Raw genomic sequence first — 440030 nt, 5'->3', positions numbered from 1 at the left:
CCCAGTTTATCCACTCTAACCATAAGAACAGCATTATGTAATTAACAAGACAAATCTTTGAACCAGTATTACAAGCATGTCCCAATAATTTTTCCCCTATTAAAATATTTTTAAAAATGAAAATCAACCTATCTTGGCCAGTTAAAGACTGCCAACCCTTGCAATTATACGCAAGGAAGGCAAGAAGAATCTTAAGTGTCACATGCCAAGAACGTATTTTCAGATAATGAAGACAGGCAAGGCCCAAGTGTACGCGAGGCACACAGTAAAAAGGTATTTCTCCACCCGTGATCTTGAAATTACAAATGGAGAATGAGAAAGAATGAGTTTATATAAGCATATGTTTCTCTATATTTTTATAAATATTTATATAATTTACCATGAAGACATGCAAGTAGTGTTATAGCAACTATTATACAATATAATACAGAAAGATGGGTCTTCCAATGTTACAGTTGCTTTAGGTAAACAGCAAATATGTCTTATCTATTGCATTCCCCTATAGTGCTTGAAACCAGAGAGAAATTAAGTTTCCACACTATGCTACAATTCTTATGGGAGACAAAATATGCCTCAATAGTGTTTTGAGGTTTGTTTTTTTTGTGTATGTTTTTTTTTGTTTGTGTTTTTTTTTTTAGAAAGCTCAACACAGATAAAGAGAACAAGGTAAGTTCAGTGCAGCTTCAGGGCAACTTTGATGCAGCATTAGAATATGTTCACTCGGTGAGAAAATATATTTCTTTCCCCCCCCCAAATTCAACCACATTAGGTTTGGCAGCAAACACAAGGTCAAAAAGAAAGCACAGATTTTGCTAGAAGGCAAATTTCAACAGCAAGCAGAACAATTTACCTGACCTTAATAAGGTCTTTACAACACAAAAAACACCAGAGTATAAAAAAACCCATTTTCAGAGTCTACTATGATTTAATTTTGCCTGATTCCTGTTAGCAGAAGAGTGCGATTAGAACAAATATGACCCTCTTTATAGCTCTGTAAATTGAGATTACATAGAAATCAGGTCAAGAAACCCAAATGTTCAAACTAAAGCACAGGAGAAGGTGGTAAAAAAACTTTAAAAGATAAATATTGAACCTAAATTTATTTCCCCAGATACTCATTCCTAACTGGCTCCATGTATAAAATACAAAGTTTAAGGATGATAAGTCTCAACAACATACCTAATTTCTTTCTACTTTTCTTTTTAAATCTCTAAAAGCGTAAAGTTACATTTCACAGCACTGTACTTCCTTGGTATCATCTTGGAGGCTGGCATTAGGAATAGTTGGAACCTAGAAGAATTAAGGAATCAAGGTCTACTCTGGTCAGTTTTCCTTCCACAAGGAAGAAACTAACAGGGAAGGAGAGTTCATCTACCTTAAAGGGCATTAACCCCCACTCTGCCCCTCTCCCTAAAGCACTAAAGCCTGCAAACTAGTTCCATTTAGACTTTCCCTTCAATTACCTAAGTGTCATCAGTTATTTCTCACAATAAAAATATACTGAGACCATAGTGCTACAAAGAAAAATATTAGCATATGCTGCTAAAAGCATATTAAAATGTACTGGTAAAATGAGAGAGATTGGATCAGGTGAGAAATGCTAACTTTAAAAAAATATGAAATCCAAGGAGGGTACTAGGAATGAGGCAAAGTAAAGGTGTGAACTCTCCATATAGATAGATACACGGCTAAAATATGTGTATCAGCATCGGCTTCCCACCAACAGACTTCTTACATGCTTTAATATTGGAGCAATTCTGAACTCCAAAGTTGAGAAGTTTTGAATGAAAATATTAAAACAGGAGGTTTCAATTTTGCTATATAATGTTTGAGGATAGCTGTGAAGAATAAGAAGGCCAAACCCTTTAAAATTTCATTCCATCTCCTACTTTGACTCTTGTTTTAGAAGCAGCTAAAAAAAAAAAAAAAAAAAAGGAAGTTCATTTAATCAGTTTCTCCCTCTTGGATTTGCTAGACTGCCGTTCCTATGCAAAGGCTTTAATTCCTGATCTGCTTGCTGCCTGCCTTAGGTAATTCCTTATCATATATTTATGTCTCCTTATAAATAATTTATCATGTTACTTTCTTTTGCAAGAGAAAATCAACACAGACTTTTAAAATAGACAGTACAGGGATACACATGCATCAGGTTTGGGGGAAGATCTCACACCTTTCACGGAGATGCGGCCTGGCTCCTATCTGCTGAGTTTACTGGCTGACTTACTCTTCCCTGGGGGGGCTTTAGTGCTGGCCGAGTGGTGGTGGAGGCTGCCAGATCCTTTCAGGCCATTCTTGCTGGGTTTGCAATGCTCCTGTTGGCAGGACCTCCTGGAGGAGGAAGATCCTGAGTGGCTGGGAGGTGACTTGCTTCTCCCCAGATGCGGGGAAGAACTCCTCTGGTCATGGTGGGGCCGTCCAGCCCTAGATGGTGAGGAACTAGATGTGCGAGGCAAAGAAGAACTTCGAGGAGAGGAACTGGGACTCCTGCGAGGGACAACTGGACTCTTGGGTGGTGTTTTTGGGTTGTGAGGGGATCCTGGACTCTTGCACTGAGTAGTGCTCCGGGGTTTCTGAGATCCATTTTGAAGAATTTGGGCCAGGCGGGAGAAAAGGTCTGAGTCAGAATTGCTACTCCCTAGGACTTTGTATCTGCGGAGCCTTAAAAGAACAGAGAAAAATTATTTTCATTTTAATTCATTTCAAGTGTGCCTATAAAGTCCCAATCATAATTTGTATGATGTGAGTAAAATTTAGGAAACACAGGATACAGCTACTCTTTTACATACTAGTTCTATGACCCTGGACAAATTATTTCATCTCTCCTAGCTTTTAATGGGAATATTATCAATCTCACCACGTTACTGAGCAGCCAAGGGCAATAACCCAAGTGAAGTACTTAGTTCGAGGTCTGCCATTCAGAAGCACTTGGATGTTGTTAGTCCCCTTCCTCCTACGGCATGTTTGCTCTTCTGACTTTAGGATTAAATGAAGCATCTCTAGCATAAAATGCCTTAACATTTTGTTTAAGGCTTCTAGGACAGGAATTCTGCATACATACACAGGCAGTCCTCGGGTTACGTCGGACTCGTTGAATGTCGTTTCGTGGTTACATCGCCATCTCCCATTTATTTATTAAAAAAAAAAAGTTCCATCATTTTGATGTATGTACATATGTGCTTTATGTTTTTTATCATTTATTTACCACAAGTAAAGGTCAGGAATTATCTTTCTTTTAAATTTTTTTTTACTGTTTCACTTCATTACTGCTGTGCATGTGCTCCATGTGAGTGACGTAGGTGCTTATGTAGGTGGGTTCTGGCTTACGGCGAAAATCGCGTTACGTTGCGCCGTAGGAATGAATCTCCGACGTAACCCGAGGACCTACTGTATGCAAATATTAACCCCACAATGTAAGTTTTCAACATGAACTGTGCTCACCAATAGCAGGAACTATAGAAAAAGGTTATTTCAGCTTCATTTAATAGTTTTCAAAATAAAAGAGTCCTCACTGATTCCTCTGGGTCTCAGTCTCTGCCCTGATAGAAGCCTGAGATTCAGGAGAGCTGAATTTGGGAACTGACCGCCCCTCTTTAACTGACAAGTCAGAACTCCAAATCTAGAAAGTATTCATATGAATAGCAATGTCTTCTTTGCCCTAAATGTTTTTTTCTGTTTTAGCTTAAAATCCACTCAGTTTAAGAATTTAAACCTCAAATTGCTGACATGCCACTCCTTACAGAAGGAAGTGGGAGAAGAACTTCAAGGTTGTATTAGTACGTACAGAATGCAGGTACATAAATAGCCATCATCATCATCATCATCATCATCATCATCATCATCATCGGTCAGCAACAAATTACTGATTTTTTTTTCTATGAATTTTCTTTCCTTCTCTTTCCCCACCATCTACTTATTCTGAAAAATGACATGAAACTCATTCGGGTTAAGTCTATTCTCAAGGATCTTAGAGTAAAAATTCCGAAATGGAATAAAATAATTCCTCTGTGCCAGGACCTACGTGGGAAAGTTGAGTTCCCTCTGAGTATCCAGATGAGTCAACTCTAATATCTGGCACAATGCCATAGGCTTGACTTAGTTACTAAGTACTACTTTTAGGGGACACCGTAAAATGCTAAATAACGAATGATAATTAAGATTTGTTTGTTGCAGTCCAAAGAAGCTCAAGCCACAGATATGCCATCTCTATGAAGCATAGATGCCAAGCAGAAGAAAAAGGGGATACGTAAATATTGTTCATAGAATCACCTTTTTAAAATCTCATAAAATGACTGCTGTTTACTCATCACCATTCTTCCTATGGAAGTCTTGTCCCATTGGCACTTTAAATCTAATGTTTAGTTACCCTGAACCTGAAACCTTAGGGCAAGTCAAAACTAAACTTTCTGTAGGTAAGGGTAACAAGTTCTGCTGTGTAATGATACAAATAGAATCTTACTTTAATATGCTTCAGATATCCTTATAACAGGAAGAGGCCTATTATTATATTATCTCGGACAGGCTAGTTTTCATGTAAATGTACTAGGTGTATCGGTTAATAATGCGGATTTTTTCAATAAATGGAGTTGCACATATGTTGATATATATGCGATTTGATATGTATGATATTTTGTTGTATTGACAACAAACTTCAAAACTTCATATGTCAAATTTTCTGAAGGTGTTAACATCATAGATATTTTTACCCTTAAAAATGTTGAATTTCATGCCAAAAATAGAGCATTTGCGGGAAGTTTTAGTCCATTACTTTATTTTGAAGAAAAGTGCTGCTGAATACTTTGGGAAGCTTATGGTGAATATGCTCCATCCATTTCAAGATACTCGTGAACGCTGGTTTAAACCTGTGAATGCTTTAAAAGTGATGATTTCGATGTGAAAGACAAAGAACGTCCAGGCCAACCGAAAAAGTTTGAAGACCAACAATCAACAATTACAAGCATTATTGGATGAAGATGCGTGTCAAATTCAGAAACAACTTGCAGAAAGATTAAATGTTGCTCAGCAAACAATTTCTGATCATTTACAAGCAATGGGAAAGATTTTAAAGGAAGAAAAATGGGTGCCACATCAACTGAACGAAACACAAATGGAAAACCAAAAAGTCACCAGTAAAATGTTGCTTCAACGGCATGAAAGAAAGTCTTTTTTGCATTGAATTGTGACTGGCACTGAAAAGTGGATTTATTTTGAGAATCCCAAATGCACAAAATCATGAGTTGACCCCAGTCAACCATCAACATCGACTGCAAGGCCAATTGCTTTGGAAAGAAGACAATGCTCTGTGTTTGGTGGGATCAGGAAGGTGTGGTGTATTATGAGCTTCTAAAACCAGGTGAAACCGTTAATACTGATCGCTACTGACAACAAATAATCAATTTGAACCACGCTTTGATCGTAAAACGACCAGAATGGGCCAGAAGACACGGCAAAGTAATTTTGCTTCATGATGACGCACCATCACCACTTCAAAACCAGTTAAAGACACGTTAAAAGATCTTGCCTGGGAAGTATTAACCCACCTGCCGTATTCACCAGACCTTGCTCCTTCAGATTACCACTTGTTCCGATCGATGGCACACGCACTTTCTGAGCAGCACTTCAATACATACAAAGAAGTGGAAAATTGGGTCTCTGAATGGTTTGCCTCAAAACAAGAAAAGTTTTATTGGGACGGTATCCACAAATTACCTGAAAGATGGGGAAAATGTGTAGCTAGCGATGGACATTACTTTAAGTAAAGCACTTTTGATGTTTCTCATGAAATTATCGTGTTTTCTTTGATTACAAAATTCGCATTTTTAACCAGTTAAAAATGCAAATTAATTGTTAACTGGTTAATAATATGGATTAACTATTAACCGATTAAAAATTGGATCAATTGTTAACCAGTTAATAATACAAATTAATTATTAACTGGTTAAAAATGTGGATTAACTGTTAACCGGTTAATAATACGGATTAACTATTAACCAGTTAAAAATGCAGATTTTGTAATAAAAGAAAACACGATAATTTCACGAGAAACATCAAAAGTGCTTTCTTCAAAGTAATGTCCATCGCTAGCTACACATTTCCCCCATCTTTCAGGTAATTTGTGGATACGTCCCAATAGAACTTTTCTTGTTTTGAGGCAGACCATTCAGAGATCCAATTTTCCACTTCTTCGTACGTTTTGAAGTGCTGCTCAAAAAGTGCGTGTGCCATCGATAGGAACAAGTGGTAATCTGAAGGAGCAAGGTCTGGTGAATACAGCAGGTGGGTTAAAACTTCCCAGGCAAGATCTTTTAACGTGTCTTTAACTGGTTTTGAAGTGGTGATGGTGCGTCATCATGAAGCAAAATTACTTTGCCGTGTCTTCTGGCCCATTCTGGTCGTTTTACGATCAAAGCGTGGTTCAAATTGATTATTTGTTGTCAGTAGCGATCAGTATTAACGGTTTCACCTGGTTTTAGAAGCTCATAATACACCACACCTTCCTGATCCCACCAAACACAGAGCATTGTCTTCTTTCCAAAGCAATTGGCCTTGCAGTCGATGTTGATGGTTGACTGGGGTCAACTCATGATTTTGTGCATTTAGGATTCTCAAAATAAATCCACTTTTCAGTGCCAGTCACAATTCGATGCAAAAAAACTTTCTTTCATGCCGTTGAAGCAACATTTTACTGGTGACTTTTTGGTTTTCCATTTGTGTTTCGTTCAGTTGATGTGGCACCCATTTTCCTTCCTTTAAAATCTTTCCCAGCCCTAGCTGGTTTGGCTCAGTGGATAGAGCATCGGTCTGCGGACTGAGGGGTCTGGGGTTCGATTACGGCCAAGGGCACATGCTGGAGTTGCGGGCAGTCAATGATTTTCTCTCATCATTGATGTTTCTCTCTCTATCTATCCCTCTCACTTCCTCTCTGAAATCAATAAAAAAATATATATATATTTTAAAAATTTCCCATTGCTTGTAAACGATCGGAAATTGTTTGCTGAGCAATGTTTAATCTTTCTGCAAGTTGTTTTTGAGTTTGTTTTCCGTTGGCCTGGACGTTCTTTGTCTTTCACATCGAAATCATCACTTTTAAAGCGTTTAAACCAGCGTTCACAGGTATCTTGAGATAGAGCATGTTCACCATAAGCTTCCCGAAGTATACAATAACTTTCAGCAGCAGTTTTCTCAAAATAAAGTAATGGATTAAAACTTCCCGCAAATGCTCCTTTTTTGGCATGAAATTTGACATTTTTAAGCGTAAAAATATCTATGATGTTATCACCTTCAGAAAATTTGACATAAGTTTTGAAGCTTGTTGTCAATACAACAAAATAGCATACATATCAAATCGCATATATATCAACATATGTGTAACTCCATCTATTGAAAAAAAAAAATACTGCCGAAACCGGTTTGGCTCAGTGGATACAGCGTCAGCCTGCGAACTCAAGGGTCCCAGGTTCGATTCCGGTCAAGGGCATGTGCCTTGGTTGCGGGCACATCCCCAGTAGGGGGTGTGCAAGAGGCAGCTGATCGATGTTTCTCTTTCATCGATGTTTCTAACTCTCTATCCCTCTCTCTTCCTCTCTGTAAAAAATCAATAAAATATATTTTAAAAAAATCCACATTATTAACAGGTATACCTAGTATTTTGATTTTCACTTTATTTTTGTTAAAAGACTATCCTTTTCTTCTTTCTTCTCCAAGAGTTTAGACCATTATTCTACTCTGTGAAAGTGAGTAATGGCTCCAAGGAAAGCACTCTTAACTGGTTTATTACCTCCCAATATTTCCTTCTCTTCTTCAAAATATAATCTATTGACTCTATGGTCAACTATACATGAGAAATTCAATAAACAAGTATACCATGCAGTAAATATTAAAGCAACAACTTTATTATGTACTAGAGGCCTAGTGCACGAAATTCGTGCACGGAGGGGGGTTGTCCCTCAGCCCAGCCTGTACCCTCTCCAATATGGGACCCCTTGAGGGATGTCCGACTGCCCATTTAGGCCCGATCCCGGTGGGCAGTTGGATCCCTAAACGGGCAGTCGGACATCCCTCTCACAATCCAGGACTGCTGGCTCCCAACTACTTGCCTGCCTGCCTTCCTGATTACCCCTAACAGCTTCTGCCTGCCAGCCTGATCACCCCCTAACCACTTCGCTGCCAGCCTGTTTGCCCCCACCTTCCTCTGCCGGCCTGGTCACCCCTAACTGCCCTCTCCTGCAGGGTTGATCACCTCCAACTGCCCTCCCTTGCAGGCTTGGTCCCTCTCAACTGCCCTCCCTTGCAGGCCGGGTGCCTCCCAACTGCCCTCTCCTGCTGGCCATCTTGTGGTGGCCAACTTGTGTCCACATGGGGGCAGGATCTTTGACCACATGGGGGCAGCTATATTGTGTGTTGGAGTGATGATCAATCTGCATATTACTCTTTTATTAGATAGGATAGAGGCCCAGTACAGGGGTGGGGGCCAGCTGGTTTGCCCTGAAGGGCGTCCCGGATCAGGTGGGGGTTCCCTTGGGGTGTGGGGCGGCCTGAGCGAGGGGCCTGTGGTGGTTTGCAGGCCGGTCACGCCTGCTGGCAACCCAAGCAGAGGCCCTGGTATCTGGAATTTATTTTCCTTCTACAATTGAAACTTTGTAGCCTGGAGCGGAGCCAAGCCTGGGGCTCCCTCTGAGGCCGGCAGCCATTTGTGTTGGGGTTATAATTGAAACTTTGTTGCCTTAAGCGGGTGGGCCTGGCCAGGGTGTGTGGAAAGCTTTGCTTCCCCTGTTGCCGGCGGCAACCCTGGCCTGCTCTCTCAAGCTCCATTCTGCCGCCATTTGTTTGAATTTGTTTATCTTCTATAATTGAAACTTTGTAGCTTGAGTGGAGGCTTAGGCCTGGCAAGGGCAGGCGGAAAGCTTGGCTTCCTCTGTTACCTAGGAAACCTTGCTCTCTGTGGCTGTAGCCATCTTGGTTTGGCTTAATTTGCATACTTGCTCTGATTGGATGGTGGGTCTGGCTTGTGGGTGTGTCGGAGTTATTGTCAATTTGCATATTTGTCTATTATTAGATAGGATAGCTGTATCTAGCATCAGACCTAGGGAAACCACCAATAGGATTTTTGTTTGTTTAATTCATTATAATCAGATAAACAGTAGTGCTACCAGGAGCTAGTCATGAAATGATGAACACACTATTCTTCACTAGAATTTGACATTATAATGACATCTGTTATAACAGGATTCTGACTAACCAAAGCTACAAAAATACTGAGTATCTAGTTAAAACAGACTGGAAGAGAAGTAACCTTTGTTGCATGCTAATCAGCACTGCAAGAAGCTTTAGACATATACTCCCTTATTTCATCCTCCCCAAACCATGAGGCAAATGTTCAACTCATTTTATAGATAGGGAAATTGAGGTTCACACAGCAAGAAAGTGGGAGAGCCAAAAATGAACCTGGATCAATCTGACCCCTTCTACTACACTGTGCTATAAGGCTTGGGAAAGGCAAGGAAGAAAGTAGACAATCAGAAGCAGGCAACAAAGAAATGAAACCTCTGACATATTATATATTAGAGTCAAGCAGACACAGAAACAGTGCTATACACTTAACATAGGGAGAGCATACAGCATTACCTGGCTTCTACTCCGGGCCTCGTGGGTGGCTTTCCTGGTGGTGGCCGAGGCAAGAACTGTGAAGTGGAGCTATTGACTTGATCTGTGTTGACCCATGACACTGGCCTTGGAATTTTGCTCTTTCTGGACTGGGAGATGATAGGTGACAAAAAGCTATCTTCAGCTGACCTGCTCAGGGGGGCGTCTATCGCCAGTCTTGAAAAGGGAGTAAAGACTTCCTCCTCAGAAAAGGGAGCAGGAACAGTAGCTAGTCTCTCCTCCAGCAATTTATCAGAGGCACTTGAGAGGTCCCCAAGAAAAGACTTGAGTTGCCTTTTTTCCACCAGAAGTTTGAGTAGGTCTGGCTGATAAGCTTTCTTTTGGAGGAGCTTTTCTTTTGCAGAGAGTGGAGAGGATGATTCGAAAGCTGAGTCTATCTCTTGTGCTAAAACAGGGATTCGGCTGTGTCTAGTTACGAAGGATGACCTAACCACATCCTTCCGGGATGAGGGACAATGTTCACTCTCTGAAACACTATTAGATAGCTCTCTATTTCTAGGGTCAATTTTCTCTTTCTTACCCTCTTGGTGCAAAAAAGTAGAGAGGTCTCCTTGAAGACCGGGCAAGTCTTCACTCTTGATGTCATCATCCTTAGATATCTTACTTTTTTGCATTGTTGCCACCTGGCCTATCTGTCCTTCAGCATGTGGGTCAATGCCTCCAGGAGAAATTTCTGAAGTTCCAACTGCCAGAAGCTTCATTATCTCATGATTTTTGTCTTGATTTGGCATCACACTAAAAGTCTGTGTCTTTGTCATATCAAGTGGCTCAGTAGTCGCTGAGTGATCCCTTTCTAAGTCTCCTGGGAGAGAGGAGATCTCAATATAATGCTGCCCTTTACTTAACTTTTCATCTTCATTATCTGACCCCAGCAGGCTTTTCTCTTCAGTTTCCCTAGGGAGACTCTCAAATTCTCTCACAGCCAGTCTGTTATGGTCAGGAAGGTCTTCTGGTCCCAGGTCTTGAGATTTTTCACACTCTCTAGTATTGAGTAACATGTCAGGACCAATATGCTCTATCTGCAGCCCCAAGTCTGTTCTGCTTCCTCCACTAGGAGGTTCTCCCTCTGTCACAACTAAACCAGAGAAGTTCTCCCTTGGAGAATAAAGTTCCACAGTGGGCTCCATAGGCTGAAGGTCCTTCTTCTCTGGCAGCTGACCACAGTGAAAGCTTCCTGAAGTCGACTGTGTAGATGCCACAGAAGGTCGAGGAATTGTAATCTGGAGAGAGAGAAGAAAAAAAAGTTAAAATGCAATAATGTAGAATATAAGTGAAGATGCAGGATTTGAGATTTAACACCTCAAATTCTAATTTATAAGAGGAACATGTATGTTGGCCAGGTCTGCCTAATTCATACTTAAAATGAACAATTCTGAATAAAAATGCTTGACACCCAAGCTCAGGAACTATACAGCACAGTCTTCTTCGAGGTTCTTTAGCCTGCTTTGTGTTCTGGAAGACTGACTTCTGCAGACTGTGCTATCCCAGGCTCCCTTGCCTTCTGATTTCTGGGTTTGCCCAATGGCCAGCACCAACATAGAATCTGAATTTGTGGAGATAAGGGGCTGGGTATTATTTCTCTCTGCCCCCTCCCCAAGGGACTGCAAGTGGACATTCTACCACTCTTGGCCATAGCTCCTGTCACATGGCCCCACTCCCATAGATAGGACTCTTACCAGGTTCTATTAACAGCCTTTCTTTCTCCTCTTTCAGAACTCAAGACAGGAATGACTCTCTCTATTTAATGTGCCTATGGTCAGTTAAGGAAGTGATAGCACCAACTTTGCAAGAGTAAACTCTGAATTTAAGCCTCAAGGAGATAATCAAGATAAATATATTATCCCAAACCCCCCCAAATGAAGGAAATGGTAAGTTTAATACCTTAGACATACAAGTAAGTAAAAAAGTGATGCAGCTGACAGAGACTTTCAGTAAAGAAAACTCTAAAAAAAATTGTTTTAATCATATTTTTATTGATTTCAGAGAGAAAGGGAGAGGGAGAGAGAAAGAAACATCAATGATGAGAGAGAATCATTGATTGGCTGCCTCCTGCATGCCCCACATTGGGGATTGAGCCAATAACCCAGGCATGTGCCCTGATTGGGATTGAAACGTGACCTCCTGGTTCATAGGTCGACGTTCAACCACTGACCCATGCCAATCGGGCAAAAAAAAATATTTTTATTTAAAAATATTTGAAAAAAGAAACCAAGATGGCGGCATAGGTTAAACACCTAACCTGCAGCCGGGCACAACAATTTCAAAAATACAACTAGAGGTCAGAACGGACATCGTCCAGAACCACAGGAGAGCTGGCGGACTGAAATACCCACAGCTGGGGGGAAGGAGAAGGCCACGGGGACAGTCGGGGAAGCCGTAAAAACCTGAGGTATGGAGAAACGGGCGGAGACACGAGCACACGCGCCTGCGGGGAGGATGGAACCGGAGAGGAGGGGGCGGCTGATGACCTGGCCGGAGTTCACTGGCAGGAAGGAGATAAAGGCTCCGGAGTGCACTGAGCACCGGCTCCAATTGCACTGAACCCCATTCCGGGCGAAACCCTGGGAAACTCACGCACTTTCGCAACTCTGCCGCCCCCGCAGGCCACCTGGCCCGGGACGCTGGGGACGCCGCCGCAGCGGCGGCGCCCGGAGCTCGGCGGCCTCCCAGCACCCGTCCCCGCCGCGCAGCCCCCGCGCACCGGACGGAGGCCCGGGCGCCCTCTCCGTGCACCTCCCGGCGGCGCTAGACTTCAGTAGAGTTGACTGAATTCAAGGGATTAAGAAGTATAAATTGGGGGGACGCCGCGGCGGCGACGTCCGGAACGCGGCGATGGCGGTGCCTGGAGCTCGGCGGCCGCCCAGCGCCCGTCCCAGCCGCGCGACCCTCGCGCGCCTGGTTCCGCGGGACGCGCGCACCGCGCACCGGACGGAAGCCCGGGCGCCCTCCCCGTGCACCTCCCTGCGGCGCTAGACTTCAGTAGAGTTGACTGATTTCAAGGGATTAAGAAGTATAAATTGGGGGGACGCCGCGGCGGCGACGTCCGGAACGCGGCGATGGCGGTGCCTGGAGCTCGGCGGCCGCCCAGCGCCCGTCCCAGCCGCGTGACCCTCGCGCGCCTGGTTCCGCGGGACGCGTGCACCGCACACTGGATGGAGGCCCGGGCGCCCTTTCCGTGCACCTCCCAGCGGCGCTAGACTTCAGTAGAGTTGACTGAAATGAAGGGATTAAGAGGTACAGATTGGGAAGTATGAAAAAGATGGCGGCGGAGGTTAGGGGCTGTTCTGTTGCCTCGCACCCAGCGAAATCGGAGGGGATGAGGTGTGGAGGTGCGTGGGTCAGGCTGGTGGCGGGGGAGAGGGGCTTTTGTTCCAAACCTAGGGGAGATTGGCTCTCCATCACCCTGAAACCCATCTTCTGGCGAACCCCGGGAGACCCAGATGCCTGCGGGGAGAGGCGGGACTCTTGCGGAGGTGCGCCCAGCAATCAGTGTTTGCTGCGCTGGAGTGCGGAACGAGGGGACTTAGATACGTGGAAGGCAGAAGGACCAGACTCACAGCCATCTTGGCTCGCCGCACCATGGCCTGTGGGCGCCCTGAGACCCCGCCCCGCCCTGGGACCCGCCCCGCACGTTTTGAAGACCTGCCCCGCAAATCTTGCAGGCACACCTGCGCCCCAAGCAACGGCTTATGCATGTGGGTGGCCTACCCTCTGGCAGCGGACCAGATGATCTGCTGTTCTAGTCGGACTGCTCCAGGGCCACTCAGACAGGAGGAAGAAACTACAGTTTTTGCTGTAACCCTTGCTGAGTGCCTAAGGCAGTAGCTGATCTACACCCCATTGGAGACCCAGAAACGAGGGCATCTGGTGGTCTGTGGGAGATGACACCAGATTTCAACCACGTGCATAAGGGACACATTCAACGGGAATATTCAGTGAGCGCCAAAGCTTTGCTGCACCAAGACCCGGCCCATAAACGTGTCTCCTACACAGCAACTCTTCCTTTATAGACAAAGAGAGCCCCCCCAGTGACACCAACAACAATCAAGACTTAACTATACAAAGGAGGACCAAGATGGAGGCATAGGGCGGAAGCCTGATTGTTGCCTACCACAACAACTTTGAGACTACGACAAGAGAGCAGAGCAGACACCATCCAAGACCACCATAGGGCTGGCTGAGTAGATGCTCTACAACTAGAATAAAAGAGGGGTATGTGGGATGATGCTGATGCTGGTGACCCAAAGACCACACTTTAAGAACTACGGCTCAGGCGACACAAAAGAACTAAGGCTCAGGCGATACAACAGCGGCCTGGAACGTGCTCGGCGCAGATCCCCCGGCGGTCTCCGGCTGAGGGGACGGCTCCAGTGGCAGCCAAGCACGGACAGACGAACCCCTATGAGACATGGGGTGGGCGACTCCGCGCTTGCTGACCTCTGAGTCCGTCAAGAATCTCAACGCCCCGGAAGCGGCCAGGTGCGCATGCTCGGCGACCAGCCACCGATGCAGACCCAAGGGCCGACGCAGCGACGCCAGACTGGCCCACCGCCATGCACCGGGTGCACCGGAGCTTCGCCGAGCCGCCGCCCGACGAGTTCTGAAGCAGCCATACTGGAGCTCTGGAAGGATGGCCAGGGGAATTGCTGAGGGGGGATTGACCAGCAGGAATTGGGCTCGGGAAGACGGGGCCCCGCTGAGACCCGGGTGCGGGCGGGGTTGCGCGCCTCTGGGCTCGGGTGTGGTCACACGCCTCTGGGTATAAGTGAGGCCTCACGTCCCTGGGTCTAGGTGAGGCCACATGCCCCTGGGTCCAGGTGAGGCCGGACTCCGGGTCCGGGTGAGGCCAAGTGCCCCTGGATCCGGATGACGCTGGATCCCGTGCCCGGGCGAGGCCAAGCGCCCCTGGGTCTGGGAGAGCCCACACACCCCTGGGTCCAGGCGAGACCATGTGTCCCTGGATCCGGGTGAGGCCGCGTGCACCTAGGCCCGGGTGAGCCCAAGTGGCCCTGGGTCTGGGAGTGGCCAAACGTTCCTGGGTCTGGGTGAGACCGTGTGTCCCTGGATCCGGGTGAGGCCTCGTGCACCTAGGCCCGGGTGAGCCCAAGTGGCCCTGGGTCGGGGAGAGGCCAAGCATCCCTGGGTCCGGGTGAGACCATGCGTCCCTGGATCCGGGTGAGGCCTCGTGCACCTAGGCCCGGGTGAGCCCAAGTGGCCCTGGGTCTGGGAGAGGCCAAGCATCCCTGGGTCCGGGTGAGACCATGTGTCCCAGGATCCGGGTGAGGCCTCGTGCTCCTAGGCCCGGGTGAACCCAAGTGGCCCTGGGTCTGGGAGAGGCCAAGCGTCCCTGGGTCCGGGTGAGACCATGTGTCCCTGGATCCGGATGAGGCCTCGTGCACCTAGGCCCGGGTGAGGCCACGTGCCCCTGGGTCTGGGAGAGGCTAAGCGTCCCTGGGTCCGGGTGAGACCATGTGTCCCTGGATCTGGGTGAGGCCTCGTGCACCTAGGCCCGGGTGAGCCCAAGTGGCCCTGGGTCGGGGAGAGGCCAAGCATCCCTGGGTCCGGGTGAGACCATGCGTCCCTGGATCCGGGTGAGGCCTCGTGCACCTAGGCCCGGGTGAGCCCAAGTGGCCCTGGGTCTGGGAGAGGCCAAGCATCCCTGGGTCCGGGTGAGACCATGTGTCCCAGGATCCGGGTGAGGCCTCGTGCTCCTAGGCCCGGGTGAACCCAAGTGGCCCTGGGTCTGGGAGAGGCCAAGCGTCCCTGGGTCCGGGTGAGACCATGTGTCCCTGGATCCGGATGAGGCCTCGTGCACCTAGGCCCGGGTGAGCCCAAGTGGCCCTGGGTCTGGGAGAGGCCAAGCGTCCCTGGGTCCGGGTGAGACCATGTGTCCCTGGATCCGGATGAGGCCTCGTGCACCTAGGCCCGGGTGAGGCCACGTGCCCCTGGGTCTGGGAGAGGCTAAGCGTCCCTGGGTCCGGGTGAGACCATGTGTCCCTGGATCTGGGTGAGGCCTCGTGCACCTAGGCCCGGGTGAGCCCAAGTGGCCCTGGGTCTGGGAGAGGCCAAGCGTCCCTGGGTACGGGTGAAGCCAGATCCTGGGTCCGGGTGAGGCCGTGCGCCCCTGGATCCATCCGGGTGAGGCTGGGTCCCAGGCCCGGGTGAGAACACGCGCCCCTTGGGTATGGGTGAGGCCACGTGCCCCTTAGTCCGGGTGACGCCGTGCCCCTGGGTTCGGCCGAGACCAAACCAGAGGGAGTCGGACCTCCGTTACCACCATTTGTCCACCATCCAGAGCTGAGGGGTCAGTGCTGACATGTACACATAAGGAACTACTGGACATCGAAATTGGGTCTCAAAAGAACTGTTGGTCCAGGGGGAAGCTCACTACAGATTGATTCATTTGCCTGTCAGCATAAATATTATTGCTCGTCTCACATTCAGTTCTTATTAGTATATATCTAGTGACATATGATCTCGTTCATCTAGAGGAAATGATGAACAACATAGACTGAGGAACAAGAACAGAACCAGAAGCAAGGAGGCATCGATCGGACTATCGGGCCTCAGAGGGAGGATAGAAGAGGGTAGGGGGAGGGAGGGGGAGGGGGAGAGTTCAACCAAAGGACCTGTATGCATGCATATAAGCCTATCCAACGGTTAAGTTCAACAGGGGATTGGGGCATGCGTGGGGAGAGGGGTGGGATGGGAATGGGGGGATGAGGACAAATATGTGACACCTTAATCAATAAAGAAATTTAAAAAAAAAATATTTGAAAAAGGTAAAACATATTAAATATATAAATACAAGTCTTTCAACAACTTGATAGAGAAAATGTTGCATATAGTGTAAGAGCTATAAGAATAATCTTTGTGGATAGGACAATATTGATGGGAATGGGCAAAAAATACTAGGAGAAATTAAGCCAAGGCTTTAGAAAGCCTTTTGAAGGGAAGCACACCAGAATGCTATTGGAAAAATACTTGAACAACAGTGAGAACATAGCATCTAGTCAAAGAAAAGAAGAAACTGAATCTGGGAAGGTGGAAAGAGGGAATGAATAGAAAGAGAAAAGGTGAGGTGAAAAAGGGATATAGGGAAGGGATGTAAGTGGTAGGACCTGACTCTTGCCCATAGGGTACCTTTGTACAATTTGGAAAAGGATGGTCTTCAAAGAGGAAACAAAGATGCACAGTTTGGCTAGCAAAGTTTGAGCTAGATTTCAGACTCAACTGTTCCCTTGGCTAGGCATGCAGTAAACAACCTACATAACTTTACAAAGCAGTCTTGGGGAAGAAGGAAAGACCAAATAATTGATTAAAAAAAAGGAGGTAGCCCGGCAAAGTAGCTCAGTTAATTGTCATCCTGTGCACCAAAGGGTTGCTGGTTAGAGTCCAGTCAGGGCACGTACCTGGGTAGCGGGTTCGGTCCCAGTCAGGGTGCATTCTGAGGACAACCAATCGAGGTCTCGGTCTCTCGGTCTCTGTCTCTGTCTCTCTCTCTCCCCCCCCCCCCCCCCAGGTGAAGATTATAAGATAAACAAATAAACAAATAAACAAATAAGAAGTAGGCATTTATTTTCCCATTTTGTAGTGCAGGTAAATTCCTACAGAGCTATTCACAAAATCAAATTCTATTATCTTTTCTCATTGCTTTACACTTGCATGAGGAATTGTGTTCTAATAAAAAACATTTCAGTCTGGGGAACAATGCTATTTCTGGTGAGTTGGAGGAGAGGGCCACTAGATGATGATGGAATTTAAGAAAACCTGGTATTCCCACCCATGTAAGGACTGATGTACCTGCCTCTGTCTAAGGTTTGTGTACACAGTTTCTTACTGCCTCCATCTCTGGCTTTTCTGGAACTCCTGCCACTCACACAGCTGTGGGGGCAGCACTACTTACTGAAAACTGCAGTGTGACAGGAGTCTCCATATGAATGCCCAAAATGAGAGTAAACAGTAGTTTCCTCAAAACATTCCTTTGCAGAGGACTTATCACAATTACCTTTAGCTGCTTGTTAAAATGCAGATTCCACTCTATCCCAGACCTACTGAAGCAGAAGTTCTGAAAATGAGCTTGGGATTCTGCATTTTAAACAATGGACATCAAAGCTATAAAACTACTGCTTAAGAGGAATATAAAATATGAGAAATGTCTAGGTGGAGGTTACAAAAGAGAGAGGAAAAAAAAATTGGATTTAGCAACAGTATAAAGTACAAACCATGGGCTGGCGCCATTTTGGGGCTCAGCCCATCTGGGTTTCCAGATGACCTAATAAATTTATAATTCTTTAACAAAAATAAATAAATAAATAAAAATAAAGTGCTGGTACACTTGGCAAAGTTGTCTGACCAATCTGCTTCACTATTCTCCAAACTGTACCATACAATTTCAGCCCTGATCTTCAACCATGTCTACCCTGTCTCTACAATGAATTAACTTTTTTTTCATTTAAAGGTTTCATGAAGTTCTCTGTTTTCCTACCTATATCCTAAGCTACTAATTTAAATAAATAAAAATAAAGTGCTGGTACAAACCATGAATGGTTCCTCACCATATTTTTCTTTTCTTTTATATTTTTATTGATTTCAGAGAGGAAGTGAGAGGGGGAGAGAGGTAGAAAAATCCATGATGAGAAAAAATCATTGATCGGTTGCCTCCTGCACTCCCCCTACCTGGGCATGTGCCCTGACTAGGAATCGAACAGTGACCTCCTGGTTCATAGGTTGATGCTCAACCACTGAGTCACACCAGCCAGGTGCTTCCTCACACCAGCCAGGTGCTTCCTCACCATGTTTCTAATGTAGATATTAAAAACTAGAGGCCCAGTGCATGATTGAATCATGCACGTGTAGGGTCCCCTACACGCTTTCGCTTTTCGCGGTGGAGCTAGGTGCCTGTCCGCTGGTGCCAGAGCAGACAGGCACCCAGCTCCCCCACTTTTGATGGTCCACGGCCGCTGAGGGGGGCTACCTTGCTGTTGAGAGGCGCTGCTGAGGGGGGCTGCCGCGGACACCTGGCTACCCTGCCGTTGAGAGGCGCAGCTGGGTGTCCGCTGCAGGCCTCCTCAGCGGCCGCGGATCTGGCCGTTGAGAGGCGCAGGGGGCGGCCTCAACAGCAGGGTAGCCCCCCTCAGTGGCAGCGGATCCGTGCCTCTCAATGGCCGGATAGGCCACCCCGAGTCCCGCCCCCCAGCCTCCCGCCGCCCAATCATGGGCGTAGCGGAGTGATGATAATTTACATGTTACTCTATTATTAGATAGGATATCTAGAATTACAATTTTTAAAAAATCATTATGTATACACACATAGATAGTTCTTATAGTCTAAGTATAAATGTTATTCTGAAGTTAGGGTATAATGACATATTGTGTATTGAGTTGGTATCTTGACAGGAAACCTCACTTTTTAAGAAATTTCATACTGGAAGACTAACTAGTCCAAGCATCATTCCTTATACACATTTGCATACTTAGGCATCTGGTGAAGAACCTGAGTTGATCAACTGTTAGTCCTTTCATATATATACACTGATTTTTATTTTTATTTTTTTATTGATTTTTTACAGAGAGGAAGGGAGAGGGACAGAGAGCCAGAAACATCGATGAGAGAGAAACATCGACCAGCTGTCTCCTGCACACCCCCCACCAGGGATGTGCCCACAACCAACGTACATGCCCCTGACCAGAATCGAACCCGGGACCCTTGAGTCCGCAGACAGACGCTCTATCCACTGAGCCAAACCGGTTTCGGCTCTTTACTGATTTTTAGAGATAGAGGAAGGGAAAGGAAGAAAAAGACAGAGAAATCGACGTGAGAGAGAAAAATCAACCAGCTGCACCTTGACAGGGGATCAATCCCGCAACGCAGTCATGTGCTCTGACCATGAATTGAACCAGTGACCTTGCAGTGCACAGGATGATGCTCAATCAACTGAACTACATTGGCCAGGACAGTCCTCTCTTAATAACACCTTGAATGGATAACAGATAAATGACAGGAACAAATCTCTTACCGCTGTAAGGGGTCCTTCCGCTTGTGCCTCCATTGGACTTGTGGGTGTTGCTGCAATAAACTGACCACCAGCTCCAGCCTGGAGTTCTAGCCTATCTGTATATTGCTCTGAAGCAGCAGTGGCACGGCATTCCCCAGAAAGTGCTAAGATCACACCTGAGGTTTCCTTCTTTAAATGAATATTTTCTTCCCAAGGACCCAGTCGGAGGTGTCCATCTTGAGGTGATTCTTCTAGAACTTGAAGTACTTCAGGCTCCTCGTCAGAAGGGCTTCCTGTTGTTTTATGGCCTAAAGCCTCATTTGTCCTAAAATCCCGAAGGTCTTGCTCCTTGTCCACAATCACCCATTCTTTGGAATCAACCTCCTGCTTGCAAGAGCTCAAGTTAACAGCTATAAATCCATTGCTGCCACCACCATCCGCCTGCTCAGGGGTATGGACAGAGGCAGGCTTAGAAGCATCTGGAAGATACTCTTCATCATAGTTCCAGATGTGGTCAGTACGGGCCCCAGCAGGAACATAAGGCTTATGAGGCAGGGCAGGAAGAACAGGTTCCTTTCCTGTACTGGAATCTTTCTGCATTTTCTCCAGGCTTAAGAAAACAGAGAGAAGTTAATTGTCCAAGGGTAATACTTATTGCATAACCTATAAGCTCTATACAGAACTAATATTCACACAGAGATTAAAAAAATATGGATAAAGCATAAGGAAAGTTTCACAGATTGATCATGCTCTTCTCCACTTTTCATAATCTTGTTTGGGAAGATGGAGCCACGGGAGATGTCTCTCCTGCTGCAGAGAAGCCTAACTGGTTGACTTGTATGATCCACTTCATCTTTGCCTGGCCAATTCAATCACACTGCCCTCTGCTCTCTCCTCTCTCCTCTATCTGAGCGACTGAGAACAATTTACCCAAGGGGCTTTTGCCTCACCAGAAGCCCTGCAAAAAGAAATAAAGAGGCCTAGCAGGTGTGGCTCAGTTGGTTGGGCATCATCCCATGTACCAGGAGGTTGCCTGTTCCACTCCTGGTCAGGGCACATGCCCAGGTTGAGGGCTCCATCCCTGATAGGGGGCATGCAGGAGGCAGCTGATTGATGCTGCACTGTCACATGGATGTTTCTTTCTCTCCCTTTCCCTTCCCCCCTCTCTCTAAAAACAAACAAACTGATAAACTATTTTATTATTATTTTTTTAATCTTTAAGTTGAAAGTATTACATATGTCAATAAACTATTTTTAGAAAAAGGAAGAAGCTAGTATACATAAGGAAAATACTTTCTGCATTTGTTTGTCTCTAGCAATGTATGCAAATATATACTCATTCAATTATATCCTCCAAAGGCAAGGCTTTGAAGAAGAGCAGGTATTGTACCTGCTCACCCACACCTAGCCCACTACGCACACAGAACTCCAATAATGATGGTGGGATGGGGGAAGCTTCAGGGTATATTTTCAGTTTTGTTGGATTAAGAGGCAGATGACATTGTACATACAAATCTCTCTGAGGGGCAGGTAACACAGTGTGACTGGTGGTGTTTGGCTGCACTGCCTTCTGAGAACTGATCTCATCTGTAGGGAAGTAGTTTAAGCAATACATTTTTTCATTAAGTTTATAATTAGGTGCTTCAATTCCTTATTCATTCTAGGTTCTGGCTTGAGTTCATTTTATTTTTTTAATGTATTTTTATTCATTTTACAAAGAGGGAGTGGGAGAGAGATAGAAACATCAATAAGAGAGAAACATCGATTAGCTGCCTCCAGCACACCCCCTACTGGGGATGGAGCCTGCAGCTGGGGCTTGTGCCCTGACCAGGAATAGAAGTGTGACCTCCTGGTTCATGGGCCCAATATGCAACCACTGAGCCACACCAGCTGGGCTTGAGTTCATTTTCTTGGATTACTTCTATTCTCAACTCTGTTTTCCCTCAGCATGGACTCTTTTTAAAAAGTTCTATTCTGCCTAGCCAGTTTGGCTCTACTGGATAGAGTGCCAGCCCGCGGACTGAAGGGGCTGGTCAAGGGCACATGCCTGGGTTGTGGAATTAATCCCCAATAGGGGGCATGCAAAAGGCAGCCGATCAATGATTCTTTCTCATCCTTGATGTTTCTATCTCTCTCTTCCTCTTCCTTCCTCTCTGAAATCAATAAAAATATTAAGGAGAACCAAGATGGCAGCATAGGTAAACACCTGTACTCACTGCCTCCCACAACATCAAAATTACAACTAAAATACAGAACAACTCTCATCCAGAACTGCCGGAAAGCTGGCTGAATGGAAGTACTACAATTAGAGAAGTAAAGAAGAAAGCACACTGAGAATGGTAGGAGGTGGGGAGGCCTGGAATGGGCTGGTCCGGACCCAGGTGTGCTGCTTTTTTAATCAGGAGGGAGATCACCTCTGAGAGGCTGCCCGGAGGAGCGAGTGGTCCCAGAGCTAGGGAAAGAAGTCCCTACGGGCAGTAAGAACTACGGGCTGTAAAAACCAGTTCGGATTGGAGCTGAGTGACAAATAGGCTTCTGGAGACCCAGCTGCTCCTCTTAAAAGGCCGGCACTGCGAACTGAATTTACAAGCTCTCACTTCCTCTGAGCTCCAGTGCCCAGCAAGGCTCTGGGGTCCAAACACATATGGGGAGAAACTGGACTGTCTGGCATTGGGGCAGGAACTCGGGGGCAGCTTTCTTACAGACGGAGGTCATTGTCCCCATGCTGGGACCTCCCCAGTGCAGGGCTGACTGGAAGCCAATCTGTTTGCTCTGCCCTGGTGATTCCCTGAGACCCTGCCCCACCCAAGCTGTGCCCAGTGGCTTTTGCATTATGAATGGTCTGTCCTTTCTCAGGCTAAAAACCTGTCAAACAAGCTGCAGCTGGGTCAGGGAGCCCCAAACCTATCAATAAAAGGCCTAAGACCCGGCACGAGGTCAAGCCTGCCTTACTTCACAGCTGGGCCTCATCTGGGCACTTCCAAACCCCATACAAAGAGGAGGAATCTGCAGATCTCTCTGTACCTCCTGCTGGATGGCCCCAGGCAGTGGCTGACTTTGCACCTCCCTGGAGACCCAAGAGCTAGTGTACCCAGTGGTCAGTGTGAGACCATACTAGATTACAACTCTTCACATCCATAAGAGACACACTCAAGGGGCAGACCCAGTGAGCACCAAAGCCCCACTGAAGCAAGTCCTGCTCCATGAGGTTGTCTCCTGGACAGCAGCTCTCCCACTGTAATCGTAGCTGGTCCCCACAGCCAATTGGCCTGGAGGTCAATTCTTCCCAGTGACACCAACAGCAATCAAGGCTCAACTACAACAAAACTGTGCACACAGCCAACTAAGGGGTGCACTAAGAGTGTCCACCTCAGGTAACTGGGGAGGCTGAGCCACTGGGTCCTATAAGATACCTACTACCAGTACACAAGGTCACTCTATCAACTCAAGGAGACTTAGAAGCTACCCAATACATAGAAACGAACACAGGGAAGCAGCCAAAATGCAGAGACAAAGAAACATGTCACAATGAAAGAAATGGAAGAAAGCAAACTACTGGGTATAGAGTTCAAAACCACAGTTATAAGGTTACTCAAGAATCTTCTAGAAACCTCCGAGGAACTTAGTGAGACTATTAAGGATCTTAGTGAGAATGCCAAAAAAATGGAAGAGGACCAGTCAGAAATTAAGCATACACTGACTAAAATAAAGAATAATATACAGGGGTTCAACAGTAGACTAGAGGATCCTGAGAATCAAATCACTGATTTGAAATACAAGAAAGCAAAAAATACCCAAGCAGAAGGGCAAAAATAAAAAAGAATCCAAAAATATGAAGATGGTGTAAGGAGCCTCTGGGACAACTTCAAGTTTACCAATGCCCAAATTATGGGGGTGCCAGAAGAAGAGAGAGAGCAAGATATTGAAAACTTATTTGAAGAAATAATGACTGAAAACTTCCCCAACTTGGTGAAAGAAATAGACTTACAAGTCCAGGAAGCGCACAGAACCCCAAACAAGAGGAATCCAAAGAGGACCACACCAGACACATCATAATTAAAATGCCAAGAGCAAAAGACAAAGAGAGAATCTTAAAAGTAGCAAGAGAAAAAACAGTTAGTTACCTACAAGGGAGTGCCCATATGAATGTCAGCTGATTTCTCAACAGAAAACTATGCAGGCCAGAAGGGAGTGGCAAGAAATATTCAAAGTGATGAATAGCAAGAACCTACAACCAAGATTACTCTACCCAGCAAAGCTATCATTTAGAATTGAAGGTCAAATAAACAGCTTCATAGATAAGAAAAAGCTAAAGGAGTTCATCACAGCCAAACCAGTATTATATGAAATGCTGAAAGGTATTCTTTAAGAAGAGGAAGAAGAAGAAAAAAAGTAAATATAAAAAATAAGAACAACAAAGTGACAACAAATATCTAGCAACAATTAAATCTAAAAATCAAATGAATAAAAAATCTGATGAACAGAATAAACTGGTGAATGGAATAGAATCAGGGGGATGAAAATGGAACAGACTGACGATTCTCAGAGGGAAAGGAATGTGGGGGGTATGGGAAGAGATTAGACAAAGCTCTTACATGCATGTATGCAGTACCTATGGACACAGACAATAGGGTTGGGTGGGAACCGGGTGGAGGGGAAGACAGACATATGTAATAATCTCAACAATAAAGATGAATTAAAAAGTAAATAAAATTAAAATATTTTTATAAGTTCTATTCTTTTGTTAGACTGATTCTTTATCAAACTAAGCTTTTATCCACCTTTATATTTATCCCCAATCTTAGCCACAACTCAAAATGTTTAAATACTGCCCCAATCCTAGTCCATCCTTCTGATCATATCAACATGTAGACACAAGCTTACATCACGTAGCTGTGAGTTGATTGATTACAGGAAGAATATACATCCATGAAGGACTCTTTAAAATGGAAGCCAGACTGGACTAGGCCAGAGTGGCTGAATTGTCTCTGGACAATTACTACCATGTCAAATACACGGTCCTTCTAACTATACTCCACTGCCAATAATAGCCGCCAGGGATGTACCGTGAAGAGTGTCACTATTATTGAAGTCACTTGAGTCTTAATATTATTGAAGCCTTCTTAATTCATAAATATATTCCAAATTCTTTTACAAGTTTCATTCTGTCTTTTATTATCAAAACTTGAGGACAATGGGCCTCATAACTGCAGTCATTATCAATGTATAGCTCTCTAAGTTTCACCTGTCCTCCTCTCAAAGTTGATTGTGAGCTCTCTGAAGTCCTGTCTTTCCTTCTTTCTAGGTAGAATGATAAACTTATTCATGTCTATTTTCCCTACAGCACTACTCATAGGCCTTCATTAAAATGAACTGACTTGCCTGTCCCTCGTGTATAAATGACTTTTTCCCCTCCTTCCTGCTTAATGCCCTCTCCAATGCTACACTGCATCTTCTCCATTCCAATAAGAGATCACCTTCCAAACAAAGTTACTTCAAAATGTTCATTTATTGACAAATTATTAACTAATATCTAGTATTATGAAGTTACCAGCTCCCACTGTCCAGCTCCCAAAGCCAAAGGCTATGTTATAGGAGTTGTAACAACATTAGGAGGCAATTCACAACAACAATCAGGATAATTAAAAACATAGATGAGAGCTTAATCAAATCAGTGCTACACAAATGCAATAATTTATTTGAAAGACTTTACATAATAAAAATAAATAAATAAAAAATTAAGATTATAATATCTTAGTAGTTTTAAAAAAAGAGGAAAAACTATTTTATACCAGGTCTCAAGAAACTTGTCAGTATCCGGCTTTGGCTCTAGTGTCAGACGTTTTTCCAGCTCAAAGCTGTGGATAGAACGTAACTTTCGCACCAACGGAACATCTCTGTCTGGCTGGGTAATCTCTGAGCGGACACGAATCGGTGAACCAAGGCTTGGAGCATTCAGAATACCATTTGCTTGACCATGGCTATTCTCCTCTTCAGTAGCAGCCTAGACAAAATATAAAAGAAAATGATGAAAAACATTCCAGTTACTATACATGATAGTCATTGTTGAAGTCTTTCAACATAATATAACCAAATGCTTGGGATGTGTTCTCACAAGATTAAGATATTTTGCCTAATTTAGGTCATGACATACTTTTCTCTTAACCCTTTTATTAAGTGAGCTTTCTTAATTTATTCTCAGTTTCAGTATTATTTTAGTTTTTATACTTTCGGTACAAAGATAAACAATCTAAAAATGTTTAATAGCCTTAACTTTTTGTATTACATCTAACTAGAAACTTCCAGGACCCCATCCACTAAACTAAAACTTAGGACATTCTCTTTGAGTCAGGTGGTTTCACAAGCAGTAAGAGAGGTTGCCAAGCCTCAGTACTTCCTGCTGTGTTCCCTCTCTAAAAAACAAACAAGAATAAGGAAACTTGGTGTTTGAACAATAAGGAGCTGGGTGGAGCAGGAGGCTGCTGAGCATTGGGCAGCACAGAAGCGTGGGGCTACTAGGGACAGATGCCTACAGCAGTGCAATTATGAGGGAAATTAAGATTTATACTAGTGGTGGGAGGAAAGAGGGAAATCTGGGACGTCTTTCTGATTAAAGACCCTCAAGAAGATGTGCAAATGGTTTCCAACAAGAGGCTCACTTTGGCTACCAGCAGAAGCAGACGATAATCTTCTCTGAAGGAAGGTTTCTCCACTTCCCAATTTAGGTCTACAGAACTCCCACCAATTATTAATTAAAGAGTAAAACATTAAAGATAGTCAAACAAGCCCTGGCTATGTGGCTTAGTTGGTTGGAGTGTCACCCCATACACCAAAAGGTTGTGTGTTCCATCCGCAGTCTGGGCGCGTATGGGAGGCAACCAATAGGTGTTTCTTTCTCACACCCATGTTTCTTTCTTTATCTCTTTCAAATCAATAAAAAACAAATATATATCACTGGGTGAAGATTAAAAAAAAAAAAAGATAGTCACACACATGAGAAGGCAATGCCACCATGATTGAGTCAGCAGAATTTTTTTAAGTATAAGCTTCCCAAAAACATCAGCTATCAAACTTGTTCAGATGAAGAATAGAGAATAGCTATGCATAAAATGTTTAAATAAATGAAGGTCATTATCACAAAGATCAACAAAGGATTCTTTGGAATTAATGGATAAATTTAATGTTAAATATTCTATTAACAAGTTAAATATATTAGCCATAAAAGGCCAAAGTTATTAATTAGTGAATTAGAAGACATAGAAAAAGAAATTACCTGGTATGAAGCACAGCAAGGTGTGAAAAATATGAAAAATATATTAAGAGATATGACAGAATAAAAAGGCATAATATATGTTTAATTGGAATCCCAGAAAGAGAACAGAAAGAATGAAGATGTGGCAATATTTCGGTAGAGAATGGCTGTATATCTTCCAGAACTGACAAAAAAAAATATGAGTCAAAGATTCAGAAAACATAAAACATCCTAAGCAGGATAAACAAAAAGAAATATATGTGTAGATACATTGTAGTTAAAACGCAGAACACCTAAGACAAGAAGTAAAGCTAAAAAGTAGCTGGAATGGGAGGCCAGGTGGAATGATCATACACTCACACAAACACACACAAACAAAATCAGAGTGACAGCAGACTTTATACCAATAGATGAAGCAAGAGGAAAAATAATTGTTGATCAAGAACTTTAAACCCACTGCGCCAAATCAGCTAAAAAACATATATGCATGTGTATGTGTTGTATATGTGTGTATCAGCAAAAATAACAGCATAGAAGGATGTACCCAGGCTATTAACACAGGTTACCTGGTTTAGGAGATGTTGGATATTTTTAAAAATACATCTAATAACATTTTACTAGCTCAGTTAGCTTTTGTCACTCCAGTAATTTTTGAAGATGAATTTTATAAAAAGACTGTTCAATCAAAAAAAGAAAAAAAGAAAGAACTTTAAATCCAATAAGAAAGAAAAACCCCCACTTTGAATCCAGCATAATTATCGTTAAAGAATTAGGCTGGTTTTGCTCAATGGTTAGAACAGTGGCCCTCAGACCGAAGGGTCAAGGGTTTGATTCCCAGTCAAGAGCAGGTTCGATCCCCGGCCCTAGTCGGGACACGCATGTGCAGAAGGCAACCAGTCTATATCTCTCTCTCTCACATTGATGTCTCTCTCTCTCTCTCTCTCACCCCTCTTTCCTCCTTTTTACTTTCTAAAAATCAATGAAAAAAATATCCTCGGGTGAGGATTAAAAAAAGAAAAAAGAATAAGGCTGAAATAAATACATATACTGCTAAGTGAAAATTGAGAGTCTCTACCAAAAGATCTCAACTAAAGGAACTTCCAAAGGAAATATTTCAGGAAGAAAGATGAATCCAGATTTAGAAAAGAAAAGAAAAGAAGAAAGATGAGTCCAGGACTTCCAAAAATGTAAGAAAATGATAAACATCTTTTAAAAATTAATATAAACATTCCTTGTATGAAAGTTCAACACCATTAATATCTTATTTTTTTAAAGGATGGAATTAAAAATAGAACTAATAGAGATTAGTGATAATTGGTGAAAGAAAACTAAAGACTTATGCCAAGTACCATTTCACTCTCTCATAAACACAGACACCCATATGGGCTGGCAACTAGATGTGGGTTTTTTTTTGGTGTGTTTTATTGTTGTTTTTACCATGAGAACAGTTTGCTCCTGGTGCCATAAAGACAGCCACAGCTGACATTGCAAAAATCTGACAGTGATCTCCTGACAATTTTTTCACTACTTATTCCTGATTACTATTATTCCAAATAATGCATATTTAATAGCCAGACCACAGTGCACCATATCACACCTACACAGAAAGTTTTTGCAAATGACTCCCATGACTGAAAGTATATACTATTTTAAATTATATAGTTAATTCCTCAGAAGTGATTATAGAAGATTCTTTTCAAGGTATATTCCTTGTTCATAAAGCATGACTAGCCAACTTTCTATCAGTCATGTTAACAGGTATGAGCCCTAAGTCTTATTTTACACACTTATGAACTTAACCTTTTTTGCAACTAACTCTTAAAACATAGGAAGCACCAAAAACTAACTGATTTCTAATTCCTTGCCCCTACATACCACTTATCTTCATATAATCTTCTATGAAAATGGAAATGATGAGGAATAGTAAGATCAGAGAAAAATTGGGGAAGATTACTAAAAATTAATCATTCAATTTAGAAATCTGTATCTTTCCCCATACTTACAGGTGGACCTACTTGCAATTCTAATGAAGAAAAAAATCATGTCATTTGTTCAACATCCACGTTGTCAACTCATAAACAGTTGTGTGGTGCTTCCCACTTCCAACTCTCCCTTCCCCACCTCCATCTGAGACACAGTTTCAGAATGGGTACTCATAGCTCTATCAGTCCATACCAAAGGAGTCCAGGGTCTTGTCACATTATTTAGAAAGACTATTAACTTCTGTTCTATAGATGTCTCTTCTTTTTTCTGAGGGTCTAGTTAGTTTTTTTAAAATACTTTTATCTTTTTCACAAAATATAAGATGAAGATTAATATTTGGTGTCCATACTTCAATATTTTGGGCAAAATTAGCCAAAATACTGCAATTACAAATATAGAAATAACTAGCAATACTGTCTACTTATCATTCAAAATTGAGAATTCATTATACTTTGCTACAACAATAGGAGAAAGTAAGTATACAGAATGATATTACTTCCTATGCAAGAAATACACACCTTACAAATTCCAAACTTTATCTTGTTCCTGTTGGCATCCATCTCTTCCCAGACATCCTTCTCCTGGGGATGAGTGTGTCCCAGAGATCCAGGCAATTTATCTGGTGACATACCAACAGGGATGCCATTCTCCCCATCACTAAGCTGTTCATCTGGAAACACCTCATCTGTATTTTCTCGAAGCAAGTCCCCTGGGATGGGAGTGGCATTAGCAATTCTAAAAATGAGGGGTGAAGAAAAGGTAGAACTTAAAAACACCAGAATCAAAAATTACAATGAGACTATTTTTCATTTTGTTTCTGGAGTTAAATGATGAAGTCTATATATCATTAAAAGAGTAAAACAAAACAAAACTCAAAACCTTGGAAACAGGCTGTGACAATTCTACAAAATAAAACTTGTACATTTTGATCAACAGAATTTTCAACCTGATTTAAAAATAAAAATTCCAATATAATAACTCACTAATTTAATAATTACTTTAAAAGTTAGAAGCATTTGGTCTATTTTCCAAGAAGTCTTTTACAATTTTTTTAATTTTTTGTTTTTTTACCCATTTTTCTCAGAGAACAACAAAAACTATAAACAGGAAAATGTTAATAATAATAATAATAATATAAGCAGGTATCAAATCTTTGAATAGTGTAAAATGTGCATTTGTTTTTTCATTTACAGACTTTTTACTAAATACCTATTCCATGCAAGGCCTTAGGAGACATAGAGAAAGGAAATTCTTGCCCTCTAGGGGGAACTAGAAAATTTGCAATTACACAGTTTTATACATCTGCATGAACTGACCAGGAATGATACAGAAAATATAAATTGGCACTTTGTTTATATATTGCTTTCAAAGTAACTTCATGTCTGTTTACATGGTTGGTCATCTCTCTCTTAGACTTCTGGCCCATGAAAGGCTTTTCTAGTTCTGTTATCACTAGTGATTAGGCCCCTGCCAGCTCTAACATTCCATAACTCTACACTATACTCAATTTTTAAAAGAACTGCTGACTGAACACAATATTTAGTACACAATGAAACCTTTTCCTAGAGGTGATCTGGAAAGTTTAACAGTAGAAAACCAGCCTTCAGTAGATTATACTGACATAATTATTATGAGTGATAAAATAGGCATCTTAGTGCACCCCTCTAAGGATAATGTTACACGCTGGCTCAGATGTCATAAATGCCATGCTGTGAGAACAAAGATCAGTCATTTTCAGGGACTTGTCAATAGGTTAGAGGTAAGTAATATAGAAAAGCACTGGCATGGCTCTCAGGAAAGAAACTTATAGCCTTGTAAAGTAGTACCTGTAGTTCTGACACTAAGAACATCTTGAAAAGGTAAGTTTGGCCTAAAGTAGTTCAAATGAACAGATTTATTATAAAAGTAAAGTTCAGGAGGGGGATGGGTAGAGGTAGAACAGGGCATAGAGGGAATAAATGGTGATGGGGAAAAATTTAATTTAAAAAAGTAAACTTAAGAAATAAATTGCCTATTAAAGGATTTTTCAAGTGTAAGTTCAATATAATTTATTGATACAAGGACTTACAGTAGACACTAACATATGTGTTACATGGCATGCCAAATATTTATTGAAAGAATTTCCTCTATCCTGAGGAAAGGGACTGGCAAAAGGAAAAATATTTGAGTTCAGGAAGTTCAATCTACTAGCCCCACATTTCTCCCCGCTCCCATTTTAATCACTGAGTGTTCTTCCAAAGCCTTTTTTCCACATGCCTACTACTCTGCCTCTTTCCAACTACCAATTCCTTGGCATTTTCTTCTTCTACTCCTCCACCTATAACCTGCTGCTATTTTTACTCTATCTTAATTTCCCTCGTATCTCTTAGACTTCAATATAATACCACACACTTCCAGGAGCTCTTCCACCCTCTCCACACAACTCTGGTTCCTCTCTGTACTTATTCTCCCACTTTTACTCCTTACATTATTTTCTTCTCCTAAAATTCTGATCAAAACCTGGATTTTGAGATACAAAGGAAAGAATTCCTTTCCAAAGAAATTACGTTAAGGAATAAGAATGAGAAAGTATATATGAGAGTATTATGTTAAAGAATAAGAATGTGTGAGAAAATATGTGTGAGAGTATCATGTTAAGGAATAAGAATGAGTAAGAAAGTATGTGTGAAAATATTTTTAGCACATGGTCTGTGTTTGCAGGCTAGATATAAATTATAGAAGCAGATTAGGGGAAAAAGTGAGGTGTGTGGGAGAACTGGAAGAGTAGTAAGAATGGACATCCTTTTCGTATTCCCTTCCCCATAATCTAAGTCAGGGGCTGGCAAACTAGGGCTTCTGAGCCAAATCTGGCCTCCTCACCTATTTTTTTTGTTAATGCAGTATTTTGGCACACAGTCACACTCATTCGTTTCCATGTTGTCTATGGCTGCTTTAGCACTACAACAGCAGTGATAATGGAGACAGAGACAGCAGAGTCCACAAATTTTTATCTGGCCCTTTACAGATAAGATTGCTGACTTCTGATCTAAAACATCCTCCTACCTTTCCCGGAACTTACTTTCTTCTTCTAGTAAGAAATTCAGAGTTGGAGAAACCAAGATGGCGACATAGGTAAACACATAAACTGCTGCCTCGCACAACAATTTCAAAACTACAACTAAAAGACAAAACGTCTATCACCCAGAACCACAGAAAAGCTGGCTGAGTGGAAGTTCTACAACTAGAAGGAAAGAGAAAAGAGCATTGAGATGTGCACAAGCACTGAAAAGCTGAGGTACGGAGGCGTGCGAATCAGGTTGGCGGCGGGCTTCTGGGTGCGCTGCTTTTTTCAACCCAAAGGGAGACAAGCTCCCGATTACTCTGAACTCCAGTTTCTGGGGAGACGCTGGGGACCCAAACTCCTACGGGGAGAACCTGGACTGACTGCCATCGGGTCGGAAAGTGAGGGTGACTTACTTGCATAGGTGCGCCCAGCAATCATTGTTTACTGCGCTGGGGCGCGGGACGCGGGGACTTGGAAACGCAGACACGCAGAGACGCAGAGACAGCTGACTGGCAGCCATCGCTGTTTGTCATGCCCTAGCCTAGTGACTCCCTGAGACCCCACCCAGCACAATCTACAAACCCATCCAAGCTCCACGCAGCGGCTTTTGCATATAAATGGCCTGCCCTATCGCAGCTTAACCTAACAAACTGCAGCTCTGGTCAGACAACTCCAAAACCTCCAAACTCCAAGCAAAGAGGAGAAAACTGTAGTTCTCGCTGTAGCTCCTGCTGGGTGGCATCAGACAGTAGCTGACCTGCACCTCATTGGAGATCTAGAAACTAGGGTATCTAGTGGTCAGTGTGAGACGACACCAGATTTCAACTACTCACATCCATAAGTGACACATTCAAGAGGCAGACGCAGTGAGCACCAAAGCCCCACTGAAACGAGTCCTGACCCATAAGCGTGTCTCCAGCACAGCAGTTCTTCCATTATAGACACACCGGGTCCTCACAGCCAATTGGCCTGGAGGTCAATTCCTCCCATTGACACCAACAACAATCAAGACTTAACTACAACAAGGCTGTACACACAGTCCACAAAGAGGTGCACCAAGAGTGTCTACCTCAGGTAACTGGGAGGCCGACCCACTGGGCCATATAGGACACCTAGCACACAAAGCCACCCTACCAACTCAGGGAAGCAGTGAAAATGCGGAGACAAAGAAACAGATCACAAACGAAAGAAATGGAGGAAAACAAATGACTGGATATAGAGTTCAAAAACATGGTTATGAGGTTTTTCAAGAATTTCTTAGAAAAGGCCGATAAATTTAACGAGACTCTCGAGGATATGAAAAAGGACCAACTAGAAATTAAACATACACTGACTGAAATAAAAAATATTATACAGAGACCCAACAGCAGACTAGAGGAACGCAAGAATCAAGTCAAAGATTTGAAATACAAAGAAGCAAAAAACACTCAACCGGGAAAGCAAAAAGAAAAAAGAATCCAAAAATTTGAAGATAGTGTAAGAAGCCTCTGGGACAACTTCAAGCAAACCAACATATGAATTATGGGGGTGCCAGAAGAAAAGAGAGAGCAAGATACTGAAAACCTATTTGAAGAAATAATGACTGAAAACTTCCCCCACCTGGTGAAAGAAATAGACTTACAAGTCCAGGAAGCGCACAGAACCCCAAACAAAAGGAATCCAAAGACGACCACACCAAGACTCATCATAATTAAAATGCCAAGGGCAAAAGAGAGAATATTAAAAGCAGCAAGAGAAAAACAGTTAATTACCTACAAAGGAGCACCCATTTGATTGTCAGCTAATTTCTCAACAGAAACTATGCAGGCCAGAAGGGAGTGTCAAGAAATATTCAAAGTGATGAATAGCAAGAACCTACAACCAAGATTACTCTACCCAGCAAAGTTATCATTCAGAATTGAAGGTCAGATAAAGAGCTTCACAGATAAGAAAAAGCTATAGTAGTTCATCACCACCAAACCAGTATTATATGAAATGCTGAAAGGTATTCTTTAAGAAGAGGAAGAAGAAGAAAAAAGTAAAGATAAAAATTATGAACAACAAATACATATCTATCAACAAGTGAATCTAAAAATCAAGTGAATAAAAAATCTGAGGAACAGAATAAACTGGTGAATATAATAGAATCAGGGGTTTAGAATGGGAGTGGATTGATAATTCTCAGGGGGGAAGGGCTGAGGGGGGAACAGGAAGAGACTGGACAAAAATCGTACACCTATGGATGAGGACAGTGGGGGGGAGGAGTAAGGGCAGAGGGTGGGGTGGGAACCGGGTGGAGGGGTGCTAAGGGGGGAAAAGGAGAAACAATTGTAATAATCTGAACAATGAAGATTTGTTAGATTAAAAAAATAAATAAGTAAAATAAAATAAAATTGAAAAAAAAATTCAGAGTTGTGGGACATACATAATCATTTTTTTCTCTTTAACAATGATTCTCTAGGGCTTTCTAATTATGCCTCCATAACAATTGCAGAGAATTCAGCAAACTTTTTTTTTTTTTTTTTAGAGTGGAAGGGAGGGAGTGGGGGGAGAGAAACATCGATGTGAGAGAGACATATTAATAACCTTTTGCACTCGGATGTCGAGTGTGACTCGACACGGTTAGCATCGGTAGCAGCTCTTTTTATACTCTTTGAATGTATCAATAATTTGAAATATAAAAAAATCCAAATAAATAAGTTTGTATGAAAAGAAACTCCAGTTTTTTATTCTACTGCCGTGCTTTGTAAAATCTGGAGTTTTAAAAAATTAAATCCCGAGTAGAATAAAGGAATCGAGAAAAAAGCAAGCGAGTGCAAAGGGTTAATTGGCTGCCTCCCACACATGCCCTGGGATCGAACCTGCATCCCAGGTAGGTACATGCCCTTGACTGGGTATCGAACCCAAGGCCCTTCAGTGTGCAGGCTGATGCTCTAACCACTGAGAACACCAGCCAGGGCAGCGAACTTTTTCGTAAAGGGCCAGATAGTAAATGGTAAGCTTGTAGGTCTAATACTTATTTTTTTCCATTCAGCTAGTTTAAATTCTGTGCAGTCTTTAAGCTGTGGGCCAATATGTATTATACAAGTATCAGTCTGCCTTTTTTAAAAAATATATATTTTATTGATTTTTTACAGAAAGGAAGGGAGAGGGATAGAGAGTTAGAAACATCGATGAGAGAGAAACATTGATCAGCTGCCTCCTGCACACTCTCTACTGGGGATGTGCCCGCAACCAAGGTACATGGCCTTGACCGGAATCGAACCTGGGATCTTTCAGTCCACAGGCTGACGCTCTATCCACTGAGCCAAACCAGTTAGGGCATCAGTCTGCCTTTTGAAAGGCACTTCAACTTATAAACACCATGCTAGGTATTTATAGCATTCTTCACCAGTAAAACGAGACCAAGGTAACTACCCAGTCAACTAACAAAAGGAAAGCTAGTCCTTCGCTGTCTGTCTCCCACGTGCACTACCTTTTCCCTAGCCCTTTTAAATGATTTTTTAAAATTTCCCCCAATTTTACTCAATGTCCTTTATCAAATATTCATTTGAGTCTATTCTCCATTGTACATTTTATAATTTACTAAATTTTGAGATATCTTTTTTCTTCCTTTTCTTTCAAGTCTCATTTCTTTTTCTCTTGTTTTCCTTTTCCTTTTTCTCTCCCTGACCCCACCCCTTTTGGGGTCTATTTCTTTTATTAAATAATTTTAAAAAATTAATTTTTCCATTACAGTTGACATAAACATTTTTATTAGTTTCAAGTATACAACACAGTGATTAGATATTTATATTCCTTACAAAGTGATCCCCCCAATAATTCTAGTATCCATCTGACACCATGTGTTATGACAATAGTATAGACTTACTAGAGGCCTGGCCTACAGGGATTGAGCTGAAACCGGCTCTCTGACATCCCCTGAGGGGTCCTGGATTGCAAGAGGGTGCAGGCCAGCCTGAGGGACCCCAATGGCGCACGATCGGGGCCGGGGAGTGACCACGGAGGGCTCCAGGGTGTGTCCGGCCCGTCTAGCCCAGTCCTGATGGGCCAGACCCCAGCAGCAAGATAACCTACCGGTCGGAACATCTGCCCTCTGGTGGTCAGTGCGTGTCATAGCAACTGGTTGAACAGTCGAATGGTTGGACTCTTAGCATATTAGGCTTTTATTATATTGGATTCCCTATGCTTTGCTTTATATCCCTGTGACTATTTTTTATAACTGGCAATTTATACTCCTAATCCCTTTCACCTTTTCTACCTATCCCTGGGTAGAGGTGGGGGTATCTATTCCTATTCTTAGTTTGAGGTGGTTATCCATATCTTCAAATGAATGAGCATGTTGAATTCTATTTTGGCTTTTGTCTTAGTTTTCTTTCTTTCTTTCTTTTAATAACTTTCTTTATGGTTGTTTACCTCCCCCCCCCCCCAATAATTACTTTTTAAAAATATTTTTATTGATTTCAGAGAGGAAGGGAGAGATAGAAGCATCAATGAGAAAGAATCATTGATCAGCTGCCTCCTGCACACCTCCTACTGGGGATCGAGCCTGCAACCCAGGCATGTGCCCTTGACTGGAATCGAACTTGGGACTCTTCAGTCTGCAGGCTGATGCTCTATCCACTGAGCCAAACCAGCCAGGGTACTTTTTTCTTTTTTCCATCACCACATGGTTGTTTTTCAGAGCGGAAATGTCCTTAGTATGTATTAAATTTTCTGATTTTTTTACTATAATACTTTATGGAACTTTAAAATCTTTTTATTATTGTTCATTTTTGTGTTATTGGAGTATTTTACAAGATTCATAGTTTAATTAGTGCCATCTTCTGTCAGTATAGCAAAGTCCAAACATTTGAGTGGATTTATGTTTTTTGTGGTCAGGGGAGATACGTGTGTCATCTGATTTCATAGTTCTCCATTGTTGTATATAATTAAATTTTTTTCTCCTTTTGTTCCTCTGCAGTTATTGATTTATTGCCTTTCAGCTCCATATCCATCCTTTTTTTCTGTTTTATGAAAGTGGATCTGAGCCCTTTAGATATTTTCCTTCCCCAGCGGGCACTGGAAGGAAATTGCAGGAGGAGATTGCTCTGCTTCGGGTTCCAGTGTACAGCTCGGCAAGCTTCTCCTGCACATATGGCTCTCCCCAGTGCGGGGATCCTGCAGCATCGGGGCCTCTTCAGGGCCTGTCTCACACAGACATCAGCAAACAACAGCTTTCCTGAGCAATCCCCACTACCCATAGGTTTTGTAGCAGAGTGTGTCTGGTAAGACACCCCCAGTAAATAGCTTTCTTTGGTACCCCAGAGGGCAGATTTTCAGCAAATTTTACCAGTGTGGCATCAGAGTGACTTCTCTCCCATCCAACGAGGGATGGGCATACCTTCTTCAACAAGCTCAGTATGTACCTCAGCCTGAGATCTGGACTGGGGGAGCTTTGTTTGGATGCTTAACCCTTTGCACTCGCTTGCTTTTTTCTCGATTCCTTTATTTTACTCGGGATTTAATTTTTTAAAACCCCAGATTTTACAAAGCACGGCAGTAGAATAAAAAACTGGAGTTTCTTTTCATACAATCTTATTTATTTGGATTTTTTTATATTTCAAATTATTGATACATTCAAAGAGTATAAAAAGAGCTGCTACCGATGCTAACCGTGTCGAGTCACACTCGACATCCGAGTGCAAAAGGTTAATCTGGGCCCTAGGAGTAGGAGCTGCACTTTATATTTGCTATTCCTGTATTCTTTACAGTTCTCTCTACTTCTTACTAGTTAATCCCATGTTACTCTAATTCTGTGTTACACGTAATGATTCTTTCCTTGTTCAAATTACTACATAGTTTCTCTCTCCTAATTGAACCCAAATGAATACATGTTTTGTCCTTCAAAAATCAACTGATAAAGGGCACCTCTCCCTTCTTTGATGTTGTTTTTTTCTTCCCCAGAAGCTATGGTTTTGAATCATACATATTTGTACCTCCCTGTAGTTCATAATCTGATCTATTTGGACATTTTTTAGTATTTTTGTTCTTGGGATAGTGTAGTCTTTCTGGTGTTGGTTTTAGATCAACCTTAACTCCCATTGCTAATTCTCCTCTTCCTCACAGTTTTTACTGATCTGCCTTTATAAAACCTTGTGGCAGGGTTGGGTAAGGCAGGCCCAGAAGAGATAACCACACAAGGCCTTGGTGTTTTGTTTTTCCTCTTTTTCTCAGTTATTTTGAAGTTTGGGCATCCTTGGTCTTCAAATTATGCTAGGACACAGTTTTGGTGTAGCTTTATTTTTTTCTTTCGTGTTATTCTCTTATTTTAGGAGGAAACATTGACAGATGGGAACTTACACTGTCTTCATTAACTTTAGTTATCTTGAAGTCCTATCATCTGGTTTTTGCAAGTTGGAGGCTTATCTACTTACTAGTGGCCCGGTGCATGAAATTCGTGTACGGAGTGGGGGGTGTCCCTCAGCCCGGCCTGCACCCTCTCCAATCTGGGACCCCTCGGGGGATGTCCAACTGCCGGTTTAGGCCCAATCCCTGTGTGATTGGGCCTAAACCGGCAGTTGGACATCCCTCTTGCAATCCGGGACCTCTGGCTCCTAACCACTCACCTGCCTGCCTGCCTGATTGCTCCTAACCACTCTGCCTCCGGCCTGCTCACCCCCAACTGCCCTCCCACCGACCTTCTCACCCCCAACTGCACCCCCTTGCTGCCTGGTCACCCCCAACTGCCCCCCTCGCTGGCCTGCTCGCCCCTAACTGCCCGCCTCCCGCCAGCCTGATCACCCCCAACTGCCCCCCCCTCCTGACTTGATCGCCCCCAACTGCCCCCCCCCCGTCAGCCTGCTCACCCGCCAACTGCCCCCCCGCCGGCCTGCTTGCCCCCAACTGCCCCCCCTGCTGACCTGCTTGCCCCCAACTGACCCCCCCCCCCCACCTCCTGGCCTGATCGCCCCTAACAGCCTCTGCCTCGGCCCCGCCACCATGGCTTTGTCCGGAAGGATGTCCAGAAGGTCTCCCAGTCTAATTAGCATATTACCCTTTTATTAGTATAGATAACAACAATTAAAGGCAAAGGAAAACAAAGGCCCTAAAACAAAAGCCAGAATTTCTATACAGCTCAAGCTCTGTGATTAATACTTACCTAAAGTTGGATGATTCACTCATTTATAAAATGGGGTGGCTGGCTGGGGGTTCCAAACTCAGATAAGCATGATAAACATCTGATAAATATGATTAAGTGGTTCTTGGCTAAGTCCTTCAAATAGATATCTTAAGCAAATGTGTGGTGATTCTGATGTAGCTAGTCAGAGTCTCACATTTAAGAATTCTTAGGCTAGCTAATTAAGGATAACATGTTCAGTTATATGAGTCCATGTAAGCTTTTCTGATAAATAAGCTCTAGGGATCCAATCTTTCAGTATAAAATCAGAGCGATAGATTAGTGATAAAATGTCCCAATTAACTCACATTGTATGGAGATTTTTTACAATTTACTTTTTTACTTAAAAGCAAACAGTTTAAAGCAACCAGAGCAGGTAAAAAATGGGTCAGAAAAAGAAGACAACCTGCCTCCCCAAAAGCAACTGTTTATGCACAAAACAACACAAAAGACCAAGAAGATAGAAATACCATCACCTGTTGCTAATACACTTTGAAAATTAATCACTCTCGTAAGAGGAACAAGCTACATATTTTGTTCCCACTAAACCTAAGCACAGTATAATTAGATATACTTTGGCTCATTCTGTCCAGGGTCCCATGTATTCTTTAGAAGTAAATGTAACAAATGCTCCTCATTTTGAAAATGAGAAAACCCACTGTAAACCTGACATCAACTCACACAAGCTCTAAGCTCCATTTCACACAAGCTCTAAGCTCACACAAGCTCTAAGCTCCATTTCACACAAGCTCTAAGCTCACACAAGCTCTAAGCTCACACAAGCTCTAAGCTCCATTTCACACAAGCTCTAAGCTCACACAAGCTCTAAGCTCCATTTCACAGTATGATCCATAAACACTTTCTATGAACAGTACACCTGAACAAAGGCATATACAGAGCAATGTTAATTCAAGAAAATCCATAGGCTTTCACCTATGTCTTAGCATTTGGTCATCTGTAGGAGTCTGGGTGAAAACATTTCTGCCAGTATAATGCATCCAGGAAACACTGCTAAATAGGCAGCTGAGGACATACCCGATTGCCGCAGGGGTCAAGCGGGTGTGCAGCTGAGGGGTGGTAGAAGTAGTGGTGGTTGTTAGGGAGCCATCAGTTCCAGTCTTCTCCCAGTCAAAAGGGTCACTCTCAAATACTCCAAAGGTTTTGATGCTGTTGTCAAACACCGATGTAAGAAGCTAAACCACAAAGAAGAAAAAAACTAGAGTAAGCCAATAGTAAACAACGTCATTTTATTCTTTAAGAGAAAGCACCCAAACTCATGAGTTAATTTTGTAGATTTTTTTAAAAAAACCTGATGGCCTGGCCAGTGTGGCTCAATGGTTGAGGGTCAGCCCATGAACCAGGAAGTCACAGTTCAATTCCCAGTCAGAGCACAGGCCCGGATTGAATAACAGCTCGGTCCCCAGTTGGGGGGCATGCAGGAGGCAGCCAATCAATGTTTCTCTCATCTATGTTTCTATCTCTCTATCCCTCTCGCTTCCTCTCTCTAAAAATCAATTAAGAAAAAACACACACACACACACAAAAATAAAAAACCATGACGATACAAAGAGGGGAATTTGAATAAGGACTGTATGTGGATGATAATACTGAATCAATATTGAATTTTCTCAGTTGAGGCACTAGTTTGTAGTGAGTAGAATGTCTTTGTCCTTGGAAGATGCATACCTACTTTCGGGTGGTTTAGCAACAAGAAATATGTGTTGTATGTATATGTGTGTATTGGGTTTCAACAATCTACATGATCTATTTTGTGTGTGTGTGTTTTTTTGTCAAAAAGGGCATTTCTATATGGTTCAAATTAAATAAGTGGCCGGTGTTAATAGCTGGTATGTAAAGGTTAAGGGGCATACAGAAATTCATTATGCTTTTTACGTTTCTTTTTTGTGGGTTTGAAAAATTCTTAAACTGTGTGTGTGTATACACAACTATCAAAAAAAATCTGCCGCCCTAGCCAGCGTGGCTCAGTGGATACAGCGTCAGCTCTCTGAAGGGTCCTGGGTTTGATTCTTGATCTAGGGCACATGCCTCGGTTACAGGCTTGATCCCTGGTCAGGGCACATGCAGGAGGCAACCAATTGATGTGTCTCTCTCACAATGATGTCTCTCTCTCTCTCTGTCTCTCCCCTCTCTCCCTCTTTCACCCCATCTCTAAAAAATCAATGGAAAGAATAACCTCAGGTGAGGATTAAAAAAAAACACCAGAAATGTGCCTTATTATTTGATTTATTGTATATATAATTTCAGTTATTTTTGCCATTAAATTCCAAAAGCTTAATGTAATCTTGAGAACCATCTCTCAGAGACATTTCCTTACTGCATCTGACAGTCCATACCATTTTCAATTTTATAATTAGGGCCTCATTTTCTCCTCACCATTTCTCTTATTCTGTACCTGTTAGTATCCCATACCTAGAGATTCATCTTGTACATTTCCTACCCCAGACCTGGAATCAGCACTTCCTCATTGAAGGATTTTGTGATGGTCTGTTAATGCTTTAAAAAGATTATTCTGCCTATTAAGTGGAGAATAGATGCCATAAGGGGGTGGGGATGAGGGTGCTAGGAATAGACGTCAGTTAGGAGGCTACTGAAGGTGAACCAGCAGTAACAGTGGAGGTGGTAAAAAGTGGTAGGATCTGGAGGTAATTTGTACAGCTAACAGAACTTGCTGATGGATTAGATGAAAGCTAGGAAAGTAAAGCATAAGGAATAATTTACATTTCTATCCTGAGCCACTGAGTAAATGATGGCACCATTTACTAAGATGAAAGGCAGTTAATCTGAGGATTGGGATTTTGAAAATTTTACAGAGTTTAAGTAGGAATAAGGAACACAGATACAACATTGATAGTCATCAGCATATAGATATTAATAGGTAGTATTTAAAGCCATAAGTACTGAATGATGTAATCTAAGAAAAGCAGGTAGCAAAGAGGCCCAAGGGCACTCCAACATTTAGATGGAAAGAAGAAAAGGACTCAGCAATGGAAACCAAGAAGTGAAGAGGTAGGAAAACCAAGTGTATGGTGTTCTAGATGCCAAATGAACAGTTTCAACAAGAAAAGGGTCAAATGCTATCAATCGTAAGTTTGTTATTATTTCTGATTATTTAATTAATTTGTCTCTCTCTTTCACCCAGAGAGTAAGCTCCAACAGGCTGGAACATGTCTGATCCTGTTCATCACTATCTAATGCAATGCCTTATATGTGACTTCAGTATTGTGATCTATAAAAATATATATTTGGTCGTTCAGATAACCAAATTATATTTCTCATATATATTTGGCCTTTGTCCACAGTTCCTGGCTTTTAGCGCCCAAAAACTCTGGGAATTTTCTGAGCAATAAGAGCAATGGGGGAATCTTTTGTTCTAATATTTGGTCTGGTCCTCTATTCCTGAAATCACTTCAAAGCTATAAAATTAAAATTAGTGTCTTGTTATTCATAACAAGCCCCTTTCCACCACAACTGGGTTTATGTGGCTTTTGGAAAGCATCTAAGAACAAGAGCTGGTCACCAGAAGAACCCACCCTGTTATTAGAGGGTTGGAACCTTCAGTCTCACCTCTCTGGCCTCTGGAGGAGGGAAGAGAGGGCTAGAAATTGAATCAATTGCCAATGGCCAATGATTTAATCACTCTATCTAATGAAGCTTCCACAAAAACTCAAAATGACAGGGTTCTGAGAGTTTCTGGATTGGTGAACACATGGTGGTTATCTCAGAGAGGGCCTGGATGCTCTGCACCCTTTCCTCATACCTTGCCCTGTGCACCTCTTCCATCTGCTGTTCCTGAGTCATATCCTTTGAAATAAACCAGTAATCTAGTGATAAAATTGGTTTCTTGAGTCCTAGAACTGTTCTAGCAAATTAACTGAACCCAAGGAGGGAGCTGTAGGAACATCTGATTTATAGCCAGTCAATCAGAAGGACATGTGACAACCAGGGCTTGTGATTGGCATCTGAAGTGGAGGGCAGTCTTGTGGGGCTGAATCCTTAACTTGTGCAATCTGATGCTATCTATCTTGGTAGGTAGTGTCAGAATTTATTTCAATTGTTGGACACCCAGCTGATATCAGAGAATTGCTTGGTGGTGTGGGGAAAACAACAACAAAACCACCCATGTTGGAATTGTGACGACAGACCCTTAAGTAGTTACTCTAAAAACATTTTATGAATAAATGTCTATTTGTAATAAGCCGCAAAGAAAAAAATAATAAAATTTAAAAGGAAACTAAAAAGATAAAAGAAACTGGAAAAGGTAGTTATAAAACCTGAGAGAGAATCATTGATCGGCTACCTCCTGCATGCCCCACACTGGGGATCAAGCCCACAACTCAGGCCTGTGCTCTGACTAGAATTGAACCATGACCTCCTGGTTCATAGGTTGACGTTCAACCACTGAGCCACGCTGGGCGGACAAAAGCTGATAATTTTTATTTTGGTCATATTTTTGTTGTTAACTATGTTATAGCTTAGACTTCCCCAAATAATCAGAGGTAGAGGGCTGTAGAAAACACAAAGGAGAAGGAAGACAGGTTGAGAATCAGCATATAGGAATTGAAGTGGCAGACCTTTGACCTCTCTCCTGACTCTGGAGATCGAGGCTCTCATAGGTTCTCACAGAGTAAGATGTATGCTTCCTGAAAGGTGGAGTTCCTACCATGAGGCAACAATGGCTTTGCTGTGTGAGTACTTATGAACTGGGCTGCAATAGGAATAATCTTAAACAGCTTTTATGTAAGATGTCCTTTTATCATGGAATTATTTTCTTATACTTATCATAGTATCATATGTCTTAGAAAATATAGCACATGCCATTGGGCCTCAAATAAGAATGTAGCACATGCTATTAAGCCCCAGTTTGTCACTATGATGGTGATTCTAGAGAACAACAACAGAAGGTAGAAGGATGGAAGGCACAGAATGAAGGAAAGCTAAAAGCACTGAGGCACTAAATGGTCTGACTAGATACAACTCTGAAGATACTTTGGAGTGGGAACTGAATTCACTAAAATAAATAATAAAACAAAAATCCCTCCAATTCAGTTACCCATTCAAATAGATTTGAGAACAATATACATTAGTCACTTTATAAATCACATATATCTGTATATATAAAAGGCTAAGTGACTGGCCGACCAGCCAGTAGCTATGATGTGCACTGACCACCAAGGGGCAGACGCTCAACGCAGAAGCTGCCAAGTGACAGCAACTTTGCAGAGTGCCCTCTCACACTCCGGGACCCCTCAGGGGATGTCGGACTGCCAGTTTCAGCCTGATCCCTGCAGGCCAGGCTGAGGGACCCCACCTGCTGGAGGGACCCCACTCACTCTGCAGACACTCTTCAAGCCCCGGTGCTAACCCAGGTGTGGCTGGGCAGGGAGGGACCGTGGGAGGTTGGCTCCAGGGCATGACCGCCTCTCTCACCCAGTCCCACCCTGCCAGCCACCTTCTAATTAATTTCCTTTCAATGTGCACGAATCTGTGCACCAAGCCTCTAGTATAGGTATAATATATATATATATATCTACACACACACACACACACACACACACACACACACACACGAAACTTGCAGTCCTCATCTTTTTTTAACCCCAATATAACTGAGGAACAAAGCACTTTCCAAACAGGAGCTCACTGTGGCAGTAATTTTCAAACTGAAAAGGGGGCAGAACAAAATCTGAAAAAACTTTACAGCTGATTCTGACATTTCCCCTATAAGAAGGCATGTCCCATGTCCCTCTCCACTAAGAATCACTGAAAATTTGCCTGGCTGGTGTGACTCAGGGGTTCACAGTTCCATTCCCAGTTAGGCACGTGCCTGGGTTGCAGGCTCAGTCCCCAGTGGGGGGGGCGTGCAGGAGGCAGCTGATCAATGGTTCTCTCTCACCATTTATGTTTCTATCTCCCTCCCTCTCCTTTCCTCTCTGAAATCAATAAAAGAATCACTAAAAATCTAGTATACATCTGACTCCTTTACTTCTTTTATTTGATAATATAGTTTTAGAAATACAAACTCATCTAAAGAATCCAGGTACTACCAGGGGATGCCACCACATGCCAGAAAGGGTTTAAAGTCACCTGATGAATGTTGCACAGCTTCCTGAAGAATTTTCCCCAGAGTTAAGACATTTAATATATTTTATAATACAATAAAAACAAAGTTAGAGACTGGAGGACAAAATGGCAGCGGAATAGACAGATGTGTCCCGAGCCTTGTCCCGGAGCAGATAGAATGAGCAGCTGAAAGGAATAACATCCACCCCGTATTGGCGAAGGAGACCCAGCTGGTGAGACAATTTGCAGCCAGGAAGAGCAGAGGACCCTTGGAGGAAGCCCAGGGCACTGCGACCACACAAGCAGCAGACATGTGAGCAGCCCGCTCCTGTCCAAGGAACAGCAGCCCTACAAGCAGCCCGCCCCAGGCCGAAGAGCAGCAGCCTCACGGGGCTGGCCCCTGTCCAAGGAGCAGCAGCTGTGTGAGTGGCCTGCTCCCCCGTCCGAGGAGCAGCAACCACGCGAGCAGCCCGCTCCCGTCCGAGGAGCAGCAGTCTGCCCACAACGGAGGAGCGGCAGCTCCATGCAGCCCGCCCCCGTCTGAGGAGCAGCAGCTGCATGCAGACTGCACCCTGCACTCATCCGAGAAGCAGCAGCTGCGCGAGCAACCTGCCCCCATCCGAGGAGCAGCAGCCACATGAGCAGCCTGCCCCCATCCAAGGAGCAGCAGCTGTGTGAGCAGCTTGCCCCCATCTGAGGAGCAGTAGCTCCATAAGCAGACTAACCCGGTCTGAGGAGCAGCAACCACATGAGCAGACCACCCACGTCCAAGGAGTGGCAGCCCTGCACAGCCCACACCGGTACGAGGAGCAGCAGCCACATGCAGCCTGCACCCGTCAGACGAGCATCAGCCAGGTGAGTGGCCTGCCCCCGTCCAAGGAGCAGCAGCTGCACATGCAGCTCATGCCCATTTGAGGAGTAGCAGCCGCGCGAGCAGCCCGCCCCCATCCAAGAAGCAGCAGCTGCACGAGCAGCCCACACCTGTATGAAGAGCAGCAGCCCTGCGAGCAACCTGCTCCTGTCCAAGGAACAGTAGCCTCATGAGCAGCCTGCCCCGTCCGAGGAGCAGCAGCCATGCACAGCCAGCCCCCATCCAAGGAGCAGCAGCCATGTGAGCAGTCTGCCCCGATTGGAGAAGTAGCAGCCACGCAAGCAGCCTGCCCCCATCTGAGGAGCATCAGCCTTGTGATTAGCCCACCCCCATCTGAGGACCTGCAGCTGTGCGAGCAGCCTCCTCCCACCAGCCAGAGGAGCCACCATTGCTGTGAATAGCATCCACCAGAGGAGCCGCTGCCAACTGAGGAGCAACCACTGCCACGACTGCCTGAGGAGCAACCGCAGCCCAAGGAGCCACTGCCACCCAAGGAGCAGGTCCTGCACAACTCGACATGTAAACCCATCGGTGAGATAAAAAATGGGTAGACAAAGAAACCCCCAAAGGAAAGAAAAGGAGGAATCACCAGACAGGCAACTAAGTGAAACAGAGGAATGCAATACATCAGAAAAGAATTCAGAATAAGGGTCATACAGTTCATAAACCAGATGGATGAAAAAATCAACTTATGTAAGAATCAAGAAGAAATGAAGAGTTATATAGCTGCAATAAAAAACACCATGGAGCCTAACCGGTTTGGCTCAGTGGATAGAGCGTGGGCCTGTGGACTGAAAGGTTCCAGTTCGATTCCGGTCAAGGGCATGTACCCTGGTTGTGGGCACATCCCTGGTAGGAGGTGTGCAGGAGGCAGCTGATCGATGTTTCTCTCTCATTGATGTTTCTAGCTCTCTCTCCCCCTCTCCCCTCCTCTCTGTAAAAAATCAATAAAATATATTTTAAAAAAAACACCATGGAAAGTTTCAACAGTAGACTAAGAGACGTGGAGGACTGAATTAGCGAATTAGAAGACAGGGAAGCAAAACACACCCAAACTGAACTGCAATTGGAGAAAAAAATTAAAAGACACGAGGAGAGCCTAAGGGAACTATGGGACAACATGAAACGAAGTAACATATGGATAATAGGGGTGCCAGAATGACAGGAAGAGGAACAAGGGTTAGAAAAGCTATTTGAAGAAATAAATCAGAAAACTTCCCTGATGTGGGGGAAAAAGAAAGTCACACAAGCACAGAGAGAATCCAAAACAAGATAAACCCAAAAAGACCCACACAAAGACACATCATAATTATGATGGAAAATGTTCAAGACAAAGAGAGAATCTTAAAGGCTGCAAGAGAGAGACAGAAAGTTACGTACAAGGGATTTCACATTAGAATATCAAATGATTTCTCATCAGGCCAGGAAAAAAATGGAAGGAAATTTACAAAGTGATGCAAAGCAAGGGACTGAATCCAAGAATACTCTAACCAGCAAGGCTATCATTGAAAATTGAAGGGAAAATATGGAGCTTCACAGACAAAAAAAAGGCTAAGGGAGTTTATCACTACCAAGCCAGCAATGCAAGAAATGCTAAAAGGACTGGTGTAAAAAGAAGAAATAAAAAGGTAAGAAGGAACACAGGCACAAAAAATTAAAATGGCTTCAAACAAGTACCTTTTAATAATAACTTTAAATGTAAACGGACTAAATGCTCTAATCAAAAGACATCAAGTGGCTGAACGGATAAAAAAAAAACACGACCCATATATATGCTATCTACAAGAGACCCACCTCAGAACAAGGGACTCACATGGACTGAAAGTGAAGGAATGGAAAAATATCTTTCAGGCAAATGGAAAGGAAAAAAAAGCTGGGGTAGCAATACTTATATCTGACAAAATAGACCTCAAAGTGAAGGCTATAACAAGAGATAAGGAAGGCCACTTCAAAATACTAAAGGGATCAATACAACAAGAGGATATAACCCTGATAAACATACATGCACCTAATGTAGGAGCACCCAAATACATAAAAAAAATAAAAATAAATATAAAAACTCCTGGAAGATATCAAGGGAGAGATCGACAACAATACAATCATAGTAGGGGACTTTAATACACCACTGACATCACTGGATAAATCCTCTAGACAAAAAAATCAACAAAGAAACAGCAATCAGCCCTGGCCAGTTTGGCTCAGTGGATAGAGCGCTGGCCTGCGGACTGAAAGGTCCCGGGTTCGATTTCAGCCAAGGGCACGTGCCTGGATTGTGGGCTCAATCCCCAGTAGGGGGCATGCAGGAGGCAGCTAGTCAATGATTCTCTCCCATCATTGATGTTTCTATCTCTCTCTCCCTCTCCCTTCCTCTCTGAAATCAATAAAGAAATAAAAAAAGAAAAAAAGAAACAGCAATCCTAAATGACTCACTAGATCAGATGGATTTAATTGACATCTTCAGAACATTTCACCCCAAAGTCATGGAATATACGTTCTTCTCAAGTGAACATGGGACATTTTCAAATATAGACCACATATTGGGTCACAAGCAAAGTCTCCCAAAGTTCAAGAAGATTGAAATCATACCAAGCATCTTCTCAGACTACAATGGCATAATATTAGAAATAAACTACAATAAAAACAATCCAAAAACTCAAACATTTGGAAGCTGAATAGCATGCTATTAAACAATGACTGGGTTACCAAAGAGATCAAAGAAGAAATTAAAAACATCCTGGAAACTAATGACAATAAAAACACAACAATCCAAAATCTATGCGACACAATGAAAGCAGTCCTGAGAGGGAAGTTTATAGCTCTACAGGCCTACCTCAAAAAAACAAGAAAAAATGGTAGTAAATTATCTAACTCTACAACTCAAAGAATTAGAAGGAGAACAACAAGAAAAGCCCAGAGTGAGCAGAAGGAAGGAGATAATAAAGATCAGAGCAGAAATAAATGACAGAGACCAAAAAAACAATACAAAAGATCAATGAAACCAAAAGCTGGTTCTTTGAAAGGATAAACAAGATTGATGAACCTCTAGCCAGGCTCACCAAGAAGCAAAGAGAGAGGACCCAAATAAACAAAATCAGAAATGGAAGAGGCAAAATAACAGACCCCACAGAAATACAAAGGATTGTTAAAAAATACTATGAACAACTCTATTCCAACAAACTAGAAAACATGGAGGAAATGGACATATTCCTGGAAAAATACAACCTTCCAAAACTCAATCAAGAAAAATCTAAAAATGTCAATAGGCCAATAACTATGGAAGAAATTGAAGCAGTCATCAAAAAGCTTCCAGCAAACAAAAGCCTGGGGCCAGATGGCTTCACAGGGGAGATTTACCAAACATTCAAGGAAGAACTAAAACCTACCCTCCTCAGAATATTGCAAAAAATTCAATAGGAACGAACACTTCCAAGCTCATTCTATGAAGCCAGCATTACCCTAATACCAAAACCAGATAAAGACAACACAATGAAAGAAAAGTACAGGCCAATATCCCTCATGAACATAGATGCCAAAATCCTCAACAAAATTCTAGCAAATTGGATCCAGCAGTACATCAGAAAGATCATACACCATGACCAAGTAGGATTTATCCCGGGGATGCAAGGATGGTACAATATCCACAAATCAATAAATGTGATACATCACATAAACAAAATGAGAGATAAAAATCACATAGTAATATGAATTGATGCAGAAAAAGCATTTGACAAAATCCAACACACTTTCTTGATAAAAACTCTCAGCAAGGTGGGAATAGAAGATCATACCTCAACATAATAAAAGCCATATATGACAAACCCACAGCCAACATCATACTCAATAGACAAAAACTAAAACCATTTCCCCTAAGAACAGGAACAAGACAGGGATGCCCACTCTCACCACTCCTGTTTGACATATTACTGGAAGTACTAGCCATTGCAATCAGACAAGAAGAAGAAATAAAAGGCATCCAAATTGGAAAAGAAGTAAAGCTGTACTTATTCGCAGATGACATGATACTATACATAGAAAACCCTAAAGACTCCATTAAAAAATTATTAGACTTAATAAATGAATTTGGCAATGTAGCAGGATACAAAATTAATGCCTAGAAATCTATGGCATTTCTTTTTAAAAAAATAAATCTTTATTGCTCAGATTATTACAATTGTTCCTCTTTTTTCCCCCCCATAGCTCCCCTCCACCCGGTATCCACCCCTCCCTCTGCCCTTAACCGCCCCCCCGCACTGTCCTCATCCATAGGTGTGCGATTTTTGTCCAGTCTCTTCCCGCACCCCCCACAACCCTTTCCCCCCGAGGATTGTCAGTCCACTGCCTTTCTATGCCCCTGATTCTATTATATTCACCAGTTTATTCTTTTCATCAGATTTTTAATTCACTTGATTTTTAGATTCACTTGTTGATAGATATGAATTTGTTGTTCATAATTTTTATCTTTACCTTTTTCTTTTTCTTCCTCTTCTTAAAGAATACCCTTCAGCATTTCATATAATACTGGTTTGGTGGTGATGAACTCCTTTAGCTTTTTCTTATCTGTGAAGCTCTTTATCTAACCTTCAATTCTGAATGATAGCTTTGCTGGGAGAGTAATCTTGGTTGTAGGTTCTTGCTATAGAATAAGGTTGTAGGTTCTTGCTATAGAATAAGCCCTATAGGCCCTATAAGCCCTATAAATATTCATCACTTTGAATATTTCTTGCCACTCCCGTCTGGCCTGCATAGTTTTTCTCTTGCTGCTTTTAATATTCTCTCTTTTTCTTTTGCTCTTGGCATTTTAATTATGATGTGTCTTGGTGTGGTCCTCTTTGGATTCCTTTTGTTTGGGGTTCTCTGCGCTTCCTGGACTTGTAAGTCTATTTCTTTCACCAGGTGGGGAAGTTTTCTGTCATTATTTCTTTAAATAGGTTTTCAGTATCTTGCTCTCTCTCTTCTTCTGGCACCCCCATAATTCAAATGTTGGTACACTTGAAGTTGTCCCAGAGGTTCCTTACACTATCTTCAAATTTTTGAATTCTTTTTTCTTTTTGCTTTTCCGGTTGGGTGTTTTTTTGCTTCTTTGTATTTCAAATCTTTGACTTGATTCTTGGGATCCTCTAGTCTGCTGTTGGATCTCTGTATATTATTTTTTATTTCAGTCAGTGTATGCTTAATTTCTAATTGGTTCTTTTTCATATCCTCAAGGGTCTCGCTAAATTTATCGGCCTTTTCTAGAAAATTCTTGAAAAACTTTATAACCGTGGTTTTGAACTCTATATCCAGTCGTTTGCTTTCCTCCATTTGTGACCTATTTCTTTGTCTCCGCATTTTGGCTGCTTCCCTGAGTTGATAGAGTGGCTTTGTGTGCTAGGTGTCTTGTAGGGCCCAGTGGCTCAGCCTCCCCAGTTACCTGAGGTGGACACTCTTGGTGCACCCCTTTGTGGGCTGTGTGCACAGTCTTGTTGTAGTTAAGCCTTGATTGTTGTTGGTATTACTGGGGGGAATTGACCTCTAGGCCAATTGGTTGTGAGGATCAGCTGTGCCTACGTTGGGAGAACTTCTGTGCTGGAGACACCCTTATGAGACAAGACTTGCTTCAGTGGGTCTTTGGTGCTCAATGAGTCTGCCCCCTGAGTGTGTCCCTTATGGATCTGAGGAGTTGTAATCTGGATGGTCCCACTCTGACCCCTGGGTACACTGGCTCTTGGATCTACAAGGAGGTGTTAATTTAGCCTCTGCCTGAGGTCACCCAGCAGGAGCTATGGAGATATCTGCAGATTCCTCTTCTTTGTTTGACTTTCGGAGGTGCCCAGATGAGGCCCAGTTGTGAAGCAATCCTAGCTGCTGCGGAGCCTTGGGTCTTCCTTTGGATGTTCTGGGTCTCACTGACTCAGCTGCAGTTTGTTAGGTAAGTTTAAAATTCAAAGGACCAGGCCATTCATACGCAAAAGCCTCTGCGCTCAGCTTGGATGGTGCTGAGTCTCAGGGTGGAGCAATCAGCAATGGCTTCGTGGGGCGGGATCTCAGGGTGGAGCAAACAGCGATGGCTTCCCATCAGCCCTGCCCTAAGAGGCCTCTGGTTTTGTGTCCTGCGGTAATGTTGCAAACACCTCTGAGAGAAAGCCGCCCTCAAGTTTCACCCGCTGCCTGACAGTTCAGTTTCTCCCCGTATGAGTCTGGGTCTCCAGAGTCTCACCCGGAACTGGAGTTCAGAGCAGTCGGGAGCTTTTGTCTCCTTCCTGATTGAGAAAGCCAGCCGTGTACTCAGTTGCCAGCCCTCTCCGCGTGCGCGCGCCTCCGTACTGCTGCCTTCTGCAGCTCCTGTAAGTCTCAGTGTGCTTTTCTCTTTTCTTTTAGTTGTAGAATTTCCACTCAGCCAGCTTTCCTGTGGTTCTGGATGATGTCTGTTTTGTCTTTTAGTTATAGTTTTTAAAATTGTTTTGCGAGGCAGAAGTTTAGGTGTTTACCTATGCCTCCATCTTGGTTTCTGTCATGGCATTTCTTTATACCAATAGTGAACTTACAGAAAGAGAGACTAAAAAAGCAATCCCATTTACCATCGCACCAAAAATATTAAGATACCTAGGAATAAATTTAACTAAGGAGGTAAAAGACCTATATGTGAAAAACTACAGGACACTGAAAAAAGAGATAGAGGAAGACATAAACAGATGGAAGAACATACCATGTTCATGGATTGGTAGAATCAACATCATCAAAATGTCCATACTACCCAAAGTAATCTATAGATTCAATGCAATCCCCATTAAAATACCAACGGCATATTTCACAGACCTAGAACAAACTTTCCAAAAATTCATCTGGAATAAAGAAAAGACCCCAAATAGTTGCAGGAATCCTGAGAAACAAAGTAGGTGGGATCTCAATACCAGATTTCAAGCTGTATTACAAAGCCACTGTTCTTAAAACATCCTGGTAATGGCAGAAGAACAGACATATAGATCAATGGAATAGAAGAGAGAACCCAGAAATCGACCCAAACCATTATACCCAATTAATATTTGACAAAGGAGCCATGAACATACAATGGAGTAAAGACAGTCTCTTCAATAATTGGTATTGGGAAAATTGGACAGATACATGCAAAAAAATGAAACTAGACCACGAACTTACACCATACACAAAAATAAACTCAAAATGGATAAAGGACTTAAACATAAGAGAGGAAACCATAAAAATACTAGAGGAATCCACAGGCAGCGAAGTCTCAGACATATGCCGAAGCAATTTCTTCACTGATACTGCTCCTAGGGCAATGGAAACTAAAGAGAAAATAAACAAATGGGACTACATCAAAATAAAAAGCTTTTTCACAGCAAAGGAAACCATCAACAAAACAACAAGAAAGCCCACTGCATGGGAGAACATATTTGCCAATGTTATCTCTGATAAGGGTTTAATCTCCAACATTTACAGGGAACTCATACAACTTAACAAAAGGAAGATAAACAACCCAATCAAAAAATGGGCAATGGACCTAAATAGGTACTTTTTGAAAGAAGACAGAAGGAAGGCCAAGAGACATATGGAAACATGCTCAAAGTCGCTGATTATCCGAGAGATGCAAATCAAAACAACAATGCGGTATCATCTCACACTTGTCAGAATGGCTATTATCAACAAATCAACCAACGACAAGTGTTGGCGAGGATCAGGAGAAAAAGGAACCCTCGTGCACTGCTGGTGGGAATGCAGACTGGTGCAGCCACTGTGGAGAACAGTATGGAGTTACCTCAAAAAACTAAAAATGGAACTCCCATTTGACCCAGTGATCCCACTTCTAGGAATATATCCCAAGAAGCTAGTAACACCAATCAGAAAGGATATATGCACCCCTATGTTTATAGCAGCACAATTCACCATAGTTAAGATTTGGAAACAGCCTAAGTGCCCATCAGCAGATGAGTGGATTCAAAACCTGTGGTACATCTACACAATGGAATACTATGCTGCGGTAAAAAAGAAGGAATTCTTATCATTTGCAACAGCATGGATGGAACTGGAGAGCATTATGCTAAGTGAAATAAGCCAGTCAGAGAAAGATAAATATCACATGATTTCACTCATGTATGTAATATAATGATCAACATAAACTGATGAACAAAAACAGATCCAGAGACAGAGAATCATCAATCAGACCGTCAAACCTCAGAGGGAAGGTAGGGGAGGGTCGGGTAAGGGGGAGAGATCAATCAAAGGACTTGTATACATGCATATAAGCCTAACCAATGGACACAGACAACAGGGGCATGAGGGCATGAGTGGGGTGGTGGTTTGGGGGGTAATGGGGGATGAGGACACATATGTTATACCGTAATCAATAAAGAAATTAAATAAAACAACAGATGAACAAAACAGATCCAGAGACAGAGAATTATGTAATCCTATTAACAACAATAATTTCAGATAATTCTTCATATAATTTTTGTGTTCTTTCACTGAATTTTTCTTAACCAGTCATGTTGGTATTTACTTTATAGTGCCTATTGTATTTGTGGCTGCCTCTCCAAGGAAGGCAGTTGGCAAATTGGAAAGAGCTTGGGCCTTTTTGAATGCGTCAGAAATGGGTTCAGATAACCAATTCTAGCACCACTAGTTTTCCCAGGCTACTAAGTCTCCATAAGACGGGGATACTACTACTGCCTAGATCAGTGATGGGCAACCTTTTGAGCTTGGTGTGTCAAAATTTGCCAAAAAACTGAGCATAACTCGGGTAGTGTGTCACTTTGAGGAAAAAAACATTATTTCGCAAATGTTTCATCCTCAGGAGCAGCAAATGTTTCATCCTCGGCATGCGGCCGCCTCAGCGGCCGCGTGTCATCAGAAATGGCTACGCGTGTCAGTGCTGACACGCGTGTCATAGGTTTGCCATCACTGGCCTAGATATAACTGTGACACTGCTGTGCATGTGACAATAATGTGTAAAGGCACCACGGGCTCTCCTTTGTCCAGTCTGATGCTGCTGTATTAGTTTTCCATTAACAGTGACACCTACCAGTGGAGTCCTGTGGTGGAAGTCAAGGTTGATAAAGATTTTCCTAGGTACCACTCAGATGTTTTCCTTTCTTAAAACAGCTTAAAATGATTAAATTATAAGGTAGCCATACTTTTTAAAACACATTTATGAAAACGTTGGCCAAGCACTTTTTTTAAAACTTTTAATTTGAAAGACAGTTGACCCTTCAACATCTCAGGGGTTAGAGGTACTGACCACTCACAGTCGAAAATCCAGTTATAACTTAAGTCAGCCCTCCATGTATGTAATTTCTTAACCACTGGACCCTCACAATTCAAACCCATGTTGTTCAAGATCAAATGTAATTAAAGATTTATAGTGCAGCCCTAATTGGTTTGGCTCAGTGGATAGAGGGTCGGCCTGTGGACTCAAGGGTCCCAGGTTTGATTCTGGTCAAGGGCATGTACCTTGGTTGCGGGCACATCCCCAGTAGGGGGTGTGCTGGAGGCAGCTGATTGATGTTTCTCTCTCATCGATGTTTCTAACTCTCTCTCCCTCTCCCTTCCTCTCTGTAAAAAAATCAATAAAATATATATTAAAGAAAAGATTTAGCCAAAACCGGTTTGGCTCAGTGGATAGAGCGTCGGCCTGCGTACTCAAGGGTCCCAGGTTCGATTCCGGTCAAGGGCATGTACCTTGGTTGCGGGCACATCCCCAGTAGGGGGTGTGCAAGAGGCAGCTGATCGATGTTTCTCTCTCATCGATGTTTCTAACTCTCTATCCCTCACTCTTCCTCTCTGTAAAAAATCAATAAAATATATTAAAAGAAAAGATTTATGGTGCAAAATTACTATACAGAGAAGTACCCTTCACTCAGTTTTCCACAGTATCATCTTAAATAACTAAAGTACAATATCAAAACCAGGAAAACGACACTGGTACAATTCACAGAGCTTATCAAATTTTACCAGTTTTACATGCACTCCTCTGTGTGTGCGCATAAATCTATGCAATTCTGCCATCAAAGGAGATTCATGGCCCAGCACTGTTTAGTTTCTTATGGTTGCCATGCTTTTTTCAAAATCGAGTAATAAAAACAATATTTATAAGATATCTGCTTTAATCTTGGCTATAATTCTGATATCTTCACCTCCAGTTTAACAGACCAGAAAATAGTATTTACATAGCATATAATCGTACAGGGTGGGGAAAATGTAAGTTTACAGTTGTATGTGAAACAGTTTTTTTCTTGTATTATTATCTATTAGTTATTGTTCCTAATACAGGCACAACTATAAACCTACTTTTGCCAAACCCTGTATTTTGACTGATAAACTTGGATGTAATATCCCAAAACACCATAACATTTTCCAAAACCTGTGTTGGCCTTTTTTCTGATTGAGACATGCATAAAAGATTCTTGGTAGAAGAGAGCAAAACAGCTCTTCTTTCTAGGCCTGCACCTGCTGTCAGAGTGAGCAGCAGCAGGCTACTGGATGAGGTATTGGTCATGTACAATTTCTTAAGATCATTTTCTCGAGGAAGAAACTCTGATTTTTAAAATGTATAAAACATACACATTCAAAGTGTAAGAGGCTTTATTAAACAGCATCATTTAACACTCTGATATATAAAATATATTCATTTTGGTCTTGGCTCAGAACATAGAAAGTTGGAGAAATACTATTTGCCCTTTGATGTAGCCAGGGCAGCAGTCATGCTAAATACTGGTAGGTATTTTGCTTGTTGCTGGAGGATGTTTATTGTTGTTTTTAACTATAGTGGTTGTCCAATGAGAAATTTAAAATTCTGAACAGTAATTAAAATTCAAGAATGAATTCAGTTCACAAGAATAATCAGATACAAAGTAGGGTAATTTTCCTCAAAATGAAGATTGCAGTAGGCCTCTGCGAGGAAAGCAAGAGGCAAAAACCTACAAAGCTCAGCTCTTTTTGGAACCTGACGCCACACTGATACCAGGCATCAGAACACAGTCACACCAATATCTTTTTTCCAATTATCCTTTTCCTGTCCACTGGCCCCCTGCTCCCACTTGCTGCTTATGAAAGATTGGAGAACAAGAAAGAACCAGATTATTTATGGAATCTGTGAAACAAAGAAAATATTATGCCTGCTCTTTCTCTTCCAAATACAGGAAAATCACTATGCTCTGTTTTGTAACAGAAACAGAGAAGCCTCCGAGAGAATATACAAATGAAAAACTCAAGAACAATAATGTGCTAATTTAAACTAAATTAATTATAGGTTGAAGTTTCAAATCCAGCTGGTGAATACAAAAGTTTTCTTAAAATTGTAGATATAACTAAGTGGAGAAAGTAATCTAAAAGTTTTTGCTATGCTAAACTTTTACATTCCTAGACAAATGTCAATAAAAAAATTTGAGCACCCAAGAAGGGAAAGTTAGAAAATATTCCAGCTCTTCCTGAATCTAGTCTTACAAGTATAATTTCATTATTTTATTGCAAGTAATGTGAACTCTCTGCATTTCAGAAAATACATATGAAATACTATATAATAAAACCCTAATATGCAAATCGACTGAACAGCAGAACGACCAGTCGCTATGATGCGCACTGACCACCAGGGGGCAGGCGCTCAATGGAGGAACTGCCCCCTGGTGGTTCCTCCATTGAAGAACCGGGCTCACAGCTGGCAAGTGCAGCGGTGATTGCGGGAGCCTCTCCTGCCTCCTCAGCAGTGCTAAGGAGCAGCGAGCAGGTAGTCGGTAAGGAGTGAAGGGTCCCAGACTGCGAGAGGGATTCCTGGACTGTGAGAGGGATGTCTGCTAAGGGGTCCCAGACTGCAAGAGGGAGCAGGCCAGGCTGAGGGACCTCCCCGCCCCCCCACCAGTGCACGAATTTTGTGCACTGGGCCTCTAGAACATACTCCAAATCGACTGGTAGACAATGTATTTCCTCCATTTGTTAGACAGTAAATAGTTTATAACACAAACAGTCATATAGAAAAGAAGACAAGCTCACCCCCTTAAGTCTCTAAGGACCCATTTTTGTATGTTGCCTCTCTGTTTTATATCTTATTTATATTTTATACAAAAGCTGCAATTTCACACAGAAATAGTTATTATATGCAAATAAGTTCACTGTGCTGTGGGTAATCTTAGTCTTTTGACTAGGCAACACTTATGACACTTTAGAATATAAAACTTCCATTAACAGGCAGTAAAGTCTATGTGTTGTCCTTTGTAGATAAAAATGATACACTAATATATTATTAATCTATGTGTGGCTTCATTTATGTTTTCAGTAGTAGTGATTATTCTGCATTAAGCTCTGACCAAGTTTTCCCTGAAACTAATAGAATCTTCTGAAATATAGCTGGTTGGGTTAGGGATGCAATTTGTGACAAACCAAGACAACCCTTAGGCCTCATTAACGGATGCTCTAAGAAAATGATTAATGGAGCACAGACAAAATGGAGCCAATAATCTTCACTGTTGCCCCAAAGCATATTAATTTATAATATGCAGCCCTCAAGCCCTCGACAGATACATTACCTAGTTGAACATTTCCTTCTGGTCAACATTAGCTATAGGATTTATATAATTTGAACTATCAGCACTTCTACATCAGATGAATCACAGCAGGAACAGTAAAATCTGTTTCATGATGAACAAACCTAAAACTCTAATGAAGTATGTTCATCAAGAAGGAAGGAAACACACATACAGAGACACTGTCATCATCAGTTAATTTCATCACATTCCTTAGAATGTATTAAAATAGTATTATTCTAGGGACCTCCCAGAGTCATTTATAACTACAATAAATGATGACAGAATAATTAGCCCACAGAACTCACAAGAGGATTGATTACCTGATAGTCTGGTTTTGTAAAATAATCCAAAGAGGAGATGTGGTCCAGAAAGATGGTGAATTCTGGAGGGAGATGTTTCAACATAAGCTTGTGGTCATACCTCTCCTTAATAGAGCCTACTTGCTCCTGGGAAGAAAAGACAAATGGAACCAAAGTCAATTTCTCTTGGTAGCTACACATTAAAAGCCTCTCAGGAACAGTCTCAAGAGTATGTGCTGGGGATAATTAAGTATAAAGCACGAACTGAGCTCATACTAATAGCTTAATGCATACTGCTTTAAAGGGTGGGGAGGGGAACTGTAATGCAGAACCAAAGGATAACACTGAGTTCTGCATCAATGAATCGTTAGCTCTCCCCCAAAACAGTTGATCTTAAATCTGGTTATCAACACAGGTGTTTACAGTTTTCAAATCAAACAATATAATGTGACGATTAAAATAAGAGTTTCATTGATTTATAAAAAAGGAAAAGAGAACAAGTAAAAATAAAAACTAAGAGGGAAGACTAGAAATCAAATCAGAAATAATAATTGTACTTAAATTAGTATCTATTCCTGTGTACATAGAAAAAGTCATAAAATTAACTAGATCTCTAATATCAGGTCATAGAGACAAAAATATACGTATTTGGTATTATATAGTGAAAGTGCTTGTAATTTTAATTCTTATACCTAAATATATTCTCAATCAAGATGCCTACAAAGGAGGAAGTTTTATTATTTTCCCTACCCAAAATCGACATTTCCATTTTCAAAATTACCTTGTCTTTTATTTTTCTCCATGGCAGCTGCCCAACCACAAACTCCACCAACATGTAGAATAAGGACCAAAGGTCATCATGTCTTCCCATTTCCTTCATAAGCAAAACAAAATTCAGTCACATTATATTAATATACTCCCTGTGAGTATATTACATTGTCTAAGACCTAACTATCGTGTTTCATCCTATAACAAGGCCTAAACATTTAAATACAGTTCCCACAAATGAGAGAGAGAGAGAGAGAGACAGAGAGAGAGAGAGAGAGAGAGAGAGAGAGAGAGAGAGCACGCACTATATAGCAATGTACATGGCAGAAGGAATATACTGAAGAACTTGATATAAAGAATACCCCAAACCCAGAATGCTGGCAACAATATAATTAACAGCCCATTAATTAATAAATGAATTCATTAAGAGGAGAATGTAGTTGCTAAGGAAAGGGGGAAGGGAAATTAGTGTTTAGTGGGTACAGAGTTTCAGTGTTGCAAAATGAAAAAGTTCTGGAAATCTGTTGCACAATAATGTGAATATACTTAACACTAACGTATTGCACACTTAAAAATGGTTATTATAGTAATTTAATGTTATGTGTTTTTTAGCGCAATAAAAAAAAGAAATAAAGGAAATACTAGGAGCCAAAATTAAAGGAAAGCTGGAAATAAGATAAGCCAACTGCTGCTGAAGCTTCTACTTTGGCTGTTTTGGAGATACTGTCAGTTTTTATCAACCACACTTTTATCAATCAGGAAAAGAGACAGGTGTAAAAGCACTGAGCCTACGTAAGACAGGAGTTGCAACTGAGCAACTCCCCCCACCATCACCTTATAGCTAGGACTCTCAGAGGGTGATCTTTAGTGCAACATTAGGTATGTACATTATAATATACTAGAGGCCCAGTGCACAAATTCATGCACCAGTGGAGTCCCTTGGCCTGGCCTGACGGATCGGGCTGAAACCAGCTCTCTGACATCCCCCGAGGGGTCCCGGATTGTAAGAGGGTGCAGGCTAGGCCGAGGGACCCCACTAGTGCATGATTGGGGCCGGGGAGAGACGCAGGGGGTTGGCCAGCTGGGGAGGACCGTGGAGGGCTCTAGGGCGTGTCCAGCCCGTCTCACTCAGTCCCAATCGGCCAGACCCCAGCAGCAAGCTAACCTACTGGTTGGAGCATCTGCCCCTGGTGGTCAGTGCACGTCATAGCAAACAGTTGAACTGCCTTAGCATATCATTAGCATATTATGCTTTGATTGGTTGAATGGCTGACCTGATGACAAGACACTTAGCATATTAGGCTTTTATTATATAGGATTTTTTTTCTGTAGAATTTAACCACTCTCAAGGGATAAAGTGAGTAGTTAAAAAGAATTTTCCCTGAGAGTTTGTTACTGCAGGCCTGCCCCTCTTTCAAGATTTGGGAATTAAATTTATACCACTTTTATGGTCTGGGAAACCAAGCCCAGGAATGAAGTATTTTCTGGGTGATTCTGTCCACCAGTGATGACAAATGAAAATCCTTTCAAGATAAAAACACCATTAAATTCAGGACTTCTATGAGGCCCACCAAATAGAAGCTCATTATGTGAAATTATAAAATATATTATAAAGCAGGCTCCCATATCTTGACAAGAGAAACTGTAAATAATAGAATTAGATATTAAAAATTTTCAGAAATGGAATTATAGGATACAGAATATAAAATAAGAAAGCTTAAACAAAAAAATAAGATTAAAGTCATGAGAAAGGAACCATATATTATCCAAAAAATAAAGATAAAAATACCAATTAGAGTTGAATAAGGACCAAAAGAAATCTAGAAATAAAAAGTATAATTATAGAAATTAAAAACTAAATTGACAGGTTAAAAATCTGATCAAACAGCAGAAAAAAAGAATTAATGTACTGGAAGAGAGATCTAAAAAAATTATCTAGAATGGAACACAGAGACACAAAGAGTTAGAAAATCTGAGAGTGAACTTAAGAGGCATAAAGGACAGAACAAGAAGGTCTAACATACACTGATTTGGAGATATCGAAAAAAGGCATAGAGAGAAATGGAAAGGCAGTATTTAAAAAAGTAATGTCTGAGAATCTTTCAGAATCAATGAAAGACAGGAATGTTCACATCTAGGAAGCATAACTCTCAAACAGAATAAATATAAACAAATCCACACCTAGGCATGTTTGAATATATCTACAGGACACCAAAGACAAAAAGTAAATATCAAAAGTAGGCAAAGAAAACTAAAAATTAAATACAAGGTATCAACGATTAAATGAACAATGATCTTCTCAATAGCAACCATAGAACCAGAAAAAAGTAATTTCTTCAAAGTACTGAGATAAAATAAGTATTAACAAAGGATTAAAATGTAGGACAACAATAAGATGAAATAAACAGTCCTCATTTTGTTTGGAAATTATTCATGTTAAAAGTTTAAGGAGAAAGAAAGAAAGAAAGAAAGAAAGAAAGAAAGAAAGAAAGAAAGAAAGAAAGAAAGAAAGAAAGGAGGGAGGGAGGGAGGGAGGGAGGGAAGGAAGGAAGGAAGGAAGGAAGGAAGGAAGGAAGGAAGGAAGAAAGAAAGGTAGAAAAGGAGTGTATTATATTTAGCAATTACCAAATCAGAATAGCAGAGTATGGAAGAAAGAAGTTATCAGAACTATCTGGGAAATCTTTTTAAGTTAGACAAGCACCTGTTAAGGTTTCATTACTTGTACTCCTGTGTCACCACATAAACTGGCAATCGCTCTGAAGCAGTGTTACCGTGTAAAGCATTCTACTCCTCAGGTGTGTTAGGAGCCGAAGAGAAAGGTACAAACCACTATTATGTGCTATGAAATTCCTCTACCAAGGGCAGATGAATAACAAGTTGGCAGGTTAACAGAGTAACTTTCAGATCATTCTGTGCTGGAGAGGCTTTTAGAAGATCTCTACTCTTCAAATTAAATCTCTAATAGCAATTTGGGAAATGCTTATAGAGCTCCTATGATTTCTGAAAATGTTTATGCTTAGCTAAAAAAGAATGTCCTATTTCAAAGATCCAAAGTTGGCATAATACTTTAATAGAATCTATATATATCTATAAGGCTAAGCGACCAGTTAGCCAACTGGCCAGTAGTAAAGATGTGCACTGACCACCAGGGGGCAGAAGCTCAACGCAGGAGCTGCCAAGCGACAGCAACTTTGCAGAGTGCCCTCTCGCACTCTGGGACCCCTCAGGGGATGTTGGATTGCCGGTTTCGGCCCAATCCCCACAGGCCAGGCCGAGGGACCTCACCTGCCGGAGGGACCCCTGCTCCATAGACGCCCTTCGAGCCCTGGTGCCGCCCCAGGTGTGGCCGGCCGAGGAGAGACCATGGGAGGTTGGCTCCAAGGTGTGTCAGGCCCGTCCTACCCTGCTGGCCACCTTCTAATTAATTTCCTTTCAATGTGCATGAATCCGTGCACCAGGCCTCTAGTTAACTATAAAGCTTAATATTTATTTTGTAAGAATCTATCTGGAAAATAAGAGTACCTTCTTTTCAAGGCAGAATAACTGACTAAATGCCATAAAATAAAACAACACTGAATCAAAATGAATGAGTTAAAATGCTTGGCAGAGTGCTACCCACTGATAAAAATACTTTTCCTATTTTTAATTTATAATCACATCATAAGAAACCAAATTAATTGGGACATAGCATACACAACCTCAGCATACTCTTCCTTTATATTTAGCATTGGTCAAATTTTCATTAAAGCAATTTTGGCTTCCCAGAACAAAAAATAAGGTAACAAAAGATCAAGAAAAGATTTATCTTTATTTTATCAAGCAATTACTTGTTAAATTTCTCAATTCCATCTAAACAAGTTCAAGGATTGAGAATCCTTAAAATACCCACCTTTTCTACTCATAATTAAGGCTCAGGTTAAGGAAAAAAATCAGAGCAAAACAAAAGGACCAAAGTAAAAAAAAAAGGTGGGGGGGGGGGAGTATTAAAAATTTAACCCAAGAGGAAAGGTATATTTACTAAGATAAAAATTTTAAAGTCTGCATTTGAGATCTTCATGAAAACAAAATATAACAGGAGAAGGGCTGCCATAGATGAGATGCATATTATAGATAAAACTAGAGGCCCGGTGCATGAATTTGTGCACCAGTGGGGTCCCTCGGCCTGGCCTGCAGGATTGGGCCGAAACCGGCTCTCCAATACTCCCCGAGGGGTCCTGGATTGCGAGAGGGTGGCAGGACAGGCCAAGGGACCCCACCAGTGCACAATTGGGGCCAGGGAGGGACATGGGAGGTTGGCCAGTCGGGGAGGGGCCACAGGAGGGCTCCAGGGCGTGTCCGGCCCATCTTGCTCAGTCCCGATAGGCCGGACCCCAGCAGCAAGCTAACCTACTGGTCAGAGCCTCTACCTCCTGTTGGTCAGTGCATGTCATAGCAACTGATTGACCGACTGACTGTCTGATCCCTAGTAGTCAGTGCATGTCAAAGCGAGCGGTTGAGTAGCCTTAGCATATCATTAGCATATTACTCTTTGATTGGTTGAATGGATGACTGGACACTTAGCATATTAGGCTTTTGTTATATAGGATGATGACCCCTACATTTCACTAGGTATTGTAACAGTATGGTATTCCCAAATAATTTCTAGAAATAGAACACAAATGTTTTATTTCTTCAAAATTTTATATTAAATTCATTAATACTTATTTACTTATACCTATTAAGAACACAAGATTCCCCATACATATATATACTTCACTATTATCTTTCCTGGCAAATCTAATTTTATTTTCTATGCAGATGCACACATCTGTTATCCACTATACACCTTACCATGCATCAGTATTACTAATGCTTTTCCCTCTTTTCCAAAGCAATTTCCACACCTTTGTACTCTTAAAAAAGAAACCAATCTAACTCAAGCCATTACCATGCTTATACAGACATGACTCTAGTTCAGATACCTACTCTGTTCCGATGAGCATTGATTGATGCATAACGAACTGTCCCTCGAAAGCCTGCCACAGCTCGAGGCTACAACAAAACCAAAAAAGAATAATAAATAAGCTTCAAATAACAAAAGATTCAGTCCACTTAAGCCATAAAGTGGATGTAAGAAACATGTGCATTACTGACAACAAAACACTACTTAAATTTCTAACTTTTGCCTGGCTGGTGTGCTCAGTGGTTAAGTGTCAATCTATGAATCAAGAGGTCACAGTTTGATTTAGGTCAGGGCACATGCCTGGGTTGCTAGGCTCAATCCCCAGTAGGGGGTATGTAGGAGGCAGCCAATCAATGATGCTCTCTCATCATTGATGTTCTCTTTCTCTCTCCCTTCCTCTATGAAATCAATAAACATGTATTTTTTTTAAATAAAATAAAGTGGCATTTATAACAAGTAAACTATGTATATTAGAAAACATTAAATGCTTTCATATGCTCAGAATCCTGCCCACTATCATAGTACACGAACTAATATTCAGGCTCTGGTAAAAAAGTATAGTAAGACCATGAGGAATCGCTGAGGAATCTAAGATGCCAATCTCTTTGTGTCTTGGTTATTTCATTTAAATTCCATTCAAACATTGTGGCAATTTGTATCCCTACCTATATATGCAATTCAAATATTCATAAATTTAAGTTAATGAGTACTTACTATGTGCCAGGTACTGGGAATAAATCCAAACATGAATAATACATGATCCCAGTTCTCAGAGAGCTCAACTTAGGATAAAGTTCAACCTTTTCTTATTTGGCCTACAAAACATTCTATGACTTGGCACTGGCCTCATTCCAAAATGGATTTATTTGTGGTTTCTTCTACCGAAGAGACTGCATCCAACTGAAGAGACCAGCAAGTGCAATTGCATTTGGTAGTTGCACTTGCTGGTCTCTTCAGTTGGGAATGCTCTCTGAATGCCTACAATGGCTAGCTCTTCTACTCCATATTAGGCCCTCTACTCTAATGCCAGTTCCTCAGAGAAACATTCCTTAAGTATCCTAATAAAAAATACTACCCACCCCTGAAATGCTACTTTATTCTTTAAAAAAAATAGTTTATTGATTTTTAGATAAGGGAAGGGGAGCAAAAGAGAGAAAAAAACAAAACAAAACATCTATGTGAGAGCTTAACACTGATTGGCTGCCTCCTGCAAACCCCCTACCAGGGAATGAGCTCTCAACACAAGCATGTGCCCTTAAGAATTAGTTGGTGATAAAACCAGGCATAAGGTCTTTTGACTTGAAATCATAAATTATTCAATTCTGTGGCTTCACAAGGATGGAGTCAATAACCCTAAAGATTTATGGAATGCACCATAGCTCAATATGAAAACTGACAAACTTGAAAATAATCATAGCCAATAATTTTCATTAGAATTTTTATTTGCTATCAGTAATTTTATTTTATTTTATTTTTATTTTTTTTCACAATCAAGTTTTCTTTTTAATATATTTTTTATTGATTTCAGAGAGGAAGGGAGAGGGAGAGAGAGATAGAAACATCAATGATGAGAGAGAATCATTGATTGGCTGCCTCCTGCACGGCCCCTACTGGGGACTGAGCCCGCAACCTGGGCATGTGCCCTTGGCTGGAATCGAACCCGAGACCCTTCAGTCCCCAGGCCGACGCTCTATCCACTGAGCCAAACCAGCTAGGGCTGCTATCAGTAATTTTAAATTACCCTCAATTAATATGCATTACTTTTTAAAAAATAATGTTTTTATTGATTTTAGAGAGAGGAAGGGAGAGAGAGAGAAATAGAAACATCAATGATGAGAGAGAATCATTGATCGGTTGCCCTCTGCACACTCCCTACTGGGGAGTGTGCCCTGACTGGGAATTGAACTATGATCTCTGGGTTCATGGGTCGATGCTCAACCACTGAGCCACACTGGCTGAGCAACATGCATTACTTCTGTAGTCAGAAAAAGTGTATAGTAAATAATATTTTAAAAATCTTTATTGCCAGAATCTTTTGGTCATATGCTATAAGATAAATATCCTATGTATTCTTCCTCTGTTTTTTTTTTTTTTGCTCATTTTTATAATCTATGTTCAATCTATTCAAATTAGCACTCTATTTCTTCTTTCATGAACTTCTCTTCCCCTTTAATTACTCCTTTCTGTTTTTGTTGTTGTAATTGTTAATGCTCAACCGACAATATTTTTTCCATTGATTTTTAGAGAGAGTGGGAGGGAGGGGTAGAGACAGAGAGAAACATTACTATGAGAGAGACACATCGATTGGCTGCCTCCCACAAGCTCCCGGGGATCCAGGGCCCGGGATCGAGCCTACAACCAAGGTACCTGCCCTTGACTTGAATCGAACCCAAGACTCCTTCAGTCCTCAGGCCGATGCTGCAAACTGGCTAGGGCACTTCTTTTTGTTTTAAGATCTAACTATATTAGAAACATTTTTTATTTAATGGCAAGTCTCGGTAATCAAAAAGTTTCTGCAATCTATTTAAATTTCGTTTATTTTCTTAGATGCCATTCATTGAAAATCATAGTCAAATCTCAATATTTCCCTAAGACATCATGACTAACAGGAATATCCAATATTCTCACTTTGATTGATGGAATTCTGAGGTTGGAGATTTCTTTCTAGAAGAAAAATGTGTAAGGGCATATATATGAAAGCTCTTTTCACTAACTAACATTTCAGAGATTGTACTTTTATTCATTACTTGCTAAGAGACAGAAAGAAACAAAGAGAGACACATCAATTGGCTGCCTCCCGCAAGCTCCTGGGGATTTTCACTCACACACAAAGGTTTTTGTAGCATGTAATTTTGCCTAGTTATTTTCATTCCGATAACTGTTAGGATGAAAATACCCAGACCTATTATCGCCTCTGCAGCCCAAGTCTATTGGGCACCCAGACTCTTCTCCCACCACCCCACCTCCCCACCCCGACCCCATGGATTCTAGCCAACATAATCCCAGGAAACAGACTTTCCAGTTAAAAGTAGCCCTGGCCTTTGCCGAGGCCAGTTTGGCTCAGTGGATAGAGCGTTGGCCTGCGGACTCAAGGGTCCCGGGTTCGATTCTGGTCGGGGGCATGTGCCTTGGTTGCGGGCACATCCCCAGTGGGGGGTGTGCAGGAGGCGGCTGGTCGATGTTTCTCTCTCATCGATGTTTCTAGCTCTCTATCCCTCTCTCTTCCTCTCTGTAAAAAATCAATAAAATATATTTAAAAAAAAAAAAAAAAAGTAGCCCTGGCCTGGCTCTGACCTTACTTCTGTCATTGCCATTGAAAGGTTGAAATATAGGTAATGAGAGAGATCAGGTGTTTTAGAGAGATCTTGATATGACTGACTCATTAAAGAAATAATACTAGGCCAACAAAATTTAGCCACCTTATACAATGCAGAAGAAACAATACACCCAATTGGGGAAAACAGCTATATATATAAAGAATTCTAATTCAAAGCAGATTATAATGGACATCATTAACAAAGTACAATGAGCTACAAAAGCCTAGGAGTGGTAAGGATTAGTTCTATTTGGTGGAAAGGAAGAAGGAAAAGCCCCATGGAAGAAGGAAAAGTTTTAAGAATAAGGCAACTTTTAACTGGAACTAGACATAAGTTAGCTCTTGAAATTTCCCTAATTGATGGCATTTTGACTGATAGCTTTCAAAATTACAAATGCATACATTCTTTCTGACCTGGCAATTTCATTTCTAGAAATTTATCTCACACATATACTTTGCATATATGCAAAAATAGTGAATGTACAAATTTATCCACTACTTTAGTGTTTGTGATAGCAAAAGAACAGAAGTAACCCAAATGTTCATCAATAGGGGACTGATTAAATAAATTACAGTACACCCACATAATGGAATATACTCTGTAGCTGCAAAAAAAAAAAAAAAAAAAAGGAAGAAGCTCCATATCCTATATGGAAAGATCTAGATACACTGATAGGTGGGGGAAAAGTGCAGAATGTACATCATGCTACCTTTTGAATCGAAAAGGGAAAAAATAAGAATACGCATTCATATTTACTGTATACGCATAAAGAAATTCTGGAAAAATACATTAAGGAACTAATAACAATACAGTTACCTAAAGATGGAGGGAGGGACAAGGGCAGACAGGAAATGAGTGGCAGAGGGGTGAAATGGAGATTTGTTTCACTTCTTACCTTTTACATTTTTTTGAAGTCAGGCTTACTGAAGCATAATTTACATATAGTAAAATTCATACTTTAGATATACACAGTTCTGTGAGTTTTGACAAAGATATATAGTCATATAGCTACCACTGCAATCAAGATATAGAATATTTCTATCACCCCAAGTGCCCCTTAACAACCTTTGTAGCCAATCCCTTCCCTCCACTCCCAGTCTCTGGCAACCTGTGATTTCTGTCCTTCACTGCCCTGGGCATTCTAATTACTGTGTAATAGTATCTCACTGTGTTTTTATTTTGCATCTCCCTGATAACTAAAGATAATCAGCATTTGCTAATATACTTATTTACCATCTGTAGTATCTCTTCTTTGATCAAATATCTATTCAAAACTTTGCTCATTTTCTTTTTTTTTTAAATTATTGAGTTGTGAGAATTGTTTATAGATTCTGGATATAAGTCGTCAGATGTGTGTTTGCAAATATTTCCCCCTTCTGTGACTTGATTTTTCATTTGCTTAACAGTGTCCTTCAAAGAGCACAGTGTTAAATTTTTATTTAATTTACTGATTTCACAGAGAGAGAGGAAGGGGGAAAGCAAGTAAGAAAAAAAAACCTATTTTTTTTTGTCCTACTCATTTATGCATTCATTGATTGATTCTTGTACATACCCTGAGTGGGGATCGAAACTCCAACCTTGGTATATCGGACAACACTCTAACCAACTGAGCTACCCAGTCAGAACAAGTGTAAATTTTGATGAATTGTTAAGACTTTTATTTTTGCAACACATGAATATAGTATTATCTTCTCAAAAATTATATTTAAAAACATCTTTAGAGAAAAAAGTGAAAAGTTAAAGTGATTAAAAACCTAAGAGTGTGCTTTATTAAAACAAATACCTAGATATTTGAGTGAAAATTAAAAAAAGAAAAGAAAAAGTATATTGTGCTTAGAAGAACTGGCAGAAGAATTACAACAGGAAGAAGAAAATAAAAAGAATACAACAATGCCAAAAGGGAGGAAAGTACTATAAGTGTTAGGGAAAAGAGTTTGGTATGGCTGAAGCAAACGGTAAGAGGAAATAATGGAAACATAGCTTGGAATCAGATTAAGGGTGGCCTTCAATGTCATAGTAAATTGTTTAATTTATAATGTGTAGTCAAATGGAATTCATCAAAAATTTTAAGTAGTGAAGTGATATGATTTGAGAAAGTGCTTGGCATGTTTACTGTGCTGGAAGTATAAAGGATAGATTGGAAGGAGAGGGCAGGGTGGTCAGTGAAGAAACTATTTTAATAATCCAAACAAGAAACCAGAAGACCTGTACAAGGACAGAAGTAGTATGAATGTGAAGGGAATGAATGTTAGAGATAGAATGAGCTCCTAGAAGAATAAATCTAGGAGAAAGGAAGGACTCTAGGCATGAGCCCACATTTACTGCTAATCAAAGGGAGGAGATTTGGGAAGGGGGGAGAGAAATGGCATGGAGAACTTTGTAATAAAATCCCCAGTGGAAATAAGAAAATATAGGGTGTCCCAAAAAATGTATATGCACTTTAACAACTGATAGTTCATTTTTGAAAATAAACTGTATGTTAATAAACACTGACTTTATAATCATTCACAGTGTGCATACATTTTTTTGGGGACACCCCATAGTTGAAATTCTGGAAAGGTAACAGAGAAAAAGACTTTAAAAACTGTTCTTAATTAGGTCATTACAGCCCAAGGCACTGGAAGTTTTAGCTGAATGGTTAGGAAGGAGAAAACATGGCATTCTAAGAGCTTAGATACAAAGGGCCAATGTGAGATGCCAGCTGCAGGGCTAAGGAAACTGGGGCATGCTTTAAACCAGGAGGGAAAAAAAAATGAGCATGCAAACTGAAATAATTAAGCAAACAGGAATTCAAAACAGAAACTGTATGGATCAAAGCATCTTTGTACCTCACATACCTATTTAATAATGTAACTAATATATCTTAAAGATGATAAAAAAAAAATAGAGGATCTCAAAACCAACCACATAAACAACTCACAGTATCACAGATACTACCCATCATTCTGTTTGTAATGCAAGCTGACTGATGATCCTGTGCCATAACTTCGGTAGATAAACACACATTACGTTTTGAAGGAGTTTTGAATCCTGATTGTGGTGTTGACTATAATGAATCTATACATGTGATAAAATTTCATATACAATTCCCCCACTCCTAAGAAAAAAAGTGTGTAAAAAAAATAGTGAAATCTGACTCAGGCTGTACTCGAGTTAATAATAGTATACCCATATCAAATTTCCTAGTTTTGACAATGTACTGCTATAGCTATCTAAGATATCATTGGGGGAAGCTAGGTGAAGGGCATATGGTAATTATAGTATTTTACAAAGCTCCTTGAATCTGTTCCATATTCCAAATAACTACCCTTGGGTCTACAGAAGAGAGAAGAAAGCAAGGCAAGGGACTGGTTAATGCAAAATTAAGAATGGAATTTGTCTAGGGCTACGATATAATAGCAACTTCAAATTAAATTATTTTTGAAATTGAGTTCCTTGTTTTCTCTGGTCAAAATTCAAGTGCTCAATAGGCACATGTGGCTAGGGCTACCATATCGGACAGTGCAGATACAGAACATTTCCAACTTCACAGTAAGTTCTATTGGACATGCTGCTTGAGGGAGGAAAAGAGATGCCATCAGGAAAGGACCACAACATGCTTCTAAGGTGGGAATGAGCTATTTCTTAACCTAGATGGAGGCCATGAATGTCTTAATATTTTTACTTAAAATTTATATATGTGTTTTTTACACTCTTTTGGAACATATATGGAAAGACAAAAAAATCAAAATATTAGTTACCTAAATCTGTGCCCACTTATTCTGCCTTTTCCCAGTTACATGGAAAAGTGTTCTTGCTCTTACATAATAGGCTAACCTCACCATTTGTGCCAGGATTTCTTCCCCTGCCAGCTATGCAAGAACTTGGCTTTTATAATTGTTCCTGCTCTGTCCTACATCAGTTTTTATTTTTTTATTTTTTTAATATATTTTATTGATTTTTTACAGAGAGGAAGAGAGAGGGATAGAGAGCCAGAAACATCGATGAGAGAGAAACATCGATCAGCTGCCTCTTGCACACCCCCTACTGGGGATGTGCCTGCAACCAAGGTACATGCCTTGACCGGAATCGAACCCGGGACCCTTGAGTCCGCAGGCCGACGCTCTATCCACTGAGCCAAACCGGTTTCGGCAGTTTTTATTTTTTCACATGTCCTGGAGTATTACCATCAGTACACACATATGCTACAATAACTACCATTTTTAAAATTAGGGAAGGAAGGAAGGACGGCTTTCACTGCCCTTTCAACTACTTCTTTGTTTTACTAGTCCTCTTTAGAACAAAGAAACTCTGGCACTGGCCTGTGTGGCTCAGTTAGTTAGAGCAGTGATCGGCAAACCGCGGCTCGCGAGCCACATATGGCTCTTTGGCCCCTTGAGTGTTCTAACGCCACTTCTTCAAAATAGACTCGCCCAGGCTGAAAACCAACTTCTGCGCATGGGCCACAAAGTTTCAATCGCATTGTACGTGTGTGCCCGCACGTGGTATTTTGTGGAAGAGCCACACTCAAGGGGCCAAAGAGCCGCATGTGACTCGCAAGCCGCAGTTTGCCGACCACTGAGTTGGAGCACTGTCCTGTACACCAAAAGGTGGCAGGTTCGATTCCTGGTCAGGGCACATACCCAGGTTGTGGGGTGCATATGGGAGACAACCCATCAATGTTTCTCTCTCTTCTCTCTCTTCCTCCTACCATCCCTCCCTTCCTCAAATCAATAAAATAAAATAAAAACATATCCTCTGATAAAGATTAGAGCACAGAAACTCCACCAGAAAGTTGCCTACACTCCCTTTCTTCACTTTGTCTCTCCAACTCTCTCTTTAACCTATTCCAATTGAGTAATCCAGATGGTCAGTTCTCATTTCCCACCTTACTTGACCTATCAGCAGCACCTGGTGCAGGTGATAACCACCCCTACATACTTGAAGCACTTTCTTCACTCAGCTCCCAAGATATCACACTCTCCTGATTTTTCTCCTACCTCACTGGCTGATCCTCCCTCTCACTCTTCTTGGCTGGCTCACAGTTCTTTTTCCATCATCAAGTTGCTAAGTGCCCCAAAGGCTCAAACTCAGAACCTCTTTTCTTACCTAGCAATATCCTCTCCTTAGCTGATCTAATCTAGTTTCATTTTTTAAAATTACCATTTAGTTTTAAACATTGGGAGCAAATGATTCTTAAATTTAAATTATCCCAGCCCTGATTTCCCTTTTGAACTACAAATTAATATATTGTATCAGTTTTTTGTTATTTCCATCTCGAATCTAAGAGGCATCTCAAACTTAACTTCTAGAAAATAGAACTTGTGTTTTTATTCCTTTATCGAATCTGTTCTTCATCCTTCCCCATCATGGTTAATAGCATGACCATTCATTCAGGACAAAAATCTAGTCATCATTCTTGACTCTTCTTTTTCCTTCACATCCCAATATCAAATCCAGAAGGAAGTCTTATTAAATCTTTCTTTAAAATACATGCAAAATACAATAATTTCTCATGACCTTAATGTCCTAGGTCCCAGCCACCATCATTGATCACTGGACCTTCGTGTTAGTCTTCTAACTTGTCTTTCTGATTCTACTCTTGCTCTCAATAGTTTCTTCTTTACAGCCAGAGTGCCTTTTTAAAAAAACATGTTCTAAAAATTGAAAAACTGTTATTTAGAATTCCAGAAATATATTTCAATCCAATAAACTACATAAAACCTAAGTTCTTTACCTGCCTAGCTACCAATTAACACAAGAACATTGATAAAACCAAAGATAGTCTTTCTACAATTTCTAGGTACTTAAAATCTCACGTGATTATGTTTTAAATATTACCTGCTTCTTTATATAACTCTACTATATAGGGCGGAGCAAATTGGGCTTAAATTATGAGTATGCAAAAGTTTATTCTTGTATTATCATTTATTAATTATTGTGTTATTTTCCATATGAACAACTGTAAACCTACTTTTGCCCCACCCTGTATAATTTATTGACAGATCATGTTATAGGTTATACAACAATCCTGCTAAAAAACTTCCAAAGGCTTCCAATCACACTGAGAATAAAATTGATCTCTTTGCAAAATCATACACAGTCTGGGGAGCCTTCCAACTTCTTAAACCTCGTCTTTCTCCACTTATCCCTTATGATGCTATGCTATAGCCACAGTGGCTCCCCTACATTTTCTTGAATACACCAAAATGACTCTGCCTCAGAACCTTTACCCTCACTCACTGTTCCCTTTGCCTGAACACTTTCTTAACAGATATTCACATGGCTTGCTCTTACTTCAAACTCTCAACTCAATACCTCCTCATAAGAGGCTTTTCTAACTAACACCTCTAAATAGTCTTTTGTCCTCACTGCCCATCACTCCCTCTATGTCAGTACCATGCTTTGTGCTTCTTCTTTGCATTTGTCACTATCTAAAATTATGTATTTATTTGTGTATTATTTGTCTTCACTAAAATATAAATCCATAAGAGCCTTATTTTGGTCTGCTTATTCATGGCTGTAGTCCCAGCACCTACATCCATGCCTCACACATAATATGTGCTCATTAAATATGTTAATGAGAGAATAAAATAACCTGATAATATTCTAAAAATTAAAATAGATACTTGAAATAAAAAGAAGATTCCAGAATAACATTCAGATCTAGTAAGTTAAATAGATACTAAATTCATCACTTACTGTAATAATGAAATGCTCAGTCTCTCTGACTCCATGTTTTTCAAACCTGCTTTGTTCCCATGGCCTTCGGGATAATAGCTTCTGCTTAGTCTAGCATATAGACATGCTAATCATTAGAGGAATTCTGCTTGTGGCTTGAGGAGATAGGGAAGTATGTATTGTTTACCAAAGATTTTCAGGAACCTTGTGACCAGACTCACATCAAGTAGCACTGATCTTCCTCAGACCACTGCTGGCACTCATATGGCTGCAGTGGTCAATCACTTCAAATGCCCCTCTCATATCTCCTTCCCTTGACATAAAAGAAGCTTGAACTCTGTACTTTCTTAAGATGAATCTGAGAAACCACTAGGTCTCCCATCTTCTCAGTAGGAACCTTCTTGATCAATAAACCTTTCCTTACTCTAAACTAAGATGTTTTGAGCCGTGGCCTTTCGAAGCATAGTGCACACGGACTTTGGAACAGTAACTACCTTGCTACCTACTGAAAGGAATTCTAGGGACAAAACAGGCAGGTTTGCGTAGTTTTAGGAATAAAGAGGGTCCATGGGGGAGGAAGGCATAGGTGAGGGCTTGGAGCCACCAGAAGGCATACATTCATAAAGAATAGAAAAGTGTCACAGGATAAGGGGAGAGGAAGGCAGATGTTCACAGAGGATAAAGAAAAGTCACCAAGTATGGGAAAAAAGGATACATACTTTCACAGAGGATAGAAAAATGTCCACAGATGCTGAAAAGAGGGAAATATGTTCACAGGAGATAGAGGAATGTTGCAAGATAAGGGGGAGAGAAAAAGGGGAGGCACCATGTGGGTTTTAAACTTTGAAGCTGATATTCTGCAAAGGAAACCAATTAGAAAAGCACAGGGTCATAAAATGGGGAAGGGGTCCAATTAGAAGGGAGCATGAAGAGACAAAGAACCACAGCATTTAAAAAAAACGTAGAAAAAAGGAGCTGAGTGAGTTACCCCCTTGGGAGCCCCTCCCTATGTTGGAGTCTGTATTTGCTTCCAATAAATTTCCACCCTTTTACAAACAAGTCCTTTTAGCCCGTGAATTTTATCCTTCAAACATCCTAAGGCAAGAACCTGCAAGGGGGAGATGTGCTCCCCACACCCCATGTTTCACTATTAATATGCAAGACCTTCACCAGAATAAAAAAGATTCTCTTGTAATTTCTAGGCACTTAAGTTCTCATGTGCCCTTATTTTAAATATAATTTACATTTCTGTATACAACTATTATTATATAATTAATTCATTCAAAACCAGTGTTTCAATTTCTGTGCAACCAATTTTCTAGGAATAGAGTCACAATCAGTAGCAAGTTAAAACAAAACTAAAGGTAAAAGGAAGACACAAGTATAAGAACGACAATGGGAGAACAAACGCCAGTGTGACAACAAGAGGAGCTCCATTGCCCAGTAAAACTGGTGAAAATTATTTTAAAAAACAACTAAAGCCCTGGTCAGTTTGGCTCAGTGGATAGAGCGTTGGCCTTTGGACTGAAGGGTCCCAGGTTCGATTCTGGTCCAAGGCACATGTCAGGGTTGTGGGCTCGATCCCCAGGAGGGGGCGTGCAGGAGGCAGCTGATCAATGATTCTCTCTCCTCACTGATGTTTTTCTCTTTCTCTCTCTCTGTCTTTCTCTTCCTCTCTAAAATCAATAAAAATGTTTAAAAAACAAACAACAACTAAAGCCTCTGGAAGTGGTCCTTAGGACAAATAACAAATGAAGAAACATCTGTCTAGGAAAACCTATGAAATTCTTCAATAAGGAAGGCGAGAAGTCCATGGTAGCTGAACCAAAACTGATCCCTCCCTTTTCTCTTCGAGATCAGTGAGGGTGGCTCTACTCCAGACTGCTGCACACAAGAACACAGGGCTCCCTCCTTCCCCACTTCCCATACAGAAGCAGGACTTCAGTATTTCTCATATTCTCCCAGCTGTCTGTTGCTGAGCAGGCTAAGTCCTGGGCAACTGTGGTAGCCTTCCCTTACGGAATAGAGGCTCTACCTTGAACATGGTGTGCAGAGAATATTGGGACCCCAACTGCCATTCTCTTGGCTCATGAGGCAGTGATTCCTTGCTGAGGGACTTCAGACTGCTACCCCCAACTGAACCAAAGGACTCAGCTCCTAAAGTGAATAAGTCACTTAGAGAACAACTAGCCACAGTCCTTGCAGAAGGCAAAAAGAGATAACTCTTCTTTATTGTATTTTGTTTTTCCCAACACCATTTATGCCCTCTTCCACCTCTACCCACCCCTCCCCACCACAATCACTACATTGTTGTCTATGTCCATGAAAAAGAGGTAACTCTTAAACTCTTCCTAAAGGAAATTGTTTCATATGCAACAGTTACGTTTAAACCCAAGACACCTTTCAAAAATAGTGGAGGTTGTAGCAAAGGAAACTGGGAGGAGATTGGTGGATCTAATGAAGATACAGCCTAGACTATAGGCTTTCCAAGGGAGAACAAGGAGAATCAGACAGATGACAGGAGTCCACCTGAGGTCAGAACAAATATCAAACTCTGACCTCAAATTAAAACCACATGAGATACCACTTTACACTGGTCAGACTGGCTATCATCAATAAATCAACAATCAACAACTATTGGCAAGGACATGGAGAAAATGGAACCCTCGTGCACTGCTGGTGGGAATGCAGACTGGTGCAGACACTGTGGAAAACAGTATGGAGTTTCCTCAAAAAATTAAAAATGGAACTGCCTCATGACCCAGTAATTCCACTTCTGGGAATATATCCAAAGAAACACAAAACACTAATTCAAAAGAATATATGCACCCTTATGTTCACTGCAGTGTTATTTACAATAGCCAAGATATGGAAGCAGCCCAAGTGGCATGGTTCAGTGATTGAGCGTCAACCTATGAACCAGGAGGTCACTGTTCGATTCCTGGTCAGGGCACATGCCCAGGTTTCGGGCTCAATCCTCAGTGGGGGGCATGCAGAAGGCAGCCAATCAATGATTCTCTCTCATCATTTCTTAAAATTAAATCTTTATTGTTGAAAATATTACATATGTCCCCTTTTCCCCACCATTGACCGCTTCTAGACTGCCCTCCCCACCTGACCCCAGCCTTCACCACCCTATTGTCTGTGTCCATGGGTTATGCATATATATATGCATACAAGTTCTTTGATCTCTTCCCTCCCACCCTCCCCCACCTTCCCTCTGAAGTTCCAAAGTCTGGAATACTACTTGGCCTTAAAATAGAAGAAAATCTTACCTTTTGTGACAGCATGGATGGACCTGGAGAGTATTATGCTAAGTGAAATAAGCCAGTCAAAGACAAGTACCATATGATTTCACTTACACATGGAATCTAATGAACAAAATCCACTAATAAAATAGGAACAGAGGCATGGATACATAGAACAGACTGACAGCTGTCAGAGGGGAATGGGCTGGGGGGGCTGGATGAAAGTAGGTGAAGGAATTAGTCAAAGAACATATATGCATAACCCACAGCCACAGACAACAGTGTGGTGATGGCCAGAGGGAAAGTGGGCTGGGGAGAGGAAGAAGAGAGTAAAGGGGAAATAAATGTGGTGGAAGGAGACTGGATTTGGGGTGGTGACCACACAATACAATATACAGATGATGTATTATAGAATTGTACATCTGAAACCTGTATAATTTTATTAATCAATGTCACTTCAATAAATTCCTTTAAAAAAAGGGGGGGGGAACTATTCCATTTTAGGAGGCACACTTTTATTACTTTGTCAAGGAATTTGTGCCATACAGCACTGTTGTAAACAATAGAGCAATCAATTAGTGGAAATTAACACTGTGTTTTGGGGGTGGGAAGTGGAAAAAACAGACTTCACTAAAGTAATACATTTACTAGACAAATAAACAAGCACATAATAACAAGCCCTGGAAGGGGGGACCAGTACCCAGAATTGTTACAACATATGATCTAAAATGTCCAGTTTCTAATAAAAATAAATTATAAGGTATGCATAGAAACAACAGAATTATCTCCCATACATTAAAACAAAAAAGCAGGCAACAGAAATTGTCTGTGAGAGTGATTAAATGTGTTGGATTTAACAATAAAAGATTTCAAACTAGCCGAAACCGGTTTGGCTCAGTGGATAGAGCGTCGGTCTGGGGACTGGGGGGTCCCAGGCTCGATTCCGGTCAAGGGCAAGTGCCTTGGTTGCGGGCACATCCCCAGTGGGGGGTGTGCAGAAGGCAGCTGATCGATGTTTCTCTCTCATCGATGTTTCTGAGTCTCTGTCCCTCTCCCTTCCTCTCTGTAAAAAGTCAATAAAATATATTAAAAAAAAAAAAAGATTTCAAACTAGCCATTATAAATATCTTCACAGAACTAAAGGAATGCTTGATAACAGAAGTAAGGAAAGTATGACAACATCGTATCAAATAGAGAATATCAATAAAGAGACATTTTTAAAAGAACCAAATGGATATGAAAAGTACAATAACTGAAAGAGAAGAACCGTAGTATGTAGAAAGAGCTTTGGACTGCAAAAAAAGACCACTGATCCTAAAGGGCTAATTTGTGTTCTTAGTACAAGACAACTCTAAATCTGTGTCTAATTTATTTTTTTAAAATCTACAACTTTTAATAGTGGAATAATTAACTCATTTCTATGATTTAATCATAAATATGTATGCTACTTCTTGAATCACATCCATTCTGATACATAATTAGCATTTCTTTAAATAGAGTGATATAATAAGTAATAAGTTAAGTCTCAAATATTTAATAACATGAAAAATCTTACTGGTCTGACGTCACCACAGGAATTAGTAAACTGTCGAGCCAAGCCAAAATCGAGCATGTAACACTTCCTACATGTACTAGGAAAGCGACCCATGGCGAAGTTCGACTAGAAAAATAAAGAAGGAAAATATACATATTCTTATAATTAGTCCTTATATATTATCCTTTCTATATTTTAATTTTTCTACTTAAATTCTATACAGCATACATGTCTCAAATACACTATTCTAGTCAATTATGTTTACTGTAAATTTCATTGTGGGTTCTATTAATGCCTATGATCAAGTGAACTTTGAGCAACAAAGATTTAAGCAACTGTAAAAAATTGTATACAACACAACACTGACTTAACTGAAATCAGAACTCTAACTTCCTCTAAGCCACTGCCTAAATGAAAACCCAATCCTTAATTTTTTAAAATGGAAAGAACTAGGAGTGGGTAAAATCAAACACATAGCTCAGAAATGTAAATGAATATCCTAAAGCTGAATTTCGCTAAGTGTAAAAATTAAGATGCAGTTTAAGGAAACATTTTAAAACAGACTTAAGGAAAATATACTTTGTATTTTTCCCTGCGTAAAAATAAATGTAACGTTAAATGACCACAAACTTGCAAAGATGGGTATGTAAACAAGAGAATTTATAAAAGCAAAAGTCAAATTGTCACAGAATTCTTAGCTTTTATTTTAAAACATTGTTCTATTTAGGGAACTTTCTGATAAAAATGGAAGCTCTTCATCACCAGTTCTCAAATAATGACATTTAGTTTGGCATAGAAATAAGAGCCAAAGAAATCTACGTTTCATTAAGTCTGATTCAATCATGTTACTTTTAGTTGCCATTTTCATGTAAACTAATTTTAGAAATCAAGTAGCAAAAGATGGTGTAATTTTCAACTGCACCAAAAATGAAAAATTTCTAGTAAACACAGTATTTCCACAATGGGTCATTCCCCTTGTGAGCAATAAAAAAAAAATTTTTTTTTGAATGAGAAGGCCCTAGCTGGTTTGGCTCAGTGAGAGTATTGGCCTTGTGAACTCTATTGATTTCAGAGAGTTTCTTTTTAAATAAACTCTCTGAAATCAATAAAAATATATCTTAAAAAGTAAAAATAAATAAATAAATTAGAAGGAAAAATAAAAAAGTATATTTCAGTTATGGAAATGATAGTATCTAAGAAAAACAATAGGAAAAAAGTACTATATATTGCCACTGTAATACTCAGAAGAAAAAAGTAATATTTCAAAATTGATGGTTTCTTTTTTATATATATATATTTTTATTGATCAGTGAGAAAGGGAGAGGGAGAGAGAGATAGAAACATCAATGATGAGAGATTATCATTGATCGGCTGCCTCCTGCATGACCCCTACTGGAGATCAAGCCCGCAACCTGGGCATGTGCCCTCAACTGAAATCAAACCCAGGACCTTCCAGTCTGGCAGGCCAACGGTCTAGCCACCGAGTCAAACTGGCTAGGGCTAAATAGTTTCTTATAAGTATAATTTATTACTTAAAAGTAGTTCAGGTGTTCTCCCCCTCGGGAGCATGCCTGTGCCTTCCCCCTCCCCATCTTCTTCCCCCAGGCATGTTACCTTCACCTCCGCTCTCCTAAACTCCAAGGACCCTTCTTTTGCCTCTGTAACTTGGTTCCTGAGCCCATTTCTTCTACCACTCACTTATTTTACCTCTGTATCTTTTTAAATAAACTCTCTTATAGTTTAATTCTTTGCCCTGAATTCTTTCCTAGCCTTAACGCAAATAAAAAAATAAAAAATAGTTCAAAAGAACATCATGACAATATCTAAAAACAACTTTTGTAAATATTTGTAACCAATACTAGGAAAAAGAAATCCAAAGAATAACTATCAATTTAGGTATAAAGCTAAGTAATATGGCAATGTTAACATACATAATAATAATAGCCAAGCATTAGTTATTTTTAATTTGGCTGTTGAACAACATTTTCATTGTAGGAGAAAAGCTCTTGAATATAAGTTGTAGTGTGTAATTATCTTTTTTTTTTTTAAATGAAAAGGCAAGTTATATTTTGCTTCCAGTTACATTTCTGCTACAGAAATTAAAATATTATCTTGCATTTAATATAGAAAGCTACACTTGTAAGTTATTGTGTCCCATTTTACGATTAAGAGTACTGAGCAAACTCATTCTGTGCTCTGGCTGGAAACAGCCCCCTACCGGTTTGATGTCTCGGTGCAAGAATCCCACAGAATGGATGCTCTCAATAGACTCCAGAATCTGTCTACCCAGCCGAAGAGTAGTGCTAATAGTGAATGTGCCCCGGGACTGGCTACGGCGTAAATCTGCCAGATTCCGACCCTATGGAAACCAAATAAACACTTTCAAACATGGTACTAAAATTATGTTATAAGAAAAGATGGGGAATTATCCATTTATCATTAAAAATGTTTTGACTGAAATAGCAAGGATTTTACCCAAATCATGATTCTTTCACTCAAGAGAAAAGATTCTGTTAGGGTAATACATTAACATTTCAGACAAATTTAAGAATAACCAGTTTTTTAACATAGTATGTTTCCAACTCACAATTCCCTTTGTTTCTGATGTCATAACAAAATATAGTCTTGATTACTTTAAAAGATTATATATATGTAAACATATATGTGTGTGTGTGTGTGTGTGTGTGTGTGTGTGTGTATAAAAATTAAGTGGCTTGTATTCCATACAAGCCACTTAATTTTTCTGTCACAGTTTCCATATAAAAATGGGGCCAGTGTTTTGTGAGGATTAAAAAAGTGTTTAAAATACTGTCTGGCAAACAGTAGGTACTGAATATATGCTAATTATTGTTATTGTGAACAAAAATGCTATGAAACACTCAATTACTTCTAGCAGTATATAAAAGCAATGAATGTACATTAATGATTGCATTTAATTCTCACAGCACCCTGAATCGAAGTTGTCATTTCTGTTTCACAGATGAGGAAACTGAGGCTCAGAGAATTTAAATAATGTTAAACTGTTAAGGTAAAGTTGTCTTTCAAATCTAAGTCTGCCAGATTCCAAAGTGTTCTTTTTCCACTTCACAGTACTATTTCACCAGAAGGTTCCTTATAGCCTAAGTAACAACCAAATCTGATGAGATGAATGGGTTACAATGCTGCAGTTCTACCTCCCAAAGAATGGAAACTGGCCCCTATATCTCAAGGAAATTTAAATATGCCAATCTCCCTATTCCCAAAATTTTGTAGTATATGTTTAGGATTAATACCACTAATACCATCACCTCAACTAAAGACAGTTGGTTCACTTTTGAAAAAGTAATAAAATCTTGCTATTTAAGTACCTATTTGAAATAAAGTATTAAATAGTACTCAAGTAAACTAAGAATTGAAAATTTACCAGAATGTCAGGAACCTTTCATACTACATATCTTCTTAAAAAATGCAGTTTTCCCACAGCACGAATTGGTAGTTATCTTTTTTTTTTTTTTTTAATGTTAGGAGAATTTGTTGTTCTCTATATCCTCAGCAAATGTAAAATAAGTGATAATGCAGAACAACTTTTATAATCCCATGAGAGTATCTAATAACCTTTATTAGCATTCCAATAAATTTTTCTTCAAAAATCAGTATTTTCATTGCCAAAAATATACCTAATACTAAACTTTATTTAAAAACAATTTCCACCACCATAAAAGCTTTTGAAAGGAAATCAATTAGCCCGGCGGGCACGGCTCAGTGGTTGAGCGTCAACCTATGAACCAGGAGGTCATGGTTCGATTCCCATCTCTCTATCCCTCTCCTTTCCTCTCTCTCTAATAAAAAATCAATAAAAACATGTCTTTTAAAAAAGGAAATCAATTAAATTAAACTTATGATATAAGTAATGATTTTAAATCCTTTTATTTTTAAATTTTTTTTAAAGATACTTTCTTTTTTAAGATGTTTTTATTGATTTCAGAGAGGAAGGGAGAGGGAGAGAGTGACAGAAACATCAATGCTGACAATCATTGATCAGCTGCCTCCTGCATGTCCCCTACTGGGAATTGAGCCCACAGCCAGGGCATGTGCTCTGACAGGAATCAAACTGTGACCTCAAGACATTCAGCCACTGAGCCACATAGGTTGGGTTTAAATCCTTTTAAATGTACACCTAAGGCATCAAATAACAGAATCTAAAAATATAAGTACAAGTGTGGCATATGAGGAAAGAGTTATTAACATGGTAAATACATGCAGGTTTGAGCCAGTAAATTATGAAGGGTGGGGAAAAAGAAGGTTTACAGTTATGAGTATGTGAAAGTTTTTCTTATATTATTATTTATTAATTATTGTATCATTTTCCATATGAACAAATGTAAACCTATTTTTGCCTCACTCTGTACTTCAGAATATATACTACAAGTGGTTATTATTTGTTATGAAGACAAATTAAAAACAACCTATATATCCATCAATAAATGAAAGGTTAAATAAATCATGGTACAGTCATCTCACTGACTAATATGCAGCCATATAAAAACCTTTAAACACAGTAATATGGAGTAAATATTATTATTATTACTTTTTTATGTTTCTCTCTCTCCCCGTGGAATAAATATTATTGAATAAAAAAGTAAATTCATTTATTCCTAACTAATTCTATAAATTTAACATGGTCCTAATAAAAATGCAAATATAATTAATTATTAAGAATTTGAAACATACTTAAAGGGAGAGAAAATAATATAATTAATCCTCATCTGTTATCTACTACTCCCCAGCAACACATACCCTCCTCTCCCTTCCCCACACACATACAATGCATTATTTTCATGTAAATCCCAATCATATAATTTCATTTACATATTTTAAAAAGTTGCATAACCTCACAATATAAAATCAAAGAGGGCAGTAGCAATTCTATTACCAAAAACTTGAATTGGAAATATGAACATAAACCATGATATATTTTCTCTTAAAAAGAAATATATATATGTATCCTGAATCCATCCACTTAAAACATAAATTATACAGAAAGAGCCAGGTACACAATTTTATACCAGAAAGTAAGGATGCTATCAAAGAATGTTGCAGTCTAGTACTGTCAAAATGAATCAGGATACAACTTGAAGGAAGTTCTGTTAGCCAAAGATGGGCCAATTTGAACATTGAAAAGAAAAACAATGATTGAAAGACACAGATCATGTTAAATCTATGAATTCATAATTATATATATTTTAAGAATTTTAAAAAATATACTTTTATTCATTTTGAGGAAAGAGGAAGTGAGAGGGATAGAGAGATAGAAACATTGGTGAGAAATATTATCGATCAGCTGCCTCCTACATGCCCCCTTCTGGGGATTGAGCCTACAACCCGGGCATGTGTCCCGACTGGGAATCGAACCCTGACCTCTTGGTTCCTGAGCCACACTGGCTGGGCAATAATTATATTTTTTAAAAAGAGAGGGCTAGTTAGTCCCCTTTGGAAAATATTAGGGAACCAACCAACTATTCCGAATACTGGTAAATAAAAGAATCAAGTATTAGTCCTGTCCTTCCTATAGGAAATGTTGTCCTTCCTCAAGATAACTTAATAGCTGATGGAGTGCTCTTTAAAGAATTTTTGACCCAGTGACCCCCCTTCTAGGAATATATCCCAAGATATATTCCAAGAATTTTTGACCCAGTGACTCCCCTTCTATTAATATATCCCAAGAAACCCGAAACACCAATCAGAAAGAATGTATGCACATCTATGTTCATAGCAGTGTTATTACAATATCTAAGATCTGGAAACAGCCCAAGTGCCCATCAGTAAATGAGTGGATAAATAAGCTGTGGTACATTTACACTATGCAATACTATGCAGCAGTAACAAAGAAGGAGCTCTTACCCTGTGCAACAGCATAGAGGGACATGGAGAGTATGATATTAAGTGAAATAAGCCAATAAGAGAAAGACAAGTATCACACGATCTCACTCATATGTGGAATCTAATGAACAAAATAAATTGATGAACAAAATAGATCCAGAGACATAGAAGCAAGGAAGAGACTGTTGAATCTGAGAGGGAAGGTGGGGTTGGCGAGTGGGTGGGAAGAGATTAACCAAAGAATTTATAAACCTGTGCTGGCTCAAGAGATAGTGAAACATATGACTTAAAAACTTTAAGTCTACAGAGAGATTAATATCTTTACATCTAACTCAAATGCTGAAGGGCAGCTGATGGAAACAAGAAAAGCCTTTTGAGCAGAAGAGGAAAGAAACACTTAAGGCCAGGACCATGTCTCTGAAATCACTGCTATGTAGTTATTAAGTTGAAAGAAAACAACCAAATGCCCAAAACAGATTTTGCCACAGATGAAAGAAAACCTTGCGATCTCTAACTTAGGCAGCAAGGTGAACCAAGCTTTTACCCTTTGAGGGTGACTACAGTTCAGAGGTGTGTGTGTTTTCGGGACAGAGGTAGTGTCAGAGAGAAGGGGGTGGGTCCCTCTTCTCCCTGCTGCAGTCATTACTCCAATATTCCCCTTCTGAATTTCTCTCTGCTGCCCCAATCCAACTCCACTTCTCATTTGAAGGATAGGGAACAGAGAGAGCAATGTTAAAAGATGAAAAGAGAAAAAGGACTAGCATTTCTCTTCTATCTCAACTAGTGCTTAAATTTTTAAGCAGGTCAGGTTGGTACTTGAGCACATAAATGGAAAACTAGATCCTTAAGGCAACAGAGGGTAGAAAGGGAGGGGATAGGGACTGGGCAAGACTCACATTACATCCAGCAATCCATGTAAGGATTGAAAACTGCAATGATAACAATCAGTGAAGATATGAATCAACTAAAATAACTGAGACAACCCTTCCATCTTTGGAAATATCTGTATCAAGTGTGTTTAAACAAATTTTCATCTGAATAATATAAAATATTCTGATATGATACCAAGAATGTTGTTATTATTATTATTTTCCACTATAATTAGGTACTTTGATCAGAACTGAAAGATTTTAAGATATATTTTCAAGGCAACCTACCTGCAACTGCATGACCACATAATTGAAGCGATCGTTCCTCCCACAGCCAATAAATTTACAAACATGGTCTTTCCCTGGAGGGGGAAAAAAAAGGAAAAAAAAAAACAGTGGAAAAGGTTATATTATAGTTTATCTTCTAAAAATTAATCATTTGTTTTTTTGTAAAGAATTTTATGATTGAATATAAAGGACCTATGTTAGAACCTTAAAGGATAGAGAATTTATATTGTTCAAATTTTCTACACACCTCCCCCCAAATCCTACAGTGGTCTTTATGTATTCAAATAAATGTTTATTGAACAAATAAATAAATAATGAATGAGGGAACAAATGGATGATAATTTATTTAAGAAGGAAAGAATTAAGAGGTCATTTCAGATCAAACAGACCAGACATTATATATATGAAAGTACAGAAGAGAAATAAATAATAACTTTATTAGGAATATAAATTCTGAATTTTAGATATGGTATGCCATTCACCATTATAAGTTGTCAGTGAGTCCCTTTTCTGACCTCACTGATTTTAATTAGCTCAGTGGTTTTCAACCTGAATTCCACACGTAAAATCCAAGGAAGTGCTGCCTAGGGTACAGAGGGAAGCAGAGGTGGAACAGGTAGAAATCTAGGGGTCCTGGCTCTGATTCAACAAAAGCAAACAAAGGTTTTAAAAGAGGATCAAGACTGGTAGGTTCCAGAGCCAGAAGAGAGCATCTGGCTGGAGCACAGTGAAAACAGGAGGAAAAACAAAAAGAGATGGCACCAAAGAAGCAGGCAGGTGTCAGACCCTGAGCAGTCTTGGACTCCAGGATAAGGAATCTGAACCACATGAATAGGACAATATTTTCCAACCCTGCCTGCTTATTAAAATAATTTGGGAAATGTTTTAAAGATTCCTGAACTCTGTACTGACTCAGAATCTGTAGGGGAAGATATAGGATATGAGTTTTTCAAAAGTTTTCTAAATGATTCAAAAGCAGATGGACCATGGATGAATATTTGAAAACTACTGCTGGGGAAGCAGCTAAAAGATTTTAAGGAAAAACACACTTCAAATATTGCATTTTAGAACATTGCTATGATGGCAATAAGAAGGATAGACTATAGAGAAAGTCTACTTCAGGAGGCAGAAAGGTCACTCTGGGGATAGTTACAATTTCCCAAGAGAGAGAATAAGGGTTTCAATCTTAAGTATTAGAGTAGAGAGAAAAAAATAAGAGAAATCCGAGAGATATTAAAGATGTAGATTTTTTACTAGAAATTGGTACAACTAAATAAAATGTTGTAACTGTTGGTCTAGAAAGAAACTCACTACAGACTGATTCATTTGCCTGTCAGCATAACTATTATTGCTTGTCTCACATTCAGTTCTTATAAGTATATCTCTAGGGACACATGATCTCGCTCATCTAGGGGAAATGATGAACAACATAGACTGATGAACAAGAACAGAACCAGAAACAAGGAGGCATTGATCGGACTATCGGGCCTCAGAGGGAGGATAGGGGAGGTTGCGGGGAGGGGGGAGAGATCAACCAAAGGACTTGTGTGCATGCATATGAGCCTATCCAACAGATAAGTTCAACAGGGGGTTGGGGCATCCGTGGGGAGGAGTGTGGGATGGGAATGGGGGGATGAGGACAAATATGTGACACCTTAATCAATAAAGAAATTAAAAAAAATAAAATAAAATAAAAGTTGTAAAGAAGCTAAGCTGAAACTTCATCAACTCCATACCCAAGGTATAACCCCGCCCTATCTAATACCCCCCAGCTTTTGCTTAAAGAACTAGTAACAAAACATCTTTCTTCATTCCAATTTTAGTCAGTCTTAATTATAACAAAGATTTTCATTTCTTACATAATTGTTGCACATATAATTTTGAAAATTATAGTGTAAAATATACTATATAATAAAAGCCTAATGTGCAAAAAAAAAAAAAAAAATAAAATAAAATGTTGTATCAAAATAAGAGGATATAAAAAGTAGGTTGTATAGAAGAGATGTTAGAATGTGGAGTTTGAAGGTAACCAATTGAATTCAGTAGGCACTGTAATTTCAAGCCTGGTACTGAGAACAAAAACTGGGCCCCAGAAATACATTGGGGAACCATCAGCTAATGGAAGGTACTTGGAACTACAAACACAGACAGAAGATTGCCTAGTTGAAAGGAAAAAGAATGAGAAGAAAAGAAACTTAAGAGCAGAATCCTATATAATAAAAGGCTAATATGCAAATTTTCCCCTTAAGAGTTCGGCCGCTAGCTATGACATGTGCTGACCACTGGGGGTGGCACGGAACAAAGGAAGGCTCCAGCCGGCAGCTGGTAGCTAGGGAAGGAAAGCCCCAGCTGGCAGCTGGCAGCTGGCAGCTGGGGGAAGGAAGGCCCTGATCGGCCCTGATCACTGGCCAGGCCTAGGGACCCTACCCATGCACAAATTTTATGCACCAGGCCTCTAGTTATAGAATATGCAACTTTAAAGTACAGTAGGTCCTCGGGTTATGTCGGAGATCCGATCCCACGGCGCGATGTAACTACATAAGCACCTACGTCACTCACATGGAGCACATACACAGCAGTAATGAAGTGAAACAGTAAAAATCATTTAAAAGAAAGATAACAATTCCTGGACTTTACTTGTGGTAAATAAATAATAAAAAACATAACGCACATGTGTACATATGTCAAAATGATGGAACTTTTTTTTTATAAATAAATGGGAGATGGCGACATAACCATGAAACAATGTATGTTGAGTTTGACGTAACCCGAGGACTGCCTGTATAATAAAAAAATAAAATTGTCCATGAAAGAAACAGAGTAATAGCCTGAAAGGTAGAGGAAATGATGAGAAAGGGTTATCACAGAAACCAAAAGAGAAGAGCATTTTAAGGTGGAAGTGGCTGATGACAAGAGCTATAGAAGGGCTCAGAAGTGCTAATTAACATAAAAAATTAGGCGGTCACTAATGAGTAGAAGGGGCAGGAGCCAGTCTGCAATGGGTTCAAGAGTAAATGGAATGTGAGACAATCTTTGAAGAAGCTTGAGGAAGTCATAGACCAAGAGCTAGAAGGACAAGATTTGGTAGACTAATGAGAACTATATATTAACAATCAAAAAAGTTTGTCCACTGACTGACTTAAAATATAAATACAATCCAGACATTTTTAGTTAATAATTCCACACTTCTCTTTGGCATCTGGGTTATCACATTGTTCTCTCGTTCTTTGTGCTTTGTTGAAAAGAAAGAATAGGTGCAATGGGAAAAATAATTCACAATGGGTACAATATATGTTCAACACTTTACATGTATTTTACATGCTTGTAAAATTATAAATTGTAGAAGAATGAAAGGATAAAATGATGGTCAATTAGCAACTTACTCTTTTCTTCAGCTTCATAAAAACAATTTAAAAAATAATTTAAAGAGTATTTTCCTCTTATTTTCAACTAGAGGCCCAGTGCACGAAATTCATGCACGGGAGAGGGGGAGGTCCTCAGCCCGGCCTGCACCCTCTCATAATCCGGGACCCCTCGGGGGATGTCCGACTGCCATTGGACATCCCTCTCGCAATCCAGAACCGCTGGCTCCTAACCGCTCACCTGCCTGCCTGCCTGATTGCCGCTAACTGCTCGCCTGCCTGTCTGATCGCCCCAACTGCCTCTCTGCCTCAGCCCCTGCCGCCGCGGCTTCGTCCGGAAAGATGTCTGGAAGGTCACTGGGCTGTGTGGTCTAATGAGCATATTACACTTTTATTATTATGGATTCTGCAAGATTCTAACTTCCTATCATGTAACATTTAAATGCAATTTCTATAGCCTGGCCAGTGTGGCTCAGTGGCTGAGCATCAACCTATAAACCAAAAGGTCACAGTCAATGGAGGTTTCAGACTTGATCCCTAACAGGGGGCGTCCAGGGGGCAGTCAATCAATGATTCTCTCTCATCATTGATGTTTCTCTCTCCCTCTCCCTTCCTTTCTGAAATCAATAAAGATATATAAAAATAAAATAAATGCAATGTTTCTGTTACAAAAACATGTCGACCACCTAAAAACAAAAGGCTATACCAGATTTAACGCCTCTTGGAATGCTCTTTTTAAAATATCTTTATAATAAAGTTATACCAAAATACTATTTATCTCTTGATACTAAAACCACACTACTTTAAAAAAGAAAAAAACACAACATATAAACTGTATACCCTTATTGAGCAACCAAAACACAAAGTCAGTAGCAAATTTTCTAGGATTCACTGATGCATCTTTATTGCTTTAGGTAAGAGTTTGATAAGTTCTTATCTCATACTTTATGGCATAATGTACTACTATTCTATTTCCTATATGTGCAATTAATAAAACTACTCAATAGTTAGTTCAATAAATATGTACAAATTTTTGGTAGCATGAAGAAACAACAATTTATGTTAATCCTTACCCAAGGATATTTTTTCCATTGATTTTTAGAGAGAGTGGAAGGGAGGGAGGGAGACAGAGAGAGAGAGAAACACTTTGGTTGCCTCCTGCTCGGGAATTGAGCCTGCAACCAAGGTATGAGCTTTTTTTAAAAAAATATATATTTTTATTGATTTCAGATAGGGAGAGAGAGGGATAGAAACATCAATGATGAGAGAGAATCATTGATTGGCTGCCTCCTGTATGCCCCCTACTAGGGGTCAAGCCTGCAATCTGGACATGTGCACTTGACCAGAATCGAACTTGGGACCCTTCAGTCCACAGGCCGATGCTCTATTCACTGAGCCAAACCGACTAGGGCCGAGGTATGTGCTCTTGACTGGAATTGAACCCGAGACCCTTCAGTTCACTGGCTGATGTTCTATCCACTGAGCCAAATCAGCCAGGGCAAAACTACAATTTAATTGGAATAGCAACTTTACCACCACTTAGAGCAATTGTATTTTTTTTTTTAATTGATCTGCAAGAGAGACATCGATTTGTTGTGCCTGCCAATTATTTATGCATTCATTGGTTTATTTTTATATATGCCTTGACCGGGAATTGAACCCACAACCTTGGCATATCAGGATGACACTCTAACCAACTGAGCAACCCAGCCATGGAGCCATTGTTAAAATAACTTTTGTAATAATTAGTACAAACTAAGGTATCACTCCACGAGTACAGGGACCATAGCTATTTGTTCTGGTACCTACCACCATATCTGGCAAATAGTGAAATGCTCAATCTATATTTGTGAATGAAAAAAATTAATAGAAATAATAATTGCTAAGAAAACTAGCATAGTAGGCAAGCATACTGTGCCAGGCATTATATTAAGTGCTTTACATGTATTTGATCCTCACAACTTAATAATGTATTCTTATTATCCTTATTTTTCAGATGTAAAAATAGAAGCTTAGTGAAGTTAAGTACTTTGTCTAAGACCCCACAGCTGGAAAATGATGGAGCAGTTTGATTCTAGAGCCTCTCTTCTGAATCATTATGACATAATCAATTGAAGTGAGTTCTGAAGTAACACCCTGTCAATAAATATTAAAACTAAAAGGGAAATAAAGACTGTGACAAAATATAGACAAGAAGACCTACTGTGTGCCAGGTACTAAAGTAGGCAAAAGAAATACAAGATAAATTAAGATCAATGTCCTCAAGGAGTTCACGGCCCAGATATGTAAACAAAATATTGTAATATAGTATGATGAGCAAATTATTATGGATACATAGATTTGAACATTTTATTAATGAAATTTTCATGAGTTAAATCACTAGATTTTAGATGTATAAGAAGAGCATTTAAGAGGATACCCACAAAATCTGAAGGATTCAAATATATATGAAAGATGACTAGAGGGCTGGATAAGGGTTAAAAGGTGGGATGGAGTGGGGGCATGCTGAGACACGAAAAGTAACTAAAGTCTTGTATGCCACATAAAAGAACTCAGATTTGACTCATTATTAGATAATGGGTGGGGGAGATGGTTAGTTCAAAGGTTTTCAAGCATGAGAGTACATGATTTGGCCTGTGTTTTAGAAAGGTAATACTATTCACCATTTGATGCTCATCTATGTAGGAGATGAAAAGCAGGGAGATCAATTAGGAGGTTAATACAATAATCCAAGTAAAATATGAAGAAGGTTCAAATACTGAAAGTGAAAATTTAAGGAAGAGGAAAGATTTCAAATTAAGCTTTAACACTATCAGACTGCAAAGTACTGAAAATTAGGTACAGCAGTATAGCAGCAGATTTGGAAATTACCGAAAAATCGGTACAGCGGTCTGGTAGGGTTAAAAGGCAGAATAGGAGAAACCAAGATGGCAGCATAGGTAAACACCTGAACTTGCTGCCTTGCACAACCACTTTAAAACTACAACTAAAAGACAAAACGGACATTATTCAGAACCACAGGAAGGCTGGCTAAGTGGAAATTCTACAACTAGAAGGGAAGAGAAAAGCACACTGAGACTCAGAGGAGCTGCGGAAGTAAAGTGCAGAGGTATGGAGGCGCGCGCGCAGAAAGGGCTGGCAACTGAGTACACGCCTGTCTAAAGTGGGAGGGAGACAAAAGCCCCCGACTGCTCTGAACTCCAGTTCCGGGCGAGACTCTGGGGACTCAGACTCATACAGGGAGAAACTGGACTGTCTGGCAGCGGGTGAAACTCGAGGGCGGCTTGCAGCGATTACTGCAGGACACTGAGACCCAGGGGCCTCTTAGGGCAGGGCTGACGGGAAGCCATTGCTGTTTGCGCTGCCCTGAGACACCACCCCATCCAAGCTGAGCGCAGAGTCTTTTGCATATGAATGCCCTGGTCCTTTGAATTCTAAACTTACCTAACAAACTGCAGCTGAGTCAGAGAGCCCCAGAACTCCCAAAAGAAGGCCCAAGGCCCCACAGCAGCTTGAGCTGCTTCACAGTTGGGCCTCATCTGGACACGTCCAAAACCCAGACAAAGAAGAGGAATCTGCAGATCTCTCTGTAGCTCCTGCTGGGTGGCCTCAGGCAGAGGCTAAATTAGCACCTCCTTGGAGATCCAAGAGCCAGTGTACCCAGGGGTCAGAGTAGGACCATCCAGATTACAACTCCTCAGATCCATTAGGGACACACTCAGGGGGCAGACTCATTGAGCACCAAAGCCCAACTGAAGCAAGATTTGCCCCATAAGGGTGTCTACAGCACAGAAGTCCTTCCATAGTAGACACAGCTGATCCTCACAGCCAATTGGCCTGGAGGTCAATTCCCCCCAGTGATACCAACAACAATCAAGGCTTAACTACAACAAGACTGTGCACACAGCCCACAAAGGGGTGCACCAAGAGTGTCCACCTCAGGTAACTGGGGAGGCTGGGCCACTGGGCCCTATAAGACACCTAGCACACAAAGCCACTCTATCAACTCAGGGAAGCAGCCAAAATGTGGAGACAAAGAAACCGGTCACAAATGAAAGAAATGGAGGAAAGCAAACGACTGGATATAGAGTTCAAAACCACGGTTATAAGGTTTTTCAAGTGTTTTCCAGAAAAGGCCAATAAATTTAGTGAGACCCTCGAGGATATGAAAAAGGACCAACTAGAAATTAAGCATACACTGACTGAAATAAAAAATAATATACAGAGATCCAACAGCAGACTAGAGGATCCCAAGAATCAAGTCAAAGATTTGAAACTACAAAGAAGCAAAAAACACCTAACCGGAAAAACAAAAAGAAAAAAGAATCCAAAAATATTAAGATAGTGTAAGGAGCCCCTGGGACAACTTCAAGTGTACCAACATCCGAATTATGGGGGTGCCAGAAGAAGAGAGAGAGCAAGATACTGAAAACCTAGTTGAAGAAATAATGGCAGAAAACTTCCCCCACCTGGTGAAAGAAATAGACTTACAAGTCCAGGAAGCACAGAGAACCCCAAACAAAAGGAATTCAAAGAGGACCGCACCAAGACACATCATAATTAAAATGCCAAGAGCAAAAGACAGAGAGAATATTAAAAGCAGCAAGAGAAAAACAGTTAGTTACCTAGAAGAGAGCACCCATACTATTGTCAGGTGATTTCTCAACAGAAACTATGCAGGCAAGAAATATTCAAAGTGATGAACAGCAAGAACCTACAACCGAGATTACTCTACCCAGCAAAGCTATCATTCAGAATTGAAAGGCAGATAAAGAGCTTCACAGATAAGAAAAGGCTAAAGGAGTTCATCACCGCCAAACCAGTATTATATGAAATGCTGAAGGGTATTCATTCTTTAGGAAGAGGAAGAAGAAGAAAAAGGTAAAGATAAAAACTATGAACAACAAATACACATCTATCAACAAGTGAATCTAAAAATCAAGTGAATAAAAAATCTGATGAACAGAATAAACTGGTGAATATAATAGAATCAGGGGCACAGAAAGGGAGTGGACTGACAATCCTCAGGGAGAAAGGGGTATGGGGGGTGCAGGAAGAGACTGGACAAAAATTATACACCTATGGATCAGGACAGTGGTGGCGGGGGGTAAGGGCATGGGGTGGGATGGGAACCGGGTGGAGGGGAGCTATGGGGAGGAAAAAAAGGAACAACTGTAATAATCTGAACAATAAAGATTTAAAAAAAATAAAATAAAATAAAAGGCAGAATAGATTATGGAGAAGAGAGAGGAAAGTGAAGAAAAACTTCTATTTGAAGCCAACCTGACAAGGTAAACTGCATGTATATACATACACCAAGACAAAAGCTGTAGTGTGTGAGAGAGGATAATGATTTCTACTTTGGGGATTTTGCACTGGTTTATCTACAGGACATGAAAGTTGTGTTAGAAATGTGTGTAAAGTTTAACAAAGAGGTCAATTATAGAAGGTAACAGATCTGTGTATTTGTCAATGGAGGTAAGAGTTGATTGCCCACAGAAGAACGGTAGAATACTGGATCAATAACAGAACAAGGGGAAAAAGGAACCCATGAATGAGACTGAGAAGAAAATGTGGAGTCCAAGGAGTTTTACACCTCACAACTTCCATATTTCCTGTGAAGAATTAAGCAAAATGATCTCTAAAAATGAGGGGAATAGGGTAGATTATGCTTGAAGAGAATGTTAACAATTCAAAACAACTGCTGTGGAGAAAAGGAAAGACAGAGAACCATTCATATAAGATTCCTGAGTAGAACTCAGATACCAGAACTATAACAAGCCTTATGGTAGGTAAATTAGGCAGTCTATTGAGTCATAGCAGGTTGGTTAGCAAACAACAAGAGCAAACAGTCCTATACTATGCACTACTAGGTCTGATCATGACTCCATACACAAAAAGTTATTCAACTTCATGCACAATGAGATTAGAGGAAAGGTTCAAAAATATTACAAAAACTATTGAAAGTCTCTAGGTAAAACATTTTATAAACTTTTAGTAACTCCCAGTATAAACATCTGTGTTGCTTTTAGTTTTGGTGTCTATGGTCACAAGGACACCTATGAATTCTTCTAAGAGTTAGAGTTTTATACAATTTGATCCATTTTATACAAATACACTAAATAAAGTATAGAAGACACCTAAATAATCTAAATGACACTCTACAGGAGGCCTATCTTGTGTATAAGTGATGTCAATCCCAAGCCAGTCCTCATTTTATTCCTACCTGATTAACTTTCACAGGTTTTTATACTTGTACATAAAGCCACCAGAATATAGTAGATAAATAAACTTAATTTCAGCATCTTAAAACACTGTCTGTGGTTGCTTGTTTAACCCTTAGACTGTAAGTACTTCAAGGGCAGGGACTCTAATACTCAGCTCTGCACAGGGGACATACTAAGTGAACAGATGAATGAATAAGTTCTTAACAGCTTTACTGAAACATTAACATACCAAAATTTCACCCATTTAAAGTGAAAAATTCACCTTAGTGGGTTTGACTCCGTGGATAGAGTGTCGGATTGCAGACCAAAGGGTCCCGGGTTCGATTCTGGTCAAAGTCACTTACCTTAGTTGCAGGCTCCTCTCCATCCTGGGCCCTGATCAGGGCTGTGCAGGAGGCAACCAATCGATGTGTTTCTCTCACATCGATGTTTCTCTCTGTCTTTCCCTCTCTCTTCTACTTTCCCTAAAAATCAATGGAAAAATATCCTGGGGTGAGGATTAACAAACAAAAAATAAATAAATAAAGTGAAAAATTCTACAGATGATGTATTACAGAATTATACACCTGAAACTTATATAATTTTATTAATCAGTCGCTCCAACGTATTCATAACAAGGAAAAAAAAAAAGTGTAAAATTCAATGATTTGTTAGTATACTAGAGGCCCGTTGCATGAATAGATTCATGCAATAGGCCTTCCTTCCCTTGGCTTCCAGCACCGGTTTTCCTCCAGCACCCGGGACCTAGCCTTCGCTCTGGCCAGAGACTGCCTTCTTCGTATTTGCTGCAGACTCTGGCCGGAGTCTGCCATCTTCGTTGCAGACTTCTGTCTTCGTCTTTGCTGCAGACTCCAGCTGGAGTCTGCTATCTTTGTCTTCACTGCAGACTCTGCTCCTAAAAATCCCTTCGTGCGCCCTCCCCCCCTCCCTCTCATAGCAGGCATCCTGCCCCGCCTGGCCACTCAGCGCCTGGAGCAGCTGGGAGGCTGCCATCTTTGGCCTTCTAATTTGCATACTCACTCTGATTGGCTGTGGACGTGGTATGGTCAATTTATATGTTTGTCTATTACTAGGTAAAATTCAGAAACTTGTGCAACCACAACCACAATCCAGTATTAGAACATTTTCATCAGCTTTACCTCACTCAACCAAAAAAATGCAGATCGTTTAGTAGGCTTTTCCTGTCCCCCACCCTCACACTCCTAGCTAGCCCTACGAGATCATTAATCTACTTTCTATCTCTATAGATTTACCTATTCTGAAAATTTCATATAAATGAACTCATACAAGTGGTCTTTCTTTCAGTTAGTACCGTGGTTAGCAAACTGCGGCTTGCGAGCCACATGCGGCTCTATGGCCCCTTTAGTGTGGCTCTTCCACAAAATACCACGGCCTGGGCGAGTCTATTTTGAAGAAGTGGCGTTAGAAGAAGTTTAAGTTTAAAAAATTTGGCTCTCAAAAGAAATTTCAATCGTTGTACTGTTGATATTTGGCTCTGTTGACTAATGAGTTTGCCGACCACTGAGTTAGCACAATGTATTCAAAGCTCAACCATGTTGTAGCATGTTGTGCTTCATCTCTTTTCATTGTTGATAATATTCCATTGTACAGATATACTACATTTTGCTTAGCTATTCAAGAGGTGACTGTCCATTTGCATTGCTTAAACTTTTTATTATTATGAAAAATTCTACTAAGAGTATTTATACACAAATTTTTGTGTGGATACTAGTATATGTTTTCATTTCTCAGCTATGAAAATGGGAGTAGAATGGCTGGGTCATAGGATAACTCCATGTTTAATCTTTTAAGCGACCACAGGAACTGCTGGAGTGTTTTCCAAAGGAGCTGAACAACTTTCTATTCCTACCAGCAACATATGAGGGTTCTAATTTCTCCCCATCTGCAGCTACTTTGTTGTTATCTATATCTTTTTTTTTATTGTAGCCACCTAAAGGGAGTGAATGTATCTCATTACAGTTTTGATTTATAGTTCTGTAATGATTAATGATGTTGAGCATCTTTTCATGTATTTATTGACCATTTGTATATCTTCTTTGGAGAAAAGTCTATTCAAATCCTTTGCTGATTTTTCATCTGGGGTATTTGTCTATTTATTAATGAGTTATAGAGTTCTTTATATATTCTAGATAAAGTCCCATATCAGATGTATAATTTGTAAGTATTTTCTCCTTTTCCATGGGTTGTCTATTCATTAGTTTTTTTTTAGAGAATTTTTATAAGAGTTTATTTGAGCCAATCTGATGACATATGCTGGGGAACAAATTTCAAATGCTCCAGAGAATAGCAGTTTTGCAGCTTATTATTTACTTTCTTGATGGTGGTCTTTGAAGCACAAAAGTTTTAAAATCTGATGAAATCCAATTTATCTATTTATCTTGTTGCTTTTAGTTTTGGTGTCTAAGGTCACAAGGACACCTATGAATTCTTCTAAGAGTTAGAGTTTTATACAATTAAGGCTTTGATCCATTTTATACAAATACACTATACGGTATAAGGTAAGGGTCTAACTTCATTCTTTTGCATGTGCATATCTGTGTTGGAAAGACACTCCTCTGTGTTTCTCCTTTACTCTCACACTACTACCATTCTCAAAACACTTCTGACACCAGATGTGTGGGCTTTTCACACATTAAGCTGTTTTCTTATACACCAGCTGGGTGTCCTATGATTCAATTCAATTCTGACACTCTGCTTGGAGTGATCATCAGATATCCACAAGTTAAGGGCTCAGTTCCACAAGACTACCCCTACTTCAGATGCCAATCACAAGTCTTCAGCTGTAACCCATAGCTGAAGTAAACGACGAACCAGCTGTAAATTGGGTTTCCCATTACCCCCTCCTTGGGTTCCAAAATTTGCTAGAATGGCTCACAGAATTCAGGGAGACACTTATGATTACCAGTTTATTACAAAGAATATAATAAAGGCTATGCAAGAACAGCCAAATTTAGAGATAACATAGAGTAAGGTATTTGGGAAGGGGCACGCAAAGCTTCCATGCTCTCCAAGTGCACTACTCTCCCAGCTCCTCCACGTGTTCACCAACTGAGAAGCACTTCAATCCCAGTACGTCTGAAATTTTAATGGAGGCTTCATCAATAGGCATGATGGATCATTAACTTAACCTCCAGCCAATTCAGCTGTCCTAGCACCACTTCACTCCCCATTTAATTGTCTTGGCTCCCTTGTCAAAAATCAATTGACCATATGTAACAGGTAATTTCTGGATTTTCAATTCTATTCCATTGATCTATAATTCTATCCTTATGCCAGTACTACCATGTCTTGATTACTGTCACTTTATAAATTTTGAAATCAGGAAGTCTTAAGACTCCAACTTGGTTGTTCTTTTGAACAACTTTTGATTATTTGAGGTCCTTTGCAATTCCATATTGATTTTATAATTAGCTTATCCATTAGAAACCAGCTGGGATTTTGGTAGAATTGTGTTCAATTTGTAGATCAATTCAGGAGTCTTAAAATCTCAACAATATTATCTGCCAATCTACAAACATATCTTTTCATGTATTTAGCTCTTCTTTATTTTTTCAACTATGTTTTATAATTTTTAGAAAATAAGTTTTGCATTTCTTTTGTTAAATTTATTCCTACATATTTTATTATTTTTGATGTTATTATAAATGGAATTGTTCTGTTCATTACATTTTTGGATTCCTCATTACCATGTCTAAGTAATATAAATGATTTTTGTATATTTATCTTATACCCTGCAATCTTGCTGAACTTGTTTATAAGTTCTAATAATTTTTTAGTGGATTCCCTAGGAAGATTCTATATGGAAGATCATGTCATCTGCAACTAGAGATAGTTTTACTTCTTTCCAATCTGGGTGCATTTTATTTCATTTTCTTGACTTGAATAGAAGGGATAAGAGCAGAAATCCTTGTTATGTTCCTTGTCTTTGGTGGAAAGACCCAGTCTTTTACCATATTAGTTGTGGGTCTTTTTTTAAATAGATGCCTAATTTCAGGGTGTGGAAGTTCCTTGCTATTCCTAGTTTAGTATATTAATCATGAAGGGGTACTGGATTTTGTAAAATAGGTCGTGTGTGTGTTGTTTTTTTTTAGTCTAAAACTTTAATGCTATCAATGTACTGACTTTTGGTACATGTGCAATAAAAGATGCTATATATTCCAGTTATATCCTAAAGATGCCAAAGTCTGTCTTCTGGATTGGTGCATTGAGGGCTGCACTGATACCCAGGACCAGTCTGGTGTCCGCTGGATCAATAATCCCATCACCCCACAGCCTTGCACTGGAATAGTAAGGGTTTCCTTCCTCTTCAAATCTCTTAATGATGGGCTCTTTTAAAGCAGCTTCCTCAGCGCTGGAGAACTTTTTCTTCTCCTCTTCTTAAAGAATACCTTTCAGCATTTCACATAATACTGGTTTGGCGGTGATGAACTCCTTTAGCTTTTTCTTATCTGTGAAGCTCTTTATCTGACCTCCAAGCCTGAATGATAGCTTTGCTGGGTAGAGTAATCTTGGTTGTAGGTTCTTGCTATTCATCACTTTGAATATTTCTTGCCACTCCCTTCTGGCCTACATAGTTTCTGTTGAGAAATCAGCTGACAATCGTATGGGTGCTCCCTTGTAGGAAACTGTTTTTCTCTTGCTGTGTTTAATATTCTCTCTTTGTCTTTTGCTCTTGGCATTTTAATTATGATGTGTCTTGGTGTGGTCCTCTTTGGATTCCTTTTGTTTGGGGTTCTCTGTGCTTCCTGGACTTGTAAGTCTATTTCTTTCATCAGGTGGGGGAAGTTTTCTGCCATTATTTCTTCAACTAGGTTTTCAGTATCTTGCTCTCTCTCTTCTTCTGGCACCCCCATAATTCTGATGTTGGTACGCTTGAAGTTGTCCCAGAGGCTCCTTACACTATCTTCATATTTTTGGATTCTTTTTTCTTTTTGCTTTTCCGATTGAGTGTTTTTGCTTCTTTGTATTTCAAATCTTTGACTTGATTCTTGGGATCCTCTAGTCTGCTGTTGGATCTCTGTATATTATTTTTTATTTCAGTCAGTGTATGCTTAATTTCTAGTTGGTCCTTTTTCATATCCTCGAGGGTCTCACTAAATTTATCGGCCTTTTCTAGAAAATTCTTGAAAAACCTTGTAACCATGGTTTTGAACTATATATCCAGTCATTTGCTTTCCTCCATTTCTTTCATTTGTGACCGGTTTCTTTGTCTCCACATTTTGGCTGCTTCCCTGAGTTGATAGAGTGGCTTTGTGTGCTAGGTGTCCTATAGGGCCCAGTGGCTCAGCCTCCCCAGTTACCTGAGGCGGACACTCTTGGTGCACCCTTTTGTGGGCTGTGTGCATAGTCTTGTTGTAGTTAAGCCTTGATTGTTGTTGGTATCACTGGGAGGAATTGACCTCCAGGCCATTTGGCTGTGAGGATCAGCTATGTCTACGCTGGGAGAACTTCTGTGCTGGAGACACCCTTGCAAAAGCCTCTGTGCTCAGCTTGGATGGAGTGGAGTCTCAGGGTGGAGCATACAGCAATGGCTTCCCGTCTGCCCTGCCCTAAGAGGCCCCTGGGTCTCAGTGTCCCACAGTAATCGCTGCAAGCACCTCTGAGAGAAAGCCGCCCTCAAGTTTCGCCCGCTGCCAGACAGTCCAGTTTCTCCCCGAATGAGTCTGGGTCCCCAGAGTCTCGCCTGGAACTGGAGTTCAGAGCCGTCGGGAGCTTCTGTCTGCCTCCCAATTGAGAAAGCCAGCCGTGTACTCAGTTGCCGGCCCTCTCCACGAGCGCGCCTCAGTACCTCTGCCTTCCGCAGTTCCTCTGAGTCTCAGTGTGCTTTCCTCTTTCCTTCTAGTTGTAGAATTTGCACTCAGCCAGCCTTCCTGTGGTTCTGGATGATGTCCGTTTTGTCTTTTAGTTGTAGTTTTGAAATTGTTGTGCGAAGCAGCAGTTTAGGTGTTTACCTATGCCGCCATCTTTGTTTCTCCTCCGTGTGTTTCTATTGACATAATCATGAGGTTTTTAAAGTCATTTGTTCTATTGATATAGTGCATTATATTGATTTTCATATTTTGAGCCAAGTTGGATTCCAGACGTAAATCCCACTTAGTCATGGTGAATAAACCTTTACATATGTTGCTGAATTCTGTTTGCTAGTGTTTTGCTGAGGATTTTTGCATCTATACTCCTAAGAGACATTGTATATTTCCTTTCTTCTAAAATCTTTGCCTGGTTTTGGTATCAGAGTAACATTGGCCTCATATAATGGACTGGAAAATCTTCCCTCCTTTCCTTTTCTTCCTTCCTTTCTTTTTTTTTTTTTAAGACTTTGTTTTTAAAAATTGGTTTTAATTTTCCTTTAAATGTTAGAATTCATCAGTGAAACCATCCAGGCCTGGGCTTTCCACAGTAGGTAGGCGCTTTTCACTATTATTATTTTAAATTTGATCTCTTTACCTGTTATGTTTATTCAGATTTTCTATTTCTTCATAAGCCAGTTCCCATAGCTTATGTCTTTCTAGGAATTTGTCCATGTCATCTAAATTATTTAATTTGTTGCCATGTAGTCCATATTTCCTTATTATAATATATTTTATTTCTATAAGATCAGTAGAAATATCTCCTTTAATTTCTTTAGTTCTAGACTTTCTATTTGGTTCTTTTTTCTAATTTCAATCTTTTTGGTAAAGTACTCCTTTTATTCATTGATTTTATTCCTGGGCTCATTGAACTGCCTTTCTGAGTTTTCTTGTATCTTGTTGAGTTTCTTCATGAATAAAATCTTGAGTTCTTTTGCCCTAGCTCGTTTGGCTCAGTGGATAGAGCATTGGCCTGCGGGCTGAAAGGTCCTGGGTTTGATTCTGGTCAAGGGCACATGCCCAGGTTGTGGGCTCAATCCCCAGTAGGGGGTGTGCAGGATGCAGCCAACCAATGATTCTCTCATCATTGATGTTTCTCTCTCTCTCCCTCTCCCTTTCTCTCTGAAATAAAATATATATATATTTTTTAAATCTTGAATTCTCTTGTTATTTAAATCACAGTCTTACATGACTTTGGTTTCTTGAGACTGTCATTTTCTTTCTGTTACCATGTTACCTTGATTGTTTCATGGTATTTGATGGATTGTTCCCTTGCCTGTGCATTTGAAGTAATGAACTCTTTTCTTATTTAGATACCATTTTGATTTTAACAATTCAGCAAGTTGAGAGAGGTCTTTCTTTTGTTTTCCAGTAGACGGTGCTATAGCACAAGTTTCTGCACTACTTGTGTCTCTGCAGTTTGTGTGTGGGAGGAGGGTGTTTCTCTGCAGTGGTGGATTGGTGCCTGGGTGACCAGAGTGGTGGGTGTCCCCACTTTTCCAGGTCCTCTTAGTCTCTGGATAGCACCACCCTATTGGGAATGTGGGGAAGCTGGGATTGTGCGTCCTCAGCACTGCTACCTTGTTCCTTAAGGTTGCTGGCATCGCTGTGCTGTAGCTACTACCGGTGTCTGACTCAATATTGGGGAGTAAAGAGCAAGATTCTTGGGCACAGATTCTCCTTCTGTCCCTCTTACCTTTCACTCCTCTATACGTTCAAATAAAACCACGTTCAGATGTACCGATCCATGGATCTCTCGGGCATGTTTGTGAGTTAAGCAGAGGAACAACTTCGATTATAGATCTCTGACTTGTAAATCTGAGAGATACAAAGGGGTCTTCTTAGTCTGAGAGGATGCTGACTTCCTCATTCCTAATTTTAGTAATTTGAGTCTTGTTTTTTATTGGTCTGTCTAGCTAAAGCTTTGTCAATTTTGTTCATTTTTTTTAAAGAACTAATTTTTGGTTTTGTTTTCCCCCATTGTTTTTCTATTCTCAACTTCATTAATTTTCTGTAATCTTTGTTATTTCCTTCCTCTGATTGCTTTATGTTTAATTTGCTCTTCTCTTTCTAGTGTCGTAAGGTAAAAGGATAGATTATTTATTGGTGATCTTCTGGCTTCTTAATATAGACATTTACAGGTATAAATACCATCTAACCACTTCTTAAGCTACACCTTGTAACTTTTGAATCTACAGAAAATCACTTAGGAATCTTGGAAGGAAGGGTGATTAATGCCATACACCACACAGGATAATCTATTATTTTTCTTTAAAGGAGACACCAGACAGATGCAAAAGAAAAACAAAACTGACAAAATTAAATCTCAACTCTGCCACTTAATTATGGGACCTTGAGAAAGTTTCAGTTTTGTCAGAAGAGCCATTGAGAATCCTATCTAATAAAAGAGTAATATGCAGATTGACCAGCACTCCAACACATAATATGGATGCCCCCATGTGGTCAAAGATCCTGCCCTCATGTGGACACAAGATGGCCACCACAAGATGGCCAGCAGGGGAGGGCAGTTGGGAGGCACCAGGCCTGCAAGGGAGGGCAGTTGGAGGCGATCAAGCCTGCAGGGGAGGGCAGTTAGGGGTGACCAGGCCAGCAAAGGAGGGAAGTTTGGGGCAAACAGGCTGGCAGGGTAGCAGTTAGACATCAATCAGGCTGGCATTGGAGTGGTTAGGGGGTGATCAGGCTGGCAGGCAGAAGCGGTTAGGGGAAATCAGGAAGGCAGGCAGGCGAGCAGTTGGGAGCCAGCAGTCCTGGATTGTGAGAGGGATGTCCAACTGCCCATTTAGGCCCGATCCTAAACACCGCCCCCCCCCCCCGCCCCCATGCACGAATTTCGGACATCCCTCGAGGGGTTCCAAGTTGGAGAGGGTACAGGCTGGGCTGAGGGACACCCCCCCGCCCCCATGCACGAATTTCATGCACCGGGCCTCTAGTATTGAATAAGGTGATATACTTACAAAGCATGTACTTAATCAACTATTCAGTATTCATTCTCCCTTACTAACAGCACCCAAATCTCTCTTAAGGAATTATCTCCCACATTTGTGTATTTACTGCCTGAATGGACTTGACCTCCTCCCAAGCCCAAGGTTGGGCATTAATTGCTCTAAATCAGAGTAATTTAGAAAATTATCTTTTGCCATGAATATCAGTTGATAATGAGATGAAAACTAGATATTCAAGACCTAAGACAATCAATGTATGACATTACTCTGACAAAACTCAAGACTTTCATCTAATAATCATGAGCTGTCTTTTAAAAAAGAAAGAATGTAGGTCCCTTCTAGTTGCTACCAGCAATCATCTCTCAACCATGAAGAAAATCAGTAAGAGGATGAAGTCCACAAGAAAAAAAGAAAGTCACATGGACTCAACATGAAAAGGAATGAAAGACAAGAATGAAAAGATAGACCCTATTTTGTACCATACACCAAAATCAACTCAAGTGGATTAAAGACTTGAACATTAAAAAAAAAAAAGACTTGAACATAACACCTGAAACACAGAAGAAAACATAGAGGGTAAGCTCATTAACATAGGTCTTGGCAATGACATTTTGCATTTGACACCAAAAAAAAAAAAAAAAAAAATAGCCCAGTCGGAGTTGCTCAGTGGTTAAACATCGACCTATAAACCAGGAGGTCGTGGTTTGATTCCTGGTCAGGACACATGCCTTGGTTTCGGGCGCAGGCCCCATTGGGGGGGCGAGCAGGAGGCAGCTGGTCAATGATTCTCTCTCATCATTGATATTTCTATCTCTCACTTCTCCCTCTCCTTTCCTCTCTGAAATAAAAATTAAAAATATATACATATATACATATACTGGTGGCCCAGTGAATGAAATTTGTGCATGGGGGGAGGGTATCCCTCAGCCTGGCCTGCACCCTCTCCAATCTGCGGTTAAACAGGCAGTCGGACATCCCTCTCACAATCCGGGACCACTGGCTCCTAACCGCTCACCTTCCTGCCTGCCTGATCACCCCTAATGACTCTGCCTGCCCACCTGCTCACCCCCAACTGCCCCCCCTGCTGGCCCACTTGCCCCCAACTGCCCGCCCCTGCCGGCCTGCTTGCCTCCAACTGCCCCCTCCGCCAGCTTGATCACCCCCAACTGCGCCCCCTACCAGCCTGCTCGCCCCCAATTTCCCCCCACGCCAGCCTTATCACCCCCAACTGACCCCCCTGCCGGCCCACTCGCCCCCAACTGCCCCCCCTGCTGGCCTGCTCTCCCCAACTGCCCCCCCTGCTGGCCAGCTCACCCCCAACTGACCCCCACCGGTCTGCTCACCCCCAACTGGCCCCCTTGCCGGCCTGCTCACCCCCAACTGACCCCCACCGGTCTGCTCACCCCCAACTGGCCCCCTTGCCGGCCTTCTCACTCCCAACTGCCCCCCCTTGCCAGCCTTATCACGCCCAACTACCCCCCCCTGCCGGCATGCTCGCCCCCAACTTCCAACTGCCCTCCCCTTCTGGCCTGATCGCCCCAACCGCCTCTGCCTTGGCCCCGTCACTATAACTTTGTCCAGAAGGACGTCCAGAAGGTCTCCTGGTCTAATTAGCATATTACCCTTTTATTAGTATACTAGAGGCCCGGTGCACGAAATTCGTGCATGGAGGGGTGGGGTGACCCTCAGCCCAGCCTGCACCCTCTCAAATCTGGGATCCCTCTCACAATCCAGGACTGCTGGCTCCCAACTGCTCACCTGCCTGCCTTCCTGATTGCCCCTAAATCGCTTCTGCCTGCCAACCTGATCACCCCCTAACCACTCCCATGCCAGCCTGATGGATGTCTAACTGCTCCCCGGCCAGCCTATTTGCCCCAACTTCCCTCCTCTGCCAGCCTGGTCACCCCTAACTGCCCTCCCCTGCATGGTTGATCACCTCCAACTGCCCTCCCTTGCAGGCCTGGTTCCTCTCAACTGCCCTCCCTTGTAGGCCTGGTGCCTCCCAACTGTCCTCCCCTGCTGGCCATCTTGTGGTGGGCATCTTGTGTCCACATGGGGGAAGGGTTTTGGACCACATGAGGGCAGCTATATTGTGTGTTGGAGTGATGGTCAATTGGCATATTACTCTTTTATTAGATAGGATAAAGGTCTGGTGCATGGGTGGGGGCCAGCTGGTTTGCCCTGAAGGGTATCCCGGATCAGGGTGGGGGTTCCCTTAGGGTGTGGGGTGGCCTGGGTAAAGGGCCTGTGGTGGTTTGCAGGCCAGCTACGCCCCCTGGTAACCCAAGCGGAGGCCTTGGTATCTGGAATTTATTTACCTTCTACAATTGAAACTTTGTATCCTGGAGCGGAGCCAAGCCTCCTGCTCGCTCCGTGGCCAGCAGCCATTTCTGTTTGGATTTGTTTACCTTCTATAATTGAAACTTTGTAGCCTTGAGTGGAGGCTTAGGCCGGCCAAGGCAGGGGAAAGCTTGGCTTCTTCTATCGCCTTGGGACCCAAGCCTCCCTCCTACTTTCTCCTTGGCTGTAGCCATCTTGGTTGGATTAATTTGCATACTCGCTCTGATTGGCTGGTGGGCGTGGCTTGTGGGTGTAGGGGAGTTAGGGTCAATTTGCATATTACTCTTTTATTAGGTAGGATGTTTTTAAGGCAAAGACAACAAAAGCAAAAATAAACAGGTGGGACTACACCAAATTAAAAGGCTTTTTCACACCTGCCCAGAGGTGCTGCCAGCCAAGCAGCCACACAACTAGGCCAGATGGACTGCTCTCAAGAGCCTGTGTTGGATGGTAAATATATATTGTTCATTTTTCTAAATGGCTTGGTGTAGGCACTTTGTAAATGTTTCTTGAATGAATGAGCTTCTAATAAAACAAAGCACACCTACAAATAAAATAAAAGTAAATGGCTTCTGTATATCAAAGGAAACCATCAAGAAAATGAAAGGCAACCTACTGAATGGCAGAAAATATCTGCCAATCATGTACCTGATAAGGCATTAATATCATACAACTCAATAAAAAAAAAAAATCCCCCAAAATGGACACAGGACTCGAATAGGTATTTTTCCAAAGAAGATAGCAAATGGCTAACAGGTACATGAAAAGGTGCTCAACATCACTAATCATCAGACAAATGTAAATCAAAACCACAATGAGATATCACCTCACTCTTGTAAGAACAGCTATTATAAAAAAGACAAGAAATAACAAGTATTAGGAGGGTATAGAGAAAAGAGATCCCTTGTGCACTATTGGTGGGAATCTAAATTGGTGCAACCACTATGGAAAACAATATGGAAGTTCCTTAAAAAAATTAAAAATAGAATTAGCATATGATCCAGCAATTACCCTTCTGGGTATATATGTCCCCCAAAAAATGTATACACACTTTAACAGCTGATAGCTCAATTTTGAAAACGAAATTTATTTTAGTAAACACTGCCTTTATAATTATTCAAAGTGTGCATATACATTTTTTGGGACACCCTATATATTACCTGAAGGAAAAGAAATTATTACTTTCAGAGATAGCTGCACTTCACATTCAATGCAACATTATATACAATAGCCAAGACATGGAAACAACCTAAGTGTCCATTGACAGGTGAAAGGATAAAAAAAACATAATATGCAAGCACAAACACGCACAATATTATGCAGCCATAAAAAATAAAGACAGCCTTCCATTTGCGACAACATGAATGGATCTTGAAAGTATTATGCTAAATGAAATAAGACAGAAAAAGACAAATATTATATAATCTCACTTATATGTGGAATCTAAAAAAAAACCACATGAATTCCCCAAAACAGAGAATATGATTATTGGTAGTTGCCAGAAGTGGGGGGTGAGGAAAGGGTGGAAGAAATGGGTGAAGGTGGTCAAAGTACCATCACCCATTTCCAGTTGTAAGATAAATAAGTCCTGGGGATATAATGTAAAGCATGGTGACCATCTATTATATAAAAGCCTGTGGTCGTCACACCATCACACCATAATGACCAATCAGCAGGAGGCTGCGTGCACGCAGGCATGCACGGGTGGGCAGGGACTTGACTCTGGAGGACTTGACTGGAGGCACGGGTGGGTTTCTGGGTCCCACTGGCACAGCGGGTGGGTTTCTGGGTGGCCGTGGCAGCCGCGTAACTCTGGGTCCTGGGTCTCGCGTGATTTCGTAGTTAATAATATTGAATTGTATATTTGAAAGTTGCTAAGAGAGTAGATCTTAAAAGTTCTCATCATAAGAAAAAAATTGTAACTAAGGGAGGTGACAGATGTTAACAAACTTATGGTAGTAATTTGGTAGTATATACATATATCAAATCATTCTGTTGTACACCTTTAATAATTATTAAGTTGATGTCAATTCTATCTCAATAAAACTGGAAGGGAGGAAAAAAAGAGTCAGAACCCAGATCAAAATATACCAGTACCTAAAGAAGTGATGGGCAACCTTTTGAGCTTGGTGTGTCAAACTTTGCCAAAAAAACTGAGCATAACTCGGGTAGTGTGTCACTTTGAGGAAAAAACTAACTCCAAGACTCTAGTCGCAAATGTTTCATCCTCGGCATGCGGCCGCGTGTTATCAGAAATGGCTACTCGAGTCAGTGCTGACACGCGTGTCATAGGTTCGCCATCACTGACCTAAAGCCTATCCTACCTGTGGATCTTTTAGTTTGATGTGGATGAAACTGCATGTGCTCAAGCCTGCTTGAGTTAAATACCAGCTTTTTCATATGTTAGCTTGTTACTTAATCTCTACAAGTCACACAGGAGTAACAATAGCACTTACCCTCAAAGGTGAAATCAGCCAAAGTGTATCTAATACATAACATACTGTGTGGTTTTACAAGAAGTACTCAATATATGCTACCTATTATTATCATTAAAGATTAGTGACAATGGGCCCTATTTTGGAATGAGACAACTAAACTAAAAATTCTATTTACTATGCTTTTGTAGCTTTGGACAGATTAACCTCTTTTAGGCTTATTTCCTCAACTATAATATGAGGTAAAAGTTATGGTAAGAACATAATTAAATATTTTTTAAAAACAATGCCTGGCACAGCCCTGGCCAGGTGGCTCAGTTGATTGGAACATCGTCCTATACATCAAATGGTCAAGGGTTTGATTAACAGTCAGGGCACATACCCAGGTTTTGGGTTCAATCCCCAGTCAGGGTGCTTACCTGAGCAACCGATTGACGTTTCTCTCTCACATTGATGCCTCTCTCTCCCTTTCCTTTCCCCTTTCCCTAAAATTAATTAAAAAAAACACACACATATCGCCCTAACCAGTTTGCCTCAGTGGATAGAGCGTCGGCCGGTGGACTGAAAGGTCCCAGGTTCAATTCCGGTCAAGGGTATGTATCTTGGTTGTGGGCACAGCCCCAGTAGGGGGTGTGCAGGAGGCCGCTGATCAATATTTCTCTCTATCCCTCTCCCTTCCTCTCTGTAAAAAATCAATAAAATATATATTTTTTAAAACAAAAAAACAAACACATATCGACCTTAGCCAGTTTGGCTCAGTTGTTAAGAGTGTCAGCCTGCGGACTGAAGGGTCTCGGGTGTGATTCCTCCCATCGAGGGTACATACCTTGGTTGTAGGCTCAGTCCCCCATCCAAGTCTGGGCTGGTGCAGGAGGCAAGCAATCAATGTGTCTCTCTCACATCGATGTATCTCTCTCTCTGTCTTTCCCCCTTCCTTCCATGCTCTCTAAAAAAAAAAAATCAATGGGAAAAATATCCTCCAGTGAGGATTAAACAACACACATAAAACAAACAAGCAAGCAAACAAACAAAAAACTATCCTCAGGTGAGGATAAAAACAACAAAACTATGCCTGGCACAGAAAGTATGATAAATGGTTGCTAGCATCATCATTATATGATAGTTATAAATTCCTTCCCAAAGTGGTTGCACCAATTTATACTTCTACTATTGGGACACAAGGAAGTTCTCATTTCTCTATGCTCACCAACACTTAATATTGTCAGACTATATTTTTCCAGTCTGATGGGTATAAATTGGTGTCATGCTATAATTTGCATTTCTTTCATTACTAGTGACATCGAGCATGTTTTTAAAAAAATATATTTTTTCATTGATTTCAGAGAGGAAGGGAGAGGGAGAGATAGAAACACAATGATGAGAAAGAATCATTGATTGGCTGCCTCCTGCAGGTCCTCACTGGGGATCGAGCCTGAAACATAGGCATAAGCCCTGAATGGCAATCGTACTGTGACCTCCTGAGCAACATAAGCTGGGCGACATTGAGCATCTTTTTATCAGTTGATTGATGGTTTAGGTTTCCTTTTTTTGTAAATTACCAGTTCTTATCCTTTATGTATCTTTTCTCTTTTCATTCCTGTGACTGACTATCTTGGCCTAGGACAGTGGTCGGCAAACTCATTAGTCAACAGAGCCAAATATCAACAGTACAACGATTGAAATTTCTTTTGAGAGCCAAATTTTTTAAACTTAAACTTCTTTTAACGCCACTTCTTCAAAACAGACTTGCCCAGGCTGTGGTATTTTGTGGAAGAGCCACACTCAAGGGGCCAAAGAGCCGCATGTGGCTCTCGAGCCGCAGTTTGCCGACCACGGGCCTAGGACATCACTCTCTCTTTATTCTCCCTCTTAAATGTTCTACTTTGATTTTTTTGCTCATATTATTCTAGAGTGTTTCCCTAGAATCTTTTGCCTCTATGCTCTCCAAATATTTGAAGGCCCTCTAGTTCCCTACCACTACATTCCTCTCCATAATACTGCTGCCACTTAACTCTCACCTACAGACTCAAGCCCACCTCACTCTCACCCTTAGGTTCAGCAGGAAACATTTATCGAACTTTATCCAGCATAGTACTCTGGATGTCATCATGCATTCACCCTTGCTGCTAGTCTGTCCTGATCTCATTCCTTGCTTCTGACAACTGAGCTTCTGCCTAGCTGTTCTTTTGTTCCCTTCACAATGCTTTATGGGTCTTTGTAAACATTTCTCTTTTTTATACATTTTAAATATTTTTCTTATCACTTATCTGAAATTTCATTATTCATTCTCTGTGTCAGTCTGGCTTGATTGTGAGGCCCTAAGGACAAAAACCATGCCTTTTTTATATCCCTAGCACCTAGTACAATGGTTCAAATTTTCCAGTGCCTAAAAAGAAGGAAGGAAAAGAGAATGAAAATGATTAATAAACTATCAGGTACCCTGGACTTTCTAGGACTAAGGCCATTTGCCCTTTCTTCTCCATTCTATTGCCCTTCTTCCACTCCCATGGGGAGGAAGGCCCCAGCCGGTGGCTGGCAGCAGGGAAGGAAGGGCCAAATGTCAACCTCAGAATGACAAACACAAGCTTGCCTTGCGTGCTTCACCTATTTCTTATAAACAATGTACTGGATTCCCCTGATGTTCCCTGCTCCAATGGACTACCACCGATGGTCTACAGACACAGCTCACATAGCATGTGCATATCCCTGACCCCATCCATTCTGCCAAATCTGACTGTACTTCACTGAACCAGGTGGCCTGTGAAGTACATGACCCACACATGACACAGGTCAACATAATGTCATCACCCATACACTATTCATAAGATAATCTCCCTAAAGCACTATTTTTTTAAAAACATATGGAACGCTTCACGAATTTGCGTGTCATCCTTGCGCAGGGGCCATGCTAATCTTCTCTGTATTGTTCCAATTTTAGTAAATGTGCTGCCGAAGCAAGCACTAAAGTACTATTTTTATCATGTCATTTGCCTACTCAAGAAAATATAAACAAGAAGGCCTGGAGAAATAAGATTAAAACGGTGAACCTAGAATTCAAGATTCATTCTTACATTATCAAACCTCATTTCCTTCAGCTTTTCAGCATAAATTATACACTCTGATGAGGAGTGGCTGATTTTTTTATTTTCCCTCTTAAATGTTCTACTTTGGTTTTTTTGCTCATATTATTTCCCTCAACCTCATCTCCTCAAATCAAATACAATTCTTAAAATCCAAATATCCCTGTAGGAGGTCATATCAACCCATTAATAGTCAGGATTAGATTTTCAAATATTAAGATGGGCACCTAGCAAGGCCCTGAAGGGGAAAAAATAAACAAGATAATTAACGTAAGAGTTCTCTGGAGACAAATAAGAGTAATCGAGTTTGGTAACACAGAGAGAACTAGAGAAAGAAGAGAAGTCAGCAAGGTAGCTCTGATCACTGGGAGTCATAGGTTGTTGACCATAAGAAAATATAGGATGGCCCTGGCTGGTTGCTTAGTGGTTAGAGCATCAGCCCATAGACCTAAGGGTCTTGGGTTTGATTCCTGGTCAAGGGCATGTACCTCAGTTGCAGGGATGGATATACACTGAGTGGCCAGATTATTATGATCTCTGAACACATAATAATCTGGCCACTCAGCGTATATCCTATATAATAAAAGGCTAATATGCAAATTGTCCCCTCAACCAGGAGTTCGACCAGCAGGCAGGCTGGCCAACCGCCCATGTCCCCTCCCCCTGGCCAGGCTGGCCGGACCCCACATGCACAAATTCATGTACCGGGCCCTTCTCCCCGCCCCCTCTCTATACATACATACACACACACACACACACACACACACACACACACACACACACACTCTGAATGGCCAGATTATTATGCGTTCAGAGATCATAATAATCTGGCCACTCAGTGTATATATCAACAAGCCAATTCTAATTTTCTGTTTCTGTCTCTCTTACATTTAAGATATCCTCTAAAAGATAAAAGAAATCCTGAATGTACAAACCAGATCTTTACCAACCACTCAAAATACCACCATGAGGGCTTTTTGTTAATCTTTTAGGTCTTTTTTTAAAATTTAAAAGGCAAGCTAATTTATTTGGTGTCATTTAGACATACATACATACATACAGATTGTGTGCAAATCACATCAACACAGACTATATAAGCACATTTTTAGAGGAAAATTACTACTTTAAAAATGTCATTTTATTTAAAGATTTTACCTAACATTAAAAGAAGAGTTGGGCTAGTGGCCAACTTTTTGAACACTGGCTCTCCCATTATTATTCTTTTTTTGCTTTGTAATAATATATTGCATCTCATAGCCAGTTAGTATTACATATTACATATGCACCCTTTTCCCCCAATCATCCTCTCCCTGCCTGTCCTGTCCCCACCCCAGACTAGCCCCCCACTCATTGTCTGTGTCTATTGGTTATGCTTATCTATATATATAAAAGGCTTATATGCAAAGTGTCCCCTTGGGAGTTCAACCAGGAGACCGGAAGTTTGATTGCTCTCTATGACGTGCGCTGACCACCAGGAGGCGGCACGGAACGAAGGAAGGCCCCATCCGGCAGCCAGAAGCCAGGGAAGAAAGGGCCCCGATTGCCCCTGATCACCGGCCAGGCCTAGGGACCCTACCCGTGTACGCACCGGGCCTCTAGAATGCATAAAAGTTCTTTGGTTGATCTCTTCCCCCAAGTCCCCTCCCACCCGCCCACTCTCCCCTGCCTTCCCTCTGAGGTTTGGCAGTCTATTTTTTTTTTTTAATACAAGGAATTAAACAAAATTGACACCATACAAAATAACTTTATAAAATATCATTCACATATTTTATCAGATTTACAGCATTCTGTGCATGTTAAGGGTTATGTAAGGAGGTGAAAAAACACTATGCCAAATTTTTAGTATTAGTTTATACACACACAGTTAAGAAACAAAAAAATAACTGTTAGGGTTTCTATGAATTTATTGCAAAAATAGTGCAAACTACTTAACCTAGGAAGCTGTAAAACAAACTCGAAAGGACCCAGCTAAGTTTAGACACGACCGAGGTGCTCAGTGTCTCAGCCTGGAGCTTTCTCCATAGGTTTAGCTTTTGTCCATCACGACCACGCCCCACCTGTTTGGTTTAGGGTGAGAGCAGCGGGCGGAGATGCAGAGCCTGGCTCTCCGGAGAGGCCGCTGCCCCGCTGCCCGGGGCCAGCAGCTCCTCTAGGATCATGCTACTTACTCAGTGGCGACCGTGTGGGGTCTGTGTTGAAAACGTGTGAGATGCCACGATGGTTAAGTCTGACCTTAGCAACGAGTTACCCAACCTCTTCATGGCACGGAGACCGAATCCAGGACTCAGGGTGCACGGGAAGGACCAGAAGGACCACGCCGCTGCCCACCGACACCCTCTCTCAGGTGTGTCGGGTAGAGTATGATTCTTCTTGTGGGCAACCTTTGAACCCGATGGTGAAGTTAAAAAAGAAACAAAAAGCCATGGTATCCCCACAAGGGTCATTCTCAGGCTTCTCTCAACAGACTCTCGGGGTCCAAAAAGCATAAATCTAAACAAAACAGTCAGAGCAAAACAAAAGGCTACACATAAAAGCTAAAGAAACAAATGCAGCACATTCAGGCTCTTTTTCTTGAGGTACCTATATAAATCCAACCACCTGCCCCAGGTACTCCTGTTAGTACAACAACGCTTCCTGGCCAGCCAATCGCAGGGCAGCTATTATTATTGAGAAAGAGCAACAGGGCCCATCCTTACATGCAGCATAAAGGGTGACTCACTCAACTAAACAGCCCAAGGAGCGGCCGGACAGGAGTTTCACACGAAAGACATTGACCCAGCATTGCCCCGTTTTTGAGATCCTGCAGCAGAAAGCCGTCCAAGTCAATCAACTTTCAGAGTTTTGCCACTAAGGAATGTTGGCTCTCTTGTCAAATTCAGAGATCTCTTTAAAATAGTAAAACTATGCACTACAGGAGAGATTCCCTTGAATTTTTATTTCTTATTGGTATAAAATCAAATTCTTAAGACTCCAAAATATTGCGTTACCTCCAAAGGATTAAGTTAAAAAAGATCGCCATAGTAGGAAAAGTCTAGAATTGAAAACTGCCAATACAAAAGTGTGGAAAGTGGTCCGTCCCCTCTGACTCCTCACCTGCCAGGAAGCGCTCCTCCCTGGGACCCCTGGGCTGCTGGCTGCTGCTGAAGGCCTCCCCTCCCCCACAGCCTCGCGGCGCCGCCCCTGCCTGCGGTCAGCAACACCTCTGCCTGCCGGTTGGGAGAGTCCATTGCTGCTCAGGAAATCAACTTACACACCAGAGGGAGAAGGGCCAGACGGCGAAAAAGCAACGACAAGAGGACGCGGGCTGGTTTTGGCCGCCCCTTCGTTGGCACAGAAATGAAGTGACAGCTATACATATGAGCATAGAAGAGTTTGGAATTTGTTTGTAAAATGTGAAATTTTCTCTTGGACATAATTTTTTTCTTTTTTCACAAGAAGGCAGTTGGGATTCCCATGTATGTGAGTGGTTGGCTGGGTGTCTCCAAGGCCAAGGCCAGCCGGCTTCTCTCCCACCTGGAGGACAGGTGGGAGTCTATTCAATGCTTCTATGTCTCTGGATCTATTTTTGTTCATCAGCTTAAATCTTTTAGGTCTTAATCCAGTGATGGGCAACCTTTTGAGCTTGGTGTGTCAAACTTCGCCAAAAAACTGAGCATAACTCGGGTAGTGTGTCACTTGGAGGAAAAAACATTATTTCGCAAATGTTTCATCCTCAGGAGCAGCAAATGTTTCATCCTCGGCATGTGGCCACCTCAGCGGCCGCGTGTCATCAGAAATGGCTATTCGTGTCAGTGCTGACACACGTGTCATAGGTTCGCCATCACTGTCTTAATCACTCTAACTCAACAGGGAATGCCTATGGTCTGTTATCAAGCTCTGTGCAAAAGAGAAATAATCATGGTATCTTCACCAAGGAAGACAATAAAAAATAGACTTAATTTAGATAGATAATATCTATGGGTGTATCAAGGTAGCACCTTGCTAGTTAAACAGACATTTTAACTGTGATATAAGAAGGGATTTCTATTCATCCAAGACAATTAGTGATCAATCCTTTTCTAATTGCCAGTCTTTTTTTTTTTTAAGAAATAGCTGCTGTATTCTCAACTAAATGCATAGAATGAATTTTTTTGTTCTTACAATTTCAGATGAACTTCTACTACTTTTGCTTTCAAATCATGAGCTTAAAACTATGGCAGGTGGGGGGTATGGTGCTCTACATCCCAGCATTAAATAATGAGTAACAATGTCATGCACAAGGCAAGTAACTTTACATGCCTTGTTGCTAGAGGAAAGAAAACCAACCATAAAGGGGCATCAATCATTTCTCATTTTAAATTAAAAAGCTATTTAGCAATAAAGTGAAAAGCTGAGCTGAAACAATCCCAAATCCACTAACGGCAATGCTCTAGAATTCAAAGAACAAATTCCAGGTCATTTACAAATTAGCAAACACTGAGATTCTAAAAAGATGGACTACCATCCTGATAAGGACACCACAAAACCAATGTTAGCTTCCTTACCCGTCTGTCATTTACTCCGGGTATTTACCTACTCCCCACCAAAAACAAACAAAGAAGCCACACCCACCCAAATAATAACAACTCATGAAATATCTACACCATGGCAGACAGAAAAATATAAAGCTAGGCTCTGTTATAAGACTAATATAGACAATAAGATCAAATTATAGCTTATAAGAACAAATAAGCATTACAGAGAAATCAATACATTAGTTGGATTAAAATACATCAGATCCAGAGACATAGAAGCATGGAACAGACTGACGAATTTCAGAGGGAAGCCTCGGGTGAGGGATTTGGTGCGGGGGAGAGAGAGGGGTGTGATTAATGGGGAACTTATATGCATATATGCAAAGCCCATGGACACAGACAATAGTGTGGTGAAGGCCTGGGAGGGGAGGGTGCAGGGTGGAGGGAAAATCAATGGGAAAAAACAACAATAAAGGAGATATCTGTAATACTTTCAACAATAGATAAAATAGACCTAGCCAGTTTGCCTCAGTGGATAGAGCATTGGCCTATGGACCGAAAGGTCCCCAGTTTGAATCTGGTCAAGGGCACTTACTTGATAGTAGGCTCCTCCATGGCCCGGGCCCTGGTTGGCAAGTGCAGGGGGCAACCAATCAATGTGTTTCTCTCACATCGATATTTCTGTCTTTCCCTCTCTCTCTTCCACTCTGTAAAAAGCAATGGAAAAATATCCTCAGGTGAGGATTAAAAAAGAAAAGATAAAATAAAATGCATCATAGAGCTTGGAGCTTCACTGAGTTAACTTGACAGTGATACAAAAAGAAGGGCCCGGTGTGGCTCAGTGGTTGAAAAAGTCCACCCATGAACCAAGAGGCCACCAGATTTTTTCCCAGTCAAGGTACTTGCCCGGTTTGCAGGCTTGATCCCCAGTAGGTCTTTCTTTTCTTTTTTCTTTTCTCTTCTCTTCTTTTCCTTCTTCTCTTCCCTTACTTTCCTTTCCTTCCTTCCTTCTTTCCTTCCTTCCTTCCTTTCTTCCTTCCTTTCTTTCTTTTTCTTTTCTTTTCTTTTTCTTTTCTTTCTTTTCTTTTCTTTTCTTTTCTTTTCTTTTCTTTTCTTTTCTTTTCTTTTCTTTCTTTCTTTTCTTCTTCCTTCCTTTCTTCTTCTTCCTTCCTTCCTTCCTTCCTTCCTTTCCTTCCTTCCTTCCTTCCTTTCTTCCTTCCTTCCTTCCTTTCCTTTCCTTTCTCTCTCTCTCTCCCTCTCCCTTCTCTCTCTCTCTCTCTCTCTCTCTCTCTCTCCCCACCCCTCTCTTCTGCTCCTTCCTCCCTCTTCCAGCTCTCAGAGAAAGCCCATCTAACAATCCCTTCGTTTCTAAGTAACTCACTATGAGCTGAAGGAAGATAGCAGAAGGAAGTTTCCAAACTTATCTTTCTAGATAACCATCAAAGGAAATTCCATCATTTAAATGTTTTTCTTCTAAAAGCTGAATAGCTTTATATTTCACATGTAGATGTATAGTACATTTTAAGTTCATTTTTGTATAACTTATGTGGTTAAGGTCAAGGTGCATTATTATTATTTTTAAAATATATTTTTATTGATTTCAGAGAAGAAGGGAGAGAGAGAAACATCAATGACGAGAGAGAGTCATTGATTGGCTCCTCCTGCATGACCCACACTGGGGGTCAAGCCCAAAACCCTGGCATGTGCCCTGAACAGGAATCAAAATGACATCCTGGTTCACAGGGCAACGCTCAACCACTGAGCCATGTCAGCCAGGTAAAGTGCATTACTTTTATATGTGATGTCCAATGTTCCAACACCTCTTATTGAAAAGAATATTATTTTTTCACTTAGAAACTTGGTAAAAAATTATTGGCCTTATTGGTGTGGTTCTATTTCTGGAATCTCTATTCTAATTTCAGTGATCTATATGTCTATCTCTTTGCTAATACAGCTTTGTACTGATTTTTAATTCATGTAGTTTGATTTTTCTAACATATTTTTTTCAAAACTGTTCTGGCTATTCCAGGTCCTTGGCCTTTCTATAGAAATTTTAGAATCAGTTTCTCTAGAACTACAAACAGTGCTGTTGGGATATTTATTGATGATGTGTTAAATCTATAGATCAGTTTGGGGAGAATGAATTGCTTTATGAATCTTCCAATTCATGAATATGACATGTCTCTCCATTTAAATGTTCTCTGATTATTTTTAATCATGGTATATAGTTTTCAGCATAGAGATACATATTTTAAGTATTTTATTTTTAGGAGCTACTGTAAATTTTTTAAAATACAAATTTCAATTGTTTACCATTAACATATAGAAGTATGATTACTTTTTGTGGATGACCTTGAATCACCTGCTAAACTCATTTATTCTAGAAAATTCTGTGTGGATTCCTTGGGATTGTCTACGTAGATAATCATGATATTTGCAAATAGGGACAGTCTTATTTCTTCCTTTCCAATCTATATGCCACTATTTCTTTGAATAGTTTTGCCGCACCACACTCATTCTCTTCTAATTCAGGATTTCTGATGACATAAATGTTAGACCTTAGGATAGTGTCATAGGTCCCCAAGACTATTTATTTATTTTTAATCTTCTTTTTTGTTGTTGTTGTTCCAACTGGATTTCTCTTTTTTTCTTTTCTTTTTTCAATCAGGTGTACAAAGTATTTTTGGCTTAAGTGCGGCATATGGCCTATGGGTGTTTTGTTTTGTTTTTAAATTTCCGAATGGATCATTTATATTGATCTATTTTCAGGTTCACTGATTCTTTCATCTGTCACGTCCACTATTGAGCCCATCCAGCAATTTTTAAATTTCCATTATTGTATTTCTCAGTTCTAAATTTTCATTTAGTTCTTGTTTATCTTCTATTTCTTTGCTGAGTTTTTTTTTTCTTTTAATCTTTCCACTCATTCCTGGAACATTTAGTTCTATTTTCTATTTCTTTGCTAAAACTTATCTTCCTGCCCATACCTGGAACATGGTCATTATAGCTGATTTAAAAGTCTTTGAGGAAACCTGGCTGGTGTGACTCAGTGAACTCAGATTTTTCTGATTTTTAAGCTGAGCAATTCTAGATTGTATTCTGGACATTTTTAATATTATGTTGAAACTCAGGTTCTTATTTAAATCCCAGTGAGAATGTTTGTTGAGTTTTGGGTTTTTTTTAAAGCCAGTAATTGACCCAGTTGGGTTCATACTTCAAGTTCTGACATGTCTTCTGTGGGTTATGTTTCCAATTTCAATTCAGTTAAGTGTTTCATAACTGTCCCACATAGTGTCCAGATTGGGGGTTGGGGGGTGGTCTATCCCATAATTCCGTCCTCAATATTTTCTTATGCTGTTTAGAATCAGGCTCAGGTATGCAAAACTTGGAAGTCAACTCAGCAGTCCATAAGCAGCTTTAAGTGGTTTCTCTGCAATCTTCTGGTTCCCTAGGACTCCCCTTTTTTGGCCTTTCAATAGAAAGCTGGGCTTCATTAACCACACTCTGCTGTGTGCTTCCCATGACTGTGTCAGAAGTCAGGGCCCAGGGTGAGCAACAGAAGAGCTAAGAGAGAAGAAAAGCAATGGAATTTGCTCCACTCTCTTAAGAGCATAGTTCCTTCAATTTGAGAGGAAGGTTCCCCTCCCTCTGAGATTTAGGCTTCTGCCTGACTCCGTTGAGACCACTGTAGTCACTGCCAAGGATTGTTTGAGGCCTAGGGTGCAAGAGAATGAAGAAAAGGAAAAAAAGAAAAAGATGTGGGATTGCCACATTTTCTCTGAGCATTAGGAAACCCCTTTCCAGCTCCTTGAGTCAGAACTGGAGGACTTCTCCTGGTGCTTTTTCTGTCCGAGTTAATAATGCTCACTTCCAAGTTTCAGGATATGTTAAGTTCAGGCGTGGGCATACTGGAAGAAAAAAATGGTAAACTCACCGCCAGTTCACTGGTACTTTGAATTCTGGTCTTCTTCCCCAATCTGCCTCCTACTATTTATTTTTTGAGTCCTCAAATAGCCACTCCAAGCATTCTGTCCAGGTTTTATAGCTGCATTCAGTGGGAGAGACAGGGTGAAGTATGCTTACTCCATCTTATCTGGAACCAAAACCTGGACTACTGTTTTTCAAAACAGGCTTTGTAGAACTGATTGATTAAACTATTTGTATAACTTTGATTATAAATTAAAATTTTTAAATAACTCCTGTAATAGTATTACCTAGGAAAAAGGAACAGGCAATCTAGTAGAATCACATTTTTTTAAGCATAGGTATTTTTGGATATTACATGCTTAGGAAAAAAAAGTGAAGCTCTTAATTGTACTTTGCTTTATTTCTTTAAATCATAGATTACCTGTGGATTTTTATAAATACTAGGCCTATTATAAATTTATTTTAAAGGAATAAAGAAAGTAGGAATTATCCAAAGCATAAAAGAGAGGAAGCAGATTTGCATATCAGAGGCCATAAACTGTTTAGGAACTGAAAAAAACATGCTATGTTAAGGTGGGTAGACTTTACCTGAGAAAAGGAAAGCCCTGAAATATTTTAGCAAAGGTGGGGGAGTGACATGATCCAATCGATATATTTGAAGGATCACTCCTGCTGCAGAACATAAAGGTGCACAGAAAATGAATCTTACTGTCTGAATCTAAGGAGTCACATAAAGTTGCAGAACAGTAACATATGATTCCACATGCTATTGGGGGATATGGGAAAGGGAGGAAGATTTTTTTTTTTATTTTAATTTTAGAGAGAGAGCAAAAAAGAGAGGGAGAGAGAAACGTCGATGTGAGAGATACATGGATTGGTTGCCTCCCCTAGGTCCCCCATCCAGGGTTCTAACCCACAACTTAAATATGTGCCCTGACCGGGAATCAAACCCATGAGCTTTTAGTGCATGGGACGATGCTCCAACCTACTTGAGCCACACCAGCCAGGGCAATGGAGGAAGATTTTATAGATACACACAATCACATCATCATATATTTCATGCATGACATATATATGACATATATAATGATATGGTTATATATGAATGCATACAATCATGTGATTATATAAATGTGTGAATAGGTATATTTATAATATGTATTGCATGTTTCTGGAAAAACCACAAGAAACCAGTAACAATGCTTAACTTTGGAAGAGAAAGAGGGGCTAAGAAAAAAGAAACTTACTTTTTACTTTATTCTTCTATTTGAATTTAAACTTTTTTTACTGTGAACATTTATAGACTAAAAAGGTTATAAACAAAATGGAGGAAGGTCTTATACATGCATAGATAAAAGATACATTAAGATATTATAATAAGACAAGTATGAATGAACCTAATATTTAGTAGCACTGTTCCTAGCACATAGTAAGCACTCACACTGCTATAGATCTCCCCACAAATAAGATATTATAAAGTAAGTTCACAACCCAAAACAGCTTTTTAATTAAATTACATTACATTAATTTACCATGTATTTTTAAGCATTCAGAAATTTAAAAAGAAAATAAAGGGTAAGAATGGATTTTGAAATATTTATAATTTTTATATTACATTTTTACTATAAAAAAGTTGACATTATTCTTTTCCATTTTTTAAGCACCAAAGAGAGTTTATAAAGGAAAAAAGTAAAAGATCCTCTCCTTACAGATACCTCTAATTCCAATACTTAAACATAACCATTCGCAATGGCTTCTTGAGTTCTATATGATTCCAGACTTTCTTTATATAAAAAAACATATAAATATATGTGTATGTACATATAAAGACACACATATATACATTACATTCTATTTTAAGGAAATGAATTTCTGCTCCTTAAAATAATCTAGACCTATTCTTATTCCTATGTGCTATTTTTCTAGGCTCAAATGGAGTAGTGAATAGACAAATCCCCGAGCTAGCAGATATGTTAAATCTCCCAACTAGGTAAGTGTTAAAGTGAACATACTGAACAAATAAAGTTCTCAGAGATCTAACACTCTTTTTTAAAAAAATATATTTTTTATTGATTTTAGAGAGGAAGGGAAAGGGATAGAAAGATCGAAACATCAATGATGAAAGAGAATCACTGGTCAGCTGCCTCCTGCACGCCCCCTACTGGGGATCAAGCCCACAACCCAGGCATGTGCCCTTGGCCAGGATCGAACCTGGGACCCTTCAGTTCGCAGGCCGACACTCTATCCACTGAGCCAAACCGGCTAGGGCTCTCCTAACACTCTTTAATGAAACCTTATCTAGGGCAAGCAAATTACTTTAAGGGGGAAAATGCACAGGATGAAACAAACAAAAGGGCAGATGATAGATTAAAGGATAAAATGAAGAGTTCATTCCTAACCTTTTAGGACCTGTAGTTTGACTACTATGCTCTGCCACAAAAGGAGTTATCAGAGATCTTATAACACTTTCTGATGGAACAGATGAACCTTCACGAGGGCAAGCAACTTTGGAATAACTTTCATAGGCAGTCTTTTATACTGGAAAGAAATTACACATTTCTTACATTCTTATGACTAGGGAAAGGGAGTAGTCGTACTTCACAGCAGTAGCTGGAGACTTCAAGCAGGGAAGGCAGAAGAGGTACAGTTGCTCTTCTGTAATAGAACCCCTTCTTCCCAACTCTCAGAGCTGTGTGCAGTCTCCAAGGCAAAAGTAAAACCCAGAACCAATATCTCAGGGTAAAAAGAAGTCACTGATGGTCCAAATAAAATCACTTCTTTATGGGTCATGTTGTTTTTCTCTGCACTGATATGGGGCAAAACAAATTAATTCCCAACTACTTCTACTGAGAATAATAAAACTATTTGATTATCAAACAATGGCATTTACTTTATTATTTCTTGATATTAATAGGATCCTCCCTTGCTTTTAGAGGATCTATAGGATAATTTTTTAAAAATAATTAAATAAACCTTTAATTAATTACCTTCTGATCCAAAGTAATATTCAAGTTGGTGTTTGAAAGAACACAAGAGATAAGATATGCTGATCATTCAGAACATGACATAGAGGGCTAAAATAGCACAGAAAGGCAGGACAACTTTCTAGTCATTCAATGACTTAAGTAGTGATTTTTAAATACTTTTTAAAAAATTCTCACTCGAGGATATGTTTATTGATTTTAGAAAGAGAAGAATGGGGAGAGAGAAAGAGAAACATGGATGTGAGAGAGAAACATCGATTGGCTGCCTCCCTTACACGCCCCAACTGGGGATGGAACCCACAACCTAGGTATGTGCCCTGATTGGGAATCAAACCCGTGACCTTCAGTCTGAGGGCTGACGCTCTATCCACTGAGCCAAACCAGGCAGGGTAAAATAATTTTGTTAGGTGTTTAAGACTATTATGTTTATGTTATTAAAAAAGGAATCCCTTCATGTAAATTATGGACTTAGTTAATGACAATATATCAATATTGGTTCACCAATTGTAACATGTACCACACTTATGCAAGATTTTATAATAGGGGAACTGGGGATGGGAGGGAATATGGGAAGCTGTACTTTCTGCTCAATTTTTCTGTAAACCTAAAATGGTTCTAAAAAGTAAAATTAAAGAAAAACTAGAACATAGGCTTCCTCTCCAATGAGATCCTCTAATCCATTCTTAAAACTGGTCACTTAAAGCATTTCCACAGCCTTATTACTTCACTTTTCCAATAATACAGATCCCCCAAATTTTTCTAAAGTTCAACATAAACTACCTTTAATATGTTCTCATATCATTTTTTTATGTGTGTGAGGGTAAGTGGCTAAGACGTTTTATGTTCCAACAGATACACTTTAATGGATTCACAAAATCAACAAAGCTCTCATAGGCAAAGTAGTGTCTGTCAAATATTGATGTATCTCTAAACACCCCCCCTAAAACCCACAAATTCCCTAATTGATACTTCATGACTCTATAAAATAAAGAATATTTCCTTCTTCTTCTTCTTCTCCTCCTTTATCTTTAAAGGAGCCCTGATCTATTAGAGAGACATACTGAAGAATTTATAGATGATATATGTCTAGGATTTTTTAAATACTCCAGCATGGTAGGGGAACATGTTAAAGAAGTAAGATTTAGAAGCAACAAGACTGAGCAAATACTAATACTTATTGAAACTGAGTACCATGTGAATGTTCATTATATGATTCTCTATTTTTTATATATTTGAATTTTTTCATGATAAAAAGTTAGGGAAAAATCAAATTTAAGATTTATCTATCTCACCTGCAAGATTCTAGACATGTATCAAATTTTGTTAAGATTATAATGGAGCCGAAACCGGTTTGGCTCAGTGGATAGAGCGTCGGCCTGCGGACTCAAGTGTCCCGGGTTCGATTCCGGTCAGGGGCATGTACCTTGGTTGCGGGCACGTCCCGAGTAGGAGGTGTGCAGGAGGCAGCTGATCTATGTTTCTCTCCCATCGATGTTTCTAACTCTCTATCCCTCTCCCTTCCTATCTGTAAAAAATCAATAAAATAAAAAATAAAATAAAAAGATTATAATGGAAATCTAACTTTTTTAAAAGTACCTTCTGACGGTAGGTGCATGAGGTACTGCAGAATTACTAGTGATCAGAGTTAAACACATAGAACAGAATATTTTTTCCTCTTACACCAGAGAATATTTTTTCCTCTTAATAAGTTTTATGGTTCTATTTACCAGGGATACTTTAGATAATAATGAGTGTAGAAGTACTATCAAATAGGCCTACAGACAGGTGGTTTAGTTTTAGAAGTGACTAAAATATTCAAATACATCTGTAAAAACCAAGTACAACTTAGAAGTGTAGCTTGAACATTAACTTACCAGACACTGAATAAGTGCACAAATTAATAAGCGTAATGCAAATAAACCTATTTTTCTTGCTCTCCGAAAGTGAAATATTTCCTGTTGCACACACCAAACAAGTCAGTCCAATACTAGTGACGTGGCCATCGGCTGCTAAAATATTCACTGCCAGTATTAGTGAAGAGAAATGGTGCGCCTGCACGTAAGGCACGTAAGGGAAATGAATGCAACACGATTATGTAATCAGTCATTAGCGAACGTTGTAGTTCGTTATTAATAATCTTACCTAATAATACACAAACATGTATATTGACCGTACCTCTGCTATGCCCACAGCCAATCAGGAGTATGCAAATTAACCCAACAAAGATGGCGGGTTAATTTGCATATGCAGGCATGGAGCCACAAGCCAGGGCAGGACACCTGCTATGAGAGGGATGGAGGGGGGTAGAGGGAGCTACAGGAGCAGTGCTCTGGCCGGGAGCGAGGACTTGGCGGCTCCCGGGCAGCCAGGGAGCGGGGACTTGGCAGCTCCCAGGCGGCTGGGAGCAAAGCCAGGGGAAGGAAGGCCTATTCTTGCACAAATATCGTGCAATGGGCCTGTAGTTATGTATAACAGGATATTGTAAAAATTAAGTTACGAAATTTTTATTAAAACGTTTCTTACATATCGTTATATTGGCCGGCATGTGGAAGGCCCCAATCAGCCCTGATCACCGGCCAGGCCTAGGGACCCTACCCATTTACCGGGCCTCTAGTTTTACAATAACATTTATGAAAATGCTTTCTAACACAAAATGTTTCAGGTAATTCACTCTCTCTCATCCCTACTCACCATGAAAACAAATTGCCAAAGTCCAATTACTCTAAGCAATCAATCTTTCTAATATTACTAGCTAGTGATAAAATTTCCAAGAGAAATATGCTCAGCATGTTTATAATATGACACTAGAATATTTCATTAATAGCTAGAGAATGTAATTGAGGTTCAGAAAGAAAGTAATAAATTATAAATTGTTTGATATATTATATAAAACAACTTACCTTGTAGTTTTTTCAATACAGCAACCTCCATTTTCAGAACTTGTTTTGGTTGTTGGGCTGATTCTACCTTCAGTGCAACGTTTTCCCTGGTAAGCATGTCCAAGGCATCGTAAATTTCTCCAAAGCCCCCACCCCCAATCTTCCTCAACTGCATAAGAAATAAGAACACACACAAAATTACTAGAAGATTCTAACTGGAAACCAACTAGTCTCTAATATTAAATATATATATATAATTTTGCTACTGCTATTTTATTACAAATAGATCTTAGTATTATTAAATTAACCATATGCCAAGAAGAAAACAAATGCCTACAAATAACATCAGAACGTTTTCCACAAATTTATCCACAAAAAGTTAAAAAATTATTTCTGCCACAAACAATTTTAAAATTTGGTCTACAGTTAGCATTAGAACTGTCACAAAAACACATTATCTGAAAGCTTCATTTCCCACAAATGCCTCTCAACAACCAGATTTGTTGTTTTAATTCTAAGGTAATCATTTGAAGACTTTTTAAACCATGAAATATTTTTGCCAGTTGCAATCTTATCTGGAACCTAACTGAGATGTGTATGTGGGGAGTTTGGGGTAGAAATAGGGCAGGGAGGGAGACACAAGCTCCCGACTGCTCTGAACTCCAATTCCGGGTGAGACTCTGGGGACACAGACTCATATGTGGAGAAACTGGACTGACTGGCATTGGGCCAGAACACAAGGGTGGCTTTCTCTCAGAGGTACTTGAAGTGATTACCGCGGGACACTGAAACCTGGGGGCCTCTTAGGGCAGGGCTGACGGTCAGCCATTGCTGTTTGCTCCGCCCTGTTGATTCCCTGAGACCCCACCCCCACCCAATTTACAACCCCACCCAAGCTGTGTGCAGAGGCTTTTGCATATGAATGGCCTGGCCTTTTGCAATCTAAAATTACCTAACAAACTGCAGCTGGGTCAGAGAGCCCCAGAACTCCCAAAAGAAGACCCAAAGCTCCACAGCAGCTTGCATTGCTTCACAGTTGGGCCTCATCTGGGCACCTCCAAACCCCAAACAAAGGAGAGAAATCTGCAGATATCTCCGTAGCTCCTGCTGGGTGACCTCAGGCAGAGGCTAAATTTGCACCACCTTGGAGATCCAAGAGCCAGTGTACCCAGGGGTCAGAGTGGGACCATCCAGATTACAACTCTTCAGATCCATAAGGGACACACTCAGGGGGCAGACTCAGTGAGCACCGAAGCCCAACTGAAGCAAGTCTTGCCCCATAAGGGTGTCTACAGCACAGAAGTCCTTCCATAGTAGACACAGCTGATCCTCACAGCCAATTGGCCTGGAGGTCAATTCCTCCCAGTGATACCAACAACAATCAAGGCTTAACTACAACAAGACTGCACACAGCCCACAAAGGGATGCACCAATAGTGTCCACCTCAGGTAACTGGGGAGGCTGAGCCACTGGGCCCTACAAGACACCTAGCACACAAAGCCACTCTATCAACTCAGGGAAGCAGCCAAAATGTGGAGACAAAGAAACAGGTCACAAATGAAAGAAATGGAGGAAAGCACACGACTGGATATAGAGTTCAAAACCACGGTTATAAGGTTACTCAAGAATCTTCTAAAAACCTCTGAGAAATTTAGTGAGATCCTCAAGGATATGTAAAAGGACCAACTAGAAATTAAGCTGACTGAAATAAAGTATAATATACAGAGATCCAACAGCAGACTACAGGATGCCAAGAATCAAGTCAAAGATTTGAAATACAAAGAAGCAAAAAACACCCAATCGGAAAAGCAAAAAGAAAAAAGAATCCAAAAATATGAAGCTAGTGTAAGGAGCCTCTGGAACAACTTCAAGCGTACCAACATTCGAATTATGGGGGTGCCAGAAGAAGAGAGAGAGCAAGATATTGAAAACCTATTTGAAGAAATAATAACAGAAAACTTCCCCCACTTGGTGAAAGAAATAGACTTACAAATCCAGGAAGCACAGAGAACCCCAAACAAAAGAAATCCAAAGAGGACCACACCAAGACACATCATAATTAAAATGCCAAGAGCAAAAGACAGAGAATATTAAAAGCTGCAAGAGAAAAACAGTTAGTTACCTACAAGGGAGTACCCATACGATTATCAGGTGATTTCTCAACAGAAACTATTCAGGCCAGATAGGAGTGGCAAGAAATATTCAAAGTGATGAATAGCAAGAACCTACAACCAAGATTACTCTACCCAGCAAAGCTATCATTCAGAATTGAAGGTCAGATAAAGAGCTTCACAGATAAGAAAAAGCTAAAGGAGTTCATCACCACCAAACCAGTATTATATGAAATGCTGAAGGGTATTCTTTAAGAAGAGTTAGAAGAAAAAGGTAAAGATAAAAATTATAAACAACAAATACATATCTATCAACAAGTGAATCTAAAAATCAAGTGAATAAAAAATCTGATGAACAGAATAAACTGGTGAATATAACAGAATCAGGGGCATAGAAAGGGAGTGGACTGACAATTCTCAGGGGGGAAGGGGTGTGGGGGATGCGGGAAGAGACTGGACAAAAATCATACACCTATAGATGAGGACAGTGGGGGTGGTTAGGGTAGAGGGTTGGGTGGGAACAGGGTGGAGGGGAGCTATGGGGGGAAAAAGAGGAACAACTGTAATAATCTGAACAATAAAGATTTATTTTAAAAAACTTCTTAGTTGAAATTTTTAAAATTCTCTTCAGACTATGGTCACTTTCAAACTATGTTAGGGAGCCAATTCATTATTTTGAAAATTGATAAATTAAGAAAAAGAATCAAGCATTTATCCTGTTTTCCTAATAAAATTATATCTCAGATAAACAGATGATGATGAGAAATTTCACTTTATTATGTACTTTAAATAATAAGTGAAAGAATGCTAGAATATCACCAATTTGCAATCCGTAATGAATTAACAGACCTAGACAATGATGAACGATAGTACTAAGACCATAAAAATGATGGGCAATAAGATATTATGCTCCTCCTATTGAAAGTTCACAATACCTTTTATGAGAAAAATGCCCCCATCTCAGAGTACATTTGAACTCAGATTTAATCAAACCTCTATGCATAATTAATAATTTACATAAAATACATGACAGAGAAACATGTTAACACCACATGGAAGCAATTGGAAAAATACAAACCATGGAAAATTGTACGGGCAAATGGCCTAGTTTCTCCAACAAATAAATGGTAAGTAAAAAGAGATAAAAAGAACCTAAAAATTAAAAACTTAAATGATATCACCAACAGCAATATCCAGAGTTTATTTGGATTTGATTCAAACCGTTAAAATTTTTTTCTGATATATTGCCTTGGGCAAGGGAAACAAAAGAAAAAATAAATAAATGGGACTACGTCAAACCAAAAAATTTTGCACAGCAAAGAAAATCTTCAACAAAATGAAAAGAACCCATTGAATGGTAGAACATATTCGGCAATGATACATCTGATAAGGGGTCAATATCCAAAATACCCAAGAAACTCATACAACTTAACACAAAAAAACCAAACAATACAATTAATAAATGAGCAAAGGACCTGAATAGACACTTCTCCAAAGAGGACATACAGATGGCCAATAGACAAATGAAAACATGCTCAATGTCACTAATCATCAGAGAAATGCAAATAAAATCCACAATGAGATATCCCCATCACACCCGTCAGAATGGCTATCACCAATAAATCAACAAACAAGTGTTGGCAAGGATGTGGAGAAAGGGGAACCTCGTGTACTGTTGGTGGGAATGCAGATTGGTGTAGTCGCTAAGGAAAGCAGTATGGAGTTACCTCAAAATTTAAAAATGGAACTGCCTTATGACCCAGCAATTCCAGTTCTGGGAATATATCTGAAAAAACCCAGCACACCAAGTTAAAAGAATATATGCACCCCTATGTTCACTGCAGCATTATTTACAACAGCCAAGTTTTGGAAGCAGCCCAAGTATCCATCAGCAGATGAGTGAATAAAACAGCTGTAGAACATTTACACAATGGAATACTATTTGGCCATAAAAAAGGAAGGAAATCTTACCCTTTGTGATAGCATGGATGAACCTGGAGAGCATTATGCTAAGTGAAATAAGGCAGCCAGAGAAAGACAAATACCATACGATTTCACTCATATGTGGAATCTAATGAACAAAATCAACTAACAAAACAGAAACAGAGGCATGGATACATGAAACAGACTGACAGCTGTCAGAGGGGAGGAGAGTTTGGGGCCGAGTGAAAAAGGTGAAGGGATCAAGCAAAAACAAAACAAAACAAAACAAACACACACCTGAAAATAACTGGTTTAGCAAGCAATATATGTATTATTCTATAATAAAAATGCTATTTTTTATCAAGATACCCAAAATTGCCCCCAAGACAATCAATCTACCTCTCCCTCTCCCGCCCCCGTCAGATGAATACTCACCACTTTCCATCTTTCTTTGACCAGGATTCCAACACTGAGGATATCTGGCTGCTCTCCTCCTCCACTCATTGCAATTCAATGATATGATAGAAAGGCTACACAGGCATCCAGCTCCCAAGGGTGGTTTCCATTTAACCTAAAACAAAAGAAATAGCATACTAAGGCTAATTAATTAACACAAACATTTCAGCACCAAGTAGCACTACTAAATGCTATACATTAATTCTGTTGTTTGTTGGAAAGGGGGAGAACCCACAAACTCAGTTCCAAAATCTGTTCAGTGCATATTTTTAAAAACTGCTTATCTTTCCATTACAGATACCAGTGAAATAGCTAGACATTACAAAAACATTACACTACAACACAGAGATGTAACTTGCAAATAGCTGAGATTCCAAGACTATAGAGAAAGCATAGTGTCAATAGCAGTTGACCCAGACAGACCACTATCCTAAGGACAACATAATGCTAAAGAAAAAGATAAAGTAACTACTTTACAACAGCTTATAATTAAACTAGAGGCCCGGTGCACGAATTCATGCATATTGAAAGGAAATTAATTAGAAGAAATATTTTAATATTGCTATTCGCCCTTTCTCTATAACAGAAGTGTCAAACCAATTCACGATCGACAATGACAGATGGAAACACACGTGTGCAATTGGCGCCAGCAAGAGCTTTATATATATAGATAAACTTGCTTAATTAGACCTGCTTTCTGATGTAGCTAAACTTTTTCCAGCCCAGTGAAGCACCCCAACTTCTCTTTCAGGTAATTGTCAGCAACACAGCAGTAAATATCAACATGAAGAAGATTGTTATTGTAGATCACGCAGGGAGAACAAAGGATGAAATATTTAACTGCAGGCGTGTTTAACTATATTCTGTGCAGTGAGAAAACCTGAAATCATTTTCAAGGTCCACCATTTCTTACTTCTTTTCAGTCGGGTCAAGTTTCGAAACTTTCTAAATCTCCATTTTCTGGCTAATGAAAATAGGATTCTACCGAGTCTCCTATCTACCTACTCCAGGACTTCTGTGAGGATCAAATGAGATGAGGCACAGGAAAATGCTTCACAGATATTTGGTTAAAGTGTAAAATGTTTGCACCTGGCTATAAAGCAAGTCGTGTTCTTGGGCTGAAGAAACTCCAAGGAGACTAGTCACTAGGGAGAGGAAGCTGGGCGTTGCTACGTGACATCATTACCCATTGCCCACAGCGACTGTTTCTGGACTGGGCTGTGGGCCACATTTTGCACCATGGGGTGTCAGTAGCGTTGGCTGTGATTTGATGGGCTGTCGCTCTGGGGTGGTGGCAGGGCCTGTGTCCCACTTGGGGGAAGCCGAGTGTTGCTTTGTCGGTGCCAGGTTCACAGTGCCATTTCTTTGTAAGTGGCCAGTGCGCGTCACAGCAGCTCATGCATTGAGCGTCTGTCCCCTGGTGGTCAGTGCGCCTCATAGTGACCAGTTGGATGGTCAGAGAGACACTAGCATATTAGCCTGTTATATAGATAGATAGATAGATAGATAGATAGATAGATAGATAGGTTGTAAGTCAGAGCTTATCATCATCAGAGCTAATAAAATTTTAATGTTACATAATGCACTTAAAATGCATAGGAAATAAATATGAGCCACAGAAAAAGGCCGTTTATCAAACCCAATATAATGATATTGTAAGGAAAAGAGACTAACAAAATGAACAGCCCACCAATAGAAAATGAAGAAACAGCAGAAAAACATGGCCTAAAGTAGATGAGAACTGTGACCTAAGATTACAGAACAAATTAAATATAAAAAAGAAGCTTTAAGACAACATAAATCATAATTAGAAAATTAAATAAGAGTGCTAGGCAACAGGAAGACATAAAAGGAAACCTGAGTGAACACAGAAAAGGATAAAAAATGAAAGAAAAAGAAATGACAACTCAGCTAGAAAAGACATGAGAGAAGATACCATACAATAAGGGAGAAAAAGGAGAAAAATGAAAAACACACACACACATTTTTTAAACAATTAAAAGTGATAAATAAAAGGCAAAGTAAATATAAAATACATATTATAGACTGCCCCCCCCAAATCAAAGCTATAAATTAAAACAAATACTAGCCACTATAATTCAAGAAAATTTTCTAGAAATAAAAAAGCCTACATCTGCATGTTGAAATGGTATACCATATACCTTAGAAAACAACTCAGAAGCTCAACACCAAGACACAGCTTAATAAATCTACTGAATTTTAAAGGGGGGTAGGGGGGATTCATCAGGCATCGTGCAAAAAGTACAAATTACTTATAATGGAAAGAAAATTAAGACTGATGACAGACAGTGGCGCACATAGCTTATCTTAGTAGACAATCCTACCTAATAACAGACAAATATGCAAATTTACCATACCTCCAACACACCCACAAGCCACGCCCACCATCCAATCAGAGCAAGCATGCAAATTAACCCAAACCAAGATGGCTACAGCCACAGAGAGCAAGGTTTCCTAGGTAACAGAGGAAGCCAAGCTTTCTGCCTGCCCTTGCCAGGCCTAAGCCTCCACTCAAGCTACAAAGTTTCAATTATAGAAGGTAAACAAATTCAAACAAATGGCGGCAGAATGGAGCTTGAGAGAGCAGGCCAGGGTTGCTGCTGGCAACAGGGGAAGCAAAGCTTTCCGCACACCCTGGTGGGGCCCACCTGCTTAAGGCAACAAAGTTTCAATTATATCCCCAACAGAAATGGCTGCCGGCCTTGGAGGGAGCCCCAGGCTTGGCTTGGCTCCAGGCTACAAAGTTTCAATTGTAGAAGGAAAATAAATTCCAGATACCAGGGCCTCCATTTGGGTTACCAGGGGGCATGGCCAGCCTGCAAACCACCACAGGCCCCTCGCTCAGGCCGTCCCACGCCCCAAGGGGACCCCCACCTGATCCAGGACACCCTTCAGGGCAAACCAGCTGGCCCCCACCCCTGTACCAGGCCTCTATCCTATCTAATAAAAGAGTAATATGCAGATTGATCATCACTGCAACACACAATATAGCTGCCCCCATGTGGTCAAAGATCCTGCCCCCATATGGACACAAGATGGCCACCACAGATGGCCAGCAGGAGAGGGCAGTTGGGAGGCACCCGGCCTGCAAGGGAGGGCAGTTGAGAAGGACCAGGCCTGCAAGGGAGGGCAGTTGGAGGTGATCAACCCTGCAGGAGAGGGCAGTTAGGGGTGACCAGGCCGGCAGAGGAGGGAAGTTGGGGGCAAACAGGCTGGCAGCAGAGTGGTTAGGGGGTGATCAGGCTGGCAGGCAGAAGCGGTTAGGGGCAATCAGGAAGGCAGGCAGGCAAGCAGTTTGGAGCCAGCAGTCCTGGATTGTGAGAGGGCAGTCAGACATCCCTTGAGGGGTCCCATATTGGAGAGGGTACAGGCTGGGCTGAGGGACAACCCCCTTCCGTGCACGAATTTCGTGCACCGGGCCTCTAGTAGAATTATATATTTAAATACCCAAGGAAATAAAATGGGAGCTAAGGATGTTCTATCTTGCCAAACTAACCTTCAAGGCTAAAAAAAATAAACAATTATGAACACACAGAACTAAAAAATTATTGTTCCAGGAAATGCCCCTAGGAATAAACTACATAACAAGTATCAGACAAGAAATTATGGTAAAAGATTTGGCATGAGGATTGGCCTGAAAAGGCCTAAAAGCAATGATAACCCAGTAGCAATGAGCACCTCTGCCTCTAAATTGTAAACTCTAAGTGTCCTTTCCCACTAAAATAAAATCAATGGAAACACACGTGTGCAATTTCTCCTTGGAGAAATGGCTTATTCCAGGTTTGGCACAGAAAACTGTACACAAACTAAATATAAGACATCTTGTCAAATGAGAAAGCAAAAATGTTAATGATACTACTGCAAGCAAATTAAAAGGCAATCGGAGACAACTGAAAGGATTCTCATTTGCCAAGGATGAAACAATCAGAACATATACAAGAATGCAATGACAGGAAAACATAAAAAATATAAATATCCATAAGTTCACAGTCATACTCAAAAAAGAAAAAAGAAGAAAAATTCCTCTTTGGTCAACTTTAGAGGCCGCTAGAATATAACTATTCTGAAAATTGGAAAATAAGTAGAAAGAATCAAGCATTTATCCTGCCTTTCTGATATGAACAGTATTTCTGGAAAACCAAAGAGATGATGAGGGCAGCTTATTCCCTAGAGAATAATCATGGCTAATAAAGGGAGAAGAAATGATTGAATTAGAAAATCACTTAGAATTAAGAAATTCAGCCCTGGTCAGGGCACATACAGGAGGCAACCAATCGATGTTTCCCCTTCCTCTCCCTTCCTCTCTCTAAATGTCAATTTAAAAACAAAAAGAAAATCAAGTGTCTTCCCATACATCAAAAGGTTACTAGTTCAATTCCGAGTCAGGGCAAATAGGTATACCTTGTGGGTTCGATCCCCAGTTGGAGCATGTACAGGAGGCAACCAATTGATGTTCTTGCACACTGATGTTTCTCTCTCCCTTCTTCTCTTTCTCAAATCAATAAAAACATACTCAGTGAGGATTTTTTTAAAATTGTTTTAAAGAATTCCAATCCCTGGTTAAATAATGAATCTAGGCAATGACCATCAATGACTGCTAAAATCATAAGGTAAAAAAGGTGGATGGGGAACTTGAATAGAGAAGGATCAAGTTGAACCCATCAATTAATCTTAACTTCACTAAAAAGCAGGAAATGGATACGATGCAACAAAATTTTCCTGATATGAGGCAACAAACTTTTCTTAGTACCACTCTTTTGTTGTTGTTAATCCTCACCCAACGATATTTTTTCCACTGATTTTCAGAGACAGAAAGAGAGAAACATGGATGTGAGAGAGACACATTGATTGGCTGCCTCCACACTCAGGATTGAGCCTACAACGGAAGTATGTGCCCTTGACCAGAATCGAACGTGGGATCCTTCAGTCCTGGGCTGAAGCTCTCACCACTGAGCCAAACTGACTAGGCTCAGTACCACTCTTAAGGTCCCCACCAACAGAAAACAAAAAAACAACAACATAAATCTAATCAAACATCTAGATTTACTTATGTTACAAAATAAGAGGACCAGGAGCACATGTTAAATTCAACATGAGGATACAATGAGCTAAATGCATAATGTTGGCTATCCTAAAGGACAGTAAGACCATTTTTCCAACAAATAAATGGCATAGAAAATAAAATAGTTTATACTACACATCACAAGAAACAAGATATATATAAACTTAAGGCAACAACTAGAAAGAAATAGAAAACTATTTTTAAAGTATTAAAACGAAAAAGCACTTTCAACCCAGAATTCCTTATCCAGGGAAAATCCCCTAAGTACATTCTCAGATAAAGAAAAATTAAGATTATGTGTTGTCAGCAGAGCTTCTGGGAAAGAATTATCAAAGAAATTTCTCTGAAAAAGGGAACAAAGGGAAACTTAGAAAAACAGGTATGAAGGAAGAACAACAGAAACCTAGGCAAATATAACAGACTAATCTCTAATATTCTTTAAAATATGCTTGACAGTTAAGAACAAAAGCTATAACACTGTCTGAAAGGATTTTCAATGTACACAGATATAATTCATAAGACTACAACAACAAAAAGGTGAAATGTTAGAAAGACCTATATGATGGTGATTGCATTCCCCTTGGAGAGGTAATATAATAATTCTAGTAGACTTTGAAAAATTAGATAGGTATATTGTAAACCCTAGAGCAACCACTTAAAAAGAAACTATACAGTAAGACATAGTGAAAAGCAAAAACAAATGAAATAAAGTAGAACATGTTAAGATAGCCATGGCCCAGTGGCTCAGTTGGTTGGAACATTGTTCTGTGCACCAAAAGGTTGTAGGTTCAATTCCCAGTCAGGACACATACCTAGGGGCATGTACAGGAGGCAACTGGTAGATGTTTCTTTCTCATATTAAGGTTTCGGTTTCTCTCTCTCTCTCTCTCTCTCTCTCTCTCTCTCTCTCTCCCTCCCCATCCTCTCTCTCTAAAATCAATAATAATAGCCCCACTGGCGTGGCTCATTGGTTGAGTGTCAATCTATGAACCAGGAGATCATGGTTCTATTCCCAGTCAGGGCACATGCCCAGGTTATGGGCTCAATCTCCAGTGTGGGGCATGCAGAAGGCAGCTGATCAGTGATTCTCTCTCATCATTGATGTTTCTATCTTTCTCCCTCTCCCTTCCTCTCTGAAAAATCAATAAAAATAAATAAATAAAAAATAACATCATAGCACCAATAAAAACCTGAAAGTTTTCCTCCTAAGATCAGGAACAAGACAAGGAGGCCCACTCTCACCACTTTTATTTAACACTAGAGGCCCGGTGCACGAAATTCGTGCACGGAGGGGGGTTGTCCCTCAGCCCAGCCTGTACCCTCTCCAATCTCGGACCCCTCAAAGGATGTCCGACTGCCCGTTTAGGCCCGATCCCTGGGATCGGGCCTAAACGGGCAGTCAGACATCCCTCTCATAATCCAGGACTGCTGGCTCCCAACTGCTTGCCTGCCTGCCTTCCTGATTGCCCCTAACTGCTTCTGCCTGCCAGCCTGATCACCCCCTAATCACTCCCATGCCAGCCTGTTTGCCCCCAACTTCCCTCCTCTGCTGGCCTGGTCACCCCTAACTGCCCTCTCCTGCAGGGTTGATCACCTCCAACTGCCCTTCCTTGCAGGCCTGATCCCTCTCAACTGCCCTCCCTTGCAAGCCTGGTCCCTCTCAACTGCCCTCCCTTGCAGGCTGGGTGCCTCCCAACTGCCCTCTCCTGCTGGCCATCTTGTGGTGGCCATCTTGTGTCCACATGGGGGCAGGATCTTTGACCACATGGGGGCAGCTATATTGTGTGTTGCAGTGATGATCAATCTGCATATTACTTTTTTATTAGATAGGATAGAGGCCTGGTACAGGGGTGGGGGCCAGCTGGTTTGCCCTGAAGGGTGTCCCTGATCAAGGTGGGGTTCCCTTGGGGCATGGGGCGGCCTGAGCAAGGGGCCTGTGGTGGTTTGCAGGTGGGCCACACCCCCTGGGATGCAAGCGGAGACCCTGGTATCTGGAATTTATTTTCCTTCTACAACTGAAACTTTGTAGCCTGGAGCAGAGCCAAGCCTGGGGCTCCCTCCGAGGCCCGAATCCATTTGTGTTGGGGTTATAATTGAAACGTTGTTGCCTTAAGCGGGTGGGCCTGGCCAGGGTGTGCAGAAAGCTTTGCTTCCCCTGTTGCCGGCGGCAACCCTGGCCTGCTCTCTCAAGCTCGATTCTCCTGCCATTTGTTTGAATTTGTTTACCTTCTATAATTGAAACTTTGTAGCTTGAGTGGAGGCTTAGGCCTGCAACGGCTGGCAGAAAGCTTGGCTTCCTCTGTTACCTAGGGAACCTTGCTCTCTGTGGCTGTAGCCATCTTGGTTTGGGTTAATTTGCATACTCACTCTGATTGGCTGGTGGGCGTGGCTGGTGGGCGTGGCTGTGTGTCGGAGGTGTGGTCAATTTGCATATTTGTCTATTATTGTCTATAGGATAGTATTGAAAGTCCTGCCCATAGCAATCAGACAAGAAAAAGAAAAAACATCCAAATTAGACAGAAAGAAATAAAACTATCACTATTTACTTCTATATAGAGCAGTGGTTCTCAACCTTTCTAATGCCGCAACCATTTAATACAGTTCCTCATGTTGTGGTGACCCCCAACCATAAAATTATTTTTGTCGCTACTTCATAACTGTAATTTTGCTACTGTTATGAATCGTAATGTAAATATTTGTGTTTCCTGATGGTCTTAGGTGACCCTGCTAGCAGTTCTCAACCTGTGGGTCGCGAGAACCCTGCTGTAGAGCCTAAGACCATCGGAAAACACAGATATTTACATTATGATTCATTAACAGTAGCAAAATTAGTTATGAAGTAGCAACAGAAATAATTTTATGGTTGGGGGTCACCACAACATGAGGAACTGTATTAAAGGGTCACGGCATTAGAAAGGTTGAGAACCACTGATATAGAGTATCATGATAACATGATACTCTATATAGAAAGCTAAAGACCACCGAAAAAACTAATAAATTCAGTAAAGCTGTAAAATACAAAAGTAAAATCTATGGTGTTTCTGTATACTAACAACGAATTATTGGAAAGAGAAATTAAGAAAATCCCATTTTCAAAGTGCATCAAAAAAAATACCTATGATTACATTTAACCAAGGAGGAGAAAGACCTGTACTCTGAACACTATAAGACACTGATGAAATAAAATTGAAGACACAAATAAATAGAAGGATAGTGTGCTCATGGATTGGAATAACTAACATTGTTAAAATATCCATTCTACATAAAGCAATTTATAGAGCCAATGCAATCCCTATCAAAATACCAACAGTATTTTTCTCAGTACTAGAACAGATAATCCTAAAATATACATGAAAACACAAAACACCCTATATAATCAAAGCAATCTTGAGAAAGAACAACAAAGTTGGAGGTATCATGCTTCCTGATTTCAAACTATATTACAAAGCTATAGTAATCAAAACAGTATAGTACTGGCACAAAAACAGACACATAGGTCAATAGAACTAAACAGAAATCCCAAAAATTAACCCATAATTATATGGCCAATTATTCTATGATAAAGGAAGCAGGACTAGACAATGGGGAAAAGATAGTCTCTTCAATAAATGGTGTTGGGGAAAGTGGACATATACATGTAAAAAAAAATAATAAAGCTGGACACCTTCTTACAACATATACAAAAATAAACTCAAAATGGATTAAAGACTTAAATATAAAACCTGAAACCATAAAACTCCTAAAAGCAAACATAGGCAGTAAACTCTCTGACATCAGTCATAGCAATATTTTTTGGGATATGCCTCCTCAGCAAGAACTACAAAAGCAAAAATAAACCAATGGGACTACATCAAACTATAAAGCTTTTGCACAATGAATGAAACCATCAACAAAAAGAAATAGCAACCTACTGTATGGAAGAAGATATTTGCAAGTGATATATCCCACAAGGGATTAATATCCAAAATATATAAAGAGCTCATACAACTCAACACTTAAAAAAAACAACTGAATAGACGTTTCTCCAAAGACATGTAAATGGCCAACAGACACATGAAAGGATGCCTAATATAACTAATCTCAGGGAAATGCAAATCAAACCAGAAAGAGATAATATCTCACACCTGCCAAATGGCTATTATCAGAAAAACAAGACATATAAGTGTTGTCGAGAAAAGGGAACGGTGGGTCACCATGGAAAACAGTATGGAGGTTCCCCAAAAAATTAAAAATAGACCTGCCATACAAACCAGCAATTCCACCTTTGGACATTTATCCAAAGAAAACAAAAATACTGATTCAAAAAGATATATGCATTCTTATGTTCAATATAGCATTATCTACAATAGCCAAGATATGAAAGCTATAGATAGATAAATAGATAAAGAAGATCTGGGGTATGTGTGTACGTATTCACTTCATGGCTGAGTAATATTCCATTGTAAATATACACTGAGTGGCCAGATTATTATGATCTCTGAATGCATAATAATCTGGCCACTCAGTGTATTTGTATCTCAAATGGGTACCAAAAATATTCTAGACTTTTGCTGGAGATCAACCACCTATTTGCCCTGAGCTTTCTATCAGCCAGTGCAAAGGGGAAAACTGATCAGGTGCACGATTTATAGTATCTTTGATATTAAATAAATGAGGTGCTCAAGAGAAGTACACTGAGTGGCCAGATTATTATGCGTTCAGAGATCATAATAATCTGGCCACTAAGTGTATAAAACTAGAGGCCCAGAGCACGAATTCGTACATGGGTGGGGTCCGGCGGGCCAGGCCAGCCAGGGGGAGGGGACACGGGAGGTTGGCTGGCCAGCCCCGCCCCCTGGTCAAAGTCCCTGTCGAACTCCAGGTCGAACTCCTGGTCGAGGGTACAATTTGCATATTAGCCTTTTATTATATAGGATAATATTCCATTATTATAGAAATAAAATATTACTCAAATGTATATAATGGAATATTACTCAAATAAGATATATAGCAGAATATTACTGAACCATAAAAAATGAAATCTTGCCATTTGAGACAACATGAATGAACCTAAAGAGTATTATACTAAGTGAAATAAATCTGACCAAGAAAGACAAATGACATATGATTTTATTTATATGGGGAATCTTAAAAACAAAACAAACAGAACAAAATAAAAATGAATTAATGGATACAGAGAACAAACTGATGGTTGCCAGAGAGAAGGCAGGAGGAAGGGTGAAAAAAGAAAAAAAATATTTGGAGGTACAAAGTTCCAGTTATAAAATAAATAAATCACTGAAATGTAATGTACAGCAAAGGGAATATAATCAATAACACTATAATAACTATACAGTGACAAATGGTTACTAGACTTATAGTGATCACTGTGTAAGGTATATAGATGTTGAGTCACTATGTTATACATCGGAAACAAATCTGATGTTGTATGTCAACTTTAATAAAAAATGAATAAATATATAAATGATCTAAATGCACTCCTGAAATGCCAGAGATTTTCAAGATAAATACGATTTCTACAATAAACTCACTTCAAAATTAATGATGTATGTAGGGTAAAAGTAAAGAGATTCCCACTTCAGCTCTTTACTCTCTTAATTAGGGTCCCTTGGCATGGCCTGCGAGGATCAGGCCAAAACCGGCAGTCCAATACCGCCTGCTGCCCCTGGTCATCCCAGCCCCGCTGCACTGGCCGCAGGCTCATGCCCAGTCTGTCCCAATTGGGAGAGGCTCGTGCTGCAGCAACAACACTCACCAGCTGTCAGACCTGCCTCTGGTGCCTGATGCAGCTGAGCGGAGCTCCTGCTGTGACAGCGCACTGACCACCAGGGGGTAGCTCCTGCATTGAGCGTCTGCCCCCTGGTGGTCAGTGCGCATCATAGCTACCGGCTGGTCATCCGGTGGTCACAATCACTTAGGCTTTTATATATATAGGTAAGATAGTAATTTAATCATGACACATCCACATGCATCAGCAAAATGTTGGTGACATTTTTGTAGCCTGCAGAACAGATTAATTTACAGTTGATTTTGCTTTGAAGCAGACAAAATGTAAATTCATATTAAGTACTGTATAGAAATACATCATTCACTTTAAACTCATCCAAATATAATTTACCAGTTTTCAGAATTTCCAGCACAGAACTTCCTAAAAAGAGAGCCATTGTTCAATTATAGATCAGTGTGGGTAACAAAGTGAAATTCAGAAGAAGTAAAGTTATTTATTTGACATTTAAATCTTTACATTTTTGCCTCAGTATATACTGCCTTTTTATTATACAAAGTGTCCATCCCAAATTTCAGGTGAATGTATAAACAAAATGTAGTACATACAATTCAGTATTTCAAAAAGGAAATTCTTACATATGTTACAACATGAATGAACTTTGAAGACATTAGGCTCAGTGAAATAAGCCAATCACAAAAGGTAAAACATATGATTCCATTTATTATAGGTACATAGATTAGTTAAATTCTTATGGATAGAAAGAAGTTTCTGTCTGGTGGTTACCAGGGACTGAGAGGAGGAGGAAATAGTATTTAATAGGCAATTAGGGTATGGAGTTTCATTTTGGGAATATTAAAACATTCTGGAGATGGATGGTAGTGATGGTTGCACAATGATGTGAATGTACTTAATACCACTAAAATGTACACTTAAAATAGTAAACCTTATGCATATTTTTAACAAAGTAAAAAAAATTTAAATTTTAAATAGGACTACTAGGTACCCCTTGAGATATATATACACACACACACACACACACTAGAGACCCGGTGCACAAAATTTGTGCACGGAGGGGGGTTGTCCCTCAGCCCAGCCTGTACCCTCTCCAATCTGGGACCCAGTGGGATTGGGCCTAAACGGGCAGTCGGACATCCCTCTCACAATCCAGGACTGCTGGCTCCCAACTACTTGCCTGCTTGCCTTCCTGATTGCCCCTAAATCGCTTCTGCCTGCCAGCCTGATCACCCCCTAACCACTCCGCTGCCAGCCTGTTTGCCCCCAACTTCCCTCCTCTGCCGGCCTGGTCACTCCTAACTGTCCTCTCCTGCAGGGTTGATCACCTCCAACTGCCCTCCCTTGCAGGCCTGGTCCCTCTCAACTGCCCTCCCTTGCAGGCCTGGTCCTTCTCAACTGCCCTCCCTTGCAGGCCGGGTGCCTCCCAACTGCCCTCTCCTGCTGGCCATCTGTGGTGGCCATCTTGTGTCCACATGGGGGCAGGATCTTTGACCACATGGGGGCAGCTATATTGTGTGTTGCAGTGATGATCAATCTGCATATTACTCTTTTACTAGAGGCCCGGTGCACGAAATTCGTGCACGGAGGGGGGTTGTCCCTCAGCCCAGCCTATATCCTCTCCAATCTGGGACCCCTCAAAGGATGTCCGACTGCCCGTTTAGGCCCGATCCCTGGGATTGGGCCTAAACGGGCAGTCGGACATTCCTCTCACAATCCAGGACTGCTGGCTCCCAACTGCTTGCCTGCCTGCCTTCCTGATTGCCCCTAACCACGTCTGCCTGCCAGCCTGATCACCCCCTAACCACTCTGCTGCCAGCCTGTTTGCCCCCAACTTCCCTCCTCTGCCGGCCTGGTTACCCCTAACTGCCCTCTCCTGCAGGGTTGATCACCTCCAACTGCCCTCCCTTGCAGGCCGGGTGCCTCCCAACTGCCCTCTCCTGCTGGCCATCTTGTGGTGGCCATCTTGTGTCCCATGGGGGCAGGATCTTTGACCATATGGGGGCAGCTATATTGTGTGTTGCAGTGATGATCAATCTGCATAGTACTCTTTTATTAGGTAGGATAGAGGCCTGGTACAGGGGTGGGGGCCAGCTGGTTTGCCCTGAAGGGCGTCCCTGATCAGGGTGGGGTTCCCTTGGGGCATGGGGCGGCCTGAGCGAGGGGCCTGTGGTGGTTTGCAGGCGGGCCATGCCCCCTGGCAATGCAAGCAGAGGCTTTGGTATCTGGAATTTATTTTCCTTCTACAATTGAAACTTTGTAGCCTGGAGCAGAGCCAAGCCTGGGGCTCCCTCCGAGGCCCGAAGCCATTTGTATTGGGGTTATAATTGAAACTTTGTTGCCTTAAGCAGGTGGGCCTGGCCAGGGTGTGCAGAAAGCTTTGCTTCCCCTGTTGCCGGCGGCAACCCTGGCCTGCTCTCTCAAGCTCCATTCTGCCGCCATTTGTTTGAATTTGTTTGCCTTCTATAATTGAAACTTTGTAGCTTGAGTGGAGGCTTAGGCCTGCAACGGCTGGCAGAAAGCTTGGCTTCCTCTGTTACCTAGGAAACCTTGCTCTCTGTGGCTGTAGCCATCTTGGCTTGGGTTAATTTGCATACTCGCTCTGATTGGGTGGTGGGCGTGGCTTGTGGGTGTGTCGGAGGTGTGGTCAATTTGCATATTTGTCTATTATTAGATTAGATTAGATAGGATAGAGGCCTGGTACAGGGGTGGGGGCCAGCTGGTTTGCCCTGAAGGGTGTCCTGGATCAGGTGGGGTTTCCCTTGGGGTGTGGGGCGACCTGAGCGAGGGTCCTGTGGTGGTTTGCAGGCCAGCCACGCCCCCTGGCAACGCAAGCGGAGGCCCTGGTATCTGGAATTTATTTTCCTTCTACAATTGAAACTTTGTATGTAGCCTGGAGCGAAGCCAAGCCAAGCCTGGGGCTCCCTCCAAGGCCGGCAGCCATTTCTGTTGGGGTTATAATTGAAACTTTGTAGCGTAAGCGGGTGAGCCCGGCCAGGGTGTGCGGAAAGCTTTGCTTCCCCTGTTGCCAGCAGCAACCCGGGCCTGCTCTCTCAAGCTCCATTCTCCTGCCATTTGTTTGAATTTGTTTACCTTCTATAATTGAAACTTTGTAGCTTGAGTGGAGGCTTAAGCCTGGAAAGGGCAGGCGGAAAGCTTGGCTTCCTCTGTTACCTAGGAAACCTTGCTCTCTGTGGCTGTAGCCATCTTGGTTTGGGTTAATTTGCATACTCGCTCTGATTGGATGGTGGGTGTGGTTTGTGGGTGTGTCGGAGGTATGGTCAATTTGCATATTTGTCTATTATTAGATAGGATACTGTATATTTTAAGAGGACAAACCCATTTTGTTTTTTTACTTTTCAATAAGCTTAAATCCTTGAGGGATACAGCATTACATGGATTCTGTGTCCAATAGCCTTAGCAGGAAGGTTGCTTTGGAATTTAGCATGAACCGTGCCACTGTTTCCATGAGCACGAGTTTCCACAGATTACTCTGGTTTTGTGTCACCAGGAGTCACTGTGTTGTTCTTTGTTTTGTACACATAAGCACATCTCTTGCCTAGATAGAATTCTGTTTCATCTCGAGCTTAGACATCTTCTATTTTAAGAAAAGCTGTGTGCTCCCTCTGGTTCCGGAGATCCCACTCATAGCCAGCAAAAATGGCCTTGGACATATGTATTTGTCATTATAGAAGTCCTGTTCCCAGCAGGCCTCCACAGGCTCCAAGATCTACCTCACTTTAAATTACCAGCGGGAAGATCATGGAACAAAGTGGTATCTGGATAAAATCCTTCAGAACACTTAAGTAAATAAAAAAAAAATACAGCCGTTCCAATTAGGAAATAAACCCTAGTGAAAAAAGCCCAGAATCCTTTAAGCTACCAAGGTGTACTAGACTTCCTTTTTTAAAAATATATTTTTATTGATTGAAGAGGGAAAGAGAGATAGAAACATCAATGATGAGAGAGAATCATTGATTGGCTGCCTCCTGCATGCCCCCTACTGGTGATCGAGCCCACAACCTAGGCATGTGCCCTTGACCAGAACTGAACTTGGGACCCTTCAGTCCACAGGCCAACGCTCTATCCACTGAGCCAAACTGGCTCGAGCTGTACTAGACTTCTAAAATGGCTCCCCATGAACCCCATCTTGTGCTGCTGATCCTCTCCCCTTGAATGTGGGTGGATCTAATGACTTGCTTCTAATGATAGAATACGGCAAGTGACAGGATGTCACTTCCCAGATGTACTATAGAAGACTGTGACATCTACCTTGCTCACATTCTCTTTTTTTGACTCTTCCTAGTTGCTTGATCTTCTGATGAAGCGAGCTGCCAAGGAAAGGCCACAAGGCAAAGAACTAAGGGCAGCCTCTGCCAGCAGTATTGATTCCACTTTTAATAGGTACCAACATCTAGCAGGGAACCGAGGCCCTCCGTCCAACCACCCACAAGGAATTGAATCAATCTAACAATCATCAGTTAGCTTAAAAATGGGTCTTTCCCCAGTTGAGCCTTGTGATGACTACAGCCTACCTTTATTGCAGCCTGTGACTGCCCTGAAACAGACTATCTAGATAAGTCAAATCTTGCCCCACAGACACTGTGAAATTAAGAAATGTTGTTTTAAAACACAAGTTTTTGGTAATTTGTCCTGCAGTTATGCAGCAATAGATAACTAATACACTACCAGTCTTCATTGGTATGGGGCAACAGTATCTCAAACTTGTACCTGAAGCACAGATTCTTTTTGATTCCACATCACAAATTATATCTGAAAAATTAATGTAATTTGGCTATATGCTGTCAAATAATTATTTAGGACTCATTTTTTTTAGTAATGCTAATAACTTAAAAATAATCTATTTTGGTGTAAAAATCGAGATACTAAAAGAGAGGAATTAAATAAATTCCTTGGAAATATCATCAATGACCTAAAATAAGGAGTAAAGAGCATGCTAATGAATTCAGACAATGATGCTAAATCTGGAGGTGTTGACAAAACAGAACCAAAGAAGATCAAAATATGGACAGAACATACTAAATGGATATTCAACTTGTAAAATAACATGTGGTGAAAATCATTTAAAGCATTTGGTAAGTAGAAAAACATTGAGAAGGAAGTAGCTGGCAAATTAATAAGTAAACAATGACAATCCATGAAGATGAAGACCGTATCATAATCATTATAATCTTTACCAAGATAAAAATTTATGAACTTTGCATTTTATCAAATAGATATCTGAAGTTAATCAGCTGAAAATGAGACATCAAACTGGACATAATTTAAAAGTCACATAGATGCACATATACAAATGTAACAAAAAGATGAGAGAAAAATGAGAAATAAGCAGAGAATGAAACTAAGAATAAGAAGCGTAAAAGGCAAATGGATTAAAAAAATCGTGTAAGAATTCCAAAAACATAAACCAAAGTAAAACCCACTTAATGAAGAGAACTCCCTACAAGAGTATTATTTGAGAAAATAATGTAACACTGCATTATTACATTATTAATAATGTAATAATGCAGTGTTACATTATTAATAATGTAACACTGCAGTGTGCTCACTGTCTCTAACTCCAAAATACATATTAACACCTGACTACCTTAGCCAGTGATGGCGAACCTATGACACGCGTGTCAGCACTGACACGTGTAGCCATTTCTGATGACACGCGGCCACTGAGGCGGCCGCATGCCGAGGATGAAACATTTGCTGCTCCTGAGGATGAAACATTTGCGAAATAATGTTTTTTTCCTCAAAGTGACACACTACCCGAGTTATGCTCAGTTTTTTGGCGAAGTTTGACACACCAAGTTCAAAAGGTTGCCCATCACTGACCTAGACTCAAATCCTGGCTGTGTAACCTAGAGCCCATTACTTAATGTTTCCCTGCCTAGAATTCCTCATCTATTAAAAAAAAAGGGGGGATAAGAACAGTGGCTATCTAAGGATTGAAAGTGATAATGTAGGACAGCGGTCGCCAACCTTTCAGAATGTACTTTGGAAAATAGTTCTGTATTATAAAGTAGAGCTGAACATATGCTCACCCTGTGACCTAGTAACTCTTTTCCTAGGTATATATCCTACAAACACTCTTCTCTCATGTGTACCAGAAAACATGTTCAAGAATGTTCACAGCCACACTATCCATAAATGCCAAAAACTTGAAACAACCCAAATGTCCACTAAGAGAAGAAAGGATAAATTGTAGTATATTCATACAGTAAAAAAACAGTTTCCTACTGCTGACATACAAATTGCCATAAGTTTAGTGGCAAAGCAACACACTTTTATAATCTTACAGTTCTGGATATCAGAAGTCCAGGCAGGTTTCCATGGGGCTAAAATCAAGGTGTCAGCAAAGCTATTCACCTTCTAGATCAGTGGTTCTCAACCTTTCTAATGTCGCGACCCTTTAATACAGTTCCTCATGTTGTGGTGACCCCCAACCATAAAATTATTTTCGTTGCTACTTCATAACTGTAATTTTGCTACTGTTAATGAATCGTAATGTAAATATCTGTGTTTTCCGATGGTCTTAGGCTCTACAGCATCGGTTCTCAACCTGTGGGTCCGCTAGCAGGGTCGCCTAAGACCATCAGAAAACACAGATATTTACATTACGATTCCTAACAGTAGCAAAATTACAGTTATGAAGTAGCAACGAAAATAATTTTATGGTTGGGGGTCACCACAACATGAGGAACTGTATTAAAGGGTCACGGCATTAGAAAGGTTGAGAACCACTGTTCTAGAGGCTCTAGAGGAGAAACTATTTCCTTGCCTTTTCTAGCTTCTAGAAGCTGCCTGCCATTCTTTGGCTCATGGCCCTATCCTGCATCTTCAAAGCCAGTTGAGCAGCATCTTCAAATCTCTCTCTGGCTTCTGCTTCCTTCCATCATCACATCTTATTTCTCTCTGACAAAATATATATGCCTTCCTCTTATATGTGGTTATATTGAACCCACCTTAATAATCAAAGATTATCTTTCTATCCCAAGAACCTTAACTTAATCATACCTGCAAAGTCCCTTCTGTCATAATAGTGTGATATATTCACCCGTTTTAGGGAGTACGACATCAATATCTTTGGGGGATCATTACTCTACCTACCACAAAAACTATACTAAAATGAAAATGAAGCAACTACTGCTATACTGAACTATATGAATGAATCTCACAAAAGACAAAATCAAGTAAAACGAAAGTATACATACAATATAAGTCCTTCTATATAAAGTTCAAAAATAAGCAAAACTAAACTATGTTAAATAGGGATGCAAACATAGGTAGGAAGTCTGTTTTAAAAAAGTAAAGACATATAGTCGCGCAATCGGTTAGCGCGAGGTACTTATAAAAAAAGACATGATTTTTCACAAAAATCACAAGAATGGATTCTTTTGGGATAAACAAGGGAGCTTCTGAGATGCTGGAAATGTTTCTTTTTTTTTCCAATATGGTTTTATTGATTTTTATTTTTTTTTTTAGAAAGAGAAGGGAGAGAGATAGAGAGATAGAAACGTAGATGAGACAGGAACATCATCGATCAGCTGCCTCCTGCATACCCCCCTACTGGGGATCAAGCCCACAACCCGGGCATGTGCCCTGACTAGGATTGAATCGGCAACCTCTTAGTTTCTGGGTCGATGCTCAACCACTGAGCAACAACAGCTGAGTGGCAATGTTCTATTTCTTGACCACTTGGCTTTATAATTATTCTTTAAAAGATATGTCTCATGTACTCTAGTATTCTTTAAAAAAATATGTTTTATGTACTCTATTATTCTTTAAAAGATATGTTTTATGTACTCTATGATTAATATATCACCTACTGCTTATATCTTAAGAACAGTAACAGGTAGTATAATCATATAAACCAGAAGGAGGGAAAGCCAGACACAAGCCAGACACAAAAACAACCCCCTAGCAGTGTGATAGACAGCAGGAGACTGTCCAATCTATACAAGGTGAAAAACCAGTTAACCTGTGAGTTGAGCATGAAACAGAAATCTAGGTTCAGAGTAAAGAAATAGACTTAGCCCAGCTGTTTTGTTTCAGTGGTTGAGCGTCAACCAATGAACCAGGAGGTTGCTGGTTCGGTTCCCAGTCAGGGCATAAGCTCGGGTTGTGGACTCCATTGCTGATGCGGGGAGGCGGGGGGGGGGGGGGGGGGGGGGGGGGGTGCATGCAGGAGGCAGGAGGCAGCAGATCAATGATATTTCTTTCTCATTGATGTTTCTATCTCTCTATCCCTCTCCCTTCCTCTTTCTCTAAAAATCAATAAAGAAAAAAATTAAATAAAAAAGGCTTAGAATCACATACACAATTTACAATGTCTTCTTATTAAGCTATGAATATTTTTAGTTTAAGAGCAGAAATCTACTCATCTTTGTACTTTTAGTACTAGCATAATACTTTTTACAGAACAACTTTTCAATGGATTTTTTTGAAATATTTTTTAAAATATGTTTTTATTGATTTTTTAGAGAGAAAGAGGAAGGGAGAGGGATACAGAGATTAAAAAATTGATGAGAAATATCAATCGGCTGCCTCCTGCATGCCCCCAGTGGGCATGCAACCCAGGCATGTGCCCTGACTGGGAATCAAACCTGTGACCTCTTGGTTCATGAGTCAATGCTCAACCACTGAGCCACACCAGCCAGACTGAAATAATTTTTTAATATATTTTCATTGATTTCAGAGAGGAAGGGAAGAGGAGAGGGAGAGACAGCAACATCAATGATGAGACAGAATCATTGATCAGTTGCCTCCTGCATGCCCCTATGGGGATGGAGCCCGCAACCTGGGCACATGCCCTGACCAGGAATCAAAACTGTGATCTCCTGTTTCCTAAGTGGATGCTCAACTACTGAGCAACACCTGCTGGGCTCAACAGATTTTTAATGATTGCAATGTCTTTCACCTCCTATATACATTTTGCTTGATTTTGTAGTCCTCAAGCAAATAATTGAGAGTCAATTTAAAAATTCAACATATAATCACTCAATAAATTATTATGAATACATTAAAGAGTAGAAAGAAGTATAATGCATGGGACAGTGTGATCATATAGTTTCTCAGAGGAGGTAGAGAGGATTTATAGTGGTTTGGTAGATTGCAAAATAGCCACAAATTCCTTCCATTCCTCAATATCCTTCCCTTTACAATTGCCCTGGCTGCAACTTTCATCAAGAGACAGAGTTTCTTTCTCCATCCTGGAAATCAGGTTTGGCTCTGTGACTTGTTTTGACCAATAAGACATCAGCAAACATGACCCCGATGCTTGAAAAGCATTTATGCATTGGAAATTTGCCCTGTTTTGCTGGTTTGGAACCCAGATTGTGAAGAAACCCAAGCTACCTCACAAAGTGAGCCCAGACAAGTTCAAAAAAACCATTCAGCCAAGCCCAGTCAAACTGCCAACCCATGGAATAGTTAACTAATAGATTATTATTTTAGCCTCTAAACTTTGGAATGGTTTGTTTCAAGGCAGAATCTAACCAACTGAGGAGGTAAGCAAAGGAAATGAGCACAACATACAAGTGCATGGGTAACTGAATGCAGGAGATTAATCTAAAAGGAAAAGAGTTCTGATTGTGGATAAAGAATACATAGACCTGAAAGGTAAACTGAGTTAAAGACTAAAAATCAGGCTAGATACAGGATAGGTTTTATTCTATTTCAGCAGACAAGGGAGAGCCACTGAAGGACTTCAGAGCAAGGAAGGATATAGTATAAGAGGAAAGGAAGTCTAGTGAGGACTACTATAATCTAGATAGGCTGAAGTAATAAAATTATCCTACATTTGGAGGGAAGCTAGATAATTCACTAAACAGATAACAGTGTGGTTTTATAAATGCCATATATAGTTTATGTAAGATTCTGCTCTTAAATAGAAAAATAGGAAATTTATTTTTACCTACAATTTTAATCTCAATGGGAAGTGCTAGAATAAATCACCAAAAGAGCTTAAGATGTGTCTACAGGGTAAGAAAATATTTTTACTCTCTTTTTGAGCATAAAGATAAAATATAGATTTCTAGTGATACCATAACTGTAAACTATGACTTCTCTTTGAGATTTAAATATACCCACCAGACCATTTCAGCTCTGGCCTCCACAATATATAAGGGACCAGATTTACCCTCCTACCTACAAACTAGAAAAACAGACAAAAATATATAAATGAAACAATGGATTTTAGACACAAGACAACAGGCAGTACAACACAGGGGTCCATAATTGAATGGAAACAAGTGAAGTAAGCCTTACAACTGCCCCCACCTCACAGCCTAGGGAGTTTCCAGGCCACAGCACAGTAACAGGGAACCCAAAGAGAGGCCAGAAATCTCTTGTGAGTTGAGGAAAAAGAACTGAAAGTTTTGGGGAGGCCAAGGCAGGGCAGAACACTGGAGAGAGCTGCATAAAGAATAAGCTCTGGCCGAAACCGGTTTGGCTCAATGAATAGAGCATCGGCCTGCGGACTGAAAGGTCCCAGGTTCGATTCCGGTCAAGGGTATGTACCTTGGTTGCGGGCACATCCCCAGTAGGGGGTGTGCAAGAGGCAGCTGGTCGATGTTTCTCTCTCATCGATGTTTCTAACTCTCTATCCCTCTCTCTTCCTCACTGTAATAAATCAATAAAAAATATATTTAAAAAAAAAAAAAAAAGAATGAGCTCTGGATATCTAGAGAGGGTTCCTCTTAAGGCTTTGGCTGAGTACTTATCAGTGCATGTGTGTGAGAAAACAATCAAGGCCAGGGAAGGACCACTGAAAAGGGGCAGGTGGAAAAATCTGTGATGCTCACAAAGGGCCATAAATAGTTTGTATACTCACCAGAGTGACAAAGACCAAAAACAATGAGGGCCTTGAATGAATCAAACTATCTTCAAATAACTGTACCCCAGAACAAACCCCAAAATATTTAAAGGAAAACAAACAAATATATCCAACACATAACAATATAAAATCACAATGTCTGGAATTCAAACAGAATCACCAGGGCTGCAAGCAAAGAGAAATACCACTCCAGAAAAACAGACCCAGAAATAGTATAGGTGATAGAATAGGCAGACAAGGACTTTAAACAGCTATTATAAATATATTCAATATAGTAAATAAAACACAGAAAAGTATAAGCATGAAAGAAATGGAAGGTATCTGAAAATTAACTTCTAGACATGAAAAGTATATAGCTGAGATAAAAAGTACATTGGATGGGCCTGGCCAGGGTTGCTCAGTGATTGAGTGTCATCAACCTATGAACCAGGAGGTCATGGTTCAGGGCACATGCCTGAGTTGCGGGTTCAATCCCCAGTGTGGGGCTTACAGGAGGCAGTGTATCAATTATTCTCTCCCATCATTGATGTTTCTATCTCTCTCTCCCTCTCCTTTCCTCTCTGAAATAAATAAAAATATATTTTTAAAAAATACATTGGGTGGGATTAACACCAGATTAACCATGGAGGGGGAGGGGTGGATGGGGAAGGGGAATTAGTGAACTTTAAGATACAGAAAAAGACTATCCAAAATGAAAGAGAGAGAAAAAGACAAAAACCAAACAGAGCATCAGTGAACTACAGGAGAACATCAAAAAGCCTAATATATATTATACACAAATATAACTGGAGTTCCAGAAGGAGACAACAAAGAGGTTATTTACTCTTTTATTTTGTTGTCAGTTACTGTAACCATACTGTCTTATATAAAGTTTCTCTCCACTTTAAGCAGATACACATTTTAATTTCTGGAAATGTTTACTGAGCCGAGAAACACTGCATCCTGGGGAAAAGTAAAGCAAACAAAAAAGTCTTAAATTTTCCAAATTTGATGAAAACTATAAATATGCCAAACAACTCCCTATTATTAAAGTAAAAAATCATATGCTTTCTAAAGTTATCATGATCTATTATGTAAGTAAATAATATTTAGAATGCCTGATCTACATTCTAAAAATAGATTAAAATATAGTTAGATATAATGGCTATATCATATATCTCAAAAGTCAAAATAATACATTTTTCACAGTATTAAAATATTATCTAAATTATGCTTTAAAATAAACAAGCTGAGGCATAGACACAAGTTTATAAAAACTACATACCATCTAAGTTTTCAAGATATCTAATAATACTAACGTAAACAACAGAAATAAGGGTCAGAATAGGATAAACCCTGTGGAATTTTGTTTTTGTTTGAACCCATAGGTTTTAGCAAGAGCCTCTCTAAAAAGTTAGTAAAAAGACATGAAGATTTGTGAATAAAACTCTAAACTGCTGATAGCAAAAGAGAAACAAGATTTAGTGACCAATCACACTATAACTGTTCCTTCTAAACTTTCACAGGAGGTAAATTATACTTCCACAGCAGCATGGAATATCTCTGGGCTAAATAAATATATTCAAGAAAGTAAAAGTTTCAAGAGAAACTTTACAAGTCAGCATGGTTACAATTACAACAGAAAAAAAGTTCTGCTTTGCCTGGCTACCATACTAACAACACATAAACAAATTCTTCCTTTATAGAAAGTACAATGTAAGTTACATGGCGAGATTGTAAGGAAAACACTAAATAAATAAGACCCTTCCTTCAGTAAAATGTACTGTAGCCAGATCAACCAAACAAAGCACATGTCTACGATCTCGCACTAACACAATCTCGCACTAACAAAAAAATCAATACCGAACCTTCTCTGTACTGATAGTCATTCTACCTAGATTTAAAGTATATTAATTTTCTCTTTTTAAATAGAGCAAAACTGAGGCAAAGAGAGATTAAGCAATCTAAGGTCATATGATATATTATAGTAGAGATGAGAATAGATTCAAATCTCATTTGGTGCACAATGAACAGTTCATATTCATTTGTTTAATAAACATTTATTAATGTTAAGAGGTTAGTGGCTAGACTAACCCCATTTTCTAAACCAAAAAGTAGATGCCAGCATATAAGGGATATATTTTTACCTGATTTACAAATGGATTTATATATTTTTAAAATTATAAAGATATTCAAATTAGATCCTAATTACTTCTAGATTGTATAACTCACCTATACACGGCTGGACTCTAGCTAGAGAGATTCTAACTTCATTCCTGGAAGACCTCTTTCTTGTAACCTCACATACCCTCCTACTGGTAATGCCTCATCCTACTAGTAACTCCTGAAGTTCAATCAGAGAAGTGAAACATCATAGGAATTCTGCCAGTACTCCAGCAATTGAGGCCTGGGAGAACCCCAAATAGAAACCCATATTGGAGGGAGGCCTTCCTTGCTCTGAAGTCCTTCAGTGGCTCTCCCTTCTCTGCTGAAATAGAATAAAATCTATCCTGTATCTAGCCTGATTTTTAGTCTTAACTCAGTTTACCTTTCAGGTCTATGTATTCTTGATCCACAATCAGAACTCTTTTCCTTTCTAAAATGGTTCTAAAATGATATAATGAGGTTCAGAGACAAAAGTTTTCTAAGTGTTCTGACATTCTAAAAGGACCTAAAGCTGTATAAGGAGTTGTGTGAACATTTACTAATTTTATTAAATGTTTTAAATTTAAAAACATTTGCCCTAACCAGTTTGGTTCAGTGGATAGAGCGTCGAACAAGGGTCCCAGGTTCAGTTCTGGTCAAGGGCATGTACCTTGGTTGCAGGCACATATCCAGTAGAGCGTGTGCAGGAGGCAGCTGGTCAATGTTTCTCTCTCATCCATGTTTCTAACTCTATATTCCTCTCCCTTCCTCTCTGGAAAAAAAAAAAAATCAATAAAATATATTTTTTAAAAAATAAATTTAAAAACATTTATTTTTTAACTACTTAGAGCTATCATATAGCCACTAACTTCTGAATCTGATAGAATATGTAGAATAAACTTTAAAAAATACTATTTTTATGGTTGGTAAAACAGAAAACTACTTCCCTGAACCTACTTCCCAGGTGTTAGGTCTATCTATTAACATGCTCGTGTGGTAGTCTGCATTTTGTTTTCATGATACTTGGAACACTTCTAATTTCATGTTCTACAACTGTCTGCTCCTATTGTCTTATAAGCTCTAAAACTGAGATCATTTCTGTCTTTCTCACTGCTGAATCTCTAACCCCTAGCACAGTAACATGGTAGATACTTAACAAATATCCTGTATAATAAAAGCCTAATATGCTAAGTGTCAGGTCGACTGGTCGGCCGGTCAACCGGTCAGCCTTTCAACCAATCAAAGTGTAATATGCTAATGATATGCTAAGGCCACTCAACCGCTTGCTATGACAAGCACTGACCACCAGGGGGCAGACGCTCCAACCGGTAGGTTAGCTTGCTGCTGGGGTCCGGCTGATCGGGATGGAGCAAGATGGGCCGGACATGCCCTGGAGCCCTCCCGCAACCCCTTCCCAGCTGGCCAACCTCCTGTGCCCCTCCCTGGCCCGGATCGTGTACTGGTGGGGTCCCTCGGCCTGGCCTGCGCCCTCTCGCAATCTGGGACTCCTAAGGAGATGTCAGAGAGCCGGTTTCAGCCCCATCCCGCAGGCCAGGCCAAGGGACCCCACTGGTGCACGAATCTGTGCACTGAGCCTCTAGTTTAATAAATAAATGGATGAGTCTATTGCAATGGTTCTAAAATGATATAATGAGGTTCAGAGAGGCTAACTTAAGGCGGCAGCAGTAGAAATGAAAAGGAGAGGTTTTGTGTTAGTTAGAATCAAGAAAGAGGAAACCAAAAAAGAAAGAAATGAAATTTTTGAGCTTAGATGACTAATTAAACAGTCTATGTATGTATATATATATATTTTTAAATATGTTTTATTGATTTTTTAAAAATATATTTTATTGATTTTTTTACAGAGAGGAAGGGAGGGGAATAGAGAGTCAGAAACATTGATGAGAGAGAAACATCGATCAGCTGCCTCCTGCACACCTCCCTACTGGGGATGTGCCCGCAACAAGGTACATGTCCTTGACCGGAATCGAACCTGGGACCCTTCAGTCCACAGGCCGACGCTCTATCCACTGAGCCAAACCAGTCAGGGCTACAGTTATATTTTTATTTATAGAATTAAAGAAGGTAAAAGACAGCTGACTTTGTCTTGGACATGTTAAATTTTTCAAGTATTAGACAAGTAGCAGAAATGAAGTCCTAATTGACTTATTATCTACCATGTGATTTAGCTTCCAGATAATTTTTTTCAAATCAAATTCCTGGGAGGTATGGCTCATATTTTTCTCTTTAGGTACTCATTTCTTTCCTACGTTACTCTCTTCATCTCCTCCTTATTTGCCATTGAAAAATGTTGATAGCCCTGGCCAGCATGGCTCAGTTGGTTGGATTGTCATCCCATAAACCGTCCCATACACCAAAAAATGGCGGGTTTGATCCCTGGTCTGGGCATATACAGGATGCAGCTGATAGATGCTTCTTTCTCATTCTCCTTCTCTCTCCCCACCCCCTTCATCCCTCTCTAAAACACAAACACACACACACACACACACACACACACACACACACGTTTGCTTAAAAATAACCTGTTTAAGAGATTAAATTTTCTAGCAAAATTGACATTCACATTATGTAAACATACAATTTCAATCTGCATTTTAAACCTACAATCAAGGATCAGAAGATATTAATGTCAGAAACTTTCAAGTGGTAATATGTGGTGTACTTAGACTCAAAATGTAGCTCTAAAAACTCAACTTTTCATATAAGACTTAAAGGCTCTTTTATCAAATATGGAAGTATGATACTTAACCTGAAAGCACTGGGTATTTAAAGTACAAAAACTATAAAAAGTATTTACAACACAAGGATTCTATCCAAGGAAACCTGGGAAGAGGTGGGGGGAAGGGGATCTACCACTGTCATCACTATTGTTTACAATATAATGGATAATGACAGAAGATGACAAGGAAGTAAAACAGTATAAATATGTTTAATTAAAAAACTTAAAAACTGAAGATGTCCTACAATATTACTAACCAAATAAACTGACATAGCTCCATCTATATTTTGAGTCAAAATAGAGCTCAAAAACAGCAAAAAAAAGAATAGAATGGAGTAACTTTGAGTAACATACACTCAAGTTGTAAAGATTGTTTGCCATAGCCCATCCCCACACTGTGGGGCTCAGTGGTGCATCAACCCACCAACCAGGAGGTCACAGTTAGATTCCCAGTCAGGACACATGCCCAGGTTGCAGTCTCCATCCCCAATAGGGGCCTGCAGAAGACAGGCAATTGATGATTCTCATCATTGATGTTTCTATCTCTCTCTCCCTCTCCCTTCCTCTCTCTACAATCAATAAAAACATTAAAAACAAACAAAAAGATTGTTTGCTACATATCTATAAAACAATTTTTCTTATCGAAGTTTTTTTAAATGGGGAAGGAAGTAAACTATATTTAATGTTCCCATTAATTCTCAAAGGCTGTTTTATTTTGCTAATCAATTCAACTCCCACTAATTTAATAATGGTCATTAAACATTTTCCCTTGTTATATGTTGCTTTTTTCTTTAAGCAACAAACATTTATCATCTCACCTCAAAGTATCTTAGTTGGGTGATTCCAGCTCAAAGTCTCCCAAGAATTGTAATCAAGTTGTCATGTCTATATATTACTTTTTAACGTTATAAAACTTATAAAGAATTGCCTGCTCCCTCCCCCTCCAGAGTTAAATTTAAATTCCATGATGGAGGGTGGGAGTGGGGAGGAACTTGGTTCTATAATATTCGTCTACATTGAAAAGTCAACAATCTATCACTAATTGTCACATTTTAGGCATTTTTATGTAAAAGTTGTCTAAATCATACAAACTCCATTTCTAACACTACATTTAAAGATATTTGAAGCCCTATATAATTGAGTTCAATTTGCTAATGCAACTTAGCCTTAATCTCGTGAAGACTTCTTGAGGCATTATAATAATCAGTATTTAAAAGAAAGTGAAAAGACGACATAAAAATCTTAAGTCACATAATACAATAGGAAATTCACTAAGTTATGTATTATCCATAGTACAAGATAATGATCAAGATATGTTATTTTTAGCCCCCTACTAAAGATCAAATTTGTTTCAATTCGATATTATAAATTAATATAGCCAGGGAATTCAATTTCTCCTTTCCTGAAAGAGGAAAAGGAATATCCTAACATTCTATAATAAAATTTTTAAAAATGTTAAACTTTCGTCATATTAAGTAATATTTGTCATCATTACTGCTTCTCTATTTAAAAAAAAAAAAAAAAAGCATAGCCCAGCAGGGGTTGCTCAGTGGTTGAGCGTGGACCTATGAACCAGGAGGTCACGGTTAGATTCCTAGGCAGGGCATATGTCCAGGTTGAGGGCTTGATCCCCAGTGTGGGGCATGCAGGAGGCAGATGATCAATGATTCTCTTTCACCACTGATGTTTCTATCCCTCTCTCCCTCTCCCTTCCTCTCTCTGAAATCAATAAAAACAAATTTAAAAACCACACACACACATAGCATTCAATCCCCTCAATTCTTTAAAAATCAATCTCCCATCTCCCCTCCCCTCCAAATAAACGTTACTATCTATTCTATTTAGCCAAAAGAAAACAGCAAACACATCTTTGTGGTCTGTCCTTGGCAAATCAGTGTTTTAGAAACCAATGCAACTGTTATTAATGACTCAGAACCAAAACACTGTAACAAAACACAGAGTGGAATCCTCCGCCCGCGTGTGTCTACATGTGCCCATTCATAATAATGTGATCCTCGCACATGTACAAAAACGCAATTTCTATCGGATATCAAAACATCTTTACATAATACACAGGTTACAATAAAACTGCCCTCTTTTGATGTTCAAAGAAAGAACAATTTCTAAAGCTAGCGACGAGAGGAGTTAATACCGGGAACGGCTGCCACCTATCAACTTTAATTCAAAGCAAAGTACAACTCAATGTCATTTTTACCTCTAACGCCGCCACGACTGAAACAAAATTAACTCCGCTTGTAGGATAAAGTATGACGGCACCCTAATGCGTTATTGACTTCTCTGACCTGTGTGGAGTACCTATGCATGGAGTCTTTTGTCCCTCCCACAGCAACCCAGGGTGTCTACATCATCTTAGTCAAAGCAAATGACGAGCAAATCCCGCAGCTCCTTACTTCGCACCGCAAGTAACAGAAAGTGACGGCCTCCGTGGTCGTGGCTGCACAGCAGGCAGATGCTGTGGCCCGAGGGCCCGCTGTTACGCTCGGGGACGTGGAGTAGGAGAGAAGCGCTCAGAATAGCCCGAGAACCCCGTGTTCGGTCCCGATACCAGAAGCAGCATGGACACCAGGGATATGTGGGTCACACACGGAGAGAGGAAGAAAGCGAAGCTTCGCGACCCTCGGAGTTCAATGAAGACACCAAAAGCCTCCGGGGCGACGGGGCACACGCCTTCGGGGAAACTGGGCAGCGGCAGCCGGTCTCCGATGTGGAGTGACTGGCACTGGCACAAGCCCAGGGCGTGGGCAGCGACCGAGGAGTCTCCGTACCCTTTCCCTCCGCGCCAGGGTCGGTCAGTGCGCGAGGAGGGTGGCCAGAGCAGGGGGCCAGGCTGGAGGAGGGCGAGGGCCGGGGATCCCCCCCCCCTCCACCACCACCACCCGCCTGGCCGCGCCCTGGGGGTTCTGGGGGTGTGTCCTACCTGGGCCGTGGCGGGCGCAGGGATTTCGGGCAGAGGGCTCAGGGCCGGGACCCGCAGGGGTCAACCTTCAGCAGGCGGGAACGCCGCCGCCTACCCATCCCCCGCCGCCGACTGCGGCGGGACGGAGCGCGGCTTCGAGGGTCGGCCGTCCGGGTAGTCCCCTCTGGTACGGTCCGCGTTCACTGGCGGCGGCGGCTGCTGCTGCTGTTACTGCTGCTGCCGGCCACCCCCCGCCGCAGCTCCTGTGCCAGCCTCCGCTCCTCCTCCTGCCGCCGCCGCCGCCGCCTCGCCCCCACCGCTCCCATCGCCGCTGCGGCGACTACTGCAGCGCCCGCTGACCCGACCCGACGTTATTCTCCCCCCTTCGCAACCCGGCACAGCCTAGCCCACCTGCCCTGCCAGCGCGCACGCCCACCTCTCCGCCACAGGTGCTGATTGGAGAGCGCGTCACCAGCCCGCCACGTCGGTTGGCTGGTCCCATTGCCTGTCAGGAAGGGGGCGGGGAGTCGGGCCGAGAGCGTCTCCGCCCCCCACCGGAGAATTGCCGCTATCTTCAGGTTTGCCTGAGAGGGCGAGTTGCCGGGAAAGGAGCATCACAATAGCAGCGCGCCTGCGCAGGGATTCTGGGGCGCGTAGTTCCAGCCTCAACCGCAGCTCGGCGCCGGCCGGAGCCGGGAAGGAGGGCTTCCGAGACTGGTGATTGGAGCGCAGTGGCGTCCTGTAACTTGCGTGGTGGTTCTATGAATGCGTGGTTGTGAGCCTAGGGCTGGGCTTCTCGGGAGAAGATCGCAAGTGTTTTGTCACGTTACGAGTTTGCATGCTCCAAGGAAGGAGGGCCCCAAACCGGAGGCCCTGCCGTGCCACTGGCTCAGAACCAGAGCTGCCAGGGTCTGGCGAATGGACGCTGTCCCCCAGACTCGCCTAAACGAATCACGCGAAACTCATCGCCGGTGGGTACCGGGGGGAAGCCTAAGGGAGAGAAGGAGGGGAGGAGGCCGAGAACCGGGCAAGGAATGCCAGCCCGGAGCCCGGAGTACCTCACGGTTTGCACAACCCACGGGGAACGAGATCTCATTCCCTTTTTGAGACACCACCAGCCCAAGGTTCAGAGAGCAGCCCCCTGGGGACCAGTTAGAGGATTCTAGGGAGTCCCTCCAAGACTTTCAGAGAAGAGTGAAGAGGGCCAAGCAATGAAGCTGGGTGGGATACATTTGTATTTGGCGTCGTGTCAAGCTCTTTGAAGAGGAAACCCTAAGATGACACCCCACCAAGTTACCCAAAGAAGTTAAACAGCTTTCCCAAAACTGGAAAAGTAATTCGTGGCAGAACCAAAACTCAGGTCTCTGAAACCTCCCGTGCCCAATGATTTTTGGTTGATGGTTTTGTTTTGTTTTTTTAATAATTACAATGATTCCCAGGAGTTTACCATGGACTGAAACGATGCAATGAATTTTGAGCTGCATTTTACTTTAAATCTCTTTCTTCAATCAAGTGACATTATGATTAAAGCCAATTAGGAATATAAAAGGGTTTGAGCATGTAGACAAAATTTAACACTGAAGAAAAACAAAAGAAAAAATGTAAAAAGGGTTAAATATGAATCCTATATTCAATCTCACAATGGTTTACAGAATCTGTTTCTCCTTATTCAGGAAATGCCACAGTCTCTTAGCAGTCTTTAAAAACAGCAGGCACCTCTACTGTCTGACATGTCTAGATCCTTGGATAAAAAGCAGGACAAAATGTACATTAAAAGCTATTGATGCCCAGCGAGCGTGGCTCAGCGGTTAAGCGTCGGCCCAGGAGCCAAGAGGTCACCCCTTTCCATTCCCAGTCCTGGCTCGATCCCCAATAAGGGGGCGTGCAGGAGGCGGCCGATTGGTGATTCTCTCTCATCATTTATGTTTCTATCTCCTTCCCTCCCCCTTCCTCTCTGAAATTAATGAAAATATTTTTTTAAAAAAAAGCTATTGTTGATGCAGCTCCTCTTGTTCTATTCAAACTTAAAGAAGTTGCCAAATTGTTGTGTTTTTCCCCCCACTGATTGAAACCACAAGTTGCTTTTCCATTCCTTTGTCTAACAGAATATAATTCACTTCTGAGTATTGGCTGGGCAAATAATTTGAATTGGAAAGGATTCGAGTTTCTATAAATACTTTTCCTTAAAGAAGTTTGGAAGGAAGGGAGGAGTCCAGATTCAGTGACATTATGCTTAGCAATATTTCAAATAGCTATTCTCTATTTGAAGAGAATATTTTTCACTCACTTAGCAAATAGTGTACTTTGTGTCCTCTTCAAGCTACCCAGATATATCACTGCTATCATGGGTCAGGGTTTTAATGAATTCATTCACAGGACTATTATTGCTTCTTTTAAATGAGTCAGCAGGTACAGCTAGATTCTCCAAATGATGGAAAGATGATTATTCTGATTGTTGTTTTATGGCCAACTCCCATATGCAAATCCATGAAGGATAAGAGTATGTGAGAGAGCAGTCCAGTAGCTATATATCAAGAGAGAGTCTTTAAAAGTGCAGTGCAGAGGGGAGTGTTCTGTGATTAGTATCTTGAGAATAGGGCAACAGTGTATCCCAGGATAGAGCGTGTAAGGATGAACATTCAGTGAAAGTTAATGCCACTAAAGTAGGAATCCTGGGATATTGGACTGGCCAAGGAGAAAAGCTTCCCAGGCCTCCCTTTTTCTCTGGTGCTTTACTTTTAAAAATTATTGGTCTGCTCCAAGATACATTCTTTTAGTTAGGCTAAATGGAAAGGTACTATTTATTCAAGAGCTGGTACTGGAATTCAGGAATCCTCTTTGAAATTGACATATAGATAGATAGATAGATAGAGATAGAGATAGAGATATAGTAATCAGCCTCTAAGAAGGCCCACAATGATCCCTGCCTCCTGGTACACAATAGTCCCTCCCATAATGAATTGGGCTGACCCATGTAACCAGTATGTTTTTTCACAAATTATGATGTGTAAATTCCAAGGCTAGGTCATAAAAGACTTTGCAGCTTCCACTTTATGCTCTCCTGGATCACTTACTTAGAGAGAAGCCAGTTGCCATAACATGAGGATACTCAAGCAGCCCCTTGCAGTGGGCACCTGGCAAGGAACTCAGGCATTAAACCAATTAATCAGCATATCTTGCCAGCCATGTTAGTAAGCCATTCTTGGAAGTAGACCCTCCAACCCTGGCCATGTGAAAGAAACCCTGAGCCAGAATCACCCACCTAAGCTACTCCCAAAATCCAGACCTACAGAAACTATGTGATAATATAAATAAATGTTTACTGTTGCTTTAAGCATTAAGTTTTGGGGGCAATTTGTCATGCAGCATTGATAATAAAGTAAGATTTGCACACCGACAAGGGGATGATTCAAACTAGGGATGTGTGCCCTAGATAATTGAGTCTGAAAGAATGATACTCTGATCCTGGACTCAGTCTTAGAGCATATTCAGATTTATACTGAATGAGTAAAGTTCAGATTTACACTGAGTTTGTACACAGCACACAAAGCCCCTTTCAACACAGCTTTTCTCCTAGCACAGAATAAAGAACACACTGGAGAATTCCTTTCTCCTTTCCCTTTTCCTCCATTTGTGGCCTCTTCCACCCATTTTTAGATCTTTCCATCTCTCTCTTTGAAAGCAAATCTCATGTGGTACATCTGAAACTAGTATGTTGCATGTCAATTATAGCTTAATTTTTAAAATCTCAGAATTGAACATTTTATTTTTATTATTTAAATATATATATTTTTTATTGATTCCAGAGAGAGGAAGGGAGAGGGAGAGAGAGAGACAGAAACATTAATGATGAGAGAGAATTATGGATCGGCTGCCTCCTGCATGCCCCCTACTGGGAATCAAGCCTGTAACCCCGGCATATGCCCTTGACCTGAATCCAACCCGAGACCCTTCAGTCCACAGGCCGACAGTCTATCCACTGAGCCAAAGTGGCTACGGCAAGAATTGTACATTTTAAATGGGTGGATTGTATGGTATGTAACTTATATCTCAATAAAGTTGTTTAAAAAAATTGCATAGTCCTTTGAAACATGAAACTCAATAGAGGACTGGTTTTCCAGTGCTTTCACAAACCAACAAACAGTTTAAATTTTTCATCAATTTAACTAGTTTCTATGTGAATATTACTTAATCTACTAAACAAACTTTCTATGCCAACTACTCTGCTGGACACTGGGAAAACAAATATGAATAAAGTCAGTCCCTCTCCTTAAGGGTTTCACAATGGATTAGCAAACATGCAAATCCTATTACAATACACAGCAATAACTGCTATAATAGAGGCATATTATATAACATATATGGATGCTCTAGAACGGCTCAGTAAACTATAGCCCACAGGCCAAATCCTTGGGGTCCTCTGAGAACTTGACCTCTTTTGACAGAAAAGCATTCACACCAAATATACCAACTATCTCAAGTGTTTGTGTTTTTAAAAACTTCACTTCATCCTTTATTTCTAATTAAAGACATTTCAGAGAAACGGGGTGGGGGCAGTAATCTCAATTTGGGGTATATGAGTCTTTTGTCTTTTAACCTATTGAATATCAATTTGTGTTTGGTTATTATTAAAATGCAACATAAATCAGTGAAGATGAACACTGATTAGAACTTAAGTTAGAAACTAAAAGTTTGCATTGACAAAAGTATTTCTAATTATAGTTATTTCTTGATCTACTTCCTACTTATGCCCCTTTTGTGAAATACAGAACAAATTATACTCTTAAACATTAACTTTTTGCAAATTTTAGTCTATTAGAAAATGAATTCTATACATATGTGCTCTTTTAAGTTTCATCTTTGTTACAAAGTCATCTGTTAACATAGCATGCTGATATACTCACAATTCTCAAATGGCAACTAGTGAGGTGACATTCTGATGTGTGCCTGCCACAGTCTGGCAAAAGTTCAGTAACTTTCTGGTTCAGGGATTACCTACTCCAAACTGGACATCTTTGTGATTTTCAGGCTTTACTGCCAGGAAGACTAATTTGATGGCAAAGCTTATAGCGCACCCTGGTGATCATAATATTCCACTGCCGGCTGTATTGAAATAAAACAGAAGTTCTCTTCTATTTTGTCTTACTAATCAAAGCAAACTATCCAGTGACTAATTTTTAAATATTTTTTAGAGACCTGATGATGAATATGACAAAACAATATTTAAATATTTTTCTGGTGGTATTTTGGCATTGTATTCTCTACAAAATAAAATATACACTGAGTGGCCAGATTATTATGATCTCTGAACACATAATAATCTGACCACTCAGTGTATATCCTATATAATAAAAGGCTAATATGCAAATTGTCCCCTAGACCAGGAGTTAGACCAGCAGGCAGGCCGGCCAACCGCCCATGTCCCCTCTCCCTGGCCAGGCTGGCCAGACCCCACCCATGCACGAATTCATGCACCGGAACTCTAATACACACACACACACACACACACACACACACACACACACACACACAGAGTGGCCAGATTATTATGCATTCAGAGATCATAATAATCTGGCCACTCAGTGTATTTGCAGATGGCAACTACAATTTCCAGAAATAATGTATTAGGTATCACATCAAGGTACTATACAACATCCTATGGGGGATTAAAGAAATCTAAGATGTGGTTCTGAGATAGGCCATTTTGAATTATAGTTTTTGTGTGCATATGTCATTTCTATAAGCTACAGAGGGATCATTTTTATACTGTATATTTTCTATACTTTCTTCACTCTGTAAATATTTATTAAATACACTCTGTATTTTAAAATAACATGATGCAAAAGTACTAACAAATACAAAAATACAAGTGCCCTCATACTTTGTATTAACTTCCAAACAAGTGCTATTAAGACTTCTGGGGTTTGTCTTTTTCTGCATATTACGGTGATTATATATTGCTCTCTAATTTCCTTTCATTCTTACCCAGAAACATAACAAAGAGAGATTGTCCAAAAAAACAAACAACAAAGAAAGAAATCCCCCAGTGTGGAGGACTCAGAAGACAGAGAAGAGAGAAAAAGTCTAATAAATATACCTTAGAAGTGCCAACAATAGTATAGAACTAGACACTGGACTTTTTAGTTTCCCAGGCCAGTCTGTCTTTTATGCAGCACTCAGAGTCCCTGCCTATTCTTAGTGCTGCATCCCGTTGTGTGTCGCACGTTAAGCTTGCTCTGGTTAACTCAAGGGTGCAAGTACATATTAGATGTCTAAATCCAGTTGAAAATGAGATCTAGCCTGTCTGCTTACAGAAGGATACTATCGATCCTTATTCCTCTTTCCTAGTCAATTGAAACTTCGTTGTTCAGGCTCACACAGATTTCCAAAAAATAAATTGCTAGAAAAATACAAATCTTAAAGCTTTAATTTTCATGGACTGAAATAGGAAGTTTGGAAATAGACTCAAATACATTTGATATGTTATAAAAGTGGCTTCTCAAATAGGACCAAGATGGATCATTATAGAAATTGTGTTCAGATAACCAAACAGCCATTTGGAAAATATCATAAAATTGGACCACAGGCAAATAAACTCCAAATGGATCAGAGATCTAAGTGGAAAATATGAAACATTACAAGAAGAAAACATGGATTAATTCCTTTAAACCTGGGTGTAAGAAGGAGATTTATAACTCTGACCCCAGATCCAGACATAATGAAAAAAAAAAAAAAGATAAAAAATTTCAACTACAGCCCTAGCCAGTTTGGCTCAGTGGATAGCGTGTTGGCCTGCAGACCAAGGTTCCCAGGTTCGATTCGGTCAAGGGCATGTACCTTAGTTGCAGGCTCCTCCCTGCCTGGGCCCTAGTGGGGGCTCGTGCAGAAGGCAATCAATCGATGTGTTTCTCTCACATCGATGTTTCTCTCTGTCTTTCCCTTTCTCTTCCACTCTCTCTAAAAATCAATGAAAAAATATCCTTGGATGAGGATTTAAAAAAAATTTTTTTTTCAACTACAAAAACTTTGAAGATAAATAAAGTCAAAGTTACTAACAAAAAATTCAGGATGTATATCACACATAAAAAGGTAATATCTTGAATACATTAAAAACTCTTTAAAAATCAAGGGGAATAAAAACCAATAGGAAAAATGGGCAAAAAACAACACACCCAAAATATGGCTAAAATTAAAAAGACTGACAGCATCAAATGTTTATGAAGATGTGGAGTAAGCAGAATGGTGCATTCGCATTAGGAAATAAGATCTGAAAATATATGTACCCTATTATCCAGTGATTTGACTTCTAGATATTTACCCAAGAGAAATAAAATTCTGTGTTCAGATCCCTTGCTCTTTTTAGTTTCTAGCAGTTGCTCGTATCCCTTGGCTCTTGGTTCCCTTTCTCCATGGTCAAAGTCAAGAAACAGCTGTAAATTCCTATGGTGTGTGGCATTGTTGCCGGGAAACCCCCGGGTGGGCTCCGGCTGCCTGTCTCAATGTCCAATCACGAAGGCAGGCTTGAATCCTATAAGGCATTAATTGAGAAGGCCAGCCAACCAAGAAGACAGGGAGCTTACAAGCACCCATAACCTGTCTTGACTGTAAGGTGCAGAGGACAAGGTTATAAGGAAAAACGGGCTGGGGTGAGGTTGGGAACAGAATGCCATTGCATGCAGTCCTGGATGTCAGCAGACGCCAACCATTGTTCTTGGTTGTCAGGCAATGAGATGACTTGGCTTCTGGTGGGGTCAGCCTGGTCATGCTCAACAGTCCTGCTTGCGTGTTGGGTACAGTATATATTGTCCGCAGTTGAATCACCTCCTCCATCACGTTGTTCAGGATCAAAGGGAGTATGCAGGTGCACTGGCCCGAGAAATGAAACTTAGAAAAGAAAAAAAAAAAACATAACCCTCTATTCCCACACTTATATGTATTTCAGAATTTCAAGCTAATATGTTTATCTTTCAGATTAACTCAGGTGCTCTATCTATTAGATTATATATGCTGCATGACAAAATCATTATCTTTGCTAAGAATTATAACCAAAATTTAAAAAAATTTAAATCAGGCTTATTTTGATGCTCTTTCAATTGTTGCTTTGACTTCATGCCATTTTATACATTGGACAGTAATTGTGTTGGCCTTTTTCAAATTATAAAGCCCCACTCTGCAGGAGTCAACTTATTAACCTTTTCACAGTGCCTCGTCTAGAGTCATGCACACACAATAAAGAGAAAACCGCAAGAACCCAGAAGTAAACAAATGCAGTATAGTGATGCCCCCTACCTTTACACTATTCCAATTCACCCAGGTGTTAAGCCCTCATAGTCCATAAAACTGAGCTCTAGTATCTCTCTTTTGTCATTTGATCCTGGCCCTAAATAGAATCAATGACTTTCATGGACGAAATCCACAAGGAAGAGCATACAGAGCAAGAAGGCAATAGGGCAAGCTTGGAGCCTGGAGGAAAGTAAACATTCCAAAGGCAGATAGTAGGACAGGATTCAGAAGAGACCACCGGATAGGGCCACTTGACCTGCATGAAAGCATTCCTGGTCGAGCTCAAGACTCACTGCTCCACGTCCCTCACAGCACTGGTTACTTCTGCCCTGATGCTCCTCTGGGAAGGATCTTAGAACTGTTTGGTTTGTCCTTAGCTGCCTCTCGCCTGTTCTTTCCTGACAGGAAAAACCCTAGTCCCCTCTTACTAAAAATGTCAGGAGAATCTGGCAGACCATCTTCTTTATTTCTGATTTTATAGGTTTGTGTGTATGCTTGTTTGTTTGTTTGTTTAATAGGAAATGTATTCACATGGTTCCATATTCAAAAAGTACCAAAAAATGGGCCCTGGCCAGGTAGCTCTGTTGGCTACAGTGTTGTGTGGATATACTAAGGTTGTGAGTTCGATCCCTGGTGAGGGAACATACAAGAATCAACCAATGAGTGCATAAGTAAGTGGAGCAACAAATCGATATCTCTGTCTCTCTCTCTCCCTCCCCCCTCTAAAAATCAATAAAGAAAAAATAAAAATAAAGCTACCAAAATCATCCACACCAGTATGAAAGCTGGATAGTGAATAAGGCTGATAGAAAAAAAAAAGTGATTCCTTTAAAATATGGTATTGGAGGAGAACACTACAGATTCCATCAGAAAGACAAATAGGTCCTCTTGCAAATAAAGCCAGAAATATCACTAGAGGCAAAAACAATAAAACTAAAACTGCCCTACTTTGGGCACATCATGAGAAGGCAAGGTTCCTTAGAAGAGACAATAACGCTGGGCGGGGGGGAAAGGCAGGAGGAAAAAGGAAGACCAAATATAAGAGGGACTGATCCCTTAAAAGAAGCCTTTTGCATGAGTCTACTCATAGGAGCTGTTGAGGACAGGACATTGTGGACATCACTCATTCACAGAGTCTCCAGGAGTTGGAACTAACTCAATGGCACATCACACACACACACACACACACACACACACACACACACACACACACACACACGATATATTGTAAAGAGTAAGTCTCTTTCACGTGCATGTCTTCTAGTCGCTCAATTCCCCTACTCCTGTGACTGGTGTATTGGGTACTTGCTTATGCATGTGCAAACAAATACTGCTACACATCCTTTTTCTTTACATAAAAAGCAAGCAGCAATGTTCTGCAGCTTTCTTTTTTCATTAATAATATATTTTTAGAGTTTATTATTAAAGATCTGCCTCATTATTTTTTAATGATTGTATAATATTCATTTGGAAATAAGACTTTTAAAATAAGCTATTTTTTTGGCCTGGCTGGCATGGCTCAGTGGTTGAGCATCGACCTATGAACCAGGAGGTCATGGTTTGATTCCAGTGTGGAACATGCAGGAGGCAGCTAATCAATGATTCTCTATCATCATTGATGCTTCTACCTCTCCCTTCCTCTATGGAATCAATAAAAAATATTTTTAAAAAACAAAACATTAGTATATATCTAGTGACATTTGATCTCGTTCATCTAGAGGAAATGATGAACAACATAGACTGAGGAACAAGAACAGAACCAGAAGCAAGGAGGCATCGATCGGAATATCGGGCCTTAGAGGGAGGATACGGGAGGGTAGGGGGAGGGTGGGGGGAGGGGGAGAGTTCAACCAAAGGACCTGTATGCATGCATATAAGCCTATCCAACGGTTAAGTTCAACAGGGGATCGGGGCATGCGTGGGGAGAGGGGTGGGATGGGAATGGGGGGATGAGGACAAATATGTGACACCTTAATCAATAAAGAAATTAAAAAAAAAAAAAGAAAAAAAAAAAAAAAAAAAAACAAAACAAAAACAAAAAAGACTATTTTTTGGAATAGTTTTAGATTTACAGAAAAATTGAGAACGTAGTGCAAAGAGTTCCCATATCATCTTATCCAGCTTCTCCTATTACTAACAGCGTACATTTGTATGTTCCATTTGTTATAATTAAGAAAATAATATCGATACACTGGCATTAATTAAGTCCATCGTTTATTCAGATTTCCTTAGTTTTTGCCTAATATCTTTTTCTGTTCTAGAATCCCATCCAAAATACTGCATTACATTTAGATGTCATGTTTTCTTAAGGTTCCTATGACTATGGCAACCTTGTTTTTGATGACTTCGACAGTTTTGAGGAGTATTGGTCAAGTATTTTGTAGGATGCTCCTCTACTGGAATTTGTTTTTTTTTGTTTTTTATTAGATTTGGGTTAAGGCTTAAATGGCAAAAAGTGCCATTTTCATTACATCATAGCAAGGATACATACCACCAACATGATTTACCACTATTGATATTGACTTTGATCACCTGGCTGAAATAGGGTTTGTCAGTCTCCTCCACTGCAAAGTTACACCCCCAGCTCCCCACTTTCCTACTATATTCTTTGGAAGGAAGTCAATATCTGCAGCCTATATTTGAGTGGAGAGAAAATTTTAAGGATTTTTAAAAAATTATTTTTACAAATTGGCTACAAGTCAGAGTATCACTGGTTGCAAAGGAAGAGAAGAAAACTTCAGAAAAATTACTTGGAGCCATGTTTTAGAGGCTCCTCCATTTCGTGAGCCACTGAAAGTTTTTGACCATGCATTGCTACTGAGGAGCCACTGTATCAATTGGAGATATTATCAGATCTGTGCTTTAGGAAGATTAAATGTATGACAACATGCAGAATTCAAGAAAGTAAGAAACTAAAGGCAAGAATACCAACAAAGAGGCTATTGCAACTGTTCTGGTGAAGGTGTGAGAAGAGCCTGAAGTCAGGTGATGATAGTAAGGTGCAGGGTATAATTTGAAGGAACAATTAATGAGATTTGGCACATTTGGCAACTGAGTTACTGTGGAAGGAAGAGTAAAAAATAATTTAGATGTCTAAACTGCATGACTTGGACAATGGTGGTAACTTTAACAGAAAGAGAAGAGAGGAACAACTGGTTTGGATCAGAGGATGAGTTTGATTTTAGAGTCTATGAGCTTGAAGATCCAGGAACACTACCAGGTAAAAAGTTGGAAATGTAAGTCTGAGGCCAAGGCTGGACAGTTGATTTGAAAATTTTTCACCTAGAGATGGAATCAAAGTTGTGGGAAATGCTACGAAGTGTGGCATTTACTAGTACTAAGGATGAAGGGAGGACTCAGGTCAAAAAAGAAGAAAGACCAAGAGTAAAGGAGGCAGTTATAGAGCTATTGAGGCTTTGGGTGGATGTCACAGCCAAGTGAGTTACATTCTCCAAGTCACCTGCTTTTGTCTTTTTGTATAACTCAATTCAAATTTTCTGCTTTTGTCACCTTCTTTTCTGCTTAGAATGTCATTTTATTCTAAATTGAAATGACCTTATTATTTTATTACTAGAGGCCCAGTGCACGAATTCGTGCACCAGTGGGGTCCCTCAGCCTGGCCTATGGGATCAGGCCGAAACTGGCTCTCTGACATCCCCTGAGGGGTCCTGGATTGTGAGAGGGTGCAGGCCAGGCCAAGGGACCCCACTGGTGCATGATCGGGGCCAGGGAGGGACACGGGAGGTTAGCCAGCTGGGGAGGGACCACGGGAGGGCTCCAGGGCATGTCTGGCCCATCTCACTCAGTCCTGATTGGCTGGACCCCAGCAACAAGCTAACTTACCAGTCGAAGTGTCTGCCCCCTGGTGGTCAGTGCATGTCATAGCGAGCAGTTGAGTGGCCTTAGCATATCATTAGCATATTACACTTTGATTGGTTGAATGGCCAACTGGATGACCGGACACTTAGCATATTAGGCTTTTATTATATAGGATCAGCCAGGTGTAATGTACTTTTTTTAGTTCATCTATATTCCTGATCAAGGACCACATCAACTGTTATACAATTTAGCTAGCCAGCTCTGGAAGCTGGCTTAAGGAACTTGTTACCTGCCCTGACTGGAGCATGTTTATAAGAAAACTAGAGACCCAATGCACTAAGTTCGTGCAGGAGTAGGCCCTTGCAGCCCCGGCTTCGTCCAGAAGGTTGTCCGGACGTTCATTTGCTGTTCAGCCATCCAGTCATTTTGCATATTATGCTTTTATTATTATAGATTATTATAGATAAGTTCTAGTAACTGATTTTGCATTCATTGAGTTGCATTATTTTCATTTTACATTGAATCCAATAGCTTCATTTATTTCAAGTTCTTTTTAATAGTTTGATAGCATTTATTAAAATGTTCTTTTTAGTGGCTTCTGGTTTCCCTAAAGAAAATGTCTATCCTAAAATTGGCTTGATATATGTGCATATCTTTATTGATTGGTTTACTAAAATTAACCTTGATGCTGACTAAGTGGAGACAGACATATTTTATCTTTCAAAAATCAATTTTATTCTTCATTCCAATTGCTATTTTCCTAGCTTAGGTTACCACTTCCTATCTCCGTTCCGGAGAGGCTGGTGTAGCCAGCGTGTCTCCTTGAGCCCCACTTCAGGAGCCTTCTAACTGGTCTTCCTTCTAGTCTTCCATGGTGACTTTTTCCCCCTCCCCGCCCCGTACTGTAGCCAGAGAGCTCTTTTAAAATGCAAACTGGACCACATTATCCATCTATGAAAAGTTCCTCATTTCCTTTATAGCAGCATTTACAAAGCTCTTTATGATCATTAACCACTCTTGCCATTAAGTTGCCACACACTATACTCCAGCCCATGCAGTAAGAGGAGAAAAAAAGGTGTAAATACTGAAAGGGAAGAGGAAAAAAGGATATTATCTATCTACACAGTATATCCTAAAAACATCTAAAAAAAAAGTATTAAATTTAATGAGACAGCCTTGGCCGTTTTGCTCAGTGGATAGAGCGTCAGCCTGTGGACTGAAGGGTCCTGGGTTCAATTCCAATTAAAGGCACATGCCAGGGTTGCGGGTTTGATCCCAGTGTGGGGTGTACAGGAGGCAGCCGATCAATGATTCTCTCTCATCATTGATGTTCCTCCCCACCCCCCTTCTCCCTTCCTCTCTGAGATCAATAGATCTTTCTTTAAGAAAGAAAGAAAAAAAAATTCACTGGTTCTACACTGAAATGTTAAAAGGAAACATTTATAAAAAAAATTTAATGAGACAATGAGCTATATACCTACCAAAATGGCTACAATTAAAAAGATAATTCCAAGTGTTGACAACAATATGGAGCAAGTTGAAATTTGGGAAAATATTTGACAATTTCTTAAAAAGTTAAATAGCCCTTCATACATATGTATAATGTATATATGTCACAATATAAATACATATACACACACATATATATATACAGTATGTGGCAAAAGTAGGCTTACAGTTGTGAGTATGCAAAATAGTTTATTCTTGTATTATTATTTACTAATTCCTGTATTATTTTCCATATGAACAACTGTAAATCTCCTTTTGCCCCATCCTATATATACACACACAGTCTCCAAAAGTAACAAATGCATATGTCTACAATAAAACACTTGTATAAAAATGTTCTTTATTGATAAATAGCCAAAAATTAGAAAAAAATTCAGATGTCTATCAATAAGAGATAAGCCTTTGTGTATTTATATAGTTGAATACTATTTAGCAATATAAGGAAATAGCTTCTGGTTCATATAACAACACAGATGAATCTCACAGGCAAAAGAATCTGAAAATAAAGAGTACACATTGTATGTTACTATGTATGGATATACTGGTGTGTGCACAAAGTGTGAAAACCTTTGCATTAGATGTTCATGCTCACCAGAAAGCATCCATTATAGAAGAGGTACTAAACAATCAAGTAGTCAAAATAACTCAGATATTAGCATCCTTTGGCAGCTGACACAATAGACACATGAATGGATGGAGGTTAATCATAAGCCCCAAAACATGGACTTGCACTTACCAAGACTCTTAGTTCTACTGCCACCTTTTTTTAAAAAAAATTTATTGATTATGGTATCACATAATTGTCCTCATTCCCTCATTCCCATCCCAAACCCCTCCCCACGTATACCCCCTCCCCCCTGTTGTCCGTGACCACTGGTTAGGCTTATATGCATGCATACAAGTCCTTTGGTTGATCTCTTCCCCTTTCCCCCACCCTCCCCTACCTTCCCTCTGAGGTTTGACAGTCTGATCGATGCTTCCCTGTCTCCGGGTCTGTTTTTGTTCATCAGTTTATGTTGTTCATTATTTCCCCTAGATGCGTGAGTTCATGTGATACAAGAAATACACTTATAAGAACCGAAAATGAGACAAGCCATAATGGTTATGCAAATGAATCAGTCTATAGTGAGTTTCTTTCTGGGCAAACAGTTCTTTTGAGTACCAATTTCAATGTCAAACAGTTCCTTATGTGTACATGTCAGCAATGATATTTCAGTTCTGGATGGTGGACAAATGGTGATGATGCAGGTCCAACCGTCTCTGGTTTGGTCCTGGGCAATCTTCAGTGATGCACAGCTGCTGTCTGCTAGTATGGCAAGGCGTCATCAGCATCTTCCATCTCTGGACTGTTTCTCTTCTGTCTTCATGGCTGGAGCAGTCCTGTCAATTCCTCTCTGTTGCAGGAATCCACATGGTCTTGGAGTTGTTTTCTGAAAATATACAAACATATTCTCGACCAAAAGTTAATAAAGGAATATTTTCTATAAATTTGACTTGGGATCCTTTGTTATTTTATGCCCAAATGATTTACTCTGGACAAGCCAGAGGAAAATCTACTGCCACCTTTGAATGTCCATCCTGCCAGCAATAGAGTCCACTGCTCTAGCAGTATTTCATAGAGCATTGTTCTTTAAGGAGATCAACCAGCTGCTTGGTAGCAAGTTGACTACACTAGGATGCTCTTATCCTAAGAGTCAGTGCTTTATTTTCATAAGATTAGATACCTATTCATGGTAGGAGTTTGCCCACAGAGCTTCAGGTAGTATTGCTGCCTGGGGGCTTACAGGGTACCTATTCTGCTAATGTGGAATTCCACGCAAGATAGCATACAATCAGGGTATGGAGGTGCAGGAGTGGCTGAGCTGACAGAATGTTGGAATGGCCTGTGGCAGGTGCGTTTGAAGTGTCAGCTTAGAGGCAATGCTCTGTGAGGGTGGGGTGCCATCCTCCAGGATGCAGTATATGCACTGAATCAGAAAACTTTATGTGGTGCTATGTTTCCAATCGAAGAATATCTGGGGTGGAACCAAGGAGTAGCTCCAGTCAACATAATTCCCAATGACTCCCTGGAGGACTCTGCTTCCTGTTCCTGCGACTCTGGTTTTCAGGGTTAGAAGTCATGGTTCCTAAGGGGCTCACTCTTGCCAGGGGACACAGCAAGAATCCTACTGACTAGAAACTATGGCTGCAGCCTGGGTCTTTTGGACTTCATGTACGCAGTGACTAGAAAGCAAGAGGAGTCACTATTTTGGCAGAGGTAATTGACACAGATCAACAGAGGAGGTTAGAGCTACGGTTAGATAAAGACAGGGAGGAACATGTGTGAAATTTATATGATCCACTTCATTACCCGTGCCCAGTTGTGACTGAATGGATTAGTGCAGCAACTTAAACCTTTTGTACTCACAAAACTGTCTCAGTATCAGCTTAGTATAGGAGCCAACTAACACAATGATTATGTTGTTTGGGTCGACTATATCCTTATTAATTTTTTGTTCACTTTATCTAGGTTTGGTAGATGTTTGCTAGAGTCTCCTTTATTAATGTGTCTACTTATCCTGTGGTTTTGCTTGATGAAAGTCCTCAGTTTGCACGGTTCCTATAATGCAAGATTTTTAATTTGTATGTTTTATTAAATTAACATTAGTTCTTCAACAGCACAGTTCATATTTCACTTACAGTGGTATATTAACTATAATTGCATAAAGTGAGACCTTTACTGTTAGTTCTTTAGTCTACAAATCACTAAATAACAGATGCGTGTCATGATCAGTGACCAATTATGCCACTTCTTCCAAAGTCCATTGGTGATGGGACATTGCACATGTTATTCAGCTTAGGGACAGAAGTATCATCGTATTGTCTCCTTGTCTCCCAGTGATAAACCCATGTGACATTTTACAAGAATGGGTCATTAATAGAGGAAATTAGCCAACAAAGATAAAAGTGCAGCAAATAAACTAAACTAATAATGCTGGAAGTGAAGCTTGGGTCAAATATAAATGGTATAGATGTTATAGAAGAAACAGTTAACTGTGGAACTGTCAACACCACTGCTATTTGAGAGACTCTAGGTATGCAGAGAAACTTAGTGAAGACAAAATAAATAATTGGTTACGATGAATGGCCCAGAAGAAATGACACTGGCAAAACAAACCCTTCACATTAAAGCAACTCTTGGAAGCATTTCACAACATCGAGCACAGAGGATAAAATGTTGAAAGCCGATTCAAACTTAGAAGTATGACGATTTGCCAAAGCATAGACAGATGCCCACACTGTATCATAAGTTATACAAAGAGAAGCAGGCAAGCACTCTCATTTTTCTTGCTAATTAAAAACAGAGAAATAAAATACTTTAATTTTCAATGTTTCTGTTATAAATTACATTGTGCTAAATAAACATTATTTACTGTTTTCATTTCCCTATTTATTTATAACTGACAGTAAATTTTCAACCAAAAATATTTTAAAGCAGGCTTTATTTTTTTTTAAATATTTTTTTATTGATTACAGAGAGAAAGGGAGAGGGGGAGAGAGATAGAAACATCAATGATGAGAGAAAATCATTGATTGGCTGCCTCCTGCACGCCACACACTGGGGATCAAGCCTGCAACCTGGGTATGTGCCCAGACCAGGAATTGAACCGTGACCCCCTGGTTCAGAGGTCCACGCTCAACCACTACGCCACACTGGCCAGGCTTAACCAAAATTTTTGAAGGCTATGGAACAATAGTAATCTTTTCCATTGGTTATTAAAATTGCTTGCCACATTTGCAGTAATTCTCTCCTGTACAAAGTGAAGGACTGCATCTATTTGGTTTCAGTTTACCACATCTTCACCAACATGTTATTGTTTGTCTTTTCAATAATAGCCATCCTAGTAGGTAGGTATGAAATGGTATTCCATTGTGGTTTTGATTTGCATTTTTCTAATGATTAATAATGTTGAACATCCTCTTATGTAGTTATTACCAATTTGTGTATCTTTTCTGGAGAAAAATTATGCAAATCTTTTGCCCATTTAAAAATTGGGTTTAATGTCTTTATTTTCCACCTGACTCTATTTGTTGCTCACCTGATATTTTCCTAAATAAGTGAGTTAACCCATTTAAATTGATAAATTGGTCTAGATTTATATTGTTTTACTATGTAGTCTATCTTCTTGGCTTTTCCTTCACTTTTGGTATTGTATTGTAGTTCTAGTTGAAACTTTACACTAATATCTTTATGTAATGCTGTTAATATTGTCTTTAAAAACTGTCTGTTGCTTTCCTAATATATGATTGGGAATAGAACCGGTGTCCACTGGTTCATGGATTGACGCTCAACCATTGAGCCACACTGCTGGGCTGTATAGTGCTGCTTTAGATAGTTGTCTCCCCACAGGGTGTGCTACCAAAGGGATGTATAGATTTACTTATCAGATATTTAAATAGAAATATTCTATTCTTCAACTGACTTTTTAAAATCTCCATTTTAGGACAATGTACTTAAGGTATTAGTGCAGTATTACATGAATATAGAAATACATAATGAATGTTTAAGACTTATTTACTGATGGAATGTATGGTTAAAGTTTGGAGACCATTACACTAAAAACCTATGTCTTTTAAAAAAATATATTTATTGATTTCAGAGAGGAAGAGAGAGGGAGAGATAGAAACATCAATGATGAGAATCATTGATTGGCTGCCCCCTGCATGCTCCCTACTGGGTATCAAGCCTGCAACCTGGCATGAGTCCTTGATTGGAATCGAACCTGGGACCCTTCAGTCTGCAGGTCAACACTCTTATCCACTGAGCCAAACAGGCTAGGGCCATACCTATGTCTTTTAAAGAGTTTGTTTGGGCTCTGGCTGGGTGGCTCAGTTGGTTGTAGCATCGTCCTGTTCACCAAAAGGTTGCAGGTTCAATTCTCAGTCAGGGCACATATCTAGGTTGATAGATGTTTCTCTCTCACACTGGTGTTTCTTTCTCTCCCTTCCTCTCTAAAATCAATAAAAAACATATCCTCGGGTGAGGATTAAAAATAAATTTTGTCTGGGCTGACAAGGATAACTTTTAACTAGAGCTCATTTCTAGGTATAGATTTTTATACTTCAAACCCTATCCCCAAATATAAGAAGTCCCTTTTTTTCCTTTTAAATATACACATATAAGATATTTTATTTCAAAAAGCACAAGAACATTATACAAGTTTTAAATTTACATTTTGCAATAAAAGATATCAATATAAGCATTATTTGTATAACTTCATCATGGATGGAATCTGAAACAGTGGTATAAACATGTTGCAGTCACTAAATATAGATCATCATCACAGTGAACCAAATGCATAGTTGTTATGAAATGACAAATGACCACTAAAGGATGAACTCACAGCCCATACACCAACATAATAAATTAATTATACAGATATATGTTTTCCTTTACCGCATCATAAAAACTCCTCCTGACCCCTCACACCAAGCATTAGAAAAACACAGTTTTGGAGTTACCTTGTTGAACTAGTTCCTCCACATTCTACACAAATAAAAATAAAGTGATCTTTTGTTAATTTTTAAAGTAAATTTCATAAGCATGATTAAATTGTTTGCAATGATGAAGGCAAACCCCTAAGGTATTTGAATATAATTAGAAATCCCTTGGGCTGGGGGCAGCACTGAGACATATGTTCATCTATAGTGCAGAGATCTGAATCTAACTCAATAAGTGGAACTCAATATGAAATAGGTTCTTTGGCAATAAAGGTCTGACTGGCTAATGTGGGATAGTCCTGGCAGCTTGAGAGCTTAACCCCAGAATTTGCGAAGTGAATATAAAAAGACTAGAAATTTAAAGTCAGTTTATCTTTGCTAAACTGGGGCCGGTCAATTAGGGCAGAAGTCGGCATCTGTTGACTATCCTGGCTCAGACTTCCCAGTTAGCCAATCCATTCAACTAAGTCACATAAGAAATAAAGGGAAATGTTCTAATCACTTAATCATACTGGCAAATTTGACAAACTGAATACTGAATTTTCTGATCCTCTCCTATCAATATTACAAATTGTTCAGTGAAGTTTATCAATTTTCTGATACCTTCTCAATAATTACTCAAGTAGATTGTGATTCTGATGCCTGTTCATGCCAATTACTTAATGCAAAATCCACCTTTATTTTACATAGAAATACCAAAAAAAATCTGCCCCCAAATGTGCATCATCAATCACTTCACATATTTTTATTTGCTTGCCTTTGCTGAGCACTAAGAAAGTAGGAAAACATTTACACACATATATGACACTAGTCACTAAAGGCAAAATATGATTTTTGAATGCATCTTTCAAACTCCTAACATTACTCCACATACAACAGAAGCTAAAATGGAAGATTTCAATTTATCTTCTGTCTGCTGTTTTACATCACAAGTTCTTGATAAAAGTTAAAGTTTGCACAGATTTTGGAGAGCTTGATTATTTATAAACAAGATGGCTCAACCACAGCATGTTATAACAGGACACAGACTATTGATCACATGGCTTTTTTGGTTGTTTGTACTAGTCATAAAAATCAGTTTATGAAAAGGTTACACACAGATAACAAATGATTAGTCTTTTATAAAGACATAGGAAGTTGCAGAATCGGCTTCAATTTGATTGTCCTAATTTACAGCTGTCATGCTCTGTTCACTGAGGGAATTTTTCTTTCTTCATTCTATAGATAGTTTACATCAGAACTGCATCAGATTTCTAAGAGTCAAATAGGATGGTACCACCTCACGAGATGAGTGAACTCATTTTAGAAACTTGCTTTTGGAAAATGGAAAGTAAAATTTCAAAACTCAACAAAGATATTTGTGGTCAGAGGTGAGGATTATAGATAGACTCTGTCCCATCAGGGATGAATAATGAATGCACTATCCTAATACTGGCAGAAATTTGCCTTAGAAGTGGCAACTCAGTCCATATAGAGATTTCATTTAATTTCTAACTGAAACAGTAAGTAGCACATTAGGGTATTTCCTTAAAAGAGAAATGACTAAAATTTTACTTTTTTGGAAAACTTTCTCAATTACAGAATTTTCCAACTGACGCATACTGAATGGTTTCTGCAATTCCTCTTTAGCTGCAAGAAGAAAATCACAGATTATTAGAATCTTGTCAGTGATTCAATGCTAGCTAAATTAAGTCGGGGGTGGGGACCACCAATAACAAAACTGCATATTTAACTATCATATAATAATGTCCACAGTTGCTTGATGTGACTTCATTGATCAGGGAGATGAGATGAAATGGGACAGATTAGAAAGGGAAATAAGTTTTCTGGATATATTAGCAGAATCAGACACTTGGGGTGAAGAAGCATTTCTTCAGTGTTCTAAAACAGAACAGATTAGCCTATGCTCTTCTTTTCCTTCAAGCATATGTTCACTAATTGAAAGCAATACTCCAATAAGGAATATTTTATTGATTTATATGAATCTGGACACAACTGGACAAGGAGCAAAAGACCCTCCAACCCTTCTCCAGCCCTCCGAAAAGTCTCCATAATTTTGAATCAGTCTTCATTATAGTCTTCATTCGTGATTGTTCCGAGGCAGAGTTGGAGCTCATAATGACTGCCAGTTGAATCCAAATAACATCTGATTAGTTTCTTGGCTCCTAGCAATCTCTTCTATTATGCAGTGTTGTTGCCACACCAAATGGAGCTTCCGATACCTCTCATGACACAAATGAAGGGGGTTGCCTCGCCTTCAGGGAAAAAAACAAAAACCAACATGTAAGTTTGATCAAATAACTGCCACACTTTGTTGCCTAAATTAGCCAGAACTCTTGAGTTGTTTTTTGAGCTGGGAGGAATCACCAGGACAGGGTTTTAAAAGGGATATTTTCTCTTCACCTTTGATCACTAAGAACTTGATAGGTCATTTAGCTATTGAAGCAGAAATTTACTCGTTGATTATTCAGAAAATAGGTATACCATGAGCATTATGGGACCTCATTTAAATGGCCAACAAGGTTTATAATTTGAAGCAGCTTTTTTTTAGGTGGTTAGTCTGAGTGGAGCTCTAATTGGCTTTTTGGATTCATCAGCTTTGATTTCTGATCTTTGCATAGTAAAGGTTAGATTTGAGATGTAACACTAAGCCCTCAAATTATATTCTGCTCTTCAGAAATATTTGGTTATAGCTGTCCTTATGACACAACAAATTTGCTGGTGATTAGCACACATTTAAATCAAATTACTCCACAACAATTCTAAGGCTGCACCGTTTGTAACACTATATAACAACTAATCCAAAATGACTTAAGTTTGGCTGTTGCCAATAATGGATAACTGTGAGATTCTCATTCCTGAAGCACTCCAGTATCTCAGCTAGCTGGGTATGTCTCAACTGCCTAATTAATTTTAAAATTCTGCTTCTTTGCACCTTTTTGGAACAAATCAGATGTCTTATCCTCAGTTATTAACAACTTTCACAACTCAGATTTTTTTTTTTAATCTTCACTCGAGGGTATTTTTCCATTGATTTTTAGGGAGAGTGAAAGAGAGAGGGAAAGATCAATGTGAGAGAAACACATTGATTGGTTGCCTCCTGCACAATCCCCAACAAGGCCAGGCTGGGGAGAAGCCTGCAACCCAGTACGTGCCCTTGACCGGAATCGAACCTGGGACCCTTCGGTGGGCAGGCCGATGCTCTATCTACTGAGCCAAACTGGCTAGGGCTTTCTCAGATTTTTAAAATCCAAAGAATATCTCTACAGGTCAAATGCTGTCACAATAAAAACAAATCTCTGTATGATAAAAGAAGTTCCAAATCCCATCTAGTAAGCCTGTTCATTCCAAGTAATATTAAAAAAAAAAAACACCCCACAACTTCAATTAAACAAAGAGACAATTTATTGTATGGAGATCTAATCTTTAGCTGTACTTTTGTAACCATGTGTACTTTTGTAACCATTGTGCCTTATTTCCTCTTTCTCATACATCATGAACAGTCCTCCAGTATCTAATACCAGGAATGATATAGAAAAATTCAGATTCTAAGTATTTTGCTTTGCTAAAGCAAAGATGGCTGATATAGCTGACTAATAAAAAGTTTCAAGTATTGCAATGGAAACAATGAATATCCATTTTAGTCTGAAGCCCCTCACTGGACATTCCAGATTTCTTTCTTTTATATATTAGTGTCAATTAAATCTAATTAATGATGAAGAATGGTTGATTAAAATGAACAGAGCATGCAAACATTAGGACAGTTGGTATCTTAAAAACTTTGGGGAAGTATTACCTTTAATGTGACTAAATTTAAATAAAAAAAACTCTTACTTCAGGCCAGGATCTGTTTCACCATATTCATCCAAGTAAGGAGCTGGATAGGCACAGCCTCTGGCTTTACCTTCAACTAAGACCACTCTGCATTCTCTGATTCTGAAGGACAAAACAACCAACAGGAAATATTAAGTGCATGTGTGCAAATGATAGGTACAGCCATTATCTGTTAGGAATTCAGTATAAAGATAATTATACATAAACAGATAAACTGTGTTTTGTCTAAATAAAGAGAACAAACATTACAATATTTGTTAAAACTATGAGAAAGGATCACTGGATTTAGAGACATGGGATCAGTAATACTGACTGTATATACTGAAGAGAGGAAAGAGACTATCCTACTCGAGTTACAGGTACCCTAGGAAATGGTGATTGGAATAGTTTCTGTTATGTTTCCTGACCTATGAACTGGAGGGGGGAGAACGCTAAACAGAAGAACAGCACCACATCTCCCAGTCTGATAACCTCAGGCCGGGAAGGTCGTCTAGGTAAGTGTCAAGCCTTTCCTGGTCTGAACCAACCTCCAACAGTGCCACTTTGAAGGTACTTGGGACTGTTGCAGCAGAGAAATGGAGATGCATAAGGTGATAAGTACTATAGAGAGAAATTATAAAATAAACTAGGTAGTGGGTTTACTCGCCGTAGGTTCCCTAGAAGAAGAAAATAGGTGTTGGGGTTTGGCTTCCATACTGTCAATCCCCTCATCTACCTGATGCCTACAGTGATTACATATGCCACAGGTAGTGAGATATTAGTGCTTATATAAACAAAAACTATATTACATGGGGAAAATGGAAAGAAAAAGGACAAGCATCCTTCTGAATTTTATCTCACAAGAGCAACTTGTACTCTCCTTTCATAAATGAGTGACTATTGTTCTACTCTGTTTTTTGCCGAGAGAACCAGGGAAAACACGGTTGGTTGATAGAGGAAATGAAGAAAATGAAAATATTCAAAGGACAACCTAAAGTAACAATTTACATATACTCTAAAAATATAAGTTTTAGGATTCTAAATTCTTTCACTATATCTGAGTATTACACAATTCCAGAGTAATCAATACAAAGTCTGTTATATTTTATTTTTTATTTTATTATTATTATTATTTTTTTTACAGAGAGGAAGGGAGAGGAAGAGTCAGAAACATCAATGAGAAAGAAACATCAATCAGCTGTCTCCTGCACACCCCCTATTGGGGATGTGCCTGCAACCAAGGTACATGCTCTTGACCGGAATTGGACCTGGGACCCTTGAATCCGCAGGCCCATGCTCTATCCACTGAGCCAAACTGGTCAGGGCCAAAGTCTGTTATATTTAAGATTTTCCATAAATAATCAAAATCTGAACAGCATCCTACTTAAAAATTTTTTTATCTTTATTGTTTGAAGAATTACAGATGTCCCCCCATTTTTCCCCACTGACCACCCCCCCACTCTAAACACCCCCATAGGACAGAATCCTACTTTTAAATTTTTTATTTTTTACTACTTATTTTGTAACTAGAGGCCTGGTGTACGACATTTGTGTACTGGGGGGTTGGGGGTAGAGAGGGTCCTGTCACCGCCGCTGCGCTTGCCAGCAGTGAGCCTGGCTTCTGGCTGAGCAGCACTCCCGCTGTGGGAGCACACTGATCACCAGGGAGCAGCTCCTGTGTTGAACGTCTGCCCCCTGGTAGTCAGTGTGCATCATAGCAACCGGTTGTTCTGCCATTCTGTCAATTTGCATATTAGGGTTTTATTGTATAGGATATCTTCTCGAATGCAATCTCATGTGTATAACTGGTCTCTAACTTCTGATATAATTTCCTATCAACAAACTGTTGCCATAATGGCCTCCAGATTGAATCCAAATTCCCTAAATTCATTATGAAGCTTTCAGATCACACACTACTCACTTCAGGAAAATGCAGACTCCAGCTCCACAGTGAAGTGCATGAAAAATGCAAGCTCCAACCTCTTCCCCATTCACTGTTTCTTGGCAGCAAATGTTCTGAGAACACAGTATAGTCCCACAGAAAAGACAAAGGACAGGGTTCTTTCGCTCATCATCTGCAGACCGTGGGCACCTCAAAAGGGAAGAAAACATTCAATATGGTGGAGAAACAAAAAAAGCATGATATATCTAGTTAGCATGAAACATGTTCCCATCACTGACTGCTTTGCAGCAAAGAAAGATCTTAAAAGACAAGGGAACATTTAATTGTATGATTCCTCTTTAATACTTTCCCCTAAGAAGACTTAACAAAAACAACATCTTCTGATTAATCCATAGTAAGAAAATTTATTATTAAATATAGTATCCTGATAATTCTTATAAAGTTTGACAATTAAATATGCCTTGAGATTGAGATTTATTATAGAATCCAGTCTTCATCTGACATGACCAATTTATAGTCAACGGCCTCCTCTTGATTCATATTTAGTCAAGCTTGTGTCCTGTGTTGGAGGAATATGACAATATTTTTAAATCATAACTTGTAGTAAGGGTTCAAACACATTTTCCCCCCATTTCTTTGAGGTATTGAGATCTTTAGGATTGAAATGAGAGACTGCAGTCTTTGAGTTGATGGCCCCTTCCATCTGGAAACACAGAAAGTCTTAGGAAGAAAAAATGATAGAGTTGACTTACTTGAACCAAATAGTACTTTGAGATCCAATCATTTTATATAGTGGCATGGTACAGCCTTGCTATAATGCCCCCAAAGGGAGCATCACTTTTTAAATTAAAGTGATAATGGTTTTCTTTTAAAAAGGAGCTTCACATGTTCCTATCTCTGCTGTATACTGAACATAATGGAAACATCAAGAATTCCTTAATTTGGGCAGTAAAAAGTAAATGAAACCACAGGAGAGATCCAGCAAGGCTCTATTGCCTAATAGGAGCAAAGGGACTCTGCGCATAGGTCTTCCATTCCTGTCTCCTGTAGATGACAGAGCTGTTTCCACTTCCAGGAGGTTGCTCCAGAACGTAATCATAGCTCTTTTTTGATAAAGCCAACATCTTCTTTCACCTTTAGCACAGGATGGCTGAATCTGAGTCACTAGCTATTTTATAGAAAAAACAGCTAAAATATAATAACTGAGTGACCACATTACACTTAAGATTGCTCAGTCTTAATATAAACTAGTGGTGACAATAAAACTGGAAGAAATCGTAAGACTTATTTTCATCTTTACTTGAAACCAGTAAGTAGGAATATCATCCAGGAGGATCTTCATTGTGATTAATGACTAACACTCTTTTCAGATCCTCCTAAGAGCCAACAGCATGATAGATACCTTTTAGTGCCTGGGAGATAATACCTATTCACTGGGCTTTAGGATAGCAATCCAGCCCTAAGATTAGGGAAGTCATTGAACTTAAACTGGATATAATTTTTGAAATCATCTAGCTAATTTTTTGAGGGCTGAGAGATAAAATGAATCAACCACTTCTTTAGTTGGCTAAACTTAATCTTCATGAAACAAGCAACACGGAGCTAACACCAAGAGCAATTCTATCTGGGAGCAGAGCCTGGACTATAAACTGCCTGAGCCCTGGCTGGGCCTTTTAAACCTCCTGGCTTCATGGCTCAAAGCATTCCTTAGTCATTTTTGTAGGGCAGTAATTTACAAATTGGGCCAAAGAAAGGCTCCTTAAGCTCTCAAAATGTTCCTAAACAGCAATCCCTTACTTTGTTCCTTCAAATGATAGCAAGTTACCCTACCTAATAAAATGGTAACATGCAAATTACCATCACTCCGCTATGCCCACGATTGGGCCGTTGGGAGGCTGGGGGCGGGACTCGGGGTGGCTGATTGGGCTGGCAGGGTGTGAGTCCCCGCTCCCCGTTCCTCCCGCTGGCCCCAACGGCCTGCGCTGCGGGAGGACCCATGGGGCCGGTGGCAGTGGCGGAACTCGGGGTGGCTGATTGCGTGGCTGCGGCACCAGTTTTCTGCCAGCACCAGTTTTCCTCTGGCCACCCGCCGATCGGAGTGCCTCCCACCAGCGCGATCGGCCACCCTGAGTTCCTCCACCGGCGGCTTCCTCCGGCCCCATGGGTCCTCCCCCGCAGCGCTGGAGGAACTCAGGGTGGCCGATCGCGCTGGCGGGAGGTGCTCCGATCGGGGGTGGCCAGAGGAAAACTGGTGCCAGCAGCCAGGTGAAGGAAGGTCTTTTGCACGAAACTTCGTGCAACGGGCTTCTAGTTTAACACATGATTAAGGACTACTAATCATCATCTTATACAGTAACTGGTATCCTTAAAACAAAATTAAAGAGTTAGTTGTGTTTAGTGGGAGTTCTAATTAATTTAAGTTTACTAAAAAGTTTGGCTGCAGGACAATGCTTAGTAACATTACAAAACTCCTAAAGAGATTTGGAATTCTGCAATTTGGGAAAAAGATGCTTTATTACCAGTATATCATCCACGAAGTGTTGAATGGGCTTTGACTTTCAGACTATTGAGATTCTTGCCTTGTAATTACAAATCACTGCTAGTTTCATGTCATCATTACCAATCTGGTTTGCTATGGGTGGTAGTGTGATGCCAATTGAATGCCAAGGATACATAATTGCATCAATAGGAATTTTGGCTTATTATTTTCAAGACATGATGTGCTGTGATTAAAATATGAAATATTCACATACCAATGGCTAAAGCAGATATGAATATAATTTCTCCACTCAGTGAGTGGTGTTCTACTTATGAATTTATGCTACTCAAGTAATTTACATCATATTATAGCAAGGTAAGAGTAAAACAAAAATTATTAACTTTAGAGGATATTATTTTATCATAGAGAATCATGTGTTTAAGCTCACATTGTTCTCTTGCAAAAGTAACTAATAGGTAATTCACCCATGGTATTAGTAATGAGTAGAATATAATCTGTTTATTTTGCTTCTTACCAGTCCCAATCATCCAGTGCTTTTTAAAATTTTATTTGAAAGCGATTAAGTGAAAAGAAAGAGGAAGATAAAGGAAAGTTTGAGAAACACTGCTCTAGAGTAGTGTTTAATCTGACTGAGATAGAGGGGCATGGTACCAAAAAAGGCTAAGGGGATATACTCCCTCTTTCCCTTATCCAGGCTTGAACTTGAGTTACAATGCTATTATCTGTTTTACTGTTATAATGGGACTCTATAAAGATTTTGTTTTGGGGGAAAAAAGGGTTCTTCAGTATTTTTTCAATGAATCAATGTGGTCACCACACTGTAATGCATGTAAAACTGTTTAAAGATAGATGAATAAACAATGATTCTTACAATGGGGGAGGGGAGGAGGGCAGGAGAGAGGTAAAGAGAGAGAGCGAGAGCACTCTTGCAGCTTTAAAAAAAATTGAGGAGGGATGTCATAGAAGATGGGGGAGTAGGGCACTCTAGGAATCAGTTCTTCTACTGAAACAACTATTGATCTGGCAAGAACTGACTGAAGCAACTATTCTGGAACTCTGGAGTGTAGATGAATACTCGCAGTGTCCAGGGGAGTACTTGACAAAGAAAGAGACTGGCAACTTTCAGCAAATTGTAGCATTTTGTGTAGTGACCTGCATCCCCTACCTTCCAGACCTATAGCAGGTAGCTATGGGGGTGGCTGCCCGCAATCCTGGTGGGGCTACTGGATGGGCAATAGGAAACTCATCCTCAAAAATCAGGGTTGTATATTCTGCATGACAATTCATTGCGGGGTTGGACACAGAAACTGGTCATTGTTTCAACCACCATGGGATGAAGTAACTTCTTTGGCAATGATGGTGAAGGTATTTAAAGAGACAGGATATTCTTTTTTTCTTCTTCTCTTTTCTGTTCTTATTGGATACAGAAATTTAAGGAAATCTTTGTCAATTCACTGGCTTACCACAGAAATAATGATACAAAGCCTTCAGTAAACACACAACAAGGGATAAAGTCTTTGCAAATAGTGTAGAAAAGTCACCACTAGTAAACAGACAATGGCAACCTTTATCAAGTGACAATGGCAATTACTGGGGCAGTGGGGTGGGGGAGAGAATCTGATTTCCAGAGTTACTAAATCATAATATTCAAAATGTTCACTTTTCAACAAAACTTAGGAAGAAACAAAAGCCGATGGCCCATTCACAGAAAAAAAAAAAAAAAACTGATAAAAATCATTCCTGAGGAAGCCCAGACATGAGACTTAATAAACAAAGACTTTAAATTAGCTCCCTTAAATGTGTTAAAAGAGCTGAAGGAAACCAATGACAAAGAACTAAAAGAAATTAGGAAAATATATGAAAAAGTAGAAAATATCAGTAAAAAGAAATTATAAAAAGAAAACAAATAGCCGAAATTGGTTTGGCTCAGTGGATAGAGCGTCAGCCTGCGGACTGAAAGGTCCCAGGTTCGATTCCGGTCAAGGGCATGTACCTTGGTTGCGGGCACCTCCCCAGTGGGGGGTGTGCAGGAGGCAGCTGATCTATGTTTCTCTCTCATCGATGTTTCTAACTCTCTATCTCTCTCCCTTCTTCTCTGTAAAATATCAATAAAACATATTTAAAAAAAGAAAAGAAAACAAATAGAAAAGTACAACAGCTGAACCCTGGCCGGGTAGGTCAGGTGGTTACGGCGTCATTTGATACACAAAGGTTGTGGGTTCTATCGCGATCAGGGCACGTACAAGAAGCAACCAACAAATGCATAAGTAAGTGGAACAACAAATCAATGTTTCTCTCTCTCTCAAATAAAAAAAGAAGTACAACAGCTGAAAGAAAGTATTTACTAGAGGGGTTTAACAGCATAGTTGAGCAGGCTGAAGAATCAGTACATTTTTCTTTTTTTTTAAATCCTCACATGAGGATATTTTTCCATTGATTTTTAGAGAAAGGGAAAGACAGAGAAATATTGATTGGTTGCCTCCTGCACAAGTCCCAACCAGGGCCCTGTCGGGGAGAAACTTGCAACCAAGATATGTGCCCTTGTCCGGAATCGAACCCAGGACTCTTCAGTCCGCAGGCTGACGCTCTATCCACTGAGCAAAACTGGCTAGGGCAGAATCAGTAAATTTTAAGGCAGGACAATTAAAATTACTCAGTCAGAGGAGCAGAAAGAAATAAAAATTAAATAAAGAGAGAGAAAAAAAAAAAAAAGGAACAGAGCCCTAAGGAATTTATGAGACACCATCAAGCATACCTACATACATATACATTATGGGAGTCCTAGAGAGACAAAAGAAAAATATATTAAAACTAAGCTGGTATCAATTCAAACTAAATTTAGGACATTAATTGTAATCCCTATGAATACCCAGCAAAGTTGCAGGGTGTAAGATCAAGACATAAAAATTAGTTGTGTTTCAATACACCAGCAATGAATAATACAAACAGGAAATTAAAAAAATAATTTCATTTATAATAGCATCCAAAAGAATAAAATACCTAGAAATAAATTTAACCAAAAAGGGAAAGACTTGCACAGTGAAAACTACAAATGTGGCAAAAAGAAATTAATGGAGACCTAAATACAGGAAGGCATCCATGTGCAGGATATGGAAGTCTACAGAAATGGAAAAGCCAATCTTCAAGTTCATATGTTAGTGCAAGGGATCCCAAATAATTAAAAGGAAAAGGAAAAAGCTGGAAGGCTCAAATATTGTAATTTCAAAACTTACTACAAAGCTACAGCAATTAAAATGTGTGGTACTAGCATATGAATAAGACATATAGACCACTGGAACAGAACTGCGAGTCCAGAAATAAACCCAAACATTTATGATTAATTGGTTTTCAATGTGGCTGCCAAAACTATTCAATGGTGGAAAATAGCATTTTGAAAAACAGTGGTGGCACCAACTGGACCCAGTTGAAAAGAAGAATGAAGCCCTAACCAATTTGGCTCAGTGGATAGAGCATCGGCCTGTAGACTGAAGGGTCCCAGGTTCAATTCCGGTCAAGGGCACATGCCCAGGTTGTGGAATCAATCCCCAGTGGGGGACATGCAGGAGGCAGCCAATCAATGATTCTCTTACCACTGATGTTTCTATCTTTCTCTCCCTCTCCCTTTCCCTCTGAAATCAATAAAAATATATTAAAAAAAAAAAAAGAAGAATGAAGTTGGACCTCCTCCCTTATTTCAAAAATTAACTCAAAATGGATCCACATCCTGCCCTAGCTGGGTTGCTCAGAGGTTAGAACACCAGCCTGCAGCCCAAGAATCTCGGGTTTGATTCACAGTCAAGGGTACAGTACCTTGGTTGTAGGTTCCCCAGCCCTGGTGGGGGATGCAAGCAGGAGGCAACCAATCGATGCATCTCTCTCATGTTGATGTTTCTCTCTCTCTCTCTCCCTTCCACTCTCTTTAGAAATCAATGGAAAAATACCCTTGGATGAGGATTAAATAAAAAAACAAACAAACAAAAAAACACAACCCTAAATCTACCAGCTAAAACAATAAACCTATTAGAAAAAAACATAGGAATAAATCTTTAGGACCTCCGATTTGGTAATATATTCTTTAGCACTGATGCAAAAAAGCCCAAGCAAAAAAGGGAAAAATAAATAGAGAAAATGGACTTTTATGAATCAAAGGACATTTTGAAAACACAAGAATGGGATAAGTTATTTGCAAATTAAAAATATGATTAGGGTTTTTTTTTTAATATATTTTATTGATTTTTTACAGAGAGGAAGAGAGAGGGATAGAGAGTTAGAAACATCGATGAGAGAGAAACATCGATCAGCTGCCTCTTGCACACCCCCTACTGGGGATGTGCCCGCAACCAAGGTACATGCCCTTGACCGGAATCGAACCTGGGACCCTTCAGTCCACAGGCCGACGCTCTATCCACTGAGCCAAACCGGTTTCGGCATGATTAGGGTTTAATGTCCAGAATATATAAAGAACTGTTAACAACTCAACAACAAAACAGTCCAATTATAAAATTGGCAAAGGACTTAAACATATACAAATGTCCAAAAAGCGCATGAAAAGATGTCTGACCTCACTGTCATTAAGGAAATGTATATCAAACCACAATGAGCTACTATTTTACACCCACTAGAATGGCTTTAATTTAACAAAAAAGAAAATAGTGTTGGCGAGGATATGGAGAAACAGGAGCTATCGTACATTGCTAGTGGGAATGTAAAATGGTATAGTTGTGGAAAACAGTTTAGTGGTTCCTCAAAAAGTTAAACATAGGATTGCCATAACAACTCAGCAATTCCACACTTAAAAAAAATTACTGGAAAAAAATGAAAATACATGACCACACAGAAACTTGTAAACGAATGTTTATAGTAGCATAATTCATAGTAATCAAAAGGGGGACACAATTTTAAATTCCCATTAGTGGATTAATGGATAAAACAATCTGATATATACAATGAAATATTATTTCTCTAAGAAACAAAAAAGTACTGATACATGCTACAACTTGGATGGAATGTGAATACACTATGCTAAGTGAAAGAGGTTAAGACACAAAAGGTCATATAGAGTATGATTCCTTTTATAAAATACTAGAGGCCCAGTGCACGAAATTTGTGCACAGGTAGTGGCTGCTGGTTGCCGGCTGCTAGCCGAGGCCTGCCTTCATTCCGTGCTGCCCTCTGGTGGTCAGCGCATGTCATAGCGAGCGATCGAACTCCTGAGGGGACACTTTGCATATTAGGCTTTTACATATAGTGACTAGAGACCCAGTGCATAAAATTCATGCACTGGTAGGGTCCCTAGCAGCTGCCTGCCAGGACCTCCCTCCCTTCCCCCAGCTGGCCTCACCCGGTCAAACTCCCAGAAGAACTCTGGTCGAGGGGACAATTTGCATACTATGCTTTTATTATATAGGATATCCAGAATAGGCAAATCCACAGAGATAGAAAGCAGATTATTGATTACCAGAGGATTAAAAAAGAGGGGAATGGGGAGTAATTATTTAGTGGATACAAGGTGTTTCTCTGGGGTGATGTAAAAGCTTTGAAACTAGAGAGAGGTGGTGGTTACACAAATATTGTAAATATAGTAAATGCCACGGAATTATACACTTTATCATGGTTAATTGCATGTTATGTGGTTTTCACTTAGAGGAACCAGTTAGTGACCCTGAAATGGCAGGAAACAAGAGTATCCCCCCAAAAAAGAGAAAATTTTCTTCAAAGGAGGAACCATTCAGTAGTGGACCTGAAGAAGTACCTGGTAACAAGAGTAGCAACTCTAAGAAAAAGAAAAAGCACCAATAGCTATGCCAGGAAAATTAGAATAGATAGTACCCTGGACACAATGCCCCATCCCAATATCCAATAAAAACAAATTCATAAGAGTTGAAAACAAAAGTTTGCTAGTGGTAGTGTATATGTCAACTGCAAGCTCAAACAAATTTTAAATATATATTTCTCTCTTTCTTTTTTTATTGATTTCAGATGGGAAGGTAAAGGGAGAGAGAGATAGAAACATCAATGATGAGAGAGAATCACTGATTGGCTGCTTCCTGCATGCCCCCCAATGGAGACCGAGCCTGCAACCTGGGCATGTACCCTTGACCGGAATTGAACCTGGGACCCTTTAGTCCGCAGGCCAACACTCTATTCCAAAACGGCTAGGGAAAAACATATATTTCTTCTTACCTGAAATGAGAAGCTTGATTTAGAAGGCAGCTATAATCATCAGGAAGCTCTATCAAATTATTTCTTTTTCTGGGGTACCTAAAAATACAATTTAAAAGGCAATTTTATTAGGAAATAAGCCCAGATCAAAAATTGACCAATAAGAAAGTCTTAAAAATAACAAAAGAACCCATACTTGCAATCCGTAGTAATTCCCACTGCTACTAGATTAAAGCCAAATTTCTCAGCCTAGAATTCCAAATCCTTCGTCAGCTAGCTTCCTTTCCAAACTCAACTTCCTAAGACTAAATTGTTTCAGCTAGATTTCTATACTATCTAGGAAGGAAACATAAAATAGTGGTTAAGAATACAACTTTTGAAATCAGACAAACCTGGTTACAAATCCTAAATTCTCTGACACCTGATAAGTCACCGAACCTAAGCCTATATTTCCTGATCTGAAACTGAGGATGAATATATTATATTTTCTTAATCTTAAGACATACCATCGATTTAATAACACTTTTTTTTTGGGGGGGGGGACATAAAAGACTCATGTTGATTTAAGAAAATGTTATACGGATATCAAGGAATCTCATTGAGCTGTTGAGGACTCAATAAGACACTGAAATGAAATATAATATACTTAGTACTTGAAGCATGTTTGCAAGTTATTATACATTATCACCATACTAGATACAACAAAAGCCTTGCTTGCATGCCTTGGGGAAGGTCATCTAAATAACATGGAATTCTCTTTTCAAACCTCAAGCAATTTAAATTCTCTTAATTCCTACTATGTTCAGCTAAAAATTATTTTCTCTAAGACTAACCTTGTGTCATTAAGAATCTTTTACTCTTTAAATTTCTATAGCATTAACAGTATATTCCATATACAAGGGTGGGCAAAAGTAGGTTAAATTAACAGCCATCATTACATAAAAAATAAATCATAAGTAAGGATACAATATAATAAGACAAATAATATAAATAATAATACAATAATCTATAATAACAAAAGCATAATATGCTAATTAGACCTGACATCCTTCCAGACAAAGCTGGAGCTGCGAGGGCCAAGGTGGCCACCGTGGCAGGTGGGGGCCGAGCCCCTTGCATGAATTTCATGCATTGGGCCTCTAGTCTATAATAATAAAAGTGTAATATGCTAATTAGACCGGATGACCTTCCGGATGAAGCAGGGGCTGCAAGGGAAGCCTAGGTCCCAGGTGCCAGAGGGAAGCAGGTGCCGGCAGCCAGGGGAAGGAAGGCCTACTATTGCACGAATTTCATGCATCAGGCCTCTAGTTAACAAACAAACAATAATACAAGAATAAACTGTTTTACATACTCACAACTATAAACATACTTTTGCCCACCCCTGTATTATACTTTATCTTATTTATATCTTGAATTTATGTATATAATTCGATTATAAACTACACATTACAAAGCTGTATGTGTTATGTCTTTTAACTCTCCTGGAGTATTTAGTACCATGCTGGGGAAATAGCAGATATCTAAAAGGTACACAATGAATTAGAACAAAGGAAAAATGGTATGAGATTAACTAGTCCTAAAATATGTATGTACTCATCTTCTAAACTTTTCTCTACTTTAAGGTCATTCTTTTCTTGGTAATGTGAATACTACTGCATCTGAGCACAGGAGCTGGATATGTAATCTCTAAATCACTAAAGCTGGGTTAAAGTAGGTTAAATTACCAGCCATCATTACATAAAAAATAAATGGATAGCATGTGCACATTTACAAGGAAGGTGAAAGAGTTCAAAGGGTGAGAAAAGATGAAAAAAGAAGGTGGCAAATGTACATTGTTTCAGAGTGTTTGCTTTAGTCATAGAAAAATGGTACTGGTGTTAGTACTTAAGGCTGGGGGGCGAGGGGTTCAACTCCTCTGCTTGCTTATTGATGCAATTCAATTTAAATAAACATTAGACAATTACATAATACACAGAAGATAAGCATGCAGTTCTGGCCCTTGTTGAGTTTACTGCTAGTGATGTAGTGTACTGGCAGGTACACATGCACACACACGTCCACACACATGAGACGATATATTAGGATGGGCTTTTTGGAAGAGGGTATATTTGAATTAGTCCTTGAGGAAGATGTGAATTTTGATTGAGCCATAACTTGAGGGAGATAGGAGAGCTAAAGAAGTTTTGTTGGGCCCTGGCCGGTTTGGCTCAGTGGATAGAGTGTCGGCCTTCGGACTGAAGGGTCCCAGGTTCGATTCCGGTCAAGGGCATGTACCTTGGTTGCGGGCACATCCCCAGTGGGGGTGTGCAGGAGGCAGCTGATCGATGTTTCTAACTCTCTATCCCTCTCCCTTCCTCTCTGTAAAAAAATCAATAAAATACATATATATAAAAAAAAAAAGAAGTTTTGTTGGGCTGAAGCATTGTCCAGTTCTCCATCAGGAAGGACACTGGTGTTGAGGAGAATATAACTCCACATCTTCCAGTGCTTTGACAAAACCTCAGATGCATGGCCAGAAGGACCCATACTTGCAATCCATAACAGAAGGCCACACATCTGAGATTTCATATTGTTGGAATCAGCTTTCTATAAGTTTGGTGTGGCTAAACCAAGAAAGAAGGCATATGCAGATTTCTACAGAAATTATGATTCCATAATTTCCATAGAAATTATGATCCCTGTAGGAGATGAGGAAGGCTGGTATCTTTCAGAATACAAAGTGATCTTGGAATGTAAAAAATTTCTCCCAAGTTTGTCACTAATCTGCGTTCCTGAACTAAGAAACATGAATATCTGAGCTAAGGAATAATTTCTCTTGATAACTAAACAATTAAGAACTACTAAAAAAAAAAGTTTTGTTGGGTAATCTAAAACCATATCGGTAAGAAGGGAAAGGAAACAGTTCTATTTATATCTTTATATACTACTGTATTCTCAAAGGAAAAAAAGTAGTTTATAGGAATACTGTCACTACCATCTGATGGCTCCAAGATGCCATCCCTTCCTTTCTCTTTTTTTGTTGTTAATCCTCACTCAGGATATTTTTCCCATTGATTTTTTGAGAGTGAAAGGGAAGGGGGGTTGGGGGGGGTTCAGGCAGACATTCACACAAATGAAAGAGACACATTGATTGGTTGCCTCCCAAGTGCGCCAGACCTGGGAGTAATCGAACCTGCAATCCAGGTGTGTGCCCTTGACTGGGAATCAAACACAAGACCCTTTGATGTGCGGGCCGATGTGATAATCTATTGACTGAGCAACACCAGCCAGGGCACCTCTACCTTTTAATGGACTTGCACTAGCTTAAGAAGAGGAGCTGGTGGGCATCAAACTATTTGGGAAAAGGCCAGTCAGTCCAAGAAAAAACAAATGTAGGAAGAATTTGATTTCTGGTAAAGACCTACAGAACTGTAGGAAACAAGGTAATAAGTGAGAATGAAGACAGACTAGAAAGCTCAACAAATCAACTAGTTTTGGAAACATAACTTGTAGATGGGGAGAAAAGGACTAAAAAACAAAACCAACCTGACTATGGTGCTTTTTTGCTTCAAGCAGTCCAGTAAGGCAGGATCTGCACACCATCTATATGAGGAGCACAAAGGTCATCACAACTTCAGTACAATAGTCACCATTGAGCCATTCTCTCTAAATCTTTCTGTTCCTTCTTTCCAAATTCCTTCTTCTAGACTTCTTTTATTTTATATCTTGTCCCCTTCCTCCCCTACTTTTTTTTTTTATATCTCCCTATTTATTTTTCCCATCTTTTGATTAACTTCTTTTTTAAAGGGTTTATCAATCCAAGTCCTACTAAGAAAACAAAAACCATTCTGAGTACTTCAATAAGAGGCACTTTAATCCCAGGAATTGGTAATAAAGATAATAGAAGGGCCAACCAGGAGACAAAAAAAAAAAAAAAAAAAAGCAAGGCAACCCAAAGATTAGCCAATAACAGGAAGCTTCCACCCCTCCTAGGCTGGAAGAAGAAAAGGAAATAATGGTATTACTGAAGCAGCGGTGCCAGGATCATCAGTGGATAATGGAACCACAGCAGCCTTGTCTGGTGGGAACTGGAGCAAGAGAAGAGCTACAGCCACTGCCAGAGATGCCCCATGAGGCAGAGAGAGGCAGTCTAAGTACTTAGGCTTTTCTCCTACTCCTGGCTTCCAATATCCTGTCAGCGTCTCCCACTGGCTAAACATAGGCAGAAGCCAACTGACAAGGAAGGGAGACTGGAAAAACCTGCAGGGGTCAGTCTCCTGCAGTACAGAGCACAGGATGAGAAAGGGCTTTGAGGCAAGCAGGCCAGGAATGGTACGAAGGGCAGGACTTTCGGTTTCAGAGTTTAAGTTTTTATCATTTGACTATCCTAGAATTAGCAAATGCAAAATGCATCAATTCCAAGAATATAAAAGTAAAATTAGTATAACCTACTTGTGATTATTATACTCAACACAAAGCATGATATTGATTTTTTTTTTACCCATTTTGATTCATTTTTAACACACTGAATACCTCGTGAAAAATGAGGAAACACAAAAAAGAACCTAACAAGAGATGAAAGCACATAAAAAGACAGGCAGACATTCACACAAATGCTGACAGGGGCATGGAAGGGTAAAAAACATTGGTTAAAGAAAAAGGCAGACAATTAAAGGTAATAAAGGAAGTCATGGAGGTAAGAGTAACACAGTGAAAAATGACTGAATATGGTGGCAGCAAAGATAAAAGTAGGAGATTGAAGGTTAGAAGGGTAAAGAGTGATCAGGAAGACCAATAATTAATGAGGTAGAAAAAAGCTTTTCTGAAAGCAAGACACACTTCTCCCAGGGAAATGTAACTGATACATTTTTTTATCTACCAAACGACTTTCTTTCCCCCTACTAGTAAGTCACCCTCCTCAGTTGTGTGCTACCATGTGAGATGTGCTACTGTTTTGGATATAGCCCCCAAATGGGGTTCTTTTGATACTTAATTATGACTTTATGCCTGCTGGCAACATGGCTTTTACTAACACTACCCCCCCCCCCCCCCCACCCGCCGCCCCAGTTTAAAAATGGGATGATGAGACAGTAGCTCTGGGGAAAATAAGTACAATGAATGGTAATCTGGTAATCATGGTGGAACAAGTAGAAATTCCAGCTGCCTATGGCTCTTAGTCTTATCCCCAATTCCTTTAGTGGGTGAATTAGGAATCACCTATATTTTTGCCATCTTCAATCAATGCTAATCAATTTAAAAGCTAGCAAGTAATTTTAACTTTCCTAAACTGTATAATAACTCAACAATGATATTTTGTCCCCATAGTACCTCTGGAGGAAGGGTTTTACAGTATGCCAATATTCCTGGAAAAGTAGGAACAAATTTGTGGGTAAAGACAGATAGCTACAGAGTGCACTGTACTCTCCTTCTGTAGAATCTGCAAGAGAATAAAAATACATTTAATAAGCACATTATTCTTTCCTGGTCAACCTGTTAATAGAGGTTTTTCATTGTTTATGTTCATTTCTATACTCTCTCTATAGAGTGTATTTTGTATTTTATAAAACTCTATAAAAGTGATCCTTTTAAAACACAAATCTCATGAAGTCATTCTCCTGACCAGATGTCTCTCATGTTAAACCACTATATGATATGAAATACAAAGTCCTTATTGTGGCATAAAGACCCTACATGACCTCCCCTGGATGCCTCTTAGACCTCATGTCTATCACCCTCCCCTTGCTCATTATGCTTCAGCCACACTCTTCTTTTTATTATTCTTTCACTGCCAAGAAAAGCATTTGCATTTATTGCTCCTTCTGCTTAGGAAAACTCTTTCTTCAACTCTCTGCCAGCTCAACCCAATTCTATTTTTTTAAATAAATCTTTATTATTCAGATTATTACAATTGTTCCTCTTCCCCCCCCCCCCCATTGCTCCCCTCCACCCAGTTCCCACCCCACCCTCTGCCCTTACCTCCCCACCACTGTCCTCATCCATAGGTGTACAATTTTTGTCCAGTCTCTTCCCACACCCCCCACACCCCTTCCCCCCCGAGAACTGTCAGTCCACTCCCTTTCTATGCCCCTGATTCTATTATATTCACCAGTTTATTCTGTTCATCAGATTTTTTATTCACTTGATTTTTAGATTTACTTGTTGATAGATATGTATTTGTTGTTTATAATTTTTATCCTTACCTTTTTCTTCTTCTTCCTCTTCTTAAAGAATGAATACCTTTCAGCATTTCATATAATACTGGTTTGGTGGTGATGAACTCCTTTAGCTTTTTCTTATCTGTGAAGCTCTTTATCTGACCTTCAATTCTGAATGATAGCTTTGCTGGATAGAGTAATCTTGGTTGTAGGTTCTTGCTATTCATCACTTTGAATATTTATTGCCACTCCCTTCTGGCCTGCATAGTTTCTGTTGAGAAATCACCTGACAATAGTATGGGTGCTCCCTTGTAGGTAATTAACTGTTTTTCTCTTGCTGCTTTTAAGATTCTCTCTTTGTCTTTTGCTCTTGGCATTTTAATTATGATGTGTCTTGGTGTGGTCCTCTTTGGATTCCTTTTGTTTGGGGTTCTGTGCGCTTCCTGGACTTGTAAGTCTATTTCTTTCACTAGGTGGGGGAAGTTTTCAGTCATTATTTCTTCAAATAGGTTTTCAGTATCTTGCTCTCTCTCTTTTCTTCTGGCACCACCATAATTTGGATGTTGGTATGCTTGAAGTTGTCCCAGAGGCTCCTTACACTATCTTCATATTTTTGGAATATTTTTTCTTTTTGCTTTTCCATTGGGTGTTTTTTGCTTCTTTGTATTTCAAATCTTTGACTTGATTCTTACAATCCTCTAGTCTGCTGTTGGATCTCTGGATATTATTTTTTATTTCAGTCAGTGTATGCTTCATTTCTAGTTGGTCCTTTTTCATATCCTCAAGGGTCTCGCTAAATTTATTGGCCTTTTCTGGAAAACACTTGAAAAACCTTATAACCGTGGTTTTGAACTCTATATCCAGTTGTTTGCTTTCCTCCATTTCTTTCATTTGTGACCTATTTCTTTGTCTCTGCATTTTGGCTGCTTCCCTGAGTTGATAGAGTGGCTTTGTGTGGTAGGTATCCTATAGGGCCCAGTGGCTTAGCCTCCCCAGTTACCTGAGGCGGACATTCTTGGTGCACCCCTTTGTGGGCTGTGTGCACAGTCTTGTTGTAGTTAAGCCTTGATTGTTGTTGGTATCACTGGGAGGAATTGACCTCCAGGCCAATTGGCTGTGAGGATCAGCTGTGTCTACGCTGGGAGAAGTTCTGTGCTGGAGACACCCTTATGAGGCAAGACTTGCTTCAGTGGGGCTTTGGTGCTCACTGAGTCTGCCCCCTGAGTGTGTCCCTTATGGATCTGAGGAGTTGTAATCTGGATGGTCCCACTCTGACCCCTGGGTACACTGGCTCTTGGATCTCCAAGGAGGTGCAAATTTAGCCTCTGCCTGAGGCCACCCAGCAGGAGCTACAGAGAGATCTGCAGATTCCTCTTCTTTGTTTGGGGTTTTTAGGTGCCCAGATGAGGCCCAACTGTGAAGCAATGTAAGCTGCTGTGGGGCCTTGGGCCTTCTTTTGGATGTTCTGGGTCTCACTGACTCAGCTGCAGTTTGTTAGGTAAGTTTAGAATTCAAAAGACCAGGCCATTCATATGCAAAAGCCTCTGCACTCAGCTTGGATGGGGTGGAATCTCAGGGCAGAGCAAACAGCAATGGCTTCCAGTCAGCCCTGCCCTAAGAGGCCCCTGGGTCTCAGTGTCCCGCGGTAATCGCTGCAAGCACCTCGAAGAGAAAGCCCTCGAGTTTCACCCTCTGTCAGACATCCAGTTTCTCCACGTATGAGTCTGGGTCCCCAGAGTCTTGCCCGGAACTGGAGTTCAGAGCAGTCGGGAGCTTTTGTCTCCCTCCCGATTGAGAAAGTCAGCTGCATACTCAGTTGCCAGCCCTCTCCGTGCGTGCGCCTCCATACCTCTGCCTTCCGCAGCTCCGAGTCTCAGTGTGCTTTTCTCTTTCCTTCTAGTTGTAGAATTTCCACTCAGCCAGCCTTCCTGTGGTTCTAGATGATGTCCGTTTTGTCTTTTAGTTGTAGTTTTGAAATTGTTGTGTGAGGCAGCAGTTGAGGTGTTTACTTATGCCTTCATCTTGGTTTCTCCCCAGTTCTATTTTTTCAATGTCTCTTTGCTCAATGTCTCCTCACAGAAAACCCTTCCATTATTATTTTTCTTTGCAGTACTTATCACCATTTGACAAGTTTGTCTGTCTATTTATATTTAGTCTCCTCCCGATAAAAGAAAGAACTTTAACTACAATATTACAACACTGACTAGATAAATTAATACATGATTTTTTAAAACTGCCAACAACAGATCTGTAATGGTAACTACTTGAAAAGTAGCATCCTATTTTACATAGAATCAGGACAAACCTAGACTCAATAAACCCTACTAAACTGAGTTCAAAACAAAGAAACTGATAGCCAGAAAAGCGGACCTGGTCAGTTTAATCTCAAAGGATAAAAAGAAGAATCTACAAGAAATTTTGGTGACTCTTCCAAAACCATACAAGTGCTCTGATTTTTACCTATACAAAGCCACAAGGAAGCCTTCTTGACTTTGATCTAGATTTAAGGCAAGTAAAGGAGAAAATGCCTTTGTTAAATATACATGTCCTTGGTTTAATACTGGAGACCTTTCCCAGGAGCATTTTAATTCTTTTATAAAATAGACTTATGTTCAAAATTTAAACAACTGAGTGTACAATAAAGTTTTTCTCCTACTGAACCAAACAGTTCTCTTCCCTAAGAGCAACCAATTTTCCAATTTCTTGTATATCCCATCCTATCAGTTATATTCTGCATGCAGGCATTTTATAAACTCAAGCACATTAACTATACATAGAAAGGACTCATGAGTAGATTTTGTAGATTATAAAGCTAGTCTGGTTTTTGGTCTGACCTTTAACCTAACACCAGGGGAGGGATACTGATGAATGAGGTGGGGAATACTAGAATCAACAAGATTTTTGTATGCTCTCCCCTTGTATCCTTGAGGCTAAAGGTAAGATAAAATAGCCTCTCATTTACTACTATGATTTCATTTTTCTACTTACTGGTAAACAGGTCTTCAGGTGGAGTTACTCCAAGTAAATAGTGGAAGAACAATGCAGCACAACGAAGGTAAGGGGTGATGCCATTCTTCAGTGAGACCCACAAATACCAGCCAGGAATATCACAGCCAACGTAGCTAAGAGGCAATAATTTCAGAACAGCACAGAATACTAATGAGCCTAAAACCTTAGATTTTAAACAGACCCCCTTTCAAAAACATAGCTAAACATTTAAATAATTTTTATCCATTTAATTTTTAAACATTTAAAACAAAGTATTTAACTAGCTATAGTTCTATATTCAGAGTATAAATCTAATAATTTCCTAAAGAAAACCACAGGTGACGTCAGAGCAATGGTAGCGTAAGAGATTCCCTTTGGTCTCTCCCCCTGAAATTTCAACAATTTGAACAGCTATCTCAACAAATGATTCCATGCTCAATGCACACATACATCTGAGAGATCCACACCCTGAAACACCTAAAGATGGGCAAGTAGAGCAAAAGGGGAAGGCAAAAGGGAGAGGGGCTGATACGAGCCAGACATGCTCACAGTGGGGCTCTGTTGAAGAGAGGAGGAAAACAGTGGTGGCTGACATTCCTTTCAGCCAGGAGGAGACTCAGTAGGCAGGAGTGAGCAATACAAGCTGCGGCTGAGCTGAGAGCCCTAAGCAAAGACACATCCAGTACATGGTAGTATGGCCATGATTGTCAAGTGGCTGGCATTTCAGATGGAGAAACAAAGCCATGGAGTTTGGCCACCTTCCCTTAGTCTCCCCTTAGCCTCCAGAGCAGCGGTCACCAGTGGTTTGTAGACCACCGATTGGCGACCGCTGCTCCGAAGGTTTCCTTAAACCAGCAGTCGCCAACCTTTTGGACCTCACAGACCACCAGTGGTCCACGGACCACCAGTTGAGGACTGCTGTCCCAGAGCATGCCTCCCTTTGCCCTTGGTATTGGGTTGCATAGCACATTATCTGCGAGCCTAAGAACTAGAACTACCCATTTCTCTCTGAGTGAAGGGTGAACTCTGTGACCGGTCCCAGGGAGGGGGAGAAGGGGGAACCCTGTGGAGGCCCAATGCATTGCAGCTACAGGGCAGCCAGAGACAGTGGTGGTGGGTTGACACTGGTTTCACAGAGCTAACAAAAAAACTTGTGATTCAGTGCCACCAACTGGAAAAGAATAGAAAGACCTCTTCATATTAACCTTGAAGTGCCACTCATACATTGATGTCTAGATAGGAAGTAATCCATCAAATACCATGAATAACCAAGGTAGTAAGGCAGATAGAAAATGAAAAATCTCCAGAAAACACACTTAAAGACATGGAAATCTGTGACATAAATAACAGAAAATTCAAGATTGCAGTTCTGAAAATACTCAGTGAGATGTGAGAAAATACAGACAGACAATTTAGAAAACAACTTAATGAACAAAACCAGTACTTCATCAAAGAGATAGAAACTTAGTGTTGGCCCATGGACTGAAAGGTCCCAGGTTTGATTCCAGTCAAGGGCACATGCCCAGATTGTGGGCTCAATCCCCATTAGGGAGTGTGCTAGAGGCAGTCAATCAGTGATTCTCTCTCATCATTGATGTTTCTATCTCTCTTTCTCTCCCTCTCCCTTCCTCTCTGAAATCAATAAAATATATATTAAAAAAAAAACACACAAAACTAGTGAGCACAGAAAATAGAGCAAACCAAATGGAGGAAAGGATCTGTAATGTAGAAATCTAGAAATGACGCAAAGGAAGAGAGAGAGACATGAGCACTAAAAGAAAGAAAGAAAGAAAAGAAAGAAAGAAAGAAAGAAAGAAAGAAAGAAAGAGCTCTACAAGAACTATCTGACTATATATTTCAAAGCTTAAGCAACCGTTATGACCAAACGATAGGTAGACAGGTCGCTATGACATGCACTGACCACTGGGGGACAGACGCTCAACACAGAAGCTGCCCCTGGTGGTCAGTGCACTCCCACAGCCAATCTTTTGTGGCCCCTAACCCCCGGTGGCCGACCAACCTCCCACGGTCCCTCCCCTGGCCGGTCCCCTGATAGGCCTTGATCACTGGCCTGGCCAAGGGACCCCACCCATGCACAAATTCGTGCACCAGGCCTCTAGTATAAGAATAATAGGCATACCAGAAAGAGAAGAAGAAAGGAAAGAGAGCCTATTCAAACAAATAGTTGATGAGAATTTATTAAACCTATGGAAATAACTAGATCCTCAATTCCAAGCAGTAAACCGAGTACCTAGTTACCTCAATTCAAAGAGGCCTTCTCCAAGTCACATTGTATTAAAACTTAAAAATTAATGACAAAGAATTCTCAAGGCAGCCAGGGAAAAGAAAGTAACCTATAAAGAAAAGCCTATTGGGATCAGGCCTAAATGGGCAGTCGGATATCCCTTGAGGGGTCCCAGATTGGAGAGGGTGCAGGCTGGGCTGAGGGACCCACATCCCTGTGCACAAATTTCGTGCACCAGACCTCTAGTAATAATATATCCAGAAAAGTTATCCTTTAAATATGAAGGAAAAATAAAGACTTTTCCAGACATACAGAAGCTGAGGGAATTCATTGCCAGAAGACCTGTATTGCAAGAAATACTCAAGGAGGTTTTTCTATCTGAAACAAAAAACAAAAGGTCACATGCCGGCTGGTGTGGCTCAGTAGTTGAGCAATGACCTATGAACCAGGAGGTCAAGGTTCAATTCCTGGTCTGGGCACATGTCCGAGTTGCAGGCTTAATCCCTAGAGGGGGGCATGCAGGAGGCAGCTGATAAATGATTCTCTCTCATCAATGTTGTTTCTATCTCTCTCTCCCTCTTCCTTCCTCTTAGAAATCAATAAAAAAAGAAGTATGTCTTCTTGATATAGTGTCCCCATTATCATTATAAAATGTTCATCTTTGTCTCTTGTTACCTTATATTATCTTGAAATCTATTTCATCAGATATATAAGTATGGCTACACCTGCTTTTCTGTATATGTTATTTGCTTGAAGAATCATTTTCCACCTTTTCACTTTGAATCTAGATGTGTCTTTGCAGCTTAGATGTGTCTCTGAAGGCAGCATATGGTGGGTTTTGTTTTTTGATCCAATTTGCTACTCTGTGCCTGTTTTTTGGTAAATTCAGTCCATTTAAATTTAGGGTAATTATTGATGTGTTCCTGGTCCCCCAAGGGGACTGGGAATTGAAGCCATGACCTGGTTCACAGGTCAACACTCAATCACTGAGCCACTGTGGCTGGGCAACAGTTCTTAATATACATGTACCCAATCAGGGAGCACCAAAATATATAAAGCAACTACTCACAGAACTAAAGGGAGAGACAGACCAAAACACAATCAAAGTTGGGGATCTTAATACTCCAGTGGCAGCTCTAGATAGATCATCCAAACAAAAAATCAACAAAGAAAATGGTCCTTAAATTAGACCAAATGGACATAATTGACAATTACATAGTCCTTCATCCAAGGACATCAGATAATACATTCTTCTCCAGTGCACATGGAACATTCTCAAGGATAGACCATATGTTGGGCCACAAAACTAGTCTCAGCAAATTCAAGATGACTGAAATTATACCAAGCATATTCTCTGACCACAATACTTAAAAATTAGAAATCAACTGCAAAAAGGAAGTAAAGAAGCCTACAAATTTGTGGAGATTAAATAACATATTATTAAAAAATTGAGAGCCCAGCTCTGGCCGGTTTGGCTCAGTGGATAGAGCGTTGGCTTGTGGACTGAAGGGTCCCAGGTTCGATTCCAGTCAAGGGCATGTACCTTGGTTGCGGGCACATCCCCAGTGGGGAGTGTGCAAGAGTCAGCTGATCGATGTTTCTCTCTCATTGATGTTTCTCACTCTCTATCCCTCTCCCTTCCTCTGTAAAAAAATCAATAAAATATATTTAAAAAAATAAAAAAAATTGAGAGCCCAGAAATAAAACCACAGGTATATGGGCAAATACTTTTTGGATATTTTTCCATTGATTTTTAGAGAGAGTGGAAGGGAGAGGGAGAGAAAGAAACACTGATGTCAGAGACACATCAATTGGTTGCCTCTGGTATGCCCCGAACCAGGGCCAGGAGCCTGCAATCGAGTAAATGCCCTTGACCAGAATTGAACCTGGGACCCTTTGGTCTGCAGGCCGACGCTCTATCCACTGAGCCAAACCAGCTAACGCATAAGCAAATACTTTTTAACAAAGGAGCCAAAAACACACAATGGAGAAAAAAAGCCTCTTCAATAAATGGTGCTGGGAGAATTGTAAAGCCACACGCAAAAGAATGAAGCTAGATAACAATTTGTCCCCTTGTACAAAAATTAATTCAAAATTAATTAATTAATTATAAAGACGTAAATATAAGATCTGAAATATAAAGTACATAGAAGAAAACATAGGTACATACTAAACTTATTGACCTGGGTCACAGAGAACATTTTATGAATATGACCCCAAAGGCAAGGGAAGTAAAGGTAAAAATAAATGAATGGGACTATATCAAACTAAAACGCTTCTGCACGGCAAAAAACCCACCAACAAAACAAAAAGGCAACCAACTGAATGGGAGAGGATATTTGCAAACAGCAGTTCTGACAAGAGGTTAATATCCAAATATATAAAAAAACTCATACAACTCAACACCAAACAAAAAATTCAATTAAAAAATGAGCAGAGAACCTGAACTGATACCTCTCCCAAGAAGACATATAAATGGCCATCAGATATATGAAAAGATGTTCAACTTCACTAGCTATTAGGAAAATGCAAATCAAAACACAGTGAGATACTACTTCACACCTGTTAGAATGGCTATTATCGCCAAGACATGTAATAGCAAGTGTTGGAGAGGTTGTGGAGAAAAAGGAACCCTCATTCACTGCTGGTAGGAATGTAAACTAGTACAGCCACTATGGAAATCAGTATGGCAATTCCTTAAAAAACTAAAAATAGAGTTACCATATGACACAGCAATCCCTCTTCTGGGTATCTATCTAAAAAAACTCGAAATAATTTATTTGCAAAGATTTATGCACCCCTATGTTCATTGCAGCATTATTCATGGTGGCAAAGAAATGGGGACAACCAATGCATCCTTTTTTAGAGGATGGATAAAAAATATATGGTACATATATACTATGAAATGTTACTTAGCCATAGGAAAAGATGAAATACTGCCATTTGTGACAACAGGCATGGACCTTGAGAATACTATGCTAAGCGAAATAAGTCAGTAGAAAAGACTAAGAACCATAAGAGTTCACTCATATCCTATCTAATAAAATAGTAATATGCAAACTGACCATCACTCTAACACACAAGATGGCTGCCCCCATGTGGTCAAAGATGGCTGCTCCCATGTGGACACAAGATGGCCACCACAAGATGGCCAGCAGGGGAGGGCATTTGTGGGTGATCAGGCCAGCAGGGGAGGGTAGTTGGGAGGGACCAGGCCTGCAAGGGAAGGCAGTTGGGGGTGACCAGGCCGGCAGAGGAGGGAAGTTGGGGGCGATCGGGCCTGCAAGGAAGAGCAGTTGTGGGGGACCAGTCCTGTAGGGGAGGGCAGTTAGGGGTGACCAGGCCTGTAGGGGAGGGCAGTTAGGGGTGACCAGGCCTGTAGGGGATGGCAGTTAGGGGTGACCAGGCATGCAGGGGAGGGCAGTTAGGAGTGACCAGGCTGGCAGGGGAGCAGTTAGACATCAATCAGGCTGGTCGGGGAGTGGTTAGGGATGATCAGGCTGGAAGGCAGAAGCGGTTAGGGGCAATCAGGAAGACAGGCAGGCAAGCAGCTGGGAGCCAGCAGTCCTGGATTGTGAGAGGCATGTCCAACTATTGGGCCTAAATGGGCAGTCGGACATCCCTCGAAGGGTCCCAGATTGGAGAGGATGCAAGCTGGGCTGAGGGATACCGCCCCCCACCCCCGTGCACGAATTTCGTGCACTGGGCCTCTAGTATGGGATATAAAACTGAAACTCATAGACACAGACAGATAATGGTATGGTGGTTACCAGAGGGAAGGAGGTGGGAGGACAGTAAAGGATAAAGGGTGCCAAATATATGGTGAAGGAATATGACTGGACTTTGGAAGAAGGGTACACAATGCAATATACAGATCATATATCATAGAAATGTACACTTGAAACCTATATGACCCTATTAACCAATGTTACCCCAATAAATTTAATAAATTAAAATTTAAAAAAGGAAATTACAAATCCTGCACCTTTTACCATTTATAGTTTTAAGACAAAGAACTACTTTCTTCTTTTTCCTAATCCTTATAATGAAACATAGAACAGATACATTTATCACTAACCAAAGTAGCTAAGTGAGCTAAAACAAAATTAATAATTTCCTGATTTCTGTATTAAAATTAACTGGTGATTTGAAGAACAGTAAACTATTCTATACGATACTGTAATGATACGACACAAAGAGTGAATACAATGTAAACTATGGACTTTAGTTAATAACAATGTATTAATATTGGTTTATCAAATTTACCACACTAAAGCAAGATTTTAATAATAGGAGAAATTGTTAGAGGGAGGGAATAAATGGGGAACGCCGTACTTTCTGTTAAATTTTTCTGTAATCCTAAAACAGCTCTAAACAATAAAGTCTACTAAAAAAAAGTAAGAAAAAATAAAGTCTACTAACATTAAAATAAACATACACACACACATTCAGAACATAAAGTTAACCTCTAATTTGTTAAGTGCTTTAAAAGACAACCTATTTTCTATTTTTCTACATTTATTTAAACTAAATGCTGCCATTTAAAAAAAATTCTATCATCCTTTGCCTATATTCCCATAATAGTTTACAAGAGTAAAGATGTGCCAAAACCTCTTTAGGTCTTAGAAAGAAATAAATGGCTAGCTGTTATTCCCAAAGCCCTCTGCTTGTCATTTAAATTAAAATGGTTCAAAAATTATACTGTCAAACAACTGAACAAAGATGTGGAATTATTAAAATAATACTAAGATAGATTATACTAATGGACTGCTGCTACTCACCCACTTGTATACTGAGAAACTTCTGCCATAAAAAAAGATGCAGAACGAGCCTCTTCACTGTCTTCTTGAACCTGAGCAAGGGGGAGGCCTGAAAAAAAATTCTGAAAGATAAATCTATAAACTGGCTTTTCTATTTACAAATTACACCTCAATTTCATGGTTCCAGGATAAAAATAATGTGTTTTCAAGTGAGGATTTTTCCCTTATTCTCAATCTAAATAGTTGATTCTGATATTAAAACTATTATGTAAACTTTATCAGTATATTACCCACAGAAACAAAAAGAGCAAAACCACAGCCTTGCTAAACATGGATGTTTAATAAATATTTATTATCCTATCTAATAAGAGAGTAATATGCAAATTGGCCATCACTCCAACACACAAGATGGCCACCACCATGTGGTCAAAGATGGCTGACCCCATTTGGACACAAGATGGTCTGCAGGGGAGGGCAGTTGGGGGCGATCAAGCCAGCAGGGGAGGACAGTTAGGGGTGACCAGGCCAGCAGAGGAGGGCAGTTAGGGGTGACCAGGCTGGCAGAGGAAGGCAGTTGGGAGGGACCAGGCCTGCAGAGGGGGCAGTTGGGGTGGGACCAGGCCTGCAGAGGAGGGCAGTTGGGGGTGACCAGGCCTGCAGGGGAGGGCAGTTGGGGGGGCCACGCCTGCAGGGGAGGGCAGTTTGGGGGACCAGGCCTGCAGGGGAGGGCAGTTGGGAGGGACCAGGCCTACAGGGGAGGGCAGTTGGGGGGACCAGGACTGCAGGGGAGGGCAGCTGGGGGAGATCAGGTCGGCAGAGGAGGGCAGTTGGGGGAGACCAGGCCTAAGAGGAGGGCAGTTGGGAGGGACTAGGCCTGCAGGGGAGGGCAGTTGGGGGGGGCCACACCTGCAGGGGAGGGCAGTTTGGGGGACCAGGCCTGTAGGGGAGGGCAGTTGGGGGGGCCACGCCTGCAGGGGAGGGCAGTTTGGGGGACCACGCCTGCAGGGGAGGGCAGTTGGGGGGACCAGGCCTGTAGGGGAGGGCAGTTGGGAGGGACCAGGCCTGCAGGGGAGGGCAGTTGGGGGGGGGCCATGCCTGCAGGGGAGGGCAGTTTGGGGGACCAGGCCTGTAGGGGAGGGCAGTTGAGGGGACCAGGACTACAGGGGAGGGCAGTTGGGGGAGATCAGGTTGGCAGAGGAGGGCAGTTGGGGGAGACCAGGCCTAAGAGGAGGGCAGTTGGGAGGGACCAGGCCTGCAGGGGAGGGCAGTTGGGGTGACCAGGCCTGCAGGGGAGGGCAGTTGGGGGTTACCAGGCCAGCAGGGGAGGGCAGCTGGGGGGCAGGCCTGCAGGGGAGGGCAGTTTGGGGGACCAGGCCTGTAGGGGAGGGCAGTTGGGGGTGACCAGTCCTGCAGGGGAGGGCAGTTGGGGCAGCCAGGCCTGCAGGGGAGGGCAGTTGGGGGTGACCAGGCCTGCAGGGGAAGGCAGTTGGGGGAGATCAGGTCGGCAGAGGAGGGCAGTTACTGGTTACCGGGCCAGCAGGAGAGGGCAGTTGGGGGTGACCAACTGCCTGCAGGGGAAGACAGGGGCGACCAGGCTGGCAGGGGAGGGCAGTTAAAGGCAATTGGGCTGGCAGGGAAGCAGTTATGCATTGATCAGGCTGGCAGGGGAGTGGTTAAGGGGAGGTCAGGCTGGCAGGCAGAAGCAGTTATGGGCAATCAGGCAGGCAGGCAGGCAGATGACCGGTTGGGAGCCAGCAGTCCTGGATTGTGAGAGGGATGTCTGACTGCCCGGTGGGATCAGGCCTAATCGGGCAGTCGGACATCCCTCAAAGAGTCCCAGATTGGAGAGGGTGCAGACTGGGCTGAGTGCACGAATTTCATGGGCCTCTAGTTATATAATAATTTATAATTATATATAAAGAGCATCCATAAAGTACAAATGAATGATCCTTCAACAACAGACAAAATACAGAACTTAGCAATATATGATTAACCACAGTACAATTAATTTTGCCAATAAATCATGGGCAAATATTATTTATAGTCAACAGATAATGGGAATTTGTCATTCAGTAAGATAGCAATGTAGTTACCTGTGTCTATGGTAAGAAGTATCTGGAGCATGTGTGCCATGGTGATCAAATGAAAGAGATAAAGGTGGTTATAAGAAGAACTAATTGATGAAGGCTGTAGATCAACAGTGTCATCCCAATACAAGGATGGGAATGCTAACACAGCACCTACCTATAAGAGAAAATGGACATTACATGAGTAACAACAACAAAGACCAACATAAATTAATCTCATAACTAACTCTAAAGGGCACCAGATGCTGCACTATGTTTGTATGTTTTTTTGTAAGTAACTATCATATTTTTCCTAATTATTCAAGAGAATATCTTAGAATATAATGTAGCAAAAATGGAGGACAAAAGTCATCCCAAACAGGCTGTTCCTTTGCTGGGTCTACTTATTCTAGTTCTAGACAGTGGTCTCAACCCTGTGAGGTTCAGAAGATTCAGTAAGTGAGGATTTTTGAGCAGATAGCTCAAAAGCTCTTAAAATAACACTGATACACAGGCCCCACCCCAGCCCAACCTAATCAAAATCTCAGGGGTTAGGGTCCTGTTTACTAGCATTCTTTTGAAAGTTCCCCCAAGAGATTCCAAAAGACAGGATTGACAACCACTAGGCAGAGGCCTGGAAAATGAAGGATGAGGACAATGGCTAACCCAAATTTCATGCTCCCAATCTCACCACTGCTTTCCCTAGAGAATGTGTTTTGAAGAAATTAGATCATTACAGGAATAGAAAAGTTCTTCAAGCAACTCACAAAACAGTTGCCACCCATCCACCAGTGTTTGGGGGAAGCCTAGCTGTGTCCCTGGCCAGTTCCTATCACCAAATAACTAACAATTTTAAGATAGCTAAAGCTGTCATTCACTGCTTATAATCTAAATAAGTTAAGAAAAAGGGGGAGAGGGAAAGCATTATATATTAGAAAAAGTTTGCTTGTATAATTATAATCAACCATGACAAGACCTATTACAAAGTAAAGAGTAAATGTGCTTTCATTTTTAGTGATTTTGATGGTCTCAGTCAAATCTGTATCTATTTGTAAACACAACAGACAAAAGAGACAACTTCAAAGTTTGAGCACCAAAAGCTTATAATCTTGAACAAAGAGCATAAATTTGAATGAGAACACATGAAATTATAAACTTGAGAGACTTTTAATAAAATTTTATTGAACACTTACCAAAACATGAAATAGATCTATAGATAGAAGGCAAGGTGTATCTTCTGATTTTAGGTTAGGAAGAACAACTAAAATAAATAAATAATTATAAATCAGTCAGTAAGATAGCAATGTAGTTAAATATATTGCAAAATATAAACATCTAAAACAAAAATATAATTGGATTATAAGATAAACTGATAAACTGGTACATTATACCTTTAAGATATGGGAATCTGAATTAAATATAAACTAAACTGAGAAAAGGCTCCTGGAAGGCCTTGGATAAATCTAAGGGTTAAAAGATAGAATATAGGAGGCAAAGGTAAATAAACTAGGATAACTGAAATAGAGATTGTTCAATAAATATTTGCTGAATAAGAAGAATTACTTTTTTACAATGTTCTCTACTTTTCCCCCCTTATTACAAATTTCTAAATGTTCTGTGATAAATAAGTGAATGAATTTGGGGTGGGGGGTTGGGAAGCAGGGAGAGCATGCAAACCAGTGTAAGTGAAATGAGGATGAAGAAGAGCCTCCTAAACAAAATAATGGTTAATATGGATTGATGACTGGAAGGAATGCAGATATCTCAAAAGCTATTGACTTTTTAGTCAGTCTCTAAATTTACAAGTGAGGGAAAGAGTAAGAAGGAAGTAAATCAAGAATTTAAAATAACAGTAAGGATTGTGTATATATAAAAGTGAGAAAATTAATTATCCTATCTAATAAAGAGGGAATATGCTAATTAACCATCACTCTGTCACAAAGATGGCTGCACCCACAGCTGAGACCAAGTTCCCATAAGGAGCCTTAACAAGCAATCAGCAGGGACCTGAGGCTATGCCCTCCTCTGCCCCTGTGGGGCTTGACAGGGGACCTCAGGCCATGCCCCACTCCCGGCAGGGCTTGACAGGGGACCTCAGGCCGTGACCCTGCCCTGGCATCAGGCTGGAGGACCTCAGGCCACACACCCCCGCCCCAGTGCCAGGCCAGGGGACCTGAGGCCACGCCCCCCAACCGGCGGAGCTTGACAGGGGACCTCAAGGTGCGTTTCCCGTCCTGGTGCTGGGCTAGGGGACCTCAGGCTGCTCCCCCTGCCCCAGCACCAGGCTGGGGGACCTCAGGTCGTACCCCCACCAGGTGGGGCTTGACAGGGGACTTCAGGCTGCGCCCCCCGCCCCAGCACCAGGCCGAGGGACGTTAGACCGCACCCCCCACCTGGCGGGGCTTGACAAGGGGACCTCAGGCCGTGCCCCTCACCCAGCGGGGCATGAGGGAGGACCTCAAGGTGCACCCCCAGTGCTGGGTCTGGGAACTCAGGCTGCGCCTCCCTCCTGGTGCTGGGCTGGGGGATCTGAGGCTACGCCACTCCCCCCACCTGGCAGGGCTTGATGGGGGACCTCAGGCCATGCCCCCCACCCAGCGGGGCTTTACAGGGGATCTCAGGCCGTGTGCCCCACCTGGCGAGGCTTGATGGAGGACCTCAAGGCACGCCCCCCATCCCGGTCTGGGCTGGGGGACCTCAGGCCATGCCCCCCATCCTGGCGCCAGGCCAGGGGACCTGACACTATGCCCCCTGCCTGGCAGGGCTTGACAAGGGTGGGACTGGCTGGGTCTGGATCTAGCCCAATGGTGGGGGGGACAGCCGGGTCTGGGTCTCACGCAATTTTGAGGTGCATGTGGGTGGGCGGGGACTTGACTCTGGGTCCTGTGGTGTGCCCCAGACTCTGACAGGAGGAAGGTTTTCATATACATTTTCCTAATTTTCTTTCATCTCTGAGACTTCTATTATAGAGAAAGGACAAATAGCAATATTAAATTATTTTCTCTAATTAATCCCCTTTTAATGTGTACGAATTTCATGCACCGGGTCACTAGTATTTCAATAAAGTTGTAACTTTTTCAAATGAAGGCAAGAAGACTCTTTTCAGATTAGGCTAATTTCTTAACCCCAAATTCAAGAGTCTAAACAAAAGAATTAAAGTTAATTAGGAGCATAGGCTTCTGAGTAAAAACTGGGTTCCAGTAGTGGTTATTTTGTAGAAACATATTCGGGAAGGACAAGCTTAAACGCCCCCTTCCTATGACATTTTGAACTTATGAACAAGTGGCCTTATAAACAGTCCTTTTTAAGCCTGACCTGTTTAGATGCAGAGGAGCTTCTGTAATACAAATGCCCAAATGGAAATGCAGATAACCAAAACGAAAGATAAATCATTCTATTACTGTATAATCTCTAATCCTTTTTATTTTTATATTAATTACAAGCATCATATGAACTTAGTTAATTGCTAGTTTGTTAGAACCTGAGAAAACCAAAGGGCACAAATGCATAAACCTGCATTCTGAGATTATTACATTTCTATTATTTTACATAACTTTGACATTGATTCACCAGCAAAATTAAACATATTTTAAAATCTATCCATGTCATTGCCCCCTTTTCTAACCAAATTGGGATATAAGGATGTTAGTGGTTATGGATGTTGGTTCAATAAAGCCCCTAGATTTGTATAAGGGACATAAGTTGAAAACATTTAGAAAATACCTGATACTTAAAATAAAACTGCAGGTATTACAGGGACAACTGTATGTTTTGTGTGTTTTTAAAAAATATATATTTTTATTGATTTCAGAGAGGATAGGAGAGGAGAGATAGAAACATCAATGATGAGAGACACTCACTGATCGGCTGCCTCCTGTATGGCCCCTGCTGGGGATTGAGACTGAAACCCAGGCATGTGCCCTTGACCGGAATCAAACCCGGGACCCTTTAGTCCACAGACCAATGCTCTATCCACCGAGGCAAACCGGCTAGGGCTGTATGTTTTTGTTTTATTTTTTGTTTTGGCATGTTCAAAATGAGTGCAGTATGTTGTTTCTTAACAAATACACTGCCAGATATGCGATGAAAAAGAAATGTAAATAATAACATAGTAATAATTCAGAGAAGACTCTACCTGATAGGAGACGAATCAGATGTTTCTGTATCAGGACCTGAGGACAGGTACTCCTCTGTGCAATGGCAAACTGCATTAATGCTTTCAGACCATTATGCTAAGTTATAAAAAAGGGGAAGATAAAAAGATAAGGGAAGATAATAGACCTAAGTTATTCACTGTAAAAATAATTAGTTGCAGACTTATTATACACTGTACATTCTTACAAATAAATTACAATATTTTAATACTTCTACAAAATTTTAGGACCTCCCCAAACTTTTATTTTTTTATTTTTATTATTATTTATGCTCCCCAAACTTTTAATAGATTTTCCATGACATAGAGGTATTAAAGCTATAATCATTTCAATTTTTATTTAAGTACTCATTTTCTCCAGAGTCAATTTCTTAAATGCTTGATCCAATTTATTCTATTGAGACCCGTACAAATAAATATGTTAATAGAAATTCCAAAATAATGGCAGAAAACCAGTGAATTCAGGGAACTAAAGGGAAGCCTATTGTGGACTACAAGTCCCCTGTGCCAGCTGTCAGAAAAATAAGAATGTAATGGCTAGAAAGGGAGTGGTCTAGGAAGTGCTTGGTTGCCCATTCTGTGTTTACAGAGCTACTGAGCACATTTCCTAAGTACCATTTTCAGGGCATGTAATGAGGCTTAGGCCTGAGGCAGGAGTATAGTCCTGAAGTGTCAGGATATGCCCATCAAGGAGCCATGGCTTAGTTTTTGTTATTTTTTTTTATTATTCTTGAATTCGGTATGATGACTTATCTAGAGCTAAGCCAGCCTATCTAATAAAGAGGGAATATGCTAATTAACCATCACTCCATCACAAAGATGGCTGCACCCATATCTGAGGCCAAGTTCCCATAAGGAGCCTTAACGAGCAATCAGCAGGGACCTGAGGCTATGCCCTCCTCTGCCCCTGTGGGGCTTCACATGGGACCTCAGACCGTGTCCCCCACCTGGCAGGGCTTGACAGGGGACCTCAGGCCGCACCCCGCACCCAGCGGGGCTTGACGGGAGACCTCAAGGTGCACTTTCCATCCTGGTGCTGGGCTAGGGGACCTCAGGTTGCTCCCCCCACCCTGGCACCAGGCCGGGGGACTTCAAGCTGCACCCCCCGCCTGGCGGGGCTTGACAGGGGACCTCAGGTCACGCCCCCGTCCCAGCACCAGGCCAGGGGATCTGAGGCTGAGCCTCCCTGCCTGGCTGGGCTTGACAGGGGACCTCAGGCTGTGCCCCTCACCCAGCAGGGCTTGATGGGGGACCTCAAGGTGCACCCCCAGTGCTGGGTCGGGGGAACTCAGGCCACGCCCCCGCCCAGCGGGGCTTGACGGGGGACCTGAGGCTGCGTCCCCCTCCTTGTGCTGGGCTGGGGGACCTGAAGCTGTGCTCCTCCCACCGCCTGGCGGGGCTTGACAGAGGACCTCAAGGCATGCCTCCCTCCCAGGTCTGGATTGGGAGACCTCAGGCCATGCCCCTCGTCCTGGCACTGGGCCAGGGGACCTGAGGCTATGGCCCCTGTCCAGCAGGGTTTGACAAGGGTGGGACTGGCCGGGTGTGGATCTAGCTCAATTGGGGGAGGGGCGGCCGTGTCTGGGTCTCGCGCGATTTTGAGGCACATGTGTGTGGGCGGGGACTTGACTCTGGGTCCCGTGGTGTGCCCCAGACTCTGAGAGGAGGAAGGTTTTCATATACATTTCACTAATTTTCTTTCACCTCTGACACTTCTATTATAGAGAAAGGGAAAATAGCAATATTAAATTATTTCCTCTAATTGATCCCCTTTTAATGTGCACGAATTTCATGCACCAGGTCATTAATAATTAAAGTTAGTAAGAAGGAAAAATGTAGGTTTTTAATTTTGCAATAAACAGAGAAGGGGAGAAAAAAATAACCAGTATCATCTGAAATCTCTCAGAATTACATTGAACTACCAAGATTGAGTAAGCTTTAAAATATACAATGGCCATTCAGTCTCTATGAGACTGAAGTAGCTCCTTAAAAAACAACAACATAGAATTCTGCTAATTTTATAGAAAAACGAATGCATAAAGAATTTTAAAAAGATAAATTAATTGCAGATTCCTTAAAAGAGCATACCATGAGTTACATGTACTCTGTAAGAACACACATACCTGTCTATTTTGAAGTGCTCCAAATAGAGGTTTTCCTTCATCTCCCAAGAGGTTTTCTTAAAGAGTAAAAAAAAAAAAAAAGTAATAAATCCTGAATATTTGGTTTCTGTCTAGCAGATGTTCTTTTACTAATTACATTTTTGACCAGATAATTTGCACTTTTCTGTTTCAAAGTTTCATGTTTAAGTCTATGCCAAAATTTCTAAATCTTTGAGTGAGAGAATACTATAGAGCCAAAGATAGACTGTTTACAAATTGCTACTATATAATAATATCCCTGTAGCAATCTATAAACAATACTTGGGAAAAACAAAGCTTCCTGGTTCATTTTTCCCCTTTTAACATCTCTTCTGTGCAAAAAATTTTTAAATAAGTAATTTTTATATATAATTGCAACCTATTTTTTATTATAGTTGACGTATAAGTCCATCTACTGTGTTGAAAAAATGCAAAAGGCAGATACAAAGAAGTTTATTGTTGTTACAGACAGTATTAAAAAGAATTATAACAGATTAAGAGGAAAAAAAGATAAAATTAAAAATACAAAAAAATGAATTCAGAAATATATTCTGCCTGTTGGCTAGTGTTTTATAGCTAAGCTACTCTTTTTTTTTTTTTCACCAATTCTCAGCAGCAGATACATCTATGAGTGGGGAAGGCTTATTTCCTTTTTTCTTCTCCCCCCGCCCCCCAATATTTGAATGTTTCTAACTATGACAACACATTCTGTATATGTCACTTCATTCTCATAGGAAAAGAGATATGTTAGCAGCTTATGCACTAGGAATAAAGTACAGTATTATGTCCACTGGATAGAAAAGCACTATAGTAAAAACAATGTAACACTATATTAATCAAATAGAGTCTAATTACTAGATTGCAGAACCACATATGAAGATACAGTACTTTCTCCAGTGAATTTTTCATTTCTTTTATGACAAAACTGTGACCTTTTTTATTTAGTGTCTAAATATAAATTCTTGACTCCTAATGCTTATATTCCTACACTGAAAATCAGATTTTATTGTACTTCAACATATTGTTACTAATTCTCATTTAAAAAAATATTTTTATTGACTTCAGAGAGGAAGGGAGAGGGAGAGAGAGATAGAAACATCAATGATGAGAGAGAATCATTAATTGGCTGCCTCCTGTACAGTCCACACTGGGGATCGAGCCTACAATCTGGGCAATGTATCCCGATTGGGAATTGAATCATGACTTCCTGGTTCATAGTTCCATGCTCAACCACTGAGCCATGCTGGCCAGGTTCAAATATTTTTTGCTTATATTACCTATGGCCATTATTACAGTTAAAAAGAGATCAATACAAAAATTCCCAGACTAAAAGGCATCAGGCCACACTAATGTGCTGAAATAGTCTTCAAACAAGTCAAACTATTTGGGGCCATCAGGGATAAAAAGGAATAATTTTCAGTTGTTCAATGTTAATTCTATTTTTACTAGAGGCCTGGTGCATGAATTTATTGAACTGGAGGGGAGGTCTCTCAGCCTGGCCTGTGCCCTCTCACAGCCCGGGACCCCTTGAGGGATGTCCGCCTGCTGGCTTAGGTCCGATCCCCCCCCTCCCCGGGATCGGGCCTAAGCCAGCAGCCATCCCTCTCACAGTCCAGGGCTCTCACAGTCTGGGACCCCTTGCTCCTTACTGCCCGCCTTCAGTGAAGGCAGGAGAGGCTCCCACCACTGCCACTATTCTCGCCAGCCGTGAGCCCGGCTTCTGGCTCAGCAGTGCTCTCCCTGTGGAGTGCACTGACCACCAGGGGGTAGCTACTGCATTGAGCATCTGCCCTCTGGTGGTCAGTGCATGTCATAGCGATCGGTTGTTCTGCTGTTCGGTCGATTTGCATATTAGGATTTTATTGTATAAGATAAAACATCCAAACCAGTTCTTTTATAGGCTTTACCTATGGCCTGGAGAGTGAAAGCACATGTGCTCCAGGTCATCATGGGGACTCGAGGATCCATTTCATCAGGAGGCACTTTCAGTCCAATTCTATACACAGTTGTGGCAAAGAGAATGACCATTTCCTTGATGCTATTAGAGTATTTTATCCTAAAAACAAAACAGGAAAAACTTATATAATGATTTAGTAACAGGAGCTACCTACTGAGAAGTCTAACTAAGTATTGAAGCAACAAACAATTGAATTTAAACTCCTTTTGACAAAGTTGCCCTTTGTCAAGTTAGAGATTAGAGCCTCTGCAGAAAATGTATTCATTAAGAAAAAATGGGAAAAGCAGAACTGTGTCTCCTCTAAGTAGAAAAATCTTACAAAATAGCTTCACTTCCTATTAAAGATGCAGTAAATGATCACAGCAGAAAAGGGCCCAGGCACAAATTAAGGGACAGACTGGACAGAAAAGAAATAAAATTAAGAGGAAAGAGATCTAATATAAGTTTTAGTGTCTGGAAAACTGACCAAGAAGTACTCTTCTGTTGACAGACTGTGCGGGGGGTGTTGGTGGTGGTGTTGATAATACCATGTACTTTGAGGGATAATTTCTGTTTTCCTGAACTTCCATTTGTAACAAGTAACACGCATTTTCAGTAGCAGTGGGATACATAATGTAAATAAGAATCATAACTAGAAAAATGTACCTCAGATAATATTCTTTATATAATTCCTGATTTAGATACATTATGTTTTTCAAAGTGTCTTCATATAAATATATTTCCAATAATCTTATGAGGTGAGTTAGGAGATCACTGTCTCAATTTTATAAACAAGAAAAATTAATTAGGGGCAGAGGAAGGTTTTTAAAAGTCTCAGAGCAAGTTAGATGTGACTTTAACTGAAGTCTCTTAAATTCTGCTCTTCTTGTAGGTTGGACTAAATAGAAATGGCATTACTGTTGGTCAAAAATAGTTAATTATAGTTCACCCTAATATAAATTACTCTAGTATTTCATACTCATGGTTCACCCTAATATAAATTACTCTAGTATTTCAAACCACTTAATTTTATTAATACAAATAAAACTCTAGGGAGAAAGAAAAAAGATAAAAATGGGATAAAGAAACAATTTTACAAATAAAGCAGGAAGGAAATAAAATACAGAAGCAAGGAAGAATTGTTCTCTACTCTAATTTTCACAACTATCTCCAAATTTCTCTTAATTATTTAGATACTTACGAAGACTGAATTCCATAACTCAGGATAGAATGGAACTCAAAAGTGGAATCACCCATCCCTTGATCAAATAAGACTGGAATTTTTGGGTTTTCTCCTTATAAATTAAAAGAAAAAAGAAAGAAAAATCATGAGAGTTTAGTCTGACACACACCTTTCTAGCTTTTTAAAATTATATATGATCATTTTCAAAAACTTTGAAAAAGCTAATGAGCAATAAAAAAATCTTTCAAAATTTCTCCATACAGATAACTTTGTGCGATAGTCTTCTGTTCTCCCTATAACTGTTACACATTAGACTTTTTAAAAATATATATATTTTATTGATTTTTTACAGAGAGGAAGGGAGAGGAAGAGAGAGTTAGAAACATCAATGAGAGAGAAACATCAATCAGCTGCTTCCTGCACACCTCCCCACTGGGGATGTGCCTGCAACCAAGGTACATGCCCTTGATCGGAATCGAACCTGGGACCCTTGAGTCCGCAGGCTGACGCTCTATCCACTGAGCCAAACTGGTTAGGGCTACACATTAGACTTTTTCAAAAAATTGATTTGAGAGAGAGAGAGAGAGAGAGAGAGAGAAAGAGAGAGAGAGAGATTGAGAGATTTGTGGTTCTATTTATTTATGCATTAATTGGGTGATTCCTGTATGTGCCCTGACAGGGGACTGAGCTCACCAGGGCTCGATGCTTTTTAATAAAGGACAATAGCTATAGTATTGCTCTGTATCTTGTTTTTTCACTAATAGATCAGAAATGTCTTTCCACATCAATAACTTTCCACCTATCTTTTCATTTTTAACAAATGCATAGTATTCTACTAGTAAAGCAGCATATATTAGTGAATAAGAGCAAAGGATTTGTAACTAAACTGCCTGGGTTTGAATCCTAGCTCTGCCATTGACTGTTACAAAGACCTTGGGTGAGTATTAAACCTCTCTGTGGCCCCATTTCCTCATCAAATCAGAATTGTTGTTCCCGTATATGGAATATGTTGTTTTTTTTTCTGGTTGCTTTCAATATTCCCGCCCCCCCCCTCATCTTTGTCTTTTAGTAGTTTGCATATGATCTGAGTGTAATTATCTTTAAGTTTATCTGTCCGAGGTTCATTGTACTTCTTCAATCTGTAAATTTAAAGTCTTTTCACCAAATTTGGTAAGTTTCCAGTCATTATTTCTTAAAAAAAATTTTTCCTGTACCATCCTTTTTCTTTTTGGGGCTTCAATGAAACAAACATTGGATAAAAAGAAATGATTCCATAAGTTCCTAAGGCTTTCTCTTTATTTCATTACTTTTTCTGTCTATTCTATGGATAGGATAATTTCCACCCATCTAATTTCAAATTTAATGACTCTTATCTCTCAATCTCCATTTTACTATTGAGCCCATCTAGTTAATTATTATTTCACTAGAGGCCTGTGGGTAGGGTCCCTAGGCCTAGCCTCCTGCGATCAGGGCCATCTTCTGCCTGGTCGCCAGTCCCCAGGCTGAATGCCGCCGCCGCTGGGTGCCACCGCTGCCGTCGCTGCTGTATCTGGGGCTTGAGGCGCTGACAGAAGCTGCGGGGCACGCCTGCGACCTACCCATTCTGGCGTGAGCATCCCTGAGTGGGCAGCGCGTTCCATCAGTGGCCAGCCCGGTGCATACCCATGTAGGTGAAGTTGCCCTGCGCCCGCTTTCCTGCAGGCCTGAGCCCTGAAGCAGCGGGGATGAGCTGGTGACCCCAACGGCCTGACAGACAGCCCGGTCCTCACAACCACCCATCCCGATTCCCCAGTTCATCATCAACTCCTGCAGGCCGGGGGCAGGGACCAAAAGGTCAGCCGTTCAGCCCGCTCGCCAGTACCCAGTCCTGCCCCGCCACCGCTCGCAGGCCAGGGGGAGAGACAGAGAGGTGGTCAATGGTCGTTCTGATCGTGATGCTTATGACCTCTGGCCTTTTATTATATAGGATACTAGAGGCCTGGTGCACGAAATCCATGCAAGAGTAGGCCTTCCTTCCCCGGCTGCCAGCACCGCCTTCCCTCTGACACCTGGTACCCGGGCTTCCCTCCAGCATCCAGGCTTCCCTTTGGCACCTGGACCCGGACTTCCCTCGCAACCCTGGCTTCATCCAGAAGGTTGTCAGGAAGGATGTCCAGTCTAATTAGCATATTACACTTTTATTATTATAGACTAGAGACCTGGTGCATGAAATTTGTGCATGGGGGGTGGTGGTGGTGGGGGGGAGAAGGTCCCTCAGCCTGGCCTGCACCCTCTCCAATCTGGGACCCCTTGGGGGATGTCTGACTGCCAGTTTAAGCTAACTGCCTCTGCCTGCTGGCCTGATTGACCCTAACTTGCTCCCCTGCCAGCCTGATTGCTCCGACCTTGCCCCCCTGCCAGCCTGATCGCCTCCACGTTGCCCCCCCCCCCCGCCAGCCTGATCGCTCCTACCTTGCCCCCCTACCGGCCTGGTTGACCCTAACTTGCCCCCCTGCTGGCCAGATGGTGCCTAACTTGCTCCCCTGCTGGCCTGATCGCCCCCAACCGCCTCTGCCTCAGCCCCCGGCCTAAGCCACAGTCTGGCCTCTCTCTTTGGGAGGCAACCTGATGGATCAGGGGAAGACGCCGCCCCCATTACCCTGCTGCTGCTGCCACTGCCAGCCTGAGCCTGGGTCCTTCGCAGCCACCTGCAGCTGCCTGAGCCTCAGTCCTCAAAGCCACTGCAGCTTTGTCCGTAAGGTCGTCCAGAAAACACGCTCCCTAATTAGCATATTACCCTTTTATTAGTATAGATACTGTTTTTTTTCTTTTTTTAAAAAAATATATTTTATTGATTTTTTACAGAGAGGAAGGGAGAGGCATAGAGAGTTAGAAACATCGATGAGATAGAAACATCGATTAGCCGCCTCCTGCACACTCCCTACTGGGGATGTGCCCGCAACCAAGGCACATGCCCTTGACTGGAATCGAACCTGGGACCCTTCAGTCCGCAGACTGACCCTCTATCCACTGAGCCAAACCGGACAGGGATAGATACTGGTTTTTTTTTGTTTGTTTGTTTGTTTTTTTCAATTCTATTATCTCCATTTAGGTTTTTTTAGTTTTAGTTTTTTTCTGCTGACAATTGCTATCTTTACATTCATTTCAAGAATGTTCACCTTTACCTATGTTTCATGATTATATGACTGCTTTAAACTTTTTGTCTGAATAGTTCAACATTAAAACATCTAAGGATTGGCATTTGATTATTGAATGATGATCAGGTTCTTTGTATACTGAGTAATTTTGGATTGTATCTTGAATATTACATTTGTACAGTTATGGCCCCTGTTAAAATTCTCTAGAAAAATGAAATAAAATTCTCTAGAAAATTACCCACCACTTTGTTTTGGTGGGTAATTAACCCAATTAGGTTTAACAAGTTCTGTCTCATATGTGGTTGGTTCCAGTGTTAATTTTCAGCACCTTTGTTATACTGTTTGGGTTTTCCAGGATGCAAACTACTCAGGGGTTAGTCTGGGACTTGAATGGTGATTTAATGTAGCTTTGATCTCAAAGCTGTTGCTATGCTTTTTGGGCCCTGTTCTGCACAATGTACAGCTTAGATGGGAGCCCAGGACTTGTATTGGTCTAAAAAATAGCTTGCCCTTCTATAGCGCTTCCTCTCTGGAATTCCCCCCTTACTCTCTAGCTCCAAGGGACCCTTTTTCTTTTTTTTATTAAGGTATTATACGTGTACATATCTTACCATGGCCCCCCCACCCCACTCCCATAAGGGACCCTTTTTCCTAGTTCCTTTGGTCAAAATGATAAGTTTCTCTCAGTTTTAGTCTGCTGTGCTATCATCAGCTACCTTTTAGGGTAAAACTGTGAGATAAAGAGAAAAAATAATTGCGGATTCACTCTGCATTCTTTGGATCACAGGGGTCTCCTTTTTGTAATTCCTCTGGCTGGAGGGATTGGCTTCCTCTTATGAATTTAGGTATCTACATGGCAGTGCAGCTCTATGACTGGGGCTAGCCTCGGGAGAAGGTCAGAAGAGGTGGGGAACCACAAAAGGAATTTCCTTTACACTCTCCAGCGGCTTCTTTGCCTGGTGCTGTAGCCAGAGAGCACCTCTCTTGAATTTGTTGCTGTTCATGTCTGTTACACAGTTCTGTGATTTGGGGTTAAAGCTGGAAAATAAAGGGGGCAGGGGGAACCCAGGAAACTCAATGCCTATATTAATCACTCTTCCAATTTTGATTTCTCTCCTTAATCTGTCTGAATTGTTTCTCAGAGTCTTTAGGTAGTCTTATCTCCAACTGTAAAAATATACATATATGAGAGAACAGTTTTAAAATGTTGATTTTATAATTACTATTAATGATAACATTAACCCTTTGCACTCGCTTGCTTTTTTCTCGATTCCTTTATTCTACTTGGGATTTAATTTTTTAAATACCCCAGATTTTACAAAGTGCGGCAGTAGAATAAAAAACTGGAATTTCTTTTCATACAAACTTATTTATTTGGATTTTTTTATATTTCAAATTATTGATACATTCAAAGAGTATAAAATGAGCTGCTACTGATGCTAACCGTGTCGAGTCATACTCGACATCCGAGTGCAAAAGGTTAATAATACTAGTAATAGTAATGGCTAACACATATAGTATTTACAGCTCTACTTTCCATAGGATAACTCAACCCTTTAATCAATGAGATAGGTAATATTATTATTATTATTATTAATATTATTATTCCCACTTTACAAATAAGAAAGTCGAGGGTAAGTAACTTGTCCACAATCACATAAACAGTAAATGATGGATATGTGGATAGTCAACCCAAGCAGTGTGACTCCAGATTAATCACTGTCTATCCTGCCTCCCAGTATAAAAAAATTTATTAAATCAAGTAAAGTGATTAAAACCAAACTTAGACAGGGCTTTAAAAACCCCTATTTTCTGATACTTAACAAATATGGATTTTTAAACCATATCTTAGAGCAATAAGTACATTTTTCTTAGAAAATTTATAGATTCTGACACTTAAATCCCACATAGCTAAATAAAAAATAATTTAAAGCAAACCTTTAGCATGTTTTATATTATAACCTGATATTCTTGCCAGAACAGTCGGTATCCATCGTGCCAGGGTCAAAAGCTGAGCAAGAGCTTCTGCATTCTCACTGAAAAGAATATTTAAAACTTATTAAAAATATTGGCACAAAGTCAAACTGAAAAGCTGAATTTGTAGAGTTCTTCCCTTGATAAATGGCTATATGAAGAAGTCAAATTCTGCCCTGACTGGTGTGGGTCAGTTGGTTGGAGCATCATCCCATGCACTGAAGGGTCACTGGTTCAATTCCCAGTCAGGGCACATACCCTCCCGGGTTGCGGGTTCCACTCCTGGTCGGGGAACATACAGGACCAACCAAGTGATGTTTCTCTATCACATCAATGTTTCTCTCTTTCCCTCTCCCTTTTCTCTAAAATAAATTAAAAACATTTTTTTTAAAAAGAAGAAAAGAAAAAGTCAAATTCCTCCAGATTAACTGCCTATGTGATAGAGCATATGTGCCTAAAAATGTAGTTTCGGGAGGGAGGGGAATTTTAAAAGTACAAGGAGAAAAGATTCAACCCATATTCCCATCGAATCACCATTCTTTTTTGTTTGTCTGTTTGTTTTGTTAATCCTCACCAGAGATATAGTTTTCACATTGCTTTTTCAAAGAGAAAAGGAGGGAGGAAGGGAGAGAAATATCGATGTGAGATCTCACATCGACTGGTTGCCTCCTGCATGCTCCCCTACCTGGGAGCAACCTGCAACCCAGATATGTGCCCTTGACTGGGAATCAAACCTGCAACCATTCGGTGCATGGGCCAACACTCTAACCAGAGCCACAACAGCTAGGGCTGGAATCACCATCCTTGTTGCTCAAATAAAAAACTAGGTGTTGCCACTGATTTCTCTGATTCCCTCCCATTCCACATTCTCATTTATCAGCTAGTCTCACAGGTTTTGTCTTCTAAATATATCCTAAGTTGATCACCTCTTTCTACCTCCACCATTATTAACCTAATCCAAGTCATATCTGAACTAGTTCAATAAACTAGTTCCTGCTTCCGAAAGGGCGTTTCATTATTAATGTGTATTCATCATACAGCAGAACCAGAGGGTTCTTTTAAAAATGTAAATCAGATCAGATCACTGCCCTGTTCAAAACACTCCAATGGTTTCCCATCCCACATAAAATATAATCTCAGCTCATTCATAGCCCTTTTTTGATCTGGCTCTTTGCTTGCTCCATTCCAACCATGCTGACTTCTTGCTGTGCCTTGAACATGCTGACTGTGTTCCTACCTCAGGGCCCTGGCTCTTTTTTTTCTTCTTCTTTACATGGATTACGTTTCATTTATTTTTCACAACATCCCCATTAGTTATGAACTGGTTTTTTAAAATTGTTTATTGTTTAAAGTATTACATAAGTCTCCTTTTTCCCGCATTGACCTCTCCCCAGCCACTCCCACTCCCCAGCACAGGCCCTCACCCCCCTATTGTCTGTGTTCATTGGTTATGCTCATATGCATGCATACAAGTCCTTTGGTTGATCTCTTACCCCCTCTCCCCCTGCCTTTCCTCTTAGGTTGGATGGTCTATTCGATGCTTCTGAGACTCTGGCTCTATTTTTGTTCATCAGTTTATGTTGTTCATTATATTCCACAAATGAGTGAGATCATGTGATATTTATCTTTCTCTGACTGGCTTATTTTGCTTAGCATAATGCTCTCCAGATCCATTCATGCTGTTGCAAATGGTAAGAGTCCCTTCTTTTTTTTGCAGCAGAGTAGTATTCCATTGTATAGATGTAACACAGTTTTTTAATCCACTCATCTGCTGATGGGCACTTAGGCTGTTTCCAAATCTTAGCTATGGTAAATTGTGCTGCTATGAACATAGGGGTGCATATATCCTTTCTGATTGGTAGTTATGAACTCTTAATAATTGCATTTGGAAAATGGTGGTTGTACTCTGACAACCTGGTTACGCTAGGCCTGGGTTCCTCAGAATCCTCTTCCCTGTATGATTCTGGGCTTGATTTTGCCAGAAGAGGAATTTGAATGAGATTTGGAAGGCAGAAGTAAATAGCAGCCATTATTCTCTGACAGTCATCATGGTTAGATGCAGTTATGGGCAGACATAGAGGTATCAATAGGTTCCAGCTGTCTGTAGTTGCCCACTCTCCTTCACTCTACCTCCCGCTCATTTTGGAACGTCTCATCTCACTGATCATATGTATATCATTAGATGCTTGAATGTGAACTTTCTTAGGCAAGAGCTCCCCACAGATTTCTCCACCAGCAACCTACTCATGATCCCATTTCTGCAACTGAACATGCCTACCTCCTCAGATGGACTAATGGGTGACACCTCTAATCTTCCAATTCCCCCTTTAGACCTTCACTTCCCCAGTGCCTACCACATAGCGGTTCAGCTTCCCTCATTGAATCTTGACTGATATGAGGAGATAGGGCCCTGGCTCTTGATATTGCCTGTGTGTGTTCTCTTCTCCCAGAGTAGCACTGCTTGTCCTTCCCTTCATTCAAGTCTCTGAGAGAAGCTCCCTGACAACTCTGTCCATAACTAGTCTCATGCATTGGTATGTCTCTAGTACTTTACTCGGCTGCTTTAGTTTTTTTATAGTATTTCTCGCACAACACTTTGTATTTATGTTTACTGTTGGTCTTTCCTCTCTGTAATGTAAATTCCATAAGGGCAGGGACTTGATCCAAACTATTATTAACAAGCAAGGGGAACCACAAACAGTGTTATCAAAAAGGACTTTAAAATAGGAAGTTGCTTATTTGAATGACAGTGAAGTTAAAATATATAATAAACTGTGCCCAAATTCACATATCTAGGTACAAACTTGACCTAAGAATTCTTTTAGTTCTCAGTGTATTATGACTGATTATGGCCAATTTTCTTGAAAAATACTAGTTTATTATTAATTTTGATAAAGCTTTTATGTGCTCTTAACTTTAATAATCTTAGATTATACTGATGTTGATTTTCTAAAAATAAAAGTGACAAATAGAATTAATTACATAGGTAAGTTCTATTGTCTAATAAAAATGTTATGTATAATTATGTTTTTCAGATCCTAAGTAACAAAACTGTTACTATAGCTTAAAAAACGTCACAGGATTCAAAGAGAACCAGTTGTAAAAATCAGTTTAACTTGAGAAAGAATTGCCCTGAAGCACCGTATTCTTAGAGAAGGTGCTGAATGTTCCTGTAGAGAATAATTCCCCTATTTTAGAATCCTTATTTGGGGAACCATTATGTAAAAAAGGCTAACAAGAAATTGGAAAATCACTATATTTTATTATGATTTATTTTATCTTTGTTTTCGGCTGTTAGGTAGGGCTTTGGAATCAGGTATGGGTTCAAATCTTGGGTCTTTCTTGGGATAAGTAAAAACTATTCACAGTCTTCAATTCCTTATCTTTAAATGGGAATAACAGTACCTATATCATTAGACTATTTAACAAAATAACCTAGTAGAGTATCTAGAACATATCAATTACTGGGGAAAGACAGATAAATTGTTCTGATGCCAACCTCTTCCAAAAAGATGACATTCTATATTCCCATGTGTTGAGTAGAAGACAATTTCCAAATTTGATTTTCTAATGAATGGAATAGTAGAGAAAGAGCTACTTATCGACCATACTTACCAAATCTATAACCTTTAATCTTTTGTTGTGGAAAAATGTAAAAAGTATTTTGTTAACAAAACCTTTTTCTTTAGGTCATCATTACAAATTCAGTAAGTTTTAAAGAAACTAAAATAGTAACAATAAGTAGTACTATTATCATCAAGTAGAACAGTGAGAAAAAGAAATATACAAGTGAGTGTTCTAGTTTTCATTAAAAATTAATGAATTTGCTGTTAAACTGCATTTACAGATAGTCAGAATATAAACATAGTCTAAATGTTCAAAAACTATCCAAAGATATAAGATGAATCAGGTGTTTTTTATGTGCATCTTTTCTCCTTCTGTGACTGCTGATAGAGATTAAAATTCTATTGCTTTAATGGCAGTTGGAAGATTTACATAAAACATAGATTTGAGTAAATGAATATTCCAATTATTTTAGAGACCAAGAATTGGAGCTAATTTTAATCACATTTTCAAGTAGCATGTTATGAAATTAAAAAGTATTACTTTAAATAGCAAAAAAGAAACTAGTAATCTAACCAAAATATGCATAATGAAAGAATTAAAGACATCTTTTTATAAAAATTAACCAAAACATAAGTTAAAATATACCTGCTTATCGTTCGAGGTTGCAAAGGAATAATGGGGATCACAGTATTGCACAGAGACTTGCAGAGGGGGCAAAGATATTCTCCACTTTCCAAGTCAAAAAGGTCAACATGAATACGCTGCTGAAAGCTCAGCTGTACAGCTTCAAAATATCTGCAAAATTCCAAGACATAGGTCCATTCACATGTATGTTTGTTCTAATCCAAGTGAGAAAAATCAGAAATTTTTATCTCAATGATGTACATCTTTAAAATCCACAAGTTACAATTATAGAAGAAATAGGATGCCCATTCTATTGGGGTAAAACTGAAGGATTCATCAGGGTAGAAAAACATTTTAAAATAATTTTGCTTAATCATAACTTATCTCCTGCCTCAACAACATGGAGATAGAATGTAGACACTACTTTCTTCAGTTTCCAATGACCAACTAAAGTAGCCATTGGCTAGTTAGGAAAATTATGCATATTAATATAATGCCAAATGAGTAAACCCTATACAAAAGATTTCTCAGTAATTACATTTCTGATTTGTTATCTCTTTCAGAGATAGAACTAGAATTTCTTGTCCTATTCTATCTCAAAAGTACGTTTCACTCTGTTTTAAGAGGAATGAAATTTTTATAAAGGTTACTGCTTCTTTTACACAAATATTGAGCAACTAATTAGTTTGTGAAGAACAAGTGCAGCCCGGCCGGTGTGGGTCAGTGGTTGAGTGTCGACCTATGAACCAGGAGGTCACGGTTCGATCCCTGGTCAGGGCACATGCCTGGGTAGCAGGCTCCATCCCCAGTAGGAGGTGTGCAGGAGGCAGCTGATCAATGATTCTGCCTCATGATGTTTCTATCTCTCACTCCCTCTCCCTTCCTCTCTGAAATCAATTTAAAAAATATATTAATAAAAAAAGAACAAGTGCAAAGGAATGATGAATTAAGTGAAATTTAAGTTTGTAACTTTACACACAAATTTCTAAGGGTGGTAATGTAATGAGTATCATACAAATGAAATTAGTAATTCAATTATTCAAATAAGGAAGGAAAGAAGACATGAGAAAATATGCCTTTTTGTGGCCTTTAGTGAACTCCAATATTCCTAGTTTCTTTCAAGAACTGTCAGAAGGACAACTTACTTCTGCCAGCACACTGCATGCATTACATGACCACAGCTTCCTGTATAAGTTCCACATGCCAAGTCTGGATCCATGAAAAGTGGGTCCAAGGATTCTGGTATAGGAAGACAAAAATGATAGGTGTTATATTCATCTCTCCAACAGTTATAAAAAGAGGGTGGGGGAAGAGGTTATCACATCTAAAATTCTAATCATAAACTTTCTAAGGTATGTGCAAGAAAAGTGTCACACTACCATGATAGCAGAATCTATATTCTCAATAGTAATTAAAAAGAGGAAAATATAAAACTGATTCTAAAATTAGTATGAATTAATGACTAGTTCTATTCTTGATTTATATTTTTATTTTGAACATTAGGTTTAAGTTGCATTATCTTGGTTGTTGAAGTTAGTATCTATGACTCAAGCAAGTTTACTTTTGTAATTTGGGTAATTTTAAGGGATTTTTAGGGGCATTATAATCCACGGATAGAAGTACAGACTATAGGATTCGATATTTGGTTTCATTACTTGTAACTCATGGCTTTGGGCAAGTTACCTCTTCTCTGTGCCTCAGTTCCTTCGTCTATAAAATGGAGCCCATGTTGGTACCTAATTCATAGGGCTATTATACGGATTAAGTGATTAAATACACAGAAAGCACTTAATCTGTGCCTGGCATATGATAAGTATTCAATAAATGTTAAAATCAATACGGTATTTTAAAAATAAAGCAGCTATCTCCTTTTGTGATGTAAGTGCAATACATTGGCTAATTTACTTCTTGCCAAGAAAATCTTACCAAGAACCTGATCATGAGGCCACAATCAGACATATCCACAACGTAAGACACTGTTTAAGACTACTGGCTTGCATTCTTCAAAAAAAGTTATTATCAAGGAAAGAAAAAAGACAAGTGACTATTCTAGATTAAAACAGACTAAAAGAGACACAGCTAGAGCAACACATAAAACATGTCTGGATCCTAAATGAAAATGTCTAGTTAATAAAAGATGTTTTAAGGGTAGTTTGGATATTCAAGTATTGATTTCATATTAGGCAATATTCCTGAAATATTATTAATTTTCTTAAAGTTATAATGGTATGGTAGTACATACAGACTGTCCTTAGTTTTAGAAAATGCATGTGGAAAAATTTAGGAATGAAATGTCATGATACTTGCATCCTACTTTCAAATGGTAGGAGCAATGAGAAACGGGGAGGGGAGCAGAGAGAGAGAGAGAGAGAAGGAAAGAAAAAGCAATGTGGCCAAGTGCTAATAAGAATTAAAATTAAAAAAATAAAACAAAGCCAGCATGGCATGTAAAGACCCAAGAGTCCATTTTACATATAGGTAAACTGTGATTTGACCCAATAAGGCAAAATACAATCTTGCTCTTAAAGTTCTTCCAGATAGTAGTTTTTCTATTTGTGTAAGTATGAAAAGAAATGCTCAAAAGTATATTTATTAAATAATACATACCCCCTGAGAATTCTATGGGTTTCCCCCTGTGCTGGGTTAAGGCGGTGGATTTCTGGACACAGGCCGATAATACCATGGCATTATTTTCTATTTTCACCTCTTGTTCTTCTTGGCAGAGGATGCATGTCAGCACCTCCTTTTCAGTAATAGACGGACCTCGTTTAGGACCCAAAGCAATTCTAGAGTAGTCACTGACTGGTGGGGTGCTACCAAGAGAAACGACCAGAAATGAGGATACATGTTTTGGTCACTTGTATTATATCTTGGTAGATTTTAAGTAATCATAGGGCAATAACTTTAATAAAAACAAAATAAATATTATATTTAGTAATATTAGCTTAAAATCCCCCCACCCCTGATACTTCTGGCTTTTATTAGTTAATTTGCTTATTAGAAAGTACATTTTGTGTTGCTAAGTGCAAAACAGCAAATCACAAAGTAGAATGTACCAAGAAGCTAGGTATCTGTTTTTATTTTGATTATAAAAGTAAAACATACTTATTAGGAAAATTTAGAAAATCTAGAAAAGTATAAAGAAGAAAGTAAGATGCATTATACTCTCACAACCTAGAAATAATCACTTGTGCATTTCTTTCCAGTCTTTCTATTTAGAACATTTTTACATAATTAAGATTATATTACATATATACATTTGCATACTGCTTTTATTCACTTATATTTTAATATTTTATGTCATTAAAATGTCTTTAGAAACATTACTTTTAAATGGCTGCACAGTACTCTTACTATATGTGCTGTAATATTTTTATCCATTCCCTCTTATTAGTAATTTAAGTTTCTATTATGTTTTGGTAGCTATTAAAAGTGTTACACTTTAGCCGAAACCGGTTTGGCTCAGTGGATAGAGCGTCGGTCTACGGACTGGAAGGTCCCAGGTTCGATTCCAGTCAAGGGCATGTGCATTGGTTGCGGGCACATCCCCAGTGGGGGGTGTGCAGGAGGTAGCTGGTCTATGTCTCTCTCTCTTTGATGTTTCTAACTCTCTATCCCTCTCCCTTCCTCTCTGTAAAAAATCAATAAAATAAAAATAAAAAATAAATAAATAAATAAATAAATAAATAAAAATAAAAGTGTTACACTTTAGCCCTAACCGGTTTGGCTCAGTGGATAGAGCGTCAGCCTGCGGACTCAAGGGTCCCAGGTTCGATTTCGGTCAAGGGCATGTACCTTGGTTGCAGGTACATCCTCAGTAGTGGGTGTGCAGGAGGTAGCTGATTGATGTTTCTCTCTCATCGATGTTTCTAACTCTCTATCCCTCTCCCTTCCTCTCTGTAAAAAATCAATAAAATATATATTTTTAAAAGTTACACTTTAATGATTTACCAATTCTTAAGGTCAATGTGTGCAACAATCTATAATAATAAAAAGGTAATGTGCTAATTAGGCTGGACGTCCATCCGGACAAAGCTGCAGTGGGCAGGGGCCGTGGCAGAGGTCCCTAGCTGCGGCGGCGGCAGGCAGGGCCCGGGACCAAGGCCCTTGCACGAATATCGTGCATAGGGCCACTAGTAATATAATAATAATAGTAAATATTTATTAGGCACTAATTGTGATGTGAGGCATACTTTCAAATTCTTTACATTATGTTAACCCATTTAATCTTTCCAACAACCCTCTGAGGTAGGTACTATTGTTACCTCCATTTTTCAGATGAAGAAACTGAGGCCTAAAATGTTACGAGACTTACCTAATGATGTACCACTAGGAAGTAGCAGAGCCAGGATTTAACCCAAGTGATCTGACTTCCTAGGCTACGTTCTGAACTACTCTGTAATACTGCCTTTCTATCTGTACAAGAAGCTTCCTAAAATGTCATAGATCATTCAATAAATGGGGAATAATATAAATGTTCATTATTAATGTAAATGGCATTACATAATACAGAATACTATGCAGTTTTTAAAAGGTGGGTCTCAGCTAGGTGTGGCACCACCTCCTAGAAGGCATCCAGCAATATGTGAGTAATTTATAAACTTCATAAATAATGTTAAAGAAACAGGAATATGAGAAACATGTAACAAGTTTAGTATCCATAATTTTAAAGGATTCTATAAATCAATAAGACAAAAGCAAAGCATCCAATAGAGATGGGCAAATGATAATAACAGGTCATTCCTGGAAGATAAAATGTAGCAGGCTAGTAAACTATCATATGAAAAGATGTCCAACCTGGTATTAACTAGTAATAGGAAAATTTGGTCTGACACCAATTTATAATTTTGATTATATCCAACATTTTCAAGTACTGATATATTAAGTATTGGTGAGAATGAAGAAAATAAGACACTCTCATATACTGTTGGGAGTAGAAATTGGTAACACTACTTTGAAGGGAAACGTGGCAATATCTATTAAAATTTTAAATAATTATGACTTAGCCCTTTCACATATTAGATTCCACCCTTGAGAAGTACTTGTACAATTGCACAAGGGGGCACATACGAAAATGCTCTGCACACACACATGTTGTTTACAATAAGAGAAAATTTGGAAATAAGGGGAAAACTTAAATGTCCAAAGTAAATATTGTGTATATATTCACAGTATGGAAAACTATGCAGCAGTCTTAAAGAATGATGTAGACTCTATACTATACATCTATTTATATTGACATGAAAAAAAATTATAAAACAGTGAGGGGAAAAAAGCAAGCTGCAAAACAAAAGGTATCTATACTAATAAAAGCCTACGTGGTTGTCACACCCTCACACTGTGACGCCCTCATGCCCCAACGAGCAATCACCAGGAGGCTGTGTGTGCAGCGGGCGCGCATGGGTGGGCAGGGCTGCATGAGCTGCGAGGTGCGGGTACTTGATGCTGTGTCCCTGGCGGGGACTTGACCAGGAGGTGCATCAGGGGAGTGGATGGCAGCTGCTGCTGCCCAGGGCCGGCTCAAGGCTCAGGCAAGCAGCCGATGGTGGGCTAGCCCGAGACTCAGGCAAGCTTGCCAATGGTGGCTGGCACTCTGAGGGCCCGAGGCTCAGGGAAGCTGCAGTGGCTGCAAGGGCCAAGGCTCAGACAGCCTCGCAGCCGGCAGTAGCAGCAGCAGAGGCATGATGGGGTGTCGCCTTCCCCTGATCGCCGGGTCGCCTCCTGCAGAGGGAGTTCAGAGGCAGCAGCAGCGAGGGGGTGATGGTGGCAGTGCCTTCCCCTGATCGGCCAGTTGCCTCCTGCAGAGGGAGGCCAGACTGCGGCTTAGGTGGGGAGCGGGCCTAAGCCATCAGTAGGACATCCCTTGAGGGCTCCTGGACTGTGAGAGGGGCAGGCCGGGCTGAGGGATTCCCCCCCAGTGCACGAATTTTCATGCACCCGGTCTTTAGTGCTAAAATAAAAATAAGCCACTAAAAAACACAAGACTCATTATTTCTTTATGTACACCTGTCAATAAATTGTTGAAAACAAAAGAAGTCTAGAACAAAAATTAGTTATAGCAATGGTTATCTGTGAAGAAAAATCAGGAATATAGAGAATGTTCAAAGGGGACTTATTAATTTGAGTTGTTTTCAATGAGAGCACATTCATAATCTTATTGTACAATCAATCGGGCAATAAAAAGAAATAATGAAAGCATTAAAGCTATTAATTAACCCTGAATACACTTCTGCTTGCAATTCCTTGTTTTGATAAATATACAGTACTCTTTTCCATTACCTTCTAAATAGTACATTGTTAATATGTAAAACTTGAGAGTTGGGACTTTCTGCTTATTGTTTTAAAGTTTTGTATTAATTTCTAGTGTTATTACCACAGTCAGCCAAGGATAGCTTACCTTCATATCATTTTTTAAAAATCTTTAAAATATACGGTCATTCTTTGTAGTTTGCTAGCATGCTCAGCTTCAGGATTACAGACATATTATGTGGAGTATAACGTTTCTACTGTTACTGCAAAACAATTTCCCAGAAGTATCCACAATACAAATTATTTTAAAGAGTTGTGAAAGCTTGTTTTTAAAAATAAGGATAGGAAGTACTTTCAATATTTTAAATTAGAATGCTTTTCAAACTACCATTACTTTGTCTCCTCCCTTTTCTGATTGTATCTATATATAGAGCCCACAAAGCATGGCTCTCAGAAGGCTAATCGATGCTAATGGTATGCTTTTTCCCAAGAGCATACCATAGTCAGGACTCAGAAAACCAGATTTACATATTCCCAGTCCAATGTGCTATCCATGACTATAATTATATATGCATTGTCTTCTATCTCTTTAAGAAAAAAATAAAAATATAAACCACCTTTTTGTGAAGGATTTTTTTCAATCTGTAATAACTGCAGTCATTATTAGAAACTAGAGGCCTGGTGCATGAATTCATGCACAGGTGGAGTCCGTCAGCCTGGCAGGCGATCAGGGCTGATTGGGGCCATCACACCCAGTCCTGATTGGAGCTGGCAGGCCAGGGGGCAGGAACGCGGGAGGTGGGCCAGCTAGGGGGAAGCATTTAGGAGATTGGCTGGCCGTGGGAGGTGGGCTGTGGGAGTGCACTGACCAGTCAACCGATCCTTCAGTTGCTTAGGCTTATATATATATATATAGACTAGAGGCCTGGTGCATAAAATTCATGATGGGAGGGGGGTCCTCAGCCCGGCCTGCACCCTATCCAATCCAACCCCTTGGGGGACATCCCTCTCGCAACCTGGGACCGCTCGCTCCTAATTGCTCGCCTGCCTGCCTGGCTGATTGCCCCTAACAACCTCTGACTGCCTACCTGATCGCCCCTAACTGCTCCCCTGCCGGCCCAATCGCCCCTAACTGCTCCCCTGCTGGCCTGACATCCCTAACTGCTCCCCTGCTGGCCTGATCGCCCCTAACTGCCTCTGCCTCGACCCCCACACCCCGGAACCAGGTTTCCCTCCTCTGGCTGGCTGCAGGCACCCAGGACCTGGGCTTCCCTCCCTCTGGCTGGCCACAGGCACCTGGGACCCAGGCCGGCTTTGCCCGGGCTGGCCACAGGCATCCGGGACCGTGGGCGACTTCGCCCGGGCCTGGCTTTGTCAGGAAGGCTGTCCGGAAGACGTCCAATCTAATTAGTATATTACCCTTTTATTAGTATCCTATCAATAACAGTAATATGCAAATTGACCATCACTCCAACACACAAGATGGCTGCCCCCATGTGGTCAAACAGGGTTGCTCCCATGTGGACACAAGATGGCCACCACAAGATGGCCGGCAGGGGTGACTGGGCCGGCAGAGGAGGGCAGTTGGGGGGGACCAGGCCTGCAGGGGAGAGCAGTTGTGGGGGGACCCAGTCCTGCAGGGGAGGACAGTTGGGGGGACAGGTCTGAAGGGGTGGGCAGTTGGGGGGGGACCCAGGCCTGCAAGGGAGGGTAGGACAGTTAGGGGCAACCAGGCCTGCAGGGGAGGGCAGTTGGGGGTTACCAGGCCAGCAGGCAGTTGGGGGTGACCAGGCCTTTAGAGGAGGGCAGTTAGGGGCAACCAGGCCTGCAAGGGAGGTCAGTTAGAGGTGATCAGGCCAGCAGGGGAGGGCAATTATGGGCAACTGGGCCAGCAGCAGAGCAGTTAGGCGTCGAACAGGCTGGCAGGGGAGTGATTAGGGGGTGATCAGGCTGGCAGGCAGAAGCGGTTAGTAGCAATCAGGCAGGCAGGCAAGCGAGCGGTTGGGAGCCAGCAGTGCTAGATTGTGAGAGGGATCCCAGATTGGAGAGGGTGCAGGCTAGGCTGAGGGACAACCACCCCCTGCCGTGCACAAATTTCATGCACTAGGCCTCTAGTAGATAATAAAAATGATGTGGAATATATGAACTGATATGTAAATGTGTATCTAAAAAAGCCCATGTATACAAGACAACAGGAGTCAATTTCTATTTCTTTTGTTTACATTTTCCTATTTTTTTGTGCATAAAGGTTCCCAACAAAGTTTATTATGCACCTGAACTGTTTCTCAACATAAAATTACATTCAATACATACCTTAATTCTTCACTGTCCTCTTTCTACCTTAAAAATAGTGTAATTCCTCTTACTATAAAATATATTTGGAAAAACATTATTGGAGTGAATATGTACTTTTTCTTCCAAAAATGGATTTGCTAATTTTTAGTTTTGCTTTGTTTTACCTCTCTTCCTCCATAATGGAGTCTTCTTTTCCAGACATTTCTGATGTACTATCATACATGAGTTTGTGAGTTTCAATAAAGTTTTTCTGTAAGGCAGACATCTGAGCCATGATCTTCTGGCGGTGCAGCCTAGCAGCTTCAGCTTTTCTTTTTCGTTCTGCTTTTTCTTTATCATGAGTAATCTGGGTATGATGAAACGACAAAAATTAGGTAAAAGCTAGTGATACAATTTGCATATACTGTTCAGCCAGGCAAAATTTCCTAGAGTAACAGTCTGATAAAATTGATTACCCCACCCCTTAAGCCTAGAGTCAATCTTAAGTCTCAAAATTAGCATACTTTCCCATCATATCATGCAACTAATTGCTTCTTTGGTTATGTCAATAATTTAATACAGAGGCCAAATACCTTAAATACCTAATAAACTGTCTTTTATACTCAATGCAGGTACATCACAAAAAATATTAAATGAAACAAAATTTTGAAATCATTTGTTAATCACTGAACCATTGACATTTAACCAGTTTAGGCCAATCTGATGATGTTCAACAGTTACTCCTAGACCTGATGCTAAGACTAAGATCTTGAATAATATTATTGAGATGTACTGGTATTTTTAAAAAATTAATCTTTATTGTTCAGATTATTACAGATGTCCCTCTTTATTCCCCCCATAGCTCCCCTCCACCCAGTTCCCACCCCACCCCAGGCCCTCGCCATCCTATTGTTTGTGTCCATAGTAATGCATACATGCATATAAGATAGTTGTCTAATCTCTTCCTGGACCCTTCCCCCCCTATCCGTCTGAGAATCGTCAGTCTGTTCCATTTCCATGCCATGGTTCTATTTCATTCACCAGTTTATTCTGTTCATGAAATTTTTTATTCGTTTGATTTTTAGATTTAATTGTTGATAGTTATTTGTTGCCACTTTGTTCATATTTTTTATCTTTACCTTTTTCTTCTTCCTCTTCTTAAAAGAATATCCTTCAGCATTTCATATATTGGTTTGGTGGTGATGAACTCCTTTCGCTTTTTCTTGTCTGTGAAGCTCTTTATCTGACCTTCAATTCTGAATGATAGCTTTGTTGGGTAATCTTGGTTGTAGGTTCTTGCTATTCATCACTTTGAATATTTCTTGCCACTCCCTTCTGGCCTGCATAGTTTCTGTTGAGAAATCGGCTGACAGTCCTATGGGCACTCCCTTGTAGGTAACTAACTACTTTTCTCTTGCTGCTTTTAAGATTCTCTTTGTCTTTTGCTCTTGGCATTTTAATTATGATGTGTCTTGGGGTGGTCCCTTTTGGGTTCCTCTTGTTTGGGGTTCTCTGTGCTTCCTGGACTTGGAAGTCTATTTCTTTCACCAGGCAGGGGAAGTTTTCTGTCATTATTTCTTTAAATAGGTTTTCAGTATCTTGCTGTCTCACTTCTTCTGGCACCCCCATAATTTCAAATGTTGGTACGCTTGAAGTTGTCCCAGAGACTCCTTACACTATATTCATATTTTTGGATTCTTTCTTTTTGCTCTTCTAGTCGGGTGTTTTTGTGTCCTCATATTTCAAATCATTGATTTGATTCTCGGGATCCTCTAGTCTACTATTGAATCCATGTATATTATTCTTTATTTTAGTCAGTGTATGCTTAATTTCTGACTGGTCCTTTTCCACTTTTTTTTGCATTCTCACTAAGATCCTTGCAAATCTCACTAAGTACCTTGGAGATTTCTAGAAGATTTTGAGTAACCTTATAACTGTAGTTTTGAACTCTATATCTAGTAGTTTGCTTTCTTCCATTTCTTTCATTTGTGACATGTTTGTCTCCGCATTTTGGCTGCTTCCCTGTGTTAATAGAGTGGCTTTGTGTGCAAGTTGTCCTATAGGTCCCAGTGGCTCAGCCTCCCCAGTCACCTGAGGTGGACACTCTAAGTGCACCCTTTGTTGTAGTTGAGCTTTGATTGCTGTTGACATCACTGGGAGGAATTGACCTCCAGGCCAATTGACTGTGGGGACCAGCTGTGACTAAAGTGGGAGAGCTGCTGCGCAGGAGACAACCTTATAGAGCAAGACTTGCTTTAGTGGGCTTTGGTGTTCACTGAGTCTGCAACTTGAGTGTGTCATTTATGGATGTGAAGAGTTGTAATCTGGTGTAGTCTCACACTGACCACTGGATACACTAGCTCTTGCGTTTCCAGGGAGGTGCAAAGTCAGCCACTGCCTGGGGCCATCCAGCAGGAGCTACAGAGAGATCTGCAGATTCTTTCCTCCTCCTTGTATCAGGTTTGGAAGTGCCCAGAGGAGGCCCAGCTGTGAAGCAAGGCAAGCTGGTGATAGGTTTGGGGCTCCCTGACCCAGTTGCAGCTTGTTTGACAGGTTTTTAGCCTGAGAAAAGAGAGGCCATTCATATGCAAAAGCCGCTGTGCACAGCTTAGGTGGGGTTATAAATTGGGTGGGGTGGGGCCTCAGGGAATCACCAGGAGGAGCAAACAGAAATGGCTGCCAGTCAGCCCTGCAACTGGGGAGGTCCCTGCATGAGAACAATGACTGATGTGAGCACCTCTGTCTAGAAGAAAGCTGCCCCGGAGTTCCTGCCCTGATGCCAGACAGTCCAGTTTCTCCCAGTGTGTCTGGGTCCCCCAGAGCTTCACCCGGCAGTGGAGTTCAGAGGAAGCACCTGCTTTGTAAATTCAGTTCGTAGTGCTGGCCTTTTAAGTGGAGCAGCTGGGTCTCCAGCAGCCTGTGTGTCACTCAGCCCCAATTCGCACTGGTTTTTGCAGTGCATAGGGACTTTTTTTTCCAGCTCTGGGACCTGGGCTGGGTGTCTGGTGTAGGGCTGGCATCTGCAGAGGTAATCTCCCTCCCAATGAAAAAGGCGGCACACATGGGTGCCGCCAGACCAGCCCCTTCTGCGCCTCCGCACCTCCTACCAGTCTTAGTGTGCTTTCTTCTTCTCTAGTTGTAGGACTTCCATTCAGCCAGCTTTCCAGTGGTTCTGGATGATGGTTGTTCTATATTTTAGTTGTAATTTTGATGTGGTTGTGGGAGGCAGTGAGTATAGGCATTTGCCTATGTCGTCATCTTTTGTACTGGCATTTTTTATTGTGTATTCTAACTTAAGCCCAGTGTTTTCCTTTTATAAAGGATAATTAATAAATACAAATAATAATATTCTAATTTTAAGATTAAACTAATCAAAACCTGATTCATTATATTAATAAAATTCATAACCTAAATATTACTACATCTCATTGAATTTAAAATGTATCATTGTCTATGTTCCACTAAGAATGCTGCTGATTAAATTATAAGGAGCTACTGATTATAAGACATATCCCAATATCAGATATTAGAACAGTTTTTAAATTAATGAAGTATTTCCAACAGAGCTCCACTACACATCTATTTCCTCTGACTTTGTATTATATTGGATAACTACATGTTAAGTACCACTAATCCCTGCAGTACGGAAGCTTAATGAGCCCTGGCCAGCATGGCTCAGTGGTTAGTGTGTTGGCTTGCACACCAGAGGGTCACAGGTTAGATTCCCAGTTGAGGGCACATATCTGGGTTGCAGGCCCAATTTCTACCCCCGGTCAGGTTGTATGTGGGAGGCAACCAATTGATATGTCTCTCTCATGTTGATGCTTCTCTCTCTCTCTCTCTCTCTCTCTCTCTCTCTCTCTCTCTCTCTATCTCTATCTCTATCATCTCTATCTCTCTTGGTACCCCTACCTCCCATCCCTTCCACTTTCTCTAAAAATCAAAGGAATAAAGTATTCTCACCCCTTGGATAAGGATTAAAAAAAAAAGAAGCAGCTTAATGAACAACAGAAAATGGACATCTCACGTACTTTACGATAGGTTCCTTCTAACAAAAAGAAGCAGTTTCTTTATACCAGCAAAGTTCAAAGACAGAGATGAATGTCACCATTATTATAATGTTATTACCTCATCATTCCTAATAGATTCTGATCCTGATGCAGTTGCAATAATTAAACAAGATTTTTCTCTTAATCGCTTCACTGTGTCAAACATCTGAAAAACAAATAAAATGTTAAAAGATTTGGTTGCACTGATCAGGAACAGAAAAATTCACTAATCTGATTTTGTCATCAAGTCTCCAAATTTCTTTGACTTAAACCACACACACACACACACACACACACACACACACACACACACTCCTAACTGTGACAAACACCTCCCCTATTTGATTAGCAATGGAGCTTGCAGGAAGCACAATAAACTGATTCAGTCTGCAGGTGTTACCATTACCCCTGCTTTTTCCAGGGAAAATAAAAATTTAATTCTTTATATTTACATATCCTATCTAATAAAAGAGTAATATGCAAATTGATGGTACCTCTGCTACACCCACAAGCCACTCAGGAGCGAGTATGCAAATTAACCCAACCAAGATGGCTGCAGCCACGGAGAGAGCAGGAGGCTTGGGTTGCCCCCGGCAATGGAGGAAGCCAAGCTTTCCGCCTGCCCTGGCAGGCCCAGGCCTCCTTCTTTATTCAGAAGATAAATAAATCCCAGATAATAGGGCCTCCGCTTGGGTTGCCAGGGGGCGTGGCCAGCCTGCAAACCACCACAGGCCCCTTGCCCAGGCCGCCCTATGCCCCAAGGGAACCCCCACCCTGATGCAGAACACCCTTCAGGGAAAACCAGCTGGCCCGCACCCATGCACCAGGCCTCTATCCTATCTAATCAAAGGATAATATGCAAATTGACTGTCACTCCAACACACAAGATGGCTGCCCCCATGTGGTCAAAGATGACTGACCCATGTGGACACAAGATGGCCAGCAGGAGAGGGCAGTTGGGAGGGACCAGGTCTGCAAGGGAGGGCAGTTGTGGGCGATCAGGCCAGTAGGGAAGGGCAGTTGGGGGGAACCCAGACCTGCAGGGGAGAGCAGTTGGGGGGACCAGGTCTGCAGGAGAGGGCATTTAGGGGCAAACAGGCTGGCAGGGGAGCAGTTAGACAACAATCAGGCTGGCAGGGGAGTGGTTAGGGGGTGATCAGGCTGGCAGGCAGAAGCGGTTAGGGGCAATCAGGAAGGCAGGCAGGCAAGCAGTTGGGAGCCAGCAGTCCTGGATTGTGAGAGGGCTGTCGGACTGCCTGTTTAGGCCCAATCCAGGTAGGGGTCCCAGATTGGAGAGGGTGCAGGCTGGGCTGAGAGACACACACCCCTGTGCACGAATTTTGTGCACCGGGCCTCTAGTCTTCTCATAAGAGGCAATCCTGTTATATACAAGGTTGCTATTTCCTACTTTTCATTTAACCATTTATCTTCAGAGGTGTTTCCACAACAGCTATCTTATTCTTTTTACAAAATATCAAGGTTCCAACAATATGATAAACTTACTGATATTTTGAAGGAGCCTCAGTCTCATGTGGAAAAATCTCCCACAAGAATCTTACAACACAACTTTACATTAAGCATTTGGATAAAATACCCAATGTTTATAAGAGCAAACACTTACGCTTTTTGTATATTTTGACAATTAACTTTGGTATTCCAACCAAAAATAAATTTTCAGGAATAAACCTTCAATTTATAACATCTTATCTATAGAATATAAATGTTGGACTAAATGACAGTTCAGTTTACTTTCTTAATAAAATTAGAATAGTTAACTACTTTTCTTGTTTCTGTTTTGATTTTATATTTTAAATTATTATGTTGGTAAATTTAACTCAAATATGAAATATTCATGAAATCTACTTCAAGAAAAATCTTAATAATAACATCATTATCTTACAGTTACATATGCAATTACATTAAGCTTGCTTAAGGAGTGTCTGATCCTATATAATAAAACCCTAATATGGAAATTGACCGAACAGTCACTATGATGTGCACTGACCACCAGGGGTCAGACGCTCAACGCAGGAGCTCTGCTCAGCAGAAGCCAGGCTCACAGCTGGCGAGCCTCTCCCACCTCCACTGTAGGTGGTCGGTAAGGAGCAAGGGGTCCTGGACTGCAAGAGGGCGCAGGCTGGGCTGAGGGACCCCTCCCCCCCAGTGCAATAAATTTGTGCACTGGGCCTCTAGTAATAAAAAGGGCAGACTTCTTTTTTTAAAAATTTTTTAAAAATATATATTTTATTGATTTTTTACAGAGAGGAAGGGAGAGGGATAGAGAGTTAGAAACATCGATGAGAGAGAAACATCGATCAGCTGCCTCCTGCACACTCCCTACTGGGGATGTGCCTGCAACCCAGGTACATGCCCTTGATCGGAATCGAACCTGGGACCTTTCAGTCCGCAGGCTGATGCTCTATCCACTGAGCCAAACCGGTGAGGGCAGGGCAGACTTCTTGAAGCACAAATCAGAACAAAGATCTCCATTTGATATGAATGTGGGAAAAAATCATTCTATATTCTAATTATAAAATAATTATCTAGCTGATAACATTAGAATATTTTCATAAATACAGTGAGGGGAAACTCCATAACTTTGGTTTCATGTTTCCATGTGGAAAGTTTTCCGTTAAAAAAATATTCCTAGTCCTGCCAGTTTGGCTCAGTGGATAGAGTGTCAGCCTGCGGACTCAAGGGTCCCAGGTTCGATACCGGTCAAGGGCATGTACCTTAGTTGCGGGAACATCCCCATTGGGGGGTGTGCAGGAGGCAGCTGATTGATGTTTCTAACTCTCTCTCCCTCTCCCTTCCTCTCTGTAAAAAATCAATAAAATATTTTTTTCTTTTAAAAAAAGAAATATTCCTGGCCTCTATCCATGACCCCTTATACACTCTTTCCCAAAGGCACAGGCATCCACCCAATAGTTCAAGCTCCAAATCCAGAAGTCATCTTTGACTCCTTAATTTCCCTTCCATCAAATCTATCAGCAAGTACAATAGATTCTACCATCAAATTATACCTGAATCAGTTCAGCTTCTTGAAATTTGCATCCTAGTCTAAGTCATGCTTATACTTCTACCAAGATTACTGCAATAATCTTTTAATGGTTTCCCTGATTTTATTGTCCCTTATAATCCATTTACCCCACAGCAGAGTGATCTTGTAAAAATATAGATCAGATATTGTCACTTAAAATCCTTCAATGGTTTCCTACTGTACTCAAAAGTAAAATCTATCACTTTACCCTGACCTGTAAGTTCCTATAATGACCTGGCTGCTGGCTGCCTCTCTGACCTTGTTGCCTATCTCTCTCTCCCTCTCCCCATTGTACTCCAGTCATTCTGGTCTTCTTTCTGGTCACCTTAGAGCTTTAGTTTTGCTGTTCCCTCTTTCTAGAGTGCTCCCCAGATTCTTATGACTGGTTTCATGTCATTCAGTTCAAATGTCATCTCCAAAAAGAGACCTTTTCTGATTACCCATTTAAAGTTACCCCCTACTCATCTAAATTATCCTGGTATTTTCTTATTTATTGTCTGTATATAAGCTCTATGATAGCAAGTACCTTATCTGTCTTGTTCAGAGTCTAGAAATGAGTACAGCACATAGTAAGTAGGATTCAATACCTGTTAACTGAATGACACACATGCATACATTTTATTTTTTTAAACTCCACTAAAACATAGAGAAAATAGAATTACTAACATGAAAACATAGGATTAAGCATAAAAAACAGAAGTAAATGACTTCACGAGAATATAGTGGTTTAATTTTGGAGGCAAGGAGAGGATTCTTTCTTTTTTTAATATATTTTTTATTGATTTAAAAGGGGAAGGGAGAGGGAGAGAGAGATAGAAACATTAATGATGAGAGAGAATCATTGATGGGCTACCTCCTGCACACCCCCTACTGGGGATTGAGTCCGCAACCTGGGCATGTGCCCTTGACTGGACTCGAAACTGGGACCTTTCAGTCCACAGGCTGACACTCTATCCACTGAGACAAACCGGCTAGGGGGCAAGCAGAGGATTCTTAAATAATTAAACCAAGTTTTAACCAGTTATTTTCCAGGTTTACCTGGAGTATCCATGTTATCATGTCCTTCTGGCCTTCTAACTGGGGAATTCCTTTCAGTTTTTCCAAAAGCATTTGTATATTCTGAGCATTCATGGCCGAACTTCCTAACCCTTTTTTAAAACACAAAAAGTACATGTCGCAAGTAAATAAACTGCTTCATAATTATGTATAAACTACAACTTATAGCCAGTATTATTCACATGGATAAGCAAATTTGCAATCAATCCCTTAAACACATTAAATTTTTAATGGAAGAATCTGCAATTACATGAATTACAAAGTACTGAATTAAACAACTTGAAAACTTGAATTTACTTAGGTATCTCTTGCTCACTGTCCCTTGGGGCTGATAAATGAAAGCTAATCTTACTGATCTGTCTCTTGCCTTCCTCCACATTTCTCATGTCTAGAAAAGTACTTAAATAAGAACCAAAGCTCCAAAAATATGAAAGTGGGAGCTGTTATATATATCCATAAACTAAATATCAATGATCTAAAAAAAACTGTGTTTAAATAGAAATAAGATGCTTTTCTCCTCTTGGTCTTATAAGCAATATCCCTGGAGTGTGCTTTGAAAAAACTCTTAATCAGGTAGCATTTAATAAAAATCTAATCTAAACTTAATTCTGTTCTTCTAGGTTGAAGACAATGCAAAAAGACCACCTTATCCTTCATTCAGACTAAAACATACTTGAAGCCTTGTGGTAGAAGTCAAAGGTCACTTCTTCCTCAGGAGCTTTCTGAAGCTGCTGCTTTTCTTCTAGTAATCCCAATGCCAGAATATGAAATGCCTACAGGAGAAATATAGGAGAAGATCTTTAAAATTGTGCTTCTTCGGGTAAATATATTTTATTTTATTTATTTATTTATTTATTTAATATATTTTATTGATTTTTCACAGAGAGGAAGGGAGAGGGATAGAGAGCTAGAAACATCGATGAGAGAGAGACATCGACCAGCTGCCTCCTGCACATCCCCCACCAGGGGATGTGCCTGCAACCAATGTACATGCCCTTGACCGGAATCGAACCTGGGACCTTCCAGTCCGCAGACCGACGCTCTATCCACTGAGCCAAACCGGTTTCGGCATGGTAAATATATTTTAAATGGATGAATAAAAATAAGCAATCTGATAGGTAAAAAAATGGGCAAAGGTTACAAACCAGAAGTTTACAGACAGAGAAATGATAAATACACATATGAAAAATGTTCAACCTCACTTAATAATAAAGAAGTGTGAGGTGAAGCAAGATCATCCTATTTTTCACCTACAAGAGTGGCAAAATTTTTTTTACCATTTATTAAAATACAAAACTGGCAAAGGTGTAGAGAGGCAGGCACTTTTCACCACACTGGTGATGGGAAAGTAAATTGATGTAACATTTTTGGAGGCCAATTTGACAATATCTATAAAAAATGTAAAGGTAAAGACCCAGTATACTAGGAATTAGCATGATAGATACACTCTCTTAACTATACAAAGATATTTATATAAGGATGCTCATTTTAGTGTTCTCTGTTATACAAAGACCTAAAAGCAACCTAATGTCTATTAATGGGAGACTGGTTAAATGAATTACAGATATCCCTACAATAGAATCTGTAGCTATTAAGATTGAAGTAGGCTTATATGCACTAATGTGGAATAATTTCCAGAAGATACAAACCCTTAACAATGCTTACTTCCTAGGAATAGCACTGAGAGTTAGGAAGAGAAATGTTAACTTTGATTTAAAATATATCTAGTATGGCATGAAATCTTTTTATTGCCATTTATTTACCACTGTTATAACAAAAATTAAGATACACATACAGTATGACAACATTTAGAGCCTTCAGGCCAACAATACTTAAGGAAAAAAGAAAATTTAGCCTAGATCTGTCTGTCATCAAGTCTTTATTACACTGTCTCTTCATGATACAAGTGAAATAAAAAAATATAGAAAATTATGACACAACAGTACATGGTACTTTATTATTAGCAGAAGCAGGCTTTAAATATCTATCTAACAATAGGGTAATATGCAAATTGGTTGGGATGCCGTCACATAATGACCGATTGGCAGGCTGCGTGCGCAGCAGGAGTGGGTGGGTGGGGATTTGTGCCGCCCAGGAAGTGAGGCTCGCGTCCCCACCCCTGGCAACGGGCCTGGGGACATGAGGCTCACATCCCCGCCCCTGGCTAAGGGCAAAGAGCAATATTAAAATATTTCCTCTAATTAATCCCCTTTTAATATGCACAAATTTTGTGCACTGGGCCACTAGTATGTGCGTGTGTGCGCGTGCGCGCGCGCGCGTGTGTGTGTGTGTGTGTGTGTGTGTATATATATGGTTCCCAGAGGTAAAAATCCTAAAAACATGATAATGTGTCACTAAGGAAATCTGTGCCACACCTAAGATTTTTTTTTTTTAAACATATTTTTGATTTCAAAGAGGAAGGGAAAGGGAGAGAAACATCAATAATGAGACAGAATCATTGATCTGCTGTCTCCTGCATGCCCCACTCTGGGGATCAAGCCCGCAACCCAAGCATGTGCCCCGACCAGGAATTGAACCATGACCTCCTGGTTCATAGGTCGATGCTCAACCACTGAGCCACATCGGCGGGGCACAACTAAGCTATTTTTAATGACTTCTGTGTTTCAGGTGCACTAGTTGTGGTTCTGACTCAAGTAATATTTCAGGTATACATACCATCTGGAGCATCCCTTCAGTCCACAAGTTAGAATCTGTGTCTAATGCCCGCTCAAATATGGTCCTGAGAATGTACATCATGACATCACAATTTAGAAGGTTAATCACTTTGCTGAAAGCAGGACAGAATTCAGGAGGTGGTGGTGGTGGTAATGCTATAGTAGATGGGAGATGGATGGCAGAAGAGACAAACAGGTACATTTTAATTTGGGTTATTCTACATGCTAAATTGCAAATGTCAAAATCATGTATTACATGCAAAAGCAACACAATTTTTATTACCTTTAAAGCACTAAAAACATTAATGTCAAGAGAAATATAAATCACTATGTCCACCACCCAAAATAAACTCCATTTGCTACAAATTTAAAATTATATCACCACTGAGGTGGGCCATATCTTAAAATGTGAACAAGAAACAAAGGGTTCTTTGAACTTGTATTAGTTGCCCACACTAAATAAACAAGAAAACAAACCACTATATACTCAGCTGATAATAAAACCACAGGAAATAGACAAAATGAGTCAATTCAGAATCTCACTTTTTACCTTCATCTTTGTTTTCTTGTTTTCTCTTTTTCTTCTGCATATGTTCAGCCTATATATTAAAAAAAGAAAAGAAAAAGAAGACAGTCTATCTTTAAATATACTGCTTGGCAAGCATGACACAAATGGAATACTTTGAAGCAAGCAGGAAAGTTCCACCAACCTACCAAAATATTTTATATACTGAAGTATGTATTCAAATGCTGCCTTGTTCCAGAAGCAAAATGGTTGTACTAGGAAATGCCTACAGGATGGGTAATATCCTTTCTCAAGAATTTAGTGCCTATTCTTTCAGTCAACAATATTTACTTATTGTCTATTTCTGGTATAATATAGAAAGTTTGAATATTGCCTGTATACTAGATAACATTATTGATTCCATTTTAATTTCTTGGGTGAGATAATGGCCTCTATTAATGAAAACCAGTATGAAACTACAGAAAACCCAGAAAATTTTCTGTAGAGTTAAAAAGCATTTTAGGTTTATTTTCTGAAGAGGATACCTTTTCCTACCTTGCTATGTTGTGTTTTGGAGTAATGATAAAAGTACATATTGAAGTCTTTCAATGATTCATCTTTTAGTTCATAAACTCCATGGCCTGATACACCTGGTTTCCTAAATAAATAGAAAATCCAGAGATGAACTGCAGTGGTCTTGAAGAATAGAATATAGACAAAATAAGAACCTAAAAAGTAATCTAAAAGTCAAAATCTAGCGGAAAAAAACATAATTATATCTCACTCTGGTGGCTTAAACTGAAATGACAAATTCATTCCAATATTAAAACTAAAAACATACACTGTATGCTCAAAGTCCTGATAACCGCTAAACTGTGTTTCAATTATAATTATGAAATTCAAACAAATCTAAGGAAGTTTATTTTATACTACATATAATTGATTCCACGATCTTTTTAAATTCTTAAGGATTCTTTTTTAGCCTCTGAAGCCTAAAGATTGTCTGTTCAACAAAAGCACATTGTATTATCTAAGGTCAAATCTAAAAATGGTAGTGAGACATCATGTGCTCAACAAGTTGTAGATAAAAAATATAGTGTTGAGTCCTCTATACAGCACTGTAAGGAGAAGCATCAAGGCCAAACGAAGTACACCATATTTGCTCTGCACTGTAACAACTTTTGTTTCTATCCATTTCTTAACTTAACTGTTTAACTGAACATTAGAGCATTTAAAAAGCTACATTCTATTTTTAAATTTTTGAAATTAGTAATATATCTATAAATACAATACTATAACAAGTAGAAATTTACTACCAGTATCAATCTTTAAAATTCTAAGAATTACTCCACTTATAATCTTACTAGAGGCCCGATGCACGAAATTCATGCACTTGCGGAGGGGGGGTGTCCTCAGCCTGGCCTGTGCCCTCTCATAGTGCCCCAAAGAGGTAGGCCAGAGCCACAGGCCCCGCCTCTGTGCCATGCGGAGCGGTGGGATCCCCAGGCATCGCTGCGCAAAGCCATGGGCCCCACCTATGCACCGCGCATGCAGCATCAAGCCTCCGCCCGGTGCGGCGGAGGCTTCTGAAAGGCCTGGTACCGGAGTGGACAGGCACCCAGCTCCCCCGTTTTTGATGGTCCGCAGCGGGATGTGAGCTCGCTGCCCCAGAGGCCCCTTCTGTGCCACAGCACAGCCATGGCGCAGACACTGAGCTCGCGCCGCCACTGGTGATGCAAGCTCAGCGTCCCGCCGGCCCAATCGGCCACCCCGGCCACCCCAAGTCCCGCCCCCCTGCGCCTCCTGGGCAATCGTGGGCATTGCGAAGGTACGGTCAATTTGCATATTTATCTATTATTAGGTAGGATTTCCATTTTATACATCTCAAAGAATCAAAGGATTGTAAAATACTGTTGTTTTTAAAATGTTTTTATTGATTTTAGAGAAAGAAGAAGGGCGAGGGGGAGAGAGAGGAACACTGATGTGAGAAAGAAACATCAATTGGTTGCCTCCTGTATGCACCTCGAATCCACAACCTGGGAATGTGCCCTGACTGGGAATCAAAACGGCAAACTTTTGGTGCATGGGATGGGATGACACTCAACTAACTGAACTATATTGGCCAACACATAAAATACTGTTTTAAATCTACTAGAGATTTTCATGTTCAGGATAAACAATTTTTCAACTTTGGGTGAAAATACTTACAACAGTTTAAGATGACTGTGTTTTACCTTAGGATAAAGATTTTCAACCTTTTTTAGCTCACGGCACACATAAAATAATAGCTAAAATTTGGCAGCACACCAAAAAATATATTTTTTGCCAATCTGACAAAAGAAATAGCATTATTTTGATTCATTTACACCAGACAGCTATTGTTGTATTGGCTGTTGTCATTTTTTATTAGATAAGAGGGAAAAGAGGTCAGTGCCCCTGAATAAATAGTTAGGTATTGCATGTTTTGAAAATTCTTGCAGGACACTTGTTGAAAATCGCTGCCTTAGGACAGTGGTCGGCAAACTCATTAGTCAACAGAACCAAATTTCAACAGTACAACGATTAAAATTTCTTTTGAGAGCCAAATTTTTTAAACTTAAACTTCTTCTAATGCCACTTCTTTAAAATAGACTCACCCAGGCCGTAGTATTTTGTGGAAGAGCCACACTCAAGGGGCCAAAGAGCTGCATGTGGCTCGTGAGCCGCAGTTTGCCGACCATGGCCTTAGGACAACTACTGCATGCCAATTTATGTGTGTGTGAGAAAACACTTCAAAATTGAATTAAAATATATAAATTTAAAATGGGTTGTGATTGAATCTGTCCCAAAATCAGGAAATACACAATTCTTTTTAAAAATAAACAAAAATAAACCTACTAAATAAGTCTAAAATTAATATGTAAAATGAAAATTTATAGAATAAGTTTACCATAAATAAGTCATGGTGTAGCTGATGGGAAAGACTATGGGTAAGGTTTCTTTGTTACATACTAAGTCATTTAATATCGCACAGATGGATATTTCTCATTCACCTGCTTAAAATACTCATTTCTTCAACAAACATATACTAAGTGCCTTCTATATGCTCCTTGTTCTCCTTCTAACACTTTATTCTAGTTCTTGGGAATTCAAGCAAGAATTTCAGAGCTTCTACAAAGTATCCAAAATACAAGACCAAAGATTGTCTACTCTCAGAATAAGCATAAACATTAAATACTTACTTAAATGTAGCTACTTTGTTTATAACATTCTCTAAGCCGGTTTCATTATTTTCCTGTTGAAACATAATTTTTGTTATTTTTACCTTCATATAATGACTTTTCTCTTACTGAGAAGTAGAATACATTTCAACATTCCTGAAGTACTTTATACCCAATAAGTAAAAGATCAATTTCCAATATAAAAAATTAGGTCAACACAATTAACTTTGTTTGGAAGGAACGATTTCTTAATAGACCTATGTATAAACTATTTAAGGAAGAAATTTTATCTAAGTTTGCCCTCATATGCATGTACACACACACATACACATACCCACACACACACACAAAACTAATAGTTCAAAGAAAAAGAACTTTATGTAGTACGTTCATTACCCACACCATTTAAATAAGCACATGCCCATGATGTACTAACTACTAAGATAAAGGTAACAAAATAAATGGGATCTACAGCAAAACACATATGTAAGTGTCCAAATGTATTCTGGCTTCCGCAATTATATATATTTTTTCTAATTGGCCTGAACTTTTCTTTGAACAAGGATTTTTTTTTATGAAGTCATTTAAAATCAGGTAAAGGACCTAGTCAAGATAATAAACTAAGATCATAGATTCCCATAGTCTTGCAAAAATTAAGAAAGACTCCTTTTAAAAAGTGTACTTGGGGTAAGCAGTAAAAAGTTAGATACACCTGAAGCATTTTTTTTTACAAAGTATGGTATGTATATTAATAGCAGTATGTGAAATTACTTTAAGTGGCACACATATATTTTAAAATTTTGAATAATTATTCACTTATTGTAATATGTATTCAAAAAATAATAATCCAGAACATCAAGCCTACTATTTCACTGATGTTATTGCTTAGAAAGATGCTAAGGAAAATGTAAGTTGATTTTAAAATGTATTCATAATTATAAAATTGGTGAAAGAATATGCAAAAATTATACAAGTGACATGCTAAATGGTTATAGTTTAAGAATTAGTTAACAGGAACTAAACTTATCAGGGTGATCACTTTGTAAGGTATATAAGTGTCTAATCTCACTATGTTGTATAACTGAAACTAACATAATATATGTCAACTGTAATTGGAAAATAAATTAATTTTTTAAAAAGTGAAACTGGAAAAAGATATAAATAAAAAGATACAAATTGGGGGTAGGAGGGTGACCAATAGTCAAAACTTATCTCTATTCTACTTCTCTGGAAAGCCCTAATAGTACAGATAAGTCTAATTCTCTTTTAAGAATCATTATTCTAATTCATAATTAAATCTCAAGGGAAAAAATATGAGACTCATAATCTTTAGAACTATTACTTAAATATCAGTATTTACAAAAACATAAATATCACCCATGGCAGACATGAAAATGCATCCCAGACCTCTGATTAGATGGACTACAGATACTAATAAAGGCCCACTCTGGGAGAAATTAAACGTTGTGTAGGCTACCAGTAATCTACGATGCATCTATCTAACCTTCCTTCCTTCTTTCTTTCATCTGGAGTCAGACTTGTATCACAGTCTGATGGCTCCCCACCAGCCTTACCCAGCTTCCTCACCATTTTCTCTCCTAGGCATTGTTCCTAATAAAATCTTAAATGTTTTGTCTTGACATCCACTTCTCAGAAGACTCAAACATACCCACACAAATAATCTCAATATTTTAAGTAGGGCCCCCCCCACACCTTTCCTCTGAAAAAGTCTTATTTTAAAGTAAACAAAAGGTCAAGGAGTTTCTTGCTCTAAAATGTCTCCTAAATAGCCATAATGTTTCTAAAATGTTTCCTAATGCCCAAAAGCCCTGACTTAAAAATTTATACCACTAAAGAATGAATGGTGATGGTTTTACATAGCAGAATTTGCTAAACAAATTTTCCTAAAACTTTGAAGTAGTTTCCAATTAGAGAATAAAGAAAAAAAACTGTCCATCCCATCCTGAGGTGAATGAAGCAAAAAACAAAATTGGTCTTACATTCTCAGGTAAATTTTTGGCAATGGCACTGTGTGGCATGGGTTCAATACAAAGCAAGTGAATAATTTCTCTCATTGTGACCTCTTCTTTGGTCACATTTCCCACTCCAGGTACATAACGCTCTCCTAATACAAACAATGAAAAAAAAAAAAAGTAAAACAATTAATTGCTTTCTATTTAAATCTCTTCCCACCAGGAGCACTTATAGACAGAACATTGCATTAAATTAAGTCCATGAGAGAGGGACTGAGAATTATTGGACATGTTCCTAAAACTGAACAAAAGTCTATATGCTAAAAGAAGGAGGAAGGAAAATGAAGAGATCTAAAAACACAGCCCTTCGCTTTCTTTTGCACACATATATACATATACATACACATACTCACACATTATAAACAAGGCCCCTCTATTAAATTAGCATGTGTTTCTAATCCAGAAAATAAGGCAGATGGCATTGAATGAGCAGTGGCCATCCTATCTAATAAAGAGGGAATATGAAAATTGACTGTCACATTGTAACGAGATGGCTGCGCCCACAGCAGAGGGATACCGTAACACAAGATGGCTGCGCCCACAGTGGAGGCCAAGTTCCTGTAACGAGCCTTAGCGAGCAATCTGCAAGGACCTGAGGCTGCGTGGCAATGGGCCGGGGCAGGGGACCTGAGGCTGTGCCCCTGCCTGGTGGGGCTTGACAGGGGACCTCAGGCCGCGCCCCCCGCCCCAGCAGGGCTTGACGGGGGACCTCAGGCCGTGTCCCTGCCCCAGCGCTGGGCTGGGGTACCTCAGGCCACACCCCTACCCCGGGCCATGTGACCTGAGGCTGCACCCCCCCACCTGGCAGGGCTTGACAGGGGACCTCAGGCGTGCCCCCATCCAGCGGGTCTTGATGGGGAGGGGGCCTCAGGCTGCGCCCTCCACCCTGGTGCCAGGCTGGGAGACCTCAGGCTGCGCCCCCTACCCCAGCGCTGGGCCAGGGGACCTGAGCCCGTGCCCCCCGCCTGGTGGGGCTTGACAGGGACCTCAAAGTGTGCCCCCTAACCGGCCCAGGTCAGGGGACCTCAGACTGCGCACCCCTCCCCAGCGCCAGGCTGGGGGACCTGAGGCTGTGCCCCCAACCTGGCAGGGCTTGACAGGGGACCTCAGGCCATCCCCCCTGGCCCAGGCCAGGGGACCTCAAGGCGTACCCCCCCCCCCTCCGACCCGGGCCAGGCGACTGAGGCCGTGCCCCACATCCGGCAGGGCTTGATGGGGATGGAGCCGACAAGGTCTGGATCTAGCCCAATGGGGATGGGGCTGGCCGAGTCTGGGTCTTGCGTGATTTCGAGGCGCACGTGGGTGGGCGGGAACTTGACTCTGGTTCCCGTGGCGCACCCCAGACTCTGAGAGGAGGAATATTTTCATATACATTTTACTAATTTTCTTTCATCTCTGACACTTCTATTATAGAGAAAGGGCAAATAGCAATATTAAAATATTTCCTCTCATTAATTCCCTTTTATTGTGCACGAATTTTGTGCATCGGGTCCCTAGTCATTGAATAATAGCTTTTATTTCAAGATCTTCCTCAATTTTGTCTTTGTTATTTATGAAAGAACAAAATGAAAACTGAAAAACAAAATACTTAAAAATGTCTTTATGAATTAAATGACAAAACAGTAATATGTATCAGGAATGAGTGGTATTGCTAAAATGCCCACATGATCAGGTTTCCATTTTGCATCTCAATAAACTACCAAATGGAGAGAAAATGCTTAAATTAACAAGAACTTCATTGGTGTTAATAGCATCTAATTCCCATTGCCTCAAGAAGGCTTACCATATCTGGCCATATGTCACCACTGATTTTCAATAGTATATCATGTGTAAAAAGTCCAATGATATCTACAAGAAGGTTATTAAAAAGACAGTAACCCTTTGCCTAACAGAATTGATGAATTCTACAAATTAGCCAGAGAATGACTTTTTGTTAAATGAATTCATTTCCAACAGACTTAATCCCTTTTATATTTGTAAAGCATCTTGTAATTTTCTTTATTTTTCTTCACCAAAAACAGTATCCCCTAAAATTTTAGTTCTAAAAGGAACCATCGAAATCATATAGACTACCTTCATTTTACAAATCACGAATTTGAGATCCAAAGAATGTAAATGGCATGTTCTTGATAGTTGATAGCAAGGCCAAGATGAGGTCTTTTGATTCCTAATTTGAATCTTTTTCTACTTTTTAAAAAATGTTTTTTCCATTATAAGATCAGAGATTTTATATGCTTTTGTAAAAATACTGACTCCTCAAATTAATGAATTTAGGAATATACTAGTATTAACTAAAAATCAAATCACATAGGAGAAAAAAACCCCAATAGATTTGACTAAAAATAATAAAAGCAAAACAGAAGCAATAATAAATTAGTAATAATATAAAACAGCAAAAATATAGTATAGTATTAGAATTTTTTAAAGCACTCCAAGAGTACAAAAATTCCCCTCAAGTTTTTATAACCTAATAAAGTATATCATTAACTTTAAAAATCTTTTACACATTTTAATTTGTCCATTTTTTTCATCAGTTTCTAATGGAATATTCTGGACAAGAAGAGTTAGTACCTGAAAGATTTACATATCACTTAGCAATAAAGGCTTACTACATTTCCTGCTGAGATAAAGCAGCTAGTCTAGCAACTAGCTCTAACAAACAAATGAAATGAACCCATGTTTTCAGATTTAGCTACTGGCTAGAATCACCCGGAACTATTAATACAAAGCAGAGTCTGCTGCACTAAAGAAAGAAACAAGAGCCAGAATGAGAAGTTAAGGACTTTTCCTTAGCTAGTAAAATCAACAGTCTATAACATAGAACATACAAAAGTAAGTGTGGCCAATATTTTCACAAAGTAATTTAACAGAATGACACAATAAAAATATATTTTACTTAGACCTATGTTACAATGAAATTTCATATCTATAGAAAATTTTCAGCATTCAGCATAGTTATTTTTCACCTACATTTCTATCTATGATAAATATCCCTGACCTCTATAAAAAAGTCCAAACAATTACAAATTAGATATTAGAAAGTAAAGATGTAACAGCTGTGCTTTTTTAAAAGGTGGGTTTCTAAACATATTAATCACATTACTATACATTCTAGGCTATATTTGGGAGGCGAGTAAAATGGTAAATTATAGCTCTTATTAATGTTCTCTCTAAAAAGTAACCCAACCCATATGCTATTTCAAAACATGTTTTAATCTTACCCACAATATAGATGAGGATTTGAAGCATTTCTTCTATTAATGTATTATATTGTTTAATCAAATCCTATAGAATCAAAAAATAATAAATTAGTTGTATAAGAACCAAAAACCTTCACACAACATATATTTCTGCATCACCCTCATGGTCCCTCTAAGTCCAGTATTTTCTTTCAGCCACACAATAGAAAATTATGAGGTTAATAATTCTCTTTTTGACATCAAATTCAACAAAGTTCATAGTATCTGGCATGTAACAAGAAAATAGATAATAACTGCTAAATAGTATTATTGTGTTACTTATTCCCCTCATAACCTTAAGTCAACAAACTAATTCTAATCTTTAACTTTTCCTCTACTACAGGCTTCCTTCTTACCTGGGTTGGTAAGGCAGTGGCTTCAAATAGGTACCTAACAATTATGGTGAGAGTACCTTTCCATAACACAGTTCTCATTAAGCACTATTGGAAATTATTTATTTATTTTCACTAAGTATAAAATATGACTAAAAATTAGTTTTGTATTTTATATCCTATACATGGCCCTTTGCAAGTGACTTCTAATCTGAAAGAATAAAATAATGTGATTTATAAATTCAAAGTAGTCAAGAGCTACTTTAAAAGCTATCAAATATTAAAACAATGAAGATGTGAGAAAATTCCATGAGACAAATTATAAACTGTGAAAAATGTAGCAAATACAATAAATAAATAATACCCTTATTAAATAAGGAACTTTTACAAAAACAGAAAAGGGGCAAAGGACAGGAACAGATAATTCACTACAAAAGGGGAGAAAAGCCAATAATCATGAAAACATGATCACCTCACTGATAATTCAAAAACTACAAATGAAAATGAAACACCACCTTTCATCTAAAAGATCAACAAAATTAAAAATACCAGTGCCAGCTGTCCCAGTACAAGGATCCAGTAACAATATATGCAAAATGGTAACCAAGGGATATTACTGGTTATCTATTACTTGCTCTTTTGTGGAGCGTGATTTGCTTGTCTTCTCCCAAGCATCTAACCCAGTGATGAGCAACCTATAGCCAGTGGGCAAAATCCAGCCCAAAGCCTATTTTTCTATGGCCTAAGCAGCTAGGAATGATTTAAAAAAACAACAACATGGGCAATCGACTGTATGATAAGGAACACGAGTGTTGAGCCTCAATTAAGTAACATGATATAACAATAAAATGCATTCTTTTTCTTAGTAAACTTACACTACAAAACTCAATTATTATTATTACTAGAGGCCCAGTGCATGAAATTTGTGCACTCAGAGAGGGGCAGTCCCTCAGCCCAGCCTGCGCCCTCTTGCAGTCCAAGCATCCTAGGGGTATGTCTGACTGACGGCTTAGGCTCGCTCCCCGCTGGCAGTCGAACATCCTTAGCACTGCTGCCACCACTGCTGCACTTGCCAGCCATGAGCCTGGCTTCTGGTTGAATGATGCTCCCCCTGTGGGAGCGCACTGACCACCAGGGGAAAGCTCCTGCATTGAGTGTCTGCCCCCGGTGGTCAGTGAGCATCATAGTGATCGGTCATTCCACTGTTCAGTCAATTTGCATATTAGCCTTTCATTATATAGGGTATTTTTAATTTCATCAACAAAAATTGTGGAAATTTATTTTCTGTTTAAGTACCTACTTATACTCAATTTGGCCTCTGGGCTCACAAATAATTGGAGTTATTGTTAAAAAGGAACCAATTACTATTTCACCAATTTTAGCTTAATTTATATGTAATTTAAGTATGCTATTTTGTGGTATCATTTTTGAAATTCATATTTATTCACCACACACAGGTTTTCTCTTTTTTTTTCATTATTGTTACTGTTTTTCATTTTCAAAGGCAGCTCACATTTTGAGGTTTGGCAGCTTGTTTTTGGTGGGTGCCAAATTATGTGCAGTGTGGTGTTAAAAGGTAATTTAGATCATCTAAATATATGCTTCAATAAATACAATTTAGAAAGGCCAAAAAATTTTTTTAAATGCCCCTACAGATGTATGTACTGCTAGAGAAATCTTAAATCAAAGTAACTTTTCTGAAAGCAATATGACAAAATACATGAAGAATCTTAAGAAAAAGCACACACTAGCCCTGTGCATGTAACTCAGCTAGTTACAGCATCCTCCCAATATGCCAAGGTACGGTTTTGATCTACAGTCAGGGCACATATAAGAATTAAACAATCGTCCAGCCAGTGTGGCTCAGTCGTTGAGTGTTGACCCATGAACCAGGAGATGGCGGTTGGATTCCCATTCAGGGCACATGCCCAGGTTGCAGGCTTGATCCCCAGTAAGGAGTATGGAGGAGGAGAGCCGATCAATGATTCTCTCTCAAAATTGATGGTTCTCTCTCTCTCTCTCTCCCTGTCCCTTCCTCTCTCTGAAATCAATAAAAACATATTTAGGAAAAAAAAAAGAATCAACCAATGAATGCATAAATAAGTGGAACAACAAACAGATGTCTGTCTCTCTCTCTCTCTTTCACTTACTCTCTCCCTTCATCTCTAAAATTAATAAAGAAAATTTAAAAAATATTTTTATTGATTTCAGAGAGGAAGGGATAGGGAGAGAGATAGAAACATCAATGATGATAGAGAACCTTTGATTGGCTGCCTTCTGCACACCCCACATTGGAGATTGAGCCCACAACCTGGGCATGTGCCCTTGACTGAAATCGAACCTGGGACCCTTCAGTCCACAGGCCAATGCTCTATCCACTGAGCCAAACCGGCCAGTGCAATTAAAAAAAAAAAAAAAAGGCACACTGTTTTGTCCAGCAAATCTACTTCAAATAATTTATCTTAAGCCCTAGCTGGTTTGGCTCAGTGGATAGAGCATCAGCCTGCAGACCAAAGGGTCCTGGGTTCAATTCCAATCAAGGTTACATACCTTGGTTGCAGGCTTCTCCCTTACCTGGGCTCTGGTCAGGTGCATGCAGGAGGCAACCAATAGATGTGTTTCTCTCACATTGATGTTTCTCTCTGTCTTTCCCTCTCTCTTCCACTCTCTCTAAAAATCAATGGAAATATCCTTGGGTGAGGATTAAAAAAATTAATCTATATATATAAAAGCCTAAGCAACCGAATGATAGAACAACTGGTCGATAGGTCACTATGACACGCACTGACCACTAGGGGGCAGACACTCAACACAGGAGCTGCCCTCTGGGTGCTCAGTGCGCTCCCATGGCCGGCCAACCTCCCACTATCTCTCCCTTGGCCGGCCGCGCCCCCCCCCAATCATCCCCAATCACCAACCAGGCCGAGGGACCCCACCTGTGCATGAATTTGTGCACCAGGCCTCTAGTAATAATAATAATTAGGCAAGTGTTTAAACCTTGAGGTACAGAGATGTTTATGAGACTAAAAACCTCTTCAGCAATAAGGAACTAAAATAGCAATTTCGAACCTTTTTCATCTCATAAACTAATTACTAATATTCTGTGGTACAATAAAAAAAATGTATTTTTACCTATCTGACAAAAAAATAGGTATAATTTTGCAGGATTTAAAAATAATAATAATAAAAAATAATAGTAATTATCTACTTTTTTGCTCCAAAGTGACTTTTTTAAAAAATCAGGTACATGCCCGGCTGGCATGGCTCAGTGGTTGAGCCTCGACCTATGAACCAGGAGGTCAGGGTTTGATTCCTGGTCAGGGCACATGCCTGGGTTGCAGGCTCAATCCCAGTAGGGGGCGTGCAGGAGGCAGCTGATCCATGATTCTCATCATTAACGTTTCAATCCCTCTCTTCCTTCCTGTCTGAAATCAATAAAAATGTATTTTTTAAAAAAATCAGGTACCTATAGTTGTAATAAGGATTTCTGGTACCAAGAATTAACCAATCACATGCAACCTTATCATGTGACGTGACCAATAATATGCAATTCTATTATATGACCTATATATTTATGGTTCAAGACAGGACATTTATACCAGATTGCTATTGTTGTGTTGGCTGTCGTCATTTTTTTATTTGACAATGTAGGGAAAAGAGGTCAGTGTCCCTAACAAAATAGTCAGGTCAGGTATTACATGTTTTAAAAATTCTTGCAGCACACCGGTTGAAAATCACTGGACTAAAGTATAATGCATTCATATATCACCATTAACCCTTTGCACTCGCTTGCTTTTTTCTCGATTCCTTTATTCTACTCGGGATTTAATTTTTTAAATACCCCAGATTTTACAAAGCGCGGCAGTAGAATAAAAAACTGGAGTTTCTTTTCATACAAACTTACTTATTTGGATTTTTTTATATTTCAAATTATCGATACATTCAAAGAGTAATTTGCACTCGACATCCAAGTGCAAAAGGTTAAAAGGATGATGTAAAAAAATGACATAGTTGTATATTTATTTAGTAAAAACAAAAAGCCCATTGCAATATTTTATTAAGTACAGGAAGCAAATTATAAAATAGTACATACAAAATGATCCAATTTTTGTTTTAAAAACAAACAAGACACCAAAACTTTAAAAGTGACCAATTCTAGGATATAATGTTTCATGTGATTTTTTTTCTTCATTTAAAAAAAATCTTTATGTTCTAATTTTTGCAGGGTAAAAAGAGTCTATGTGGATCTATATGTAAGAATATATGTATGTATCTGCTTTTTGCAGATAGAGATAAAAAATAACAATCTTAAATATGATTAAAATAGTTAACAATAACATTTTTAAAAATATATTTTTTAATGATTTTTTACAGAGAGGAAGGGAGAGGTATGGAGAGTTAGAAATATCGATGAGAGAGAAACATCGATCAGCTGTCTCCTGCACACCCCCTACTGGGGATGTGCCCGCAACCAAGGTACATGCCCTTGACTGGAATCGAACCTGCGACCCTTCAGTCCGCAGGCCAACACTCTATCCACTGAGCCAAACTGGTTAGGGCAACAATAACATTTTATTTGGAATTATTTCACATCTCAGTTTCTGTTGCTTACCTGGTCATTTGTAGATATGGTCTTGTTAAAAGCATCAGCAAGTTCATACCTCTGAAGTATCAGTAATAAGAACTTGTTGGGATCCATTAAAGATGCACCAATCTGTGAAAGACACAGAGCATCACAGTTCATGTGTATTAAATGGGAAAAATTTTGCCTCCAAATAGTACCGTCAGAAAAATTATAAAGTAAATCTGCAGAAGAAAATGTAGTAGTTCCTTCTATTTCTATGATATCATATTTTAAAAGAGAGAAAAATTTAACTTAAAAATAATTACAATATCTTCTCTTATTACAAGGAATCTAAGAAGGAAGGTTAAGATGTAATTTAAATAGGTACCTGAAGCATGATGATATCTTTATCATACATTTCTTCTCTGCACTTAACATCCTGGTAATAAAACACCTATAAAATAAAAGGTAGAATAGAAGCTACAAGAATTATTTTATCTCAAACAGAATTTTCAACAAAAACTATTCTTAAAACTTTCTTTAAACTAGGAATTCCAAGAACTCTTTAGTGGCAAAACATAAATTGTAAATCTATAAAACATTTTAAGGGATTTGTGAGGATAAGGCGAGAAAATGTGGTATGAAAATATTTCAGAGTTTAAAAATGCTTTATATTAATTAGTACTCTTGACATGTGTAGTAAAAAAATTTAATACCCACTTCAATAAAAGTAAACCAATATAATTAATCATAACACCATTTTTCTCCCAAGTGTGATATATTTACAATTTCTATTTCCCCACCTTTTAGGAAATGGCACTTCTCTTTATGTGCTCTAAAACAGAAGGTGGCCTTCAATTAAGACAGGTGGTAGGAAGGCTACTGGTCCCCAAGCAAGGTGATCTTTAGAAAAGACCTATGTTTAATGGGCAGGTTTCTGGTGATACTACTGGCTGTCAACTGATCTAGCCACTTAATAGGATAAAAGTAGAAATGTCTACATGGTCACTAGAACTTTCATTTCTGACTTTATACAAGAAAACAGAAAGCAAATACTCCAGGGACACAAGGTAAACTGATGTTTGTTGTTTTTTTTTTAAATCAGAAAATGAACACATTCACAAATATGAATAATTAGCCTTGCCATACCTGGCTAATGAGAGAGAGCCCATTTCTTCGCCACATCTCAGCAACAACCTGGGCAACTAATACCAGACAACGTAAAGGAAATTCTACTAGTGCCTCCACTTGAAAGTCCTTCTGAAACAGAGTGAGGTCAATTTCATTATTTCTCAGAAGGCTTGGATGTGTCTCACAGTTATAGCAGTATATATTCTTCAGTATTCTTATCGGTAAAATAAAAGGGCTTGAATTAGATGACTAAATCCCTATGATTCAGATTTCAATGTACTACACATAGATTTAAAATTACTAAATGGGAATTATTCATGTGGGTTTCAAAATATTATTTTTCTTCCCATTCATCAACCAAGAGGTATTTAAAATAGGATCTAAGCAAGTCAACACTTAATATAGGCACTTACAAAAGGCACAAATTCATGCAGTCTTGTAACACCGCCCAACCTGCTTAAACGCACATGGAGACCTAATGGTTAAAAAATAAAAGGAGAAAAATTAAAAAGAAATTTGATTAAATTTGATTCTTAATCAACTCATCAAATTTGGAAATTTGTGAAATTTAAAAATGCCATTTATTGAGTTTAAAAATGACACCTCAAAATATAAACTTTTGATTTCTAATTTTGAAAGTATTACTAATACATTTAAGTTCCTATACTGTGCAAGGTATGCTTATACATTATATAAAAATAATATGTTGCTTATAAAGACATGCTTATTTTTCAATTAACCAAGCATCAAAAGAAACAACCTAGATCTAAGTCTTTTTTTATAAAAATAGAAGTGACATAAAATGACATGTCCATTATATAACATGCCAAAAATAACTAAAAGTGAATCAACAATCTAAACTCAGGAGTTAAAATTATAAAACTCTTAGAAGAAAACATAGATAAAAGGCTCCAAGACATTGGATTCAGCAATAATTTCTTAACTATGACATCGAAAGCACAGGTAACCAAAGGAAAAATAAATTATAGACTATATCAAAAGTAAGACCTTTTGTGTATCAAAGGACACTATCAACATAGTGAAAAGGCAATCCAGAGAACGGGAGAAAATATTTGCAAATCATGCATCTAATAAGCAGTTAACATACAGAATATATTAAGAACTCCAACAACCCAACAACAAAAGATCTGATTAATGCCCGGCTGGTGTGGTTCAGTGGTTGGGCATCGACCTATGAACCAGGAGGTCACAGTTGGACTCCAGGTTGGGGCACATGCCTGGTTTGTGGGCTCAATCCCCAGTAGAGGGTGTGCAGGAGGCAGTCGATCAATGATTCTCTTGTATCAATGATGTTTCTGTCTCTCTCTCTCTCCCTCTCCCTTCCTCTTTCTGAAATCAATAAAAACATATTTTTTTAAAAAATAGACCAAGGACTTGAATAGATATTTCTCCAAAGATATACACATGGCCAATAAGCATAGAAAAAGATACTCAGTATTACAAATCACTAAAGAAATGCAAATCAAGGCCACAATGAGATATCATTTCACACTCACTAGGATGGCTATTAAAAAAACAAAAAGAAAATAAGTGTTGATGAGGATGTGGAGAAGCTGGAATCCTTGTGCATTGCTCATCCTATATAATAAGCCTATATAATAAAAGGCCAATATGCAAATAGACCGAACGTGGAACAACCGGTTGCTATGATGCACACTGACCACCAGGGGGCACACACTCAACGCAGGAGCCCTGAGCCAGACTCCCCGAGGACTCCCGGACTGCAAGAGGGTGCAGGCCAGGCTGAAGGACTCCCCCTGCCCCCCCAAGTGCACAAATTTTGTGCATCGGGCCTCTAGTAGGAATATAAAATGGTGTAGCTGCCATGAAAAGCAGTATGACAGTTCCTCAAAAAAAATTAAAGAGGAGAATTATCTTAAAATCCAATAATTCTACTTATAGGTATATACCCAAAGAACTGAAAACAGGACTCAAACGGATATTTGTACACTCATGTTCATACCAACATTATTCACAATAACCAAAAGGTGGAAACAACACGAATGGATAAATAGATAAACAAAATGTGACATATACATATTATAGAATATTACTCAACTTCAGAAAGGAAGAAAATTCTGATACATGCTACCACACAGATAAACTTTGAGGATATTATGCTAAGTGAAATAAGTCAGTTATAAAAGAAGATGTGTATGATTACACTCACATGAGGTACCTATAATAATAAAGTTAAAGAGACAGAAAGTAGAATAGTGGCTGCCAGGAAGTGCAGGGAGTAGAAAATGAAGAGTTATGTTGAATGGGTACAGAATTTGAACTTGGGAATATAAAAAATATTCTGGAGATAGATATTGGTGATGCTGCATAAAACAATGTATTTAATGCCACAGAACTAAACACTTAAAATGGTAAATTTTATGTTATGTATATTTTAACACAGTTATAAAGTTGTTTCAAAAAACAACAACAACCCTGACAGAGCCAGTTTACATAGAAATGCAAATCAAAGAATGAATAAAGGAAATCTATGATCTTTCTTTTGGTGGTGAAAGAAACAGTGACACCAACACTTGTACAATTTGGCAGAAAAGAGATTAAAAACCAGCAACAAGATTTTACTATATTGAGATTTGGGCGGGAGATGAGTTATCAAGTTAGTCTTTAAGTGTGTACTATAAGATCCATTAATTGACCAAAATTACAAAAGGCCTAGGAAAACAAGCATCCTTAGATGTTTAGTGACAGCTCTTTGAAGGACAGTGACAGATCTTAATTGCAGTATCTGATCTGAGTATGCCTATACATACTCAGCATAGAACAAAAATAGGTATGATTCTAGTACTCTGAATACCTAGGAAACAAAGCTGACAGAAACAAAGCAAAAAACAAACTAGCACTCACCAGCAAGAGTCCTAGAGAGTGGAAGATGTATGCTTACGAGATCTTCAGATACTCTGTAGGACTTAGTTTCCAAAGTGTGACCACACAATTGTACTACCGTCTTGCTACTAGACATAAAACTTGTACTACACCTCATCACAGCTTTGTGACATTCTTTATAAGCCACTAGTAAGAGTTCTTCCTAGAAGAAAAATGCAAATAAATTGACAAATTATCTACTTTACCACATTATTCAATAAATAGTTGCTAAGTACAAGCACAAAATTATTCTATGTATTACTAGGGCTACCTCCACAGGATCTGTAAACCAGTAGGAAATATAAGACAGAGGCACATGCCCGTGCACATGCACACACAATCAATATGAAAAATTGTACTAGCAAGTACCATGTAAATGATAGAAACTATTCCACTAAGGGAAGGGGGGGAAGCATCATAAACAACTGGGAAGACATATTGTGAAAGCAAATTTTGAGTGGGATCTAAAGAATAAGCAGAATGTAAAGATAAAGAAAAGATGAGAAAACGATGGCATTGTAAGCAAAGATACAAAATAAACAAAGAAATAACGAAGAATACACCTCCTGTTCAGGCAACAGAAAGGAATAAAAACTAGAAAAATCCAAGGTTTTGTTGATGGAATTAATGAGCAACTAAAGTGGAAATATGCCTTCGTATTGGCATGTGAATACATTGATGGTATCTGAAGTATAATAATATACACAACTCACTGCTTCAAGAATTAATGGGTGTCAATAGAGTAGAGAGTAATGTTAGAACCAATGAAAGCAGTAGGAAGATTACTACAAAGTCTAAGTGTAAGGTGATAAGGGTCTCAACTAGAGTGGAAGTAGTCAGGGCAAAAAAGAATGAACCCAAAAGAAATGTTAGGATTATAAAATAAATTTAGGATAAGGAAAATTCAAATTAGGGTGAGTATGGCAGAGAGAGAAGTCAAAGGTCACTTTTTTGTTGTTGTCACTAATCCTTAACCGACTATATTTTTCCATTGATTTTTCAAGTGGAAGGGAGGGAGAGAGACAGAGAGAGAAACATCGATGTGAGAGAGACACATTGATTGGTTGCTTCCTGCACCTGCCCCAAAAGCTCACTTTTTAAGACAGCGTTTCTCAAACTGATTTTATCTTAAAAAAGGAATACTATCCTATCTAATAAAAGAGTAATATGCAAATTAACCACCACTCTGCTACACCAACAAGCCACGCCCACCAGCCAATCAGGAGCGACTATGCAAATCAACCCAACCAAGATGGCAGTTGGCCACAGAGTGAGCAGGAGGCTTGGGTTTCCCCGGCGATGGAGGAAGCCAAGCTTTCTGCCCACTCTGGCAGGCCTTGGACTCCTCTCAAGGCTACAAAGTTTCAATTATAGAAGATAAATAAATCCCAACAAAAATGGCAGCAGCCACAGAACTGAAGAGAGCAGGAGGCTTGAGTTGCCCCCGGCGATGGGGGAAGCCAAGCTTCTGCAGCCCTGGCCTGCCTTGGCCTTAGTTCAAGGCTACAAAGTTTCAATTGTAGAAGATAAATAAATCCCAAATACCAGGGCCTCTGCTTGGGTTGCCAGGGGGGCATGGCCAGCCTGCAAACCACCACAGGCCCCTCGCCCAGGCCACCCCACGCCCGAAGGGAACCCCCACCCATATCCGGGACACCCTTCAGGGCAAAACAGCTGGCTCCCACCCGTGCACCAGGCCTCTACCTATCTAATAAAAGAGTAATAGGCAAATTGACCATCACTCCAACACACAAGATGGCTGCCCCCATGTGGACACAAGATGGCCACCACAAGATGGCCAGCAGGGGAGGGCAGTTGGGAGGGACCAGGCCTGCAAGAGAGGGCAGTTGGGGGTGATCAAGCCTGCAGGGGAGGGCAGTTAGGGGTGACCAAGCCGGCAGAGGAGGGAAGTTGGGGGCAACCAGGCCTGCAGGGAAGGGCAGTTGGGGGGGACCCAGGCCTGCAGGGAAGGGCAGTTGGGGGGGACCCAGGCCTGCAGGGGAGGGCAGTTAGGGGCAAACAGGCTGGCAGGGGAGCAGTTAGGCATCAATCAGGCTGGCAGGGGAGTGGTTAGGGGGTGATCAGGCTGGCAGGCAGAAGCGGTTAGGGGCAATCAGGAAGGCAGGCAGGCAAGCAGTTGGGAGCCAGCAGTCCTGGATTGTGAGAGGTATGTCCGACTGCCCTCGAGGGGTCCCAGATTGGAGATGGTGCAGGCTGGGCTGAGGGACACCCCCCCTCCCCGTGCACGAATTTTGTGCACCGGGCCTCTAGTTATCAAATAAATTTTGGGACTATCCCTCTTAGAAATTAGCAAATTAATTAACCCTTTGCACTCGCTTGCTTTTTTCTCGAGCTGCTATCGATGCTAACCGTGTCGAGTCACACTCGACATCCGAGTGCAAAACATTAAAGAGTTTGAGAAGTTCAAGCCCTGGCTGGGTAGCTCAGTTGGTTAGAACATCATCCCAATATACCAAGGTAGTGCGTCTAATCCCTGGTGAGGGCACATACAAAAATCAACCAATGATCCTGGCCGGTATGGCTCAGTTGGTTGGGCATTATCCCGTGTACCAGGAGGTTTGATTCTCAGTCAAGGGCACATGCCAGGGTTGCAGGCTCAATCCCCAGCAGATCTATGTTGCACTACCACATGGATGTTCTCTCTCCCTTCCTCTCTCTCTAAAAATCAATATTCTTTTTTAAAAAAATCAACCGATGAATGCATAAATAAATGGAACAACAAATAGATCTCTTTCTCTCTCTTTAAAATCAATAAATTAAAAAAAAAAATTTCCAGTGGCTTAAAAAATTCCTGTTTGAATTTGTTCAACCTAGCATTTCCCAATCTTATGTGAGCACAGAACTATTTTTCTTTAAATATAATTTTAAAAAAATATATGTTTTTTATTGATTTCAGAGAGGAAGGGAGAGGGAGAACGAGATAGAAACATCAAGGATGAGAGATAATCATTGATTGGCTGCCTCCTGCATGCCTCTTACTGGGGATCAAGCCCACAACCCTGACATGTGCCTTTGACTGGAAGCAAACCCGGGACCCTTCAGTCCAAAGGCCAATGCTCTGTCCACTCAGCCAAACCAGCTAGGTCACACAGAACTTTTTTACCATCAAAAATATCTGTTAGCAATTTAACACAGAGAATGCAGTAGCTCTTGAGATTTCCCATATAAATGAATGTATGAATCATAGCGTTATTTATGGAACAAGAGCAGTCAAGAAGAGAACATGCAAGTTGTAAGTAGAAGGAAATGATGACACATCAATTTTTTATCTTCTAAATTTGAAATAAGTGTAAGACCTAAGCAGGAATGTCTTACACACAAACAGAAATTATATTATAGCTTGAAAGAGTCATTTATATGAAGTTTTATTGTGGTGGTAGAAATAAAAAAAAGACTATTGGGAAAGGTCTCATTTAAATGGGCAGTGAATAGAAATATTAGGATAATGTAGATTTGTAAAAATTAGAGGGAAAGAACCTTTCAAAAAGGTTAAGGTACTCAACAGAAAACGATGCTATAGACATTTTAAGGAAGATGGAGCCTTAGAAAAGTCCTCTGAATTTGGTTAAAAAGATCCTTTGAAATTTTTTCAAAAAGCAATTCCTGTCCTTTGGTAAAGGCAGAAGCCAGACTCTAAAGAGCAACAATAGTAGACATAAATGACTTCAGAAGGCTGAACAGATATCAAGATAAACAACAGACATTTTGACCTCATCTCCAAGAATTATGCATGCCCTCCATAAGACTGAGAAGAGCCAAAAATATGTTCTGTGACTAGCTGCTGAACAATATCTCCTGTCATTGTTCTATAAAGCTACTGTGCTGGCCCTAGCCAGTTTGGCCCAGTGGATAGAGTGTCGGCCTGTGGATTGAAGGATCCCAGGTTCGATTCCAGTCAAGGGCACATGCCTGGGTTGCAGACTCGATCCCCAGTGAGGGGCATGCAGGAGGCAGTTGATTAATGATTCTCTCCATTATTGATGTTTCTGTCTCTCTCTCCTCCATTTCTCTCTGAAATCAATAAAAATATATATATTTTTAAAAAGCTGCTGTGCTGGATTAATGTCTTTTGTGTCTATCACTAACTGGTGGTGGAGCAGAAAAGGAAAAAAGAGAGCTAGAATACAGTTTACAGAGGTAGCAAAGACAAGTAAGGGGATTTTTTAAAAAATATATATTTTACTGATTTTTTTTACAGAGAGGAAGGGAGAGGGATAGAGAGTTAGAAACATCGATGAGAGAGAAACATCAATCAGCTGCCTCCTGCACACCCCCGACTGGGGATGTGCCCGCAACCAAGGTACATACCCTTGACCGGAACCGAACCTGCGACCCTTTAGTCCGCAGGTGGATGGATGGTCTATCCACTGAGCCAAACCGGCCAGGGCAGTAAGGGGACTTTTTTTTTATTGTTGTTTTTAAGGATATGTGTTTATAGGCAGATGAATGAAAGAGTGGGAAATACCAGAGGAGACAACCGAGGAATCAAACTCCAGAATGAAGTAATATAGGTTGGGACAAAAAGCCTTGGTAGAGACATTAGTTTTAGAAAGAGATGAAAAGAAAGAGACCAATAGTGAAGCTACAAACTTAGTCGGTGAATAGACTGGTGAGAGATAGAAACTGAAGAAAATGAAAGAATTTGACTCAGATGTCAATTTTCTCAGAACAGAAATAAATGAGCTCTTACTTCCAAAAGAGAATCTGTGGTAGGCTTATTGTCTAAAAGAGGGTTATGGTCTAAAATTATTGCTTAAGGAAATATATTAGTCCTATATTTTGAAATTAATTTTCTTACTGGTTTAACACATGTAATAAAGTACTTAACTGAATGAATAGCCACCCTTCTCCATTGTTGGAATATTTAAAAGTCTGTGTTATATGGTCCCAATTTCCATATTATTTATATTCATGTCCAAGGAAATACATACATACATAAATGTGTGTTGTGTTTTTTTTCAAACCCACTATTTCTAAGGTAAATGAAACTACCATGGAGAACACGTTTTAATAAGTGTGAGAAACTGAATTTTCTTCCTAAATTTTAATAAGACAAAATCAAATATATAAGAAACTACTTAAGTAAACTTTACATCAATGAAGTTGCAATATAAAACTAAACTATAATATCCACTAGAGCATTTAAAAAGACACTGCTCCTACTAACAATAACAATTTTACTTACATCACAAGCACACCACTCTTGGAACATGAGTAAAATATTCTTCAATTGCATCTGTATGGCAATGGCAGCCTCCCAGTCAGGATCCACTTCTATATGTTGTCCAACCTGTCTTCTAATTTCTTCCATTCCCTGCAAGAATAAAGTGATTAACATGTATATGTATATGTATATGTATATGTATATGTATATGTATATGTGTATGTGTATGTGTATGTGTATGTGTATGTGTATATATATATATATCCTCTTTTTCACTCCTCTACTAGCAAAATATAGAATTATCAGGATTCATATTCATATACTAGTATGCATAGCTTTTTGTTGTTGTTAATCCTCATCTGAGGATATTTTTACCATTGACTTATAGAGATAGTGAAAGGGAGGGAGGATGAGGGAGGTGGAAGAGAGAGAGGGAAACATTGATGTGAGGAAGACACTCTTGGGCCCTTGACCAGGAACTGAAGCTGCAACCTTTCAGTGGGCAGGCTGATGCTCTAAACAGTAAGCGACACTGGCCATCGCCATATGTGCATAGCTTTTTTAACATGGCTATTATACTAGGTCAGAATGCATAGATTCAAATCTCAGCTCAGTCACTTATTTCTAAGCTTCAATTCCCTTATCTATAAAAAGAGAGATAATAATAGTAACTACCTCATAAGATTGCTATGAGGTTCAAAGAGATAATGCATGTAAAGTGCTTACTATAGTATCACATAAAGCAGGATCAGTGAGGCAGTGTTTGCATTTTATTTCTAGTTTGCTAGATATATTCTTCCTGAAATAAAACCCAATATTTGCTAAAAAATATTAAAGACTCAGATTAAATTTTTGAAATAAATTTATCTTACTGGTGTACAAATCTGTACCATACCTGCATACAGGTAAGAATCTTCAAAAAAGATCGAAAACCTTCAAGGAATTGCATTTTTAATCTTTCTGTCCATACGGTGGGCTTGCTGATTAGGATATACCTATAATATTGAGACAAAGAAATACTTCACTTCCATATTTTGAGATAGTTTAAGGTACTCAGGGTTATAAACAATGTTGATTCATCAAAATTATGTATTATAATTTCTTACAATTAAAAGCTCTGGGCAGAGCTAGAATTATTCCAGCAAAATGTGAATGCTCCAGAAGAGACAGATGTCAAAGCTAAGCCTGACTTCTCCACTCAAAAGTTAGTTCTGATTAAATGAACCCAGAAGCAACTTAGCCTATCACAGTTGGATAACTACAGTACAGATTTTTTACGATTATTTATACCCTTCACCCAAAAGGCAAGTAAAAATCGCCTTCAGCCTCAAAATGCATGTCAAAACTGCATGTGCAGAATACATGCTGTTGGTGCAGACAAATAATTTCAGAATATTTTGTAAACTATAAAATACTTATTGTACTAAAATTACACACTTTCCCCCTCCCCGCAAAAGACATGCAGTCATGAGAATTACAGAAAATTCACAACACATATAGTAGTTTGGTCTAAGAAGATTTAACAACTTTGTTGTTGCTAAGTGTGTTATGACTAGAGATTTGTGAACATCTGCACTGGTTCTCCAAAGCTATTTATTCTTACGACCTGATTTCAGACAATAAATACACTACAGTTGGGGGTAGGGGGAGTCAGGATATTTGGAACTGGTTTCATATCCAATGAAAACAATGTTTATTGGGAAATGACTTCTCAGGAAGGAATTTAGCAATTATAAAAATTATTTTGCACTCTGTCAATCCAAATCAATTCCTGTTAAATATCACACATTGGGAACACAAACATGAACAAGACACCCTGTCCTTGAGGTCCTTAGTGTACTGGGGAAAATAGATATGGATAGTGGACACTGCAATACAATGTTAAGCACTCAAAACAAAAACAAAATAAAATACAAAGGAAGTAAAGTAGGAACATAGAAGGCAACAAAGATAGGAAAAATATTTTTTTACTTTGTAAAGATAGTAAGAATTGTAGTTTAATTTTCCCTTTCTCTAGATATCTATTAATATGTTAAAAATATAATCATATACTAATAACCTTTCTAAATCTTCCTTCCTCCCTCCCTCCCTTTCTCTTTCTCTTTCTCTCTCTCTCTCTCTCTCTCTCTCTCTTCCTTCCTTCCTTCCTTCCTTCCTTCCTTCCTTCCTTCCTTCCTTCCTTCCTTCCTTCCTTCCTTCCTTCCTTCCTTCCTTCCTTCCTTCCTTCCTTCCAAGGCTCACTGGAGGAGTGAGGATATTTTTTCCATTGACTTTTTAGAGACAGTGGAAGGCAGGAGGAGAGGGGGAGAGAGAAACATCCACTTGAGAGACACATCAATTGGTTGCCTCCTGCTTGCGCTCCAACCAGGGCTGGGAATTAAACCCACAACCCTTTGGTGGGTGGTCCAATGCTCTAACCATTGAGAAAAACTGGCCAGGGCTCTAAATCTTTTTTAAAAATCTTTATTGTTGAGAGTATTACAGATGTCCCCTCCCCCTCTCCCCTGCCAACTGTAAAGGTGAAAAAGACTAAAGTTTATGATCTCACAGTGAATAAATGACATCAAAGTTTGCTTGTTTTCTAAAAGTATGGTATACAAACAAAAAGCATCAGCATTATCTGGGTATTCTTTAGAAATGCAGACTCTTAGGCTCTAGTCAGACCTAGTGAACGAAACTCTGCATTTTAACAAGCTCCCCAACTGATTTGTATTCATATTAAAATTTGAGAAGCACTGTTCTAGAGAATTTATATTTCCAGTTTTTAGTAACCTCGCATAGTTCATGCCTAGCAGACCTAGCAAGTAGAGAAGATGAGAGGGATAAGAAGAGAGAAAAGAATAATGAAGGAAAGGAAAAGAAAAGGAGTCTGAAGATAAAAATAGGTGGCAAAAGCAGTGGAAGAAGAAAAGGGAAGGATGGGAGAGTAAGGGGGTGATTTGGTTTGAGAGTCGACTATCCTTTTTAGAAACAGGAACAAGTTGCAGGGGTGAGGAATGTCTGGCCCATGGGCCATTATTATAAGGCCCTCGAAATCATGTGGTCTGGCCTTGCCAAGGCATTAGGGGTGAGTTAATTATATATCTGACCAAATATAGCAGGCTAATTTTTAAGCTGATAAATTTGTATGGCCCGTGAATGATGTTATAAATATTCAAATGGCCCTTGGCAGAACAAAGATTCTCCATCCTTGGGTTAAAGTAACAAAAGGGTAATATTTGCTTAATAGAACTAAAGTTCATCGGCTTCTCTTTTCTAAGTTTCATTTTCACAATGATTAGCAACTTGGAAACAAAGTATCCCACCAAATACCCCCAGAGAGTGAATGAGAAATGAAACTAAATTAATAGAGGTTTATTATTTAAAATGATCACGGTATAGACCTAGCCAGTTTGGCTCAGTGGATAGAGCATCAGCCTGCGGACTGAAGGGTCCCAGGTTCAATTCCAGTCAAGGGCACATACCTCAGTTGCAGGTTCACTCCCTGGCCCCTGTGTTTCTCTCTCTCTTGTCTCTCCCCCTCCCTTCCACTCTCTCTAAAAATCAATAGAAAAATATCCTCAAGTGAGTATTAACAAAAACGCAAAACACAAAAAACAATAAAGTAAAATAAAATGATCCCAGTATAACAATCCCTTCCTTCTACTATGCAGACCTCAGAGTACTGTGTTCATTTCTTCACAACTAGCTTAAATGGTATACATTCAACTAGAACCAGTTCAGTAGAGAAGGACAATAATGTAGAAGGAATTTTAAATATGAAAAGTGTACAGCTAAGGAAACTAATGAAACTCAACCAGTGAAGACTTGGCAGATATGCCTGCTATCTTTAAGTTAAATGAGAACTGAAGTTCTGAATGGACAAAGGGAAACATAGAACTACAGAAGGAAAGCAACAAAAAGACAGAGTTCAACATAAAATAATGAACTTCTAATAGCTGGACAAGGCTACTCAATGGTTGGACTACACTGGTTTGAGAGAATGAAAATTTTCTGAGGCAGACTTAACAGAGCTTCTACTAGTACTAACAAATATTAAATGCTACAGTCAGATTAGTAGCATATATGGTAAGTCTATGGAGAGCTACAAATTCTGGAAGAATTTAGACTTTATTCTGGAAACAAAAGACATTAAATATTTGTGGTTATTTCTGATTTAAAAGCTGGGTTCAGAAAGAAGTGGTGAATAAATAAATCTATGGGGAAAGAGTAAAAATAAGATATGACAGCAAAATTTCTACCAAGAATGACTGAGAAAATGGGACTCAATAGCTATTTGTTAAATGAAGGGTATATCTGATTGATGTTTTAGGCTAAGTTTCAGAGAAAGTTTTATTGATATTTATTTTGTGAGGCTAAAAGATGAAGTGAAAAGAATCTGAGTTATAGAGATAAACAGTGCTGGGCTCAGATCCAAGGTCTGCTACTTACTAGCTCTGTGACCTTAGGCAAATAATTATAATCTAAAAATAAAATCACCTAGCTTATGAGAATATTGCAAGAATAAAACAAGGTGAAATAAGTTAAGCTCCTTAGCACATTACAGTTACTAAAAAAGAACAGAAGCCAGGCTGGTGTGGCTCAATGGTTGAGTGCTGACCTATGAACCAGGAAGTCATGGTTCAATTCCTGGTCAGGACACATGCCCGGTTGTGGGCTCCGTCCCCAGTGTAGGAGATAGCCTATCAATGATTCTCTCTCATCATTGATGTTTTTAGCTCTGTCCCTCTCCCTTCCTCTCTGAAATAAAAAAAAAATATTTTTTAAAAAGAACAGAGGACACTTGTGAGAGTGAGTTAAAGAGAAACCTAGAACCGTATCTGTTGAACAGGTGCTCAAAATATGTTCACTTTTCCTTTTCCTTGTCATCAGAGATATCTCTATTTAGGTAAGGATGTAGAAGAGAACTTGTAAGCATCAAAAGAGTGTGAAAACTTTAAAGTTGCCTTCAAAATCAGGATCTCTTGAAGTTATGCAGGGATGTGCTGACTCTAAATTATTCACCATAGAGAGTAACTACAGAGATCCATAAAATAAAATATGATGAGACAATGATGTGATAATGCATCTCTTCTCTGGATATAAAAATAACTCAGTTACAAGAGTACTTCACAGTAATGAGAGCCACGGTAAAGAGAATGTTCCTGTACAGTAGACCAAAAAATGATGAATACACTAATTTAACACTGGTAACTATAAGCACTCCATTGGAGTTTTTGTATATTTTTTGTTTGTTTTGCCTAATACATAATTTATGCAGGATTTGTGAATCACAATAGCTAAATGGTGACTCAATACTGAATTCTTCCACCATCTCTACTTGTCCTGAAGATGTGATAACATAATCATTTACTGAACTTTAAAGATTTATATGTCATAATCATATTTAGAAATTGAGGAATTTGAAAAGGTCTGGAAGCATTTTCCTCAGTAATATCAAGGATCCAAGGCATACTTCCAGAAATCTTTCAAATGTATTTTTTAAATAGATTCAACTATTTCTAGGTTGGTTTGGAAGTCTATTTGTTTCCATCTCTCTATACCCTATATGGTCACTAGAAGAAGTGGACAAAATTTGATTATTCCCCCTCGGGACTAGAAATAATTATGTCATGGAGTCCTTCATTTTATTTTTTTTAATATATTTTATTGATTTTTTACAGAGATGAAGAGAGAGGGATAGAGAGCTAGAAACATCATTGAGAGAGAAACATCGATCAGCTGCCTCCTGCACACCCCCCCACTGGGGATGTGCCCGCAACCAAGGCACATGCCCTTGACCGGAATCAAACCTGGGACCCTTGAGTCCGCAGGCCGCCGCTCTGTCCACTGAGCCAAACCGGTTTCAGCGCAGAGTCCTTCATTTTAAATAGCAAACTAGAGGGAGAAACCAAGATGGCGGCATAGGTAAACACCTAAACTGCTGCCTTGCACAGCAATATCAAAACTACAACTAAAAGACAAAACAGACACCATCCAGAACCACAGGAAAGCTGGCTGAGTGGAAATTCTACAACTAGAAGGAAGGAGGAAAGCACATTAAGACTCAGAGGAGCTGCAAAAGGCTGAGGTACAGAGGCGCGCGCGTGGAGAGGACGGGCGGCTGACTGCATGGGCGCGGCTGGCTTTCTAAAGCAGGAGGGAGACAGAAGCTCCCAACTGCGCTGAACTCCAGTCCCGGGCGAGACTGTGGGAACCCAAACTCATTCGGGGGGAATCTGGACTGTCAGGAAAAGAGAAAGCACACTGAGACTCAGGGGAGCTGCGGAAGGCAGAGGTCCGAAGGCACGCGCATGCAGAGAGGATTGACTGCTGAGTGCATGGGTAGTTGAGTGTGCGGCTGGCTTTCTAAAGTGGGAGGGAGAGGGAAGCTCCTGACTGCACTGAACTCTAGTTCCGGGTGAGTTTCTGGGAACCCAGACACATTTGGGGAGAAACTGGACTGTCTGGCAGCAGGCGAAACTCAAGGGTGGCTTTCTCTCAGAGGTGTTTGCAGCGATTACCGAGCACCCTGAGACCCAGGGCCCTCATAGTACAGGGCTGACGGGAAGCCAAGGCTGTCTGCTCCACCCTGAGACTCTGCCCCATCCAAGCTAAGCATAGAGGCTTTTGCAACTCTTCTCCCATAAGGGTGTCTACAGCACAGAAGTTCTCCCAGCGTAGACACAGCTGATCCTCACAGCCAATTGTCCTGGAGGTCAATTCCTCCCAGTGATACCAACAACAATCAAGACTTAAATACAACAAAGACTTAAAGTCCACAAAGGGGTGCACCAAAAGTGTCCACCTCAGGTAACTAGGGGAGGCTGAGCCACTGGGCCATATACAACACCTACCACACAAAGCTACTCTACCAACTCAGGGAAGCAGCAAAAATGCGGAGACAAAGAAACAGATCACAAATGAAAGAAATGGAGGAAAGCAAATGACTGGATATAGAGTTCAAAACCACGGTTATAAGATTTTTCAAGAATTTCCTAGAAAAGGCCGATAAATTTAGCGAGACCCTCGAGGATATGAAAAAGGACCAACTAGAAATTAAACATACACTGACTGAAATAAAAAATATTATACAGAGACCTAACAGCAGACTAGAGGACCGCAAGAATCAAGTCAAAGATTTGAAATACAAGAAGCAAAAATCACCCAACCGGGAAAGCAAAAAGAAAAAAGAATCCAAAAATTTGAAGATAGTGTAAGGAGCCTCTGGGACAACCTCAAGCGTACCAACATCAGAATTATGGGGGTGCCAGAAGAAGAGAGAGAGCAAGATACTGAAAACCTATTTGAAGAAATAATGACTGAAAACTTCCCCCACCTGGTGAAAGAAATAGACTTACAAGTCCAGGAAGCGCACAGAACCCCAAACAAAAGGAATCCAAAGAGGACCACACCAAGACACATCATAATTAAAATGCCAAGAGCAAAAGACAAAGAGAGAATATTAAAAGCAGCAAGAGAAAAACAGTTAATTACCTACAAGGGAGCACCCATACTATTGTCAGGTGATTTCTCAACAGAAACTATGCAGGCCAGATGGGAGTGGCAATAAATATTCAAAGTGATGAATAGCAAGAACCTACAACCAAGATTACTCTATCCAGCAAAGCTATCATTCAGAATTGAAGGTCAGATAAAGAGCTTCACAGATAAGAAAAAGCTAAAGGAGTTCATCACCACCAAAACAGTATTATATGAAATGCTGAAAGGTATTCATTCTTTAAGAAGAGGAAAAAGAAGAAAAAAGTAAAGATAAAAATTATGAACAACAAATACATGTCTATGAACAAGTGAATCTAAAAATCAAGAGAATAAAAAAATCTGATGAACAGAATAAACTGGTGAATAGAATAGAATCAGGGGCATAGAAAGGGAGTGGACTGAGAATTCTCGGGGGGAAAAGGGTATGGGGGGTGCGGGAAGAGACTGGACAAAAATCGTACACCTATGGATGAGGACAGTGGTGGGGAGGTAAGGGCAGAGGGTGGGGTGGGAACCAGGTGGAGGGGAGCTATGGGGGAAAAAAAGAGGAACAATTGTAATAATCTGAACAATAAAGATTTATTAAATTTAAAAAAAATAGCAAACTAAGTGAAATATATTTTATCTTAATATAGTCTTAAAAGAAAGGAATTTTTGAAGTTTATGACTTATTGAGTAGTTGATATTACAACCCTTATAATATTCACCATTTATTTCTAAAATAAATTTCCTTTTAGGTCCAACATTCCCAAGATTTATCATATGATTTCTATTTTAGTTTAAAAAGAAACTCTCAACTTTCTTCAAGGAGAAAAACTTAAGAAACCACTGATGAATATCAATAACTTGGTTACATGTATGAAAAAGGGAGTTAAAAAGAAATTCACGCCCTAACCAGTTTGGCTCAGTGGATAGAGCATTGGCCTGCAGAATGAAGGGTCCCAGGTTCAAATCCAGTCAAAGGCATATACCTTGGTTGCGGGCACATCCCCAATAGGGGGTGTGCAGGAGGCAGCTGATCAATGTTTCTCTCTCATTGATATTTCTAACTCTCTATCCCTCTCCCTTCCTCTCTGTAAAAAATCAATAAAATATATTAAATAATAATAAAAAAATAAAAAGAAATTCATACCAATTAGATCATCTGAAACTATGCCTGAAGAGACTATACAAGAAGGACAGAACCAAAGTACAGAAGTGGAACTGAGTGGAAGGCATAGTAATTATGATGGAGATTCATTTAGTGACCCTAAGTTACTGTGACAGGCCCCTTCTTTATTAACTTGGTTTTAACTCTATAAGAAGCCTTCACTTAAAACATTTATTGACATGAGACAGTAAGAGTTCTTTTTACTTCTCATTATAAAGTGAATCTTAGGTAACCAAAAGCATCAGAGGTTTATTTACAAGGCAGAACAAATAAGCACAGTGTGTTTAATAAGTACCCTCACCTTTTGACTCGACCAACTTACTTTAGATCACATATAACAGCATATACTCTTCCCAATTTGTCCTGGCTATAACCCTGGAAGTTGAATTTGTTGTTCCTATCCAAGTACTCAGGCAAAACTTCTAGCAAAGTTTCAGTAATGACCGAAATAACATTCTGCTCTTCAATAAGATGTCGAGCCTGCAGAATATTTCAAATATTGTCTTTAGTATTAACTTATTTGCTTGGTCAGTGAGTCATTTTTAATATGTTTACTGAACATCAAACACAATCCTTAGTCTCACAGAACAGCAATTTCTGAGAAGCTATTTTCTAAAAGTAAAAAATTCCCTATTCCTCAATAACTAGAAAACACCTGTCTGGACACCTCAAATCCATTACTAAGATTATTTATATAATGCTTACCATAGGCAATCACACAACGAGCAAAAATAGAACAATCATAGATATACTTCATAACTTCTATCACATTATTATTTATTATGGCACATCTCCCTAACTCCCAGTCCACTATCTCTTCCCATCCTTTTCTCTGGACTTTGAAATGGGAAAGTATAGTTAGCCAAACTGTCCAAAAGAAATAGGAAAAAAAGTAGTACAAAAAGAAAGCAGAATCCTCCACTCTCCTCCCAGGTCTAAACAGCACTATATCTCCCACAATGCTGGAGTCATACCCTACACCTGCTTTATCTTAATCTATCCACTCACCCCAATAACTAAAGGACAACAACAAAAAAGCAAAAGAAAAAAAAAATTGGTATTGAAAAGGCATTGCTCCTAAGTTACTCTTAAAACTGAGAAATAAACTCTAGAATTCACATGTAAGGATCAGGACTTTAAGACAAAGGCAGTGCCATCATTCCCACTTCACAAGTTACCTTGTCTTGGATACCATTAATATATTATTCACATGCAGATACCACATATTATTCAATTTTCCAGATGAAATTAGCTCAATATAATGATTTTGACATTGTTTTGAATCAACACTAAGCAAAATTCTTAAAAAACACAACAAGTTTTACTTAGAAAGATTGCAAAGAAGTTATTAATACATACCAGAGTAGGAACAGTAAACATTTGAACTGACAGTGCAGTTACAGAAATACTTCTGTCATGATCATCACTGATATATTCTTTCTGCAGCTGTTTATAATACTGAAAGATATAATAAGTGGAGAATCAATTAAAAATGACTACTGAAAACTTAAAAATCCCAATTTTAACAGCTGCTGCAAATCTGTTTCTATATATAAGATGACAAATATTATAATTCCTATTTCTTGATGGGAGATTATATGGTCAACAAAAATATATTAGAAAGAAAATAATGAACGAGACCAAACATGAATTCAACTGCACCATCTCACAGAGTTGGAAGTGAGAACGATAAAAAAAAAAAAAAAAAGCAGCCCTTTCTGGTATGACAAGGTGGTTAGAGCATCAGCCCACTCACCAAAGGGTCATAGGTTTAATTCCTGGTCAAGTATTCAATCCCCAGGGCATGTGCAAGAGGCATCCAATCGATGTGTCTCTCTCATATCTCTCCTTCCCCTCCCACCCTCCCTCCTACTCTCTCCAAAAATCAATGGAAAAAACATCTTCTGGTGAGGCTTAAAATAAATAAATAAATAAATGTTAAAAACAAACAAACAACAAAATGCACAAAACACACAAACACAGGTAAAAAATCACAGAGGACTGCAATGGGGCAGTATATCCTTCCTCCAAATAAGATCTGGGACAGTCGCTAGCAAATTCTATCCCAATGGTATAGGGCAGTGGTCAGCAAACCGTGGCTCGCGAGCCACATGCGGCTCTTTGGCCCCTTGAGTGTGGCTCTTCCACAAAATACCACGTGCAGGCGCGCACGTACAGTGCGATTGAAACTTCATGGCCTATGCGCAGAAGTTGGTTTTCGGCCTGGGCGAGTCTATTTTGAAGAAGTAGCGTTAGAACACTCAAGGGGCCAAAGAGCCACATGTGGCTCCCGAGCCGCGGTTTGCCGACCACTGGTATAGGGCATGGGCTATATTCCAAGTACTTATAAACTGATATGAACCAGAAAACTAATCAATTAGATTGATTCAATCTAGCCTTAAACAGAATGGATGCTGGCTGTACTTAATTTCTTATCCCTACTGGTGCATACCAGCTGAAAATAAACCCTGATATACTGGGAGACCAAAAATAATAATACATTCAGTCATGTATCAAGCATAGTGTTAGATCCTTGATCTACATATTTAATTTTATCCATTAGAATTCCCATAGATTTTAAGAGGTACCCATTGCATACAAAAAATATCATCTTAGTAAAGAGAACTGATTTTGTATAAGAAAATAATTTCCTTTCAGATTACACATATAATTCAATATTGTATCTCTAAAGAATTTTAGAAGAATAGAGTTGACAACCTGAGTTGTCATCACCTTTCAAGAAACCAAATGTCTTAGTTACTTTTAACAATCTACTTCTAAAATTCAGGGATTGAGGAATCTTACCCTACAGTATCATTTGCCTTTAACAATCATTATTTCACTTACTGCTTCCAGTTCTATCCTGGGTCCTACCTCTGCCCTGTTTTAAGTTTTACAGAACTGCCTGCAATTCAATATCAGAGGAACCTAACTAGAATTTATTGGATACCTTACATAAGGCAAAACAGAACTCTTGCCCACATAATTCCTGCCTCCCTTTAGCATTTTTAAAAAATATCCTTATATGCAAATGGTCATTACGCACTCACACCGTCACGACTGACACACCTCAACAGTGGGATGAGAGGAATGGGGATCAGCCAGGCACAAATGAGCTCGTGAGAGAGGAATGGGGACCAGTCAGGCTACAGCCTGGGAAAGGAACAAACCGCCTGCCCTGCGGTCCCAGGCGCCAGGAGCTGTGCCTGCAGCCTGGGAGAGGGACAAGCCACACACCCCGCGGTCCCAGGCGCCAGTGGCTGGGGCTGAGGCCCGGGAGAGGAACAAGCCACCCGCCCTGTGGTCCCGGGTGCCAGTGGCTGTGCCTGCGCCTGCAGCCCAGGAGAGGGACAAGCCACACGCCCCGCGATCCTGGGCATTTGTGGCTGCGGCCCAGGCGAAGCCACCCACCCATGGTCCCCTGCGGCTGCGGCCGGCCCGGGGGGAAGGGAAGCCCGGGTCCTGGGGGCCTGCAACCGGCTGGAGGAGGGAATCCTGGGTCCTAAGTGTGGGGTGAGGCAGAGGCAGTTAGGGGTGATCAGGATGGTAGGGGAGCAGTTAGGGGCGATCAGGCATGCAGGCAGAGGTGGTTAGGGCGATCAGGCAGGCAGGCAGGCAGAGGGGTTAGGGGCGATCAGGCAGGCAGGCAGGCGAGCAGTTAGGAGCCAGCGGTCCCGGATTGTGAGAAGCAGTCGGACATCCTCCGAGGGGTCCTGGATTGGAGAGGGTGCAGGCCGGGCTGAGGGACCACCCCCCCCCCCCCGCACCCCACCGTGCATGAATTTCATGCACTGGGCCTCTAGGATATATATATATATTTTTAATTTATTTCAGAGAGGAAGGAACAGGGAGAAATAGAAACATGAATGATGAGAGAGAATCATTGATTGGCTGTCTCCTGCACACCCCCTACTTGGGATCGAGCCTGTAATCTGGGCATGAGCCCTTGACTAGAATCGAACCTGGGACCCTTACATCTGGAGGCTGATGCTCCATCCACTGAGCCAAACTGGCCAGGGCACTTTAGTATTCTTATATGTTCCTTTTCCCTGCTATGACTTTCAACTAGTCACTTCTATTCTTATTATATTAACAGGCAAATGATTAGGAAGGCTGAATGAACGTGATAACTTTCTATTGTTCTGTCTCAGCAAATAATAGGTCATTTTCCACCTTTCTCCTCTCCCAGACTACTGTTTCCATACTATCAAATGTGAAAATAAAAAAATGTTTGACAAAAAAAAATGAATCATAAAATTAAATTCTGGATTCATAATTATCCCCTTTGTTTCTATTACTTCATTTATAAAAATATTTTCTATTTCTACTTATTGATATCTATTTATAAAGAGCAATTACCTTTACAAATTCCATAGCAAAGAATTTTTTGTATTCCATCTCCATAAAAAAACTGCTGAAGATCAATTCGTGAAGGATCTTACGGGCACCTATAAATCATTTTTGGGGGAAGTGGGGTAGTATCACCAAAGGCAAAAAAAACATTCCAGCTATTAGAAGTGGCAAAATATAAAATTATTTCACATGCTAGTAGACCTCAAGGACTCAAATATGAGTAGCATTTATCACATTAATGTTTAATAGGTAGAATTTTAAATATATACATATATGGCCCTTTTCCTCTTTTTCTGTAGTCTTCTCACTACTTTATCTTACTTCATTCTACCTCTCCCAACATTTCTCCATTCTTTTTTATTCTATTTCACTCAAAACTACTCTTACTCTTTATTCTTCCCTTTTCCATCCCCTTTAGCCTTTTTCTCTTACCTTTCACTTTTTGTTCTTTGTTTAGATTTATAAAAATGAATATTAGTACAGCTTTAATAATGGCCCTACATACATATACATACTTCTTTTACTGATCCTGATTAAGTGAAAAAAGGCAGTATCCCCGAGTTTTAACACAGAAGAATACATATTGATTGGTTGATCTTACCTTAACATTTATCTTATAAATCAATATCATTGATATTAGTAAACAAAAGAGATCATAGCTCCATTTTAAGGTCATAATCTTCCTTTGCTTCATAGCAAACAGCATAAGCAAAGATCCACCTACCTTTATAAAGCTTTGCATCCCAAAGCATTAACCTGCTTATGAGACAGGGATTCTCAGAGCCAGGTTCTTCTCTAAGGCATGCTTGGCAAAAGATCTGTCTAAAATCACCTACAAAAAAAAGCCATCACATAATATTTACTCTTATAACATTTCTCCCAAAAGTATGTTTCCTATAGCATGTGAAAAAAATTAACATTAATCTTCAAACATTTGATAACAAGGACAATTCTGTCAACATCATAGAATCAAGAGCCAATATAATATTCTTTACAGTACTTGAAATGCATTTCTGAAAATTAATCAAAATATATTTTAAAAGATTTTATTTTATACTTAATATTTTTAATTTGTAGCTATTTAAAAAAACAACACAGTATTAGACGATATGCTTACTTGAATAGCTCATAATTTTGTTCATCCAGGAGCCAAGACGTAAAGCAAATTTTTGATGAGCCATAACTTCAGAGTGTAATACTTCTACATGAAGTGGATGTTGAGAGACATTTTCTGAATGACTCTACAAATAAAAGGAATATAAAAAAATCCTAGTTTTAAAAGTTTTGTTTTAACTAAGTAATCTATTCTTTAACTCTTTGCACTCGCTTGCTTTTTTCTCGATTCCTTTATTCTAATGCTAACCGTGTTGAGTCACGCTCGACATCCGAGTGCAAAAGGTTAAAAAAGAAATTACATGACCATTGCAGTTCAAAATCTCTGAGTCCAAATGCATCAACCCTATCTTTACTTAGGAAGCAAAACCCATTTCAAAAAGATAGTTGTTTTACTTGGGTTCTTATAATACGCATTCCTCTTACGTTCTCTTTGTCCCTAATTCAGAAAATTACCTTTATATCTTCCTTTGCTTCCTGGCAAGCAGCAAAAGCACCAGCTTTAACAGCCCGACGACCCTAATTATAGACAAACATGAGAATTAAATAGCAGAATGACAATCCCAATCAATTAGTAATATAGAGCCCAAAAACCTAATGAGTTCTTAATTATTAATCATTTGTCGACTGCCTAAAAGTTAAAAGATGAAAGATAATCACAAATGTTTAACACCTTTGGGTGGTTCCAGAACTTTTAATACCACTAGTAGAGAATTTCTATACTTTAGGATTTTAGATTTCCTGCCTAGCAAGATGTCATTTCTTTACTTTTTGTAGTGTACTCTATTTCCGTCTGATAATAATAACTGTGGTTTACTAAACTCCTGCTATATGCTTTAAATACTTCTCATGCATAGCTCCAGCTGGTTTGGGTCAGTGGAGAACAATGGCTGGCAGACTGAAGGGTCCCAGGTTTGATTTCAGTCAAGAACACATGCCTGGGTTGTGGGCTTGATCCCCAGAAGGGAACGTGCAGGAAGCAGCCAATAGATTCTCTCATGACTAATGTTTCTTATCTCTCTACCCCCCTCCCTTCCTCTCTGAAATCAATAAAATAAATAAATAAATAAATAAATAAATACTTCTCCTGAATAAACTCGAAGTTCTTCAGCATGTGTTGCATAACACACTTAAGGTCCACTAGTGGGTTAGAGGTGTGGCCAGAACGTTGTTTCCTCAAGCCCTAGAATCACTACACTAATTACTAATGCCATGCTGCTTCTTTCACTATATTACACTCCTCTCTACGGCAGGATAGTGTTAGTCTTTCTATATACCTGAGGAACTCATTGCTTTGGATGGAAATGAAATAAAAACTGAGCCATAAATCAATATTATTCTAAAAATCGTTTTAATGAATGTTAAAACCTCAGAAATGATCCACTTCTAATAATTCACACATTTATTCATTCATTCAACAAAAATTAGAGACTGAAGTTGAGCCAACATTCTTTACTCTTTGCCAAATACATTCAGCCACCTTTCTAATTACTTAGACTAAAAGAGGAAAGTTATAATTATCTACAACTATGATACACAAGTAGAAAAGTCAAGTTTTAACCAGTCTGTGTAGGATATAAGAAATGGGTGAAGAAGATGGTTGTACCTAACACGATACTAAAGCACTTGGCAAGGGCTCAGTCAACACCTAACTTCCAGGAACTGATATAAGACAGTACAATAATTCAAATGAAGCTCACAAACCTCTTTGTCTATGGCAGTGGTATGCAACTGGGCCTCTGCAAGCTCACAATCAAGAGCTCTTTGTAGACTGTATATGACATGGTCATATGAATGGTGTTCATCATTAAAAAGGACACAATAGTATCTTTCATTTTTCTCCCTGTTTAAAAAATAAGATAAGCATTCAGATATTGCAACAAATAAACAAAGGAAAATATGAAAAATACGCTAAAATAATATATGACATCTGTACCAAAGCAGCATTGTGTAAGTTCTTACATATGAGAAAGTACCACTATAATACTCATATAGGAAATTATTTTACGTAGTACAGTACTGTGGAATTTTAAAAACCCTAATAAAAGTATTACCTTTTCCAAGACTTTTCCCCAACTTTTTTTTTATCACTTCTAGATACAGATGATTACTGTCAGTTTATTTATTTTTTTACTTTCTTAAAATATATTTTTATTGATTTCAGAGAAGAAGGGAGAGGGAGAGATAGAAACATCAATGAGACAGAATCATTGATTGGCTGCTTCTTGCACGCCCACTCCTGGAGACCAAGCTTGCAACCCGGGCATGTGCTCTGACTGGGAATCTAACCATGACCTCCTGGTTCACCGGTCGATGTTCAACCACTGAGCCATCATGGCTGGGTGTAGATTATTATTGTCAGTTTAGTGGCAGGAACACAATGAAAGAGGAAGGGAGAGGGTTAAGGTTAGGGTTAGGGTTAGGGTTAGGGTTATTATGACCCTGGCTCTTTATTATATAGATTATATAGATGCTTTACAATGTGCTCAATTATTGATCCTCATAACTCTAAGAGGAAGATTTTCTTGGGTCTCTTATAGCTTAGGATATGGAAGCTCAAAAGGATTTCTTCATGGTCACAATGCCAATAAGCAGTGAGGATAGAACTCAGGTCTGTGAATCTGAAGTCCAATGAAGCCTCCATATACATCCACACTCAAACAACTCTCTCTTTTTAGGCAGGCAGATTGTTAACTAGTATTTTGTTGACCAACATAATTCTTAAACGGGTTTAACTGATGATATCACATATTTGAAATTAAAACCTTTGTGGACATAATCTCTGATGACCTGCACTTTCCCTAGCAGTTTATGGGCCCAGCAAGAGGAAAACAGTATGTTTATTGTCTTTATAAACTTAAATTCTTAATTTTCTCTCCTAAAATAAAACAAACCATAAAACCTAGTAAATTCAAAGAAGAAGAATAGATTTGTGATTAGATTTACCCACAAGGCCCAAATTATATCTTCATATCAGGTCTAGAATTCCCCTTTGCATTTGTAAGTTAAGAGCAAATATTATATTCTCAGAAAACTTATTTATGGCTATTCCTGGAATTCCTGGATTTGGGGCTTAAAGATGTTAAATATCTACAACTGAAATAATCCTAGATACCAAAGAACAGGGAAAAGGGCCAATTCCTAATTCCTGCCATCAAACTTTTTTTTTTATTGTTGTTGTTGTTGTTGTTTTTAAAATACATTTTATTGATTTTTTACAGAGAGGAAGGGAAAGAGATAGTTAGAAACATCAATGAGAGAGAAACATCGATCAGCTGCCTCCTGCACACCTCCTACTGGGGATGTGCCTGCAACCAAGGTACATGCCCTTGACCGGAATCAAACCTGGGACCTTTCAGTCCGCTGGCAGATGCTCTATCCACTGAGCCAAACCGGTTAGGGCTGTTGTTTGTTTTTTAACAAACAACCTGAGGAACACACTGAGAGAGGAAGGGAGAGGGAGAGAGAACACACTGAGGAACAAACTGAGAGAGGAAAAGAGAGGGAGAGAGAGAAACATCAATCAATGATAGGAGAGAGTCACTGACTGGCTACCTCCTGCACTCCCCCTACTGGGAATTGAGCCCACAATCTGGGCATGTGCCCTGACTGAGAATCGAACCATGACCTCCAGGTTCATGGGTTGATACTCAACCACTGAGCCACACTGGCCGGGCCATCAAACATTTTTTAATCTTAAAGACCTGGGCTAAAGGGAGAGACACTGTGCCCAAGTCCCTACCTTTGTTCACAAACCTGCTAGAAGCCTGGAAGTTGGTCCAGGCCAGTATCAAACTGGGCAACTTACTTCCCTACTGGGATAGTGGCTGCTAGGAACTTAGAAAATCATTTAGAACACGACCCCACAAATAGTTGTGTTTGTTTGTTTGTTTTTCGTAAAGGTCAGAAGTTCCTGACTAGGCTCTTCTTTTTGGCTTAACTTCTGTTAACGCCTAGCAGAACATCTCATATAAAGGGACATTTTGGAAGTATTCCCAAAAGATAATTCTCTATAAAATTTGCATAATGGTAATAAGTTAAGCAGTAAATAACAAAAACATTTTCCAACACTTACTTTGCAATATAAATAACAATAACTAAAACTTACAGCTTTTGAAAAATTTTCCCACCTTATTTGGAGTTCAGAAGGCAGTTCTTTTTCCTCTTCCCATATAGTCATTTCTACAATGTATTTTATCACTGAAGGGAACATTTTCCTGGCTTGGGCAATTACCTCCTCATTCAGCGAACAACGTAAATTCTGTAAGCAGAGAAAAACACACTACCAACATCGTATACAAATAAAATGGATAAAGAAGATACTGTTATTAATTTATAATAATTATGTATATTTATTTTTTAAATATTTTTAAATTTATATTCTTTTTTTCTTAGAGAAACGAAGAGGGAGAGAAAGAGAAAAACATCAATGAAAGCAAAACGTCAATTAGCTAGCTGCCTCCTGCATGCCCCTTACTGGGGATTGAGCCCAAAACCTGGGCATGTGCCCTGACTGGGAATTGAACCTGCAACTTTTCAGTGCATGGGATGATACCAAACAAGTGAGCCATACCATCCAGGGCTATAATAATCTATAATAATAAAAGTGTAATATGCTAATTAAACCGGACAGCCGAACAACCTTCTAGACGTCCTTCTGGATGACTTTCCGGACAAAGCCGGGACTGGGAGGGCCGAGCCCCTTGCATGAATTTCGTGCATCAGTCCTCTAGTTATTTTAATAAGTTCATTACACCATCCTCCAGGAATAAAATCGAGTTGACCTCAAGAAAGTTGCTATTCATATCAGTTTAGTTGAACTCGTTGTGTCCAAGTCGGTGCTACAGATAATAGAAAGGAAGGAGACAGGACCATGTCCTCTTCCCCCTCTTTTAGTGATGCTCTATCATATGAATGTTCTCTGCCTTTCTGAGTAGACTAACTATGATAATATCAGAGAACTACTGGTTAGCCCTTATAAGTTACAAAAATCTTTCTCACACCCTGGCCAGTGTGGCTCAGTTGGGCATCATTCCATGCACCAAAAGGTTGATGGTTCAATTTCTGGTCAGGGTATATGCCTGGGTTGTAGGCTTGATCTCCAGTGGGGGGCATGCAGGAGACAGAACGATGTTACATCAAGATTTCTTTTCTCCCTTCCTTTCCCTTCCTCTCTCTCTAAAAATTGATAAACTATTCTTAAAAAAAATTTTTTTCTCATAATTTAAACTGATTCCCATAGCCACTCTGTAAGAAAGGCAGAGAATTAATGACATTTAAAGGATAAGGAACCTATCCAAGGTCAAAGAGCCTGTAAATAGTAGAAGCAAGACTAAACCCTGGGTCTTTTGACTCTCATAAAAAACTTTTTATTACAGAACATCACCTCCTTAATAAAACGCTTGTTCAAACCAATCAGCTAAAAAAATGCATCCAGCCGAAACCGGTTTGGCTCAATGGATAGAGCGTCGGTCTGCGGACTGAAAGGTCCCAGGTTCGATTCCGGTCAAGGGCATGTACATTGGCTGCGGGCACATCCCTGGTAGGGGGTGTGCAGGAGGCAGCTGGTCGATGATTCTCTCTCATCGATGTTTCTAGCTCTCTATCCCTCTCCCTTCCTCTCTGTAAAAAATCAATAAAATATATCTTTTTTTAAAAATTAAAAATAAAAATTAAAAATAAAAATAAAAATAAAAAAATGCATCCAAATGCTCTCATAAGCCATTATGGAAATGCAAATCAAAATCACAATGATATACCTCTTCACACCTGTTAGGATGACTATAACAAAAAAAGGCAAATAATAATAAGTGTTGGCAAGGATGTGGAAAAATCTGAACCCTTTTACACTACTGGCAGAAATGTAAAATGGTGCAGCCAATCTGGCAAAACAGTCTAAGAGGTGTCCAAAATGTTAAGCATAGTTAACATATGACCCAGCCATTCCACTCCGAGGTATCTATCAAAGAGAAATTTAAAAATGTCTGCACCAAAACGTATATACAAATGATCATAGCAGCATTATTCTTAATAGCCAAAAAGTGGAAACACCCAAAAAGCCCCTCAACTGATAAATGGATAAGTAATATGTGGTATATATCTATACATTGGAATATTATTTGGTCATAAAAAGCAATGAAGTACATGCTACCACATGGATAAAGCTTGAAAACATGCTAGGTGAAAGAAGCCAATCACAAAAGACCACATATAATATCTTCCCATTTATAAAACACTAGAGGCTCAGTGCACAGATTTGTGCACTGGTGGGGTCTCTCAGCCTGGTCTGCAGGGATTGGGCAGAAACCGGCTCTCCGACATCCCCCGAGGGGTCCTGGATTGTGAGAGGGGGCAGACCAGGCTGAGGGACCCCATTGGTGCATTATCAAGGCAGGGGAGGGACCATGGGAGGGCTCCAGGGCGTGTCCGGCCCTGTCTCGCCCACTCCCGATCCGCCAGACCCAGCAGCAAGCTAACCTACCGGTCGGAGCATCTGCCCCCTGGTGGTCAGTGCGTGTCATAGCAACTGCTCAAACGAATGGTCAGACAGTTAACTTAGCATATTGGGCTTTTATTATACAGGATGTCCAAACTTGGCAAATCTATAGAGACAAATTAATTGCCTAAGGCTGGGAAGTTAAAAAAAAAATGGAGAGTGACTGCTAATGGGTATAGGGTTTCTTTGGAAGTGATGAAAATGTTCTATAATTGATTATGCTGACAATTACACAACTCTATGAATACAATAAAAAAACCACTGAATTATACACTTTAAATGGGTGAATTTTCTTATATGGTATGCAAGTTATATCACAATAGCTTTATTTAAACAAAGGACTCAATTAGGAAAGAAAAAAATCGTAGTAGCTCTTTAAGACAAAAAAAAAAAAAAAAAAAATAAAAAAATAATCCATGCCCTATCCGGTTTGGCTCAGTGAATAGAGTGTTGGCCTGCGGATTCAAGGGTCCCAGGTTCGATTCTAGTCAAGGGCATGTACCTTGGTTATGGGCACATACCAGTAGGGAGTGTGCAGGAGGCAGCTGATCAATGTTTCTCTCATCGATGTTTCTAACTCTCTCTCCCTCTCCCTTCCTCTCTATAAAAAAAAAAATCAACAAAATATTAAAAATAATAATTTGCATTTAACTGTATAAATACGAGCACAGAAAAATATTATTAAAAAATCTAGTGGAGCCGAAACCGGTTTGGCTCAGTGGATAGAGCGTCAGCCTGCGGACTCAAGGGTCCCGGGTTCGATTCCGGTCAGGGGCATGTACCTTGGTTGCGGGCACATCCCCAGTGGGGGGTGTGCAGGAGGCAGCTGATCGATGTTTCTCTCTCATCGATGTTTCTAACTCTCTATCCCTCTCTCTTCCTCTCTGTAAAATATCAATAAAATATATTAAAAAAAAAAAAATCCAGTGGAAATCCAGTATAAATTTGTGAGACACCTGGACAGTGTTGGCGAAGAACTGAGTTAATTCCTTGGTGATTTTGGAAAAAAACACAAAGGGCTGCATATTAATAAATAGTAACTCTTCTGTTTCAGAAATATGAGATGTTTTTCCATTTATTTAGATATTTTAAAATTTCTTTCAACAATATTTTATAGTTTTCAGAATATACATTTCATACTTTTCTTAAATTTATTCCTAAATATTTTATCTCTTCGATACTAAAATAAATGAAATTTTTTCATTAATTTCATTTTCCGAGTATTCATTACAATGTATAGAAATACAAGTAATTTTTTTATTTTTTAATAAGACACTTTTTTGCTTTTTTTATATGTATATATTTTTTATTGATTTTAGAGAGGAAGGAAGAGGGAGAAATAGAAACATCAATGATGAGAGAGAATCACTGATCAGCTGCCTCCTGCACGCCCCTTACTGGGGATCGAACCCACAACCCAGGCATGTGCCCTTGACCAGAATTGAACCCACAGACTCTTCAGTCCACAGGCCAACACTCTATCCACTGAGCCAAACCGGCTAGGGTAAAATACAAGTAATCTATCTATATAACAGAGGAATATGCAAATTAGTCGGGATGCCGTAACGTCACGACCGAACAGCAGGGACCTGAGGCTGCATGGCACCTGGCCTGGGCGAGGGAGTCAGGCCGCGCCCCCCACCCCACAGGGCTTGACAGGAGACCTCAAGCCACACCCCCGCCCTGGTGCCGGGCTGGGAGACCTCATGCCGCAACCCCCAGCCCTGGTACCAGGCCGGGAGACGTCAGGCCGTGCCCATACCCCCAGAGCCGGGTCAAGGGACCTCAGGCTGTGCCCCCTGCCCAGCGGGGTTTGATGGGGGACCTCCGGCTGCGACCTTTGCCTGGCAGGGCTTAATGAGGGACCTGAGACTGCGCCCTCATACCCGGCGCTGGGCTAGGGATCTGAGGCTGTGCCCCCCCGACCCGGAGGGGCTTGAGGGGGTGGGGCCGGCTAGGTCTGGGTCTCACCCAATGGGGGTGGGGCCAGCCAGGTCTGGGTCTCCTGTGTTTTCGAAGCGCGTGCAGGTGGTGGGTAGGGACTTGACTCAAGGTCCTGCGGCATGCCAAGACTCTGACAGGCGAGAGATTTTCATATACATTTTACTAATTTTCTTTCATCTGACACTTCTATTATAGAGAAAGGGCAAATAGCAATATTAAAATATTTCCTCTAATTAATTCCCTTTTAATGTGCATAAATTTTTTGCACTGGGCCACTAGTCCTATATAATAAAAGCCTAATATGCTAAGTGTCCAGTCGTATGTTCAACCCATCAAAGTGTAATCCTATCTAATAAAAGAGTAATATGCAGCCAAAACCAGTTTGGCTCAGTGGACAGAGCGTCGGCCTGCAGACTCAAGGGTCCCGGGTTCGATTCCGGTCAAGGGCATGTACCTTGGTTGCGGGCACATCCCCAGTGGGGGGTGTGCAGGAGGCAGCTGATCGATGTTTCTCTCTCATCGATGTTTCTAACTCTCTATCCCTCTCTCTCTTCCTCTCTGTAAAAAATCAATAAAATATATTTTTTAAAAAAAGAGTAATATGCAAATTGACCGTACCTCTGCTATACCCACAAGCCATGCCCACCAGCCAATCAGGAGCGAGTATGCAAATTAACCCAACGAAGATGGCTGCGGCCACAGAAAGAGCAGGAGGCTTGGGTTTCCCCAGCAATGGAGGAAGCCAAGCTTTCCACCTGCCTTGGCAGGCCCAGGCCTCCACTCAAGGCTACAAAGTTTCAATTATACAAGATAAATAAATCACAACAAAAATGGCGGCAGTCACAGAGCTGGAGAGAGCAGGAGGCTTGAGTTGCCCCATGCTACGGAGGAAGCCAAGCTTTCCGGTGGGCCCAGGCCTCCACTCAAGGCTACAAAGTTTCAATTACAGAAGATTAAATCCCAGATACCAGGGCCTCTGCTTGGGTAGCCAGGGGGCGTGACCGGCCTGCAAACCACCACAGGCCCCTCACCCAGACTGCCCCACACCCCAAGGGAACCCCCACCCTGATCCAGGACACCCTTCAGGGCAAACCAGCCGGCCCCCATCCGTGTACCGGGCCTCTATCCTATCTAATCCTATCTAATAAAAGAATAATATGCAAATTGATCATCACTCCAACACACAATATGGCTGCCCCCATGTGGTCAAAGATGACGGCCCCCATGTGGACACAAGATGGCCACCACAAGATGGTCAGCAGGGGAGGACAGTGGGGAGGGACCAAGTCTGCAAGGGAGGGCAGTTGTGGGCCATCAGGCCAGCAGGGGAGGGCAGTTGGGAGGGACCAGGCCTGCAAGGGAGGGAAGTTGTGGGGGATCAAGCCTGCAGGGGAGGGCAATTAGGGGTGACCAGGCTGGCAGAGGAGGGAAGTTGGGGGCAATCAAGCCTGCAGGGAAGGGCAGTTAGAGGTGACCAGGCAGGCAGAGGAGGGAAGTTGGGGGCAACCGGGCCTGCAGGGGAGGGAAGTTAGGGGGGACCAGGCCTGCAGGGGAGGGCAGTTAGAGGTGACCAGGCCTGCTGGGGAGGGCAGTTAGGGGCAAACAGGCTGGCAAGGGAGCAGTTAGGCATCAATCAGGCTGGCAGGGGAGTGGTTAGGGGGTGATCAGGCTGGCAGGCAGAAGCGGTTAGGGGCAATCAGGAAGGCAGGCAGGCGAGCAGTTGGGAGCCAGCAGTCCTGGATTGTGAGAGGTATGTCCGACTGCCTGTTTAGGACCGATCCTACCTGGATCGGGCCTAAAAGGGCAGTCGGACATCCCTCGAGGGGTCCCAGATTGGAGAGGGTGCAGGCTGGGCTGAGGAACACCCCCCCCCATGCATGAATTTCGTGCACCGGGCCTCTAGTATGCTAATAATACGCTAAGGCCACTAAAATCACTCGCTATGATGTGCACTGACCACCAGGGGCAGACACTCCGACCGGTAGTTTAGCATGCTGCTAGGGTCTGGCCGATCAGGACTGAGTGAGTTGGGCCAGACACGCCCTAGAGCCCTCCTGTGGGCCCTCCCCATCTGGCCAACCTCCTGCGTCCCTCCCTGGCCCTGATCATGCACTGGTGGAGTCCCTTGGCCTGGTCTGCACCCTCTCGCAACCCAGGACCCCTTGGGGGATGTTGGAGAGGCAGTTTCTGCCTGATCCTGCAGGCCAGGCTGAGGAACCCCACTGGTGCACGAATTCGTGCACCAGGCCTCTGGTTTTTATATGATTACCTTATATCCTACTAGAGGCCCAGTGCATGAAATTCATGCATGGAGGTGGGGTGTGTGTCCCTCAACCTAGCCTGCACCCTCTCCAATCTGGGCCCCCTTGAGGGATGTCCGGTGGGATCGGGCCTAAACGGGCAGTCAGACATCCCTCTCACAATCCAGGACTGCTGGCTCCCAATCACTCACCTGCCTGCCTGCCTGATTGCCCCTAACCGCTTCTGCCTGCCAGCCTGATCGACGCCTAACTGCTCCCCTGCTGGCCCAATTGCCCCTAACTGCCCTACCTGCTTACCTGGTCGCCCCCAACTGCCCTCCCCTACAGGCCTGGTCGCCCCTAACTGCCCTCCCCTGCTGGCCTGGTTGCCCCCAACTGCCTTCCTATGCCAGCCTGGTCACCCCCTAACTGCTCTCCCCTGCTGGCCTGGTCACCCCCAACTGCCCTCCCCTGTAGGCCTGGTCCCCCCCAACTGCCCTCCTCTGCTGGCCTGATCGCCCACAACTGCCCTCCCCTGTAGGCCTAACCACCCACAACTGTCCTCCCCTGCTGGCCATCTTGAGGCGGCCATCTTTGACCACATGGGGGCGGCCATCTTGTGTGTTGCAGTGACAGTCAATTCGCATATTACCTCTATTATATAGGAAAATCTTGCTGAATTGATTTATTAGTTCGAATTATTTTTTAATGGATTCCTTAGGGTATTCTATATATTTTATATAAATTATGTCATCTGTAAATAGAGCTAGTTTTACTTCTTCCTTTCTAATATGTATGTCTTTTATTTCTTTTTTCTTGACAAACTGCCCTGGCTAGAACCTCAAGTACAATAATGAATAGATATAGCAAGAACAGAATCTTGGTCTTCTTCCTGATGTTAGGGAGACAGCATCCAGTATAATTACAGCTGTGCGTTTTTCCTAGAAGCCCTCTATCAGGTTTAGAAGGTTTCCTTCTATTAAATTTAAGTCTTTTTTATCATGGAAGTGTGTTGGAATTAGTTAAATGCTTTTGCTGCATCTTTTGTGATCATACGGTTTTATTTTTTATTCTATTTATATGGTGTATTGCAGTAACTGATTTTCAGGTGTTAAGCTATGTACTGCATTTTACATCAGATGATGCTCATTATGCCACATCAACCCACTATTAGCAGTGATTCATGACTGGTTTCAGGAATGATAGTATGATATCTCCATTGTAAAGTTTCACTTTTTTCTCTTATGACTAGCAAGTAATCTATGAGATGACAATTTAGAACCATGTGAATATTGTTCCTTATCAACTCAAGTCTCAAGGGTTTTCACATCCATTAGTGATCCTCATTTATTATATATTTCCTTAGGGCTTGTAAAACGTTGCTTTTTCTTATTCTAGTATCCCTTTTCTACTAGTTAGTATTCGTCTAGAAAAAAGAGCTTTGACCCAGCCAGTTTGGCTCAGTGGATAGAGCATTGGCCTGCGGACTGAAGGGTCCTGGGCTCAATTCTGGTCAAGGGTACATGCCCTGTTGCGGATTTGATCCCCAGAAGGAGGCGTGCAGGAGGCAGCTGATCAATGATTCTCTCTCATCATTGATGTTTCTCTCTCTCTCTCTCTCTCCCCTCTCCCTTCCTCTCTGAAATCAATAAAAATATATATATAAAAAAAGAAGAGCTTTGCCTCATCAACTGGAAATACTTGTTTACCATGAGACACAATTCCTACCAATTTTTAGAGTAAAGAATCGATACAATAATCACTACGATAGCAACAAACTTCATCTTTCTATTTATTTCTGTTTCTTATATATGTTTCATTGGGAACTCATGGATTTTTATATCTTCAATATGAGTTAATCAATTGTTATGGTTATTTGTTATTATATTTTGATGCTACAATTGTCCAACTCAGGTCAATGGAAGTCCTTTCAAGTTGTGTTCTTCTTTTGACATAAACCCATCCTTATAAGCTTATGTATTCCCTAAGGCCTAGAATCTAGTATTTTCACAGCAATCCCTGATTGCATTTAATGGAAAGTGGTACTTAAAGAGATCAAAATCTGGGCCCTGAGGTGTTCACTGCTTTAGGGTTATCTGGAACAGTTTAAAAGAGTACAAAAACTCTTTATTCTTAAAGTTTTGAAAAGAATTCCTCTGTGAAACTATTTGAACATGGCATTTTTAAAAAAAGTATTGTCTCGTGACAATTTTCTAAATTTCTTCAAAGCTTACAAATAGTTCAAGTGTTCTGTTTATTAATAAATTGGCATTTTATACTGTTTGATAAAGTAATCCATTTTCAAATGTATTTATTGTCATCTAAAGAGTTTTTTATAATCCTTACAATTCCCCTTCTGTGATTGTATCATTATTTCCTCATTTTCCTTTCTAATTATCTATATCTGAGTTGGCTCAATTCTTTTTTTCTTGATTAGGATGTATAGCAGATAATCAATTTGTTGATTTTTTTAAGGAAAGTAATTATTAAATTTATGGGTCAGTTCTACTGTTTCCTAATTTATTACATTTGGCTTCTAACAATAATTACTTACATTTGTTCTTTTAGGCTTAAATATGTATTGTTCACTCTTATGAAATTGATTGCTTAACAAAAAGTATTCTGAGTTAACTTTTCATTATGAAATCACTATTAGGATTCTCAATGGAATTCAGTTTAACCCATACACAAAACATTTATTTCTATCTAATTTCAGCAAGCTTAAAGTAGTTAGCATTTTTTATTTAAAAAACAACAACTAATATTCTTACCTCTTTTGTAGTAGCTGCTGCTCCAGGTTCATGACTTATACAAAAAGGGCCAGTTTTCCATGCCTCTGTGTCTCCACAGTCACAAAATCCTCCTCCAGTAGAAGTATGCATCTAATAAGTGAAAAGTGAGTTTGTCTTGATTTCAAAACATATTACAAAGCAAGGAAGAATGACACAGATAACTCAAATAATAAATGTTCCCTAATACTTCTACCTTAATTGTATTTAATGTAATGGAAACTGGTTATGTAAAAAACCTGAATACTAACCACAACAAAAATGGATCTTCAAATTTGATAAATTTTTTAAATATACTCTAATTTTTAAATAATAGCTTTTAAATTTTTGTAGTAATGGAGAATAGATTGTGAAGTGTGCAAAAAAATAATCTACACAATTCCCAGAATGATTCAGTAATGAGAATTTCTAATTAAACAGACATTTTAAAATAATTATAATGATACTTATATTGTACTTAAGAAATGTAAAAAGTATTTTCATCTATTTGGTGTCTTACAGCAACTAAAATGGTTTACATTTTTCCTTTGAGAGTTCTTGCAGAAAAAATTATCAAAAATATATTAAGCCAGACAGAGAATGACAATGGCCTGATTCTGAATTCCCTGTCACTGGGAATCGAACCATGACCTTCTGGTTCATGGGTCGATGCTCAACAACTGAGCCACACTGGCTGGGTACCTAATTTTGTTCTTGAGTTGTTTGTGCTAACTTACATTCCCATTAAAAGGATATATTTTGGAATTGATCACACTGGGTGAGTTTTTCTCAGTTACTCATGGGCCCTCATGCCCAGGTTAAAGGCTCAATCCCCAGTAGGGGCATGCAGGAGGCAGCTGATCAATGATTCTCTCTCACCATTGATATTTGTATCCCTCTGTTCATCTCCCTTGCTCTCTCTGAAATCAATAAAAATATATTAAAAACAAAAGAACATTAGGCAAAAATCTATCAAAATTTTAAATGCACATACTGTTCAATCCAGAAAATCTACCTCTAAGAATCTAGCCTTAGGCATTCTTGAATATATACACTGAACTATATGAAAATAAAGACATATGTACACTTCAATATTTGTTGATCAGTGGAAAACTGAAAACAATATAATTGTTTATACAAAGTGGATGCGTTAAATATATGATATATTCCCACAAAGGAATACATGCAGCAATTAAATAAGACAAGAGAAGGGATGAGAGACACAAATATAAATACATCATTGTAATTTAGTAAATATAGAGACATACACAGGAATGGAACAGAGAAAAAGAACATTATTATATGTATCAACATAGAATTATTCCCAGGATATACTGTTAAAAACAAGTTGCAAAATAGAATATACAGTAGGATCCCATTTATATACACACACACACAAATACCTCTCTAAATATACAAATATATGTATGTCTGTGTGCATGTTTATAAATACATGTTTGTAAATAAAAAAAGATCTGTAAGGATGTACAGTAAAGTGTGTTTAGTTTAACGAAGAAAGTACATGGGGGCAGAAAGACAAATATAATTTTTATTTATATTCTATTGTGTTATTTGAAATTTTAAAGTTAAGTTTTATTATATTGCCTAGGTAAATAAACATTTTTTAACACTGCTGTGTTTCAAACATAATCCTCCTATATAATAAAAGCCTAAAATGTTAAGTGTCTGGTAGTCTGTTCAACTAATCAAAGCATAATATGCTAATGATGTGCCAAGACAGCTCAACTGCTCACTATGACAGGCACTGACCACCAGGGAGCAGACAGTCGACCAGATGACCAGTCACTATGACATGCACTGACCACCAGGGGGCAGACGCTCTGACCGGTAGGTTAGCTTGCTGCTGGGGTCCGGCCTATCATGACTGAGACAAGCCGGACACACTCTGGAGCCCTCCTGCAATCCTTCCCAGGCTGGCCAACCCCCCCCCCGCAACCCTCCCCAGCCCCAATCGTACACCGGTGGGGTCCCTCAGCCTGGTCTGTGCCCTCTCACAATCCTGGACCCCTTGGGGTCGGAGAGCCCATTTCCACCCAATCCCACAGGCCAAGCCGAGGGACCCCACTGGTGCACAAATTCATGCACCGGGCCTCTAGTATCTATACAATAAAAGCCTAAGCAACTGTTACAATGTAACAACCGGAATGACCGGTTGCTATGATGCACACTGACCACAAAGGGGCAGACACTCAATGCAGGAGCTGCCTCCTGGTAGTCAGTGCACTCCCACAGGAGGAGCGCTGCTCAGCCAGAAGCCAGGTGCACAGCTGGCGAGCACAGCGGCAGTGGCAGGAGCCTCTCCTGCCTCCGCGGCAATGCTAAGGAGCAGCAAGCCGAGTGGTAAGGAGCAGCAAGCAGGCGGGCAGTAAGGAATGAGGGATCCCAGATTGCAAGAGGGATGTCCACCTGCTGGATTAGGCCCGATATCCTGAGGGGTCCTGGACTGCAAGAGGGTGCAGGCTGGGCTGAGAGACCCCTCCCACCCCCAGTGCACAAATTTTGTACACCAGGCCTCTAGTATGTATATAAATTCTCATCATGTAAGATTACAACAGGCTGATGTTAAAATAGACCCAAATAGTTATTTTTATAATTAAAACTCAGATATCATCAGCTCTGCCTATGATTTAGTGCTTTTGATCCTAACACTTTATTTCCACACATGTTTGTTGAAAGCCTCTATGTCCCAAGTACTATGACAGACATAGGAGGTATAAAGCATATGAGATCTGGACCTTGTCCTGGAGAGCTTACAGTCAGGTAGGGATGAAAGACACAAATATAAATACATCACTGTCATTTAGTAAATATAGAGACATACACAGAAGCGGAACAGAGAAAAAAGAACATTGTTAGTGAGCTTTTTTTTCTTCTCCAGGTTTATTCTAATTAACTCTAGACTATGTTCCAAAAAAGAGTGCCAAGATTACAAGCCGGCTTGGTTTTCAGTATTAACTTCCAAGATACAAGAAGACCCTAATTAGGTGAACTCGGCTACTATTTTGGTTCTACTTGATAAAAGTCATATTATTCTGATCTTGGCTACTTAAAATTTATTCTATTCTTCAAATCAAAGACCTTGGTCCTATCAGCAAGAACGACTGCAAAATAAACTGCCAAAGACCTTGTTCCTATTATCCAGGATGATAGCAAAGTATAGTAGCAATGCAAGGGTATTCCATATTCACCATTCCAAAATAAGGTAAGAGAAACAACATTAAGAACAATAAAATAATTTCATTTCAATAGTGACAATAAAATTATTTTAAAAGTTGGGTTCAGTTATAAAGTTTCTATTAAGAGGTTTCTGCAGGTCCTGCAGGTTTCTGCACTGCTGATTTGTACTACATTTGGTATAGTTCTTTCCTATAGCAATTTGGAAAAATGTATTAAGAACCTTTAAAAGTTCACTTTAAAAAAATAGAACTAAAATTATTTTTTAGAGCAGTTGGTTTAAAGAAAAATTGAGCAGAAAATATCAAGTTCACAGCCCTTCTTCCCCCAATCCTACAGTGTTTCCTGTATTATTAAGAACTTGCATTAGTGTGTTACATCCTACCTAATAAAATAGTAATATGCAAATTGACCGCACCTTCGCTACACCCAAGCCACACCCACCAGCCAATCAGGGCGAGTATGCAAATTACCCAACAAAGATGGCAGTTAATTTGCATACGCGGAGGGAGGGAGGAGTGAAGACTGAAGACAACTTAGAAGGAAGAGGGAGGAAAAGTGGAAAGCAAGGTGGCTGCCAGAGGGAAGGGCGGGGCGGGGCAGAGCCGGGCCGGTGGCAGCGGTGCGCGGGTGCAGGCGAGGCGGCCGTAATGGCGGCGGCAGCGGCAGCGCACGAGGCCGCAGCGGCCACTTGCAGGATTCTTCCGGCAAATGGGCTACTAGTTTGTTATAATTGAGGAGTGTAACCAATAATGAAATATGTAAATTCCACCAGTGATTAGCTAGTAATCCTGGGAAAACATTTTAACCACACTATATTCTAGGCTTCTCAATCTGTTTTTCCTTGTGCACAATAATAATATTCATAACCTATATCTATTGCCCAGCACTTCCTGAGCTTGAAGCAATAATATTTAGGCCAATCTAAAAACATAAACAGCACTTTCAACTCTATGGAAGACACAGTCTACATAAAACTTTAGGCATGTTACATGTCCAAAAAGAAATATCAGTCCTGGCCGATTTGGCTCAGTGGATAGAGTGTCAGCCTGTGGACCGAAGGGTCCTGGGTTTGATTCCAGTCAAGGGCACGTACCTCGGTAGTAGGCGCCTCCCCTGCCTGGGCCCTGATCAGGACAAGTGCAGGAGGCAACCAATCGATGTGTTTCTCTCACATCGATATTTCTCTCTGTCTTTCCCTCTCCCTAAAAAGCAATGGGAAAATATCCTTGGGTGAGGATTTTTTAAAAATACACAAAAAGAAACACCAGTTATTATGTTTGTCTAAGCCCACAGTAAAGAACCAATACTATTACTTGAGAAGTATATTTCAGCTCAAAATTACAAGGTTGTCTAAAAATGTAACAGGAAAGGAAAAAGCCCTCAACCTCATTAGTAATTAGGAAAATTAAGATCACAATGTGATACTATTATATAACCATCAGATTGGCTAAAATTAAAAAGACACCAAATCTTGCAAAAATGTGGAGCAATGGCAATTCTCATATACTGCTGCCATAAATTGGTATAACCACTTTGGAAAACAGTCTGACATTAACTATTATGACTGAAGATTCATATACTCTAGAACTCAGCAATTCTATTCCAGATAAATAGCCCAGAAAAACTACTGTACATGTATACCAAAACGTACAAATAAGAATGTTCATAGCAGAATTGTTCATAATAACCACAAATTAGAAGCAGTGTGCACTATCCATATACAGCACAATAAAACAATATGGATTACTGAGCATTATAAGGCCAATGGACAAATTACAGCTACACACATAATGCTGAATGAAAGAAGTCAACTCAAAAGAAAAAAGATACAGTATGACTCTACCTATATAAAGTTCAAAAACAGATAAAACTTGCCCTAACTGGTTTGGCTCAGTGGATAGAGTGTCAACCTGAGAACTAAAGGGTCCTGAGTTAGATTTTTGTCAAGGGCACATGCTGGTCAAGGCTCAATCCCCAGTGGGGATGTGCAGGAGGTAGTCAATCAATGATTCTCTCTCATCACTGATGTCTCTATCTCTCTCCCTCTTCCTTCCTCTCTGGAATCAATAAAATATATATTTAAAAAACACACACACACACACAAAGATAAAACTATTCAATATGATTTGAGTGATAAGCTAAAAGGGAAATAAAGGACAAGTTATTGTGAGAGGTGAGAGAAAGATTGTGATCCAGGAAGAACAAATGGGAGGAGGCCTCTGAGAGCAGACAATGTCTTATTTCTTGACCTTAGTAGTGGTTATATGAGTGTTGACTTTATAGTTATTCTTTAAGCTGTTCATATACCGTATACAATCTTTTATATAAATGTGATATACTCACAAAAAATTGTATGGGACTACTTCTTGAGATAGATGTCCCATCACATAACATGTTTAATCAAGGCTAAAGGTACACATATCCAAACTGTAATAGCAGGAATTCAAGTACTGGTCAGGAATATGAATTAGGTGGCCAACAGATTCCTGCTAATCTAGATATTTTATAGCTCTATTTTCATACCTTGTAACGATGATTTTTATGAACACTGTTCTGGAAGCAGTCCATACAGAGTACACATGTTGGATCAATTGCACAATCCCTGAAAAAGATTAAAAATCAGAATCCAAAATTTAGATTACTCCGACTGATGCTTAAGGACTATAATGTAATGTGAATGTGTTTCCTATATGATCCACAAACTGAACATGAAAATGCTTCAAAAACTAAATTTCAAATAATTTTAGCCATAGTTGAATGTTTAAGTTTGGATATTTCGTTTTGTTTCTTAAATCATTCTCATTACTTTGAGTTTGCACAGTTTCAAACTGTTAAGATACACTTCAAAATTAGTTTTATGAAAAAGTGATTAACTTTAAAAAAGTTATTTGCCATCATCTTACCCTACTACATTTACAAACACTTTACAAACAATGAGTGTTCAATGGTAAATAAAGCTTGGATAAAGACAAAAGTCATTAGAATGTAAGCATCATAAGGGCAGGAATTTCTATTTATTTTAAAAATTTTTAATTTATTGATTGATTTTAGAGACAGAGGAAGGGGAAGAGAGAGAGAGAAACACTGAATTGCTCCACTTATTTTTGCAGACATTAGTTGATTCTTGTATGTGCCCTTACGTGGGACCGAACCCGCAACCTTCATTATCAGGACAATGCTGTAACCAACTGAACTACCTGGCCAGCATTCTATTTATTTTATACTAGAGGCCCAGTGCACAAAATCATGCACTCGTGGGGTCCCTCAGCCTGGCCGGCGATCAGGGCCCATCAGGGCAGTCTTGCCCAGTCCCAATCGGCCGATTGAGGCCGGCCAGCCGGGGAGGGACCGTGGGAGGGCTCCAGGGTATGTCCAGCCCTCTGGCCTAGTCCTGATCACCCAATCCCGATTGGACAGACCCCAGCAGCAAGCTAACCTACTGGTCTGCCCCCTGGTGGTCAGTACGTGTCACAGCAACTAATTGAGCGGTTGACCTAACTGTGGACTGATAGGTCGGACACTTAGCATATTACGCTTTTATTATAGAGGATATTGATATGTCCCAAACACCTTAAAACAGTGCCTGCTACATGTTAGGTATTGAACTAATATTTATTGAATGAATGAAATTCAATCTCTCTTCATTTCTTCCCTAACAACAGCTTTTAAAATGTACTATTTTATTTAATATTTTCAGGAAAACACTGAGGACAATATACAGTAAGTCCTCACTTAAGGTCACCTATAGGTTCTTTGACTTTAAGTGAAACAACATATAACAAAACCAATTTCAGCCCTGGCTGAGTGGTTCAGTTGGTTGGAACATCATCTGGTACACTAAAAGGTTGCAGAGGTTCAATTCCCAGTCAGGGCACATACCTACGTTGAGGGTTCAATCCCTAGTCAAAGCACGTATGGGAGGCAACCGATTGATATTGTTCTCTAACATCAATGTCTCTCTCTCCCTCTCTCTCTTTCCCTCCCTCTCTCTCTCTCTCAAAATCAATTTTAAAATACATATCCTCAGGTGAGGATTAAAAAAACAACAACACACAGACCAAAAATATAATTTTACAATAGGCTATTTGAAATAAACAAGAGTTAAGTTCCTATGGCATCTTATCATTATAATGAACAACATTGAACAAAATGTTATTTGAGGACATGCTATAAATTAGTGCAAAATTAATTTTTTAAAAAAATATTTTTTTATTGATTTCAGAGAGAAAGAGAGAGCGAGAGAAAGAAACATCAGTGATGAGAGAGAATCATTGGTTGGCTGCCTCCTGCATGCCCTCCACTGGGGATCAAGCCCGCAACACAGGCATGTGCCCTTGACCAGAATTAAACCTGGGACCTTCAGTCTGCAGGCTAATGCTCTATCCACTGAGCTAAACCAGCTAGGGCTGCAAAATTAATTTTTTTTATATATATTTTATTGATTGATTTTTTACAGAGATGAAGAGAGAGGGATAGAGAGCTAGAAACATCGATGAGAGAGAAACATCGATCAGCTGATGTGCCCGCAACAAGGTACATGCCCTTGACCGGAATCAAACCTGGGACCCTTGAGTCCGCAGGCTGACGCTCTATCCACTGAGCCAAACCGGTTTCAGCTGCAAAATTAATTTTTAAAATATTTTATTTAAAAGAGTTGAAGATATGGAATTGGAAGTTTTAAAAATGAATATTAAAAGAGTAATAGGAAATAAAAATTGCCTAACAATGTTCTCTGAAATGTATATGATCTACTGACCTATTTAGAGCAGGATTTCTAAACCTCAACAGTACTGAAGTTTTGAACCAGATAGTTGTCAGACGTAGAGAAGACTGCCCTGTGTATTGTAGGATGTTTAAGCAGCAATCCTGGTCTCTACCCACTAGTACCATTTCCTCAGTTGTGACGATTTGAAATGCCTCCATGTGCCCTAGCCAGTATGGCTCATCCTGGTTAGGGCACATGCCCAAGTTGCAGGCTAGATCCCCAATAGGGGCCTGCAGGAGGCATCCAACCAATGTTTCTCTTTCATTGATGTTTCCCTCACCCTTCCTCTTTCTCTAAAAACATCAATAAAAACACATATATTTTTTAAATGTCTCCATGACACTTTTGGAGAAATAGGGTCTACAAATGTCTACTATGCTTTAGTTGAACCTGATTGGGCTTCAGCTGAAAAATACATAAGATAAATGAACCATACCATGCTATACAGCAAAACAGTGTACAAAATACATAAGCTGACTTTTTCCTGATGAAAGAATTGGATAAAAAGATAGTATGTTCTAAACAACTATTAACTAAATATAAACCAGTCAAACCTAGAATGACAGTAAAGCAAAAAAAAACTTCTGTATTTATAAAGTTTAAAAAGTTACACTTCTAATCTAACCTAAACTACCTCTATCAAAGGAGAAAAAAGAAAGACAACTAAAAGTGCTGCTAAGATCTAAAAGTTGAACGTTTCAGGCAGGATTAGGGAGTGAAAAAGTTTTCCATGTTTAAGGCAACTGCTCTCACAAAGGGTAAAAGCCTAAATCTGTTTCTAGTTTCCGCACCACTGGCCTGGATTTTACCCAGTGGAATTCCTTCTGCCCTTACAGGTCCACAATCCTTTGGCACCAAATTTCACTTGGTAGCAAAAACTGACTTGAAATAACATGAAACTACAGACTCTATGTATACCACTTGCTGTGAATATTCATAGATTTCTTACAAAAATGCTGTTTGATGATAAGATCCTGCCTTGATTCTGCTAGGGAAGTATTAAAAATTCTGAAATACACCTGGCCTCAAGGGTTTCAAATTAAGAGTATGTGGACTACATAATAAGGCAAAAATCTATCACTTATGCACACTTTTGGAGAACATGAAGAAAAAATGAGAAAACTGTTTAATTATGTCATATTAAAAAAAAAAAGCTGCCTGGGTGGCGAGGCTCAGTGGTTGAGTGTCAACCTATGAACTAGGAGGTCAGGGTTCAATTCCTGTTGAGGGTATATGCCCGGGTTGTGGGCTCAATCCCCAGTGGGGGGAGTGTACGGGGACAGCCAATCAATGATTCCCTCTCATCACTGATGTTTCTATCTCTCTCCCTCTCCCTTCCTCTCTGAAATCAATTTTAAAAAATTAAAAAAAAAAACAAAAAAAAAAAACAAGCTACTAGTATACTAGCAAAAACAGATGTATAAGTACATAATAAAAGGAAGTTAGTTAAGTAGGATTACACAAGTAATAAACCAAGAAAGGTACATCATGAAGTAGGTACAAAATATCCATATTGTAATTATAACCAATCCTGTACATTTCTAATTCTTACCTACAAGAATACGTTGTTTCTCCACTTTTGAAAACCTTCCCACAGAGTTGAAATGCTCCACTATGTTTTAATTTCTCTAAACAAGTATCTGGATCTTCTCCAAATAAATACCATTCCAATGGAGCGAATATTGATGTTTGTATGCTCTCCTCCTGCTTTTCCAAGTCTGGGTCCATTTCAGCAAAGTAAATTTCAGGCACCAATTGTGCCAAATGGTGCAAGAAAGCAGTATGAAAATCAACTTGCTGATCCCACCACTGAAAGAAAAGAAAACGAGAAGACTTTGTTATAACTTCCTTCTTAAAATTCTAGGGGCACCAGTAATAGCACAGCTCTGTAATTTCAGAGAAAGTGACCTACAATATATTCTTATTTTATCCTTTGCCAATACAAAAGGAAAGTGGGTGATTAAAAAAAAAAGTCTTGGAAACAAGTGATTGCCCACATATACCATAGATATCTGAAAAAAAGAAAAGTAGCTGTAGCGGGTAAGAATTATCCTTCCCTTCTGGAATGGCTAACTTTTGGTGTGTAAAGGTAACTCTATTATCAGTTAGAGGCTGTACAAACAAAGCATTCCCCACAGTCTTAGTTTTTTTAAAGGAACCATGCATTTAATGCAGTGGTTCTCAACCTTTCTAATGCCGCAACCGTTTAATACAGTTCCTCATGTTGTGGTGACCCCCAACCATAAAATTATTTTCGTTGCTACTTCATAACTGTAATTTTGCTACTGTTATGAATCGTAATGTAAATATCTGTGTTTTCTGATGGTCTTAGGCGACCCTGCTAGCGGTTCTCAACCTGTGGAGAAAAACACAGATATTTACATTACGATTCATAACAGTAGCAAAATTACAGTTATGAAGTAGCAACAAAAATAATTTTATGGTTGGGGGTCACCACAACATGAGGAACTGTATTAAACGGTCGCTGCATTAGAAAGGTTGAGAACCACTTATCTAATGAGAGATCAAAATGAATGATTGTCAAAGAGTTTTTAGAACACAAAAGCACTAACCATCAAAGAAAAAAAACAACACATAAATTGGACCTCATCAAAAGTAAAACCTGCTCTTCAAAAGAAACTGTTACAGATGGCTCCTATGCCATGCTTATTTAAAAAGAAAAATAAAAATATATATATATATATATATGTATTGATTTCAGAGAGAAAGAGGGAAACATCAATGGTGAGAGAGAATCATTGATCGGCTGCCTCCTCATGCCCCACACTGGGATCGAGCCTGCAACCTGGGCATGTGCCCTGACCGAGAATTGAACTGTGACCTCCTGGTTTATAGGTCAACACTCAACTAGTGAGCAATACCTGCCAGGCTATGCCATGCTTATTTACATCTGAAAGCATGCTCAACATCTTCAGTCATTATAAAAATGCAAATTAAAATGACAATGAGATTACCCTACAAAACCCATTAAAATTTAGGTGAAAAAATAAAATAAAGCCCTGGCCAGGTTGGCTCAGTTGGTTGGAGCTGGTTCGATTCCTGGTCAAGGCACATAACTAGGTTGTGGGTTTGATCCCCAGTTGGGGCACATGCAGAAGACAACCAATTGATGTTTCATGTTTCTCTCTCTCTCACTCCTTTCCCCTCTTTCTAAAATCAATAAGCATGTCTGGGTTCATTTCAGCAAAATAAATTTTGCTGAGGATTCAAAGAGTAAACAATGTTGCACTAGCTGGTTTGGCTCAGTGGATAGCCTGTGGACTGAAGGGTCCCAGGTTCGATTCCAGACAAGGGCACGTGCCCAGGTTGCAGGCTCAATTCTCTCTTATCATTGATGTTTCTATCTCTCTTTCCCTCTTCCTTCGTTACATGATGTCCCCTGGTGGTCAGCGCACATCATAGTGGATGGTTGAACTCCCGATCGGTCAAACTCCTGAGGGGACAATTTGCATATTAGCCTTTAATTATATAGGATAGTTCAACAAAGTAGGTTACAAAGCAATATGTATAAAGTCTCATTTTGCTTAAATATTAATTGTATTTACATGGGGGGAAATCAGAAGGAATATATACCAAAATGTTAACAGTGGTGGGTAGTGAGATTTTAGCATATTTTCATGGAATCTGTATGTTTGCTTACCTATGAATAACATCTTTACAGTGATTTCATATTAGGGAGATAATTTTTTATTATAAAAATCAGAACATTTTACTAAAACCTTTTTTAAAAAACTTTGCCTTCCAACCTTGGCTGGTATGGCAAAGTAGTTGGAGCATCAGCCCACGCACAGAAGAGTCATGGGTTCAATCCCTGGCCCCAGTCAGGGTGAGTTCAGCATTGGGAGGCAACCAATCTATGTGTCTCTCTCACATCGATGTCTCTCTCTCTCTCTCTCCCCTCCCAACCCCTTCCACTCTCTCTAAAAACCAATGGAGAAATATCCTCAGGTGAGGATTAACAAAAACAAACAAGCAACAATAACAAAAAAACCTGTGTCTTCCAGCCCCAGCTGGTGGCTCAGTTGGTTGGAGCATCATCCCACACATCAAAAAGGTTGCTTTTGTTTTGTCTGATTGCTTTTAGTAATTTTCCCAATTTAAGAATAAAAATAATAATTTTTTATTCAATCTCCAGATTTTTTCCCCCCAGCATCTGGAATTAAAGGAGGGTTTTCCTAATTGTTCTCTGAAAACAAGTTCTCACATCATTTAAATTCCCAAACATTCCTAACATTTCCCTCATCCCCAGGGACTTACTTCGATGCTTGTTCGAGAACATCATTCTGAAAAATAAACTTTAAGTATAGTGTATAACTCTTTTTCTAATTCTTCTGTTTTGAAGTGGTAACAACATCTGGAGGCTCTACCGTGGCAAGTATTGGGTTAGTAATTGGAGCATCTCTAGCATCAAGAAATCTTTTGGTTATACAAAGTTTTCTTGTAATACCATTTGACAGATTCATAAATGTAAGAAAACAACCTTAGTTCAACTGCTTACACCATAGGGAAACCCTAGCCTATCTGATAATTGGGTCTCTAAGCCTGTCAAAACATTTCCTCTCAGTCAACTTCCATTCTTACAGCTCACAATTAACCCAAAATCTACCTTCCAGTAACTTTTAGCCTACACTGCCTGAAATAATCCAATACAATTTACTCTGCTATTTTACCCAACAGCCTTTCAAATAAATTAAGATAACTATTATATTTCTCATTAGTCTCTTCATTCTGGGACTGAACTAAAACACAGAAACTAAACTAGGGATGTGTCCATCCCTAATGACATAGTATTCAGACCGTTCTCCATTTATGGAACATGTACAATATGCCTCCACACAGGGGAGTAGAACTATTTATTACCTTCCTTATCCAGAGCACTAAACTGCTTTAAAAGATTGTGTTCTTTTTTTGGCAGTCATATCACATTTAACTTAGTGAGCTTGCAGACAATTAAAACCCTAGATCAATCACATATAATTGTGATGAAAGATAGAGTTTACTGTATTTACTTGAGTGTAATTCATCTTCTAATAGTTTACTTAATGCCATTCTTCAGAACAAAGTCTATTTGACTTGTTTGGAAGAGTGGAGCTATAACTACTTAATGTGTTTTTATGGACTACCTTTTAAAATGCCTTTGAACATTTGGTATATATAGGTAATGGCATTAGCTACACAAGGACAAATCAATTTATCCACTGGTGGTGGTGGTGGTTTTTTTTAATACACACATATTCTGCCTTAGGAAGAGAATATAAGATATGTACCCCAGAGTTTAGGAAAGCAGATTTCATTCATCCAAAGACTTCAAGAAAAGTCTAGAAAATTGGAGCATGAACTTATGGTCGGAGGAGAAAAATAAAGAGAATGGTTTAAGAGAGACAGTATGTTCTCAAAGCCATATTCTGACTGCATGTTTAAGTATTTCAACAGGAAAGAAAAGAGAGGGGCCTTGTTTATCACATGACTCTATATTTGTCCCAGCCTATTTTATCAATGCCATGAAGACATAGTAAACTTTCTTATCATATTTACAAACACAAGGCTGGCAGGGATAAAAAATTCTCCTTAGGCTGATATTGCATTGAAACTAATAAGGTGAAGCTTAATTGTGAAAGTAAACTCCAACTGGACAAGGCCTATGTCATTCCCATATAGCAAGTAAGCTCTTTGGTAAGTGTAACTCTTCTGGAGTCTTTCAGTAACATTTATTTAGTACAGCATATTTCCATAACCACTTAGCTTATTAGAAGGGTATAACTTAACATTAAAAAAAAAGTTTGTACCAAATGCTTTAAAAAAAACAAACTCATCATATAACTATAGTTTCTTTAATAAGAGAAATGTTAACTCAGAATACCTTAGAAGAACACGTAGGAGTTCATAGTAATGCAGCCCTGGGACTAAAGAAGTCTTAATATTTTGTCTTAAGCCATCTGAGGCAATGGGTTAAAGGCTTAAAGAAAATTGTCCATTTCACAGAGCACAGTGTATGATTACTACCTTTAGAGAAATGGGTAAAATAATGGCAAGGGAAATTTCAAGTAACCCTCAAAGCCAGCACACATGAAGGATGAACAGGATTGCACTGGTTCACCCTCTGTCACTGATTTACTAGTACATACATGCATATCTACCCAGACAGACTCTATGCAGTGTTGCAAACAAAAACCTCTTTACTGTAGGACAATGCCTGTTATTAAACGTAAGCAGTCATGCCCTGGCCAATGTGCCTAAGTCGGTTGGGCTTCGTCCTGTGCACTGAAAGTTTGCCAGTTTGATTCACAGTCAGGGCACATGCCTGGGTTGCGGGCTCAATCCCTGGTAGGGGGCCTGCAGGAGGCAGCCAATCGATGTCTCTCTCTCTCTCTCTCTCTCTCTCTCTCTCTCTCTCTCTCTCTTTCCTCCCTCCCTCCATTCCTCTCTAAAAATTAATAAAAAAATATTTTTAAAAACACACACATAAGCAGTCATTCCAGGCCAAGCTCATCTATACTAAGTTACTACTCTTCCCTAGCCTCTTACAGGTAGTGGGACTGAACCTGTCACTTTGAACTACAGTTTTAAAACTTCATATCTGACATTATAATAAAAGTTGGTACTGAAAATCAGCATTTTCCCTAGCTACCCACAATAGAAATTGGGAAATGATAACAAAACAAAAAACAAAAAAATCAACAGGCACTAGGTCCTACTATGATATGGTGATAAAGTGCTTTATAAAGTTGGGATTCACAAGACCTTGGTTTTCATCCTAGTTTTCTCACTGTGTCCTTAATACAGAAAGCTGGGTTCTGGCCTAAAATGATACAGATTCAAATTTCTAAGGAAAATCCTCCACTGAAAATAGCATGTAACTTTTCACTCCTTCCTCTCTGTCTCAATATTTTAAAGTCAGCTATCAAAAGATTATATTATCTTTTAAAGAACCCCTACAGATATGAGATTGTAGGTAATTATTTCCTTTATTTTCATAATTTTGCACACATAACAACAGTAAACTTTTTTAAAAAATTAAAATCCCCCCATTTGGGTACAAGATAACTTTTGGGATAATGGAAATGTTCTATAACCCGATTTGGTGGTAATTACAAAGGTGTATACATCTGTCAAAACTAATCAACCAAACGCTTAAAATAGATGACTTTATGGTATACTAGAGGCCCAGTGCACAAATTTGTGCCTGGGTGGGGTCCCTCAGCCTGGCCGGCGATTAGGGCCGATTGGGGTCCATCTCACACAGTCCCAATCGGGGCCTATTGGGGCCGGCAGGCCAGGGGGAGGGACTGCCCGTGGGAGGTTGGCTGTGGGAGCGCACTGACCATGAGGGGGCAGCTCCTGCATTGAGCGTCTGCCCCTTGGTGGTCAGTGTGCATTATAGCAATTAGTCATTCAGTCGACTGGTCGTAACAGCCGCTTAGGCTTTTATATATAGAGGCCCAGTGCACGAATTCATGCACGAGTGTGTGTCCCTCAGCCCAGCCTGCACTCTCTTCAATCTGGGACATCCCTCTCACAATCCAGGTCTGCTGGCTCTCAACTGCTCGCCTGCCTGCCTGCCTGATTGCCCCTAACCACTTCTGCCTGCCAGCCTGATCACCCCCTAACCACTCCCCTGCCAGCCTGATCGATGCCTAACTGCTCCCCTGCCGGCCCAATTGCCCCTAACTGCCCTCCCCTGCTGGCCTGGTCACCCCTAACAGCCCTAACTTGACAGCCTGGTTGCCCCCAACTGCCTTCCCCTGCTGACTCGGTCCCCCCCAACTGCCCTCCTCTGCAGGCCTGGTCATCCCTAACTGCCCTCCCTTGCTGGCTTGGTTACCCCCAACTGCCCTCCCCTGCAGGCCTTGTCCCTCCCAACTGCCCTCCCCTGCAGGACTGGTCCCCCCCAACTGCCCTCCCCTGCAGGCCTGGTCGCCCCTAACAGCCCTCCCCTGCAGGCCTAGTCACTCCCAACTGCCCTCCCCTGCAGGCCCAGTCACTCCTAACTGCCCTCCCCTGCAGGCCCAGTCACTCCTAACTGCCCTCCCCTGCCAGCCTGGTCGCCCCCAACTGCCCTCCTCTGCCGGCCTGGTCACCCCTAACTGCCCTCCCCTGCAGGCTTGATCCCCCCCAACTGCCCACCCTTGCAGGCCTGGTCCCTCCCAACTGCCCTCCCCTGCTGACCTGATTGCCCACAACTGCCCTCCCCTGCTAGCCATCTTGTGATGGCCATCTTTGACCACATGGGGGCAGCCATCTTGTGTGTTGGAGTGATGGTCAATTTGCATATTACCTCTTTATTATATAGGACTAGAAGCCCGGTGCACAATATTTGTGCACGAGGCGTGGGATCCCTCAGCCCAGCCTGTGCCCTCTTGTAATCCAGGACCCCTGTAAACCGGCAGTCGGACATTCCTCTCACAATCTGGGACCCCTCGCTCCTAACCGCCAGCCTGCTCACTCCTAACCGCCCACCTGCTCACTCCTTACCACCCACCCGCTCCTTACCGCTTGGCTTGACGTTCCTTAGTGCTGCCGCGGAGGCAGGGGAAGCTCCTGCCACCGCCGCTGCGCTCGCCAGCCGTGAGCCCGGCTTCTGGCTGAGCGGTGCTCCTGCTGTGGGAGCACACTAACCACCAGGGGGCAGCTCCTGCATTGTGCGTCTGCCCCATGGTGGTCAGTGTGCGTCATAGCGACTGGTCGTTGTGGTTGTTTCGCTGTAAAGGTCTCTGGGCTTCTATATATATAGACTAGAGGTCCGCTGCATGAAATTCATGCAAGAGTTGGCCTTCCTTCCCTCAGCTGCTGGCACTGGCCTCTCTCTGGCACCCTGGATCTGGGCTTGATTCCCTCCAGCCGCCCGCAGGCACCCAAGACCCGGGCTTCGCTCCAGCTACCAGTAGGCACCCGGGACCTGGGCTTCACTCCAGCTGCCAACAGGCACCCGGGACCCAGGCTGGCTTCCCTCCGGCCCCTGCTCTGTAGGGAATGACGCCTGGTCTAATTAGCATATTACCCTTTTATTATTATAATTATAGATAGATAACTTATACCTCAATAACATTTTTTATTATCTGTACTGAGTTCAGAAAGGAAGGGAGAGGGAGAGATATAAACATCAATGATGAGAAAGAATCATTAATCAGATGCCTCCTGCATGCCCCCTACTGGAAACCGAGCCCACAACCAGAGCATGTCCCCTGACCAGGAATTGAACTGTGACCTCCTGGTTCACAGGTCGACACTCAACCACTGAGCAACACCAGCAGGGCCTCAATAATATATTTTTAAAATCCTCCCTATTTTCCAACAAAAATATCCTCAGGTGAGGATCAATCAATCAATAAGTAAGTAAAACAATACCCAGCTGGTGTTGCTCAGTGGTTGAGCATCAACCCATGAACCAGGAGGTCACCAGTTCGGTTTGATTCCACATGCCCAGGTTTCAGGCTCAATCCCCAGTAGGGAGTGTGTTTCTCTCTCATCTATGTTTCTATCTCTCTATCCCTCTCCCTTTCATTCTCTGTTAAAAAAAAAAAAAAATTAATAAAAAATATATTTTAAAAATCCTCCCTATTAAATTTTAAACTTTTAGCCTTATAAACTCTTAACCTTCTCAACTCCTATTTCCTTCACCTCTACTCTACCTCAGCTAGTGTCTCCTCATTCATTCATTCATGTATTTAATAACAATTCTGAAGCAATGTGCTAGGTAGTGGAGATACTGATGTGAACAGGAAACAGTTTGTACTATCAAGGAGTTTTCTGTCTAGAACAGAAGATAGACAGTAAATAGGTGTTTCTGAGTAGAGCCTGAGACATGCTATATACAAGAGTATGAAAAGGCTGCTATAGAAACATGGAGGCACATCTAAACCTGGCTCTGCCATCACAAGCATCTGATATGCCTCCATGTTCTAAAACTCCAAATTTCCCCTTTCTGACCATAACATTCAGTCTTTCCATTTATGTCAACATCATAACTTTAATACTTTAAATCCCACCAATTCCCTTGGCTTTCCTTAGCTCTCTGTTCAGTCTGGACTCCAAGGTTAGCTATTACCCCAATATGCTCCCTACTTCTGTCCTCCTTCCCCCAATCACTACCATAAATCACTAATGTTGATCCTCATTTATTCACTAAGAGTATGTAAATGTCTGCTATATCAAGCACATAATGGTATATATCAGTAAACAGTCAGACATAATCCTTGCCTTCATGGAGCTTACATTCTGGTAGGAAAGACAGACATTTAAATAAGTAAATAAAGACAATACAGTAATTACAGATAAGTGCAGTGGAAGAAATAAACAGGATACTTTGACAAAGAATAAGAGGAACCCATCTTTTAGACAGGGTAAGTATCAAGAAAAATACTCTAGGGAGGGAAAAAAAAAAAAAACAGCAAGTAAAGGCATAGGCCCTGAAGCAAGATACAGCATGGGTTTGTTTTAGAAACTAACAGGCCAGGGTGGCTAAAACTGAGTGAGAAGAAACTAACAAGAAATTAGAGGACATGTAGAGGCCCGAACAGGTAGGATCTTGAATGACTTGTAATGCATTTAGATTTTATTATAAGTACAATGGAAAATCACTGAAGAATTTAGGCAGGAAACTGACATGAATATGATTTAGTCTTAAAAAGATTTATTCTGGTTGCTAAGAGGAGAATGGACTGGAACAGGGTAAAATGGAAGCAATGAAGCCAGTTAGGAGGCCACTGCAGTTGCCTAGGCAATAGATGGTGACTATGACTAGAGAGGTGGAGTAGAGACAGAGAATTGTTTGTGTTCAAGAGCTATTATGGAAGTGTCATCTACTGAAACAGGAATAACAAAACTCTTGATCTGCCTCCCTGTTTCCCCCTCCCAAAATCTGGTCATTCCTCTCAGTATATGACATAACCATGGCCATGAATGCTTAAGTCAAACATTGGGGATGCAGATGTCATCTGTTTCTTCCCTTTGCCTCATACTCAATCCACAAGTAAATCTTTTTGTTTCTACCATACTTCCAAATTCTCTCCCAAATCCATCCTCTTCTTTCCATCTCCAGTGATCTCTCTAGTACAAGCCACCATCAACTATGGCTTGGATAAGTTACTGCAGTGGCTTCCTAATTGCTCCCCCTATTTGAAACACTTATCAGACATCCAAGTGGATATGTCAAGTAGGTAGTTGGATTTGTGATTCTGGAGCTCAGAAGTGAGATGACCTAAATTTGGGAACTGAATGCATTCAGATGGTATTTATAGCCATAGAACTAAATAAATCACATAGGCAGAGGGTGTAGACAGGAAAAAGAAAAGACCACAGTACCACGCCAGGAAAAATCTTCTGAGATGGACTTAAGAAAGTCCAGTTGAAGAAGACAGAAGGCAAAAGCTGTGTTAGACCACCCCATATACTATCTGAATTCCCAATTTTCCTCAGTCCTCATCTTCCTGGACCTAGTAAACCACCCTCTTCTACACACTATACCAGGCGTCCTCAAACTGCGGCCCGTGGGCCACATGTGGGTGTTTTTGCCGTTTTGTTTTCTTACTTCAAAATAAGGTATGTGCAGTGTGCATAGGAATTTGTTCATAGTTTTTTTTTAAACTATAGTCTGGCCCTCCAACGGTCTGAGGGACAGTGAACTGGCCCCCTGTTTAAAAAGTTTGAGGACCCCTGCATTATACCCTATGACAGTGGTCGGCAAACTCATTAGTCAACAGAACCAAATATCAACAGTACAACAACTGAAATTTCTTTTGAGAGCCAAATTTTTTAAACTTAAACTTCTTCTAACGCCACTTCTTTAAAATACTCACCCAGGCCGTGGTATTCTGTGGAAGAGCCACACTCAAGGGGCCAAAGAGCTGCATGTGGCTCGCGAGCCGCAGTTTGCAGACCATGGCCCTATGACACTGCGCTACTCTCACCTCATTCCTGCTTGGCTACTCCCTTTGTAGGTCCTTCCCTGGTTTTTCCTCCATCTTCTGTCCCTGAAACTCAATCATTCCTGTTCTGCCTCCTTCTCTCCCCCCCCCCCCCACTTTACCCTCTCACTCCATGTCTGTCTGTCTCTTTCTCTGTATGTATGTACATATATACACATATATACATACACACACACTTTCCTCCTCAAAGACCTTATCCCTCCCCAAAATGTCAACATGTCAATTCTGTACTGAGAACTTCCAATGTCTAGCTTAGTCTTCCTCAATGTGTGGCCCACAAGACCAGGACTTCAAAATTAGTAGGGCATGCTGATCTACAGAATCAATTACCCTAATCATTCTCAAGCAATGGCTTTTATAAATGTCCAACAATTCATACCTATTATTTCACTCTAATTGTGTTAGGTAGTATCAGGAATTTGAGAGCCTTCATACATGTTGATAGCAACATGACAGAAAAATGACCTAGGAACTAAGAAGGAAGTTTAAGGATAGCAAAAACTATAACCACAAACAAGACTCTAGTGGAGTTGGTAAGAGTTCTTAAACCTCTGCAACACTCCCATATTCATTATTTTTGTTTTACCTGCCTCCCAATGCTGATTTAAAATATACAAATTATTCGAATGTCAAAGAATCTTTGAGCTTGTTTTGCTTAACAGCAAACAAGAAGTAATCTGGAAAGGCAGAATCTTACTCCAGTTAGGATAAAATTAAAGATGGTAGATTTAAAAATAAAAGGAAAGTAAGATGCTATCTGGAATCCTCAAGTAGAGAAATCCAAGCCAAAAAAGTGATCATGAGCCTTTACAGGCACAAGTCTTCATCCACTTACATCACCCTATCTTGTATTAAACTCATTTGAGCACTTGTCTTATCTGTGTCACTGGACTGTGAGCTCCCTCTGGCACCTGGGACCTGGGCTTGCGTCCCTCCGGCTGCCAGCAGGCATCCAGGACCCGGGCTGGAAGCTTTTACACCTCTCTTGGAATCTACCTGCTACTTTGCAAAATCCAAAGTCTTACCCAATGAAATTTAGTATTTCTTGAAGTAGAGTTTGCAACATAATTCTAGCTCAATTCCTGTACCATTATCTCCAGTCCCAAATAAGTGAAGTCCAGATTGATGAGATTTTACTATACTACCTGGAAGGAATATATCAAAGCTTTAAATAAACATTAGTCATCTTTAGCAATACAAAATTACAGTAACACTTCTGCCCACAGCACAGTTTCTCCATTACTTCTAAGATGTAAAAAGCACAAGCTACCATTAAAACCAGATGTTTACAATTGCTTCCAAACTTTTCCCATCTTCTCATTTCTTATTATCTCAAATAGATGCTTCCTCCTTCAATACCAGCAGTGACATGAGGTTGAATAAATATTTGGGGTAGAGGATAGCTGCAAGCACTGTCATAGCTGGGTGGCCAAACCCTTATTCCAACTCCCTCCCTCCCTGGTTTCTATCTCCCAGCCAAACTAGCCAGTCCCTGGGGTGGACTCTTATTTCTGGAGTTCACTCTGTTCTCTCATAAAACAATGCTCAAGCGTCTGCAGTATTAAAATACTCCAAGAAAGCTTTCACTAAAACTACAAACCAAAGAAACTTCAGGAGGAGGCGTATATCCTACACTTTCCTGTATGCAAGAATAAATGCCAGCTGACAAAAGTCAACATCATGCCAGAATCAATATTTGAACATTTCCTACGTATCTCCCCACTAGATGCGGGAGACATCCAGAATATTACCTAATGTTACCTCTTATCCTCCTCAGTCAGTCAGCTCTCTCTCTCTGTAGCCAGACGACGGACTCAGATTTGCTCACTCTCTCTTGCCTCCCCATTCTTTCAACATATAGATCCCCATATTGATTAATGGTATTTCCCTGACTGGAAATGTCTGAAAGTCTCTTTCCCATCGTTAAAAAGCAGCGACAGAAGACGGGTTCCTCCATGGAGGATGAGGCCTGGGGTTCTCACGATACTGGACTGAAGGACTGCAACCGCTACACCTGTCGTCTTTCCCTGCCTCCCAATGTTGACAGGAGCGGACACAGGAGTGGACAGCGGCAGCATACCCTGACCCCATCAGTCCCCACCCGGCCCGCTATCCATCCCGACAGCAGGTGCTGCACCCTGCATTCCAGTCGTCCAGAGGGGTTAACGCCGCGTCTCCAGGAAAATGGCTCTTCCTCCAACCCCGCCTCAGCCCCCCACGCCAGACCATCTACCAACACCACCGGGTCTTCCTACTTCAGGACACAGACATGCTTGAGCTCGTCACCACTAATACACGACAAAGGCATTCTATTCCGTAGACCTGGCCAGCAGGCATGTGGGTGAGTGGCTCTTCCTGTGGTGGCTCCCTTCCACATCAACCCCTACAACTCCCCCTCCCCAGAGCCGCCATAAGCGGGGCAGCCCCGCATCCTCCGAAGCGCGGCAGGGAGGGACCGGGGGTACAAAAGGAACTTGCCCGCGAGGACTTACAGACGCCAGTCCCTGCGGGGTCTGGGGCAAGTCCGGGCTGACTTCCATCCTCTCCACACCCCTGGCCTCCTCGTCCGCCATCTTGAGGGAAACTGACGCTTGCAGTTGCAGACCCCCGGCCGGAGACGAGCGGAGAGACCTGTGGCCGGTTCAGGAGACGCGGGACGACACTTTTACGACGGCCCCTGAAGTCGAATTTGACGCAGGATCGAACAGCGGCTTCCGGTGCGCTTCCCGGAAGCAAGCGTCACGGGCCTTAAGGGCGCGAGGGTTCTCCTTCCCTACTTTTCTCAGTCGTAGAGCTCGGTGGCTGGAGCTCGTGTGTCTGGTCTCGGTGCTGGGGACTGTGGCGTCTACGAGGTTAAAAAAGAAAAAAAATTCGGCGTCCGTTGTGCAAGGAAGAACAATGTCGGGGCGGGCCCTGGGTCTAGGTGTGTTCTGTCTCTCAGCGCACCTGCTGCGGGTCCCCAGCGCCCACACAATGAAAAAGTACTCAACGCGATCACATCTTTGGGAAGGTAACCCGTGGGCACTTGCGCATGCGCACAATAAAACTCAGACCCCAGCTTTTTGGGGAGTGGTAGTGAAGAAATGACGAAAAATTGGAAACCTACTCATCGGTAGAGGGAAGATAAGGTAAACATGGTAATCTGCATTATGGAACACCATGCATGTCTTAAAAAAAAAAAAAGATACATCTATGTAGAAAGAGAAAGACAAGTGAGGAGGGAAAAAACAGTCAAGTAGCCACAATCCTTATATTTAGGCTTACATAAATTTAAATGCGAAGGAAACATTCTGAAAGGGAAAAGCACAAATGGTAGTTTGCTCTGAAAACCGGAAGAGGAGTAAAATGGTCAAGAGCTACTTCAGCTTCATCTGTAGTTTTAAACTGTTTGTAAAACATAATTTAAAATGTATTTTTTAATAAAGGGAAAAATAATAAAGCTCCACTTAGGAAATAATAAAGAGTTAACTATTTGGCATTAGATTAAGTCAGATCTTTCAATAATATAATAATTTTTTTAAAAAAAATATATTTTATTGATTTTTTTACAGAGAGGAAGAGAGAAGGATAGAGAGTTAGAAACATCGATGAGAGAGAAACATCGATCAGCTGCCTCTTGCACACCCCCTACTGGGGATGTGCCCGCAACCAAGGTACATGCCCTTGACCGGAATCGAACCTGGGACCCTTGAGTCCGCAGGCCGACGCTCTATCCACTGAGCCAAACCGGTTTCGGCTAAAAATAATTTTTAATGAATTTAAGGGTTAGGTACTAAAAAAAAGTAAAGTGAATATAAACAAAAGTAAAGTATAGGCCAGCCGGCATGGTTCAGTGATTGAGCATCAACCTATGAATCAGAAGGTCGTGGGCGCGATATCCAGTGTGGGACGTGCAGGAGGCAGCTGATCAATGATTTTCTCTTATTGAAGTTTCTCTCCCTCTCCCTCTCTGAAATCAATAAATATTTTTTGAAAGAATATAAAATAATCCTAAAACCATACAATTGGAAAGCCACTGTTGTAGAGGCTTTCTTATTGACTTGGGAAGATACTATATCTTGTTGGGTGGAAAAAACAAGTTACTAAACAGTATGGTTCGGCCCTGGCTGGGTAACTAAGTTGGTTAAGAGTATTGTCCCAATATGCCAAGGTTGGAATACGATCCCTGGTCAGGGCATATATAAGAATCAGCCATCGAGGCCTGGCCGGTGTAGCTCATATGGTTGAACGTCATCCCAGGCACCAAGAGGTTGCCAGTTTAATTCTGGTCAGGGCACATGCCTGGATTACAGGGCTTGATCCCTGGTTGGGGACCTGCAGGAGGCAGCAGATCAATGTTTCTCACAGCGATATTTCTCTTTCTCCCTTTCTCTTCTTCTCTCCCTCTCTAAAAAATAAAATCAGTTAAAAAGAAATCAGCCTCCCTTCTTTCCTCCCATTTACTCTCTCCTTCCCCTGTCCCCCTCCTTCCCTCTCTCTCAAATGAATAAATAACAAAAAATAAAACAGTATGGTCATGTTTTTGTAAGACAAAAATGTGCCTAGATATTTAAAAATAAACTACACAAAGTTAAAACAAAACCTGGGAAGAAATGTCTGCAACATATGATAGACCAAAGGATAAAATCTCAAAGACTATTCCAAGAATATTAATTACTAAAATATTACTCTTGGTTATCCCTAGGTTGCAAAATCACAGAAATTATTTTCTACTTTCTACTTAACTGTATTGTCTAGTTTTTCTTTAAGTATTTCTTGTGTAAAATTTTTTTAATTTTCCCATTTTTTAAAGGTATATAAATACCTAGTGCCTAGATAGATAGATACCCACCCAACCTATCCAATTAAAAAGCCTTCTTGATAATGTATTTCCTTATCTAGCCAGATGTGGTGTGATCTTTCCCCTCTTGGAGGAACTAGTAGCTGTATACCTAACCTCTGGAATCAGACTTTCTGGATTTTAATTTCTTTTTTACCACTTGTTAGTTGTGTAACCTTAGGCGATTTAACCTCACCGAGATTTGGTTTTCTCATCTATAAAATAGACATGGTAATAAGACTATTTTCCTCATGATGGTTGTGAGGATTAATGAGATACCACCTGAAGCCCTAAATGCCTGGTATTGTGCAGTACAATGACTGCTAGTATTCAGGATGAACATTTTTGTGGATTTTTTTCTGGCTGTCCTGCATCTGGTGGCAGCTTCTCAATTGAGTGGAGGAGGTCTTTCCATTGTGGGGAGTCTTATTTCAGGGTGACAGTGTCCCCAAACACATGGTTAGATTTCATTTCTGCTTGGTATACTCAGGCAGCAATCTTCATTCAGCCTATTCATGCTAAAAAGCAACTGTCCCTCCAGCTTGTTGGTCATCTGCAGTTCCTTGGGTTTCTAAGCATTTCTTTCTAAGCCTGCCCTCAGCTTCCTGCAGAACCGATGGATCCCTGACATCCTTTCAGTAGATATACTCTTTTCTTAAGATAGCTAGAGGTGGTTTTTATTTTTTTGAAACTGAAAGATTTCTAATTGATGCATTAACTATTAAGTCATTATTTATAAGATAACACTGCCTTATATTACAGCTTGTCTTGGCCTATCTTATTTTTGTAGTTCCTTGAGTGCAAGAACCAAGATGTATACATAGAAATGTCAACTACTATGTTAAGGACTTTAGATACATTTTAAAGTATAACTCACAAAACAATCCTGTGATGTAGTTCCTGTTATCATCATTGTACAGACAAGGAAATGATAGCTTGAACAAGTGAGATTGCTTGTTCAAAGAACTGCAATTACCAAGTGACAGAAACCTAGATTCAAAACTTAGGTCTGTCTGGCTTCAAAATGTATGCCTTTAACCATTTCACTCTCCTGCCACTATAAAAAAATTTCTTGTCTCTTTTATCATTTTGTATGTTGCAGTATAAATGTCTATTGTTAAATAAATTAAAATATTCATCATGTATTTGGCATACATTTAACATCCTAGTACATTTATAATAGACATTTTATAGGTCATTAACCAAACAAAACAGATATTAACTTATGAATCATTGCTCTTTTTTGATTTAGAGAAAGGTATGGGTAGGCCTAGTTTAGAATAGGATTATGAATTTGTTTCATTCTTATGTAAAGACATACTTCTTTTTTTAATTAGCATCAGTTTACAGTAAACTTTGTTAATAAATATGCTACAAGTACATTTTGCAGGTGCCATTTTCTGTTTAAAGTATAACCAACAAATAATATACATCAATTAGCTTTCTTAGTGCCCCAGAATGACACAGTCCATTGAGATAGCCATGCTCAGAACTGTTTTCCTTAGACTCCTCATTTAGGGGTTGTGCTGGAGGTTTTCAACCCTGGTTACATATTAGAATCATCTGATAACTTTTTTAAAATTCCAATGCCTGGTGTCACTCTAGTGATTCTGATTTAATTAGAAAGAGGTGAGACCTGAGTATCCTTAAAAAAAAAAAAAAAATCTCCCAAGGGATGCTAATGAGAACCCATGACTGATTCCATTTTAACTGACCTCCTTCTTGGGGTTATTTTCTTATGTGACACTACATGATTCTTCCTTCCTGGTACAAATCCTTGATATTCCAAATCCAAACTGGGAAAGAGTAACCCTTATTGGTTTCCCTATTTCTACTCTCTCTCTCATCCTCATCCTCTATTTTCCTGCCAGAATTATTTTTAAAGGTAAATCTGATCATGTGACTCTTACCTCAATGGCTTCTTTATAAGATAAAATTTAACCCTTGCCGAAACCGGTTTGGCTCAGTGGATAGAGCGTCGGTCTGTGGACTGAAGGGTCCCAGGTTTGATTCTGGTCAAGGGCATGTACATTGGTTGCGGGCACATCCCTGGTGGGGGGTGTGCAGGAGGCAGCTGGTCGATGTTTCTCTCTCATCGATGTTTCTAGCTCTCTATCCCTTCTCCCTTCCTCTCTGTTAAAAATCAATAAAATATATTTTTAAAAAAATTTAACCCTTAAGCATGGCATTCAAAGCCCTTCTCAGTCTGGTTTGAAACAATTTTTGCTAGTCTAATGTCCCTTGCCACCCCACTTAAACTATCTAAACTACATCTGTCACCTACACCATATAGTCCCTTGGCCTAGAGTGCCCCCTCCCCCACTACCACACCTCTTTCTATAAAGAATTTCTTTTTATTCTTTAGAGGTCAGTTTATATAGGACTCCCTCTGAGTTTTCTGATCCTCTCATTCTCCAATAGGCAGAATCGTTCCCTCTGTGCTTTCATTGCACTTTTAATTATTTAGATGCCTGTTGAACCAGTTAGACCAGTGGTCGGCAAACGCATTAGTCAACAGAGCCAAATATCAACAGTACAACGATTGAAATTTCTTTTGAGAGCCAAATTTTTTAAACTTAAACTATATAGTTAGGTACATTGTTATTACCTAACTTAATTAGGGTACTCCTTCAATCGCACTGTACGTGCACGCCCGCACGTGGTATTTTGTGGAAGAGCCACACTCAAGGGGCCAAAGAGCTGCATGTGGCTCGTGAGCTGCGGTTTGCCAACCACTGTGTTAGACTATGAGCTTCATGAGAGTAGGAATTCTGTCACCACTTTGTATTTATAGAACATGGTAGCTGCCTACTAGATCATGGATGTTCAGTATTCCTGGGGGGAAAAAAGCCACCTCAAAAAAGACTAAAACACTACACACACAAATTATTGTAATTGAAATTTATAAATGGTTCTTAAAATAGTCTTTAAAAATCAATTCACAAAATGTGTATTGGTCTCCAAAGCCACATTAGCTAGCACTTGTATTTATTTCATTGTTAGAGACTCCTTCCTAGGGAGAGTTTTCACTTTGAGAACTTATTAAAATACAATTTATGTTGCCCGTCCAGTGTGGCTCAGTGGTTGAGCATTGACCTATGAACCAGGAGGTCAGGGTTCGAGTCCCAGTCAGGGCACATGCCTGGGTTGTGGGCTTGATCCCCAGTGTGGGGTGTGCAGGAGGCAGCCGATCCATGATTATTTCTCATCATTGATGTTTCTCTTTCTCTCTCTCCCTTTCCCTTCCTCTCTGAAATCAATAAAAATATATTTTTTTAAATACAATTTGTGTTTGGAGAGGATAACCTCTGATCAGATTACCTTTTAGTGGCATTAGTTTAACAGATGCTGGGATGTACGTGTTAGAGGTTGGGTTTCAAAAGAAGCTGATTCTGAAGCAGAGTTTAGCATACAGGTTTATTAGGGAGAGTTCTTGGAATCAACACCTATAGAAGGGAAAGAAAGGGAAGGAAACATGATTGAGCTAAGAGAGAGGCAGAGCTGCAGTGCAGTCTGAATGAAGGCCTTAACCAGCTTGGGATTTATGAAATTGGACTAGTTCTTTAGAGTAAGATAACAGTGGGTAAAGTGGTTACAAGAATGAAAAAGTTGAAAACACAGTAGTTATTTTGGAGAGGAACAAAGAATAAAGGAAGAACTCAGTGGAAGAAATGGAGATAAAGCATGAAAAAAAAAACCAAAACACATTTGTGACCTCAGTGGAAAGGCAAGTGGAGTTGGGTTATAGAAGAGTCTAATGTCCTTCTAGTCAAGAGATGAAGGTAAGGGGAAATGAGCAGATGAGAGTGAAAGGAAGAAGGGAATAAAAGAAAAGTAGTGAAAATTGCAAAGATAAGCCCTTAACATGATGAGGAAGAAAGAAGAGAAAGGGAATGTAACATTCCTTACTTATTTTCACACTTAACAAAAAACATGACATAGTTGGGAAATTTTACTCAAAGATCTTATTCCTGTTGTAAGTACACACACATACACTTTTGTCTCAGTAAAAAGGCAATAAAACTAAAACAAATTAAGTGACATAGTTTAACAATATTAGGGACTACTATGCACCAAAACCTATAGTAATTATAAAAGCAAGGATATAAAAATAATTTATTTTATTCCATGTTATTTAACTTATACAATCATTTTCTAGGCACTTAATTTCCTAAGAAACCAATATATATGAAAATCTTTTTTTGAGGGTACAAATATGCTTTAAAATTAAATATAATTTTGAATTATAATGGTCTCATCCCATAAATTAACATAAATCAGAGTTGTTTTGTGTGGAGTTTTGTTTTTTTTTTAAATTGGTTGTCTACACCAATTTTCAGTAACTCTTAAGAGTAAACTGTTGCCTGGCTGGCATTGCTCAGTAGTTGAGCACCAGCCTATGAACCAGGAGGTCACAGTTCGATTCCAGGTCAGGGCACATTCCCGGGTTGGGGCTCAATCCCCAATAGGGGGCCTGCAAGAAGCAGCTGATCAATGGTTCTCTCTCATCATGGATGTTTCTATCTCTCCCTCTTCCTTCCTCTCTGAAATAAATAAAAATATATTTTAAAATAAATAAATTTTCATAATGAAAAATTTAAAAAATCAATAAAAATGTATTTAAAAAAGAGTAAACTGTTAACTATTTTCTGGGTTCACTGTAGGTTTTTCCTTTTTTAAAAAATATTTTATTAATTTTTTACAGAGAGGAAGGGAGAAGGATAGAGAGTTAGAAACATTGATGAGAGAGAAACATCCATCAGCTGCCTCCCACACAACCCCCACTGGGGATGTGCCCGCAACCAAGGTACATGCCCTTGACCAGAATCGAACCTGGGACCCTTCAGTCCACAGGCTGATGCTCTATCCACTGAACCAAACCGGTTAAGGCTGTAGGTTTTTCCTTAATGGATCTAGTAGTGATTGAATACTAATTATTTCCCCAAATACTGCATTTCAAATATGGGCTTTATGGGTGTGTGTATTTTTTAATTTATTGATTTTTAGAAATAGAGGAATGGAGAGAGATAGACAGACAGACATTGATTTGTTGTTCCACTTATTTATGCATTCATTGGTTGATTCTTGTATGTGCCCTGACTGGGGATCGAACCTGCAACCTTGGCATATTGAAATGATGCTCTAACCACTTAGATGCCCATCCAAACTGGGCTTTATGTTTTGAAGTTCAAAATAATTTATCTTAGAATATGATTACCTCCATATAATAAAATATACCCTTTTGTTCATGGCAGTTCACAGTAATTTGATGAGATAAAGATATTTGAAGCAATAATTTACTAAAAGCTTATACTAGAGGTCAGCAAACTATGGTTGGTCCAATACTTTTTTTTCTTTATTGATTAAGGTATTACATATGTGTCCTTATCCCCTCTTCCCCCCCCCCCCAACTCCACTCCCGTTCACACCCTCACGCCCCTGGTGTCTGCGTCCATTGGTTATGCTTATATGCGGGCATTACAAGTCCTTTGGTTGATCTTTCCCCTTTACTCCCACCCTCCCCTACCTTCCCTCTGAGAGTTGAGAATCTGCTCGATGCTTCTCTGTCTCTGGATCTGTTTTTGTTCACCCGTTTATGTTGTTCATTATAATCCACAAATGAGTGAGATCATGTGATATTTATCTTTCTCTGACTGACTTATTTCACTTAGCATAATGCTCTCCAGCGCCATCCAAGTTGTTGCAAATGGTAGGAGTTTCTTCCTTTTTACAGCAGCTTAGTATTCCATTGTGTAGATGTACCACTGCTTTTTAATCCATTCATCTGCTGATGGGCACTTAGGCTGTTTCCAAATCTTAGCTATTGTAAATTGTGCTGCTATGAACATAGTGGTGCATATATCCTTTCTGACTGGTGTTTCTAGTTTCTTCGGATATATTCCTAGGAGTGGGATTACTGGGTCAAATGCGAGTTCCATTTTTAATTTTTTGAGGAATCTCCATACTGTTCTCCACAGTGGCTGCACCAGTCTGCCTTCCCACCAGCAGTGCACAAGGGCTCCTTTATCTCTGCATCCTCGCCAGCACTTGTCAGTTTGTTGATGATAGCCATTCTGACAGGTGTCAGATGGTACCTCATTGTTGTTTTGATTTGCATCTCTTGGATAATTAGTGATTTTGAGCATGTTTCAAATGTCTCCTGGCCTTCCTTATGTCCTCTTTCAAAAACTATATAATTAGGTCCATTGCCCATTTTGTGAGTGGGTTGTTTATCTTCCCTTTGTTACGTTGTATGAGATCCCTGTAAATGTTGGATATTAAACCCTTATTGGAGATAACATTGGCAAATATGTTCTCTCATGCAGTGGGCTTTCTTGTTGTTTTGTTGATGTTTTCTTTTGCTGTGCAAGAAGCTCTTTATTTTGATGTAGTCCCATTTGTTTATTTTCTCCTTAGTTTCCATTGCCCTAGGAGCTGTATCGGTGAAGATATTGCTTTGGCATATGTCTTAGATTTTGCTGCCTGTGAATTCCTCTAATATTTTTATGGTTTTCTATCTTATGTTTAAGTCCTTTATCCATTTTGTTTATTTTTGTGTATTGTGTAAGTTGGTGGTCAAGTTTAATTTTTTTGCATGTATCTGTCCAATTTTCCCAACACCATTTACTGAAGAGACTATCTTGACTCCATTGTATGCTCTTACCTCCTTTGTCAAATATTAATTGAGCATAATGGCTTGGGTCGATTTCTGGGTTTTCTGTTCTGTTTCATTGGTCTATATGTCTGTTCTTGTGCCAGTACCAGGCTGTTTTGAGAACAGTGGCTTTGTAATACAGCTTGATATCTGGTATTGTGACCCCTCCTACTTTGTTCTTCTTTCTCAGAATTGCTGCAGCTATTGGGGTCTTTTTTTATTCCAGATGAATTTTTGGAGAGTTCGTTCTAGGTCTGTGAAATATGCTGTTGGTATTTTAATGGGAAGTGCATTGAATCTATAGATTGTTTTGGGTAGTATGGACATTTTAATGGTGTTGATTCTATCAATCCATGAACGCAGTATGTTCTTCCATCTGTTTATGTCTTCCTCTATCTCTTTTTTCAACGTCCTGTAGTTTTCTGAGTAGAGGTCATTTACCTCCTTAGTTAAGTTTATTCTTAGGTATCTTAATTTCCAATACTTATTTTTGTACCATCTCATCTAAGAATGGTTTTAAATAGTTGGAAAAATAAAAGTAAATAATATTCTGTGAAATGGGAAAGTTATTTGAAATTCAAATTTCAGGTCTGTAACTAATTTGTGTGGGGTGTGTGTGTGCGTGTGTGTGTGTGTGTGTGTGTGTGTGTGTGTGTAAGACTGCCACTTTTCTCTGGCTCCTTTTAGCTGAGTGCTTGCTGCAGAGACCAGATGACCCACAAAGTCTGAACTATATACTAACTACTCTACTCTGCAGAAAAAGTTTGTCTTCCCCATCCTAGAATACAGTACAACTCTGCTCTAAATAGAGATGGCATAGTCACACTGAGGTGAACTTCTGAATACTGTCCTAACCAAAACTGTGATACAATTGTGGGAGGATGGGGTCTGAGAGCATGAATGAAAGTCCTTGAGGGCATTACTTGTTGTGAAAGAAGGCAAGTACCTTAGAGGGAGTCATAGGATATCACTTAATCCTGAAAGCCCCATTCTATCACCATTGGCATGTCAAGAGAAATAAGGAGGTCAATAACAAAGAACTGAGTTCTAGAACTCAAAGTCTCCTCTGAAAGATTTGAATGAGGAACACTTGGAACCCAACATTTTCTGAGTAGTAAACATTTTCTTAGTGGCAAATGTAGGGAATGAAATACCACTTCCTTAAACTGAGTGCATGTGTAGTTTTGAGTAAAATAAAAGTTATTATTAGAAAATAGGATCCATGAAGGTGATCACGATATGCCACCCCAAAACATGCCACTTTGGCATAAGGATTATTTCTAGCTGAAAGCAATTAATAATCAACAGATACAGGAAGGGTTCTCTGTGCTTATCTGCCTAAAAGCAGGGCATAAATTTCTCTTCGTGAAGGTGGCATAAATTTCCTCCCTCCCTCTCCTGGACCAGGATGGGGAGAGTGACCCTTATCACAGAAGACAGAGAGCCAGCACCAAGATGAGCCTGCATAAGATGAACCTTACTTAAAAACAAAACAAATAATATTGTAATAGCTATGTACGGGCCATGGGGGTACTTGAAATAATAGGGGGACCACTCTGTAAAGTATATGATTGTCTAACCACTATGTTGTGCACCTGAAACTAATACAGAATAATATTGAATGTGAACTATAATGAAAAAATGGAAAATTGTATATGTTTTTCATCATCATAATAGCAAAAAAAAAAAAAAATTGGGGGCCTAGCAAAGTACAAAAAACAAACAAAAAACCACACACAAAGTTGCGTTGGTGGTATAGTGGTGAGCATAGCTGCCTTCCAAAAAACCACACACACACAATTCTTCCGTTAGTTCCCCGATATATTTCCTAGTTACTTCCCCACAATTGACCCCCCTTTAAGCCCAAACCTTTGTTGAGAAGGGTATATAAGCTCACTAGTCTTAACTGCTGCTTTTAGTTACGTCTGGTTACTTTTTGAGAAATCCTGCCCATATAAAAGAAATTTTGTAAACTTGTATTCCTTTTCTCCTGTCAATCTATCTTTTGTCAGCTAAATTCACAGATTCCCGTTTACTGAACCCCATTTACTGACAAGGGTAGATGACGTTTTTTCTCCTAGTCCTCCATAACAGATGCCTTAGTCCCATTAACAGTACTCCTGACAGGAGAGCTCCGATCTCTCTTCACACACCTCTAGTGCCGGTTTAGTGGAAAGGGTTATTATTTATCCAGAGCTCCTGATTCATACCTGAATAAAGACAATATACAGAAGTCAGCCTCTACTGAATCCCAACCAGCATAGGAGGGGTGGGTTGCACTCTTAGGTCTCTGGTCTTCCCCTCTTAGTCCTGGCTCTGCCCACTTTGCCCAGCTCAACTCCCATGTCCTTCGCTAAGCATTAATGTCCAAACCCAACAGTTCTTGGCACCCTGAAATTTGGCTTGAGGTCATTTACTTTAGAACTCCATCTCTGTGCTGGCCACCCAGGACACTCCCACCCCAGGCACCAGCTCACCAGCACCAGCTCCTCACATTCTGATATCCAATGTTCAGAGGGTATCATCACATCAAGGGGATGACTGAATGACAAAAGAAAACACGCTGTTTATCCATGGAGGCCAAGCCTCCCACCACCAACTGGAAGGGGCTTTGAGAGGGGCATGACCAGAGGAGGAGGGGCAGGTTCCACTCTTAGACAACCATCCCACCCCAAGAATACTGACGCTCTGGGGCTTTTGCTCAGAGGTGCTCCCCCAGGAGGCAGAGCAAGCGCAAATTAGTGAACACTGATTAGGTCTCTCTTTTGGCTGGAACTCCCCATATCATCTTGGGCAAGTCAGGCTCTCCAGACCTCAGTGTTTTCCCCTGTTTAATGAGGGGCATCTCCTGGCACCACAGTATATATAGACTGTCAGGACTTAACCATCCCCAAAAGAGAATCATGGCCAGATACCAAATTCATGGATGATAAGATGAATTTATCCTAGATTATGAGAAAAAATATATATTGTGTGTTTAAAAAATTATTTTAGAAAGTTGAGAAAAAATACTATGCAGACAAAACTTGGATACATACAAAGGTAGAACTTACACATGTGTACATGTAAGTATATATTAAGCATCTAGGTTGAACTGAAGGTTTGGATTTGTAAAAGCTGTTTCCAGCTTCCTGTTATTCTTTCCTTTTACATGGGTGATAATTGTTAGCCTAGCTGTGTGTGTGTGTGTGTGTGTGTGTGTGTGTGTGTGTGTGTGTGTGTGTGTGTTCATTGATGAGAGTTCCTGGATTGTCTCAATTGGGCCTGGCATGTTCCTTGTCAAGAAATATTTCCTGCCCTGATTGGTGTGGCTCAGTTGGTTGGAGTGTCATCCATGTACCAAAAGATTGCCAGTTTGATTCCCAGTCAGGACACATACCTAGGTTGCAGATTCAATCACCAGAGGGGTCAGGGTGCATACAGGAGGCAACTGATCAATGTGTCTCTCTCACATCAATGTTTCTCTCTCTCTCCATCCCTTCCCTTCTCTTTAAAAAGTCAATAAAAATGTTATCTTAAAATATAAATTTCCTTCCTTTTCAACATTAGGGACTTTTTAAAAATTTTTGCTTAATCTTTGGCTTGTTGGATATATAGATGTCGGGAAGTCCTTGGGTATGACTTTAAAATGGCAGCAACTTGAATGTTGCAGTGTTGAAATACAGGTGTAAATATGGAACACGTTCAGAAACAAATCCTGTATACCCTCTGCAAATTTGGAAAGATATGCACAGTATGGGGAATGTTTATTGATTTGATTGATGATTGCTTGTTTTGGAGTATTTGGTGGAAGAGTGAATCCAGACTCCTCATACAGGGAGACACTCCGAATTTCATGATTAGTTTAGAAAACAAAACAATATAAACAAGAGTTTTGTGCTTACTAAAAGAGATATACATTTTAAAGAAGAAGCAAACAAAAAAGAAAATATAGAATAGTACCATGATCCTCATCTTCTGGCTCTAATTCTCTCTCAGTTTCTACTCCTGCTACTTATAAGGACCTGTCTCAAGAGTGCTAGTTTCTTATTTAAAACGATTTTTTTGTTAATCTTCACCCGAGGATATTTTCCCATTGATTTTTAGAGAGAGTGGAAGGGGAAGGAAGAGACACACCAAGAGAAACATGGATGTGAGAGAGACACATTGATTGGTTGCCTCTGCATGTGCTCTAGCCTGTAACCAAGGTATGTGCCCTTGACTGGAATCTGTGGGGACAGGTTGTAGTTGAAGAAAGAGGCTACCATATTGAGCTGAGAAGCAGGTGGATATGGAGTGAGTGGTCCCCATTACAACAGGAGTTGCCAGTCTTGGACTAAGGTCATTCCACAGCTGTGGGGGGAATCAGCCTCTGTTAGAACAAGGGAAGTCCTGAGAATGTGATGAAGTAGTTAAGGCTGGAGCCTTCAGGGACAATTTATGAAGAATCAGGCCTGGGTTCAGAGGTTTTATTTCTGGGATTGGCTTGCAAACCTAGGTTTGGTGGGATTAGCTTAATTTTAGAGATAAGAATTTCCACAATTGAGGAGTCATTTCTGATTCAAATTGAATCAGACTTGGGTTAAAGGTCATAAATAGGCTGTGATCTTGGGTTCACGCTTAGCCCTGGTGCCAAAGGTTTCATTTAAGGGCACAGCTGGTCAGAATATTCTGTCCTTGTGTAATTAGTAAAATGCTTGCTCTCTCTCTCTCTCTCTCTCTCTCTCTCTCTAAATTCTAGCCTGCTTATCAAAGATTTATAGGATCTTCTAGATTGGATCCAGATCAGTGTGTGTGTCGGGGGGGGGAGGGGGGGAGGAAGTGGGGGAGGAATTAATGTACCAACTGGAAACAGAGATTTAGAAATTTCCCTCTTCCTTGGATCCCTGCCATCGCCTAGCTGTCTACAACCCCCACCCACTTTTGCCTTACTCTCCTCCTTTCCCTTGATATAAAAGATGCCTGAATTCTGGGCTCTCTTAAGATGGATTTTCGAAAGCTATAAGGCACCCCCGTCTGTTTGCGTTGGGCCTTCTTGATCAATAAACCTTTCCTTACTCTAAATTTCGATGTATTGAATATTGGCCCACAAACTTTGAACAGGTAACATTTGAAAGTGATCAACCACAGCATTTCAGCTCTGGTGGAGGGGGAAAGGGTGTAGAAAAAGAGGGTTAGACAGATAAAGAACTTGCCAAAGATAACACAAGTAGGAGGAAAGAGTCAGGATGTGAATCAAGATGCATACAATTAAGAAGGAATGAGACTGAATGTTCAATGGAAGGAACTTTGTTTAGACATTCAGGGAGTAGTTCAACCTACCAGAAGAATAAAATCAAGTTTGCAGAGGGACAAAGTAGATTCTTTCACCAAGTCTGTGGAAGTGTTATAGGCACCAGAAACACCAAAAAAAGATATCAGACAGCCCCTCGAGTTGAAGGGAGAGGGCTGTCCCCTTCTCGGTTCATGTCTGTCTCATAGGAAGGAATTCAAAGAGTGACCCCAGCTGATTGCGTTGTAGTACAGAAAATTTATTAAATAAAGCAAGTAAATTTATTAAAGAAGCAAGGCAAGCAAATTTATCATACCTCTGGCTTATGAAAGCACAGACGGACTTCCCAGCTAGTCTGAGAAGTGAGCCTGGTGGAGATTTAAGGGGTTATACTCCCTTCTGTCTATAGGTTTTTTAATTTCTCTGCTGAATATCCAGGTACAGATTAAGGTCTCCCTTTTACTTTTTTATGGCTTTCCCAGAATTTATGAGAAGCATTTGGCAATTTTATCTTTAACAAGCCCCAAGACTGCTGGCTTCTCAGTTTAAACAATGTGATGAACACTCCCTCTTCTCTCCTCCTTCCCCAAAACGACTGACTTCTTTGAGATAAATCTCTCCCTTCTTTCTTTCCTCCTGCCTCCTCCTGCCTTAGCAGTTCCAGGGTGATTTACACTGTGTATTCTGTGGTTAGGGAGGCATTAAAACTCCCCCTTCTTTCCTGCATTCTTGGTTAGCGAGGAGAGGTATTAGTCATTTGTTCTCAAGCATCCTTGGTTGGAAAATATAAGATCTTGGCCTTGTTTAACTTTCTTGTCTCAGTTTCCCTAGTCCTCTTGCCCTGGAATTTTCCTAGCTTCTCATTATCCTGTAACTGTAACAGAAGGAGTTACAGGACCCAGTTTGCAGTAGACTGCATCAATCCTGGTGTTCAGTGATTTGGTGAACATTAAATAAACATGAACAAATGTATTTGTCCAGGATCTGAGTAAATTTTGAAAAGAGGACCCAAGATAGATCTATAATGGTTTGAGCACCTGTCAGTGAAGCCTGTCAACCATCTATGTATTCTATCTAGGCTCTTTGGAGAAAAGGTTAAACAAAACTTGTAATAAAAGTGCAGGTGAATTCAGTACAAGAAATACATAAAACAAGGTATTATTAACAGAGCTGAAAGGCAAAAGGAATTCCTAGGCACGGAGTGAAAGCAGATACCAGGATAATAACTGTGTAGCAGATATGGTGAACAAACAGGCCAGGTGAGAAGTCAGAAAACTATGAAAGAGGCCACTTCTGAGAAATAAAAATGACACAATATTTGAAGGGTTTAAAAGTACCAACTAGAGGTTTCGACAACTGGTAACAAGTTTGAGTTAGTGATAAGAACTTGGAAAACCAAACGGAAATATCAAGATAATTCAGCCCTGAAGGAACATGAGTTGTGCAAGAAAAGAATAGTTATCCTCAAACGGGTTAGCAAAATATGGCCCCCAAATCCACCTGTTGCCTGTTTTGTACAGCCTTCAAGCTAAGAACAGCTTTTACGTGGTTGAAAACGTCAAAAGAAAAACATTTCATAATACATGAACTTCCAATTTCATATTTATAAAGTTTTTTTGGAACCCTGCCACCTCATTCTTTTGTGTAACGGTAGAGTTGCATAGTTGCAATAAAACAGTCTGGCCCACAAAGCCTAAAGTATTTACTGTCCTCTATAGAAAATTTTGCTAACTCAAAAAAAATGGTTATTTTTCTCTTTACATGGTCATTATTGAAAACTCAGAAATATGGATGAGCAAAGCAAACATAAATAACCATAATCTCAGATAATCTCACTATCCTAAGATAACCATAATTAATAGTTTGGTATATATGCTTCCAGGCTTTTTTCTGTGTGCATGTGTGTACTATACTCTAGTTTTAGAAAATACTCATTAACATGTTAACATGCTATTTTTCTTCAATATTACTTAAGATTACTGCATGTTATTCCCTTATATGGCTGTGCCATTCTATTTTTAAGACTTATTCTGGACCACTTACTGTAGTTTCTAATTTTCTCCTATTATAAACTTTGCTTTAATAACCTTACTTATTGGTAAATCTCTGTAAACATCCATATTTTTCCTTAGGATTAGCTATTACATATAGAAATATCAGGTCAAATAGAGTGCACATTTTTATATTTTTCATTTTTACTTATTTTATTGATTTTTAGAGAGACACAGATACTGATTTTTGTTGTTCCACTTATTTATGCATTTATTGGTTGATTTTTTGTATGTGCTTTGATTAGGAATCAAACCTGCAACCATGATGTATTGGGATCTCTAACCAATTGAGCTATCCAGGAGAATAAAATCTAGTTTACAGAGTCCTAACCGGGAATCGAACCATGACCTCCAGGTTCATAGGTTGACGCTCAACCTCTGATCCACCACAGCTGGGCTAATATTAACTTTTAACTATTTTTCCCCTCAAATATCCAGTCAGCTGTCAAATTCTGTAGGTTCTGTATTTACAATTTTACATCTGATTCTTCCTTTCTAATTTCAGTGTCATATTCTCCCATCTTCAGTGTCATATTCTCCCATCTTCCTTCTTCCTCCATTTTCCTCTCACTACCTGGATGGCTTAGTCTGTTCAAGCTACTAAGACAAAGTAAGACAGACTGAGTGGCATGTAAAGAACAGAAATTTATTTCTCACAGTTCTGGAGGCTGGGAGTCTAAAAGCAGAGTGCAGCATGGTCGAAGCCCTCCTACAGGCTGCAGACTTATTAACTTGTCAGTGTCCTCAAAGGGGGGATGGGGCAGGTATCTCCCTAGAGTCTTTTTTACTATAAGGGCACTAATCCTATTCAGGAGGACTGGATCAAAGGCCCACCTCTAAATACTATCACATTAGGAATTAGGATTTCAAAATATGAATTTTGTGGGGACACATTCTGATCATAGCACTGGATTATTCCAATATCCTTCTAATACGATTCTCTGTTACAACTCTCCCATGTCCAGTCGGTTTCCTATGCTATCGCCAGGTCTATCATCACTCTTGGCATTTATAAAGGCCTTCCACAATGTGGCTGAAACTAAGGGTCTGGTCTCATTACTGTTATTCTTCTAGGTAAAACCCAGGTCCAGCCAAATAAAATGCTTACTGTCTCCTCAATATGCATTTTCTCACCTTAATACTTTAGTTCATGTTGTTAGGTCCTGGTAGAAAATGGCTTCTCCCCATACCCCCCCCCCCCCCCGCCCCCAATCTCTGTCACTCAGAAATACTATCCATTCTTTTTCTGTTGTTGTGAATCCTCATCTGAGGATATCTTTTTCCATTGATTTTTAGAGAGAGTAGAAAGAAGGGAGGGAGGGAAAGAGAAAGAGAAACATCGATGTGAGAGAGATACAACTGGTTGCCTCCTGCATGCCCCCTATTGGGAATTGAGCTGGCAACCCAAGCATATGCCTTGACAGGAATTGAACCAATGACCTCTTGGTTCCTGGGTGAATGCTCACCAGTCTGACAGCACATGAACATTCTTAAGTCCTTCAAAGGTTTGTGGAATTTGGGTATCTCCAGGCATTGCTGCACAACTGAAAGATTCCAAAGTTTAAGTTCCCAGGCTAGTTAAAGCAAGAAGAGAATTGTCTACTTTGCCTTAGCCTACTTGATTTTTATGATTTAGCAGCTTGACATAGTGACTCCATTTTATTTCTTCACTCTTTTTCTCAGCCGGAATCTAATTCTTCTGTGCCTGGCTCATTGTAGGTATTTAAAATGTATTAAATGGACGTTATACGCTCTATTGGAATGCTTTGTAACTAAATGCATGTGAAATCAGGTTTAAGAGAAAAAATATTTCACAAAACATTGGTATTACATCTAAAAAAAACCCCCACACACATGGAAGCAGGTTGTTAATAATCAGAAGGGGCCAGAGAAAGTCAACTGTCACATGTGTACTGCAATTTATTATTATTATTATTATTATTATTATTATTATTATTATTGTGTGTGTGTGTGTGTGTGTACTGCAATTTAAAAGGTGTCCTCGCGCACACTTTGATTCTCACAACCCTGTGAAATACGCCCCGGAGGTATTATTAAGCTGTGTTATTGATAAGGAAGCTGACTCACAAGAGGTCAGAAATGACTAAGGCGGGGCCGGAATTCTAGCCCCGCCTCCCGGAACCGGCTCCTTCCCTGACACCCCTCGGCAGCCCTGCATGGCGTCGGGGGTCTCTCGGTTTGCGTTTCCTCACCCTCGTTACTTTAGCAAACCAAACCCAGAGCTGCAGGCGGCCGCGAGGGGCAGGTGCCCGGGAAGGCGCAGGTGCCGGCGGCGGCGTTCCAGAGCGGCGCGGTAGGCTCCGCGACCGAGTCCCTGAGGCCGGCCAGAGCCGCTCCGCGGGCGCTGCGCCCGGCCGGGCGGGCAGTATGGCTGCGGTGCTGGCCTTCAGGGTGGTGGCGGGCCTGGTGGCCGCGGCGCTGACGGCCATGCTCCTGGAGTACTACGGCCTGGCCGGCCAGACCTCGCCGCTGCCCCAGACCCGCGTCCCCAGGAGGCCGCACCCTGCGCCGGGCCCTGAAGCCAGCAATATCTTCTGGGGTCTGCAGGTGACGCTGGGGGAGCCTGGCGAGGGGGGGGGGGGGGGGCGAGGGGAGGCTGGGTGCAGAGCTGGCAGGACTTGGTGAGACGCTGGCAGTTTCCGCGGGGGGCAGGACCCGTTCCCATTCAGGCCCCAAACTCTTGGCTGGCGGGGGTGGGGGTGGGGGTGGGGGTCGGTCCTTCCCTGGAGGGGGTGGGTTCTCTGTTGCACTGCATCTTTGCTTTTTCCTACCCCCATAGAGAGCCGCTGGGTTGCTCTGTACGTGCTGCCTCTTCCTGACTCAGATATCTGTTTAATACCTGCTTTCGGCAGATATCCGACCTTCACCTGAGCAGGTTTCATGACCCAGGCAGAGCTGCAGACTTAGAGAAGTTCTGTTCTGAAACTATTGACATCATTCAACCAGCTCTCGTCCTAGCAACAGGTAGGGAAGGTTGCTGTGCTGTCATGTTGTTCTGTGGTGCAGAAGGTAGAACGAAGGCCAGGGCTGCAGCTCTTCACTTTGGGAACATTGGAAACACTATAGCCCCAGCCCCAGGTGAGCCCGCCTCCTGAAGAGGAGATAACACGTAATTCCATTTGCCTATGGATAACTGAATCAAGATCCAGGATAAAAGATTTGTCATAGCAAGGTTTTGTTAAAGCGGTAGAAGCAGGACTCGGTGTTCTCATCTTAATGTCTGCTGTATTTGTACCTGTTTTTATGTTGCATGCCTGAATTTGAGAGAGGATTAGGGAAATCCCTTTAACCACAACTCAAAAGTTACCTTTAAAACAAAACATACTCATATTTCCATGTTTTTTACAGTTAATCTTATTTTGTCAATTGTTTGAGGCTTAAATTACTCAGGACACTTCCTCTTCAGCCCTTGGTACTTCTGAGACTTGGGTTCCCGAATCTTCAAACCCCTAACCATTTGCTCCCAAACCATGTTGGAGGAGAAGAAGCTAAAGGAGCATCTATCTTGTCTACTAGGGGACTCATCCCACCCACCTTACTGAAACACCTGTACTGATATGATGGAATAGCAGTCCTCATCTTATGGCAGACTTCTATTTCAAGGGTCTGTCTAGTTTTCTAGAAATTTTGGTATTTCTTTGTCCAATCTACACCTTCCAGATTGCTTCTTGCTGTAAAAATAATATTTGCTTAGATTACAGCCGTTGCCATAGACATTAGGCACCTGCCTAGACTGTTGGAATTTCTTATAATTTTCGATAGAGTCCCATGCTCTCTTTTTTTTTAAAGTATGTTTTTATTAATCTTTAGATTGAGAGGAAAAGAGAGGGAAAGATAGAAACATCAAATATCAAACAGCTGCCTCCCATGGGTGATGCAGTCCGCAACCCGAGCATGTGCCCTGATTGGGAATTGAACCAGCAACCTCTTGGTGCATGTGTCAATGCTCAGTCCACTGAGCCACACTGGTCAGTCCATGCTCTCTTTAAAGATATTTTTTTTTCACAACCCATTTCTAATATAGGAGGTTAAATAGGCATTTGCTAAGCTATAAGGAACAAATGAATGGATTCAAAAGTGGCTATGCTTACACATGTTGAATACTTTAAATATCTGTTCCTTCAGTGTGCATTAAAATAAATTGAATCTTGAACCTCCTCTCGGGTTTATTTTGTATTGCAATTCATTTCTTATATAAATCTGCAGGAGATCTGACAGATGCCAAAACAAAGGACCTGTTAGGATCTATGCAGCAGAAGGTAGAATGGCAGACTTACCACAGTATTCTGAAGAAGACAAGGGTTATGGAAAAAACCAAGTGGCTTGATGTCAAAGGAAATCATGGTAAGAGTCAAGACCCACATATAATTAAGGCTATATTTTTATTCCCTCCAGGGGCCTAGATTCTTTAATCTACCTAATAAAAGAGTAACATGCTAATTGACCATACCTTCGCGATACCCACCAGCCAATCAGGAGAGGAGTGAGTATGCAAATTAACCCAACAAAAATGGTGGATTAATTTGCATACACAGGCACCGAGTGGCCGGGAGTGGGGTGGGACACGATATCGCCATGGCAACAATGCAGGCATTCCGCACCACCCCAGCTGCTCCGGGCCTCTGGGCAGCGAGGGAAGGCGGAAAGGTGGCTCGGGCCAGAGCAAAGGAAGTGCTGGCAGCCAGGGGAAGGAAGGCCCATTCTTGCACGAATCTTCGTGCATTAGGCCCCTAGTTTAGATTATAAAATGGGACATTGTAACCTAGGTTTAGAAATACTAAAGGCACAATTCTGAAATACAATTATGATATGTGATTTTAAAACTACAGATGTCTGGCTGGTGTGGCTCAGTGGTTGAGTGTTGAACTATGAACCAGGAGGTCATGGCTCGATTCCCCATCAGGGCATATGCCCACGTTGTGGGCTTGATCCCCAGTGTGGGCATGCAGGTGGCAGCTGATCAGTGATTCTCTCTCATCATTAATCTTTCTCTCCTTTCCTCTCTGAAATCAATAAAAATGTATTTTAAAAATAAGTAAATATAAAAATACAGATGTCAATGTTGGCCTTAGAGGGGAAAGTTGATATGGTCCTTTCTTTTTTACATGGAAGAAAAGCTTCTAGCAAAACCCATGCAGGTGAATATTTTTAAAAATACGCATTTTGCTAGGTGAAAGAAGCCAGACTTGTTCGTCTATATACTGTATGATTCCAGTTTTATCACATTCAAGAAAAGGCAAAACTATGGATAGATAACAGATTGCAGTTGCCAGGGGTAGGGATGGGGAGAAGGTTGACTATAAAGAGGCCATCAAGAGAGACTTTTGGTGGGTAGTGGAACTGTTCTGTATGTTGATTGTGGTGGTACATATATTACTGTGCATTTCTCAAAATCCATAGAACTGTACATCACAAAGAATGACTTTTACTGTGTATAAATTAAAATTGCAAATAAATCCCCATCTGCATGAGGAGAGAAATGGATAATCCCTTTCTGTTTTTTAGATTATCATTGTTGTGATAGTAAGGAAATGAACTCTTCTCTAAAAGTATCATGATGGTAGTAGATTTGTTTTATAAAGGTTGACTTTCTTACTAGTTAGTTGCTTAATTTGTCTGCTTCATTTGATTATTCATTGGTGGTAAGTACCTAATTATATTTTTAAAAACGCTACCATTTTAAGCAGATAAGTCTATCTGGTGAAATATACAGCTGTTGGTTTGATTAAAAGATGCCTTTTTACAAAGCAACTATGAATTATAAATTGAAAATAATATATCTGGCTTACAACTTTCTCTGCTATATTTATATTTCCCCTTTTTTCTGATCCTAATTAGTGGTACAGGTCAAATTCTTTTGCAATAAATAATAAATATGTGTATCTTTAAAAAAAGTTTTCCAAGCCATAGTGCTGACTTATTTCAAGTAAGAAATATCAAATAGACTCTTGTGTTTAAATAATCTGCATAGTCCTCATCATAGGAGCAGAAACTAATCTTTACTAAAATCTATAACAATTTTTCTCTTACTAAGCAAGAAGTTACATATACATTATATTTCTTTGGGGCTAGATTGGATTTACAGATTAATTTCTAAGGTTATTAGAAATGTAGTGGATTCCTGGAATTGAAGCAGTTTTAGCTGTTGCAGTCAGTCAAACTATGAAATTACTGTATCCTATCTAATAAAGAGGGAATATGCAAGTTGATGGTCACACCGTCACAAAGATGGTGACACCTATAGTCACAAGATGCCAGCGCCCAGTCCCCTCAGCCCCGCCGGAGTCCCCCAGTCCTTTCAGCCCCACTGTGGGGGCGGCGGGCACACAGTGCGGCCGGATCCACCCTCAGCTGCCCAGCCACCCAGGGCTGCCTAAGGCTCAGGTAACCAGGGCCGGCTGAGGCTTGTGCTGCCAGCAGTGGCAGCAGCAGAGGTGTAATGGGGGCGTCACCTTCCCCTGATTGCCAGGTTGCCTCCTTCCCCAAGGGCTCCTGGACTGTGAGAGGGGGCAGGCTGGGCTAAGGGACCCCCCCCCTCCAGTGCATGAATTTTCATGCACCAGGCCTCTAGTTTCCAGATAAGTATTCTATGACATCCTGAACCTTAACCCTTACCATTATGTAATTCCTTCCTTACTGAATTTTCTTTAAGATTTAAGAGGAGAGGGGCTGTTATCAAAGTAATCTGTTTTTTAGAGGCACTTGGTATGTATGCATGTATCAGGCATCAATCCAGTCCTTGCTGGCTTCCATAATCACATGTTTAAAACAATAGCAATAACCATCCAGTCCTATACTTTCAAAGTGATGTGTATTCTAAAATAGTACATAATTCAGAGTATTTATTATTCTCCAGTATACTAGATGCCTTAAACAAGTTTCCAGATAATCTGAATTCTATTTTCAAATTTTAAAACTTATCAATCTAATTTATTGGCATTCTACCATTTAAAGTGTTATTGAAAGAATTGTAATTTTTCTTTAGTCATTAACGCGTTTGCACTTTTTTCTTTTTAATATTTCTACTGATTTTCAGAGAGAGAGGAAGGGGGAGGGAGAGAGAAAGAGAAACACTGATGTGAGAGTGGGATATTGATTGGCTGCCTCCCACACACTCCCCACTAGGGATCGAGCCCACAACTCAGGCATGTGCCCTGACTAGGAATTGAACCAGCAACCTTTTGGTGCATGGGATAATGCCCAACCAACTGAGCCACACTGGCCAGGGTGCATTTTTCTTTTTAAGATGATGTTTGCTCTTTTCTTTTTAATTAGATTCATTCAATGTTCCAAGTCTGGAGAGCGTCGAGAATTATTACAGGTACTGTAATGAACAGAAGACAGACCATCATGTGTTACAAGAAGAGTACAGTCAATGAATGGGTGAAAACATTTTTTAACAGATAAATTTCTATTTACAGAAATTGGTAATTTAGAAAAGGAGACTTTTTTTTAAATGTGTATGACATACAATTTTTTGTTTTTGTTTTGGGACTTTTTCTTTTAATTCTTTTTATTTCATATGCTTTTTCTTGGTTAATGGTACTTGTAATCCACATAGACTATATATACATACATATATATATATATATGTATGTGTGTGTGTATATATATATATATATATATATATATATTGCCATTGATGCATAGCAGAAGTCATTTAGATCAGAGCTTGTCAACTAGAATACTATAGGTTTTAGGAATGCTGAGATATTGATTTTCTCAGCCGCGAGGGTGGCTGAAGTGCCGAGTTGGTCACCTCTGGCTGCTTTGTCCTTTCATTCCAGAATGTCATACAAATATTAAAGTTTTCTTTATGTGCCATGAATATGAAAAAGATTGTGAATGTGAAAGGATCTTGAGTTAGAAAACTGATTCTCTGATCTCAATGTGTTAAGATTCTTCTTTTGATTATAAATTCACAGTATTTCTACATTGTCATTCAAATAGCAAATATTTATTGAGAGCCCATCATTGGTTAGATAGTATGAGAGATACAAGAGTAATATTCGTAAGGCCTCTGTATAAACGTTTAAGATTCCGGTAGGTGGGTGTAGATCCACAGGTCATGCAGCCTCCTAGACAATCCTTGTATGTAAGTTCACTTACTTATTAAACTGGTCACCTACCAAAAAAAAAAAAATTAATATCAAAAAATATAGTCTATACCTTCAAGAAAGTCTGTCTAGCTAAAGGTGATAAAAATTGTTTAGGAAACAACTAGAAAAGAACATGAAGGAATGGCTGATGAAATGCTAGATTGTTATACATGGTAATCACTCTGAGAAATCAGAAAAGGTGGAGGTCAGCTTGGAGTGGACAGAGAGAAGACTTTATTTTTAATTTAGAATTTTTTAAAAATTTGGACTTAATTGGCATGTAGTATTGTGTAAGTTTAAGGTATATAGCATGTTCATATGTTACATTTATATATTGCAATATGATTACCACCATAGCTAATACCTCTGTCTTGTCACATAATTATTTTTCTTTGTGGTGACAAGAATTAAGATCTAGTCTCTTTTCATCTTTGAAGTTATAGTATTGTTGACTACGCTGTGCATTAGGTCTTCAGAACTTATTTACTAGTTGTAAGTTAAAGAAGACTATAAAAGAAGTGAAAATTGTGTCCAGCCTTTTTTATTTTTCAATATTTTTTATTGATATTTTTAGAGAAAGGAGGGTAAAGGGAGCAGGGAGAGAGATAAAAACATCGATGAGAAAGAAGCATTGATCAGCTGCCTCCTGCACACTTCCTACTGAGGATCAAGCCCACAATCTGGGCATGTGCCCTGACAGGGAATCGAACCAGTGACCTCTTGGTGCATATGTTGACACTCAACCACTGAGCCATAGAGGCTGGGCTGTGTCCAGTCTTAAAAGAGGGGTAGCATTTCAAAAAGTAAGATACTTTGAGTGGTATATTTTAGGCAAAACAACAACAGTAAAACTAACCCCCAAACAAAAACAAAATAAAGCAAACCCCCTGAGCTTTAAAAGCTAGAATGAACTTTTGGGGGCAGTAAGGAAACCGGTTATCACCAAAATTAGGGTTCATAATGAGGATTGGTATCTTGGGGCCAATTTAATGGAGGTCTTAAGTGAGAAGCATAGAGATTTAGATGTGATGGATAATAGTTCATAATCCAGTATAGGTTCCTAAGAAGACAAGTAACATAATGAAAATAGTATCTTATAAAGACAATTGCACAACAACAAAAAGATAAGGATAAAAAAGAAAAAAGAGGGAGAGACTGGAGCTGTATAGATACCAAATAGGAGAGTCCTGCAGCAGTCCAGTCATAATATGGAAAGGGTCTGAGAAGACAAATCTAAGTTCCTGGATATGAGAATGGTGGCATCAATTTGAGGATGATTATGTCAAAAAGAATTGGTTACCATACAATTAGTCGCCATAACTTGGAAGAGGAGGTATTCCTCTTTTGTTAATGTGAGAAAAGAAAAGGACAGAGATGAAAATCTTTCACTTTCTATTAACTGTGTCTTTGATTGTGACTATGGGAATGGAGTTAAGAAACATTTTCAAAGAAGAATTAATAGGGCTTAGGATCTGAGTGTTTATTGGGAAAGTAAAGTTATTAATCACTTTAAAGTTTCTTATCTTTATATTTTTGTTCCTAACTGCGTAACCTATCTGAGTTTAATAAATAGCACATATATCTACATATCTATCATCTATCTATCTATCTATCTATCTATCTATCTATCTATCTATCTATCTATCTATCATCTATCACAGAAATATCAACCTGAAGGAAAGAAACCTTGAAGTTAAATCTTGAGCTTAAGAATGCCCCAGAGCAGGGGTCCTCAAACTTTTTAAACAGGGGGCCAGTTCACTGTCCCTCAGACTGTTGGAGGGCCGGACTATAGTTTAAAAAAAAACTATGAACAAATTCCTATGCACACTGCTAAGTCGGCTGCTAAGCAGGACAGGCAGCGGCGGCAAAAACACCCGGCGGGACGGATAAATGTCCTCGGCGGGCTGCATGTGGCCCGCGGGCCGCAGTTTGAGGACCCCTGCCCCAGAGGATGTGGAGAAAAGGGAACACTAGTTCACTGCTAATGGGAATGCACTATGGATAACAATATGAAGTTTTCTCAAAAAATTAAAAATGGAACTGTCATTTGACCCAGTGATCCCACTTCTTGGAATATATCCTAAAAACTCCGAAACACCAATCAGAAAGAATATGTGCACCCCTATGTTCATAGCAGCATTATTTACAATAGCGAAGATGTGGAAATAGACCAAGTGGCCATCAATAGATGAATGGGTAAAAAGCTGTGGTACATTTACACAATGGAATACTATACAGCTGTAAAAAAGAGGTACCCTTTACCCTTTGAGACAGCATGGATGGACCTGGAGACTATGCTAAGTGAAATAAGCAATCAGAGGAAGACAAATATCACATGATATCATTTACTTGTGGAATCTAATGAACAAAATGAATTGACCAACAAAATAAGACCCAAAGCATGGAGGCATGAACAGACTGACATACCTCGATGTGGGGTTGCAGGGAGGAGGAGTGATAAACCAAAATACTTATATGCATAGTCCATGGACACAGACAATAGGGTGGTGAAGACTTGTGGGGAGCGGGGGAGGGGAGAAGGTAGGGGATAGGCAGAGGCGGGTAAAGGGGAAGAAGATGGGAGACATCTGTAATACTGTCAACAAAAAATAAAAAAATAATTAAAAAAAAGAGTGCCCCAGTGAATGCCAAAATCCAGAATTCAAAAAATTTTATTAGCTATCATATATTTTAATATCTCCCTTTAAAAAGTTGGATTTATTTTTAGATAGTTGGATTTTAATGTGTCAAAAATATAGCAATATAAACAACATATGAGATTATAAAATCCTGAAGAATAACTCTGAAAACATATTGAGCAGGAAAAATATAAATAAACTTTTTAATGAGGAAAAAGACCTGAAATGGAAATTTTAAAAATACCAAGAAGAAAGGCAATAGAATTGACTATTAATTGTAATATGTATGATAATTTATGATATAGTTGATGGCTGTTGTGGCTTAAATATAGCTCCCTGATGGCACAGTAAGTTTCAGAAGTTTATTTCTATTTTTCATATATGTTGTTAGGTAAAAAGTCATATAGGACACTTAGATATTTTCTTACAATGTTCTGACATTTGAATAATATAGGTATACCCCAATGTAATCTATACTTTCCTTCACATTTATTTAACAAATATTTAATGAGTATAATTAGTCACCAAGTACTATATGTACTATGTTACCCATCCTTTCTACTCTTCACTCTTCTACTTTTCAGACACCTGAACACTATTGACACGTAAGATGGTGAGGACTTTTATTACTGGATGTGGATCCTGTGAATGTTATCAGTATGTTTTTAGGAACTGAAAAAGGTTTACTGACCCATACCTAGACTATCAGTTTTCTCCTAGTTTGATGACTTCGTTACAAGGTGTTGTTTTTGTGTGTGTGTGTTTGTTTGTTTTTAAATATATTTTATTGATTTTTTACAGAGGGAAAGGGAGAGGGATAGAGTTAGAAACATCGATGAGAGCGAAACATCCATCAGCTGCCTCCTGCACACCTCCTACGGGGGATGTGCCCGCAACCAAGGTATATGCCCTTGACTGGAATCGAACCTGGGACCTTTCAGTCCACAGGCCGATGCTCTATTCACTGAGCCAAACTGGTTAGGGCCGTTATAGGGTTTTATCGCTAGTTAAGCCTCTGTAGTCCTGTTTCAAGAAATAAACACCTTTTGTATCTCACTGCACCAAGAATTCTACCATATACTTAGTAGGACTTCACTACAGTTTTAATGATTGGTAAGTACCATTTCACTAGGATCTGACTCATCTCTTTTTAAATGTTTAGTGGACTACTTAAAATCACCCTCCTACTTCTCTGCTTTACTTGGCAACATTGTGTGTTGGTTACTGTCTTTAGAGACAATGGGAGAACAATCTTGAAAATTTCTTTTACACTTTATCCATTGTGGATCTAGTTCAGTGTATTTCTCTGTCAGATCAGAGGAGGCAAACCATAGTGTGATATTAGGGCATTTAAATGTATTCAGTTTTTTTATGATTGCACTAAAACTTTTCTGTCTTGTATTTTTTAGGAAATATTCTGCCATACGTACAGATGGCTCTTTCCATTATGTGCACAGAACTCCCTTTGGAAACTATTCTTTCATCTCTTTGGATGCCACCCTAAACCCAGGGCCAAAGAAGCCCTATAATTTCTTTGGAATTTTAGATGAGGTACAGTAAAAATCTCACTTCTCTTTGTAGCTAACCTATTTTTCTCAGATATATGTGGCTCACTTAAAATTATCCTAGGACAGTGGTCGGCAAACTCATTAGTCAGCAGAGCCAAATATCAACAGTACGACGATTGAAATTTCTTTTGAGAGCCAAATTTTTTAAACTTAAACTTCTTCTAATGCCACTTCTTCAAAATAGACTCACCCAGGCCGTGGTATTTTGTGGAAGAGCCACACTCAAGGGGCCAAAGAGCCGCATGTGGCTCGCGAACCGCAGTTTGCCGACCACGGTCCTAGGGAAATAAGTCCTTATCTAAAAATGCTTGAGAAAAAAGTTTCCTGTGATTACAGGTATAGCCAGAAGAAATTACTGGCTACTTCAGCACTATTATTGCTATACCTATTCTTGCCCCAAAATCTGAGAAAGAAGTACCTCACATTTTATATTTATTCAGTAAACATTTATTAAATATGTACTAAGTGTAAGATGCACTTAGCAAGGTACAGGGCATACAGCTTTGCATACTTTATGGTATATTCCTAAACCCTGCAGTTGTCATTTTTAACTGAAGGTCGATCTCTCTCTCTCTCTCTCTCTCTCTCTCTCTCTCTCTCTCTCTCTCTCTCTCTATTTATTATCTCTATCTCTTTCTCTCAATATATATATTGAAATAAGTAAGTTTCTTTTAAACAATTTTTTGTAAGCTAGGTGAAAACTCTTTGTAAGCTGGATTAAAACTGTCTGGAAAGTCACATCTGAGAACCTCTCATTATTTCTTGGTACAACAAATATCAACTCATTAAATGTTTAGTGAGCACATGCTCATATGCAATATGTATGTGTCCATGTATAAGAACACAAAGGTGATATGGTCAAGTCCCTGGCCTCTTAAGATATTTAATCTAGTAGTGGGGCATAAGACCAGTGCAGAAATAACTCATAAAAGGCTGAATTTGCTAAGTGCTGAAAGAGATTCAAAGTGATATGAGGGTGTAGAGGGGCTTGAAATCAAGTGAACAGAATATTGTCTGATGCATTGTGTTATATTAGGCATTTTATTTAATGTAGGTGTATTTTGTTACTATCTATCAAATGTCTTTAGACCGCGTTGATTAAAATGTTATTTTTAAATGTACTCCTCAGAATAATGTTTTTTAAAGGTATGATTCTAGGATCATCTGCATAAAAATCAACTGGAGTCATAAAATGAAGATTCCCGGCTTTACTTGCAATGTATCAAATTAGAAACACTGAGGGTAGGGCCCAGGAATTTATTGCCAATAGCACTTTACAGATAAATTAATGTATATTTACATATGTACAAGTTATTTTTGAAATCAACTTCTTGAGGGATGATTTACATATAATAAAATGCACTCATTTCAACTGTTTGAAGAGTTTATAAAATATATGTGTATATATATTTTTTTATTGATTTCAGAAAGGGAGAGGGAGAGAGAAACATCAATGATGAGAGAATCATTGATCGGCTGCCTCCTGCATGCCCCCTTCTGGGGACTGAGCCCAAAATCTGGGCATCTGCCCTGACTGAGAATTAAACCGTGAGCTCCTAGTTCATAGGTTGACTTTCAATCACTGAGCCACGCTGGCCGGGTTGTTTGCAGAGTTTTGATAAATGTCTATACTGGTGTGTAACTCTCACCACAACTAAGAACCCCAGAAAGTTCTATTGTAAAGTCAGTCTCCACCCCCCAGTCCCAGGGGACAATTGTTCGGGTTTTCTGTCAGCATAGATTACTTTTTTTTGTTCTAGGGTTTTATATAAATGAGATCATACAGAATGTACTCTTGCATTTGGCTTCTTTTGCTCAGTATAACGTTTCTGAGATTTATTCATATTATTGTGTGTATCAGTTCTTTCTGTTTAAAAAATACATTTTTATAGATTTTTAAATTTTTATTTTTTTGCTAATCCTCACTTGAGGATATTCTTCCATTGATTCTTAGAGAGAGTGGAAGGGAGGGGGAGAGACAGAGAGAGAGAGAAAAACATTGATGTGAGAGAGACACATCAATTGGTTTCCTCCTGCACATATCCCAGCCGGGGATTGAGCCTGCAACCGAGGTACATGCCCTTGACTAGGGATTGAACCCTGGACCCTTCAGTTCTTGGGCCGATGTTCTATCCACTGAGCAAAACTAGGGCTTTATTGATTGTTTGTGTAACATCAATCGGCTGCCTCCTGCACACTCCATACCAGGGATTGATCCCAAAACCCGGGCATATGCCCTGACTGGGAATCAAACTATCAACCTCTTGGTGCACTGAAGATGCTCAACAGACTGAGCTACACTGGCCAGGAAAGTTCTTTTTTTTTTTTTTTTTAATCCTCACCTGATTTTCCATTGATTTCTTAAGGAGAGTAGAAGAGAGAGGGAAAGGCAGAGAGAAACATCAATATGAGAGAAACGTATCGATTGGTTGCCTCCTGAACCCCTACCAGAGGCCAGGCCGGGGAGGAGCCTGCAGCCAAGGTATGTGCCCTTGACTGGAATTGAACCCGGGACCCTTTGGTCCACAGGCCGACACTTATCAACTGAGCCAAACTGGCCAGGGCCAGTTCTTTCTTTTTTAATTGCCAAGTAGTATTCTGTTGTATGGCTATGTGCAATTTGTTGATGGTTTCTAATTTTTGGCTACTATGAATAGAACTGTTAGAAACATTCAGGTACAAGACTTTCTATGGACATAATGTGCATTTTGTTTTAGTATCAGTATCCTCTTTATTAATTGCAATGTGGTATACAGGGCTGAAAAGGTTAGTGTTTCTTTATTTTTATAAAGAAATTTATAAATTTTAAAAATTATGTAAGGTAACGATGCTTATTTTTGTTCCCTCGTCTATTAAATGGGGGTAATATCTGGCCTGTTTATATTTTATGTGAAAATAGTTGGAAACTTACAAAGGTTCATACAGGTCATTAATTAGCAGGGTGTCAGCTCGAAACATAATACGCTTATTATTATAATATTTCAAGGGTATTGTTTAATCTATTGACATTAGATTTCAGCCTGAGCCTAGTTAAAAGATTCTTCTATTTTTCTTCTTTTTTAGAAACAGATGAAGGAGCTTTTATTATTGTCAAAGGAAAGTAATCAGAGCAACCACACTATTTGGTTTGGACACTATACAACATTTACTATTCTTTCTCCATCACCAGGAGTTCGGTCAATAATGAGGTGAGGCAGGCTTCCAAAATTGAAATTAATTGTTTTTAATTATTTTATATTTCTCTATCTTGCTTTTCTGAAGAAATATTTGTATGAGTTTGGCACCACAAGTTATTTTTATTCATTATTCCATTTATTTTTTCATTGGTTAGTTCAGCTATAGCTTATTTGTGTGGGCACCTCCATACACTTGGTGGACTGATGCCTGTTTTGCACACTCGTCACTACCAGGGCACTTTGGAACTTGAGGTGGGAGACTGGAAGAACAACAGAAGGTAAGGGGTAATTACCCCACAGAATAAAATTTACACATGTTAACACATTATGGACTAGTAGTTTTATTGCTAGCTTTACCCAGTGGCTAGATAAATTTCTATTGAACTAGTACAAAAAACATTTTACATAAATGTTAAAGGCATGCTTTAAAATTAAATACCCATTGCATTTTGAAGTTATTTATTACATGTTCTTACAAGCTAATCTATTTTTAAAGTATGATACTTTGTAAAACACTGTGTAATATGAAGCTAGAATTCTCGTGATCCCTCCACAATGTGTTAAGTTTACTAAAGCAATAATAGCTTTCTTATTGCTATCGTGGGTAATCCCAATTAAGGAAAAACTTGTGATATTTCTGTTTTTGAAGTAATTTGTGTACCTGGCAATCTTTGTTGTTGTGCAAAAACTTTTTACAACAGTTATGTTTGCTGTCACTATGTTATGTTGGATTTTCAAGACACATCCATTAGGAAATAGTTCTCAAACTCTAGTATGCATAAGAATTATGGAGGATCTTATTAAAAACTAGAGGTGCACGGGGATAGCGGGGGCTCCCTCAGCCCGGCCTGCACCCTTTCCAATCCAGAATCCCTTGGGGGATGTCCGACTGCAAGTGTGGGATCGGGCCTAAACCGGCAGTTGGACATCACTCTCACAATTTGTGACCTCTGGCTCTTAACCGCTCACCTGCCTGCCTGCCTGATCGCCCCTAACCACTCTGCCTGTCTACCTGATTGCCTCTAACTGCTCTCCCCTGCCAGCCTGATCGCCTCTAACTGCTCTCCCCTGCTGGCCTGATCGCCCCTAACGGCTCCCCTGCCAGCCTGATTGCCCCTAACCGCCTCTGCCTCAGCCCCCGCCACTGTGGCTTTGTCCGGAAGGACAACTGGAAGATGTCCGGTCGAACCAGTCTAATTAGCATATTACCCTTTTATTAGTATAGATTAGTCAGCTCAGACAGCCATAACAAAATATCATAAATTTGTGTGGCTTAAACAACAGAATATATTTTTCTCATAGTTCTGGAGGCTGGAATTTGGGGTCAGGGTACCAGCATAGCATCTTCCCATACACCAGAAAGTAGTGGATCGATTGCCAATCAGGGCACATGCCCAGGTTGCAGATTCAATACCCAGTCCAGTGAGTGCAGGAAACAATGGAACAATGTTTCTCTCTCTCTCCCTCCTTCTCTCTGAGATCAATTAAAATGAATGATAAATAATGTTCTCTAAGTATGGTTTTAACAGGAAACACTTTAGTGATTTATGAAGTGAAAAACTCATTATAACATATATACAGCATGACCCCATTTAAAAAAATATTTATTGATTTCAGAGGAAGGGAGAGGAGAGAGAGATAGAAACATCAATGATGAGAATCATTGATCAGCTGCCTCCTGCACGCCCCTGCTGAGGATCAAGTCTGAAATTTGACCAGGAATAATATCATGACCTCCTCGTTCATAGATTGATGCTAAACCACTGAGCCCCACCAGCTGGGCCAATACCAGGCACATGAGGTATTTTGGCAAGATCTCACTCCTAGGCAAAAGTCTAAAATTGCCCAAACTCATCTGCAGCTAGGTTTCTGGACATGAATTCGTTTCTGCCGATTGGATGCACTTGCACAATATTCTGAAGGCAGAAGTGGGGCAGAGGCATCTTCCCACAGTTTGGGCTGTTTGCTGCTGGTGATCATGTTTGCAGAGATGTGGAGGTTTTCTGCAGGGAATCCAGGCTGTGCACAGGCAGTGGTGGCAGAGGCAGTGCCCAGTGACCTGTTTTGTGGGAGCTGGAGGGCACTTGTGGGGGCAGCAGTTTCCTGATCCCCGGGTCACAGCTGTGCCAGAGTGTCCTAGAATTCAGTTGTGGCTGAGGGGGCAGCTCCTCCTGCTGGGGAGGGAGTCTTTCCTGGGGACCCAGCCTAATACCCACTCTTGCAGCTTTCCAATGATTTCCCAAGCACCAGTTCCCTGTGCTAAATTCTTTCCTGCCTAAAATAGCAAAGATCTAAAAGCATTTTGGATCCTCTACTTTCAACGAAAACAATGCTGCACAGGGTCAGGTCTGAGAAGTGGGTGAGGTGTTGCGGAAGGCTCCCTTCTTTGAGTCTCAGCTTCCTCTTCTTCGTTCTATGTTATGTTGAAGAAATATTTGTATGAGTTTGGCACCACAAGTTATTTTTATTCATTATTCCATTTATTTTTTCATTGGTTAGTTCAGCTATAGTTTATTTGTGTGGGCACCTCCATACACTTGGTGGACTGATGCCTGTTTTGCACACTCGTCACTACCAGGGCACTTTGGAACTTGAGGTTAAAGATTATCTGTTCATAGTTACTGAAGACCATGGCAGCTGTGTTTCCTGAAGATGGCCACAGCATTTCCCATCCCTCCTGTGGCCTTGCCACTTTCTGCCACATCCTCTCTCTTGAAGTGGGGCTGACCTCTGAATTCCAAGGCCAAGGCCAAAAAGGCAGGGGGCTGCAGCCCCGCCTACCCCACCAAGGTTTCCAGCTCCGGCTCTGCCCACACCGCTCGGGGCTCTGACTGGCATGGGGCCTTGCCCTCCTAGCTCGCTTCCCCTCCTGTCTGCCGCCCAGTGCCTCGCTGCATATCATGGCCCACCTGCTGGTGCTGCTGGGCCCAGCAGGCGGGGTAAGAGCCCATATCGGGCCTCACACCTCCTGGCTCCTGAGTACCACTGCCCCCTGCACTCTGTGGCCCTGATTCCTGCCTCTGTTCTGATTGGGGCCAGACGCCCAGGTGCTGTGCGTGGCCCGCAGGGACTGCTGTGGCCACCAGGAAAGCCTCCCCAGCCCATCCCTGACTCCAGCACCCTGATCCTGGGTCCACTTCCACCAAAGGAGAGCTTTGCCCGCGCAGCTGCCCGAGACTGAGACTGAGCAACTCCAAGGTCCCTGGACCCCAAATTTCTGTCAGCCAAGGTGGTTGGCCAGCTGGCCTTGCCCTGATCGGGGTGTTGGGGACAATCCAGCCCAGATCAGGCAGTTCACTGGCCTCAGTGGGTGTCATAGTGACTGGTCGTTAGGTCGTTATGGTCGTGATGGCATTACGGTCTCTGGCTTTTTATATATATAGAAAGTTGTATCTATCTATCCATATATATATGTATTATATATATGGATAGATAGATACAACTTTCTAGGCCTTACCTCTAGAGATTTTGATTGTGTTGGTCTGGGTTAGGATCCAATAAAATGCATATTTTAAAAGCATACCAGGGCCCTAGCTGGTTTGACTCAGTGGATAAAGCGTTGGCCTGCGGATTGAAGGGTCCTGGGTTTGATTCCAGTCAAGGGCTCATGCCTAGGTTGCGGGCTCGATCCCCAGATGTTTTTGTTTTTCTCTCCCTCTCCCTTCCTCTCTGAAATCAATAAAAAAAATCCTATCTAATAAAAGAGTAATATGCAAATTAACCATCACTCCACTACACCCTCCAGCCATGCCCACCAGCCAATCAGGAGCGAATATGCAAATAAACCCAACCAAGATGGCTACGGCCACAGAGAGCAGGAGGGAGGCTTGGGTTTCCCTGGAAATGGAGGAAGCCGAGCTTTCCGCCTGCCCTTGCCGGTCTAGGCCTCCACTCAAGGCTACAAAGTTTCAATGATAGAAGATACATAAATCCAAATAGAAATGACGGCAGCCACGGAGCTGGAAAGAGCGGGAGGCTGGGTTTGCCTCGGGCGATGGAGGAAGCCAAGCTTTCTGCACACCCTGGCGAGCCCAGGCCTCCGCTTAAGGCTACAAAGTTTCAGTGATAGAAGATACATAAATCCCAACAAAATGGCTGCCGCCATGGAGCAAGCAGAAGGCTTGGCTCCGCCCCAGGCTACAAAGTTTCAATTATAGAAGATAAATAAACCCCAGATACCAGGGCCTCCGCTTGGGTCACCAGGGGGCGTGACCAGCCTGCAAACCACCACAGGCCCCTCGCCCAGTCTGCCCCATACCCCAAGGGAACCCCCACCCAGATCTGGGACATCCTTCAGGGCAAACCAGCCAGCCCCTACCCGTGCACCAGGCCTCTATCCTATCTAATAAAAGAGTAATATGCAAATTGACCATACATCCGCCACACCCACCAGCCAATCAGGAGCTAATATGCAAATAAACCCAACCAAGATGGCTACTGCCACAGAGAACAGGAGGGAGGCTTGGGTTTCCCCAGCAATGGAGGAAGCCAGGCTTTCTGCCAGCCCTTGCTGGCCTTGACCGGGAGTCTGTCCATTGAAGCCAGCTGGGGGTCCCCTGCGGGCGATCAGAATGAGCTGGGGGTCCCTGCCCAGGGCTTGAGCCTCGGCCAGAGGCTTGTGGCCTTGACCGGGGTGAAGCCAGCTATCGGAGCCAGCTGGGGTCCTCTGCAGGCGATCAGAGAGAGCTTCGGGTCCCTGCCCAGGGCCCAAGCCTTGGCCAGAGGCTTGTGGCCTTGGTTGGGGGCAGAGCCAGGCGATCGGAGCCAGCTGGGGGTCCCCTGCGGGAAATCGGAGCCAGCTTGGGGTCCCCTGTAGGCGATCAGAACGAGCTGGGGGTCCCTGCCCAGGGCCCGAGCCTCGGCCAGAGGCTTGTGGCCTTGGCCAAGGGCAGAGCCTGGCAATCGGAGCCAGCTGGGGTCCCCTGCAGGTGATCGGAGTGAGCTGGGAGTCCCTGCCCAGGGCCCGAGCCTCAGCCAGAGGCTTGCAGCCTTGGCTGGGGCGAAGCCGGGCGATCAGAGCCAGCTGGGGTCCCCTGAAGGCGATCTGAGCGAGCTGGGGGTCCCTACCCAGGGCCCGAGCCTCGGCCAGAGGCTTGCGGCCTTGGCCTGGGGCGGAGCCGGGTGATTGGAGCCAGCTGGGGTCCCCTGTGGGCGATTGGAGCGAGCTGGGAGTCCCCTGCGGACGATCAGAGCGAGCTGGGGGTCCCTGTCCAGGGCCCGAGCTTCGGCCAGAGGCTTGTTACCTTGGTCTGGGGTGGAGCGGGTGATCGGAGCGAGCTGGGAATCCCCTGCGGGTGATCAGAGTGAGCTGCGGGTTCCTGCCCAGGGCCTGAGCCTCGGCCAGAGGCTTGCAGCCTTGGCCAGTGGTGTGTGTGTGGGGGGCGGATCTGGGCAATTGGAGCCAGCTGAGGTCCCCTGCCCAGGGCTGGAGGCTTTAGGCCTTGGCAGAGGTGGAGCCAACGATTGGAGGGAACTGGGGTGGCCCCTGCCCACTCCCCGAGGCTTAAGGCCTTGGCAGGGGTGTAACCGGAATCGGAGGAGATAGATGTGAACTACAGAGGAAACATCTTTTCTGACCACTCATTGGCTAAGCTCCCTGTATGCCACTGGTAATATTCTTAGTAACTTGGGTATAAGAATCCAAAAAGGGCAAACCAGCCAGCCCCCACCCATGCACCAGGCCTCTATCCTATCTAATAAAAGAGTAATATGCAAATTGACCATACATCCGCCACACCCACCAGCCAATCAGGAGCTAATATGCAAATAAACCCAACCAAGATGGCTACTGCCACAGAGAACAGGAGGGAGGCTTGGGTTTCCCCAGCAATGGAGGAAGCCAGGCTTTCTGCCAGCCCTTGCTGGCCTTGACCGGGAGTCTGTCCATTGAAGCCAGCTGGGGGTCCCCTGCGGGCGATCAGAATGAGCTGGGGGTCCCTACCCAGGGCCTGAGCCTCGGCCAGAGCTAGGGCTTTTCCACCACACTCCTGGGGGAAAAAACGAAGGTCTGCTGCTGGAGGGCTAAGAAATGTCATAACCTGCCCTAGGCAGTTTGGCTCAGTGGATAATGCCTAGGTTTGCCAACCGCAGGGTCCGGTTTAGGTTCTGAATCAAGGGCATGTACCTAAGTTGCAGGCTCCTCCCTGGCTGGGGCCCAGGTCAGGGCTCATGCAGGAGGCAACCAATCAAAGTGTTCCTCTCACTTTGATGTTTCTCTCTGTCTTTCCCTTTCTCTTCCACATTCTCTAAAAATCAATGGAAACATATCCTCAGGTGAGGATAAAAAAAAGAAAGAAAGAAATGTCATATCCTCTGAAAGACACATCTTGAAAATGCCTAAAGAAAGTTGTCATTTTTTCATGGTGAAGGGACCGGAGTCCGTGTTGATGAAAACACCTTGGTGGCTGTGGTGACTGGCAGTGGCTGCAGCAGTGGGGTGATGGGGCTGGTGCCTTTCTCTGATCAGCCCGGTCGTCTCCCACAAAGGGAGGCCAGACTGCGGTAGGACATCCCCTGAGGGCTCCCAGTATGTGAGAGGGGGCAGGCTGGGCTGAGGGGAACCCCCCCCCCCCACAGTGCATGAATTTTGTGCACCGGGCCCCTAGTCCTATCTAATAAAAGAGTAATATGCAGATTGACCATCACTCCAACACACAAGATGGCTGCCCCCATGTGGACACAAGATGGTCACCACAAGATGGCCAGCAGAGGTGGGCAGTTGGGAGGGACCAGGCCTGCAAGGGAGGGTAGTTGGGGGCAATCAAGCCTGCAGGGGAGGGCAGTTAGGGGTGACCAAGCTGGCAGAGGAGGGAGTTTGGGGGGGACCAGGCCTGCAGGGAAGGGCAGTTGTGGGGGACCCAGGCCTGCAGGGGAGAGCAGTTGGGGGGGACCAGGCCTGCAGGGGAGGGCAGTTAGGGGTGACCAGGCCTGCAGGGGAGGGCAGTTAGGGGCAAACAGGCTGGCAGGGGAGCAGTCAGGCATCAATCAGGCTGGTAGGGGAGTGGTTAGGGGGTGATCAGGCTGGCAGGCAGAAGCGGTTAGGGGCAGTTAGGAAGGCAGGCAGGTGAGCAGTTGGGAGCCAGCAGTCCTGGATTGTGAGAGGGATGTCCGACTGCCCGTTTAGGTCCGATCCCACCAGGATCAGGCCTAAACGGGCAGTCGGACATCCCTCGAGGGGTCCCAGATTGGAGAGGGTGCAGGCTGGGCTGAGAGACACCCCCCCTCGCCATGCACGAATTTCGTGCACCAGGCCTCTAGTAAATAAATAAATAAATAAATAAATAAATAAATAAATAAAAGCTGTTGAGCAAAAATATGTTACTTAAAAAATAAGTAAGTTAATACATAAATCTTATATAATAAAAGGCTAATATGCAAATCGACTGAATGGTGGAATGACCAGTCGCTATGACACACACTGACCACCAGGGAAAAGACGCTCAACACAGGCGCTGGCCCCTGATGGTCAGTGCACTCCCACAGGGGGAGTGCTGCTCAGCCAGAAGCTGGGTTCACGACTGGTGAGCACAGTGGCAGTGGTGGGAGTCTCTCCTGCCTCCGCAGCAGCGCTAAGGATGACCGACTGCCAGCTTAGGCCCACTCCCAGACTGTGAGAGGGCGTAGGAGTGCACGAATTTCGTGCACTGGGCCTCCAGTAAATAAATAAACAAACAAATAAATAAAAGCATACCAGGCGCGCTATGGACCAAACTTTGAGAAACACTAGGACCAGCCCTGGTGGGATAGCTCAGTTGGTTAGAGCATCATCCCGATATGCCAAGGTTGTGGATTCGATCTCCAATCAGGGTACATACAAAAAGCAACCAATGAATACATAAAATCAATAAAATTTTAAGAGAGAAAGAAAAACACTATGACTAGAAATATGTCATTTAATTTATTTTATTTAATTTTTTTTAATATATGTATTTTTTATTGATTTCAGAGTAAAGGAAAGGGAGAGAGAGAGAGAAACATCAGTGATGAGAGAGAATCATTGATTGGCTGCCTTCTGCATGCCCCACACTGAGGATGGAGCTGCAACCCAGGCATGTGCCCTGACTGGGAATCAAACTGTGACCTCCTGGTTCATAAACGATACTCAGCCACTGAACCACGCCGGCTGGGCTTTAATTTAATTATTAATTTTTATTTTTAATTGATTTTTAGAGAGAGAGGAAAGGAGAGAAGAGAAACATTTGTGTGAGAGCAAAACAGATTGGTTGCCTCCTGTAAACCCCCTACCTGGGATTGAGCCCGAAATTCCGGCATGTGTCCTGACCAGGAATCGAATGGGTAACCTTTCAGTGCATGGGATAATGCCCAACCAACTGAGCCACACTGGCCAGGGCTCCCCTGAATTTTATATCCACATTTCTAGTTATAGCTACAAGAGTTAGTGATTTAAGTTCTTCAAATAGATGATAATTGGTTTTGTTAAGGTTAATGTCTTCCTAAGAAGAAACATAACTTATCAAAAGCATACAGTATAATTAAATATAGAAAGAGAACTAAATATATTATAATTTTGATAATAACATTTAAGTGCACTAGTTTAAGTATCGATGAGTATCACTTCATTGTTTAACTATTATCAATTGCTGTTTATTAAGATTCAGTGCTCTGCAGATATTATGTACCCAATAAATATTTGCTGAGCTGAATATGTTTTCTTTCCATTTTTTAATATCTACATTAATTAAGAAGCACCTTTACATTGTAGTTGGTACTTACTCATTTTAGTTGGCGTTTGTAGAATCTGGGTAAAAGCTACGCTTGAAGCCTGTAATTAGTTGGCTACTGGCTACTATAATTACTTTGAGTCTTATAAGACCTGTCTTTTCATGACTGTAAGGCTGTGGGCTGGGCTGGAATTGCCTTGTTCCTAATCCTTGATCGGGCTCTTTATTTAAGTGATATTAATTATGAAACCTTTTTTTCCTCTTCCCACCTGCTCTCCTGTGTTCTAACCCTGGGGTTTTATTTGGAGTTTTACTGAAAGTATCTAACTTTTACCTGCCCTTACTAGACATTTAAGTTGTACTAGTAAAATAGTTTTTAAAAATAGTATATTAGTAATATAAGGCCAGGCTTTGTTGTAGATGCAAATAAACGTGTGGCTTAACACAACAGATGGCTATTTTTTCATTTGTATAAAGCTGGTATGAGTCAGGCAACTCTCTTCTAGAGGGTGACAGGGATTCAGACTTCCTCCATCTTTAAAGGCCACTATTTCAACACCTCAATTCTAGTACTTTGGACCAGAAGTGTGATATGTGTCACTTCTGTTCACAGCCCATTGGTCAGAACTAGTCACATGGTCCCAACCTAATACCGGGGAGACTGGGAAATGCAGGGGAGCACATGGAGTATTTGGTGAACATTCTTGTTTCTGCCATAGTTAATTATTTCTCAGTTCTGAAAGTTAGAAAATGCAAAACTGGTTATTCCTTTTCGTTGTTGTTGTTGTTAATCCTCACCCGAGGATATTTTTTCATTGATTTTTAGAGAGAGAGGAAGGAAGGGAGAGAGACTAAGAGAGAGAAACATCTATGTGAGAGAGACACATCGATTGCTTTCCCTCTGTACTCACCCCAACCTGGGGCTGGGGATTGGGCCTGCAACCAAGGTACATGCCCTTGACCAGAACTGAACACGAACCCTTTGGTCCATGGGCCGATGCTCTATCCATGAAACAAACGAGCTAGGGCAAAACTGGTTATTCTATAACTTTCATTGTGCATTTAGAAAATCAAGACAACTTAACTTTTGTTAATTTCTTTGAAATTATAGAAATAAAGATTTAAAAGACAAGTGAAAGTTTTCTAATTGTGTTTATTTTAATATTTTATGTAGCATTGTTGATGGTGTGAAGAATGTCAGATATTAAGCTTAAGATGAATATCTCAGGTTCAAAATGAATTAATTCAACAAGCATTTATTTAAAAATTAAAAAATCATTTAAAAATTAAAGAGTGTATGCTATGTACCAGACATTTATCAAGGCATAGTTAAATTCATTGCTTCAGTCAAATCCCAATTGTGACAAATGTGAAGTATAAAGTGATAGAGGTCAGAGAAGAAGACAAAAACAATATTATTGACTCTGCATTCAAATTCATGATCTCAAGATGTATATTTTTATATTTTTACATTTGTTCTGTTTATGACCTTCATGCCTCTTAAAATGTGAAGTGACTAATTGCCTTATGTCCTCTGTTCTCTAGGTACCGCATCTTTGCTTTTGATCATGACCTCTTTAGCTTTTCAGATTTGATCTTTGGCGAGTGGCCTGTGATTCTTATCACCAATCCTAAGTCGCTCCTCTATAGTTCTCCTAAACATGAACCACTAGAAAGACTCCTTCACTCAACACACATCAGGTATGTAGAAAATTTTCAGAATTTTCTTTCAGTTTGATATTGATGGAGAATAAATCATTGTGACTGCATTCCCATATACAACTATGAGATGTCCTACTTTAGTTGTCTCAACAATCTAAACATTATGTAAAGACTAGAGGCCCAGTGCACGGGTGGGGTCCCTAGGCCTGGCCAGCGATTAGGACTGATTAGGGCCTGCCAGCCAGGGGGAGGGACAGGGCACGGGAGTTTGGCCACCAGCCCCAAGGAGGGAGCTGGCCTCGGCCCCCATGGGAAAGGGGCCACATCCACTGCCACCCAACCCGGCTCCCTGTCCCAGCCCGGGGCCCGGGGAGAAGGCAACGTGTCGCTGGGCAGGGCATGGAAGGAATGGATGCTGCCGCCCCACCACCGTGTGGTTCCCTGACTCCCCTACTCCTGCTTCCTTTGCCACCGTACTGCCACTGCAGCGGCTGGGTGGTGGGCCAGTCGGGGCCTGCCAGCTGGGGGAAGGGATGGGGCGTGGGAAGTTGGCCGCCGGCCCCAAGGAGAGAGCTGGCCCTCGGCCCCTCTGGGAAAGGGGCTGCATCTGCCACCACCACCCCCCCCCCCCCCCCCCCGGTGGCCCCGGCGGGGTTGGGAGAGGAGGCGACGGTCACCAGGCCGGGTGGAAGGAACCGATGCCGGATGCCAACACCACTCCGGCCATGGGAGGTTCGCTGTAGGAGCTCACTGACCAAGAGGGGGTAGCTCCTGTGTTGATCTTCTGCCCCCTGGTGGTCAGTGCACATCATAGCGACTGGTCAACCGATCATTTCAGTCGTAATGGTTGCTTAGGTTTTTATATATATACTAGAGGCCCGGTGCATGAAATTCGTGCACTTGTGGGAGAGGGTCCCCCAGCCTGGCCTGTGCCCTGTCACAGTGTGGAAGACCCGCGATCGATCACCCCAAAGAGGTAGGCCCTGCCCACCCATCCAGGGCTCCTCGATGGATTGCCCCAAAGAGGTAGGCTGGAGGTGGGGGTCCCATCTCCATGCCGTGCAGAGCCAGGAGGCAGGAACCCCAGGCAGGCCTTGCCAGGAGGAGGCAGGACTCCCAGGCAGGCTTCGTGTCGTGCATGCAGCATCAAGTCCAGCCCCATCCACCTGCGCGCGCCTGCTGTGTGCGCAGCCATCTTGTGACAGCATGAGGGCATCATGGCATGACAACTACTTAGGCTTTTATTAGTAAGGATACTAGAGGCCCAGTGCACGAAAATTCGTGCACTGGGGGTGGGGGGTTCCCTCAGCCCGGCCTGCCCCCTCTCACAGTCCAGGAGCCCTCAGGGGATGTCCGAGGGGAGCGGGCCTAAGCTGCAGTCTGGCCTCCCTCTGTGGGAGGCGACCGGGCTGATCACAGGAAGGCACCGCTCCCATCACCTCGCTGCTGCTGCCACTGCCAGCCGCGGTGGTTGCGAGTCCTGAGCCCCAAGCCTCGCAGCCGCCGGGGCTCATGGCAGCCTGAGCCCACAGCTGCCTAAATCCCGGGCTTTGCAGCCGCTGTGGCTTTGTCTGGATGGACGTTCGCCCTAATTAGCATATTACCCTTTTAATAGTATAGATAGACCAGTTGGTTACTGTTTCATTCCAATTCAGTTAAAAATATATTTTAGCCCTGGCCAGTGTGGGTCAGTTGGTTGGAGTGTCATCCCATATACCAAAAGGTTGCAAGTTCTATTTCTGGTCAGGGCACATACCCAGGTTGTAAGTTAGACTCCCAGTCTGGGTGTGTTTGGGAGGCAACCTATTGATGTATTTTTTTTTCTCTCTCTCCCTCCCTTCCTCTTTCTAAGAATCTCTCCCTCTCTTTCTCTCTCTCTTCCTCTCTGTCTCTCTCTCTCTCTCTCTCTCTTGATCTCTCTCTCTCTATGTGTGTGTATATATACATATACACACATATATACACACACACATATATGTATATATATATATATCATATATTTACTAGTATGCTGCTGAAAGTTTAAAAACTATCCAGAAACCCATAATTCTACCATTATTACTTTTGTGTATTTTATCCCACTTTTTTATCTGCATGTTGTTATATTGTTATAACTATACTAGAGGCCCATTGCATGATATTCGTGCAAGAATAGGCCTTCTTTCCCCTGGCTTCACTCCCAGCTGCCCGGGAGCTGGCAAGTCCCTGCTCCCTGGCAGCCCGGGAGCCAGCACCTCCTCGCTCCGGGGCCGCCTGGAGCCAGCAAGTCCTCACTTCTGTCTGGAGCACCACTCCAGTAGCTCCCTCTGCCGGCCCCCCTTCCCCTCATAGCAGGCTTCACTCCACTCGGCGCCTACATATGCAAATTAACCTCCATATTTGTTGAGTTAATTTGCATACTCACTCTGATTGGCTGTGGGCGTAGCGGAGTGATGGTTAATTTGCATGTTTCTCTTTTATTAGGTAAGAATATACATATTCTAGGGTTATTCTAAGATATTCCTTTGTATACTACTTAAAACAGTTATATTTTATATAAAAAATTTTTTTTCATTTTGCTACATAGCCTTCCAAAAAAGAAAAACCTATATAAACCTTATGGAATTAACCCTTTGCACCGCTTGCTTTTTTCTCGATTCCTTTATTCTACTTGGGATTTAATATTTTAAATACCCCAGATTTTACAAAGCGCGGCAGTAGAATAAAAAACTGGAGTTTCTTTTCATACAAACTTATTTATTTGAATTTTTTTATATTTCAAATTATTGATACATTCAATACAGTTCGACATACGAGCTGCTACCAATGCTAACCGTGTCGAGTCACACTCGACATCTGAGTGCAAAAGGTTAAATATTCCATTGCCATGTGAATGTGACTGTGAATTAAAGAGACTTATGAAACCTTTCTCAAACATAAAGGTACTCTTATAAATATATGTACTTTATTTTTAAGCATATTTTTATTGATTTCAGAGAGGAAGGAAGAGTGAGAGAGATAGAGACATCAATGATGAGAGAGAATCATTGGTTGGCTGCCTCCTGCATGCCCCCTACTGGGGATTGAGCCTGCATCCTGGGCATGTGCCCTTGACTGGAATCGATCCCTGGACCCCTCAGTCTGCAGGCTGATGCTGTATCCACTGAGCCAAACCAGCTAAGGTAATATATGTACTTTATGCTCTTTTAAATTTTATTTTGAAAAGTAATACAACCACCACCTTTGGAAAATAGGGTGTGGAATTATATGTGTATCCCCACCCTTCGCCAATAGAACTGTTATTAATGATTTTGAGTTTCCCTTAGTAGGCATTCTCTTTTAGGCATGTTTTTACATAGTTGTAATAATAGGGCACAATCTATTCTTTTTTTAAAAATGTATCAGGCTGACATCTATATATATAAAAGCCTAAGCGACCTTTACAACTGGTCACTATGATGTGCACTGACCACCAGGGGGCAGATGCTTAATGCAGAAGTGGCCCCCTGGTGGTCAGTGCTTTCCCACAGCCAACCTCCCATGGCCGTCCAGCCTCCCATGGTCCCTCCTCCCAGCTGGCTGGCCCCGATAAGCCCCAATGGGGACTAGGTGAGACGGCCCCCATGGCCCTGATCGCCGGCCAGGCTGAGGGACCCCACCCGTGCACTAATTCGTGCACCAGGCCTCTAGTTGGTTAATAAAAGTATACAGGTTTCAGGTATTCAATTCTACAATACATCATCTGTATATTGTATTGTGTGTTGACCACCCCAAGTCAAGTCTCCTTTTGGGCCCAGTCTATTCTAATTCCTGTATTTTTCTTTCAACAGATAAAATATGTCACAATTTATCTAACCATTTTTCTATCTGACTGTGAACTTTTAGATTTTTTCCCAATTTGGAGATAAGCCATCTGATGTATACAATCTTCCTTCATTTGAGTAATTTCTTTAGTGTTCTAGAAATGGGATTCTGAGTGAAAGAGTTTGAATTCCCGTATGACTGTTGATAAAGATTCCCCAATTACATTTTTTGTAACTAAAAATCATTATTTTTTTTAAAATTGTAGTAAAATATACATACATAAAATTTACCATTTAAACCATTTTTAGGTGTTAAAATTTAAGTGTTCAATTCAGTGGCATTAAGTACATTCATATTGCTGTGCAACTGTCACCACCACCCATCATCAGAACTTACATCTTCCAAAACTGAAACTCCTTACCCATCTACACTAATAAAAGAGAAACATGCAAATTAACCATCACTCTGCTACACCAAGCTACGCCCACCAGCCAATCAGTAGCGAGTATGCAAATTAATCTAACCAAGATGGTGGCCGGCCACAGAGCTGGAGCAAGCAGGAGGCTTGGGTTGCCCCAGCAATGGAGGGAGCCCAGCTTCCCTCCCGCCCTGGCCAGCCCTGGCCTCCGATCCAGGCTACTAAGTTTCAATTATAGAAGATAAATAAATCTCAACAAAAATGGCGGTGGCCACGGAGCTGGAGCAAGCAGGAGGCTTGGGTTGCCCCCGGCAATGGAGGAAGCCAAGCTTCCTGGCTGGCCCTGGCCTCTGCTCAAGGCTACAAAGTTTCAATTATAGAAGATAAATAAATCCTAGATACTTGCTTCTAGCCGGCCCTGGCCTCCGCTCAAGGAGGCGCTGAAAAAAAAAAGAAAAAGAAAAAAAGGAGGGGCTGGGACCTTGGGTTGCCCTGGGGGTGATCAGGCCAGGATGGGACAGCAGAGGCCATTGGGGGTAAGCAGACCAGCAGGGGGGCCAGTTGGGTCAGTTGGAGGTGATCAGGACAGCGCAGGGGAGAAGTTTGGAGTGAGCAGGTCAGCAGGGGGGCAGTTGGGGGTGAGCAGGCCAGCAGGGGGGCAGTTGGGGGCAAGCAGGCTGGCAGGCAGAGTGGTTAGGGGCAATCAGGCAGGCAGGCAGGCAGGTGAGTGGCTGGAGCCAGCAGTCCCGGATTGTGAGAGGGATGTCCGACTGCTGGTTTAGGCCTGATTCCTGTAAACCGGCAGTAGGACATCCTTTGAGGGGTCCCAGATTGGAGAGGGTGCAGGCCGGGCTGAGGAACTTGACTGGAATTTATCAATGCACGAATTTTGTGCACCGGGCCACTAGTTCAACAATAACTCGCTTATTACTACCTCCCTGTAGCCCCTGGCAATCAACATTCTACTGTCTCTATGAATTTGACTATTCTAAGTACCTCATATAAGTAGAGTTCTCTGTCCTTTTGTGACTGGCTTTTTACACTTAGCATAGTGTGTTTAAGGTTCTTATATGTTGTAGCATGTGTCAGAAATTCCTTCCTTCTCAATCCCGAATAATATTTCATTATATGGATACTAGAGGCCCGGTGCATGAAATTCATGCACTGGGGGGGGGGGCGCGGGGGGAACTGTCCCTCAGCCCAGCCTGCACCCTGTCTAATCTGGGATCCCTCGGAAGATGTCTAACTGCCGGAAGATGTCTAAACCAGCAGTCGGGACATCCCTCTCACAATCTGGGACTGCTGGCTCCTAACCACTCGCCTGCCTGGCTGCCTGATTGCCCCTAACCACTCTGCCTGACAGCCTGATAGCCCCCTAACCGCTCCCCTGCCAGCCTGATTGACACCTAACCATTCCCCTGCCGGCATGATTGACACCTAACTGCTCCCCTGCCAGCCCGATCACCCCCAACTGCCCTCCCCTGCAGACCAGGTCCCCCCCAACTGCTCTCTCCTGCAGGCCTGGTCGCCCCCAACTACCCTCCCCTGCCAACCCAATCACCCCCAACTGCCCTCCCCTGCCAGCCATCTTGTGGCAATGTGGGGGTGGCCATCTTGTGATGACGTGGGGGCCGCCATCTTGTGGCAGCCATCTTGTGACAACATGGGGGTGGCCATCTTGTGACGACATGGGGGCGCCCATCTTGTGACGAAGTGGGTGCGGCCCTCTTGTGACGCGAGGGTGTGAGGGTCAATTTGCATATTACCTCTTTATTATATAGGATGTTACATTTTGTTTATCCATTCATCCATAAATAGATACTTGTGCTTCCACTTTTGGGCAACTGTGAGCAATGCTTCTATAGCCTCAGTACAAATATCTGTTCGAAATCCTGCATTCAAAATTGTGCCACTATTTTGAAAGGTCTAATTTTGGGGGGTATATATCCAGAAGTGGAACTGCTGGATCACATGGTAATTATATGTTTAATTTTTCAAGGAACCACCATTCTGTTTTCCATAGTGGCTTTACCACTTCACATTCCCACCATCAGTGAATAAGGTACCCAATTACTTTTAAAAATGGGTACTAATTTATGTTATTAGATATTGTACTTTTAAAAAGATTTACTACTTAATCTGGAAAAAAATGGTATCAAGCTGTTTTAAGATATGTTTTTATCGCTAGTTAAGTAAAACATACATTTCTCAGTTTTCTTTTTATAGGAGCTGTATACCAGATTTAGGCATTATATTCTTTGGGGCCTGGTAACCTTAGCCTTATTTGTAACATTGCATCTTTAGTATAGATAAAAGAACCAAATAAGTGAATGGGAACCAAATAAGGAGATGGTAGGCTTGACATTAGATGAACAAATGTCTAATTTACATTCTCTTCCTATGAGGAAAAACAGGACTTCAGGAGTTTCTTCAGAAAGAACTTGGGGTCTACTCCAAAATATACTCCAGAAACTACTCCAGAATAGTTTCTAATTTCTCACCAGGTCAGGTTTGCTGAATTATGCAACTCCAAAAGCCACCATTCGGAAAGAAACCAAATTATATGAATAGTGGTCCCTACCATTGTACCATGTCATGATTCTGCCTATACTTTTATCTTTTCAGATTATTATAGGTTATTCTCCTTTATAAAAACAATGACAATACCTAAAACCTGTTTTATATATGCTTTCATTTCAGAGTCTTGGCCTTTTCCTCATCCTCCATTACTTCTGTCATAGTTAAGATCGATGGAGTTCATTTAGGGGAAGCTACTCATTTGTCTGGTCCTATTTTCACACTGAAGTGGAACCCAAGAGACTACATTAATAGTACACATAATATGGAAGTAATTGTCCAGGTAAGTTAGTAATTTTCAGTTCGCTATATAAATGTGATTAGACTGTAACCACACTGAACTCCAACTAGGGGGAGGGGGTGTTGCAGTCAGTTGGTAAATATGAAACTAAGTTTAATATAAATTTGGATGCATTGGATTTGGTATGTTCTGAAAACGTGCACTCAGGAGTAATTCCACTTTTAGACTAAAAACTGAGCAGAGGAAAAGAGGAGTGTGCAACTACTGGCCACAGTCCCCCCTTTTTCTAACTTCAGGGAATCATTCTTTTGTTTTATTTTCAACTGTGGCCCCAAATTTTAATAATGGGAGAAAAATTTACCAATATACCAAAAGATAATAGAATAAGTCAAAAAACATGTATTTATGTATCCATGAATTTGATTGCTATCTCCAAATACAGGAAAATTGTGTTATTATTTTGAAAGCTCTAGGACAGCAAATTTTCAGTGCAATAAAGGATTTTTTTTTTTTTAAATTTGGAGGTACGCATTCATAGCATATGCAGTAATTGTCTGCCTGGCATTGCTCTGATTTAACCTGGCAGGCATTTAATTCACTAGCACCTGCCAGAGTAGACTGTGATCACTGTTCCAAAATAGAGCTGTTTCATCAACCTAATGAAACTCTTTAAGGGATAGATTGTGCTCAGAAATTATTTTCTAAAAAAAAATCTGTCAATTTCTATAACTTTATGGTTTGATGACAGTTTTTAACTATTAAATTTTTTAACATTAAGTTGGTTTGAAATATGAAGTAATCCTTCAGAAAACACATGAAATTATTTTCATTATTGTGGTGTTGTTTTTTTGTCACAGAGAAGGATTTTGAGCAGGAAGGAGCTATTTACTGAGCCCTGATGCCAGGCACTGAAATTTTTTACTTAATCCGTACCACAATCCTGTATGCTGGGTAGCTTTATCCCCGATTCATAGATAAGGAACAAGAGAAGGCACTTTACAATGTCACTGACTTTGAAGTGTTTTGCTTAGGAGAAAAAAGGAATACACAGGATGTGAAAGGCGGGATGGCTGGGGATGAACTCTTAATGTCTTTCATATTAGAAGTTGGTAATTTTAAAAAGGCTTGAAGGTATGAGTGCAACTAGAATATTCCCTGTGTCATGGGGGAAGAAGTAGGAGCAACCATAGGAGATCTGCTCACTGTAGGAATGGGGGACTCTCAAATCCTTGGATTGCTCCAGAATCTCAGCTTCTGTAGTTTTATGAGAAAAAAAACCTTATTCATATTCCTTGAAACATTTTTGGTTATCTATTTGAATCCTTAGTAAAAATGTGAAATCACTATCCTACCTAATAATAGACAAATATGCAAATTGACTGTACCTTCGCTATGCCCGCGATTGGCCAGGAGGCGCGGGGGGGGGGGCGGGACTTGGGGTGGCCGGGGTGGCCGATTGGGCCGGCGGGACGCTGAGCTTGTGTCGCCAGCGGCGGCTGGAGCTCAGCGTCTGTGCCATGGCTGTGCTGCGGCACAGAAGGGGCCTCTGAGGCAGTGAGCTCACGTCCCACCGCGGACCATCAAAAGCGGGGGAGCTGGGTGACTGTCCGCTCAGGCACCAGGCCTTTCAGAAGCCTCCGGCGGGGAGGAGGCTTCTGAAAGGCCTGGTGCACCAGCGGACAGGCACCCAGCTCCCCCGTGATCAAAAGCGAAAGCGTGTAGGGGAGCCTACACGTGCATGATTCAATCATGCACTGGGCCTTTAGTACTTTTTATATGTTTAACATTTCTTGCAACATTACTGAGGTATAATTTACATATAAAACACTGTGTATCTAAAGAATACAATTTGGTAAGTTTTGACATACATACACATCCTTGAAACCATTACTACAGTCAATATGATACATCACCCTAAAAAGTGTTCTTGTGCCCTTTTGTAACTACCTTCTTTCCACTATCGTTTCCAGGAAAACAGTGATCTGTTTTCTTTTTTTTTAATTTAATAAATCTTTATTGTTCAAATTATTACAATTGTTCCTCTTTTTTCCCCCCATAGCTCCCCTCCACCTGGTTCCCACCCTACCTTCTGCCCTTACCTCCCCACACTGTCCTCATCCATAGGTGTACAATTTTTGTCCAGTCTCTTCCTGCACCTCCCACACCCCTTTCTCCCTGAGAATTTTCAGTCCATTCCTTTTCTATGCCCCTGATTCTATTATATTCACCAGTTTATTCTGTTCATCAGATTTTTAATTCACTTGATTTTTAGATTCACTTGTTGATAGATATGTATTTGTTGTTCATAATTTTTATCTTTACCTTTTTCTTCTTCTTCCTCTTCTTAAAGAATACCTTTCAGCATTTCATATAATACTGGTTTGGTGTTGATGAACTCCTTTGGCTTTTTCTTATCTGTGAAGCTCTTTATCTGACCTTCAATTCTGAATGATAGCTTTGCTGGGTAGAGTAATCTTGGTTGTAGGTTCTTGCTATTCATCACTTTGAATATTTCTTGCCACTCCCATCTGGCCTGCATAGTTTCTGTTGAGAAATCAGCTGACAATCGTATAAGTGCTCCCTTGTAGGTAATTAACTGTTTTTCTCTTGCTGCTTTTAATATTCTCTCTTTGTCTTTTGCTCTTGGCATTTTAATTATGATGTGTCTTGGTGTGGTCCTCTTTGGATTCCTTTTGTTTGGGGTTCTGTACACTTCCTGGACTTGTAAGTCTATTTCTTTCACCAGGTGGGGTAAGTTTTCAGTCATTATTTCTTCAAATAGGTTTTCAGTATCTTGTTCTCTCTCTTCTTCTGGCACCCCCATTATTCTGATGTTGGTACACTTGAAGTTGTCCCAGAGGCTTCTTACACTATCTTCAACTTTTTGGATTCTTTTTTCTTTTTGCTTTTCCGGTTGAGTGTTTTTTGCTTTTTTGTATTTCAAATCTTTGACTTGATTCTTGCGTTCCTCTAGTCTGCTGTTGGGTCTCTGTATAATATTTTTTATTTCAGTGTATGTTTAATTTCTAGTTGGTCCTTTTTCATATCCTTGAGGGTCTCGTTAAATTTATCGGCCTTTTCTAGGAAATTCTTGAAAAACCTTATAACCATGGTTTTGAACTCTATATCCAGTCATTTGTTTTCCTCCATTTCTTTCATTTGTGATCTGTTTCTTTGTCTCCGCATTTTTGATGCTTCCCTGAGTTGGTAGGGTAGCTTTGTGTGCTAGGTGTCCTATATGGCCCAGTGGCTCGGCCTCCCCAGTTACCTGAAGAGGATACTCTTGGTGCACTCCTTTGTGGACTGTGTGTACAGCCTTGTTGTAGTTAAGTCTTGATTGTTGTTGGCATCACTGGGAGGAATTGACCTCCAGGACAATTGGCTGTGAGGATCAGCTGTGTCTACGCTGGGAGAACTTCTGTTTTGGAGACAGCCTTATGAGACAAGACTTGCAAAACTGCAAAAGCCTCTGTGCTCAGCTTGGATGGGGTGGAGTCTCAGGCTGAGCAGACAGTCTTGGCTTCCCATCAGCCCTGCCCTATGAGGCCCCTGGGTCTCAGTGTCCCTCAGTAATCACTGCAAGCACTTCTAAGAGTAAGCCGCCCTCGAGTTTCGCCCACTGCCAGACAGTCCAGTTTCTCCCCCAATGAATCTGGATTCCCAGATTCTCGCCCGGAACTGGAGTTCAGCGTAGTGGGGAGCTTCCATTTCCCACCCAGGTAGAGAAAGCCAGCGGCACACTCAGCAGTCAGTCCTCTCTTCGCGCACTCGCACGCACGCCTCCAGACTGCTGCCTTTCTTGGCTCCCCTGAGTTTCCGCCTGACAGTCCAGATTCCCCTTGTATAAGCCTAGGTCCTCAAGATCTCACCCGGAACTGGGGTTCAGTGCACTCGGAACTGGGGTTCAGCGCAGTCAGGAGCTTTTGTCTCCTTCCCGCTAGAGAAAGCCAGCCAAGCACTCAGCTGCCCGCATGCGTGTCTCCATACCTCAGCCTTATGCGGCTCCTCTGATTCTCCGTGTGCTTTCCTCTTTCCTTCTAGTTGTAGAATTTCCACTCAGCCAGCTTTCCTGTGGTTCTGGATGATGTTCATTTTGTCTTTTAGTTGTAGTTTTGAAATTTTTGTGCGAGGCAGCAGTTTAGGTGTTTACCTATGCCGCCATCTTGGTTTTTCTGAAGAAATGATTCTTCTGTTTTCTGTCTATGTGTGTTATAACTTAAAAACATTAGTCTACTGAATATGAAATAGGGAACCTGGTCCCCTCATTCATCAATGGGAACATTATGTCCTTTTTTTAAAAAATATATATTTATTTATTTTGGACAGGAAGGGAGAGGGAAAGACAGATAGAAACATCAATGAATCACTAATCGGCCACCTCCTACATGCCACCATTGGGGATTGAGCCCACAACTGGGGCATGTGCCCTGACCAGGAACCAAACCTTGACCTTCTGGTTCCTAGGTCAACACTGAACCACTCAGGCACACTGGCTGGGTGAACGTTATGTCCTTTCAAATACGTTATGCTATATAGATAAGTCTGAGAGAAAAATCTGTGAGAATCTGGCCGGTGTGGCTCAGTTGAGTGTCATCCTGTGCACTGAAGCTTTGCTAGTTTGATTCCTGGTCAGGGCATGTGCCCAGGTTGTGGGTTTGGTCCCCAGTTGGGGTGCATAAGGGAGGCAAACTGATTGATATTTCTCTCTCACATTGATGTTTCCCTCTCTCCTCTCTCTCCGCTACCTTCCTCTCTCTCTCAAATTAATAAAAACAATCTTTTAACAGTCAATCCTTCCAGGTGATTCCAATGTGCATTAAAGTTTGAGGACAGTATTTTAGACTGTTGTATCTACTTTGCCAATTTAAAGACTAGAACTTTCTATGTCTCTAAATTAAAGATAATCTCTGCTTTAAAACAAGAACTTATCACTTAAAGTAAGAATATTTGGAGTATAGTTTGATAAATGCCAGTAAAGCTTCTTTTCACTATTTAAAAACTTTTGTATGAGCATTATGCTTAGCGAAATGAGCCAGTCAGAGAAGGATAAATATCACATGATCTCACTCATTTGTGGACTATAATGAACAACGTAAACTGATGAACAAAAACAGATCCAGAGACAAAGAAGCATTGATCAGACTGTCAAACCTCAGAGGGAATGTAGGGGAGGGTGGGGGTAAGAAGGAGAGATCAACCAAAGGACTTGTATGCATGCATATAAGCCTAACCAATGGACACAGACAACAGGAGGGTGAGGGCATGAGTGGGGGGTGGGGTAGGGAGGCAATGAGGGGATAAGGACATATATGTAATGCCTTAATAAAGGGAAAAAATAAAAACTTTTGTATGACGGTTAATTTAAAAAATATATGAAAGTGATAATACTATAATGAATTCCCATGGATCCATCAGCCAACTTAAACAGTTATCAACTCATGACCAGTCTTTTTTCATCTATACCCCATCCACATATCTCCTTCCCGCACCATGATGTCATTTTATATGTAAATATGTTAGTATGAATCACTAAAAGATAAGGACTATTTTAAAAAATGTAACCATTCAAAAAAGTAACCATAATACAATATTATACCTGAAAAATTAACAGTAATTCCTTAATATCAAACCATCCAGCTAGTGTTCAGTTTTCCCAATTTGTCATACATGTTTCTCTCTGTACATTGCATTTAGTTGATTCAAATCAGAATCCAAATAAGGCTCAAATATTGCATTTAGCTGATTTGCCTCTCTGTCTCTCACCCCTCCTGTTTTTTCCCTTGCAATATATTTTCTTTGGAAACTGGGTCTTTTATTCTGTAGAATTATTCTGTCTCTGGATCTATTTTTGTGCATCAGTTTATGTTCTTCATTATATTCCACAAATGAGGGAGATCATGTGATATTTGTCTTTCTCCAACTGGCTTATTTTGCTTAGTGTAGTGTTCTTCAGTCCATCCATGCTGTTGCAAATGGTAAGAGTTCTTTCCTTTTTTACAGCAGCATAGTATTCCATTGTGTAGATGTACCACTGCTTTTTAATCCACTCATCTGCTGATGGGCACTTAGGCTGTTTCCAAATCTTAGCTATTTTAAATTGTGCTGCTATGAACATAGGGGTGCATATATTCTTTCTGATTAGTGTTTCTGATTTCTTGGGATATATTCTTGGAAGTGGGATTACTAGGTCAAAAGGGGGTTCCATTTTTAATTTTTTGAGGAAACTCCATACTGTTTTCCACAGAGGCTGCACCAGTCTGCATTCCCACCAGCAGTGTATGAGGATTCCTTTATCTTCACATCCTCGTCAGCACTTGTCATTTGTTGGTTTGTTGATGATAGCCATTCTGACAGGTGTGAGATGGTACCTCATTGTAGTTTTGATTTGCATCTCTCGGGTGATTAGTGACTTTGAACATATTTTTATATGTCTCTTAGCTTTCTGTATGTCCACTTTAGAAAAGAATCTGGTCCTTTGCCCGATTTTTGATTGGATTGCTTATCTTCCTTTTGTTAAGTTGTATGAGTTCCCTATAAATGTTGTAGATTAAACCCTTATCGGATGTAACATTGGCAAATGTATTCTCCCATGCAGTGGTCTTTCTTGTTGTTTTGTTGATGGTTTCTTTTGCTGTGCAGAGCCTTTTATTTTGAAGTCCCATTTGTTTATTTTCTCTTTAGTTTCCATTGTTCTAGGACAGTGGTTGGCAAACTCATTAGTCAACAGAGCCAAATATCAACAGTATAACGATTGAAATTTCTTTTGAGAGCCAAATTTTTTAAACTTAAACTTCTTCTAGTGCCACTTCTTCAAAATAGACTCGCCCAGGCTGTGGTATTTCGTGGAAGGGCCACACTCAAGGGGCCAAAGAGCCGCATGTGGCTCACAAGCCCCAGTTTGCCGACCATGGTCCTAGGAGATATATCTGCAGGATAAATTCTTAATTCTTCCCCCACCTCCCTTTTCTAAACCAGTGTTCAGAATAATGAGTTGCTTCTTTAGCATCTGCCGAAGATAACCATATGAGTCTTCTAGTTTTAGTATCATTATGAATCCAACATTTTAAAAATCATATGTAGCATATTTTAATCCATTGCATTTATTCTTTTTGATGCTCAAATTGTTCCATCTTTGGCTAGTGGGAACATCTCCAAATTGGTCACTAAGTCCTTTGATACAATCCTAGTAGTCTTTGTTAGTTTTTTTTTTTTTTTTATAGGCTAGGTTTTTTAAAATATATTTTATTGATTTTTTACAGAGAGGAAGGGAGAGGAATAGAAAGTTAGAAACATTGATGAGAGAGAAACATCGTTCAGCTGCCTCCTGCACACCCCCCACTGGGGATGTGCCTGCAACCAAGGTACATGCCCTTGACCAGAATCGAACCTGGGACCCTTCAGTCCGCAGGCCAACACTCTATCCACTGAGCCAAACCGGCTTCGGCAGTTAGTTTTTTTTGTTTGTTTTTTTGCTTTCCCATATGACAAGATATCCCAAGCCCTTCTTATGCATTTCTTACTCAAGAACTGGAATCAGCCATTTTTCTAAAGAGCACTGGTTCCTTATAGTGAAAAATTATACTTTGAGACCACAATTGGCACTAGCCCAGCTAGTTCACTGCTATTGGGTTTGTTGTTATTTCTAGGCCTTTTCAGTGAACATAGGGAAATATAGATTTTTTTTTTAAAAGAAAAGATATTGTGAGAACATGGTGACATTTCCAGTTTAAATCTAGAATTACAAGGTTCTAAAGATATTTCCAATTTAAATCTAGATTTACAAGGTTTTATGTAAAAGTGCTTGTAGGAAGAATAAAAAATAAATGAAAAAAAGTAGCATGATAGTTTCTTCTCTGCTCTGCTTCTAACTAGGATTCTGCTGGAAGAAGTAAGAGTGTTCACCACATATTTTCTCTTCAAGAGGATAATCAGCTCAGATTTGACCCTCTAGTATCATTTATTCTTCTTACAGATCACTGCATGGTGGTGAGTAAATTCAACCTAATGATTTGTGTGTTTTTACTGGATTTGGTAGGTCCAAAATCATAAATAATCATGTGATGAGAAAGCTGAACCTTATAAAATGAAAAGTTTAGTTATTCATCTAGAAGAATAAAATGCTTTTAAGTTGAAAGGCATAGACAAGTAATACCTGTTTTGGGATCTGTCTCTAACCAATACCATTAAACCAGGATAACTAAAGGAATTATAGGGACTGTATGTCCTACACAACAAACAATATGTGCTAAATGTAGAAAACTTGTAAATTTTAGAAATAAAGTGAAACCATTCCAACGTTATTCTTTGATCACACTAGCCATTATAACCATTGTATTTGTCATTATGATACTGTTTTTTCTCATATACATTTGTATATGAGTTTTAGTATAAAATGGTAAGTAAACTTTTAATTCTCTTTTGCTGTCTGATTTTTTTCCCCATGGAGGAATTTGTTTTGACTATTATTTTATATCAGTTCATATTATTTAATAACATGATGTTATTAACTGCATTATAGATACACCTTAAGCATTTCCCTATTGCTGGGTGTTTGCTTCCAATTTTTCCCTCTACTATATAAATACTGCTTGTATCTAAGTTTTTGCATCTAGTAGTTTTGGGGGATAAATTCCTAGAAGTGAATTGCTAGGTGAAAGAGTTGACACATTATTCTATATACTTTACTTACTTATTATATAAATACATAAGTGACTTATTATTTATTATATTCATTGTTTATTTTGTCTGTTTGTTTTATCTATCCTCCCTTAGTAAAACATAAACCCTATGAAGGCAGGGATCTTTATCTGGTATGCCTAACACCGAGTAGGCCCTCAATAAATATTTCTTGAGCAAATAAATGTGTGTTTTTTTTTGTTTTTTTTTAGTTTTTAATATACATTGTTAGTGTTCCAGAGAAGCTGTGGCAATTTATACTCTATTTCCCTCAGATCTCATCTATCCGGGGTATTAACATAAAATGTTCAAAAGATATACACTACAATGTTAAGAAGAAAATTTAAACCACCTTTAATTTCACCTCCACACAGACTTAAACTCTGAATTGATTATTATTTTAATTGACTTTTATTACTTGTGTGATTATGTTTTGTAAAACTATGACTACTGGGTATTTGTATCTAATTTTTACAAAATTTTGTGTCATTTTTCTTTTGGGGATTTTTAATAACTGCTTAGATCGGGATTTGGAAACGTTGATGTTCTATGAATTATCTGGGAATATTAGTAAAAGGCATATTCTAATCAGTGGGGCTGAGGTGGGGCCTGAGGTTCTGCATTCCTAACAAGCTCAAGATGATTCCAGTGGCCGAAACCGGTTTGGCTCAGTGGATAGAGCGTTGGTCTTCAGACTGAAGGGTCCCAGGTTCGATTCTAGTCAAGGGCATGTACATTGGTTGCGGGCACATCCCCGGTGGGGGGTGTGCAGGAGGCAGCTGGTCGATGTTTCTCTCTCATCGATGTTTCTTGCTCTCTATCCCTCTCCCTTTCTCTCTGTAAAAAAAATAATTAAAAAATATATTTAAAAAAAAGATGATTCCAATGATGACCTTTGAGAAACAAGGATCTAAATTACATTTCTTTTCTTTTTTATTGATTTTTTACAGAGAGGAAGGGAGAGGGATAGAGAGCTAGAAACATCGATGAGAGAGAAACATCGACCAGCTGCCTCCTGCACACCCCCTACCGGGGATGTGCCCGCAACCAATGTACATGCCCTTGACTGGGATCGAACCTGGGACCTTTCAGTCCGCAGGCCGACGCTCTATCCACTGAGCCAAACCGGTTTCGGCTTTTTTTTTTTTTTTTTTTTTAAATATATTTTATTGATTTTTTAAATTACATTTCTTTACTGTGAGTTAATCACCAAGTGAATGACTCCTTGATGTAGAAAGCAAAAAGAAAGTGCAGTCTCTGTTCACTCAGCTGCAGTGTACTGTGCATTGGTTTTATTCTTATACAAATTTAATCAATTTTTAAAATTGATTTCAAAGAGGAAGAGAGAGGGAGAGAGAGAGATAGAAATATCAATGATGAGAGAAAATCATTGATTGGCTGCCTCTCGTATGCACCCTACTGAGGATCGAGCCCGCAACCCGGGCATGTGCCCTTGATCGGAATCGAACCTGGGACCCTTCAGTCTGCAGGCTGACACTCTATCCACTGAGCCAAACTGGCTAGGGCTATTCTTATACAATTTTAAATAAAACAAAACAAAGTATGCTTCTCCTATAACAATGAAAATGGACTATTTTAATTTGATCATTTTTTGTAACTGTATAAAATTACTTGGTTTCAACATGGTGTAAGTATCCAAATTCTGAAAGAGTAATGCTGAGGCAACTTATAATTTTCTTTTTTTTGGTAGATCAGATGTTTGATTTTCTTTGGCTACATATTTTTCTTATATAGTCATTTCTGCTAATGATGTCATTTTCATTTTTGTTAATGAGGCCATTTTAAAAATCTTAACCAAAACTGTGCCCATGTATCTATTTCACATTAACACCTATTTCTCTGCAGGCCCGGGTCCTTTTTGTGATGATTGTGCTGATCCAGCTCTTCATTCTCATTATTTATAGGCATCAAAGATATCTAGAGCTTAAAGGTTAGTCATGGTTTCTTTCATTCTTAGAAGAATTTTTATTTTAAAGTAGTACATAATGTCCTCACTATTGCCAAATGATAAATATGAATATAAATATAGTCTTTGCCTGAGCTCTGTGAGGTATACCCTTTCAACTACCACACATTTTCCACAGCACTCTATCTTAAGAAAACACACAACCCTTTAATCACTTGCTGCTACATGAGGCTTAACCAAAATGGGGGTGGGGGTGGGGGACGGAAATCACAGTATAGCTCAAAGTGGCCAAACATCTCTGCTAGACATTGAAGATCTTCCACAATCTGGTGTTGCCTAACTAGCCATATTTTCACCCAGTTACCTGTATTTTATTCTAGGTAACTATTCACTGTTCATACCATGCACATTTCTGCTTTTGCACTTTTGCCCAGGTCATCATCTCTAATTTAAATTGTTTTCCTAAATTTGTCTAATCTTAGCCTCCTTTAGGGCTCATCTCAAAACCACTTTTTCCATACCATTTTCTCCAACCATTCCAGGTCAAAATGAGCTCTTTTTTCTCTAAGTCCCTATAGTCCCTCCTGACGATTAATTGATACATAATTAGCCAATCACTTGGCTTTCATAACCACTTCAAATGTATATACATTATCTCCTCAGCCAAACTCTTAAGTTCCTCAATGCAGGAGGCTTTGTTTTCTACTTCTTGCTTGTTTGCCACAGCACCCAGCACTGAGTTGGTGCATAATAGACAGTAAATACTTGTCGAATTAAACTTTCCTTATCTCTTCTTGGCTTGGGTGAAATCGCTGAGGTCAGGGACTGATTATGGGGGAGGGGAGAACTATAGTAATGACTAAACAGTAACATGGTTAGCTGAATAGTTAGTGCACTACTAGAGGCCCGGTGTATGAAATTCGTGCACGGGGGCAAGGGGTGTCCCTCAGCCCAGCCTGCACCCTCTCCAATCTGGGACCCCTTGGGGGATGTCCAACTGCTGGTTGAGGCCCGATCCTGCAGGTGGTGTCATGCCCTCACAGTCAGGCCTCAACTGGCAGTCAGACATCCCTCTCACAATCCGGGACCTCTGGGCCTAACCACTAGCCTGCCTGCCTGCCTGATTGCCCCTAACTACTTCTGCCTGCCAGCTTGATGATGCCTAACTGCTCCCCTGCCAGCCTGATGATGCCTAACTGCTCCCTTGCTGGCCTGATCGCCCCCAACTGCCCTCCCCTGCTGGCCTGATTGCCCCCTAACCACTTCCCTCCTGGCCTGATGACGCCTAACTGCTCCCCTGCCGGCCTGATCACGCACAACTGCCCTCCCCTTCCACGACGTGCCTCCTCCGCGCAAGGCGACGGAGACGCCGAGAACGGCCTCCTTCACGCTGCGCAGAGCCGTGGGATCCCCAGGCCTCACCACACGGAGCGGCCACCGGGCCCCACCTCGGCTGTGTGCGCAGCCATCTTGTGACGGCCATCTTGTGACAACGTGAGGGCGTGACACCACCTAGGTTATTATTGGTGTGTGTGTGTGTGTGTGTGTGTGTGTATATATATATATGTGTGTGTGTGTGTGTGTGTGTGTGTGTATGTATGTATATATATATATATATATATATATATATAGTAAAGCTTCTGTGAAAAACTTCCAGAAACATTATTGCCCACATATATTGTGCACATAATGTACATAAATAAATATTTGAGGGAGGACCCCAATCTCATTATGTAGGAATAACAATATCTTTGTGTAGTTATGTAAAATTTACAACATTTTACCTGCATTATCTCACTTAATGCTTACAACAATCCTGTGAGGTAGGTATTATTGTCCCCATTTTAAACATTAGAAAACCAAGACTGGAGAGGTTATATAGATTGTCCAAAATGTCATAGCTAGTAAGAGACAGAGGAGAGACTTAAAAAGCAAGTCTTCCAATCCCAGGTCAGTTTTTTTTAAATCCTCACCCAAGGACATTGATTGTTCCATTGATTTTTAGGGAGAGTGGAAGAGAGAGGGAAAGACAGAGAGGAATATTGATGTGAGAGAAACACATAGATTGGTTACCTCCTGCACACACCCTGGCTAGGGGAGGAGCCTGCACCGGAGGTATGTGCCCTTGACCAGAATCGAATTTGGGACCCTTCAGTCCGCAGGCCGATGCTCTATCCACTGAACCAAACCGGCTAGGGCCCCAGGTCAGTTCTTTTCTTTAAACAACACTTCTCAACTTTGACTACACTTTAGAATTCCATGGGGAACTTAAAATCTCAGTGTCTACACAGTACCACTTACTACATCAGAATCTCTGTAGGGGTAGGACCTAAACATCAGTAGCTTTTGAAGCTCCTCTGGTTTCAATATGCAGTTAAGGCTGAGAAGCATGGCTAACGCAATGTTTCTCCGTCAGGCTGCTTAGAACCACCTAGGTTGCTGCCTAAGCTCCCGCTCTCCCCTAGGTCAATTCAATCAGAATCTCTGAAGGGTGATATCTGGGCCTGGGTATTTTCTGAAAGTTCCCCCAGGTTATTCTAATGCACAGCCAAAGGAGAGAATCATTGCTTGAAGTCTAAAATATAGCTGCCTCTAAGGTTAAAGGAATATTTATTTATAATAAGTATCACCTATAATTATTATTATAGGTGGATATGTATCAATACTTTGAGAAGTACCAGTCTAGGACAAGAAGGAAGCTGAGACAGGAATGAGTAGCAAGTATGTAATACACAAAGGGAGAAAAGTTATACATTACCAGGTTTTGTAAGAAATTAACTGTCAGCAGGCTGAATGATGTTATATGCTAGCCTGTGAAGAAAGACATGTTAATTAACTTACATCAGGCTGTCTTACCATTGGGATCCGTTCTTTAAATACTTTCCACCTCTAATATTGCTCAATGTGCACTGAGCTTCCTATCAGTCTTTTGCTGCCTGATTTATGATCAGCCACATACATGAGTGGACTGGCTGGCTGGGGTTGAGGATCTGGAATACTTAGCCTGTGGCCACAGAATGGACCTTCTCTGTGTGAAGCCCTTATACTTGGCTTTTTGGTACTTTGTTTTAAGAGATGCTCATTTGGAGAGCTTTATGGATCCCTTTCAATTGGAGTAAGAGGGTAGCTGGGAGTTAAGAGTTGTATCACATATGGGAAAGGAATATTTGAACAGGTACTCATACTTAAGATTAGACTGGAGAAATGTATTTCTTTGATATGCCTTTGATATATTTTCACATACCTTTTGGAAGTTTGTACATTTGGACACTAAATCCCCTAGAAAACAAAGACTTGATCATCCTTAGAGTATAGATTTGTATTTCAAACACACATGAAGATAAAATAGTATCATCCTCTGGTGGATCTTTCTTTTTTTAAATCTTTATTATTGAAAGTATTATATATGTCCCCCATTTCCCCCCAGTGACCCCTTGTAGCCCTCCCCCTGGCAGATATTTCTATATTGTTTTCAGTCATTTTAAAGTGTGTGCGTGCGTGTGTGTGCACGTGCACACGCTTCTCACAACTATACCATTGCTTTGAATTTCTTACCCTCTGCAATTCTAAGTGAATTGGCTTATCAGGATTCCCGCCAACTTGTAAATTTAAAGTGGTGTCATCTGTATAGTTACCATATAACAACAGATTTGCTGAATATATAGGATAGCCCATGGAAGTCTTCTAGAAAATTGTTATAAAGAAATTAAACTTTGCATATGTTCATTGGATTTTTCAAATTTATTCTCTTTAGGACCTCCAGGATTTATAAATTTGACCTCATTTTCCCTTCATGTCTTGAGCAAAATAAACATCTTCTACTATTCTGTCTTGTTCCTGACTCTGTATACAGTGCTGGGTAAGTCATTTAGGAAACCTGAGATTGTGGAGCAATCTGCCAAGGAATATATTGAGAATTTTGACAGTAGAGTCATTTAGGCTCTGTAGAGCATAACAAACGGCACATGGTTCCTTCCTAAGTCATTTCCTGGGATATGGTCTTGGGAAATAAAATTGTTTCTTAACATGTTTAAAGGACATTTAGTTTACTTAAGAGTGCTAAGGAAACCATTGCAGAATTTGTGTAGAAACTTAATAGGAGATAGTTCAGCTTAATTGCCATCTCTTCAGAACAGCTTTTTTTTTTACTACCTTCAAGTTTTATCCTCTATTTCATCATGCTTTTTATTTCCTTCATTACTTTATCAGAATTCATGATAATCTTCTGTGTTCATCATCTCTTTCCTTATTAGACTATCCATTGATGTCTTGTCTCTCTTGTTCACCTTTATGTCCACCACTAAGAACAATGCCTAGCATATAGTTCAGTGAATAATTTATTTATGTGTTGTTCCTAAAAACTCAGCTCAAGAAAAGAAACTGAGATGAGCAGTGAGTTTAGTTATATCTGAAACTCTTCTGTTATATTAATTATTATACCCAACACTTATAAAGTCACTTAGCCACTTAGAAAGCACTGAGGTTTTTTATTATTTAAAGCTTCTTACTAATGTACCTTTGTGACTAAAAATAAATTAGGCTATTTGTAGCTTAGTCTTTGTTTTACACTTGTATTTCACCAGAGAATACAAAGTAGTAAAATAAAAAATATGATACTTTACCATCCTATATAATAAAGAGCTAATATGCTAATTAGACCAAACAGCAGAACAACCTTCTGGAGGACCATCCGGATGACCTTGTGGACGAAGCTGGGCTGCAAGGGCTGGCCACGGCTGCGAGGGCCGAGCCCCTTGCATGGATTTCGTGCATCGGGCCTCTAGTACAACATAAGCTATAGAAGATCCCCCTTTGGAAGTCAGTTTTCTTGTTTGTTGAAGCTGTTTTGGACACATGTCTTACACTGGAAGACAAAGCAAGTGATTTGGTTCCTGGCTGTAAAAAGAAAACATGAAGAGGGCAGAAGTTGCTTCAGTTTTAAAAGTTGAAACTTCAAGGGAAAACACTTCTTTAGATTAATATGTATCTAATGGAGTTTATATAATAATATATCTGAGAAAAGTACCTATGACTTTTTAAAAGTTGAAGTCTAGTCTTACCAGAAAATTATGGTATTGCATTTTAAGAAAGGATGTCTGACAGTCTCTTAATCACTCTTTATGTATAGTATTTCCAGGCACCTGCATACTGAGAATGGGCAGTAAATAATAGTAGGGAAGAGAGAAAAGTCATTCTGGTATTATAGGTGAAAAAAATAAAGAAGCAAGTTAAACTCTGTACATGTTCACCCTGCCTATGTAGTTGATTTATAAAGTAATGACTATGGATCAGCAAGAAAAGTTAAAATATGTTCATTAATATTAGTAATAAAGAGAAGTACATTTTAGAAAGGTGAAAGTGGTTGAAGTTTTATAGCTTAAAGGAGTAAATCTCAGTCATCTAGAAGATTAACTTTTGAAGAATACCTCTTTGCTTCTTAAAGGAAATGTTAATGAATTGTATTGAGGTAATTACTACAACAGAATCTCCTAAGACTTGTGAATATACTCCTGTATGTTTCTGGAATTACAAGCTACATATCTTTTCCAGGTATAATATGTACTCAGACGATTTCATAATCCAGAGAAATATGTAGTAAAGGAGCAATTAGTTAGCTAGGATATCGGGTGCAGCATAGAGATTAGCAAAGAAGAAAAGCTATGCAAATAATATGCTTATAGATGACTAGTCTCATATTTCTTCATTATTCCTGCAAATGCATCTTGTGATGTCTGTAATTAGAGTCGTGGTTATTTAATCTTCCCTCTCCCCTGCTTCTTCAGGACCATGGTTCATTGGTGAAATTACTAAAGGCAAAATGGGTTGCTGCTTTTCCTTCGGGATCTTTGTTGATGGGCGTTTCCTACAAGGCAGTTTAACGTTTGTGGTTGGAATTCTCCAGGTAAGAAGTCAGAGAAGCATCGTAAAAACATCTTGGCTTTGTCAGACTAATTGTGTAACACTTAAGAATTAAATTCAAAATACCAAATTAGATACCATAGATCATGTTTCCTAATTTACTGGCAGGCAGTCTTTAATAACTGGTATTTCGTTTGCCTTTTGAGTACTTCCTAAGCTCTTCCACCATTCTCTTATAAACATCTAAAATACATTTTTGGCAGACAGGGTTTATAAGAGGGGAAAGAGGTTTTGGTTTCTGTTGTTTGTTTCACTGTGCTTTTTATTGACAAAAATAATGAAATAAGGGTAGAATAAATGATAGACTTCTGCGTAAACCAAAATTGATTATGATAATGAAGCAGGAAAATATTTCAGAAGGAGGAAAGGAAAATGACACATACAAGAAAAGTATTCAGTTAACCACTGGAAGCTGCACTGGGCAAAACTAGACCTGGGCTTCCTAGTAATGTCTTATTAGTATACTTGTTTTGGAAACACTGATACATTTGATATAGATTTTGATTGAAATACCTTTAAAACAAAAACACATGCAAACAAAACCCTGACCCATAGCAAATCTCTATAAATAGGTTTGAAAGATATTTACCTAACCATTTATTTACTCACTTAATGCGACTAATGGACCAAAATCTAGAGTTTAATGATCTGGAGTTTTGGAAAAGATCCAGAAACATTGTTCAAAATGAGTTGGACAGCCTCATAACAGGGTAGTAAAACATGATCAGCAGGATTAGAGATAAACAAATAGGGAAGACCTCTGCAAACACTGGCCATAGGCCTGAACATTCTCTGTAAAACAGCATTTCACATGTGTATACGTCTGGGTCCAGTTCAGTTTTATGTTATGTAAATGGAGGTTGTCTCTCAGGAGCACTCTTATACCAAGTAAAACCTGAACCTTACCAAAGGGTGGATATATATTCATACTTGAATAAATAGTACATTAATGATGGATCTTAACTACATCTAGGCTCTTGAATCCCAAATCTATATCTCTGATCTAGACCCCTTCTCTGCACTCCAGGTGCCTATATATCCAAGCTGTCACTTCTCGTCTTCCCTTAGATATCTAACAAGCATCTCAATTCAATAGTATACCTTTAATAGGACCTTTAATTTCTACCCCCAAACTTGTTTCTCTCTAATTATTTCAATTTTACTAAATGGTTCCACAATTTACCCAGTTTCTTTAGGATGTATCTCCAATCCTTCCCCTTCTCTCATATTCTATCTAGCAAGTAATACCTTGTTTGCTTTGTCTCATATATATATCTTGAATCCACCACTTCTCTCCATCTCATTATTACCACCCTAATTTAAGTCAGAACTGTTTCTTGGCTGGGCTACTGCAGGCACCCTTTAACTGGTCTTCCCTCTGCTGCTTTTGCCTCTCTACTGTCAGTTTGCCATACAGCATCCACTGTGGTCCTTTTAAAATCTTAATCAACCCACTCACTTTTCAGCTTAAAACCCTTTAAGCCAGGGGCGGGGAACCTTTTTTCTGCCAAGGGCCATTTGGATATTTATAATACCATTCTTGGGCCATGCAGAATTATTACCTTAAAAATTAGCCTGCTATGTTTGGTCAAACATTTAATTAGCTCACCTCTAAGGCCTTGGCAGGGCCAGACCAAATGATTTCACAGGCCTTACACAGCCTGCGGGCTGGCCGTTCCCCACCCCTGCTTTAAGCAGAGCAGTGACATGACCTGGGTCCTGCTGATTGCCCAGATTTCCACCTGGCTCATCGTGTTTTAAGCCATTGGCCTTAAATAGGCCAAGAACTCAACTACCTCTGGGCTTTTCATTTGATTCTTCTTCTAGGAATGCACTTCCTCCCATTGACTCATTCCTGTACTTCAGGCCTCAGAGAGCTCGTCTGACAGTTACCCTCTTATTTTCTTTATAGAATTTCTCAAAATCTGTAATTAATTAATTTTTTTTGCAGGGGTGGGGGGATTCTCCCTGCTAGAATGCAAACTCTATGATGCATCTTTTCTGACTTGTTTATCTCAGTATGTCCCAAGCCTAGTGTGTAGCACAGGGCCTGCCACATAATGGATGATGAATGAATGGCACAGCAGCTAAATGTGGATTATAACTTAAATCTTCTAATTTGTATTCCAGTAATCATCATGGTACTTCAAATAAAAATATAGAGATAAAGAAATATTGATACCCAAGTATTGATATCCCTCTGCCAAAAAAGCATGTGTGTGTGTATACATACATATTCATTTCCTCCTTAAACATTATCAAGGGCTTCAACATAAGTGAAATGATACTTGCCTTTAAAATAAATAAAACGATACAGGCCAAAATATACAACTAACCATAAGTCAACTGTTGTGATATAAGCAAGTGTGATTGAAGCATAAAGAATAGAGAGTTAACCCCCAAGAGAGAAAGCAACATATTCTTAGGAGCTACCTAATATTAGTGGGCCCTGGCCCTGACTCCTCTGAGGGCTTGCTAGTAAACTAATGATTCTGTTCTCCTCTTTCCAGTTGGCATTTTTTAACATCCCCTTGATGGCTTACCTGTGTTGGAGCTTGCTGCAGCGGTGCTATGGTCACAACTTCAGGTCTCATCTCCATCAAGGAAAATACTTGAAAATTATACCTATTTACCTTCTTGTGTTACTGCTATACATCTGGCAGATTTTTGCCTGCTACTTTCTTCAGAGGTCATATGGCACTCTAGCTTTTTTCTTCTCCCCTTTGCGGACCTGGTTGACACTGTTGACACCAGTTCTCATTCATCGTGTATGGACACTGAACTCCAAGGAGCTTGTAACCTTTACAGTGCAGTTAAAAAGCCACCTGAGCTCCTGAAGGCCGTGTCCCACCATATACCTCTGTCGCCCAGGCCTCTGCCCCAGCAGCAGGTGGAAGGCCGATATTGATGGGCAAGCTTCAGGGAGCTGCTGCTCCTTGGCTGCCTAGGAGTTGGGGTGATCACCCACTACTGATTCCTGCAGAATGGACTTGCAGAGGAGTCTCTAAATGATGCTATGATTCCTTCCTTCCCCAAGAAGGCTAAGGGTTGATTTACTTCTGTGAAGGGTAAAGGACAGGGGCTGGGTGTGTATGGGTGTATCTGTGGCCCAGTGTGTTTTTAGGGCTAACTCATGTAAAATACTGAGCCCAATGTCTGGAACTCAGCAGTCAGAGGGTGCCACTTTAGAGTTGGAGAACCAGTGTGAACTTGGACCTGACCCTGACTACCCTTGCACTATTAGCTCTCAGTCTGCTTTAACCCCAGGCTAGGGCCTCTGCTTCTTCAATGGGGGAGGGGGAGTTTCAACCAATCAAATAAATGAATGACAATAAGAAATAACTCCTCCCAGCCGCTGTGGCTCAGTTGGTTATCCTGTGCACCAAGAAGTCCTGGGTTGAATTCCCAGTTGTGCACCTGCCCGGGTTGCAGACTCCATCCCCAGTAGGGGGCATGCAGGAGGCAGCCAATGGATGTTTCTATCTGTCCCTTACCCACTCTCTCTCTCTCTCTAAAAATAAATAAATAAATAAAAACATATTTTTTAAAAATGTAAATAGTATGACTATTGGCCAGTATGACTCAGTGGTTGAGTGTAGACGTAGACCTATGAGCCAGGAGGTCACCGTTTGATTTCCGGTCGGTCAGGACACAAGCCAGGGTTGCAGGCTCGATCCACAGTGGGGGAGGGGAGGGTGCAGGAGGCAGCCGATCAATGATTCTCTCTCATTATTAATGTTTCTCCCTTTCCCTTCTTCTCTGAAATAAAAAAGAAAAAGAAATAACTCCGCGGGGGCGGGGACCATGGGAGGCGTGGCCTGGTCTGCGGGGCGGGGCGGGGCGGTTTGTTGCCGGAAAGGAACCGGCTCTGTGACGTCCGGAAGTGGAGCGGGGCCGCAGTGCGGCTCCGGCAGCTGCCTCGGCGTCCGGTCTGCAGGCCCCAGGCCATCTGCTGAGATGGCGAGCGCTGCCGCCCCTGCAGTGCCCACCCCGGCTCCGCCTTTGGAGCAGCTCCGGCATTTAGCCGCGGATCTGCGGTTACTCTTGCCCGGGGTGCGGGGTGAGCTGACGCAGTTGGGACGGGCGACCCTAGGGACGGGCTTGGGTCGCGAAGAGGCCAGGCTGCGGCGGGGACCGGGCGGAGGAGGCGGGGAAGGGGGGAGGGAGGCCGGGCGGAGGGGGCGGGGAGGGGGGGAGGGAGGCCGGGCGGCGGGGGCGGGGGCGAAGGCGGCTCCGGTCACCTCTGCTCTTCCTTCCGCCACCGCCTGCTGCGCGCATGCCCCACACCCACCCAGTGGGCGAAGCCCAGGAGACCACCAAGGAGTTCAGCCGGGAGACGTTCTGGAGAAGACTCAGTGAGTGCCTCCTGCTGGGTACCCCCCCCCCTCTTCTTCCAGCGACCCGCCTGCCCCCCCCCCCGCACCCTCCCCCCCACCCCATACCCACCCTCGGCCCCTCCGAGGTTGAAATATTAAGCATTGATTTTTGGAGGTGTTTTTGAGACGTCTCAGCGGTAAGGGTGGAGAGGGAACGCTTTATCTTTCAAGTCCGTGCAGCGGCTGCAGCCTTATCCTTCTGGCACTGACATGGGCTCCTGCCTGCTCCGCTGTCACCCCCAGATGAGGCAGCTGTGCGAGTGTCAAGGGAAGCCACGACTCTGACCGAAGTCTTCTCTCGACTTCCACTGCCCCTGCCGTCCCCACAGGTGGGCCTTAAGTTCCCGTGCCGCCTCGTTATTCCTTAGGAACCCTCTCATCCTCTCTCCACCTTTGACGCTCAGCCAGGGGATTTATTCTTCTTATCTGTCAAGTGAGACTGCAGTTCTCACCTCACAGGGTTGTTGTGAGGACCACATTGCCACGTGCAGTACCTGTCATGGAGTAGGCTGGTCTTCTAACTAGTATTGGTTCAACTTAAAGTTCATTCTGGTTATTACCTTTCTGGTGATTTAAGCACTTGCTATTTGTTTTCACGTATCTGACCCCCATCTAACAGATGAGTAAGCAGGCTCAGAGGCTAGGGTTAAGGTATATAAGCAGTGAATTAGGATCTATCTGATGTCTGAGCTGTACCTTTTTTGTTATGCTACATCCCTTTTTATATTCAATTATTTTTATATTTTATCAGTAACAATGTATACAGTATAAAATTTAAAAGATCGAAGTTTAGTGTGCTACAAAGTTTATATCTCCGTTCCCCAGTTCCTTTTGAATTATAAGTATTCTATGCATATGCACATTCCTGTATATCTGCCTGCTTCTTTTTACACAAATGGCAGAATGCCATAAACACTTTTCTGGATCTTTTAAAAAAAATTAACAATATAGTTTGCAAATTGATTCTCAGCAGCACAAATAAAGTTGCTCATTTCTTTGTAATGGCTGCATAGTATTCAGTAGAGAGCATATAACCGTAATTCAGGTAACCAGTACTCTTTGTAGACATTTAATCTGTTTCCAATTTGTAACTATTATAAAGTGCTGTAAATTGCCTAATACATTCTTGGTATGTGTGTGTATATTGGTAAAAACAAAACAAACAAACACATACACAACAACAACAAAAACAATTCCAGGAAGTGGAATTGCTAGAACAAAGAATTTATGCATTTAATAACCCTTTATTATAAAACTAATGAAAATAAACATGTCAACTGTGACCAAGTATGCTCTATGCCCAGTTTTTCTAGAGCTAGGTATACTGAATTTGGGATAAGTTTATTTAAAAATGGCATACTCATTGCCTTATTTGATTTTCGTAGTTAATAGTTTCATTTTCTTGGTCAATCTGTATTTCCAGATGTTTTGAAATGGAAAAATACTCTTTTGCTGCACCTACAATGATAAACTCTCTTCCCCTACATAACTGAGAGATCTGTGATGAGGAAATGAGATTAATTATATGAGAGCACTTTAAAAAAACTTTGTGGAAGAAAGTCAATATTTATTTCAAAGGAAGTTAGTAATATTACCTTGTTTTTCTTACGTGCCAACTCCTTTCTTTCAAATATTCTTAGGACTTGCTGCTAAAATTCACAGCTAGTAAGATACCATGAGGAGGCAGCATAGAACTATTTTCTGTACATGCTTAGGTCAGTGGGTTCACTCAGATGGAAAATTAGAATTTGGTTTTATTTGAATTATATATATTTGAATCACAATTGCTTTCTTAGGATCTCAGCATGTTAGTCATACTGAATAGTAATTACATTTATTTTTAATTTCAATTCCATACGGACTTTTACTTTTATAAAATTATGTATTTGGATGTTGAAGGAATGTCAAATTGCCATAAAAGTTTCTAAACACTCTCAATCACCGTACTTATCCATCTCAGACTAGTGAACAGTTTGGGGACTGGCACCGTTCTGTAGAGCACATTTTACATAGCACTGGCTTAAAATTTAGCAGCTAAGTGAGGACAAGGAAGATAAGTGAAAGTCAGTGTCTGCTTAGAAGGAAAATAGTCAACACTGAACATTGTAGAGTCCATTATTACCTTTAGGTATATTGTGATCCTGCTAGATTAGAGAAAGAGAGAGACAGACACCTGGTTAATGGTCTAAGAGGACTGGCAAACTTTTTCTGTAAAGGGCCAGATAATAAATATTTAGGCTTTGCAGGCCAGTGATGCAACTCTGCCCTTGTAGTGCAAGCACAACTATAGATAATATGTAAACAAAAGAGTGTGACTTTGTCCCAGTAGCACTATTAAAAAAAACTGGCAGTGCACCTGATTTGGCCCAAGGGTCCTTAGTTGGCAAATTCCTGGTCTAAGATAGGGTGAATATTTCATAGCAGAAATCAAGAATAAGTTTTTCCAGCTGTTTCTTTTCCTTTTTTTTAAAAAAAATATTTTTTTATTTATTTCAGAGAGGAATGGGGAGGGGGAGAGAGAGAGAGAAAGAGAAACATCAATGATGAGAGAGAATCATTGATTGGCTGCCACCTGCACTCCCCCTACTGGGGATCAAGCCCACAACCCAGGCATGTGCCCTGGACCGGAATCGAACCCGGAACCTTTCAGTCTGCAGGCCGACGCTCTATCCACAGCCAAACCAGCCAGCACTTTCCAGCTGTTTCTTAATGTTTTATTGAGTTACCAGCTCAGTACCTGGTGTCCGGCTAACTTCTCTCTAGTGTGTGATGAAAATAGCATAAGGCCTAACTCATACTAGGACTTCAGAAAGGGTTTGTGATGCTATACCGTGTCTTCTCTCTTCCACAGTAGAAGAGTTGACCAGATTGATCTAATCCATTTCCTTTTTCATTCTGAAATTGGTCTACCTCCTCATAGGAAGCCCAGAGGCTCTGTGAACAAGTCCATGCTGCCATCACGGCAATTATTGCAGTATACTATTCGCTTCCCAAGGATCAGGGTAAGCCACTGTCACACATAAACATTGGGTAGACCTTGGCTAATATGACAGCTTATGTACTGAAACTTTACCTTTCCCTCCATTTGAGCATGTAATATAACTTTCTCATAAAATGCAAAGATAACTTCATAATGGAAGTGACTCTGTAAATAAGCCTTCAGATATAGATGCTGTGTTCCCATCTCCCCTGCCTTGCCTGACTCTAAGGTTTTTCATTCTCACTAGCTCCTTCCTCTCTAACCCAGTATACCATCACAGATGCTGGCTAGGTCTCAGCCCCATACCCAGGCCCAGGCTATCCCAGGTCCCCACCCATATTATATCACACCCTATTGCTGAGTTTCCTTATACATTAAGTGGCTACCATGCCTTTTTTATTTTTTACTTTTATTGACTTCAGAGAGGAAGGGAGAGGGAGAGAAAGATAGAAAATCAATGATGAGAGAGAATCTTTGATCGGCTGCCTCCTGCACACCCCCTACTGGGGATAGAGTCTGTAACCCAGGCATGTGCCCTTGACCAGAATCGAACCTGGGACCCACAGGCCGATGCTCTATCCACTGAGCCAAACCAGCTAGGGCCATGCCTTTCTTATAATCGGCACTCGGGAATGGTGGGAAGAGCAAGAAAATGACATGGGGACCTAAGTCAGACCTGTTTTGTGTGGGCACTCCAATTACAGCAGGTGGGCGCACATTACCTTAAGTTCTGTAGTGCTTACACTCTGAGGAAAGTAGATGTTGACTTCTGGAAAGAAGACCGGGCTGCTTAGTCTTTGGGTTTGGCTACAGGAATCACCCTGAGAAAGCTGGTTCGGAGCGCCACTTTGGACATCGTGGATGGCATGGCTCAGCTTGTGGAAGTGCTTTACACCACTCCAGCTCAGAGGTAGCAATGCCACGGTTGAGTTATTAGTTAGTGGGGTTCCTTGTTTCAGGAAGGGGAAAAGCTCATTTCAACAGCAAAATTGTTGTATAACAGAATAACAGGAGGAAGGAGCTCTTTAGGATAGGAACCTAGGTTGTTGATATGTCCTTATTGATTCCTTTCCTCAGCCCTGAGAACAGTGACCTTATTTCTTGCAACAATGTCTGGGTTGCGTGCCAGCAGGTGCCTCAGATACCAAGAGGTGGGTAAGAGTGGGAAGTGGGCCATTGACTCTGCTGGCCAAAGCAGACAGACCTCTCATACTAGCTCCCAGTTTTGTACCATATATGTATTTTAACTTACATAAAGAGTTTAGTCAAATATATGTAATTTGTTACCAATATCAAAAGATAGGTATTAATACTTTCTGCCAGTCTTTTTAGTTCTCATATTTCTTAATTCAAACTCCCCTTTTGCTGTGGTTCTGCTTCTTATGGAACACATATGGCTTGTTCTCCTGGTCCTGCCTGCCCCAGGATCAGTATTTCTTTTCTTTAAAAAAAAAAAAGCTTTTATTTATTTTTGAGAGCGAGGGAGAAAGAGAGAGAGAAACATCAATGTGAGAGAGAAACATCAATCAGATCACCTGCTTCCTGCAACCTCCCTACGGGGGAATCGAGCCCACAGCCTGGGCATGTGCCCTGACCGGGAATCTAACCAGTGACCTTTTGGTACATGGGACAATGCCCAACCAACTGAGCCACACTGGCCATGGCCCCAGGTTCAATATTATGGGACACACTGAAGCAGTTATGAGGTAGAACCAACTAGGTCCAAAATTGTGGTCATTCAAGAGGACCACGATGAGAAACACCTTGTGACCATTTTACTTGCAGTGAATGATAAAAAGCTTTTTAGCCCTCTGTTTGGATATCCAGAGGATGTATGTGAGAATTTTACATTAAACCACTGGCCTTGTTGATTGTCCTTGGCACTCCCTTCAAATGGGAACACTGTTGATTGCCCTTTGCAGACTTTAGAGAATTGTTGGGTTTCTCCTCTAATTTTTTACTTACAGATAACAAAGCTGCAGCCCTTTTAATGCTGACAAAGAATGTGGATTTAGTGAAGGATGCACATGAGGAAATGGAGCGGGTGAGGAGACTTCTTTCTTTGCTGGTCATTGGAAGGCAACTGTGACTAGTAGATGAGAATTGGTTATAAAGAGAGGAGATGTCCTGAGCACTGGCCGAATAAGTCCCAGCCTCACTCCTGTCCTCCATCTCCCACCTGCACCCCATGCTGGTGTGTGATTCAGTACCACTCCCCTCTCCCATTGCTGGACTAGGAGAGAGAGAGGGTTTATGCAGTGATCCAACTCTGTCGCCATTAGTGAAGTAGCTAGCTGAGGTTTGGGACAACTCAGACATGATGCTGAAAGTACAACAGGCTTTTTTTTTTTTTTTTTTTTGGCATTCACATAAATGATGGTATGTCTTAGGCTGTGGAAGAAAGTGACCCTTACCATGGCCTCTTGAATGACGATGAGGAGGACAACTCTGACAACCATGGTGATGAACAGGATCATGTGTTGGGGTGTCCAAACAATCAGGACTCCTATTGGTCAGAGGAAGATCAAGAGCTTATAATCCCGTGCCTTGCGCTGGTGAGAGCATCCAAAGCCTGCCTGAAGAAAATCCGGATCTCAGTGGCGGAGAATGGGAAGAAGGACCAGGTGGCCCAGCTGGATGACATTGTGGATATTTCTGATGAGATCAGCCCTAGGTAAGTGTGAGCTCTACTTGAAATACCTGAGCAGCAATTCTGATCTCTTCTTGTGTTGTCACCCAAGTTTTTTTTTATTTTGAAAATCTTTAAACCTACAGGAAAGTTGAAAAAGTATTGCAGTGAGCACCCACACATATCCTTCATCTACATTCACTTATTATTCACATTATTTTCTATATCAGTTTATTTCTCAATAGGTAGATGTGCCATTTTTTTCCCCACTGAACCATTTGAGAGTAAGTTGCAGACATCAATGACATTTCACCTTTAAATACTTTTATTCTTATTATAGCCAAGAATTTAACATTGAACAAATTAATATGATCTAATATTCAGATTTGCCCAGTTGTCTCTAAAATATCTCTTACAGAATTAAAAAAAAAAAAAATCTAAGGTTCTGTCTTGGTGTCACATTGCATTTGGTGGTCATCTCTTCAGTCTCTTGCAACTAGAATAGCCCCTGTCTTTTTTAGTCTTTTTCTTAATTGACATTTTAAAAAATCCAATTTTTAAAAAATTGACATTAACAATTGAAAATAATCTTTGTAGAATATCCAACCATCTAGATTAATATGACTGTTTTTTCGTTTCATATGTTCAGCTTAAAGATTTTTTGGCAAGAATAACATAGTTGAGTGTGTTGGGCTTCTCATCGCATCACCTTGGGAGTCACGTGATGTTAGTTTGTCCCATTATTGGTGGCACTAAATTCAATCAGTTGGTTAAGTGGTGCTCACTTTGGTGGCATTATATGGATGAAGCCCTCCTGTATTAGTTATTAAATTGGTGGTTTCAGATCTTCAGATTTTTTAATGAATTGATCATGTCTTCTCCTAGTAAAACAGGGTATATGTGTGTTCAGTAAATACCCGTTGAGTTGATTCTTTATTGGTTGCCCAATTTAAGGAACTGATAGGCATTTCTGGGGCAGTCATTTTCTTACTAGTTTGCATCCTTAGTTGTGTACTAGAAGCCACATAGCTGTGCTTTGTTTCGTTTTTTGTTAATTGTTATTTTTACTTTCTGTCCTTAGTGTGGATGATTTGGCTCTAAGTATATATCCACCTATGTGCCACCTGACTGTGCGAATGAGTGTAAGTACCTGCATTGATAAACCTAATTAGTAGAATTTTACCAATCACTAGCATTTTCTTTAAGCTGTAGGAAATATATTTGTTACACTTGGATATAAGTACCACAGTAATATATTTCTTACATGTGTTTGTGCTTGATAAATATTTGCTGAATTTCAGTAGTCATGACCTCTGGTAGTACTGTTTTCTATATCCACCTGGGTAATCATTTAGAAAAACCCAAAGACCAATGTCTTAATTACTGTAGTGCTTTCGGATCTTCTCAACTGAAGTCACCTGTTTCTAATTTCTGCTATAGGCAGAAATAAGTGTTCCAGAAAAAAAACACTATTCTAATATAAACACATTATGTGATTTAACCATGGAGGATCAAGTTCTTTATAAAATCTGATTTTATTGTATTCTTTGAAGTTCTGGGTTCTATGCTAGAGAGAGTTCTATTTTATTTTTATAAACTCAAGTTCTTATCTCTAATGTTATTGAAAGGAGAAATAAAACTGCCAATTGGCTTATATTCTGTAATCAGATATATCAATCCTAATCATATTTGATAAATAGTGGAAATTAGATACATCAAATGTATCTTCACAATATACAAACACCTTGAAGGAGAATAGGATTCTTTTGGGCATTAACTTTTTAAATTTGTATTCACTTTTAAAAAATTGACTTCCTAAGACATAAACATCTTTAGCAATATACCCTCTCAATTACCTTAAATAAAAATATAAAATATGTATTATATATTGATGGCATACATATATCCTCATGTTATCTTGTATTGGTGTTCTTAAAATTCTGTACATAGATTTTAAAAAATAATTAGGATTTAAAAAAATGTTTTATTTATTTATTATTATTGGTTTTAAAGAGAAAGGAAGGGAGGAAGGGAGGGAGGAGAGGAGAGAGAGAGAGGAGAGAGAGAGAGAGAGAGAGAGAGAGACATAGCTTTGTTGCCTCCAATATGCACCCCTATGGGGGACCGAACCTGCAACCCAGGCATGAGCCCTGACCAGAAATCAAACCGGCAACCTTTCGGTACACAGGACAATGCTCAACTGACTGAGCCACACCGGCCAGGGTTATACATAGATTTTTATAAAGAAAAACATTAGTTGTTTCTACTATATGTTTAGAACTATCAGAAGTTGGGACAAATTCAGGTTATATTCTTCCTTTTGCTGTTTTTTTTTTTAATTTAAAATATTTTTTAAAATCTTGTAAAAGTGTTGCAGAAACAGTATTAATAAGATTTGGCTAAATTGTAAAGAATTCAAAATCAGGGTGAGCCCTTACCATAAAAATAAACCTTCTCTCTTTCTTTTCTAGGCTGCAAAACTTGTGTCTGTTCTAAACAAGGCACTTGAAATTACAAAGTGAGTATGAGGACTTCTCTCCAAATAGATTTTTGAGAATAAACCTATCCAGCCATTCTCAGCTCCCAAACTCCTATTTGAAGGAGTGGGTATGGAGTTTTCTTTCAACTTCAGTTGTGGAGCAGCTGAGCTTCTGCAGAGAAACTTGCCTTTTCTTAATTTAGTTTCCTCTGTGCTTCCTGTTGAAGATATGTTTTCCCTTGACAATATAATAAATTTCATTTCTTTTTTTCCCCATTCCATTCACAGAGCAAGTCATGTAACCCCACAGCCAGAAGATAGTTGGATCCCTTTACTCATTAATGCTGTTGATCATTGCATGGACAGAATCAAGGAACTCACTCAGAATGAACTTGAATTATGAGTTTTCAGGCTCATTTGTACTCTCCTCTCTCCTTTTCTTACTGTCATAGCCAGGCTCTGATGTCTGCTTTTAAAATGGGCTAGAATGTTTTCTGGTTTGAAAGGGAGTTTCTGTTTATATTTATCAAGAGACACTATTACCAAAGATTGTTGATTAGGCCAGACTGGCAATTATTTATAAAACATATGAGGATGATATATTTTTCTGTGCTAGCTACAAAAGATAATGGCATGATTTTGTGTTCCTGAATCGCCTCCCAGAGATTCCTGGGGAAGTTGCCTCATCCCCTATTTGCAATAAAGTATATTGTTTCATTGTTAAAGATGTTGACAATTTCAATAAAATACTAATCTGCCTGCCCGTGCTTAAATGAGTACTCTTCCAAAGTTTCTTTCTACCAGAAATACAGGTTGAAACTAAAACATTGCTTTCCTTTAGGCTTAAAAGTCTGAAGATCTGATTCTGTTCAGAAGTATACATAGAACAAAACACTTGACTTTAAAGAAAGTGACTCCAAAGCCCCTCTTAGTAATTGAGCATCTTACCTAATAAAAGAGATACATGCAAATTAACCATCACTCTGCTACGCCCACAGCCAATCAGAGTGAGTATGCAAATTAACCCAACAAAGATGGAGGTTGATTTGCATATGCAGGCTCAGAGCAGAGTGAAGCCTGCTATGAGGGGAAGGGGGGCGGTGGAGGGAGCTATTGGAATGGTACTCCGGACAGAAGTGAGGACTTGCCGGCTCCGGGCAGCCCGGGAGCAGGGAGGTGCTGGCTCCCGGGAAGCGGGGATGTGCAGGCTCCCAGGCGGCTGGGGAACGGGGACTTGCCGGCTCCTGGGGGGGCCAGGAGTGGGGACTTGCCGGCTCCTGGGCAGCTGGGAGTGAAGCCAGGGGAAGGAAGGCCTATTCTTGCACGAATATCGTGCAACGGGCTTCTAGTGTTATACAATATCATTATTCTTATTAAGTCCTTCTGAATATTATTACAGGTCACTCCATGCCTCTAAAATTATTTTGTGGTATTGAGCTCATTTGTTAAGTTTGCTCACCTTATTGAACCAGATTTGTTTTTCTTTTCTTTTTTTAATATATTTTATTGATTTTTTAAAAATATATATTTTATTGATTTTTTACAGAGAGGAAGAGAGAGGGATAGAGAGCTAGAAACATCGATGAGAGAGAAACATCGATCAGCTGCCTCCTGCACACTCCCTACTCGGGATGTGCCTGCAACCAAGGTACATGCCCTTGACTGGAATCGAACCTGGCACCCTTGAGTCCGCAGGCCGATGCTCTATCCACTGAGCCAAACCGGTCAGGGCCAGATTTGTTTTTCTTATACATACCTGTATTGTTTTCTGTTATATATTACGGGTCCTCACATATAAATTCAAAATTAAAAGCAAAAAATTTTTAATTGACCTCTTAGAGAGAGGAAGGGGGAAAAGAGAGAGAAACATTGATATATTGCCTCCTGCACATGCCCAAACTAGCAATCGAACCTGCAATGTGGGTATGTGCCCTGACTGGTAATTGAACCCACCATCTTTGGTGAACAGGATGATATTCAAACCAATCAAGCCACACCAGCCAGGGCTAAATACAAAATTTTTATAAACCAAAAAATGTTAAATGTATACGCTTATATAATTTTAAGTGTCTCTTTAGTTAAATGTTTTGCAAAATCATCACTATCCTACCTAATAATAGAGTAATATGCAAATTGCACCTTTGCTACGCCTAAGCCACGCCCACCAGCCAATCAGGAGCAAATATGCAAATAAACCCAACCAAGATGGCTACAGCCACCGAGAGCGGGAGGGAGGCTTGGGTTTCCGCGGTAACAAAAGAAGCCATCCTGTTGCCGGCCTAAGCCTCCACTCAAGGCTACAAAGTTTCAATTATAGAGGTGAATTAACTCCAACAGAAATCGCTGCTGGCCATGGAGTGAGCAGCAGGCTTGGCTTTGCTCCATGCTACAAAGTTTCAATTGTAGAAGGTAAATAAATTCCAGATACCAGGGCCTCCTCTTGGGTTGCCAGGGGGCGTGGCCAGCCTGCAACCGACCACAGGCCCCTCGCTCAGGTCGCCCCACACCCCAAGGGAACCTCCACCCTTTAGGGCAAACCAGTCAGCCCCCACCCATGCACCAGGCCTCTATCCTATCTAATAAAAGAGTAATATGCAAATTGACCATCACTGCAACACACAATATAGCTGCCCCCACGTGGTCAAAGATCCTGCCCCCATGTGGACACAAGATGGCCACCACAAGATGGCCAGCAGAGGAGGGCAGTTGGGAGGCACCAGGCCTGCAAGGGAGGGCAGTTGGGGGTGATCAAGCCTGCAGGGGAGGGCAGTTAGGAGTGACCAGGCCAGCAGAGAAGGGAAGTTGGGGGCAAACAGGCTGGCTGGGGAGCAGTTAGGCATCAATCAGGCTGGCAGCAGAGTGGTTAGGGGGTGATCAGGCTGGCAGGCAGAAGCAGTTAGGGGCAATCAGGAAGGCAGGCAGGTAAGCAGTTGGGAGCCAGCAGTCCTGGATTGTGAGAGGGATGTCCGACTGCCCGTTTAGGCCCGATCCGGGATCAGGCCTAAACGGGCAGTCGGACATCCCTCAAGGGGTCCCAGATTGGAGAGGGTGCAGGCTGGGCTGAGGGACACGCCCCCCCTCCGTGCACGAATTTCGTGCACTGGGCCTCTAGTTTAATTATAATTTTGTATCAGCCTGGAAGATTATATATATTGGAAACAAGGTAAACCTGTAGTTTTGCATATTCTGGTGACCTGACTTGGACCTTAAGTATATACCGCAGTCTCAGCAACCTCTTCTCCCAGTTCTTTTTCTTGTGTAGGTGTAATTCATCCCATCCTCCCTTCTGATGTCTTAGGAAGAAACAGCAACAGTAGCCATTCTTTTGAGTACTAGTGAGTACTTGGTGTTGAAATTCCTAAGGCAAGAGTTTTAATTTTCCTTTATAAAGTGCCATTCTGTATATTTAACAAATGTCATAAAGAAAAAGAACTAAATTCAAACTGAGAAAGTGTCAAAGCAATAAAATAATATGAACAAAAAAATCATTACTTTGTACAAAAGGAGTTCAGTTTTTTTTTTATTCTTTCTTACAAGGCCTATTTTCTATATACTTAATAATTTTAATATTTCTCTACTAGACCAAATTCATGTTATTAACATCAGACTTTAATTGTGGGATACTTAATACATATAGAACTCTCATAAAACTTATCTATAGCTCAATCTAGAAGAACATTCTACTCTTGGATCCTATGTTCTGTATTTTATAACTTTGTTCAGTCATCTTTGAGACTTTAAGGATAATGGTCACAGATAGCACCAATCAATGTAATATTAGGATTATCTAAAAATTCCATTTTTAGCAATTTCAAAAATATATGATTTAAATGTTAGGTTCGTTTCCTTACCTATAAGTTAATGAATGTGTTAGTGAGCACTAAAATGGTTATGAAAATCCTGAACCAGAAAAATCTGAATGTACTCATCTGAGTACCTTTTTAAAGATCTCCTTTTATCACTCAAGCCCAGTGGTTTCTAAGGCAACTAGTCTTCACAGCTGCCTTAAGCTGGATTGACAGAAATGGATGTCTTTTCTGTTGATTTCTGGGAATCTAGCTTTGTTCTTGGTCACTCTTCTGCTCAACTTGAATGGGGATTCATTTGTCTGGTAAGCAAAGTTTCCCTCCCAGCACATGTGGTTTTAGAGCTTAGATACAAGGGGGTGGTGGGGGCAATGATGCTGGAGCTGGTCGGTTAAGCTGCGAGTTCAGGGGCTACCACAGTGACACTTCTGTAGTTGGTTAGGTTCTGGAACATGTTGCAGTCCATTTCCACGTTGAGCCGCTGGAGCCCCACCTTCACCGGTGTGAACCAGAACTGGGTGCACAAGGTGTTTCCAGGTCGCACGGGACCTAATCTGAAATAAAGGAAAAGGCAGGTGCTAGTTCTGTCCCAGGTTGATGGCTTTGCTGGCCCCAGTGACTCTGATCCTTTCCTACCTGAAGAGCTGGATCGTGACCTAAGTACCTTGCTGTTGAAATGGGAGGTTTTAACCTTTTGCACTCAGATGTCGTGTGTGACTCGACACGGTTAGCATCGGTAGCAGCTCGAGAAAATAGCAAGCGAGTGCAAAGGGTTAAGGGGGTAGAAGACGGGAGCCTCCCTATGGTGAGCAATTTCATGGTTGAGAAGAGAAATCCTATTCTAAGGGCTTCCAAGCTGCATCTGTTGTTTCTTTTATCACCTGTGACTTCAGTCTGGTCCCAGTCTCAGTAACAGTATTGGGGTATGTTTGGAAAAGCTATAGCTTTGGGGCCCTCACACTGCTAAATACAGCGGGCATGGCAGGTGTACTGAGATGTCCATATGCCAACAGGTGGTGGTTGGATCCCTATCAGCAGCTTCCTGGCCTGCCTGTGGACCTTATGGTGACTGAGGGAATGGTACAGATTTTCTCTGGGGAGCTTTGCCCCACAATTGATCTGGAAGACCACAAAAGTCTGGTTAAATGCTGGCAGTCCTTCCTCTGAACTTATTGGCAAGAATGATTTCATTGAGTTTCATGAGGCTGAGGCAGTGGCTCAATACTAGACAACCTGTCAGGGACCTCAGGGATGGTACAATAGTCATCGTGAGCTCTAAACTATATACTGTGTTATTCAGCAAAGGATGTAGTTGACATAATGAGAGGAGAGATGATGAAAGAAGATGTTTGCAGCATTTAAAACCAACAAGGGGCTAATACCTAGACTATACAGGCCACTCCTACAAATCAGCAAGGGAAAAAAGTGGAAACACCAAAAGGTCAGAGACCTTTAGAGAGGAGTAAATGGAAAAGGCTAATAAACACGAAGAGTTAAATTAAAACAATAATGAGATATTACCTTATTTCCATTAGACTGGAAAAAAGAGAAGGTTGGGTATTGCCATGAGTGGAGGAATAGCAGGAATATAGAAACTGTCATGGAGTGCTGGAGGGAGGGAGGCTTCTGCAGCCATTCTGCAAACAACGCTGATAGTACCTGGTCAAACCAGGGCACATCCTATGACTCAGCAGTTCTATTCCTGGGCATATAGTATATCCTATCCTCGCCCACCAGAGTTTCAAACACGTACATAAGGGGACATGTGGAGATGTCCATTGCAGCATTGTGTGTGGTGTTTGAGAGTTGGAGGTACTCTGGGTACCATCACGATGAAGTAGAGTGGTAGGTAGCAGGGGATGTGCAGTGTATATTATGTAGCAGAAACAATGGACTGGATATATGTAGATGAATCTTAAAAACATAGATCTGAGTGAAAAGTAAGAAAAAGAATTAGATATAACATCACTTATACAATTTAAAAATACAAGCTCATGCTCTGGCCAGTGTGGCTCAATTAGTTGGGAGTGCTGTCCCGTGCACTGAAGGGTCACAAGTTCGATTCCCAGTCAGGGCACATACCCGGTTGTGGGTTCAATCCCTGGTTGGGGCATGTGCGGGAGGCAACTGATCGATGTCTCTCTCACATCAATGTTTCCCTCTCCTCCCTCTCACTCTAAAATAAAGAAAAATAGAGGCTCATGAGGCAATAGTGCACATTTTACACATACTAACAAAATGATAAGAAGTGTGGTTGGAATGGGCGTAGGGAATAGAGATAAAAGAGAATATTGAAACAAAATTCAAAATTGTGGTGGGCTTTAGTAGAATGTAGCCTTCGAGAGGCAGCCTCCCCGTGATGTTCTCTAGTACCCAGTCCTAACCCTGTCACCTGCACTCACCAACAATAGTGAGGCTCTCCCTGCATGATAGGGCAGCAACCAGGGTCAGGTGGGTGCCTGAGGAGTACACAGCCTCCCTCACTGCTGTCCCCGTGGGATGAGATAGGCCCTAACCCCTTAGTTCTACTTCAGGGCATATTTGCTCTGTCTCCATGGACACACCAAAAAGACAGTTATTAACCTTGGGTGCAGTGTTTCTGACCAGTTGAGATGTGCCAGTGGGATGAGAAGCTTGTGGTTTCTTACCTGTAGCTCCTCTCTCTGTGAATGAGCCCCCTTCCGAAGATGGAGATCACACAGTCCTTCATGGGAGCATCCAGGGAGTTATGGATGCTGACTGAGGCCGTAAGAGGCTGATACTGCTCTGCTGCCTCTGGCATCTGTGGTAAGAGACACAGTTACTCCTTCCCCTCCTGGGCACCCTCCCTGTACCCTCCATTACTCTCCTATCTCTGCCATCCTGACCCAAACACCACAGCTGACTTCTTTACCCCTCAACCTGGTCTTCCTGCATGTACCCTCACACCAGATCCATCACAGACCGTGTCTGATGGTGCCTCTCCTCCACTCAGAGGCCTCGGAGGGTTTCCCATCGTTTCTGGAATGAAGCTTCAGCTGGCATTCAGAGCCCTTCATGGTCTGACCCCAACCCACTTCTCCAACCTTATTTGTTCTTCCCTTGACTAAACAACATTCAAGCGACATCGGGTGCTTTCCCATGCCCAGCACACCCCTCAGGCTCCTTCCTTTGGGCCTCTTCCTCTCGCAATGGCCTTCCCCCACCTCTGCATTGGAAGCTTACCCATTTTCCCCAGTATATATGCCACCTTCTCCACGAAGTCTTCCTCAAACTAATCAGATGGAATTATTCCCCTTCGCTTATCCCATAGTGACTTTGTGGCTCTATTAAAGCATTTACATAGAAGACCAACATTGTGTCTCCCTTACGCAATTATAACCTCTTTAAAGGCATGAACCAAATTGCATTAATTTTGGCCAGGGTAGCCATGGAAAGATGACTGGATCAAGAGCCATAAGTCTCTAAAATGTCCCATTATTATGATCTTGGGCATATTGCTCTCTAGGAGAGTTTCCTCATCTGAATAATGGGAACAGTTCCACCTCACAGGGCTTTTGAATGAAAAGAAATGAGGTGAAAATACATTGGCCTGGGTATAAAGTGCTAAATAAACACAGGTTATTATTATCCCTATAAGTATAGAGGCAACAACTGGGGAGAACCAACCTTTACTTAACCACGTAAGAAGTTGGAAGATTTAAACCTGAATAGCACATGTAAGAAACCATCTCTTTCAAGACAAGGAGCTCTCGACATAGCATTTTCCGGTAATCCTGCAGCAGCCACCTGCACTGAAGTGTGATGGCCTCTGATGCTTTCTGAAATGGGGACCTGAGTAGTAAGTAGCGCCTGAGAGCAATTTGGGGAAAGACTGGTGCCTACCTCAATGGCAAGGTGTGGTCTACAAAGGGCGATGTCTTCCTGAGCAAAGCAGCTAAGGCTGGACTCGGAGTGCGTTGCCACAGCGGTAAGTCTGAGGAAGCTGTTCTCAGGTGGGCTTCGCTCAAAGTGGGAGCAGGCCAGGCTGGTGGTGATTCTCCTAACTGAGATACGTGACAGAGGAGTCAGTGCCAAAAGCTGAGTGTGCGTGCCCCGGAGACAAGCAACGGTTACACACACAATGCAGAGGAGTCAGGATCTCGCTGAAGCCAGAAAGGAGCCTCATACCTCACAGCAATTTCAAACTGAAACTCACCCAAGAACCCACCCCTCACCCCATCACCACCTTCACTAACACTATTGGCAGACCACCTCCTTGGGGTTGTGGACAGTCCCTGTGAGCTAGAACAAGTTAAGCTCTCTTGGCCTCAGTTTCTTTGTCTAATAATAATACCTACCTGGTGGGATGGCTTGTGTTAAATGAGATACTGCAAATGAAGTACTTATCTCAGACCCTGCCACACATTGTTACTGAATATATGCTGACATAGTTCCTTCCCATTCTCTGCTTCTTCTCTTTCCCTGTTGCAGAGAAAATAAAGCCATCCTTCATCCTTGAGGAATCCTTTCAAGCTCCTGTTCCTATACCCGAACTACAGACATAGACATCTACCCTAGCTCTCACTGCTCCCCTTGGGGGGTAATGTGTCCCCACTGCGCAAGTCAAGTCCTCTGTTTTTAAAATCTATGCTCCATACTGACCCTACCCGTGCCTACCTGTGTAACTTTGGGTGAATTATTTCACCTCTCTGTGTCTCGGTCTCCTCATCTGTAAAGTGGGGGTAATAATGGTTCCTGCCTCTTTAGGTTGTGAGGATAAATGAGGCAATGCACATATAACACTTAACACACCATGTTTGCCACTAATAAGTGCCCCAAAATGTGAGCTATAATTGTTCTTGGTGTCTCTCATTTCCCCAAGAGTTGCACCATCAATTAAAACCCATCTCTCCCTGGGTGGAGGTGGGCAAAGGGTGTGGGGGTGGGGGAAATGGCAGACATCGCCTACAGTGTCAACAATAAAAAAAATTAAATAAAAAAACAATAATAAAAGCCATGGCCAGTGTGGCTCAGTTGGTTGAGAGTCATCCCATGCACCAAAAGGTTACTGGTTCAATTCCCAGTCAGGGCACATGCCCAGGTTGCGAATTCGGTCTGCGTAGGAGAGGCAACCTATCGGTGATTCTCTCTCACATCAATGTTTCTCTCTCCCTCTCTCCCTTCTTCTCTCTCTGAAATCAATAAAAAGGTATTTAAAAATAAATAAATAAGTACAAATTAAAAATAAAACCCTTCTCTCCTGAGGCTTCAGTCTTTTGCTCCCTGCTGATTATTTTCCTCAGCATGTAAGCAGATTTCACTTTCTCTCATCTTAAAAGAAAAACAAACCACCTCCCTCTACCCAGTGTTTCTACCACCCAACCTCTCTTCTTTAGAATTTTATTTTTATTCCTCACCCAAGGATATGTTCTTACTGATTTTTAGAGAGAGAGGAAGGGAGAGAGAGAAACATTGATGTGAGGAAGAAACACCAATTGGTTGCCTCTTGCACGTGCCCCAACCAGGGAGCTAACCCAGAGTAAGACCACTCTGTCCACAGATGCTGTTCAGCCTTGGTAGCTCACGGCCCCTCTGCTGCCCTTGCTGGGTGCCGCCTTCCTGTCTTTGACTTCTCTGTCTCCCTTTCTCCGCTCTTTCCCTGACTGCCCCCTACATGCCGGTGTTGCCTGTGTTCCCTCCTCACCCTCTCTTCTTCTCACAGTCCTCAATGCCTCTTTGAGCTCTTTGATGCCATGATCTGGTCTCCAATCCAGACCTTTATCTTGAATACCAGGTATAGGTTTCCTGCTGCCTACTGGCCATCTCATGGGCTTTCAAACCCAACATGCCACAAACAGAACCCACCATCTTTCCCCCAAAACCTTTTCTTCCCCATTTTTCCTATTGTCGAGGCTCATGCAAACCTGAAGCACCCCCCTAAAACACACACACATACACATACATACACATATTCACAAGTCCAATCTGTAATTTCCTTAATATATTTTCATTTGAAGTGCTGATAGTTTAGTTTGTCCTTCATTTCTTGATTATCACAAAAACCTTTCAACCTCTAATCCAGTGCTTCTCAACACTGGGTGCACATTAGAATGATATGGGGAGCTTTATAAAACAATCCCAATGCCAGGCCATACCTCAAATCAGTTACATCAGACTTTGGTGGTGAGGCCCAGGTATCAGTATTTTTACAGTTTCCCAGGTGCATCCAAGGTTGAGAACCACGATTCTAATATGACCCCTTCTATTCCATTCTCCCAAGAGTTCTTTTTAAAAAATGAATTTCTGATCATGTTGACCCCTGACTCCCCATTGCGCAGAGAACAAAACTCAACTGCTTAGCATGACCTACAAGCTCCTGCATGATCTGGCTTTGTCCAGCTCACCCCCCGCCCCAATGCTCCCGGCCTTTCCCCACCCCCTTAGAAAGGGAACATGATAGAGAGAGTGGAGAGTGGGGTGGTGATTAGGAGACTGTTGCAATAATGTAGACAAGCTCTATTCCATTGATTCTATCTTGCCTGCACATTGAAATCACCCAAGGATGTTTGGCTCCAACCATGGAATTTCTGATTTAATTGGTCTGGGGTGCAGGCGGAGCATCAAATTTCCCTAGGTGATTCTGATTGTAGGAACATTTGAGAACAACTGCTCTTGTCCAGGAAATTTCAGCCCTAGAATAACATGGGGAGTTTTTAAAAAACACCAATGCCTGGGCCCCACCCCGGACCAATTAAAGAAGAATCTCTGGGAGGAAGAACCTGCACTCATGTCGTTCCTCTGCCGGGAATGCCCGTGACTCACGTTTCTGTCCATCACTGTCCTGTCACCCTTAGGACCCAGTGCCCCTTGATTTACTTGGCGGCAGCCTGTGCTTCAGCCTGGGTGCAGTGCTCCCCTGCCATTCTATTCTGTTTACCTTGCCAAACACTTCTTACACTGCTGCTCACATCAGGAGCTAGAAGCCACCCATTGAGACCTGCAGGGGGAGCCTTATGGCTGCAGTCTGCCCAGGGTGGGAACTGGGTGTCTGGGCGTCTGGCAGGGCCAGAGAGAGTTACCCAGGTTGGCGCTGAGCGTAAGGAGCAGCTTCTCCCTCCAGAGCTCAGCAGCAAGGACGCCATTGTAGTACACGGCCTGCACCCCAATTGCCAGCCGCACAGCCTTCTCCTGGTCACTGGGGTTAACCAGGGTCACGGAGAACTGGGCATCCCCTCTCAGGGGTAGGGAGCTGGGTGCTTCCAAGAACAGGTACAGAGGATCAGCAGTCTCGAGACTGGGAGGATGGATGCTGTTGTCTGCCCCATGCTGCAGTTTCTCTTTCTGGACTCTCTCCAGCACCTCTTTTTCTTGAAGAGATCCTGAAGAACAGGAGAAACAAAGCAGGCCTCTTACCCAGCAGGTATAGGCCCTTCTAATAAAAGCCCAGGATTAAGATTTATTTACCCACGGCTGCTCAAATGTCAAAGTCACAAGAACTTTGCAAACCTCTAAGGGCATATTTAGCTTAAAAAAAAAAAAAAAAGTCTGTGTTCAGCACAGACACAGCGTGTCCCTTCCAAGGCACTCAAGGACCGAGTTCTTTTTCAAGTGCCATGAATTTGCCCCTTGAACAGCTGGGAGAGCCAGCCTTTGGACAATTCACACTGTCTCTGAGGACAGTTTGGAAGAGACTTGAACCTTCCTAAGTGAAGGAGTTTGAACTTATTCCAAGGGCAATGGGGCCATGGAATGCTCAGGAGCAGGGGTAGTAAGATAATTATACTTGTGTCTTAGAAAGCTCATTCTGGAAACGCAAAGTTTGGAAATGGAATAATGATGGAGAGACGGCAGGCAGGGGGTTCAGTTAGGCGACCATTGGAATATTGTGGACAAGAGATGACAAGGCCCTGGGTTACCTATAGGCAATGGGGAAGGAGATGAGGAGACACACGTGAGAGTACTGTGGGGCGGTGAAGGGGAAAAGACAGGAGTGCAGGCCTTATTATTGGAACAAATAGGTAGACAGCAGTGCCATTAACTAATATGGAGGGAGGAACAGGTTAAGAGGGATTGGATAAGCAGGAGAGAGGAAGAACATCTTTTGGCAGCTGGGTTTAGTAGTAAGTGTGTTGTTTTGTAGCAAAATTGGGGGCAGTTTTGCCCCTCAGGAGACATTTGGGAGTGTCTGGAGATACTTTTGATTGTCACAACTGGTGGCGGTGGTGATTGGTGATGGAGGGGTGCTGGCATCTAGTGGAGAGAGGTCAGAAATGCTGTACAGCCCCTCACAACCAAGAGTGACCTGGCCCAAAATGTCAATGTGACAAAGGGAAGTATGGTGGGGAAAGAACTGCAACCCTCCATGGCCTGCATCCCCCTTCTTCTGCTATTTCAGGAGCTGAGAAGCCTGGGGCCCTCCCCTGGCCAGTACCTTCAGGATACTTGTAGTTCTGAGTGATGTCCTCACAGCGGTCACTGCCCACACCTTTGGTGCTGATGTTGCGGCCCACATACTTAGTGTTGGAGTTGGTCAGCGCCAGGGTCCCATCCTCACAGCACTTCCAGACCACGCACGAGGCGTTTACTGAGGCAAAAATGTCTGCTACTCCAGGGGTCAGCCCCAGGGTCCCCTCCTTGACCGCTCTGACAGGGACCAGATCACAGGCCTTCAGGACTAAGGGAGAGAAAGGCCAGTGGGCAGGGGAGCCACACCCAGCCCTCTGCTTGGGTCAGAGCTCCATAACCTCAGTTCCCATCCTAGTCCCTATTTTCCCTCCCCGGGGATTAAGGTCCGAGATGGGCACGAAGCAGGGTTTCTAAGAGGGCACGCAGCGGTGAAACAATGTTTAGTGACAATAATGTTGGTAATGGTCTGTGGCAGGAGCCCTCTCAGAAACTGGACAGGTAGAACCCCAGAGAAACACAGTACACCGGGGTTCCTAAGCCAGCTTTGCTATGGATGTGATAGGAATAGGTCACTGTTCTGTTGCTGGGGAAGGAAGAACCATCTTTTTTATGGATCCTAAAGACCTTTTCTGAGCTTAAATCCAGATTCCTTCTACGAGCCTGAACCTATTTTGATACCCTCTTCATCCATACCCAGAATCTCAGAAGCCCCATTACAAGCCCCTGACCCGGCACATCTACCAGCTCCCTAAGCCTCTGCCTTTCCCTGAGGCCCAGCTCTCTCACCTGTTGCTCTGAGGCGGGGCTAGTCTCCCCACAGCCCTGGGCTGAGATGGCTGACACCTTTGTCCCCTTGAGCCCACTGGCATCAGGTCAGCATTCTGCCAGCCACCATCGTTCTCTCCACTTCTCTTGCTTTAGGGAATGCAACCCCCTTTGGGACCACCTGTTGTTCCTGTTTCCTCTCCAAGGGACTCCTTCAGCCCAGGCACTCTGTGCAGCCCAGGGTGGTCCTGAGCGCCCCCCCACCCCCCCACCCCGCCAGGTTTTACCTGCACCTCCCTTAAGAGCACTTGGGTACAGAATCTGCCATCCACCGTAACCCGGGGGCAAATCCGGCCGGGTCATCCAGCACTCTGTGGAAGTCTGGAAGATCCTGAAGGTAGCAAAAGAGCCATTTAATTGTAAAAAAAAAAAAAAAGGGTCCCGAAGAGGTTCTAGAAATAGCAGTTGCTGTTGCCATGGGGATGGGAGTTGCTGTGTACCATAAAAGTGGCTGTAACACCAGGAAGGAGCGTGCATGCCACGGCTGAGCCTTAGCGTCCTGCCTCCTCTCCGTGCCTGGGCCACTCGGGGTGGTGGGTTCCCGTGGGGTCAGGCCCCAGGTCTGGAGCCCTTCCAGCCTGAGGCTCCCTCCCCCTGGGCTGCTCACCAGATTCTGCCTCTCTGGCCTTCCCCGTTCAGAAGGCCCTCCTCACTGTAGTACTCGTCCACCAGCAGGCCCCCGCCCGTGCCCTGGGCGGAGGAGAACGTGGTCACGACGCGCGCAGGGATCCCCAGGGCCCGCAGCACTGCGTGGAAGGGGCGGAGTCAGCGGGGGCCCCCCCACAGGGCCTGGGGGGGGGCGGGGTACGGCTAGTGTTTTCAGGGTCTCTTCGGGGCAGGCACTGTCCTAAGTGCCAGGTGACCGCGTGGAAAGAGGGGGGGCACATGCACCGGAAGTTAGAACTGGCACCGGGCACAGGACCTCGAAAGGCCAGGAAATGAGGTGCACGCAGGTCACCGGCAGGTGGAGCACACCGCCTCCGGGGAGCCGCCAGCGCTGCAGGCTTGCTCTACTCGGGGAGCGGCAGGGGGAGTTTCGGGGTGACCGTGAGTTTGGGAGCAGCGTTCCCCAGGAGGGCCCAGCTTTGCTGAGCGGGAAAAGGAGCGGAAGCTGGTCAGGAGGAGCTGCCCTGAACAAAGACCGGTTTCTTGGCCGGATGGAGCCGCTGAGCCCGTTGTGGGTGCGAAGGAGGTGAGGCAATGCGGCGGGGTGGGGGCAGCGCCTGCTTTTGGGGATGTCTATCCCACAGGGGGCCACAGGGCAACCCGCCAGGGAGACACTCTGTCCGGTGGTCACGGTGAGCCCGATCCATACCTGTGCAAGCAACAGCGGCCAACACCCAGGCCTGACCATCGCACACAGGCCGCCCGCGGCCCGTGCACCACTGCCGCAGGATGGGCGCGCTGCCCCTGCGCTTGCTCAGCAAGGCCCCCTCCTGGGCATCCTGGGTCTGCGGGGTGGGCAGGACACTCTTCTCCTTGAGAGCGTGCAGCTGTTTGGGGAAACACGTGGCTGTTATGTGAGTCCCAGGATGGTCAGCTTCCGGGGTGGGGTGGGGCGGGGTGAGGGGGTGAGGTGGGGGTGAGAGGGTAAAGTGGGGTGGGGAGTGAGGAGATCTCATCGCAGTTTTCCAAGGGTGGTGAACAGACATCTGCATCAGAATGACCTGGACCATGTTAAACCTGCATGTTCCACACTAGCTCACTGGGTTATAATTTTTTCTTTCTTTTTTTTTTTTTTGGGGTGGGGGCGGGGGAGGTTGGGGAGGCGCTGGGAAGAGTCCAGGAACCAATTATATATATATATATTGATTTCAGAAAGGAAGGGAGGAGGGAGGGGCAGAGGGAGATAGGAGATTAATGATGAGAATCATTGATCAGCTGTCTCCTACACGCCCCCTACTGGGGATCGAGCCTGCAACCCGGGCATGTGCCCTGACTGGAAATCCAACCTCCTGGTGCATAGTTCCACGCCCAGCCACTGAGCCGTGCCGGCTGGGCAGGAATCCACCTTTTTAACGAGTCCCCTAGAAGCCAGGAGTTTGCGACCACACTGGCAAAGAAAGCCACAGAGCAGCGTGAGAGTGGCCCCCACTGGGGCTGGGTTCCCTGCTCCTTCACTTGCCTGGCCCTGATTCCTTTGAGGGTGTTGGCCCTCGTATCCTACCCTTCCTCCTCCTCACAGGCTGGCTCTGCCCCTCACCACATCTTCAGAGGGGCGTCCAGTGGCACCAGAGGAAATGGGGACACATCACTCCTCTGAAAGGACTTTTGGGAACCACTGGAAAGCACCAAGCTGCCATCATGGTCTGCATGTCCTTAGGAATAATTTACAAGTAAAAACACGTCCCTCTGACCACCTTAGCCGCCGAGTAAGATGGACCCCACTCCCTCCCTTCCAGAGACCCAGGCCTCCAGTTTGGGCTGGGGGAGGTTTAGTCCTCGTGGGCTTGTGTCCTGGAGGATGATACCTCCCTTTGTCTCCTCCCCCCCCTCCCCCCCACTCCCATGGCTGCTACTGTCCTCCCCTCCATACTCATGCCCTTCTCCAGGAACTACCCCCACACTCTGGGAAGAGGGCACTATTTGTGTTTTGCAGGTACTCAGGGCCATGGGGGGCGGGGGGGCGGGCAGCTCTGTGAGAGGGCTCCCACTTCCCCTCCTCTCACTCACCACCGCGCCCAAAATGCGGGCCACATGCGCCGGGTTGCCCCACTCCTCCACTTGCTCGTCCATGCTCAGCAAGTCCAGGCTGAGGTCCAAGACATCCCCCTCAAACTGTAAGGACCACACAGAGCAGTGAGGAGGGGTCCCCATCCCACAATTCAGCCCCAGCACCTTGTCCTCCTCTTAGACTCAGGCTTCCCTCCTTCCTCCCTTGCCATGTTGTCCCCCTGTGCCCCTTGGTCCCTGTGCCTGGCAGTCCAATCCTTTGCCTGTTCTGTTATTCGACTCTCCCGATAAGGTGTGAACGCTTGAAGACCAGGGCTGTGCTGTTTCCTTTCCTTTCTATCTTTATCCATTTAGTGCACTCCTACCGCTAGCACTGACCCACGTGTGGAGGATGCCAAGGCAGCTCCTGCTGTTGAAAAGCCCACAGTGAGCAGTGGAGGGGGCCGCGTAGCCACTTAGACTACAGATCTCAGCAACGTGGCCAGGGCTCTGGGAGAGATGCCAGCGCAGAGCAGAGAGCTCAGTAGAGAGATTCACTCTGCCTTTGGGGCTGAGGAAGGCTTTCAGAGGGTCTTAAAAGAGGGGTAGGAGCTTCCCAGGTGATAACGAAGGGAAGCTATTCCAGGTGGGGGGCCCATTCAGCCCGCATGCCCAGGGGCTGGCTGGTCAGGAGCTGGATCATGGGTGGCTCTCGGGGAAAGGAAAGCAGTGGCCTGGCTGTGAAGGGTCTGTGTGTCATGCAGGGGATTGGTTTATATCCTGTAGACGGTGGGGGTTTCACAGAGGGCTTTGATTGGTGTGATCTTTAGGAAGATAACTCTGGGAGCTGTGGAGGATGGTCTGATATGGCCCTGAGGAAAGAGAGGTTCAACATGGCTGAAATTTCCTAAACATGTTGCCTCATGACCAGGGGCTTTTGGACCTGCCATTTCTGTCTGGCCTGAACACTAAAGGTTATGGGGCAAGCACTGTCCCTTCCCCTTCCCCAGAGGCCCCTGTACCTGGCCAAAGTCCCAGGACTCTTCCTGGATGCAGTCAGCCGTGCCCAGGTAGATGAGGCCGTTCTGGTTCAACACGTACTCCCAGCGCTGAGCCTCATTCTCCAGGAACACAGCATCCTCTGGGGAAAGGCAGGCAGGAATGAGGGCCTGTGAGGTGCTGGGCCTGCTCTCCACATCCTGGCCTCTGCCCTCCCTGCCCAGGTCAGCTTGGGCTCTACGTCTCCCCTTCCGCTCTGAGCTTAATGAGGACTGAGGGAGGACTTCCTCTTTTCACTGGCCCCTCTGGGACCTGGCCTCCTCTGGTGGAGAGAGGGGGCAGGGGGCAGACTTTCTGTGTCAGCCAAGGTGGCCTTCATGGTCAGCCAGGAACAAGCCAACCTTAACCTTTTGCACTTGGATGTCGAGTGTGACTCGACACGGTTAGCATCGGTAGCAGCTCGTATGTCGAGCCACACTCGACACGTAGTTTCACCGCGGGGAGAAGGGAGGTTTTTGTCTATTTTTCCAGTATCTTTTCTTGTTTTCATTAGCATGAAAGGACAAGTAAAACGTAAATGCCGTCTCAACTGATGCCAAAAAAGAAAAAAATGAAAAACCGATAACGCATGTGAAATTTATTAGGAAACTAGTATATGATCTTGTTGGAGAATTCAGAGATGGTACACTAACTTCCAGGGGTGGATTATTATCCACTAACTTAGAGCAACGTTTAGATGGAAAGCTCCATATAATCACACCTCACCCTAACAAAAAACACAAAGATTGGGTTGTTTGTCCTAACAGAAAAATCAAAGGAGGAAGAAGAGAGACGATTTATATTTGTGAAACATGTGAATGTAAACCAGGTCTTCATGTGGGTGAATGTTTCAAAAAATATCACACGATGAAAATTATAGAGATTAAAATTACTCTTTGAATGTATTAATAATTTGAAAAATAAAAAAATCCAAATAAATAAGTTTGTATGAAAAGAAACTCCAGTTTTTTATTCTACTGCCGCGCTTTGTAAAATCTGGGGTATTTAAAAAATTAAATCCCCGAGTAGGATAAAGGAATCGAGAAAAAAGCAAGCGAGTGCAAAGGGTTAAAAATCCTACTAGTTCCCAGAAGACATGTGCAGCCAGAGTGCTACCATCCCAAGAGAATTTGCCAGCAGCCCAGGGAACTTGCCAGTGGGCCTATTATGTCTCTCTCCCAAGTTCAATTTAAACAAAATAGTGTTTAGGAAAAAACAATACAACATGGGTTGACAGAGGGAGCAGAAGGGAAGAGCAGCATTTGGCAAGACAAGGTGAGAGGGAGCAGTGGGGCTGGCAAAAAAAGCCAAAGCATTGGCTTTCTGCTCTGCAGGTGTGCAAGTGGGTCTAGGACTCCCCCGGTCTCTTCTTGGTGCCTCTCCTGCTGTCCTCATCCAAGGGTTGGGCTGGGGAAGAGGATGGGGGCTTTGAAGAGTCCACTGCCCACTCTAGGAAGCTGGGAGTGGTGGGGGATCAGCTCCGCTTCCCAAGTGTCTCTCTGCACCTGGTGCTGCGGGAGAGTATTAGACTGGTTCCTGGGGACTAGCAGGAGAAAAAGGTTTACAACCCTCCACCAGGCATCCACCTGGGATGAGAGTGCTCAAAGCAACAGAAGGATAGGGGGTAGGATGTTAGAAATCAGGAAGCCCTGAAAAACCTGGGGCCTAAAATCAGAGAGCCATATGCCCAGGGAGCCCTCGACTCCTGTCCCTCCATCCTGAGTACGTTCTATGAAGTCAGCTGGACACCACTTCTTTGGAAGTCACTTCAAACTGAAGTGTTTGGCCCAGGTTGCAGGGCTCTGGGAAATACATGATCAGAGCACAGGTAGCACTATCCTCCTGTTCTCTGCTTGGGTGCAGCCTCCCTTTGATAAAGTTCCCTGCTTATGAATAGGGCTCTGACTTTCATTATAGGATATAAAATTTCCTTTAGAATTTAGGAAAGCCCCATCCCCAGGTATCCAAGATGAGACTGAGTCCCAGATAATCTCTGAAAACCTCTTTATCACCTCCCAGTGAGCAGAGCAAACAACACACTCCTGCTCAGATAGACACACATACCTACACACACCTGCACACACACACACACACACACACACACACACACACACACACAGGCTGTCCCTACAAGCCAACCACGACTGGATATAAGTTCCTATCTATTATTCCACCTATCCACCCTGCTTAGCACAAAGAGAGCCTTGAACTGAGGGAGGAGGGGGGATTGGAGACCAGAGAAGTAGAGACAGGGAGCCAATGGGGATGCAGATACCTCATGAAAAGGGAGTCAGGAACTGGAGATGGAGCTGCAGGAACCTGGGAAGATTTCTTCCAATTTCCTCCCATTTCCCAGCCCTGCCTTGTAAGGAGGCCCCTTCAGGGAGACCAAAGTATTAAGGTGGGTGGCAGCAGATTTAAAACGGAGAGACAGCAAACGCACTCTCAAATTGGCCCACGTCCACTGGGACACATACTTTTCACTTCTTTCACAGCTTTGCCCTTGCCCTGGCCTCCTTCTTTTTCTCTATCTAAATAAAACTTGCTTTATCCCAAAGGGGCGGGGGAAGGAAAGACAGACTCAATCATCAGAAGAATAGATGCCCTGTTGGCTCCTGTTGGGGCCAAATACTGATGACCTTTTCTAGATGAAATAGCTCCCACAGCCTGGGCTGATCTTTGCCAGAGGTGGCCACTGGTTGGGCAGCAGGAAAGCCCACCCATTGGGCGCTGAGCTACAGGAGGCCAGCCCTGTAATCTGAGGCTCAGGTGGGATATTTCCAAGCCTTAGTATGGAGAGAACCCAGCAGTCTTCAGTAGTAAGAACAGAAGAAACAAGTGGAGAGAAGCAGGACAGATTTACTGTGAAGCTGATGGAACTGAAGCTTTGGGGCCCCTCACTAGCATAGACTCCCTTCAGGCCCTGGGAGGAACCTTAGCAATTCAAAATTTTGTATTCTTTTTCTTTAAGAGGGTTCCCCAAATTATATAAACCTCAGTTTCCACAAAACCTGGGTTCACCTGGAGATAGTCTATGGGAGGCCAGGGAGGTAACAGAGAAGTTTATCCCTAAGTTCTTGCCCTTTTACAATAAAGGGCAGCTCTCCAGGGTCAACTCTGACTCGTGTCTCCTATGACCACATAGCCTGAGCCAACACCAGAGTTTGGTGGTGAGATGAGCCTTTGCTTTCAGTGGGGAGCCCCGGGCTGCTTCCTCCAGGGGTGACACCAAAACAGGACTCTGGATCTGAGCGGCCCTTCATCCCGGAAGCAGACTCCCCAAGAATGAGCGCTGGTGCTGCCCTCAGAGGAAGTTGTCCACTGGGGCCTGGGGCAGGCGCTCCCTGCCAGAGCTGCACCCACATCCTGTACCTTGAGTACCCTGTGCAGCCCAGGCTGACCCAATTCCAGACTTACCTCGAACCCAGGGGTTAAAGAGCAAGGTGAACTGGCCTAGGAGGCGTGGCTCCCTGCGTGAGACCTGCAGCAGGAGTGAGTAGTGCCCAATGACCGCATCGGAGGGCGTGGTCACAGAGATGGTCCAGGACTGGGCATCTCTCTCCTCCACCACCGCACTCCAACTCTTCCGGTTCCCCAGACTGGAAATTGGGAAGGTGGCTTGAGTCCTGTTGGCCTTGGAAGGCTGCTCTCCTGCGGTCACAGATGGCCAGACGAATTGGTCATTTGGACCGCTTGGTCACAACTGAGTAATAGAGTCAAGTATAATAAAGTTGGAGCAGTTAAGAAATTAGTTTGGGAGGAGAATAAGAGGCCCATCCATTAATGGGAGGCAATAGAAGGTGATGGGAGCAACAAGTTCTCATGTGCTCATGGACCTACATTTAGACATTTCATAGTCTATAACATGGGCATGGTAATAACGCCTGTTTCAGAGTGTCAATGTGAGGTCTTAATGAGATACTGCATGTTAATCCTTTGGCCTAGTATCTGACATGTAGTACAGATCCAATAAATAGTAACAATTAAATGTGATATTCAGCCTGGATTAGATCCCATTCAGGCTTTTTTTTATTTTTTATTTTTTTTTATTGATTTTTTACAGAGAGGAAGAGAGAGGGATAGAGAGTTAGAAACATCGATGAGAGAGAAACATCGATCAGCTGCCTCCTGCACACCCCCTACTGGGGATGTGCCCGCAACCAAGGTACATGCCCTTGACCGGAATCGAACCCGGGACCCTTGAGTCCGCAGGCCGACGCTCTATCCACTGAGCCAAACCGGTTTCAGCCCATTCAGGCTTTTTTACAGAACTGAGATTATATTTGCAACCAAAAGGAAGCCCCATGTGATAATGCTGCGAAGCAAATTCTGAACCCTATTAAACAAGACTTATTATGCACATTATCTTCTCTTCACAACAGCCCTGCTGGGTGGGCAAAACATCTTGAGGTCCAGGTACCATGTAGGTCATTTGTCCCTTAGTTCCCTGAGAGGGTGATGAGAAAGAACCCTCCAGTCCTGCTGCCAAAGGGGTCCAGGCCTGCTCCACTTACCAGTTTGTGCGATGAGGGCCACCTTCTTTAGGGCAGGAAGATACGCGTGGACTGGAGCCCGAAAGTGCAGCCTGATGGCGAAGGGCTGTCCCCTCCTCACAACTAGGCGCCTGGAGCTGATGTCCTTGGTATGGTGCTCCTCATTGTTTCTGGCTGCCTGGAAGTCGCAGCTCTTGATCCCCAGGGCTATGTGGAAAAGAGAGAAAACATGGAGACTCGGTAATTGTGACAAGTAAGGAAAAGCAGAGATTCTGGAGTCAGCAAGACCAGGGTTCAAAAATCCTTGTCTCGACTTACTTACTAGCTTGCTAAGGCAAGTAACTTAACTACTATGACCCTCTATTTTCTCTTCCGTAGAATGATCACTTCTCCTTGTAGGGTTATGGAGATTAAATAAAGTAATATATATATACAGTAGGCCTCCCCCCCCCCTTATCCCTAGGGGATACATGCCAAGACTCCAGTGGATGCCTGAAACTGCAAATAGTACCAAACCCTATAGTATACCAGCGATTTTCAACCGGTGTGCAATAAGAATTTTTTAAATGTCCAAAACCTGACTATTTAGTCAGGGGCACTGACCTCTTTTCCCTTAGATTGTCAAAGAAAAAAGTGAAAACAGCCAGCACAACAATAGCCATCCAGTGCGAATAAACAAAAATTATACCTAATTTTTGTCAGATCGGCAAAAAAATATATATTTTTGGTGTGCCACAGACTTTTATAATTAGTTTATGTGTGCCATGTGATGAAAAGGTTGAAAATTGCTGCTATATACTATATTTTTCCTATACATACATACTTAGGATAAAGTTTAATTTATAAATTTGTCACAATTAGAAATGAACAGTAACAATAATAAAATAGAACAATTATAACAATATAATGTAATAAAAGTTATGTGAGTGGTTTGGGGCCATTATTAAGTAAAATAAGGGTTAGTTGAATGCAAGCACTGCGATACCACAAAAGTCTATCTGATAACCGAGATGGCTACTAAGTGACTAAGGGGTGGGTAGCATATGCCATGAATAAACTGGACAAGGGGGTGATTCACATCCCAGGAAGCATATTGTGTGAGATTTCATCATGCTCCTCAGAACGGCCCACAACCTAAAACTTACGTATTGTTTACTGCTGGAATTTTACATTTAATATTTTCAGATCACAGTTCACCATGGTAACTGACACCACAAAAGTGAAAACATTGATGGGGGGACTACTGTAATACACTTAGCTTAGGGTCAGACACATAAGCCCCATGAAATGAAACAGTAATTATTGTTACTATTAATAACAAGAGCAGTGCTTGTTCTCATTGTTGACCCCCTTTTCTTGTCCCAATCCTAAAGCAATGAATAAAATCCAGACTCTTGCTCACCTCTACTCATATTTTCTACGCATACGATCCTGGGACAAGAATATAAATCCATCTTAACCATTATAACCATCTTACCACCATCAATACAATTATGACCACAAACTTACTGCCACAGCTTACTCTGTTGCTACTGCATAGCCCCACCACCATCACCACCTCCACTACCACTCCTCAACAAAGTCACACCACCCATCACCTCCACCACCATCCTACTTCCTTTAATGAAAACACATAATGATGGAGGGGCTACTGACAGTCCAGCAAGCCCCATGGAGAGTTGGCGTGGCTCACCCTGTCCCATGGATGCAGGCTGCCCTTATCCACTTGGCCACAGGAAGTGTCTGTCTTGAACTGTTGCTTGGGGCTTCCTCTCTGAATCTGTCTCCCAGACAAAAAAATGGGAGGTACTTCTGTTGGCTTAACAATCTATAAATAGTGGCGTTTCCTTCTGCTTCTCTTGTGAGCTTCTTCCTCTCTGAATCTGTCTCCCAGACAAAAAAAATGGAGGTACTTCTGTTGGCTTAAGAATCTATAAATAGTGGCGTTTCCTTCTGCTTCTCTTGTGAGCTCCCTGACAAGTTTCTTCTCTCCTGCTCCCTCCCCACTGGTATCTCTTGAACCAGCTGTTGGGAGTTACCATTTTTTTCATTGTATCTCTTGAGCCAGGAGGCCCAGGCAGGGTGTGCCTGGCAGGCTGGAGTGGGAAAGATCTGCCATCTGGAGAATCCTGGAAAAAACCTCTAAGCCTGGTGCTTCAGTGGCCTCAGGCGACCCTTTGAGATATTACCGGGACAACACTGAACAACTCTGGAAGAGATGACTCCACAAATAGGAAGCCCACATCCAACCCCAAATCTCAGGCCCTACACATATCATGGGCTGCAAGTTGCTAGATGTTTGTGGTCTGTTTTGATAATACAAAGAGAGAACATGTATGCTTGGGACTCATCTGTGTGAAAGTGATAAGGAGGTAGAATTTATTGGTGAAAAATAAATGTCCTGAAAGCAGAAGACAGAGCCCAAACTCTTCCAAGCCTGTCGGGTCTGGGACTATATCAGTGAGGGCATGGAACTATCTTGGGATGCAGAGCCAATGTTTTTTTCTTGTTCTACTTGTCTAGTCCCAGAGGAGACAAGACACAGGAGATGATCTCCTATTTGGCTGTCTTTGACCTTCTTCTATAGCCCAGCTATTTATTGGGCTTCTGAAACTGTCACCAGAAGCATTCTCAGGGCAGCTGTACTGGCCTGCTTGCATGTGGGATATCTATAGAAGGATATAAAAGAAACAGCAAAGAACAATGGTTGCCTGTGGGGAGAAGAGCTGGGGGGTGGGGTCATAAGGTGATTTTTCTGCTATTGGTTCTTTTATACTTTTAAAACGTTAAACCATTGCCCATTTGAAAAATCTTATAAAAAAATGAAGCTGCTGCCTTCTCACTCCCCACCCCCTAAAAAAGATTCTTCATGAGAAATGAAGAGGTAAATTTTTCATTATTTGATGACAATATGTTTTTTACCAGGAAAACATGAATCTATTAAAAATGATCATAAAGGATAAGATAATATGGTAAGCTGATCTTAAGTTTAATGCATTCTCAATAAAAATGCCACCCAGCCAGTGTTGCTCAGTGGCTGAGCATTGACCTATGAACCAGGAGGTCATGGTTCCATTCCCTGTTGGGGTATACACCCAGGTTGCAGGCTCAGTCCCCAGTCGGGTGCGGGGGTGGGGTGGGGGGAGAGAGTGGTATGCAGGTGACAGTCGATTAATGACTCTCTCTCATCATTGATGTTTCTCTCTCTCCCTCTCCCTTCCTCTCTGAAATCAATTAAAAAATATTTTAAATGCCAACAGATTTTTTTTGACACTAGAAAAGTTGATTCTGAGGTTCAAAAATAAATTTCTAAAGGCTTCCTAGATATCTACACTAATAAAAGAGAAACATGCAAATTGACCATACCTCCACTATGCCCATAAGCCATGCCCACCAGCCAATCAGGAGCGAGTATGCAAATTAACCCAACCAAGATGGCTGCGGCCACAGAGCGAGCAGGAGGCTTGGCTCCACTCAAGGCTACAAAGTTTCAATTATAGAAGATTAATAAATCCCAGATACCAGGGCCTCACCTTGGGTCACTGGGGGGCGTGGCCAGCCTGCAAACCACCACAGGCCCCTCGCCCCAAGGGAACCCCCACCCTGATCCAGGACACCCTTCAGAGCAAACCAGCTGGCCCCCACCCGTGCACCAGGCCTCTATCCTATCTAATAAAAGAGTAATATGCAAATTGACCATCACTCCAACAAGATGGCTGCCCCCATGTGGTCAAAGATGGCTGCCCCCATGTGGACACAAGATGGCCACCACAAGATGGCCATCAGGGGAGGGCAGTTGGGCGGGACCAGGCCTGCAAGGGAGGGCAGTTGGGGGCAATCAAGCCTGCAGGGGAGGGCAGTTAGGGGTGACCAGGCTGGCAGAAGAGGGAAGTTGGGGGCGACTGAGCCTGCAAGGAAGGGCAATTGGGGGGGGACCCAGGCCTGCAGGGGAGAGCAGTTGGGGGGGGGCAACCAGGCCTGTAGGGGAAGGCAGTTGGGGGCAATCAGGTTGGCAGGGGAGCAGTTAGGCATCAATCAGGCTGGCAGGGGAGTGGTTAGGGGGTGATCAGGCTGGCAGGCAGAAGCTGTTAGGGGCAATCAGGAAGGCAGGCAGGCGAGCAGTTGGGAGCCAGCAGTCCTGGATTGTGAGAGGGATGTCTGACTGCCGGTTTAGGCCCAATCCCAGTAGGTACTTTTGTTGGCTAAACGGGCAGTTGGACATCCCTCGAGGGGCCCCAGATTGGAGAGGGTGCAGGCTGGGCTGAGGGACACCTCCCCACCCCGTGCACAAATTTTGTGCACTGGGCCTCTAGTTAAGACATAATATGATATTACTGTACATAAACCAAATGTATGCATTAAGTAGGTGCTAAATGTGGCAAGTAATATTTAACTAATAGCTACCAAAATTTTAAATGTCTATACTTCTGAGTCACCCCTAGATATTCTATCATGCAAATAACCAAATATGTATAAAATGAAATATATACAAGTATATCCATTACACTGGTGGTTACAATAGCAAAATATTGGAAACTACCTAAATGTCCATAAATAAGGTACTGGACAGATAAATTATGAGACATGCATTCAAAAGAATACAAGTCTGAAAAAGAATGAAGTAGCTCTATATCAACTGATACAGAACAATCTCCAAGCTATATTGTTAATTGGAATAAGCAAGCTATAGAGCATTGTGAAGAGCAAGCTACCTTTGTATACAGGATATGTGTGTGTAGGGAGAATATATATGAATTTACTTGGGTTTATATAAAATATTTCTGAAAAGTTCTTGCTTCTGGGTAGGGAAATTCAGTCCCACAGAGCTTCACAAAAACCCATGATCTAGCAGTATTTCACTTGGGGCACTTTTGGGGTAGCCTATGATGAAACAGATACTGCTTTGGTTGAACGATGAGTGCATCATGTAAGAAGGATAGAGGGAGGAATGACCAAAATGGTCTGTTCTGCTTCCTAGCACTCACACCTTTTAACTCCCCAGCCTCTGGCAGAAAAACAAATTGTCAGCTGCTGTGTACCCAAGAATTCATTTATTCATTGATGACACAAATATTTATTGAGCACTGTTGTGCATCAGGAACTTACTAGGCACTGGTAATTCAGTAATAAATGAGATAAACGTGTCCCTGCTACCCAGGAGCTTCTATTTCAGCAGGGGAAACAGTATGAAATGCTTACACCATTAATTATTTACTTGCTATAAAAGAGAGGCTTCAAGTTCTAGGACCTAGGTGTGGCAGTCAGGAAAGGCTTCTCTGAGAGAGTGATATTTAAGCAGAGAAACTGGAAGGATAAATGGGAGTTAGCTAGCTAATGGGGCAAGGGGAGGGGCTGGGTGGGAGGAGAGAGAACAGCATGTGCAAAGGCCCTAAGGCAGGGAGCAATTGAAGGAATGCCATGGAACTGGAGCACAGATTGTGATGGGAAGAGGTAAGGCAAGGGCTAACCCTTGCAGAGTTGAGTCAAATGTTTTGATTTTTTCCCCCTCAGAGTGCTGGGAAGCTATTGAATGGTATTTTAAGCAAGAGAGTAACACAATCAGATTTGTATTTAAAAAAAATACCAGGCTGAGTAAAATAGGGAAAATTATTTAGTGGGGGAAAAGTAAAAGAGAGAGGACCAATAAGGGACATGGTTCAAGGGAGAAATGATGGTGGCCTGGTCAAAGGAGTTTTGGTGAAGATAGAGGTGGACAGATTTGACAGAAATGTAAGGGGTTAAATTGGCAAGACATGCTAATGGACAGAATTTGAAGAGCAAAGAAGAAAATACATTGAACATGACTCCTAGGTTCAAATAAATTAATTATACTGGTACATTGCTTTACAAAGTACTTTCATATACATTATCTCATGTGATCTGAACCTCAGTCTTATAAACTAAATAAGGGATCATTATTTCAATTTAATTGGTGAGCTTCAGGGAGTAAACATGTTTATTTTAATGAATGAATAATGAATGGCAGACTAGCATGATACCATCTCCCCTACTGAGAATAATTAAAATACTGCCAGAGAGAATTTAAGATGACTAACAATGAAACATGATGTTTCAGAAGAGCATACATTAAAATGATGCAAAAGATGAAAGATGAGTAGAAATGGAGATAAAACAGAATGAACAATGAGGCCAAGAACATACATCGTACCTATGTCTACACACATGCTGTCCACTCACTAGAAATGTATCCATCTCTAAACTTCCCAGGAGTTGAGGCTCTCCGAACATCCCACAGGTTATGGTAAAGACAATTCAAACTAGGGTCTTCCAGCCCAAATCCCATATATTTGATTTCACATTGGCCTGTAATCTAAACTACCAATGAGAAGGTCTCTCTATTCAATCTTCTAAAATTTCTCAAGGATTTCTGCTTTTAGATATAGCAGACTAGCATGATACCATCTCCCCTATCCTTCTAATAAAGAGGGAATATGCAAATTGACCATCACTCCATCACAAAGATGGCTGCACCCACAGATGAGGCCAAGTTCCCATAAGGAGCCTTAACGAGCAATCAGCAGGGACCTGAGGCTACCCCCTCCCCTGCCCCCATGGGGCTTGACAGGGGACCTCAGGCCATGCCCCCTGCCCTGGTGTCAGGCCTGGGGACCTGAGGCCATGCCCCTGGCCCGACGGGGCTTGATGGGGGACCTCATGGTGCTCTTCCCATCCTGGTGCTGGGCTAGGGGACCTCAGGCTGCTCCCCCCGCCCCAGCGCCAGGCCAGGGGACCTCAGGCCGCACCCCCCACCAGGTGGGGCTTGACAGGGGACTTCAGGCCATGCCCCCCACCCTGGCACCAGGCCGGGGGACCTCAGGCTGCACCCCCCGCCTGGCAGGGCTTGACAGGGGACCTCAGGCTGTGCCCCCGCCCCAGCACTGGGCCAGGGGACCTGAGGCTATGTCCCCTGCCTGTCTGGGCTTGACAGGGGACCTTAGGCCATGCCTACCACCCAGCAGGGCTTGACAGGGGACCTCAAGGTGAACCCCCAGTGCTGGGTCAGGGGAACTCAGGCCGCGCCCCCCACCAGGTGGGGCTTGACAGGGGACTTCAGGCCACTCCCCTCACTCCAGCACCAGGCCTGGGGACCTCAGGCCATGCCCCCACCCCAGCACTGGGCCAGGGCACCTGAGGCTGCTCCCCCCTGCCTGGCTGGGCTTGACAGGGGACCTCAAGGTGCACCCCTAGTGCTGGGTTGGGGGAACTCAGGCCACATCCCCCGCCCAGCGGGGCTTGACAGGGGACCTGAGGCTATGCCCCCCTGCCAGTGGGGCTTGATGGGGGACCTGAGTCTGTGCCCCCCACCCCCCACCTGGCAGGGCTTGATGGGGGACCTCAGGCCATGCCCCCCCATCCAAAGGGGCTTGACGGGGGACCTCAAGGCATGCCCCCCGCCCTGGTCTGGGCTGGGGGACCTCAGGCCACACCCCCTGTCCTGGCGCCGGGCCAGGGGACCTGAGGCTACGCCCCTGCCCAGCGGGGCTTAACAAGGGTGGGACTGGCTGGGTCTGGATCTAGCCCAATGGGGGGGGGCCGGCTGGGTCTGGGTCTCATGTGATTTTGAGGTGCATGTGAGTGGGCAGGGACTTGACTCTGGGTCCTGTGGTGCGCCCCAGACTCTGACAGGAGGAAGGTTTTCATATACATTTTACTAATTTTCTTTCATCTCTGACACTTCTATCATAGAGAAAGGGCAAATAGCAACATTAAATTATTTCCTCTAATTAATTCCCTTTTAATGTGCACAAATTTCATGCACAGGGCCACTAGTTGAGAATAATTAGAAAGGCTGAATAAAATTTTAAATATCGGAAAGCATCAAGGCAGCAAGGGATTGAGGGCTGGAGATCCTGGAGAAAAGAGAAGCTCAGAGAGGTGTGCCTGACAGAGTGTTACTTTTCCCTTTGGGGGATTTGCTAATTCACAATTGACAGATGATAGCTTGAGAGTCTGAGCAGATCTTCTGGTTATCTCACAGGGTTGGAGAATAAAAACTGAACTTCCAGGGCTACTAAGGATAAAGGGCCTCCATAAACACCTCAGATCTTCAGTGGGACCCCCGCAAAGGTCTGTACCCCAAGAGTAAAGATTAATAGGAAATAGACTAAAACTTATAAAAACTGAAACATAGTTTTGTTTGTTTTCAGGAACTCAGTCAATGGAGGTTTTTATTCCTGTTGACATTGTCATGGATATTATCATCGTTGTTATTATTTATCTAACAAAGTTGTAAACATTGGAATAGCATAGAGTGGTTAAAAAATTCTTTTTATTGTGATAGAAAATTTATCATCTTAAGCATTTTTAAGTGTACAGTTCAGTAGTGTTGAGTATATTTACATTGTTGTGAAAGAGATCTCCAGAACCTTTTCATCTTGCAGAACGGAACTCTATACTCATTAGATACAAGTCCCTTTTGCCTACTCTTCTCAGCCTCTAGCAACCACCATTCTCTACATCTATATATCTAGTAACATTCTTTCGATATCTATTAATTTGACTAATGTAGATACTTCATGTAAGTAGAAACATATAGTATTTGTCCTTTTTTCACTTAGCATAACGTCCTTAAGGTCCACCCATGTAGTAGCATGTAACAGAATTTCCTTCCATGAGTAATATTCCATTGTATGTATATACCACATTTTGATTATCCATTCATTCATTGATGGTATTTGGGTTGCTTCTGCCTCATGGCTATTGTGAATAGTGCTATGAACATGGGTATGCAAATATATCTTCAAGACCCTGCTTTCAATCCTTTTGGATATATACCCAGAAGCGGGGTTGGTGGATCATATGGCAGATCTATTTTAAATTATTTGAGGAAACACTTTACAATCCACCAACAAGGCACAAAAGTTCCAACTTCTCCGCATCCCCACCAATACTTGTTATTTTCTGTGTGTGTGTTTTTTTTTAATTTTATATTGGCCATCTTAGTGGGTGGGAGGTATATCTGAATGCAGTATTGATTTGCCTTTCTCTTATGGTTAGTGATATCAAGAATTTTTTTCATATGCTTATTGACCATTTGTATATCATCTTTGGAAAAATGTTTATTCAAATGCTTTGCCTATTTTTTAAAAAAATCCTCACCTGAGGCTATTTTTTACATTGAGTTGTAGAAAAAGAGAGTGGAAGAGAGGGAGCAGGGGGAGAGAGAGAGAAAAATATCGACACATCGATTAGTTGCCTCCCGCATACGCCCCTACCCTGGCTAGGGAAATTGCAACTAAGGTATGTGTCCTTGACTGGGAATCAAACCTGAGACCCTTCGGTCCAAGGGCTGACATTCTAACCACTGAGCCAGACTGACCAGGGCACTTTGCCTATTTTTAAATTGGATTATTTGATATTTTTGTTGTTGAGTTATAGGAGTCCTTTATATATTCTGGATATTAACCCCTTATCAGATTTATGTTTGTAAATATATTCTCCCATTCCATAGGTTGCTTTTCACTCTGTTGCTTGTGTCCTTTGATGAACAAGAGCTTCAGAGTTTGGTGTAGTCCTATTTGTCTATTTTTACTTTTAAAAAATATATATTTTTATTGATTTCAGAGAGGAAAGGAGAGGGAAAGAGAGATAGAAACATCAATGATGAGAGAGAATCATTGATTGGCTGACTCCTGCACACCTTCTACTAGGAATCGAGCCTACAGCCCAGGCATGTGGCCTGACTAGGAATTGAACCATGACCTCCTGTTTCATAGGTTGATGCTCAACCACTGAGCCATGCCAGCCAGGCTATTAAATCAGCCTTGATTGTGGTGCTCTGCCCTATCCTAACTGCCTTGCCAGAAGGAAAATTCTCTGTAGAATATTAGGATTATCCAGAGTCTGGCCTTATCTCTGTGATTTTTACACACAATATCTAACATTCAACCAAAAATTACCAGGCATAGCAGTTAACAAGACTAAATGACTGAGAAACAAGAGAAGAAGAAAAAGAAGAAAAAGGCAATAGAGCTAGGTCCATAGAAAATTTAGATATTGGGGGTATTTATCACAGACTTTTAAAAATGTGATTATTATATTTAAGAAAATAGGTGACAACTTGTATAATTTCAGCAGATGATTGAAATGTGTAGAGAATAACCAAATGTAGATTATAGTATCCTATATAATAAAAACCTAATATGCTAAATGTCCGGTTGACTGGTTGTCTGTTCAACCAATCAAAGCGTAATATACTAATGATATGCTAAGGCTGCTCAACTGCTTGCTATGACATGCACTGACCACCAGGGGGCAGATGCTCTGACCAGTAGGTTAGCTTGCTGCTGGGGTCTGGCCAATCGGGACTGAACGAGATGGGCCAGACATGCCCTGGAGCCCTCCCGCAGTCCCTCCCTAGCTGGCCAACCTCCCACGTCCCTCCCTGGCCCTGATCGTGCACTGGTGGGGTCCCTCAGCCTGGCCTGCACCCTCTTGCAATCCGGGACCCCTCGGGGGATGTTAGAGAGCCAGTTTTGGCCCGATCCGTCAGGCCAGACCGAGGGACCCCACTGGTGCATGAATTCGTGCACTGGGCCTCTAGTTTAAAAATAGAGTAATTAAAATTAAAACACTATAGGTGAGTATATAACATATTTAGCACAACAGAATAGAGGATTAGTGAACTAGAAAACAGATCAGTAGAAGAGATCAAATTAAGCATGGAGAGAAAAAATAATGGAAAAGATAGATTAAAGCAAAAAAGACTTTTAGGAAAAAATTCTCTGTGAAATTGTAGTCCCAGAAAGAGAAGAGAGAGAGAGAGAGGGGAAATGGGACACAGAAATGTTTGGAGAAATAATGCCAAGAATGTTTTAAAACTAAAGCCACCAACTCAAGAAATGCTGAGAACTCTAAGCAGGACTTTTTAAATTTTAAAAGTAGCCAGAGAAAAATACATATTACTTTTTTTTTTAAGTAATTTTTATTTTCAATTATAGATGATATAAATTATTATATTCATTTCAGGTGTACACCCCAGTAATTAGAAGTTACATAACTTACTAAGTGATCATCCCAATAAATCTCCCAATCATCTGACACCATATATAGTTATTAGAATATTATTGACTGTATTCCCTATGTTGTACTTTACATCCCCATGACTATTCTATAACAACCAATTTGTACTTCTTAATCCCTTCACCTTTTTTGCCCAGCTCCTCAACCCGCCTCCCATCTGGAAACCATCAAAATGTTCTCTAGAGTCTGTTTCTGTTCTGCTTATTTGTTTATTTTGTTTTTAGGTTCAATTGTTGATAGATATGTATTTATTGCCATTTTATTGTTCATATTTTTTATCTTCTTCTTAAAAAAGACTCTTTAACATTTCATATAGTACTAGTTTGGTGAAGATGAACTCCTTTAGCTCTGAAAAGCTCTTTATCTGCCCTTCAATTCTAAATGATAGCTTTGTTGGGTAGAGTAATCTTGGTTGTAGGTGCTTGCTTTTTATGACTTTGAATATTTCTTGCCAATCCCTTCTGGCCTGCAAAGTTTCTTTTGAGAAATCAGCTGACAGTCTTATAGGTGTTCCCTTGTAGGTAACTAACTGCTTTTTTCTTGTTTTTAAGATTCTTGCTTTGCCTTTAACATTTTGCATTTTAATTATGATGTTTCTTGGTGTGGGCCTCTTTGGGTTCATCTTGTTTGGGACTCTGTGCTTTCTGGACTTGTATTTCTATATCCTTCACCAAGTTAGGGAAGTTTTCTGTCATTATTTTTTCAAATAGGTTTTCAATTTCTCACTCTCTCTTTTCCTTCCAGTACCCTCAGTGATGCAAATGTTGGTATGCTCAAAGTTGTCCCAGAGGCTCCTTACACTACCTTCATTTTTTAAAATTCTTTTTTTCTTGTTGCTGTTTGAATGGGTGTTTTTTGCTTCCTTATATTATAAACCGTTGACTCAATTCTCAGTTTCATCTACTCTACAGTTGACTCCCTGTAAGTTATTCTTTATTTCAGTTAGTGTATTCTTCATTTCTGACTGGTTCTTTTTTATGCTGCTGAGGTTCTCACTAAATTCATTGAGCAATACTATAACCAGTGTTTTGAACTCCTGCATCTAATAGATTGTTTGTCTCCATTCTCTTTGGTTCTTTTTCTGGAGTTTTGCTCTGTTCTTTCACCTGGGCCATGTTCTTTTGTCTCCTCATTTTGGCAGCCTCCTGTGTTTGTTTCTATGTATTAGGTAGAGTTGCTATGTCTTCCTGGCTTAGTAGTGTGGCCTAATGTAATAGGTGTCCTGTAGGGTCCAGTGATACAGCCTCCCCAATCACTAAAGCTGGGCATCTCTCCATTCCCCCATGTGGGCTGTACGCTCTCCTGTTCAGGTTGAGCTGTGATTGCTGTTGGCACGACAATGTGAGGGAATTATCCAGGCCCATCATCTTTAAGGACTGGCTGTGACCACTGACCACTGACCTCCAACCACCGAGGAGGGTCAGCTGTGCAAGGGCCCACCACACAAAGCAAGACTTACTTCAGCAGGGCTCTGGTGTCTGCTGAGTCTGCCCCTTAAGTGTCTCACTTGTAGAGGTGATTGGGTTGTGCTTTGATGTGTTTTGAAGCTGTCCACTAGGTTGTTTGTTCTGAGGCCTCCAGATAGGTGTATGCCAAGGTCAGCCACCACCTGTGCTTTGTCCAGGACCACCCTCCATAAGCTACAAAACGATCTGCAGATGGTTGCTTTTTGTGCTGGGTTTGGAGGTACACAGGCAAGGTCAAGCTGTGAATAAAGGCTGGTTGCTGCTAGTGTCAGGCCTGGGGCCACTTATCAAGAGGTTTGGGGTTTGCTGAGGCCAAGATGCTGCTTTGTGAGAGATTTTAGGAAAATCTGAAGCATGCATCAAGACAAGCCATTCATATGGAAAAACCACTGGAAACAGCTTGGGTGGGCTTGAAAGTTGGGTGGGGCAGGCCTTCTGGGAATCACCAGGGTGGGGCAAACAGTGTGAGTCAGGTTGATGGAGACTCAGATATGGCACCTGTCTGCTGGCTTTGTGAGGGAAGGGCTCATCAAAGTAACAAAGGATTCTGCCAGCACTTCTGTCTGGGAGAAAGCTCTCACCCTGATGCCAAACAATTCAGTCCCTCCCTATGTCTCTGGTGCCTTTCAAGCTGCTGACCCCATGCTGGAGCTCAGAGGGAGGGAGTCCGAGTAAGTCCATGTGTGGGCCCTTTAAGAGGAACTGCCTGGGACTCCAGCAGCCTCAGTCTTCCTCAGCCTCAATCCTGCTGGATTTTACAACCAGAAGTTATGGGGACTTCTCTTCCTGGCACTGGGACACTAGATAGGGGGGCCTGGTGGGCTGGGACCCCTTGCTCTTCAGGGGGACTTCCACAGCTGAGATATCCTTCCCAATTTTTATCCATCACATGTGGGTGTGGGACCAGCCCACTCTGCATCTCTGCCTCTCTTACCAGTCTTGATGTGGCCTCTTTAATTCCCTAGTAGGACTTTGATTCAGCTCAATTTCAGGTGGTTCTGAATAATGGTTGTTCTGTAGTTTAGTTGTAATTTTTTGTTTGTTTGCTTTCTGTTAATTCTCACCTGAGGATATATTTTTCCATTGATTTTTAGAGAGGGTGGAAGGGAGGGAGGCAGGGAGAGAGAGAGAGAAAAAAAACCCACACAACATGGATGTGAGAGAGACACATCAATTGGTTGCCTTCTGCACATGGCCTGAGTGGGGTCAGGGATTGAACCTGGAACCCAGGTTCATGCTCTTGACTGGGAATTGAACCAGAGACATTTTTGTGTGAGGGATGATGCTCTAACTACTGATAACACTGGCCAGAGCTAGTTGTAATTTTGATGTGGTTATGGGAGGATGCAAGTACCACATTTACCTATGCTTCCAACTTGGGCAGAAGTCAAAACACATATTACTTTCAAAAGAGCAAAATAAGATTTATAGATGACATATCAATGAAAACAATGGAAGCTAAAAGACAAGTGAGATGATATCTTGAAAAATTCTGAGGAAGAAACAGCTAATCTAGAATTATATACCATATTTTCCGGCGTATAAGACGACTTTTTAACCCAGGAAAATCTTCTATACGCCCCGTCGTCTTATACGCCGGAAAATACGGTATATGAGAAAATATCTTTTAACAAATGAAGGCATATATTTCCAGACAAACAAACGTGCCTTGTTTTCCATTGTTCTGTCCAAATCAGCAAACATGGGGGCTCAGGGCACATTTATCAACTAATTGACTAAATGAGTTAATTAAAAATTAGGAATCTGAACAAGGATTCCCTAGAGTTTTTAGTTTTAGATCATAGTGATAATGCTAATATCTACATAAGAGTAATCATTGGTAACCTTTAATGTTTTTCTTGATGGAAGCCTATTATCCAAAGAATTGGATGGCTCTGTTTATTACATAAAGGGGCAAAGTTTAAAGATATATAAGGAAACTGAGAGTCAATTAACATACTGGTAATCCCTGATCTTTGATTTTGAGACCCTGCGAAAAGGGTCTCAATGAGCCACTCTTTTCTTAGCCAGCCAGTTCTATAGTCCAGTTTAAAAGGTCTTGAAAGACCATGTGACTTTTAAACTTTCCTGGAGGATTTTTCCAACCTGAGCAATTGGTGGGTCAATGCTCAGCTATTTCTGCATTAAGTATGGTGGGGGTGCAATCAGTCAGCTCACTCAAGACAAGGGCTGAGCTGAAGTTCTGGATGGAGGTGCTTCCTTTTTTCTTATGGTGCCACAGCTGGACACCTACCAGAGAAAGTCTGTGAGCAGCTGGGCTTCACTGCAGAATGGTAGACATACTCTGTAGTTTAGTTGTATTTGCATACCTAAACTTGTTGCAAGGTTTTTATTTGAGCTATATCCTCTTTAAACTGTGAGAACTGACTTCCTTGTCAAGGAGTAGGGGGCACAGTAGTGGGCAAGGAAGGCATTTACAAAGCAGTTCCTGGGTGTGACGACTGTACAATGGAGCAGTAGTTGTAGAATCTGCCATCTAGAAATGAGAAATAGGCGGAAAGGGAGAGAGAGAGAGAGAGAGAGAGAGAGAGAGAGAGAGAGAGAGAGAGAGAGAGAGAGATTCATTGTCCCCACCCCTCCTAGGGGGATTGAACCTGCAACCTGGGTATGTGCCCTGACTGGGAGTAGAACCGGCGACCTTTCGGTCCACAGGACGATGCTCCAACCAACTGAGCCGCACCAGCTAGGGCCCATGTTGTGTTCTTTGCCTCATGAAGGCACCAATAGAAAAGTAGAGGGCTGAAGAAGAGTAGGGTTAAAGTATTAATTTTTCTGATTCCTTCCCTATATCATCACTGAAGGTCAGTTCTTGGCAGGCAGCCCTCTTCACGTAAATCTTTCTGTCTTACATATGTGGAATGTAAGCAATGCATTTCCAACAATCTCTCCCTCCCCTCACTTCTTCAGGTTTATGGATCTAAGTGTCCCACAGTTACCGTGGTTCCCTACTCCTGGCCACGCCTGAGTATATAGCCCCTCTCCTCAAAATATCCACCTATAGACAGAATTAAAAGGAGAAATAGATAAATCCACAATCATAATGGGGAATTTTAACATACATCATTTGGTAATTTATAGAACAAATAGAAAAAATGACCGAGGATATAGATTTGAGGATATAGATTTAACAAACTTGACCTAATGGACATATATAAAACAATGTGCCACAAAACTGCAAAATACATACTCAAAAGCACATGGAACATCTATCAATGGACTATATGCTGGCCCACAGTACAGGTCTCAACAAATTGAAAAGGATGAAAATCAGACAGAGTAAGTTCTCTAACCACATTGTAACTAGGCTAGAAATTAGTTCCAAAAAGATAACTAGAGAATCACCAAATATATGGAATGTAAGCAATGTCTTTCTTCTTTCTTTCTTTCTTTCTTTCTTTCTTTCTTTCTTTCTTTCTTTCTTTCTTTCTTTCTCCTCACTCGAGGATATTTTTCCATTGATTTTCAGAGAGAGTGGAAGGAGCAGGAAAGACAGATAGAAACATCCATATGAGAGAAACACATCAACTGGTTGCCCCCTGCAACCACCCAGACTAGGGCCTGGGCCAGGGAGGAGCCTGCAACTGAGGTACATGCCCTTGACTAGAATCGAACCCGGGACCCTTTGGTCCACAAGCCTACACTCTATCCACTGAGCCAAACCAGCTAGGGCAGCAATGTGTTTCTAAAATCAGTCTTTTATTCTCCCTCTGTTTCTAATCTTGATCCTTCTCCCTCTACCTTGGTGAAGAGTGACAGAGCTCTTTCTCACATTCCCACAGATTCATACATTATCCCAGCATTGACCTATAAACCAGGAGGTCAGGGTTCCTGAACACTTTTGCTGTGCCAAGTACTTGGCCAGTCTCCTGTTAGGAAGCTCCAAGCGCTTGTACAGTCTGAAGACAAGTTCCAATCTGTGGGGTCCAAGGCAAGCTAGGAATACTCTGCAGTCAAATTCTTTTTGTCTATACTCCTGAAAAAGTGGCAGACCCAAAGGTGACCTTCAGGATTGAGACTATTATCTTTTCAGTACTTCTCAAGTTACATGTAGTCTGCTCAGTTCTGCAAAATAGAATCAACTTTAAGCACTGACATTATAGGCAATGACTGTGATCCAAGACTTAGAGGAAACAGATGCCTAAAGATGATTGTGATCTAAACTCCTTAGACTGTCATCTGAATCCTTTCATCCACTGCCTCTTGCTTCATTTGTTTCTGCTACTTGCTCCTTCCTGCTCTCATCTCCAGCATTCTGAATGATTTGTTTTATGGAATGCCTGCCCCTTCGAGCCTGAGTCTATTAGGCTAATTCCTAGACTTTTTTTTTTTTAATATATATTTTATTGATTTTTTACAGAGAGGAAGGGGGAGGGATAGAGAGTTAGAAACATCGATGAGAGAGAAACATCGATCAACTGCCTCCTGCACACCCCCTACTGGGGATGTGCCCGCAACCAAGGTACATGCCCTTGACCGGAATAGAACCTGGGACCTTTCAGTCCACAGGCTGACGCTCTATCCACTGAGCCGAACCGGTTTTGGCGCTAATTCCTAGTCTTTATCTTTCAGCTTAAATGTTGCTTCCTCCAGGAAGCCCTCCTT

The 440030-nt window shown here is 41.1% G+C and overlaps 5 protein-coding genes, 2 non-coding genes and 1 pseudogene across 10 annotated transcripts; 3 read left to right on the top strand and 5 right to left on the bottom strand.

Annotated features, from left to right (window-relative positions):
* Positions 1-1946: 1946 nt before the first annotated feature.
* On the bottom strand, positions 1947-161194 carry TTBK2 (tau tubulin kinase 2). Its single transcript, XM_054716313.1, has 15 exons — positions 160841-161194; positions 131349-131484; positions 126901-127048; positions 86323-86396; positions 81525-81665; positions 79328-79432; positions 64571-64636; positions 59619-59711; positions 58859-58984; positions 40110-40267; positions 29412-29628; positions 25451-25662; positions 19680-20268; positions 9622-10880; positions 1947-2658 (listed from the first exon to the last, which is right to left on the bottom strand). The coding sequence occupies exons 2-15, from the start codon at positions 131415-131417 to the stop codon at positions 2196-2198; spliced, it is 3720 nt and encodes a 1239-aa protein (XP_054572288.1). The 5' UTR covers positions 131418-131484; positions 160841-161194; the 3' UTR covers positions 1947-2195.
* On the bottom strand, positions 112372-112478 carry LOC114232044 (U6 spliceosomal RNA). Its single transcript, XR_003618096.2, has one exon. It is a non-coding gene; the product is annotated as a U6 spliceosomal RNA (small nuclear RNA).
* LOC103287525 (60S ribosomal protein L35a-like) lies at positions 145561-145866 on the bottom strand (annotated as a pseudogene).
* Positions 161195-181862: 20668 nt separating the features above from the next.
* Positions 181863-323742, bottom strand: UBR1 (ubiquitin protein ligase E3 component n-recognin 1). Its single transcript, XM_008143048.3, has 47 exons — positions 323580-323742; positions 310695-310951; positions 306901-306979; positions 301183-301293; positions 291862-291992; positions 289436-289574; positions 288188-288250; positions 287736-287859; positions 287343-287450; positions 286625-286713; positions 283625-283723; positions 282588-282745; positions 274529-274628; positions 273655-273783; positions 268431-268611; positions 265958-266019; positions 265563-265673; positions 264802-264867; positions 264462-264563; positions 259500-259563; positions 256246-256370; positions 254267-254319; positions 251601-251703; positions 251091-251139; positions 250542-250696; positions 248539-248638; positions 247848-247957; positions 243849-243935; positions 239906-240087; positions 233805-234010; positions 232343-232436; positions 231219-231368; positions 226971-227068; positions 221914-222007; positions 220684-220832; positions 218759-218814; positions 216618-216714; positions 213676-213743; positions 212510-212660; positions 210438-210525; positions 203412-203545; positions 199597-199705; positions 197815-197871; positions 194311-194388; positions 185646-185816; positions 183746-183847; positions 181863-182166 (listed from the first exon to the last, which is right to left on the bottom strand). Exons 1-47 carry the CDS (start codon positions 323658-323660, stop codon positions 182025-182027), a joined length of 5262 nt encoding a protein of 1753 aa, XP_008141270.2. The 5' UTR covers positions 323661-323742; the 3' UTR covers positions 181863-182024.
* MIR9232 (microRNA mir-9232) lies at positions 201840-201982 on the top strand. Its single transcript, NR_130534.1, has one exon. It is a non-coding gene; the product is annotated as a microRNA mir-9232 (primary transcript).
* An 18269-nt stretch (positions 323743-342011) lies between the features above and the next one.
* Positions 342012-392743, top strand: TMEM62 (transmembrane protein 62). 2 transcript variants are annotated; one of them, XM_054716303.1, is made up of 14 exons: positions 342012-342431; positions 342737-342848; positions 344091-344228; positions 347160-347205; positions 352035-352176; positions 355257-355381; positions 355525-355647; positions 365596-365751; positions 372614-372773; positions 380604-380717; positions 383274-383358; positions 387089-387193; positions 389118-389236; positions 391764-392743. In XM_054716303.1, the coding sequence occupies exons 1-14, from the start codon at positions 342252-342254 to the stop codon at positions 392088-392090; spliced, it is 1932 nt and encodes a 643-aa protein (XP_054572278.1). In that variant the 5' UTR covers positions 342012-342251; the 3' UTR covers positions 392091-392743. The 2 variants fall into 2 exon arrangements, with proteins under 2 accessions (XP_054572278.1, XP_054572279.1); XM_054716304.1 differs by lacking the exons at positions 342012-342431; positions 342737-342848; positions 344091-344228; positions 347160-347205 and adding an exon at positions 347238-347267.
* Positions 392744-393114: 371 nt separating this feature from the next.
* Positions 393115-402442, top strand: CCNDBP1 (cyclin D1 binding protein 1). Of its 2 annotated transcripts, XM_054716301.1 has the most exons (11): positions 393115-393313; positions 393549-393608; positions 393873-393958; positions 396550-396631; positions 397423-397519; positions 397687-397760; positions 398577-398653; positions 399000-399283; positions 400320-400380; positions 401710-401756; positions 402006-402442. In XM_054716301.1, exons 1-11 carry the CDS (start codon positions 393211-393213, stop codon positions 402118-402120), a joined length of 1086 nt encoding a protein of 361 aa, XP_054572276.1. In that variant the 5' UTR covers positions 393115-393210; the 3' UTR covers positions 402121-402442. The 2 variants fall into 2 exon arrangements, with proteins under 2 accessions (XP_054572276.1, XP_054572277.1); XM_054716302.1 differs by lacking the exons at positions 397423-397519; positions 397687-397760.
* Positions 402443-405914: 3472 nt separating this feature from the next.
* Positions 405915-424601, bottom strand: EPB42 (erythrocyte membrane protein band 4.2). 2 transcript variants are annotated; one of them, XM_054715562.1, is made up of 14 exons: positions 424506-424601; positions 424326-424329; positions 422920-423105; positions 421823-422056; positions 418390-418508; positions 417389-417493; positions 416031-416208; positions 415323-415461; positions 414943-415046; positions 413916-414158; positions 412564-412863; positions 409388-409548; positions 408172-408305; positions 405915-406077 (listed from the first exon to the last, which is right to left on the bottom strand). In XM_054715562.1, the coding sequence occupies exons 1-14, from the start codon at positions 424599-424601 to the stop codon at positions 405915-405917; spliced, it is 2166 nt and encodes a 721-aa protein (XP_054571537.1). The 2 variants fall into 2 exon arrangements, with proteins under 2 accessions (XP_054571537.1, XP_008141274.2); XM_008143052.3 differs by lacking the exon at positions 424326-424329 and having other exon boundaries at positions 424592-424601.
* Between the last annotated feature and the right edge of the window lie 15429 nt (positions 424602-440030).

Source organism: Eptesicus fuscus, chromosome 5, assembly GCF_027574615.1.
Source record: "Eptesicus fuscus isolate TK198812 chromosome 5, DD_ASM_mEF_20220401, whole genome shotgun sequence".
Classification (NCBI taxonomy): Eukaryota; Metazoa; Chordata; class Mammalia; order Chiroptera; family Vespertilionidae; genus Eptesicus; species Eptesicus fuscus.
Note: the sequence above shows the minus strand (reverse complement) of the source record. Positions and strands in the feature narration are given on the sequence as shown.

What these genes read in the sequence shown, in the direction of transcription:
- TMEM62 (XM_054716303.1), top strand. Translation starts at nt 342,252, where the DNA reads ATGGCTGCGGTGCTGGCCTTCAGGGTGGTGGCGGGCCTGGTGGCCGCG. An exon ending in ATATCTTCTGGGGTCTGCAG is followed by an intron (nt 342,432 to 342,736) that starts GTGACGCTGGGG and finishes TGCTTTCGGCAG; the next exon opens with ATATCCGACCTTCACCTGAG. An exon ending in GACTGGAAGAACAACAGAAG is followed by an intron (nt 355,648 to 365,595) that starts GTAAGGGGTAAT and finishes TCTGTTCTCTAG; the next exon opens with GTACCGCATCTTTGCTTTTG.
- EPB42 (XM_054715562.1), bottom strand. Translation starts at nt 424,601, where the DNA reads ATGGGACAGGGTGAGCCACGCCAACTCTCCATGGGGCTTGCTGGACTG. An exon ending in GGCCCTCATCGCACAAACTG is followed by an intron (nt 422,057 to 422,919) that starts GTAAGTGGAGCA and finishes CTGTGACCGCAG; the next exon opens with GAGAGCAGCCTTCCAAGGCC. An exon ending in AGTCCTGGGACTTTGGCCAG is followed by an intron (nt 417,494 to 418,389) that starts GTACAGGGGCCT and finishes TGGTCCTTACAG; the next exon opens with TTTGAGGGGGATGTCTTGGA.
- CCNDBP1 (XM_054716301.1), top strand. Translation starts at nt 393,211, where the DNA reads ATGGCGAGCGCTGCCGCCCCTGCAGTGCCCACCCCGGCTCCGCCTTTG. An exon ending in ACTCTTGCCCGGGGTGCGGG is followed by an intron (nt 393,314 to 393,548) that starts GTGAGCTGACGC and finishes ACACCCACCCAG; the next exon opens with TGGGCGAAGCCCAGGAGACC. An exon ending in AAGGCACTTGAAATTACAAA is followed by an intron (nt 401,757 to 402,005) that starts GTGAGTATGAGG and finishes TTCCATTCACAG; the next exon opens with AGCAAGTCATGTAACCCCAC.
- TTBK2 (XM_054716313.1), bottom strand. Translation starts at nt 131,417, where the DNA reads ATGAGTGGAGGAGGAGAGCAGCCAGATATCCTCAGTGTTGGAATCCTG. An exon ending in TTACAAAACCAGACTATCAG is followed by an intron (nt 40,268 to 58,858) that starts GTAATCAATCCT and finishes TTTGTGGTTTAG; the next exon opens with CTTCTTACATCGGTGTTTGA. An exon ending in TAAAGTTTGGAATTTGTAAG is followed by an intron (nt 25,663 to 29,411) that starts GTGTGTATTTCT and finishes TATTTTGTCTAG; the next exon opens with GCTGCTACTGAAGAGGAGAA.
- UBR1 (XM_008143048.3), bottom strand. Translation starts at nt 323,660, where the DNA reads ATGGCGGACGAGGAGGCCAGGGGTGTGGAGAGGATGGAAGTCAGCCCG. An exon ending in CAGCAGCTACTACAAAAGAG is followed by an intron (nt 291,993 to 301,182) that starts GTAAGAATATTA and finishes CTCTGCTTACAG; the next exon opens with AATTTACGTTGTTCGCTGAA. An exon ending in GAGCACTTCAAAATAGACAG is followed by an intron (nt 216,715 to 218,758) that starts GTATGTGTGTTC and finishes TTTATAACTTAG; the next exon opens with CATAATGGTCTGAAAGCATT.